General features: G+C 40.6%; 2 protein-coding genes, 1 non-coding gene and 1 pseudogene across 5 annotated transcripts; 2 read left to right on the top strand and 2 right to left on the bottom strand.

The window, feature by feature from the left end:
* Positions 1-61376: 61376 nt before the first annotated feature.
* On the top strand, positions 61377-65847 carry Sertad4 (SERTA domain containing 4). Its single transcript, XM_076832360.1, has 3 exons — positions 61377-61551; positions 62704-62819; positions 65095-65847. Exons 1-3 carry the CDS (start codon positions 61377-61379, stop codon positions 65845-65847), a joined length of 1044 nt encoding a protein of 347 aa, XP_076688475.1.
* An 11222-nt stretch (positions 65848-77069) lies between these two features.
* On the bottom strand, positions 77070-78145 carry LOC143412093 (glyceraldehyde-3-phosphate dehydrogenase pseudogene; annotated as a pseudogene).
* Positions 78146-160499: 82354 nt separating this feature from the next.
* Hhat (hedgehog acyltransferase) lies at positions 160500-456592 on the top strand. Of its 3 annotated transcripts, XM_076831924.1 has the most exons (11): positions 160500-160590; positions 175877-175944; positions 195678-195791; positions 209231-209425; positions 213858-214073; positions 222257-222428; positions 270392-270542; positions 314511-314546; positions 382610-382811; positions 416496-416640; positions 456383-456592. In XM_076831924.1, the coding sequence occupies exons 1-11, from the start codon at positions 160500-160502 to the stop codon at positions 456472-456474; spliced, it is 1482 nt and encodes a 493-aa protein (XP_076688039.1). In that variant the 3' UTR covers positions 456475-456592. The 3 variants fall into 3 exon arrangements, with proteins under 3 accessions (XP_076688039.1, XP_076688040.1, XP_076688041.1); XM_076831925.1 differs by lacking the exon at positions 209231-209425; XM_076831926.1 differs by lacking the exons at positions 209231-209425; positions 213858-214073.
* LOC143379751 (U5 spliceosomal RNA) lies at positions 184517-184632 on the bottom strand. The gene has a single exon (XR_013088530.1). It is a non-coding gene; the product is annotated as a U5 spliceosomal RNA (small nuclear RNA).
* Positions 456593-459915: the final 3323 nt, after the last annotated feature.

Raw genomic sequence — 459915 nt, 5'->3', positions numbered from 1 at the left:
TCAAGTGAATTAAAATATAGGTAGGCTATTTAAAGTTTGAATCTTAGATGACATAAAAACAGTAGTTGTGAGCACATTTTTTTTCCATTTCATTATTCGGATATGAATAGAAATGATACAAATTTGTTTGCATGAAATTACCATTTACTTATATAGATGAGATAACTCAGAGAAATTTACATTGATATTTATAATTCACAAGTTTTCTTATTTTTTTTCCATTCACTGCCCCCAGTTCATCTATGACTTACATTGGAAGTTGCCATCAATATCAATATCCCTATCACCAACCACACTTAATATTGAGCACAAGGTTAAGCATGCTGTAAAGCATTTTCTTTTTTTCCCCACATTTTTATTGGTGCATTATAGTTGGTACATACTGATGGTATTTGTGGTTACATATTTGTATGTGTATATAATACACAATATAAACATAATTTAGCCAGTATCACTCCCCAAGACTTCACCCCTCCCTCCATGCCTTCCATCCCTTGGTCCCTTTCCTCCACTGATCTTCCTTTGATTTCCATGAGATCCACCCCCACCTTTCTTTTCCTTCGTCCTCTAATTTCCACATATGAGAGAAAACATAAGACCCTTGACCTACTGAATTTGACTTACTTCAATTAGCATAATGGTCTCTAGTTCCATTTTCCTGCAGTTCCATAATTTCATTTTTCTTTATGACTGAATAAAACTCCATTTGTATATATACCACATTTTCTTTATCCATTCATACATTGATAGATACCTATGCTGGTTCCATAGTTTGGCTATTGTGAATTGTGCTGCTATAAACATGGGTAATCTAAAGTTAATTTTAAAACATCAATCTGTACCCTCCAAAAAGTGTAATAATGATGATAATAACAGCTATAATCTACCAAAGCTCTAGAACAATAATTTACTATTTTGTTTGATTCTTTCAACAATACTATGAGGAAGGTATATTATTCATATTTTAATCAGTGAAGAAATTGCAGCATAGAAAGGTTAAGCAGACTTTCCTAAGGTCATCCAGTAAGTAAGCAGCAGAACTAGGATTAGAACCAGATGTACATTACTGTAAACACCATGCTGTGCATATTGCAGTTGCATCCCTCTTTTCAGTTGCATACAAAAAGTTAGAACAACATTAGATTTATCAATAATTGTACCCACTTTAACTGAAGGCAGAACTAGTTGGTGGAAACAGCTCAGGAAAAAGAATAGACAAGACTAGAAGTTTACTTTTTCTCAGAACACAATGGGGAATTTTGTGTCATGTTTTGTAGATGATTTTTATTTTTAAAGAATTGTTATTAGATTCTAAAAATATATTCGTTTGTTCTGCTTTTTGGCCACACTTGGGAACCCAAGATATTTAAATTGCATCTGACCGTCTTTCTTAACCTGTGAATGAGTAGCTGTGTCTGATAGCCCACATCTTACTCATCAGTGTTAAGGAGAAAGCTCATTGCAGTTTGTGTTTCTTGTATTGTTTTATTAAGGTTTGATAAGAATTGTAGTTAGTTTTATTCCATGTCTCTCTTTCCCCTAAGTGGTAGTAAATGCATTGTCTTATTATCTTTATATGTGCCTTTGCTCATAGTAGATACACAGTAAATACTGAATTGAACTAAGTTCTCTATGGAAGAAATCAATAATACTAATATGTAAGTCTCATTTTGCACAAATCTTGTGTTATGCATGGATTTATTTTTCCTTCATTTAATATATATTTATAAGAATACCGATTATGTGCATGAGTTGTTCTAAGAACTACAGATACAGAGGTAGTAAATTGGATAGACAAAGTGATTGCTTCAGGGGGCTTAAATTCTAAGGTAGGAATATGAGCACAGAATAGTGTAATTTCACTCTAATCTGATGAGATGTCAAGATAGGGATGCAAAGAGCATTGTGGTATTTGGTAGAGGAATATAATGCGGAATTCAAAAAAATCTTCCTGGAGAAGATAAATACCTAAGTTGGGACTTAATGAATATGGGTTAGATTCCCATCAAACTCTAAGGCAAATTACAAAATGATGGTTTCCAAGATGTAGTGTGTTTAAGAATTATCTCTAGAGCTTAACTTGTATTCCCAAACTCCACCTCTAGAGATTCTGTTTCACTTGGTCTAGAGGGAAGCCTAAGAATCTAGATGTTATTATGTTCCCCAAGAAATCTTGTCAAATATATTGGTATAGAATACTGAACTTATTACATAGAATTATTGATAGTAACGTTTCAGTGCCTGTAGACTAAATCTTTGTGTGTAATAGTGATAAATAAGAGTGATTAAGACTAAGGTTAATGTTACTGATTAAGACTTAAGATTAGGAATGGGCTTGTAGCTTATTGGTAGAGGGCTTGCCTAGCATGTGTGAGGCACTGGGTTCAATTCTCAGCACCACATAAAAATATACAAATAAAATAAAGATACTGTGTCTATCTACAACTAAAAATATATATATTTTAAAAGACTAAGGTTAATGTTACTTGTACATCCTTAAAAAGAAATATTTAAGGAAGAAAATGAAAAGTAATAATTATGATGTGTAGTCCATTCACATTCAACATGACTTTTTCAAAGTCTTCCTTGCTATAATTCATAAATTCTATGATGTTTGTTTTGTGATTCCTAGAAATTTATTTATTGTTAAAATATTTACCCCTAAACTGTCTTTGCAATAATTAGATATAAGGCAAAGAATCTTAGGAGGTTTTTATCTAGTATTCATTCTCTGTCAGTATTCTGAACAAGGTTGACCTGTAAGAAATCATTTAGAAACAGTGGTAGATAGTGGCAATTTTGTGTACTTGTTATAGTAAGCCTTCTACTTTCTCTTTAATGGCTTCATTGTCACCACACCTTCAGATGAACCTCAGTCCTGGATTCTTCACTAGGAACAGCAGTGTTTCTACTACTTGTGATCTGATCTTTATTTCCTTGATTGCTTTGTTCTTCCTTAGGGTCCTTGATTTCAAATAGCAAGTTAACACAGCAAACCTTAGGACTTCTGCTTCCCCTAAAAGTAAATGCTATGGATAAGGTACATCTGAGTTTCTGTTTTCCCTCATTTCAAAGGTAACCACACTGCCTTCTCTTGTAATATTTTACATGAATATATTTTACATTTTGAAAGTTTTCTTTCCTCCCACAAAGGTCTGTGATAAGCCCACCAAAAAATGGAGTTACTTGAATATTTGAAATAATATTGTTATAGAATTGGACTGCTTTGTGACTGCTGACATATCACTGTGTTGAATCTGGTCATAGTTCAAGCTTAATATAATGTTAAGGTGGTAAAGTTTGATATACTGGAATTATTAGTTAATTATCAAAACTGGATTTAAAATCTAATTTTTTTCTCCTCCCTCTTTATACTAGTATGCAGTTTCCTTAAATGTTTCCTCTTTCTCCCTCCCTGCCTTCCCTGCCACACACCTCTCATTTCTATACATTCGCACTAAGTACCAAAGTTAGTCAAAGCTGAATAGTACCTGTTGAAAAGGGATGCCTTGACTTTTTTCATTTGACCTCATAGACTAGACAGTAGAGAGTACCAGACAGGCTTTCTCAAAGACTGTGGGAAGAACAAAGCATAATACCCTCCATTATAACAGGCTGGCTGCTGCTACTGTGATAGTTGTTGTCATCCTCATACACTTACCTTGAATAGTATGATATACCCTGAAACCGTGGTATAGGAGCTGGGAGCAGAGAAGGAAACTATTAATCTAGCAAAATTTTGGCATAATTTTATTACAGAATCTCAGCCTCTCATTACATAAAATTTTGTAATTATGAGAAGAAAGTCGCTGCTGTGCAATAATTGTGCAAGTTGTTCGACATTAATTCATTGTCAGCTTGATAGTCTCTATCTTAAATTATCTTACTATTTTAGGGTCCTTCTCATGCTCTTCCTTATTATTCTGGTTATTAGTAAACCTAATTTGTACTATCTGGTTTTTTAGTTTGTCCTTTAAATATTCAAGACTACTTGAAAAGAAAAACCATAACAGCTTTCTGTTTATTCCTTTAGCATGTGATCTTTCACCTGCCAATGTGTTTTAAAATGAATATGCACTAGATGACATATAACAGCCCATTATACACTGAAAAAATATTTCAAAATTATAATTTATAAATTGGAAATTTTGTGTATTTGTGCATTTAGATATTGCCAATGTGCTTATTTTCATAAGTCTAAGCAATTAATATTAAATACATCTATTTTATTCATTGAGAAAATATAAATTTTCTCATACCTCTAAGATTTATTGTTTCTCTTTGCTGTTCACATCTAGTTGAACTGTGAACCTCATAAGAAGTCTTTGTCAGTTTCCAAACATGCTCTCCTCTTCCAGCTGATGTAGCTTTTAATGATGACCAAACCATTCATACTCTTAGGAGTAGGTCTTCGCAGTCACTCCTGTTCAGAACCCCCATTAATGTTGCTGACAGTGATACATAAACACCGTGGGAGAAAAGAACCCTGAGATATAAAGCATTGGTATCTCACAACCCTAGCAGGATGACACTCTCAATACCTAAATATAATTTCAGTGAGAATGGAATAGAAGCCAACTTTTTGGATTTGGGAAATTTTAGGTCCTTATGTCATATTCTCCCCTTTTTGATCTTCTCCCTGCCCTGTCTAGCTTGCACGTTGTCTTTAAGTTTTGTCAGACAACTTTTAAAAAGTGTTTTTTTTTTTAATTTCACATGTTGCTTTAACCAGGAAATTTCAAAAAATTGAAAACTGAAGTAAGTACTTAAAATTATAGAAAAAATTGGGGGGGGGGAGTTGCTTGTTTTTGTTTTGAGTTGTCTTTTTGAATAAATATTGGGAATATTTACAGTATTCTGTAATTACATCACATGTGTTGTATGAGGGGACACCAGGATAACTTTGGTACATAAGTTGACTCTCATCTAAGTATGTTAGTATATTTGAACAATTATTTGAAGCACACCTAGAAATTAGTGGTGGTACTTCCAAAAGCTTTTTGATATTATAAGTGTTACTTTAAGTTTACCAACAGAAAAGTTCAGTAGTATCTTGCATTATAAAAGTAATTTATCATGATTCTGCATAATTGTATTAACATGTGCTTTGTTTTGTGGTGAAAATAATATTGTGGCAACAATTTTGAGGAATCTTTTAAGCTGATATAGAAGAGATAGCCAAACTTTGGCTAGACTTTTCCTAGAATTTTGAAATAAGAAAGAAAATAAATATTACTTTTCAGTTACTTTAGTCTTGAGGAAGAATAGTTATATGAATTTTAAGAGTCTTAATAAATGTTGGGATCTATTCTTTTTCTAAAACTCTTGGGTTTTAGAACTCAATACTCTTGCATTGTGCTTTATTTCTCAAAATAAGTAATTTTTATGGAAAAACTCAATTAATGGAATCTTTTATTTGATATTCCTTAACCAGCCTACCAACCTTCCTTCCTTCCTATTTCTTCTTTTTTTCTTTAGAGGCGAGAAGTTTCCTTAATAGTATAGTTTCTACAGAGCTTTCTTACTTATTTTTCTAATAATGGATATTACAGTGAAATGAAGTTTAAATGCTCTATGAGCAAAATTCTGTTAAACAACCTGAAGAAATACACTGCTGATTAACATTTCCTTTGGTCTTAAACTGTCTCTAATACATTTGTGAGTAACGCTAACCCATTGATGGACCTTACCAACAAGGGTCTGTATGGTTATCAACAGTGTTGTATTATTGTCACATTAATTTGCATTTTTGTCAAAACTATAAATGGATAAGTTGTGAAGCAATCTGTTTTCTAGAATGGGCTTATATATCTACTCATTTTCACATAATTGAAAATGTACTACATGTTGCATTGTATTCTCACATCTACTTTTCTACTGTATACACCGATTGTCTCGGTGCCTTTGTCCTTTTGTATAATTGTATTACATAAAGAAATCACTGACCTCTGCATAAACAATGTAAAAAAATGTTGAAATTACTATTCCAAGGAGATTTTAATGGCAGTTTAATTTTCCAGAGAATAAATTTTTTGTGTGGGTTAAAAGTTATTTTTCTTCACTTTTATGTAAAAAAGTTGTTCAGTACTCACATCTAAAGGGCCAACGTCTGATTTCTCTGATGGTTATAGATCAGAATCATCCCTCTTTCATCACTGGCAAGTAAGTGTTAATATGACTATTACACAAGATAAAAGAATGTCAATTACATCTGCAAATTTCACATGGACATATATAAATGTTATTATGATCTTAGGTTTGAAAAAGAATCTCATTTAAATATTCTATAAAATGTTCCTATCAGAATGTTTGGGACATTTAATTGTAAGTCAGATCTGGCCTTCAAAGAAAATAGACTCCAGCCAGGCACAGTGGTACATTCCTGTAATCTCATTCCCTCCAGAGACTGAGGCAGGAGGATCACTGGTTCAAAGCCAGCCTCAACAATTTAGTAAGGACCTAAACAACTTTGAGACTCTGTCTCAAAATTTTAAAAAAGAAAAAAGGGCTGGGGATGTGGCTCAGTGGTTAAGTGCCCCTGGGTTCAATCCCTTGTACCCATCCCCACTCCCAAAAAATGAAAATAGATTCCAGACATAAACATTTTAAAATAATTCCTTTAAAGCTCATACAAATGAAGAATAAAACCAAGTAGCTTTACAATGGCCTCAATGTTCCTAGCTAGAATATACACATGGGTCCAGCTTTCCCAAGCCTTACACTTCCATTTAATGTGACTTTCTCATGATTCATGGTGATATTGTCCTTCCATTTAACAATATCTTTTTCTGCTTGGCAGCAGTAGTGTGTTGATTTTTTTTTAATTCTTTCTTATTAAGTAGTTGTATTATTTCCCAAAGACCTTGAAGTGAGGTACTTTTCATCTTTCATTACCTTGTCCATTTTATTTCCAGAAACAAAGATTTTAACAACACATTTAACAAGTACTATTTTAAAAAGAATTTAAACATTTGGTGCTCTAAAATTGCCAGAAATTAAAGTTGCTGAATCATCTAATCTTTGATTGTCTTTGAATCCTTAGTTTCCTAAATCTAGTATTTGTCTTTGAATCCTTGGTTCCATAAATCACCTAAGCTTTTCAAAAGTAGAACACCAGGGACCAGTTGGTCTGTTGTACCTTTTTCCTTTTTGTAGAGTTGTCTCTATTAAAACAGTGAAAATATGAAACACTTCTGCTCAAAATAAATGGTTTCATAATGTAATTTCAATCTAAAGTTTAAGTAATTTTTATATCTTCCTAGTACTTTGCTAATTCTTCCCCTTTCTCAAACATTTTGGGCTTCCATTGTTAAGACATTTTAAGTTTCAAGAAGCAAAAACAACAGACTTCTTGAGTGTTCATAAGAAAAAATGTTTTCTGAATTGTAAACAACTTCTCAACTGGGCATGATTTATTAGTTATTTAGCACTTTAAAAAGGAGTAATTTGCATCTGGGTCATGGTTTATTGTCTTTCAGAAAATTATAATTTATATAAAGTGAAATTCCAGCAGAAAATTGTCACAAAAGTTGGTATTTTCTGTTGTCACAGAGGATTTTGGGTGGTTAATCTTAATAACATGTTATTATACTTAAGATTATGTTCTAATTGCAAATTGCTTGTCTTTTTGACCTCCCGTATGCAAAATAACATTTAAGTCAACTTTTTCTTTCCATAGATTATCAAAATATTCCATAATGTTTCCCATTTGAAAATAAAGTCATTCCCAATTTAAAAACAAAAGGTCTCAGTAAAATATGTGGGATATTTTGTTTGGTTAGTACTTTATAATGAATTATAAAAGTATAATATACTAAATGCTTCTAAGTAATTAAATGCCAAATAGGGACAAATTACAGCCATGCATTGCTTAATGAAGGGGATATGTCTGAGAAACATTTAACTTGGTCTTATCATGTGTGAAAAAACTGCCAGATTTCCAAAGTGTCTGTATGTAGCATTTGCAGTACCACCAGCAATAAATAGAAGCTTTTGGTTGCGCCCATCACTGCCAGCAATTGGACTTGTCAATTTTTTAGATTTTAGCATTCTAGTAGATTTATAGTAGTATCTCATTGTTTTAAGATCAGATAAGATAGTTTCTAGGTCTGTACACTTTTGTTGGTGAGGTGTCTGTTCAGTTCTTTTCCCATTTTTTAAAACTGATTTATTTCCCTAACCTTGAGTTTTAAGAGTTCTTTGTATGTTGTATCTGTATCAAATGCAATGCTTCACAAATATTTTCTTCTAGCCAGTGTAATGTCTTTGCATTCCCTTAACAATATCTTTCACAAAGCAGAAGTGTTCATCATAATGAAGTTCAACTTATCAATTTTTTTCTTTCATGGGTTGTACTTTTGATGTTTATATAAAAACTCATAATCAAACCCATAGTTGCCTAGATTTTCTCCTGCTTTTTTCCCTAAACTTTCTGGTTTTGCTTTCATTTATGTCTATCAACTATTTTGAGTAAAAACTTTTAAAAGGTAAAATGTCTGTATCTGTATTTGCTTACTTTTCATGGATGGAGATATAATTGTTTCAGCACTATTTTTTGAAGTGCCCTCTGCTCCTTTGTCAAGATGAGTTGCTATATTTGTATGGGTCTGGTTTTTTTTTTTTCTTTTTTAAAATTTGTTTGTTTTAGTTATACATTACAGTAGAATCCATTTTGATATAATTATATAAGCATGGAATATATCTTATTCTAACTTCTGAATGAGAATAACTTCTTATTTTAATTCTCTTTATTTTTCAGTGATCTGTGTACCTATTCTTTCACCAATAAGGATGTGGTCTTTACTACCATAGTCTCACAGTTAAGTCTTAATATTAGGTACTGTGAGAACTCTTTTCTTCAGTATTGTCTTAAATTTTCTAGGCATTTTATCTTTTCTGCATAAACTTTAGAACCAATTTGTTGGTATCTACAAAACATCTTCTTGCATTATTTTATTGGAATTGTATTGAACTTAAAGATCTATGTGAGAATTGACATTTTAATATTGAGTTTTGTACTCCAAGAGCACAAAATATCTTTTCATTTATTTAAATAATTACATGATTTCTTTCATTATTACTTTTAGTCTTCCATATATAGATTTTCTGAGAGCTTTCATAATGGATGGCTTTTGAATCTTGTCAAATGCCTTTCTGCATCAGTGGATAATGATCATGTGGGGGTTTTCTCCTCACTCCCTTTTTCTCCTATTAAAGTGGTGATCTACACTGATAGGTTTCCTAACATTGATCTAACCCTGCATACCTGGAATAAGTCTCATGTGGGGATGGTAAACAGTGACAATTCTTGTTACATACATTGTCAGATTCCATTTGCTCATATTTTGTTGAAGATGATATCAAGTCTATAGTTCCTCCTTTGTCTTCACATTTTAGTATTGGGCCTCCTAGAACAAATTCTAGATGTCCCTCAATAGATGAATGGATAAAGAAAATGTGGTATATATATTTAAGGGAATATTACTCAGCTTTAAAGAAGAGTGAAATTATGGCATTTGCCAGTAAATGGTTGGAGTTGGAGAATACCATGCTAAGTGAAATAAGTCAATCCCACAAAACCAAAGGCCAAATGTTTTCTCTAATCTGCAGATGCTAATTCACAATAAGGTAGGGGGCACTAGGGAAGAATAGCCTTACCTTAGATTAGGTAGAGGGAAGTGATGGGAGGGGAGGGGAGGGGATGTGGCGATAGGAAAGATAGTAGAATGAAACAGACATTATTACTGTATGTATATATGTGACTGCATGACCAATGTGATTCTACAACATGTACACTCAGAAAAATAAGAAATTATATCCCATCTATGTATGATATACCAAAGTGCATAAATGCATTGTACTGTCATGAATAACTAATTAAAACAAATTTTAAAAAATTTAAATCCCCCCGAAAAAAAGAGTGTCCCATCAACTTCTATTTTTCCTGGAAGAATTTGTAGAGAATTGGCATCATTAAAAAAAAAAAAAAAAAAAAAAAAGTTTGATAAAATTCATTTGTGAAACTATCTGGGCATGGTGCTTTCTTTTCTTTTTTCAAAGTTATTAATTATTCAGTTTTTAATAACTACCAGCCTGTTTGTATTATTCACTTATTTTGTGTCACTTTTGTGCCAGTTTCTGTAAAGGAATTGATTTGTTTCATTGAAGGTATCAAACTTGTGGATAAGGCGCTGCTAATACTATTCCATTGTCAATTCTTTTAATGTTTATTGCATCATAGTGATGGCCTTCTTTCATTTCTGATGTTGTTAATTTGTATCTTTTCCTCAGCCTAGCTAAGAGTTTGTCAATTTTATTGATATTTTCAGAGAACAATGTTTGGTTTTGTTGATTTTATCTAGCAATTTCTTGTTTCTAGTTTTATTGATTTCAGCTTTAATTATTTAATTTCTTTGACTTGCTTTTCTTTTTTATTTTATTTATTTATTTATTTATTTATTTATGGGATGCAAGTGATAATATCCAAACTCTTAACATGTTGAAGCTAAAGCCAGAAGTTTTTGGGAAGGTTTTAACTGTCTGAGCCTAAGCCTATTTTCTGACCTGGAAATACAATTGACTTAGTACAGAATTATGACTTATAAAGTGGGTTGACTGGGGCGAGGGCAAATTATCTCACACTTACTTAATAAAAGTTAATATAGTTTTATTCCCATTTTTTCATTTTTAATGAAAGGATTATGTTTTAGCACAGTCACTTCATATACTTAAGGGACATTATTAAATTAGCCATCATTACTCTATATAATACTATTACCTTGGATAAATCCTATTTTCCCAGTTTTCCATCCTCGAGAGCCTTTTGAACTACCTTAACATCTTTAATCTTGAAATTATAACCTTTATCCTCTATGTTTTTAAATCACAAAATAACCATGAGGACTCAGTTTTAATTTTAAGCAAACTCTCAAACATAACTTTTATTTGCCCTGTAATTAATTTTAACCAGTGGGCAGTATTTTGACATAGTCGGTGGTGTGGGGGGGGTGGGTTTGTTTTTTTGGTTTTTTGTTTTTGTCCCCCCACACCCCACTAGGGCTAGGGATCAAACCCAGGGCCTTGAGCAAGCTAGGCAAGCTCTCTATCACTGAGCTACATCCCCAACCCCAATATAGCTGCTCTTAAGCTGTACAATATAGATGGTCTCATTTGCTCAGAATAGTTACACATTCTGTTAACTGAAAGTTGTCGTATGTTGTAGACCATATAGACATCCAGAGACTTTGAAGGCCACAAAAAAAAAAAAAAAAAAAAAAAAAAATATATATATATATATATATATATATATATATATATATATATTTTTTTTAAATCTCAATGGATACCTTGTTGAAAAATAAATTTTAAAAAGTATCCTAGACTCTTATGAATACTCATTTTTTAGACCATGTATGTGTGCACGTGTTCATGTATGAAATATTTGTGGAAACTTTGACTTTTCGAGGACTGTAATCATAATCTGCCTCTATGCTCTCAATTTTATTTTTTTTCTTATTTGTCTCTTAGAAAATAGAATATTAAAACCACTTTTGCTTAGGCTTCAATTCATTTAACAAATAATCATTAAATACCTATTCTGTGTTAGGAAATGTATTTGGCTCAGAGACATAAATACAAATAAGATTCAGTTCTTTCCCCAATGAAGCATGTTGTCTGGTAGAGAGAGACAGGCCTGAAAACAAAATAAGGCCAAACATTGCTAAAAATCTCAGTGATAGAATATCATAAATGGTCCCAAGACTCCTAAATGCTAATGGGGTTGAGTCTTTGCAATATAAAAGTTTCTGTGCCATCTAAAAAGAGGAGTACATACTTTGTAGGAAATTTTGATGAAAGAGGTAGTATTTGAATACAGGCATGAAGATATAAGGCTAACAGCATCTTTATGAGTACTGCAAGCCATTGGTTATAGCTGAGGACAGTAGGATGAAAGATAGCACTGTAGAGATAGACAAAAACAGTATAAAGGGCTTTGTTTGCCTTGCTAACATTATCAGGAGACAATGGAAAATTCCTCCAGACTTTTAAACTGGACAGTAACATGAGATTTTCATTTTATTAAGATTTTCATTCTGGCAGCAATTTGGAGGATGAGTTGGAACAAAAGGAAACACTGGAAGTAGGACCTCCATAAATAAGTTGTCACAATACTCCTCACAATGTGAGGAGTATTGAGGATTGGAACTAAGGCAGTTGCAGAGAGAATGTGGAAAAAGAGAAAGAAGAAATGCAGAGATGGAATAGGGCTTGGTGACTGGCTAAGATAGGAAGGGTTAGGTAGAGGAAGAAGCCTGGGAAAATACTCAGTTACCAGCGTAGGCAATTGGATATAGGAAGGATGCTAGTGTCTAAGAGACAGTGAGCCTCTCTCAAGGAAAAGGTCCTGCATCAGCCACCTTTTGGGATACCTGTGGGTATCCCAAAGAAGGTTTCCAATAGGTTATTGCATATTCAGACCCAGAGCTCAGAAGAAAATTCGAAACCAATGATATAAATCTGTCTCATCAAATTTAAAATTAATTGAAGTGTGAATAAACAGAATTTGTTATTTTCCCACAATATATAGTTCAACCAGCATAAATTATTGGTGAACATTTTGAAAACATTTTGGGGGCTGGGGTTGTGGCTCAGTGGTAAAGTGCTTACCTAGCACGTGTGAGGCACTGGGTTTGATCCTTAGCACCACATAAAAATAAATAAAATAAAGGGTTCATGTCCAGCTACAACTAAAAACTATTTAAAAAATAAAAAATAAAAATAACAAGGCCCTGGGTTCGATCCCCAGCACCTAAATAAATAAATAAAAATAAAAATCATTTGGGGAATACTGAACTCAATAGAAAGATGGCATTGTGGATAGTCAACACTTCTGCCACTTATTAAATATAAAATAATTAGGGGTTGGAGGTCTAGCTTCCTGGCAGAACACTTGCCTAACATGTGTGAAGCCGTGGGCTGGATCCCCATAACCCAAATAAAAATAACAATGAGAAAATTTCAGATAAATTGGCATCTAAAACTGTCTCTCTAGAATGTAAAGTGCCACCATTATTGCTACACTTAAGTTGGCATTTATCCCTCTGTATATTAGATCATCGTTAAGAATTAGTTTAGGGAGCTAAAGATGTAGCTCAATGGTAAAGCACTTGCCTAGCATGCTCAAGGTCCCGAGTTTAGTCCTCAGCACTGCAAAAAATAATAAGAACAGTTTTTGGTCTTCATTTGTTCGATTTTGTGTTTTTATTTTTGGAACTGGTTTATACTATTTAATGTTCCACAAATGTTGGATGGATGGACAATAACTGCTAGACAAATAATGAAAAATTAATGAGCTGTTTCAAGTAAAAGGTTGAAACACATAAAATAATAAAAATTATTTTAAAACATTTTCATATTGCAATGAGCATTATACTTTGGTAGTCCTGTCACATAGTATGCTATTTATCTATTTAAATAATTCTGCCTTATTCGAACATTCTGGAAACATACCATTTTGATATTATTTTCAGAAGCTGCCTAGCAGCCATATAAGAAAAATATCTCCTTGTTTTATAGTCAACTCAGTTATGACAAAAATCAGCTTTTTTTTCTTTTTTAAAATGTTTTTTTAAATTGAAAACACCGATAAATAGGTTCAAATAAAAATGTTCATGTACTAATCACACAACTTTAGTAGTTAACCAACAGTCTTAATCTTTATTATTTTTAAGTTTGCATGTTTATCTGAATATACCTTGCACATACTAGGTAATTTCTCTACCACTGAACTGCATCCCCCACCCTATTTTTAAACTTTTGAAGTAAAATGTACCTACATTCAAATGCATAAATATTACTGAAATGAATGATGTTAGCAAACAGATGTGCCTTTGTTGCATACACTATCATGACAGGCCATCTTCATCTACCAAGATGTGTGTTTATGACCTTTCTTAGTAGGCTGTACCCAAAGGCAACCACTATTCAATGTATTCATCTTAAATTAATTTTGTTTGTTCAGAACTTGGAATAAGTGGAAACGTACAGAATGTATTCTGTTTCCATCTTCTTTGACTAAGCATAAGATCTTTGAGATTTATCTCATTTGTCGCATTTATCGGTTCATTCCCTTTGATGGCTGAATAATATTCCATTGCAGATATTATACCACAATTTGCTTTCCATTCTCTTTTTCTAATCTATTATTGTATAACAAACCACCCCAAACTAAGTGGTTTTAGAAAACATACAACTTTATTTCTCTCATCTGTATTTTGTGAAGTGGCAGGGATAGCTTCTCTCTCTTCTGGCCAGAGACTAGAATCAAGTCGCATATCTGTGGTTGATACTGGCTATCAGCTGGCACTTTATCTGGAGCCTCTACACATGCTGCTTACCTTCCTCGCAGTCTGTGGGAACTGAGGTCCAAGAATAAGCATCCCAAGAGAACAAGGTAGGGTATGCTATTTTTATGAGCTGTCTTCTGACATCACAAAGGAGCACTTTCTTTGAACCCCATTGGCCAATAGAGAGACAAAGTTCTATCCAGTCTCAGAGGAGAAGAGCAGAGACTCAACAACTCAATGAGAGGAGTGTCAGTGTTACACTGTAAGAACATGAGGGATAGAATATGTTACTGTGGCCATCTTTGTGGCTATCTGCCACTTGCTCCCTTCTGACTACTAGAGTTTATATTTCTCCACAAACAAAATACATCCAAATCCCTCCTCCAAGAGCCCTACATCTTTGGCCATTATAATAATAACATAAAGTCGGAGAGTTCATCATGGGCCAGGCATGGTGGTGCACACCTGAAATCCCAGTGGCTCAGGAGGCTGAGACTGGAGGATTGCAATTCACAGCCAGCCTTAGCAAAAGTGAGGCACTAAGCAACTCAGTGAGACCCTGTCTCTAAATAAAATACAAAATAGGGCTGGGATGTGGCACAGTGGTTGAGCGCTCCTGAGTTCAATCCCCGGTATCTGTCCCACCCCCCCAAAATTAAAGATTTCATCCCTAAACTGGGAATGTAGCCCGGTGGTAGCACATTCACCTAGCATGCATGAGACTCTGGGCTTGATTGCCAGCACTGTTAAAAAAAAAAAAAAAAAAAAAAAAGTCATCAGATCAGTTAGATATAAATGTGGATTTGTCTAATTGAGTAGCATTGTGAAGAACTGTGATCTAGAGAAACACATTACATATTGTTGACCTACGTAGAGCATACAGCACACAGCACACAGCACGCAGCAATGGAACAGGCAGAGGATAACCACTGACCTTACTGTTCAAGAAAGACTTCTGCCTCTGAGATTCCTTCCTTCCAGTAAAATGCAGTCCATCTTTGCAACTGAACAGATTACTTTCTGCTTTAGAAATTTGGGGATCCCGTGGTCTCTTTTCATATTGTATTTTCTTAGTTCCTTTCAGTCCAACCAATATAATTTTTACAAATCTGATGGAATTTTTGTGTATTGATTTCCAATCCAGTATATTAAACAAAAACCGCATTCACAAATCAGTCCAAGATAAGCCTTCTTTTCCTGGGAATCTGGGGCTCAGATGTTAGATGGCCTATTGTTTAACAGGGAGAGTTTCCTTCAGATTGTTAGAAGGAGCTATGTTTATTTGAAAAAGTATCCAAAACACTGCCTTAAGAGTTTCTGAGTTCTTAAGGAAATTTCCAGCCTTCTGGCTTCATATGTAGATCACATTTTTCTGCAACATCATTGATTTACCTAGAAACTATTTCTTAATTCAAATATTATTTATCATTTGGAAAGGCTGAGAATGAGAAAAAGTTTAATTTTTGTACCCATTAAGTCCTAGCTCCTTATATATTGTTCTTTCTCTTATCTCTCTTCTAATGCATAGCCTGTCAGGAGTCAGGTGGAATTTTCAATGCAGTGTCTGTAAATCTCCTTAACTAGATTATTGATTGAATTGGGTGCATTTCCTATTTTCAGTAGTATTGCATATGACTTAGGGACAACTCTTTACCACTATAAAGCAAAGCTCTTTTCCCTCTGTTTTTAATAACATTTTCCTCGATTTCTTTTCAGCCCTTGCTGACAGCCACCAAAAGGTCCTTTAGACCCCCGATAATACAGCGTCTCCTGAAGGCCCTTCCAGCTCCTCCCATACCTAGTCCTAAAGCCAGTGCCACATGTTTTAGGTTTTTGGTGAGCAGTACAGTACTGTTCTAGTTCTGTATTGCTGAGTAACAAATCACCCCACAGGTGATGGCTTAAAAGACTGACATCATTTGTTTTACTCAAGAATCTGTCATTGGGCCAAACTTGGTAGAGACACCTCATCTCTGGTCCTTGCAGCATTACCTGGAATAACTTACCGGCTGGGAGTGACTCCATTAGTTGAAATTGAAATCACTGGAAGGCTCAGTCACCTGACTGGTGGGTCAACAGGACATCTCTGCATGACCTCTCCTGGTTAGTGTTCTTTCAGCATAGTGCCTGGTTCCAAAAGCAAGTGTCCTAGGAAAACAAAGCAGAAGCATGTGGTATTTGTACAAAGGAGGCTTGTATGTCACAAAGTGTCACTACTCCCACTATTTGTTGACAGAGTCACCAAGGTTTGCCCAGGCACAAGTAGAGGGAAAGTAGGAGATGTGATAAAAGGAGGTTGACTTCCTCTGGGAAGTGTTATCTGTCACATTCCTATTGAGGAATACTACTCAGTTTAACCTATAGTTTTAGTGTGTATGTTATTTACAAGTCTAGATTCTGATTGATAGTTTTGTATTGCTCATGATTAAACCCATCCTGGAGGAGCTGTGTCTAAGGTCTTAAGAAGAATAAAGTGGAGACTTTCAAATTCCTAAAGAATTGTTAACAATATTTTCGAACAAAGCCATAATCTTTTAAAATAGTGTTTGAACTTACATATAATTCTAATTACCATCCCTTTAAATAGATTATTTATATGTTTAATTGAATGCATTGTCTACTTTGACTATTAATTGCAATGCTTAGATTATCACTATCAGAGAGAGAATTAAATTTTGCTGGCAAGGGATAGACTAATTTCTCCAGCTCTCCAACACCTGCCAACAATTTCATGAAAATATTTTGAGACCTTGGTATTGTTAATTATTAGCATGCTTGATTGTTCTCTCCCACTAGCACATTCCTATGAGGAAAATCAACTCCAATATACTTTTCATGAATTAACCAGAATATGTAATAATCTAATTGTATGCATAATTCCACTAAGAACTAGGCTATTAAAAATTGGTCCTAAGGATCTCTTTTGCTAAACTCTCTTCAAAGCATAAAGACTTTTAAGAAAACTTCTGGGAAGTAGTTAATATATAATTCTTTCTTCTATATTTGAGATGCCCAACTGAATTGAGAATGTTCTACAGGCATAGAGACAAGGCTGCTTTTCTTGAAACCTTCTAACTGTAAAGAAACCATTAATTGCATATATTCTTGTCACTTTCCTATGTCCCCTTACAGGAGGAAAGACAAGAAAAAGAGGATATATGAAAATGTCAATCAGAATCACTTAATCTTGTTGGCTGGTTGAGTCAGAAAAGAATAATCTTACTTGCTAAAAGATAGTGAAAGCCACAAGAGCACAGGGAAGTATTTGGGTGCACAATTCTGGAGCTTTGTATTCACCCTGAATAGGGCGTTTACCTTCAAAGATATGTGGAATAGTTACCAAAAAGCTGCTTAAATTTGATTTAAATTTGTTCTTTGTTAAAGAAAGAACAGGCTTTACTAGCATGTTTTACATACTATATATGTATAATCTTTAAAGTCATAACAGTAACAATTACTGTTTAACTTTTAAAACCGATATTAAAAGAAAAATGTGCATAATTACATGACAAATAAGAGTATAAGAATGATAGCTATTTTGGTCATCTTTACATCACTGTGACAAAAAGACCTAACAAGAATAAGTTAATAGGGCTGGGGATATAGCTCAGTTGGTAGAGTGCTTGCCTTGCATGCACAAAGCCCTGGGTTCAATCCCCAGCACCAAAAAGGGAAAAAAAACAAATTTAGAGGAGGAAAAGTTTGTTTTGTTTCAGAGGTGGTGTCCGTGGTCAGTGGACTCCATAGCCCTGGGCCCAAGGTGTGGCAGAGCATCATGGAAGAAGGGCATGGCGGAGGAAAACATCTCAGGACATGGCAACCAAAAAGAAAAAGAGCTCCACTCAGCTCCACTCACCAAGGACAAAATATAAACCCCCAAGGCACATCCTTAGTAACCTACTTCCTCTAGGCACACCCTACCTGCCTATAGTTACCATCCAGTTAATCCATATCAATGGATTAATCCATGATTAGTTTACATCCCTCATATTCTAATCATTCATTTCACCTCTGAAAATTCTTGTATTGTCTCACACATGAGTTTTCCAGGGACACCTCAGATCTAAACCATAGAAACAGTCATCAGTTGGGACCATGTGGCCATTACCAAGGGCTCATTACCATTTAGTGCAGCTCTATCCTAAGTGCAGAAGGAGGGAAGCAAAACCTTTTGAGTATCAGATTTGCAGATATATTTATAGGAAGGTTCATGGATAATATTTTTTGAAAAACAGTGTTAAGTATGATTTTGGAGAAGAATGAACAGATGTTCTTCCCATTTCCACTGTGTGAGTTGCCCTAGGAAGGCAGTTATAGCAGCTACCCAGCCTTCTCTCCTAGCTTCAAGCATTAGCTTGTTTTTCAAAGTTATATGATCTCCTTTGGTTGATCTTTGGTTGGCTCTATTTTGTTATTAAGAACATTTAGATAAGAATGTTATCTACATAACATTCCTAGATAAGAATCATTCTTTATGAATATATAGATCACCAGGGTACAGGAAATCATAAATGGTAAAGACTGGATTTGGTTGTTTATATTATTCAAGGTGTTTTACTTTTTATTTCTTGAATCCATGAGTGGATGGTGGTCAATGTCTTCTCATTCTCACTACAAACACAATCACTTTTTTCCCAATAAAGTTAGTTCTGATTCTCTCTTGATTTTGACTTTGTTCTAAATGGATCTCTGACAGCAACAGGGTGAAATGTCTTGAAGGGGAAATTGCTTCATATGATAGTTTTGAAATAAAATGCCTGCCAGATGGGGTTGATTGGTGCTCTGAATGCAGCAGTATTAACATTAAGTGAAGGGTATGTATTCCACAAAAACCTTTGGGTAAAATAATCTATTCCGCACAGGCTATATTTCAAGATGTTAAAGGGGTTCATGAAAATAAAACACTAACTTTAAAAATGCCAAGTACTCGGAACTATAGAGATGTGCCTAGATCTGGAGGCATAAAAAAGAAAGAAATTTTACTTGGATGATCCAGTGGTTTTTAGTCTTTATTTCTCAAAACCCACTAGTGGATAGTTGCATTGCCTTCTCATTCACTTTATACACACACACTTTGTTCCCAATAAGGTATTTCTGATTTTCTTTTTGATTTTGATTTTGTTATTGGCAGAAACAGAGTGAAATGCTTTGAAGAGCATTTGGGACATTAGGTATAGAGGAGGTAGGGAGAACACTCAGTTTCTTAGTTCTCCTGTCAGTGATTCTCAAACTTGCATGTGCTTACAAACCACCTGAGGAGGTAGACATATTAAAAACACGTATTTTTCTGCACACAGAGCAGCTGGAATGTATAGTGGGGGAAAGGAATAGGTCCCATTCCAAGCTGAGTATGAATGTATGGGCCATGTACAATTTGCATATGAGGATGTCTTAAAAGGTTTTCTCTCAAAATAAAAGTCACTTCAAAAATAATAATTTTTTTAAAAGAACAGATTGTTCAGGCCTCAGCCTCGCAGATACTTCCCAAGATATTCCAAAGATTAAATTCCATTTACCTCTATGACCAACAGAGAGTATCTCTTTACTGGATCAGTTCTTCTCAACTTTGAAGAATTTCCTTGTTAGGATTTGGATCCTAAATGTCTCCCAAAGGTCCATAAGCTGAAGGCTTAGTTCCCACCTGTGGTGCTGTTGGGAGGTGATGGAACCTTTAGAAGTTGGAGCCTAGCGGAAGAAAGTTAGGTCTTGAAGGGGATGTTGGGACTCCCAGCCTCTTCCCCTCTCTTCCCAGCTGACATTAGGTGAGCAGCTTTGCTCCACCACATGCTCCCACCAGGATATTCTGCCTCACCACAAGCCCAAAGCTGACCAGGCACTGAAACCATCAGCCAAAATAAATCCTTACTCCTTATAATTGATTCTCTCAGTTATTTTGTCACAGTAATGAAAATATGACTAATGCACCCCCTTCCTGGTCCCTTTTTTTTTCTAAAGTAGCCCAAACCTAGGACTGAATACTGATGTTGCCTAGAAACTTACAGTACACAATTTACTCTCAAGCATCTTCAGGCTTTGAATGTATGATCTCTAGAGGTCTAAAAACTATTTCCTGACTTTAATGGTTATTGCAGATTTTAAATATATTTATTGTACATCGAATATTATTTGAAAATTATGTAAGCAATTTATATGTTCACTGAGCATATTTATTTATTGCAGGACATTTTATTTGGCAGGAAGTTCTCTTTATTCTGTCACTGCTAAAATCTTCTTTGAGTTGAATCGAAGTTCAGAGGTCCAAATTATGAACTCAGACAGAGCGATGTCCATTGTATTGCTTTGCAGATGCAGAGTTATAAAGGAAATGAGGAGGCCTCCTTAATGGGGAAAGGAGTAAGGCTATAACTCTACCATCCAGTGAGGTTTAAGAATGAAATATCATTTCTGATGAACTGGGATAAAACCAAACCAAATCTTGATCCCAGAAAATGGTAATGGGACCTCTAAGAAGAAAGAGGGATATTGTAATTATCTTTTGATAAATAATGTCATGGTTTGGATGTGAGTTGTCACCCAAAAGCTCACATGTGAGACAATGCAAGAAGGTTCATAAGAGAAATGATTGGGTTTTAAGAGTCTTAACCCAATCCGTGATTTAATCCCCTGAAAGGAATTAACTGAGTGGTAACTGAAGTGCTAGGGTATGGCTGGAGGAGGTAGGTACTGGAACGTGGCTTTGGTGTACATATTTGTATCTGGAAAGTGGAGTTTTTTTCTCTGCCTCCTGGTCACCATGATGTGAGCTGCTTCCCTCTGCCTCCCTTTCCCGGCCGTGATGTTCAGTCTCACCTTGAGCCCAGAGGAATGAAGCCAGCCTTCTATGAACTTTGAGACCGTGAGCCCTCAGATAAACTTTTCTTCCTCTACAGTTGTACTGGTCAGATCAGCAAAAAAGCTGACTAAAACAAATAGTAACCCCCAAACTTAGTGACCTTAAAAAAAACGTATTTATTTTGCTCGTGAGTCTACGAGTCAGGAATTGGGACTGGATGAAAAAGGAATGGCTCATCTATCCTCGGTGATGCCTGGGTCTCAGGATGATCCCAAAGCTCTGAGGTTATAACTCCCTGAGGCTTTTTAGTTACCCTATCCCTGTCTTAGCATACAGCCTGTCTTCACGGGTAGCTTAGCATCCTCTGGGATAAGACTCACCATTGTCTAACATCTTACGTAGCAGATAGGGCTTCAAGAGGAAGTCTCTTATAAGATCTGAGCAGAAGGTAACAATCTTTTTATGACCTAGCCTCAGATGTCCCGGAACATCACTTCTGCCACATTCAACTAGTCAAGTAAGTTAGATCCTCTCAGATTCAAGAAGGGAATCAGATTCCACCTATCAATGGGAAAATAGCAAAGAATTTGCGGTCATCTTCCAGTTTTTTTTTTTTTTTGCCTACAAATCATCTACATTTCCCCCACTTGCAAAATACATTTAACTGCTCCCAAGTCTTCCAAAACTCTCAGCCCATTTCAGCACTAGCCTGAAGTCTAGGTTTTCATCATGTAGATAAGTCCCTTTGATGCAGTTTCTTGAGGACAGTCTCTCTTGATCTGAAGATTGTGGAATGAAGATGCACGTTATCTGTCTCCCCCACATCCCCATATCCAACGGTGACACAGGGATGGGGACTGCAGTCACACTACCATTCCAAAAAGGGGAGGGGAGAACCAAAGGCTCAGTATAGCCATGGGTCCACAATCCTTACAAAACCCGTCAGACCTCTATCAGCAGTGCCTTGGCTCTGAAACCATTTCTTACTTTGAGGTTCTTGTTGAAAGAGACTAGGTATGAGAAACAGTTTTATTTTTAACCAAACATGCTTTAGCTCCTTAATATGTCCTCTAAGTTTTCAAAAGTTGAACAGTTCCATGTTCATTTTTTGTCTTCGCTTCTCATACTTCTATAAATTTTTAAATTCTGTTTAGATATACATGACAGTAGAGTGTACTTTGACATATTATACATACATGAAGTATAACTTCCCGTTCCTGTGGTGATACATGATGCGGAGCTACACTGGTTGTGTATTCATGTATGAATATAAGAAAGTAACATCCGTTTCATTCTATTGTCTCTCCTGTTCGCATCTCCCCTTCCTTCCCCTCCTTCCTCTTTGTCTAATTCAATGAACTTCTATTCCTCCTCCCACCTCTTATTGTGTGTTAGCATCCACATATCAGAACATTCAGCCTCACTTCTCATATTTTAATGTAGGTAAATAGAAAAGGCCAAGTAGTATTTTCTGCATTCTGCCTGGAAATCTATTTAACCACAGCCTCAAAATCTTTCTTTTTTACATAACCCCAGGTAACAGTTTGCCTAGTTACTCTGTGAGGACATATATTTATAACACATTCAATCCTCCAGCATCTCATGACATTTTCCTCACCATCCACCAAGGCCTTACTAATGGCTTCCTTAGGCCTGAATAGGTTTCATAAATAGTCTCCTCAAGGCCCTTCCAGCTTCTACCTGCCACCCAGTCCCAATCCAATGTCATATGTCTTAGAGTTTTTTAAGCCAGCACCCCACTCCTGGCACCAAATTCTCTTCCAGTTATCTATGTTGTGTAACTACTCCAAACAGCAATCTTTCCATTTTCCTCATGTATCTGTGAGTCTGAAATTCAAACATTGCATAGTGGGGATAGCTCATCTCTACTGTACCACATCTGGGTACAGCTCTTGCTATTCTTTCGTGCTAGAACAATGTAGGGGCTTTCTTAGGTGTTCTTGTAGCATAATGATATCAAGGAAGTGAGACCTTTTAAATTGGTACCTCAAGACTCCAAGAATAAGTATAGTCAGAGCTGCCTTCTTGTGACCTAACTTCCAAATTCCTAAACTGTCATTTCTGGTGCATTCTGTTTATCAAGAAAGTCATTATAGTCATCCCAGATTCAAGGAGAGTGAAATTATATCCCATCTCTTAATAGGAGAAATAGCAAAGAATTTTCAGCCATCTTTCATCTATCACGAGAGATATTTTAGATATCAAGAACTGATTTTTCTTCACATCCAATTCAACAGAATTCTAAGAGGATTCCTATAGTTCTGTTCCACTAATGCCTACACCTTTCCCTAGTTACTCAATAAGACACTAATCCAGGTGCTGCTTGTGAAGGGTTTTGCAGATATAATTGAAATCATTTGATTTTAAGTGATGGATGTTTTCCTGGGTAGGCCTGACCTAATAATCAGATGAGTATTTAAAAGAAGTCAGGAGACACCTTCCTGATGGCCTAGAAGAAAACAAACTGCCACGTTGTGGTAAGGAACAACAGGTAGCTTCTACAGCTGAGAACTTCCCAGACTGGGGGCTGGCAAGAGAGTGGTCTTACAACCCAAGGAGCTGAATTCTGCCAATAACAGTGAACTTAGAAGTAGACTCTAAGCCTCAGGTGAGATCATTACCCCAGCTGATACCTTGATTTCGGCTTGGTGAGATCCTAAGCAGAGAGCCCAGTTGAGCTCTGCCCTGACTTCTGATTCACAGAACTGTAGAAAAAAAAAAAAAAGTGGATATTGTTTTAAGCCACTAAGATTGTAGCACTTGGTTACATAATGTCATAGTCTGTTAGGACTGCTGTAACAAAATGCTTTATACCAGGTAACTTACAAACAACAGAAATTATTTTTTTCACAGTTCTGAAGACTGAAAAGTTTAAGGTGAAGGCACCAGAGTTGTCTGATGAAAGCCAACTTCCTCAAAAGGTGGCACTCTTATGGTTGCGGTGTTCAGTCAAAGTTCAGGTCCTTGGTGTCACGAACAAAGAATTGAGGGAGACACACAAAAGTAACAGGGTCCATATTTATTGAAGGTGAAGATAGCACTCGATATTAGGTAGAACATTTTACCTAATGGAGAGAGAGAGGCTTAAGGCCCCAGTGTCTGGAAATTAGGGTCTTATATCCTGAACTGTGGGACATGTTCTTCCCTATATGGACCTCATTGAAGACTTTACCCCATTTTCTCCATTGGTTACCTTATACTACCTGATTAGACTGTTTTCCAGTTTTCTCCCCCATTGGTTACTTTAGAAAACCTAATTAGAATACTGCCCACTTTACTTCCACTGGTCATTTTAAATTTGAACTTGTGGCAGGAGTTGTCATGGTGATAAGTGGTGGGAGTTGTCATGGCAATGGGATTTATTGTAAACAGGGACAGGACTTGCCTCCTTGTCTTGTCATCCAGTGGCTCCTTTTTGGTACCCTTCTCTGCCATCTTGGTGTCCCTGAACTCCTAACAGTACCTTCCCCCTGCATGTTCACCTGGGAGAAAGGGCCAGTTAGCTCCCTGGCTCTAATCCCCTTCATGAGTGCTCTTTCTAATCACCTTCCAAATTCCTTCTTACACTATTACATTGAGGATTAGATTTAAATGTATAAATGGGGGGCGGTATTCAGATCATAAAATATAGCAATGGGAAACTAACACAAGCAACATTATGATTTGGCAGGTATCTTCTAAATTGTCACGAGGCAGAGTGATTCTAGACCTAAAAGATGTAGCACAGAAGACTCCTGGTCCTACAACTTCTTGATCATGGCACAGTCTGGTGGTCTCCAGCAGCCAGCTTTGTGGTGGGTTTGAGAGTCATTTCTGAAGTTCTGCAAAGAGTTTCTTTCTTCAGTTCTTTCAAGTGTTCTATAAGCAAGAGTGGGTTCTAGGACTGGGATTGTGGCTCAGTGGTAGAGCGCTCGCCTCGCACGTGCAAGACCCTGGGTTTGATCCTCAGCACCACATTAAAAAAATAAATAAACAAGTGAAATAAAGGTATTGTGTCCAACAACAACTAAAAAAAAAAAGAGTGTGTGTTCTGTCCTCCTTCTTAACTAATGCCCTTTGAACCTACAAGCCATGCTCTGTGCTGAGAGCTAAATGGGAGAGCTGTTGATTCCTACAGCTAATAAAGAGTTTATCCCAATTCAGTAATTCTAGGAACTTGACCCCATCTTGGGGAAATTGGGGAAAATGTGTCTGTGCATGTAAGAATAGCAAGAGCTGTGCCATTAAAGACATATCCTTCAGGGTACAAGCTACTTTGTTATAGAAAGCTGGGTTAGTATAACAAAGCAGAGCATTTATTGTTCGTCTCATGGTTGTTGATGCCCAACCTACTTGGAGCCAACCTATAATGACACCAATGGATTCAGTGATACAAAACACTGACAGGGCTCTTTGAATTTTGCCAACAGCAAAACATCTTTTTCATCTATGATACACTCAAGTTTTACATATGACGCACTCAAGTCAAGACCCAAAAAATTCCACCAGATAACTTCTAGAACTAGTAAATGAATTCAGCAAAGTAGTAGGTTATAAAATCAACACTCATAAATCAAAGGCATTTCTGTATATCAGTGACAAATCCTCTGAAAGGGATATGAGGAAAACTACCCCATTTACAATAGCCTGAAAAAAATAAAATACTTGGGAATCGACCTAACAAAAGAAGTGAAAGATCTCTATAACAAAAACTACAGGGCACTAAAGAGAGAATTAAAGAAGAATTTAGAAAATGGAAAGATCTACCTTGTTCTTAGGCAGAATTAGTATTGTCAAAACGACCATACTACCAAAAGCACTATACAGATTTAATACAATTCCAATCAAAGTCCCAATGACATTTCTCGTAAAAATAGAAAAAGCAGTCATGAAATTCATCTGGAAAAATAAGAGACCCAGAATACCTAAAGCAATCCTTAGCAAGAAGAGTGAAACAGGAGGTATCACTATACCAGACCTTAAACTATACTACAGAGCAACAGTTAAAAAAAAAAAAAAAAAAGCCAGCATGGTATTGTCACCAAAATAGACTTTAGACCAATAGTACAGAATAGAGGACACAGAGACTAATCTACATAATTACAGTTATCTTATATTGGACAAAAGTGCCAAAAATGTACATTGGAGAAAAGATAGCCTCTTCAACAAATGGTACTGGGAAAACTGGAAATCCATATGCAACAAATTGAAATTAAACCTTTATCTTTCAAAACATGCACAAAACTCAACTCAAAGTGAATCAAGGACCTAGGAATTAAACCAGAGACACTGCTTCTATTAGACGATAAAGTAGGCCCAAATCTCCATCATGTCGGACTAGACCCCAACTTCCTTAATAAGACTCCTATAGTGCAAGAATTAATATCAAGAATCAAGGGCTTGGGTTGTAGCTTAGTGGTAGAATGCCTGCCTCACACACATGAGGCACTGGGTTCGATCCTCAGCACCACATAAAAATAAATAAATAAAGATTGTATCCATCTACAATTTAAAAATTTTTTAAAAAGAATTAATAAATGGGATGGACTCAAACTAAAAAGATTCTTCTCAGCAAAAGAAACAATCAGTGAGATGAACAGAGAGCCTACAAATTGGGAATAAATTTTTACCACATACACATCAGATAGAGCACTAATCTCTAGGATATATAAAGAACTCAAAAATCTTAACACCAAAAAAACAAATAACCCAATCAATAAATGGGCCAAGGAGCTGAACAACACTTCTCAGAAGAAGATGTATAATCAATCAACAAATATATGAAAAAATGTTCAATAACTCTAGCAACTGGAGAAATGCAAATCAAAGCTACTCTAAGATCTCATCTGGGCTAGGGATGTGGCTCAAGCAGTAGCGTGCTCGTCTGGCATGCGTGCAGCCCGGGTTCGATCCTCAGCACCACATACAAAGACGTAGTGTCCGCCGAAAACTAAAATATAAATATTAAAATTCCCTCTCTCTCTCTCTCTCTCTCTCTCTCTCTCTCTCTCTCTCTCTCTTTAAAAAAAAATAAGATCTCATCTCACTCCAATCAGAATGGCATCTATTATGAATACAAACAACAATAAGTGTTGCTGAGGATGTGCGGAAAAAGGCACACTCATACATTGCTGGCAAATTGGTGCAGCCAATATGGAAAAGAGTATGGAGATTCATTGGAAAACTGGGAATAGAACCACCATTTGACCCAGTTATCCCACTCCTTGGTCTATACCCAAAGGACTTAAAAACAGCATACCACAGGGACACAGCCACATCAATGTTTATAGCAGCACAATTCCCAATAGCTCAACTGTGGAGCCAACCTAGATCCCTTTCAGTAGATGAATGGATAAAGAAAATGTGGTGTATATACACAATGGAATATCATTCAGTATTAAAAGAGAATAAAAATCATGGCATTTTTGGGGTTGGGATTGTGGCTCAGCGGTAGAGCGCTCAACTAGCACGGGTGGGACCCGGGTTCGATTCTCAGCACCACATAAAAAAAATAAAGGCATTGTGTTGTGTCCATCTGTTCATCTACAAAAAAGATTCTCTCTCTCTCTCTCTCTCTCTCTCTCTCTCTCTCTATATATATATATATATATATATATATATATATATATATATAAAAAATAGTCATGGCATTTGCAGGTAAATGAATGGAGTTGGAGACTATAATGCTAAGTGAAGTTAGCCAATCCCAAAAAACCAAATGCCGAATGTTTTCTCTAATTTAAGGCTGCTGATTCATAATATGGTGGAGAAGGGGCATGAGAGGATTAGATGAACTCTAGATAGGGGAGAGGGGGAAAGGGGAAGGAGGAGAAGAGAGGGGGCATGGGGGTAGGGAAGATGGAGGAATGAGATGGACATTGTTATCCTAAGTACATGTATGAAGACACAAATGATGTGACTCTACTTTATGTACAACCAGAGATATAAAAATTGTGCTCTATATGTGTAATATGAATTGTCATGCATTCTGCTGTCATATACAACAAATTAAAATTTTTAAAAGAAAAATTAATTAAAGATATTATATCCATATATAACTAAAAAAAATTTTAAGAGAGAGAGAGAGAGAATTTTCTAATATTTATTTTTCAGTTTTCGGTGGACACAACATCTTTATTTTATTTTTATGTGGTGCTGAGGATCGAACCCAGCGCCCCATGCATGCCAGGCGAGTGTGTTACTGCTTGAGCCACATCCCCAGCCCCCAACAACTAAAAATTTTTTTAAAAAGAAATAGATTAACATAGAAAGACTCATCAAAGATGTAGTAGTGTCAAGGAATTCAGAGATTGGTCAAGACTATTTGTTGTTTCCAGCTCAAAAACACAGGTTCTGGTCCAGTGGAAGATTGATGGATGGGACCTACAAATCATGATTCTATATGTTATGAATCTTATTTATTAAATGATAAAGTTTATAACATACATTGAACAGGGCCTGGCATATGGTAAGTGTTGTGTAAATGTAGTTCTCTAAATCCTTTTATTTTTTAAAATACTTATTTTTTAGTTATAGTTGGACACAAACCCCAGCCTCTCTGAATCCTTTTTTTTTTTTTTGAAGGTAACTATATATATATGAAACTTTGCTAAATTTTGTACAGAATTATAGTAAAAGGTGTGGTTCCTATTCTTAGCTTCTAACCTGCAGAGAAACAATTTAAAATGGTTATTTCCTAAATAATGAATTAAAGAGAGACAGGAAAAAGTGAAGAGTATGTGTAACACCTTCTGTTTTAAAGAGCTCTACACTGTAACATAACCACATTACTTAGACATGAGCATTTTTCCAAATGGCAGCAACCAAACAATAGCACGTAGTGTGGGAGCCAATGAACAGTGAAAGGGGAAAATCAAGTATAATCCAGAAAAATATTCAAACCAGAGGAGTGGTGCAATAGACACCACTCCTATACATTAGGGTTCCTATTTTAATTTTTCAGCTTCGTAAAATTTCTCACAAGTACATTTAGACACAAGGTGTCAGCACAACCTTGAGCTCACTTAACTCTCAGCCCACTATCCAGATAATTGAGTGAGGAAGACTTGGTCTAAAGACAGCAATGTAGCTTTGTTCTCTATTTTGTGTGAGTCAGTCTACCTACTTATAAAATACTGATGGCTTTTAAATGCTGTAATATAAACTCAAAGGGGTGCTCAAAATAATATTAAGACAAAGCACAAAACCATAGGAAAGCTATAAAATTTATCCAATGGGATCATATAACAAATCATATGGATTTTACAGAAACAATTTATCTGGCAGTAAACCCTGGTACGATCATGAATAATGCGTAAGGTTTACTGTTATTTGTTTCAGGCCTAATTAGAAGTCATGCATCTCAGACTATTAATAATAGAAAGCTATTTCTACAAATGCATGTTATCACTAACATGTACCTGCTCAGCCTCGAGCAGAATCTAAGCAACTGTTTTTAATTGTGAGTGAAATACTCAATTTTTTCAGATTGCCACTGCTTATAAAAGATGTTGCATATATTTGTATCCCTACATTAACTAACTGACAAAATGTTACTCCACTTTTGGGGCTTGGGAATAAAGCAGGACATTACATAATGATACAAAGGTATATTCACCAAAAAGATATGGCAATCCTAAATGTGTGTATGCTAATAGCTGAATCTTTGCTTTCATTCTCAGTTACTTTCTTAAGATTAGTTTGTTGCATCCAAGTACATACATTTGTAAACCTTCTGGCAAATCCTGCCATATTTCCCTCCAGAAAGGTCATACTATTATTCATATTCAGAATGTATCAAAAGTGCCTTCTTTCTTCATTTTCATTAAAGCTAGATAACCATTCCATCTAAAACGATTTTTTAAACTGCTTTTTTAAAGTTACTTTTAATTTCTCTACTTATGGCAACTACAAAATTATAGGAATTTTTCTAAACATAAGTTCTCGCATCTGCTTTCAAAAATGAATGAAAAATACGTTAGTGATGTACAAATGAGTGCTTCAAAAAACTTAAGAATGAGTCAAAGTTTTTCTTTGAAATTTGATATGGAGTGGTCATTTCAAGCAAAATTGTGTATGTATGAGAGAGACATAGATGGATTCAGAGACAGAAAGCTTCAATTTTAGTAAATTCTCCCCTTTTAGCCTTCATATATCTCTATCAATAAATTGTCTCATCATTATAATGATCAAATCATGTTTTGCCTGATAGATTGTGACCCTTGGGGATTTTTGTTTGATATATATTTTTAAAATTTTTTTTAGTTGTTGATAGACCTTTATTTATTTATATGTGGTGCTGAGAATTGAACCCAGTGCCTCACCCTGCCAGGCAAGTTCGCAACTGCTGAGCCCCAGCCCCAGCCCTGATCGATGTTTTTATATCTGGCAATTACAGAGTCTGGTATAGTAACCATGCAATAAATGCTGGGTGAAGAAAAGATGGAATGAAGGAAGGAAATTCGCATTTCATATCCAAATATCACAAATGTCAATTAGCCTTAACCCATCAGTGGAGGCTAACTGTAATTATAATTGGTTATTAATTTGTTAGTTTCTAAGTTCATTGTCTATATTAAAAATACAGAGGAAATTGCATTGCAGAGCCTACCTAGGGCCCATCAGAATAGTCTTGCTTGTCCAAATATTTTCATAAATTTCATCTGATAATCTGTATTTCCCATTAATGAAGGAATAAGAATTGATTGACAACTATCCAAATGTTATATATGAACGAATCAGCCCTGAACAAGAGAGTTACATCTCTTTCTTTTCCTGGTTAATTAAAGAATTAGGGTTTGTTTTATTAAAATGAGGCTAAATTTTTCATTGCCATTAGAATTTTATATTTGTGTAAAACACTTGTAAAAGCTAATCTAATGAGGATTCCATTAGTCTGAAACTTCTCTTTAACCAGAACTTTGCTAGGCTGTTCATAGTAATGCCTCTAAGCAGTATTTTGAAATGCATTCTGAATTATCAAGAATTTAATTATATTTAATATAAGTTTATACATTGTATTCAAATAATTTGCAAAGTGGTGTTGCATGCAGAATCAGAAGTGAGTTTTAGAGTTGTAGTTGATTTTAGGGATTATCAGATTGAACCCTATCTTTGTACATATAAGAAAACTAAGGCCCCCCAATATGACTTGCCCAGAATCAACAACTAAAGTCACAGTGGAACTGGAGCCAAGTCTACTGAAGCCCAGCCAGTTACTATAAAAATTGATTGTCGAGATTGACTAACTGAGCACTTCTTTCTTCAATTGACCTTAATTCCTCACTCAGGAAATAGGGAATTTTTTTCCTGTATTTATATGTAGTAAAACAACAATAGGTCACATGGCCAATCCCATTAAGATCAATCTCTCTGATGAAAAAGCAAATAAGTTAATTTCCTAAGTCTGAATATTTTGAAGTCAAATCTCTCTCTCAGAAAACAAAACAAAACAAAACAAAAAAACTCTCTAGGATCTGCTTCTCCTTTTATAGCTCTAGTTTTTGCACAATGCTAAGCATCTGGTACTTACTTGTTAGTTCACAATGAAGAATGATAAGAATTAACAAGAAGTAGCTCAATCCTCTTTCTTCCCACCCTTAATGATCAGGTTGAGCATCTTTATCTCATTAATATCTGACTATGAAAATCCCTTGACACCAGAAAAGACTAGCAATTTATTTGTAAGGATATGATACCTGATTGTGAAGCTTTCTGCCAGCAGAGATTTTTCAAAGATTTATCTTTCTCCTGGAGTAAATATCATATTTTTTAATTATTCATAATGTTTCTTCTGTTTTACCAGAAGCTTCCTCAGAGGACATTAAGGCTCTTCTGTTACTATAAGAGTAAAAAGAAGTGTGAATAGAATATATATATTTTTAGCATTTCATTGTTATTCTGGGCAAACAAAATTAAACATGATTGGCAATCGCTGCTGTCAGAGGCAACAGAAGATGTAAAGTGAGGCAGCAGAGTCTGCGTGCACACCAGAAAACTTAAATGAGAAGTGCTCATAGATGAAGTAGAAAGATTTCATAGGCTTAATAGCTATATTAGAGAGGAAAACACGTGAGCATGCCTAGACAGATGACCAGAAAAGCTTTATTTAGATTTGTGCTGGAAGACTCCACCATTGTGTCTTCTATACAAGCTAAATTTGGAAAGCTGACTTTTCTCATATTGAAGTCTTAATAATTAGTCAAAGAGAGATACCTTCTCCATATTTCAAAGTTACTTGGAACATTAGGTTACTATCTTGTAAATGAAAAATAGCACTATAAAGCAGCCTTATATTACCTACAGTAGAATTCTTCATTTTTAGTGCAGACTGTACAGTCCTATGTGTTTGGACAAACCCCAGTTACAACCACCCCTGCAATCAAATGTACGATAGCTGCCTTTCTTCCCTAGTCTCTTTTGCTTCTTTGTTTACAATCTTTTCCCCACTTTTAAACTCCAGTAACCACCCATCTTTTTTTTTTTTTTTCTTCTGCTTTACCTTTTTAAGAACATTGTATACATAGAATCAAACAACATAAGACTTCTTGGGGGGCTGGGGATGTGGCTCAAGCGGTGGCGTGCTCGCCTGGCATGCATGCGGCCTGGGTTAGATCCTCAGCACCACATACAGTCAAAGATGTTGTGTCTGCCGAAAATTAAAGGATAGATATTGAAGGGTTCTCTCTCTCTCTCTCTCTCTCTCTCTCTCTCTCTCTCTCTCTCTCTCTCTTTAAAAAAAAAAAAAAAAAAAAAAAAAAAAAAAAAAAACCTCTTGGGTCTGACTTTGTTTTCTTAGCAGAGTGCATCTGAGGTTCATCCACATTTTGTATCAGCCCTCTGTTCCTTTTTATTGCTGAGTGGTATTCCCTGTTATGGACATACCAGTATGTATAACTACTCACCAGGTGAAGCACATTTGTTTTGTTTCCAGTTTGGGGTGATTACAAATAAAATAGCTATAACATTCACGTATAATTTTTTGTGAATGTAAGTTTTCATTTCTCCTAGATAAATGCTAGGAGTGGGATTTCTGGATGATGTGGTAAGTGTATGTTTAACTTTATTTAAAAAATGCCAAACTGTTTTCCAAAGGAGCTGTAACATTTTGCATTGTCACAAACTGTATGAATGCTTTGCATCCTTGCCAGAATTGAGTATTGAAAGTCATTTTTGCTTTACTTTTTAAAGGTTAGCCATTCTAATAGATGTATCAGTAACATATTATGATTTTAATTTACTTTTCTCTAATGACTAAAAATGTTGAGTATCTTTTAATGTGCCTGATTTGCCATCTGTATGTTTGGTATAGTGTATGTTCAAATCTCTTGCCCATTTTCTTATTGGTTTACTTGTTTCTTTATTATGAAGCTATTTTAAAAGGGTTCTTTATATATAAACTGTGGTTCCCAGTCCTATGGGAGATAATGTGGTTTGCAAATATTTTCTTCCAGTCTGTGGCTTTCTTTTTATTTTTTCAGCGCTATTTTTGAAGATCAGTGGTTTTTTAGCTTGCGTTTTGTTTTTGTGAGGATTTTATATACAAGTGTCCAATAGTTCTAGCACCATTTCTTGAAAAGATTATCTTTTCCATTAAATCAACTTTGCACCTTTATTAAAAAAAAAAAAAATCAAAGGACCACATCAGAGTGGGTTGATTCCTGTGTTCTATTTTTCTGCATTGATCTCCAAGTCCACCAAACACCACAATGTTTTGATTACTGTAACTTGATAGTGAGCCTGGAGATCAGATAATGTGAGTTCTCTAACTTTGTTCTTATGTTGGTCAGTCGGGAGTAGTGGGAAATGTGGGGAAAATGGAGAATGCATGACCAACTTATAAACAATCAAATCTAATCTTTTTAAAATACAAACTTTGTTGTGTAGGCCAACAATACATAACTGCAGGCTGAATTCATTTAGTAGATGGCCAGTTTGTTTAGAGGGAGATTTCTTGAAAGACCTCACAACACTAGCTTTGCAGAAAAGTGTTCTTCAACCCTACAAACTGGGATTGATCTCAGCAGTATTTTGCCAATTTTCCCAAAACAAAAACCTACCCTCATCTAGAGAGTACATAGTCTAATCTTCTGTGAGGACCAGAAGCACTCTACAAGTCACTCTTAAAGAATAAAACTAGATTTCCTTTCAGTGAGAGCCTGCTGTCCCTCCAGCTTTATAATTCTCTCCATTGCTTATTAATGGTTGAAATTCCTTTAGTTAAGGGAAAATCTTTGAATTCGTATTCAGAGATGACTGATCATATGATCCAGCAATTTCACTCCTGGATATCTGTTCAAGAAAAATGAAGATATGAGTCCACCCAAAGACAAGTACGTAAATGTTCATAGCAGCTTTGTTTACAACAGCCAAAAAATGGGAACAATCCAAATGTCAATCTACCACTGAATGGATAAACAAAATAAGGCATATCAACCCGAAGGAATAGTATTCAGCAATTTAAAAGAGGAACTAAAACACACTTCAAAGTCTCATAAAGATTATACTAAGGAAAAGAAATCAAACACAAAATACCCTGTACTGTCCAATTTCTTTTTTCTCCAGGATCTTTAAAAAGGCAAATCTATAGAGACAGAAAGGAAAGTGGTATCCGTGCCTGAGGGTGGAAATATGAATGTACTGTAACTGAGCATGAAGGAATTTGTTTGGATGATAAAAATATCCTAAAAATGAATTCTTAAGGGCAGGTTGCATAGCTCAGTGAACCTAATAAAAGTCATTGCATTGTACACTTAGGGTGGGTGAATTTTATGTAAATTTATACCTCAATAAAGTTTTTTAAATGCGGGTGGCTGGCTGAGGTAACAGTTTAGTGTAAATCAGTTTCAAGTACACTGCAAATCTTGTCTCTGAACTAGGTGTAAATAGTTGCAAACTTATCTCTTGCTTGGGGCGAAGATAAGCATAGCATTAAGGATTAGAGTTCAGAAAAGAAACAGAAGTTCAGGGGAGAAAGCTTTGCAGAGGCATTAGGAACTTAGCCAGAGCTTGGCTTCTCACACTTACGAGCAGGACATCATGAACAAGATATTTCTCTTCCTTTAATCTTCATTACCCTTCTTGAAAGAGTGTCTCTCTTGGGGACTGGGGTTGTGGCTCAGTGGTAGAGCGCTTGCCTAGCATGTGTGAGGCACGGGGTTCGATTCTCGGCACCACATACAAATAAATAAAATAAAGGTTCATCAACAACTAAAAAATATTTTAAAAAGGAAGAATGTCTCTATAACACTATTGTAAAACACACACACACACACACACACACACACACACACACACACGATAATCCATGTAAAATACTTAGCATAGAGCCAGAACCATGAAAAGAGTTTTTAAATAACCTATTGTTATTTAAAATAGCAGTTTTTGAATAGAAGACAAAATTCTAAGGTGCCACTAATTTGCAGGTGGCATTCCTTATTTACTCTCAACTGGGAAGATTAGGTAGATTTTTATCCTTTATAACCCAAAGTGCAGGCCTGGATGTCAACAGAATCTCCTTGAACCCATCTGGAGTTTCTCTGGGATGCCCTGTGGCATCCCAGAGGTAAGTGTCACTTACCTTCGGTCAGTCAGGGAAGAGATTGCTGGTACCCTTCTTGAGGGATCCTAGAGTCTTCTTCACCCTCATCCTGTGCCTCCTGAATCTTCCCCCTTCCTTCACTCTCGGGCTGGAAGCATCGCCCACTTATCCTCTCTGGGCTAGGGGCCATTGCTCTATCTCATATTCTAAGGTCTTCTGAGTGGAAGTTTTATGTGCAGGTCACTAAACTTCGGTTTTGGTAAGTGAAGTCTGACATTTTTTTTTTCCTCCCAACAAAACCTGACTTTCAAGACTATTATCAAAGATGGAAAAATGAAAGAAAGTTGGACCAAAATGAGCAGTAAATTTGTTGTTCCAGCAGACGCCTGCCGTTTCTCTGAGAGTGAAATATTAATTCAGTGAGGAGAAAAATCAGGGCATCGCACTTTAAGAGAAATTTTAAACTACATTGGTTTACAATTTTCAAAATTATTATATCTGTTATAAATGTATGATAAAAAGGTCATTTTAAGTAAAAACAATATCAAGGAATTTAAAACTATTTTTTGACTATTGGTGAGAGTGAGAAGCTCATTCATTACAGGTGGCTACCTAGACTTACTGAACGAGCCCGCATAAGGTCCAAGCAGATTTCTGTTTCAGCTTGTACCTCTGTTCAGTCTACCTAACCCCTTTCTTACCTTCCCCCCAAATTAACAGAAATGTCCATAGATAGGAACTCTCCAAGCCTGGAAAGAAGTTATTTTCTCTTCTATAAATAATTTACCTAATAACTAATTTAAATACTTCAACTATTATCTTTTTCAAACTATTATCTTTCGAGATGTGGGGATAGTTTATTCCATCCATATCAATCAACATGTTATTATGAAATGCACAGGTTCCTTTTAATGTTGGCAGTCTTTATTGTATCTTTTTACCTGTCAATTCAGTGGATTTCTAACTTACTGAAGTGTTGATGCTTAGGGTCTTAAAGGTTTATGTTCATAGAGGATATCTTAATTCAAATTTTGTATTTTCCCAAGAGTAAGCTTTGCATATAGAAAAAGTAGCATTTCTGGGCCTGGGGTTGTGGCTTAGTGGTGTAGCATGTGTGAGGCACTGGGTTTGATTCTCAGCACACCACAAAACAATAAACAAATAAATAAAATAAAGGTATTATGTTCATTTACAGCTAATTTTTTTTAAAGTAGCATTTCTATCTAGATTTACCCCACAGGCCTAGTGGGAGAAATTTTATTTTTTCTTATCTCATGCTTCATAGAACGAAACTTTAAGAAGCAAAAGAGATTTTTGTTCAAATACACCAGATTAAATACATGAGTTTGCCTCCACTTCCTTCCCAAACCTTACTACCACAAAAGAGATTGCCTAAAAGACATACACCTTTAAGAGTGATGCAAAAGAAAGAGGAGATAACAGTATAACATATCAGAGAGAGGAAGGCAGATACATGAGTGGTATGTTATTCACTAAATAAAAGAAAGGTGAAGCAAACCAGAGGTGAGGAAACGGGGGGGGGGGGGGGACAGCCCAGAAGCAAGATAATTAGCTCCACAGAACCCCAGAAAAACTCAGAAATTACAGGTGCTAAAAATGGAAGGGTGGGCAAGTCTGTATAGGATATAGTTAGAACCCCTCAGAGCTCCTCTGTGCCCCAAATAACAACAACCCAAACCCCAATAGAAAACTGATTTTCTCTCTGAAGAGGCTGCACTGTAGTAGCTTGGGTCATAGGAGATCAGGAAGCCAGAAACAGCAACACCATAGTGAAAATGAAAGTCTATGTAAGAAAGGTAAGAATCTCATCACCCTTCTTTCATTTAGCTCCCCAAACCAATGGCATCCAGACTGACACCCCCAAGAAGACTGGAATATTCCTCTCTGGGGAAATAGACCCACTCAGGAGGAAAGACTCACAGATATTATGGAGGGCACTCTGACTGTCCAGTCCAGCCACCCTGGGATGAAGACCACCACTCATACAAAAGCTCCATCCAGCTTCCTGATGCCTCGCTCTTCAATGAACTACACAGTAGAGAGAAAGATTGTGCAAAGAGTTAAGTTAATCTGCTAAGAGAAAAACAAAAGACAGAGGTGGGAATGGGAAAGAAAATTTAGAAATTTAGAGGACCTGTGTGCACAGTACAATATCCATATAACAGAAATTCCAGAAAGAATGAGTAGAGAAAACGAAGCGGAGCATGTTATTAAAGAAATAATTGAAGACAATATCTCACACTCAGTGGCATCAGTTTCCAGATTATGTCCAACGCAATACCAAGACACCTATGAAAGTCATACCAAGACTCATCATGAAATTCCAGGACTCTATAATAAAGAGGAGACCCTAAAAGCTTCCAGAGACTTTTTTAAAAAAAATATTGTTCAGTGAATCAGAAATCAAACTGGCATCAAATTTCTTAGCAATGACAATGGAAACTAGAAAAAGATGTAAGGGGATTCAAAATTCTGAAGGAAATATTCTCAACCCAGAATTGTCTACTAGCCAAGTATTCAATCAAATGAAATGATAGAATAAAGGCTTTTTCAGATGTGCAAATTATCAGACAAAATTAAGTTAGAATTCTGACTGATGCAGGGACAATTGAATACGAAGAATTCATAATTAGTAAAAGATGATCAACCACTAAGAGGGGGGTAAAAGAAGATCCTAAAGAATATGAGAATACTAAGTGTAGGGAGCCTCTGCTTCCTCTAGGGCTGAGATAAAATATCCATAACCGAGGAAGGAATCAACTGGAAAGGTTTCCTCCTTGAAAGGATGAAATTCAGATCTCATCATAGAGGGTGTGGTTGAAGCCTGTGGATTGGCAGAGAAGTTCCTTAGGGATATCAGAAGCCAAAACAGATCCACAAGAAGCCGGCCCCGGAGTGTGATGAGCTGAAGTCAGTAGGCAGGAGGTCACCCACTGGAGAGAGCTGGAGCTGACTGCTGGAGAACTGAAGGAGCTTACTGGAGACAGAGTAGAGAAGCTTGCTGGAGGGTAAGTGCCACCGAGTCCCCTGTCCACCTGTTGGCAGCTGTGTGAGGAAATCAAGAAGACTTTTTCTCTGCAGTGACTTACAGAATCTTTCCAGAGCCTGCAACTGACAAAGCCTAGCATCATTCCAACTGGCAAAAGAAATGTTGACAGGGTCCAGCTCCAGTATCAGAAAGAAAAATAACAGAGTTAAGAGGTAACAAATTGATAACAGGCACACGAAGCCTCAGAAAATACACTTCCTACGTACCTTTTCTTAGGAAAGCGGCTGAAACTTGTGGTCCATCAAAAGGAAGTAAATTAAGAAAAGAAAAACGTTTGAGATCCAAGAAACAAGAGATAGGAGACAGAGTATAGGAATGAGATGAAGTGAATCCCAGAATGATGACAGAGGAAGTTCCTGGATGACAGCTGGATGCAGCAGGACTGGGGAGCAACCAGCATCTTTGATTAGAACAGAGAGATGAAGGACTCCAGAAGGGATGCCTCAAAAGAGAAAGTGTGCGTGTGCATGTGTGTGTGTGCACAAGTGAGGAAGAGGAAGACGGAGAAAGAGGAAAAGGGAAGGAAATATGCCGCAGTCCGGCTGCAGCAAAATAGCCGGGGGGTGACGAATGACTTGTGTACGTTGATGCAGCAGGAATGGAAGCCGTTTATTGTAGGATCTGAGCGATATTTATACATTTTACACAGCTTATCTAATTAGCATAAAATAGATACAGCAGTCAACCAATAAGGAATCTCCACACTTAATGGCTCGCTTTTGTTACTTTACAAACCACTCCCTCTGGCATTTGGCCAGGCGCCATCCAGACTTGTTTACAGACTCTAACATTTCTCTGGCAAAATAACAGGTGCCAATCTGACTTGTTTACAGACCTTAACAGAAATAGAATATTATATAAGTTTGGATCTTAAATGTCCCCCCAAAGCCCATGTGTTAGAAATCTCGGTCTGAGGGAGGTACGATTAGGAGCGATAGTGCCTTAGTTCTTTAGGAGTGTGCTCTTGAAGTGGATTGTGGTATCCTGACCCCATGCTCACTCTCTTTTGCTTCTTGGCATAAGGTGAGAGGGTTTGCTCCGCCATGCATTGCCACCATGAAGTGCTGCCTCACCACATAGGTCTATCTAATCCTCTACCAGAATCTTTAAAACTGGGAGTCCAAAATAAACCTTTTATCATTATAATTTAATTATCTCAGGTATTTTCTTATAATGACAGAAATGATGAGCACAAAGTATGTTAAGAAGATGGGGTGAGAATTGGAAGAAAATGGGGGGCGTGTAAGAGAATATCATCTTACATAGTGGGAAGTCAATGATAGATGATAACCAAAATTAAAAAATAGAAGGTGGCAGCCTTCTAGAAATGTCATTTAGAAATATCAAGGTAAATACCACAAGAAAGACCTGAATGTATGTAAGTGGTTGTTTCTGGGTAGCATTAATTGTGGATGAGGAAAGTAAGATGGAAATTGTTGGTTTTAGTTATAAAATTTATAGAACTTTAACATTTTAAATTATGCATATGGATATCTTAAATTAAAATTGGGGAAAATATGTAATAAAGGGCAAGTTCTTTCTTAATTTTGAATTGGAACTTAGGCCTAAGTTAAACCATATCATTGCCGTGACCTTTTTATCTCTCTTGGCTGTGGCCATTAATTAATGAGATACCTGATGTGTAGGGGCAATGAGGGATAAAGAAAAGACAAACAGACACACATAGGAAAAAAAGCTGAGGCCAGGTGGGTAGCCAAGCCCTGGTGAAGCTTGACCTACTCAGAGTGAGCTCAGCAAGTTTATTATATAGCTTTTATCATCAAAAGGTTAATTGTAGGAACGTTTCAGCAAAGCAAGCAATCTGAAAGATGCAGCAGGACTGTTGAGACATTAGGGTTATTTTGTTTTGCTCAGAATTTACTATCCATGGGAGAAGGTGCTGAACTCAAGGCCTCAACTGATAACAGCTCCGCACTTTGGCATGGAGCCTTCTCAGGCCAGTGTCACCATAGCAACTGGAGAATCTGGGCCTGAACCTTTGTACAGGCAGTTCCCAGTGCCAATGTGCCCACAAGAGTCAGACACCAGGATTTAGATCGTTTCTCTCCACATCTCTTCACTTTCTTTCAATGAAAGATTGATCCTATGGAATATCTCCCTTCTTTGGGTGTATTCTCAGAGATACAAATTCTTGGGCAGTAAAGACACCCTACTCAAATTGCGTGATTAAGCAGACCTACAGTATTCTGGAAGGAATGAGGAGCTATAGTGTAAGCTTGATCCATCTTTAGATTAGGGACTCAACTTTACCCAAGGGTTACTAGCATAAGGATCCTTTCTGTGTTAGAAAACATGCCCATGTTATAGGGAACAGTTTTAGCTGAAGCCTCAATATACATGCTCATTCTTCTCACTATTAAGAACTGCTGCTAGTAATTACCTTAAAGATAGAGAGAAATTGGAATTAATTTCACTACTAAGTTGATGGTTACACTGACATCAGAGCTTTCTGAGTACTGTCATTTCCTCTCAAGAAGTTCAAGGCCCTCTAGCTTTTCATAGGCATATTACCTTTCAATTCAATATTTCAAGTATATATTGAGGGCTGTGGCTCAAGCGGAATGTGGCTCAAGCGGTAGCGCGCTTGCCTGGCATGTGTGCGGCCCGGGTTCGATCCTCAGCATCACATACAAACAAAGATGTTGTATCTGCCGAAAACTAAAAAATAAATATTAAAAAAAAGTATATATTGAAAACTTAATGTGTATGATATGGCTTAAATTGTTACACCCCCCACCCCATTCATATGCTGAAGTCCAAACCTTCATCACTCAGAATGTGACTTTTTTTAGAAGTATGGCCATGGCTGATATGATTATTAAGATGAGGTCATTAAGGGCAGATCCTACTACAATAAGATTGGTGTCCCTATAGAAAGGAGGAAATGTGAACACAGAGATACACCCACAGAAAAATCACCATGAGAAAATGAAGGCAGAGATTGGGGTGATGCTTCTATAAGACCAGGAATACCAAAGATTGCCAACAAACCACCAGAAAACTAATACCATGTGTAATATGTGTTTGAAGTAATGGTCTACTGGCCAGATAACTTTCTTTTTGTTGCAAAAACTACCTAGAGTCAATATGACTATAGTTTTATCTTCTCAACATAATTATGTCGACTGAATTAAATTCTTCTTTAGGGCTTCAGGTGTAGAGTTATGAGAGGGGATAGCTGAGAGAAAAAAATATAATACATTCTTTAGACTGAATAAATTCTATCATGGGATGGAAAAGATCAGATTCACAAAGACTTTTCAGTTCTTTATTTGATTTTCTAACTAATTCAAGTCTTTTCTGTGTACATTTGGTTTATGTCTTAGTCCATGTTCTGTTGCCATAACAAAATAACTAAGACTGAGCAACTGGGTTTTTTGTTTGTTTGTTTTGTCAGTACCAGGGATTGCATCCAGGGGGTATTTAACCACTGAGCTGTATCCCTAGCCCTTTTGTATGTTTTATTTAGAGACAGGGTCTCACTGAATTGCTTAGGGTTTTGCTGAATTGCTGAGCCTGGCTTTGAATTCACAATCCTTCTATCTCAGCCTCCCAAAATGCTGAGATTACAGATGTGCATGCACCACCACAGCCAGCCTGGGTAACTTATAAAGAAAAGTGATCTCGCAGTTCTGGGGATCTGAGAGTAAGACACCTGCATCTTCTTAGACTGTGGTGAGGGCCTTCTGGCTACATCACAGCATGGTGAATGGGATATTAGGAGGAGCAAATGCCTATGAAGAGAGAGTATATGGTGAGACAAGACATCAAACATTTAAGGAGTCAATAGACTTTTTGTTGTTGTTGTTACCTAGGATCGAACCCAGGGATGCTTAACCCTGGGTCACATTCCCAGCCCTTTGTTATATTTGACTTAGAGATAAGGTCTTGCCGAGCTGCTTAGAGCCTAACTCAGTTGCTGAGGCTGGCTTTGAACTCATGATCCTCCTGCCTCAGTCTCCCAAGCTGCTAGGGTTACAGGCATGCACGCCCCACCCTCCCCAGGCAACAGATCTTTTTATCAATCCCTTCTAAGGGTAATGCTCATAGCCTAAGTTGTTTCCACTAGGCTCCAGCTAGGTTCTACCACCTCTTCATAGCACCACCCTAGGGTCCAAGCCTCCAGCACATGAACCTTGAGAGACAAACTATATCCAAATCACAGAAATTTTTAAGCTTTCTTAAAAGATCACTGAACGGGGCTGGGGCTGTAGCTCAGTGGTAAAGCCCTTGCCTTGCACATGTGAGGCACTGGCTTCAATCCTCAGCACCACATTAAAATAAATAAAGATATGTGTCCATCTACAACTAAAAATATATTTTTTAAAAAAGATCATTGAATGTACACTATTGTGCATAGATTTCTTAGGATCTATACACTTCAAGTCAAGAGTAAGCCTATGTTTCCATTTAAAACATTTACTACATTCATACAAATGACCGGAGAGTCTGAACTAGACAGTACTGTCCTAAGACTGAAGTATTACACAGAAGTCCAGTTGGTTTGGAGATCTGTGGATCCAGATGGAATGAAAAAGGTTTATCTAACACAGAACTCATTTCTAATCAATCGTGAGTATGTATCTTGATGCACAGTCAACCACAAACATCTCTGGAATATATGAGTTATCTCAGTGTGTGTATTTGGAGTATCTCCAGAAAGAGTCACATTCCTCTTCATATTCTTAAGAACTTCAATTCTGGCACTTGAATCTACGTATTCGAAGTGCAGTTGAGAATTGTGATATTGCTATGCTGATAATTCAAGTTAAAAACACTTTTTCTTTGATTATCTGGATGTTGCAGGCAAATGTAGAAACCTATTAGGGTGAATTATTATCTAGAGAATTGACTCAATTTTCCATTTCATTTTGCTCATGTAAGCATGGTCTAAATCATTGGGTGAAAAATATTCCTTGCAATGAACTGCATTTAAAACCTTGGTAAAAAGTCATTTTTATCTAATGGCCAAGGATAACAAATAATAATAGTGATTCCTTATAGAGTTGGTACTGCTGAGAAAAATGAGTATCCTAGGGGTGAATTTGATGGAGAGTACACAATTTATGACTCAATTCAAGTTTCTTCCACTACTTCAGAGGTTCTTAAACTTTTTTGTTCTGTGAGCTTTCTTAACAATCTAGAGAAGCCTTTGAACTCCTTCTCAGAAAAATGTTTACAAATATATTTTTTTAGGGGGCTGGGATATAGCTCATTTGGTAGAGTGCTTGCCTTGCATGCACAAGGCCCTGGGTTCAATCCCCAGTGCCAAAAAAATCAAGACAAAACACACACACAAAAAAAATTAAAAATAATAATTTAATTAATTAATTAAAAAATATATATATATTTTAAAATACCATAGAATCACAAAAGAAACCAATTATATTAAAATACAATTATCAAAATACTTTAAAATTTGTAATACAGTAATCCACGTGCAAAATTAATATATTAAATATCAAGATACAGTAACAAATCTAATAACTAGCAAATACTAATAACTATAATTACAAAGCAGTGATAGTTTAAACAATATTTCAAGATATCTATAATAACTGTAATGTGCTAGGTGCACATCTATGATTTCTTTTCTTTTTTTATTGTAATTGGGCATAATATCTTTATTTTATTTATTTTTATGTGGCACTGAGAATCGAACCCAAGGCCTCACACGTGCTAGGCAAGCGCTCTACTGCTGGGCCACAACCCCAGCCCCCAACACATCTAAGATTTCTATTGATGACAAAGTTGCTGATATTGCTGCATGTAAGACTTTAGGAGTTACCAATTAGTATAAACAGGATGTGGCATTTGTGTTTTGAATTGAGATAATTATTTGATTAGTTTCTGGATTGATTCAGGAACCCTTGTTAATTTCTAAATAGAGAGAAACTAACACCTTGGAGTAGCTTGACATTGGACTGTGGGTAGTGGGTGGAAGGTCTGCAGTGCCAGCCAGGGAAGCTCTGCAAGCATATGTTGCAATGGAATTCAGTTATTCCAGAAGAATATCTACTGGGAACACAGGAATAGACTGAATCATTCCTTTGCAACTTGGCCCTATCTTTAAATATTCAAAAGCCAGTCATAAAACTCCAAAAATCAACAGGAAACTAAATTGCACTAATTTAAGAAAAAGCTATTCATCTTGATTGGATTGGCTTTCAAGATAGGGGCAAATATTCTCCATCTAGTCATGTTACAGGTTCTGTCGGTATTCTTGGATTATTCACTGTGTGTGTGTGTGTGTGTGTGTGTGTGTGTATGTGTGTGTGTAAACATATTTTCATAGGCTTAATTGTGTACAAAGGTTTTAGATTTACAGAAAACAACAAAATTCCATATGCCCAGTACAACTATTTTTGCTCTTATTAACAATTTATGGTATGGGTGTTTTTTTTTTAAATTAATGAATAATGATATTATAATTAAAATCCATACTTCCTCAGATTTCCTTAGTTTTTACAGAATGTCCTTTTTCTGTTCTATGGATACCATATTATATGTAGTCATCCTGTCTTGGTGGACTCCTCTTGACTGCAACAGTTTCTAAGTCTTTCTTTGTTTTTGATGATCTTGACAGTTTTGAGGAGTACCAGTCAAGTATTTTGTACAATGCCTCTCAGTTGGGATTGGCCTGGTGTTTTTCATGGTTAGGTTGAAGTAATGGGATTTGAGGAGGAAGACCACAGAGGTAAAATGCCACTTCAATACATCACACCAAGCATACATACTATCAACTTGAGTTAGCATTTGTTAACATTGACCTTGATCACCTGGTTGAGGTAGTGTTTGTTGGGTTATGGTAAAGTTATTCTTTTTTTTCCTCCTGACAATTTACTTCTTACCCTTCTGTAATTAATGATGAAAGAGAAAATAATTTTCATTCCACATGATAAACTAGTCCTGTATAGAAGCCTAGGTCTGTAAGAGATTTGGGGAAATGGATTTATCCAGTCTCTTGTCTCCATATCCAAACCACAGATGAGTTTCTGGATTTAAAAAAAAAAAAAAAAAGCAAAGGTGAAAGAATCCTGAACTTTTAACAAATCAAGGTTCTACCACTCTGTTGATCAACAAATACTTGGAGTGTACTGTGTGCTAGCTGTTTAGATATGTATAACTCCAAGTCATTTCCACTATCTTAAATCACTTCTGGAACAAGGTGGTATATAGTGAACAAATGCATGAGTGGAGAGACAAACGACTGATTAAAATACAAGGCCATGTATCACTGTGGGGGTCAATATGAAAAAGTTGTAATGGTTATGGACACATTTTTTTGGATTCATAAAATCTAAGCTTACATTCCGGTTCCTCTAAGTTAAGAAATACAACTTTAGATAAGCCACTCAGGCTTTCTCAACCTTAGTCTTCATGAATGTGAAAGGAGGAAAAAAAATGATACCCACTATTAAAAGATGTGCAAATCATATAACATATAGAAAGCACATAGCAGGTCCTCAGTACATTGTAGCTATCTTTAGAAGGCAGGGAATAACCCCAGGATTCCACTTAAGGTTCACTGTAAATTAAATGGGGTCTGCTTTAGAAGGGTCTTCCTCCGCAGACTCTAAGCTTATAGAATACACACTGCTATTCTTTTCAGTTTTCTTGACACTTCCCACCTTCCTCCTCTTCCTTCTTCCCCCCTTGTTTTTTTCCTTAGATTTTGTTACCTCCCTCCTGTTTTCCTAGACTGCTGGTGCCTTCACACCTTTTCTGGTGCCAAGTCCTTTTGTTACTCTGGCATTTCTGAAGCAGCCAAGCTGCTTAGCGACTGATAAAATCAACTTCTTCCCTAGGTAGTCAGGGAGAGGCAGGGAGCAGGCACAGTGGAGAAAACAGGACCACTAAAGGACTTGGATTCCTGCGTCTGTTTGTTTTGTTTTAAGTGGTTGCTTTGCTGATCCTATTATGGTAAAGGGTAATGATATTTGGGAATAAAAGTCTATGAATAAGTAATGATAATAGAAGTAGGAACCAGAGCTGTGGGATAGAAAGCTCGTGTTAAAAATAGTCTGTCATTTCCAACTCTGCCTACTAAGCCTTTTCCTTGACTGAGAGACACAGTGCTTCAGTGAGAGGAGCCGGCACAGCATGCTGGTCGTTCACAACCACAGGGAAACTGTGCTGCAGAGCAAAGCAACTTCTCCATGGTGTTCAGACCACCTCCACTGAGTTCCTCTGATGCAGGCAATGAAACTTTGTTTTCCATCCAAAGCCAAGTCACTCCGAGCAAAAGAACGTAAAATGTATTAAGAATGGAAACTACCAAATGAGAACATGTCAGGGTCTGCTTTGAAAACTTCCTGCTTCTCGAGATGGTCCTTCTTCCAAGGAGGGTTCATGGTTATGTACACTGCTGTAACAGGCAGGCCGTCCAGGGATCAAATGAAAGCCTAGGAGCAAGGTTGAAACCTAAGGAAACATGAGAAGAGTCTGTGACTCAGGATGAGAATTCAAACCAGAGCAGCTGAGGCATCACGCATGTCATTATCTAGAAGACTGGTCACACTGAAGTCCTGCAACCTCAGCAGAAACGGCTGCCAAACCCTGGTTCTAGTGAACTGAGCAAAAACAGACAACTCTGCAAGCAGGACTTTGTGCCTGAAACACCCAGCCTGTGGGCCACGAAGACCAGATCTTTAGGACTGCAAGCCAAGACAGTACAACCCACGTAAGCAGTTGTTCTGGTGCCAGTCATGGCCTTGGATTTATTGTTTTAATGGCTAAGGTCACAGGCTAAGGCATTCTCCAGATCCTGCTATTGAATACAGACCCATCACCCCTCCTGCTTCCCCCCGCCCCACCATCAAACACCAGGAGTCTGTTAGGGCAGAACTGCACAAATGGGAAACACCCATCAAATGCAGCAGGAATATTAACTTCACTAGGAAGCCTTTATATGCCATTACTTTAGAAAGGATTCCTTGTTAGTCCTACCATTAAACAATTAAATTGTCAGAGATGAATTCTGTGCATGTGTGTGCAGAGCCTGCCTGTGTGTGCAGGATGTGTAATTTCCTGCTCAGGTGATGTCTGCTGCAGGTTGTTTCTTTTCTTTCTTTTTCTCGCCCTCTCTCTCCCCCACCGCCTCCTTCTGCCTCTCTCTCCATTTTTTTTTCCGCACCAATTGTATGGCTTTCCCTTTAGATTGTGGAAAATAAATATACCTTTCCGATGGCATAAGCAGGTTTTGTTGTGAAATTTGATAGGCCTGCATGCTTTTTACTACTCATAAAGTAGGAATACAAAGAAATGCTTAAAGATGAATTTTTCTCCTGGTATTCCCCCCCCCCAGTTCCCCTTTCCTGCACCAGTTATTGACATAGTTCACTCTCTCTGTGTTGTATACGTGGTCATTCAATCAAGAGCTTTAAGCCAAGGCCATTACCTACAGGGGAGAAAAGTGATTAGCAAATGCTATGTCTCCCTTATATTTTTATCAGAAATAGGGCTTTATGCCTTTATAGCTATCCTAGATCTCTACTGGAACATATTTGATCTATGAAAAACATGCTTGTGAAAGTAGACACATTTCACTTAAACTTCGTATTAATCATTTTAGTAGTGAAAGAGCATACTACTTAAATTTAATAAGTAGAATTATGATGGCACTTAAAATCTCTATCCTTTTTTAAAAACAGAATGAAGATGCACTTTCTTTGTTTTTGTTTTTATTTTTATTTTTTGGTGGGGGGGCGGTACTAGGGAATGAACTCAGGGGCACTCTACCACTGAACTCAGGGGCACTCTACCACTGAGCCACATTCCCCACCCCTATTTTTTGTATTTTATTTAGAGACAGGGTCTCACTGAATTGCTTAGTGCCTTGCTTTGTGCTGAGGCTGGCTTTGAACTCATGATCCTCCTGTCTCAGCCTCCTGAGCTGCTGGATTGATTACAGGAGTGCACCACCGCGCCCAGCTCTATACTTTTTAAAAATAGCTCAAATTATTACTTAATTGGAGTGTATTCTTGTCAGTTACCAAAACTTTTCTTTAAGGCTTGAATCTTATATAAAAAGCAGAAATAGACTAGGTGTACATTAATGTGTAAAGACTTGTAGGTGAAATTTGAGCTAAAAAAAAAAAAAAAAAAATACTGCCAATGGCTACAGATACCACAGCTCCTGAAAGAACTATGTTGGGCTAATTCTCTATGTGCCAATGCAGCTTGATTGTGATGACACAGTATCACTGACTATGCTAATCTGTGCATAAAAATGTTTAGCCTGCCTGTTTTATAACAATGTACAGATGAGGCATGTAAGAGAAGGAAAGGGAGTTTGAATCAAATTATGAGTGGCTGTAGTTTCTCCATATACTGCCCCTTTTTTGGATCTTATGTCCCTTGGCTTATATCTTCTTTCTATTGGGATGATAAAACGAGGGTTTCAGGAGGCTTCTGTTGTTGTACAATGAGAATAATATTTAGGCTTAAACAGCCTTGTGTGTCGCTGTCCAGCTCTGGACATCCCACACCACCACCACCACCCTGCACAGCTTCTCCCCGGCCTCCCCAAAATCTGCATTCAGGTTTCAGATGAAACATGGCACCTCTGTATTCAGTAATTCAGATTTCAAAATTAGTGTTCTAGAAAGTGTCGATCTTGTGTGTTGGGTTTTTGGTGAAGAAAAAAAAACTACATATGCTCTTTAAAAAAAAAAAAAAAAGGAAAGGGATACAGGGAAGAAAATCTCTGGAAGAGGAAAAGAGAAATAACAACAACCAAAAAAAAAAAAAAAAGGTGATATTTCTGGCAAATATTCATGTCACCATTTTCTCATTAACTTATTATCCAAGTTTATTACGTAAAAAGTTTAAACCCAGTCCACTTCCAAAGCACGCATGCGTGCACACACTCTTTCACTACCTTTTGCTCAAACAACTCTTCCCTCCTCCCTCTGTGCTCCTGACAACAGCACAGCCATATTCCCAAACAGGAAGATTTTTTTTAAAAGCTCCGAGTTGGCTTTGATTCACCCAGTGCCCTCATTTCTGGAGTACTCAGTGTTCATGGTCACACGTGGGTCACACAGAGGGTCTTCCTCCTCTCTGGTTATCCAGGTCCAACCCAAATGTCATACATGACTCAGGACCCATTTTCTCCTTGAAGTCTTGAGATGAATGTTGGTGTCACTGGACACTAGTTACCATGCTTTTTTAGATAATATAGTATTGATAGTATTAAGGGAATTTCAATGGAAATTTTTTAATTAAAAAATTACCAAGAATGTTAGAAGAACATCTGTCTACACATAATTGGTAAACTCACTGTAAATCATTCCTAGCTATTCACCAATGTAGGTCCCCCCAAATAGTACCCTGAGCAAGGACGATATATGTTATGGAATTTCCATTAAGAAATAATACTTACTGACTTGTATTACATCTGAAATCATGTCATTAATTATTAATTGCTTTGATTAAAGTCATGATACTCCTATTAAAATGCAAATATCCCTGAGAGAGATAACACTCCGAGCTCATGATCAATAATGAACATCTTTTCAGGGATTATTTCAGGATTATCTGATGAAACAAACAAATCACTTTCCACCTGTGATGGCACATAAGTAAATTTAGCCACATGCAGAAACATGTCATAAAATTACCTCTGTGTTATGCTTCCATGGCAGTTTGGAGAGACTCCTGCTACTAAAACTCTACCACCCCATCCCTAATTTCTTCTTTTAAATTTAAGCCAAAGGATGTACACTATTAACTACAGATAATGCTGAAATAACTCATATATCTAGCCCACAAATGTTGTTTTCACCTCTAAATAAATGCATTTAATAGATTGTTTAAGGTACTGATGTAACTCTTTCACTCTTGGGGTCTTGACAATATCTTCAACCATTGCACCAAGTTCTAAGGCTTCAGCTTCAATATATATTAAAATAATGATACAGTTCTATAATTTGCTTTCATATTCTGCCTCAGCTAGACCAGGACATTCAGATGTCTACTGGATACTCCATCTGTCTGTTCCATAAACACCTCACATTCAACATACCCAGAGCTAGTACATCCTATTCCCTTCAAACCTGTTTCTTGACCACACAGTAACTCAACCAGCAACCTCAGCGTCACTTTCCACTCCTCTTTCCCACAGTTAAGTATAGCCCAAACATGCCATCTCACACCTGTCCAAGAGTCTCACACCTGTGGCATCTCACCTGTCTTCTTCTCACTTAGAGACCTGCACTCTAATGCAGAACCACATTTTTCCTCTCTTGGCGGCCAAAAGAGCTTTCTGATTGTTATTCCCATACCATTTTCCATTGAACCTCACTCATCCTTAAACTTGGCTTTGACTATGTCATCCCCCAGTTCAAGCATCTTTAATGAACTCATTGCTTATTGAATGAAAATCAAGCTCATCTTGTTTTTCAGTGTCTATTATGATACAGCTTCATCTACCTTCTACTTTCCCAGGCCCTCTAGTAAAACCGGATCACTCACTCTTCTCTAAAAGTACCTTTTGCTTTCCAATTTACATGCCTTTCCTCCAGTTGTTTCTTTGGCTTGGAATACTTTTCACTCATTGCCCATTTCTACGTATTGAGAGTTATCTTCAATGTCAACTTCTTAGATTTTACTTTCTTAAATAAGTCTTTCTGGATCATCCCACTGAGAATGTGATTGTCCATCACTGGTATACCATGGTTCCTACTATGCCCTGAGTTACTAAATAGTACCACTAATTCTGTGCTTGTCTTTGCAACTCACCATATGGACAACCCCATAAGTCTAGGAACAGTGCCTTACTCATTTCTACTTTACCCGTCTTGCCTAGCTCAATTCTTGCATATATGAGGCATGTAATTATTGAAGCATTTCTGAGTGAGTTTTGAAGGAAGGTGAGAAAGTGGAGGAGTTCTGGGCTTCTGCAAAGGTGGCTTTGCCAAGAAGTAACACTATAGGGTCCTGGAGAGCAACTTCACATACTTTGTAATTTTGTCTAAGATTGTAGCTTAGGAGAAGCATCTGGGTGATGATGGAAATCTGGGTTGGGAGAAAGGAGGGCTGGTCCAGAGCACCAGCACCCACTTGATGACATTGTATTGGAGACTCTCCGGCAGGCAGGGCAGCATGAGACCATTGGGTGCTAAGGACGTTGGTAGTATCCTCAGGTCTTGAAATGCTGCAGATGGATAAGAACACAGAGGCAAAAAATTCTACAAGAGGCAAATGAGTTGGTAACAAAATAAACTGTCTGCTTCACCATTCTACATGCACTAGAATAGCTCTGTTTTAGCCTTGTTGGGTTTCTGTACATATGTGAAACAACCTTCGATCAAATCCTCAATCAATCAACACACGTATTTATTGTCTTTGGTGTACTAGGCACTGAAGATTTAGACAGGGGTAAATTAAAAAAAAAAAAACAACATTAAAATATCTGCCATATGGATCTCACTTCCTAGCGGAAAGAGAGAAGTGGTAAATAGAATATATACATAAAACACAGAGCTTATTAATCAATCTTCTGGATAAAAATAAAGCAGGATATAGAGTTGAATTGTTCACATTTTAAGCAGTGTGGTCAGGACTTGTTAAGAAAGTGATATTTGAGCAGGATGTGGAAGAGGTGAGCATGGACTACACAGTTATCTGGGAAAGTGCATTCCACACGGGGAAACTGCCTGTGCAAACATCCTGAGGCTAGCAAGACCTGGCATGTTGGAGGAACAGAAAGAAGGCCAGAATGACTGGAATGATTGCAGGCAGAGTGAGGTCAAGGAAATTCAGGGAAGTGTCAGCCTCTGCATCCCATTGCAAAGTTCTGGCTTTTGAGTAAAATAGGGAAACTTAGGAAGAGTCTTAGCAAAAACTAATATCAGTGACATCAATTTTGAGCCAAGACTAAACTGTAGAGAGGGTCAAAGATTGAAGCAGGAAGACCAGTTAGGAGGCTATTGCAATATCCCAAGCATGAGGTAGTGCTGATGGCTTAGACAGGTGATGGTAGTAGCAATACTGAGAAATGATCAGTGTCTAGAAAACTTTAAAAGAAATTCCTTGAGGAATTTCTGATGTGTCAGATGTAGGGTGTGAGGGAGAAAAGAGTCAAGGATGGGTTTAAACTTTTTGCCTGACCAGCTGGAAAAACAATGACAATATGGTTAATGAATAGAGAATGTCAATGATAGCACAAGTTGTGGGGGGGGGGCAGAGACAATCGGGGATTGAGTTTTAGATCTGCAAAGCTTGTGATACCTACTAGACATCTAAACGGAGTTTGGAGGTCAGGAGAGAATCTGGGCTGGAGATATAAATTTAGGAGTCATCAGATTTGGACAATATTTGAAGCCAAGAGACAGGATCAGATTGACAAGGGAGGAGCTATAGAGCAGAGATGAAGTTCAAGGGCTGGCTGAGCTTGAGGGAGACTGACATTGTGAGATCCCAGGAGGAATCATCAAAGGAGCCTTGGAAGGGATCACCCAGTAAAGCAGGAGTCAAGTCAGGAAAAGTGTGTTGTCCTGAAAGCCATTATAAAAGGTATTTGAAGGAGGAAGAATTGAACAACTGATTCAAACACTAAAAACAGGTCAAGAAAGAGCAGAAACAAGTAAAGACCTTTGGATTTAGCAACATGGAAGTGATAGGTGACAATGACAAGAATAGTTTCAATGAAATGATTGGATAAGAAAGTCTAATTAGAGAAAGTCCGAAGAAGGGAGAAGAGGAATTTGATTGAGTGCTTCTTTTTGCTCTAAAAGGAGTTGCATTTTTTTTAAAGCCAGTAATTCAGACTTTATTAATCCAAACAGGGTTTGTGTCCACAGAAATCTGAATAAGTCAGATTTTACTTGCAAAAATCTCCCTTTCAAATGAGTAAAAGATTTTGTGAAATGGGTTTCAGCAGTTTTAAGTCTGGCACTCTGTTTGTTAACTGTAGAAAAACAATCACTGCCTTCAGTGAATTTGCAGCTCCAAGTATTTTAATTTTTATAATCAACCATCTATCTTGGAAACTCACACACATATCCACATATAGCCCAAAATGATGATGTCATAGTTCTCAGTCGAATAGTGTCCCTCATAAATAGCATTCACTCATTCCAAATATTTCGTTGTTGAATTGCAGTTAGTTCTTTACTCAAGCCATAGCTGCCACTTACCTTAAATTTTTAAATGATGTTTCTCATTCCATAGACATACGGCTGCCTTTTCTACTTGTAGACACAGGTTCACATTGTCAACAGTTGGGCACTGAATCTCAGAAAACAGTAAACTTGGGATTAAAAGTAGGCAGGGAAAGCCGGCTGGCAGTAGGACATGCTGGCCTGACATATCTGAAGGAAACAGGGTCAGGTTCACACTCAGAGCCGCAAAGGTACTGGGAAGCATAATGATTTGATTCTTGTGTTGTGATGTCATTTTGTTATACCATTAAAAGCCAAGAGTCCTCTTCACCCAAGGGTGATGCCAATTTCCCAGAAGGCTCATTTCTCAGAGACAAAGCAAAGCTCCAAAGATGCCAATGCAACCCATGCTGATTCTTAGTCTCATGTTATTTCTCAATTTTATGCTTAATTTGCTCCTTTTGGTTTTATGTATTTTGACACAGCCAAGTGTGTGTGTGGATTTCCCCATAGTCCTTTAAATGCTATAAAACTTTAATACAGAGAGATAAAAACAATAATAAGCCATGCCTCCAAGCCCTCACATTTAGTACATTGGAGTTAGACAATAACAATAACCAGTTTTACATTCAGATTTAGAATTCTCAAGTACTTACACTGCTTTGAATGCCCTTGTGCCTTTCCTTGCCCTCCTCCCTGACCCAAATGGAAATTATATTCTACCTTTAACCTGGACTACAACTCTCATTGATTGCAAATAAACAAATAAATAAATGGCATCTTTACAATTCTTAAATCATCATTGTAATGACCTGCATCATGCATCAGTCAATGCAATTTGATATAGTTTCAAATAAAGCCAGGACGGGTGGCGGTTCCCAATTCTAGGCATCCAACCCTGGAATGTCTTGTGGAAAAAATGAAATAATGCTCCTGATAGTCTGTTGGGTTAGTCTGTTTTCAGCATAATTGCCTCCTCCAGGCTTCCTAATACCCCTGAAACCTCTGAGTGTCTTTAATGTACAAAGTTCAACAAAAACACCTTCAAAATAGATTAGTTCTAATTATGCTTAATATTTGTTTGCTGCTTTATTGAATAAACCACATTTTCTTTAAAAAGGAAAAAGGAAATTCACTTAACTGCATGTCAGTCACCCAAATTTTAAGTATACAAATGAAATGGAAAACATTTATTACACAAATTTAATTACAATTCTAAGAAATAAACATGCAAATTAGATAGAGTTCAATTTGCAGATGCTAATCCTCATCCTTGATCTTGTTCCTTTCCTCCCCGATTTTCAGTCTGTGCATCTCCCTGATTCCTAGGGAGTCAGGCAGCCAGAGGTCTGGCTTTTCACAGTTGGAGGATCACTGTTTTAAAGAAGTGTTATATTTAGCACATCTGGCATGGTAGCAGTAAACAAACACGATAGTCCTTGTAACACTTTTGTGCAGGTGTCTCCTCCACCCCCGATTTTATTAGGTGTATGCATTCCAAGCCCCTGCGTTCATTACACCTGAAATGACCCATCTCAACTATGGAGGGGTCCCTAGACACAAGTTATGAATTAATGTTTCAAAAATACAAACTCCAATTGAGTCCAATATAGAGGAAAACGACTATTTGCAAAATAGTGAGATTCTGGAGCTTAAATTACATTCTTTTGACCAAGGATAGCTTCCTTTATTACTTTTTTTTCCCCTGGAGGTTTTCACCAGAGAATCCCCACCCAGAAAGAGTTGCCAATTCAAGTTGCAGCAGGACCTAGGTTGCTTTTTTATACATATGCAGCTCAGGAGGGGAACTGGCGGGGGCGGGCGGCGAGAGGAGAATAACTGCTTGGTCCTGCACAGACATCTGTTTCTCATCTCCGTTTGCTGTGGCAAAGGAGAAGAAAGTCTTTTGCAAAGGGTGGGAAAGGCACAGTTTTTTTTTTTTTTTTTTTTTTAAATCACACGCACACACAACAAAACTAAACCAAATAAAAAAAGACAAGACATCTCAGAAGGTTGCAGAGTGAATACATTATTCGGTTGGAGCCGAGCCCCCAGGGTTAGGGCGGGAGCCGAGTGCGCGTGGGGTCTGGGTTGCGGGCTGGAGCTGGGCCCGCGTGTCCCCGGGCACCGGGAGGGGAGGGGAGGAGAGGGAGGAGGGAGGGCGGGAAGGAGGGAAGGAGGCAGGGGGCGGGCTGGGGTGGGGGTGAGGGGAAGGCGCCCCGTGTGCTGCCTGAGGAGCGGTGGCGGCGGCGGCGGGAGCAGAGAGAGGGAGGGAGAGCGGGCGCGCTTGTCATGTTCCCTCTCTCACCCTGGGGGCATCCTGCAGAACCTCTCCTCGGAAATCCACGGGGAAATGGCAAACAGGATTGACGGGTTTCACACGCTCCTCGCTAGACAGAGCCGCTCATTACCATAACCGTCTGCAGCGACGGCGGCGCAGCACCCCAGTCGCGGCGGCGGGACCTGCCGGGACCCTCGCCTGCCGCGCACCAGCGGCCACCGCGGACCGGGCCGCTCGGCCGGGACCGGCGCGAGTGTGCACCGGTGGTCCGGCTGGCGCCGAACCTAGAGCGGACCAGCGGCAGCCCAAGCGCTGCGGCCGCCGCCGCCTCCCCGCTGACCCCGCGGTAAGACTCGGCTGGGCGCGGGTGGCGGGGGTGGAGGCCGGGGCGGGCGGAGGGCGAGGGCCAGGTTCCGGGCTCCTGCCGGCGCAAACCCGCATCCACGCGGCCTCCGGCGCCCCCCCCCCCGCCCCCGGCTCCAGGGCAGAGCCCGGGTCACCTAGTGGACTCGCGGCGGCTGCTGCGGGGTCAGAGCGGCGAGGCGGCCAGAGCTGCGAGGTGGCCGGGGCATAGCTGGGCGCGGAGGCGGCGCGGGCTTTTTCCGGGGCTAGCATGCGCCGCGGGGCCCTTTACCAGGGCGGGAACCGCCGCCTCCACTAGGGCTGCTCCGACTGTCGCCCGTGCGCAGGAGCTGACTCCAGAGGCTGGTGGGGACAGCAGCTCTGGGTGAGACCTCAGGGTCCTAGGTGGCCGCTTAGCCCCTCATTCTAGGGTCAGCAGGAAGGATGTTCCCAGAGCTGGACGCCGCGGTGCTTGGCAGGTGGGGAGGGAGGGGTTATGGATGTCAGGAGCGCGCGTTTTGCAAGAAAAAGGAATAGCTGCAGGAGCTGACACCTTCTGTCCCCCGCCACCTCCGCCCCCGCACCCTCCTCCCCAGCAGCCGAGCCGCGCTGCGGGCGGCGGCGGCTCCTCTGTCCTCAGCTCACCTCCCCAGCGGGCTGAGGCTGCTGCCCGCCGGGTCCACGCCTCCGCCTCTCTCCTCGCTTTCTCTCCTCCCGCCTCCTCGGCCTTAGCAACTTTCCCAAGTGCCTGGCTGCGGCCGCAGATGTTGGGGGGAGAGGCGGACCCCAGGTCCAAGGAGGCGCGGGCCCGGTGCTTGCCGGCGGGTCCCACCAGCGCGCCGGGCGCTCCCGCAGTCGCCTGCTCTGAGCGGGCTTGGGCCGTGAGGGCGTGAGGGCCCCGCAGGCATCTGCTGCGGGCAGGAGCGCGGGGCCAGCCTAGCCAGAGCCCTGCCAGCCGCCGTGAGTCATTTCCTTGGAATCCTACCTTCGGTGTTTATTTCCCTTAGAAGGAAACTTGGTTTTAAAAGAAAGAATGAATAATAATAGCTCTTATTCTTCAGAAGAGGTACTGGGCTCCTGCACCGTGGAAAGACAACTTGCCTTTGTTCCCAGACACTTGGGGTGTTTACTTTCTCCTGCGGTCAACAACTGGCCGGGCTCTGACCGCTACCCAGGAGAGAGATTTAGGGGCCTGGGCGCCAATCCCCAGGGGGTGTGGTTGTGCGGAAACCAGGAGTGGTGGCTGCCACCCGCCAAGCCCTAGACCCCCCTCTTTGGGCTCTCACCCAGGGAACCCCTCAACCTCCTTAGGAGCAGCCCCCGCATTCCCAGCCCCAAGACACAATTTAAGCTGTTGGTTTCGCGGGATTACCGCTGAGAAATGGACTTCCCAAGGAAGACAGGTGTACTGCAGGGACCAGCAGAAAAGAGACAGCTGTCTGTTTAGAAAGGTTGGAAGATTTTGTTTTGCCTATCCAGCCTCTTTTACAACCACCACCATGAGCCAGCCAAGGTGTTGAGAGCTTATTAGGGACAATGTCCAGGTCAGGAGCTTGATTCCACCTGGACAGAATATTTAAGACTAGCAGTATCAAGGGTGAGTTGGAAATACCTGCCCTTTACCTCCTGGCTTCCAGCATTGGAATCAGTCCTCTAACTGCTACAATGCTCTCAATAAAATGTTTTCTGATTTCTAATGACAGATGGCAGGAGGGATGGGCAAAACATGACCAGGAGCCCTCTGTTAGATTCAAGGTGCCACTGAATCATAGCTACCCTCCTGTTCTGTGTGCCAGCCACTCCTATTAGCATTATAATGAAGGAAGGAGCAAGCACAGCTCATCTGGAAAAGCCAAATTGTATTGAAATGCCTGGTAACTTTACTATGAACATTTGCTAGGACCGCTTGACATTTTAACCCTCAGCCTTCTGAGTATGCTTGAGGGGGTCATTCCACTCCATCCTCTTGGGTAACAAAACAGACACACAGTAGCCTGAGGATAAAGGGTTAGGGCTTTTTTATTTTTTAAATGCACACACAGACAAAACACACTTTAACACCCTCCTTTTGAATCTGTTCACTTTTGATGTTAAAAAAATTTGCCATAGTGTACATCTTTGTGGCTATATTTAATATTAACAGCACATGAATTTGTGGACTTGAACTTCTGAATTCTGTAGCAGAATTGTAATGTAAATCTCATCATTCTGAGAATAATGAGCTTGGCTGTCTACACATACTACAAATAAAGATGCATGTTAAACATTGGTGTTGATGCTATACAGTCCAGTGTTTCATGAACATTAAACTTTCCTTCTTAATTTGTTAATATCCCAGTGTAAGTTCTAAGTAGGCTGGGAAGATGCAATTGCAAAATCTCCTCCCTGCTCCCAAATAATCCCAACTCATTCATGTTTTATTCAGATTTATATAAATCACTTGCAGAACCCAGCCTCTTTCATTTAGAATTTTGAGTGCAACAGTTTCCAATTCAAAAAGGAAAAACTTAACTGAAATTAGATGTTGTAAACAAAAGAAACAACCAAAATAAAAACTATTATGCCACATTTCAAGTTCAAATGCAAAATGATGAAATTTCATATGCTGGAAACAATACTAACAAATAGAAACACTGAAATTCTTAACAACCAAAAAAGCTACTCACCATTATAATACAAACAAACTCTGACTAACATAAAACAGCACAGGGCCCAGGAACATCCTATTAAACAAAGGTAATTGCTACTGGGGGCCTGCAAATGCTTTTCTTTCTTAAGCGGGTTGGGTTTGTCAACCTGCTTTTGTTTATTTGTAATAAAAGTTCTGCCAGGCAAAAGGCTTGGATGTTTTCCCAAGAATCCAGCACAAAAGTGAGGGTAAAATTCAAGCTGGAAAATAACATTGTTGTCAATAAAGAGAAGGCTGCTGATTCTGATAAAAAGCTATGATTTGTGTGCTTCTAGCAATAGCATTTCCTGATATGATCGTCTCTTAGAATAGTTTAAGAAATTGGATCATTTCATGAGAGTTTTCCAGGGAATAAAGTATCCTGAGGTTTGATACCTTGCCTGCTTGTGGAGTTTGAGAAGTGATGGACAGAATGCCTTAGTTTGTTAAATCAACAGAGGCTAAATTTCTTGGTTGATGATTCAAACAGAAAAAATAAATGGCATGTCCATTATTTCTTCATAATTGTTCAAACCTCTTTTCTCTCCCTCTCTTGTAACAAGGTTCTCTTATAAGTCCTTGTGGATGTCTCTCTGGAGGGCATCTTGAAAGAAAGGGGAGGTCAGGTTTAGCAGCCTAAATCAGCTGAGTACTAATTCCACCCAATGACCTGGACACCTTCTCTGTCTTCAGTGGGTTTGGGACTGACTGAGAACTGAGAGAGAAGCCTGATGAAAGACAGGCACTGCTGCCAAGAGTTGCTCTGTTAGCCAGAGGACTTTGTCACTTTAATGAAGCTATTTCCCCTTACCCTGAAGCTTTTCATTCTTTTACCTGGAAGTGGACCTTCGTTATAGCATGAGGGAGTAATGGTCTCCCTCGAGACAATGACAGATTCACACCCGCCTCCAAACATTACAAGCTGTATAATTTGGAAAAGAAAGAAAGAACGAGACCCTTAGTGTATATTTGAAAGACAATCAATCTTCAGAAAGCAAGCCTGACATCACTTTTGTGACAGTTCTTTAAACCGCAGAATGAGAGAGTGGAGGTTTGGGTCTCCTAAAGGAATTGGCAGTTAACAAGGCATTGAGGCTGCCGGGCTGTCACCACCGGACCCAAGATCTTTTTGTTTTAATATCAGTCTCTCTTCTCATTCTCGTTTCAACTTATCCTTGACCCCACCTTGAACCCTGCATTGGACTAAGTGAAAACATGGAGTCCCCATGGAAGTGGCCCCATGCATGAGTTAGGGAGGAGGGGGCATCACCATCAAAGATATGCCCATCTTCCTGCAGTCTCAAGGGAAGGGCGTGACCTGGAGAGGAGGGCAGTGATGTGTTGCCTCTTGGAAAGTTCCTGCCTTGTGTCTGGGCTTTGCTGTGTAAGGAGTTGCTGGCTGCCTCTGGCCCCTGAGCCCTGGCTGCTGTTTAATATTCTGCCTGCTCCGTTGATGTTGTGCTTGGCTCCTGTGGGACTGCAACTCACGGCTGGAAACTGGAGCCAATTTTCTGTCTTCATCTCACAGTGTTTTGACTGGAGGCAGATCCAGTTCAGGCGGATCAGGGCTGGTGGAAACAACTACCAAGTGTCTCTCTGTCTGCTTCGCTTTGGAAGGAGAAAGTGGAGGGAGCCCCCAGAATGTTGTAGAGGAACTGTCCTGTGGAAGCGAGAGGAGGAGGGGACGGGGGCAGCGGAACAGACTGAACCTGAGAGCATCAGTTGGGATTACGGTGGAGATTTCTGCCTCCCCCTCCCTTTCCTTTTGATTGATTAGCGGATTTCATCAAAGGAGACTCCCAGGGGATTGACTAGAAAATTGATTTTGCCTTATTAATAGAAAGGAAGCGCAAGGGTTTTGGCCCTGCCTCTTAGTGGAACATTTTCTGAGGGAAGGTCAGGAGGAAAATGTGTTTAGGAGGCAAAGCAGCTGTCTGGAAGAGGGCTGAAGGGAATCTGAGAACAATAAGAAATGGGCTTTTAAAGATCCGCCCCTGAGATGCAGATTGCTGAACACAGAGGCTGAGCTAATAGCAGGAGTTTGCTGAGGTTTTCTTGGGAAAATAATCAAATGGTTCAGGGTGAAGGGGAGGACTGGGAAGTAAAAGTTTCCCAAAGCAAAGGCATGAAGATGCCAAGGCTGTCCCTTAGCTTGGTCTTGATTAGGGCTGTTTTCTCTTTTTCTTTTTCCAGATCTGAGGCTGTCAGAGATGACTCTGGTTCTGTCCATGAATAGATTCTGCGAGCCCATTGTCTCGGAAGGAGCTGCTGAAATTGCTGGGTACCAAACACTATGGGAGGCTGACAGCTACAGAGGCCCGAGCCCCCCGGGGCCAGCACAGGCTCCTTTGCAGGGAGACCGGGGAGCCGGTCCCCCACTGGCAGGTACTGCCCTTGACCTTCCCCTTCTGCCCTCCACAGCCAGACTGTCCTTCTGAGCTGAGAGCTGAGAGCTGATGCTCCAGGGCTGCCAGTGTGCCTTTCCTAAGCAAACCCAGGGCTCCTGGAGAGGACAGTGGTGGTATTTAAATTGCATTCAAATGTGCCTGTACCTCTGCTGCTCCTTGAATACAAGTCATGGACCTGTATTTTTAGGAGAACCAAACCAAATTTTTGAATCTCTGAATTTATTTTCCAATCTCGTACAACTGTATAGTTCTCTCAGAGTGGCACAAACTCTGGTGGGCTTGACAGTGAAATCTTTACCCCTTGAGACATAAAAGAATCTGCACTTTGGATGAGCAGCTGTGTACCTTTTCTCTTTATGGAACATGTGACCGGCTTTGGTATTAGAGGAAAACTATTATAAGCCAACAAAACAGAAGTCTATTCTTCCGGATTCTTTATCCTTGAGGTTTAAGTTCCTTTGGGGATTTTTTGGTAGCACTGGCTATTTAAAGAAAAAAAAAAAACCTAAAATATAAAATAAAACTTGAAGGAAGTCTGTTTATTAATAATAAAGCCTACTTTATTATGAATGATGTGCTACATTTTTAAGAGTGAAAATGATTTTAATTACCCAAAATCTGAATTTTAATATCTAAGTTTTGCATTTTAAAAGAACTGTTATAACACCAGTGTGCCCCCATTTGTTTACCACCTAGAACCAAAAATATTTAAAAGAAGTCTGGTTATCAGTGGTTCCCATTAAAGATGTATACATCTGAATAGTGATGTTATGTTGTCTGGATTTAATGAAACAGTTTGAATAAATATCAATATTATTTCGGAGTTGCTGTACTCCTCCCCTTTACAAATTTCACTGTTTGTCTATGCATTGAGTTAAGAATGTGAGTGTTTAGTAGGTGCTGAAAGTTATCATTTTCCTCTAAAATTGCCTGGAAGCCCTCGCCCAGCTTGGGTCACAGGATTCTGTGTGATAGCAACTATTAAGACAAATGTTTATTTTTAATCACCACATGTACAGACAAAGATGTAGCCAAGCTATCCTCTGGAAGAAAAGGAAATGAAAGTATTTTGTTTGGAGAACCTCTGGCAAACCGCATGTCATTTGTCATATCTGATTTATTACCACAGGATCACATTACAGGGGAATTTCAAATCCTATAACAACATCCAAGATCACATACTTTAAGAGGAAGTATGTGGAAGAAGAGGATTTTCACCCACCACTCAGCAGCTGTAGCCATAAAGTATGTTTTTTTTAATAGTCATTATTTTTATTAAGAGTTTAAGATACTTAGTTGCTTGATCCATTTCCAGAAATTAAAATGAGCCACTTCTTTGGAGGGCCACATTAAGTGTTGTCACTTTTTTGGGTCCTGTGTTATTTTTCACAAGTACTTGAAGAGAGAGCCAGAAAGAGATCTTCTATGCAGAAATAACAAATCATACAATGCAACAAACATCTTTTTTACTTAAGATTTAATATTTCTCAAGTTGCCTGAAGGGTTATGGTTGTTCTACACTTTCATGTGCCAGGAAATGCACTTGTTCTGTCCTGACATGCTCTCCCCAGCCTGAGCTCTGCCTCTGGTGGCCCATGTGCTTCCTCTTACATTCATTCATGGCTGAGGGAGGTCACATTCATTCATGTTAAGTTTGTTGAAATATAGAATCCATTCCTAAGAGAAGAACAAACCTTACTTTCTTGCACATATTCTAAGAGATTATCAAGATGGGGAAAGAGCATGGGATTATGGAACCTTTGAAATATCAGTTCTTTTTTCCTTATAATAATCTTCCTTCAAAAATGATCTGGTGATTTAATGAAAGAGGGAAAGAGGATATAGCCCCAGACCATTGTTATCTGAAATGCAGAGGGGTTTTGAGTTCAGCTTCCCTTCTGTCTCCTCTTGCACCCGTACCACAGGCTTTAGATGTTGCTTTTGCCTTGCCCATAGAAAGACACCAGCATGTGTTGGCAGGTGTTCCTTTCCCTGTGTGTGTTGTCCATGTCTCGGCCTCTGGTCAGTCTTCCCTGATTTAATTCACAGCTCTTTGGGTCATGCTACCAGTTTGCCTTTTTTTTTTTTTAATGATCTGGGAGAGCTGGCCCCCAGGACACTGGCAGTTTATTTCCTTTTCAATTTTGAAGTTGTGGTTGTAGCAGTTTTTCAGTTCCTACTGGATTTGCACCAGCCATCACACAGGGATGGTATCTCACAGCTCAAGAGTGAGTCTCCTCATTTTCTCTCTGCAGTTGCCTTCTCCTGCCAGACCCTAAAAGAAAGCTTACTTTGGTCCTTCAACTGACAGATACTGTCCATGTCTGAGCCCCATTAATTATTGTCATTCTCTTATCAAGCAAGGGTCATTACAGATATGACACCCAGAGGATTAAAAGAAGGACAGCACCAAAAGCCAAATCTCGTGCTCCCTGACGGCTAGATCAGACTCTGGGTGTACTTCAAAGCATACCCAATATGATCTGTGCCTTGGCATCTTTTTTAAATCATTTATTGATGTGCAGTACATGTGTGTGCCTATGTGTGCATATGTATTTGTATATACACACATAAAAAAAGTGCAAGTGAAGTACAGCTTGATGATTTTCACCCATGAACATACCCACATCACTAATATCCAGGTCAAGAACCAAAATGTAACCAGCTATCAGAATGTTTCATTGAACCCACTTCTAGTCACTACCCCTTTGCTCCACCCAAGGTAACTGCTCTTCTAACTTCTAATAGCTTAGATTAGTTGTGTGTTTCATCATCTTCCTCACTGAGCCATAAAAGATTGAACAACCAGGCTGCCCCTGCTGAGATCTGCACTGGGCTGGATTCTCTGGTGTGTCCATACCAGTGGGTGGGAGGACAATAGAATGAATCAGACATCACTTTCCTGTGTTCATATATGAATACGTGAACAGTGTAACTCCACATCATGTACAACCACAAGAATGGGAAGTTATACTCCATGTATTACAATATGTCAAAATATACTCTACTGTCCTGTATAACTAAAAAGAACAACAAAAAAAAAGTGTCAAACCAAAATACTCATAAGAGTATCAATGTTGGTTTGGGGATATTGTGGAAAACTTGCGAATTTTCCAAAGTGTTAACCAAATTGTTACATATATAGGCAGTTAGAAGTGTAATTCCAAAGGGGTCTTAAAAAACTTTGAAAACTTTATAAATGGTTTTCATGCCCCAGGAAAATAACCTTCAAAAATAAAAAAGTATAGATTTAGTTGGTTATTTTACATCCTAGTTTGTTGCCCCTGTAATAAGATTGTGATTGGTTTCTGAAAATAAAAGAAAAAAGAAGTGGGTGGGAGCTTTGCGGGTGAGGATGGAGGGCATCTGTAGCATTGGGGTCAGCCTTTCTAAGTGGACCCAGGGGAAGCAAGAACCCAACATTGCCAGACCAGATCCTGCCAAGAAAGAAATATGCAGGTGTGATATTTTTGTACAGTCCATTTTCTAAGCTTTCTCTCTCTTTTTAAAAATTTTTTAGACCATCTCAATTTTTGAGGAACGAGCCCACATCCTTTACATGTCCTTAGAAAAGCTGAAGTTTATCGATGATCCTGAAGTGTACCTCCGAAGATCTGTCCTTATAAACAACTTGATGAAAAGGATTCATGGAGAAATCATCATGCAGAATAACTGGTGCTTTCCCGCCTGCTCCTTCAGTGGCGCCTCTGCCCAGGAGTGGTTTATGGCTCAAGACTGTCCTTACCGAAAACGACCACGGATGGCCAAAGAGGAGTGTGAAAAGTTTCATGCCTGCTGCTTTTACCAAGAGTGCGGTGGTCACTACCTGAATTTACCCCTTTCTGTCAATGCAAATGTGGGAAGTGCCTCCTCCTCCTCCTCCTCCTCTTCTTCCTCTTCCTCTCCCCCTCTGCCTTTGCCGAGTTGTTCCCATCAGGTGGATTTTGATGTAGGCGGGGCAGCCATTTACAAGAGTGATGGCCAGATACCTGCCAATGAAATCTTTGTCACTAATGTCAGGTCACTTGGCGTTCAGGAAAAGGCCAGGTTAAGTGAGGAGAAAGCGAACAACACCAACAGAGAAGGTGACCCCCTCAGCCATGAACCTGTGGAAAATGACCTCGATCTTGAGTGCAAAGGCCAATTTTATGATTATTTCGAGACTGGATATAATGAAAAAAACAATGTAAGCGAGTCCTGGAAAAAGTCTTTAAGGAAAAAGGAGCCTTCACCAAGCAACAAACTGTGCTGCAGCAAAGGAAGTAAAATATAAACCATCTTTTCACCGAAACTTGGAAGCATGCGCAGCATGATCAGTTAGCTCTCATAAATTTTATTTTGAATGGATTTTATAGTTTTGTACAACTGATAAAATTATGCCATGAACATACCGTGTCGTTTTAATGCCTGGAGAGCAGATTGCATAAAACATCTGTATAGTAGGCATCAGCAAGCTACTTATAAATGCGGTGATTCAACCAAGGAAACAGTTGACTTAACGCTTAAAAGTTTATCTTAGTTTTCTTACAGAAAAAGACCAGTAGGTTAGATTGGGGGACAACCTGCCCTTGTGATAGTTCCATGGCCCCCCAAGAAGCCTGTCACTACTAGCTAAGAGAGTTCAACTTGTTTGCCAATTCATTAGGTAGCTATTTGGTAAGCAAATCAATATAACCAGCAAAAGATGTCTGCTTCTTCCACATGATACAGTATTTTTTTTTTTCTGAATAAAAGACTGAAGACAGGGAGCTAGATAAATGGCTTCATAGTGCTGTTAAGTATTTGCATTTAACAGTCTGTGTGTGACAGATAAAAATAGGATGGAACCGAATGAAACACCTGACTAGGGGCAGCAATTGACACTCTTCGGAGAGGGTATTCCCTGCAAGTTGCCTGTGATGGGGGATGAGGCTTTTAGGGAGGTGGTATACAGGGCGATTTTTGGTGCCTTACTTTATCTTAATTTTTGCCAATGTGAAAATTAAGGATAAATCAGAGTTACAGCAGGGATTTGACAAACAGGAATAAAAAAAAACACAGGGTGGATACATATGGTTTGGAAACTGTTAACTTTGAACTATTGCGTTCAGCTTTTGATCCGACACCTCTATTCTTCCTTTATTTTTGATGCCCAGTTGCTTTGGGTTTGGCATTTTTGGATAGGGATGGAGGACACAATAGAGAGAGCTGTTAGCAACCAGCACTAGCTGCTTGAGCTTTTCTATGGCAACAATGTGTTGCTGGGGTCTGGGTTTTCTGGGTTTTGGGTTGTTTTGTTTTGTTTTGTTTTCTTGTCCAATGAAGTTCATGAGCCCGTGGCATGCATTATACTTTAATCTGTTTTGCATCATTTCACTCGTTTAGATTATAAAAGCATGTGGTTTTTTATATATGACTTTTGCTGTTGATTAAGAAGCACAATGTTAATAAATGATGTGGTGATCAATAAGATTTATCTTAAAGAATGTAAAGATTTTAGTTTTTGGAAAGTTATTTTGGAGAAATGGGACTTGGTCTGTAATCATTACTGTGTATTTGGCCAACATTCTTCTCAGTAATGTCTTGAATTTGGATATTTGCAAGAGTGTTCAGGTGACCCTCTGACCATCTTTCCTTCCACTCCAGCCAACTCCTTCTTCGAAATGGTATTCCTATTGCCAGGGTTACCAAGTGACTTGGGCCTCTTTAAATATTACTTTACAGGAACCAAATGCCAAACAGAGGAAACAAGTAAGTCCTCCCAGTTTCTCCAAGATATAGCTTTTTTTTAATTATTATTATTGCTATTAATATTAAATATAGGTCTCATTCATACAGTGTATGAGTAGGATCATTTGGACAATTGTCCACAAGGACCAATTTTTAAAACAAATGTTCTTGTGTTATAGCTAAATAGTCTAGCAATGTTTTGTCCTTTATTTTCAATATTTGATAAACATTTGATGTTGAAAATTTAGATGATAGATGCTTGTATATGAATGTGTTGTAATAAAGTGAGGTTTTCTTGATATATATTTATTAAAATGATCAAAATTCATTAAGCTTTTTTATTTTATCTTAATGACTATTGGCTATGGTTCTCTTTGCCATTATTCTCTCTCTATGAAAAAAACTCAAAACACTTAGAAACTGTAGTGGACAGTGACCATACAGGAATTTCCAAATTGAAAGAGTACTTTAAAAGGCCAATATTTTAGACTGGTCGTAGTTTGTAGGTGTAGATTGCTGTTGATTAAGAAGCACAGTGTTGATAAATGATGTGATTGATTAAAGTTATATCTTAAAGAATGTAAAAAGTTTGGGGAAAATTTCTGAAAAAACTTGTGTAACACAAATCCATTAAATACTGAACCCTGGGTGATTTCTTTATGAAATGTCAAATTATTAAGATGACCCACATATAAATGGTTTTAACAGCTACAGATTATTGCAAGTAGTATTCCATTCAATTCTGTATTAATGTTATTCTTAAAAGCCAATATTTTATTTGATAAAGGGGAAAGCTAGTTGAAAGCTAATTAATTTGTCAAAAGTAGCATTCTTATTATAATACCATGGAGATTTAAATATGAAAGAAAGGGCTTATCTTTTTTGCTGTTTTAAAAGCCCCCAACATTGCCACATAATGTGTTCTTGGTGGCCCAAACTATCAAATGAGGGAGTTAGTGATTTTTCCATTTGCTCAGTAGAATCAACTGAATTACTTCTTTGCAGGGTGGGTGGTACCTTTGAATCCAGCAGGTTTTTTTGATCCTAGGACATTTCCAGAATATGTAAAGAAATTCTTTTTATTCACCAAATATAATCCCTAAACACCCATCCAAATTACAAAAATTTTCCATGTCATTAGCATGAGAGCCTGAGGGCCTCCTGTGTGGGCCCTTCATGCCCAACATTGTCACTTCTGTTTACAAGACAACTAAGATTTTTCCCAAAGTGGCCAAGGCACTCCTTCATGGTAAGTTAAATCCATTATGGGAGAATTGGAAAAGTTGACACTTTCCACCCAATCTGCCATCTGCCTGCTTGGAAGTAGCACCTTCTTTCATTGTTGTGCTTTACCTCAAGTGTAACCCAATAGAGCTGAATCCAGACTTTTGAAAGACAAGGGAATTCTTTAAAAAGTGGCCCTGCTTCTCAAGAGTGCCTTCTATTGCTACTCCCTGGCATCTCAGTACATGTCTTGAGCCAATCATTAGCCTTTATCACTGGACCTTCCTTTCCAAAGTGGGTCATTGTAGAAAGTGGCTCAGCAAAGGCAATTTAAAAGGGTAAAGATTTTATACACTTCCATTCTTAAAATCCTATTCTTGAAAATTCGAGTTTTAAGGCTAGGACAAGATGGGTTGTGGGAGGAAAATAGAAAAACTCAGTCAAGAGAAGTCACACTTTGACAATTAATCAATAATTAGAGAAAAGCATCTTTAGCGTGATCTTTTAAGGTAACAGAAATTTAGAAAATTTTATATGCTGAAGCAAGTGAATGAAAGTATTTTTATTTTTAGAACTCATCCTTAAATCCACCAAAGCATGACTACCACCCTTCCAATCATGAACTTTTTATTAGAGTTCCCCTTTATTACCTCCTTTCTGTGTATCAGAAGGGCAATAGAAAACTTACAGAAGCATGGGCATTACACTGGGACTCCAACTTCCCAGGAAATATCAGCTAATAACATAAGACTGGATGCAGCCAGTCTTCTATCCTTCAAACAAATTGAGAACAGGAGATGTTTTTAGACATTATTAGTCATTCAAAACCATGCTTATGACAGCCCCTTAAGTTTGAAGTCATTTCATTTGTAGTTAAGGTTATCACATCCCTGCCAATTTTATTAGGCCTTTTCAAAGACAAGGATTCAGCCTTAACAATGATGGCTGAAACTAGCTGCACAACTATCCTATGAAGAGAAGCATGAAATCAGCATTTAAGTAAAAAAGAAGAAACAATGTATGGTTTCTGGTTACTCATTTTAAGATTGCTGTGTTTTGATTCTTCAGTTTAAAATGAAGGCAGTAAGGTCCTAAGTTACTACAAGATGCCTCTGTTGCTTTCCTAGGGTTATGGTATATCCACAAGGTATATTCTCACATGGCTAAAACTTCTCCATTTTATGTGATATAGCTGCATGACCCAGGGTGAAACAGTTGCTAGTTAAGAGATGTTTCCAGTCCTGGGTACATGCTATATTTTAGCTGGAAGAACTCACTTAGAAAAAGCACTTGCAAAGATGTAAGTTATGAACACTTGAATCTCGCATCCTGCCATAAAGTGCATCAGCAAGTGAATTTAATAAAACATGCTGTTTAAAATAGTCTGTAATTTCCTGTTTCTGCCTTTCCCTTCACTATCTGTGACAGGCTGAAGAACGATGACTAAACGAATGGAATTTATACAAGTTAGTCTGGTGGTGTTTGCAAACCATTGCCATGAGCTGCTTCTTTGGTAAACAGTTCTCTGGTGGGCTGTCTATGATTGTTTTCTTTTCCCCTTGGTGTTGATCCAGTTAACTTTGAAAATGCAAACTACTTATTCATAGCCTGAAAACACCTGCTTTTGACCACAGTGAAGCTAATAGAAAGTATAGTCATGTATTAATAATTTCTCATAAAATTTCCCATATTTCTAAATCCCATTTTATAAGTATTTCTTTGATTTAAAGTGATAAAGTTAGCACAGTAACTTTATCACTTCTAAGCTCATGCTTCTAATCCTAGCAACTCAGAAGGCTGAGGCTGGAGGTTCAAGGCTAGCCTAGAACCTAGCAAGACCCAGTCTCCAAATAAAAAAAAGAAATAAATTAAAAGGTCTGAGGATGGGGGTTGGTGGTAGAGCACCACTGGTTCAACCCTCAACACTGCAAAAAAAAAAAAAAAAAAACTAATAAAAATAAAGTGATCCCATCTTATAAAATGCCTTATCTTGGGGACAGAACCCACATAGAAAAGAATTTACAGAGATATAAGTTGTGATATTCCCACAGAGATTCTCAAGACAATGAACAAATATCAGAACTTTGTGGGGAAGGGATCCAATCTATACTTTGGCTTGTGCTGCCCAAACTAGCTGGGTGTTTAGTAGACACTGTTTCCATCCAGTTCATTCCATGAGAGCCACTGAGTCCTGGCATGTGATGTGAACTGTCAGCTCTCACACAAACCAGCTCTGAGTCTTCTGACATGTCTGCAGCTGCCTCTTGAGGTTGCTGCAATGAACTAAGCTCAGATATGGCATGACCCTTGCATTCTTGCAATTGAGAGGTGAATGTGTCCCTCTGAAGTCAGCCTGGCACAGCAGTCAGACAGCTACACCATCTTCAAAACTCACAACACCCCCCTGCTGATAAGGAAAAGACAGGCTATGCAAGGGATTTTGACAGAAAGTTAGGGAGTTGATCTCTGATCCAGTAGAGTGGAGGAAGTCTGGTGCTCCACATGCATTGCAGAATGATCAATTTAAAGGAAAAGTCTAAAGACTAAATAGGAAGGAAGACAAATTTTCCCCCTCTGTCAAAGCTCTTTATGAAGACAAGAAAAAACATCTCAGGGATGAAAGAATTTCCTTTATGTTTTTGCAGGAAGAGGGAAATGACTTATCTGCCCTTTCAGGAGCCAGAGGAGTTTCTTCTTGTTCTCCAGGTCTATAGATGCCGCCCAACTGTCTTTGTGAGTAGGTATAGGCATTAGCACCTGTCTCCTGTTCAGTTCAGGCATAGAGGTTGTGGGGTCTAATGAGATTGGGACGGAGCAGAGGGTTAGGAGGGTGGGGTTTGGAGTGGGATTGTCTGGATGTAAATCCCAGCTCCGCCATTGTAGCTGTGCAGTCCTGGCCAACGAGCCACATACCTCCTAGTGCCTTTGTTCTCTTGACTGTAAAATGGGGTGGCACGTGGTATCCACATCATAAGGTTGTCAGGATTAAAGTCTTCAATATTGAGGAAGTGACTGAACCTGGGGCAGGTATGCATTATGGGTATACAATAACAGCAAGCCTCTGTGACTTTTCCACTACTGTCCCTGGATGCGCTGTGAGAGGGTCCTGACAATACTAGATTCTCTTTTTGATGGAGAATGTTCAGCCTCTGCAGTTTTGTACAGTGAGCTTGAAATTGAACAGGGGCATGTTGTCAAACTTGGGGTTCCAGGGCTTTTAGACAATTATAAAAGTAGTCTCAGGACATTGGGGTCCCTGAGATTACATTCAGTGCTTCCAAAAGCATATTGAAACTCACAAAATTTCCAGAAAGCAGTTGCATTGGCAAACCCATGTCAGATTTCTTTTTACCTTTGTTGGAATTAAATCAGCTCTAGGTTGACCCATTTATCACAGACTGAGAAGAAACTGAGGAAATCAAGGCATGATTCTTAATAAGTGCAATTTGTTTTGAAGATAGTGTATTTTAAAACATTGTCTGTGTTGAGGGACTAAGAGGTGTCTCTTACAAGGGAAAAGATTAAAAACCACTAACCTCTGACTCACCCCCAGAATTTGCCCAAGTTCAAGTTGATTCTATTACCATATTAAATGGGTCTCTGAGAAAAAAAAAATGGTGTTAAGTTTAAATATTTTATTATTATTATTATTTAAACTCAATACTATTCCCTGGCAACAGAAGCCAAAGCAGAATTTTCTAGATAATCATAATTGAGGACTTGGCCTATCATAAAATAACTACAACAGAGAGCTGGAAGTGTGGGTCAGTGGTAGAACACTTGTCTAGCATGCATTAGGCCCTGAGTTCAATCCCCAGCACCACAAAAAACAAACAAAACTAAGATACAGTGTCCACTTATAAAATCTAAATTTAAAAAGCAGAACTACCAGAGTTGTAGTTAAGGGTTAACCACAACTCTTAACTATGGGGTGATTATCCCTACTTCAAACTATCATCCCTTTTTAATGCTACCTCTCAATGCAGCCCAACTGATGATTTCAAAAAAGATTTCCATTTACAAAGTTGCATTTCCCTCTCTGACCACTTTTCAAGAATATATATTTTTCCACAAGATGAGATGCACCTGTAGTGATACTTGCTGATTGATAGGACCTGAAATGAGTTTCTGAACCATGTGATTTGAGAATGAGAAATGGGCACCAGAGTGTAATGAAATCAATGTAGTTTGGGTCATGATGGCTGCAGGACTTCTCAGCAACAGGGTCTCCTCCTACACCCCCAGGATCTAGAATGGCATGATTGGTATCCATAGTTGCCATCTGTGTTGATTGACAAAGGGGACTGAAAGGCCAGGACACCTGAACATGCTCAGGGAAAATCAAGCTGTACATCTCCAAACCCCTGTCTTCTCTGGAAATCCAGGAGATGATTCCAACCTGTAAGGATGATCAATTCGATTTTTCAACCAGTCCAGCCTTAATCTAGCTGGTTTTAGCCAACATGACAATGCACCCTGGGAAATATTGTTGGTACCCAAACAGAAAGAACCTTAAATAAACCTTAGGATCATCTGTCCATCTGGGTGTTTTAATGGGTGAATAAATAGATATATATGTACTCCTAGAATCTTGGGATGGAATTTGTAAGAATTAATTTCCAACTCTAATTATAGCTCAGATAAGATTTAACTTAATCATTCATTGTTAAAATTTTCTCATTTTTAGCTATTTTCTTAGGGTCTACTACTCATTTCTGGTCAAATAACTGCTGTTTCTTAATCACAAAATTATAGCTAAAGCAGTGATAAGGGCATTAGATTAGGAGTTAGAAGACAGATTCTTGTCCATCTTTGGCACCCCGCTAGCTGTCCTACCATGAACAGTGTCTGGGTGTCAAGTGAAGAGGCTGGACTTAAAGGGACTCTAAGATTGTTCTCTCCTGAGTCTAACATCTGTGACTCCAACAACCTAGGATCTTTCTGAAGATTTGCATTTGAATTTTCTACAACATTTTTCTTTCCTTTGATTCTCCAGGTTCTACCCCCTTGGTGAAACTGCTTCTGGGTGTTTTAAAATTTTATTTTATTTTATTATGGTGCTGGGCATTGAACCCAGGGCCCTGGGGCATGCTAGGTAAGCCTCTACCACCGAGCCACATCCCAGCCCTCTGAATGATCTTTAGAGACTAAATATGAGATTTTTCTGTTCAGAATCATTGCTTTCTGCATTTGGCTGCTAACCTATTGTCTGCATTACATTCCTCCAGATAGTCCACGCTCCCCATCCTCAATACAGCCATTCTACCCCTCCCCCTGGAGTGCTCCCCCCCTTCCCCGCCCCCAGCCCATTAGCGGCACACACCCGGAGCCAGCCAGGCACAACGCTGCTCCTCTTGGCATACGATTGTCCTCGCCTTCAAGCTAGTGTGGTGCCGGCAGGGGATCCGTGAACCCTCTTCTCTCTCATGTTTATGCGTAATAAAATAGCCGACTTTCCTCGGTTTTATGAAGACAGTCCTTGCAGCTGTGACTATAACTGTTTTTTTTTTTTTTTTCCATACCAGCCAAGATTATGGTCCCATAACCCAATTAGTGTCATTTGGTGGTGGTCCAAGTGCTTCCCCTGCACGAGTTTTAATTTGGGGATCCCCGGAGGCTGCACTCCACATCTGTAGCCGGCCTGTTCTTCCTCTTCCCTTATTTGCTCGAGGTTTATGGGGAGGATTAGCTGTGTGGTCTGGAAGGCGGCTGCTTCTCTTTCATCCACAGGGCTCTCGAGCCGCCAAGGAGCCTTTTACTTTTCATCAAGCCCTGGCACCTGGAGGGCGGGCAGCCCAGGCGACTGGAATGAATCAGTGGATGCCCTGAAGGCCCCAAGGGGCGCGGCCTTGCAAGCATGGGGGAGGGAAGGATGTGGGAAGGCTGCTTATTGGGCAGCTCACCTCTGCGCCACACAGGGCCAGGCTGAAATCGCGGGCGCAGGGCGTAGTGTCCTCCCCCCACCCCACCCCCGCGCCCCCCACCCCACCCCCGCGTCCCTCTCCACCCCCGCTCTCTGGCTGGCGAAGGCTGGCGAGGGCTCCGGGCGCTCATTGTGCAGGCAGCTGGCACCAGCTGGGAAGGGGAATTAGCATAACAAAGAGCCGAAGAGAGCACGGCGCGGCCCTGCGGGGGCTCTGCGGAGCGCCCCGGGCTCCGAGGAGCCGCGCTGTCACCAGCAGCAGTGCGTCCCCGGCCGTGGGGCAGGAGACCTTCTTTGCCCACCGCTGGCGCACACTGCCTGGGTCTGGGCGGCTGGACACGCCAGGAGAAGACAGTGCGTGTGGGTGTGAGCGTCCGTGACAGCGCCAAAGTGTGTATGTGTGTGTGTGGATGTGGATGAGTGTCAATCCCTATCAATATGCGCCTGAGCGCGCGTGTGACCGTGTTCCTACGTGTGAGTGCAGGTGGGAAAGGCTCACCTGCAGACGGCAAGGGACCCAGCCACTCCCTTCCCTCCCGCCCTGGAAGGCCTCTTTGTTTATTCCTTTCGGAAAGAGCGCTCGTTTTACTTACCTCGCCAGTTCTTAATCCTGGTTGTACCTCGGAAACCCCCGGGGAGCTTTTACAAAACCCCTAGGCCCAGGCTTTGCCCTGGAGAATCAGGACTAATTAGCCTCCACTGAGACCCCCCAACGTGGGCGGTGATTCCGAGCCACTGCTGGGCTGGGAACCTCGGAGCCAGGCGCTGACCTTGGCCTAGAGAGAGTGCGGAGCAGCGAAGGGCCAGCTGAGCCTTGGATGTAGGGCCTTGAAGTTTGTCCTTTGCCCTCACTGGCCGAGGTCAAGTGCACCTTCTTTGGCTGCGCAATTTCATTACTACACGTAAACCTTCCAGCAGTACCGTGGGAAGAAAGCTGGCTCAGGAAACGAAGGCTCAGTTGTGTTACAAAAGGTCACAAAGCTGGTATTTCGCCCCACAAAACTGGAACTCCAGAGGCCACCTTCTTCTCATTGTAATATTTTAAAATAGAAAATAAAATAAGATTAAAAAGAACCCCCAAACACAGCTTTTAGATTGATGCCAGATTTTGAGTTGGCCAAGTCCCCAAAAGGACCCTGGGATGCCTGCGGGGAAGTGAGGGTCAGGCCGCCCCAGACACCACGACCCGAGAAAGCGGACATGACCCAGACAACCTCCCTAGAAGAAGCCCTGGACATCTCCAGCCACCTTCGACCTGGGTCACCCCCTCCCCGCCCGGCCACAGATGTCACACAAAGGTTCCCACCCAGCCTCTGCAGACTCCAGCTCCCAGCCCACTCTGAACGCAAAGAAAAGATGACAGCACCAGGGATTCGGGGTCCTCAGGGAACTGTCTGCAGCTACGCTGCCCTGGGCGGAATAAGGAGGAGGTGGGAGGAGCGCCCCAGCAGGGGATCCAGTACCTGGGGAACCGGGCACCGCCCCTCCGCGACTCGGGCCTGGCTTCTGGGCCTGCCTCATTGCCAAGCTTACGCTGAACCGTGCATCTCAGAGCCTCTGACCCCCTTCGCGACGTGTGTCAGTTCCTTAGGCTCAGTTCCTCAGCCCTGCGGAGAGGGAGGAGAGAAGTAGATGAGCTGCCCGGCTCTGCCAGCCCCAAGCTGCCCCATTACTCAGAGAACTGTTTTCTAGTGTAAGCGCTATGGGGAGCCTCAGCATGACCAAGTTCCAGAGAGACTGGGCTTCTAAGGCCACCCAGGCTCATCACCCATTTTTTACAGACCTGGAAATACAGGCCCACGGTGGTGAAGTGACTTTGGAGGTTTAAAAGCCTTCTGACTGCCTTGCCCCAGCCTTGCTCCCGAGCACCAGATGCTTACTTCACAGTTGAACCCAAGGGCTGGGGAAAGTAGCAGCCTTAGGAACCTGGGCAGCATCTGGCCCCTGAGATGCCCAGGAAAGAGAGGGAGGGTTGGGACCCTTGATCCCCAGCCTCAACATCACCCATGGGAGTTAAGGAGACCAGCAGGTGAATGGGTGGCCTGATAGGGCTGCTGGTGGCTGCTTTTGTTATTAAGAGTTCAGAATTCTCCCAGGTTCTAACAACTGTGTTCACTCTCAATAAATGGTTTCTTAATAATCGTTTTAATTAGCAAAAAGGCTGTCTTATTAAAGCTAATTAAAGGCAATTTGGGAACCTTATTTTCATACAATCATAAAATTAGAGAAACAAGAGGCTGGAGAAATGGGGGATGTCTTGGTTTTAATGCAGAGGGGGCAGGGAGGAGCTGGGAAGAGACCCTAATTTCAAATCTGGCCTGTGGGGTAGGAGTGTTCAGTGGGTAGGCTGGAGACCCCTGACTTGGATGTAGCTTCAGACTGTGCTGGGGACCAGGTGCAAGGAGGAATCTCTGTGCACATCCTCCAACTGGAGCCTCAGAGTCACCTGGACTATTTCTCCTTTTCCTCCCTCTGCTCCTGGTTTGTCAGTTCTTGCCCTCTAATTTTTACATAGTAAATAAAAGAAGGCACTACTGTTGTTCTGCTACCATTGCACCTGGCACCTTTTTTCAGGGTGGTGCAGTGGACTTTTTATTAAGGGTATATGACAGTAGGGCTCTCTAAGCCTCTCCCCTTCTTCAGGGGGTCCCATATGGGAACTGGGAGGAGGGAGATTCTCTGTGTGTAGTCCTTGGGGCAATGCCAGCCCCAGCATCAAAGGTGGAATTGTGCATGTTGCTGTTAAAGTCACAGGAGACAACCTAATCCTCACTGTAGCCCTTAATGTCCTTCAGGGTGTCGTTCGATGCCTGCTTACCACCTTCTTAATGTCATCATACTTGGTGGATTTCTCCAGGTGGCAGATCAGATCCATGACTGACACATTGGGGGTAAGCACACAAAAGGCCATGCTAGTAATCTTCCCGTTCAGTTCAGGGATGCTCTCGCCTGCTGACTTTGCAGTGCCTGTGGACACAGGAATGATGCTCTGGGTAGACCCATGACATCATGCCAAAGTTTTTCAGAGGGGACAGCAAAGAATTCTGGGTCCTGAGTCCCATCACTATGCCAAACTTGTCATGGATGATCTTGGCCAGTGGTGCTAAGCAATTGGTGGTACAGTAGGAATTTCTGGTGACACTAAAGGAGTTGTTATGTTTGGTGCCTGTTACAAACATGGGGGTATCAGAGGAAGCCTCATAGATGATGACCCTTTTGGCTTCATCCTTCAAATGAGCTCAGGCCTTCTCCATGATAGTGAAGACACCAGTGGATTTCACAACATACTCAGTACCAGCAACACCCAATTTGACGTAGGCAAGATCTCACTGCTGGAAGATGGAAACGGGCTTTCCATTGATGACAAGCTTCCCATTCTTAACTTTGTGCCATTGAACTTGCCATGAGTGGAATCAAACTAGAACATGGGAACCATGTAGTTGAGGTCACTGAAGGCATCACTGCCGGTGACAATATTTCCAGTTGCTGGCAACAGCTCTGCTGGCCTATGTATGTGCTCAACCAAAGTGTAATGTCCTGGCTAGGGTGTCTTAGCACATAAAAACAAGCACACAGACAATTGGTCTTCAATTCAAAGGAAACACAAATGGTCCCTTTGTTCACAGTTCATAGCACAGGCTTGGAGATAGACAGTAAGAATCAAGTCGTGGCCCTTAATTTTGCCAGAGTTGAGAGAAGTCCTGGTGACCAGGTGCCCAATATGAGGCAAATTTGGTAACTCTGACTTTAACTATCCTGCCTCAGGGACATGACTGGTACTCCCTGAAATGCAGAGAGCCACACCTGGCAGCTTTAACCTGCCAAGCTTCACTCCTGCCCAGAAGCATAGCTTCTATGCTTCCCCGGGGCATTCCCTCTCCAGCTATTATGTGACTGATTGTCCTAAATCACCAGGCTCAAGTGTGCATTTAATCTCCTGGCACTTTCACTGCCCTCCAGACTTCAGCCCAGGCCACATGTCAAACCCTACCTTCTGCTGTCTGGGGAGGAACCTTCTGCTTCATCTTGTCTGTCCTCTTCATGTCCTCTCCTGCTGGCCTACACACACCCCACCATCACACCACCAGCATTCAACCTTGCACTTAACCTAGGATAAGCTCTTCCTGCCCCCACATCTGCAGTCACTTCCTCTCAAGGCCCATTCAAGGTTCATGCTCCATTGGAGCTGTCATAGGGCCTGTTGCATGATATAATATGAGAATCATAGTTTTTTGATGGGGGTTAAGGGAATGTCTCTTAAGAAAGACATTGTAAAGTAGAAATTCAGTTAGTTTTGGAATCTCAGACCTTTGTTACAATCCTGGCTTCACATAACTTTGTGACGTCAAGCAAATCCCTTGATTTCTCTAAGCTCTGATTTTCTCACCAGTAAAACGAGGCTAAAAATGTTACCTACATAACTAATTGTGGATAAATAATGCACACAAATCACTCATAAGTCACCTTATGCAATGCCAGGCACATAATACTAATAGCTCTGTGATCATTGTCCTAGAGAGTCCCCCACTTAGAGGGATTCCCTGGTTATCTGAACTCCTGCCCCGCCTCATTCCTAGAGGTGCTAATGTCTCAGGGCCTGCTTGCTATCCCTTCTCACCAGGGTCCTTTGCAAATCCCTAGGGTGGGCTTCTTCTCTGGAGTTCACAAGCTAGTAGTATGTAAGCACATACTATAATCAGAACTCCACACAAGGAAGACACGGAACAGGGGTCAGTTCCTTGTCTTCGTTCTCCAACCTCCATCGCCGGCTCTACCACTCTTCTCCTTTGATGTAATGCCTTGATGCCATCCATGCAAGCCAGGTCAGGCCTGGGATAGACATAGCACTTCCCAGGTGGTAGACCTCCTTCCTATGGCAGAATTCCACAATTTAATAGAGTTCTCCAGCAAATCCTGCCAAAATCCAAGAATCCGTGCCTGTCCTTGAAGATGAAAGTTGATGCATACTTACATCGATTTTGCAAGGCAGGTCTTGTGCCCCTCTTTATAAATTGCTTAGGCCACAGGACAATGAGTGGCTATGAGTCAGCAGGGGCTCCTGTCCTGCCCCCGCCCCCGAACTAGCATGCTTTGGATGAAATCTTAACCATGGCAAAAGTGACAACGGAGGAGGGACAATGAGCAGTTCCACAATACATGTACTAGTGTTTAGCTGCCTATTCTCAAAGTAATTGTTTAAGTAGAGGTCTCTACCTTGATAATAGCTATTATCACCAGACCTTATGCTTAGGAGGATCTCCTCATCAGAAGGAAATGCAAACCTATGACATTTGGATTCTAATAAGCAGCATGCTTTCACCTACCAGGGCTGTAATGGAAGCAGTTGCATTGTACAAATTAACCAGCAGTGTCCCACATACCAAGCACAGTGGTTATTTTCTCCATTGCAGCCAAGAAAGGGACTTGTTTCCCAACCCTGAGCATCCTCAGCTATGTCAGCCTCACCACAGCTTCCGCTGGGGCTGGAGCTACTCTGACATGTATGATTAAAGCCCCACGTTATATGGCAGTGGCTGCATTTTCAAGGAGACGAAGAAACCGCACAGGACCCCTGGGGCAGGACACAGCGCTGCTCCTCAGAACATTTCTTTTAAAAAAGTTGTCATGAAATCCAATTAACCAGCTGGAAGGCCAGAGTGGGCAGGCCTCCTCGGGGTTAATAAATAATAGAACATGCCCTGCATTGGAAAGGGTATCTCTCTTCTCTAAGCTTGCAGGCTGTGACAAGCCCTCCTGGCAGGAGGAAACTCGCACCACCACCACCCCTGGTCCCTGGAACTTCCGTGGGTCCTGCAGTAGGTAGGACCGTTAGGTAGGTGGCCTAGAGTCCTGGGGGCACCTCTCCCATCCATCCATCATGAGTCACCAGTTTATCAACCCATCCTGGGGAGGGGAAGGGCTTGTGTCCTAAGGGAACGGACTCTGGTTCTAGCTCCAGGTCTGTCTCATTCCCAGGTAAACTATTCAGAGGCTTCTGTTTCCAGCCACATTCTGTGAGGTGGGCATAGCAGGCCTTCCTCACTCCAGAGTTGATCCCCTGGGTGGGCCCTCTGCTTTGGCTAGGCCAGCACTGTTTCACAGAAATAAAATTTGAACCATGGATATGATTTTAAAATTTCCAGTAACCTCATTAAAAAAAAAAAAGAAGTTCAAAAAAGAAGGTGACATTAATTTTAATAATGTATTTTATTTAATCTAATATATGCAAAATATTGTCACTGTAACATGGAATCATATAAAATTCTGAACAAGATATTTTATATTCTTTTCTGTGTTGCAATGTCTGAAATCTGGTGTGTGTTTTATATTTACAACACATATCAGTTGGGATGAGACACATTTCAAGTGCTCAGGAGCCACATGTGGCTAGTGGCTACCATTTTGGATAAAGTCAGTCTATTTCCCCATAGTCCCTTGTACAGGGATTCATGCAACTCCTGTCTTGATCATAATCACTTTCTCTGCTCTCCCTGTCCTCTGGGTACCATATTCTTATTTCTTAGGAGCTCCTCAGCCCAGTCCTCTAGTTCAAAGCAGGGAGAACACTGAATGACATTAGAATCTGCTATCACTCACAGCAACTGCCCAGTGGAACCTCCCAGGGACCAGAGGGTCAACATCTGAGGTGGGCATGCTGTGGCCCATGTTCTCCTGCCTCATCCACCCTGGCCTGAGCTGAAGGTTGTGTGGGGCCATCCTAGAGTGAGTAGAGCCAGGAAAGGCAGACAGGGGTGGAGTACTGCATAACAGCACTGTTCCCAGGGTGGTGAGGGCTTTTGTTAGGAGGAGAGCCAGGATCCTTTAATCCTCTGTTACCAATGTGGATGGCAAGTAAAGTCTTGTCAGGGAGAATACTGGCAGGAAGGTGAGCCACATGCCTGAATAATCGCCGGCTCTACCACTCTTCTCCTTTGATGTAGTGCCCTGATGCCATCCATGCAGGCCAGGCCAGGCCTGGGACAGACACAGCACTTCCCAGGTGGTTGTGACTGGATGTGGATGTCTGTGGCCTCTAATCAGGTTGCAGATGGTTCTTTCTACATGCTTCACAGCTGAGAGCATCCCAGGGAGGATACTAATCCTGGGTTCATATATTCTGAACCCCAAATTTAGATATATGGTTTGAGAAATAGGACTGTCCTAGGGATGTCACTGTCTCACTATGCCTGTCCTTCCCTGACTGCTTTCGGGAATAGCAGTGGATGAATGAGCATAGGACTGTCACAGGCAGGGAGCAGGGTCTGACTTAATCCAGCAGCCATGGTCAGTGGGTTAAATAGAGGGTGCTGCAGGAAGCAGAGAGCTCTGGAGGAAGTGATGTTCATGGGTCTGAAATTCAGAACATGAAGCAGCTTCAAAGAGGCCCCCGAGTGGGGAAAGCCATTCATTTCTAAGGCGTGACATCACTGGGTTCTAGTTCTCAGGCCCTAGAGTGGTACCAGGAATTCTGACAACTCTGGCCTGATGTCACCACCATCCCCTAGGCTTTATAAAAGGCAATTGCCTAAGTTATTCCTTACATTTACAAAAAAAAAAAAAAAAAAGTTCACCTCTACTATGGCATAATTCTAACAGTGCTATAGGATTGGCAGGGTGGCTTTTTAATTATTAGCCTTTTAATACAAGTGAGAAAACAGGCTCAAGAAAGAAATAGAATCTTTTTAGAAATAGAACCAAATTGAGCTGGCAGATTTTTACAGCAGAGTTTTCCAGAATCATTGTCCCCAGGTGACTTTAAAGTCACCTGGGGACAATGATTTGGAGATGGTTAGATCCCTTTGGGACTCTGCTGGTAAAACAACTTTGAATCTTCTGGATGAGTAAGTGAACTTGAAACCAGACACTATGGCATATAACTATAATCCTAGCTACTTGGAAGGCTGAAGTAGGAGGATCACAAGTTTGAGATCAGCCTGGGTAACTTAGGGAGGATGGCAAGTTCCAGATCAGCTGGTTTCAAAATCAAAAACCAAAAGGGCTGGAGATGTACTCAGTGTCATAGTGTTGTCTAGCACACATGAGGCCCTGGGTTCAATCCCCAGAATCAAAGAAAAGGAAGGAAGGAAAGGAGAGAGGGAGGGAGGGAGGGAGGGGATGAGACTTAACAAAGTACTTCTTGAAATCTTACAGAAAATATCATGTATTACCACTACCACCACCACTCCTCCCTCTCCCCCCACCTTTTTTTTTTTTTCAGGAGTGGGGGTTGTGTGAGAGTTGGAGACAGGAGGAAAGAGGATCATATTTTTAATGGCCAAGAATTAGTGATCCTGTCTCCCTCCTTCCTTTGGCAGATGAGGAAACCGAAGTCTGCACAATCAGTGATTTGCTCAGGATTACATTAGCCTCAGAGCAGAGATGGGGACTGGAAATCTAAATTGGTCTGCCCTTTTCACTAGACACCAATATAATGAGGTCTACAGATGTCTGAGCTACTCATGGCTTCAGGGAGCCCTGGCTTGGGAAGCAGCAAGCCCCTGAACAGAGAGAAGAGACAGACTGATATGTCTGTCACTGCCTCTCCACCCGTAGCTGCTCAGTCAAGATGCTGCCTTCACTGGACGTCATTGTACCTTCCTGAAAGGCAGAGACAACTATCTTCTCCTGAGCTCCCCACTTCTGAGGAACAGTGTGAAGATGCAGGGAGAGGAAATGTGAAGAGCTGGGGCAGGAGAGGACAGGAGGAGGGAGGTACAGGTGGGAGCCAATAAGTAGAATCAGGTAGACAGAGGCTGGGGCTGGACACTGGGGGAAATAGAATGGCTTTATTTTATGCTCTCATTTCATTCTCTGGGGCCGAATTTCCCCCATCCTTCATACTATATGCATGTGACAAAAGTCTCCTGAAAATTTGCCCCTGAAGCATAAGAATTCACAGGGCCCTTCTTTGAAAACAATGCAAACATAAAGAGCTGGAATCCTGCTCCCTGGTTTAAGCATGATGGGATTTAGTAAGGGTATTGGGAGAACTGAAGAAATGACTTCAGGTAGAGCTTCTAGGATGACTCCCAGAACCACAGCACAGGTGTGGCTGCCAGCAGAGCTCTTGCCCTGGTCAGGAACAGAAAAGCTGCCAGTCCCTACCCACACTATGCCTACTGTGACCTGTGCCAGCAAAAAGGGATGACCCAGTCCTGCCATGTCCCTATCCCCAGATAACTCTTTTCTGAGTCAAAGATTGAGTTGGATTGGTGGGGCTGGAATCACTTACCTGTCCCAGCAGCAACAGAAAATGGAAGATGGACGCAGTTTGTTTTGCTTTTCATTAGGAAGGTGGGATGTGTATTCTCAGGAACTATCAAAATACCAAGAGGGTGTTGCAAATATGTGGGCAACCACAAATGACATCTATTTGTGACATTTGCTCCTTGGGATGCTGAGGATATAGTCCTAAGAGGCTTCCTGGTTTTTCTTTTTGTTTTGTTTTTTTTTTTTTTTTTGACGCATCTCGTTTTCATTTGAATAATCTAAAAAAAAAAAAAATACATGTAACCTCTGTATTTTGTTGGTATTTATCCCTACCTATCTAGACACAACTATGTATTTCTATATGTACAAACATATATACTTCTTACAAGTACACATATACAACATATACACATACATCTTATTTAACATAATAAAGTCTTCCTTATGTTGGATCCACAGACCTAAACCAGACCTGTTCCAGATAAATTGAAAATATGAAAGTCTTCATGTAGTATTGAGGCATTGAGGACATTTGAAGCTAATCCTTTGGCTTCTTGCAACCTCCAGCTGCACACACACACAGGCCTTCAAGAGCTCAGGAAGGGAGGGGTGCTAAATGTCCTGGTTTACTGAAGCGTATGTCTGTGGCCGAGCAGAATGATTAATAAGACCTCTTTCCTTCTCCAAAGTGTCCCAGTTCAGATGATAAATCATGTGGTCATCTTATTCTTGGGGGACACCTGACAGTCCCTAGCCTGTAGGACGGGCTGACAAAGATGTCATTACAGCCTGACCCAGCAATCCCAGCGGCTGGGCAAGAACCTTCAGAGAAAACTAGGCAGTCAGATGATTTGTCTTTGTTCTCTACTGTGGAAGATCTGGCGCTCAGACCCTGCCTCACCACTCCCAACCAGTGGAACTGAGAGCTCTGGGAAGGTGGGTGCCTAAATTCTGCCTGCTAACAACTAAGAATGTGCAAGGTACGCATGTAGGCTGTTGTCCTAACCAAGCCATGGCCATCCTGCTGCTCTTGGGAACCAGCCCTAACTCCAATGCACTGTGCATGTAAATCCTTCATTGTGTGACGTCCTTAAAAGGTTCTGGCCTGAAATCCAATGGAGCCTGTTTTCATGCCAGTTTTAGATGAGTTTGATGACTGTTTGGTTTACTACAGTCCTGCTCTCCCAACACACTAGGGATCCCAGGGTCAGGAGGAATCTCTAAAAACAGGATTGTCCCTGAGGGCAAAAGACTGCTTTCCCTATTCAATGAGGCTCCCCAGGACAGGAATCCTGTCATCTGCCAGACAAAGATTCCATCTGTCAATTGCTCCAGCCTTTTCCCTCAGTGCCCAACATCCGTTCTCAAGGTCAAGGGAAAGTATAGGTATGAGGCTTGTTCTCCTAATTAGCCCCCAGTCGAGCTGGGTGGATGGGTGAGATTTGTCCCTGCTACTTCCCCTGGAAGCAGTTCTGATTTTTCCAGGCTGCCTGGGCCTCCAGGCTGCAGAGCGGACTTGTGCTTAACGAAGCGCATTCTCCATCTGTGGTCTGGCCCTCCTGGCAGCTCCAGCTGCCTGGGGCCTGGCTGTGGGGAGAGCAGTAAAGAAGTTCCCTCGTCCCAGACCCCCACCCCCTGCATACTCACCAGGGGATGGCAGCCCCCACGGCCAGCCTCACCCCACCCATGTTAGTCTAATGAGTTCCAGACCCCACACCAGAACCGCCCTGATGGGGTTGACCTATTTAATTAAAACAGCAGCTTCCAAAAATGGAGGTTCTGCTCCAAGGCCCTGGCCCTGGCCACAAAGACAGACTCTGGCTGTCTCTGGCCAGCTTGGACTTTGGCATTCCTTCTCTGTCTTTTGACTTTCTTCTCTCCCTCCCTCCTTCCCTCTCCTCCTTTTTTCCAACATCTGTGTCCAGAAAGGAAGAAAAACCCTATTTGGACTGGCCTCCTTCCACCCGTCATTTTTTTTTTTTTTCTGCTTTCAAACGTCTTGTCTAAAGCAGAGTCAGTTACATAAACATTCCACCTCTTTCCATAAATTGGCCGCAGTTTCTGAACAATGGAGTTACTGTGTAAGGGAAGAGGGAGCCCAAGGCCACACCCCACAAGTGCTGGTCCCTCAGCCAAATAGAACCAGAGACTCATTCTTTGAAAGAACTAAAGAGGAAATCCAGAATCTTCAGGCGAGACCTTTGCTGTTGTGCTTGGAGCAGTTTCTTCACCAAAACCCCTCCTACCCTGCCCTGGCCCCCGCTGCTGCCCTTCCATCTCCATATCGTCAGGCTGTTTGAAAGGATGCCCATTTTGTGTGTGTGTGTGTGTTTTTTTTTTCCTGAACTGCCGGACACTGTATGTCACTGTGTGTCTGAATTTCAAGGGCAGAGTGTGGATGATGGAGGTGGTGGTGGGGTGGTGTTGGTATTGGTGGTGGTGGGGTGTGTGTGTGTGTGTGTGTGTGGGGGTGTGTGAGTGTGTGCCTGTGTGTGTGTGTGTCTTTTGGCAAGATATTCAGAGGCACACCCACAAGATTTTGTTGCCTTTTTCTTTAAATAGAAACAGACCTCACTAATTCAGAACAGTTGAAGAAAAGTCCAGAGGGGAAGAAGAGTCTGACTTAACACGGTTAAACTTAGGCTTTCTTATTTCTCCCAAGTGTATTCAGTTACTGGAAAGGGACGTGATCCCATAGGCAATACTGTCCTGCCAGACCTGCTGCTTGTATATAGATGAAGATCAGTTATTGCCACCATCTTGAAGACCTAATGAATGGGAGGGTTATGCAGGGTGTGGAAATGCTTTTTTAAAAGGATTTCTTCAACACTTGTAGTAGTTCTCACTGGCTTGCAAACTGTCTTCCTGGCCAGATTGTACACTCTTTAGGGACCCTTGTTTTCCAATGCCTATTATAGCTTCTAGTGCAGAGTAAGTGTGCAAAATATGTGTTGAACAGGAGATGAATGGATGGATGAAGGGAGGAAGGAATGGATGGATGGAGAAATGGAGGGATGGATGGAGGGATGGAGGGATGGATAGATGGATAGATGAAACTAGTGAGGCAGGAGTACAGGAATGGGCAAAGAACTGTGGTAAGGGAATTTTGAAGGAAACTTTCTATCCTGATGAGTGGAGAGAACAAAGAACTGTGTCAGTACTATTGTTTGGAATTTTCCCTAAGGCCCATGTGGCTTTTTAAGACTTGGTACTTAGATTGGCACTGTTGGGCAGTGGTGGAAATCGAAAGAGGTGGTAGGAGGTCCTCTAGACAGTGGAGGGCATGCTCTCAAAGTGGATATTGGGATCCTCACCCTGTCCTCTTTCTTTCTTTTAGTTCTGGTCAGGCTAGCAGGTATATGGCTCTGTTCCATCATGTACTTCCTGTTTTGATAGGCTGCCTTGCTACAGATGCAAAAGCAAGGGGGCTAACTTACCACAACCCCCCTGGATAACTGCAAGTTAAAATAAATATTTCTTCTTTATAAGTTGATTATCTCAGGTATATTGTTATAGGAACAGAAAACTGACTAACAAAGCAGAAGTAACCAGCCCCTTGTCACCAGCTTCCACAGCAAGCGGCAGGAGATGCTGAAGGCAGAGATGATATGAGACCATATAAAGCAGAAATAGGAAGACTGGTATTGAATGGAGCTGGTAGGCAAGTATTTTTGTGTGAGTCTCTGTGAGCAGGTCTGGAGCTGGAGGCAGGTGTGGTATACATAGGTAAAAAAAAGATTAGTCTGCTATGGGTAAATCAGCAGGAGGGTGTTGTATCAATTAAGATGATTTTGGCTATAACCAATAGAAAATCTAGATCAATTGGCTACACCAGTGGTTCTCAATGGGAGGCCATTTTGTCAGGGGACATCTGATAGGGTATGGAGACAACTTTGGTTATTATAACTTGATGAGGGATATTATTGGTACATTGCTCAATGTCCTATGTGGCCCCAAATGGCAGCAATGTTGAGAAGCCCTGGTTTAAATCAATAAGGAACAATTTATTGTCTCATATAACAAGCAGTTTCAGGCCCACAGGTTATTTTATTTCCTTAATGAGGAACTGAGTTCCCTGCATCAGTAGGCTTTGCCTCTGCCATTTATGGGACATTTATTTCTTCTGAGCCACAAGACACTCCAAGTATCACATTTGCACACAAAATCATCCCTATTTAGCCTTGTGTCCCATGTCTATTCCTTGATCTATCCCAGAAAAATTTAATCCAGATCCTTCACCACACATCCCCACCTCAATGCTGGGGTAGGAAACCTGAACCCTGTTAGAAAAAAAAAATGTGCCTTCTGGAGTGGGAAAGGATGCTGTATAGTTTCCAACAGAATCTAACCTGGACACTGTGCTTATGAAACTGAGAAATGTATTTCTGGCCCCCAAGGTTAGAGCTTGCTTCTTGGGTATGCACTTTGGATCTACTCCCTCAGTAAACAATAGGTATTTGCAGGAGCCTTTTCTTGATGCTAGGGGCATAATAGACTTGGATCCTACCAACCTGGACCTTTCAGTCTTATAAAGGAGACATAAAATTATCCCACAGATCATGTGCAATTAGGCAGATATTTTATGAATAAAAGGCCTATGGAGTTATGAGAGCATCTAACAGGAGCCCCTACATAGGGGTGGGACAAAGTCAAGAGATAATTCTTTGGTTGAGCTAAGAACAGGAGAATGAGTAAAAAATAGGCAAAAGACTAGGGACAAAGACATTTCCCTGGAAAGTGACAGCATGTGTGCATCCTCTGTTGAAATGTCCCAGAATTGGCACAGGGCAGTGTAGTGCATAGCAGAGATCCGGGGAAGAAGGGTTAGGATTTGGGGGGTTTAGGCAAGAGCTAAATCTCATAGGGCCTTGTAGTGTTAGTCTTGGCCTTAAAAGCAAGGGAAAGCCATTTAAGTGACCTAATGAAGGATCACTTTGGATGCAGTGTAAAGACCAAATCAGAAAGGATCAAGTTACACTTAGGGAGACAGGAAACTACTATAGGCAAAGACATTGGTGAGTGATGATGGCAGGTTGGACCAAGATGATGGTAAGAATCATGAGAGGTGGTGAGATTTGAGGGACAGTTAGGGATAAATTGACCTGATTTGTAGAAGGGTTTATTGTGGATTGAGGAGGAACAGGAAGGATTAAGGGATGATTGCTAAATTTCTAGACTGAGAACATGGTTGGAAAGTGGAAGCATTTACCAAGAAATAACACACTGGGAAAAGATCCTACCTGTGAAAAGAGTTTTGGATGTGCTGAGATGACAGTTTGTTTGAGCTATCCAAGTGCAAATGATGAATACACAATTCAATGTATGGATTTAGAGACCAAATGAGAAGCCTTGGTTGGAAAGATGAATTTAGGAGATATCAGCATACAGTGGTTATCTATTGCTGAGTAACAAAGGACCTCAATGTTTAGTGGCTTTCAACAACATGTATTATCTCTTGTGGTTTGGGTGTGTTGGGACTTTGGACAGGGTACAGAGGGGATGGCTTAACTCTGGTCTATAATGTTGGAGGTCTCAGCTGGGAGCCTCAGTAGCTGAGAGCTGGGTCTATCTGATGTTGATGTTGGCTGTTGACTAAGACCATAACTGGAGTTGCTGGCTACAACACCCACTTGTGGCTTCTCCATGTGGCCTGGGTTTCCTCACCAGACGACAGCTTGGTTCTGAGGGAGAATCCCAAGAGAGAGAGCCAAGTGGAAACTATCCTTTATACGACCTAACCTTTGAAGTCATAGAGTATGTTTTCTACCATACTTCTTTGACTCAGGAACTCATAATCTGAAACCCATATGCAAGAGGAGGGGACTTAGACTGCACTTCTTAGTGGAAAAGTATCAGTTGTATTGTAAGAAGAGTATGTGAAATGGGATAAACAGATAGTTGTGGCCATCCTCAGACAATACAAACTGCCACAGATGCTAATTAAAGGTAATGAGTGAAATCTCCAAGGGAAAGAGAATGCAGACTTAACAACAATTCAACTTTTTGACTTTATAGTGGTGCTAAAAGCACACCCAAACTGCTGTTCTCTTTTTCACCTACAGTACCTTCAAAAATTACATGAGTCAACACTTGACTATAAAATAGGCTTTTTTTTTTAAAAAAAATAGGCTTTGTGTTAGATGATTTTTGCCCAGCTATAGGCTAATATAAATGTTCTGAGCACTTTTAGGCTAGGCTAAGATCTGATGTTCCATAGGTTAGATACATTAAACACACTTTTGACTTGGGATATATATTTCAAATATATATATATAAAATATTTATTTTTTAGTTGTAGTTGGGCACAATACCATTATTTTATTCATATATTTTATGTGGTGCTGAGGATCGAACCCAGGGTCTTGCATGTGCAAGACGAGTGCTCTACGGCTGAGCCACAACCCCAGCTCCGACTTAGGATATTTTAAAATTTTTTTTTAGTTGTAGATGGTCACAATGTCTTTATTTTATTTATCTATTTTTATGTGGTGCTGAGGATTGAACCCAGTTCCTCACATATGCTAGGCAAGTGCTCTACCACTGAGCCCCAACCTCAGCCCCGACTTAGGGTATTTTTGGCTGATGATGGAATTATCAGGATGTAACCCCATCATAAGTAGGGGAACATCCAAATAGATGAGAAAATTGCCCAGGATGGAGGCTTCGAGTATCCTACATGACAGGATGAAGAAGAAGAATCTGCAGAGGGGACAAGAAAGGAGAACACAAGGAATAGGAGAAAACTGGAGACGACCATGTCACAGAAATCAATGGAAGAAAGTTCTTTTTCCCTGCCCCTTTCCTTCCTTCCTTCCTTTATACTGGGTATTGAACCCAGGGTTGCTTTATTACTGAGCTACATCCAACCTTTAATTTTTTTTTTTAATTTGGAGAGGGTCTTGCTAAGTTGCTGAGGTTAGCCTCCAACTTGCAATCCTCCTGCCTCAGTCTCCTGAGTCATTGGGATTATAGGCATGCCTCACTGTACCTGGCTCATTCTTTGTTTACTAAGTACCTATTATCCCAGTCTGTTCTAGATTCTGGGAAAGTAGTAGTGAATGAAAGATTTTCTGACCTCAAGATAATTTTTTTCTATTCTAAGTACCCAGTTAGTTGAGGACTGAAAGAATGTGCTTCGGATGTAGTGACAAGAAAGTCACTAGTGACCCTCATGAAAAAGCCTTTACTTTGTTTAGAAATAGGGTGAAATCCAGACTGGGCTGGGTTGAGGAATGAATTGGAGATGGATTGGGAAGGTGAAGGCAGCTCTGATTATGAGGATAAAGAGAGAACCCCTGGCAGGACATTTTATCTTCTCTATAACCTACCCCGTTATCAGCTGGCTGTCTGCAGGGGCTCCTCATGCCCGGGGACTTGTAAGTTGGCACCGGCTGAAGACGCAACGTAACTGCCAAGGAACCTGGGTGGATTTATCCTGGGCTCCCCTCTGTTCTTTGGGAGGGAACTGAGAACATGCGGCCTTGTGCCTCTCCACCTCCACAACTTGGCAACAACTCTCTTGTCTCCTTGACCCTCACAGATTCTTCCGTGGGTGGATTTTTGGTTCCTGCCTGATCCTACCCTGAGCATGCAGCACAGCTTCTGCCACATGGGTCTCCTCATGGGCTATGCCTATTCCTACCTTCTTTTATATTCCATTCATTTTTTATTTGTTCTTTTTAGATATCCATGACAGTAGAGTGTATTTTGACATACATACGTGGAGGTAACTTATTCTAATTAGGATCTCATTCTTATGGTTGTACTTGATGTGGAAATTCATTATGATTTATTCATATATGAACATAGGAAAATTATGTTCAATTCATTCCACTATTTTTCCTACTCCCATTTCCCCTCCCTTCCCTTCATTCCCCTTTGTCTAATGAATTGAATTTCTATTCTCCACCCCTACAACCTCTTGTGTGTTAGCATCCACAGGTCAGAGAGAACATTCGACCTTTGGTTTTTTGAGATTGGCTTATTTCACTTAACATCCATCTCTAGATCCGTTCATTTACCACCAAAAGTCATGTTTTATGGCTGAGTAATATTCTATTATGTGTATGTACCACATTTTCTTTATCCATTCATCTATTGAAGGGCACCTTGGTTGGTTCCATAGCTTAACTATTGTGAGTTGACCTTCTATAAACATTGATGTGGCTGTGTCACTGTAGTCTGTTTCAACCTTCTTGATGCCTGGATTCCAATCTTTCTTTCCAACTATTCCCACTGGAGATTTCCTCCATGAGGAAGTACCCACTCAAGCCCTCACAGATCCCCTGACCCAATAAAGGCTACCCCAAACTTGGCTGTGCACCATGTGCTTTTCTGAATGGCCTAAGATCTTTGTGTCTAACAGTCTCCCCATAGCACAGGTCACTTCCTTGAAAGAGGACCAGGGTTCACATGTTTTCTATGTCCATAATGACCGTGACCTGAGCTCAACATTGAACTAAGTAAACAGCAGGGACCTCCCAATATTCGTTGCATCTAGTGGATAAATAAATGCAAAGCCTCCCTGTGGCTTCCCACAGTTGTCCTAGACTACACGTCATGTGAGCTGCTAGCAGTAGACAAAGATGGGGTTGTGGGCTGATTTTTCAAGAATCGCTTGCAGAGCTTCTGGAGAATAAATGGCAAAAGAGGCCCTCTCTGTACACAATAAATTTAGGGTTCATTATGGGAACCCCCTGTCCCCAGAAGCATATCCAAATAAGTTAGGCAGAACACACCAACCCATGACTGAACAAGCTCATTTAAATATGTGTATTGAAACCAAGCGAAAAAAGACCAAAGCAGGATGGTCCTTGCTGGTAGTGTTTCTTCCAAGTGAAATGTCTTTAAATGGATAGAGGAGAAATACCAAGCATCATTTGTGGCTTGTGCATATCATATAACCAATTGGGCCCAAGTTTTCTAGTCTTTAAAATGGGAATTATATTAATACCTACCACATGGAATTGTTACGAGAAGTAAATGGAATAATATACAGTCAAACCTTAGTATTGGTGAATTCTGTATTTGTGAATTTGCTTACTCACTAAAATTTATTGGTAACCCCCAAGTCATTATTTGCCATGCTTTTGGAGTCATTTGTGGACATGTACAGAGGAGTAAAAATGGGACTCACCCAACACACGTACTCCCAGCTGAGGTCAAACAGGCGCTCTCTGGCTTCTTACCTCAGTTCTTGTGAATAAGTATCCTTCTCACAGCACCTTGTTTGGGGACACTTTTGTGCTTTTGGTTGGTGATTTCACTGTTTAAAATGGTCCCCAAGCATAATGTGGAAGTCTGCATCTTCCTCGGCACAGGAAAACTACGGTGAGCTTTTCAGAGGAATTGAGCACGCGGGATAAGCTTTGTTCAGGTGCGAGTTATCTGATGGCTGGGAGTTCAATGTTAATGAATATGTATTACTCATTATTTACATTTATATTATTAATAGTGAGTGAACCAGAAGAACACATCCAAGAAAGTTATATATTGTTCAGCTGAAAAAAATGTTGGGACCTGAGGCTCACAGTGACCTAACCCTATATTTCTGCAAAGAGCCAAGTCTCAGTGTTCGCTAATTCAGGGTTTGCGATGACAGAGTGTAACTACCATAAACAGAAGCTCCTATGCAGGGTACGTGTCAGGGTGAAGGATTCTGGAAATGCTGACTTCTAATCTCAGTAAGAAGGCTGGAAGCCCTCATCTCCTCCATTGCCACAGTTACTCGTGCTGTGCCAGGAATCTGGGTCCTCAAAGACTCAAAAGGCTACTTTCATACATCCTCCCTCACTTCTTCTCCTATCAGAGATAGCAGTAAGACAATGGTTTATAACTACCCCTTGGATCTCTCTGTCTACTACTATTTGTGTTCTTGTTGATAAGTTTCTGTCTTATTCCTCTTGTTTCCTATGATGTTTCTGCCCTGAGACAGGGAGCTCTAGACAGGGGCTGCATCTTCCCACAGCCTAGGGGTGCAAAGTGGGGGCATGTCTTGCTGTCTCAGTATGTTTCCTCCTGCATTCCTCCCTGTCCTAACTATCTTGTATTTCAGGGGTTGCCTCCACTTTGATCCTGGGGAAAGAAAAAAGCAACATGAAACCTTGTCTAGATACAGATTTCCCCACAGGGTGAGAGAGAGGAGGTCTCTAAGCATGAGCCCTGGGGGAGACCCTGCTCACCAGGTCCCCAACCCCATAGGAAAGGTCCTCTCCCTTTGGGGCAACTCCTGTATCCTCTGGCTAGGGACAGAGGCAGCAAGAACATAAGGCAAGGACAGTGGTTTTCTCTACACATGGGTCTGATTAGACTCCATTCCTGAGTCTCCCTGGACATGAACAATCTCTCCCCAGGAAGCCAGACAGCCAACTGGAGGAAATCTACAAATGCTGTTCTGAGGCCAGGTTTAAGGAGGCCTCTGGGGTGAGATGGGAGGGCTGTGGGCACTTGATCTTTATCAGAGCCTTCTCCACCTCCGGCCTCCTGCCAGCTCCTGGTAGCCCCTGGCCAGGATCCTCCAGAATTCAGAGCTTCAGGATTATGTTACCTTCTGAATTCTATTAGCACTGACTGTTTGGGGGTAGGGACAGGGGGTGGCAGGGCTCACAGGGCGCCTTTGGTTGCCTGTTTTTAACTTTTTAGCTCCAACTCCCTCATCTCTCATGTTCTCTGCAGAGAAGGGTGTGGATTATTTATATATATAAATGAAAAGTTATAAGTTTTTCAGATGTTCTTAGGGAACAGAAGTTAACAATAATAGCTGAATGATATCCAGGTTGAGTATCTCTTATCCAAAAAATACTAGGATTTCAGAATATTTTAGATTGGGGATTACTTTCCCATACATAATGAGATATCTTGGGGATGGGACCTAAGTGGAGAACGAAATTCATTTATGTTTCATGTATACCTTCCGCATGGAGCCTGCAGGTAACTTGATACAGTATTTTTTGCGCCTATGTTTTGACTGCAACTAGTTATATGAAGTCAGGTGTGGAATTTTTCACTTGTGGTATCAGAAAGTTTCAGGTTTGGGTGCATTTTGGATTTTTCAGATTAGGAATATTCAACTTGTGCTAGCAAAAGAGTGTGCCAGGTACTGTTCTAATTATTGAACATGTATCAGCACATTCACCCTCCAAATACCTGTTTTATAGATGAGGACATTGACACTTCCTATTTTGGAGTATAGTTTCCTCATAACTGTAAAATGTACCTACAGTACCTTTTGGTCTTTTTATTGGTCTCTTATAACAAGAAGGAGGAAAAAAGGAGAAAAGAGATTTTATGAATCCTGACTACATTGACCTTATAACAGGGTCTGCAAACTTTTTTTTAAAGAGCTAGTAAATATTTTAGGCGTTTTGATTTGTACAATGTCAATCACAACTACTCAGCCCACCTTTGTAGCATGAAAGCTGCCAGAGATAATCTGTGAGCTAAGTCTAGCATGACTGAACTTCAGTGAAACTTCATTAACCAAATAGATTGATTTGCTTTATAGATATTTGATTACCTAGGCCAGAGTCCTGCCTCAGAAAGCTGAGGTGTGTGGATGTGACTGCACAATCATTTAACATAAAAAACACATATATGCATGGAAACTACACACACACACACACACACACACACACACACACACAGCTTCCCAGGCTTATGTCTATTTGTAAACTAAAGGTTTCTTTTACACATTGATGAGACTTCACATCTCCAGGGGGATTTGCTTCAAACTGTCATTTATTTTTTATTTTTATTTTTGGGTACCAGGAATTGAACACAGGGGCACTCAACTACTGAGCCACATCTCCAGCCCCTTTTTTATTTTATTAGAGACAGGGTCTCACTGAGCTGCTTAGGGCTTCACTAAGTTGCTGAGGCTGGCTTTGAACTCACAATCCTCCTGCCTCAGCCTCCCAAGCCTCTGGGATACAGATGTGCACCACTGTGCCCAGCATCATACTGCAATTTATTAGATATTCACTATTTCCAGGCACTGTGGTTGGTGACCTCATTTTGACTTCATTACCTCTTTGAAGATCCTGTCTCCAAATAGATATTCTGAGATATTGGGGATCAGGGCTCTAACACATGAATTTCTGGAAGCTTATAAGTCAACCCACAATAGTCCCATTTATAGGAAAGATAACAGAGACTCTGAGAGGCCAAGTAATCTACCCAAAGTCATACAGTAATTTAATGCCTTATTCCAAAGCTCATGATGCTGTGCAAGTAGCTCATTACTCTTTATTGTGGTATAATCAATATCTCACTATTTTCTTACACATTTTTTTTTAATATTTATTTTTTAGTTTTCGGCGGACACACATCTTTGTTTGTATATAGTGCTGAGGTTCGAACCCGGGCCACACACATGCCAGGCGAGCGCGCTACCGCTTGAGCCACATCCCCAGTCCCTTACACATTTTTTTTCATCGACAGACATTTGTGTTGTTTTCAGACTATTAAGAATAAAGCCACTGTAAGTATTCTTATGAGTTTTTGTGGACATAAACTTTAATTTCTCCTGGCTAAATACATATGAGAGTGTATGTATTGGGTAATAGGGAAATTGGAACTTTTAGTTTTATGAAACTACCAAACTGTTCCAGAGTGTTTCTCTAACAGTACAGTTCCATCAGTAAATCAAGAATGAGAGGTGTGATTGTTCCATATCCTCATCAACGTTGGGTTGTTTGCCTCTTTGATAGTGAGTTATAGGAGTTTTTCATGCAGTCCTTCATTGAGGAGATACACTTCCAGTATGACACAGTCAGGAGCCCCCCAAAGGACTATTTCTCAGTGAAACTGATGAAAATCATTTTTTAGAAACCCTAAGCATTTAAAGACTCAGGAAATGGGTCTAAGGGAAAGCAGTAAATGAATTTATATCTAGTGAAGAAATCTATAAACACCTGGTAAGAAAAATTATAATCTGCCATATTTGAGCTACTGCTCCTTTGTGGAAATTGACAAGCTAATTCTAAAATTCATATGGATTTGCAAAGGACCCAGAATAGTGACAATCTTGCAAAAGAAAAACAATGTATGTCTCACACTTCCCAACTGAAAAACTTACTACAAAGCAACAAAAAACAAACATTGTGATACTGGTCCAGGATAGACGTATAGACATATAGTCAATGGAATATAATTGAGAATCCAGAAGTAAAACCATCTGTCCTATGATCAACTGAAATTTTTACAAGGGTGTCATTTGTAAAATAGGAAAGGAGTTGTCTTTTCAGTGAGTGGTTCTGGGATAACTCAATGGCCATATGCAAAAACTGAGGGACCTTACCTCACAATATATATAAAAACACAAAATGAATAAAAACCTATACATAAGGGCTGGAGTTGTGGCTCAGTGGTAAAGTGCTTGCCTTCCATGCATGGGACACTGGGTTTGATCCTCAGCACCACATAAATAAATAAAATAAAGGTATTGTGTCCATCTAAAAATTTTTTTTAAATATTAAAAAAAAGAAAAATGCAGGGGCTGGGGTTGTAGCTCAGTGGCAGTGTGCTGGCCTCCTACGTGGTGATCTTCAGCACCACATTAAAAAATAAAATAAAATAAAATAAAAGTATTGTGTCTAGAACTAATTTTTTTTTTTTTAACCTACACATAAGACCTCAAACTCTAAAAATCTTTGAAAAAAAAAAACAAAAACATTAGGGATAAATCTTTGTGACCTAGGATTTTGGCAAAATAGATTGGATTCTAAAAATTCCAGCAAAAAAAGAAAAGAAAAAAGAAAAAGATAATCTTAACTACATCAGAATTAAAAACTTATTATCTTTAAATGACACTACAGATAAATAGAAAAGACTCTCCAAAGAGTGAGAGAAAATATTTGCAAATAATATTCTAAAATGACGCCTGTATCTAAAATATATAACAAACTAATTCAATAACACAACAACTCTATTCAAAAAAAGCAAAGGGCCTGAATAGATACTTCTCTAAGGAAGATAAACCAATGACCTACAAACACATGGAAAGTTTCTCAACATCTTAGTCATCAGTTAAATACAATCCCATCACAATGAGTTAGTGCTTCACACCTGGTAGGGTGGCAAGATCAAAAAATTAGATAACAACAGTATTGGTAAAGATGTGGAAATATTGGGTCTCTCATATACTGCAGAAAGGAATACAAATGAGGCAACATTTAAAGGAATGAAATACCACAGCATGAAAGGGACTAAATGAAAGAATCCTGGCACTGAAAAAATCATGTGCTGTTTAATTTCATCCATAGAAAGTATCCAGACTAGGGAAATCTAAAATAGAATAGTTATTGCTTAGGACTGGAAGTTTTGGTGGATAGGAGGCAATATCTGAAGAGTTTGGATGTCTTTTGGAGGCAATGAAATGTTTCAAAAACTGACTGTGGTAAAGATTACACGTATCAATGAATATACAAATGACCATTGAACATATTTTGATTAATTGTAAGTGAAGTATATTTGAATAAAACTATTATATAAAACTGTTTAATAAAATAGTTAAAATTGTAATTCTTTGTTGAATCAGGAATATTGGTCTACTTGTGCATGTCTGTATTAGTTCCCTATTGCTGCTGTGACAAATTACCATAAACCTAAGAGCTTACAACAACACTTATTGTACTGAAAGTCAAAAATAGAAAATGGGTTTCACTGTGTATTGTATTGTCAGGGCCATCCTCCCTCTAGAGGATCTGGGGAGATTCCCTTGTCTTTTCTATCTTCTCAAGGTCACTTGCACGGATAGCTCCTCTGTGTTCAAAACTCATCCCTCCATCCTTTTTCATCTCCTCTTTCTGACTTTGACTTCCTAATAAGGACTGATACGGTTACATTGAGCCCAGCTGAACTATCCAAGATCATCTCCCCATCTCGAGATCCTTAATTTAATCCTACACTTTCAAATTCCCCTTTTCCATGTAAAATCACGAGTGTTCAAAAGATTAAGTCATGAACATCTTTGGGCAAACCATTATTCAGTTTACCACGCCTCAGATGCATGCAGGTGCATGTATGTGTGTTTATATCAAATCTCTCTCCCAACCCATATCTTGCCTATTCATTTTCTTAACATCCTTTTTTAAAAATATATTTTTAGATGTTGATGGATCTTTATTTCATTTATTTATTTATATATGGTGCTGAGAATTGAACCCAGTGCCTCACATGTGCTAGGCAAGTACTCTACCACTGAGCCACAACCCCCACCCCTTCTTTTTTTTTTTAATTTTTTTATTCTAATTTGTTATATATGACAGCAGGATGCATTACAATTCATATTATACATATATAGAAAAATTTTTCATATCTTGGTTGTATACAAAGTATATTCATACCATTTGTGTCTTCATACATGTATTTAGGGTAATGATATCCATCTCATTCCACCATCTTTTTACCCTCTTGCCCCTTCCCTTCCTCTCCCTCCCCTTTGCCCTATCTAGAGTTCATGGAATCCTCCCACTATGAATCGGCCTCCTTGTATCAGAGAAAACATTCAGCTTTTGTATTTTGGGGGATTGGTTCACTTCACTTATCATTATATTCTCCAACTCCATCCATTTACCTGCAAATGCCATGATTTTATTCTCTTTTATTGCTGAGTAATAGTCCATTGTGTATATATACCACATTTTCTTTATCCATTCATCTACTGAAGGGCATCTAGGTTGGTTCCACAGTTTAGCTATTGGGAATTGTGCTGCTATAAACATTGATGTGGCTGTGTCCCTGAGGTATGCTGTTTTTAAGTCCTTTGGTTATAGACCAAGGAGTGGGATAGCTGGGTCAAAAGGTGGTTCCATTCCCAAGGAATTTCCATACTGCTTTTCATATTGGCTGCACCATTTTACAGTTCCACCAGCAATGTATGAGTGTGCCTTTTTCCCCACATCCTCACCAATACTTATTGTTGTTTGTATTCTTAATAGCTACCATTTTGACTGGAGTGAGATGAAATCTTAGAGTAGTTTTGATTTGCATTTCTCTAATTGCTAGAGATGTTGAACATTTTTTTCATATATTTGTTGATCGATTGTATATCACCTTCTGAGAAGTGTCTGTTCAGTTCCTTGGTCCATTTATTGATTGGGTTATTTGTTTATTTGGTGTTTAGCTTTTTGAGTTCTTTATATACTCTAGAGATTAATGCTCTATCTAATGTGCAAGTGGTAAAAATTTGTTCCCAAGCTGTAGGCTCTCTATTCACTCTCTATTCTTTTGCTGAGAAGCTTTTTAGTTTGAATCCACCCCATTTATTAATTCTTGATTTTAATTTTTGCCCCAGTCTCTTCCTAACATCTTTGACTAACAAGTTTCTTTTGGTAGAACCAAATACATTGATTCTAAAATTTATATGAAAATTCCAAGGACCATAGTAATTAAAATAATCTTGAAAAGAAAAGCACTTTTTTTTTAATGCATTGCTGAATTCTACTTGCTAATACAGTATTGTATTAAGTACTTTCACATCAATATTTATGAAGGCTATTAGTATATAGTTTTCTTTCCCTGTAATTACCCATCTTTGTTCAATTTTGGCATTAGGTTTATAGGGGCCTTATAATATGAGTTGGAAAATATTTTCTTCTATTTTTTGAAAGTGTTTTTGTAAGACTAACATTATTTCTCTCTTAAGGGTTTTATACTATTTACTAAGGAAGCTATCTGGGCCTGAAGTTTTCATTTTTGGAAGGTTTTAAATCATAAATTTGAATTCTTCAATAGATTACAGTATTGAGATTTCTCTATTCCCTCTTATATGTATGTAAGTACATAAGCATGTATGTATTGTATTGGGGACAAAAACCCAGGGCCTTATACTGACTTAGCACATGCTGTACTGTATGTGATACCCCCAGCCCCATTTTTATAATTTGTGTTTTTCAAGGAATTTTGTCCATTTCACCTAAATTATTGAAGTCCCCTTATTTGACAAACACAAACTTCTTTCCTTCTTCTTGTCATTGAATTGGACAAGATTTACTAATTGCCCCTGGTTTCAGTGCAGAGTAATTGCTTATCAGATATGTTTTCTCTGCCCGCCCCCCTCTTTGGTACCAGGGATTGAACCCAAGGATACTTAACCACTGAGCCACATCCCCAGCCCTTTTTATTTTTTGAGACAGGGTCTTGCTAAGTTGCTTAGGGCCTCTCAAGTTGCTGAGGCTGGTTTTTAATTTATAATCCTTCTGCTTCAGCCTCCTGAGATTACAGGCATGGGCCACTATGCCCAGCTTCTTTCTCATTCTCTTTCTTTTTTCTAATTGTAAAAGCAATGCTAGTTTATTATTCATGTTTGAAAACATTCATAACCCTAAAGAAAATACTAAAGGTCACCATTGTTCATACTACTCAGGAACAAATCACTATTAACACTTTGCTCTAATTTTGTTTTATAATAATTTATATATATATATATATATATATATAAATGGATATGTATCCATATAAATATATATACATATATATGTGTGTGTATATATATATATATATATATATATATATATATATTCCTGTGGATATATATATATATATACATATAAAGTTCCATCAACAACTATATATATGTGTATATATATATATATATAAACCTCTCTCTCTCTATATATATATATATATACACACACACACACACACATATGGTTGCCAATGGACCTTTATTTAATTTATTTATATGTGGTGCTGAGAATTGAACCCAGTGCCTCACACATGCCAGGCAAGCACTCCACCACTTAACTACAACCCCAGCCCTGTAATAATTTCTAATGACAAAAAACAATATTATTAAAGGTACACAGAATAAAATTGAATTTTTAGGGTATAGCCCTCTAAGTGTATGGGAATCATAATGAGGGAAATTCAGAAAGCACTGCATTGCTGGAAGGAGCACTCTTGACTCTCTTTGCAGGCTGGGTTGTTCTTAGAGAGGTAGGGAGCTAACAGCATCTTCCTAAGGGAGGGGTCCCCGCACTTTGGAGGTAGTGACCAAACAGGCTAAGTGCAGTCCAGGGTTGGAGCCTGACACGGGATTTAAATAAATGAATTATTTTGGCTCCAGCTACAATGGAAGTAGCTCCATTGTGACTGGAGTTCAGAAGGGGTGGTGGGTGTCTCATTGGAATTTCTAGGTGACTCTTTCTTCATCAGAGTCTATCATGATGGGTAGGGAAGGGCCTGGATTCTTAGGACTTTGATTAACCCTATTTAAATTTTTTTTATTTTTTTTTTGTAGTTGTAGATGGACAGAATGTCTTTATTTGTTCATTCCTACATGATGCTGAGGATAGAACCCAGTGCCTCCCACATAAAGGCAAATGCTCTGCCACTGAGCTACAGCCCCAGCCCCTGAGCCTATTTTTGAACTAGCAAAATGGCTCCCCTCAGATATGGGGTCTCAGTGAAGGCAACCTGCATGTTATGAAGCTTAAATGTCCTACAGAGGTTTGTGTGTTGAAGACTAGGTCCCCAGCTGATGATGCTATTGGGAAGTGGTAGAATCTTTAAGAGATAGGGGTTAGCAGAAAGATGTGAGGTAATTGGGGGCATGCCCTTGAAGGAGACATTGCAACCCAGGTTCTTTCCTGTCTTTGCTTTTTGGCTGCCATGAGGTGGGTAGACTTCTTTGCCATGTTTTTCTGCCATCATGAGGTACTGTTTCACCACAGACCCCAAAGTGACTAGGCCATCCACGGACTGAAACCTCTGAGACCTTGAGCTTAAATAAACTTTTGCCCTTTTAAGTTGATTTTCTCAAGCATCTTGTCATAGTATCAGAAAACTGACTTATTGGAGAAGGGTCATTATCTGCCTGGGGATTCCTGAAGATTCATAGTGTTGGGTCCCTGCCTGATATCATTGTTCTTGTTCCAAACTTGTCTATTTGGAGAAATGCCTAAGAACTAAAGCTGAGATGGTATTTGGCTTTGTATCTCCCTCAGTCCAGATTCACTGATGAGGCAAAACTAAGGCATAGATGGTGATTCCCTCTCCCTCTTTCCCCTTCAATCTGCCTCTCCTTTGTCCCTACTTTTTTTTTTTTTTTTTAAAGATTTTTTATGGGCTGAGGCTGTAGCTCAGTGGTAAAGTGCTTGCCTTGCATGTATGAGGCCCTAGGTTCAATCCTCAGCACCACATAAAAAACAAATAAAAACAAATACTGTATGTTCATCTAAAACCAAATAAATATTTTTTAAAAGATTTTTTTAATTTGTTTTAATTAGTTACACATGACAGTACAATGATCTTGATCCTTTGTCCCTCTTTCTCGAAGACCTCTTGCAAAGAACAGGAGCTTCTCCTACTATAAAAGTACTCTCCTCTTACAGGTTTTTGTTAAGAGAGGAACTCATAGACTTATATGAGGTTATTACCTTGGGAGATGGATCAATCCCAGTATCTCTGGGCAGGGCTGAAGGAAAGCAAGTGGCATCTAGGCAGAGCCCATATAGATCTATCCCTGTGGTGCTGGCTTGAGATGGAGTAAGGAGGCCTGTGCACTTGACCTTTATAGCAATAGCCCTCAGAGGCTGGGACTATGTCTTAGAAAGAAAGAGTATGCATCACAGCAGTTTCATGTAAGGGACCACATTTGTCAGCCGAGGTGGCCTGAGCATCTGGGAGTTAGGCTTGATTTTTTTTTTTTAATTTTATTTATTTATTCATTTTAGTTATTGATGGGCCTTGATTTTTTTTATTTATATATGGTGCTGAGAATCGAACCCAGTGCCTCACACATCCGAGGCAAGCGCTTTACCACTGAGCCACAACCCCAGCCCCTTAGGCTTGATTTTAAGGAAGTTGATAATCTATGCAAGGGAGGCAAGAAAGTGTTTTTCTTCTTGGGCCCATCAACATTAAGGAATCGATCAGTAGAGCTCTACCTCAGTGTAATTGTTTTCCTAAGCAATCCTATTTATTTTATGTATTTTAAAACACTATTCAGAGAAGGGGCCATAGTTTTCATTAGGCTGTCAAAGGGGCCTCTGACACCAAAAAAAAGAAGGTCAAAAGGATAAGAGCACAGTCTCCCTCCTCACCCTGTTTCTCCTTACTTTCCTCTTTTCTGTCTCCTTTTTCAGTTTTCATAGCATAATTTTCACATTTGTTAAAAAAAAAAAAAAATATATATATATATATATATATATATATACACACACACACACACACACACACACACACACACACACACATACACACACACACCCTTAACAAGAGAGGACATGGACAAAAGAGACACTTCACTCCACTTTCCAGTGAGGAATCCACCCTGCAGTATATGTGTTGCTTAGTTCCTTCCAGAAAGAGGTTGGGGCAAACAGGAACATTTCAACACATGCCAACCTAGGGGTTACGGGTTAAACAGCGTGACTGGGAGCGTGACTGGGAGTAGGGCGTGATTCTGGAGTGCTTGCTTAGATCTTGCTTAGCTGTTGAAATCAGCATTAGCATTTGGCTCTAGTCCCAAAACTTCCTTCATCACCTTCAAAACATATCTCAGAATCTAATAATAATTTTAGTGAGTATTTTTGTCAAACTTAAAAAGCCTGATGTATTCTGCCTTTAATAATCCCTTCTCAGAAAAGGTAATCTACTTAATAAATCTCATTAGTAATGGATGGAATCAGTCCAGAGGAAGAAAGTTTTTTCAGTAGTTCTTTGACTTAATTAACCTTCAAAATATTTTCCTGGAGAGAACTTGGACAATTGAAGGCATGCTCCCATCAACATTGATAAGGCTTTGGTACTTAGGTAGCAGTGGGGTCATTGTAGGAAGCTTGCAAATTCCAACTCTTTCTACGGTTTGGCCTTTTGAATGATGGTCACAAATGATATGGCATTGCCATGTGTTTCGAAAATCATTGAAATAAAAATTCCCATTAGGATCCCAATGTCCATTAGTTCTAGAGCAGACACAATGTCCATTTCTCCTTTTTTTTCACCATGATTTAGCTAAGTGACTACTCAGCTAGACTATATTCCCAGCCTCCTTTGCAGCTCTTTGATCATGTGACTAAGTCTTGGCCAATGAGATATAAGCAGAAGCTGATTACGTCTTCTAGGTTATTCCTTTGGGAAAAGGATACAATCACTATCACTTTTCTTTTTTCCCCACTGGCTAGAGGCCAGATGTTATGGCAGGAGCTGCAGCAGTCATCTCAGACTAAGAGATGGAGCCACATGTTGAGAATGGCAGACCCACAAGGCAGAAGGAACCTGGCGGTCCTACAATGTATAAGAAACCCGGATCTCCAATACTGTGGAATCACCATACCAACCCTGACCCACCTACCCCGATTTTTATGTAAGAGAAATATTCTTTATTAAACATACCATTATTCTAAGTTTTAGTAGAGTAGCTAAATTGGTATTCTAACCCATGTTTGCTCACAGTCACATTTCTTCCTGCTCCTCATTACTCATACCCTCTTTGAGGATCCATTTTATCTGGCTGGTCAACCTCTGACACTCACTGTTATAATCCATTGCCAAAGCTACTCAGTCACTCACTTTCACTGCAGTTGGTCATTTCTTCACCAGTTTCCCCTCCCCCTCTGAATTTCAGTTCTCCACCATGGCCTGAATCTCCACAATCTGTGATCTCCAACATGGGGAGAGAATCCATCGAAATAAAACAAAAAGAAGTTGACAATGTTTATTGAGCACATATCATTTCCAGTTTCTGTTCTAATTTCATATTAATGACGTGTCTAAACTAATTACATCTCACTTGAACCCTTCAATAACCCTTTGAAATAAGGAGCTGTATTTCCTCCCTGTTGGAGATGAGGAATCCGAGGCACAGACAGACCAGGGGATGCTCTGCCCCCTCGATCTGACATAGATCCTGACATAAAAATCTCCAAGAGACAGAGAAATCATTGAGGACACGGAAGAGTATGATGGCTTGGTTATCTATGACCAGGGGCAGTTGCTGGCTCTTCCTTGGAGGCCCCAGAAACCCACCCAAAGATGGCAGCCTCATCTTGCCCAAGTCACTCCAGGAAAGCGGCAGATGGTGAGGGAGCAGAGCCCCGTGGGAGTGGCGCTTCTTGTTGTTCCAGGCTGTTGAGCTTTATAGGACAAGCTGAAGGGATTCCCCAGACAGACTTTCCTGATGGTGTAATTCCATTTAGTACCCCCATCTCTCCTATCCTCATCTCTGCAGCTTCTTCTGGCGAGATCTCATTTGGTCACTAACCAAACCACAGTCTATTCTCCAGGCACCCTTCAGTCTTTGGCCGGTATCCTTGACTGTGTCCTGCGTCAGCAAGGCAACCCGCTTATTGATCCCCCTAACCCAGGATGGTCAATCTAAGCCCATTGTGTTCTGCTGCCAGACATAGCTCTGGGTGGGACCCTAACTGAGAGGTGGAGACAAGACCAGTGGCTTTGAGGGTCCCCTCCCATGTATCTGTCTCTCAAGAAGCTGTCTCACTGCCATGCACTTCTTTTGTCACTAATGCCCTTTCCCTGTGCACCCCTCTCCCTTTCGCTCCCCAAACACATGCAATTCCATGGTTGTTTAAATGGTGTCCTCCCTAGAGGCCCCTTTGGAATCTTTCAATTCCTACCCTCAGGCCCTTTTCATTTTTATCTAATTTTTTTCTTTGTCAAGCTTTGTGTTTAATTAGAACCACATTACAGTGGAGAGCAGCTCGCCAAGTCAGACCCCCAGAGAGGCCTGGGAGGAGGAATTGGGTCTCTCCTCTCAGCCTGGGGACAGCTGTGTCGCTCTTCTCCCACGCCGCACACTGACCCGCTGAAGGACATTCAGTCAGACCACAAAAGAAGTCAGATGGAAGGAAAAGATGCCTATCTAAAATGGGAAACATACCTTTTTTCATTCTTCCGTTTTCCACCTAAAATGGCTCTGTTTCCTCCTTCCTTCCCCCAGCTTCAGCAAGGGTGGTGTGTGATCATGTTAATGGAGGTGTAAGTCCTCCTCCGGTTCAAGTGGGTGGTTATTTGTTCATGGGGGCGTGTGCTAGGGATGCAGGGGTAGTTCTTCCTTTTAAAGGATCTTACCAGCATCTGGCCAGGGCTCTGTGTTCGCTGTATCGATGCTATTTTTGCCAAATAGGGTCACAGTAATTATGGCCAGTGGGCACTCAGCATCTCTTCTACCTTCCCAGGTATGATTTCCTGTATGATTTACCCTGAATCTGTAAAGTAAATTCTGTTTTTCAGACTTCCTTGTAGCTAGAATTCTCGATGAGAATGTACGTTCTGCCTGTTCAGTGCACTGGCACAAGCGAGACAAAGGTCCTCTGCCTGCAGCTTTGGCCCTTGAGTGTCCGCAGGAGAATTGAGCAGCCCGGCTTGTCTTTCCTCAGTCTCGTCCAGAGTCATCCTGGTTCCTGTAGCAGGTGTGTCTGGGCAGACATGGTATTCTCTATAGAGGCCTTCCTTGCCCTGTCACAGCCTTAAAGGTAACAAAAGGTTGTGGGTCTGATGATGGTGGTGACAGATTCTTGATCCCTGAAGTGAGTAGTGACCCTGGCCATGTGGATGCTTTAATTCGTCATCTTCAGACTCACCGTCATGGGCAGCAGTACCCCTATCCAGCCAGCTCTGGGCTGTTGTTTTGGGAGTCATTCCAGTATGCCTGGGCTAGATCTGCTGCTTTAGACCTGCCAACAATTTTGCAGGCACCTAATTCCTGATATTAAATAATTTTTCTGTTTAAAATGAGTATAATGGTTTCTGTATCCTGAAACCAAACTCTTCAGAATCAGGGGCCTTTGGAAGAAAAAAAAAAAATTGCTGAGAGCCATGGAGAAAATTCTAGAATTTGACTGTGGAAAGAGACAGTCCTAATACTGTTCTTGCTGAAATGCCCCTGAAAAGATAGGAAGATACTTCTATGCCAACGTTTGTTTCAGTTAGTCACAAGACTTAGAATTAAGGCTTGCCCTAAAAATGTCATTCATTTATTCAACAAACCTGTATTTTGTGTCAGTGACTGTATACCAGGACTGGGGTCAAATGGAGAATAAACTGTAATTCTTGCTCTCCAGGTGCTGGGGCAAACAGCCAAAGTAAAATTAAAGGTAGCTTGGAAGAAGCATTTTAATCAAAGTTTGGGAATAGGACCAACTTAAGATTAAATTGTGATTGATGACAGTCAAAATTACCCATTTCTCTACAGTTTTTCCCCCTCAAAGCCTTTTTGGAACTGATGGGAGTCAGTAGATAGAGATCCTTGCCTGTATATGTCTTATTGAAAGCTTGCTTCAGGAACATCTTATCTGAATGGATTGTTTGTATTCATATGTTAGGAAATAATCATATTTTTTTTATTTCTAAAATGTCTGGAAATGTTATTCCCAACTAGACCTTAGGTACAACACACATACTGTAGTCTGTGATGTGATATCAAGGCATCTACCACCAGCAAGACACAGAACATTTCAATTGAGGGGGGAAAATAGAGCATCCTGAGTACTGAATTTGTAAATTTAAACCATTAAAGAAATAACAATAAAGTGCCAGTGGCTATGGCTGTATATACATACAAACATGTTTTATAATATTGACCAATGAAATCAACTGCTTATTTCAACATGCACAAAGCAGAACTTGTCTTCAATTTCTTCTCCAAACTTTTGTTTCCCTCAGGACTGGCACCTTCTGTATTTTGTTCACTGATGAACCTCCAGCAATGATATGAGGCCCTCACATAGCTGGGCTCAATAGGTATATTTTGAATGTGGAATACATTTTTGAAAAGGATCTTTCTGGCTACTAAGTGAAGGATAGGTAATAGGTGCAGGATGTCAAGCAAGGTTGGTGTAGTCGTCCGACAGATATGGCAGTGGCTTGGATTAGGATTATGTGTACTAGTAGAAGAAGTGTTCTGACTTGGATTCCCTTGAAGTGGACACCTGTCAGGACTTGCCAATGGATTGGCTGTGGTGTGAAAGAAAAAGAGTCAAGAGCCACTCCTAAAATCTATGGCCAGACCAATTGGGTGAATCACGGTCCACTTATGGGAGCTACAGGTCTAGGGACCGCCCAGAGAGCAGCCCAGGCAGGTGTGTGCTTGGCCTGTTCCAGGAAGAGCCAGGGGGGGCAGCTGGTGAGAAAGCAAAGGCGGGACTGAGGTCAGAGAGGTGGCTGGCAGAGGCCTGTGGGCTTTGGCCAGGCAAGGGAAAGACCTTGGATGTTGTTGTGAGTGATGGCAAGTTCCTGGAGGCTTTTGTAGTGTTCTAACATGATCTCATTTACATTTGAAAAGGATCACTAAGGCTGCCTGTATGGAAAATCGGCCATAGAAAGCAAGAAACAGAAACCGGGAGACAGGCCGGAGCTATAGGGGCTGGTAAGAAACGAGGTGAAAGGCCAAGGAAGACAGATCAGATCTTGTCTCCCGCTCAGATATGATGCCCGTTACTCTGTCTCACTCCATGCAGGTCTCAGCCTGAATGTCATTGCAAAGGTCTTCCTTGAACACTCTTTTTAGTGTGGTTCCTGGTACCCCCTCTCTCCCATTTCCTCCTCCTTACTTTATCATAATATTATATTTATGTATGTGTATTGTGCATGCTAGAAAAGGGCTTTATCACAAAGCTACTTCTCCCCTATTGCTTTATTTTTATTCACAGCCGGTATGGCTTACTGTTCTTATGTTTTATTTACTATTTTTTGTTTTGTTTTGTGAGCTATGTTGCCCAGGCTGGCCTCAGCCAGCCTCCTGAGTGGCTGAGACCACAGGCCTACTCCTCAGATAACCTGGCTTCTGATCTTTGTCATCTCTCTCCCCCACTAGAGGGTAATCTTCATCAGGGTGGGGGCTTTGTTCTGCTCACTCTTACTTCTAGACCAGCACCTACAAACAGAACCTCAAGACGTACTTGTTGAATATAAATGAAGTGCTTGGGTAGGTGCTGGAAAAGTTTTCTTTATATGAGAAAAATGTTGCATATGCAAATATATAGCATAAACATGATTAAAAAACAGGGGTAGTAATCCAACTGCGTTAGGGAACTTTCTACCTTGGGGAACTTTCCATTGACATCTAGTCATCTTGTGATGAGAGTACCAATAGATGTATACCGATGTGTGCAAAGAATCTCTAAATAAAAAATGCTATTTATTGTAAATAACTTATGAATGAGTCATATTTTTAAATAGCTACACATGACAATCTTTTCCCAATTGCATGTGTTGAGCAAATACATGCCTTTTATTATTTTCAAGCGTGGTCTTCCCCCTGCCCTACTTCGGTTGTATGATTAGCCCTGGCTCCATTTTCTACCCACCTTAATACCATTAATGTAGAGTATATTCTCCATAATTTTCTTTTTGCTCCTATAATTCTGTATAGAATATATACTTATGCACATTCTGGGATGGGGAAGTGCTGCTCATTTTTTTACAGTGGTGGGAACATTTATACACCTTTTCTCACATCTTACTTTTCTTGCTTAGCACCTCGTGGAAATTCCACCAAGCTATCTGGTGTAGCTCTGATTTTTCATGTTCATTAGTGTGTGCTATTCCATTGTGTGGGTGTGTAGCAACAGATCCAGTTATTTCCTCTTAGAAGGCATTCTCTGCTTCCTGGCTTTTGCTCCTTTGAACCATACCATAACAACCATCCTTGAAATGTACCACTTCAGAGCAGGAGGTGGAGCAGAATGTTCTTTAACTCAATCTCATAGGTTTTTTTTTTTGGTGTGGGGGGGGTTGATATTCTTTTTTTCCCCACATTTTTTTATTGGTGCACTATAGTTGTACATACTGACAGGATTTGTTGTTACATATTCATACATGCACATAATATGACAATATAATTTGGCCAATATCATTCCTCAGCATACTCCTCTCCCTCCTCACTCCCATCCTTTGGTCCCATTCCCTCCTGATCTCCCTTTGATTTTTAAGAAATCCACACTCACCTTTCTTTTTCTTTTTACTCTCTATTCCACATATAACAGGAAACATATGACCCTTGACCTTCTGAATTTGACTTATTTTGCTTAACATAATGGTCTCTAGTTCCACCCATTTTCCTGCAAATACCATAATTTCATTTTTCTTTATGACTGAATAAAATTCCATTGTGTTTAAGAACCACATTTTTTATACACTCATCCATGGATGGACACCTATGCTTGCTCTAGAGTTTGGCTGTTGTGAATTGTGCTGCTATAAACATGGGTGTGCATGTGTCACTGCAGTAAGATGATTTTACTTCTTCAGGATAAATACTGAGGAGTGGTATAGCTGGGTCATACAGTGGTTCCATGTCTAGTCTTTTGAGGAACCTACATACTGTCAATCTCAGTTTTATAGTTAGGATAAATAAAGATCAGAAGGTAATGTACACAATTATTTTCCTAGTGCTTTATAAAAATGTGAATAGCCATTATTCAAATGATATTCATTAGTGGGGCAATAATCATCAAGTCAACCTTTAAGGTGGAGAAACTGAAGCTACAAAGACTAATTTCCTGATTTCATGGGTAAGGAAGGCTAAAGCTAGAGCTGAAAGCCGGGGCTGTTTGCAGTACTGGGAATTGAACCCAGGACTTTTAGCAATCTAGGCAAGCACTCTACTACTGAACTATATTCCCAGCCCAGAAAGACTAAAATTTTTGATTCTTAATCCCCAGAACTTTCTTCTACTCCTAGGTTAATCACTATCATTAACAAAAATGTCTACAAGGGAAAGTTTTGTTAATATATTATAGACATTAACTATACAATCTGCTTTAAAAAAAAATGTTTTGGTATAAGAACGACACAATTTGGACTTGCCCAAAATTCAGACAGACTTAATTTTGAGTGTTGGCTCTGCCACTGACTGTGACCATCAGCAGATTACTCAGCATCTTTAAAACCCAGCTCCATTTACAAACTAGGGATACAGTTTTATTGTACCTACCTTATCAGGCATTGTTAGGATTATATAACATATGCATAAGAGCAAATAGGAGTGTACCTGGAAAGGAGTGAACTCACAATAAATGTCAGATATTATTATTATTATAACTTGGTTCTGGAGATTAAACTCAGGGGTACTTGATCACTGAGCCACATCCCAGCCCTAGTTTGTACTTTATTTTGAGACAGAGTCTCACTGAGTAGCTTAGTGCCTCGCCATTGCTGAGCTGGCTTTGAACTCACAATCTACCTCCCTCAACCTCCCAAGCCTTTGGGATTACAGGAGTGTGCCACTGTGCCTGGCAATAAACATCAGGTATTGTTTTAATGGCTGTGATTCTTTGGTCCAACTCAACTAATCTGATACATATATCTCTCCTTCCTCATTGTTCTTTGGAAAGCCTTTCTCATCTGTTAGATGACCTTGCTGGCTACCCACTTGTTTCTTCATAGATGTAGAGTAAGAGTGGGGAACACCTTGAAAGAGTTTTGTCTTTTTGTATTGGATATTGGCATAAAGTGGAGAGGAATCTGTCCCTAAAAAGAGCAGAGTAGGAACTGAGTGTGCTTGCCTGTGTGAGACAGGGAGAGTGCAGACGTTTTTTTCAGCAGCAGAGCATAACTGTCAATGGATGTGTTACAGCTATTTTAGTGCCTTCTCCCCTCCTGGAAAAAAGCCATATTCAAGCCAGTTGCTTGCAATGCATCAAGTGATGAAATACAGATAACAAATTGTGCATTTGTTTGGCTTCATGCTTATTACACCCCCAGTTCTGGAAAGCATTGCACTTAGCCCCTTAATAATCCCTCTCCCGAGATCAATTACCAGGATTTATCTGGTTCCTGGAGCATAAAAGTGTTTTATTGTTTTTACTTTTGCTCCAAGTGAAGTGTGAGGGGGTAGGCCAGGTTTAAAGGGACTGTCTGTCCCAGGCAAGAGTGCAAAACGAGGATCCTCAGTTGGGTTTTACTGTCTACCATGAACAGGAAAGGAGAGAACATTTGGAGCATCTTCCCCTGAGGAATGACCTGGTCCAGATGTTCTCATCTCTGGTTATTTGCACAGAGAATGTGGGTCTGCAGGTGCCTGGGAAGGTGGGTGCTTCTCCAGGGGAGAGGCTGGAAGCAGAGCTAAGTTACCATTGCAGACCAAATCGTTTTTCCTCTAGAGTTTCACTGTAATCCAAACCAGTTGAGCATTTGAGAAGTAGGTACCATGAAAAGGGGTAATGGAATTAGCTTTCATGTTTTTCCAGGACTCTAAACCATATTTCCTGTCACAACTGTACATTATTAATACAAGGCATCTGTTAGCACAGAACTGCCTGAAAATGTGCACCCCAAACCTTACATCTGGTTTCGATAATTTATTTCTGACATTTGTAGAGTGTGTGTGTGTGTGTGTGTGTGTGTGTGTGTTGGGGCGGGTACGACCGGGGAAAAAAGAAGGAATTAAACCAAGATGTTGCCTTTAACTCATCAGAAGCTCCTAGTTGGAATAGAGAGCCCCGGAGTTCTTAACGTGGTTTCTGTATTAGGTAATATAATTATATTAATTTAGCAGCAAATAGCATGACTCTAGGCCTAGTGGGTGTGGGTCCCCCGCTCGCTTTTATCCTGCCTTCTCTGGCTGCAGTAATTAGCTTCCTCTCGCGAAGGGATTAGCAGGACCACCCCCCAGCGGTGGCGGGTGGGGGGCTCTCTGGGAGCTGTCAGGTGTCATTCGGCTTACCCGGCCCCCTCCTCCTCCCCGCCCCTGCAATTAATTCCTTCTCCTTTTCCAGCCCCTCACCCTCATAGACAAAGAGCCCTGTTCCCGAGGTGTCCGACCTCCCGCCCCCTCCGAGGGCCCAGCAGGGTTCCTCCGGCAGGAATCGCCCCAGGCATGGGGAGCCAGAGCCGCGCGGGTCTGAGACCCGCCCCAGACTTTCCACGATCAGATTTCAGCTCCACTAAGCACAGGAAAAGAAAGAAAGAACACGCGACTTCCGCGGCTGGGGGAACCGCCAGCCTGGCCTGGGCAGGAGGGGACGCCCAGAGGCACTGGCGTCGGCCTGTGTCTGCCCCGGGGTTGGCCCCAGGACTGGGTCAGGCTTAGGTGTCCGAAGACGGGGCGCCCTGATCCTGGCGCCAAGGCAGCCTGCACCTTCACTACGACTCCCAGAAGTGGCCCTGCCTCTGCTCAGATGTCATTGCCTTGGTCGGAGATGTTCTATGTGGATGGACTGTCCACTAAAGTGGGCGGTCCTCAGTGATCTGGCCTGCAGGGGGTTAGGGCCCAGAGTGCCTTCAGTTAGAACACTTGCCAAAAGGGGCCTTAGTGGTCTTTGGGATTTGGAGACTCCCTTTTCAATCAATAGCCCTATCTTGGTAGAAATATAGGCTTTCTGTTTATTTCATTATTGGACCCTGAAAGACCATCACCTCCAACAGCCTCCTTTTCCAGATGAGGGAATTGAAAAGCAGAAAGGTTTTGCTTTTTGATCAAGGTCACTGGGCTCAAGTTCAACTGTGCAGCTGAAACTAGAAGGGCTATGTCTATTGAGCCTCAGCTCAGTGCTTTTGGGGCTATAATATGAAAACAATAAGCTTGGCTGGGGTGGGGGTATCCAGGTCTGGCCTGGACAGCCGCAGGGAGGCTCAGCTGGGGTTCAGATTTTCCTGGAGCTGGTCCACCAGCGGTCAGGCCACATGTGAGTAATAAAGGATTGAGTGTTGTGTACTTTAGGTTGGCCTCCTTCCCCAGCCTTAACTTCCTTTTGGAGTCCCTACTGACTTCTGGGTGTCCACAATGGGCCTTGTTGGAAAAATTTCAGCTCCATCTCAGAATAAAAGGAATGAAAACTTGGGGAAAGGAGCCAAGGAGGGAAGCCACAAATATGCATCTGGCCCAAGCAGACGGAGCAGCTCCAAGAATCTGCAGAGATGCACCCTCACGGCTGTTTGCAGATGTTGAACTTACAGGGGCTCTGGTGCCCTCCCTGGGCCTGCTTTGGAGAGATGAGAGCAGCCAAGAGAGAAGACACATTCCCCCATGGAAATTTCCTCCCTGCCACTCACTCCCAGTCCTTCACTTTTCTGCAGATGATGGGGAAAAGGAAGAGCTGGGGAGTCAGACAGAAAAAGCAGGGATGCTAGCTCTCCAGCTTATGAGCCGGGGTCTTGAGCAAGTGATTTAACCTCTTTGAGTCTCAGTTTCTTTACCTGTTACATGGGGATAACAAAAGGACTATTATGAAGACTCCTACATATAAGGTTCTTAGCACAGTTCTCATACCCAGGGTCTCATTGTGACTTTTGTAGGTCCTAGGCACTTTGGCCTTTGTGGTTGTGGGTATCTTCATTGAAAACCAGCAAAATATATTTTATGACTATTGGTATAAAAATAGATGTACTAATTTATGTATTAAAATGTTTTTTATTTAAAATTTCATTTTTCTTCTGTTTCTAAAAAAAAAAAAATTAAAGCATTTTCATGGGCCCCCAAAAGTGTTGTGGGTAAGTTACCCCTACTTGTATCCTAGCTCAGGGTCTGTTTTCAGGATGTTCCAAAACAAGACATAGGTTGCATTAGGAACCCCAGCAAGAGGCTATTGGGAGTATAAATGAGTGAGGGTGTGGGAAGCAGGAGACTAATAGCTTTCACAAACCCAGTCTTACACCTTATCCCCTGTACCCGGCCCCCACCATCTTTTCTCCACTCCACGGGACTGCGGTTCTAGCTGTCTCTGTCAGAGCCTGGTAGGGCCATGCTTCCTCTACATCAGTATGCTCTCTGCACCTCTGTCCTTCATCTTCCCTTCCTCTGCTCCTGACCAGGCAAGTAGAGTGAGGCCCACCTTTCCTTATAGATCTCTCTCCTCAGTCCCTCTTCACAGGCAGACATCTATCCTGCCTGTATTTTGTTAGCTCCTTGCAGGAGAGACTCAGGCCCTGGCACTCCTCATCTAGTCCCTCTCACTCTCCCAGTCTCCAGAGGCCCACATCTGGAATATCTGGCCAGGCCTTCCTGCTCACTTCCCTTCTCAGAGCAAGTGTCCCTCAGGTACCCTTTGGCTTCAGAGAGCCTCAGGAACCAAGTGGACACAAGAGAAAAAAGTTGTCCTCTGGCATGATATTAGCTTTCTTGCCTTCTGAAGTCACAAGGCTGGATCCCGTAGTCCCTGGGGGCTCCTAGCTCTTAGGATTCTCTCCAAGCTACCAGGCAACAGGCAGGGACTAAAGCGCTTATGTTTCTGAAGTGGGAGTGGCTGGTGTTTATCAAAGACTGATGTGTGGGCTCCAGAGGCCTCTCCAGACAGTGGCTGAGGCCTGTCCCGAGCTCTGGGGAAGCAGGAAGTCCCCGGCTGGGCTGGGGCTTGCAGGCTTTGCCAGAGCACTGGCAGGATCTGAGGAAAGCATTCCTCACAAATGTCTCCTTCAGAGGCTGCCAGATTCTTTAAGAGCTAATTAGTGAGAAGCCGCTACTGTGGTGGGGGCTGACCTAGACCTTCCTCTACCTCCTCCTGGGGTCCAGGCCCCTGGGGAGGCCCGCAAGGCTTTACCATAGCCCTGCTTTCTCACTTGGCTCTTTCTTCAGGAATCCTCTCTCCTGCCTAAGCTTTTTCTCAGAAACCAGCTTTTCCCTGACAAGTTTGCAGCTCAAAAGGAACCAGCTCCTCTTACTGTTGAAACCAGACGCATCTGGAAGCAGTAAACTTTTCAACAGGCTGGGGGGGGGGGGGGGAAGACACATTGTAGGGGATAGATTCACCTCTGGGATTAATTATTCTTTATATTTCACCCGTCACATTTACCATTTTCGTCAGAGCAAAGAGACAATAAATGATCTCATTAAAACCCAGGAAGATGTTCTCCCTTCAAGAAGAACTTCCTTTAAATATCCTGTTCTCTGATGAGGGTGATGCCAGGGAGATGGGCATCAGGGCCCTGGGAACCAGGGATGCATGGGGCAGAGGCTTGCCAGCTGTTTTACCATGTTCGAATACCGTATCTATGTTTTCTGCTTCTGGGAATACCTCCTGTGTCTGAAACCAAAGTCCTTTCTGGCCACATTTTCCCAAGAGGCAGGTTCCCTGGGGAAAGAAGGTAAATGAGAAGGAATGCTAAATGGTGGGGTTAAAAACAAAAGATCGTGGAGGAATTCTGGACCAGCTACTCTCTTTTTTGCACCTTACCAAAAACTTATTCTGTTAAAAGATTCCAGAGAAGACACAGGGTCAGTTTCTGACAGGACTCAGGTGATACCCACAAAGCCATCTCTGGGATAAGAGGGTATGGGTAGGGTTCAAGAGCTGTCATTGCTTCTTTTCAAACACATAAAGGGGTAGTCCAGACTCGGCCACAGTACCCCCATGGTTCTCTCAATCCATACCTCCTTACTTTCTACCTAGCACAGTGGCTTTGGGGCAACTTAGATGGAACATCTTCTCCCCACCCCCTACCGCATACATTCCCACACTACTCCTTTAAGGGAACGTGCATAGAAGCCATATTGGGTGCTGGCCTGAGGTTGTCCTGAAGAATCAGAACCCTTTTTGCTGAAGGATGCTGGCAGTCTTCCAGGTCTTTGCTATTTAAAATGTGGTTGCCAACTTTAACATTGTATGGGAGTTCCTTAAAAACTACAGAATCTCCTGATTCTTCCCTACCAGACATCCTAAGCATTTTAACAAGACTTTCAGATGACTTGTATGAATGCTACAGAATGAGAAGTCATGTCCCAGACCAGTTCTCAATCTTTTGCTTGGCTTAGAGTTAGCTGCAGCTCCTGTTAAAACTCTGGGTGCAGGACCTTGCCCCAGAATTTCTAACTCAGGAATCTGAGAATTTGCATTTCCAATAAGTTCCCAGGTGGTTCAGGTGTTCCAGGTCCAGGGACCACACAGAGGTGGTTCTCTAGCCTAATGACATAGCACTTGAAAAATCCTGCTTACAAATTCAGATTCCTGGGTTCTATTTGAGGACATTTACATTCAAGTTTCGTGTAATCTAATAACAGAGTTAGACAAAAGTGCATTTGTATAATACTTCACAGTTTGCCAAATACTTTGAAAAATCATATTCGATTTATTCTTTGGATTGAGGAAACTTAGAATGAGGAATCTCAGACTCTGACAGGTAAATCTATTTATCTAATTCTTTTTAGTGAATAAGCAAGTCAAAATTTGAACCCAGGATGCTATGGTTCTTGTAAGTGCCCCACCCTCCCAAGGTCATATGTCAAAGGCTTGGTTGCCAGCCAACAGAAGCAGAGTTGCTGCTACCCCATTGTGGAGGTGGTCGTACCTTTAGGAGGTGGAGCCTAGTGGAAGGAAGTTAGGTCATTGGGGGCATGTCCTTGAAAGGGATATTGGGACCCTCTCTCACTGTTTGCTTTCCAGCTATCAAGACATGAGTAACCTTGTCCCCCATGTGCTACAGCCATGATGTACTGTGTTGCCACAGGTCTGAAGCAACAGGGCTAATTAACCATGGGTTAAAATCTCTGAAACCATGAGGCACACTAAACCTTTCCTCCTTTTGAATTTATTACTTCGGACATCTTGTCACATATTAGCACAAAAGAATCCTAAAGTCACAACCTCAACTTTCCCATCTCATTGCAACTTCTATTACAAGATCATTTTAAAGAACGTTGATTTCATTTTGAGTATTTTTAGTTTTATGATCACATTTTCTCACGTGAGTCTGTGGTGCTGGGGATTGAACCCAGGTCCTTACACATGCTAGGCCAGCACTCGCTATTGCTGAGCTACATCCCCAGTTCTCCTGACCACATCTGAATTAACTGTTCATAGGGGTTCTCAGAGTCGGTTTTATGGTTCTGTGAAGGCTTGTTAATGAACAGATAAGACTGTTTTATACTGAGCACTGAGGGGCATCCATTTTCATTTTAGCAATATCCTACTGAATTTAGAAGCATGGTAAGTGATTGAAGGTGCCTTCTCAGTTCTTGCCTATCTTTTCAATTCACCTTTAAAAAAAAAAAAAAAACTTGACCCTTTCTTCTAAGGTTAACAAGATCAAATTTTGATTTGGCTGAGCTTGAATCACTGAGTTTTCTGTTATGTACAGAATCCCAGTCCCGCTTATTGCCCAGTTAATCTTTTCTAGTCAAAGAAAATGCATCTGCCTGTATTGTAAGTTCTAGTGGTTGATGACAAAAAAAAAAAAAAAAAAAAAAAAAAAAAAGCCCACACATTGTATGCCTTAGGCTATATTTATGAAAAAAAATCTTCTCAAAGCCCGTCTTCAGATCCTTTTTAAATGCAAGTTGAGACTAGAGGTTTTCAAGCCCGCTGGAACCAAGAACAATGCCCCATGGCTGAGGGTGTGGGAGTGGGTGCGGCTTGTCATCCCGCAGCTTTTGAACAGGTGTCAAAAAAAAAGGCCATTTTGAAATAAATGCTCCTATTGCCTAAAAGAGAGCAGTGAGTAGGTCAGAAATGTCCAGAGGTCGGTCCCTTTGAAAAGACAAAAAAGGCGAGAAAACCCACTTTCCTGCTCTGAGCAGGGTCTGGGAAGCAGAGCTGCTGCTCTCCCATTGACAGAGTGCTCTCTCCCAGAGGTGTTTCTGGAAGCACGGAGATCAAATTACTAAGCCATTTTCTGCCTCACAATTACTTAGTTGGGTTTTTAACTTGTAGAACTTGCTTCTTTCAAAGTCTAGTGCTCATTTACTTTTCCTCTCTCCACTCTCTGACAGGGGTGGGGGTGGGGGATTGAGGTGCCAAGGAAGAGTGAGGCAGGGGTGTCTGTGCATTAGATCACATGTCAGAACCAGGAAGTATTTTTAGAAATGAAAAAAAAAAAAAAAATCTCCTGGGTGAATGGTGTCGATCTTGCGCTGTTTGGGGAAAGTGGCTCATCAGAGTAAATGCCTTTTTTCTCTGATGCCTTAAGTATCCTCCCAGCCTCCGATGAGCAGGTTATTAAGGTAATGTTACCCTTTATTGCTGAAAAGCAGTGTAAATAGACACCCAGACTACAGAGATTACCTGCTTTCAAACTGCAGAAATGAGACACTTTCTCTTTACAATTTCCCTTTCCACCAAATAGCATACCCTATTTACTTGAGGGGAATAGTCGCCTTATAATGACCACACCCATTCGCTCAGATGGAAAAAAACTGGCAAAGTTAAGTGCAGCTATTATGTGGGCAGATCTTTGAGAATTTTCTTCCATCTCCTGTGTTGCTCCGTGTACCTTAGTACCCTCTTATGGTTCTATTAGCTGGAAAAGTTACTGCCCCCCCCTTGACACCTCTCCCACAGGGGTCAGGGGAGCTCCCAGTCCTAGGAGAGCGGGTGTCTTTTCACTGATACGGGAGGCAGAGAATCATCCCAGGAACCTCTGAGACTGAGGGAGGAGACCCAGACAGCTGTTCTAGAGTGTTCCCAGGGGATGGAGAAGGCACAACCCTGAGGTGACGAAAACGTATACATACACACGTACGTTCATATACGCACATATTTATAGGAATATACGTATTTTTACCACATATTATATTTTACAATGTATACATGTATTTCACATACAACATATGGGAAAATGGTTTTTGATAAATAACACTGAGATAGGACACAAGGACATAGTTACTATTAGTTGAGTCCAACTGAAACTGAGTTTTGAGATGAGACTGGATTCCCTGCCCTGCCAATTTCCTTCTGCATTCTTGTCTTACCAAATATAAAGAATACAATCCTTGGGCAACAATGGAGGAGAATAGTAACAGAGCAGGATTTATTTAAGCGAGAAGAGAGGACTCCTTCCATGCAGGAGGGGGCCTGATAGCAGAAATTTCCCTTTTGGTGTGCTAGTTTAGGAGGATAGAGCATGACTGGATAGGGCATGCAGAAAAATCTACGTTAAACAGGCATTGGAAACAGCACCAAGGCTTTAATCCTTCTTGCCCCTGGGACAAAGGAGTCGTTCCACAGGTGAGCCTCACGGCCTTTTACATTTGAAATAGGCCTTGCTGGTTAGATCCAAAGGTTAGCTTCCTGGTGTGGGCTTTGCATTTGAACAAGACCTCAGTTGGGGTCCATCACTTCTGATTGCTAACCACTGACTATTTTTATTCAAAACTTTATGGAGTTAGTGTTAGGAAAAGAGGTTTAGAGAGAAGCGTTGTCCAGCTCCAAGTAAACTGAGGCAGTGCAGCTTGGGTATATAGGGCGAGCTTCCTAGTAGGCCAGAAAGGATGGCAGAAAGTCTTCCTTCCCAATAGGGATTCCTCCATAACCAAAGCACAATAGCTTTACCAGCCCACTGTAACAGGATAAACACTTTTGATGTAACTTCCAAATCTATTTTCTATTGTAAGTTCCGTTTATTGAATAAAATAGCAATTCAACATGTTTGCAAATCATGGTGCTGCTAGATGCCAGCGCTGGCAGAGATTCATGTGTTTACTGTACAGCTCGCCCAGTTCGGCTCTGCTACTCAGCAGAGCAGCAATGTGGAATTCCAAACAGCTGCAAGTAGTAAGTTGAAAGCAATTTTTGCTAATCTTCCAGGGGGTTATGTGGCGTTGCTGGAAACTGGTTCCAGACAGCAAAAGGTACTTGCTTTGAGCGTCAGAGCTTGAAGCAACTTCTGGTTACTTGCCGTTTGCACTGACAGAAATGGAGAGCAAGATAGTGTAGTGAGTTTGCGCATTTACATGTAGCATTGTCTGAATGTGAACCTGAATTTGTTTCCTATTAAAAAACCAAAGAACATTTAAAAAAAAACAAAACAACAACTTCTTTTTTTCAACATTTGTTGGGCCTGTTTCCCAGTCTCTGTGGAAAATGTACAAAAGCAAAGATGTGGTCCACTGGTGGAGGAATATGGGAAGATGGGAAGCTAACAATACCTCCTCAAGCTTTTCCAAAGGATTCAGACATTCTTTGGGGGATTAGTTGTTTAGCTTTGCCAAATACAGAGTTAACTTGCATCCATTCAACCAGAGTCAATCTTGGTTTCTCAGTGAAAGCACATTTTCAAGATACACATGTGGAATGGGGGACTTTGGTAGGGGTCTTCCAAGAAGTACGCCTATCGGTGAATTGCCCTGCCTCAGGTGGCCATGCTAAAAATCAGGATTTTCTAGGCCGATCATCACCTATTGCCATTTAATCATCCCTGGTCCTGTTCTATTTTGCCCTTCTGCTGCAGCCCAGAATGGGCCATGGAAGCCTGGCCTGAAGGCTGCATCTCTCTCTCATCAAGACCAGCCTGTGAAGACCTTTGCTGTTGCCTCTTGCCTGTGGCTAGAGCATGGTGAACACAACCTTGAATCTGACTGCCAGGCACATGAGTGGCCAGGTTGTCTGCTTGGTCCCTTCTGTCCTCATCCTTGGCATGGAGTAGGCCTCGCCTGTGTTCCAGCCGCCTAGAGGGTTGCTGCCAGTTCAGTTTCCCAGGACTTGGGCCCAGTCCCAGTCTCACGCCTCACAAGGAGCTGGCTGGTTCCTGTTAGCATTTCAGTCTACCCCTAACAGCGAGCGCTGCTGCTGCCAAGAACTCATGAAACTGGATTCCCATTTGGCCTCTTCTGATCAGACCCTCCTGGATCACTTTGCCTGCTTGGAAACAGACGGCGGTTGTGCCACGTCCCTTGGTCTTGACTGTGGCTGCACAGGGAAGGGCTGCATCTGGTCCATATGCTCTGATTCATGATATCTCCTTTCTCTGGGTTGCTAGTGCAATTGGCTGTAATCTGGAATTTTGGGTAATGCTAACCCCCTTTTGGAGTAGTTCCTTATGGCTATGACCTGTGCTAAACAAAATAAAGAAAGCTTATCAAGTGGGAAGGCTTTCAGAGTATTTTATCTAACTTTCAAAGTCTTCAAAGAAAAGTTCCCAAGAACATTCTAGAATTTTTTTTTTTTTTTTTTTTTTTTTTTGCTTAATAGCCTAGCTCAAGTCAAGGGAGATTTGGTAGATTTATCACAAGGCCTTTTTCAAAAATGTTGGTTTGGCTAGCTTTGACTGGCCCTCAAAAGAATGCTCTGCCCTGGAGCAAGCCCATCTGGTCAGACATAGTTACACAAATGGATAGGTTTTTGCAAATGGTCCATCAACTTACCATAGAGAAAAACAATTAGCCAAGTCTTTAGTTATGCCTGGGGGTGTACTTCTACTTTCAAAGCTATTTTCATTGAGACCTTTTGCCTGGAGGAAAATACTTGTTGATAGGTGTATAATGAAGTGTTAGGCTAGGACATTCAAAACTGTTAACATTCACATAGTTTTTATTTACTATTAAACTTTAATCTTTTCAAATCCTTTTTGAAAGCAACAATAATCTTCTAATCAAAATTCATACAGAAACACAATTTATGAATTGGCCATTATTTTTTCTTGCTATGGAAAATTAGTCAACAACTGTTAAACAGACCCACACAACCAGCAATAACTTTGAAATATAGATAATAACAAACGTATTCACGATCTTTCACTATTTTGCTTGTTTCCAATAGATAGAATCAATATAAATGTCCCACATTAAGATTTGTGTTTGTTCATTTCTGGTGTTTGCAAAAGAAATAAAACAGCATTCTCAACACTTTACTATTTTAATTGCTTTGTTGTTTTCAACCAATTTTAGAAATAAATCACTTTCTCTGGTTTCATCCATTAATAAAAAGTTATCATAGCTTCAAATCCTCTTTTGCCTTGATTGTGTATACAAATACATATGTAATTCATTGCAAATCTATATATGAGTCTCTGGGCTTAGTCAAGGGAGCTTTAAAACAGGGGTGTTTGAGAGCTTTTTATGAAACTATGAAGGTCTTTTTGTTCATTGTGAAACCTCTCTTACCAAAAGAAAAATAGATGAAATAATGATTGTGGTGGTTGAGTTGGTGGTGAAAGGCCCAGAACCTGCTATCAGATACTCCACCAGTCTCACTGTATTCCTGGGGTCTCCTCAGAACACTTAGACTATTATGGAGCACGTTTGGAAAACCACAGCCTGACAGATGAGGTACAATTTCAATCTTACTGTTTCTTAGGTATGGCGGTGGCAGGAAGGGGATCACCTTAGTCTTAGTAATACAAGTTTTGACTCTTCTTGCCACATGTTCAAATAGGGTTTTCTACTTATTTCAACAGTGTCCCATTCAAACAGGATACGGTGGCACATGCCTGTAATCCCAGCCGTTTGAGAGGCTGAGACAGGAGGATGGTGCGTTCAAAGCCAGCCTCAACAACAGTGAGGCGCTAAGCAACTCAGTGAGGCCCTGTCTCTAAATCAAACACAAAATGGGGCTGGGGATGTGGCTCAGTAGCCGAGTGATCCTTAGTTCATTCCCTGGTACCTCCCTCCTCCCAAAAAAACCCAATGTCCCACCCAGAGTATGTCTCACTTGCCCTTATGAATGGTGACCACGTTATTACAGTCAATATTCAGATTCCCCTAGGCTCATTCCTCCTTTTTCTTGGCCTGATTTCTATTCCAATGTCTTCTGTCAACAAAGACTCTGGAGGGTGACTCCATTGTCCCTCTTTCTAGCTGCTGTGATCAGAATTCCAATATCCAAGGCAACTAAATCTAAAGGCCAAATCCTCCAATCCATCATGGCCAGAGCAGTGCTATGTTTTGGCCCATCTATCCAGCAATCTGCATCATATTAATCTCTCATGGACATAAGAATGACATTTTTTTTTTTTTTTTTTTGCCTTGGGCCTTACAGAGTCCTTCATAGAGACCAATCCTATAGTTTTTACTCACTGCCCCTTTTCTAAAGGACTCAAGACACTAAGCCATGGTATCAGGTATGGAACAAACCCCATGCTGGCCTCCCATTTTTACCTTCTACAAAACGGCCGCCAAACCTCCTCTCTTCTACTTTAGCCCATTCAATAAATCTGAAAATTGCCTCTTCTTGTCCACCTGGCACTTTAGGATTGTTATCTGACTTGTTTAAGTCTCAGTTGGAATTTAAATTGGAATTTACCAGATGACATTATTCTAACCACATTTGCTATCAGCTGTTTTGCTTTTCCTCCGAACAACATCATCAACTTCTTTAAGTAAGGGCTGGGTTTGGAGCCCAGCCGTTAGGGTGCTATGAGCTTAGACAGTGAGATGTACTCAGGACATGAGACAGTTTTAGTAAATGTATCAATTTCTTTGGTCCTTGAGATGAATGTTTTACCCAAAAGGCAGCTACTGTCTCCACTAGATTTCTTGGAAAACTGCGAAAAACAACAAACACACAAACAAACCAACCAAAAAACTCTTTCCTGGATCTTCCAGCAAGTCTAACTAGTCTTGAGTGGGGTTTCTTTATTCCTTCCTTTGGGGGAACAAATTAAAGTTGTGTGTTTATTTCTTTGGTATTGAGAAACACAAAGAGAAAGCCTCCCAAAAGGATGGTGCTGTTTCCCATTCCAGATATTTGCCAACAACCTTGTAAAAAGGAAAAATATTCTTAGAGTCATCACATTATGCAATAGACTTTCCTTATAATATTACTTAAAATTCCATTTTTATTTTAAATTCACTTGAGGTATGACTTACAACCCCTGCACCATTCAAAGTCATTGAAAGACCTTGTTGATACAGCAATGATCACACTGATACAGCATCTCTTATTACCAGAGAAAACACAATTCTGATAAAAGCCAGTTGTGACCATACTCTGGTGTGGGGCGGAAACCTGTTGTTTTCTTTTCCCATTGATTCTTCTTTGAGGTCATACTGAAGATAGATTTAGGGCATCTAAAAGCCCTTTCCAGAGGACTTCTTGAGACTGGTTCCAGTTAGTGGCTGAGTCCAACATTTTCAATTTTTCAACAGGACCATCTGTGAGCAAACTTTCTCCTTCCAATAGTGATGCCCTCATATAACTGTGATGTGTTTTTGTGATAAAAGAATGTATTTATGGGATGGAATGAAGACAGTGAAAGGGGCTGAGAAATACACATGTATGAGTTTCTTATAGCTGCTATAATAAAATATCACTAATTTCATGGTTTAAAACAACAGAAATCCCTTTAGTTCTGGAGACTAGAAGTCCAAAGTCAAGGTACTGTTAGGGTTAGTTCCTTCTGGAGACACTGAGGAGGGATTCATTTCATGCCTGTCTCCTATATTCTGGTAGCTGCTGGCAATCCTTTGTGTTCCCTGGCCAATTCATGCAACATCCCGGTTTTTGTCTCCACATTGCCTTCTCCATTTCCCTTCTCTACATTGAACTTGGGGTCTACCTTAACCAAGGATAATCTAAAGACCCTTAACTTAAGTACACCTGAAAAGACCAGGTGTACTCCCCCCCCCCCCGGGGGAGGGATCACTTAGTATCATGCAACCACCATAACATATAAGGGAAAATCTAGTAAATCCAAATAAGAAAGGCAGTGACTTTCTCGATAACTCTTTAAAAGCAGGTAAAATAGACTGGAGTTGTGAACTGAGAGTTAAAATATTGGGTGCTAGTCTTAGTTTTATCTGCAGTGACTCTAGAATCTCAAGGAAGAAGAGACTTTTCTTTGTAAGCCTGATTTCTGCAGCTGTCAATTGGGAAGAGGATTAAATTTCTGCAGAGGTAATTCCAGAATTCCATTTCTGGTGTTCTTTGATTCCACATGAACAGCCTTTTCCTAGTTCTCACATTCGCTCATGGGCCTGCACACAGGTACAATGTTCCCCATACTCCTGCCCTTCAAGTCAGACATCTCCCAGTTCCAACTGTGATTTCCACACTAAATCTGGAGTATAGACTTCCTCCCGTGGGACTTTTGGAAACCATTGTGTCATGTTTGACTTGGCTAGAGAAATAGAGTTGGCAGTGCTGAGAAATGCCACACCTTTATATTCTGAGCTTTTCCCCCCTACAATCTTCTTGGAATCCTGAATTTTGGAACTTTTCTTTCTTATTTTCCAATTACGTACTTTAGTCTCTGGTCCTCAGTGTGTTCACAGAGATTTCTGCCCCAGGAGAAGCCCCAATTGTGGTATATGTCCTGTTCTTTTGATGACCAAAGAAGAATGAGATGGAGAAGGTTGGAAATCTAATGGCATTATTTCTTCATGGAACTCCTGATGGTAAATGGTCATGTACTAGAAATTATTCTGCAACCCTCCTCCAGGAAATCTTTGGGACATCTAATTTTGGTGGATTAGTTGAATCTTGTTATCCCATACATCTATATGTGAGAGCTGGACAAAGGAAGAGTATCATCATGGAAATACAGAATTGTACATAATGGAGAAATTGTATGCACTTTTCTATGTCTATGCATTTTTCTCAAGTGTTAGTTCTGTGAGAGTACAGGGGCCATGTCAGTGTTGTTCACAGTTGTCTTTCTAGCACCTCGCCTAGGGTGTGGCACCTGGTAGGGCGCTCATTAAATTCTGATTATGAATGAAAATGAGAATGAATCAGCTTCTTAGAGGAGTTCAAATCTCTTGACACATCCTGATTTCTAATTCATTCTTTGTAGCTAGAAACGTTAGCAAGCGGACACTTCAGTTTCTTTGCCAAATAACTAACTGATGAGCTAAAAATAACTAAAGGAATTAAGGGAATTCTGCTCCTTATTAGCTTTGTGCTTCTTCCATTTTAGCATCAAGAAAAAGAATCACCTTTAACGGAACAGTTTTTGTAAACTTAGGTTATTTAGCATTGTTTTTTCTTAAACTTCTGCCTTTGCCTCCCTAGGAATCCCCCCCCCTCTCACACACACACACACACACACACACACACACACCCTTAGAGGGTCTGGTCTTTGCCATCAGTTTAGCACCTACAGAAACAAACGAGGTCTCAGGCACCACCTAGTGGTGACACTTTATCCCTGCAACGTCTGGTAGTTTCTAAAGGAGCTCTGAGGGACCTGCAGGCACAGAGACACCCTTGAGATGGCCCACTTCCTGGAGGCCTCTGACAGCCGCCTTGGAAGATGGGCCAGTTGGGAAAGGCGGGTGAGCTCAGGGTGTGTCCAGCTCTGGCCGCTGCCCACTTCCTCCTGGGTCCGCGGCCCAAGGCCTCTGGGTGTGAGACTGGCTGACCCAGAACCACCCACCCCGAAGGATGTGATGTCATGGCTCCTTCTTAGAGATGCCTTTGACACAGCGGGAGGGAGTGGGAGAGCAGGAATGAGTAGTGCCAGGATAAGACAGACAGCCCTTGTTTCCTGAGGAAAGTTAGGTTTTGAGAGACTCATTTAGCAAAGTTCCTTTGCCTCAAATTTGAGCTCTCCATTTGAGTTCTTGTGTAGAACTGCTCCCTGGGACCAAGAAATGATTGTGGAGAACACACACACACAAATATGTCAGCAAAGAGAAGAGTGATCAGAACACAGGGGCCCAGGGAAAAGTCAGCACCACTGGTTCAAATGAAGAGGAATTTGAGCCATAACACTGAACGAGGCTCCTAGGAGGGGGGATTCTGAAACCCTTCCACTGGGTCCCCATCCTTCCCAGGTACTCAGGTGTTGGTCTCAAAGACGGAGTAGTGCTGGGGGTCAGAAGTCAAGGAGAAACACTGCTCAGACTCACACCTTTAGAAATACCTTCCTTCCCATTCCATATTCCTTTCTGCAGGCGTCCCAGTACCAATGTGTGACACCACCCTCCCTTTGCTAATGTTACCGCTGTTTACCTGTGACGAGTCCTTGCTTCCCCGAATGTCGGAAGAATAACACCAGAGAAGCACGCCGAGGCAAGTTTAGAGTGGAAAGTAGAAGCTTTATTAAAGGACAGCAGAAAAGACTTCTCCCGAGGAAGAAGGGGACCCAAAGGGTGGAAGAGGGAGGTCTTCCCATTTTTATAGCTAAGGTCTTCTTTCAGCTTTCCCACACTCTGGTCCTTTGTTTCCTGTTATCTTGCAGTGAGAGAATGCTGGTGGGAAGTTCCAAAAGGTGGAGGACAGGAGTAATCTGGGCAGGAAGGGCCTGGGGCAGCTTTGATCAGCCTTTCCCTGTTTGCTGGGAGCTACTTCACCAACATTTCCTTAGGAGGCCTTGGGAACATTAACATTTCAATTTCCCCAAGTGCTGCTCTGTTTTCCAGGACTCCATTCTCAATGATGGTCTCCATTTTATTCATCTTACTGGATATTAGACCTGATTTACCTAACCGCACTAACTACCTATCTTTAAATCTGGCTTCACTAAATCTATCAGTTTTCACTTTAAAAACATATCTGATGTACACTGGCTCCTGCTTTTACCCAAGGATAGCTCTGTGTAAGTCCTCTTCATCTGCCTACAATTTTTTTTTCCCTATAAATTCTTGTGTTTTTCCATTTAAAATAAACAGAACTTTCCCTCAAGGCTGCTGTCCATATTCTTCCATTCCCACTCTCCTTGCCAGTGTCTCCAGTGAACAGTTTATTCTGACCACTCTGTCCTGACCCCATTCCCATCTGGCTTGTGTACTAACCCTTCTTCGGAAACTACCCTTTTGGAGAGTGCTCAAGACGTTTAAAGCACCAAATTCAAAGGCCTCATTAATAATATGTCAAGGTTGATATTTTATACAGACCCAGCCCTGAAGTTCAAGGATGTCACTTTACTTTTTTAGACCTGACCTCAGATCATTAACACAATTTCCAACGTCTGCATGGCTGCAGAAATTGTGGTCTTCCTAGTTTAAGATACATTCTGCCAACTCTGCTTTAAAACATGCTCTTTTTCATGGGCAGCTAATTGAGAGTTCCTTTCTTCTTCTTCCCTGTAGTCTCTGGGTCTCTGTAGCTTCCAGGAACAGGCGTTGTGGTGCAGAACTTGTATACCAGGCTGACTGGGGAGGAAAGCAGTGGCCAACCCATCATGGCATTCTCTCCACACCAGCTTCCACAATGGGTGGGTCTTCTCACTTGGTCAATTGCCATCTTCTGTTCTTGATGTCCAAGTTCCCACCATTATCTTCTCTTCACACATTCTTATTATCCAGACTCCAACTCCTTTAGGTCTTTTGGCTTGTTTGGGACCTCTTCTGTATTCTTTCTGCTAGCCACAGAAACTTTTCAGATCTTTCTTTGACCTCACGAAGGCTCTTGGAGCTGGGTATGGCCAACTTACAGGCCTTGGCTGCTCTGTTCTTTTATTACCTTTGATACAAAGTTCCCTCAGGAACTTTGGTTCTTCCTGGTACATTCTGAGAGGACAAACATGTGTGTCCTCTGCTATAGAGTCCCTGGTGACGTACAAACCTGTGACTATGATAGAAAACACATTTTTTTGCAAGGGTGGGGGGTGTATCAAGGACTGAACTCAAGGGTACTCGACCACTGACCACATTCCCAACCCTATTTTTTTTTTTTATTTTTTAGATAGGGTCTCACTGAATTGTTCAGTGCTTCATTGGATTTGAACTTGCAATCCTCCTGTCTCAGCCTCCCCAGGCACTGGGATTATAGGCCTGCGCCACTGTGCCTGGCTAGAAAACACATTTTAAGTCATGGCTGAGTGTGTGCATGTAGCACAAATAAAACAACAGCTTTATGAAACAGTATTTACCAATACCTTGTAATATACTCGGATATGTTTTAAATTTTTCTTTTTTAAGGCAGGGTCTTGCTATGTTGCCCAGGCTGGACTTGAACTTCTGGACTCAGGTGATCCTCCTAACTCAGCTTCCCAAGTAGCTAAGACTACAGGCTCATGCCACTGTATTAGGATATTTTCTGTTCTGTTATGTCTTGTTTCTTTTAATGTGGTTTTATCCCAACAAATCAATTTTATGATCCAAGAGTAGCTCTCAGCCCACGGTTTGAAAAACATTGCCTTAATAGTGGGTGTACTTGGTTCAGGATGGGGGTGCTGGGCTCCATACCAAAAAATGAGGAAACCACTACACACTTGTTTTGATCTTTTTCAAAACGCACAGCTTTGTGAATAAAAGAAAGTCTTGCCTTTCAAGCTGTTGTCTCTACTATGGGTTTAAAATAAATCCATTCAGACATTCAACAGATTTTTTTTTATCGTCAGCCTTATCTACTCTGTCTGAGAACAATGTGTATGGAATAAGATAGAATGATAAAGAGTAATGGGTTTAAAGACACACAAAGAAATAAATCTTCAGTTAATGTTTCCTAACGTTACACATTCTGCTGGTAATAGTAACAACACTTAGTTATGAGTGAGTGCATATTATGGGCCAGGCACGTTTCGCATTTATTATTTCAGTCAATCTTTATAACATCCCTATGATGTTATGAATACTATCCAAATTTGATAAAGAAGAAACTGGGGTTGACCTCACTTTGCTCCCTCCTGGAAACCATTTCTCATGTCTGTTCCTTCCTTTGATCTTATCTGACCTTCCTAAAATGAGGGATGGGGACCAGGCTCTCTCTCTGACAGCACGGAAAGAACCGAGCAAGCTTTCAAGGGCACAACTGAACTCTACTAAGTGTGAAAAGTGACGGTTTCATTGAACACTCTTGCAGTTGGTCCTGCTTACATTCCTCCGGTTGCCCTCCGTCACTCCCAACCAGGGCTGCATTGACCTAGAACTCAAGGTCATACACAGGCCACTCCCAACCAGATGGGGAGTCTTTCCAAGTTCTTAGCAACTCACAGGCCCTTATGGAAAATGACCTTGGCAATGGCCCCAAAGGGGAGAAAGATGCCTTGATAACGTGGACAAGAGGTAATTACGTACCATTGAATTTTCCCTTTCAGTTTGGTTAGTTCCTTCATTTATTCGTCAAATATCTATTTGCTGAAAAAATAGTTATATTTATTTGGCACTTTTTTTGGGTGCTACTAGAGATTTGGTGATGAATAAGACAGATCAAATCCTTGCCCATCTGGAGTTGCTTTTTATAGGGGCTGATGTGGGAGGAGGGAAGGCACTAAATGATACTTTTGAACTTATTAAAAAAAATCAGACCTCCTAATAAAAAAGTACCTTTTACATAGAAATATATTATATTCCTCCTCCCACTACACAACAGAATAAAAAGTTTTGTAGGACAAAATTTGCTCTTATTACATATAAAGAACTAAAAACAAAAGGCTAATATTACTTTACTAAGACTTCAATGCAGCCTAGAAGAAAGTTCTCCAAATGAGCAATACCAAAAAAAAAAAAAAAAAAAAAAAAGGAATCAGGTAAGATTTTACTGGATGCATAGGGATGCTTCTCTGCTTTTAAGTTTATTGCAGTCCAGAAAAACATATGAGGACAATATACATGTGCATGCATTCATGAGCCTGCCTCCTTCTTTCCTTTGCTTTATTCAGTTTTAATGGTTGAAAAATGCTTACCAACACAAATAGGTAATTGTGAACAGTAATAGTATGTATCATGGTTTGGACCTTAAATGTCTGCCAAAGGCTGTGTGTTAAAGGCTTGACTGGCAGCTGGTGACACTAGTGGAAGATGGTGGAACTTTTAGGAGGTGGGGCCTCTTGAAAGAAGAATGTTATTGTGGACATTACTCTTGAAGGAGGTATTGGGACCCTTGCCACTTTCTCTCTCTCTCTCTCTCTCTCTCTCTCTCTCTCTCTCTCTCTCTTTTTGCTTCCCAGCTTTCATGAGATGAGCAGTTTTGCTCTATAATATGCTCCTGGTCACGATGTTCTGTCTTGTCATGGGCTCAAAGAAACAGGGACTAAAATTTCTAAATCTATGAACCAAAATTAACCTTTTCTCCTTCCAAGATTAACCTTTCCTCTTTTAAAGTATTTATTACAGGTATTTTGCCACAGTAACAGAAAGCTGACTAATAATAATAATGCATTCTTTTTGTGAAACAATGGAAAATTTTTCTTAATCTTACTCTAAAATGATAAAATTTATTTTCTTGTGATCATTCACTAGTATGAATTAAGGACTAAGCTGTAATAATTTATTCACCTCTTTTGAGCATGAAATTGAGGTCAGTTATTGAGTCAGGTTTCAAAAAGAACACCATTATTTGATTTTTAAAAATGTCTCTGATATTTATCATTTCTCTTCTGGAAAATAATGTAACAATATCCCTAATTTTATTTCAGTCACACTGAAGGAGACTAATAAAGGAGACCAATAATATCTCCTTCAATATGTTGAAACAATGCCATGAACAAACAGGTGAGCTTGGTGACTGCTTTTCGGTCTCACTTTCTATAACAAAAAGTCTTGAAGTCCTGGATATGTTTGGCTTACTGAATTATATTGTGTCTTTATTTTCCCTGAGGAAAAAAATGTACATTTAAGTTCAATAAAAATATCAATAACCTCCATTAAGTATACTAACTTTAAATCCCAAATATCATATTTGAAAATGAGATTGCATGCTAGATGAGATTGCTTTTCAATGAGAAAAATGTGGCTGTCATTTCTGAGTTTATTTACTCTGCTCAATACTTTTCATTATGTTCCCTCAGTACAAACAATGAATATTAGTATGTTTCAACATGAGGGTATGGTTAACTCTGACTTGAACAAAACATGTCCAGATTTTCAGTATTTATTTATTGTGGTGCTGGGAATTGAACCCCAACTAGGCAAGCATTCCTCTTCAGTCCTTGTGTGTGTGTGTGTGTGTGTGTGTGTGTGTGTGTTAGGGTTTTTAAAAATAGTTTCATTCAAAAAATAATTCCTCTCTTTTCTTTCCCTTTTTTTGCAGTGCTGGGGATAGAACCCAGGGCCACTCTGTCGCTGAGCTGCATATCCAGTTCTGTTTCATGTTTTCTTTAAATAGCAAGCTCATTATTTCATACCTAAATATCCTGAGTTTGTATGACTCAAGGAACACATTTGTCACAAGAACAAGGTTCACTCTGCTCTTAAAGTCACAAAACGAAAACAACAATTCAGCTTGCTTGCTGGATCTTTGAGGGCAGGAGAGTCTCTTTGGATACAGCATGTGACTCTATCTCTTCCAAGTAAACTTTCACGATAAAGATGCCCAATGTGTGAAATAAGAGCTCATGGCTATTTCCTCAATCATACCATAGCTTTTACCTACTGAATCTAAAGAGGTTTATTTTGGCTGTACTTTCATTTTATGATAAAGACTGAGCACCTTGACGGAGTTCTATTGTTCTGCGTGACATTTTTGTTGTGTCGCTGCGTGTGTACTGAGGCTAACCTTGGTTTTGCTCAGCTCCTGTTTTGGGTATTTAATGTGTTCTCTTTAATAAATTTAACAACCTTCCCCATAAACACTTCCATGAAATATAGTGGAGTTATTTATAGAGGTGGCACACAGAATTAACACTGGGTTAGTGACCCTTAATGATATTTTAATAGTTTTGTTATGTTTTTCTTTATATCTGCTGGCCCTATCATTCATAATTCCACTATTATTTTTACATTTTATTACATATTGACCAATAAAACTCTTTCCAGTTTAATAACTAGATTGAATCCACTGCACATCAGGTTAAATTTTAGCACCACCGTACACATACATATACATCTTGCCATTTTGCATACAGTAGAGGAGATGAACAATTGCAATATCTATGCTGTTTGGGGGATAGTCTTAAGCTCTATATTGGATTTCAATCACATGAAAAGCATGACTCTAGAAGGCTCTGTATTAGTGCAGAATAAGAATAGCATTATCATGAAGAATTATACATTTTAACTTATCAGTTGAGTCAGCATTAAAAATTACACATGTTGGGGCTGGGAATGTGGCTCAAGTGGTAGCGCTCTCGCCTGGCATGCGGGGGCGCTGGGTTCGATCCTCAACACCACATAAAAATAAAATAAAGATGTTGTGTCCACCTAAAACTAAAAAGATAAATATAAAAAAAAATTACACATGCCTTTTTTTTCCAGTATTGGGGATTGAACCCAGTGGCACTTTGCCACTGAGCTACATCACCAGCCCTTTTTAAAAATTATTTTTTATTTTGAGACAAGTGCTCCTTAAGTTACCCAGACTGGCCTTGAACTTGTGATCGTCCTGTCTCCACCTCCCAAGCAGCTGAGATTTCAGGCATGTGCTCCTGCACCCAGCCACATGTACCATTTCTATTCATGTTAAAAGAGTTCATTTTTCAATAACTGTGCAAGCCATCTCTTCTTTTGCAGAACCATATGCAAATAAAACTCTTTAATACTCTGTGGAACAATGAAGGAATTGTGCCAACTATTTTTGAAAATATTTGAAGGGCCAGGCACAGTGGCACATGCCTAATCTCAGCTACTCAGGAGGCGGAGGCAGGATTGTGAATTCTAGACCAGTCTTAGCAATTTAGCACTGGGGATTTAGCTTAGTGGTAGAGCACTCTTGGGTTCAATCACCAGTGCCAAAAAAATAAGTTTATCATGCTGTCTTTCCAAGTGTTCTGCTCATTTTGAAGATATCATCACAAATACTATATTGGGGTTTGTCACTTTGTTTGATTTTACGCACTGAGAAAAATATTTTTAAAATCTGCCTTAAAAAGTCTTGCATTTTCTTTTAATTTTAAAAATCCTCCTTAAATGAAGTTGAAGCTTACTAATTAGAATCAAGGATTGTCTCAACTTTGTCACTATTTACAGTTCTAGATATTCGGTGGTTGAACTTGGCTGTTGTTTTAATTCTCATTTCATCATTATTTTTTTTTTTGTCAAATAATAATGAGAAATCCTGTTAAAGGGAAATTTATGCTAACTTAATAAAACGTGCATTTGATGCAAACTTGAAATATTTCATTTGATAATGTCCTTTCATAAAAAATGCTTTACTGGGCTGGGGATGTGGCTCAAGCGGTAGCATGCTCGCCTGGCATGCATGATGCCGGAGTTCGATCCTTAGCACCACATACAAATAAAGATGTTGTGTCCGCCAAAAACTAAAAAATAAATATTAAAAAAATTCTCTCTCTCTCTCTCTCTCTCTCTTAAAAAAAAATAAGGTGCAGTTAAGGGCTGGGGATGTGGCTTAAGCGGTAACGTGCTCGCCTTGCATCCCTAGAGCGCTGGATTCAATCTTCAGCACCACATAAAAATAAAATAAAGATGTTTTGTCCACCGAAAAACTAAGACATAAATATTAAAAAAAAAATCTCTCTCTCTTTAAAAAAAAAGAAAAGAAAAAATTCTTTCTATGAACTCTGAATAATTTTAATAAAAACATAGACTGTTAATGGTCTTATAATGGTGATGGCCATGTTTGCATCATATACTAGAAAATCAAATGAGCTTTTTGCTTTTAAAAGATAGAGTGACTTGTACTACCCAACTGATACTCATTTTTCCTTCATTATCCCTTTTAATCCTGCTCATTGCAACTGAATGCAACATTTCCAACAATGTTCATAATCCTTAAGTCCAGTGATATGTTCTCTTCCATTTTGTTATAAAATTTAGTTGTGACCAATTAGCATTATTTTATAATCTACTTATGTGTCATCTTGAAAGTAGTTTGAATAATGCTGACATTCATAATGCATATATAAACAGACAAGAGAAGTCCAGATGGTGGTGCTATAGAAGTACATAGGAAAATAACAGAGGATGTATCAATGGTAGAGTAGAGAGTGCTTGGGCAAGGGTTAATTTTGCCAGGGTGGTCAGGGACTGTTTCATGGAGGAGGTGACATTGAATTGTGCTCTGCATGGTTTAGGCTACAGATGTGAGTCCTTTCTTCAGGACTTATGGGCAATTTGAAGTATATTAATGCAATTTTACATATGTTTGCTGGTTGTTTAGTTATATTTGGTGAATCTGCAGGTAGACCGGGCAAATCTTCTTTCATTAAAAAAAAAAGCAAAACAAACAAACAACAACAACAAAATAACTCCTTCAGCATGCAGTTTTGTGCTATATGTAAAGCAGCTGCTGGACAAGTCCTGGTTAAACATTGGCCATTGAAAGTCCTCACGATACGAGGCCAACATCCTGATAGGTAGAGCAGAGCCTGTGGCAGGTGGTGGGAGGATCTTTGCATCCTTCAGAATATTTCTGGGTGTGAAATTTCATAATTAGATATTTACTCCTTTGTTTTAATGGCTTTCTGTCTCATCAATCATTGTGTCTCTGTTGAATGAAGATAATTTCTATGACTAAGTCCTGGTTGAGTTTAAAAGAGTTGGCTTGGATAATCCCTCCTAAGCTCCAGTTCTACTGTGTGGAGCGTTGTTACCAGGTGCTCAGGTCTGCCTGTCTGATGGGGTGGCCCCACTAGGAGGCTCAGACCCCATAACTGAGAGGGACAGGGAGAAAACACACTCACAACAGGCACTTGATGAATGCCTTAGAATTAAAATAATGGCACACAAATCAGTGGCCATTAATTGCTCACATTTACATGCTCATTTTGATATTTTTGCTTTTAAACAAGCACATACCAAGGTAAAATTTGATTTTCTCTTTTAAACCTCACTTATGGGTTTTGCTTATTATTCTATTCCTGGTTTGCTTCTCACCGCTGGTTTTGCGTATATGGTCAGGACAGTAGTCTTTCAAGCCAAGGCAGCTCTGTTCATGTCTGGCCCCAAGTTGGCTGCTGAGGTTTCAAGTCAGGGAGCCCCAGTGCCTGACTGCTCCAACACTGGTTTCTGCCTGTGTGTGAAGCAATAAAGATATGGAGGAAAATCTTCTCTTCTTTTTCCTCCCTTCCACTTACCCTTCCCAATCAAAACCCAACTATTCTAGGTGTTTATACTTTGAAATTGGTTTATTCCTTTTCTTTTTTCTCTCACTCCAAGAAGAATTTAGTTTCTGACCATCCATTCCTTCAACTCCAAATCCAGACACTTAAAATATGTCTATGCTTTTTAACAAATGGTACTGGGAAAACTGGATATCCACAGGCAAAGAGTGAAGTTGGACCCTTACCTTATACCATGTAAGAAAAGTAACTTGACATGGATAAGACACCTAAGAACTAAATCTGCAAAGCTTTTAAAAGAAAAATGGTGTAGTGGAGAAATTTTACAACATTAGGTTTGGGATTTGGCAATGATTTCTTAGATATGACATCAAAAGCACCAGCCACAAAAGAAAAAAATAGATAAGTTGGACTTCATCAAAATTAAAATTTCTGTTCACCAAATAGCACAATTAACACAGTGGTCATGGAAAGTGAGAAAACATTTGCAAATCCTATGTCTAATAAAGGCATAATATTCAGAATATATAAAGAACTCCAACAACAAAACACCACCACAATTTAAAAATGGACAAAGGATTTGATAAGACATTTCTTCGAAGAAGATAGGTAAATGATCAATAAGCACATGAAAAGATGGTAAACATCACTAATCATTTAGGAAATACAAATCAAAACCACAATGAGTACCACGTCACACCCACCTAGGATGACTATAATAAAAATCAATGAACCAATCAGTGTTGTTGAATACATGGAGGAGTTAGAATCTTCTTGCCCTGGGCTGGGGATGTGACTCAAGCGGCAGTGCACTCACCTGGCGTGTGCGGGGCACTGGGTTCGATCCTCAACACCACATAAAACTAAAATACAGATATTGTGTCCACCTAAAACTAACTAACTAACTAACTAAATAAATAAATATATGAAAAAAAGAATCTTCTTGCCCTACTGATGGGAGGTGAAATGGTAAAAACTCTCTATAAAAATAGAGCAATTCCTCAAAAAATTAACAATAGAATTACTATCTGATCCAGCAATCACACTGGTATATACCCCAAAGAATTGAAAGCAGGGTCTCAAAGACATATTTTTTATATCCATGCTCACATAGCATCAGTATTCACCAGAGTCAGAAGGTGGAAGAAACCCAGTGTTCATCAATGGATTAATGGATAAAAATGTAATATGTACATACAATGGAATATTATCTGCGTTTAAAAGGAAAAAAGCTCTGACACATGTTACAAAATGGATAAATCATTTTGGTAAGTAAAACAAGCCTGTCACCAAAGTATAGATGCTGTAGAATGGCTCCCCTCTACCTGTGGGACTCAGGGTAGTCTAAAAGTCTCAGAGACAGAAAGTAGAATAAAAGGAGGGAGGAGGGGAATGAGGAGTTGTCTACTGGGTCTAGGGTTTTATATTTGCAAGACAAGAAGCCTGGAGGTGCACAACTATCTGAATGTACTTAACACCTGGAACTGTTCAATTAAAAATGGTTAAGATGGCAAACTTTATGCTATGTATATTTTACTACAAATGACAAAAAAATGCTGTCTCAGCTTGTGCATTTTAGAGTTTAATCCAAAGGAAGGATTAAACTTAAACACTTAAGGCACTTTTATTAGCATGTAGTTACATGAATGACTAACTTGATAAATTCAGTGTAGAACTAAGAATTTGCTAAGGATAGTGTCTAAGTTAACAGATAACATGTGGAGTTTGGAACAGTGTTTATATTTAGGGGAAGTGTTTTAAGGAGTTTTAATATTTAGATAGGCTTAGCATTTAATAAAGACCATGTAAGCTGAGATCTACAGTTCATAAAAACACCTTCATAGGGCTGGGGTTGTGGCTCGGCAGTGGAGCGCTTGCCTAGCCTGTGTGAGGCACTGGGTTCAATTCTCAGCACTGCATATAAATAAATGAATAAAATAAAGGTCCATCAACATCTAAAGAAATAGTAAAAAACAAACAAACAAACAAACAAAAACCCCTCACCTTTATGGCTGTTATAGTTTGGCTCTTGAACATTCCTCAAAGGCCCATGTATTGAAGGCTTGGTTTCCAGGCCATGGAGCTATTGTGAGGTGGTGGGACATTTAGGAAAGGGGACCTAGTGGAGGGAATGAGGCCACTGAGGGCATGTCCTTGAAGGGGATATTGGGGCCTGGCCATTTCCTGTTTCTGTTTCCTGGTAATCACGAGATGAACCGCTTTGCTCCTCCAGGTGCTCTCCACCATCATGTGCCGTCTTACTAAAGACCCAAAAGCAACAGGGCCAACCATCCTCCATAGACTGAAACCTCTAAAGTCATGAGCCAAAGAAAACTTTCTTCTTTGTAAGTTGATCATCTCAGGTATTGTTTCAATCATCATTTTTTTTTTTTTTTTTTTACTGCTGTGACTAAAAGACCTGACCAGAACAATTGTAGAGGTGGAGAAGTTTACTTGGGGGCTCACAATTTCAGAGGTCTCAGTCCATAGCCAGCTCCATTCCTCGGGGCTCCAGGTGAGGCAGAACATCATGGTGGACGTGGGTGGCAGAGGGAAGAGGTTCACATTATGAGCAGGAAGCAGAGAGAGACTCCACTCAGTAGATGCAAAAAAATATATACCTCAAAGCCACACCTCCTCCAGCCATGCCCTATCTGCTTTCAGTTACCACTCAGTTAATCCCACCAAGGGATTAATTCACTGATTGGATTAAGGCTCTCATAACTCAGTCATTTCTTCTCTACCTTTTTACATTGTCTTATACATGAGCTTTTGGGGGACACCTCACATCTGAAATATAACAGGTATTTTGTCACAGTCCTAGAAAGCTAACACAATGATCATAAAATTATTTTGTTTGGTTTTAAATTTGTTCCATTATAAACTAACTTATCTCAATGAAAATTTTCAAAAACTAAGAATAAAGCAAGAACACTTATCTAAACAACTTTATTTCCTCTCTAGTCATATTCAGTCACTTTTCCATGCACAGGTTTAAAACATACATAGTTATAATCATATTACATATGAATAGTAACCATTATTTCAAAGGTTGCATATATAATACATCACAGAGAAGAGTATATAATTTTGATTGAATTTCTACTTCTCTATTTTTAGAATATTATGGAGTTTCCAAAATGCCCCCCCCTGCCCCCATGGTGAATTTCGGCATATACGGTGCATTTTCCCTACTATGGTATAAATTAAAATGAAATGAATTAAGAGTAAATTTTTTTTTCTTAGCCAGGTGTGATAAGACATGTCTGTTATCCCAGTGATTCAGGAGTCTGAGGTAGGAGGACTGCAAGTACAAAGCCATTCTCAGCACCTTGGTGAGGTCCTGTCCCCAAATAAAAATGGGCTGAGGGTGTAGCTCAGGGGTAAAGTGCCCTGGGTTCAATTCCCAGTACCATAATTATATAATTTTGTAATTGTTCTTTTGATTGACAAGTCATAGTTGTATATGTTCATGAAAATTAGAATACTTGCTGATAAAGATAATTTTCTAGCTTTATTCACAATAGTCTTCATAGGGAAGCAATGAAGTATCTAACAACAGATAAGTGGATAAAGAAACTGTGGTATATAAATACAATGGAATATTACTCAGCCTTAAAAAAGAATATCCTACCATTTTGTGACAACATGGACAAACCCGGAGGACATTATGCTAAGTGAAATAAGTCAAACACAGACAAATACTGCATGATCTCATTTAAATGTGTAATCTGATAAAGTTGTGGTAAAAGAGAAATAAAACAGTGGTTACCACAATGAGGGGATAAGGGAAATGGGAACATATTGGCCAAAAGGTACAAACTTGTATTTATAAGATAAATAAGTTCTGCATATCATGGTGATTATAGATGATAATATATGGTAGACTTGAAATTTATTGAGAACAGGTCTTAAGTATTCTACACACACACACACACACACACACACACATGCATGCACATACAGAGTTAATTAAACAAGGTGATGGAGGCTAATTAGCTTGATTATTTTCATCATTTAACAATGTATGCATATACCAAAATATTCAGTTGTATACCTTGAATATATACACTTGTCAACTAGATTTCAATTAAATTGAAAAAAGTATTTTCTACATTATGGATTATTTCTTTTGGATTAATTTTTATAAATAAAATTAATAGTTGAAAAGGTTTGAATGTTTTTGAGGATTTTGATATATTTTTAGTGTTTTTTTTTTTAAGAGAGAGTGAGAGGGGGGGGAGAGAGAGAGAGAGAGAGAGAGAGAGAGAGAGAGAATTTTTAATATTTATTTATTTTTTTAGTTCTCGGTGGACACAACATCTTTGTTTGTATGTGGTGCTGAGGATCGAACCCAGGCCGCATGCACACCAGGCGAGCGCGCTACCGCTTGAGCCACATCCCCAGCCCCCATTTTTAGTGTTTTGATAGTGTCAAATTGCTTGTGTACCTAAGAGTTGTGTGGTGACTGCTACCATAAACTTTAATGTCATTTTAAAAATATTATTTTAGTTATAGGTGGACACAATATCTTTATTTTACTTTCACATGGTGCTCAGAACCCAACCCAGTGCCTCATGCATGCCAGGAGAGCGCTCTACCTTTGAACCACAACCTCAGCCTTCATTTATTTATTACTTTTAATTTTTTTTTTAGTTGTTGATGGGCCTTTATTTAATTTATTTGTATGTGGTGCTGAGAATCGAACTCAGTGCCTCACATATGCTAGGCAAGCACACTACCACTGAGCTTCAACCCAGTCCCCTCATTTTTTTTTTTTTTTGGTCAACTTTATATGTGAAAAACAGTGTTCCTATTTTACTATGCATTTCTTTAAGTGTTTGCGAAATATTTGTTTCCTAATTTTCCTTCCCTCTTTTTTAGTGCAAATGCTTTCCCCACTCTGTCATTAGAAGTAAATGACAACGGAACTTCAGATAGGGCCAAGGGGAGGGAGGGGAAGGGAGGGGGCAAGCGGGTAGGAATGACGGTGGAATGAATGGAGGGAATATGTTACCCTAAGTATATGTATGAAGACACGAATGGTGTGAAAATACTTTATGTACAATCAGTAACTTGAAAAACTGTGCTCTACATGAGCAATATGAAGTGAATTGCATTCGCCCATCGTGTATAACAAATTAGAATAAATAAATAATAACAATAAAAAAGAAATAAATGAAAAGAAACCAACATTAATATCCAATAGCATCACTTAGAAATAACAGGAACTGTTATCTCTCTCCCTGAGTTGGCCACGCCCTGAGCTCGTACCTTGCCACGCCCCTGCTAAATCCTCGGATCTAGAGTTGACAGATAAGAACTCAGTGAACTATGTACATATATAATTACTCGACCAGTGTGATTCTACATCATGTACAACCAGAAGAATGAGAAGTTATATTCCATTTATGGATGATTGTGTCAAAAATGCGTTCTGTCATGTATAACTAATTAGAACAAAAAATGTAAATATAGTAAAAAAAAAAAAAACAAAAAACCAAAAAACAAAACAAAACAAAACAAAAAAAAAACAAAAACAGTTGAATTTGATTTCCAGATAGCAGGATGCCCAGTTACATTTTAACTTAAGATAAAAGACAGGAGATTTCCTTTTTTAGCACAAGTATATGTCACAAATATTGCATGGTCCATACTGATACTAAAATTTATTCGTTGTATATCTGAAATTCAGTTTCAGCTGGGGAGCCTGTCTCTTTATTGGCTACACCTGTCTCTCACTGGGGCTCGTTTACTAGCACCTGTTAGATGAACATTGTCCTTTGAACTGGGCGTTGGGGACCCAGGAGGGTGACATACAAGATAGTTCCAATTCTGACTTCAAATTCTGGATTTCAGGAGAATTCTGCAATCAGAAAAACAATTCCTGGACCTTCATAATGACTGGTAGTTTAAGCTTCTTACAACACAACCTTTGTTTTCCTGTTGCCCCAGGCAGAGTTATCCATTCCTACCTCACCATAGAAAAACACCTGATTCCTTATTGGGAGAATCCAGAAACAGGTCTTAATGAGAGCCCAGGTGATTCTGCTCCTATAAACCTGCAGAAGTCAGGCAGTTTTGTTCCTCAGATCTGCACTGGAGGCCTCTGAGCATCAACGCTCAACGTAAAGTCACCGTCCTAATTACATCCTTTGAACCATCTTCAGATCGTCCACTCTTTCCAGTTCATTCAAAATCTGTTTGCAGTAGTGCTCTCTGCAAGTTGTTTACAATTCATAAAGTTGTTCCCGTTTGATCTTCACTCTTAATTTTCGAGGAGAAGCGGGGAAGCTTATTTCTGTTTTACAGAGGACCCAGAGGCTCGCAGGGGCTAAGTTCACAGGGTAAAGCTTGTGAAGCTGCCAGGGCTGCAGAGCCCGCCCTCTTTCCACCACCCCACCAAGCTACCTCCTTTCGCCTACAAAACGTACGTAGGGACCACTGGTGTTGGATTCACTGTCCACTTCGGGTTTCAGGTGACTTCCGCCCTGCAATTGACCCGAAGCTAGCCCCAGACCTGCAAAGAACACGCGTGGGGGGCAGAGATCTGGGTGCTCTGCTCAGCGCAGGAACTCGGGCCTTGGCAAGACAGAGCTGGCCCGACCTGCTACCGAGAGGCAGGCCGCCCTCTTGCGGGTCTCCTTCCAGCGGCGCGGCCTCCTAGCCATCGCCCCTGGAGCGCCCGGATTCCCGAGCGCCGCCGCTTGGAGCCGAGGGCGCGCGGGCACCGCGGCGGGGGCGTGCTCCGAGGACGCGCGCGGGCTGCTCCTCCAGAGGGCCGCTCCCTGGGAAAGAGGGCGGTGTTCGGGGAAGCTGGCTGGTGCTGGCACTCGGAAGTGCCGAGAGAGGGGTGTTGGGAACTCGTGGCGCGCGTGAACATCGCGGTCGCCGCCGCCCGGGACAGCCCCGGAGGTTGGTAGCTGGTGACCGCAGGGAGTCCTGGGGAGGTTAGGGTGCTGACTTTTTTTGCTTTGGTTTGCTCGGTTGAAAAAACGAAACGAACAAGACGCTTATCTTATCCTAACCCGGTTCCCGTGTGCGCGCCGGAGGGCGGGACAGAGGAAGTTCCCGGTCCCGCGGAGGAGACAAAGGCGGCGGGGACTGCGCGCCTGGCAAAGGCGGGATCTGGGAGCCTGGAACCGGGCTTGCGTACCAAGTCCGTGCACACCCCATGCCCGCGTCCTCTCTCTGCGATTTCAGGCACTGCTGCGTGAAATTGCAGAACCCTGGTTCTCTTGGCAGTATTAGGGGTGCGCCTTCCTGCCTGCTGCAATCTAGGAACCCCAACGTTAGGAATGTCTTTTGCTTTCTGATCTTTGGACTCAGTTTCTCTCTTCTGTTCTGAGTCTAGCATTCAGGTGGCACCAGTCTTTATAAGAAAGTTCCCCACGTGCTCTTGGTTACCCAAGGTACTAGGTAGGAGTGGCATTGGTGTTAAGAACAATTGATGCTTTCCGTGTTCCTTGCACTTGGATCAGTGCTGCCTGGCTGGGGATTGGCATGTTCAGTGGTTTGCCTTATGTGAGGGAACAGTCATTGTTTCTGCACCTTTCTGTTTTGTATTTCTTATCCTTCCTTTCTTGTAGCTAAGCACTCACCAGAGTGTGATTAAATGTCATAGGAACACCCAACAGGAGAAGGAGGGCTTCAGTGAGGTGGTGATTTTTATACTGGATTTTAAAGAATGACCCCCACATTCTCTATGTCCCATCTTCCCCGTGATTTTTCTTCCTTCTTTCTCACTGGCAGTACCTAATGTGATTAAGTGTTGCATAAGGACAGTTCCGCCCTGAGAGATGCAATTAATGTCAAATTAAGGGGGATGGTGCTTGGCATGTGCTTTAGATACATTATGTCTAAATCTTATGGTCACTGGGAAAGATGGGTAGCTTATCCTTTTCACAGGGCTTGGAGGGAATGTGAACACCACAGAGTAGTATGTTTTAGACTGGGTTTGGGGCTCCTCCATTGGATCAAAACCTGTGCTTTATCTACTATTTGCTCCCTTCTTGAGAAGTTTGGATAGGTGACAGCCAAGGACCTGAATGAAGCAGTCATTTTTGTGGGTGTCCAGATGTTGGTGGGGAACTCTGTAGGTAACATAAGGAACTGGTTAGTCTGGGCTTGGCCCAAGGGGAAGGACTCCTTAAATGTTGCTTTGAACTTCCTGGGTTCCTTGTAGGTGGTTCTTAAATTTCTTTCTTTCTTTCTTTTTTCCTTTTGACCATGGACTTCTTTGGAGTCTGGGAAGTCAGTGTTTTAAAAGGCATGAAAAAAAAAATACATACGGTAGCTGGGCATGGTAGTGCATATCTGGAGGCTGAGGTAGGAGGATTGCAAGTTCAAGGCCAGCCTGAGTAACTTGGGGAGACTCTGTCTCAAAATAAAAAGTTCTGGAAATGTAGTTCAGAGTGTGAAGCCCTAGGTTCAATTTCTGCTACTGCAAAAAACTTATAGAAAAGTCATAGGATTATAAATGGTACTCAAACAAAATTATCAAAATAGTATTAAACCTCATCAAATTTATGTGCATCTTCATTAATGCATTATGTAACAAAATTCAGTGCTGAAGCAATGGCGTCTCATACTTTCAAATTGGTGATGTTCATGTCAATGATATTTTGCAGTGTTTGCAACAGTTGGACTGTAGTATGAACATATCTATGATTTTTTATTGATGACTCAATCACTAGAACTTCTCTTATTGTGATTTGTTGTCCACACTTATAATCCAATGAAATAGTGATTTTAAATTAGAGATTTATGAAAATAAAGATGTGTGAGAAAAAAAGTATGAGCTCATGGCTTCTTGGGTAATATACCCGAGAATAGTAGATATGCGACATGTACCAGCCCCCTCCTCTTTTGTGTGTGTAAATGATCTTTAGTGGTATATGGTATTACTAGTGTCATGAAAGAAGGAATTAATCATTATGTATTCCACACATAAAAAGATCTGAAGATGTTACTATGAACATTTTATGGTAATACATTTTAACATTCAGATGAAATGGACAAGTTTTTCAAATAAAAAGACATGAGAACTAGAAAATTTGAATAGGCCTATATCTATTAAAGAAATTTGATTGTAGATAAAAACCTTCCATAGCAAAATTTCCAAATCCAGATGGCTTCACTCATGAAATTCTCCAAACATTTAAAATAATAAGAGAGGAACCGCTCCCTGGTTGCTTTTATGAGGCCAGCATAAGCTTGTGACTAAGGCTTGATAAGGAAGTTACAAGAAAATTATAGGCCAAACGCTCATAAAAAGAATGCAGAAGCCTTAAAACAATGTATTGGTAAATCAAATCTAGCAACCTATAAAAAGAACAATAAATCATGAACAACTTGGATTTATTCCAGAAATGTAGACTGTCTAACATTTGAAAACCAATAAATGTGATTAGCTCCATACACAGAATAAAGGAGAAAAAAGTTTGATAAAAAGCAACACCCATTCATGATAAAAAAAAAAAAATTCTTTGCGAGCTAAAACATTGAGGAAAATTAAAGAAGACTGAAAATAATGGAGAGTGTGTCATCACTCAGTAAACAAATCTAGAGATTCTGTGCAATGCCAATCAGAATCCCAAGAGATTAATATTTTCAAAAAGTTGATAAACTGATTCTCAAATTTATTTGGAAATTGTAGACAATCTAAGAAGAGCAAAATTGGAGAACTTAAGCTGCAAGATCAATATGTAGTTATTTCAATGTGTGTTGGTACAAGTCCAAACAGGCCATAGGGACTGAATAGAGAATCCACAAATAGGTTTACACATATGTGATCTTTTGATTCATGACAGAGATGACCCTGTAGTGGAGAGAAAATGGCCTTTTCAGTAAATGATGCTGAGTCAAGTGGAAATTCATATGGATAATATTAATCTTGATCATCTTCCTCATCTCATATACAAAAATCAATCAAGAGCCATCATGCACTGAAATTGATAAGCTAAAACAATAGGTTTCTGGAAGAAAGCTAATTAAAATAGCCTTATGACCTAGGACACACAAAATAGTTAAAGAAAAATATTAGTTAGAACTTCCATTCATCTAACGACTCCATAAAGAGAAGACAAGCTACAGAATGGGTAAAGGTATTTGTAATACATATTTCAAAATCAAGAACTCATAGCTAGATTGTTGAAAGATTTATAAATAAAGGAGAAAAAAATGGATAGTTCTGTAGAAAAATGGGCAAATGTCACCTCATAAAAGAGGATCTCCAAATTTCTAATAAACATGAAAAGATGAACAAGTTTCACTAGGAATTAGGGAAATGCAAATTAAAACTACAGTGGGATCCCATTATATGTTCACCAGAATGGCTAAAATTAAAGACTGTCAATGCTAAGCACTGATTAGAATGTGGATAAACTGGAATTCTAATTCATGGGTATGAAAGGTAGCATAAGGGCTTGGAAATTTGTTTCGAAGTATCACTTACTGAAGTGGGGTATGTACATCCCCTATGATCCAGCTGTTCCATTATTAGACACTCAAAAATAAGGTATACATATGTAAACCAAAAGACAGGTGAAAGAATAACTTGAGCAATATTATCACAGTAGGCCCCAACTGGAAAAAACTCACATGTTCTTCAATAGTAGGATGGATAAATGCATAAAAAGATATTGTTTATACAATGGAATACTCTACAGTAATGAGGGTAGACAAATTATTGCCTCATATAACAATGTGGAAGAGTCTCAGAACAGAAGGTGGGCAGAAAGAATATATACCAGGATAAGTGCTATGTGATTTCATTCATAGGAAGTTCAAAAGCAAGCAAAACAAACTATGGTGGCTGAACTCAGGCTAGTGGTCCTTCCTTCTTCTTCTTTTTTTTTTTTTCCCCTGAACTAGGGATTGAAATCAGGGGCACTTTACCACTGAGCTCCATCCACCTCCAGTCCTTTTTTATTTTGAGACAGGGTCTCCCAAAGTTGTGGGGGTTCGCCTTGAACTTGCTATCCTGCCTCTTGTGGTCCCTTTTGATGGAGTTGGTGAGTGGGAAAGCACAGAAGGGGCTTCTAAGGCATACAGGTTTTCATCTCAATGGTAATAACTAGGGTGAGTCTACTGCTTAAAAGCCTTCCCCCCCATATATTTTAACAAAAAATTTACTTAAAATATTGTATTGTGAAAAAAAGCTTTTATTCATTCAGATGCCCCTAATCTGGAGTTTATAAACTGTGGTGGGCATGATTCTTAGTGATTTAAAAAGTTTAAAATAGGTTGAGAATTTTCAAAGGGAAAATACCATATCTGATCAGTAGTTTTGTTGAATAAAGGACTTATCAAATTAACTCCTTTTTGCTGGTCTTTAACAGTTCATATAAAAAGACTTAGAGTTATGTTTGATTATAAGATTGATATGGAGTATTATGGAAGCCAAGAATTGCTAAGGGGAGGACTGAAGACAAACTTTTATTTTCAGATTTCATTTTCTTCAATTTAATTTTTTAAAGTTTATAACCGTTGGATTTAAAAACCCATCTGTTTTAAACAAAACCTTTGGATAGATACTCTTTTCCCATGAGACCATGAACTAACTGAATGCAGGGATGACATATTAGTTTCCTGTTGCCTCTGTAACAAATTGCTACATAAGTTAGCAGCTTAAAATGATACTCAGTTGACCCTCCATGTCTTTGGGTTCCATAGCCCTGCATTCAACCAACTGTGTATTGCAAATATTTGAAAAAAATTAGCATATTCATAGGCTTTCTTGTTATTTTCGAACAGTACAGTATAACAATTATTTACATAGCATTAACATTGTATTAGATATTATAAGTAATCTAGAGATGGTTTAGAGTATGCAGGAGGATGTGTGTGGATTATAGGTAAGTACTATACCATGGTGTATAAAGCACGGGAGAGTTTGCAGATTTTGGTGTTCTCAGGAGTCCTGGAACTAATCCCGTATGGATTCTGAGGAACCACTGCATTTATTATCTTGTGATTCTAAAGGTCAGAAGTCCACCTTCTGGAGGAGTTAGGGCAGAATCTTTTAAAATGTTTTTATTAGTGCATTGGTTCATTTGGACATAAACGTATATGTATGGACGATAATTTGTCCCGTTTCAGTCCCCATAGCAAGAATATTTTAGTCGTTGTCTCTTCCAAATTCTAGATGCATCTTATATTCCTTGTGATTCCTTCCTCCATCTTCAAAGTGCATCTCTTGTCTCCTCTGAGAGCCCCCTCCCTGTTTCTTTCTTGTAAGGGTCCTAGTGATTACATTGGACCCACCTGGGTAATCCAGGATAATTTCCCCATGGAAAGATCCTTAAGCACATCTGCAAAGTTCCTTTTGCAATATAAGGTGACAAAGTGGCAGGTTTCAGGGATTAGAAATCTAGGGGAGTCCTGTGTGTGGAATCCCACGAGGGGATCTTTATATTTTGTCTCCAATAATGGCACAGTTTCTGGTTCTCATCTGGAGTTTTGGGTTCAGTTCTAGGTTCCTACGATGTAAAGAGACAACAAACACATAGTACCTATATTGTAAAGAAACAACTGAGACAGACGGTAAAAGATCCAGAAACCAAGCCACCCAGGAAATGGTTAGAAGGAGGCATGGATGTTGGTTCTGGAAGAGGATGGCATCCACTATCTTTAAACATTTGAGGGATTATTGGAAGAATAATAAAGCCTTATTCGTATACTTAATAACAAAAATAATGTTAAAAACAAAAACAAAAAATAAACATTTCAGAGTCTATTATGCCCAAGGCACTGTTCTTTCACTTTTAAAATTAATTCCCACAGAAACTGTCTGCAGGTTGCTCTTATCCCTACTTTGCAGATAAAGAAGTTGAGGCATGGAAAAGTTACGCAATCTGTCCTAGGCCCACAAAGTAGAAAGTGGCAAAATCGAGACGCAAACTTTGGCATTCTGTCTTAAGTGACTTTGTACCTTTTCACTTTGGAATCCTGCCGCCCCTGTGCTGTGAAAAAGCTCAGGTTGTCCTGCTGGAGGGTGAGCGCCCACATGGTGGGGGGATCGAGGCACTTGGCATCTACTTGCCCCAAATATCAGACAGGCACATGAGCCATTGGCTGCTGTTGAGCTGTGTGGGTCTGTAGTCACATGAATGACCCCAGGAGTGACATCAGCATAAGAACCACCCAGATTGTGTTCACACAGAATCCTGAGAAAGAATAAGTTTTTGTTGTTTGAAGGCACTACATGTCAGAACAGTTTGTTAAGCAGGGCTACATAAGAGATATATGGTATTTTTTAGTCGGATGCGGTGGTGCATACCTGGAATCCCAGTGGTTCAGGAGGAGACTGAGGCAGGAGGATTATGAGTTCAAAGCCTCAGCAACAGTGAGGTGCTAAGCAACTCAGTGAGACCCTGTCTCTAAATAAAATACAAAATAGGGCTGGGGTGTGGCTTGGTGGTTGAGTGCCCCTGAGTTAATTCCCCGGTAAACCCTCCCACCCCCCACCCCCCCCGCAAAAAAAAAAGAGAGAGGATATGGTATTTTTGTGCATAATTGGAAGTAGTGAGCATATATTTTAAAATATTCTGTGACTGGACTTTTTGCCCAGTCTGTGGACCTCCTCTGGCCAGTCGCATCATTCTGTGGTGAAGCTACTGTGGGTTTGGAGAAGTGTTTCCCCTTTGAATGCTGTGGGTGAATCAGACTCTGAAGTGAGGTTTGGAGAGAACGGTGATATCTGAGGACACCATGAGTCTGGACTTGGTTTTCCTGGGAAAATCACATAATTTATATTCTGCAAAATAGGCTTCTTTCCCATCAAATTGAACCCTGGAAAAAAGCAGAAGTCCCATACCACTTTTTTTTTTTTTTCCTGAATATGCTAGACTCTTGCTCCACTGTTCCATCTTTTTAAAAGCTGTTGTCATTTCGGTGGGCATATGCTCCTTTCGTTTTTACTACTTTGTGGTTTCCATAGTGCTCATTTGCTCCTAAATTTAGAGCTATTTCTGTTTCACTCAGCCCTTGTCTCTATATAACTGCCAACTTCCCCTTTGCTATACAAGGTAAGTTGGTTTGGTTTGCCCTCTTCATTAAATCTTTTGAGGAATATACATAAGTTAGATGTTTTGTGTGCATTCTGATTACATTGGCTTTTCAAATTTTCTTCAGGAGCATCTGAAAGTATACATAACTTTGAATTCTTTTAGATAACTTATATGATCGTGTTACATTCTGATAGATTGGTTTCATTACAGATTTTGAAAAAAAAAATCCAATGTACTTTTAAGAATAGTAAGGTGATAGAGGAAAGAATTTGGAGTTAGACCTGGTAGGGGAAAGTCTGACCTCTGCAGCTTGTCAGTTGGGTGACTTTGGGCAGGTGTCTTAACCTTTCTGGACCTTGATTTTCTCTTGTGGTAAATGAGGATACCCTCAAAAGAATATGATGATTAAAAAGATCATACTCATAAGGTACTTTTTTCAACTCAGGTAGTAGGTACTTAATTATGGTGTAGCTATTGCTAAAGTGTAAGAAAACTTTGTGAAGGAAAATCTTAGTTTAAGACCTCAAGCATTTGGTGGAAGTGCTCTTGGGGATGCTATGCTGATGATTGCTAGCTTAAAGCTGAGAATCTGATTTTTAAAAAAGTCCTCTGAGTATTTGGTTATAGCCCATTTAGTACTTGTGTCAAGATTTAGGAGCAGAAACACTTTAAAGTGCAAGTGTTAGAACCCATTTGTTGTCTGCATCAAAAACAAAGTACTTTTGAAATGGTATTGGAAATTGCTGGGGAAAAAGCACTTCTGGCAGTTACAGCGATGCACATTTCAGGCTTCGGCACAGTGATCTGTATACTCTTCCCCTCAAAGTAAGAAACAGAATTTCTGCCTGAGAGAGAGTGGAAGCTGGGAACTTTGGTTCTAATTTTTGGTCCAGTGCAGGCTTTTCTATATCCTTGGGTAGATCCCTCCTCCTTCCTCAGCAGGTTCTGAGAGATGGCATCTTTGAAAGCAGGTAGAGTGTTCAATTACAAAGCAAATGCGATTAGAAGTCACTGTACAAAAAAAGCTGTCAGCTGAGTTCTTGCCTTTTTGTGGCTCTGACTTCATTCTGTGAGCCTCTTGATTTTTATGATTCCCAGATAAATACTTTTTTTTTTTTTTTTTTTAATGTACAACCTCTGGGCTCTTACACACAACCTGGTTGAGAAAGTTTCTTAGAATGGCCGTCTGACTTCCCTCCCTCTGGTTCCAGGGAAACCACTGCAATGATTTTCTTCCAACACTACTATTAAATGTATTTCCTATCCCTTTGTCTTGAATTTCTCCTTCTCATCAATAACATTTAGCTTTAAGATCCTGTAGTCTTAACAGCTTTGGAGCTGCAGTTTTGTGTTCTTTATTTTCCTCTTTCTTTCTCCCCTACTGATTCCTGGACTAGTTTGATGCCAGGTACAATTTAATTTTCTCTCAGCTGTGTGGCTTGATTCTAGCACTTTCTCTCCACTTCCTACTGAAGGCCCAAGTGGCCGATCTCCTTGCTTGTAGACTCTACCACACAGAGTCAAGGGGCTTCGAATTTCTGAAGCTTCCTTCAAATAATTAAATGTTGAGCATTTCCCCCTTATCTGAGGTTTTCTTTTCCATGATTTGATTCACCTGTGCTCTGAAATGGTGATCTGAAACTATTAAGTGGAGAATTCTAGGAATAAACAATTCATATGTTTAAAACAGGCCCCATTTCATTAGCATGAAGAAAGCTCTGTTTTGCCTGGGACATGAATCAATCCTTTGTCCAGTGTATCCTCATTTTATGCACTACCTGCCAGTTAGTCATTTAGCATCTATCTCAGTCATTAGATTGACCGACACAGTATCACAGCTTATGTTAGATGACCCTTATTTTACTTAATAATGGTGCCAAAGTGCCAGAATAGTGATGTTAGCAATTCAGATATGCCCATAGGAAACCACAAAATGCTTCCTTTAAATGAAGAAGTGAAAGTTCTTGACTTAATAAGACAATGAATCATGCTGAGGTTGCTAAGATCTTGGGTAAGAACAAATCTTCTATTCATGAAATTGTGGAGAAGGAAAAAGAAATTCATGCCACTTTTACTATATCTCAAACTGCAAAAGTCATAGCCATGGTGCATGGTAAGTGCTTAATTAAGATAGAAAGGCATTAATTTTGTTTGTGTGGAGAAAACAGCAGTGCAGATGGTCCCCAACTTAAAATAATTTTGACTTAGGATTTTTTATTTTATTTTTTTACTTTGCAGAGGGCTTACAGGGGATTTAGGTGCATTTTAACTTATACTTTTCCATATTTGTATTGGTACATTACAATTATACATGATGATGGAATTTATTATTACATATTCATATATGCACCCCATACAATAATATAATTTGGCCAATATTATCCCCCATTATTTAACTTATATTTTCAACTTTCAATGGGCTTATCAGGATATAAGGCCACTGTAGATCAAGCAGTATCTGTATGTAAAAGAGTTGGTGCTAAGTTTCAAGACATTCACTGGGGTCTGGGAACACATCCCCCTAGAATAGGAGGGGACTACTTTCCTGGCTCACCAGCCTGAGGTTTTTTCAGGAAATCCAACCCAAACCTGAAATCTCATGTTCAAGACCATCTGCTACTTGGCTCCTAGTCCTCTTTCACCTCACCATCTACATTTTCCCTTCTCTCCAGTTCTGACCAGCACTCCTGCCCTGGTGGAAGTGCTCTCAGGCACATCTCTTCACATCAGACATCCACAGCCCTTCTTAGTGCTCACGTATCCATGGTATAACCTAATTCCTCTAGATTGATCAGATAGATGGCCTGTATCCTTGGAAATGGTGTTATGGATGGCAATTAGTTTCTAGGCTGTCTCACAGCTACCCACTTACATGTTGCTGCAAGACTGCATCCGTACATGAAAACAAGAAGCATCCCATATATATTGGAGTAAGAGCCTCTCTGACTTCATCATGATAGTGTCTTCTTAAAGAAGAGCATGCTCGATTAGAGCACTGAGAAATAGAAACATGGGGGACTTTTTTGAGAAAGTATTTGGAAACATTTAAAGTCTTGGACATTAAAAAAAAAGGTTTTGGTTATGTTCATATCTACTCTGATTTGCTTTCTGAGTGTACAGATAAAATGAATAGAGAAAAAAACCAGAATGGCAGGGGGAATGATTTTTCCCGAGGTAAGTGGGCAAGAGTTGGAAAGTGAGGTGTGAGGAGGGACGATCTATTCAGTGTTGATGTCACTGTTGTTTTGAGTTGACATTAATCCACGTGTGTGAGAACACTATGTATAATTCCTTTAGGGATAAGAGAAGAGGGGGTGAGGAAGAGTTACTGGGCACAGAGCTCCCAGCTGGCCCCAAGGACAGTTTGTGTGATATCCAGGGTGGCCTTGGGCTGAGTGGGTGAAGAAGAAGAGTGAGGTGTTAAAGTGAAGTCCGGAGCTGCCAATCTGTTGACAGAGGTACACAGGCTGTCGGGATGGCCATGCCCCATGTAAGGTCAGTTAGATTTCTTCCATTCAGGAAGTAAACCAGGACCATGGCAAGGGAGGAAACTGGTGTATCGAATTCATGTTTATTGAGTGCATATGTAGTGCCAGGCCCTGGGCCAAGCAATTATATTTCATCAACTCCACAACGCCAAGAGAAACCATATCTGGGAGCTGTGGCCTACCCAGGTTTCTCAACCAGCACATGGCAAAGCTTGGATGATTTGCCTAAGCTGAGTTTGGTGCCAGAATTTACTACCATGTTGTTAGGTGGAAACTGGTTCAATCCTCAAATTTTTGAAGTGAGGGAGGAGATAATCCTGCTGTTTTGCAGCTAACTGCTATGTATATTTGTGTATATCCCCCCAAACCATATACAATATAGCTCAGAGCATCCCAAAAGGGGGAAATGTTATAAAAGTGAATTTTGTGCTCTTTCTTAATACATCATTCCATATATAAGGCATCATTCCATATATAATGTCTCCAAAAAGCCTCTAAACAGTAGGGCTTCTAGAACTTTAATCTGGAAGATTATTTATATTCAAATTTTAGTAGATTTTTGAGGAATCCCATTCTTTACTCTTCAGACTCTTAACTGAGTTGAGGAGGTCATCTAAAGCCATCCCAGCATCCTTTGACCCAAGAGGCACTCTGAAACCAAGCTAAGGGGATGGCTGTGCTAGTCCTACAAAGTTCTGGAAAGGAATAAAGTGAGTGTAGGAGATGCCAGGTATTTAAAAATAAAGTATGAATGGAAATGTGTGAAGTAGAGTAAGAAACCCAAGAAAGCATTATTGAAGTAGTAGGATTTTGAGAGACACGTGCTCAAATCATGACTGTCTGATTGTAGGAGCAGCCAGACCAAACTTCCTGGGCAGTTTTTTAGGTCATGACCATGGGGTGCTTTGGGTTCTGAAGGACCATTGATTTCTGACTTTATAGTTTATGAAGGCTGAAATTTCTTTCCCTTCCTGCATGTCTTCTGGAAGCCTGAAGAAAAGATTCTGTGGCAGATTCTAAGCCTGGCTTTGAGGGGAGAGGCAGAGCCTGGAAGCTCTGGATTTGAGCCCAGGCACAGTTATTTATTTATTCATTGTTTTTAGTCAGCTTTTTCATCACTGTGAGCAAAAGACTTGATAAGAACGACTTGGAGGGGGGAATTTTATTTTGGCTCACAGCTTCAGGGCTTCAGTACATGGTCAGTCAATTCCAAGGGTTCAAGGGGAGACAGAACATCATGGTGAAAAACATGACAGAGAAAGCAGCTCAGCACATGGCCAGTAGGAGGCAAAGAGAGTTCTGTTCACCAGGAACCAAAATATATGCCCCCAAAGTATATCACCAGTGACCTACTTCTTCCAGCCACACCTTTCCTGTCTACAGGTAATCCATAACAAGGAATTGATCCACAGAGCTGGTTAGACTTTCTTATAATCTAATCATTTCACCTTGAAAATTCCTGCATTGTCTCACACGTGCACTTTTGGGGGATACTACGTACTTAAACCATAACATTCTGCCGTTGGACCACCCCAAAGCTCCTACGCATCTCGCAATGCAAAATACATTTAGTCCATTTCAAAGATTTCCCATGGTCTTAACAGTTCTAGCATTGCCCACAAGGTCAAATCCAAAGTCTCCTCTGACTCAAGGGAAAGATCAAAAACAAATTACACATATCCAATATACAATGGCACAGAGTAAACATTTCCATTCCAAAAGGGAGAAATAAGAGGCATTGAAAGAAGGGATAGAACCAAAGCAAGACCAAAATCTAAGCTGAGCAAACAAATTCTGTGGATGCACATCCAGCATCTGGGGCACATGGCATCAAGATGTTCTCTCAAAAGGTCTGCTCCTATAACCTTGCTGTCCACATGCCTCTCTCTTGCCTTGTACCTGCTCCATTCTCACAGCTGTTCTTGGCAGACATTTCCCAATACTGGCATCTCTTAATCTCGGGGGTCTCCACTGCAGCTGCAGCTTCCTTCTTGAATCATCATGCACCACCCTCTCAGAGGCAGCCCTTAGGGACTCTGACTCTGCCACACTTGGCCAGCCTCCCAGGCCGTCCTTTGAAATCTTGGTGGGAGCTTCTATGATCTCCTAACTCCAGCATCCTGCTGTCCTGCAGAACCAGCACCTCATGGTGGATAGTGCATCTTGGGCAGTAGCCAAGCCTCCTGGAACCAAGCTGCAGAAGCCTCTGAGTACCTGGGTAACTGAGCACATGTTAGGCCCCCTGTGCAACCAGGGTGCCCCGTGGTCTCTTCTCAAAGGAATTTTTACTTTTATACCTTTGAGCCTGAGATGGTGTAGTCTTGCCAATGCCTGAGATGCCCTTAAGCCATCTTTCCTATTGTTTCTTTAGTGACTGTAATCTCTTTGACAGCCACACTTTCCTTAGTCCCAGTTTTACTTAACACTTTCGCCGCAGTCCGGCTGCAGCAAAATAGCCGGGGGCGTGACGAACAACTTGTGTAGATTGATACAACAGGAGTGGAAGCCATTTATTGTAAGACAACAGAGGTATTTATACATTCCACACAGCTTATCTTAATTAGCATAAAATAGATACAGCAGTCAACCAATAAGGAATCTCCACACTTAATGGCTCGCTGGCGTTACTTCACAAACCATTCCCTCTGGCATTTTGCCAGGCGCCATCCAGACTTGTTTACAGACTCTAACATTTCTCTGGCAAAACACCAGGTGCCATCCTGACTTGTTTACAGACTCTAACACACTTTTCTGGCCAAACTGCAACTTTTTCAAATCTTTATGCTCTGCTTTCTGCTCCTGATAATCACTGTAAGTTTGGCTAAAAATTGCCAGGAGTATCCATGTCACTGTCTGAATGCTATGCTGCCTTGAAATTTCCTCTGCCTGATTAATTAGTCTACCCCCTTTGAATTCAGCCTCACAGAAAGTCTCAGGATATGAGCACAATATAAACAATTTCTTTGTCAGAATACAACATGAATGGCCTCTCCTCCAATATTCAACAGAATCCTCCTTCTACTCTGAAATCTCATGAGACCAGCCTTTTCTGTCCACAGTCCTGTTGACATTGTAGTCTCTGAACTCCCATCAGAATTGCTCATTAAGTTCTGCTTACAACATTCTGAAACTTTTCCAGCCTGTATCGCCAGATTTTTCAGAATTCCTCTTGCCAATTCCAATTCCCAATGCTGAACAGCATAGTGAGGTTAGTCACAGCAATGACCATATCTGGGTACCAGTTTGTTTCTGTCAGCTTTTTCCTCACTGACCAAAGACCTGACAAGATGATTTAGAGGAGGAGAAGTTTATTGTGGCTCACAGTTTCAGAGGTTCAGACCATGGTTGGCTGACTCCATAACTTTGGACCTGAGGTCAGGCAGGCAGAACATTATGGAAGAAGGGCATGGTGGAGGCAAGCTGCTCAGAACATGATCACCAGGGAGCAGTGAGAGATGAGAGAGAGAGAGAGAGAGAGAGAGAGAGAGAGAGAGAGAGAATGAGAGAATGAGGTGCCCACTAGCTGTGTTCACCAGGGACAAAAATATATACCTCAAAGGTACACCCCAGTGACATACTTCCTCCAATCACACCCTACCTGCCTATAGTTATTGCCCAGTTAATCTATATCAGTGGATTAGTCTATTGATTAGGTTACACATCTAATAATCATATCACCTCTGAAAATTCTTGCATTATCATAAGTGAACTTTGGGGGGATATCTCATATCTAAACCATAACATTAATTTAGACAAAAATTGTACATGTTCCTAGTGTATGATGTGGTGTTTTGATAAAAGTGTGCATTGTGAAATGATTGAATCAAGGCAATTCACATGTCCCTCACCTTAACATATTTATTTTTATTTATTTTGTACTTGGGATTGAACCCAGGGGTGCCTAACCACTGAGCCACATCTCCAGTCCTTTTAATTTTTTATTTTGAGACAGGTTCTCACTAAGTTCTGAGGCTGCTTTGATCTCTCAATCCTCCTGTCTCAGCTTCCCAAATGGTGAGAACGCTTATGATCTACTCTCGGCAATTTTCAAGTACATGTGTTGTTATTAACTATGGTCACCATGCTGGAAAAGAGATTTCCACAACTTATTTGTTGTGTTTTACTGAAACTTTGTACCTTTTAACTTCCCTCACCCCTGCTTCCTGGCAGCTATTGTTCTATTCTTTGCTTCTGTGAGTATGACCTTTTTAGATTCTACGTGTAAATGAGATGGTGGAGTATTTGTCTTTCTGTCCTGGGTCAGTTATTTCTGGATGTGTGACCTCATTGCATTCGTCATCTGTAAAATGCCTACCTCCTTTCTCTAGCTGCTCTACAGCTATTGTGAAACACAGTGAAATCTTAGTCTTAAGTTCTAGCATTGTGAGAATTCTGAGTCTTAACATTACCATCACATATTAAGAACTGCTTGCTTGGGGCTCAAAAATTTGCTCTTATTTAAATCTGGCATCCATAATGACATGTATTTCGTGTTGAGTAAAGCAATGAGATTTATAAAAGGACTTAAATTTAGTTAATTCTTTGATACTTGGGAATATTTTGGATCATTGAATTTGCAGAATTTTTAGACCTAACTTTCCTTTATCTCTTTCATCACTTAGAAAATAGATGTGTCTGCCATCTATTTGGACTAGTAGAGGCTTAAACAACCTACAAGTACATTTCTCTTTCATGTAATAGTCCAGGTAGAAATGGTCCAGGACAGTTTTAGGGGTAGGGTGGTACATGGAGCCAGGGTCAGAGGTGTCTCTTTCTTTTTTAAAAAATTTTTTAGTTATAGTTAGACACAACTTTATTTTATTTATTTATTGTTTTATGTGGTGCTAGGATCCAACCCAGGGCCTCAAATGTGCTAGGCGAATGTTCTACCACTGAGCCACTACCCCAGCCCCCCGAGGTGTGCCTATCTTATTTGTCATGTGGCTTTTATCTCTTGGCCCAAAGTGGCTGTCCCAACTCTGATCATTAGGAAAGGGATGAAAAGAAGACAATGACTGCAGCCTCACATCTCTGCATGCATATTCCTGTGGGCAGAACTATTCAGGTGTCCACTCGGCTAGGGAGTAGTTTTGAGCTCAGTTCCATGTGTCCAGATAGAAATTCAATTACTAAAGCAGGGAGACTGAGTATCATTGGGGATGGGCAGGCAGTGTCTGCCACAGGTGTCCAGGGTCATGTCAGTAATCTCCATTTAAGGAGTTCACAGATATGTGGAAGGCAGTTTTTATTAGACCATCCCCACCCACTACTATGGGATGACATTTAAAGAGAAGAATGGGGAGTTTGAGGCTGTTGGCTTAGAAGAGGCTTGGAGATTTTATTTGTGCTGTTCTTTTATGCAATCTTTTGAAGCCATTTATTATTCATGGAGTTCCTGGTTATTTCTTCTTGCCACATTCCAGGCACATTTGTAGGTGCTGGAGAGTCAGAAATCATGATTCCCGCTCTCCAAAGGTCTACTTTACAGGGGAGATGGATATCACACAAAAGGAGAGAACTCTCTGATACATACTGTGATAGAAGGCCCTGGGCAGTGCTGGGGGAAGACCTAACCACCTTTAGCAGGAGTGAGTATTTGTGTGTGTGTTGGATGCAGGATGGGGTGAGGTCTTCGGAAGGAGGAGGTTTGATCCGGGTCGTGTTCGCTCACCTTGAATAGTGAAGGGTCCCTGGGAGTGTGAACAAAGTGCAGTGATGTTAAGAGGGTATTATCTGGGCTGGGGTTGCGTTTCAGTGGTAGAGTGCTTGCCTAGCACATGGGAGGCACTGGGTTTGATCCTCAGCAGCACATAAAAATAAATAAATTAAAGGTTTTGTGTCCATCTACAACTAATATATATATATATATGGCTATTATCTAGGGTCAAGTCCATGGTCTCATGTTTTATCATTTTCTCTTCCTAGAACCTCTCACTGTGGACACTGAGAACCATCCTGAGAAGGAACAATGCTGTCCCGATGGGAACTCTCTCTTTACCTGCTGACTTCACTAGGCTTCCACTTCTATTCTTTCTATGAAGTTTACAAAGTCTCCAGAGGTAAGGCTCCATGCTTTTCTGATCTCCTATCACACACACACACACACAAAAAAAAAAAAAGAAGTGAGGAGGGAATGTCTACAGGTATAAGATTCGGGAAGATGGTTCCATAGGATCAGGATGACTTGGATCCTGCTTTTCTTTTGCTCATAGTTTGAATTAATGACCTGAGTTCATGACATGCTTTATCTCAATGCTGTGGTCTTTTAGGTGATTTTGTGACTCCTCTCCTGTAATAGCTGCTGCTGTGTGTGTGTGTGTGTGTGTGTGTGTGTGTATGTGTGCGGTGTTGGGGGCAGAACCCAGAGCCTGGTGCATGCTGATCATATGCTCTTCCCTGAGCTACACCCTTAGCCTCTCCTATAATCGGAGGATTTGACTCAACAGCTGTTGAAGGCCCTGGAGGGAACTTGCCTCAGGAATTTGAAGTATACTTTTAAATTTCTCTTTCACCAACATTCTTTTCAGGCATATCTCAGACATATGGAGACAGTTTGAAGGTGTTAGTGATTCAGAGTCTTTTTATCTTCTTTATTTTTTCATTAGTTAGAGACTTGCTGTTTTCCCCAGACTGGCCTCGAGCCTCTGGACTCAGTCCTCCATCTCAGCCTCCCAAGTGGCTGGGACTGTAAGAACCTACCACCACACCCTGCTTCCTTTTATCTTCTCGTTCTGTGATATTTAATGTGTTGTTGTTGTCTGTGTGTTGGAGGTGAATTATCCCAAATCATATTCTAGCCCATAGTAAGGGGAAGGGGCCCTCTTTTCTTTTGACAGCAGATTGGCAAGAGTACCTGTCACTCCTGCTCACACCCAGTTGGTCAGCATTGAGCCACATGGCCACAGCTGGGAGACTGGGAAGGTATAGTCTTAGCTTAGTGGCCATGTGCTACCTAAAATCTTAAAGAATTTTGGAGGGACCAGGGGTAGTCTCTGCCATAGTTAGGGACAATTTCTTAGATATAATGGAGATTGCGAAGATTGTCCTAAAGAAGGGCAGGAGCTAGTCAAGTAGAGAGGGGAGTTGAGGAGCTGTGGCTAGAGATGGCTTTGCTGGCGAGTGGACAAGCTAGTGTAATACCATTGGGACATGAGAAAGTGTAATATGATCTAGGAACTGCAAACCACTCATGGGATATAGTGTATGTCTGGAATGTGGGATATGATGAGGGGATGGAAAGAGTTGAACTCAGATCAAAAAGCTATGGATTGTGAAAGACATTGTATATTCCACTGAGGGATTTGGATTTCATTTTAAAGGCGGGAGAATGTGTTGAAAGTAGGTGAGGTCACTTCAAATGGAAAAGGTAGAAGCCAGGGGTATAGCTCCAAGTAGAGTACATGCTCAGTATGTGCAAGGCCCTGGGTTTGATCCCCAGAACCACAATAAAATGAAGTGTCAATGTCAGGTTTGGGGAAGCACCCCAGAGTGTCTCTTGCCTGATGTGTGCAGACCACCCTGTGGATCACCAGGATTGGTTTGGATACAGATTACAGTATTGACTTTTCTATCCATTTTACTCATGTCCCACTTAAAGCCATGGGCTTGATGGCAGGGAGTGACTAAAGTAGAGGGGAACTGGTTTTGATCAGGGCTGGCCACACAGTTGTGTTTCCTGCTGAAGCCTCTGGTCTCTCAGCCCTTGTAGAGGAAACGAACCTGCTGTGTCACACACCATGTTGGCTACTTTGTGTTTCTCATCTCATTGAATCTTTGGCACAGCCAAAGATGAGATGGTACATTACTTAGAAGACAGGTTTGGCAACAGGAATGGCATCCCAGATAACTGTGGTCCACGGTGGCTATGGCGTCTAGGTGGCATTAGATACCCTGGTTCCATCTCCCGTGTTCCTCTGAGGTCCTTAGCACAAAGCTCCATCTCATGCACCAGGGCTGCTCCAGCAGGAAGGATGGAAGGGGAGGAGAGTCATCTCCTTTTAAGAAAGTGACCTGAAAGTTGCTTATGTCATATATATTCAGTTGTATCCCATTTACTGGAACCTAGTCCTGTGGCCACATTAGTTCAGAGAGAAGCTAGGAAGCATAATCTTCCATTGGGAGGTCATTTTTCCAGTGTAAACTCAATGGTTTTATGATAGAGGGAGAAAGCAAGAATGGATATTAGCAATTAATCAGTCTCCTCCATAGATGGGTGTCTTAGTTATCGATTGCTGCACAATGAATTATCCTAAAATCTTGTGATTTAAAATAATACTTGCCATCTATTATTTCTCACTGTTCTGGAAGAATTTTCCCCTTCTGAATAGGCTTTACATATATGCATCCATATACATATCAGGGATTGAACCCAGGGGCATATAACCACGGAGCCACATCCCCAACTCTTTTTATTTTTTATTTTGAGACAGGGGCTTACTAAGTAGCTGATGGTCTTGCTGAGTTGCTGAAGCTAACCTTGAACTTGTGATCTGCCTGCCTCAGCCTCAGGAGTTGCTGGGATTAGAGGCGTGTGCCCCTGTGCCCTGCAAAGTTTTACTTCTTGAAGCAGTTTTGGATTCACAGAAACCTTGGGTACAGAGTTCCCATTTTCCCCATGCTCTGAGACATGTACAGCTCTCCTACCATCTTCCATCACAACTGATGAACCTACATCCACCCATCACAATCACTCAAAGACCATAGCTTACAAAAGGGTCCATTCTTGATGATGAACATTCTGTGGGTTTTGAGAAATGCATGATGACAAGTATCCACCTTATAATATCATACAGAGTAGTTTCATTCCCCTAAAATTCCTCTGTGTTCTGCTCATTCCTCCCTCTTCCCAACCCCTGGCAACCCCTGATCATTTTACTGACTCCATAGTTTGCCTATTCTAGAATGTCATATAGTCGGGCCTCTTTAGTATGGCTTCTTTCACTTAGTAAGAAGCATTTAGAAGGACATCCCAGTTTTGCTTCCAAGTTTTGGCAATTACAAATAAACCTATAAACACCTTTGTGTGTTGTTTTTTTGAGAGAGAGAGAGAGAGAGAATTTTTTAAATATTTATTATTTTTTAGTTTTCGGCGGACACAACATCTTTGTTTATATGTGGTGCTGAGGATCGAACCCGGGCCGCACGCATGCCAGGCGAGCACACTACTGCTTGAGCCATATCCCCAGCCCTTTGTGTGGGTTTTTGTGTGGACAAAGTTTCTGACTCATATGGGTAAATGACAAGAAATACAATTACTGGATCATACGATCAAGAGTATGTTTATTTTTGTAAGAAACTGCCAAACTGTCAAATAAGGTGGCTGTACCATTTTGTGTGCCCACCAGCAATGAGTAGCAATCCTTGTTACTCCGCGTCCTTGTCAGCAATTGCTATTGTCAGAGCTGTCGTTCTTGGCTGTTCTCATAGGTGTGTAGTGGTGTCCTGTTATTACATTTGATGACATAGGACATGGAACATCTTTTCATATGCTTATTTGTATAACTTCTTTGACTAGAAGTTTGGGTCTTTGGCCCATTTTTAAATTGGATGGTTCATTTTGATAATGTTGAGCTTAAAGATTTATAAAAAAAAGTTGAGTATATAAAATCTTTGTGTATTTTGGGTAATACTTCCAAAATGTATCAGATACACCTTTTGCGAATATTTTTTTTTTCTTATTCCGTGGCTTGTCTTTTCATTTTCCTGACAGTATTCTTTTCAAGCACTTTTTAATTTAAATGAAGTCTGGCTTATCAATTCTTTCTTTCATAGATCATGCCAAAAAAGTCATTACCACACCTAATATTATCTAGGTTCTCTCCTATATTATCTTCCGGAAGTTTTACATTTTACTTTTAGATTTATATTCCATTTTGATTAATTTTTGTGAAAGATTTTTTTTTTTTTTCGCACATGGATGTCTAGTTGTTCCAGCACCGTTTGTCGAAAAGACTGTCTTTATTCTATTGTATTGCCTTTGTTCTTTCTCTGAATCTGTTGATTATATTTATGTGGGTCTATTTCTGGGCTCTCTATTCTGCTCCAGTGACTTATTTGTTCTTTGACCAATACCACATGTCTTTATCACTATACCTTTATAATTAAAATCTTGAAGGCGGGCAGTGACGGTTTTCTGACTTTCTTCAATATCATGTTGGCTATTCAGGAATCTTTGTCTCTCTCTAAAAACTTGACAATCACTTTGTTAATATCCACGAAATAATGCAATGGGATTTTGATTTGGATTGCATTGGATCTGTAGATTAAAATTGTAGAACTTCTTCAATATTGAGTGTTTAGTGGAAGCACGGACTGTCTCTCCATTTGTTTAGTTCTTTGATTTTTTTTTTTTATAAGAGTTCTGTAATTTTCATCATGTAGACTGTGTACATATTTGGTGAGATGTATACCTACATATTTTAGTTTTTGGAGAGATAATGTAAATGGTACTGTTTTAATTTCAAGTTCCATTTATTTATTGCTAGCATATAGGAAAGCAGTTGACTTTTGCACATTAACCTTATATTCTGCAACCTTGCTATACCTATACCTTAATGGACCGGAGGTGGAAACCCAGGTTTTTTCATCTAGACTTAATCCTTTTTCTATTCTGTCCACTCATCTTAATTGATGTTTCCTAAGTCAGCTTGTTTTAAAGGGGAGATTCTTTTTGTCTGTTCTACTATTAAACTTTAAGCTGAAAATTTTTATTTCAGTGGAGCAAATTATTTTATTCCTTCTTACACAAGTGGTAGCTTCCAGGTTGGGGGTGGGGCTTCCTCTGTTTTGGGATATAAAACCTTCTGTGCCTCAGATGGCTCAGAAGCTGAATGCTCCTTGGCCTATTACTGAACACTTTGCAGCCCAAAGCTGCTTTTTATCCCTCTGATTGTCGGTGCCAAAATGTTTCTCAGAACATTGTCAGAAACTATCTTCCTCTAATCCTTTGGCCAGTTCAGTTCACGGAAGCTGGATCTCCCTGCCTTGATGAAGTGTGCTTTATTGGTGTGATGCCAAGCCTTCTTGATTCCTCATTTCACTTACTAGCCCAAGAAAAAGTGCCACTAACCTACATTTCAGAGGTAGGACACTGGGAGAATTTTCTCCTTGGTGAACTTTTCTGGAGTCCTTCTATCTGGTGCAAACACAGTGTCTAGAATAAACTAGAGGCTCCTAATGTACTTGTGAAGTGAAACACCTGTGGCGGACATCTGCAGGGCTGCTCTTTTTTCTGGGCTTGGGGCAGGTATCTTGTCCACGGAGGCCTCAATAGTTGCAGAATTGGCAGGCCATGAGGGACAGCAGACTGATTTTAACAGTCTCAGTCAAATGGAATCTCTTGACAAATTTATAGCAGGGGTTGAACAGAATCCCCCTATTCTCCCTAATTCTACCAAATATAGAATCTCTCTAAGTCATAAAGAACTTCTTGGGGAAGGTGACGGTGATCTGCTGTGCCGGGGGCTTGCCCCTGGTGCTCTGTAGTATTCTCTAATCAATAGCTACTGGATTAAGTGTGTGCCTTATGTTTTAGAAGAGGTGGAAACACTTGTCTCTCTGCTTACCTTGAACGTGGGGAAAGCTGCAATGTACCACGCAACTTACAATGGATCCTGGCCTTAAGGCTTGCATAGTAAGCCTTGAAAGGATGAATGCCTGTGCCTAAAAGAGGACCATCTATTTTTGTGACCCTGTCAGCTTAATGCAAAACTGGAAGTGCAACTAATGGAATTCCTACCAGTGAAAACAATGGATGAGAGGAGGTCACCTGTTAAAACTTGTGAGAGGGAATCCTTTAATGACCCGTTCAATTTACTACCTGTTGGTTCCTACTTAAATATTTTATTTCTTCTTGTTCCCACGTTGACAGTTTGTAGCTTTCTAGGAGTCTGTTTTATGCAGCTTTTAAATTCGATTAGTATGTAGTTCATAATATTAAAAGCTTTTTTTTGATGGTTTCTTTAATTGTCCTTTCTTCTTTATGGTGTGTGTGTGTGTTTCATTTTACTTTCATTTACTCTGTTCACCCTGGAGCTGGGCTCCCCACTCCCCATCCCCTGCCATATTGTATGTATATATATTTTTTCTTTCTCCCTTACTCCCTCTTTTGTTCTTTCTCCTTCTTCCCTTATATATTTTTTCTTTCTTTGATCCACTGTGCCAGAAATTGCATTCATCTTTTCAGCTTTTGACGGTTAGATTTCACCGTTGTTTCTTTTTTTCCAATTGATTGATTTCTGCCCTTATTATTTCCTCCCTTATTATTTCTCTGGGTTCGCTCTCCTCCTTTTTATTCCAACTTCACGAGTTGGATGCTTAGCTCCTTTAGTTTGTAAGGAAGGGATTTGTATTTCTGTTGTCTCTGATTGCTGTTCTCAGAGGTTTTTCAGGTTGTATGGAGTGAAACTGCACAAACACCTTCCAGGTTCTTCCTAGACTCTGCCTACTCTCAGGTGATGGCTGAATACTGGAGCCTTTATGCTTTAATCCATCGCAAATGCACTTGGCATGTAATGTGAGATGAAGAGTCAGATTAGTCAAATAGTTAACTACACATTATTTATGAAGTCCCTTTCTCCATTGGCTTATGGTACAATCTTGATCATGTCTTAAATTTTTAAATCCCAGATTGTTTGGGGCCTGTCTCTTCAGTTTCATTGATTGAGAAATCAGTTCATATATTAAGACTGTGCTATTTTAATATTTTTGCTTTGTCAAATATTTAAATGTTTCTTAGCTGTTCTTACTGGTTTATTTTTCCTAGACATAACTCTGAAATTGCCAAGTTCCAAAAAAAAAATCTCAGTAGGGTTTTCATAGGAATCATAATAAACTAGAAAGTAATTTGTAAATTGTTTAAATTTTTACAACACTGTGTCTTTCCCTCCAGGAATACAATATTTTATCCCCTTTCTTTTCTTTAAAATCTTGTTATTTCCCTTAATGAAGGTTCATAGTCTTCTTCATAATAGATTCTGCTAAAATTTTTAAGATTATTTATGAGTCTGTTTTCTCCTGTTAGGATTGGGATATTTTCCATCTGATTATTTCTGGTCTGTGGTAAAGGTATTTATGTAATTTCTTTTATATTTCCATTACTTATCACTTGTTTTTGTGTTTTTTCTGTTTAGATAGCATTCTAAGATATTGACTTTGCTTCATCTGTTTTTACTTTGCTAGGCCTTCTAGGACCATATAATAGTTGGTGGTTTTTCTGCTGTAATTCCGACCAAAATGGAAATCCTCATATTGCTTTCACTATTAGTGACAGATTGTGCAAGTTTTACTTATTTATCTTTAAAGAACCATGTTAAGGATTCCTTCTAGCTTCCTTTTAAAATTGGTAATTAATTTTTCTCAATCTTGGAAGCCCCCATTCAGAAGAGTCCCTGGTTTCCCTCCTTTGTTCCATTAGTATGACATTTAAGAGTGATCAGCTCTTCAGTCGCAAACTCCAGAGACTCCTACAACAAACTGGCCACGACCATGGGATTTTAAAATTCACTGCTTTCCCCGAGGTTTTTTTTTCTTAATACTAATTTCTAAGTGAGATTGATTGGTCTGTCATTTTATCCTCAGATTTCAGTCTTGGCACTCTGCTAGCTTTATAAAACACATGGGGAAGATTACTTTTTAAAGTTTAAAAAATAATACTGTGAAGCTAATGTATGATATGTCTGTGTCCTCAAAGCTTCGGATCATTCACTTGTAAGTTTGTCAAGGCATGAAGTCTGTTTGGCAGTCGAGCCATTGAAAACTTTCCCATATCCTTCAGGGTTATTGGTATATTTAGATTCTCTTCTCCTTAAGTCAGTTGGAGCAGTTTGTATTTTTCCATATCACAGAGATTTTCAAATGTACTGACACACAGTCGGTATCATGTTCTCATGATGTTTTTTTTAAAATTTAATTTTAATCAATTTATTTAATTCTTACACACATGGAGCACAACTTTTAGTTTCTCTGGTTGTACACAATGCAGAGTCACATCATTCATGCAATCACACACTCACATAGGGTAAAATGGCTGTTTCATCTTTCCAAACCCACAGCCCCTCCTCTCCTCTTGCTGTCCTCTGCCCAATCCAAAGTTCTTGCATTCTTCCCTTGCCTCTCCTACACACATTATGGATCATCATCCACTTATCATAGAAAACATTCAGCCTTTGCTTTTTTTTGGGAGTGGCTTACTTTGATTAGCATGATATTTTCCAACTCCCTCCATTTACCTGCAAATGCTATAATTTCCTTCTTCTTTAAGGCTGAGTAATATTCCATTGTGTATATATACCCCAGTTTCTTTATCCATTCATCTATTGAAGGGCATCTAGGTTGGTCCTGCAGTTTAGCTATTTTGAATTGAGCTGCTATAAACCTTGATATGGCTCCATCACTGTCGTATCCTGATTTTAAATCCTTTGGATATAGACCGAGAAGTGAGATAGCTTGGATCAGATGGTGGTTCTCAAATGTTTTGGATAATGCATGAGTCTCATTTCACCTGTTTTAAGATTTATCTAGTAGGTTTATTTTCTTTCTCAAAGAACAAGTTCTTGGATTTATATGTAAATTCTACCGTTTTTTCTGTGTTCTGTTTCTGAAGATTATTTTTGAATGAATAACAGCCACCCTAGGTCCTTCTGACTTCACGGAGCCCAAGCACACCTTCTTCTCGGCAGTCACTACCTTCCTGGAAAGTTAGACTAACCATATTTTTATAAATGGAACTGTGCTTTCCATCGATTTGTGTTCTCACTTCATAGGAGCTTTATTATCATTTCTTTAATCTTCAGTGATATGAAGTTAATGTTTCTTTAAATAAACTCTCAAATGCAGGGAGCCCTGCTGGTTAAAGAGGCTGATTTTTTATGGTGTAAAGTATTTATTTGACTTGCAACCCCCAGTTTCTTTGTTTTCATGTAGCAGGCATCTCCAAGTGGGATGTAACGATAATTGAGCACTTTTACTTTCTGCCTTTTCTTTTTTCCTGTACCCACTGGTGGGCTTCACCACTCCTCATCTCAGTTTATGAGACAAGGGCAGAGCAGCTCATTTATGGATTAGTTCTTTCTTTCACACAGTTTGCTCGATACGAACCTCTTGGAGGGTGTGGGCTTTGTTAGGAGAAAAAATTTCCCACTTCCTCTTGTGAGTAGTGAAGTTTGGTTGCAAGATGTTTGGTAATTCTGGAAACCTGAGAACAGGGTGGGGAAACCAAGGCAATAGGTCCTGTCCTTCAACAGGTGGCCTTGCCTTGGGAACCAGGGGAGCTGGCTCACCAAGGGTGGGACAACCAGGGACCCCTCAGTTACAAGGCTCTGTGGAAGTCCACGGTCCCACAGGAGCCAAGGACTGGACAGCCTGTTGCAGTGTGATAGGTGGAGTGACGCCGCAGCCAAGGTTCCAAGCATCCTGTTTGGTGACACTTCACTTTGTACCTGACCATTGTCTCCCCTGTTACCTGTGGCCAGGGCCTTGGGAAACTTGTGAGTTACTGTCTTCCTTTTCTGGTGTTTTCCTTCTTGTTGAAACTGGTCCTTAAAGTGGGTGATGGGGTTCAGGAACAATACCCCAAGTCTGGCACCCTGGCATTTGAGAAATGCCAAGTAGCAGGAGGTCAGTCTCACCTGCTGTCTGCCCTTCTTCCTTGAGACATGTCATAAAACCTAGGAAGGATTTTCTGACCTTCCCCTGAGATTGGTAATAAGACCCCTAAGAGGGAGTTGCCCTTTATCTACCTGGAGGAAAGAAAGATCCTGTTCTCTGAAGATGCAGGGATACAGGAGAACCTAAAAAAGATCAGGCCTGGCTAAGTTTCTGTCTTTCTTTCTTCTTCTTCTTTTTTTTTTTTAATTGTAGTTGGACATAATACCTTTATTTTATTTTACTTATTTTTATGTAGTGCTGAAGATCAAACCCAGCCACCTCCTACATGCTAGGCGAGTTTTCTACTGCTGAGCCCCAGCCCCTCCCCCAGTTTCTTATCACAAGATCATGCTGGTTGCCCGGTTATATTTCCCCACAATCACCCGCTTTTCCTGAAACCTGGAATCACAACAAGCAAGCATATAACCATTGCTTTGAGTTTTCATTTCCTTATGAAAAGCTCCTGTGTCGTGTGTTAAACCAAAACTTTGAGGGACTCTCTGAAACACAAGGGTTTATTGAGCTGTTTCAGACACTCATCAGGAAAGAGACCAGATCCTGGGACAAGTTCCTGTAATTTCTGGTAGCAGAACAGGGAAGGGTTTGGAAAAATGTCTGCAGGACCTAGAACTAAGAGAATTTTTATTCCTTTGGAGAAGGAAAGCACAGATGTTTACATGGAACTCATGGTGGTCATGGGCGACAAGGGTGGGATTATGCAAAGCAGAGTGAGAGGTCAGAAGGGTGACTTGCTTCTGCATTTGTCCAGTTAACAATGGGGAACGTTTCTAGGTAAACAGCCCTGATGATCCTCTGTGATGGGATTTAAGATTCCAGCACTCATTGAAGAGTAGCTTTCATTATTTTTGGACTGTAGGTTGTTATGGATTAACCTCTTCCCTTTCTTCTTCTCAGTCTCCTTAGATCAAGGACATCTCAGAAATTCTTTTATCACATGTAAAAACTTACATGAAATAAATTCATATGCTTTTATTATAGGGGCTTTAGCCACAAGTCTAAGAAAAGGTAAAGACGACATGTTTGTCCTCCCCTATGTTATGTAGGGGTGTGTGGGGTTCTGGAGAGGCTACTTCCTGATGTTATTGGGGCTAGGGCCTTCTGTGAAACTGAGGCAGTACAAAGTCCCCTCCAAGTCCCAATTCATGGGACCAGGCCAGAAAGGCTTCAGATGTGTTGCTCAGAGTTATAGGAACGAGTTCATTACAAGGGATAGTAAAGGGGACAGGGGACCCTCTCAAAGGAGACAGTGGGTCCTCTCAGAGAGAAGAGGGATGGCATGTACCTCCTGTCCTCCGGTTTTATAGGAGGTCCCAGGGAAGTTTCCAGAGAGTCTCCACCAGGCCCACCTCTGGGTTTTTGATTGATAGCAGCATGACATCAGACTTTCAAGTCCCCACTGCCATGACAACTCTAGGTCACTTTGGCCCATGCTGACCTAGTCTTACAGCTGTTATGGTTAGGGGGAATTATCCTTATCTCCCCAGGTTCTGGGATCTGATCTGTGTAAGGGTCACAAAAGTACCCGGCTTCAGGGTCACTGTGTTCTTCTTATCAGCATTTCAGGCCTACGTTTCTCCTGCAGATAACAGGTAGTTTCTGGAGGAATGTAGCATATCCTGTGGACTTAAGTCAGGCAGGGCTGCAGGTAAATTGCTTTTTAAAAGAGAAAGCCTGTGGGAGTCAGCACATGGACCCATTTACAGAATTATTCCCTTAAGCTCATGTTCCTACCACTCAATGTCTGTCTGTCCCTGATCACTGATACTTTTTTTTTTTTTTTTTGGTACCAGGGATTGAACTCAGGGGCACTCAACCACTGAGCCACATCCCCATCCCTATTTTTTATTTGATTTAGAGACAGGGTCTCATTGAGTTGCTTTAGTGCCTCTCTTGCTGAGGCTGGCTTTGAACTCATGATCCTCCTGCCTCAGCCTCCCAAGCTGCTGGGATTACAGGCTTGTGCCACTGTGCCCCCAGGCCTCACTGATACTTTAAATAAATTCTTTAGTAAGTACCTTGGAACATGGCCTAGGTCTGAGGGCCCTTAAAGGCAACCGGTAGTGTTGGATCTCCCCACTCCTCCTCTGCTTTCTCCCCTTGCTGCCCACCAGTGATCCAGGTTGTACCCGACACATGCAACAGCAGACCTCATAGTTCTCTCTTAGCTTGAGGGTTTCCATTTTCATTTGGAATGTCATCTATCAGGAATGGTAAGGATTCCCATAGAAATTGCATTCTTGGTGGTCAGCCCTAAGGGATCTCAGAATTTCTTATGTGAGCAGCTCTTTTTGGGGAGGTTTGCAAGCCATTTATGAAGTGTATGGGTTCGCATCCTATTTACATATCTGATTTGCTTTTGCTTAGGCTATTTCTAAATAACATTTTCATTCCTTAAGTGAGGATTGGGCTAGAGGAAAGGGAAACCCAAGCTTCAAATGGTGTGGAAAAACCAGCCAGCCCTTTATCACCACTCTTCTATATGATAATTTACCTATGAATATTTGAAAGTTGTTTCCCATTACATTTTCTTATCATTAGGGGCCCATCTTTTCTGCTCCCCTTCCCCTTTTTCATTTATTGCCCTAGTTGGCTGTATCCACTGGCTTCCTAGGGAAATAAAGAATCAGCAGAAGGCTGGGGTTGTGGCTCAGTGGCAGAGCGCTTGCCTCGCACATGTGAGGCACTGGGTTCGATCCTCAGTACCACATAAAAATGAATAAACAAAATAAAGATTAAAAAAAAAAAGAATCAGCAGAAGCTGATTGGAAATTTTCAAACACATAGAAACAGCAGGACACAAACACTATGAGTGGGTGTGCCCCTCTATGACAGTGCAGTGGCTTGTATCAGATGAGAGAGAGAGAGAGAGAGAGAGAGAGAGAGAGAGAGAAAATATGAATTATTCCTTCTCCCTGATTATTGCCCACTAATTACCCCCTCCCCAGAACTAATTTCCCATCAAAATCTTGAGGGTGAAAGTGGTAGGTTGGTTAGAGGTTTTAAGTAAGTAGTTTACTGCCACCGCTCATAGGTAGAGATTAAAATGCAAATCCTCTGGCCCAGTAGGTAGGATGGGGATATGATGTATTCTTTTGTTGGGGGCAGGGATGGAATCCACAACAGACACCGTAATCAAGGCTCATCAGTGGGAATTGCTGCATTTCTAGGCTCTTGGACAGCTTTGTGGAGTGCTGAATTTTGGGAAATGGTACCAGGACACTAAAGGAAAGGACTGGCTCTGCTGCCAGTCTGTCCTGTGTGGTATGGAGAGCATTCCCAGGGATAGAAGGCTTCCACCCATTTGCAGCAGCCTCCTGCTTGACTGCATTTGAGTGAGGAGGAAAACTCTAGTCCTGCCCATGGGAGTGAGGGCGTGGGCCCCCAACCTGGGAAGGGATCATCCCTGAGGGTCTGAGGGGCTGTCATTCTTCCAAGAAAGATTAGTCGCTGCAGATTCTCAGCTTCTGCTCACGTGTATCAATCAAATGCATTCTGCAGCTGTGAATTTTCAGACAGTCTAAAGATAATGATTTCTAAAGGGGTCATGGATAGATTTGAGTTGGAATTTAACATCAATATCATATATACAGCATTTGTTTGCATCAAGAAATCAGACAAGGGTGATTTGTAGAAATTCTCCAAAACTGGGGGAGAATTTTTGGTCTGGAATTATGTTGTCCAATATTGTTGTCCCTAGCCACCTAGGTGTAGTAAGCACTTAACATGTGGCTCTTCTGAATTAAATGTGCTATAAGGACAGTGTGTACTTCAGATTACAAAAGGAATGTAAAATAACGTATTAATAATTGTTTAATAGTGATTGTATATTGAAATAATGTTTTGGTTATTTTGTTTAAAAAGAATATAATAAAATTAATTTCACCTTTTTTTTTTTCTTTTTTGTTGCTATAAGTAACTTTATAAATGTGGCTCCTATTGAATTTCTGCTGGACCCTGCTGAGCAGGGTTTTATCCTGATTTTCCTATTTACATAGGAGACTTTTTCCCACTAGATGAAGGAAAGGAATACTGTGTTCTTAAATTCTGAATTCTTCTGGCTGGATATTTCCTTTCTTGGAGCCTGTAGGAGGTGGCAAGCAAATTTTTCCCACTAGAGGGAGATATATTACAATTTCAGGAAGTCTGGGATTAGCATGTCAACTGCTATTTATGAATGTATTCCTTTTTAAAAGAAGAGACTAGCTCAAGTTTTTGCCTTGTTTCACGTGTGCGTAATTTCAACGTTTCTGGAGTTTGCATTTTCTGTAAGCGTGAGGCTGAAACAAAAGAGGGAATAGGCAGAGAGGTTTCCCACTCTCTCCAGAATGAATTCTGAGCTTTCTGTTACTTCTTTGTGGGATTGCAGCCACTTGACTTTTGCCCATGGACTGTTTCCTTGGACTGCAGCCCAGGCACAATGCAAAACACACAACGTGGCCTTGTGTGCAGCTGTAACAGAAAAGACCAGTGCCCCTCTACAATTGCACGCCTGCTGTCATCACGCCCCTCTGTGACACCCCATGCATGCATGGGTTCCTGGAGCTGTCCTGTGGTTCCCTGGGCCAGTGTGCCACACCCTGCCCTTTCCTCTTGTTCTTTGGAGCAGTGTTGCCTGGGGTGTGGGCCTGGGGCTATTGCATCCATCTAGTGCCTGTGAGTCTGCCCCTCCATCCTACTCTGAAAAAGCAGCAGCATTTCATGATCAGGCTTAGTGACCCTTCCCTCTTTTGGTTTTTGCTTCTGGGTAGTTCCTTCTCAGGTTTTGGAGTTTTATTATGATGATGATGATGATGATGATGATGATGATGATGTTTAATTCTGATAGGCATAGAGTTTTCTTCCTTTCCTTGTCTATATATTCTTTGTCCCTCTTTAATGAATCACAGCCATTCTGATGGCTTTGTCACTACCCTAGTACTGAGGACCCCTATGCCTTTATCTCTCCCTTAGGACATCTTTTGAGCTCCACCCCCACCCACTTCTCTGTCTCCTGGACATCACACAGGCCTCAAGGTTAGCCCTCATGTCCACTATCAAGGCACTAGTCAGCACAAGGCAGTTTCATATTTTCTGTTTGTGTCTCATCTCTAGTGGACAGGACGCCCCCAGAGGCCTAGAGCTTTACCCGTCAGATTCTTTTTCATTCCTAGTATCTCACATGAGCTCTGGTTATTGCACACCCTCAAGACATATTTGAAGATTTTGTTGTTTAAAAAAACAGACAAGTCGTCATGTCATTGACTTAGGAACGCATTTTGACCCTGATTTGATTCCATTTTATTCTCTCTTGTGAGCATTTTGTCCTAGAATCGTCATGATCACTATCATTTGGTGGCACAGTCCGTATAACAAATTTAACCACCTGTCCAAGTGGGGAATTCACACCAGCCTCCCCCAGTTTCCCTGTGATGGTCACTTTTCTCCTCTGATCCCCTCTCCTTCTGTGACCCTTATTACAAGTTGAAAGGGCTGTTTCCACCAGCCCCACCCTGTATTTCCAAGAACTTAGGTCCCAGAAAACCAGAAAGGAGGTCAAGGAGTGTAATGTGCTTCTGGCTCCCCGCCCCCCCAACCCCAGCTGCTTTTGCAGGACATTCTCCAATTTCTTTTAGTGCCTTTGCTCTGTAGCCAACCCGTTTGTTTAGACTTGTGACTAATGGAGACTGCTTTTCTTGTCAGAGCATGAAGAGGAACTGGACCAGGAATTTGAGTTGGAGGCTGACGCTTTCTTTGGAGGACTAAAGAAGGTACAAAGTGGACCAATGGTGAATTTTCTCAACTTTCAAATCTAGTGTTTTGTATCACTTATATATTTGGAGTTTGCCAGGTACAGTATGGTCTTCAGCAATATTCGGGAATAAAGTGCCTTCCTAGAGTAGAAATACGAGAGTGCAGGGCTGGATAAGGCATTCTCTGTGGTTATTTTCTTGTTCTCAGCCTCTTCTTAAGATACCAGAAATCTGGTTATGTAACCTTATTGGTTAGTAAAGTTTTCACGTGGGTCAAGCTCAGGAAGTCCCGTCTTGATCTAGCTGTATCTGTTAGAATCAACCATGGCCCTGGGCACTCCCTCTGCCTGCCCTTGGCAACTGTGAGAATGTCCTCCTTTCGCCTCTGGGTGGCCCTGCTGTGCCCGCTATTGTGGAGCATGCTGGGAATCCCCACCCTTTTCTTCCTCCCCTGCCCTGGTGGAGGAATGGCTCATTTGTCTTTTGCTGCAGTTTATTTTGTAGCAGGCAGGATGGCCACTGTTCCGTCAAACCTTGACAGGCAGCACTTCAGTGCTAGAGAATTTCATAGGTGGGCACCAGAACCTCCCCTAAGTAGACCCCTCCGTCTTCCCATCAGCACCTTTTTCCCTGAAATTCTTCGCATTCTTCCCTTGTAAGTTTCCCAGACCCCGTTTTAATACTGACTTGGATATCAAGAGGTCCACAGCTCAGCTCTTGGTTTGAGGTTCAGGTCAAAGGTCAAAGCCAGTTATGAGCTGGGTAGTTGTTTTCTGTTTCAATGTTCTTGTTTTTTTGTGTTTGGTTTTTTTTTTTTGGTACTGGGGATTAAACCCAGGTGCACTTAGCCACTGAGCCACATCCCCAGACCTTTTTGTGTGTGTGTTTTATTTAGAGAGAGAGTCTCCGTGAATTTCTTAGGGCCTTGCTAAGTTACTGAGGCTAGCTTTGAACTCGTGATCCTCCTGTCTCAGCTTCCTGAGCTGCTAGGGTTCCAGGTGTGTGCCACTATACCCAGCTTCAATATGTTTTAAAAAATGACATCAAAGCACTGCTTTTTACCACTTCTACTCTAAGTATATGGTATAACGGGGTGGCCTGCAACCCCACAGAGTAGGTTCCTGCTCAGGAGGTGTGAGCTGCCTGGGAAAATAAAAAGTCTGAAATAATCAGTAAGAAAGAAAGACCAAGCCAGAAATTAGATATAAAAAGAGGAGCAGCTGATGGGTCTTCCAGTCCAGATAGGAGCTGGAACTGAACAACTAAAAAAAAGGCTCCTATTCTGCATTTAAGGGGGAGTCCATCAAAGGCAGGGACAAGGTTTCAGCAGGAGGAGTCTTGGTTTGGTGCTTGCTTTGCAGTGTGGCGGGGGTCTTGCCGTAAACAGCCTGATGGGCAAGCCGCATCCATCTCTGGGAAGCTGTGTGGCTCCATCCGGTCACTCCCACCTCTGTAGCTGTGCTAGAACGTGAGCGGTGAGCTAGGTAGGATGCCCCGTGAACCAGGCATTCTCAAACCAGTGGATTCCTACAGGGAGTTCCTGATACCAGGCTTTCCTGCCTAATTGGCTCCAACATCGTTTTAGTTCACGGATGGCTCCCGGCAGGCATACCAGATATTGTTTCCAATCATCTTTTGTGGGCTGGCTTGAGACATAAAATAATGTGTACAGTTCTGAGCATCCTACTTACCAATGAACTTTTGGAGGACAATTCATCTCAGAGTTGGGCACTGCCTGTACTGCTGTTTTCCTCCCTTGGCAGTTGCCAATCTTGCTGAGTTGTTACAAGTTTACTTCAGTTTCCATTTTGGTTTGCTGGGGTGGTCTGTCCCTCTTTCCAGCTCTGGCTCTATACAGAGGCAGTATGTTTGACGTGAGGCCCATGTTTATCTGGTACTAGGAGGAGAGTCCTGTATTGCATGGGGTGCTCTTCCTGGCTCTTATTGCTCGATCCCGGGACTATTCCATGAAAAATTGGATGTGAATTGAATTTGCAATCATGGCATCCTTTTCTAGATGTTTCTTGTTCACATAGCCCTCTCATAGTGAGAAGGGGAGGTTGGTAGGTTTGGGCCCATTTCAGAGATGAGGAAACTTGGGAAGTTTCTGTCAGGGTGGAATTTGGGATTTAACAGGAAATGACCCTAATGAATCTCTTTAGAGATAAAACGCTATTGAATCTCTGATGATAACAACAACAAAAAACAGTGATTTTTTTTTTCCTGTATAGTCACAATTCTGGCATTTCAGATAATACTGAATAACATAGATTCTTTTTTTTTTTTTTTTTTTGCCAGGGGCCAAAATAAGCAAACTGATTTTAGAACAAGAAACTTTTAGCTGAAGAGATGCTATTGTGAGGTAGTATGAGAACGTGAACACAGGGTCAGGCTCTGACAAGTTTTTGAGCTGTGGCCGGATTTCATTGTCAAGGGCAGGCTCAGCCCAGGGTGTGCTGCTATTTCTAGACAAAGGGGCTTTGTGTTCACTGACTTCCTGCCTCCCACCAAATTCCACTAGTCCAGCTGCTTGACTCTCGCTAAGGCTCTAGAGTTCTGGGGAGTTGATCTCTCCTCAGCCATTCTCTTTGGTGGCCCTCATAAGAGGCCAGGGGTGTTGACAGTCAGACCCACCCTGCCTTCGTGAAAACAAAAACACACAAGGCACAGATACATGTGCGTGGGAGCCCTAAGGACTACGTCCTTTGCCATCCCGGCACATCTTTCTCTTTCCCTCCATCCATGAGACAATTTATCCGTCTGCCCGCGGCTACTGAGTACCTGTTTTCTCACCTGTTTACATTTCATTACCTTGCATGTGGGTGGGTAGTTTGGAGTCCTAGAGTTTAGAGAGAAAATGACGGGTCCTGGTGGATACCCAACAAATGAAGGAAATCGATACCACGCCCTGAGGTTCTAGACGCTCCTCACTGAATATTTCCCTTTTTGGAGGCTTTAACAGGTGGCAAGCAAATGCTCCTTTGGTCTGAATTCTGATCAAAGGAAAATGTCAAGTGGGGACAGAAGAGGAATCGTGACCTTAATAAGAAAGCTCGTGTTCTCCAGCCGGCCCGTTCCTTGCCCATGAGTCTGTGGCTGGTGGCTGAACCTCGGCGCCACGGACATTTGGGACCAGAAGATTCTTCCTTTGGGGAGTTGCTCTGTACCTTGTAGGATGCATGACATCCCTGGACTCTCCTAGTAAATGCCAGCCACATTGTATTTCCCATGTCTTGACCGTTAAGAATGTCACCAGGCACTGCCAAAGCCCCCCAGGGGGCGGGATCACCCACTTCCGAGAACAGCTGTTCTACCCAGTAGTGAAGGGCTTTGCCCCGGTCCCGTGGTCATGTTGACTTGACATTCTCACCTCTGCCCATCTGTTTCCTCCTCTGGACGTGCCTCCCCTCTTCCCTTTCTGGTCCTTACACTTCAGATCTCACCTGGGTTTGCCCGTCATGGATGTGTTGCCTGAACCTCAAAGGTGGGCTTAGCCCCCAACCCTCCCCTACCTCTCTCTATACTTCCTTCCACAACTACAACTTTTATTTTTTATTTGTTTACTGTTTTTAACATTGATTTTTTTAGTTGTAGTCGGACACAATACCTTTATTTATTTTATTTTTATGTGGTGCTGAGGATCGAACCCGGGGCCTCGCACAAACTAGGTGAGTGCTCGACCGCTGAGCCACAACCCCAGCTCCCACAACTACAGCTTTAATGAAGGTGTTTCTGTGTCTAAGTTCATGTTGGGAACAGCAGTGAATCAGAGAGACAAGGTTCCATACTAGTGTCTCCTAGTGGGGACAGACCAAAAATAGATAAATGGACAAATGTAGGCTGGGCAAGGTGGTGCTTCCCTGTAATCCCAGCAACTCAGGAGACTGAGGCAGGAGGATCTCAAATTTGAGGTCAGTGTAAGCAATATAGTAAGACCCTGTCTCAAAACAAAAACTAAGAACCAAAAACAAACAAACAAACAAACAAACAACAAAAAAAAAACACAACCAGGTATGGGAATGTAGCTCAATGGTAAAGTGCCCCTGGGTTCAATTTCTAGTACCATTTTTTTTTTTTAAATGAGCAAATGTAACAGCTACAGATTGAGCTAAATGGTACAAAGGTGTTCTAATCCATTTTCATTACCATAGCAAAATACCTGAGGTAGGCTATTTTTATAAAGAAAAGAGGCTTACTTTGGCTCACGGTTCTTTAGGTGCAAGGTTGAGAGGCCTGAACCTCAACACCTGGAACAACACCTTCTGGGTGCCCACTGGAGCAACCTTCTTGCTGTCAGAGTGAGTCCCAGGGTGGCACAGGGCATCACACAGCAAGGGACAGTGGGAGCTCATGTGTCTGTGTGGTTTCTCTTCTTGTAGAGCCACCTGAATGACCTTTTTCCTAAGGTCCCCTCTAAACACCAGAGTTGGATTAAGCTTCCACCCTCTTTATACCTCATGGTAGGAATTAAATTTCAACCCATGAAGCCTTGGGGGACATACTCAGCTATATCCGTACGGTAGCAGAAGGAAATAAACAGGCTGTTGTGATAATGATGCTTTGGATCGGGTCGCATGCCCTATTATTATAAGGTGGCTGGTAAAATGTCATTTTGTATTAGCCATTCCCACTAGACTGTCAGTCTCACAGTCAGGGCTGGGATTTAGTAATTTCTGTACCTTCTATGCCTCGGACAGAGTAGATGAGTATTTTAATGAAGTTATCTGCAGGAAAGAGTGGATGCTTTGAAGTGAAATGCATCTGTCCCAAATGTACAGGTCGTCAGTTCTTCGTTTCTTTCCTGAGAAGACGTTTTCCTGTGGCAGGTTGCTGAAATTGGGGTGTGCCTATGAATAAGACATTCTTTCAGAAGTAAAATCAGAGAGGATTTTACTTTGCAGAGTCTGTGTGAAGGACTGGGAAGTAACCATAAGGGCAGAAAGGGACCCTTGATGGGTTCTGTCTTGGAATATAGACAGAAAAGAGGTACTTTCCTAAGACACGGCTCTTAGCTACTCAGGATTTGGCCATAAAGATGGTAAGATGCAGCTTATTTATAAATGCCTCTTTATCTCAATGCTTTGAAAAATCAACATTGCTGTCTTGATTCCTTTGACAAAGACGCACTGGGCACCTACTCAGGAACAGGCTCCCAGGCCGTGTGCTGGGGATGCTGGGACGTTCCAGGCTCAGCCTCTGTCCTCTGGATATTGGGAGAGGGTGATAATGAGATGGTGAGGTATGCAACTCAACTGGCCACGGGGGCCTGTGGAACAGAGGAGGTTTGTACTTGGCTCACTAGGACAGAGGCTGAGGTGTGGGCTGGGGGCAGAGGAAGGTGGGTGATGAGAGCAGCATGCCTGGGGACCTTCTGGGGACCTGCCTGGGGACCCGTCTGGTGTGAGCCACAGCAATTCAGCTTGACTGGAGGGTTGCATGTGGGGAGGGGAGGGCCCAAGGTCATAAGGGCCATTGGGTGCCATAGGTGGAGTCTGGACTTTATCAAGGGGGCAATGAACAGTCATGGGAGGCTTTCAGGTGTCATTTCTTCTGTGGGCTCTTTGGGGAGCCCTCTGACTGTCTCCCCATCTCGCTGACCCTGTCACCTCCAACTCGATCTTTCGGTTTTGCAGAGCTGAACCCTGGGTTCTAACTTCATCTTGTTTTCTCCTTGCTTCTTCAAGGACCTTTTCAATGAAACAAATACTCTTTTACATGAAGTAGTAGATAGATCAGCAAGAGGAGACCAGAGCTGGGTACTTGGTGGCCAAGAGTTAATAAGCAAAGTTTAGCACTTGCACTGTATATTCTTTTTTTTTTTTTTTTTTACATAAGAATTACAATATACACTTCTGTATTACCAAGAAATCTCCACCATCCCCCCCTTTCTCCCCACATGCCTGAAAATCTTCCACATATCAGGATGGAAATCCAGCAGGGCTGAGTCTAGACGGGAGGCTGGGGACTGATGATACAGAGCAGGAATTTTCCCACATGTACCTGTGAGCCTTCCTTCCATCACTTACCCTTGGATTTTTTTGCCCCTACTGTTTAGAGACTCTTCTACCCACATTCTCTGTACCCACTAGGGATACAAGAATATGCCACTCTGCAAAGGGGCAAAGCTGTAAAAAATCCAGTTTTCTGCAAGGACAGGCTGAAACTCACACACAGCCAGTGTGCATATTAATCTGCTGTCCTCCCACGGAGGGCGGCAGAGGCATGAGAGAAACACTGGAATCATTTCTGAGAGCTTGCAGCTTCATGAAAATGAGCGAAGGCCTAACCCCTGTCAGCTCAGAGTTCAGACACTTGAAGCAAAGCAGACAGTGCCAGGAGAGCTATGTCCCCTCACAAGAAGCCCCCGGCCACACTCGCACGTCTGCCTCGACCCAGGAAACACCACCGAAGGCCTGCTGTGTGTCAGGGAGCTGGATGCAGAGATGAAAGACGATCTTCCCTCAGGAAGGGCGAGACATTTCTCAGCCACGCTCCAGTCAGTTCATGAGTAATTATGTGCGTTTTACCAGCTTTATGGTCCCCATGGTGACAAGTGCTGTGGGATGAGGGAAGTCAGAGGTGTGGTTTCTCTCCTCAAGAAGTTTAGATCTCCAGCGGGGGTTGTGGCTCAGTGGTAAAGCACTGGCCTATTGTGTGTGAGGCACTGAGTTCGATTCTCAGCACTGCATATAAAAAAAATAAAATAAAGCTCCATCAAAAACTAAAAAGTAAAAAGAGAAAGTTTAAACTCCCTTTGAGAATGACAGGTAGCATATAGCTCTTGCGAGGTGGAACATATAGCTCTTAACAGGAGCATAACTGGATCTGAATAGGTATGAGTGTTTGCAGCTAGGACAATGGGCCCTACCTGTGACTCTTGCCTGAAAACTGGCTTAGGCATGACATTTAGCAATGTTTCTGAATGTATGATTGTCCCTGGTCAGTATGGCTAGAAATTGCTAGCACCTTGGAATGGCCAGGGAAGGCTTCCTGCAAGAGGTGGATTTGGGCTGAGCCTTGAGCTTGTGTTTTGAACTGACCCAAGCCCATTTGATTGTTATTGAAAAATCAAATTTTTGGTTTTACTCTGGGCAACTTCTGGCAGTGGGAGGTGAATAGAAGTTACATGTGTTCTCTCCCACAACCTTGCTACCTAGTGGTGTGTTAGAGTCTGGATCTGAATCCTGCCACGTGTAAAAAACATTTATCAGTAGGAAGTTACTAAACCCATCCTCAAACCTGGGTCTGAAGCTTATGAGCCTCCCCGTTGTCTCTGGGTCATTCAACAAGCATTACAGAGATGCCATGCTGCCCTCTGAAGAAGCCACCCTTCTTCTTTTTTTTTTTTTTTTTTTGGTACCAGGAATTGAACCCAGGTGTACTTAACCACGGAGCCACATCCCCAGCTCTTTTTAAAAATTTTATTTAGAGACAGGGTCTCACTAAATTATTTTGGGGCTTTGTTATTGCTGAGGCTGGCTTTGAACTCATGATCCTCCTGCCTCAGCCTCCTGAGCCACTGGGGTTACAGGTGTGTGCCATGGCACCTGACTCTGAAGCAGCCACCCTTCTAGTCTAGACAGGGGATGGAGTCTTCCTAGGTGAAGCCTCAAAGACCAACAAGTGTGTCAGACCTAGGGCCAGTCTCCTTAAAGCTTAAGCACTGACTTGAAAGATTCCTACAGTTCATTCTTACAAGCATATTGGAGCCTGAGAAAACATTTTAACCCACCACATGCTGAATACCATTCTCTTCATTAGTAAAATGTGGATTTCTATTATTGGAATTATTTGAATAGCAGCCATGTCTGGGATGTGGATTTCTGATTGGGATCTTTCAACGACTAACTCATGCCTTTTGGAGTGTGGATCTCTCAGGTGGACAATTTCAGTGTTAAAAACTGTCTTTAGGAGGTGGATTAAAGTTAATTTACCCACATATGCTCTATAAGTACTCTAACAGGTAGGACTGAGGGGGACAGGAATCATTCATTCCAAACAGGCTGCATTTAGAGAGACAGAGCTGAAATTTGGGGGGTGGTATGGGAAAACAGGGAGGAGGGGAAACATTTTCTTTCTCAGTACTTTCCCTAAAAATGGTGCCTGTCAGCATTGTTAAAAAGGTTATTACCTCTTAAAATCATGACATGACAGTTGATAAGTCTCTGTTAAAAAGAAATTAGAAGCAGCAGCAAGGTAAGTGCAAGATCATGGGGCATGAGGGAGATGTGCTGGGTGTTGTCTGAGTGGAGAACTGACTGAAGCCACTTTCAGGGATGACAGTAGCTGCTGAAAAGTTTGAGGTGGATGAAGGTTTATTCCATTATAATTTTGCTACCAGGTTTTATGAAATCAAAATTCCAGATTGAATTTTATCATACCTGTAGATGTTAAATATTTATTAGGCAAGCTGTAGGAATCTATTATATTCTTTATGAAGGGTCCCTTCCACATACAAGTCCTGAAGCATCAGGAAAACAGATATGGCTATACTTGATACTTACATATAAACAAAACTAATAAAACCTATGGGTATTATTGTACATTTATAGCCTTAAGATTTATTGTCTTATTTTATAACAGCATTATTAGCCTTGCCTAAACAAGGCCTCAAAAAATTAGTTTAAAACTCAGAATTGTTCCTCACCACGGAAATCTTTAGTAAAAGGCGAAAGATTTATACGATCTGAAGAGAAACCAGAGTATGCTTCTGTTTTCGTTCCTGCTCTCTGCCAGTAACTACAAGTCCTAGTTCAATGATGGTGGCTGTAAGACCAACCCCCTCATGGCTATTTACTGCCTAAAGTTGTTTGTATAGGAATTCTGTAATTAAACTTTTCACAGTTAGAAATGTTGAGTTGAAAAAAATATGCATATGTATATTTTAAACTTGAAAGATTATGCAGGGTACTATGGGTATGCAAATGAGAAGGCTGAATCATCAACTTATACCTTAGTACTCACCAGTTTCCTGAACCACCATTAGGGGGCGAAGCAAAGGTTGAGTGGCTGGCTTCTAATCCTTATCTTGGTTCAACCAAAGAAACTCTGGTTTTGTTCCTTTTTTATATTGGGACTCTGAGTACATTTGTTTCTTTCATTTTCCATTTTCCTTTAAAGACTTTTATTTTTGAAACAATTGTGTGCTCACAGGAAGTGGAACAGTGGTACTGAGAAGTCCTGGGTATTTCTGCCTGGCTTCCCTGATGGAGAATCTAACTTCACTATAGTGAACTGTGAAGTCCAGGAAGTTGTCATTGGTATGACCCCCAGCCCTTTTTCGGATTTCACTGGTATCACAGGCCCTCATTTGTGAATGTGTGTAAAACTGCCTGCCATTTTGTTACATGTGTGGATTCATGTTACCACAACACAGCGAAGGTACAGAACCTCAACAAACTACAGTGCTGACTCTTTAGAGTCATACCTGCTCCGCCCTCCTCATCCCTAATCTCAAAGCCACAGTGACACAATGGAGCAGGCACATGATTCCGACAACACACAGCTTGAAGATTGTAAGACCCTCCTGAGAGGATTGGCCCTTTTCTCATTCCGTAGTGACTGTTTTTGACCTTGGTGATGCTCTTTCTCTGGTCTCCTATACCTGGTATTATTATGGCCACTCCCTTTTCTTTTGATTAATGTTGTATGGCATTATCCTTTTCATTTTCCATTCTTAATTTTCAGCTTACTCATATTGTTTTATTTGTTTTTCTCTCTTTGGCTTTCTTCTAGTTTGGTTTTCTTCTAGTTTTCCCCCCAGGGCCTTGCACATGCTAAACATGAGCTCTTCCATGGAGCTCCATCCTCATCCCCTGAAATGAATTTCTTATAGACAGCATAGAATTGGGTCATGTTTAAACTGTTCATTCTGCCAATGTCTATTTTTTAATTAGTGTATTTAATTTGGTTGGGGTTCATTCACCTTCTAGAATCTGTAGGTTTATGTCTTCTACCACATTTGGGATTTTCTTGGCCATTATTATTTTGAATATTTTTTCAGTATCATGTTTTTTTTCTCTTTTCCATCTGGAAAATTTAATAATACAAATGTTAAATCTTTGGCTATTATACCATGGTTCTCTGAAGCTTTGTTAAATTTTTGTCTATTTTCTCTTTATTATTTAGATTGCATAATTTCTACTGAACTGTCCTTAGGATCAATGATTCTTATATCTCTGCTTCTGCTAGTAAGTCCTTTCAGTGGTTAATTAACTTTATTTTGTTTGTTGTCATTCCTCAAGTCCTGATGTCCCTGGCTAAACTGCCCTCTTCTTCCCACCTTTCAGAGTCTTCTTATGATGATTTTATATATACTGTGTTGTTCTTAATGGGAGAGAGGAAAATGTAGCTAATGTATTTTGCCTGAAATTCAAAGTATGCATGCCAAAATGTTTAAAGTAGGTTTTAGTCATGATATCAAACATAAACCATTTTATTAGCACACAATAAGTTTCTGGAGAGAGATGATGAAGGCTGTGTGCCCTGACGATGTGATGAATCCTTGGTCTTATTTTTCTTTGTTCCCACTCTCTCAGAAAATGCATTAGTACACTTTTTGTTGCTATAGTAAAATACTTGAAGCTGAGTACTTAAAAAGAAAAGAGGTTTTTCTTTTCTTTTTCAGCTCACAGGTTTAGAGACTGAAAGTCCAAGGGCAGGTGGCTCCATCGGTTTGTTCTCTGGTGAGGGCCCACTTGGCTGGGTCACAATATGATGGAGATATAGAATGGAAACCAGATGGATATAGAAGCTAAACCACGGGGAAGCCTTATTTTATAACAGTCTGCTCTCTAGAGAACGAATCAGGGCCCTGTGAGAACTATACTAATGTCTTCAGAGGGTGATATACTGAGTGACCTAATTACCTTCCACTTGGCCTCATATTAAAGGTCCCACTATCTCTCAACAGTACTACACCAAAGACCAAGCTGTTGGCACATGAACCTTTGGGGGACACACTCAACCTCCATCTTAACCATAGCACTGACCCTGCTCAGAGATGCTCTTGGATAACTTGAGCAACTGAAGGGCAAAATGGGCAGATGAAGGTGTGTGGGAGAGTCTCTTCATCCAACCTCAGTTGCCTATATTTCTGGTCTTTTATACGTTGTATAAAATTCAAGGAGCAAGGTGGTGCTATGGTTTGGATGTGAAGTGTCCCTGAAAGCCTCATGTGTGAGACACTGCAAGAACATTCACAGGTGAAGTGATTGGGTTATGAGAGACTGAACCCAATCAGTGAATTCATCCCCTGATGGGAATTAATTGAGTTGTAACTGAAGGCCAGTATGGTGTGGCTGGAGGAGGTGGGTATTGGGGGCATGCCTGTGGGTGTATACTTTGCATCTGGCAAGTGGAGTCTCTCTCTCTCTCTTTCTCTCTCTCTCTCTTCTTTCTAATTATCATGTGAACCACTTCCCTCCACCGTACCCTTCTGCCGTGATGTTCTGCCTCACTTTGAGTCCTGAGGAATGAAGTAGGCTATTTAGGAACTGAGGCCTCTGGAACCATGAGCCCCACATCAGTTTTTCCTCCTAAAATTGTTCTAGTTAGGTCTTTTGGACACAGCAGTGAACAAAGCTGACTAAAACAGTGCGTATCTGGGATTATGAAGAATTCTCCTCTCTTCCCCCAGATGGATGGCCAAGAGGCAGAGTTTTCCTTCACTTCTGTTTGATCAGGCTGACTTCTTAACTGGCCTTCTGCACTGGCAACCTCCGAAATTTTAAGATTCCATCTGGAGCTCTAGTTGGCCAGTGTGTATCCACTCAGAGATTTCTTTTCTTTTTTTTTATTTGGTACTGAGAATTGAACTCGGGGGCACTGAGTTAACCACTGAACCACATCTTCAACCTTTTTAAAAATATTTTATTTAGAGACAGGGTCACATTCAATTGCTTAGTGTCTCACGAAGCTGCTGAGGCTGGCTTTGAACTCGTGATCCTCCTGCCTCAGCCTCCTGAGCTGCTGGGATTATAGGTGTGCACCACATCCGGCCACTTGGAGATCTTGTGTGCAAACCAGCTTGCTTGAATGGGCAATGATTTCCTGGGCAGAAACCATAGTCTCTGAGGGCATGTCGGAGGCTGTGGTCCCTCGGGGTTAGAGATCTTCATTTTCTTTATGTCACTGGGACACACCTTGGTTCTTTGGTGTTTTGGAGAAGTGACATGAATCGGGTGTATGATTTATTAGCAGAGTGTGTCCCTGGGGAGTCTTGTGAGTTTGTGTAGTTTGCTCTCTAGTCATTCCAAGCTCTTACATTTTTCATGATCCCTGTCTTATTTCTCAGACCTTCTCATTGTTTACAGTTCTTTCTTCCCCCATAGACCTTATAGAAAACATGGTTAGTGTTTCTCCAGTTTGGAAAAGTGTGGGGGAAATAATGTAGTTTTCATGCCTTTGACTTAATCTTGGAATTTAATTTTCTTTTCAAATCTTGTACTATAGTTTGGATATGGCTTGAGTATGTCCCCAGTGGTTGCTGTGTTGGAAGCCTAGTCTCCAGTATGGTGATGTTAAAAGGTGATGAGACCTTTAAGAAGAAGGGCCTAGTAGGAGGACATTTGGCCACCCAAGGCATGTCATAAGGAATTTACTTACTTCTCACAAAATACCAGCTTCTCTCCAGCTTTCTAAATTGCCATGTGATATCTTCTTCTCACATGCATTCCTGCCATGATGCCATCCACCATGAGGTCCTTCCAGGATCTGGTTCCAGGCCCTCAAACCTCCAAAACTGTTTGCTAATAAACATTTTTTTCTTTATAAAGCACCCAGCCTCAGCTATTTTTTGTAGTAACAGAAAATGGACTAATGTTGCTACATTGTGTTCATGTGCAAATATGTAACAACAAATAGAAAAGAAAATGGACCAATACAGATTTCTTCTTTGTTAACTTCAGGAAGAAAGGGAGAAACATAAAACAGATAAATCAGGGAAACAAATCTATCCATGTTAAATCAAGGATACGGATAGTCTTTCATAATCCAGGGTAACTTCTAAGAATTAGGTGAGTAAAGAGTTGTTGTGACCAGAAGCTGTTACGGAGTTCAGATTGGCAGTTGGGTTGAAAATATTCAAAGAATTTACCCACATTAATTAGGTCATCATGATTCAATCAAGTCCTCTTAAGAGGGCTTCTTTTTCCTTCTTTCATGAACCTCTTTTCCTTTGCCATCATACCCTGGATCAATTTACCTGTCTTAGGTGGTGAGGGCATTGAAGAAATTGGGCATGGCACACAGATTGGTGCTGTTTGTACCTCTCTTCTTGGTACCATTTCCACCCTTGTAAATATCTTCATTTGCACAGGATGGAAAAGATGTTTCAGCACAGACTCTGCTCTTTGCAGGGAAAAAAGTTTTATTAGTGAAAGCATTTTACCTTTAAGGAGTTTTAGTTGGGAGAGGGTATTGTCTCTGGAAATGGTGAGCAGTAAAATGATTTAGTTCAAATGATTTTAGAAATAGCAAAGCAGCTGTTGAAAGAAAAAGAAAACTCTTCCAATAATTGCTCGGTGAATCATTAGCCCGAGTTCATCCAGAGAGCAGTGCTTCTTCTTTGTAGAATTTCTACAAAATTAGTCTCCTTTTGTGTTTCTCGTCTGGAGATTTATAGACCATTAAGGTGGGTTTGCAGCCTTTGAACGTGCAGGGAAACATTTGTGATTTTGAGGACCTTTTAAAGGTTTTCTCTGATCACAGGGAAAGTTTTACTCAGTGTAATTAGGAATCAGGCATAGTCTCAAAGCAAGTAATAAGCAAATAATGTTGTTTGGACTTAGATACACAGAAATGCCTAGTGTTTCTCTTGTGTTTTGTTTTTGCAACATGTTGGATCTGAGGGTAAGGAAAGAAGTAATTATATTTATGTTTAGCTCTCTACCATTTTCACTGTGTGAGGGGAAAAGAGATACCATTTTCACTGTGTGAGGGGAAAAAATACAAATTGGTGAGGAAGACAGGTTGTTTTTTGGTTTGTTTTGGAATACATAAAGAGGTGCATTGGTGAATCTGCTGTGACAAGCGTTTACTGCCTTTATATCTGTTTTTTTTTTTTTTCCCGGAGGGCAGTACTGCAGATTGAATCTGGGGGTCCTCTATCACTGAACTACACACCTTCCCTTCACCATTAGTGTCTTGCTAAGTTGCTCAAGCTGGAAAATGTGGATTTCTCCTGCTGCCTGAGTAGCTGTGATTACAGGTGTGCACCATTGCACCCAGCTCAGTTCTTGAACACTTAATGGATTGACCTAACTGGTATTTTCTCCCATTGAATAGATTTATTTAAGAATAATGTTCTTTAAAGGACATTATGTTCATAATGCTCATTTTATAAATCTAGAGCTGGATACCAATCAGAAGAAGCATTTATTCTTTCATAGTATGTTAATTGAGGTTTTATTGCAGACAACAGAATCCAATCCAGACATTTGAAAAAAAAAAACACAATTATTGCAAGGATTTGAGGGTATTTCACAATAATTGAAAGGGCTGCAGGAGCAACCATAAGTGAGTTTCCAGAGCCACTCTACAAAACTGCTGCTGCTATACAACTGCTGGCTTGAGAACCTGTGCAGTAGGTGCACTAGCAAAAGCTGCTACACCAGGAAGCCCAGAACCCCTGGATTGATCAGACCCTGGTGTCTCTAGCATGGCTGCTGAAGAACAATCAAAGGGTCTCTGCCGCCATTCTTCCAGTTGTATCTCACAGCCTATATGTTATGTTATATTCTTTTTACCTTCAAAGTCACAGTGAATTGTTTCCCCTGAAGCTAGGCCATTTGCAGACATTCCAGCCACAAGGAATTCTGGGATATGTAGTTCTGAACCTCACCTCTATTGTGTAGGAAGTCATGCTAGAGGGGACTGGAGCTATGATGATTGAGTCCATCAGCAGCATCTACCATACAGAACAGGAATCTTCTTTTGAGGAAAAGATTAACATGGTTGATTTCCCAAGGCATTTTGGAAGTCACAGCTTCTCTGAATATGGATGCTGCCCTTTCTTTTGGTTGGAGTTGGAAGCTGGAACAGCTCTACTCTCTTATATTTCACCCATAGGTGTCTCCATGGGTTTGAGTATGTGCGGCTTGGAAACTGTTGGATTTATTGTTTCTGGGGCTATCAAAGTAAAATAGAGTTTCTTTGTTTACGTATTTACTTAATGAACATGTCTATAGTATTTAATAAATGCCAGACATTATTCCAAATGTTTTCCATACTTAATTTATTTAATTCTTATAATTGAACCATGATGGATCATCTGTTGTAATAGTACTTTTTTTTTCCTTGTTTCTAAAATGAGTGAGTGATGTATTAGAAAGTAGGCCTTGATTCGTGCAGGTAATAGGCAGAACAGATCATCTACCACAAATATTCTGTGAGTTTATTATGTTTGCTGCCTGTGTTTATAATGGCATCCAAGGGCAGGTACCAGATTCTCTACCTTTTGTATCTCTTCTTCCCCTTTCTCAATAGTCAGTGCTTATGCCAGGTTCTTAACAGTGATCTGAACCATGTATAATAGTGTGTAGTCAGTTAATCTTTTCAACACACTTTCCTCAAGTGTCTAGTTTGTTTATTTACTGGGGGAGACAATGCTAAGTGTCAAAAGAGAAGCTTTTCGTCTAGTGGCCTGCAACCACAGTGCAATGTGGGAGACTGTCTGGATGAAGGTCCTGGTGAGGGACACTGAATCCAGAGTGGGAACAGGTGGCTTAGGAGAAGGCTTCTGCCTAAGCTAAGACCTGTATGGTAGGCTGTCATTAATAAGATGTTTGAGTGATAAGTTTCCCCAAACAGAGGGAGAAGGCCCAACCATGTGGACATGACACTTTTGGGTAATGGTTAGTATGGTTGTAATGTGGGATGAGGGGGACAGGGCAGGTAGGATGGTAGTGGGGTAGATGGTCTAGGTTACGAAGAACTGCCAGGAGTCTCATTGAAAAGGCTTCTCTGGAATGCTTAGGAGAAGCGTGAAGAATATCTAGTGGTAGGAGTGACAAGATGAGGTAGGGTCTTCAACTTATTATTGTGGTGTTATGCAGAGGGGACAGAATGCACAGAGTAAACCTCAACAGGTAGAGAATAGATCCCAGGACTACAGTAGGTCCTACACAGAGCAAAGGCAGGAATGAGACTCACAGTGACTCCCAGTTTTTCCCGGATAACAATGACTAATTGATGTGCTGTTGCTGAGACTCTTCCATAGCTTCTCTAGAAGCTGCTTCCTTTGTAGCTGTGGACTTCTGGGCCAACGGGAAGTTGTGCCATCCATACGTGTAATAAAGGAACGCTCCTGACCATAATCACTGCAGATGGGAAATGATTCATGGACGGAGTGACAATTTGGTGTGAATGATATGGCTGAGGGCGAATTTCTCTTCTTTTTTTGGGTGACATCTTGCTCAGTGCTTTGAGATTATGCTTGGCGCTTGGCAATTAACAATATTTTAGTCTATTGATCTGGACTTTTTAGCCACATTTGTCATCTGCAGCTAGAAGCTAGGCTTCGGGCCTGTGGCTTGCTTCAGGATTGTATGGGGGAATGCAAGACAAAGCACAGAAATCAGGTCCCAGCTTTCCCCCTGTGATGACAGTGCATACCCCACCAAGAGACCAGGATGCTGGCGTTAGGATCTGGCCAGGCTTAAGGGTAATGAAAATTCATGCAGGAAAGAGGAAGGATTTTTATCAGCAGTGAGTTGATAGTCTAAGTCCTCATTTGACAGGAAGGTTTTCTTTTAACCTTTTTCCCTGGTCATGTGGGACGGAAGATGGGAGATCATCCCTTCTCAGCCAGGACTCAGCCCATGGGAGGGTGGGTGACCAGTGCTCTCCAGGGCTTTTGTCCTAGAAAGTAACTGTTTCTTCCACCCTCTGAGAGGAATCTTAGACACTGTGTTAGTTCAGCTCTTCATGGTACCAACAAGGAGACTCAGGCCACATAGTAGGTGGCTTGTTCGTGTTCAAACAAGGGCAGAAATACGAGGAGGTCTTGGGCTGCCTGACCTCTCTGCTCCTTCCCCACCCCCGACCACTTTAAAGGCCTGCAGAATGTCGGGCATCTGTGATGTAGATTTAAGTATTGAATTGTACTGTTTATTGAGTACTTTTTTGTATAGGTTGCTGGGCTGGCTTTGTGTTTTTTGGGGGTGTTAATGAGGCACCCTCTGGGTGGTAGATCTTTGGTCATACCAATATATATATATAAATACATATATATGTTTTTCTCTTTTGGGGGGTTCTCAAAAATATTTATTGGGGATGCCAGGAAAGTCATTTTTCTTTTAAATGAATATTTTCTGAAAGAAGTAGGGAAAAACTATATAATTTTTGTTGATGGGATTTTATCAGCACAGAATTTTTAGTAGTCCTGGCTTTCTAATGGAATGAAGTTTTTTTTTTTTGGTTGTTGTTGCTTATATCATTTCACCCCCTAAAATCTTAAACTTGGAAAAGTTTTGAAGTATAGTTAAGACTGGAATGAATACTAAATGAAATTTCTTAGTGTTCAAAAACATTATATGTGTGTGTGTATGTATATATATGTATGTATCTATATATATACATACATACATACATACACATACATACATATAAAGTTATTTCTATTTTTTGGTATTGGGGATTGAACTGAGGGGCACAGTTAACCACTGAGCCACATCCCCAGTCTTATTTTGTATTTTATTTAGAGACAGGGTCTTACTGAGTTATTTAGTGTCTCACCATTGTTGAGGCTGGTTTTGAACTTGCAATCCTCCTGCCTCATTCTCCCAAGCAGCTGGGATTACAGACGTGTGCCACTTATAAAGCTAAAATGTCAGAGTCTTTTTTGAATGGTATAATAAAAACACTCAATTTTGGTTTTTGGTGTCTTTTGGCCTTTATCCCTGTTACGAGAGTGGTATTTACCAGCCTGGCCTTATCACATAAACTTTAAATTTGCTTACCTTTAACTAATTTGGAAATTTAGAGATGGGGCAGTAGTTCTGGATCAGGAATGGAGAGCCAGGTTGAGTTTTCTGCTCTGCTGCCTGGCTATGTGGTGCTGTCTCTAAATAGAAGGAATTATACCAGCTCCATGATTTTCAGCAGGGGACAAGGATTCTCGAGCAGGTTGTGTGTGTATTAGCACCTTGGGGGTGTGGGGAGCATGCATTATTAAAGAATACACAGAATCATATTTCTTTTTTTGGAAAAATAGGAAAAACTATTTTTTTAAACAAGAGGCAAAAAGTAAATATGGTATAGTCTTGGCTGGTGGTTAAAATGGATGGGGCGGGGGCTGGGGCTGTGGCTCAGTGGTAGTGCACTTACCTGGCATGTGTGAGGCACTGGGTTCGATCCTCAGCACTACATATAAACAAATAAATAAAGAAATCTATCAACACCTCAGCACAATGTATAAACAAATAAATAAAGAAATCTATCAACAATGAAAAAAATTAAAAAAAATGGATGGGGCACTCATGGGACTAGAAGGGAATAGCAGGTAACATTTCTTTTTGAATATGTTCTTATTTAAATCTCATAAATACCAATAAATGCTATTGTCATGTGAAGAAACAGAACAGAAAGGTTATGTCTCAAGGTCATCAGAACAAATGTGAGGGTAGATTTGGGGTCCTAGGCTAAGTCTTTGAGGTTTGTTCCCTTAGCATTCATATTCTGATATGAATCAAGATAGGTTTTTCTAGAAAATAGAACTTTTATAACATATATAACTGGTATACAATTACTTCTTTATTTTCAGGTGCAAAAACAGTTTTCACTGCTAAATCCAATTAAGTGGGGCTCCAAGATCCTTTTACAGAGATCCATAAAAAAAGCATTTAATATCAGTAGTCATTGGAACATTACTTCCCCACCCACACAATTTGGCTAGAAGATTCTGACTCCATCATGATGGTGCTGCTCAATGGCCAAGCCTGCTCTGCCCTTAGAGGGTGGCCGATAGCTGTGTTTGTTTTCTCCATGCTCAACTTGGCCACCATGATTTCCCCTGGGGCTCCTGAGGCTATGGCTTTTAGATGCTGGCTCCCAGGTGTCCTCATGTCTGTTGCTGTCAGAGGTTTCCATCTGCCCCTGCCAGGGTGCATCATAGAGATATGGGACCTGGTACAGATTCAGACACAGAGCCCTCCATTGATGCAGAACTTCTCCAGGGGAAGGGAAGTGGATCTCTCTTTCTTTCTTTCAGTTTATATAAAATTGGCTAATTTCTCTATTCAGTTACCCTGCTGCCTGTAAATGACAGCAAGATTTAACATGACAGACCGTAAGTGATTTTCTTAGTGTCCAATTTACATTCTGTTGTTAAAGGAGGCGTCTTGGTGTCTAAACAGAGACAGCCTCAATTCATTACTTGTACTGTCTTTGTGACCTTCAGTAAATGAATTGATGTCCTTAAGCCTGTTTCATCTTTTACAAATTGGGGATAGTAATAGCTTCTATCCCATAGAGGGTCCCAAGGGGCCAACTTTAGCAAAAGATACTGAATTATAGAGAAAATGTGAGGTTTATGGAGATTGGCCCCAAGACCAGCCAGTCTGGAGGGAACGGTTTAGGATGGGTGGAGGGTCATGCGTGGGGAATGGTTAAAAGTAGATAAATGCTATTTTACAGATTTAGGCTCAAATTGATCTTCTTTGAAGTTGTGTTATTCACTGAAACTTACGTTCTGACTCAGACATGTGCAAAAATCTCTCTGATAGTATCAACTCCTCTTTCCACCTATTTAGGACCCAACCGACTTTGAGTGGAGCTTCTGGATGGAATGGGCGAAGCAGAGACTGGTGTGGCTCTTCCTTGGCCATATGGTAGTGTCTCAAATGGCCACACTGCTTGTAAGGAAGGTATGTGCATCATTTCCTTTTAAGCTTCTTACTGCTTAGCTTTTTGTGGAGTTCTGAGCTCAGAATCAAGAGACACAGGTATTGACCTTTAAGATAAAGGTGTCTTATGTTCTCATCCTGCATGTATTTCCTCCAAGTTATTTTTTTAAGGCATTGAACAAGAGGGTGAAACCAACTTCAGGTAGTGTTCTCTAAGATCATTGCTGATCAAATGATCTTATAAAGAGCCACCTGATGGGGAGAATCTACGTGGTTTCACTTACAAGTTTAAAAGCAAGTGAATGATTTGATTAAGATGTGAGCATGATTTTAGTGTCAAGTAAGGTGTGCTACTGTGGCTGTTTTAGATCAGAATTCCAGTAGTATTTTGTTCTTATCCTGGCCTGAATTACAGAATAAGGGATTCTTTAAAGTGGGTATTTGAGAAGTGATTACGTAAGCATAACAGGGACTATTAGAGAAGGGGAATAGGGCAGGGGGCAGTGATGGGAGGGCAAGAGAGGGTGGAGGGAAGGAGGATGGTCATGTTCAAGGCACCATATAGAAATGTCACAGTAAAGCCCATAAATGTGTACAAATAATATGTGTTAATAATAATGAAGTGCTTTCAAAGGAGGCAGAATTGTGACCCTCTTTTTAGGCCTGAGGTACCAGAGGATTGCTCTATCATACCAGGAGTCTGGCTTTTGCCCAGGATCCTCTGAGACTTGCTTCTTGCCTAATCTCAATTTTTAATGTGAAAAAAAAAAATGAGTCTGTGCTTCAAAATCTGTAAGGTGAAAACAAAACACAAGCAAACTGACTTAAAAATCAACTCAGGAAGCATGTTTGATTCTCAGAGGTTCATGAAGGTGATGAAACCGAGGATCAGAAACACTTCTGGGAGGAAGACCAGAAAGGGAGACCGAGGAACAGGTGCCATGTGATTACAGATGTGCCCTGGGCTTGGGACATTTTTCAGCTCTTTCTTGAAAATTGTTACTTTCTGGGCTGGCTTCTCATTCTGGAAAATCGGAAATCCCAACAGCATGTCAACTTTCTTAAAGTTAAATATAATATCAATGACATTTTTGTACTCAAATGTTTGTTTCCATCTTCTAAAGTGGCAAAAACTAAAATATAAAATGCTGTCAGATCTGAATATATTTAAATTTCATGCAACTTTCTGAGCAAGACTAATAATAAATAGTATATTTATTATTATATTTTTTCATATTTTTTCCCTTATAAACATATGTTTAGTTTCTTTTTTCCCCAGAACTTCAGAATTTCTAGAAATTTAAAGCTTTTATTTATAATACAGAGTTTCTCTGCTCATAGATACTATAGATGTCTCTAAGTCTTAGATTTCCCATGTGCAAATGAGTAGCTTAGCACTTGCCTTTCACCTTACTTTGAAGTACTTTGCAGACAGTCTGTAGTAAGATGTCAAATCTTTCTACTATAGCCCTGGTTAAGGACCAGTGAAGTAGTGGGAGAGTACCAGATGCTGTGTTACTCATGTTTGGCCCCTGGCTTTGTCATTAATCAGCTTTCTAACATTAGGAAAGTGTTTCCCGTTGAATCTTAATTTATCATTCTCTGCAAAATAGGGTTGGTAAGAAACTATAATTCCTTCCCTTCATTAAAATATGATGAGCTTCATTTGTTAGAAATTTCATCACTAAAAGTAAAGATAAAATGTGGAAAAAAATGAGATGAAAACACAAAAGAGAAGGAAGAAATAGATAAAAATATGTTAGTAATTGCCATCAGAATAAATGGATTCTTTAAAAAGATGAAGATTGTCAGACTGGATTGAAAAAAACACTCAGAAATAAAGGAAAGCAAAAAAACCAACAAAATCCAGAGATGTGCTTCTTAACTAGATATGTTTAAAACAGAAGGAAACAAAGTTTGAAAGTAAAACGTGGGAAAAGATATTCTAGGCAAATACAAACTCCTACATCCCCTAACAAAATACTGGTACAGTTTTCTTCGTAGCTGGCAAATGGCATTACTAGTGACAAAGAGGTTCATTGTTTAATAATAGAGAGTTTGGGAAGATATCACAAGTGTAAATTTGTTTACTTTAAAATATATAAAGAAAAAGCAGAACCATAATAAAAATAAGTAAGTCAATGGTTATAGGAAGAGGTTTTAATATAACTCCTTCAATAATCGATATTCTATGGAGGAAAAAAAAACCCACTGAAAAACAATACAACTAATAAGCTTCATATAAAGAAAAAAATACACATATAAATCAATATATGCACAAAATACATATATATATAAATGTATATATATATATGTGTGTGTTTATATATACATACACACATATATATGTGTGTGTGTATATATATACATATATATATATATAAAACAAAGAATCTATACATATATAAAAGTTTTTGCATTCAATACTGGAGAATCCACATTCTTTTTTTAAATATATATTTGTATATATGTATGTGTGTGTGTGTGTATATATATATATATATATATATATATATATATATATATATTAGTTTTAGGTAGATACAATATCTTTATTTTTATGTGGTGCTGAGGATCGAACCCAGTGCCTTGCATGTGCTAGGTGTGCACTCTACCATTTGAGCCACAACCCTAGCCCATAGAATTCACATTCTTTTAAAGAACACACAAAATGCTCAAAATGACTACATATTGGGCTAATACATTTCAAAGGATGTGTTTTATATAGATCATGTCGTCTAATTCTATTGCAATTAAGTTGGAAGGTAGTAACAAAATGGCCTAAAAACTCTTAGTTTATCTAGAAAGTTTAAAAGAAACATACTTTTAAATAATTTGTGTTTCGAAGAAGAAAACTTATTAGATATTAGATTTTTTGTAGATAAATAGAAAAAAATTTAGATATCAGCATATAAAATGCAGCGAGTGGTACTGAATTAAACATAATCCTACATATTCATATTAAAGTGGAAAGACTGAAATTAATGAGCTAAGTGTACAACATAAACTGAAAAAATTGAGCAGGAGTAGAAACAGCAAAGAAAGAAGGAAGGAAAACAAAAGAGCAGAAATGAATGAAATAATCAATGACAAGATTGATCAAGAAAAAAGAGACTGTACAAATAAACAATATTAGGAATGGAAAAGCATATTACCATAGATATTACAGAGATGAAAAACGTAGTAAGAGTATGTTTTACATAACTTTATGGTCATAATTTTGAAAATGTGGGCAAAGCCGACAAATTTCTAAATATATGACAAAATTGACTCATGAAGAAATAGAAAGGCTAATACCATTACAACCGTTAAAATAAATCAGTAGTGTTGCGCATGGTGGTGCATGCCTATAATCCCAGAGGCTCGGGAGGCTGAGGCAGGAGGATCACAAGTTCAAAGACAGCCTCAGCAAAAGCGAGGAGCTAAGCAACTCAGTGAAACCCTGTCTTTAAATAAAATATGAAATAGGGCTGGGGATGGGGCTCAGTGGTGGAGTGCCCCTGAGCTCAATCTCTGGAACCCTCCACCCTTGTGTATATATGTATGTGTGTGTGTGTGTGTGTGTGTGTGTGTGTATTAAAAAACAAACAAAAAACCCAAACCAATAGTCTAATGAAAGAATTCTGTCAAACATCAAAGGCACAAATAATTTCAATATTTCCCAGGATATTTTCTAATTCATACTTATGAAGCTAGCAAAAATTTGATAACCAAAATTGGAAGCTATGACCTACCAGATATATATTATAAAGACCTAAAAATTAAGACATGGTTATATTGGCACCAGGATAGACAAATAGATGAATAGATCAGAATAGAATCTAGAAAATAACTACATATATATGGAAATTTGATTTATAACAGAGCAAACATTTCAGATCTGGTGGAAAAGATTATTCATTCAAATACAATACAGGAAGTGAAAAGGCAAGTTAATTAATTGAGAAATTATTTGCAAACTGACAAATAATTAGTATATAGAACATATGAAGAGATTCCAGGGGCTGGGATGTAGCTCAGTGATAGAGTGCTTACCTTACGTGTGAAGAGCCCTGGGTTCCATTCCCAGTACTGCTAATAAATAATAATAATAATAACAAAAAATAAATCACTTAATAGAAAAATGACACAGTATATGAAAAGGAATTCATAGACGAGGAAACAGAAATAACCAATAAGCTTGATATTCAACTTCATAAATGATCAAGCAAATATGTCTTAAAACTACCATAAGATATCATTTCATATTGTCCAGTTTGGCAAAAACAAAATAAAAATCCCCTGAAGGTATCAGATATTGACCTCCTGAACTCATCCAGCGACAGTGGAAATATATCTTGGTGAAGCTCCTCTGGAATACATTACCTAGTAAAACCAAAGAGACAAGGTACCAGTGTAATCCTGACACACACCCTGGAGAACGTCCTCATCCTACCAGGGCCCATGAGCCCTGGTGTTCCTTGCTGTGGTGTTTGCAATAAAGAAGAACTGGAAGTAGTTGATCCAAATGTACATTTTGGGGAAATAGATGAATTGTAGTGAATTATTTCATGAAGTAGAATTAATTATAGTCATAATTTTGTCAATATGGATGAATTTCTGAACCATGACCTTGAGCTAATAAAACAAGTTGCAGAGAAATAAATTAGATATGATTCCTGTTTAGAAAGCTCAGAACTATGCAAACTAAATAGTACATTCATAAGTGCAAAACTACCACATAAAATTAGATACTTGTTATGGTTTGAATATGGCCTGAGTGTGTTGTCCCCAAAGGTTTCATGTGTTGGAAGCTTGCTACTGAGTGCAGCAATGTCTTTCCACTTAATTTACTTATAACTTTAAGTTCAGGCTCCTTTGTCTTAGGAGGCAGTCTCCTCAGTATGTATCGGTGTGTGGGGGGGATTTCTTCCAGAACCCCCTCTCCTCAAGATACCAATGTCCATAAATGCTTGAGTCTCTTATATAAAATTACACATATTTACATGTAATCTACACACATCCTCCTGTGCATTTTTAATCGTCTCTAGAATACTTATAATACCTAATACAATATAGAGGCTAAACAATATAATGCTATTATTCAGGAAATTAGGTATAAAATGCATGTGTTCCGTGTAGGTGCAATTTTTTTTTCCCTAAAGATTTTACATTTGAGATTGAATCCTCGGATGTGGAACCTTCAGACATGGAGGGTTGACTGTACTTGGAAGAGCACTTGGTAAATCATAGCTTTGCTACTCTCAAGGTCTGTCAACTCAAGCAAGTTGCTTAATGCCTTTGAGGGTGACTCCTCAGTTGTTCAGTAGAGGTGATGCTGCTGGCTTCTTGGTTGTGGAGAGAGGCTGATGAGCGATGCTTTTCAAGGTTATCCTTGCCAGTGATGAGAGCCAAGAGCCTGGTGGCTGTTGCTTTTCTCTGCTGGCACTCGCTCCTGGGAGCAGTTCCCTCTATGGTGTATAAGAAAGGAGGTGACTGTCTCGAGAGTCCAAAATCCTCAAGGGCAGCGGCTGTGTTTGCTCATCCACACCACTGGTCCTCCCATGAACAGTTTCTTCTGAACCTGTTTCAAGCTTGTCTTGGGGAAAGGATTGGGAGATACAGTCCCTTTCTTTGGGAGTCATGGTTGAGTGAGAAGTTAGTTAGAGAGGAAATCAAATACTGATCACTATGCTATACCTCATGTGGTCCTGGGCTGTGCCAGCTGCAGTGGGTGCCCGGTACCATGAGTGGGCCACTGAGGCCTTTCTGGTATCAGGGATGGACTCCGAGGAGGCAGCTTTGGAGATTTGACTTTGAAGCAAATGGGAGTTCACCTAGTTGGGCTTCTTGCGTCATTCTCAGGCATGGGTGGACAGGTAGACATCTTCTCTGCAGAGCTTGTGTGATCCAATGTCAGTAGGAGGTGTTCTTTGCATTTTTCTTGGAATGAAGCAGAGTGAGCACTGCGTCATCTCCCTGTGTGTGTCTCTCTCATCTCCTGTGTGACCACAGGTTTGATTTGTGAGACAGCTGGTGGGCAGGGATCTGCTTGTGGCTGGGGCACAGTGCTTGCTTTGTCTGAGTCTGCTTGGCCCTCGTATAAGTATGAACCACAACTTTGGCTTCATTAGCTCCAGGCTTTCACCACCTGGATTAAGTATTCCAGATGGCCTTAATTTGGGTAGTTGTTTTTGGTACTTATTCAGGGTGGAAGATTTGGGCTGTAGTTGGCTTTTATTTTCCCATCCTCTGAGGCATCATAAACCATGGCAATGCTGTGGAGGGTCAGGCGTTAGTGATTCTTGGTTAAAACCAGAAGCCCCAAAGGATGCTTCCCATCTCCATCTAAGATCTAACCTCAGCTCTTTCTTGCTTGCCCCACCTCCTTGCACTGAGAGGCAGGTTACTTTCAAAAGCATAGTATTATTTCTTTTCTTTTAAAAATTTTGGGTCATGATAAGTAGTAAAACTTTCCACTGAGCTCCTTGGCGGAGGTGAAATGCCTTTTCTCTGGGTAGGGCTTTCTCTTTGGGTTTTGGCGAGACTGTGTAAGGACCGGTGCCCTGGGAGCAGAGGCTGAGTAATGGCTCTGAGCTTTGGCTCTGGGTTTGTTATGGTTGGATTGCATGTTGGGCGGGTCAGACAGTGGCCTCCTTTCTAGAATACCACTGTGGCCTCACCATCAGCTGAGACACTGTGTTCTCTGCCCTCAAAACTAAAAATACCCCTGGGTGAACTTTTGAGAAGGCCAGCTTAGTGTGGGGGGCAGAGGTGTGTGGTGCTGCTGATTACCCAGCAGTTTCCACTGTACCCCCAACTGGGAGGACCTACATGATTAGCATTGCTCCTGATGGCTGAGCTCCTCACCAAGGATATGCAGAAGGTCAGTCTTGTGGCCTTGGCTCTGGGAGGCCAAGGTTTACAGGAGTTCCCTTCTAGAAGATTGTCAAATCTGTATACCTAATAGGCATCTCATGCACTAATGGTTTTCCTTGAATTCTTCTTCCTTCATTAGTACCATCTATGGAGGGGTGAAATTCCCTTAGTATGGGCCCCATGGACTTTGCTCCTGGGGAAACCTGGCCCAAAGGTAGTTGTTGGCACTTTGGGATGAGGTGTTTTTGTTTTTTTCCTGTTTTCTTGGGGAGATTTAATCTGTGTGTATATTTTTCTTTTATATAATATGTGCATTTCAGCAGCTGCTCATATTGATTATGTAGTATGTAATAAATTATGCCATGCATAAGAATATTGATTGACTCCTTTTCTATTTCTCAAATGATGTTTCCACTAAGTGGTTTCTTGGTAGATGTGCAAAAAGAATTAAGGTGCAGCAGTCTGATACTATTGACAATAGGAGTCCTGACCAAAGCTTTGCACTTCTGCCTCTCCCTGCAGAGGGAAGGTGAGGAGGGAAACCACTCAGGCACATTCTATTATCACTTGATGTCCAGAGCACAGAATGAGCTGAAATAGAGAGGGGGTGGGAAGGGGCACTGTCAGCTAGTTTTCCCTTTGGTTTGAAGAGTATAGTTTTCAGAGGAGAGGGGAAAAGTCCCAAGTCTTTTCTCAGGGCATTGAGCTAGCCTTAGAAATAGGCCAGCTCAACTAATTAGCATCCCAGGAGACAGCATGGGGTGAAGGACAGCAGGTGTGCACCTTCATGGGTTGGAGCCCTTGCCTCATCTGCTGTTAACAACACAAGTTGAATTGTAAGAGACCCCTGTGAGTGGAAAACAGTGTTGGATAGTAAGATGTGAAATGACACCTATCTATTTTATCTGTTTGGTTTATAAGGAAGAAGATGGAACAAGTAGAGATTTGGAATATTGTAGTTTTCACATTAGTGGGCTAAAAATATCTAAAAATTTGATACTAATTTTTTCATCTTAGTCATAACTACCAGGTTAAATCCCATGTCTTGAGAAGGTTGACCCATCTACCTACCCACCCTATGCATCCCGCTCCCTCCACCTACCCAACCACCCATCTACCCACCTCTACCCCCATCCATTTGTCTACCCACCCATCTCCCTTCACCTGCCTACCTCACCTCCATCTGTCCATCCATTCACACAACTTCATCTATTCTCCCTTCCCCATCCACTCACCCATCCATCTGCCCTTCACTCTCTTCCTCCTAACCATTCATTCATCCACTTTATGACATTGATATATGCTAGGTACCATGCTAGATTCTGGGCTTACATTATTGTGATATGAGTAAGAGAAGGTGTGCCTGCTAAGGGGGACTTGATAATCTAAAATAAAACACAGTGGGTGTTTTAGTCAGCTTTCTTGTTTCTGTGATTAAAGGACACAACCAGCACAATTACAGAGGAGGAAGAGTTTATTTGAGGGCTCATTGTTTCAAAGGTCTAAGTTCATAGAAGGCCAGCTTAATTTCTCGGGGCTGGAGGTGAGGCGGAACATGTAGAAAGAGTGTGGCAGAGGGAAGCAGCTTTTTTTTTTTTTTTTTCATCTTTTACTAGAAGCAGAAGAACCTGGGGAAAAGTCAAGTGGGGGTCATCCTGTGCTCCAATCAAGTCCTTTTAGGTCATCTTGATCTCAAGCTCCAGTTTGCTCACATTTTTATACCCATCACAAGAGCATCATAAATTCAGACTAGAGCCACAGTAGGATATCACTACACACCTACCAGATGGGCTCAGATTAAACGCAGTAACCCCACCGTAGGCTGCCAAGGATGCAGTATACTGGATCATTTGTACATTGCTGGTGGGATGAACAATGTCAAAGTCACACTGGAAAACTGCTCGTCTGTTCACTGCGGCACTAAACATGCAATTGCCATGCCACCCAGCAAGTGCTCTTTTGGGGAGAAATGAAAGCTTATTTGTACACAAAAACCTGTACACATATGTTTGTAACAGTTTATTTGTAATCTCCCCAAACTGGAAAGAGCCTAAATGTCCTTCAACTGGCACATGGTTAAATAAACAGTGGTCCATTCATACCATGGAAAACGCAGCAATAAAAAGACAAAACCCTCAGTGACCACAGCAACTTGGATGACTCTTCAGGGAATTATGCTGAGTGAAAAGAGCACATCCTACAGGTGACCTACTGTGTGAGTTTGAAGTGACAGAATTTCAGAAATGGAGATTAGTGATGGCCGAGGGTTATGGTGGGGAGGGGAGAGTGGATGAGAAGAAGATGCACGTGGTGTGAAAGGGCAGCATGGGGATCCTTGTGGGGAGATAATTGTTCTGTGTCTCTACTGTGGTAGAAACCAAACCAACACTCGAGATGAAATTGTACAGAACTCAACACACACACACACACACACACACACACACAAATGAGTAAAAGTAAACTGGGGAAATTTGAAAACGTATAGTCATGTTAATATTTTGATTGTGATATCATACTAGGGTTTTGCAAAATGTTACCACTGAGGAAAACTAGGTAAGGGATTTATCTGTATTATTTCCTACAGTTGCATGTAAATCTATAATCATCTCAATAAAAATATCAACTGGAAAAAGCCTTGTGTAAAAGTTGTACTTAATGAAAAGTGAAATTTTCTAAATGAGAGACATCATAGCCAAGCATTCAGTTAAGTTCATGTTTTCTTCATCTACTTGATCAATGTGATTCTCTGTGCTTTCTTTTCTAGTGATCAGCAGTTACCAATTCTAGTTATCTCTTGAACATAAAAATTTAAATGAGTTGGGCTGGTTTGATTTCTATGTGGGTTTTAAAGATCTGAACTTGACATAGAATATGTGTGTGATCCAGACCCTGTATATCTGCTAAAGCTTGGGAAAAAACTTAAGGTGCTTCTAGTGATGAGTCAGAAGTATTGTTTTGCAATGAAACATAACACATTTTATTTTTGAAAAGTTAAAAAAGTTCTGGCCTATTTTGTGTCAGAGGCTTAGCATTTTCACTTAACAGATAGGTAAGAGTTTGATAAACATGTAATACATTTGGAGTAGAGATATGTTAGAGTCTGTAAACAAGTCTGGATGGTGCCTGGCAAAATGCCAGAGGGAGTGGTTTGTGAGGTGGAGCCAGCAAGCCATTAAGTGTGGAGATTCCTTACTGGTTGACTGCTGTATCTATTTTATGCTAATTAAGATAAGCTGTGTGGAATGTATAAATATCGCTCAGGTCCTACAATAAACGGTTCCACTCCTGCTGTATCAATCTACACAAGTTGTTCGTCACCCACCCCCCCCCACGCCCCCCCCCCCCCGGTTATTTTGCTGCAGCTGGACTGCGGCAGAGATAGATGGGCAGGCCTGAATTTAGGCTTTTGTACATGATATTGATCTTTGAAATACTTGGAAAAATCTCCCTTGCCACCCAAAGAAGATGACCATCCATGATGACCTGGTGGCCATGAGCAGCAAAGGCAATGCCACTCTGCGGTTCCATGACCCCTCTGAGTACTGCTGCTTCTGGTTCTAGGCCTGCTGGTGGAGGGATAGTGGATGGGGTGGGTGGGTAGGAGCTGCGTCCACAGGGGGGACCGCCCTCTATGATGCAGTTGGAGAATGGGGTGGGACTGATCATGCAATATCAAAATTTTAATGGTATTTTGGGGATGGGATTTCAATAGTGTTTTTATAGATGAGATATGAAAATCAATATTTCTGTGGGGTTCTGATTCACACAGCTGTTTTGTATAGATGGTTCTCGTTGCATGATTCAAATCATTTCATTTCCTGTTCACCATGAACAAATTGTAGAGTCGCATGGACTAGGGGAGGTGGGGGTAAGCAAGGTTAGTTCAGAACATGAAGCCAACTCGAGAGCATCCCCTGGGTGTCTTAGGACTGTATCCAGGGTCATCCGTCTGTGCTCTTTGGCAGGAGGCAGACAGTGGGGCAATGAGGCAGAATATGGACACATTTGTCTGCCCCCAAGGTGGCTCTTGAGACCACTGTTAAATTCATCATAGGATCTCTCAAGTAGATGGGGTTTACACAGCACTACCAAGTATTTCCTGAAGGTTCCTTCAGCTTTTTCCAAGTTGAAGCAGCTTCAGTCTGCGGTAAGTTCCAGATGAATCCCAGCAAACAGGCTTTTTCCAAACGGATCAAGTAGCACTTAATAAAAGTGGAACTGTGTGTGCGTCTGTGGACGTAGCCACGCATGCATGGAGAAGAATCCTGCCAGTAACTGCTTTAGGTCAGGCTGAAAAGGAACTGTCTTTCTTTCATCTGTTAAAACTATGTCTTAAAATAGTCTTTGGCAACCTTGTTCCTTAAAATTGGACTGTGCCCAGAGGTGAGTGAGTGGGGAAAAGTCTGAAGCAAATTTATGAGCCTGTGTTCTGTGGGTAGTAGGATGGAAAAAAAAGTAAAATTGGGTTTCAGATTTCTCTGGTTTCCTTGGAACTTAAAAGTGCCTGACCTAGTCTCACATTTAAAATATTCTCCTAGACTGGAGTATAGGTTTGGGAAAGAATAGTAACTCAAGTGATATTCTGGAAGAATTAATATCTAAGCATGGAACTTACAATTTACATTTCACATCTGTCTTTCCCTGCAAAAAGTCTTTTTGTTTTCATGAGAAGATCTAAATTCAGTCAGTTGCTACTTTTTTTTTTTTTTTTTAAGCTCTCTGTGTTTATGGAAACCACATTTTAAAATGCCAGGCTGGGGGATGTAGCTTAATAGTAGAGTGCTTACCTAGGAAATGCAAGACCCTGGGTTCAGTTCCCAGCAAAACACACACACACACACACACACACACACACACACACAAAGGCACACCCATGAGACATCATATTTCCTAAGGAATAACAGCTAGTATTTGAGGATTTCTTACTGTGTGTTGATACTGTATTAAGTATTTTACAGGTTTAACTTATTTAATCTATGCAACAACCTCATGAAGTTGATATTGTCATTACTCCAATTTTATATATGAAGAAACAGAAGCACAGAGAGCTCAAGTAACTTGCCTAGAGTCACAACAGCTAGTTGATGGGAACACCAGCATTTGCATTTAGGCAAGTGGACTTCAAAGATTGAATCATTAAACCATAATGATATTACTTCTCAATGTTAAAGCATTATTATGGTTTTTAAACATGAATTTACCAACCACAGACTGCAAATTGGTACAACCACTCTGGAAAGCAGTAAAGTATGGAGGTTCCTCAAAAATCTTGGAATGAAACCACCGTTTGACCCAGTTATCTCACTCCTTGTTATATACCCAAGGGACTTAAAATCACCTACTATAGTAGCCACATTAAAGTTTATTACAGCTCAATTCAAAATAGCTAAACTATGGAACCAGCGTAGGTGCTCTTCAACAGATGAATGGATAAAGAAAATGTGGTATATATACATGATGGAATATTACTCAGCCTTAAAGAAAACTAAAATTATGGCATTTGCTGGTAAATGAATGGAATTGGAAACTGTCATGCTAAGTGAAATAAGCCAATCCCCCCCAACCAAATCCCCTCTCTGATTTGTGGATGCTAACACATAATAAGGGGGAGGGGGAGAGAGAAGAATAGAAGTTCACTGGATTAGACAAAGGGGAAAGAAGGGAAGGGAGGGGGGATGGGAATAGGAAAGACAGAAGAATGAATTGGACATAACTTTCCTGTTTCCATATATGAATACATGACCAGCGTAACCCCACATTTTGTACAATCACAGAATGGGGTTATACTTCATGTATGTATAATGTTAGAATACACTCTACTGTCATGTATATCTAAAAAGAACAAATGAAACATTTAAAAAATTTACCAGCCAGATATGACTAAGAGTATATGAGAATAGCAAGGACATGTTGATTTATCTGCTTAGTTATTCAATATAATAATCATAAATTATATGGTAATTAAATAGAAAAATATTCTGATTCTCTTAAAATGGGAATACGTGTTATCAGTTGGATGACTACATAAAGGTCTCACCATCATGGAAAGCTGGTAAGATATGATTTTATTTCCATGACATAAATTTGACTGTCAACAATATACTAAAAATGTGATTAGATATTTAACTCTCTGGCCTAGATGTCAGAAAGCCTTTTGTGGTGTGGACAGCACAGTTTTCTCATAAGACTCCCTAGGAATGCTCAGAGACTCCCTCTCCCCTTCACCTTGGAAGGGTGGTGCCTGCCGGGTGTGGCTTCTGGGGTGGCACGTTTTGCACCTGCCTTCTGTCTTCCTAGTGTCTGTTGAAAAGTCAGCTAGAGCAAGGTCTTATTGTGGTGGGATCTGGTAGTCTGGGATCCTAGCTGACGTCAGGGAGGTGGCTACCTGCTCTGGGGTGGATCTGATGGAATTCTGGAAATGTGGGAGTGAAGCTAGGTTCATCTGAACTTCAGGGCAGTGAGAAGAGAGGTCGGTTATGGGTCACTGGGTCGCTGAACATTGTCCTCTTAGGTGTAACAGCCCATGAATTCACCTCTTTTCTCTTTTCCTCCCTCTGCCCCCCTCCCCCTCTTCCTCTCCCTGGGACCCTCCCTGTCTGTAGCACAGACCCTGGATTCTCATGGTCTATGGGATGTGGGCCTGCTGGAGTGTGCTGGGGGTCCCTGGTGTGGCCATGGTGTTTCTGCACACCGTCATCGCCTTCTGTGTGGCCCAGTTCCGGTCGCTGCTCCTGTCATGGCTCTGTTCTCTCCTGCTGCTCTCCACGCTGAGGCTGCAAGGTGTAGAGGAAGCTAAGGTAAGTGTCTTCCTATTGTGTCTTTAGGAGGAGAAGGTGAAGTCCCCCTGGCCTTTTTTCCAAACACAAAAAGATTGTGGCGCCTCGTCGGAGCTCCCCCTTGTGGCCACACAGGGTTGCTACAGGTGAGCCTTACTCAAATTCTGCAATCTTAGTTTTTTGTTCTGTCTCTGCCCTGTGAAGTTGCCCAGGTCTAGCCCTGTACCTTTTCCCCCTATTTGGAAAGGCAGGGAGGGTGCCAGATGTCACAGGATCAGAGGTAAAATAAATGAAGAGTCCCCTAGGCATTTGATTAAAATGATCTGTTCAGTGGCCTACAATTTTTAGGGAATGTTCTTGCTCACAAGCCTTATCACTTCCAGTGTCCACCATGGCTCTGAGACCGGTAAGACAAGTGGTTTTCTTCTTAATTGATGAACATACCTATTGATTATCTCCTCATGTAGATAACGGAGGCTCTTTATGTTTAGAAAGTGAGAAAAATGTGTTTTGCTACAAAATGCACAGCCCAGGTCCAGGGGTTGGCCCTGGAGTGTGTAGCTGAGCTGATTGCACCCCTCTTCCTGTACTGTTTTCTGGTTCCTGTTGAACAGTCCCAGACCATGTCCTGGCAGGTGTGCAGCATCCTCTGGACAGCTCTCAGTGGTCTCTTCTGTCATTCATAACCTGAAAGACTTTCTACTTGTGCAAAATGGGGCCTGAACGGGACACCTTGGGCAGTTTGCATAGCTTCCCTATCTCATCCCCTTGTTGAATGTACCTTTTCCACTTTCATGTCAGAGAATCAGGCTTGTCATCTAAGACCACAGCCAGGGAGGCCACCAGGTGTGCAACTGGTATGGAGGCCTCAGCCAATCAGAAGTGGGAACTCTCCTTGGGGAAGAAATGCATGGCAAGAAGAAAAAATTCCAAACACCAGGTGCAGCATGTCTGGGGCTCTGGGCATTATAGCCCTTGAACTTCAGGCTCAGTCGACTTTGACACCAAACAGCTGGAGAAACTCCCAACACTGAAAAATCAGGGCCATGTGCCTGGGGCAGGAGCACCACCGTTGTCCATCTTCCCGTGTCAAAGCTGGGTTCCCAGACACTTCCTGCGTGGAGATGCAGGTGCTGATGGAGTCCAGTGACTCTGCTTCCCTTTCGCCTTTAGACATTTATGTCCTGTCTCTCAGAACTAGCCTCTTCCCTCATCCTTGTTCGTCTGATTCTGTTGTTTCCTCTGAAGCACAGCCCCTTGAGCTACTCCTGCCTCTACAGAAAGCCCTCTCCTGTCTGGTTGGTTTCTCGGATGAAATCTGTCAGTACTTGACTGCTTCTGAAAAACCAGCCTCTATCTCAGAGCAAAGCCTGTCCAAGGAAGGGACATGACCTTAGTCCTTGGAAAGACCTGCAGAGCACTCCTAAGCACATTCCCACCCTGCTGAGTTGTTTATCTACAAATAACAGGAGAGATCTGCTTCGCCAGGTGTCCCTGACTCAGTCAGGCTAGGTGGGGATCCATAGCAGCCCCCTAGCAGCCATCAATCAGCATGAGACAGGGAAATACCTGGGATGCCAGTGGTTTATGGTGGTTGATAACAAGTTGGGAAACCATGTAGTTCAGCACATACACCCCTCTTGGCTCAAACCAATCAGTTCAAACGAATACCCCTTTTGTACTGCCAATCACCCCTACCCAACTTGTTCCCGCCAATGAATGTGCTAATCATGTTTTAGAGTTGTTATTTGATTTTCCCGCGGTGTGTGATGATTTGCTATGATGTATGTGAAGTCCCTGCCCTCTCCAAAAAATGTATAAAACTGCTGCAAACCCTGGGCTCGGGGCCTCTCAGCGTCACCAGTTGCTGTGTGTGTGCGCGGAGGACCGAGCTAGCTCGCAATAAACACCTCTTTGCTGCTTACATCGATCTTGGGTCTCTGGTGGTCTTTGGGGGTCCCGAATTCGAGCATAACACTTCATTGGTGTTGGGCCTGCTGTTAGCTGAAGATTTTTCATGTTCACTTTAGAGGATGTGACAGTGACTATTCACTGCTTGGTATGATGAAGTAGTTCCTATACCTGGTCTTGCGGACTAGAATATGAACTCTTTGAGAGGAAGGGCCCTGTTCCCAGGCACCCAAGTACAGGGCTCCATCCAGGCTAGTTCTCTGCAGATGCCTGCTCACAAAGTGAATGAGTGTGTGGAGATGATATGGGGTTAGGGGAAGGGATAAGTGTGTTAAGCAAGATTTGTGAGAGGTCAGGGGTTCAGACTGGGCACCTGCACTGGGCCCAACAGGCCACACCAATGTAGAGTTGAATCATAGTAACTGAGCTTTGATTGATTGCAGAAGGCCCTGTAGCCAATTAACTAATTAAGCTGTAAATAATTAATTACTTAAGCTGTAACCAATTGATGGCTTGATTGACTAGGCTGTAGCTAATTAAGTTATTTTCTGTCTGATCACACTGTTGGCTGGAGTTCTCAGAACCTGGTCTGATCTGGAAGCTGCTGACTGGTGAATCGTGTTTTGATTTGTTTTATTCTTCTTTGCTCAAGTGAATGTTACTAAATTTAATTGGTCGAAGGATTTTCCTCTTAACAGGTGTGTGTGCAGTACCCCGCAAAGCTCCACGTGATGCCAGCAGCTCTAAATGGTTTATGATGTTTAGTGGATCTGTTTTCCTGTGGTCTTCTTATTTCTTGCCTTCACCCCGTTAACATTCCTTGCACAGAAAATCTTGGGAAGTTTTGAAATTCTTTGCTCCATCACTGTGGTCTTGGAACTTCTTATGATGTCTTTATTTTTGTTAAGTGGTTCATTCCAGGTGAATTTAGAATTGGTGTGTCTTGAATCAACATTGGTGGGAAAGATGAGAAGACAACCTGGTTTCCGGTCTGTTCTAGTCACTTTCTTTTCAGTTGGGGCAGTCCTTTCACTTCACCTCCCTCCTGAGATTGTTCCGAAGGTTGAACAAAATAATCTGCCTTAAGCAATGTTGTTAACACTTTTAGTATCTGGAAAGTTTAGGAAAATTTCGATGTTAGGAGATCTTAATTCTTCTGTCCTCTCACCAATGAACTGGGGCTGGTATATTAAACACATATATCAGAATTTAGACCTAAAGGAAATAAGGTGGCTGCTGAAGTCCTAGACATGGAGCAGAAAGTGTTTTGTGGCAAGTTTTTCTGGGTACAGCCTTAAAAGACCCTCATAGACCAAATTTACTACTCCTTCCAGGACTCTGTGTCAGAAAGTAAAAAGGGCTGGAATGAGGCTCGGTGGCAGAGCTCCCCTGGGTTAAATTTCCAATACCATATGGACAAAACAAAAACAAAAATAAATGTGTATGTTTATCATGGAAAATATAGATAATAAAAAATGATCAAATGCTCATGATTTTACTCTTGCCAATGTTGCTAAGCCTTCCCCACTTTTCCTTTTCTTGTTCCATGCACATTTTTATGCATGCATGTGACTTGTTTCATGCTGTATACTATATGGATGTCCTCTATCCCAGGCCTCTACCTTAGTAGCGTTCTCCTTCTCCATTTATCTCTGGGTTCAATGTAAATGATTTATTTTCTTCCACAAAATTTTCATTATAAAACATCCTAGTTCTCTGGGTCCCGTGGACATTTTCCCAACTGCTATCTGGCTGTGCTGCTAGTGGCTTAGGAAACCTGCCCCAGGACCATTCCTTTTATTTTTGTCTACTTAGTCTCTGTAATAACTCAGTAAATCCTTTGTTTTAGAGACCTCTTAGTCTGCGAAGTTTGATTTAACATAGTATTCAGCTAAAGTGGAGCCAAATTCATAATTGAAGAGGAAGGAAAAAAAGTGTTGAAGACAAAAACCCCAAATGACATTTACAAGCCCCTTTTTGTCATAAGAATTATGGAAGGAACTGTCAAAGTATCCGTTGAATGTAACTCACCTCCCTGTTATCCACTGGATGTTTCTCATGGTTGCATATCACAAAAACTTCATCATGTGCATCAACCCTCATGCTAATTTGATGGTGGATGTAAGAGACATTTCTTTGTTCATTTCCTGTTTATTGACAGCTTGGTTATATGTGTGTGTGTGTGTGTTTGTGCGCGCGCATGCTGGGCTCCTGCTCTACCATTTAACTACAACCCCACCCCACCCCCACCCCCAGCTCTAACTGCTTGCTTTGATTGCCAAGCCTGGCCTTAAACTTGTGATCCTCCTGTCTCAGCCTTTCAAGTAGCTGGGATTACAGGTCTGCGCACCACACCTGGCTCCAATGAGTTGATTGATCTTCTTTGGCTCTTGACTCCCTTTATAAGCAGCTGTCCTAGCCAAGGAAGCGGTCTCCTTTCGTGCTTCTCAGAAAGCGGTGATCCTGCTGGGCAGCTCCTGTATTGGACCCATGCTGCCTCTCCTTGCCAGTCAATGGTTGCTTTCTCCTTTTGGATTTGCAGAGAAGGTGGTACAAGACAGATAACGAGTACGACTTGCTGCACTTCACGCTGACGGTTCGCTGCCTGTGCTACACCAGCTTCAGCCTCGAGTTCTGCTGGCAGCAGCTGCCCGCAGCCCGGGCCTCCTACTCCTTCCCCTGGGTGCTGGCCTATGTCTTTTACTATCCGGTCTTCCACAACGGGCCCATCCTCACCTTCCCGGACTTCGTCAAACAGGTTAGAGCCCACTTTGGGGGTTGGATAGGATTCCACAGATTAAACCTTTGTCTGTGTTGCTGTGTCGTCTGTGTGACTGAGTCCTTCCACTCAGGTGCACCCTATTAGTTGTCTGGAGTTTTTGTAGGTAGGTGAAATGTATCGGGCAATAATAAGCCTTCACAATAAATGTTGACCCTTATGTTTTAGCTCAAGGGGCCCCACCTTTGGCCGCTAGGGTTCCAAACAATTCAGACAAGACTGGGAGTTGATATCCACTACAGCAAAGGTCCTGGGAAAGAATAAGTTTGATTATGATGCTATTCCTTGGAAGAGTAAGAAGAGAGAATGTCTATGCTGCTTGTTGTTGCTTGGCAAATAGAGTGGTGCCTTTCACATTCACCAACTGCTCATGAAATTGTTCCACTATAGCTTGGGAATGGTTCAGGCAACCTAGATGCAAAAGCAGGGTTGAACATTGGAAGGCAGTCGTGGATTCTGAGGTCCCAGAGCCTGCCTATGTTGGGTCCCCTGTCTACCTTCTCTGGAGGGCATCCTTATGTGAGATACTGTGCTAAGGTGCTGTGCCCTTATCCAGCACTTTCCCTCTACTCAACCTCCCTTTCTTCCTCAACCCACAGCTAGGTTCACGGGGCATGTTTAAGTTAATTATCTTCAAGTGTTAAGGAACAGTTCTCGATATTATTACTAAGGGGCACTTTTGCCCTCCACCACCAAAACAATTTTGGTGGGGGAGAGAATAACACGTGCAGATTTATACAACAAGTGCATACACCTGTACAATACACGCAGATGCATGTGCCTGGAAGCAAAATTCAAAGTACAGGGCCAGCAGCAGTGTTGTCCTTTACTGAGGGACGACATGAAAGGTGCCCCCCTACTCCCTCCCCCCCCCCCCCCCCCCGAGAAAGTGGGATTCTTAGTGGAATTAAGACAAAATTGGTGACTCTCAAGTTCTGCATTGCATTTAAGGGTACCTTTTTTTGCATTTTGATAACATCATGTTCTCCAATTGCCAGTGAGAGATGCAACTTCTTACTCTCCAGAATTCTTTGATGTGAAATTGATTTACTGGGCAAATGGAGGTTTAGTATAGGGTTTCTCATACTTCAGTTTGGGTGACGTGGGATTATTCTTTGACTGTGAGGTAATTTCATACCTGAAACTTACAGTTGGTAAAGGAGAGAGGTGGCTAATTGATGGCAGCTGATCTTCTAACTCAGCTGCTCTCAGTGAGGTCCCAGAGCCAGCAGGATCAGCACCTCCAGGGACTAGTTAAAATGCCAGTGCTTAGAACCTCTGGGGGGGGGGTCCTATCTGGATAGTTTAACAGGCCCCCAGGTGATTGTGATTCTCCTGTATCACTATTCCAAGTCCTCCCCCAAGAAGAGCAGGCACAGTATAAGGAAGGTTCAGATCCTCCACAATTTTGTCTTTTATATTTTGTCCCCTATAAAAAGGGACACTGTGGATTTTTATTTCTTCCCAATTTTCAAGTCAGTAACTTTTGGACTAAACATCTACCCATTTCCTCCCCCAAAGATGAATAGTAATTGTCTGAGAAACAGACTAAATCTATTAGGAGGAAACAAATTATTTTCCTGCCTCTTAACCATAAAGAGCTTTGCCGGGTGGCAAAATCTGTGCTTTTGTTATGAGGCAAAAAACATCATTATAAAAATTTCATGTCTCCTTTCAAAATTTGCCCTTAAGGGTCCAGCAGGAGTATTAGAGGCCTATCATAGCATCCTGTATCTGCTCCATAGAGGCCAGCTTTGAGATTATTGCTCCCCTAAACCTTAGCCAAGAACCCCATTCTTGTCCATCTTGGACTGGGAAAGAGAAGGGGGTGGCTTCTTATAGAGGGTCAGATTAGGGATTCTGAGTTCCATTTATATCTATTCCCTCCTCTTGTACCCTTTCCCAAATGGTAGCAATTGCTGAGAGCAGGGTATTTGGAAAGGCAAATTAAAACTTTTTACTGTGACCTGGGAATAGTCAACGCAAAGTCAGTCTAGAAAATGGAAAAATGTTCAGTAAGGTACAAGGCAAATTAAAAAATCCAGGGGGTTTCTATAGTTGGCTGAAGAAGCCTATGGGGTTGCTTACCTGTGAAGAGGGGAGGGTTGAATGAGAAGCAAATCTGGTGGTGAATGGGCTCCTTCAGGGAGGCCTCCAAGGAAAAGCCTGGGAAGGGGTGGAGAATGTTAGTTTGAAGAACTCTTAAGCAGAGTTTTCTCTGAATGAGTGCTTGAATAAATGAATGTATGAAACACTTTCAGACGTGAGGACTGGTAATAAGGAAATCAATGGTTATTTCTTAAATGGTCAGGTCAATTCTTAGACAAGGTCAGGTAGAAGAGTAAGGCTTCACCAGCAGGGGGCAGCAGAGTCCTACAGTGAAAACCAACACAGGCCAGAGAAGCAGTTTGGGACGCCACAAACTTAAAATGAGACAAAATGAGATGGGGCACCTTGGGTGCCTGTGTCACCCAAACTTTTAACATGTTGACATACACATGTTGAAGTATAGAAGAGGTGACATTTTTTAAGTCGAAGCATGTGAAGTTTGCACTTGGCAGGGATGAATAGCTAAACATTTTACCTGTTGCAGAGTCTCAGTGCTCAACCTGAAGTCCATTTCTGATGGCATTTAGGGTTTCAGGTACACAATCTTCAGCTATTTTTCTGTTATGCTGCTGTGGAACTCAAATACTGAGCAGGAGTAAAATTGGGGGATCCAGGAGGGTCTAGGGAAAAGTAGAGTAGTTTACTTAGCTGGGAGCCTGAGGCCCCCTGCATCTTAGAACAGGTGGACTGTGCTGGGTTGGGAAGAAGTTGGGCCAAGGGATCCTCCTTGTTGCGGGCCATGCTCCTGCCCTGGGCAGATAGCAGTGCCCAAATGGGGAACTTGCACCGAGGTTGAGAACAAAGGCTCTGCAGCCCAGCTCCTGGTCTCGGGTCCCTTTTCTGTTTTGGCTTGAGTGGGTTTTTCAAGTTACCTGATATGTGCCTCAGTTTCCTTTGAATGTGAGGACTAGTAGTACTTCCCTTACAGGATTGAGAGGATTAAATGGTTTTGTGTGAGTAACATAGCTTGACACAAATAGTATAAAGTGTGAACTACTATTACTGTTAAACAGAAGCATTTGGCAATTCCTGGGTAAGTTTAGGCCAGAACTGGGGCCCTGGGTGTCCAACCTAGTGGGCAGGCATGGCAATGGGGGATTCTGGGAGCAACCATCTTGACCTCCAAAGAGCCAGTCCATCTTTTTGTAGAGAGATGAGGGCAGCTGCTGCAGGTATGGGTTGGTTTCGGCCTGAGTGGCTATCAGGGGCTGGGCAGGCACCCAGTGTATAGGAGTCTGGAGAGTATCAGGAATAACATTATCTGTGATAATAGTGAGAACTTACTCTAAACTGGGCTTTCCATATTCTAGCTCCTTTAGTCCTCAGTCAACCCTATGAGGGTCTTCTGTTACCACTTTATAGATGAGCTAGAGGCAAAGGGAGGCTAATGGAATGTAGATTGAGTGGAAGAAATAGAAATGAGCCTTGTGCCTCTGACTTGCTGTGACAAGAGTTTGAGGGGGTTGGAGTGTGGTCTGGTGGACTTACCTGCAGGTCTGGAGGCTCCAGTTGGCCAGACCAGGACCACTCTGGAATAGCACCAGCTGCAGGCCCATGAGCAGTCTGGGGGAGACCAGTGTGCATCTCTGTCCTTGGCATGGGAGGCTGGGCTGGGGCCAGTGAGATTCTGATTAGGGAGTGATTTTAGTTTTTTGGTGTGGGAGTAGGGTTTGGTCTGTGACCACCAAATGCAAAACAGCTACCCACCCACCCTGAAGGAATAAGGCTTCTGCCAGCAGATCCCTAGATCCAAGCAGACAGAAGTTAGTGGTTGGTGGCAGGGTGGAATAATTGGCTCTGGGTAAGGCCTTTGTTTGCTGCCCTCAAACATACGTGTTACTAGTGTGTGAAGGAAAAGAACCTTTTCATCTTTGAGGACTGTCATCTTTAATCATCAGAATATCTTTGAAAGGAGAAAGGCTTCGATATTTCTTTTCATGCAATTTGCATGAAATGAGGTTTTAAAGTATAATGCGTTTTAAAATGCACTTTGCAGATGAGTTAATGTGTTTTTTCTTTTTTTTCCTTAAATGGAGCCTGAACTTAAAATTCTCTTGATGGCACTTTCCAATGGTCTGCAGGTTGACAATCCCCTAGGTTGGAAATCTCTCGAATGAAATGCTTTACATGCAGACGAGAGTGCAGCCCTGCTCATTAGCTGAGCTGTGTGTTGAGTGTCTGCTCTTCCCACTGCTTGGTGCTTTAAAGAAGAGTCCATTAGGCTCAAGGTACAAGTGGATTATAATAATGGCACAACCCTACAGACAGACAAAAATGACCTTCTTTTTAGGTAAAAGCAAATAGAATGAAAAAAATTGGGTTGTCCCCCTCTTCCTGTATGTATTTGTACAGTTAAGGAATGTTTCCTTTGCTTTGAATGAGGCCCTCATCTAAAAGGGAGCATTATAGAGAGAGGTCCAGTCTTTTTGGTCCTGTTGTGACACATAATTATGCTTTATCAAACCTGGTAGGGAAGTTTTGGCCTGAGGAAAGTAGGTAAGTCATTATTAGGAGGCAGTCAGCTATAAACGGTGCCTCATGGTTCTTGATAATTACAGATATTTGTCATTTTTAGGTTGCACATGGATTGGGTAGGGTAAGGAGGCCTTACCTTGAACTGACATTGAAGTGTGATTGCCTGGAGCCCAGAGGTGAACTGGGAAGGTGTGTTTTCTGGATAGCCTGGCAGAGCTGTCTTGGATGCCTGCATGGTCCCCTCCACTCCAGCTGCTGTCTCTAATCCCAGGGATGGGGCTACACATTGATGGTGCCCTGTGGCCTCAGGTGCAGGTCTCGTCTGCAGGGGACGGACTTGAGTTTAGGGTAGGCGTTTGCTCAGAGGCCTTCAGCCTGTGTGCAGAGCTGCTCATTTAGAAACCAGAAACATTCTGTTGTGTGAAGATTGTCTCTTGCCAACATTGCTTTTGGGGCCATTATCACATTCAGCCAGATGACTTGCTTTTGTCCAAGACCACAGGCACTGGGAAAGACGTGTCTGTGGCTCTAGAATTTTTTGGTGCCTCTCAATATCTTGTCCTTGTTAGTGGCCTTGGTGTGAACTCTCTCAGCCTCCACAGATGAATGGATTCCATGCATCTTAGCCATCCAAGCTGCTATAATGAAAGTCGACCCTCCCCACCCTCAAATCCTGGAGGCTAGGAAGTCTAGGATTGAGGCACCAGTCATCTTGGGGTCTGGTGAGCATCCACTTCCTGGTTTACAGAAGAGCCCCTTCTCATTGTGTCACCACATGGTGTAAGGGATAGATCTTTGGGGTCTGTTTTATAAGAATGCTAATCCCAGTTATGAGGGCTTTGTGCTGGTGACCTCATAACGTCAAAGGTCCCACTTCCTAATACCATGACTGAAGAGCTAGGGTTTCTACATAGGAACTTCAGAGGGACATTGAGACGACAGCACTGTTTGTGTATTGGGGTTTTCTGAGCTGCTGGTGGTCATTAAGTCAATGGATTTGCTTCAGTGAGTTGGGAAAATGTTAGAAAGTGAACAAAGAACTTGGTACATGGCTAAGAAGGTGGGAAGGTAAAGGGAGGTAAAGATGACTGTAGCATAAAAGAATACATGATCATAGAAGATGTTGGCCTTTCTGGGAGAGGCTTCCTGGAAAGTCCTGGCGCTAGGCATCTTTTTAGAAGCAGGGTGCAGAAACACAGGGACTTTGAGTGTTTTCCTCACCAGCAGAGGTTCAAAGTTTTTACAGTATTGTAAAGTTATAATACTTTCCCCAAATTACAGAATTGATTTTTAAAAAAAAAAAAAAAACAATAACTAAACTCTCACTAACCAAAGATTATCACTGTTGTGATTTGGGTATATATTTTATCAGCCTGTCATTTTGTACATTGAACAAAAATTATTTTCATGGCTCTATAATACCAAAGGGCACTTGTATTGGAGCAATCCTCTACTGTTGGATTTTTTTTTTTCTCAAATAGCAGGTATTAATGAGCTGGCAGATAGTTGTTACAGCATTGAGAATGTACTGATCAATTGTCTTATAGGTCTATTGCTGTAGACTTTGTGGGGCCTTTCAGAGCATGTGTGTTGGAGATGAATATTGAAGTGAAACTGTTCTTGGTTTACGCCCTAAAGGGGGTCTGTCCTGGGTCATTGTTGTACAGCTGTCATTGCTCTGACCACATAGCTCTGACCACTACAAGTACTGGGGTATGCTCAATCCTCCTCCTTGGAGACCCCTTCCCAAATAGTGCTGTTTCCATCAAAGCCTGCCAGGTGAATCCTTCAATAGCAGATGCCATTTGTTTCCCAATAATTCAGTCTGGTTTGACTGGACAGAATGTCTTCCTGAGGTGAACTGAGGGAAACAAAGAAATTCCTGTTTTGTGAGTTTACATGAACAAGATATAAACCAATGAACTCTCCAGGGTGTAGCCAAGCAGATGGCAAGTGGGAAAAAGTCCTTTCTGCTACTTACTGTAATGCTACTGAGCCAGCCAGAATTTCTTAGCGTGGTTTCTTGGTGTAGCACAGTTTGAGAAAGTGGTAGACTGTATGTTAATAAGTTTCCTGGCCTAGAGCTCTCCCTTTGCCAGCTGCTGCACGTTGGTGGTTAGAGGGGAGAGAGAAGCTGAGGTGGCATCTTGGGGTCGTCAGCTAGGTTGGCCTTTCTGGTTTACTTGGTGTCTTGAGCCCCACATGTCAGAAGTGAAGCCAAGTCTACTTCCTCTTTCAGCCTATTTGCAGGTTGGGCTTTTCGTTTAGCATGGCCTCACCTCTGAATCTCAAGGCAGCCTCCAGCCCAGTAGACCCAAGATCCCATAAGATCCAGAAAACTACTTAAACTGCTCTCTTGTTTATCTGTGTTTGTGTGTTTATATGGTGGTATAAGGATGACATTGAATTCACTTCAAATTGCATAGCAAGTTTATGAACTCTAGAATCGGTTTAGATTATTGTGTATTGCCTTTGCAATAGGTGAGACTTCACAACTAGGCTGCTTTGGTAGACTGTGATGCGGTGTTGTGGGTCCCCCCCCTCCCCCCACTGTATTGTCCTCATATGTTGAGGATAATCTCAGCACAGCCTGAGCATCTCAAATTTGAAATGCTTCAAAATCTGAAAGTTTTGGGGCAGATTTTCAGACTGGGCACTCAACCAGTAGAGTCTGTGTAAATAGTCTAAAATCTGAAAAATTGAAATACTCTTGGTCCCAAGCATTCCAGATAAGGGCTAGTGGGACTGTAATTCCTCTCTGAACAACATGAACGCCCCTCTCTCACCTCTGATGTTTGGCCATGAACTTTCTCTTCATGCTGCCCTGAAGCATGAAGCTGGTGTTCTAGGACTCCAGAGGGGAGAACGTGAAGAAGGTGCATGAAGGCTATCAGTCACCTGGTGCTTTCAATATGCTAAATGATGTACTTAGGTGCTTTTTCATGTTTAATCATGACAACTTTTTTCTGTGGGGAAACCAAGACTGGTTGCTCAGGATCACACAGTTCTATGGTTTGTGCTATAATTGGATCTTGACTTAGACTCTAAAGTCTTATGTTCTTAACTAATATATTGCTGCTGAGCAGGACACAGATCCCTGTTAAGTTGACTTTATTTCAAAAACAACTTTAGGTAAAATAACATACACTCTTAATATCTTTCTCTCTCTCTCAGGCTGGCTTCCACTCTTTTGTCAGCTGGTGCCTCTTCCTGACTTAGCCTGACTCTACAGACATGAGTGAAAGTAGGAAGAAGACAGATAGGTTGACCCTAGATTCCACAGATGCCAAGGTCCCTGGGGTGGGGTTTCAGGGGCAAAATACATTAAGCGCTGCCTCCCAGCCAGGTAGCTTGTTGGTTGGTCCCACCCTATTCCTTTTCTGGGACAGTCTTCCAGCTGAGATATGACGTTTTCACCCAAGAAAATGGTTTCCAAGGCAACCCAACCCAACCTTCTGTTAGCAGAAATGGCAATAATTTTTGAGCAGTTTATTAAAAACATCATAGAAGGGACTATCTGAAGGTTTTGGAAATCAAGGCACCATCTAATACAACCTTCTCCTTTGTTTCCATTTTAGATGCAGCAGCAAGAACTCCCCTCCCTGAGGGGCAGCCTCTCCGTCCTTGGCCGGGGCCTGGGCCGCCTTCTCTGCTGGTGGGGCCTGGCTGAGCTGATGGCTCGCCTCATGTACATGCATGCCATCTACAGCAGCATCCCCCTTCTGGAGACTGTCTCTTCTTGGACCTTAGGTAATTGTGAAAACCACTGTCGCTAAGGACAAGCACCAGTGGTTGGCCTCAGAATTAAGTAGGTTCAGGGTGGGAGAGGTTCAGGGTGCTGTGGCTTTGCACAAACCTTTTATTTTAAACCTTTCCCTCTTGTGGCTAAGATTATACATGTGAGAAGTTTGTGTCTGGAGGTGTGGCCTGGGAGTGAAGACTTATGTAGTGACCCCCTCCTTGTCGCAGAATCCTACCCAGCTTAGCAGGGTGTGCATCTTGATATATGGCTGCATTGCATTTGGCATTAGAGAGCAGGAGTTGCTGGGGGCAGCCTTGGCATCCATTCTAAGAGAAAGCACTCCAAGACTGAGTTATTCTACAGTCATTGTTTTTCTTTGTGTGTGAGAAACGAAGGAAGGAGTGTGAGTTTTAACATCAGACAGACATAGATTTGAACCCCAGTCCACCAGCCAATAATGGGCTTTGGTGTCTTATTGAGTGTTAGCATCCTCGTGTCTAAAGTGAGACTTGTCTTTGCAGAGTTTTGAGGATTACATAAAATAATGCGCTTTAAGGGTGTATTCATAGTGTCTGGTGCACAGGGTAAATGAGCGGTGTGTTTGTGCACTTGTGTGTGTTCCCTTGGCCTCTTTCTTCTCTACCCCTCTTCTCTCCATCTGCCTGCAAGGTGGAGCAAAAGCCTTATTTCCTCAGCAGGACATAGCCTCCAGTATAGAATTTGTGAAGAAACCTGTCCTTTATTCCTCTGGCCAAAACAACAGTGTTTTGCCCTGTTCAGAACTACCTCTCCTCCTTGCCTTGTTCTGTTCCTTTGGAGAACTTCAGCGGTGGTGGCCCAGTTCTGCCTGTGGTCTGACCTCTAGCTTTTAACGACAGCTGGGGGTGTGTGATCTTCTAGGCAGATTAAGCTGCTCCCTGCCAAGGGCAAGAGTAGAAGCCTGTTTTATCTGTTCGGTGACTTACAGATTTATAAATCTTGATTGTCCTTGGTTTCACACATGCTTAATCAGAATGTTTTAAGGAGAAAACCTTTTAGGATTGAAAAATGCCAAACAGTTTAAATGAGTCTCTCCTTTCCCAGTGGATTTTTTTTTTTTTTTTAAACTAGCTTTGTGCAGCTTCTTACAGCATTCTTTGACAGAAGGTTCTTTTAATTTTTTTTTAGTGTGTAATAACTACAGATTTATAGGACATGATGTGATGTCAGTACATATATTGAAGGCATACTGATCAAATTGGAGTGATTAGCATTTCTGTATCATTTCTTTGGAGCATTTGAGTTCCTTCTAGATCTTTTGTAGGTGGGGCTGATACTGTCAGGTTTTAATGATATGATGAGACAAATGGAATAGGGTTAAATAGCCTAGACTAAATCAGTTGTAGAGCATCCAAATTAAAGGAATTTCTGTTGGAGTCTTTTTTAAATTGAGTATAACTTGGGGCTTTAAATAGTAAAGTTGCTACATATAACAGTTACACCTAAGATCAGCACTAGGCATGGTAAATTTTGGTAGCGCAGATGCTACCAATGATTACTTTCTTACCATTCGATTTAACCAGAATCCTAGAGGCCCGTTGTATCACCCCATCCTGTCAATCTCCTGCTTCCACCTCTGGTTTTGTTTCATTCCCTTTACTTTCATTGTACTCTGACCACAGTCAAATCCCTAAAATTACATATCTTAAGACCTCTTCATATACATTAGATCCACTCTTTTTTTCTTTGCCATAGAGGGGATTGAACCCAGGATCTTGTGTGCAGGCTAAGCCAAGTGCTCTACAGTTGAGTAACATCTCCAGCCTTGTGTTCTTCTGTGACTTTAAAAAAAATTTTTTTAACCCCCACAATGGTTTCTGAGAAGTGCCCATATTGATACGTATAGCCACAGAATGTTCATTGCCACTGTTGTGGAGCACCCCTGTCATCTGTTCTGTGTGTTGGAAGACAGTTTGCTATTTCATGTTCTGTATTTCTGAGAGTTTCTTGGGGCTCACATGCAAGGATTCCCCCGTGTAGCAAACTCTTTGGTACACCACCAATAAATAGTAAGAAATGCACTTTGCGCGTGTGTGTGTGTGTGTAAACTATCACAAAGCAGTACTTTAATGCACCAGCAAAGTGCTGACTTACTAATTTATGAGAAAATGCTGCTTAGAAACTTCAACTGAGATGGATGTGGTGGCTCATACCTGTAACCCAGCTACTACTCAAGAGGATGAAGCAATAGGATCTTGGGTTCAAGGCCAGCCTCAGCAACATGGTGATATCCTGTCTCAAAAAAACAGAGCTGGGGATTTAGCTCAGTGGAAGAATTCACCTGGATTCAATCTCTAGTACCACAAAACTGAAAAATCCCCATTTGACTGGGCGAGTTGCTGTCAAGGGTTCGTGAAAGTGTAATAAATATACCTAAAAATGGAATTGGGTTGTATGCAGTATGCATGTTAAGATTTACAAGGTAATACCAAGTTACTTTTTAAGCTGGTTAAAAGAATTAATGCTCCTCTTGGCAGTGTCAGAGTTTCGCCCCTTGAAATTCTCCTTGACACTTGATATTGGCTTTTAATTGTAAAAAAATGTAGGTGTGAATCAGATCTCAGTTTTAATTTACATTTCCTTAATTACTAATGAGCATGTGCATCTTTTCATAGGTCTGTAGGACTCAGATTAATCATCTTTACTGGTATGACCATTAATAACTTTTGCTTATTTTTCTGAGATTTTTTTTTAATGGAGTCACAGGAGTTATTTATTCTATATTACCATCCTTTTAAAGTTTGTACAGCAAATATTAATATCCTTCTGGTTTGTGGTCTGACTTTTTTACTGTTGTCTTTTGATAAATAGTCCTTATTTTAATGCAATAGTATTGGTAAAATTTCCTCCATACTTCATGCCCTTTTTTGGCGGGGGAGGTGGGTCTTTTAAAATAAGTCTTTGGGACCTTGGTAGGAAAGACATTCACTTCTAAATCTTTTAAAAATAAAGCTTTTGTTATTATGTACATTTTCATTGTAGATAATAAAAAATATGGATCATCCATAATTTAAAAATGAAAGCATTGTATCTATCCAGAGAGCATTGTATCTAAGATCACATTTGATAAAATCTTATCCTTCATTTTTTAATACCTCATTACAGTGTTCCCAAATAAGCTTATGTTCTATGTATATATGTGTGTGGTATGTGTGTGTGTGTGTATATATATATATATATTTTTGTAACTTTAGATTTAAATGATCTCTACCTTTACACATGATTAAATTTTTAACTGATGTCCAGACAATCTAGATTTTTACCAGTTGACCCCAAACATCCTTCATACTCTATTTGGTAAGTAGTACCACCTGCTGTATCTACTTGTTCTGTCCTTAGACTGTCTTAATGTAGCACCATCCCTTTCTATGTCACCAACTTGGACCAGGCCATTTCTTTCAGGATGTTCTACCTTATGCCTCCTAATGAGGCCATTTAGCTTAGTCTCCCTTGACCTATATTTCTTTAAACTGAAAGTTACATCAAAATGCTTGATGGATTTTTAAGTTAATTATTTTTAGCTACCTCAGAGGTGATAGTGTATACTTGAGCTCTTCCCTAATTTTTATTAAAAGTTTTAACTAAACACTAGAAAGTTTTCAGGAACTAAATAATAAACATGATGTAACCATCAGATAGATGAACATTTTTCCTGTGTTCTTTCTAACCACAATTATGTTTCACATGTATCATAACTAGTATCTAGTCTCTTTATATCTATCTCCAAAATGTTTTTGGCTATTTTCTCAACCTAGACTGTATCCAAATGCATCATTTGATTTTTTTTTTTTTTTTTTTTTTGTTTACCTCAAGGTTAAATAGTTCAACCACTTTTTAAAATAATTCTTTTTGAAAAATCCATACCTGTGATCTTGCATAATATTCTATATTCAGCATATTTTTTGTTTCATTATTCTCAAATTTGTTTTTATATTATGTCTGTTTTCTGTAAACTGAAAGTTGGGTCTATATCCTTTAGAGATTTTCTGTATGAAAACTTAATTATTTTTTTGAAAAATCACTTCATGTGGGATGCTATATGCCTCATTTATTTTTGAGAAGCATACAATGTCAGGTTGTCTCTGCTGTTTGCATTGCTGAGCTACATCACCTGCATGTTAAGCTGCATCACCTGCAGGTCTCAACCTTGTAAAAATACATTTAATCCCCTTGCCATTGGCACTTATCACATGGTGTTAATTTAGTGCACCGTGATACCCAGTTCCTCAATAACCTAGAATAATGTCTTTGAATAGGTTTTGCATCCTTTAATGAACCATGTCTGCATCAGTTTTTTTTCCCCCACTGGAGTTGGAAATGCTGATCGTCTAAATCTATCATTACCGTTTTGGTGTTCTGTAAAGAACTTTCCCTCATAAATTGGATTTGAATAGTTTCTCATTAAGACTGGGCAAATGTGTGGTAATGTCAGTTTAAATATATATTTTTTAAAGTAAGAAGTTAGTGAAATGCTCCCATCCAGTGATAATTTTCAAATGATTCTGTTTTAAGCATCAAAAATCAAAATAACTGTTTAAAACAAAATCATTTTGATTTTTGATGCTTAAATGGTCCCAAAGGTGTTCAAGCTGGCATCTCTGTGTTCTCTTTGTACCTCTATTTGCTTCTGAACATTTTCTTACTTTCTGGAATGATAAATGTACCAGTGCTCACCTTGGATTTTCCTGGGTCCAGTATTGGAATCTGCCAGATCTCCAGAGAAACTTTGGTCCCTTTTGGTTGGCAGACTGTACTTAGGAGCTGAGAGCTGAGTTTTCATTGCTATAGGGGTGTGTTGCTTGGAGCCTTTTCAGTGCACAGACTTAGAAATATTTTCCATAAAATATACTCCCATGAATTTGTATTGATATTTTAAATTCAAGTTTACTTACTGTTTCTTAGCACCTTAGATTTTTGTTTGTGCCTTTTTACTTTAAATCGATGAGAATTTCTGTTCCTAATTACATAACCATTGACTTATTTGTTCTACTCATGCTATACATAAAATAGTCTCACAATTAAACTTAGCATTATGACTCAAAATATAACTACTGAGTAACATAAGAAATAATTTCAGTTCTTTTTGCTGTTATAATGTATACTAAGTGAGTATATACTGCATTCAAACTATTTGAAGTAGTGATCAAAATTTGTGATTACCACTTTGATATTTGAGATCAATTTTTGAATTTTGGATATATCTTTGTTTAATTATCAATTATTTGAATTTTCTTTGGTACCTTTGGTACTTCATATTTGCAAGGTCTTTTTCAGTTTCCTGTGTGTATACATACATATTGATATGTGCATGCATATCACATCCTTGGTATCCATGGGAGGGTTGGCTTCAGGACTCCCCCTTGAAGTTCAAAATCTGCAGAAACTTGGGTTCCTTCTATAAAATGGCACATAGCCAACACATGTCCTCATGTGTCCTTTAACTCGTGTCTAGATTACTTATAATTCCTAAGACTATATACATAGCATTTATATTGTATTATCTGTTATGTTATAGTCTGTTATAGTCTTATCTGTTATAATGACAAAAAATCTGTTCATGTTTAGTACAGAAAAATTTTTTTTGAATATTTGATTTATGGTTGATTGAAAACATGAATGTGAAACAGATAAGGCGAGCTGTGTTTTCAAACATGTTAAGCATTTTGTGTTCTAGAGCTATAGATGATTTAAAATATCTTAGTCTCACTCTCCATCTCACTATCACCCATGTTCTAGGGGTTCTGATTGTGAATTCATGTTCTTTGCCATTTTTGTCTTTGGAATTCTTTAGAATCTGGATTTGGAATATGTGCATTGAGAAGGTTTATTTCTGCCAGGTCCCTGGAGGTGTTAGCACCTTGGTGCTACTTTGAAGTTCTGGCTTGGGTTTTTGGGGCCATGCGGGTCATGGGAATTTTGGCCTTTGGAAACCTAGATTTTTGTGGAATCTCATCCTAAGCTCCTCTGTAATGTGGGCTCCAAGTGTTGCCACCAATCCTCACATGTGGCTGATGTAAAGTCAAGGGCCTCAGGGTCTGACAGATGCAACCATGGCTAAGACAAGCAGCTCTGCTCACCCATCTTTCTGCTTGGGTTGTTTTTATGTTTCTGCCCTCCAAGGACTTTATTCATTTTCCAAATAGCTGGTTATATATTTAAAAGTATGCTTTTAAATATTTTATCCAACATTTAAATGTTCTCAGGGATGATTATCTGGATGGGTAATCTGCTATTTGGCCACAAATGCAAGTCCCACTGTGCCTCTTTGTAAGAAGAAGGCAAATCTCCCAAGAAGTCCCCCAGCAGCCTTCTTGGTGGCTCATGGTGCAAACTGGGTCATACCCCCACCCATGTTGTAGTCGGGCTCCCACAAAGGGAACGGGTGCCTGTGATTAGCTGAGAACCAGGAGTTTCTTCGAGGTCACTGTGGGAAGAGGTCAGACACATGAACGAACTTGCACCCTCAAAGATGAGGACTGGAGAAGGGAGTTGTTTGGGCAACCGGTAATGTTCACCCATTTCTGAATGCAAAGTAGCAGTACGGTGTTTTGGAAATTTAAAAAATTGACATGAGGGGCACCCAGGAAAAACTTCTGTTTCATGTCATTCTTAAAACAATTTTGGGATCATAATTTGTAAGGTGACTACGTCCCATTTTAAAGATCTGTTTTAGATCTATCGACTTGGCATAATATATATTTGCTTTTTCCCCCAAAAGTGTCTTAATTTGAGTAAAACAGTCACCTTCTTAATAATTTTCTCTTTGCCAACCTGTACTCTATTCTTTTTTTAAATATTTTTAAAATTGTAGATGGACACAATGCCTTAATTTTTTTATTTTTATGTGGTGCCAGATTGAACCCAGAGCCTCACACAGGCTAGTCAAGTGCTCTACCACTGAGCCACAACCACAGCTGCCCAGTACTGCATTCTTAGTCAAATCCTGACTCCAGATAGTAAGCCTTTTGTATTAACCCTTTCCAAACTTGAAAACATTTTTACTCTGAATTCCCTTTGCACTTGAGTATTTAGCATATGAGCTGGGAGCTGTCATATTCATTTCTCTACTCAGAAAGCATTTATTGGTTGCCAGGTTTTGCACTTGGCCCTGGGGATATGAAGATGAATGGGATGTCGTCCTTGTTCTTATGACTCATTCTAGAGAAGTCATATGAAGAAAACACTTTCTTCATTTTATATAATAGTTTTATAGGACTGAGAGAGATGTCTGCAAAGACTCAGTGGTCAGAGGGCATACAAAGAAGAGGGGATTATCTGCCTCTTGACATGGGAAAGAACAGGTCATAAAATCATCATAGGGTAAACTGATGCATCTGTTGGTTCTAAGAAATCGGGTGGATGGGCCGATGAAGGTTGGGGCTGTGACATGAACAAAGGTCCTTGGTCAGGTGGGTTACTCTGAGGCATTCAGGAAGGATGAGTCCTAAGTTGAACTGGATGCAGAGTTGAGATAAAACGAGGCATGTTTCTGGGAAGGTAGAAAAGGGTTTTATTATGGAGAGTTTCTGGATCAAGCTAAAGAAGATTTGCATGGTAGTATTTAAATGGTGAGGAATAGGATTAAATCTGGGGTTTAGAAATGTCAATCTGATTGCAGTGAGGAAGATGAATCGGAGTGAGTCTGAAACTAGGTGATAGAGATGGACATTTGGGAGCCATTGCTTATATATGCTTATCACTGAGGCTATGGGAGTGAAGAATTTCCTAGAAAAATGTCAAAGGAGAAGGAAGGAGAGCCAAGTATGGAACCTTAAGGAATGCCAACATGTAAGAGGATGGTAGAAAGGGCTGGCTATGAATGAATGAAGGAGGAAGCAAACGGTTTCATGAGGAAAGAACTGACGAGAGGCTGAGCAGGAGAATGAAGTCTTTCACTGCAGCAAACGGGAAGTCATGGCTGACTTTGTTGTTCATTTTGGGGGTGAAAAATTTGGGATAAGTCAAAGATGAGAAAACAGAAGCAGCGGCTGATGCAGTGTCATTGACTGGTGTGTCCAGTGGGTCCTGATGGCTTCATTTATCCTTGTGGTGGACCTGCCATCTCTGCCACTCCCTGGGGCTTTCCTCTCCGGGCATGTGGCATTAGGGCACATTGTGACAAGAAACCCCTTTCTTTACTACTCATAGGCTTTTCCCCCTGCTTTAGGGTTTGGTGGCTGATCACTCTTGGGATGTTCAGAGAAGGCGAGAGAATAAAGCACCAGGAGGTTAGGAAGCTTGCAAAGGCCGTGCAGGTCCTGGACCCTGACTAGTGGGTGTTTTTTTTTTTTTTTTGTACAGAGGATTGAACTAAGGGGTGTTTCACCACTGAGCCAGATCACCAGTTCTCATTATTTTTTTTTTTTTTATTTTGAGACAGGGTCTTCATAAGTTGCTGAGGTTGGCTTTGAACTTGGAGTCCTTTTGCCTTGGCCTCCAGAGTTGCTGGGATTATAGGTGAGCCCCACCACACGGGCTCTAATTTCTTTTTTAAATTATGAAGATGTCATTTTATTTGATCCCTTTTACTCTCTTGATCACAGAAGATGCTCTCTTCTGTAATAGCCTTCCTCCCCATCCTAAATTTGCAATCAAATGTGAGACGGCACAGGCAGAATAAAGGATGTCTCTTGGGCAAGAAAATGTACAACTGGGTTTTCTCCAAGGATCTTGGAACTGAGTGATGTTTTACCCTGCCCAGAAATGACCCTTCTGACCACCCCCAAGCAGAGAACTGTTTTAGAGAAAACACTGCTTCAGCCTTTGGTGTCTGTCTCCCTCTGTGCTCACTGTGGAAGTGCTTAACGAACGCTCCTGTAGCTGCTTTAAGTAAAGAAAAATTCCATAAGAACAATGCCTTGTGGATGACATTAGATTGGTGTTCCCAGGAGTGGCCAGATATCCTAGTTAGTGATCCAAGATCTTGCCTAAGGCAGCGAAGAGAAGCTATGCATCTTTATGTTGTTCCAGAAAGCGATCCCTACAAAACAAACAGGAATAGCTGTGTTGGTCAAGGTTATGGTGGGATGCATTTGTGGTTAATCAAAGGAAGAGGACATCCATGAACTCTGTGGGAGGTGTTGAATCCTCTCCTGGCACGGAGGGAGGAGCAGTGTGGTTGGGTGTCTATCAGAGCTCAAGTGCTACTTACTGTAGTTGAGAGGATATTAGGAGCTCCATGGTAACCAGGGTCATTGTTTTTTTTTTTCCCCCTCTTTCATTCCCTCTAATATTCTCCTGGAGACATCAAAATAAAATTTTTCTCCCTGTGTATTTTTATTTTTAGGGTGATGTTATGACTTTTTTTTTTTGTTTGTTTTTAAACCTTCAATTTCCAGAAACGCTTAGAGTTGCTCTAAGCCTCGGTGGAGTCTGATCTGGGAAGATCTCCACAAGGGCAGCATGGACAGGGCACTGGGAGTCGTGGGTGTGCCCACATTGGGCTCTAGGCAGCTTACCTCGGACCCCTTTGGGACTATTTCAGTACTTGCATCAAACATATCTTCCCAAGGACCAGACCCAGGTGAATCTCATTTAAGAGGCAGACGGGAGAGGAGGAGCCCACACTGAGTGGGCAGGAATATTTGACACAGGAGGAAACGTGGTCTTGTGACCCTCTCAAGAAGGAACTGTTCTGTTAGAGGTTCAAGAGGCCAGAAGAGAAGGGACAGAGGAGAGTCTGTTTCATTTTGGCAAATGGGAAGTCCTGACTGACTTTGGTCATGGTTGGCAGTGTTCATTTTGGGGGAGTGTAAATCTTGGTCAAAGAATAATAATTGGAAGTGAGAGAATGAAGGTAGTTTAGAGGAAACTTAACATCTGCTTTCAGCTACTTAAAAGCAATCAGTGGGAAAAGTGGTAGTGATTGTAGCTTCCTGAAGGCCGACGGGAAGCTGAGTGCTGTTACTGTGCAGGGACGTTTGGGAAGAGAGGTATTGAGCAGCTCCTTCCAAGGTCTGCTGAGAAAGATTTAAGGAGGTCTTATTAGATATAGTTGCAGGGGGTGTGCTGCAGGCTGGACATCTTCAGAAAAATACACACCTACAGCTCATGTCACTGAAAATGTGCATGCCTCTTCCCCAACAAGAGACAATTCATGGGTTTGTAATTGTATACAGTTCTGGGGGTGTCCATGTCTTCTTGAGTTCTGCCATTATGTTAATTGGCTGTAGTTATGGGCTTGGTTGTAGAGGTGACCCCCACTAACATGTTTTAGATTAAAAGGGAAAGAATGGAAGTTAAAGATAAAATACATTACACAGAAAATAACTTGGAATGCATGCTTCAGAGCTAACGTCTGTTACTGATGGGATGGTCTGTGACTTTTCCCTTTCGTGTGTCGTCATTCTGTGTTTTCTTTGTGTCGGTACCTTTGCCATTGGGGTTCTTAATCCAGTGGTTAAATCCAAAACCTCCGTTCCTGTGAGGCTGGTCCAAAGCTTTGCTAGTCCCATGTGTGTTTGGTTGCTTTAGTGAGGTCCACAGTTAATGGAAGGCAGGAGCTCTCAGGTTCTCCTTCCTGCCTCCATTAAGTAGGAGTAACTGTTTGCTCTCATGGTAAAGACTAATCTTCCAAGCTCATACAAACCTCCTTTACTTGTTCACATAGCTCCCTGAGGAGCCCCAAGTGACTGGGTGATAAACCCTTGATTTGGTGGAATCATTGTTTCTTTCCTGGGTGGTGAGGCTTCTCAATGGCACATGAGAGTTGTAGAACAGAAGGTATTTTAGGAGTGGATTAAGAGGGTACTAATGAGAGATGCCACTTTAACATGTGGACACCTTACATATTTAAGCTGTGGATAAGGGCATAATATGTAGTCTGCTGGTTCAGAGCACATTTTATTTCCCATGGGACAGCATCCTAATGTGCTTCAACAGACTGTTCTCTAAGGCCAGCTACTTCTGGATGATTTGTAGGACCAGTGAACCCCATGAGCAGTACCCAGGTCTTACTGTTACCGAGTAAGGTCCCTAGAAGTGATGTTGTACTTGATAACAGGGCAGTTAGCCTGTGGATGGTGGCACTGATGCTAGAAGCAGCATGGTGGAGTTGGAAAGCCTATATGTTCACAATAAGGCCATCTCCCTGGCCTCTCAAAAATGGTCCAATGTAATGAATTTGGCATCTCAATGTGGGAGGTCAGAGACTGGAAAGTTAGACTCGCAACTTTTCTCGGAGCCAGGTCAGTTCTGTGAGGGTTAATCCACGTTTGTTGACCCACCCCAAAACCCTTGTTACTGCCATTATGGCCACTTTGGTGATGAACCCCTTGAAAAAACATTTGAATGACTGTGGGAAGAGGATGGCAGGTGGACACAGGACCTTGTTGAGATCAGCAGGTCCTTCTGTTATTTACATAAATAACTGATATTCTTGCTGGGCTCATTTTGAGGTGTTCATTTACAAACATCTCCCCCCCAACATCCCTATCAACATTCATCCAATTAATTTCTTTCTGCTCCTGACTATCCCGGGAACTACTGAATACTCTCATGAATCAGTTTTAAATACTTTTCTTCCAGAAAAATTGGTCTATGGAATATACCACTTAGTAGTCTACTCAATATGAGGTTTTTCTTTTTTTTTGTTGCTTCTCGGACCGCCTCATGTGTAAGGTTACAGCTGTCCATTTCTGGGAGATTCCAGGGTATCATGAGTGAACAGCTCATTTCTCCCCCGCCCCCACCAGCCACAATCCATGAAATCCTTTTGGGGCCTCAGGTGGGGCATAAGAGGAGGTTAGCAGTGTAGCAGGAGTTGGCAGCCTGGGAGGGCAAGTTCCCTTTTTCTTCAACTTATTTGTGAATTCAGGATCCTCTCAATGTATGAGTATTCTTTGATGGAGGGCTATGTGGCATACCTGACTTTGTGGATAGGTAGAACAGGTAACTCCCAATTGATCATGGATGACTCAGGTAGCATGGCCTCCTAGTGTTCTGTGGCAGGTAAAACTCACCTGGTAAATGAGCTTGAGACATGCCTCTGTGTGCATATACTACTGCCAAATTCCAAAGGCTACCAATAGTTGTGCTTCTGAGGAATGTGATACACGTTGACCAACTTGTCCTTTTCTTGGATCTTAAGCCCCTAGAAATTTCAGTGGTGATTAAACCTTTAAATATTAAAAAAAATTTTTCTTTGTATGTTAGTACCTTGTTAAGGTTACCTGGTGTGCTTCACGCTAGTAGATTTTTATTTTCTATCTCCATGGTGCTATTAATGATTTTGCTTATGGGTATTTGGCTTCCGGTTCCTTCAAGGGGGCATTAGATCTGTGAATTGACTCCGGTCTTGGAATTGGGTACAGAGTTGTAATAATCATGGTTGTGAGCAAAGCTTTGGCTGAGCTTTGTTCATCCAGACTAGCTGTTTTCTGATTGTACTTACAATGACAATCACAACATTTATAGTAATAGTAATTATATCTTACCTTTACTGAGTACTTTATCTGTGCCAAATGTGGCTTTAAGAACTGATAGCAATCATGAAATTCTCACAACCCTGTGAGTAGGTAATAGTCTTATCCTTATAAGACAAAATGGTATTTATAGGTATGGGGCAAGGCACTGGAGAGGTTCAGTAACTTTTCTAAGGTAAGTGACTTTGGCCCTCATCTATTCAAAGTCAAGGGGCCTTATGATAACGCGTCGCCAAAAATTCCCCATGGCTCACAGCATTCTGACCACCAGACTGGCTGTGTGGCGAAGAGTACTAGTCATGCCCACACTGCCTTGGGGTTAAGTGCCACTATGTGTTTTAATCACTTAAGCAGTCTGGTCTTCCTGTTGAAATGAAGACCCTCAATGTCCCACAGCAGCATCTCTAGCCTAGAGAATAGCCTTGTTGGCACATTTGAGATGCCTGGACTCCTTGCACTGAAATGTTTCTCAGTCTTGGTGAAGGGTGTGTATCTGGGCTCTCTTAGGGCATAGTTAGCAGGTCACAAGTGATAAATCCACTCTGACATTCTTATTGCCTGAAATCATTCTATTACTTCCTTGATGATTTCTCCACTTCTGACATCTCCACATAGAGGCAGCTGTGGAGTTTGGATTACCAAGTGTGCTCAGTTGGTACCACTTCTAGCTGCCATAAGCAATCTTGGATTTCTTATAAATGCGTCCATGTCAATAACTCCATCCAATCTAACATTTGTTATTTTGTCCAACTAGAATCCTCAGAATCCATTCCCATCCATATTTTTGTCCATGTACAGTAGCAAAAATATTACTGTGCTTTGGGAATGAAAGCCTTATAATAAGCCCCTTAGGGGATGCTGGGGTCCATTTCTAGACAGTGAGGAGTGCTGAGCAAGAGGGACAAGGGAAATATGCTTTTCTTGCACAGTGATTCCTCAAGTGATTTCATTAAGAAGTGTCCCCTGGCAAGGTCAGATAGGCCTTATTAGGGAAAGAGGGGTTGCTACTGCTGTCAAGGAATGCTGTTTAAGGATTAGGTAGGCAGGGTCTCAACTATCGCACATCCCTACTTCATTTTTTTTTAAGATTTCTAGATTGGGATCCTAATCTATGGATACCTTATAACGGTAGGAATTCAGCTGACATTGGAGCTTAATAAAGTAGTGATCAAACATTTTATTTTTGCTTTCTCAGTCCTATGACTATAAGATTGTTTATAGCAGAGTCATAGAAGGTTCTGGTGTCCAGGCCATGTCCTAAGCCATAAATTGAGGGATTATTATTTTTTTTGAAGGGGTACTGGGGATTGAATTTGGGGATACTTGATCACTGATCCACATCCTCAGTCCTATTTTGTATTTTATTTAGAGACAGGGTCTCACTGAGTTGCTTAGCACCTTGCTAAATTGCTGAGGCTGGCTTTGAATTCGCAACCCTTCCACTTCCGCCTCCTGAGCTGCTGGGATTACAGGCGTGTGTCACTACACCCAGCCCAAATTCAGGGATTTGATCCTATCATTCTCCTTATAATTTAAACATTTCATGGAAATTGAAAGCAACCAGCCTCTCCCATTCTTCTTAGAACTGAAGACACCGTGTCCTTAATGTTGTAACTTGGGTTCTCCAGGTAGACTAGCAAGCAGGTATGTGTTACGGAATTCTCTGGAGGTCGGCAGCAGTGGAAGGACAGGAAGCAGGATTGGGAAGAGGGAAAAGTGCATGTGGTGTAGTCTTGATGGAAGCTTCTTCCCTGGATCCTGTAGGGAGTTGAGTTGTCCCAGTTGGAGTGGGAGTGGGGAGGCCTCTATCCTTCCATGTCAATTGGTGATCGAGTGTGGGCTGCCCTAGAAAGATGTTGAGCTTGGGTGAGGCAGCTTTCTTGGAACAGAGGCAATCTCCAGTAAAGGTTAACTGTCTGGGTTTCTGCTGGTCATGCTCCCACCAGCTGGGGTGCCATGATGATGGGAGAACTGGGTAGTGTCAGTGATCACCACAGAAATGTTCTGTGGACTTGCTTACTTGGAGTCTTATTGAGGCTTATTTCTGGGTGATCAAACATCTTATGAATAGTTCGGCTGCATGCCACAACTTACAGAGTCTGTTTATTAGTATCTGGATTTTTCACTACCTTTAAGCTCCAAAGAATCCAGAGTGAACAAATGTAGATTCTCTAAATTTTTGTGACCATAATGCTGACAGCTATGCTGGTATCAGTTTCTGGACCAGCTTCCTCTTTGGAAGGAGCAGAAACCAACTGGATGATTTATGCAGAAAACCAGATGTTTCAAAAGGGAAAAAGCGTAGCTTAATACAATCACAGGGATCTGAACAAAGACAATGGGATTGGGGGCTATGTACCCAGGAATCAAACCCCTACTTGTGACAGCCTTCATTGTGTCAAGATGTTACTGACCCACCCAAGATAGTACTGGGCATTAGTCTGTCTTACACCATCAATACCACTAGCACTGGCTACTATGTACTGCCACCAGCGTGTCCCCAGCTAATTGGCAGAGCCTAGGTTAATTTTGAGAGCCTGGGTAAGCAAGAGCCTTTTTTTCCCCCCAATAGCAGGAGAGAGGCTATACTAACAAGACTCATAAGATGAGGAATTCCCAAAAAATGGGAGAATCAGTGCTGCGAATCAAAAAGCAATAACAAATGTTCACTATATTTTTTAAAAAAAAATCGATCACCCTTCACCCAGTCACCAGGCTGTCTCCTTTTCCTTTAACACAACAATTGCTCCTGCTTTCACTCTAAAATATTTCTTTTTTTCATGCTTTGTCTCGACTACACAGATCCGTGCTTCCTATACATCCACCTTTCTAATAGTTTTTTTCCCATTTTTGTTGATTAATATGTAATGCTTATAATAAGATGGTCTGCTTATGTATTTTTCATGATTTTCCTTTACTGCAGTGTTTTCGTTTCCTCAAAGTTAATAGTTTTTATCATTTTAGTTTTCTGTGTGTCCATTAATTTATCTCCACTTTTTCTCCCAGCTAAGCACATCTTCTTTGAATGTGTTCAGAGATTACTTAATCTATCAATCTTTTCTTCTAGTCTTTTCTGGAAACTTCTGTTATGTCTCCATCTAGATTATTGATTCCTAGGCCTGTTACTTACAGTTGTTCAGGGAAACTATTATCCTGGATATTCCTTTTGCCTCTTTCTTAGGTTGGAATTTTACTTATTGGAGTTGATGTATTTTTTAAAATTTGCTCTCCCATTTTGGCAAAGCTCCTCCTTCAGTTGCTTCTTGAGAAAGGATGGTTGGGAGGTGAAATTTTGTTACTGACGTTGCTTTTTACTCCCCCTTTCTGTTGCTCTACAGTGTGGCTAGGTGTAGAATTCTGAGTTGGAAATCATCTAGGATTTGAGTATGTTCTCTCTTCTAGCTTGGACTGTTGCAGTTGATTCTGAGGTCATTCCACTTCAATATGTGTGTATATACACACACATATACATATGTTTATACACACATATATATTTGTGTGAAACTTGACTTTTGATCCTCCTTTGAGAGCCTTTAAAGTCTTCTCTTTGGCTAGAATGTTTTAAAATTTCATAATGACGTATCCTGGAAAAGGTTTGGGACTACTTTCATCTATTTTACTAGATGCTCAGAGCTCGTTCCAAACAACTTTTTTTTTTTTTTAAAATTCTGGATGCTATTCTTGAATTACCTTGCCCATGATTTCTTCACCTTCATTTTTTTTTCTCCCTTTGAATTTTATTTCATTCTGATATCTTTCATTCAGTTTAGGAACTTCTTGATAAGTCCTCTAATTTTCTAAAATTTTTTCTTTCCTGTTTTCTAGGCTATTTTAAATTCTTTTAACCTATTTAAAAAAATATATATATATATATCATATGCTTTTTTGGTTTTAATTTTTAAGAATTCTCTAGTTCTTTGAATGTTAGTCTTTGATAACATCCTGTTGTCAGGGTCACAGTATCTTTCTGCTAATCATTTGACAGACTTCCTTCTCTTTGTGTAGCTCCCTTCTCCAGGCTCCTGTTTTCTCCTTTGTTTTCTTTTTTTCCCCTGTCTTTGAAGTTCATCTGTGACTGGGCTTTGGTCCTTAGTTTGTGAGAGTGAGGCTCTTAAAATTAGGAGCAGAGTTTCTTTTTGCTGTTTGTGGTATCCCCAGGCAGGCTACCTATTTCAGAAGGCTGACTACAGTAAGCACCACCACCCAAAAGTGTTGATTTTTCTTATAGAATGATGTGAGCAGGACAGTGTTCCTAGAGCAGCTGCTACCCGGGCTCCTTCCAGCTTTCTACTTCCACATTTGCAACCTGTGGTTCACCCTTGGGCATCATGATGTGTTCTAGGATGGGATAGTAGGATGACAAAAAATGAGGTTCAAATCTGTTTTCTTTTTTTGGAAAACAATTTCCCTGGCAGTCCTATGGAGATAATTATTGGTTCAATCTGGGTCATGGCCACTCCCAGGTGCAAAGCATCCTGGGAGGTATTTTTATGGAGGGTACACTGCTCCTTGACCAAAATCGGGATTCTGATAGAAAGGGCAAGTGGATATTGGATAGGCAAAAATGGAAGTGTTAGCTTCACCAAACTTAGCATTTGACACATAAATATCTGTTGAATGGATAAATGAAGAATGAGACAAATTTACAGAGCATGGATACCCATCTGTTAGCATGTCTATTTTCAAATGTCTTTTAACTGTGAGACACCACTGAGAAATCGAAATTTTTGTTTTTGCAACTATGAATATAAATTAGTTTCTTAGAAAATGCCATAGACGAAGAAAAATAAAAGACCAACTTTTCCTTTAGATCAGATGTAATTTACCCTTAGTCTAGTAATCTGGCATTGCTGACTAGATAGGCAGCTCTGTCCCAGAATTAGACTTTTTCTGAACTGGAAGTCTGGTTTATGTCCCCTTCTTGCTCTATTTTCCAAATCCTTATTCCCTGGTATGTTTCTCTACTGCAGACCTACCTAATCCATGTCCACTGCTTTCTTATAAGGTAAATTTGTGTATCCCTGTGCATGTTGTATTTGTGTATGTATATATTTGTGTTTATACACATACATGCATATATGATCTGTTTGAATATCTCATACCTGTGTACTCGTCCTAGGGTCTCCATTGTGAGCAGACCCATGAGGAACTGAAAACACCTTCTCTTAATTCCAGTTGTGGTGCTGTGGGATCTGGAAGCCAACTTGAGGCTCTCTGTCGGGGAATGAAGAGAGAGTGATAGTGAGGTTGCTAGTGTTAGGAAAAGTTCCCTAATTTTTGGAGACTATTTCTTTGTGGCGTCCCCTTTGCCCTGGGTTCCACCATCAGGTCTCAGACATTTGAAAAGGAAGTAAGTGCCTACTAAAAACTGGAGGCCAGGTGTTGATTGTCGAGTGATGGCTATGGGCCTTTTTCCTAGGGTAAGAACCCCCAGCAGCAAACATCCTGTGGCATATATTTGTCATATTTGGATGCCTCTAAAGCTAAAGACTGATGCTAATATTATAGTACCTTGTTCTTCAGAAAGTTATGCAGACTGGGGGACAAGTAGACAGACACCAATTCAACAGATCCCTACAATATTCATTTGAGGTAACTAGGATTTCTGTCCTTTACACTTACAATTGCGTTTCTTCAGTTAATGTCATTCTTCCATGAACTGTATGTGACCAAAGCTTAAACTTGGGCTAATATCAACAAAGGAAAAGTTATTACTTAAGGCATGTTGACATTTCTTACTAATATGACTATCCAAAAATAAGTCTCACATCATACAATTGAAGTTGATTATGTGAAAATGTATTAGGCCATCAGTATAAACTATTTCCTTTCAGTATTTTTTAATAGGATCTCAGGCTTACTTGGTGTCATAGCATAATAGGATCCTGTGTTGTCGTCTTTTTTTTTTTTTTTTTTTTATTTGCTAACAGGTCACTTTTCTTTTCTATTGAGCTATAAGCCTGACCATAAATGTCATGTGCTCTTGTGCTTATTGTCCCCAATTCTGTCTCCAGCCATGTTAGTGTCCTTTTCTGTTGTAAATATTTGGGCTATAAACTCTTAGGAATGGAAACTAGATATTTCTAGGGAATCTATTTTAGAGACTCTTTTCTAATACTGTTTGTGACTAAAGTGAAATACCCAGGGTTGTCTGCCATGATTGTGGTCTACAAAGATGGTCTAGGACTGATAAAGTCAGCATCCCAAATTGTCTTCCATGACAGGAAAATAAGGGTCAGAGCTAGAAAGTTTGTTAGCTTTCTATTGCTATAATAAAATGCCTGAGATGATAATAAAGAGAAAAGGTTTATTTTGGCATACCCATTCCTTTAGGCCTCTAAATCTGCCAAGTGGCAACAGTAGGGAGTACATTGTGGAGTACACTGATGACCATAACTAGAGGCTAGTGACAGAAGACAGACATGGCCAGGAAGTCAGAGGAGAACAAGGAAGAGATGAGGTTCCACAATCCCTTCAAGGACACACGCCCACTGACCTAAAGACCTTCCACCATCCCTCACCTCCTAGAGGTTCCACCACTTCCTGGTGGGGACCAAGCCTTTAACACATGGTCCTTTGGGGGAAACATTCAACATCTAAGATGTAGAGCCCAGTTAGATTTGAGATGGGATCATGAGAGCTAGAAGGCCATCCTGAATTGTTGGAGCAGAACTCTACAGGCAAAGATTGGGTTTTAAAAGTAATACTGATTAAACCCAATGATAATAAAGTTATTAAGCTAGGGGCACAAAACAGATAAAAAAAAATTACCTAGTGGCCAGATAAGGTGGTGCATGCCTGTAATCTCAGCAGTTTGGGAGGCTGAGGCAGGAGGATCTCGGTTCAAAGCCAGCCTCAGCAAAAGTGAGGTGCTATGCAACTTGGTGAGACCCTGAATTGACATAAAATACAAAATAGGGCTGGGGATGTGGCTCAGTGGTCAAGTGCCCCTGAGTTCAATTCCCAGTGTACACACACAAACACACACACAGATACACACACACACACACAAAAAAAAAAAAAAAACACAAAAACAACAACCCCTAAACAACTGGTACTACATAGATTATAAATTCCCAGGTTTCTGCCTCTGGATGGGGGGTGTTCAAGGAACTTAAGGGATAATCAAGAAGCAAAGACCCAGGCCCCAGATGGTGGCAGTACTCAAAGCTTTATTTGGGTTATGCTTTGATGGGGTGGCGTTTAGGGAAGTCCTATGAAACATGAGCCCCTCCAGATGTTATGGCATGGGGGCATCTCTCCATAGGAGAGGCAGGCAAGAAAACCCCTAAGGGAAATGATGTGGCTAAGTATTGTCACCAGCAAAGCAGGGAGTCTGGATCAGAGTTCAGAAGGGCAGCAGTACCTCGGCCTCTCTCTTAGGTTTCTCTTATTTATGGGTTATAGGTATAGGATATAGTTGCAAGGAGTACAAAGCAGGCAGGCTCTAAATGTCCCAAAACCCACTGATGTAGACTGTTATATATTTGAGTCTTGGTATACTTTGGAGAAATAAGGTAGAGGCCAATATAAATCGACAGTCTTTGGCTCATTTGTATCCTGCTTCCTCTGAGGGCCATACCTATTCGTGCATTGGTCTAGGTAAGTCTGGCCTAGGAGACGGATGGAAAGCAGGTGATGGTCTATCCTGGGTCAGAGTCTGCTCAGATTTGGAGCCCAGTGGCAAAATGAAGCACATGGACACAGTTAAAGAACTGGGCATTACCCATTCTAATGAACTGATTAGTTGGTGGTGCATGCCTGTAATCTCAGCAGTTTGGGAGGCTGAGGCAGGAGGATCACAGTTTCCTTTGGTTGAGGTGAGAAGGCAGTAAAGATGAAATCAATTGTGGCCTCTGAGCATGGTCTAAATTGTGGTTTAGACAGGCAGTTGTAATGTAGATCCCTTGGTGACAGGAGTCCAGGGTAGTGTAGAAATGCAGAGGAGAAGTACCCGAATCAGTCCAGGGGGATCTGAAAAGACATCTAGGAGGAATTGATGTCTAAAAGGTAATGAGAAATGGAATAAGTGATAGGGAGATGAGAGAGTGAAGACAGGGGGAGAGGTGCTATTGGAAAAGTGACCAGTATCGAAAAACCTAAAGATAAAACGAGGCATGTTTGAGGGAACTGAAAAGTTCAGCATGGTTAAAATTGTGTGTGTGTGTGTGTGTGTGTGTGTGTGCGCGCGTGCGCGTGCGCGTGCATGTGTGTTGTTACAAAGCAACATTGAAGCAAACGGGCAGATGAGTCATGGCCTGAACCAGGACAGCATATGCTAACAGACCCAGACCCATAGCTAAGGCATCCATGAAGTGGACTTGACTGGGCATTTCTAACTGGCTGACTGGGGAGGTTGGGGGAGCAGGTAGAGCTGGGGATGGTGGCTGGGCTTCTGCCTGAGGCAGCCAGTGGGTGAGATATCATCAACCTACTAAGCCACACCCTTTCTCTCTCTCCACGTTTGTACTAGGAGATATGTCTTTCCACCATTCCAGTGACCAGCTGTGACCGAAAGCAACCATCAGTGACTTCCTTTGTGTTGCCTGCATGAATGTATATGCTCATTTCTGATCATATAAGCCTGAAATGAGCTATTGTCTGTCTTCCCCCCTTTCTCTGAGTATGTGGAGAACTTCTGAAAATGTAGCACTCAGGTGTGTTCCCTGTTTAAGATTTTTCTTAGTGGAAAAGGCATGTGAGCTTTTAGCTACTCCAAGTGCTTCTGAATTCTGGCACCCTGATTTTGAAGAGTGTCTTGGTATGGCAGATGAACTAAAGCCACAGAACACCTGCTTCATTGTCTTCTTGCTTAGAACAATTTTCTTCTTGCTTTAGTCTATGACCATTTTTGATATTTTCAGGGCAATTTCACCAAAGGGGTGAGGTGCTCTGAAGGGTTAAAGAAAAGAATACTCATATTCTGTGGATATTCCTAGGTCTCTAGGATATTAAGGGTGAAATAATTAATGTTTTAACTTTGATTACATGTAATCAGACTGGAGCCAATTTGGGAAATGGATTTGTTAAATGCTTTGATTAATATCCAAACTTTGAGATTGTAATTTCCATGTCACAGTGTCTTTCTCTCATCATTGTTTTCTTGGCACAGAGGAAGAGCTCTGAGCATATTCGTGAGGAGAATCAACAAGTGACCACAATCTTTTATTCACTCTTCTGTTGTTGGTCATGGGTTTTGTTTTTTGGTCGCATCAAAATAACGTACAGTGATGATTCAATGCTAAAATAAGAGTTTTTTTTTTTCTGTTGAATACTCAAGAGAAATATAAAGGAATTTTTGAGTACAAAATCATGCCATTTTAAGAGCACTGTTTTAGTCAGATTTTTCACTGCTGTGACTAAAAGATCTGAGTAGAACAATTTTTTAAAAAAATTTTATTTATTCTAATTAGTTATATATGACAATAGAATGCAATTCAATTCCTATCATACAATAGAACAGTTTTTCATGTCTCTGGTTGAACACAAAGTAGAGTCACACCATTTGTGTTTTCATACCACCATCTTTCCTACTCCCATCCCTCTTCCCTTCCTCCCCTTTGCCCTGTCTAAATATTGTCTATTTCTCCCACGCTCCCCTCCATCCCCACAATGAATCAGCATCCTTATATGAGAGGTGTGGCATTTGTGTTTTTTGGGATTGGCTAACTTCACTTAGCATTATATTCTCCAACTCCATCCATTTCCCTGGAAATGCTACGATTTTATTCTTTTAATGCTGAATAATATTCCGTTATAAATATATCACACTTCCTTTGTCTATTCATCTAGACAAAGGAAGTGTGGTACCTAGGTTGGATTCACAGTTTAACTATTGTGAATTGTGCTGCAATAAACATTGATGTGGCTGTGTCCCTGTTATGTGCTGTCTTTAAAGTCCTTTGGGTACACACTGAGGAGTGGGATAGCTGGGTCAAATGGTGGTTCCATTCCTAGTTTTCCAAAGAATCTCCATACTGCTTTTCATATTGGCTGCACCATGTTGCAGTCCCACCAGCCATGTATGAGTGTGCCCTTTTCCCCACATCCTCGCCCACACTTATTATTTGTATTCTTAATAGATGCCATTCTGTCTGGAGTGAGATGAAATCTTAGTTTTGATTTGCATTTCTCTAATTGCTAGAGATGTTGAACATTTTTTTCATATATTTATTGATTGTATATCATCTTCTGAGAGTGTCTGTTCAGTTCTTTTGGCCAGAACAATTTTAGGGGAGGAAAAGTTTATTTGGGGGCTCATGGTTTCAGTGTTCTCCATCCACAGGCAGCAGGCTCCGAGTGTGGCAGCTCACATGATGATCAGGAACCAGAGAGATCTCCACTCTCCAGATGAAAAATATGTACCCCATAGCCATGCCCCCATTGAAGTACTTCCTCCTGCTACACCCTACCTGTCTTTAGTCACCACGCAGTTAATCCCATCAGGGATCAATTCACTGATTAGGTTAATGCTAAGCCCAATAAATTCTCCAAACCTTACATTGTCTCATACGTGAGCTTTTGGGGGATACCTCATATCCAAACCATAACAAGCACCCTCCTAATGGAAAGTGGTAAATGCAGATACTCTTACCTGAGGACAACCCAAGGAATTCATTGTGGATGATCTACAGCTGATATTGATTTGAGCAGCAGTAGGACTGTCCTGGATTTAGCACTGAAAACCTCATCCTGCTCAACTTCCCAGTCTTAGACAAACTGAGATGAATGGCCCTTTGAGAAGTCAGAATTGAGAACAGAGCTAATGTAAGCAGTACTTATGCATGATGAAAGAAATGTTTAGGATAGATGTTACCACAGGATGGCTTTTCCAGGAGGGGCATAACAGAGGCACCTCATTGTTTCTCAAAAGGTCCAGATTTGTACAGAAAGAGTTGCTATAAAGTAGAAGTAGTGTGAGATACTCTCCTGTGGATCTCTCATAGATGGGAATATTATCTCTCCAGGGCCAAATATTTCTTTAGTAGTGAGACATTTGGGAAATTTAAAAAACCATAATTTGAACATGAATTAATTATAGATTGTCTAATATCCTCATGTTACAGACTGGAAAACAGAGCCTCAGAGGGGCTTAGTGACCTTTCTAGGGTCATAGATGGTTTATGGTCAGGTCATTGAGAGCCAGGTGTGTTGGCTTCTAGGCCTTGTTCCTCTGCCTTGGCTTCCTTTTGTTTGGTACATCATCCAGGTATATGGTAGTATTATAGTGACTATTGCCAGTTGGAACCAACGTGGAGTTTGTAGGGAGAGAAAGTAATCTTTTCCATACCCATTGCTAGGATCATGGATGACACCCCTATAATGAAAGATAAACTAACAAGAGAAATGCATAACAAATTGATTTAACCAAAGTTTTAATGTGACACAGGAGTCTTCAGAAATGAAGACCCAAAGACACGGAACATTTTAATGCTAACATTTGAAGAATGGACAATCATTTAGAAAGATGGTTGGACCAGAAGACATGAGCTAATGGTAATAAGCTCAGGGACACTTGGTAAGGCCTGTTTGTTCAGATTATTTTCCATGTCTGTTTTTACTTTTCTGCAAGTATAAGGCAGGCCATTGGTCATATGAGGGTGTTCAGGGAAGAAGGGTTATTTTTATGACCTTGGGAGAAAGAAGAGAAGTTCAGAGAGAGTGATCTTGCTTCTGTAGTTTGTTCAACTTTCTTCATCTTAAATACTCAGTGTGCCAAGGTACCATGTTCTGGGAAATTGTATTCTGAACCTTGACAGCTGTTTGAAGGTTTCAAAATTGAAGATCATTGATATTTTGGCCCAAGACTTTGGTTGTCCCAAGACTCACCATTTCTGTCTATTCACGTTGTTCTTTTAAACAGTATACATTATAGTTAGGCATGGGTATGAAACTGTAAATGATCATTAACTAGAACAAAAGTATCTCTTCATTATGTATAACGTGTTCCCCAATTTGTAATTGAGAGCATAAAAATTCACTGAACATTCCAACATGGAATACAAATACAGTAAAAACATGTTTCTGCACATGCATCCGTTTATCTCATACAAATGTGTTTTTAACAGTGGTCATGCTCACACTAGTGAGCAAACTAACAGTGTAGAGAACGCAAAATATAATTGTGAAAGTTGCTTCCCCTATTCCCTTCTGCTGTACCCATTTGCTTTCTGCATTGGTGCAGATAGCTACAAAGATTTGGTTGTTGTCCTTCATTCCTTATAACCTACTTTTAAAAATATGATCTTTTCTTCATGTGATAAAATACTCTTAGATTCTGTTCTTTTAAAGTATGATTTTTAAAGGAGTTTTATGGTGATTTTTATGACTTTATTTGTAATTTAGTTAACCAATTCTGAGAATTTACATATTTACATAAGCCTTCTTGAACTCATCTGGGATGATTTCCTGGGTCAAAGGTTTTTGCTATTCACTGCCAAACTGGTCTTTAGAAAGACAGTGCTGTTTTTCTTTCCCAGGGTCAATGGTGGTTGAGCGGTTGTTGTGGACTGATTTTTTTTTTTTCCCTAAGACAAAATTGTACATCTTTATTGGGTACATTATGGTAATATGATATATACATACATCATAACATGTATATACAATGTATAATAAGGGTAATAAATATTTTCATCTCCTTAAACATGAATTATTTTTATATGTTGGAAATACTTGTACTTGCTTGGTCATTTTGAAATAGACCATAGTTTTTTTTGGGGGGGAGGGGGAGAGCAAACTGGGGTTTGAATCCAAGGCTTCCCACATGCTAGTCAAGTGCTCTGCCAACTGAGCTATCTACCAGCTGAACTATATCCCCAGCACAGATAGTTTTAACCAATAGTTCCTCTACTGTGCTATAGAAAAACTGGAACTAATTTCTCCCGTTTTGGTGCCCCTTGATTAACTTCTTTCCATCTCCCCTGTTGTCTGCCCTTCCCAGACTCTAGTGACCACTATTAAATTCCCTTCTATGACTGTTGAGTTCCCACAAATGAGTGAGAACATGTGGTATTTGTTTTTGTGTAGGCTTATTTTGATTAACATGATGACCTCCAGTTCTATCCATGTTGCTGCAAATGACAGGATTTCATCTTTTTAAATGACTTTATAATTTGTGTATATACCACATTTCTTTATTCATTATTCACTGACAGGCATCTATATAGATTCCATATTTTAGCTATTATGAATGGTACTGCAATAAACATGGGAGTATCATATCTTTTTGGTATAATGATTTTTTTCTTTTTTTGGCGATATATACATATATATTATATATAATGTATACATAAAAATATACATCATTGAAATGGCTTGAAATTATTAATTTTTTGAGGAATTTTCATACTAACTTTTTCCAGGGTGGGTGTTAAATGGATCTGAGCTATTACAATGAGCTGACAACAAACTATTAAAACTCGAATGAAATAGAACAACCACTCTTATACCCAATGAGGTTGCGGGATTATCTACAGGACTTGAAATCGTGTTTAAGGGCTATCACCATTCTCATGCTCATTATAACATTTTTTTCCATAATGACAAAACTAATTTACATTGCCAAAAGTGAATGGGTTCCCTTTTGAAACAAGAATGTTAAAAGGAGCCTACAGAATGGGAGAAAATCTTTACCACCTGAACTTTAGAACTTTAATCTCCAGGTTATATAAAGAACTCAAAAACCTTAAAACCAAAAGCAAATAACCCCATCAATAAGTAAAGGAATTGAACAGGCCCATCATAGAAGAAATACAAATGGTCAACAAATATGAAAAAAGTTCAAGATCTCTAGCAATTGGAATCTGTTTTAATTTGCATTTCTGTATATCATGCCAATCAAAATGGGCAATGGTATTCTAAACCTCAAGAATACAAGTAACAAATGATGTCTAGGATATAGGGGGAAAAGGTACACACATTGCTGGCGGGACTGTAAATCGGTGCAACCACTATGGAAAACGGTATGGAAAATTCCTCAAAAAACTAGGAATGGAAGCACCATGTGTATATATAAAAAGAACTAAAATTCCCTTTTCTCCACATCAGTATTTTTTTTGATGATAGCCATTCTAATTGGGTGAGGTTTCATTGATGTTGTGTTTTCATTTTCCCATTAGTAGTATTGAACGTGGTTTTCTACACCTGTTTGCTATTTATTTTTTTAAAAAACATTTTTCAGTCGTGGTTGGACACAAACCTTTATTTTGTTTATTTTTATGTGGTGCTGAGGATGGAATGCAGGGCCTCCCACGTGCTAGGCGAGTGCTCTACCATTGAGTCATAACCCCAGTTGCCTTGTGGGCTATTTGTATGTAATCATTTTGAAAGAATCCATTTAGATCTCTAGCCCATTATTAGTTGGATTATTTCTTTTCAGTGCTCAGCTTTTTTAGTTCTTTATATATGTTGGATATCAATACCTTGTCAGATGAATAGTTTGCAAATATTTTTTCCTCATTCTGGAGGTTGTCATCTGAATAATATAATATAGAGGTGTTGTATATGCCCGTTTTTTTTCTTTCATTTTTCTTTCCCCCTCCAAATTTTACTACTTTAACATCCTATATTTTTTCTAAATACGTGTTTTTTTATATATTCTACTGTCTTCCCATGTACTTGTCTACCCTAAATTACTTCCTGTCTATTGTCTTGCTATTAACCCTCTTCATTAGAATTCTTTCACACTTCCTAAGATATATTAACTGTATATTGTCACATCCTTCCTCCTCAGCATATCGTCCTATACCCCACCCCCATTCATTATCCACTGCCAGAAACTTTTACAAAACTACTGATTACATTTTAGATAATAATTGAACCCAACATTTCTGTACATTGAAACTAAACTATAAACGTCTTAATAACAAATTGTTCATAGGTGGTATATTGTTGATATTGGGATCTGTTAACATTGTCCTTCCCTAGAAAGGAGACAACTTGTTTTCTGAGAAGAAAGTCATTGGTTTTTGATGGGGACTCCATGGATCTTTAGATAGTATGGTCATTTTAATATTCTTTTGATTCATGAACATTGACTTCTCGCTCCATATTTTGGAGTGTCCCCTCTATAATTTATTTCATCAGTGTTTTATAATAATTTTCATTGTAGAGATCTTTCACTTCCTTGATTGATTTTTATTCCTAAACATTTTTTTATAGCTGTTATGGATGGGATTGCTTTAATTTCTTTCACTCAGTTCATTTTTGTCATTTAAAATGCTGCTTTTTGTATATTGACTTTTGTTCTGAAAATTTTACTGAGTTCATTTCAGTTCTGATAGCTTTTTGATGGAGTATTTGTTTTTTCTAGGAATAAAATCATGTCATCTGCAAACATGGGTAATTTAACTCTATTGTTTTGGATGCCCTTTCTTTTGCCTAATTGCTCTTGCTATGACTTTTGGTACTGTATTAAATAAGTGTTGAAACATCGTGATCTTACAGGAAATGCTTTCAGCTTTTCCCCATGTGATATGCTGTTGTCCTTTTTTTTTCATATATAGTCCTTAGTGTTTTGAGGTATGTTTTTTCATATTTAACTTTTAAAAAATATTTATTCTTTAGTTTTAGGTGGACACAATATCTTTATTTTACATTTATGTGGTGGGTGCTGAGGATCGAACCCAGTGCCTCATGCATGCTAGGCGAGCACTCTACCACTGAGCCACAACCCCAGCCCCCATATTGTTTTTTAAAAATATTTTTTGGTAGTTGTAAGTGGACACAATACCTTCATTTTATTTACTTATTTTTATGTGGTGCTGAGGATCGAACCTAGGGCCTCATGCATGCTAAGCAAGTTGCTCTACCACTGCACTATAACCCCAGCCCGCTATATCTGATTTTTTAGAGAATTTTAATCTTGAAGGCATGTTGAATATTACCAGATGCTCTTTCTGTATCTATTCAGATGATCATATAGCTTCTTTTAAATTGTTAACATGTTGTATCATGTTCACTGATTTATATATGTTGAATCATCCTTGCATCCCTGGGATTAGTCCCACTTGATCATGGTATATGATCTTTTTGATGTGCTATTGATATTACTTTGTTTTTATTTCTTATTCAGTTTGTATTTTATTGAGATTTTTGTATCTATGTTCATCAGGGATAAGGGTCTATTGTTTTTTGTTGTATCTTTGGTTTTGTGCTGGGGTTGTGCTGGTTTCATAAAGAGCTTGGAAGATGTTTTCATTTTTCTGGAAAAATTTAACAGAATTGGTATTAGTTCTTTAGACGTTTTGTAGAATTCAGCAGTGAAGATATCAGGTTCTATAACTTTTAATATGGAGAGACTTTACTCTTCAAACTCATTACTAATTGATCTGTTCAGATCTTCTACTTTTGATTCAATTAAGGTAGAATGTATGTATTCAGAAATTCTAGATTTTAGTGTTTAGTATGTAATTATTTATAATAGTTTCTTATTTCTATGGAATCAGTTGTAACTTTTTCATTTGATTTTTATTTCAGTCTTCTTGGTTAGTCTAGCTAAGTGTGTGTCAATTTTCTTTTAAAAAATCAACTGTCATTGACATTTTGTATTTTTAGTTTTGGTTTTATTTCTGCTCAGATTATTATTTCCGTGTACTAATTTTGGGTTACTTTGTTATTGGGTTTCTAAGTCCTTGACTTCAAAGGCATGATTTCAGTTTTTAAGAATTGATTTGAACTTGATTTATAACCTAGCATATGCTCCATCCTGGAGTTTTTCATGTGTTGATAAGAATGTGTGTTTTGTTGCTTTCTTCTTTTTAATATCTGAATCTGTTTTTTGAGGTAAATGGGGTGTTGAAGTCCCAGTTATTATTGTATCAGTCTGTTAGATGTAGCAATATTTACTTGATATATTGGGGTGATCCTGTTTTGGGGAATGTAGATTTAATTATTGTATCGTCTTGCTGAATTGATCCTTTAATCAATATATAATCACCTTCATTGTTTCACTTCACATTTTTTAAAAATTTAAGATTTTAAAATCTGATTTGATTACTACAGCTACTCCTGCTTGCTTTTGGTTCCCATTTGCATGATGCATCATTTTTCAATCCCTTACGTTCAGTCTGTCTTTATAGTTACCAGCAAAGTGAATTTCTTGTGGGCAGTGTATAGTTGGGTCCTGTTTTTTTTTAAATACATTCATCTAGGTAGGGGTGTGTGTGTGTGTGTGTGTGTGTGTGTGTCTGTCTGTCTGTAGTGGGGTTTGAATCTGAGCCACATCCCCAACCTTTCTTAAACATATTAAGACACATTGTTACCCAGTCTGCCTATGAATTTTCAATCCCCTTGCCTCAGCCTCCCAAATAGCTGGGATTACAGGCATGTGCATCACACCTGGCTCACTGTATATTTTAACTGGTGAACTTAACCCATTTTCATTCAAGGTTATTATTGATAGGTTATGAATTTTTTCTGCCCCTTCACTGCTCGTTTTTGCTGATTTTTTTTTAATTTTTATTTTTTAAATACTTTTTCCCCTTTTACCTATCCTTCTATTTTTATGATTTGGTAGTTTTATCATGCTAAGATTTGATTGCTTTCTTTCTTTTATGTATTTCTTCTAGTGAATTTTGTATATTCATGTTTTCCTGATGGTGGTTATTCTTTGTAGTATAGATGTTTCTTGAGTGTTCCCTTGGGGCTGGTCTGGTTGTGATGAATTCCCTCACTTTCTGCTTATCTGAAAAAGAATTTTTTTCACTGTTTTTTGAAAGAGCTTTTCTGAGTATAATCTTCGTTGGTACATTTTATTTATTTTTTTTTCAGGACTTTGAATCCCATTTTCCTCTGGTTTATAAATTTTCTGTTTAGAAATGTTAAATCTAAGGGACATTTCTTTATATTTAACTTGATGCTTTCCTCTTGCTGTTATTAGAATTCTTTCTTATACTCAAAATGATAAAAGTATATATTGATGAAAGTCTTTTTTTGATTGAATCTAATTGGGGGAATTTTCGCACTTTTTATATCTGGATGCTATACTACTTTGAAGATTTGGGAAGTTTTTGTCTATTCACAAAATGGGTATTTGGTGCTTTTGAATTCCTTGTATTTGTTTACTTAATGGTATCCTTTAGGTTGTTAAAAAAAAAAACCCATCATTTTAGCTCTAAGAATTCTAATTGGTTCTTTTTTAGGATTTTTATATTTGGCAAATTTCTTATTAATATCCTCAATTACTTTTCTAAGGTACTTCTTATTGTCGATTTGTATTCTTTTGTATCTGAGTTTTCTTAGTATTAGTCTGAATTATTTTTCAGGAAATTCATGTATTTTCCAAATTGGTATCTGTTTCTGGAGAATTGAAGGTGTCTTGTTTCCTTTTTTTGGTGATACTACATTCATATCTGCATATCTAGTGCAACAGCAGCCTTTTCCAATTTTATGGAGTAACCTTTATAGGACAGGTTTTCCACTTAGATATGATATAGAGCATCAGTTGGGTAGGTGCTTTGGTTTGGTTATAGGGGAGCTCAAACATGTAGTCTTTGCGTGATTTCCTCAGCTTTGATGTCAGTGAGGTCTGAGTGCCTCAATAGTCCAGACTGTAATGGTTCATGGAGTAAGTTGTAACACTTTGCAGAAGACAGATTTCCAAAGGTGTGTGTCCTCAGGTGCCACAGAGTCGAGCACTGACGGTGCTGGGGCTTGTGGAAATAGCTGTCATAATCTTGGTTGTACAGAATGTGAAAAGTACTATCACCAGATCTTTTGGGGCAAGCACAAGTATTATGGCAACAGCTGCCATAATTTCTGAGCCACAGAATGTGAAAGAAATCTTCCCCAAGTTCTGCAAGATGAATGCAGGGGATCCCTGGGCCTATGGTAATAGCACCCATAGTTCTGGAGCCACAAGATGGGAAGAAACTTTCCCAAGGTCCTACAGGATGAGCATAGATGATTCTTGGGTCTGTAGCACTGGTAACTACTAACTTCAGATCATGGATTGTGATGGGGCCCTTCCCTAGGTTCTATGGGGTTGAATGTGATTGGTACTGAGGCTGTAGGACCCAAGTGATATCTTTTCTATGTTCCAAGGGATAAAATCAAGTAATGCCATGGCTTTCAGCATCATCAGCTATAGAGGACACTCCTCTGGGTCCCTCAGTGTGCATATAACATTTGAGCTTGTGGCACTGGTATCCATGTTCCTGGAGAAGTAGGATGTGGAGAAAACCTTCCCTAGGACCTGCAAGTTGAGCATGGTGGCATTAGGGCCCATGACTTTGGTAACTGTGGTCAGAGAGCTGCAGGAAATGGGAGTAGCCCTAGGTCACAAAGGGAAAGAACTGGTGGGCCTGAGGCTTATGGCATTAGTAGCTATGGTCCTGGAGTTGTAGGACATAGGTGGAACCTTCCTCTGGTCCCAAGGGACAAGGTTGAGTGGTGCTGGACTTCTTGTACCAGCAGCTGTAGTTCAAAGGAGGCCATGACTGAGTAGAAATATTCTCCATTGGTTCTACAGGATGAGTACAGGTGGTGCCTGCCAGATTTGAGGCAGTGATAGCCAGTATTCTCCAAAAGCTATGGGATGGGGACAAGACCTTCCCTAATTGTCAAAGGGAAAGCCAAGAGGGGATTTGTTCATATGATTGTGAAAGCTGTTGGTTCTGAAGTGGCAGGATGCTGAGGGGGCTGTCTTCTGCCCTTCCAGGTGTGCATAGGTCCAACACTTCTTGTGGCCTCACATTGGATTCTGGTTTCTTAGGCCAGGTAGCCTCTAGTAGTGGCTGTTGTAGCAGTTTGGATTAAGGAATAGAGCAAACCTAATTTCCTTCTTTGGAGTAGAGCAGTCAGGCCAGCCAGCCAGCTCTTCTGATTGAATTTAAACCTCACAAGAACTTTAGAATTCATGCTTTTTTAGGACTATAGGTCTGCTTCTATGATGGAGGTTATTGGCACTTTCTTATTTACCTTTTCTCCTCAGTGTGAGATTGTCTCTTGTCCATGGAGCCTGGATTGAACTTGTACCTTATTTTTTTCTTTAGGTTTCATTTCTCTCTTTGTGCTATTTAGGGTTCCTTTCAGTTCCTTGCTTCATCCAGGTCCCGAACCTGTCGGACTGTGCTGCCCGCATTTAGAGTGGGTCTCCCCCTTAGTTTGCTGTCCCACATGCCAATTGTTCCTAGAAATTGCCCATACTGACATACCCAAAAGCCTCTTAATCTTGGGCATCTCTTAATCCAGTCAGGTTGACAATCACATTAACCACCACACCATCCCATATCACCCTTCTCTCTCTGATTCTTTTCCTGTTCCCACTCTCAGGGAGTTTTTGAACTTCCTTTTGTTGTAGATCAGTTATATATTGATCTGTGAGTCTGGAGAAAGCGGTAATAAGGCTTCTATCTAAGCCTCAGACTTTGAAAGGGCTTGATGGCCCATAGCCTCAGGGAGTTGCTCCTGATGAATGAGGCATGGAGCTCTGTCTCCCTAGCCTCACTAAACTGAGTCCTTCTAAAAGACAACTGGTGCCTCAGGGAGCCTTGCAGGGCTTCCTGGGACCCAATTTCCCTGAATGCAGAAGCTATGGACCTACCACTTATAAATATGGGTGTTTAGATGGAACAACCCCCTTTCCTTCTTGCAGGATAAATTGAAGTCTTTCAAATATTTACCATTTTATGGAACACTATATGAATAAAGACTTGAAATGTGTTCTATGAAGAGTAGGATGATTGGATGTTTGAATCCTGGAGTGCAAAACCTGTTCTAGAGTAGTGTGACCTCATTGAAGAGCAGCATACATCTGTACTGTTGGAATGGCTTTCCATTGTGTTTAGAATAAAGCCAGACTGCACCTCCTTAACAAAACACCATGTGGTTTGGCTCCTGCCCACCCTCTGCACACTCCTTTCCCTCTCTTCTAGCACACTGGGCTTCTTGCTCGTCTTCAGACATAGTGGGCATGACCCCACCCTACAGTGTTTTTACACTCTTTAGAATGCACTTTCCCTTCATCATTTACGCCCTCTTGTCATCTCCATCTCGGCTTAAATGTCACTTCCCAAGAGAAGCTTTCTCTGGTGATCCAAACAGAATAGCCAAGTAGTGTTTTGCTTTCCCCTGTTTTGGTCTCAACATAGGACTCATCACCATCTGAAATTGTCCTCTTTTCTCTGCCTTCCATTTTTTGAAAGTATGTTCATGGAAGTAGGGACCCTACTGAACTCTTTCATGGTGGCATCCCGAGTGCCTACAACAGTGATAGCTAGTAGTTGACACTCCATACATACCTGCTGAATATATGAATAGTGCAGTTGGTCAGGCAAAGCTCCTGTTTGCTGTTGTTTTCAACAGACTCATTTAAGATCTGAATATGTGAGTTTTAGTCTTAACTCTACATTTGCTAATTCTATGACCTTGGAAACATCATTTATCCTATCTGAATCTGTCTTATCTGTAAAATAGAAATGACAGTACTTATCCAAAGAACCCCATTCAGTGGTTGGGAGAAGTAGCTGTGATAATGGATGTGGAAACTCTGTAAATTTGTCATCATTCAACAAATGGAAATTGTCACTCCTAATAAATGAACGAGACATCTAAGCAGAGAATTGCTTAGATGTCTCGTTCATTTATTGGGAGTATATCAGATTATGATGAAGGTGCCTCCAAAGTATTTCCAAGGAAATACTGGAAATATAGCCCTTAGGAAGAGCAGGTTCTATGTCAATGCATAGTCCATGTTGGTCAGCACTTGACTGATTATAGCTTAATTTTGGGTCTTTATCATACCCATGGAAAGATTTTGCTAACCAGGAAGGGAGTTGGTTTGGTTGAAACTAGACAAGGAAATATCCCAAAGGCAAGTTCTGACAATGTCCACTCAAGATGGCTAGGGAAGGATATTCTCATCTAATAATTTACTTGTTATGTCCAGGGGGCTTGTCTTATCCCATGACCTATCATCCAGAGCTTGATGGCATTATAGATTCATGTTTTCTGGCCAGTGCTCTGGCATCCATTTCTTCACAAAGCAACTGAGTACATGATTTGATTTCCTATATGGCCCAATTAGAATATAGACTCTCATAGGAAGAGGGGAGGCCTGTTACCTTGGAGGTAATAATTCTCATCCTAAATTGGCAAACTGGCATTTCAGTATTCTAGATCTGTTTCCATGCATCTAGGCTAACATGCATCTGCCTTCAGGTTGCTGATGGATCCTGACCTGAAAAATTGGGGACCTAGCTGGGATGTCTTAAAGGGATATTTCTGGGTGGCAACTTGCCTTGATTGGGGTTTCCCACTCAAGTAGCTTAGCTTTTTATTTGTAAAGCATGGTTTGATGTTTTACTTGGTTGTATATTCCTAAATGCAATAATTTGAGTATGTTATCAGTATTAGTCCTTCGGGGTAGATATACTGCAAAGGGCCAGGAGGGGGCAGTAAAACCTAGCTAGTGATTTGAGTAATTTTAATCAGACAAAATTCCGTTAGTCTAATATTCAGCCTCTCCCGGACAATTGACAGGGTATTGACATGAAGAGCGGGTAGTGCCTCTTAAATACGAGAGAGGTGATCTACCAGAATAGCCATACTCATCCCAGCTTTCGTGATATCCTTGTTATCACTTTAAACTACTTATGGAATTTCTGTGAAATGTCAAATTTCCCCAATTTTCCTCTTACTTTTATATTCTATGAAGAACATATTTTTAGATATAGGCCATAGATGAGATTGTCATTGGGTATCAGTAGTGAGGGTCTCAGCCCCTTAATTTCTAGACCAGATGGGCTTGACTCTGTTCCTTGGCCTCAGAAGAGCCCAGTGCTGTGCTGAGATGTCTAGTTCGTAGTTGCATCTGTCCCTGGTCTTATGCCTTTGTGGAACTTTGCTTAGGGATCATCTTGCTAGCCTCAATGTACATCTCCCTGATTACCATGTACTGTTAGTCTATTTTTCTCAATTTGTACACACATGCCATGTATAATAACCATAGGCCCTAAACAAAAGTATGCTCAGATAAGGCATTTGTGCATATTAGAGGATTTTGATAAAGATTTGGCAGCAACTGCACAAATAGCTTAAAACTGGGGATTGGGTCTCACCTGTCCCTACTCCTGGACTTTGTCCACCTCCTACTTCTGCCCTTCTTAATAAAATCCACCCTCATTTTCTTACTGATATTTCTAAAACAACAAATATTATTTGCAAAATTTCAGTCTTTCACTAATATCTTACCACGACCAATCCACTTTGGCTGTTTGGGCTGCCTCATGTCTTCAGGCTTTGTACATGATTTTGCTTGAGGTTTCTTTTATGTAGCTAACTCATCCTTCACACAATACTTTTAGATTTAGCCTGGTGTGATGGTGTATGCCTGTAGTCCCGGTGGCTCAGGAGCCTGAGGCAGGAGGATCTCAAGTTCAAAACCAACCTCAGCAACTTGGAAAGGCTTTAAGGAACTTAGTGAGACCCTGACTCAAAATATTAAAAAGGGCTGGGGATGCAGGATATGGCTCAGTGGTTAAGCACCCTTGGGCTCAATCTCTGGTACTCACACCCACAAAAAAGAATAAAACCATATAGATTTAGAATTTACCTCCAAGTCTTCATCCGCTAGGTACATCAGTGACCAACTCTTGGCCAATTTTCTTTCATCTGTACTCTCATATTGTTTTGAAGAAAATCACATATATCTTATTATTCATAAATATTAGTATCTCTAAAAGATAAGAACTCCTACTTTTGAACTCCAGAATATTTTAAGAAGACCAAATATGGCACAGTGGAACCATACTCCAATTTGACAGAGCCTAGGGTTAAGTGGAACAAAGGAGGCTGTGGTTCTTCTTCAAAACCTCAGAAAGATCACCTTTCTTGAGTTCATCATTGAATGGTGTCTTTTCCATGGTAAACTCAGGTATATGAAATTATGGGGGTGGGGGGGGAGATTGTCAGGGAGGATCAGGGGGGTTGAGTGAGTGAGAAAAGATGAGTAAGTGAAAATGATGAAAACTTAGTTGTTCCAAGATTACAGAACATACTTGAGAGTCCATTATGGAAGTTTTAACTATGCATGGACTGAAGTTCAAAAAACCTATCTCCTAAGTGACAAGAGACAGAGGGGTTTTTAAGCTCAGTGCTTAAGCACCAGCTGGTGACTTGTTGAAATAATGGCTGTGTGCCTATCTAAATGGTAATGAAATGCTAACCAAGTCATTTATTTGCTTATTCTACAAAATCCCAAAAAGAAAAGGGGTAAGACATTTGGCACCTAATATTTGTTGTGAAAACTGGGGACATGAACATATGTCAGGTAGCATACAATTTTTTACTTTTTTCCACCCTTTTGAGACATTAGACATTCTAAGCCTTGTTAAGATACAGTGGAAAAAATTAAGTTTTATAAATTCTCGTCTTGGATTAGAATCCAGAGGTTATTTAAAATTAATGCAGTGTGAATCCAAAGCTACTCTGGGATTTACTACTGTGGAACTCGACTGTTCAATTACAGATGTTCCATGTGGTGTGAGGATAATTTCATGGTGCATGCTTGCAGAATGGAAGAGATGTCTGCTTGATGTGGCAGTCTAAAGGGTATCAGGTCTCAAGACAGTCCTTTAATAAAACTCCAACTATACCCTGATACCACTCCTCTTGCCCCAATAGCAAGAATACGGATCCTTACTGAGCTCTACTTAAACCATTATTGTGCCCGAGTAAGTTGGCATACAGATAACTTCTTAGATACATAAAGTATCTTTTTTGTTTAAGCCAAGATAACATATGGAAACCTAAATATGTTAGACACCTTAGGGAGGCAATTATTTGCTTCCTAAAGGGATTCTTTGCTTCCTTGAAGGGTTTCAAGTAGAATCCTTTAATTGGTAATTTCCAATTCTTTTTGCACAGGGTTTTTAGAGCATTTCTCTTCAGCAAAGTGAGAGTCCCTACTTGAAAATTTGCTTTTCAGAATTTTCAGACTACTTGGCCCTGTATGAATTCCCTCCTTTCCCCACATGGCTTGAGTCTTGCATAGCTGAGTGTGCATACTGTTACTTTGCTTCTGCTGGGTGAGGTCTTTTTCCCTGATGTTTCTTGGATCAAGTACAGACTGATGGCACTAGGCATGTCATGAAGAAGATGGGGAAGGGCCTATGTGGAGCTAAACTCTGTTCTGTTATACTACTATAGTTGGTGAAAAAAATTTTCATTTTATCATAGAAATACTTCTAGAACACATTGATTTAAGATACATTTTGTGAAGTATTCCATGTTTTTATTGGATAACTATAATTTTGTTGAGTGTGATATGACTTACAACCATTTTCTCTAAGACATTAATAGACAAAGAGGATGGGCAAATAGGATCTAACATTCTACCTTGGGGTTCTGGGGATGTGGCTCAGTGGTTGAAGGTGTGTCTGGCAAGCATGAGGCCCTGAGCTCCCAGCAACACAAAGCAACCCCCAGAACTTTACACCTAGGTAAAAATTTTCTCCCAGCAACACGTCTTTTCTGGGAGAGAGAAATTTTAGTGGTTTAACGACTATGAGAAGAAAACCCTTAAAACTGGATTTTCACATATCTAATATGTCCAAAGATTAAGTACCTTGAAAGACGAACTCCCCTTTGGGTTTCTGAGTTAACAACCCTCATTTCTTACACTGAATCGGTCTGAGGTTAGAGGTAATATGGAAAAAGAAGTAGTTTAGTTTGTGGTTATCTGGCAAAGAGTGCTTTCCACTGACCACTGGCTCAGGTCACTTGGGAACAAGGCAAGGGAGAATGATAGAGGCCAGACAGCAGGTCAGAGTTGAAGCCCCTTTCTGGGCTTCTTCAAGCCAAGACTTCTCTCTTGACTGTATCACCCTCTGGGGGTAACTGATAGCGTGTTGAAGACCAGCAAGATAGGAGCCTAAGTGCTTGCCTGCCTGTCCCCATCTTTCACATTGCCTGTCCTGTCTGGATGGTGGCCTCTCTTCTTGGGCCTCCACTTCTTGGACTTGGTATTAGCTTGAACCAACTCACAGCAAATTTGTTTGCCCAGAGTTGCTCACCCCGATTCTCTGCAGCCTCAGTTGTTTCTCAGATACCTTTGCAGGCAGTGTGCTCCTTGTGGCCTATTAGGTAATCTATCCCGAAGCATGTTCAACCTGCTGATTAGAATAAAGTATATTCTGCAGCCGTTGGATGGCATGTTCCATAGATGGTTGTTAAGTCCATTTGGTATAGGGTGCAATTTAATTTCAGTTTCTTTTTTTTTTTTTTCTGTCTGGATGTCCTACAGTAGGGAATCTTATAATACAAACTGTACAGGTAGATAAATTCCCGATTCTCACCTTAGAGAATCTTGCAGTGGATGAATGTGTACTCCTAGGTTCCAACCGGTATCCACTTGAAACAGGCCAGTTGTCCTGCTGAGCCCAGCAGGTAAGGACAGTAGCTTCTAGATGGATGGGTTTTGCTGTAGTCATTTGTAGGATTCAAAGACTAGAAATAACTGAATTCCTGTTCCCTCCTTGACTCGGGAGAGGCATGTCTCTTCAGCATGCTCCTCTTTTTGATTCTAGCACTTATGGAGTTCTTGGTGGCCCATTCCTCAGTGCTGCTTATCGCCTCACTCTTCCCCATCCATCACACTCAGTGACTCTTGTTTTTCATGGCACTGATCTTTTTTGACAAGAAACCTCATGTAACTACTGTAATGCAATAGCTATCTTTTGTTTAATGTTTTTACAGAAATTGGTAAATCACAGTGAATGGCCACTCACGTTGACTTTTGCTGGACATTACCTTTTCTTTATGCCCAAGCTGGAAGGGAAAATCTCTATCTTGGCACCTCTACCTCATCCTGTGGTTCCTGGTTCGAATTCTTCTTGGTTAATCTTTATATTTTTAATACTGATGTCAGATCTCATAGGTGAAGGGTTCTTACAGGAAACTTCATGTGAGAAGCAGCTTGTTTTTTTTTTTTTTTTAAAAATGTAAGCTGGGCTGGGGATGTGGCTCAAGCGGTAGCGCGCTCGTCTGGCATGCGTGCGGCCCGGGTTCGATCCTCAGCACCACAACCAACAAAGATGTTGTGTCCGCCGAGAACTAAAAAATAAATATTAAAATTCTCTATTAAAAAAAATGTAAGCTTTCTGAATATGAAAGGACTTAATCATAAAGTAGTTAAGCAAGGTTTTGAATAGATGTGAATGATGTGAAAGTGATTGGAATCATTTATTGTTGAGCAGAAAAGGTCCGGATTGGAGGTCAGGCTGTGAATTGAGGTAGAGCCCAGGACCGGCTGGAGATGAGAGAGTGTAGGGATGGGTCAGGGTGGCACAAGCTTCTAGAAGCAGAGACAACATGCTCCTTGACGCCAAGTGAAGCTGGAACCCATCTGTTTTGCTCACTGTGAGAATTGCAAAGGCAGGGCTCCAATGCAAAGATGGCTGCTCGGCAGCTGTCTGACAGAGCTGGAGGGCATCTATCTCCAATCTTGGACAAACCCTGACATAATGTGGTTTGTAAGGGGTTTTCGTGACGCAGTTACTGAACTGTTCCCCAACTCTTGGGGGAAAGCTAAGAATTCAAAAGGGTATTTAATACAACTCAGCCCTTGTGTTCACCCTGAAGAAAATCTTATCTTTGGCAACATTCACTGGACAAGCTACTCTCTAATGAGCACCTGCTACTTAGAGGCCTAATATTCAACCATCTGGGGATAGGTTTGGAGCATCCTATAATCTGGTAGACAATACAAGCAAGTACAAAAATAACTATGAGGTAATGTGTAATAGAGATGTTAATGTCACTTTATCGTGCATGATGTTTTGGTTGGCTTTCCTCATTGCTGTGACTAAAAGATCTGACAAGAATAATGGGAGGGAGGAAAATTAATTTTGGCTTATGGTATCAGAGGTCTCAGTCTGTAGATGCCGACTCCAAAGCTCTGGGCCTAAGGTGTGGCGAAACATCATGGTGGAAAAGTGTGGAGGAGGAAAGTGGGTCAGGGTATGGTATCAGGAAGCAGAGAACTATGCTTACGGGGCCAAAATATAACCCCCAAAGGTATATCCCCAGTGGCCTACTTCTTTTAGCCACACCCTACCTGCCTATAGTTACTGCCCAGTTAATCCCTATGAGTGGATTAATGTGTTGATTGGGTTATGATAGCCTTACCTAATCAATTCACCTCTGAACTTTCTTGTCTCATTGGCCTTTGGGGGACACCGCATGTCTAAACTGCAATAATATAGTTGACATTAGAATTTATAAAATATGAAAATATTAAATCTATATAACAATGTTTTTACATAAAGAAAAACCACATATTTCTAGATATGTGAATGTTATAGAATGTATACATTTTAGAAGCATCACATTTTGTGGGAAATAATCAACTGATTTTGGAGCCAAGAGAACTGGGTTCAAGTCCCACATGTTATTAACTCTGAGACTTTAAAAGGTCATTTAATTCTTATTAATCTTTCCTTCTTAATATGATATGTAGAACCAATAATAAATATGGCACAAGGTTGGGCAAAAATTAAGAGTGGGATATCGTGTGTGCAAATGCATTCATTCTCTCAGCTTATTCATTCATTGAGCAAATGTTGCTTATTGTCACTATGTGTCTGGCACCGCTTGGCACCCAGAAGGTTGAGAAGAAGCCAGCCATGGTCTCTGCCCCACAGAGCTAATAGATAACAGTATTTCACAGGAAGCTGTACCATGTTATGTTGTTGCAGGATAGCATGTGATTCTTGTGGCTGTGGCATTGAGAAAAAACTATGAAATAATGGTACTTAGGTGGCACCTTGAAGAAAGGTAGAATTTTGATAGGGGGAAAAAAGTGGAGGATATGGGATGTGTTGACAGAAGAATGAGTGTGAGCAAGAAGAAAGTGAAGGAGTAAGTGGGTAAAATGAGGGAAGTCCAGCAAGGGTGGGAAAGTCTGGGCAGGAAAATTGGGATGGGTCTTGCCTCCTCCTTCCTACTCCCTACTCCCCTCAGGGTGAGATCTTGAGCAGCTCATTTGAGAACTAGAGGTGAGAGGGTGGTAATAAGCCAGGTAGAAGCCAATTGCTGTCAGTTAAAATTGTGGTGGGGTAATAGGGGAGAGAGCTGAGTACGTGGGTACCTCAATCTGGGAAGGACGAGCTCCAGGAGTTGAGGTGGCTTTTGTTCCTTAATCCTCATCCTCCTGGGACTCTATAGCACTTGACATTCATCTTCTTGAAAATGTGCTCTGTTTCTAGTTTTGATGGAGAGAGCTAAATTGTTTTGGAGGAGGTACATTTGACACACTTGCAATTGGAGGTGGCCCGGCCCGCTGGTAGGCAGAACTCACCACTCCTCTAGTAACTTCCACACAGTAGCAAACAATGCTAGGACTTCCTGTCCTCTCTTGTGTTCTAGATACTGGGAGGCAAGGTCCCAAACCCACAGAAGACTCTTGTTTGGCAGGTCTGAGCCTCAGTAGCAACTCAACAATCCTCTAAGCTGATGATAGACCATCAGTACTGTTTCCAGAAAAGTCATGATGTGGGTAGTCTTCATGCTTTAAATGAGTCATTAAGTGCTTCATTGAGAAATAACTGAATTGTCAAACATCAACTATTTACCAGATATCAGGTGCTGGGAATACAAAAGGTGCAAGACGCCAGTTTTAATCTTTGAGCTTGTGAACAAGCAGGATAACTGCATGATCTGATGTGCCAATCGTATAAGTATGATGGTAGTCTAAGGTGGCTGCATAGCTGACCTCTCACCCCATTCAGACTTTTGCTGAAATATGCTCATTTCAATGAAGATCACCCTGAATTCCAACTTCAAAACAGCAGCATCTGCTGTCTCAGTATTTATGAGCTTCTTCAGTTTGGCTTTTTCCATTAAATTTCTTATCCTCTCAGTTGGCTGTTACTGAATAATCATCTGAAAATTTACTAGCTTACAATAATGGTTTCCTCTCTCACTGATCTGTTGGTTGACTGTTCTTGAATGGATATTTCTTGCCTGGGGTCTGTCCTAGGGTTCAGTCAGATATCAGCTGGTGCTTCAGCCTTCTGCAGGCTAGATTGGGCAAGATGGCTTTTCACTTGGTTGGCAGTTGAGGCTGGCCATCAGCTAGGAGCTCAGCTGATACTGTCCACCAGAACTTCTTCATGTGATCTATGGGGCATGTACTTCTAACAGTATAGCAATTGCATTACAAAAGGATGTATCTTAAGGGTAAGCATTCCAGCTGGGTGTACTCCTACAATCCTAGGGGCTCAGGAGGCTGAGGCAGGAGGATCATAGATTCAAAGTCAGCCTTAGCAACTTAATGAGGTCCTAAGCAACTTAGTGAGACCCTGTTTTAAAATAAAAAATAAAATGGGCTGGGGATGTGGCTCTGTGGTGAAGAATCTCTGGGTTCAATCCCTAGCGGGGGCAGGAAATGGAAGGTGCCAGGCCAATGTTAGGCTATACTTGAAATTGTGTTAGTCTTCTGTTATTGTAAAGAAACACCTGAGATAATAAACTTAAAAGAACGCTTTACTTTTGCTCCATTTTTGAGACTCAGTCCATGGTGGATGAGGCAGCACATCATAGTGGCTGGAGATGGAGGGAGAGAAAGTGGGGAGGGAAGAAAGGACCAGTGTCCCAATATCCCCTTCAAGGCCATGCCTCCTGTGATCTAACTTTCTCCCATCTCTTAAAGGTGTCACTATCTACAAATAGTGCTATAGACTGGTGACCAAGACTTTAACACATGAGTCTTTGTGGGACATTTATTCAAAATAACAAATAGCATTATTTCTTCTGTAGACACAGAAGAAATTCCAGTCTTACTTTGAATGGTGGGAGAGGGAAGGTCACGTTGCAGGAGAGCATGTGGGATGGAGGACATGGTTGTAGCCATTTCTGGGAATATGTTCTGCTATTCTTCCTAGCTTACTAATACAGAATTAAATTTTGTTTATTTTTTGGTTGATTATTGACAATGTCTTATGATGTATATTAAACACTTAGAATCATGCCTGGCATACAAACACATGAGTACTTATTAAATATTTAACAAATGGTGTCTGAGCCACTGTGTGCAGATTGTTTCCTGTCCCAGTGGTGTGAGTGTAATTGTACTCCTGATTTACAGTCTCCTCCTCCTTTTACAGACCCTAACGCTCCTTAAGGGCAGGTGTCTTGCCTCTTTATTCACTATTACATTGCTCAGTGCCTACCAAGCCCTCGGTGCTCAATGACAATATTAAGTGAGGGAGATAGAACTGTGTTTGAGCTGGGATCTCAATGATAAATAGGATTTTGCTGCAGAAGGGAGGTGGAGGGAATAAAGGCAGAAGAAAATAGCAAAAAGGGAAGAGTAAATATGAATAAAATGGACCATGAGCCCACAGAGGCTGACTCCTACCTTATTTGACCTCTAGTCGGTTTCTTGTAGTTCTCAATGGATTCCAGTGGTCATGTGATCAGTAAATGCTTCTTGAATGAATGTCAAGGGAGAATGTAACACATAAACTTATCCATGGATTTTTGGTGGGGTAAAGATAGATAAATTCAATTATAATTGAAGAGTTGAAAGAATATTTGAAATACCCAACAGTTTTTAGAAATTGAAATACAGTCACACTTTGTATCTTTGAACTTAACAAGGGTTACTCCATTTATATATGTCAAATAACTTTCAGTCAGGGTAGAGTAATTTATATTCTTATGTTGTTTTCTTGCCACTTATGTGCCTGAGAGAATGTAGCAAAATCCTTAGGGTCAATTCCAAAAACTTAAACTAAATCTTACAAGGGTAAGACTAATTTTTAGGTCAAGGGAAAAGAACAAGCCATGCATCTTCCATAGGGATAATGAAAATCAATAGCAAGACAGAGTAGTTAACCCCACAGGTGAAACACAATTTTTTAAAAAAATTAACAGCTATTGTACAATGATAATCTAGGAATATCATTATGCATCCTTTTCTTAAAATTTTGTTAACCATTTATTAAAAGTTCAAAAAAGCAGCATTTAAACATTTAGTGTCTTAATCCATAGAAATATTCAATAACAGAATATGGTATTTGTTGCATATTAATAAATGTGTGGCTTTTGTATTTTTTATCCATATTGGGATTAAAAAAAACCCCTCAGATTTAGCTGTAGAGTTACATTGAACACTTCTACAAAATCCTTTCTTTGGCCTCATTTTATATGAAGATACTAACAAATGGTAAGGGTTTTGTACAAATGGAAATTACACACACACACACACACACACACACACACACACACCCAGCTATTGGTTTAACATATATGCCCTATATATGACAGTTATACAAAAATCATGGCAGTTCTCATATTTGTGCTTTTTAAAATTTTAAAAAATATTTTGGTGATGCTGGGGATTGAACCCAGGACCGTGCAATGCTAGGCAAGCACTGTACCACTGAGCTGTACACCCAGCCCTAAGGGCAGTACTTGAGGCACAAAGCAACTTACTCTTCTGAGCTGATATCCTGTTAACAGGGCAAAGCTGTTAAGCACAGCTGCTCCTGTATGTAAGAGCTAGAGTCAGCCTTCACCAGCCTTCACTGGCAATCTCTGGCTTTGGAATGTTTCTGATCTCAGAGTGGCCATATGTCTCCCTGCACCCCGAGTGCTTTGAAGATGTATTGTTAGCACAGATATCTCTTCTTGATCAATGTGTATATACACGTTTTCACACACCGGTTAACTTTGTAGTTTTGTACTTCTATCACACAATGTTCAAGAATGAGAGTCTGTACCCAGGCTTTCCAGCATATTTCCAAACATCTAAAGAACCTGTTTGATCACTTCTGAAAGGGAACAAGACAGTGATTCCTGAGGCCTTCTAATTGTAGGTTTACCTCATTGTAGGATGTACAGTTTTCACATTTGAACCACCATTTGCCATCACCCCAATTATTTTGTTTCATTTGGCACAGAGCTACCATTTACAGCCACACACTCCACAGTAGGGAAATTCTCCAAAGATCCTCCTGTGGCATTAGGAAGGCCAGATGGTAATATCTTCTGTTGGCATCTCTTTGAGGCTTAGATATTTTCTTTAGAATGTTCCAGAAAATTACTTGGTCAGCTACACCTGCATGTCCTGCAGTATTTCCCTGCACACCGGGGAAGGTGGCCTTGAGGTGGCCTTGTGGCCCCTGGTCATCTTCTCTGCGGCTGCCTGCCATGCTTTGCCTGGGAATATGTTCTGTCATATCCTTGCCAGCACTGCTCTGGAGACCTGCCTCTGCCTCCACCACACTGCCAAGGCCAGCAGGAATGATATCCAGTCAGCATGGAGCCCAGGCCCTTTACCTACCTCCTGGGTGAAGAGGTTGAAGTGGTCATCCAGGACACCTGGGGAGGCTAGGAATCATAGAGCACCCCAAGTCCCAGCTGGTGCTGCAGGGTGTTCCCACTGAGGTACCAGAGCTGCCTCATCGGCTTCACATCATACCCAATGCCCACACCCTGCTGGCCGAGAGGCCAGCACAGGGCCTACTGTAGAGTTTTTTGTTCATTTTATTCCTAACAATTTTTACCGGGGTACAGTTTACATACTGTATAGTTCACCGACTTAAAGTGCACAGTTCAGTGATTTTTAGTGTAATTACAGATATATAACTAGCAAGCAATGATGGTTGTATATAATTTTTTCCACCTCAAAAACAAATTCTACCTTTAGCTACCCCCCTTCTTCTTGCCCCATATCCTCCTGCCTGTTCCTTCCCCAAGCATGCAAAAATCACTATCCTGCTTTCTCTAGGTTTTCCCGTTCTGGACTTTGAAATGAATGAATTGTGAAGTATGTGATCTTTTGTGATTGGCTTCTTTCCTTTGCATAATGCTTTCAAGGCTCATCCATGTTGTAGCATGTGTCAGTACTTAATTCCTTCTTGGGATGGAATAATATTCCTTGGTATGGGTATACCATGGTTAATTTATTTGTTCACTTAAGGAAATTTAGATTCTTTCCAACCTTTGGCTATTATGAATAATGTTGCTAAGGATATCTGGGTATACATTTTTTTAAAAAAATTTTATTTATATATGACAGAATGCATTACAATTCTTATTGAAATTATACATCTAGAGCCCAATTTTCACATCTCTGGTTATATACATAGTATATTCGCACCAATTCATATCTTCATACATGTACTTTGGGTAATAATGATCATCACATTCCACCATCATTAATAACCGCATGCCCCCTCCCTTCCCCTCCAACTCCTCTGCCCTATCTAGAGTTCATCTCTTCCTCCCTGCTCCCGCTCCCTGTCCCACTATGAATCAGCCTCCTCGTATCAAAGAAAACATTTGGCATTTGGTTTTTTGGGATTGGCTAACTTCACTTAGCATTATCTTCTGTAACTCCATCCATTTACCTGCAGATGCCATGATTTTGTTATCTTTTATTGCTGAGTAATATTCCATTGTGTGTATATGCCACATTTTTTTACCTATTCACCTATTGAAGGGCACGTAGGTTGGTTCCACAGTTTAACTATTGTGAATTTTGCTGCTATAAACATTGATGTGGCTGTGTCCCTGTTGTATGCTGTTTTTATGTCCTTTGGGTATAGACCAAGGAGAGGGATAGCTAGGTCAAATGGTGGTTCCATTCCCAATTTTCCAAGAAATCTCTATACTGCTTTCCATATCGGCTGCACCAATTTTCATTCCCACCAGCAGTGTATGAGTGTACCATTTCCCCCACATCCTCGCCAACACGTTGTTGTTTTTATAATAGCTGCCATTCTGACTGGAGATGAAATCTTGGAGTGGTTTTGATTTGCATTTCTATAATTGCTGGTGTTGAACATTTTTTCATGTATTTGTTGATTGATTTGTACATCATCTTCCACGAAATGTCTGTTCAGGTCCTTGGCCCATTTATTGATTGGGTTATTTGTGGTTTTGGTATTTAGCTTTCTGAGTTCTTTATATTGGGTATACATTTCTGTGTGGATCTGCTTGGATTTCTGTTGGGTTCACACCAACGGCTGGTTTCCTGGGTCAGATGGTAACTATGGCATTGATGGAGGAACCACTGGACTATCTTCCAAAGCAGCTATACTGTTTTACACATCTGTATGATGGTTCTGTTTTCCCACATCTTTACCAATACTTGTTGGTCTAACTTTTGACTCTAGCCATCCTAGTGGGTATGAACTGATAGATTTTTGAAAGGATTGGGAAGAGTTTTCCCTTTCTAATAGCTTTTAACTACAACATTTTTTAAATTTAATTTTATTTTTGGTACTCCCTTGCCTATCATGTGTTTGAAAGAAACAACAACAAAAGATTGCTATAAGGTCCTGTTGCCTGTCAGAATAAAAAAGGAGATGTCATTATTTGTTCAAGATTTTTATTGAATAAAACTCATAATGAGACACTTTTAAATGTGTGAGATGCGGGGGAGAAAGAGTTGGTGGAGAAGTGGGGCAGGTGATGTGCTCCTTGGGTGTCTGTCTTCATCTGTCCCAGGAGACTGCTTCCCTTCTTGCTGATGTGTCTAAAATGGGCCCTTTGCCTTTCAGGAGGACTGGCGTTGGCCCAAGTGCTCTTCTTCTACGTGAAGTACTTGGTACTCTTTGGTGTCCCAGCTCTGCTCATGCGCCTGGATGGACTCAACCCACCGCCCCTCCCCCGCTGTGTGAGCACCATGTTCAGCTTCACCGGGATGTGGAGGTCAGTCGCTTGGTTTCTAAAGTCCTTCACGGGGTGTCTGGTGGGAGGAACCACAGCTTATTTGGCTTCAAAGAGTTTGAATACTGTTTGCTCTTCCCATCACTCAAGCCCCATTTGGCACTTCGGTTTCTTTGTCCCACTACTAGAGCGATGACCCAGGCTTTCTGGGCCTCTCAAAATCAGCATTAAGCTAATGAAGACCAGTTTCTCACCAAGTCTGTCCGCCTGCACACAAAAGGTTATGTTTGAAGTGATTTCTTACTAGGGGTGGGCTACTATATATTATTTTGAAATAATATCTGTAGATGATTTAAAATACGGTGTCTCAAGATGATGGAATAGGCCACGGTGGCTATTTGCTAGATCTGGGTGACTTGAGTAAATCTTTGTTTTAGTTTCCTATCTCTTCAACAATAATGATAAAGATAACACCTACCCACGGAGTTGTTTTGAAGATTATATAAGCTGATGCATTTAGAACAGCTGGCCCATAGCAGATACTTACACATTAGCTTTTAGCTTTATACGTTTCCTATGCTCAGAGCAGATGGATAGAGAGGTGTTTTTTGAGTTCTTTTACTATTCTTGATTTTTATCCCATAAAGTAGGGTTGGCCTGGATGTTGTTGTTGTTTTTTTGTTCCAGAAGATCCCTCAGCCCCACACCCCCATTGTTTGATGGGTGTTTTACAGATGGACTTGCTTGTGGCTGTTTTCTCTTATCACTTTCAGTGTATAACAAGTGACAGGAAATGCTTTTGCAATTCCACACCTAGTGGATAAAGCTCGGGGTTGGCACTGGCTCAACCTTAGTCAGTGCCTCCTTAAAATTTGCCCTCTGAATACTTCATCGGATTCCTCTGGTCCTGGTCAGAATTTTTATTTTGCCTCATTCCTGTGACTTGTTCAAGTCTCGCATTTTCTATCAGGGAAGAACTCGGTGAACATTGTCCTACCTAATGATGCTCTTCAAAAGGAGGAGGGCCGCACTCTACATGCTGGTTTACCATAGTAACTTATTATAGATGCTGAAATTATCTAAGTCTCCTTCAGTGCAAAATCTAGTTTGATTTGGGGAGAGAGTTAGAAATTTCATACGGCGATTGTAGGGAATGTCAAGTAATTGCTTTGATTGGTCCTTAATTACTTCATTGAATACCAGGTCGCCCTGTTTTCATGGCAAGATTAGAGAAGTCTCTCCCTAACAAGAAGGCCAGGGAGTAGCTTTTTGTTTAAAAAGTGGACCTGATTGGAAGCTCCATTAACTTTCAACCTACCCATAAATGTAATTTCCTGAATCAATGGGTTGGGACCCAGCATGATTTGGGACATGACTTAAATGTTTGTGAGCCTAGCACAGCTTCTGTGCCTCTGCAGTGTGCATGCCTGTGTTAATGCATTCTTGGAAAGCACATTCTCCTTGGGGACTTTTCAGTGTCCACTCGTACCATAAAACCATGACTCTTGTAGCAGGCCTGCCTTTAGGTTCCTGATTCAGAAATACCAACCCATTGATTGTCACAGAGGCAGTTCAGACAGTTGACTACATTTTTACACTCGGGCTGCCTGTCTTGTCCTTTACTCATTCTCTCCGTTCAAGAAAGGCCCTCAGTTCCATATGAAGCATGGGGGAGGGGGTCATGTCTACCAAGAGTTTTTTTAATTGTCTTGATTAGAAAGGATTCAAATAGTTTAGACTCCAGGCTATTGAACCACTCTCTCTCCTTCATCCCAATTAAATTTTTAAGACAAAGATGGGGAAGAGAATAATAATGAAGTTACATCAGGGAGGAAGCTCTAAGTTGACCCCTTGGAGTGAACTTATTCTGAAAGATATTTACAAGGGCAGGTGATAAAATGACCAAAGGGTATTTCCTGGGAGCTACCTGGACTCCTGTCCTAGTTTCTTTATTCTACAAGGGTGTAGCTTTTCCCTGTGTGGTTTTAAGTTTCTTGAAGAATTTTTTAGTTTGCCAATTATACTTAAACACTTGGATTATTGTATACAACAACCATTTTATATTAAATGTTTGGATTTAGGAATGAAGGTTAACTGTCCTTGAGCAGTAGGGAATAATGGAAGGCTCCAAAGTAGCTGGATTAAAAAAATATTTAAGCTTATCTTTTGTGCTATTTGCAAATGTTCCTTCATCCTTAGGAAGATGTTTATCATGTTTCATGTTCGGTGTCTGCTAGCATAACTTTGACCCTGATCCCCATTTTTCAACTTTCTTGTTAGGAGTGCATATTTAGGGAAAACAAGTTTTGGATTTGTATGTCTATTAACAGCTAAATTCATGCTAATATTTCTTGACTATCTATTGAGGTGCTGCCGCATATAGGAAATGGCTCCCTCTTCCTGGATTTAGGTCCAGAAAGAATTTAATCATGAGCAGATGGGAAAGCTGGTGGTCCCGATTATTCCACTAGGCCATAGCAGTCTTTATACAGTAACACAAAGGACAGGGTGGGTGGGAAGTGGAAGGAAGAGATTTAAAACAGTCTCTGGAGATTACTTTATGATTATCTGAACTTGTAGGAAATCTATACTGAATGGGGTTTAGAACTTATGAGGAGAGATGAATTTTTAGCCCACCATGTCAGAGGCACCTTGTATGCCCCTGGACACAGTGCTGAGCGATTGTACCATCTTTCAGTCCACTTAGCATTGAGAGAAGACTTGAAGCTAGCAGTTTGCCCCTTTGATAGGAATCTGAGCTCTACATCATAGAACAGATGAAATTGGCCATCAGCAGAGAGATAATCTTCCCTGACACGATAGTTCAAATTGGCCATGAGAAATTGCCATTCACCCAGATGGCCAAACCTTAAAGTTAGGACCTGATGAATCTTTTTTTTTTTTTTTTTTTTTTTTTTTTTGCCCCACTCCTGGCTCTTTCATAGAATTACTGTTGAAATATTTGCAGGCACAGCAAAGCCCTCAAGAGTATGCGTATTCCCACTTGCTTTTTTTTTCTTTCTTTCTGTAGTCACACAGACCAGAGAAATTGAGAATTTTCTGCTTTAATTTTTAGGTTTCATGTTTTAATTTGGGTGGGTTGAGATCTATAATGAGTATCTTTTTCCCAGGGTCATTAAAGATGACATTGCATGTCTGAGGTTTCAAATTAGAAATCTGATCATGCCCCTCTGATTTGCTTTCTAGTTATGGAAGCAAAACTTGCAAAGTGATAAAATTTCCCATGGTGGCTGGTGAGTTATGGGTCAATTTCAATTTCTCAGGAATCTTGCACAGCTTGCCCTCTGCATTTTTTGACTTATGATGCTCTCAGGTCTTCACACGCAAACTCGTGCATCACTGCTTATCACAGAAGGATCTAGGTGCTGTTTGGTGGCTGCAAGACCTTATATATAGGGGATATCTTTAGCTTGGAAGGAGGAGGAGTCTGAACCCCATCTTCTGTTCAGGCTCCAATTGCATAGGCTGGTAGTTCAATAGAAGAATTTAGTTTCCTACATTGGTTCAGGCATGTGGTAGTTAATAAAAGCACTGTTAGATGCACAGCAGAGGCAGGATGAACCCAGAAAGGTGAAATGGGTGTTTTCTTTTTTTTTTTTTTTTTCGGTGAGACAATCTAGTGACTAAGAACTTGCTGCTAACTACTTGGGCAACTCGTTTAAGTTCTCTAGGCCAATCCTTCCATTTGTTATAAAAAAAAAAAAAGAGGATAATACTATTTGTCCCAGAGGTATGATAGGAGCATTAATTGAGCCTGACATGAAGTACATCCTCGGGTAGTGTCAGCTTCTCAATTTTTTTTTTTTTTGATGGGGGAGAGTTGAAAACCTAACAAAACCAGAGGTGACTGAGAGGCCAGTCTGCTGATGGGTCAGGTTGGAGAAGTGGTGAGTTAATGGGACGGGTGAGGGAAAGCTCCATCCAGCTTGGAGCTAGAGATGTGATGATTCATAGACTACGGTAATAAAGTCATGGGTTCTGCCCTCAAAAGAGGGCCCAGGGTCAAGTCATTTTTGTCTCATTTCCCTCATCTGTTGAATGAGACTATGAGCAAAATCCTAGCACTAGATGGTGCCTATGCTCCCGACCGTCTTGTTGTGGCGCCTGCCGAAGGCACAGGTGCCTCCACTCCCAGTACCCACATTGTGGGCAGGTTGTTAACCTCCTCATGCCTCACATAGTATTGCTTCCCTGGGTTGTAGTATTAAGAAAGATCATACACTAAAGTGCTGAATCCTGGGCAAGCATATCATCAAAGCCAAAATATTCACTAATAATTGTCATTACAGTTAAGAAAATTTTTCATAGTTTCTTTAATTTCTCAGAAAAGCCTGGTAGGGTGGTTGAAGCGGGGAGAAAAGGTGGTAGTGATGGGTGATAAGTGGTTATGTGAAAGATGTGGGTTTCAAAATGGAAGAATGGGGTTCCCAGTATCACCTCCCTTACCCTAAGCAGAACTCTTAAAAATGACTTTGCAAGTGGTTTCCAGCTACTGGCCTTTTATATGATCTCTTTTTACATCTTAATCAATGCTTTCTCATGATTCCATGTCAACAGACTCAGAAAACATTTTCCTCCTTCTAACACTTATGTTTTAACACCCCTTTCCTTTTTCTCCAAGCACAGACTTCATAGATCAAAGTAGGAAGGAAATACCAAGATGAGGCATATTTTATGAACCATGATTATGTTTTGCTTCCTGCAATTTATTTTTGCTTCAAAGATAGTCTGTCCTCTTCATTTTCTCTGGGAAGATTTTTTTATTATTTTTTTCTAGCTCCCTTTACTGCTGATAAGCGCTTAGACTGAAAGCTTCTAGAGGAAGAAGAGTCTGACATAAGGAACAGCAGGATACCTTCACTTAGAAGGTGTCAGTCACCAGAGCGTGGTGTTTGCATAGATGTGGAGTCAGATGACCTGGGCTTGGATCTTGCTTCCACTAACTTATTAGCTAGTATCTTCTCTCCATCCTTGGTTTCCTTCTCTTTTACGACAGGGATATTGTACTGCCTACCCCATAGAACCAACACATATGGTGCTCACACATTGCTCGACAGTGCAATAGTCACATTCCACTTACCCACATCCCACCAGATCATAAACTTTTGGAAGGCAGCCATCATGTCTCCCTCTGGATTAGCACTGTATTCTTCCTAATTACCTAGCATTTTGTGACACTCAAGAAATCTGTGCCGAATGGATGGATGGTCACTCCTCTGAAATTTGATCACTGGGTCTTAAGAGTAAACTTTTCAAATCTGATCTAGTAGCTGAGTGATTTCTCTCTGCAGCACGTGTTGACATAAGACTGTAGGTGTATCACTGGTGATACTTCATCTTTTAATTTTCTCATTAAATATTGGGACATGGTATGCCAAAATATTATGTCTACCTGCAATTTTCATGAATGAATTTTCCGTGTAAGGAATCTAGAGTGAGGAGTGTACACCTTTCCTACTTAATGACTGTCATTATTTGATCAGGCATTGTGCTCTGTCCTAGATATCAGATGAGCAAGGAGGTTGAACACTGGAAGAAAAGAAATTCAGTTCAGACTTGGATAGGAGAGAGGAGTCTAACAGCTGTTTGTCTTTGGGGATGGGATTTTTCTGAGGGAAGTACTGAAAGGAAATGCCTTATTTTAGATGAAGATGAGAAGGTTAAATAAGGGGCTGGGAGTGAAACACACTCTCAGAACAGCCCAAACTTTAATAATAATAAATAATAATGATAATAATTACAACAGCAGTAAACACCATGCAGATGTTCTGCAGGTCAATTCTAAGTTGTTTTTTTTTTTTTTTTTTTTTTTTTTTTTTTTGTATTCAAAGCATTTAATCCTCACAACACTCCTGTGAAGTAGGTGCTGTTATTGTTTCCACCTTACAAATGGTGAAACTGGGTCAGGGGGTATCCTTAAGTCACATAGCGAGTAAGTAGCAGATCTGGGCTTTGAATTCAAGAATGATTCCAGAGTCTAGGCTCTTAGTCGCTCCCTTTTAGTGTCTTTCTAGTGGACTGAAGCACAGTCGTCCCTGTCTGGAGTGTGAGGCTTGTATGATAGGATCTGGAACTCGGGGGACCTGGGAGTGATGTAGGCTTAGGTACTAATACCTAAAAATTATACATCAGAGTGATAGAAGAAGGATGTGGTGGGCAGTGAGTTGGTCTGTATTCACCAATGGACCTAGGAGAAAGGGAGTGTTCATTTTATTTCTATATTTTTAATTCTTTTTTAGATATATATGACAGTATATTTTGACATTATACATACATGGAATATCATTCTAATTAGGATCCCATTTTTGTGGTTATACATGATGTAGAGTACACTGGTCATGGATTCATATATGAATTTAGGAATGCTGTGTCCTGTTCTTTCTGTTGTCTTTCCTATTTCCATCCCCTTTCCCTTTATTCCCCTTTGTCTAATCCAATGAACTTCTATTCTCCCCCACCTCCCTTAGAGTGTGTTAGCTTCCACATATCAGAATACATTTGGCCTTAGGTTTTTTGGGATTGGCTTATTTCACTTAGTGTGCTGGTGTCCAGTTTCACTCATTTATTGGCAAATGTTCTTTATGGCTAATATTCCATTGTGTATATATGCCACATCTTCTTATCCATTCATCTGTTGAAAGGCACCTAGGTTGGTTCCATATATCAATTTAGAATTCAGGTGCTATAAACATTGATGTGGCCACCTCACTATAGTATGCTGATTTTTAAGTCCTTTGGGTATATACCAAGAGTGGGATGAAAACTGGGTCAAATGGTGTTTCCATTCCAATATTTATGAGGAATATTCCATTCAAATATTTGAGAATATTTCAGGTGGGTACACTAATTTGCAGTCCTACCAGCAATATATGAGTGTACCTTTCCCCTTACATCTTGCCAGTATTATTACTGTATTCTTGATAATTGCTATTCCGATTGGAGTGAGATAGAATCTCTGTAGTTGTAATTTGAATTTCTCTAATTGCTAGATATTTTGAATATTTTTTCATATGTGTTGACCATTGTATTTCTTCTGTGAAGTGCCTGTTCAGTTCCTTTGCTCATTTGCTGACTGGGTTATTTATTTTTTTGGTGTTACGGTCTTTGAGTTCTTTGTATGTCCTGGAGATTAATGCTCCACTGGGAGTATCCATTTTAACCTGAGACACTGGGTGAGTGGTGTGGGGTCAGCTGTGTCTTCTGCTCTTACATGACCCCCTTATATTACAAATGACAACCCAGTCAACCTGGTGGAGATGGGAGGAGGGGACTTTGACGTTTATTGGACTAGATGGCTCCTTTCTGCATCTCCTCTGGCGTCCCCTTACCCACTGCCACCCTGGGTGACTATCCTTGTGCTGCTCTGTTCCTTCATCTCACTTCAGGCTGGGTCAGGTCCTCTTTGCCAATGAGGGAGGAGAATTGCCCTGCATCTGCTAATCTTCAGGCTTCTCCCTGTCCTTCCCAACACTCCCACCCCAGCACCATCCTACTTTTAGTTCTGACCCTCCTTTGAGCAGTGTTGTTCTTTGCCTCACTTTAATTTCTGAGGCTTAAATTCAACGTGCGAGATGCTGTTTCTTTTCAGTTTTTACAGAATATTTTGATATACCAATCAAATGGACTACTTGGTTGCAGTCATGTCTTTTCCTGAATAGTTTCTTTGATAAGTTGAGAAAGTGCTTCTACATTCCATCTGAAGCATATTTTTGGGGTGTGTGTGTGTGTGTGTGTGTGTGTGTGTGTTTATGTGGCTATAATTCACAATTTGGGGATCCATAAGCTACTGAAAAAGTTTTTGTTGTGTTTTGTGTTTTAGATTCTTAGACTTCTCATCATAGGATCCCTACTACCTAGCATGGGGCCTGACACACAGTAGGCACTCAACAGATAGTTCCTAAATGAAGGAACAGATGATTCCCTACTATGCACAGTCTCTTGAAGAGATAAAAATCTGGTTTAGTTATGAAATATGGGTCTAATGAACTTATTTCCAGGGGTTACCCTGCCATCTTAACTGCATTTAGTATAAAATGCCATCTGTTGTCACATTATTTATTTCCAGTGTTGATTTAGGACTTCCTGGGTCCATCCTCTGAAAGAATATATTCTAGTTTTGTCCTTCAAAATGTGAATTGTTCCCTTTTTTATGCATTGAAAGACTCGGCATTAGAATCCAAGGAGGGTATTTTTTTGGTGGTTGTTTTTTTTCTTTTTTTGGCTATACTACCAGGAGCCAGGCTTTGAGGTGCTCAGACTGGGTGGAGGCCACTTAACCTGGGCCATCATGCATGTTAGGCAAGCACTCTACCACTGAGGTACATCTCCAGCCCGGGATTTGTGGTTTTTTAATTGAGTCTAGTGGAAGAAAGTGGGTCTGAGAGATAGTGGAGAATGTGGCTTGGTTTGGGCCCACACTTCCTCTCTACATTGGCCTCCCTCAAGTTATTACCCACTGTGCAGACCCTTTTGAATCTCAGCCAGGCCCTGGGTGACTATCCACGTGCTGCTCACCTTGCCACTTGTGTGTTCACCTTGCCATTTGTCATGGTGTCATGGTTTTCTGGGCCTCATCTCACTACCTTTCATGCAGGAAATCCTCAGGCTCTTTTTGGTCCCAGGATTGCTGAGGGAGACTCAGCAATGCCAGTGAGGCTTCATATTTTACTTTGGGTGATAGTTATTTATTATGATGTGGCAGTTTGTTTCCTGGTATTACAGTAAAAAATTGGTGTCTGGGTACTTTATAAAGAAAAAGGGTTTGTTTAGCTCATTTTTGGAGCCTGAAAGTTCAAGGTTGGACACCGCCATTGATTTTTGCCTCCGGTGAGGGCCATATGATACATGGCCATAATGATGATAGGAGATTCGTAGGCAAGATCATATGGCAAGACAGGAAGCCAAAGAACCCATTCATGCAGGAATTAACCAGGGTTCCGTCAGAATGACATCTTCCAAGGTCAGTACCACTAATAACCTAGCCACCTCCCACTGGGCCTCACCGTTAAAAGGTTCCACCACTTATCAGCATTACCAGGCTTTCAGCACATGAAACTTTGAGGGACACATTCAAGCCATAGCAGCAACTTGTGCTGTTGTAGAGTGTTCTACAAGGTGCTCCCCACTTGAGTTCTTACTTCCACTTATACAGTAGACTTCTCTTTTAGGATGTCATGGGTTTAGTTGAGGGGAGGGGAAGTTAGACTATGTGTCTCTTCCATCTCTTTCAGTATCTTCCCACTCTCCTCTATGTCACAGGGGCAGGTTTTCTTTTTCCTCTTCCTATATTCTCTTATGACATTCTTTCCTATGAGAAGAAGCCTTGTGGCCCAGCTTTCTTGGTTAGAATGGGACCTTCGTTTTGTAGTGTGGAGAAAATTACCTTGAGAGTTGACTGATTTGATTCTGGGTCTGGGAGCAACCAGACAACCACCAAGAACTAGGGATTGTTGAGAACAAAACATTGTCTTAATTTAAAATTCCCTGTTATTTATTCTTGTGTAATGGTATTAAGTGAAGATTTAGATGTCATTATTAATAGAAACCAGAGACACTAAGTAAGACATTCTAGGTCACATCACTAGTAACCGAGCTATACTTAAGTACTAGCTGCACTCAAGTACTAATCTTCTTAGAAAGGTTTTGACGCATAGATGCATTTGCTCATAAATAGTACATGAAACCTCAAATATTCAGTAGCACTGTGGGGGAGTAGTTCTCATCTTCCTATTATGCCAAGAAGAGAGGCACAAGTTTTTGGTGTCATCTCCTTTGTAAGTCCTGAGAATGTGGCCCATTTCGCTTCAGCCATGTTTGCTTTGTGTTGCTACTGCAGAGCGACCCGCCACTTAGGCAGGTAGATGGGAATAAAGAGGCTCTATGTGGCAATAGTATATATTTGTACAGTAGCAAAATTCTCTGATACTGCTTCTCTGCCCAACTGCTTCCTGATGAGCAAGATTAATACTTTGTCCTCTAAGAACTGTAAACTGTGGTTAACCTGCAGGGTGAAAGTTTAGAGTAATTTTCTGGTTGTCATGCTTGAAAATACCACTTTATTTATTTACTTATTTGACATTATACATAAACCTGGCTGTGATGGGCCATTCCAAGTTCTTCCCACTCACCTCACATTAGGGTGGTAGAGAACAAGTCTGCATTCCTCAGTTCTGCCCATGCAATTCTTTACGCATCTCCATGACTTTGCTGTAGGCCTTCTGGTTCTGTGAGGGGCTCTCTAGAACCTTCTATCAGGCAAAACATCTCTGAGCTTTTGGAGGCCAGGGATTGTATTTGGCATTTTGTGTTAACATAGTCATTGGGTGTGCATTAGCGAGTGCCTTACATTAGATCTTTGCAATTCCAAAAAACAGTCTGAGGAACAGTCTCTCCTGGGTGCTCCTTAGAAACCCAGGACTTTGGGCCCCACCCCAGATCTACTGAATCAGGTTTTTGACAAGATCACCTTAGAAAATTATGTTCCTATTAAAATATGAGAGGCACTGGGCTAGATGACTGCTTAGAGCCTCTCCTTGATCTGCCATAGCTCTGGATGGTGGCCTTAACCGGTACAAATACATATGAATATTCAACATCGTATGACACACAGGTGCCAGGGACTAGAGCCTGAATGAGGGCTTTGGCTGACTTTCCTAGGGTATAGGTCCATAATAGGACTGAAAAAGTGGGCTAGTTCCCAGGCGGGGATGGCACTGGAAGGCAGCTCTTTTGGAGAAGACAAGGAGTCAGGGGAGCCAGGCTTTGAGGTGTTCAGACTGGATGGAAACCACTGATCCACAACCACAAAACTGAGGAAAATTGAGTTGTCCATATGACGTGTTTGTCCTCCAACTTTTCCTACACGTGACTTCTCTGCCTTCTTTCCTCTGTTGTTCCCCTAGACTTGTTCCTCACGTGTAAGAAGCTGACAGGTGAGGGGCTCTGCCACGTAGGAAGGAATGCCTGAGCCGCTCCTGGTGGGTGGCAGAGTCCTGCAGACAACCCTCTATAGATTTAGGAGGGTTGCCTTCCTGCTCCCCACTACAGGGAGGGATATAGTTCCCTGTGAGACTATTCACATAGAAGAGCTGACCCACCACACGTCTGGAAACTAGCACTAGGGATGCTGCTTACTGTTAAATACAGCTGACAGGTCCACGTAGACGTTACCATTTCTACGTAATGTTGCTAGCTTTAGAGTGTAGAGGATTTTCTAAGAAGTTAATTAAAATATACATCATGAATATCCTATAGGTGCCCCCTGGGCTGTGATCAGTGAGAGACAGCGTTGGGTGAGGTTGCTTATTATAAGCTGAGGTTCTCCAGCTGGGGGCAGGCAGCAGGGTTGACATCAAGGGGACTTGGTGGGGGTAGGGGTGACATGCTGTCATAATGTAAACCTGTGGTATAGTATTGTCTAGTTGGCAACTGACTTAATTGGTGGCAGTTAATTACCCTAGAAATAATATTTTCCAGATCACTTAGGGTCTTATTGCAGTTCTTGTAATCTGTGGTTTTTCCTGTGACAGCTGAGCCTAAAATATTAGGTTCTCCAGGATTTCTCAACTTGAGTTTCTACAGCAGGATGAGATGTGGTACACGTGAGACTGACGGCATCTTTCCTTCGAGTAGTTGGGTGGTGACTCACTCCAATGAGATTAATTCTAGAGAAATCCAAGGGACCTGGTTTTATGTTCTGTTTCATTTCCTACACAATAGCAGACTTAATTTCTCCCAGATAACTAACAAAAACGACAAACAGTTTTTTGCCTTTGACTTGGTCTTCAGCAACAGAAATGCAGACTCTGTGCTTCTCTTCCTCAGGGTTGTAGGTCACAAAGTTTATCAGTAGAACCAAGAACTTGGCCCAGCACCTCTTGTAGGTTTAGGTGGAGACCTCAATTTGAGTTACCCTGTGGGGGTTTGGCTGAGATCTTTGGCTCTAATAATGGTAAAAGATGAAGGTTGGGGGCTGCCTTTCTGAATTGGGAAAAATCCTTCCTATGGTGATGGTTCTAGCATCCCAGCTGTGGGTCACAGGAGCGGGGAGGATGTGAGGTGGAGTGAGGTTCTCTCCTGCTCTGTAAAGGACTCAATAATGGAGCCTTGACCACAAGGCACTGTTTCAGCACAATGAAGGTAGGAAGGACTTTTTCTTCTGATGGGTAGGTATAGGACTTGTTCTCTCCCCTCCAAACAAACAAAAACAACAAAAATCCACGAGGTTGTTGTTGCATGAGTTCGTGGGTTCCATATATGAACCTCAAACATAGATGAAAATTTCATAATTGCTGGCAGCAGGGAACATGCCTTGGGATGTGTTCTTGGTACTGGGGATGGTTATTGGAGCCTTTTTTCCTCCACAATGAAAGAAGGTTATCGGCTAGGGGAACCCTCTTGCCAGGCCACCTGTTAAACTCATGCCCTGTCAGCTCTGTGCTCTGTAGAATTGTCCTACAGATGGGAAGCAAAACATTCAGCGTTTCCAAAGCAAGTTAGATCATCATCTCAAAAAGCAGAGTGACAGACTTTCCCAAACTATTCTGTGGTTTCATGTTTGATTCTCAAATGATTTAGATAATTTTCATTAGTGATTTCCTTAGACTGTTAAGACACATTGTAAACACTGTGTGGATTGCATCTAAAATCCTGATTCTTTGTTCAAGGAATATTTCTCTAACACCTATTATATTCCAACCACTGACCTATGGATGTAGAGCTGAACAGGGAAGTCTCTGCTCTCCAGAAACTAATACTAAGAAATAACAGGTCACAAAATGGGCATCACCACTACTGGGTCTGTATAGTGCTTGAGCAATTAAAAAAGAATATTCACTTTTGTGGTCTCATTTGTTGATTCTATGAAGCAGTCAAAGAAGTTCTCCTCATTTTATTGATGAGAAAAACCCAGAGAAATTACATGACTTTAACATTAAATGTGCCAAGGAAATGAGACACATGAGGTCAACACCATGTCATCTTTGAGTAACATGCCCTTATTTTAATATTAACTTCTTTAACATTTAATTTTAAACTGTCTTTATGCAAATGTTCTATCTACACTATTAGGTATAAACATAAAGCTCTAATTAAAAAAAACTAAATATACAAAGCAAATGCACAAATAAAAGCAAATGTTGTAGTCTGTGGACACCATGAAAAATATAGTAGTTCCTTAAAGATGTGTGAAATAAGTTGATTTGTTGTTGTAACGGTCTACCATTGCTGATGTAAAGTTGTTGGAAAGGCAGAGCAGTATTTTATATCAATTTACTAAGCATTTCAGGGAGTTGTTAGAATTTACAAGGTAGAGAAGAGTGTAAGCTTATACTCTCATGGGACTGGTGCCACATTCTCTCCTGACTAGTTGGTGACCTTGGTTATGTGCCCTAACTTCTCTAAACCTTAGTTTCTTTGCCTACTAATGGGCCAATGATGCCTACTTGCTTGGAAGGAGATGAGAATTTAATCATTTTGTATGCATGAAATAAGACTTGTTATTACTGAATCTTGTAATAGGTGGTGTGTGTGTGTGGGAATGAGTAGACTTAAACTTCTGATAGGCTCTAGTTGATATTTAGGACTCGGTGATGTATAGTAACTTTGTTGAGGGTACTGACATTAGGGCCCACAACACAGCTGAAGTGAATGCTGATTGGGAGAGACCTGGCCTGTGTATTATAGATTCTGGACAGAACACAAGCTGAGGAATCCGAGTCCCCATTCTGAAGTTTCCAGGGTAGACCCTGACCTGCAGTTACTGATTTGTGCTAAAGGTGCTACTTACGTGGCCCACTCTATAGAGCTTATTCCAAGGTGCATAGTATTAGAGATTGTGTTCATCAGGAAACATGATGGCTCTTGGTACCCCCACTTCTCTCTGGAGTCCATTGCATCCCATGTCCTGTGGTGGCCTGCACCCCAAGTGTATAGTCTGTCTCTAGAAACTTAGTGACTGTCTCCTGGGATCAGCTTCAGAGCCTCTAGGCAAATTCTTTGCTCTAACCAGATTCCATCTTTCTTTGGCCTCAGCTGGCTCTGACCTGCTTTCTCTGGCCTCTTTTTGATATGTATCTCCTCTCTAGGCTAGAATTCACTTAGTTTTTCTGGGTGCACCCATGGCTGACTTAACCTGTCCAAACTGCTGCTTCAGAAGCAGTTCTGGCTGTCAATCATCTGATCATTTATTAACTGAGCAAAATATTGGCTGACCACCTACTGTGTGCCAGCAACTGTTCTTGGTGCTTAGGATGTGGTATTGAGCAAAACAAGCAAGTGTGCTTGATCTCTGAATTTACTCTCAAGCTGGTGTAACAGATAATAACCAATAAACGTAATAAGTATGTGGTGTGCAAATAATGTTTTGGAAAAAAGTAGTTGAAGATTGGTAAGACACGTAGGAAGGAAGGTTGCCATATGCGATTGATAGTGTTTCTGTAAACACTGAGTTAATGGGTAATGAGCCTTGCTCCTATGGGAAATACTGGGTCAGATTCCTGCCGGCCTCTGGTCACAACCATTTACTCATTAATGCAGGTTGATTATCCCTTGTAAAAATGCTTTGGATTGTTTGCAAAGACATTACCAGTTGAGCAACTCTAATTGGAGAATGTGGAATCTGAAATGCTCCAAACAATGTTGGCCAAATGCTCAAAGTTTTGGATCTTGGAGTACTTCAGGTTTGGGATTTTCCAATTGGGGATGCTCGCCTGTGTGTAGCTTTGTTTTATGTTTCTGTTTAAAGACTCCTTATTTACATTGGTTCATTAACACTGAATACAGGGTCAACAGTGCTATAACTCATGCCTGAATGAAGCTCATCTAACACTTAGGCTTTCCCCACAAGGTACATCACAGCCTTCTTGCACTTAGAAGCACTACACAGCACATAGCACTCTGCTTGAAGAATCTTTTAAATTGTGAAACCGCCTACAACACAAAATGTGGCAAATGTGGTACTTCAGAGCTGGAAGAAGGGATACTGGTAGTAGGAGAGCTGAAGCCTGAAGTCAGAGTGTGTCCTGTTCAATTGAACATGAAAGTTAATTCAAATATTTGGCCACTGAGCTCTTTGAATGTCTGAAAAGGTGTTCCAAGTATTGAATGTGGGATCACAAATAGATTTTAGTGAGCAGATGAATTCACAAATGCTGGAACTGTGAATAACGAGGGTGGGCTGCCAGTGGGTGATCAGGTAGGCCTCCCTGAGAATGTGAGGCCGGATGAAGGCTGGGGAGAAGGCATGCGAATCATGTGGGTGTCTGCAAAGTTGGTGCCCGAAGAGGGTATAGTCGGTGCAAAGGCCCTGGGCTAGAAGCATACCTAAAATGCTGAAGGAACAGCTAGGAGCTCAGTGTGATTGTAATGAAGTGGGAAATGACCCATGAGAGATGGCATCCAGCATCTTTTTTTTTTTTTTTTTTTTTTTTTTTAAAGTATGAGGTAGTGGGAAGATGTAGAAGAGAGTTGAGCTGAGAAGCAACTCTGTACCATGTTCAGGCAGAAGCAGTAAACCAGTTGGAGGATGTTGCAGGTAACCCAGAGCCAGGCCCTAATGTGTTTATGAGCCCACTACTTCAAAGAACTTACCTGCACCTCCCTGTTCCTAAATTGCTCCCACACAATGGAACACAGCTTCTGGAACCTGGTGATCTTTTTGAAGGATTAGGAAGAGAACTGAACTCTCAAATTGCAGTAGCCCGTGCTGGTGGTGCCTATCTGAAGATACGCTTTAGCTTAAGTTGAACTAATGGAAGCATTAGTTTCCATAAAGCCATTTGGCATTTGCATTTGTAGTCTTGCACATTCAAATTATTTCAAATAAAGGGTGGCAGTAACTAGAATACTCCTTTGCTCTTCTGAATAGGAGATCCGTTTGATTCCTGGTTAAGTTTCAGCTTTCCTTTTTGCAACAATAAGCCCAGTCCTTGAGGACCACCTGTCCCTCACCTGGGCTGGGAAGGGGAATGTGGTGAAATGATCATCTGTGTGAAGATATCTGCATCTGAAGTAGAGTATAGAAATGATTCATGTCACGTTGCTGCACTGCTTTAATGAATACAGAAAATGCTTTAGGTATTGGATTATTAAAGGCACGCGTGGCAGGGCTTCTGTGTGCACAATTTGAAGCGTGAACTTATTAGCATTTCAGGTTGATACCTCTTTTAGATTTAATTAGATTTCAGGCTTCAATCGATTTATTAAATGAATTTCTCACTGCTTAAAAGGTGTAATATGTTCACGACAGTAGCTTTTCATCACTCTCTTCTCATTTCCTCATGCGCTCAAGCAGATCTCGGCTTCCGTCTTGAATTCAAAGCCAGAAGTTATTTTCTGAAGATACTGTGCTGTATCATCTTGGCCTCTTTTGTGCTTTGGGATGCTGGGGCCAGGAGAAGGGTTGTGTTCTCTGTTATCTGCCATGAATGCATCTCTAGTAGATTTAACATCAGAAAACATAGCAAATGCATAATAATAGTACTACCTTTTGTTCCAGTGGCCTGTTGTCACTATGAATCTTTTTGTCACTATGAATCTTTCCATAAACCTTTACTTTTGCCATGAGGAGGACTGGACTGGGGCTATTCAAATAATGGAAAATTAAATGTAATGAATCAAATCATATTAGCGGTTTGCAAGATGAGCTGCAGAGATAGACCTTACAATGCAGTAACTTAGTGATGTTTTGCATTTGTTTAGAAATGTGGAGGGAACACTTCTCTGTGCCACTGGAGCATCCTAACCCCATTTCTGTCATTGCCTGGGCCATGATTGCTTCATTTACAAAGTGGGGGCTCATTAAAGGCAGCAGGGAGGTCTACTCCATGTCCACAATTTCCTTCAAGCTTTTAGTGTGTGTGTGTGTATGCGTGCATGCGTGTGAGAGTGCACATGCACAGTGAAATATGCAAAATAGACTAAATTCCAGTTATGTTTAATAACTGATCTAGGTCAATAGTATGAAGTAGAAATCATCTGTAGTTTCAATATTTAAATGAACCAGGGCCTCAGGTTAAAGACGCTATTGGCAGCTTGATAAAGGAAATTATTTTTATTATATAATGGACATCTATTATTGTGTTGTTGTCGAAACTTCAGTTGGAAAGAGGATTAAAGTCCAGAAACTAAGTCAGAATAATGTAACCCTTTCTATAAGGATAAGTTCATTTTTGTCACAAAGCAAAAACTGTGTTCCGAATGCTGTGATTCAAGATTCAGAGGGGGGAAAATGCTTAAGAAGCAAAGCCCAGAGGCAAAGTGGGATTGTGGCTGATTGGCAGTCAGTCTCATCCTAGAGAAGAGGACTGGTTTTATTTATTTTTACAAGACTCAGTGTGCTAGGTTATGTAAGAGGTCTTTGAATTTTAAAGAACTTCTGATTTTTGTCTGTACGCTATTCACATAAGAGGGTTTACCACTCCTTAATAACCCCAGGCCTGATTTCTTCCAGACAGGTAAGTGGGAAAGTGCTAGACTAACACAGAATTGGAGTTCCAGGGTTTCCTTTAATCTGGAAAGTTCTCATGGCCTTTCTTTGTCTCTTATGACATGGAAGGGCATAGCTCTCCCTTACTTAATAGAACACTCGCCATTTTGATATAAGATTTAAATTATACATTCTGGGCAGGAATACTGAATAAGAAATGTTATATCCTCTTCTTAGCATCACACTGGAGGTACGCCAATTCTACTGTTCTCACTGGTGTTGATAATTTTTTTTCTTTCCTTTTTTTTTTTGTTCTTGGTGATAGTTTTCATCATCCTGGAAGGCTGTTGTCAGATTTACCCACTGTATAGCTGTTTTTCTTTTTTGTTTTACAGCTAATGAGCAATCTACAGGAGACACTTGCAGACCATGCAAGTATCCTAGTCTTTGCCCAAATTTTCCCTCCTACGTTTGTCATTGTGACCGATTGTCTAAGTCGGTCTTTATTCTGATGGTTGCAAAATGATTTTCCAACTTTGGTGTTTAGCATTTGGTGCTTGGCATTCTGTTATAAATGAGAGCTTCCCACTGCCCCACTTGTCATCTGTATGGATGCCTCAACTTTGTTTTTCATAGTTCATAATTCTTACTGTGCTCAACTTTGTGACACTCCGATTGTCCCCTCTTCACCAGGGTGCCCTATCAACCTGGCTTCTGTATCCTTAGACGTGTTCACCTGATGATGGAGGATGCCTCTCTAGTCCCTGAAGTATCTAAATAAATTCAGGGTCCTGGCTGGCTATACGCAGAGTACCAATAAAATGAGGTATGGGCTGGAAAGCTCATGGAGTCTATTTGCTCTTCATGGAGTCCAAACTTGAACCTTGGTATCCTAGCTCAGCTTGAGTGGTTACTGGAAGAACAAGAGCAAGAAGATTCCATAAGGATATGAATGAAAAAGGAGAAAGGATGAAGAGGCCAGACCTCATCCCATTCAGGAGTGGGCCCAAGGCCTAGCATGGAGTGAGAATACAACCAGGCCTATGTACCTGATTTTTTAACATGGGAACCCCTCCCTCTGGGATATGCAGTATGCAGTCCCCCAATCTGGCCACTTTGAAGTGAATCCTCTGAGGGCTTGGGATCGGGCTTCATGGACTTGCTCACCATCTTCCCCTGGTCAGAGCTGTGACCTAGTCCTTCACTGTTGCTTAGGAACAGAGCCCGTGTCTTAGCTGCTCTGGCACAGTTGACACATAGCCCTTTTCCGGCTCCAGGGCCACTTGGACCTTAGGGTCTCAGACTGCATGCTCTGTGTGGTCTTGTTTCCAGAGGGTCTGTGATAAGCTATTGTATTGAGCCTCAATTTCCTTTTATGCTAAAACACATTAAGGTATGAATTTTATGTGCTTGAACTGGTATCCCCATGGATTTGTCCATAGCCATCAATCCTAAATTTTCTGTCCTTGTATCAAGGAAAATAGGTTCTTTTCATGGGGTTTCTTCTTTACTAATTAACTCCCTTAAATTGTTCCTAATGATAGAAGTATAATCAGGATTTTAATTAATACATTTTCTGACTATATTGTAGTGACAAGAAGACAAACATTATTCTTACAGTAAGGGAAAGGAATTTCTGTAACAGGCTGTTAAATGGCATATTTTTGAATTCCTCCTAAGACTACATTAAGTTAATGCTCATCCATAATGAAGAACACTCTAATCAGCTTCTCATTTCTCCTTCACTCATTTAAAAGGATTGTACTGAAACTCCTGAAAGCGCTATTCACATTATTAATAATTAGAGCTATTATCAAGAGATGGGATGCTCTTCTCAAGTACTGTCTGCAGTTCTTTATCTTTATTTGCCAGACAGAGGCAGGACTGGCCAAGCTCTGTGTCCACTCAGATGGACTGACAGAGTCCACACACTGACCTTCAGTGTTTCCTGTGCATCAGGCCAACTTCTGAGCTGTATTTATTCCAGTATTTAAAATTTAATATTCCAGTATTTAAAATTTATGCCAAATAGTGCCTTTTCTGGAGTTCATACACTTGGGAAGTTGGGGACTTCTGAATACTCCAGAGTCAAAAACATTCATCCCAGGCATATCATATGTGATCAAGCCTCTTGATTGTCTTGTTGGTGTGGACAATAGGCAGGCAAGTGTCCCCTCCCCCATGTTTTTAAACACTACACAGGCTGGTAGCCTAAGGAGAGTTTGAATTGTTAATTCTGTGGTTTTGAAAGCTGTTTTTGCTTCCTTGAACAAGGAGGAAACAGTTTGCCTCTAAAGAATGAGGAGAAAAAAGGAGGGGATAGTGAAGTCCCCAGTCCCTCTCAACTTAGATCTATGTAATTATTTTGTTTTCACTGGCTACTCTTCACACCTGGGAAATGCTCCCCCCCCCCACCCCCTAGGTTTCACTCTCAAGAAGTCCAGTTTTTGGTGCAGAGGACAGGGGAAGGGAGACTGGGGGGAAAGCCATGCATGTGTGTGGCCGTGTACAGAGGCTGAGGATCAGTTCAGGTGGCAAAGCAGCCGGACCAGGATGGAGACCAACAGGCTTCCATAGTGAGGAGAGTGTGGCTTGGGAGGCCACACCCAGCATTCATGGACCTAGAAAAGCAACAAGAACCAAGAGGGCTTTCTTAACTCTGAGAGAGGGTTTAACATGGTCTCCCACTAAACCACAAAACACCCATTTGAGTTCCTTCCTGGATTTTGAGAATGTTCTTTAGGGATGTGCATTTAAGGACACAGGCTGAAAGTGTCCTGAAGGGAGATAGACAGTGGTGGCCAGGGTGCTGTCCTCGTCTGTTTTTATATCCAGGAAGCATGTGTTTGGAAAGTGACGTGGAGGTGCTGGGGAAGGGGTTCAGAACACGACACACCAAAATATGCTACTTTGGCAGATTGATTAGTTGGAACTAAAAAGAAATTGAGAACCAGCCAACACAGAAAAAGCTTTCTGTCTCCTCCTCAACTGCCTAAAATAAAATCCAAGTCTTCCCTCTTGTGAAGGCAATTTCCGTTAGTAAAGGCATCTGTACCAGGAAGAGAGTTGCTGGGACGCCACATACATCACCTGTGAGGGGCCATCTGCATATCGCGGCTCCTTTATTCACCATGCGTTCCCTTCTCTTCTTTTGCCTCCTCCACTCCCTGAAGCCTGGAAAACCTTAATTCCTTTCTTCAGCTCCAGATGATGTATAAGTCTTGGTCATCTGAGTGCCTCATTGAGTCTCAAATTTCATAAAATTCCTGGGCATATGTATATAATTAAAACTTTTTTTCTTCTGTTCATCTGTTTTATGCCAGTTTAATCTGTAGACCAACCAAGAACCAGAGAACTGGAGGGAAGCCATTTTTCCTTCTTTACAAACTGGAAGACTTGACAGATCAGCCCAGGGGTTCATGATGCAGAAGGGATACTTCTGTAGCTCCTGAAAGCACTATTCACATTATTAATAATTAGAGTCCCTCCTTTTGCCTGATGCCTCTTCCCTCTATGCATTTATATCACAGATTTGCTCATCTCCTTCAAGTCTTGATTCGGATGTCACTGTCAACATGAGGACCAGATGACCATCTGTCTAAAATTGCAACCCAGCCCTCTGTCTCCTCTTACGCTGCTTTTTCTTTTGACTATAGCACTTGCCACCCCAACATGACATGCTTTTTTCTTGTTATTTGTGCTTTTCAATGTCTGCCTCTTGTAGTTGAGACAGAAGCCCCAAGAGAGTGGGGGTGTTGGTCTGTTTTGACCACTGATAGATGCCAGGCCTGGTTTGGCCTCTGGGCATATAGGAGGTGTTTGATGGTTATTCATTAAAAGAATTAATGAATGAAATAAGAGGTAAACCATTCAGATGTAGCCAAGAAGACAAAATGGGAGCCAGAGCAATCTCATTCTTGAGTTTGGCTTAAGAGAAAAAGGGTATCTCCATAGCTACAACTGAAGCAAGGTTTTGCTGAATGGGTTTACAACAATTTCAGTTGACTGAAAAAGCCTAGGTAGCGGGTTTTACACCTGTGCTTGTTCATGGAAGATTCAGTCTTTTGGGTATCATTTTTGTTACTATTCACTTCTGGTGCCATTTCATTTAAAAGTAGAGTAAGTTATTTATGGGGTCGGGGGAAGACCACCAACGCAAACTTTTGTGAGACTCTGTTTTCTGCTGGCCCTGAAGGACTAAGCATGGGGGATGGTGGGGTTGAAGAGAAGTAGGTCACCCAGTGGTTGGTGGGGGGTGAGTGGATTGGGTTTCTTTAGGAGGAATGAGGGAAAAGTCATTCTGAGGTCCTGTCAGTTTAATGACATGATTACCCACATAATTAAATACATACACATTGAGTAAATACTGAAAGAGGCCCTCAGGAGAGAGAAGCTGATCTAATTTTAGGGTCTTGTTTTGTGCTCCTTGACCTGTGTTTATAGTTGTTCTCATGTTATTTTGTTTTTAGCCTCTCCAACTTGTTACCTTCCCTAGATCAGGACCTACTTTTATTTATTTCTATTTATTCTGTTCTGGGTCTCCAACCCAGGGACTTGCAGTTGTCCCACGACAGAGCTACACCCTTAGCCCCAGGGTTTTGTTTAATGTCCTTTTCCTACTTTGTAGCGACTGGTATTCAGCATTGTCCTGGTAACTGTCAACTCCTGCCTCTGCATCCCTTACTGTGAGCTGGTGGAGCTGAGGTGGTAGGTGAACGTCCTACACACTGATGTGTGAATCCAGGAAAACTGCCCAGGACCTTATTATCCAGAGCATACATCTCTGAATTGTTAAAGTGGGGAATGGGGAGAATCTGAACGCTCATCCCAGGTCCCCAGTGTGCTAGTGTATAGAGCCAGTCTTTTGTGAAAGCCCAATTAGGCCATTCCTGATCATTTCAAACTAGCTGAGTGAGTTTGCCTGTATGCATGGTCCTTACACATCCATCCACACCTTACTAACTGCTGAAATCCAGAAGGAAGCAAAGCTTATCAAGGGCTCATTTTAGTAAAAAATCGATCTAAAAAGTCTGAGTTATCTGAAACACACCATTGTGAGATCCAGTCACCAGTACTGTGGCCTCAGTGTCAGCCCATGTTTGGTATCTGAGCTTTGTTCTTGCTGGCTGACAGGGAGGTCTGAACTCCTGGCTTGGAGCTGTCGGCGCCTCCAAGTTACACTAAGCCTGAATGGAGTGGGGTCCCAGTAATGGTCTAGAAGAGGGAATGAAGGAGACTTGCCAAACCAGGGAAGAACTCTGGCCTTTAACACTTTATAAAGAAAAGGGATCTCTGAGCATCTCAGAAAATTTCAGCCACCAGCAAATCATCTACTAGAAATGAGTATAAATTTGAGTGGAAGTACATCTCTGCTAATTTCCTTGGACATCTCCATTTGGAGGTGAAATGCCCTTGCTTACACTTGGCTCCCAGGAAAACCCTCTAGAGAGAGCCCAGGCAGACAGAAAAGCTGAAGTTCAAAACCAAACCAAGGAATTTTCCAAGTTCGTCCAAGAAATGCCATTCTGTCTGAATCAAACTCCTTAGAATCCTTACGTGTCCTTAGGCGAAACCCCTTAATGAGACTATTAGTCAAAACTAATGTTCTCACAACAGGAATGAAATGGGAACTCACTGACCTGCTGATGGCATTGTACCAGAACTTTAAATTAAAGTTGGTGGCATTTAACCTTGGTGTCATGTCTTAATTTTTGTCAAGTGCAAATTTGATAATAGGAAAAGGTTGTGGAGATACTAAGAAAACATTCCAAGGTGGAGATTTCTTCTTTCAACTTTGAAAATGCTTAAAATAATGAAACTACAAAAATATTTCTTTCATACCAAAAGACTAAAAATAACATATGGTAAGGAGTATAGGAAAAAAGTTGCTTAGAGGAAAAAAAATTGAAGCAGCTAATATGTGTTTAAACATCTTCATTATGTAGCCATCTCATAACCTGCCAGAAAATTTTTTTGTATGGTTTTATATATATATATATATATACACATACGTGTGTATATATGTGTGTTTATCCGCCTGTATGACTTTCTATGCATGTATATATGTATTTTATATATTTATATTTCCCTTGATTGAATATTGGAAGAAGTGGGAAGGGGGGCATGATTTCTTTATGTGTCATAAGTCATGTGGGACCACAGTCTACCCACATGCATATCTAAATTCATTTTAAGGATTTGGCAAGCCTGAAATCTGCAGGACATGCCGGAGACCCAGGGAAGAGTTAATACTACAGTTTTGAGTCGGAATACAGTTTGTAGAAAGAAGTACTTCCTTTTTGGAGGTCCTCCAACTTTGTTTTTAGGGCCTTCAGCCAATTGGACAAGGCCCATGACATAATGGAGGGTAACCCAAAGTCTGAAGGGTTGATCACATTTTAAAAACACGTTCACAACATCTGGACGGGTGTTCAAACAAATAACTGGGACCATAGCATAGCCAAGTTAAGACAGAATTAATTATACCAGGTTTGGAACATGAGCAAGAGATCAAAGCTAGAAATAGAAATATGGGTGTCTTTAGCATCTAGAATGCATTTACAACCTTGAGACTTTGCTGAGCTTAACAAGGGAATTTGATCTAGTGTTAGGAATCTTCCTAAGGCAGTCCATTGGTTACAATTACATTAAAATCTACCTGAGGATGTTTTCTGATCTGTTACTTGTCCGTTTAAATTTGGTGATTCCTTGTGTTACACCTTCAGATGGCTTACTTTCAAATCCCTTCTTCATCCTGGCTGGTACTTGCTGAGTATGTTCCTCTTCGTTGATCTCTTTGAAGTACGTACTTGAAATTGACAGTGACTCTCCAGGTATGGTCTAGTGAGCACAGGTCATGCCCATTTCTTTTGTTCTTCTCTTAAAGTTAACCAATGTCAGAATTCTCTGGGAGGGAGGCACCTGTTAGTTCATGGCATGCAATCTTGGCTGAAGCCCTCAGATCTGAACCTGCTTCTGCTGCCCTGCCTTGCCCTGATCCTGCACATGCTGTGCTCTGCAGCCCATAGCAAAGACTCTGGCTGTTTCTCTGAGTGAAATGGGGAGCCATGGTAGGGTTTAATAAGGAATGATGGACCCTGGGATTTTAAAGGCTCCTCCTGAGGTTCCATCAAGAATGGCCTTTTGGAGAGCAAGAAGAACATTTGAAGTAGAAGTGGTGAGAAGTCATCAGATGGTGTACTTTTCAGTAGAGATAACAGGTTACATTGGATGTGGGGGTTAGAGAGTCAAGGATGATGATGGGGTTTTGGGTTCAAAGAGCTGGAAGAAAGTAGCTGCCATCAATGGAGATGGGGAAGGCCACCATAGAAGCAGATGCAAGGGAAAATTAGGAGTTTAGTTTTGGATGTGTTAAATGTAAAACTGCTTATAGATAATCCAGGTCCAGATGTGAAAATGGGTAGATACATGACTGGAGTATAAGAAAGAGGTCTGAATTGAAATCCAACATGGGAGCCTTTTTTATTCGGAGAGGTTTCGAGACCTGAGGCTGGATGGTGAGACTATCAAAGGCTGGAATATGTAGAGAAAAGAACCAAGGCGTGAAAAACTGGTTATAATCACATTAAAATCACATCTCCAGCCCCCAGAGATAGGAATTGGCAAAGATGCCAGGGGCACCTGCCAGAGAGTAGGAGGGAACCCAGAGAGTACTGAGTGTCTTTCCTGGGTGTTTGTGCAGGAAAGACTGACTTTACATCAATGTGTGATGTAGAATTTTTAAATAAATATATAGTATATTTTTATTTTAATTGTATATAACATTAGGATTCATTTGATGTAACTAAAGCATGGAATAATTTGCTCAAGTATTTCCCCTTTCCCTCCCTCGTCCTGTTCCCTTCCCTCTTCTCCTATTAATTTTTAGGTGAGGATTATTTTTTGTTAATGTTTTATGGATATACATGATGGTGAGATTCACTGGGGAATACTCATATATAAAGATTTATATTTATGTTACCTAATTTAGAGTAAAGGTAAGTAAAACTTATTGAAATTTTTTGTTGGGTATCTATATGAGCTATTTATTACTGTATAATAAAACACACATATACTGGGTTACAAGATTTCTGTGATGGATTACATCTGAGGAAATACAGCAAATGTGGCCTAGTGAAAAGGGCTTCAGGGATCAGAAGGCCCCAGTGATTGACCTCAGTTCTGCTGCTCTTTGTTCTTTGACTATAGGCACATTTTAATAGCTTTTTTCTAGCCTCATTTTAAACTTATCTGGAGTGTGGAGACTGTAATCCTTGCTTTACTCTGTTATTGTAAGAATCAATTGAAATAATAGCTCTGAATATGGCTTAACATGAGTGTCTCTTTCTCTCTGTATGCATGAATGTGATTCCAGATACTTGTTATATTATTAGTATCTAATAAGCTACTCAGATTATCATCTATTGTAGGCCATAATAATTTTAGTCGTTTTTACATAGCCATTTGACAATTGGGGTAGAATAGAAAGTACCAGTAATACTGCTCAGAGTAAAGATAAGGTTCTTAATTTTTTCCTTTTAGTTGAATACTTATATTAGTTAATGGATATACATGTATACGTGTATAAATGTATTAACTAGTCTGAAAGAATTACTCTCAAATTTAGAAGTTTGAAACAGAAGTTTGAGGGGGTGAGCAGTGGTGGTAAAGGATCTGTGAGCTGCTTAGCTGGTTTGACTTGGGTTGAAAGCAATCCATCAGGCAGGGATGGAAGGCATCTAAAGTTCTGAGTGAGTTAGAGGACCCATTTCTTTCTTTCTATTCTTTTTCTTTTAAAAAAAATACATGACAACAGTGGAATTCATTACAATCCTTATTACACATAGAGCACAATTTTTCGTACCTCTGTATATGAAGTATTTTCATGCCAACTTATGCCATTATATATGTACTTTTTGGTATTATAATCCTTAATACACATATATCACAATTTCTCATATCTGTATATAAGGTATGTTGGCAGCTCACCCTTCACCTCCAAGCTTAGTCTTTTGGGTGTTGCCAGGGGGCCTTGTTTGGCCTCTCACCATCTGAACCTTTCCTTAGCACTATTTATCTTACCATCACTGCTTCCATCAGACACATGATCCAAGAAAGAAGAAGAAAGTGACTTGAGTCACAGTATCTTTTATAACCTAATCTCAAAAGTGAAATGTGATGCCTTTTGCTGTGATTCTCATTGGTCACACAGCTCCTGGTACAATGTGAGAGGGGACTCTATAAGGGTGTAAACTCTAGGAGTGTGGGAATCATTGAGTGTTGTTTTGGAGACTGACTACCACAACTTCTATATATTTGTGAATACTGGGTTAAGATAGAAAATAGATTTTGAAAATATGAGGCATGTGAATGTATTAATGAAACACCCCTCTACAATGTCTTACCATTAGAGGTGCATTTTAGATGTACATTTAAGCTCAATGCTTGATGTTCTCTATACCCTTGGTGAATTACCAGTGACTCTAAGATCATGCACATGAACTCTAGTGATTTTTACAATATGATATGATTGAAGTTTTATAGACCATGTGGGACTGTTTGTCTTTAAATAAATCCAGCATGTTCTAGCATCTTTTCATAATCCTCCTGTCTGATTTCTGTAGTTCTGCATCTTTTTGTATGATCTGCAAAGTACAGCTACCATTGATGGGTTCTCTCTCCAGGTGTGTGGCTTGATTCAAGTGTGTTGGAGAATTCAATACATAGGCTGGTGGTAGCAGTTATACTTTTTCCCTTTTTCTGCCTGATACTGGCTTGTGAGTGTGGTCTGGGTAATGAGCTTGTGGGAAATTCTACCTGCAGATAAATGGGGTATAATTAAATTCTTCTATTTTGTGAATAGGCTATTATATCTATAAAGGTGTGCTCTACTTTAAGATATCTTGTAGAATAATTACAGACATGATTTTCAGTATAATTTGATATACCCTGCTGTGAAAAAACAAATGTCTTAGTTCTCCTAGCTGCTAATTTTGTTTTTCCTAGTATAAGTGACTGAGAAAGGAACCAGATTATCTTTGAAGTGCTAATAGAGCCTAAGCAGACTAAAAGTCTCAGGTTATACTGTTAAAAGAGCAATAGAAAGCACAACACAGGAAAGACATATGGCCACTGGTTTTTAACTTAAAAACTGTGGGAGTTTCAAAACTTGTCATCAAGCAAGTGCTACAAATTAGTTGGAAAGGAACTGTTTTACAAGAATGCCTCCTGTTTGGCACTTGCTGTTCATACTGCAAGTCAGCCCTGCAGCCACAGGTCTTTTCTAGCTTATTAAGGTCTTGGAAGGAAGCCAGTGTTTCTCCATCTTCCAGGCTCAGTGAAGAAATGAGGGACCTGTTACTCTCAGCAGGCTCCTAGGACCATGCATAGTCACTTTTCTTCTTAAAGATGTTTTCCCAGAAGGCTGGGCTTGCTGAAATTTCTTTTTAATTTATGCATCAGTTGCCTCCTTAAGCTGCCAACTCCTGTGAGCAGGGACTATTTGTTCCAGCACCTGGCATCTACTGGAGGCTCAATATTTTTTGAAGAGAAAAAGAAGAATTCTTTATTCTCTGGAATGAATTTATGTCCAGAAGAGTAGGGTTTGTGTGTTATAATGTATATGTTGTTTTCTCAGTGTTTCAACTAAATGTACTAAAACTTAATTGTCCTTGAAATGTGTGAAATTGAAAAATTTGGAGGCTATTTACAATATATAAGATGAATGTCTTCAACTGGAATATTTGGGAATAGAAGAGTTTCAGATTTTGGATTTCTAGATGAGGGATACTAAAACCTATAATTACTATTTCTTGAAGTAAGATCTCCCCTTCCCCCCTCCTTTTGAATCCTATAATTATTTCTGGTAAAATTCAATGTAAGGGAGATTTAATTTTTATAACTCAGATGTGGACCACTGACAAGTTGAGCAAGTTGATCTACTGGATTGGAGAACTTTGAGGGTTCCTTTATGTCTAAAGCTGTGCACATTCCTGAAGGCCAAGCAGCATTATCAGTCAGCTGTCTAAAGGGGCTTCCTTTTTGTCTAGAGGCTGCTGAGCATCAGGCTGGCTGCTAATGCAGTTGCTATAGACCTGGCTCCCTGACTTTGGCTCTGGTACTGTGATTATGAAAAACAAAAGCAGTGTTGGCATGATGATTTATGAAAGGCCAGGAACTCTTGTTTTTAGCTGTCTGCCTTGGTAGCCTCCTGTGATTTTCTTAACTTTTTTCCCCCTTGCTGCCTCTATTGCACTGATCAGTCTTCTGTGCATGCCCTGTCTAGTCCTGGTGAGAGCATCTGTGTCATAGCCACAAGCCTTGCACCATAACCCAGCCTGGAGACCTCCAGTCTATCCATGTCCCACTCATCTCTGCTCCCCATCTCATCTCACCTCTGCATGTGCTGGATTGTCATGTGGGTTAATATTCCACTGATAAATGGTTACTTTTATTTTCTTCTGGATTTAAAAAAATTTTTATAGAATGCTATAGATGGGAAAAGTCATATTAGATTGACTCGGCCATCAGAGTGAAGGAGATACAAGGAAATTTTGCTAGTAATTAGCATAAGAGATGCTGCAAAGACCTGGTGACCTTGTTTTAAAACCCTTGTTTTATTCTCTGGAATGGATTTATGGAATCTTGGGCATTGAAGTAGGGAATAACTATCAAATGGGCATTCTTTTTAAGGTGCCTATATTTAATTAGTATGAAAATAAAACTGAGATGGGAGAGGCTATAAATTAGTGAGCATGACACATTGAGCTTATTTAAAAATCTATTATGCATCATTGTTAGACACAGTGGCATTTAAAAAATAATTTTGGTTATAAGAACCTTTTTTCATTATAAAAAGGAGAGAAAAACCTGTGTACTTACCCCAGTTAAATACTTTTCAGACCTGTTGGCCTTGGGTTTCTAACAGTGGCAGAGCTAAATGTTCACCTGTTCTGACAGATGAAACCAGATTGCTGAGGTGATCATACAATGACAAGTTTTCAAATCATACTGAAGGGATTCATCAAATACCTATTGCAGATAATCATGCATTGTAATGTTGTATTCACAGTGAAATGCCATGGGGTAGAATGGATTTTTAATAAGATAACTGATTGTAAATATGTTTGTGCTGAGAAGATGTTCAACTTTTAGGATTGTGTACTTTTTTTTTTTTTTTTTTTTTTGTTACTGGGAATTGAACTAGGGCACTTGACCATTGAGCCACATCACCATCTCACTGAATTGCTTAGTACCTCACTTTTGCTGAGGCTGCTTTGAATTCGTGATCCTCCTGCCTCAGCCTCTTGAGCTGCTGGGATTACAGGCATGTGCCACAGCATCCAGTGTGTTAATAGTTTTAACATTTGCTTTGTGTTAATTTTTTGTGACCTGGTGACATTTTTAACAATATTATCTAATTGCCCAGCTTTTAGAACCCAATCATCTTAAGGCCTGGCCTGTTTTTTTTTTTTTTTTTTTTTTTTTTTTAAGGTCCTGAATCGTGGAGTATTTGGAGCTCGGTTTATTTTACAGATTTAAGGTTCCATATCTCCATTCAATTTTTTCCTGAGCGAGGGAAATGCAAAAGTCATATATCCTTGTTCTTTCTTTGGAAATGCTCAATATTCTGTTGTTAAAGACAGTGCCCTGCTGATCTTTTGGCTCAGGCTGTCTATAGTTGCATTGGGGATATGGATTTCTCTCCCCTTTATCTTGCTGCTTCTGGTCCTGTGGACTTCATTGCTGCAGGGGTTGCTTGGGAGAAAGATGAGAGCATCTATTGCCATCTCCTCTGACCTAGGAGCCAGCTCCCCTTCATATCAGTAACATTAGGTGCTCTGTGGGGGACATTGACAGTTGGCTTTCAGTTTCAGGAATCTAAGTACTTGGACTGGACATGTTGCCTGGGAAATACCTCCCACTAGGCTATCTAATTGCTATGCATCCTTCAAAACCCAGTGAAAGTGTCACCTCCTCTGGGAAGTCCTTCCTGCATCCTTCCTCTGCCCTACCTTCATGTTGGTGTAATAGGAATACCCTTGCATGAGCTCCACAGCATCCTATGCTCGACTCCTCTTTTTTATTTTCTACCTTGATTGGTATTCCTTACATTTCCTCCACTAGACTGGATCCTTGGGGGGACACTGTGCTCTGATATTCAATTTTATTTCCCCAGCATCTAGTATTTTTGGTTTATAGTAGGCCACCTTATATATTAAATAAATGAATTTCTCCTCTCTTCTGACTGTGGCCCATAGACTTATTCTCCCTAGCTTCTGCCCTTTTCAGGTGCTTCAAATTGCCAGGTACACATGTCTCTATTCTTGTCACCTCCCCTCTCCCTTTTGCTCCAGCACCTTTGCCATCTTTTATCTATTGCTTTGGCGTTGGGCCAGGAAGAAAAAACCACTCTAGGTATTTTGAGTGGTGAGGATTCAGTATAGGGAAGCAGAAGTGCGTGCTCATCATCTTTGGGGATGTGTGGGTGGGTGAAGGCTGGGAATGCTGTGGGAAGTTGCTGCAACTTGAGCTCAGCTGCCTGTAGTGCCCAAGTAGGGTCTCAGGAGGCCTCCATTATAGAAGTGGCTAGAAAAAATCTGTGTCTGCCATCTCTGAATATTCCCAACTCTGGCAAAACTTAATAAAAAATGAGCTGAAGGAGAATCTGGGAAGTGTAATTTCATAGACTTTCACCCTTGAGTTACAGGCTAGTTAGTTCTTAGAAGAATAGAATAGTTAAAAAAAAAAAAATGGCATATCCCCCAGTGTTCTGTCTTGCTGGATCCTGGTTCTGAGACCTTCTCCCCAAGCTGCTGGATACCACATATTTTTAAAGTGCAAGATTCTTCCCACCCCAATAATAGGTGCTTTAATTTCATCAATATAAAGGAATCCTTATCCATAGCCCTAAGCCAACAATTAAGATTCTCTTTATAGCTGCATTTTATGTTCCCATGAGATCTCCTTTGGAATAAAAAGAAATCTGTTTTAGTCAGAAATTATAGACATAAATGAGGAATGCGTTCAAAAATTAAGTTAACATGTAAGTCATTTTATTTGTGGTACTGTGTACCCAGTGCCTCACACATGCTAGGCAAGTGCTCTACTGCCACAGTCTGGCTGGGCACAAACCACGAGCCACTGAAGCAGGAACGAACTTTATTTCTGAACTCCACCAGCACACTCCACACACGCTCTCGGAAACTCCCCCAGACACCATGCGTCTCCTCCAGGAACCAGCAACCAGAAATATTTCTCCTCTGGCACTTCCCCAACCAATGGGAACTCTCCAGGAATCCCCGCGAGAGCTCATGCGGAACTCAAGGGGAACTCTGCCAGAACTCAAAAGTCATCATCTTAATGGCTTGCTAACGTCACCTCTCAACCATTACTTCTGGCAAAAATGCCATGCGTCATCCCGACTCTGCTGTGGCCCTCAACACTCTACCACTGAGCCATAGCCCCAGTCCCTATTTTTTTTTTTTTTTAGCAGTGTATCATGGTCATGCCAAGTTGTAATTCCTGAGGTAGATCAACCTCAGTGATTGGCTTAGCCTGCATGCCTTGCTCATGTTCTTACTGAAGGTAGGGATGAGAATTGATTGTTTTACTAGAACTGGACACAGTGGGTGAGATCTGAGTTCCAAAGCAAGTCAGTTCTCTTCTCAAACTGAAAAACAAATGTCTACCAGGTAACTTAACCCCCCCCCCCCCCACAAACAAAAAAACACAAGCATTTGCAGGTTGAACTGGACATGGTTGATGATGCCAGTTAGCATAGGATATCGTGGGGAAGCTTGTCCCAATCACTGCCTCAGCCATTCTTAGGAAATAGATATTGATTGAGGCCAAGACAGGGTAGCATTGTGGCACCTCGAACAAACAACTGAAGTGTAACGGACTAGCTCGGCTCTGCCATTAGACCCTGAGTACACAGTACCACTAGATGGGTTTCAAATGCTTTCATCTTCCTCCTCCTCCTACTTTTTCGTCAATCAAGGGAAGGGTTAGATTAGCTCAGCTGTAAGGCCTTTTCTGCTTTCTGAAATTAGTGCTGGACTATCTGGCTTAATCAGGGCCTCTTGAGTCTAGGGGTAAACTTTCTTAGTGATTTGGTTTAGTTTTTACCCCTCATTCTCTAAGTCGGTTTCCAGGCAGAAATGTGAAAGCCAAACTCCGGCAGCCTACCAATGGGATAAATGACTGTGCAGCTGAAAGACTATGATGATTGTAAATCGAAGAGACAAAGGCAAGGATTATGATCTGAATGTGGTACTTTGTATAAATATCACCCTTCATGTGTCATGCTAAGTGGCCATAACAAGGACTTCCAAAACTGTCCTCACTAGCTGTTTGGCATTTGCAGCTTTTGGCCACAATTCATTGCCGTTTTTAATGTCTAGCTCTCAAACAGCCAAACTCGACCTGGGAGGAAGGACTAGGTCTTGGTGGGCCGGCAGCATGGTAGTCCAGAACAAGTCCTGGAACCAACCACGGGTTCTGGCCCATGTTCTGTCATGGACATGCACTGTGAAGTGTGAAGGTTCCTTTGTCACAGTTGCCTCTAAATGGAATGGCACATAAATCCACATGCTCTGAGAGTGTGGGCAGCACCACAAGGCTCCACAAACCTCATTATTGTGCACTGTGAGGCTCTAATGAGTATGGCAGTCATAATTGTTATAAATAAACCATCAGGGGCACAGCAGGTGCGTGAGCCCAGGCACACTCTACTAATCCACTGATATAGTCATCAGATGAGAGCCGAGGCTCTGGGAGTGAGCATTGGTACTTGGAGATGTTTTTTTCAATGTCCCTGGAACTTGATCTCAGAAGCCTGAGGCTAGAAGCAATCTTAAAAGTGACCCCTTTCAGTTTTCCAAGTTTCCTCTCAACACCCTGTGCTACCTGAGCTCATACTCATCTAGTAACAGGAAGTTTACAGTCTCCTGTGGATACTGCAGCTTATATTAAACTGAAATCTACCTTCCCATTGCTGCTGTCGGTTGATGTTCAGGCAACAGAATCTTGAATATCTCACAGATATGCACACAGGATTTCCAACTTTTATTTCTGGGAGGAACCAAGAAGAATTTGCATAGGATTGATGTTTCTTATATCTCCCCATAAGGAAATCCTGGCTTTCTGTGTGTTAGTGGCCATGAAAGATGATTTTCTTACTAGATGACAAGAAAAATTGTGCTTGAGTTTAGTAACTTTCTTACTGCAGAGGAATAAACACATTCTTGTTTATTTTATGCTCTTATATATAATAATTGATGTATTAAATAACCACTTTTGAGCATCTTCCATCTGCAGGGTACCGTTCTAATTGCCAGAGCATTCAGAGGCATTGGGGTCTTATTACAGTGTATCGTTCACCCATTAAATTGGCCCAGTATTTGGCTTATGCAATAGATACTTATTGAGGATCTGGTGTAGGTTCTAGGCTTTGGTTCTTGCTCTCTTGGAATTTATAGTCCATCAAGGGAAAGAATATTATACCATATTGAAATTCTTGTTGATTTTTGCCATCTCTTTACTGGACTCTCTACTCCTTAGAGCAGAGGTTGTATGCTATGCGGTTCTGAATCCCCAGAATTTGGCATATATTAAGCTTGTGGTAAATAATGAGTGACTGAATACAGGAAGGGAAGAGTACCAACATTGGCATTTGATATGCCTTACTAGATCCTGAACCAGCAGTTTATTGGTTAGGTGACTAGGAATAAGGACATGAGGCTTCTTAAAATAGGAACCTATTTTTCAGGGCTCTTATGAGAATTAAGAGATAATATAGAGGGCCTAACACAGTGCTTGGCATAGAGTGCTAAAAAGAAAATTGCTCATTTTCTTCCAATTTTAGTTCCTGAGGGACCTTTTGCATGTATATAAGAAAATTAAATCAGAAGATATTTCTGGAGTTCACTGGTTTGCTTGTGTTCTGAAATCACAGCCCCACTTCTGAGTTCTTTAGAAGGAACCCAAGTCAGTTCCAGAGATCTGTTCTTGTACATTTGCTGTCCAACACTGGAATCTTCCATTTCTGGAAGGAGTTTGTTGGGTGGGTTTTAGAAACCATAATCCAAGATTAAGGAGACTCGTTACTACTAGGTTGGTTATTTCCCCTCTATACATTTTCAGTGGACACAGTGGGGAGGGCAGTTGTTTTAAGAAAAACAATTCTGAATTTATTCTTACTTTCAACCCAAATATAGGATTAATAAGTTTTTTCTTACCTGCTTTGACTTTATATTTAAATACATATATTTTTACCATGCTAAAAAGCTGGATGTCTAATGATATCGACTCAAATGCTTATTTGTTTATCATACAAGATGCATGGTTTTGGAGGTTTCAGTTCATGATGGTTTTCAGACCTGTTGCAAGACAGCACATCACAGCAGGGCAGTATGCTCATCTCCTAGCTATAAAGTAAAAAAAAGGCCAGAGGAAAAAGGGTCCTACAATCCTTCCAATGTCTACCTCCTCCCCCCAATGACTGGAAGACTTGCCACTAGGCTCCCCTCTTCAAGTTTCCACCACCTTCCAAAAGTACCATGCAGGAGACAAACATTTTATGCATGAACCCCTGGGGGAACATTCCAGATTCAAGTTATAGTTTCCAGTCCTTTACTGTTGCCAAAAAAAAAAACAAAAAACAAACAAAAACTGCCGTCAAGTCTAGTCTTTACCCCCAGTCTTTCTCCTAAGTGCTGGATGAAGGCCCAAGGAGAAAAGTGTGTGAACAGATATGAGCACTCCTCTGTCTGGGGCTTTAGACTTTCATGCTAGAACACATTTGGGTTTTAACCATTTGTTGAATGTTTTGCTGAATTCTTACTTGCCTATGTGGTACCTGGTATCACTTTCATGCCCTGCCACAGGATTCCCTGTCTCCTGGGAAGAGCCTGCTTTCCTCGCCCATAGGCTGCTTGATCACCATGCAACCTCATCTCTCTAATGATTGTATTTTTTTTTTTTTTTTTTTACATTAAGATGACAGAGCCAATGTTCCCAACTTTCTATATCATGAGTGATAGTGTTTCTTTGGTATAGTTTCCTACAAAGGAGATTGCATCATTGCAGGGTGAATGTATATGTAATTGGCTTATTGCCAACTTTTCTGTCCTAGCGATGACACCATTTGGCGTTTCCTCAGAGATGACACTATTCTACATTTCTTCCAGAAAAGTAAGACTACCTATTTTCCCACAGCCTCTCTAACACAGGATGTTGCCAAATTTAGAATGTTGACAGTTGAGGTGAGAAATACAGTTGAGTTAATCAGCTTTTCATCCCCATAACTTTCCAAATACCTGAGATGATCAACTTAAAAAGAGAGAAGATTTATTTTGGTTCATGGTATCATAGGTTTCACTCTGTGGTTGCATGACCCCGTTGCTTTGGGCCTGTGGTGGTATAGTGTATCATGGCTGGAGTGTGTGGTAGAAGAGGTCTGTTCCCTTCATGGCATACAGGAAGCAAAGAGAAGAAGGGGCCTAGGTTCGACAATCCCCTTCAAAGATATATTTTCAGTGACCCAAGGTTCCTTCTACTAGGACTAGCGTCCTAAAGTGTCACCACCTCCCAATGGCACTAAGAGCTAGGATACCATGCCTTCATTACATAGGCCTTTAGGAGATGGGCAAGATCCAAAGGATAGCTGGGTGTGGTGGCACATACCCGTAGTCACAGCTATTTCGGAGGCCAGATAACTTGAGCTGAGGAATTTGAGGCCAGGCTGGGCAACATAGTGATACTCTGTCATCTCAGAAAACAAAATACGATAAAATCAGTATTGTTTTAATTTGCACATTTCTTAGTATGAACAAGATTATTTTTTCATGTGTTAAAGGGCCATTTGCATGTCTTTCTGTCTCATTTTGAAGGTTTTTTTTTTTCTTAGCCTGTTCTTTAGTTTTAGAAGTCCTAACTAGTATTCTCTAAGTTTATCTTTTTATTGATGATTTTTGGTCACATAGGAGATAGGTTATCTTTTTAAAATGTTAATATTGAAAATTTTGCTACTTCTTTCTGATGACCGAGTTTTGAGTGAATTTTATCTACTCCCAGGTGGTGAACTTCACCTCCCCTTCAAAAAATGTTTCCAGTACTTGAATGAATTCATATTTTATCTTTAAATGTCTGATCCACTTAAATTTTCCCACTATGGGGTATGAGAATTGGATCCAGTGTGACATTTGCATGTGTGGCTGGCCAGACCCGCTGATTTGAGATGCTGCCTTAATACTAAAATTTTTGGCTATCATTGGGTCTATTAGTGGATTATCCCATTCTGTTTCACTGTTCTGCCTGCTCATGTACCAGCATGGCACTGCTTTAATGAGAAATCCTCAGTACTATGTTCCAATGATGAATGGGCTTAATTTTCCTTTTTTGCTGTTTCTAGAGTTTCCCTGACTTTTTCTTATTTATTCTGCCAATTGAATGTTATAATAAATTTGCAGAGGTGTCCACTTAGATCCTGATGGTATTTTTATTGGGATCAAATTTATAAATTAATTTGAGGAAAATGACATTTTTATGCCTATCCAAAAAATATTTTATGCCTTTTCATTAGTTTGAGTCTAGTTTTGTGTCTTTTTGGTGGATTTTTATAACTTTATCATAGGTATGGATACCTTTCAGGCTTGTATCTAAGTATTTCAGTAATTTTCTATCTTAATAGTGTTTTCTCTTCCTACTAGTTTAAAGTTGAATATCAATGCTATTTGCATGTTGATATTTAACCTATTAAAATTTCTTTGTTTTCTGTAATTCCTTTGTGTTTTCATGTGCATGGTCATATCATATGCAAATAGGGGAATTGTGCTTTTTCCTCTTTCATTCCTTTGCCTCTTCTGACTTGAGGCTTTTTTAGCTGCATTGGCCAGCACCTCTAACAGAGAATTCGGTATGATGGATACAGAGGGCCTCTTTGTCTTACTCCTGACATTGGTAGAAAAGTCGCTAATATTGTCCCTTGATGTAATATGCTATTTTGGGGTCTGAAGTACATACATATATTTTTATGCCAACAACTAAAATTTTGAATGCCATTTTAACATGAATGGATTTTGGGTCTCATCAAATGCCTTTTCTGAATTACTGATAAGTTATCATAAAACTATTGAGAGAAATAATTTTATCAGATTTTCTAATATCAAACCACTCTTGCACTCCTGGGAATACCTTATTAAATTTTTCTCCCGATATATTTAGAAAAGGCTAGTGAGCAGCCTAATCTCTGAATACTTGATCACTCTCAATTACGCTGGGGATTGAACCCAGGGCCTCACATATGCTAGGCACCTGGTCTATATTGCTGTTGCATCTGCCTGGATTGCCACAGAAAGTAAAGGGGACCCTCTTTCCTTGGGGAACTCTGACTGATGGAGTGTGCTTGAGTTCAGATGCTGGCTTTACCTCTAACTGTGACCATTGGACAGTCACTTATCTATGCCTATTTATTCCTCTGAAAATTGGGGATAATAATAGCACTCACATTGTAGCATTGTTGCAAAGACTTGCTGTGTATATGTGTATAGCTCAAGAGTGGCTGGCACGTATTGAGAACTGCATGTGTGTGGACCAAGATTGCCAACATTCGCCCCTCCACTGTATGCTGTGCCCTGCCCTCACAGTGAGAAACTCTAACCCTTTACTCTTAGAAAGCGTTGCCTTTCTTTTTCACATGATCCAAAGAAGATGGGAGGCAGCATTAAATTAAAACTTTCTTGAATTCTACCATATTACGTAGTCTCCATGAGGGCTCTTACATTTAGAGATGGTTATGAGAAGTCTATTCTTTGACCTGTGTCTGGAGTTAGAATATTAGTTCTTAGTGAGACTGACACTTTGGGTTGAAACCTTCATGCATCAGTTGGTTATAAAACAATTATCACTGAGATGTAGCTCAAAGTCTAAAATGTGCTTTCCAGTGGAAATCTCTCATGTGTATTATAAGAATGGATAATTTCCTGGCCATTAGTCACATAAGGAAGAAAAATTTTGCTTTTCAGAGATTGTTAGTTTCTACCACGTGAATGCAATTTTGAATGTTTAGTTTTTAAATACTGGATGGATGGGGTGATAAAGCTTAGTATCCAGTAGCCAGACTACATATTATAGGTAGAGAAGGAGGAAGACTCTTGTTGGTTAGCTACTCCCTTCATGCTACAGGGCAACAGGAAATGGAAGAAGACAAAGTTCTGACCACATCATTCTGGAGGCTTTGGATCTTAAGAGAATGATGATGTTGGTATGAGTTAGGTGAAACCTGTTTTTAAAAACCTGTGTCCATCCAGATACAAAAGGGAAAACATCATATGATCCCACTTAGGTGAGGTACACACAATTGTCAAACTTATAGAAACAAAGAATGGTGGTTGCTACGGCCTGAGGCGGCAGCAAAGATGACTTATTTAATGGGCATAGTTTCAGTTTGGGAAGATGGAAAAGTTCTGAAGATGAAGGACAGTGATGGTAGCACAGTAATGTGAATATGCTTTCCCCCACTTCTTTTTTTGGTGCCGAGGATTGAACACATGGTCTTGTGCATGCTAAGTATGCACTGTACCACTAAGGTATGTCTCTAACACAATACGAATGTACTCAATGCCATTGACATGTACTCTTACAAATGCTTAAAATTTTATTTTGTGTAAATTTTATTTTGTGTGTATTACCACTGGAAGTGAATTATAAAAACAAAAAATGTAGCTGTGATTTATAGCCCTCCCAGCAGGCAAACCATTTCCAAATTAAGCTAGTCCGAGGACCATTTCATTCCCTTGGCCTGAGCGTGGGTCCTTGGGTATTACTCTGGAGGTTCCGTAGGAAGTCAAAGATCTGGTTAAGTTCTCATTTAGGTTTCCTGATTTGAAATTGAGCAATATGAGGCACTTACAGCTGTTTTGAAGGTCATTCTCTTTCCCTTATTTTCCCAGCTCTCTCCATAACCAGCCCTCTAAGCCAGAGGTCCTGCTGGGGTTCTGAGAGATGATTTGGTTGCACCTCTGTCCAACATCAGAAACAAGAGAAAAATTATAAAAAGGAAAAGGGAACTCAATCTGTCTCCCTCAAATTGGGAAGGTAGCTAATCTACCTCATTCCACCCTACAGAAGTGGTTAAAATATATAGGTGGGGGGAAAGAAATGTAGTTGTTTAGACTTAATCGGGCTGTGCTAGCCAGATATTTTTCATAATTCCAGTTCCATTGATGCCCACCAATGGGCCAAAGGGACATCTTTTCAGTTCCATCCTCAGTATGAGGAAGCTGGGATGGAGGACTACTGGTTATCTGGAAATTGGGAAGATAGGGACTTTTAATTTTAGAGGTGCTCTATTACACCCGCACACACCTGTGTGGGTTTATTAATAAATCTTTTTGATTGTACCACAGAGTCATATCTGGATCCACCCCTGCCACGCTCGGTTATTTCTCAATGTACTGCAGTGATCTTCTATCGTCTCCCTGCCCCAGTTCCTCTCTTACCATTCATTGTCTGTGAGATACCCAATGTGACATTCTAGAACCATCAATCAAACAATCCTCATTAAGCTTCTCCAGAGATCCTCACTATAATTGTTCTTTTCAACAGAATATCAGCAAAGATTTCTGAAAAAGAGCTTAAATGTGGTTAGACTTCCTATTTTCTGTTGCTCTGTCTTGCAAAAGCTGTTTGTCCCTGGATTTCATGTTACTTCTGTTTTTGTGGAAAAATGTGTAAATCCTCTGACTAATCCTAAAAAACGAGACAAAAAGTACTCTGTGAACTCAAAGAAAAGAAATGCTTTTATGTAGACTAAATAATTTTATGTAAAATGTAAACCTCCAAGCCCCTCTTCCCACTAGGTATAAAGTTCAAAGAATTTCTACACTCATTGTTCAGAAGAAAAAATTTTCAGGCACAAGCCATACTCTGAACCGGCTGCAGCCAATAAACCTGCTTCCTACTAAGTCCTCGGGTGTCCAGGCTCCTCTGTCCTACATCAAAATGGGAGTTCATATCCCACTTGAATCAAAGTGTGAAATATGATATATCAAGAACTATGTAATGTTTTGAACAACCTACAATAAAAATTAATTAAAAAAAAAAAAAAAAAAGTATGCTACGCCCCACCCCCCACCTCCATCTCTCCAAAGAATGAAGTTAAAACAAATTTAAGAACTCGCTCTGCTGTTATGTTACCCTATCAATGTTCAGGTAAAACTAAAACTAAAACTTCTTATGCACAAGGCTGTAAGATCAGGTGCCTGCTCAGTTCTCCAAACCCAGCCTGTCCCCATTCTCTCGTCCACCGTGCTCTGGTTATGTTGTCCTGTTTTTGGCAACTCCAGCCTGCTTCATTCCTTCTCAGTTTGGGCCCCACTTGGTTCCATACCCTAGATGTCTTTCTTTCTAGAATATTCTTCCTCTGGTTTCTGTGCAGCTGTCCTTGAACTGTACAGAAAAAAATATACTCCCCTCAAGGAGGTCTTCCCAAGCCTCTGTGGGGGCTGGTCACGCTATCCTTTTGCCTCACTGGCATTTGTTGCTATCAGATATAATTTATTTACACACTGCTTTGTTTACCTCTTCCAACCAGAATGTGAGCCCCATGAGAGCTGGGGGCCTTGTTACAATGCTCACCTCTGTACCCATCTGACGTAGAAGACACAAAGTATTTATTGAATGAGAGAATGAGTGTCAACATAGATGCAGTAAAGATGTAAGACTAGCATATGCCATTGAGCAAGCCTTGATTTCCTCCTCTTAATGTTCTTCTGACGCATTTTCTGATGTTAATTCTACCCTTGATCTTCTCCATTTCACTTCAGTTTCAAGGGATTGTTGACTCTTGATTCTTTTTATGCTTTCCTATCATAATCACTCATCCCTCTTCTTGCTCCAGTCTCTAGTTCCCTCTGTAATCAATCACACATGCATGAGAGCGAGTCTGAGGCAGCCTGAGTCACAGTCCCTCACTTCTGTGCAGGTAGGCCCTAAGCATACAGTGGTGTGGCACTGGCATGTGTCTGGGGCAGACAGGATGAGGTCATCCCTCTGATCTCAGCCCACTCTCATGCTTGCTTCCAAGATCTGCCTGAACCTACTGTTCTGCTGTTTCCTGAACTCTGTGCTGGTCACTTGGAGGCCCTGCTCCTCCCAAGCCTTCAGCTTTCTATCTGCCCTGGGTGGGCCCTGGAAGAGTATTTTCTATTTCTGGGCCACAATGTAAGTCATCTTATGTCCCTTTTGTTAGTTTCTCTCACTGAGTTATTGGGAGCTCCATTAAAAATAAGGAAGAAGATGAACATTTATTGAGTACTTCCTGTGCACCAAGTACTCTGCTAATCCATGTTTACATATATCACTTATTTCTCATAAGTTGCCTGTGAATAAGTTCTCTCCATTTCCCCAATGAGGAAGATGAAGCCTAGAAAAGTGAAAAAAATTTCCAGATCCTGGATGATACCAAGATCCTGCAGAGCACATGAGCATAAGGGAGCCGAAGACGGTGGGATTACCTGGAGCAGGGTAGCCATGTAGGGAGAAGCAGAATCATGTAGGTGAGAAGGGATCTGTGTATAAAATGACTACTATTTTCATCTAGCAATACTGAGAAGTAGTGAGAGCCTGTGCTTTTAGAAGGGTACTTGGGAAGAATAAATAACTCCTGTCTTTTAGAACTTAATTTAACTCCTACCTTTGTCTTCTACTGACTATGCGCTCTACAAGTTACTTAGCCTCTCTGAACCTTAGTTCCTGCACCAGTGAATTGGGTACCACTACCTGTTGCAGCAGTAATTATATGCATATGGAGTACTGAACATAGCTTGCCACATTCCAAACAATAAGTAGTAACTTGTAATGGTTTTTCATTATTATTCTTTTGGTTTTTCATTATTCTCCCTCCTACCCCAATATTATACTGAGGATGTAGTGATTCCTTCCATGTCTATTTTGTCCTGTGGTCCTGAAATAAGTCTGTTGCTTCTGTAACTGATGTAATTGAAAGAGCTGAATAAACTTTGGATGAGCGAAGGAAGCGGAAATCTTTGTCTTAAGCTGCACATGTTTCTACCTTCCATATTGCAGATCTGGCAAAGTTACTCTTGCTACCTGAAGTGCAGATATTTACTTTTGTGGCTATGCTAAGTACCCTTGGTTTTTAAGAGGAGGGATCATTTTTTTTTATTAAGAAAATTTTATTAAATATTATTGCGCAAGAACTTGGTGTCTCATTCAGGCAAATGTAAAACCTAATGTAACAAGTCAGCCACTCCTAGTATAGGTATATCTCCCTTTTGAGAATGGTTTGGGCAGAAGACTTAGAACCAGTGGAATCTGTGTATCTTAAATCCCATTTCTCCCGAATTTTTAAATTTTTTTCAGGTAAGGTATATAGTGAATGATGTATCTTATAATTTGGCTTTGAGGTTATCCATATGCATAAAAGAACCTTGTCATTTAAAGGTATCCCTCAAGAAATCCTACTGTATTGTGCGTAATCACTGGGTGTTTGTCAAGTGGGTGAAGTGCCAAACCTGCTGGGTTGCTCCAGGGATAGAGCCAAAGGCCAGGGACAGGAAGGGCCTGGAAAGTCGAACCCCACCCTGAGTGAATTCCTGTGTCCATTGCCCAAAGGGACAGAATTAATTCAGTCTTCCTCAGGCCGATTGCCAGCCTAGAAAGTGAGTCTGTGGATGGGACATGACAACCATCCTCTAGGGATTATGAGCATGAACTGTGCCTTATGGACAGGAACATCATAATTCACTCAACGTCGCACACAAAGGGAGAGAAGGCAATTGGTTCAGGAGGAGCAAGCTAATTGAACAAACCAGGGCAGTACCATTTGTGTGCACTAAGTCAGTTGGGTGAAGTAGGAGGGTTGTGATGTGAATGGTCCACCATTGCGCAGGTCTTACTAAAGGCTCCGGTGGGTGGAGCTGCTCTTTCAACTCCCTGCTCAACACAGACCCAACTATGAAACTGGGGTCTTTCCAGGTGGAAAGCTGCAGGGACTTCACCTGGGGGAAGCTCTGAAGACCAGGGCGAAACCTCACAAGGGTCACTTTGCTGTTGGCTAGTATTATGTGCTTTCTAAACATGTCTCATTTATTTTTGAGGAAATGAGTATCTGAGGAAATTGTCATTATAACAGGTCTCCTCTATTGGAAAAGAGTGGAAGGTACCTGGAAATCCACCTGCATGACCTTGATTTTTAGAGAGCTTAGACTTGCTGAGATACCTTGCTCTCAGAGAGCCATGGCTTGACATTAGAATCACGAGGAGGGACTGATAGATTTCTGGGCCCCATCCCTAGAAATTTTGAATCATTATATCTGGACATTTGCCTTTCCAACAACAATGCTACACACTTTGAGAATCACTGCCATGGAGTAATTCATTTCTTCATCATGGTTTGAATGTGTGCATATATATATTTGTGTGTGTGTGTGTATATATATACATGTATACATACATACATACATATGTATTTTTTGTCAAGTTTACTATTCTGTAAACCTGTTTTGTTGATATGCTTGTCTTTTTCCTTCTCTGAACAGGCATTTTGATGTTGGACTACATAATTTCTTAATCAGGTAAGTCAGTATTTTTTATTTTTAATACCATTGAATAGCATTTCTATTATGGAAAATTGTAATAGAAAATAAATCCTCATTAAATATCTTGATAAAATAATGGTAATCATACACTTGCAAGAAAAATAAAAACTGCTAAAACTATTTTTTTTTTGTTTACCAGAATCACACATGATTAAGTAATCAAGGAAATCTATGTTTAAAGAGATTCGTATCTGAACTAATAGTTAACCAAGATCTTAATTCTAACTACTAGGCTTTTGGAAAGACAAATAGAAAAGGAAGCAGTGTCAGCTTATTCAGACATTAAACAGACCATTTAATGTTTCTCCATTGAATTTAATCTTTTTAAGCTGAATTTAATGCTTAGTATATTCAAAACTGTTAAATATCTTGTTCATAACTGAAAGATTACAGATGGCCATTTATATCCTAGCGTATTGGTGATTTTTACCAGAGTTGGCTTATGGGCATATTCATTTCAAGTAGCTATTAGAAAGATTAAATGGTAATGTACCAAATTGTAACAGTACTTGTAAGAATTTTTGTGATTTTTAAAAAAACATCAACTTGGGCTGGGGATGTAGCTCAGTTGGTAGAGTGCTTGCCTCACATGCACAAGGCCCTGGGTTCAATCTCCAGTACCGCATGCGCGCGCACACACACACAGACACACACACACACACACTAAAACAAACCAAAAAAAAAAAAAACCCATCAACTTGCCGAATTTCCTAAATTTTTCATGTTGTGCATGTAATTACTCTAAAAATAGTAAAAAATGGTTAAAATGCTTATTAAAAAAATAAAGGAAGCAATAATGGTTGTTGAAGTGAACCACTGTAAATCATGTACAGTTTCCCTATAATCTTATGTTTAGTGATCTGCAAATGTGATTTTTTAAATGCTATTTCATTCAGATAGCCTGCTAAGATCTATAGGTCAGTTGCAATTTTTGTATAGTTGTTATGGTGGTTCATTTTCCCATAATGCATGACCATCTATTAACAAGATGTTCTCTGAGGGGAAATGTCCAGAATTTATATCACCTTTATTTACCCTCTCTGCTGGATTGCATATGGCAGTGTCCAAGAGAGGTCACGGGCACCTTGTCTTCTTTTTCAAGCCTCACTCCAAGGATGCACATTTTGAAAGTCTCCTTTGCTTACCCCAGACTGTGGGAATATGAATTGTGCTGTTTTCTTCCAGGAGTTCAATCACAAAAAAGAATCTTTTCTTGATACACCAAGGGTGAATTAATTTTAGTAGCAGAGATAGTTTCCAGCAGTCATGGAAAAGGTAGGCAGGAGAAATCTTTTCTCAAATGACCAAAAAGTGTCTGTATATATATTTCATGGACTGGTTAGGATTTTTGACTTGGTGGCTTTGATGCTTTGGAAAACTCTGATGAAACTGCTCACCGAATGCCTTTTGATGAGTGCAAATTTGTACTTAATTTCTCTAACTTTGAGGGCAGAGGGTCATGCTTAAGCACTTATTAATGGTTAAATTCAGAGTCTTGTATAGAATTAACCTTCAACATTTGTGGTAGGAGTGAATGAAATGAGACAGAGGGCAAGTTGAATTGAAGTTGTCCCATGACTTATTCAGCACATAGTTCACAATTCTAGCATGCACCACTTACTTGGATATGTCTGGGATACTGTCATTTGCAAAAATAGATGTCTGATTAAAAGGCTTTCCTGAGTTTATTGTTTGCTAAGCTTGTGGTCTGAGCAAGAGGTGGTCTGCCTCTGTGGTCCTGTTTCCCTTTCCTCGTCTGGATTCCCATCATTTCTCCTATGTTGGATCTGTGAAAAGGGAAGAGTAGTCAAGTGCCTGTAATGTAGCTGGTGCTGGGGTCACCATGTCCTGGCCTTGTGGGGGCAGATACTGGAAGATGCTCTAGTTAGTCACTTTCTTCAGTGTTCTGTGAAGCAAGGAGAACTGGGGAGTCGGGTTTGTCTCTGCCCAGCCATCTTCCTAGAGTTTTTCTTGCCCTTACTCTGGGAGGGGCAGAGCAAATCAACACATGCATTACTTTTCTAATTGGGGAATGAAAGATCAGTTTCCCCTTTTTGCAGGCACCCCCAGTCTCTATGAGCATCACACTATAGCATCCCCACGTCCCCAGGCTAACAACGTAGACTTTTTCTTTCCTCCTCCCACCTTGGGAGCAGCAGGAGGGAGTGAAGAGATGGGTAGATAGAGGTGGTTTCTGGGAACAGAGTCAGTTCTCTGGATAGCTGGCTTTATTTGCACCTTGCTGGGTATGGTGGTGCATGCCTGCAATCCGAGCAATTCACAAGGTTGAGGGGGGAGGATCACAAATTGGAGATCAACCCTGGATATGTCTGAGATAACTGTCATTTGCAAAAATAGATGTCTGATTAAAAGACTTTCCTGAGTTTATTGCTTGCTAAGCTTGTGGTCTGAGTAAAAGATGGTCTGTCTCTGGGGTCTTGCTTCCCTTTTACTTCAGGATGCTATGAGAGGACCTGGAGCAACCTTTCTCCTGTTTTCTCGAAAACATTCAATTTTTCAAGTTCCCCTTTTCTAATTTTTCATTGATTTTATGTTTAAAGATTTAAAAATCAGAAAAGTATTCATATATATTGTTTTCTATATTGTTTATATTTAAATCTCATTTCATATATATAATTTCAAATAAATATATATTTCAAATATACATAATTTTAAATTAGACCCTGTCTTAAAATGTAAAAAGAACTGGGGATGTACCTCAGTGGTTAAGCAGCCCCGGGTTCAATACCTGGTTACCTCACAACCCCCCAAAAAGAAAAAGAAAATGAGCTCTTTGTTCTTCAGAATTTGAAGGTAAAGTCTGGGCACTGAACACAATTTAGGACTGAATCCATTACTGAGAACTGTTTCACTGGAATTATGACCCTGGAGTAATTTGAAGAGGGTGAGGTCCAGTCGAGTGGGAGATAAGGGAAAGGAAATGACTATTCTTAAAGAGTTGAACTATGAGGTGGAGAAAGGAAAATGAGGACAGCTGGTGGAGAAGGTGGTTGAATGGACTTTTTTTTTTTTTTTTAAATGGGAGAAACTCCTATGTTTAGCTACCAGAACTACTTCAGTGCTCTTTAGGTGCAGAGAAAGCGGTTTCAGTTGGGTAGAAAGGCACAGAGTCTGATTGCTAGGGGGCAGTCCGTGGTCCCATGGTTATTCTGGAGAGCAATGACATTTTTCTGCAAAGCTACTCCTAGAGGAAACCTTAGGGGTTGTAAGAGTCAAGGGGATGGCACCTGATAAATCTGAGGAAAACATATTTCCCTTTGCACAAGAAATGTGGGAAGAATTGGCATCATTTTTTTGCTTTTGTTTCTAGATTAAGTACATATATTGGCTCCAGCGAGCTCTTAAAGCATTCCCCGATTTGACAGACTATATTGAATGCCTAGTGTTTGCATAAAAGAAACTGGAACATGCCTAAAATTAATCAGTTGCATCTTTTACGTTGATGGAAGTCATATTGGCTTCTCTGGAGTGATGTAAATTTCCCCAGAGCCCTATCTGTGATCTCGGCCTGGGCAACTGCACAAAGCAACAGGCTTCCTTGTGAGTTGTTGGAGTGCTGCTCTGAGCTCTGGGGCAGGAAGGAGCTGTCACCTTGAATGAAATGTGAGCGTTTTGGGTATAGGTGCTTTATGGTGACTGTGGGAAAACTCAGCTCAAGCCTTCCACATCTTATGGCAATCAAAGGAAAGACTTTGAGAAAGCAGGGATCATAAGTCACCTGAGAATAACCTGAGAAGACTGTCGGCTGGAATTTTTCATATGTCACTACAAAAGAGAGAAAGGAAATGACCAACTTGGAAAGAGATTCTAGAATAAAACGGCTGTTTCATTATAGATAATACAGCAGATTGTTTAAATCTATCTTAGCTTGGGCAAAGAATTAAAAAGGATTCGTGGGGTTTTTTGATTCTTACATTGTACCCTGGACTTACCACCACTCCTTCCCTTTAAGAAATGGGATCTTGCTATGTCACCTAGGCTGGCCTTGAACTCCTGAGCTCAAAACAGTCCTCCTGCCTAAGATGAGAGAATGAGTTTAAGGGATACAGGTTGCTATGAGAGGACCTAGAGCAACCTTTCTCCTGGTTTCTCTAAAATATTCAATTTTTCAAGTTTCCTTTTTCTAATTTTTCATTGCTTTTACGTATACAGATTTGAAAATAAGAAAAGTATCCATATATATATTGTTTGTATTTAAATCTCATTTCTATATATAATTTCAAATAAGGATCAAGCTTTTTTCCCCCCCTAACAAAATTTTCTTTATTATTATTTCTGTATTTATTCCAAAGAGGTGTCTGTCCATGAGAGCCGCTCCTTCTGTAGTCGGGAGGATGTCTTTATCCTGTTAGCAGAAATGCAGAGTGTGAGAATCCTTCCTTTGATACTTTTTAAGCAAATAGAAAAAGGCCATGGGTCTCTTGCATGGTCCTGAAGTTATTTAAGAAGATTTCTGGAGTTAATATGGTTCTTGGAAGATAATTTTCATTTCATAAGTAAACAGATTCTACATATGGAGTGGCATTCAGTATAGTGCAGATTGAATCCTATACAAGTGCTAGCATTTATGTGAAACAGCACATGCCCTTCTGAAGCATGATTGATTCTGAAGAAGAGAGAAGGTAGCCAGGTTGGGAGGGTGGCTGTTCACTTCCTGTGCTGTCCTTTCTTCCTCTTCTGGAGTTTGGTCCAGGCTGGCCTTTCACCAGGCTCTGGAGTATCAAAGATAGGGAAGAAGGGAAGGAAATGTCATTAAAGTGTGAATGGATGGTTCACTGAGTGTTGAAATGAGCAAAACTGACATTGTTGCCTTTGGCTTTTCCTTGTTGACACCCTATGCCTGACCTATTAATAAATCTAGTTCTACAGAAGAATTGAAGAGTCGTTTGGGGGTAAAAATTAATCAGGGTTCTGAGCTTTATGAATCACAGTGTAGTTTCTCATTTTATCCTGTACTACCAAACTGACTGCTGTAAACAATTGTTGTAGTTAATTGTAATATTCAATGTTGGTGGAGATATCTGTTCACCATCACTGGAAGAATATCTTAGGTTGTGTGATGTCTGAGATATCCAAAAGAGTTTTCCTGATGTCTTTAATAAGCCAAGCAGTCAAATGAAAGATTCATTCAGACTAAAGGATTTTTGAGAGGAAAAGAGGCAGTGTTTTAGCTTTTTTTTTTTTTCCTGCTGTGACCCAAAGACCTAATAAGAACCATTTTAGAGGAGGAAAAGTTTATTTGGCACCCAGAGTTTCAGAAGTCTAGGTCCTGAGATGATTGACTCCATTGTTCTAGACCTAAGATGAGGCAGAAAATCATGAACATCATGGTGAAGGAGTATGGAGGAGGAAAGCATTTCAGGACAGGGCAGTGAAGAGGCAGAGAACTGTTCACCAAGGCCAAAATATAACCCCCCAAGGCATATATATCCCCAGTGACCTACTTCTTTCAGCTACATGCTACCTGTCAAGAATTAACTGGGAAGTTAACTCTAATCAGTGGAATCACAGAATAGGTTAAGGCTCTTACAACCCAGACATTTCACCTCTAAATTTTCTTATATTTTACACATTATCTTTTGGGGGACACCTCAGATCCAAACCATAACAGGTATAATGAACAGTTATCTTCCTTTTGTTCTCTTAGGATCATTGAGACCTGTTAGTGCTCTGAGCTGTTCTGGAAACAGAAATTAAGGCATTTGTCCTGCAGTATGATCCGGATGGAAATGGGCAGATTGTTAGGGTTGGTATTCAGTCTAGCAGCCTAAGAATAGCTAAAACACACATGTCTTCTGGATCCACCAAGAGAGAAAGGCAATGTGTACATATTTAACTCAGAGGTGATAACTCAAAGGCTTTGATACAAAGGATTTTGATTTGTTAGTTTTGCAAAAAGAATACAGAAGCCCACTTCTGTTTGAGTAAATAATTTTCAATAGAGGTGTATAAAGTTGAAAGAGATTACAAAGTCCTGCTCCAACCTAAGCTCAGCCTAGGGTCTGGGTTTTTACAGTCCTGATTAGGCACTACTGATCATCTCTTAGTGGCAACCAGAGGGGAAAAGTGGTACCTGAAGGAGCCCTAGGTCTCTTTTGTTCCTCCCTCCTGCAAACTCATATTCCTTGAAGTGGCTGTGGTATCAGTTTTCTCCCTTCAACACCACCCAAGGCCTGTGAAAACCAGAATCTAGTGAGCTGTGTGGTGCTCTTATAAGAGGGTGCTTTAAATAAAAAGTGGAGAACTTGAGAGTGAAGAAAGCCAGATCCCAGACCAGGATCCAACCGAGGCAGATAGTAGAAACGAGGGCAGGTGTTGAAGACAAGCTAATGCTTCCCTGTGGCTGGGTCCCTGCTCTGTCTTTCCCTGTGCCTAGTTTCCAAATCCTGTAGGCTCCTTGACTTTAACATCTTGTATTTACCCCTTCCTTTCTCTTTCTGGTGGAAAAAATACCCACCTTTGTCTTTTTTTTTTTTTTTTTAAAACCTCACCCAGTCCTAGTTGAGGTTTAATATATATATTTGGTCTTCTGTATCTGCAGGTTCTTCATCCAAGGATTAAAACAACTGCAGATTAAAAACATTCAAAAAAATTAAATCTGTACTGGTCATGTCCAGACTCCCCCCTTATTATTCCCTAAGCAACACAGTACACCAATTCTTGACATAACATTGACATTATATTAGAGACTACACAGAGATTAGAGATAACTTAAAGTGTATGGAAGGATGTGTGTAGGTTATATGTGAATACTATGCCCTTCTATATAAGGGACTTGAGCATCTGCAGATCTTGGTATTTTGAAAGTGGGCTATGGGGGGAGGGTCTCCTGGAACCAGTGCTCTGAGGATACAAAGGGATGGCTGTGTACACTCACTCAGATCTCTGCCTGGGAACAGTGGCGACTTGATGAAGGCTAGTTATCACTAGCCATTTTTAACAGGAGAGAAAGAAGTACTGTAATTCCTGTGATGTTATGGAGGGCACAGGTGCAGGTGCTACCTTTGATAAAATGGGTAGGAAGAATCTCTAAGAGTAGGTAATTTGGGCTGAGAGATGAGTGAAGAGAATATGGCAGCCAGGGGATGATCTGGGCTAAACTATTCTAGGAAGAGGGAAGGGCAAGCCTCAGATCCCCAAATAGAGAAGAGTATGTCTGGGGAAGAGAAGGGATTCCAGGACGGGAGGGTAGAAGAGCCAGGAGTCCCAAGGTGAGGCTGGAGGAAGAGGGAAGGGTCAGATTGATGAGAACTGGGTACCATTTTAAATGCAAGAGGAGCCAAAGGTTTTAAGGAGGTGGGGAAGATGTGATCTAGTTGAAAGTCAGTTTGACTAATTTCACTAGCAGTTAGTGAAGTTGGGATTTTTGAACTTTGGCCATTACCATGTTCTTCCATTTTTAAGCTGGAGATCTGTGGCCCAGGCCTGTGTTTGCTCCCCAGGAAAATTCCTCTGACAACCAACACAATAGCCCTGAACTATCCTTTAATTTCTTCTTGGTGTATAAAAGATGTAATTATGTGTCAACACCAACTTGGAGGCAGCTACCTGATGGTGCATTATGGCAGTTGGCACTCTGAGGAGTGTGGTCAGCTTGGGGAGAGTCTGTTACAGCTGGGAAAAGCCACTTCCTCCGATCACAATGTATGCTTGGAAGGGCCCCCACTTAGGATGGAAGTTTCCAGCTTTCATGGGGTGAGGAATAATTACCTTGTCTTCAGACCTGTTGGCAAGACTGGGCTTCCAATCCTCCCCGTGTTCTTTACTCTCTCTGTTAGGGGGCTCTCGAGGGTCCAGTTCTTAGGCTTTAGCACTCCTGTCTTGGTGTCCTTCCCTTTGTGCATCAGCTACTCTAGGGCTAAGAAGCTTCCACAATCCACAGCCCAGAACAGAGTTCCATCTGGAAGTCTTCGATATTAAATGTGGTGCAGAAACAGAACACCTTTCCTAGCTTCCCATAGATCACTACCAATGCTCGTGACAGCATTCTTTGTCCCTCAGACCTCAACAACTTTCACCAATTTTCAGTTATTTGATTTTTTTTCTGATTCCTCCCTCCAATTCTACTGCTGCCATTTTTGAGGTAAAGCTTGTTAGAATTATTCTTTGTAGCTGAGCTATATTTGGGTTTGTTAATTAGAAAATCCAGATTTAAAAAAAAAAAAACCAACAAAAGAAATCCTCCATAGTCAGAGTTGAAATGCATAATTCATTTTCTGCCATACATAGCTTTTATCCATACAGATGTTCCTGTGAATAAATGTATCTTTTAATAAAATTAAAAAGAGCCCCTGGTGACTTGATTGAGACATTTGCAATGTAGAGATAGTTTCCAGTGTAAAAAGGTCTGAGTCAGGGATGCTCCTAAGCAAGCTGGGCTTTAGGATCCATGGCCCCTAACCAGTGCCAGTGGGTTATTTAATAGGTCATTTGGTAAATGTTATCCTTGCCACCTTCTGAATTTCATTTCTAATGCTTGGGCTTTTTATGTTTATGGGACATAGCACAGGGTAGAAGCCAGAAATACCTTTTTTTGTGTGTGGCAAGGATCTTGGATCCCCAGTGTCTGAAATTTAGATTCTGAAAAGAATGATGTGTGGTTAGAGGTGAGACCTGGGATGCATTCTGGTGAGTGTGGCAGCAGTGATGCCCAGCTTTGAGAGGTAGTGATCCTAGAGTGGAGCCCTGTGCCCAACACTGAGAGCCCCTTCATCCGATCACAGTGTAGGCATGGAAGGGCCCCCACTGGAGCAGTTAGTGGTATAATTTCTTGATAGTTTCTGATTGCTTCACCTCCAAGCCTTGAAAGTCAGTTTGACTAATTTTACTAGCAGTTAGTGAAGTTGGGATTTTTGAACTTTGGCCATTTGGGGTGCTCCTGGAGGTCATGCATGGTGCCAGAACTTCCTTAGTTTAACCTCAAGAGGAATTTACTAACTAAAGTGCATTCTTATCTGCAACTAGAAAAATCTAATGCGTTTATTTATTCAATGAACACTAGAGATGCCTAGTTCAGCAGGGGGAGTGCGTGATCTTTAGTTGGCTTTGCCGGTGAGCTGCATTGATTCCACACCCCAGAATTAGACAAAATAGCAGCTATTTTTATATCGTTACTAGAAGCATCCCATGAAATGGAAAGGGCATTGGATCAGATGCAGAAGACCAGGGCTTTAGTCTGTTTTACTTCTTTCTTTGCTTCAGTGATTTCATATGTCACTTGTCCTGCTTGGACCTTAGTTTTTTTGTTTTTGAAATGAGAGAATTATACCAGATAAACTCTACAATTCTTTCCAGTCCCAGCAGCCTTGGTGTATCTAATATTAGATAGCAGCTTCTGTTGTCTAGATCTGTGCTAGCCAATACACTGGTTATTAACAGCGCGTGGCTGTTTAAATTTAGGTTAATTAAAATTCAGTAAAATTACCATGATATTGTGATAGAATATGAAATAGATATTAGGTTTCTGCCCCCTGCCATGGTTTCCAGCACAAAGCTTCTAAAAACCATGTATTTAGGGACACTGGGAGAATCTTCTGATATTTGGTCTTTGATCCCCCAGTTCCTCACACACAGCCCCTCAGACCTTTGTAATTTTCTGAATGATAGGAGCATCTGACACAGCTCCAAATTCCTTTGGGATTTCTTGGATGATACGCACATCTTTTCTTCTAATGAGGCAACTCTTGGTGAACTCCTGGGCAGCCTTAGGATGGGGAATGGTTGCCAGGGGAACCAACCATGTGATTAGAGAGTTAGAACTTTCAGTGGTACTGTACCTGTCACCCCCACCTCTGGGCGGAGGAGCAGGGATAAAGGTTTTCTTAATTGCCAATGAGTTAATTATTCATGGTTATGTAGTGAAGCCTCTAAGAAGACCCCCCAAAACAAAGATCGAGGAATTTCCAGGTTGAAGAATACATGAAGATACCTGGAGGGTGGAGAACCCAGAGGAGGCATGGAAGTGCTATGTTCCCTCTCCTATAACTTGCCCTATGTGTCCCTTCTATCTAGCTGTACATCTGCATTAAAAAAAATTCTTTATAATAAACAAGTCAATGTGTTTCCCTGAGTTCTGGGAACCATCTCAGCAAATTAAGCCTGAGAAAAGGGGGTCCCTGGAACCCCAATTTATAGGCAGCTAGTCAAAAGCATAAATAAAACAACCTGGGACTTTCCACTGATGTCTGAAGTGGGTGCTGGTCTCCTGGGATTGAGCCCTTAGCCTGTAGGACCTTTCCCTAGGTAGACGGTGTCAGAATCGAACAGCATTGGCAGAACTAGTGTCTGCTGGAGGATTGACTGCTGAGTGTGTGGGCAGGAACCCCCACACATCTGGTCACAAAAGTGTTCTGTGTTGAATGTAAAAGAAGGAAAAACACCTTGTTTTTTTTCCTAACTTGGTAATTACAAAATCAATTCCCCTGTTGCAGTAGCCACCTTTTAAATGCTCAGTGGTCAAGTGTAACAGCTGGCTAATCTATTGGACAGCACAGATAGGAAAATTTTCAATCAGTGCAGAGAATCCCCTGGGATAATGTGGGATTGGGTCTGATAGTGTCATCTTGTACATCCTCTGAGGGAGATACTGGGGTTCTGTTCTATGTCAAGCTGACTTTTTAAATCATCATCATGCCCCACATATAATTCGCCACCTCTCCTGTTTTCCCTCATGCCTTAACCTTACTTCTCCCAGGGACTGGTACCCCACACACTCCCACCAAGGCAGAAACTTTGGTATTCTAGAAATTTCCTTCTTCAACCTCTATACCTATTTGTCTCTAATTCTGTCAGTTCCCCCAATTAAATATTGATTGAACAGGCTCCGTTTTCCTCATTCCTATTATATTCACAACTACCGAGGCTCCTTTCATCTTTCATTTGGCTTCTGTAAATCTACGTGGAGTTTTTTGTTTTTTTTTTTCATTCCAGTGTGTCCCTTCACTCTGTGTGTAAGAGTACTAAGCAAAATGCAGTTTAAAAGCAAACAAAATGCAGTTTTAATTGGTGAGTCTCCTGCCTTCGCCGTCATATACTCAGCTTGTGGATGTAACTCACAGCTCTTCCCCCGTCTTGTCATATTTTTTTCTGTTCACTGAGTCAGTCACGCTCATCTGTCCTTCTTGCATTTTTTGCATGCTTCAGTCTGTCTTCCCGCACAGGCTCCTCAGCACCCAGGTGGGGGGTCACCTCTGCTGTGTAGCCTCTGCCACCTCCCCTCGAGGAGTCGGTGCTTCCAAGGTGCTGTGCTGCCTCTTCCAAAGCATGGCCCATGTTTGCAGCTCAGGCTCTGGTGTCAGGTTGTCTGGGTGTGTGTGCTGGTCCCATTGCTCTCCACTAACCTGCCCAGCAGTTCTGGGCTTCACTTTCCTCGCCTGAAAAGTTGGCACTAACAGTACCTACTCCACTTTTTTCTTTCCTTCATAAAGATTTGATTTTTCACGGAGTAGAAGGGACTGTGTCCTCCTTGGGAACTGCTTTCCTCAGGGCAGCCAGGATAACGTTCAGCCCCTCTCACTTCCTCTTGGTCGGAATACATGTCCTCCCTGCACCACACCTACACATCATGGACTTGACACTCATTTGTCCTTGGAGAGCTCCAGCAGCTCCTTACTGAGCCTATTGTGCTCACACACTTCTCAAATTCCTTGGTAAGCTTGGTGAGGCATGTGTGAGGGCAGCTGGACCTCAGCTTGCTCATTCTTTTTTAAATTTTTTATTCTTATTATACATGACAGCAGAATGTATTACAGTTCATATTACACATATAGAGCACAATTTTTTATATCTGGTTGTATACAAAGTATATTCACACCATTTGTGTCTTCATACATGTACTTAGTGGAATGAGATGGACATCATTAGGCTGTCTTTCCTATCCCCATGTTCCCTCCCTTCCTCTTCTACCCCTTTACCCTATCTAGAATTCATCTAATCCTCCCTTGCTCCCCCTCCCAACCTCACTATGAATCATCCTTCTTAAATTAGAGAAAACATTCAGCATTTGGTTTTTTTAGATTGGCAACTTCACTGAATGTTATGTTCTCCAACTCCATTTACCTGCAAATGCATGATTTTATTCTCTTTTAATGCTGAGTAATATTTTAATGCTGTGTGTGTGTGTATATATATATATATACACACACACACATACCAAAGTTTCTTTATCCATTCATCTACAGAAGGGTATCTAGTTTGGATCCACAGTTTAGCTATTGTGAATTGTGCTGCAATAAACATTGATGTGGCTGTGTCCCTGTAATGTTATGTTTTTAAGTCCTTTGGGTATATACCAAGGAGTGGGATAGCTGGGTTAACCAGTGGGATAACTGGTTCCATTCCCAGTTTTCCAAGGAATCTACATACTGCTTTCCATACTGGCTGCACCAAGTTGCAGTCCCACCAGCAATGTAAGAGTGTGCCTTTTTCCCCACATCCTCGTCAACATTTATTGTTGTTTGTCTTCATAATAGCTGCCATTCTGACTGGAGTGAAATGAAATCTTAGTTTTAATTTGAATTTCTCTAATTACTAGAGATGTTGAACATTTTTTTCACATATTTGTTAATTGATTGTATATCACCTTCTGAGAAGTGTCTGTTCAGTTCCTTGAACCATTTATTGACGGGTTTTTTTTCTGTGTGTGTGTGTGTGTAGCCTTTTGAGTTCTTTTAGTGCTCTGATGTGCAAGTGATAAAAATTTGCTCCCAAGCTATAGGCTCTCTCTTTACCTCACTGATTATTTCTTTTGCTAAGAAGCTTTTTAGTTTGAATCCATCCATTTATTCTTGATTTTTAACACTTGCACTATAGTAGTCTTGTTAAGGAAGTAGGGGCCTAATCTGATATGATGGAGATTAGCGCCTGCTTTTTCTTCTATTAGAGGCAGAGTCTCTGGTTTAATTCCCAAGTCCTTGATCCACTTTGAGTTGAGTTTTGCGCATGGTGAGAGATAGGGGTTTAATTTCATTTTGTTGCAGATGGATTTCCAGTTTTCCCAGCACCATTTGTTGAAGAGGCTATCTTTTCTCCAGTGCATGTTTTTGGCACCTTTGTCTAATATAATCACCTTGTGGCCCTTGCTAAGACCTATGACCTTGGGGTAATTCCAAACCATGACTGCTGCTCTTCAGTGGTTTCAATGGTGGAAAAAAAAATTATATATACATATATATACGTGTATGTGTATATATACGTGTATGTGTATATATGTGCATGTGTATATATACGTGCATGTGTATATATACGTGCATGTGTATATATACGTGCATGTGTATATATACGTGCATGTGTATATATACGTGCATGTGTATATATACGTGCATGTGTATATATACGTGCATGTGTATATATACGTGCATGTGTATATATACGTGCATGTGTATATATACGTGCATGTGTATATATACGTGCATGTGTATATATACGTGCATGTGTATATATACGTGCATGTACACGTATATATAAAATAATAAATAAATTTGTAAATAACATAATAAGCTAACAAAGTGTTTTAAATAGTGTTCATAAACACTAACAATATTTTGTGATTGTCATTATTGTCATTGTCATCCTTATACTTTCCCTTGCTATCTAGCTGTTCTCTGGGATGTTGGCAGACACATGAAATGCAGGATTCTTTGCATCAAGGTTTGGCGATTCATATGTAAGTTTCTGCCAAGGGCTAGAACCATGACTGACTGGCTTCTGCATTTACTTTGAGCATCGGGCAGAGATTGGTGTGCCCACAGGATGGCACAGTGGATGGAATTGGCTCTAGCTCAAACCCAACTCTGACCCTTACTAGACATGTGACTTTACTACCAAGTTATGTAATAAACTGCTTCAGTTTCTCTGTCTGCAAAACAGGGAACATTGTCACCTTCAGGAAAAAATTCAGATGCTTTGTAACTGAGTTAATCAAAGAATTATGAAATGGGTTCAGGAGTGAGACAGGAACTAGCTATAGGGAAGGTTCCATTAGGATGTTATGATTGGGATGAAAGGTGGAGGGTAAATCATACTGAAAGCCCCATGGAGGGAGGAACAGGGTGCATATTGGAGGAAGAAGAGAAAACCAGTCTTTCTAGTTGAAGCACCAAGAGTAAGGGGCACAGTAAGGCTGGGGTTGTCCTGGAATGCCATTTCAAAGATTGGAGTCAGGCTTACATTCTAAGCATTCACTTGGATATTGGTGATTAAGGGGTTTCCAGGGCAAGTGTGCAACTGCAGTTAAAATTTATGTACACATGTTTGCTGGTGGGACTGCAAACTGGTGCAGCCATTATGGAAAGCAGTATGGCGATTCCTCAGAAAACTTGGAATGGAACCACCATTTGACCCAGCTATCCTACTCCCCAATTTATACCCAAAGGACTTAAAATCAACATACTACAGTGATGCAGCCACGTCAATGTTTATAGCAGCTCAACTCACAATTGCTAAACTATGGGACCAACCTAGATGCCCTTCAACTAATAAATGGAAAAAGAAATTGTGATATATATACACAATAGAATATTACTCAGCCTTAAGAACAAAATTATGGCATTTCCTGGTAAATGGATGTAACTAGAGACTATCATAAGTGAAATAAACTGATCCCAAAGAACCAAAGGCTGAATGTTTTCTCTGATATGTAGACGCTAATTTACAACAGGGGGTGGGGTTAGGGAAGAACAGAGGTACTTTGTGCTAGACAAAGGGTAGTGAGGGGAGGGGAGGGAGTAGGAATGATAGGGTAATAATGTTTGATTCATTCTACATGCTTATATGATTACATTACTGGTATAACTCTGCATGAGGTACAACCAGAAAAATGAGAAGTTATACTCCATTTATGTATGATGTGTCAATATGTATTCTACTGTCATGTATAACTAACTAGAATAAATAAAAGAAGTATCAACTTATTGTTTGTTTTCTTATGAATTAGAAGTATCCTTGTGAGTTTAGAGACATTCCTTAAAAGCAAATTATTTAATTTTAACTTGGTATAATTGCTCAAATATATTTGCTTGACTCAGTTACTGTGAATTTCTCTTACCCTTATTTACCCTATTTTCATATGTACTACTATTTACCAAAGAAAATACTTTGAAAATGCTAAATAAGAAAATTAGATATGCATCTGTATCCTAGGATGTCTAGAGTTCTCTCTTAGATGATGGAATTAACATTGAAATGAAGGAACTTTCAACAGGAAATGTATAGGCTATTAACATGCTAGAGAGGAAGGATCTGTTGTAAGGAATATTATCACTGCTCTGTTAACATTAATAACACCAATGTTTGCCATCATGTACATTTTTGTATTAATTAAAGCAGATTCATTTGAATTCAGATGACCTTTCCTGAATGAGAAAAAATGTATGACAGAATGATCAGTGAGCTAGAAATTGAGCCTACAGTCTGAAGGATTAAGAAGTTGCTGATATACCTGCTAATAGGTGAGATGCTCTAAGTCTGTTTTGGAGGGCTGTCCAACTACCCATGTGCTCATGGGAATGTTATTTCTGGAGCATCACTCGTTGATAAGGGCAACATGTGAGGATTGTGCCACACGTTGCCAACATATAAGATCAAATTTATTTGCAGTGAAGATACATATTGTTAAGCTGATGTACAGCAGACAAAACATTGAATTAAGCAGATTGAGGAATGAGCTCCACTCTCTGGAGGAGACACTCGATAAGCTAGTGACCAAGAGTCCATCTTATGTAAAATTTGCTTCCTTAGTGTAGTGGATATTTGCCGAATACTCTGGTTATTCAGTAGCTTTTGAACACTCTGGGTCTCTCTTGAAGCTGGTACTAGAATGTATCCCAAGTCCCTACACTCAGGTGTATCAAAGGGTGACTTTGATTCAGAAAAGCATCATGAGAACAAAGAGGGTGTCCAACGTAAGTGTTTGTCAAAAAGGTGATGGAGAGATGTATTATTTTTGATACAGCAAGGGCAGTGGCTTTGCGATTCAAGTCTAAGTCCTCTGAAAAGTGACATCCAGAGCAGTCTGCTAGAACCATCTGGCAGAATAATTATCTCCCAGCCTGACTTGTTGGCTTATGCAGAGATTCTATGAGCTAATGTCCTTTCATAAATTCTTTATTTGCTTAAATTCTGATTCTGTTGTTTACAACTAAAAACTACTAATTGTATATTGGATTATGTATTTAGCATAGACGAGGCAGTAATTTGCTTTTTTTTTTTTTTTATCAATTTGATGTTGAAGGACCTTGTGAATCTTGAGGTAGTTAGAGAAAGTTTAATCCTTTTGTGTTTTGCAGTTAACTTGGGTGTTTCTGCTATACTGCAGGATATACAGACTCTGTAAACCTATGTAAAATTGTGCACAAAGAATAACAGGACTTTTGGAGAGAATAGAGGTGGGGAGATCACTGAAAACCTATGCAACTTTGTTCAGAGCACCAAGAAAAACAATACCAATCCTAGTAAGAATATTAGCAAAATTGAAAAGCTATGTGGAACGCCTAGTAAATATTTCACTAAGTGCCAGGTTACTTGACGAAAGGGAGCTCTCTGGTGGGAGATGAGGGCAAACTTCTGAGTTCCAGAGGCAAGGGCAGGGGAGAAACAGTGAAGCACTTACAGACATTGCCTGAGTTTGAGCGATGATTTACAGGGAATGGCTCTGGATCCTGACTTTGTATTGTCCCTTTACACAGGGGTCTGGGAGAGCTGTGCTCTTCATGCCTAAACTAAGCCCAGGGGTAAACTGGCCCTATGCATGGACTGTCAGTCATCTAGCTGGCTCTGCTAGTGAAATCTGGTTTCAGATTCATATACCTGGAGCAGAGCATTAATATGCTAGGGGAAAAAAGTATATAAACTGACAACTTGTGTTCTCCTGTTTACTAATTCCACACCATCTGTGATAACTGAAGAGGGAGTGTTACAGTGCAGCAGTCTACTGGGAAGACTGGTGAACCGAAAAGGTGGAGGATTACTGGCATGGAAATAGAGACACCACTAGATTGGGATGGTCCTCAGTGTTGGTTAAGAGGTGTAGATGCTCCCCCCACCCCATATGGGCCACAGAGTGAAATAGCTTAGTGGCAGAAGTATAGGCTGTGAAGTCGGGCTCCTGAGTTTGAATCTTTTTGTCACACATTACTTGGTTTTATAATTTTTAAAATGGAAATGATGATTTTATTTGGGTGATTCACGTAAAATACTTGGACAGTTCCCCCAAGAGATGGTTTCATTCTCACTTAGGATGAGGAGAGAATTACCACATGCAAGTGGCTTTCACAGGGTCTGACAATTGATAGCACACGGTCCACATTTGTTCAATTTGAATCTAATGAGAAATGTCGGCATGGGCTGCAATCCTCAGTAAGTCAGTGTGGAAACTGATTAGTGGCAAGGGTGGCAGGATCCCGAATGAGAGGACAGAACTAGCAGCACATTCTGTACATCAGGCGGTGATTCTGGTGTCCTCGGGAGCAACATGGGATCCCAAGGAAGGTCAGACCTTCAAAAGCATCCAGGATAGAAAGAAAGAGCAATTAGCACCTAGGCTGTTTTCAGTTGTGAGCAGGCCATTTAAAATAAAAACACTTTAGAATCTGAAAGCCCACAATGTCTATTTCTAATTGAAAGGTTACTTGCAGACAAGGTTTCTCATAGCTACATTTATGTGTTTATTAATATACTGAATCTATTGCAGAGAAATCTACTTTAGAAATTAAAATAGATAATTATTTCTGAACCTTTTAATCATTTTTTAAGCAAAATAATGAGCTGGAAAGCATTTAGCTGAGGAAATGCATCTGATTACACAGGCAAATGATTGAGTTGGAACAAGCAGCAAATACATAGTCTCCCTCTGCTCTACAGGGGGTCGTTCGCGTCTAGGGTCTCAGACATTTTTCACTTTCATCTAATGCTTCAGAGGCCCAAGATTCCGGTCCTGGCTTTTCCATTTGTTTCTTGATCTTGGGCAAATCACCTCTTGTTTCTAGGCAACACTCATATGTAAAAAGTTTTATGATTTAAAAGGTCTCTTCTAGCACTGAAATTACATAACCATAGGGTTCTGTGGCTAAAGTGGACAAAATTGTGCTAGGACTTGAGCAATTCAAGAACCATGGTCTTCTCCAAGCCCCAAACCAGAGTTTCCCTGAGCACCATGTCCAGAGCTCCAGCTATGTATAGAATATTATCAATGTTGTTATGGGACAGGACAGTAAGCAACTGCCTGAATTTTTTTTTTTTTTTTGTGGTAAGGACAGGGAAGGCAAATATTTATGACATAAGCAGAAAGATCAAGCCAGTTAGAAATACTGCAGCATAAGGCTCAATGGTAGAACACTTGCCCAGCATGCATGAGCTAAGCCAAATGTGGACTATTCATTTTCTTTAAGTGATTGGTACAGTCATTGTCCCTTCCTAGGTTTTGGGAGCACCTTGAAGGTCTCTTCTTTGTGTTAAAAAACCCCATGATATCTAGGATAGCAGTTTGTTCACTATAAATGTCTTGAATGATGGAATACCCTGATCCTCACCCTTTTGACCCTACCATTGCTCACTGGCACATGAATTTAAGCATGACTAGGAGCAGGGGTTGGATGAAATGGAGATGAGTAATACAGAGAACCCTGGCTTTTGTTCATAGCTTTGCTTTTGGAGCAATGCAGATGTTGCCAGCTGCTTCAGAAGGTATTATCTTTGGGGATTGTTAACTCCAAAGGAGCTGGATATACCTGGAAAGATGGCATCCCCAGCAGTTGTTATTTGGCTCATGTCTAGAGCTAGTCTTTCCATGGTTTAAATAAATTTATAACTGACATATGGCCTACATCTTTCTACATGTAAGAGCCTCTTTATCCTATTCTGGGTATGATCTCATGGGGCAGGTAGTTGAGGGCACCTTTCTCATCATTTGTGAATGGTTTACTCATGGTATATTTTTCAAGGGTGAAAACAAAAATAAATCCAGCTTGTCATCACTACTTAAATTGGCAATCATTAAAAGGGTTCTGTGGTTTTATCAGTGAAATGACTAGGAATTTTCTATGATTTTAATACCTCTGGCTTTCTCTAGTAAGGAAACCAAGAATTTGGCAATTTGGTTTCATGAAACCTGGTTAAATTGCTGAGAAATCACTCTTGACTCCAAGAGCAAAGAAGATCTAGTTTAAGTGTGTTGGCATGTGGCAGATTGGCATGGTGTCTCCATGCAGAATATTCTATTGGTCCCAGTGTTACTGTGGGAGATGGGATTGGGGAAGAGGCAGGAGATGAAGAGGATGGGAAGCCAGTGGGAGAATTGGGAGTGGTGGCTGCCATATGAAGAGGAAGAACATCTTCACCTGCTGGCTGCCCAGCATTGGACTAGTTATATTTTTTATTTGCTAAATGCTCTTCTGGGCGTTTCTGCTAATAGCTGCTAGGCAGGCACCTGTGGGCTTTGAGTATCATCCTACTCCTTCCTGATTCAGATGGCTCATGTGGAGCCCAATGATCTTTCCTTCCAGATTTCCCACTGTGTCCCATCTCTGGTGCTCTGGTAGTTTCCTACATTCCTGTTAGATTTAACTGTGGCTACCAGAGGACCTGGAGGAGATGATCTTGGCTTCAGGAGGGCATAGGGAGATGATTGTGGCTACCAGAGGACATGGGGGCGATGGTCACATCACATGGAGCAGAAGATTATGCATTTTTTCCATAGAATTTTGTTTTAATTTAACTCCTACTCTGTATGTTCCCTGTATATATAAGCAGTAATGAACTGCCTAGAGAAAACCTAGATATGTGGAGTCTTGCCTATTGCATCAGTGCCAAGGAAGCAACAGAATTGACTCCTGTAATTTTTTGGTCATCCACAAGGACTCTCTGCATTAGTTTAATTTTAATTTTTTTTTTTTTTTGCATTCCATGCATGTACTATTAGTACGATGTGCTGCTGGAAGTGACTGGTAGAGTGTTGGCCTAGCATCCACATTTCTTAGTCTTCCTGACAAATCTCATAGTTTAAAAACAATTTTTTTAAAGAACTGCTCAGCTGTTTTGGGGTAGCAGGGAGGAGCACAGAGACTTCTTTGGGGGACAGCCCTGGAGGAGAGCTGTAGCTGTTCATGGAGCTCTGGGTTGTAGGGCATGGCCTCAGGTGCTAGCACCTTGTCTGTGAAGCTGCTGTGCTGATACTGTGTGGGGCAGGGCAGTAAAACCCTCCTTGATGTTTTCTAAAGTAGGAAAAGAAACTTTCCCTGTTTTTAAGGATGTAAGAGAACCATAAGGATATATAAAACATCTGTCTTGTGTAGTTGATGGTTCTCAGGATATTAGTTGGAATCTCTGTGGCTGAGGGAGGAGAAAGAACAGTGGGAGAGGAAAGGCCAGTCATCTCTGTCCACACAGCAAATATGGGCTGGCCCACAATTAAAACTGTTGTGAAGGACATTCTTTCTGGTGTGTGTGTGTGTGTGTGTCTGTCTTGCTCCTCTCCCTCCCTCTTTATTTTGTACCTATATGGGAAATATAGGAAAGGTTTAAGTTGAAAATTTGGGGAAGCAAGAGATTCCTTGTGAGTAGATAGCACCGAACACACTAACAACATGCCAAATGACAACAGAAACCATTCAAATATGCCAAATGAGTGATAACTAACAGCCAAAACCCTGGGCTCTAAATTAGAGACCAAAGAGTATCTTGGGGGTGCATGAAAGTAATTCCAGCAATTACTCAGTTGGCTTCCAGCTTCCCAACTCTCAGAACTACTTCAAGGGGGACAGGGGCATGTGGTTGTCCCTTCTGGTCACTAGCTGCTGTTGGACACCAGAGTGCTATCTTTTTTTTTTTTTAAAGAGAGAGTGAGAGAGGAGAGACACAGAGAGAGAGAATTTTTTGATATTTATTTTTTAGTTATCGGCGGACACAACATCTTTGTTTGCACGTAGTGCTGAGAATCGAACCCGGGCTGCACTCATGCCAGGCGAGCGCGCTACCACTTGAGCCACATCCCCAGCCCCAGAGTGCTATCTTAAATTGACAAAATTACTTCAGCTCAGCTGTCTTAAATTGAAAAAAATTACTTTAAAAAATGTTTGATTTTTGGTAAAAATACTTTGAGATGTATACCTTATCACTGAAGCCATAACTATAAAATTTAATATAAACAATCTAAGAATTTTCTGGGATGTTTGTATGCATCTAGCATGCATCCTCACCATCCCCCACCCAACCCAGACTGATGCTGTTGTTTTCTGGTGGTTCATAGTTAGTGTGGATATTTAGATTAGAGTTTTTTTTAAATTTTTTTTATTTTTTCAGTATTCTTTCAACACCATTCATTTGATCAGATAGAACATGGCCAATTCTCTCCAGTATCTCACTGGAGAACTCGGCCACTTGCTGTTGTCATACGTAGGCAACCCAGGCATGCTGAGTTCAGCATTACATGACTGTGGGCAGATGGGCTGGGGGCTTTTCAGCATCTCGTTGTTAATGATTATATCTTTCCTTTACTATGTCATCGAAGACCAAGAGGGGAAACACTGCCTTTCTATACTCACTGGAGTTGGAGAAGGATTTATGTATCTTAACAAGTTAATGTAACTGTGCATTCAGATAAAGCATGTGGTGCTAATATAGGTGATCAGGAGAATAGTGGAGATGCCTGTCAAATTATTCCCCCAGGGGTTCTGTTTCACACCTTCGCCATAAAGCAAAATATATAAACTTTGCCACTGTTGGCATTTTAGATGGGGTAATTATTTGGTGTGGGAACCCCTCCTGTGTACCTATGATGTTCAGTGGCCTCTCTGGGCTACAACTGCTAAATGCCAGCTGCACCTCTATTTTTGACAACCAGACATGTCTCTAGAGAGTGCCAATTGCTCCTGGAAGGTGAGGGGTGGGGATAATTGCGCTTGGTTGAGAACCACTGCTATAAAACAAATACTTGGTCAGGTTTTGAACTGTATATAAAAGGAAGATGTGAAAAAGGTGACTCAGGGCTTCAGGTTTAAAATGATATCTGTCTATGGCTTCTGATATGGCCTCACCCAACTGCCCATTGTGTCTAGAGAACACTGAAAAAGATGAACAAAACAAATGGAAAACTAGGTCTGCAATTTATCCTATTTTGTCAGAATTGATGGGAATAGAATGAGAAATTTCCCTTAATATGGCACCTAGGGCTAACAACTCTAAAAATTGCAGTTGGTAGCTGGTGCATGTTGTACTATGAGGCCCATTCACCCTGTCTTGTTGTCTGCCTGTTTCACTAGTTCAGAAATTGTCTGTTCCAACCAGAAAAGTGAGCTGCCCTTTACTTTTATATAGTTATTGTATTGGTTGTAATTTGTCTCAATGCAATTGTGTCCTTCCTCACTTCATAGGCACCCCTCTTTCTGTACCAGTGTGGATACTCCAGTAATAACAAAAGTAGAAAGGAAATGGAGACCATGGGATTGGACTAACAGAGGTGCATTTCTGTGATCTATTTTCCACAGTCAGCTGCTGTAGGAGAAGACTGGAGTCAGGAAGGGCCCTGCCACCCTACTGCAAATTGGCATTTTAATATATCATGTTGGATAATGGTTCAGGCAAGCAAGGAATGGGGGTGGAAGATGTCCCTTGAAGGAATAAGAACCCATGTCAGAGAATACCTGTTGGAAACTTGAAATTGGACTTGCCTCTGGCTTATGGTTTTGTTTTTGTAGTGTTGCCTAAGAGATTTGATTATTGCTTAAGACAAAGAACAAAGTTATAGGCAATAAACTATTCCCTTCACATTTTTCAATTGCAAGAACAATTTTGAGAAAATATAGTCATTTGAAGCCTCTCTTCATTAACAATAGGAGTTGTGTTATAGAGACTTGTTCTATGATTCTGGGTTTTGTTTTGTTTTTTGGTAATTGAATGGAAAACTTTTTTGGTGATTTCTCTTTAAAATTAGAAATTCTTAGAGTATCTTTGTATTACATAGCATTTTCCTTTGAACAATTGTATGCATTTTGTATTTTAATGCTTTTCTCTATATAGATTTATAAGAATGGATTCACTGTGTACTCTAACTTGCTACTACAGCATATCTTGAAAATAGGGTCTGAGAGAGCCGTGAATGGACACAGAGTAGCTGTCTCAGTTCTTGTTTCCACAAAGACCTTTTTGCCTTAGAATTTTGTCCTGTGTCCTTACAGTAAATCCTCGTGGACATGAGGATGTATCTGTTTCTTCTAGTCAAGGAAGGTTTTCTTTGTGCAAAGACTTCTCAGATTATCAAGGGCTTATGAAGTAGGCCACTGTGACCTTTAAATGAAAAAGTTGCTTGAAGTAAAAGAATTATAAACCAAATGATGAAATATGAAAGCATTGGATTGTCCTGTAGGATTCTCATCACATTTAATACCTCATTTATCACTAAAGACTTGAGAAGACGGGTCACCTAGGAATCACTCTGATGACTTTGGCATCCTGATGGCATAGAAGATGGCAGAGGACTTGGTTTTTACCCCTCCCACCCCCACAGTGGCATCTAGAGACAGTTTAAAAGTAAAGAACATTGTTAGGGGCCATTATTCCTAATTTAGGCAATAATCCTGTAATCATAAAAGATGTTCCGGAACAACCTTTCTCCTAGGTAGCATTTATCATCAGAATTACAATTACAATTTAGTGTAACCACAATAATGTAGCAAACTGTGAGCCTTCATACAATGCAGCCAAAGGAGAGAAATGAGGGAGGGAAAAATAGTAACATGGTTTCCTTTGTTAGTAGCAGGAACAGGTGATTTTTTTTTGTTTACACACATTCACATACTGGTACACAGAATGTATACTGTGTATATATTCTCTGTGTATGTTTGCATCAATGAGCATTGCACTTCAAATGAGATTTTTTTACATTAAAAAAATGAGTGACACTGAGCAACATTTTTTCCCACTTTTTTGATTGGTGCATCCTAATTATAGATAATAGATTCATTATGCCATATTCATACATATACATCATATAATTTGGTCAATCTTATTTCTTGGTGCCTTCCATTTCCCTCCCCCACCTCTTTCCCCAGGTCCATTCAACTCTTCTCAACTGATCTTCCTTCTGTTATTGTGTTAATTAGTGCTTGAACAACATTTTAAAACTAATGCCATAGTCATGACTTGCTAAGATCCTACCAAAGGGTACTGGGTAATATGCTTAGGCTTTTTATAGGAGTCATCTCCTCCAATGCTTCCTATGAATCCAATAAGGTGAGCATGAATTTTTTCCCCATTTTTCTAAATGAGGGAACACATGCTCTTTGAGTTTCAAGACTTGACAAGGCCTCACAGGCAGTAAGTGGCATGTCTGGAAATTTAAATTCAGGTTCAATTCACTCTAAAGAGTTCTTTCTCTGCCCCACTTCACTGCCTCTTCTGAATAAGCCAGGGATTGAGATAGGATCTGGCAAGATTGTGTCACAGCACTGAAATTAATCTCCACAAAGATGAGTAGATGTTTGGGAGAATTCAGCAAGTTCCTTTATCTACTTGAAGATTTTTTTTTTCTTTTTAGAGAAAGCACCATCATATGATTTGGAGCCAGTCACTGCCCTGCTGTCCACCCCCCAGCCTAAAGCTTTAGTTTCTTTGAGGATCTAGGGGCTTGGGCCACTCTTGGGTTCATTTAAGTAAGCAAGGCAAGGGAAAATGGGTTGTTTCTTTGTTGTTGTTTTTTTTAGCAGCAATTTAAGATAGGAATGCAAAACCAGTGGGCAAAGTCATGAGGAAGAGTCGAACCAAATCATAAAGCATGTGGCTCAAGTACAGAAAAAGTAATGATTATACGCATTATACACATCCAACATGGATTGGACAGTGAATTGAAAATACACATTTGGAAACATTTTCATTTGGATTTTGCATGTTCATGAAAATTTTGTTTTTTACTAATCTATAGCTATAATATAGATTCTCGGTCTGCTGGATGCACCTGGCCAGGCATGCAGATGTGGCCCTCCCTTGGAGAATGTCCTCTGGCTGGCCAGAGGAGTCCTTAGCAGTACATTCCAATGGAGGAAACTAGTGCAAGTGTCTGAACAGGGGACACTGATCAGTTGAGTTTCTCTTTCCTCTTTTGTTCCTACTGCCAAAAAATTTGTCATTTTTCTCTGCTTCCAGTGTTGTTGTTTTTTTTTTTTCCTTCTTTTTTCATGACAAAGGAAGTTGAAATTCAGCTTCTCAAGATGGGAAAGAGAGGAAGTTGTCACTGTAGACAGAAATGATGCTTATGAGTCCCTATAATCTTGATTATTTTTTTCACCTGCCTGCCGCTCCTACCTCTGGACAGAGAATAAGCAAATAAAATGTGAGTTGGCTGCTAATTGCCCAGACTTCTTACTGTCACTTAAACCATCATCGCTGGCTTACTAGGGCTCTGATATCAGTGTGTTTGAAAACATGTGGCAAATGCATTAGTGCCTTTTTCTGTTTCTGCCATTTCAATATTAGGAAGTTTTTTTTATTAGGAAATAACATTTTGAAAGTTATTTTCTGCTTCAATGTTTCATTTTTAAAAGCCCAAGTTGTCCTAAATACTAAATATGTTGTAATCTTTTGTACATGTGTACATATTTATGTATCTCTCTGTGTGTGTATCTATCTCTTCTGGTTGCTTATTTTGTTTTTCATTTGCAAAAATGTGTGAGGGTTATTCTCAGGGCTGGTTGCCAGCAGAGGTGGGGTGAAACGGTTCTGTCACTCATAAGCAAGCATCATGGGGAAAATTGTGCTTACTTCATTGTAATGACCAGACTTAACCAAAGGTTTTGGCTTTCTTGCTCTAAAGTCTCTATGGAACCTCAGTTCTTATGAGAAAAGGAAAGCACATTTAGGGAACCTATGATCAGGAGCTGACAGTGTAGGTTTTAAAAAAGGAAAAAAAAAAAAAACCTGAAGAAAAAAATGGCACATTTCATGAATGTAAGTAATGGGGGATAGGACTTGATAATACAAATGAAGTGATTCTGTGCTTTATCTAAATATTAAAGATTGCTCAAGTAATCTTTTTAAAAATTCACACTTTATGTGAATTTTATGATACTACTTTTCTTTGAATTCATTGCAAGACTCTCATGTTTTTGTAGGACACTTCTGCAACCCTCCCACTGTTTTCTGTTATTGCCTGTGTCCTTTTGCCCTTTCAGTTCTTTCTTTCCAGTCTCATTTCCTTCTTGAAACGTTGAAACGTTGACTGAGTCTACTGTCCTCCTCAGAAACCTTGATCCTTCCTCTCTGCCCACAGGGTGAGGTTTGAAGACATTCCAGTGTCTGCTCTGCTCCCCTCCCAGTCCTATCTTTCTACACTTGGCTTCTCTGGCCTTCTACTTCACCTAGGCCACTGAAATAGTTATTAGTCCCAAATTACATCACTGACTTTTCTCCCTTCTGTGCCTTGGGGTTGCAGGTGGCTCACAAACCACAGTATCTAATATTTTCTCTGTGGTCCTTGGCCCTCTCAAACAGCAGACCCTGAGAAAAAGCCTCTCTTCCTTCCATGGCCAGTAGGATGTGGTCTACACTGCCCAGGCCCTCTGTTCTCCCACCACTGGGTGTGGGGCAGGGTCCTCTGAAGCTCTAGGCATCTCCACTGGGATGGATGCACTATTGATGCATACAGTTTTAGTGACTCATGACTGTGTGGATTCCTGTCAAGTGATCATGTTAGATATCCTTATCTGAAATAAAGGGTCTAGGAGGGTTCTAGGGTATTTCTCAAAGACTATTCCTAATATAGCTCTTACCTGGAATTTATTCTCACATAGGAATGTCCCCTCCCTAGTTAATTCAAAACATGTGTAAGCTACAATTGTTCTTTTCCCAATTTTTGATCTCTTCCAAAGTTATCTCAGTAAGTGGTACCATTATCTTTTGAGTTACATGGACCAGATTCTAGAAGTCATCTCTGTTATTGCCTGCATCCTCACCTCTGAATTACTAAATCTGCTGGTGCTATACACCTAACATTTCACCAAATTTTCTATTGTTTCTACATATCCATTGCTGCTCTCATCTCTTGTCTGGACAATTGAAATAGTTTTCCGCCAGGTCAATCCTTATTGTCCCCACCCTACCCTCATTCCATTTTCCGTATTGCAGGGAGAATAGTTTTAAAACTAACTCTAACTCTCTCTCTCTCTCTCTCTCTCTCTCTCACACACACACACTCTCTCTCTCTCTCTCTCTCTCTCTCTCTCTCTCTCTCCTGAACATAGCACCCTTTGCTTAAAACACTCCAATGGTTTCAATTTCTTCGAGGATGAAGGCAAAATTCTTGAACTGATCTACAAGATCTATAAGATTCTCTGCTTTTGTCTCAGCTATTTTCTCTCTCCTATCTTATCATACACTATGTATTCCCTCTACAGTGCAGCCTTAGGAGTTTTCTTTTAATTTCTTGAATGCACCTTGTCTCTTCCTGACACAGGGAATTCACACATGCTGTTCCATCTGCTTCAAATACTCTCCTTCCCCCTACTCACTTAATAGACTTTCCCTCAGAATTCTGCAGAGTAATTGCTTCTTCCGGAGAGCCTCTTCTCATCTCTAAGTCAAATTCTCTGGTTATTAATTTCCAAACAATATATTCCACCGGTTTGGGGCCTCATTATAGCTTTGCATTCATTTGTGGTATGATTCCTTATTGGATTGTAAGCACCATTAAGAAATGGACTAGGCTTACTTTTGCTCAGTACTGTGTCACCAACACTTAGCGTAATACTTAACATTAATAGGTTTCCTTAAATGCTGGTTGAAGGGTATGAAGAAGGGTATTTTGCCACACGTTTAGTTCATGCTGTTGTCTGACAAAAGCTCTTTTCCTCCTCCTCAAGCATCAGTCTTAGATACATTTTCTTAAGTTGTATTATCCTCATTCTCACCAGCCTAAATAAGTCTAATTCAGCCAATCTAGCTGACATTCTCTGCTCTGTAGCAGGCAGCTCACCAGGCCTCGAAGACATAAGAATAGATAACCTCTGGGCCACTCTGTCAGGGATCACAGCTTATCAGGATGTGATATGGTCAAGTGCTTTCCTGGGACATGAAAATAGTGACAGAAAATACAGAAGGAGCCTCAACTTGCCCTCTGAAGCCTTCAGGGAATGTGACACGGGGCTGGACTTGAGCACTTGCCTGAGATGCTGCCAGGCCTGGCAGATGGGGAAAAGCGCATTATGGGTGAGGAAGCAGTGGGGCTTAGAGGTGGGGAGGGGGGTGTGTGTTCGGAAAGAATGAGGCCCAGTGTGGCCGGGCAGAGGTGTAACCCATGTGAACAGAGGGGAGGCCAGGTTGTGGAAAGCCCTGAGAGACTGACCAGGGAGCTGGGGTTTAATCCCACTGAGGCAGCGAGGAGCCTCTGCATGGCTTTAAGCACAGGCTTAACAGGATCGCCTTTGTCACTACAATGATAATCCAGTATTGGTGTGGCAGCTGCTGGGTGGTGAGGCAGAGAGGCATAAGGTGGTGGTGTGTGGTACACCTGTTAGGTCATGAACCAGAAGGGCCTAGATCTTCCCATGGAAGGGAGGATGGAATGATTTGAGAGACGACATGAAAGTTGAGGTGACTGAACTTGACAGTGAATCCCTGGTGAGTAAAAATGAAGGGAGAGTGGGCCTGATGGCTGGGCTTTTTAGGTGGCTTTGTGAAGTGACAGAAAGTGCTGCTTTGAACTGAGGCAGCACAAAGACTTCTCTGGACCTTTTTACATCGTCTCGGGTGGCTTCAGTGGTCAGGAGTCAGCAGTGTGGGTTGAACTATAACTGAGGATGAAATTTTGTGGATTATAAAAATCTTCTGATGCATAACTTGAATACGGTCTGAACAGAAATTTGAATTGGTTCTGTATGAAAAAGGAAATTACCAGACTTTTTAATAGTGTTACCAGAGAATTGCAGGGGCATGTGTGATCCCATTAAGAGATGGGTCTCTGGCCCCTAAACAGCATTCATACTAGTAATGAGGGCACATTGCACTTATCTGTTTATTGAGGAAGGTCACAGAGGGCCTCTGGCAATACTACAAAAATTGTTACTATTTTTTATTCCTTAAAACTTACTGGCACCCATTGTGTATATAATGTGGAGCTAGGAACTGGGAGGAATCAGATTAAATGAGAAAGCTCCTAAGAACACCCAAGAAAGGGGTCAGGCCTAGTTGCCAAAAGACCAAGCAGCTGTAAATGCCAGTCTGATGTTGCCTGTGTTGGTACAGAGGCAGGAGGAGACACAGTGCTTCCAGGGAGGTTGGTGGAGGTGATATAAAGGTTAACAAAATGGCAGCCTTCTTTAAAGGTTATGCACCCAGAGCCTAGAACAGGGCCTTGAAAATAGGAGGTGTTTGATAATAAACGGGAAGTTTTCTGAATGGATTAATGAAGAATAATCATTAATCACGGTTGAACCGTGAATCAGAATCTAGAGGATCCAAGGAACTTGGTAGAACTATTGAGGCAGGTAAATACAGAAGATGGGGGACAGGTATCCAGCTATAGCTTGATGCTCATCCATATCCAGGGCTCTGATTCTCCTTGGTGCACTGGGGATCAGGCAACAGGCCAGGTGCAGACTAGCGGGAAGGTATTCTGAACTTACTGCCAGGCTGTCTTTGGTTCAGTGCTTAGATGGCAGTGTGGCATAGTGGTCAAGAACCTGGTCTCTGGAGTCTCTCAGGTTTCAGTCTTGGCTCTGTCATTTACTACTGCCTTGACCAAGTCACCGATGCCTTTATGCCTCCTTGCATCTCTGTAAATTAGGGATTAAAATAGTACCTATTCATAGGACTGTGAGGAGCAATGATAGAACACATGTAAAGCACTAAGGTAGGTACTGTCATTTTGGTTATTTTTGGTCATTGTTACACTATTGGAAGTAGGAAGGAAGAATGATCAGACCTTGTCCCTTTCTGTTTTCAACAGTCTTAGTGTGTTAGCTTTGGGTCATTGTGACCAAAATATTTGACAAGAACAAGTTGGGGAAGCGAAAGTTTATTGGAACTCATGGTTTCAGAGGTCTTAGTCCATAGATGGCTGAGTCCGTGGCTCTTGGGCCCAAGGTGAGCCAAATCATAGCTAAAGAATATAGAGGAGGAAGGCAATTCATTCTGTGGGGCTTAGGAAGCAGAGAGTGAGGGGGTCAGGGGCCACACTGACCTACTCTGACTCTGCACTCTTCTAGGGCATCTTGGACTCCCAGTGACCCACCTCCTCCAGCCATGCTCCACCTTCTATAGTTGCCACCATCCTACAATCAAATTAGGATGGACTGACGAGATTACAGCTCTTAAAATCCAATCATTTCACCTCTGAATATTCCTGCAGAAACAGGAGCTTTGAGGGACACCTCATATCCAAACCATAACACTTAAGTTCCTAGAACGAAGGGCCTATATTGAATAATTTCCTGAAAGGGAATATGCACTGTCAATTACATATGAAACATACTCTGGCTGAGCATGAACTTGCATGGGGCATTCAAAATGTGTACGTTCTGAGTGCACAGTCTTCTAGGCAGTCCAAGCTAAACTGGCAGGATTCCCTGAACCCCTGAAGAAGTGTGCGTGGAGAGGTGAGCATATGAGGAGCTATCCATCACCCTAAAGGTTTGACAGAACCCATGAGTTTGAGGCTCACTACTTAAGAGTGTTATGGGCAAGTTAGGCCTCATTTCTCCTGTCTGAAAGTGAGCAGAACAATATATACCCTGTTTACCCCCTAGCATTATTATAGGATAAAAGTAAGAAGGAAATAGTTTGTAAAGATTAAAAAATCCTTAAGTATAAATTGTTCCTGTTGAATCAGATCACATGACTCTCATTGTCCTTGAAAAAACTGAGTTGTCACTTACACTATGAATCGCATAACAAAGACTCATTAGACCAGAGATAAAGATGTTGCTTGTCTGCCCCTGGCCCTACCTTTCCCTGTACCATGCTGATTCCAAACTGCATGTCTTCAGTTGGCTTGGGTTTCTAACTACATTGTAAACAACTTGAGTATAAGAAGTATAGTTGGTTAATATTACAGTTTGGATCTGGAATGCCCGCCCCCCCATTGGAACTCATGGTTTCAGAGGTCTTAGTCCATAGATGGAATTCCCCCTCCCCCACCGTGAAAGTTCATGTCTTGAAAGCATAGTCCCCAATGCAATGAGTTTCAGAGGTATGGCTTTTAGACAATGACTGGATCATAGGGCTATAACTTTATCAGTGGATATATATTTTGATTGGACTACTGGGTGGTAACTGTAGGCAGTTGGGTATGGTTAGAGAAAGTAGGTAACTGGGGGCATGCCCTTAGGAACTAACTCTCTCTCTCTCTCTCTCTCTCTCTCTCTCTCTCTCTCTCTCATATATATATATAATTTTAATTTTTATTGTTGGTTGTTCAAAACATTACATAGTTCTTGACATATCATATTTCACACTTTGATTCAAGTGGGTTATGAACTCCCATTTTTACCCTGTGTACAGATTGCAGAATCACATCGGTTACACATCCACTGTTTTACATATTGCCATACTAGTGTCTGTGTTCTGCTGCCTTTCCTATCCTCTACTATCCCCCTCCCTTCCCCTCCCCTCCCATCTTCTCTCTCTACCCCATCTACTGTAATTCATTTCTCCCCCTTGTTTTTTTATTATTTTTTCCCTTTCCCCTCACTTCCTGTTGTATGTAGTTTTGTATAACCATGAGGGTCTCCTTCCATTTCCATGCAATTTCCCTTCTCTCTCCCTTTCCCTCCCACCTCTCATCCCTGTTTAATGTTAATCTTCTTCTCATGCTCTTCCTCCCTACTCTGTTCTTAGTTGCTCTCCTTATATCAAAGAAGACAATTGGCATTTGTTTTTTAGGAATTGGCTAGCTTCACTTAGCATAATCTGCTCTAATGTCATCCATTTCCCTGCAAATCCCATGATTTTGTCATTTTTTTAATGCAGAGTAATACTCCATTGTGTATAAATGCCACATTTTTTTATCCATTCATCTATTGAAGGGCATCTAGGTTGGCAAGAAATAATTAAAATCAGAGCTGAAATCAATGAAATTGAAACAAAAGAAACAATTGAAAAAATCGACAAAACTAAAAGTTGGTTCTTTGAAAAAATAAATAAGATCGACAGACCCTTAGCCATGCTAACGAAGAGAAGAAGAGAGAACTCAAATTATTAGCATATGGGATGAAAAAGGCAATATCACAACAGACACTTCAGAAATTCAGAAGATAATTAGAAATTATTTTGAATCCTTATACTCCAATAAAATAGAAGATAGTGAAGGCATCGATAAATTTCTTAAGTCATATGATCTACCCAGATTGAGTCAGGAGGATATAGACAACCTAAACAGACCAATATCAATTGAGGAAATAGAAGAAGCCATCAAAAGACTACCAACTAAGAAAAGCTCAGGACCGGATGGGTATACAGCAGAGTTTTACAAAACCTTTAAAGAAGAACTAATACCAATACTTTTCAAGCTATTTCAGGAACTATATCTTGTCTCTGGCTTTCTTCCCCTTTCACCCCCCTTCCATTTCTCTGCCTTTCCTGTCTGCAATGAACTGAAAAGCTTTTCTCTATCACATACTTCCACCATGATGTTTTTGCCTTGAAGCCAACCAATGATAGATGGAACCTCTGAAATTGTAAGCCAAAATAAATATTTTCTCCTCCAAGTTGTTTTTGTCAGGTATTTGGTCATAGCAATGAAAAGCTAACAGCTAATATAGGTATATTCAAAAGTGCAGGGGAGAAAAGAACTCTGTCTATACAGCAGAAAAAGCATTTTGGAGCTTGAGACTGGAATCTGATCTCTGCCTTTTACTCTGAGTAGATTAGCTGAACTTCCTTTGTTGTAAAATGGTGACATTAAAACCTATTTCAGGATTATGCAGTTTAAATGATAAAAAGCTATGAACATTTAGTAAACATTCAATAAATATTGTTTATTTCTCCCTTCTGCAGCAGTAAGACTTGGAATAGGGGAGGGCTGGGAAAGATACCTTTAACACCACCAAAACCCAACATTTTGAATTATCACGGGTATGTCTAATCGTCAGAAGTGACTGTTTCTCAAGCTGGGATGAGAATTTTTAAAGACAGACGCAGAGCTGATGGGCATGGGTTCTGAAAGAATCCTGATGTGAGCTGGAGTTTGAATTTCACTAATAATGACTTGGCTCCTCTCAGAGTCCTAGGTCCCTTGGAGGAGGAGCTGTGTATTTCATCAGCAAATTTCAGTGCCTGTAGACTTTCTCAGTGCTATCCTGCAATAAAACCCAGGGGAAGTACCCGCATTAGTCAAAGAGCCAGATTCCTTCATGTTCTGCTGCAACCCATTTTCTGCTGGGAGATGGGAACTCATGTCTAAAGGGGTTCAGAACCACGAGAATCATCTGTACCACAGGCCATCTGTACCTGTTTCGACATGGCTCACGTTGAATAATATTTCGAAACTCTTAACTCCGTTATAAGATTGGTGAGGTTTTTGTTGTCGTTTTTGTTTTTGAAACCGTCTAAGTAATCCCCTAGGAGAGGCAGCTGGGCTGCTGGCTCCAGAGACCAGCCAATGGTGACTTTAAAGTGATTAATGCTTCCCCCCTTCATTATTCAAGATAAAAACTTTATCATCACAAGGAACTACTTAATCAAAATGCCAGGAATCCTCTCGGTTATAAGAAATTTATTGGAATGATTCTTTTTTAATCTCAAGTCATAAAACCATTTTAAACTTTAAATGTCATAGCAACATTAATGAACGATTTATTGAGGGGAAAACAAATTGGTTTACAGGCTCCGGGCCTGCTTCAGCAACCAAGGTACTTTGGAGAAGCCTTTTTGCCTTTGTTAACAGACACAAAGCCTCCAAGAAAGGAGAAGCTCATGAAAACTTTAGCAACGGGAAAGTTTGGGAAGAATAACCTTGTACTTTTCTTCACCCTCAAGGCCATCTCGGCGGTATCTCACCATGATTTTCCACAAAGTGGCTAAAATAGGATCTGATAGAAAATGAGCTGTATGTGCTGTCAACTACAATGCTAAGTCGAGTTTCCATTCTTTCTGTTTCATTATTCACAACTAACAGTTTTAAAAAACTCTAACCATGCTGTTCCCTCAGCATTATTGATTGTCCTGAGGGTGGCTTTCCTCCTCATTCGTATTCCTGATCACAGCTCTAACGTTTTGTTTCTATGGATAAACAGACTTATAAAGAACGAAGATGATGCTGGGGAAGCAGGTGGCAGGCTTAAAGTTTTAAGTAAGCTCCTCTGAGCATTGGAATGTTCCATGGATTCCTCAGAACTTTTGCATCTTTGACAGATGATCCAGTGCTTTGCTTGCTTAAAATATAAGTAACTTTTGTATCTTATTTGTCCCCTTCTGAGATGCTGCCCGAATGCTGTGCCTGGCTAAGATAGTGGCTTATCTGGGAAATGGATTCTGAGATAGAGATTTGTGTACAGCTGGTTTACTGCTCATGGGATATCTTTTGAGGGAGAGAGGAAAGCAGGATTAAACAAAGGGGAACTTGAACTGCTGTTCAGTTGCAGCAAAAGCTTTACTTAGTTGGCTCCATTGTGCTCTGGAGTTGGAATACCCTTTGTAGTTGTCCTGCCTTGGGACAAGGGAGATTCACATTCTTAACCTACTCCTTCTGGACCAGTGTCTGATGTGGGCTGCCTCAGGGAGGGACTGTGCCCTTGGATGAGGCAGTTCTGTAGGACTGAAGGAAATTCTTGGAGAGGACCTCAGCTACCAGCTATCGACCAAGAAAGCAGATGGAAGCACATTGTATTTGCCTGCTGATCATACACTGGTGGACCTGTTCATTTCCTTCTGGAAGTTTTTCTTGGCTTTATACCCTCACTGGATGATTCTTGCCCTCCTTGGTATCAGACCTTTGTTAACCTGGTTCTCATTCTGTTTGCTGCTGAACGGTCACAGCAGGAAGCTGGACTCCTTCATCTCCCATTGCCAGCCTTTAGTGTAGTACCTATTCCCAACGTGGGCTGCATGAAGGGTTCAATGTAGTTCTTCCCTTATTTGAATGGTTCATCACCATCTTTCCTTGTCTCACTGCATCCCTCTGCTCAGACCCAGGGATTGGGAAGAGGAGAGGAAAATGACAGGTGGAAGATATGGATACTTTTTGTCTCCAGGGGCTCCTATTTCATCCCAGAAAGAGGAGGCTGAACCTAGTTTATTGGTCCCACAGCAAAAAAAGTCAAGTTCTGTGATTTTTCAAGACCCAGGATGAATTTTCAGAGTATGACAGTCTGTCACTTGCTCTTCTTGAGCTGTCAGCTTGGTCTCCCTCTTCAAACTCTGCCATTAGAGATTCTGAAAGGTTTGGAACAAGAGAGGTTACTCAGCTTCCTTAACTTCAAGAACCTTCCACATGGAAAAGAGGACATTATTTCTTGTGTGGAGGTGTTTCTAGGGAGACATGAAGGCAGAAGAGAGAGACTTCAGAAGCATGAGTTTAGTGCAGGCAGTAACACCCCAACCTGCTCCTTTGTGTGTGGGAGTCCTGGTCCACTCAGCTGTGGGGCTTCTAGAATCTTTCAGATACCACCCTTATTCTGCTGTGTGCTCAGAGCATGCTATAGCACTCCTCCCTGAGGCTGGTACAGAACATCTGGGTGTTCAGGTCTGGCTTCATCCTCTGCACTGTGAACTTCTCAGATCACTTCCCTGTGGACTTTGGCTTCATCCCCTAATATTAGGAATGCACTTAGATTCCTGGCTTTATTACCCTCACAGGATGACTCAGTTCAGACCAGGCTGGCTCCTACTCCTGTCTCCCCCACCCCTATTTGGCTGAACCCTGGCCTGGCTCTTCACCAGGCTATTCACCTCATTAGGTTCAAGCTCCCTCTTATTCCCATCTGGGACTGACATGTTATTAAAAATGGCCCTGAGATTGTTCTATTCTCTGGATAAAATATGCATCACTTAGATCTCTATTTTTATTGAAAATTTCAAGTGGAGTAGGCTCTGTTTATGTTGTCATGTATCGTAGAAATGAAACGCTTGGAGTAAATGGGTGAAACCGAGGGCCAACGGGTTCATAAACACTGACTTTCTGCAGGGCCAGGGAGGAGGCCAGTGGGTGCCACTGACCTTTCCAACAGGCATTTTCAGAAAGAGGTGATAATAATACTAATGACGATAAACCAGACAGGTTGATAGCTTTTAGGATGAGGGTATTCATCTTATATAATTAGAACTTTATTCTCTGTATCTGTAGTGCCCTCTGTAGTGTCATATGTAGGAGTTCAAAATTATTCATTGAATTGTTTTCAGGAAAACATTCTCTTCTAATCTAGTCTCACAGCCTCAGTTTGCTGTTTTGCCTTTACTTTTGAGGATGAACTTTGGTATTGAACTTTGAAATTATAACTCTGAAGACTGAGTTTTACTGTCTCCTGAAGCACTAGTCAGAGTTCAGTGTAGGCTTAGTGCCTTGGGGGTTGAGACCAGTCTACTCTCCCTGCGTGTGAGTCATGGATGTGTGTCTGAGGCTGTGGGTGACAGAGAGTCTGTGGAGTGCTGTGGGAATGTGTGTGATAGTCCATGGGTGTGTATGTGTGTGGGCAGCAGAAGCAGGGAGGTTTCAATGTAAGACCATGGAAATGCTAAGGAATAAGGAGATGTCATCTCTAACCCATGAGAATGAGTTTTCCTTAACTTACCCTCTTTAGGGATGAATTTGTGTGGAACTATCCATCTTCCTTAAGTGACCCCATGTGAACTTTGGAGATATGACCTAAGGGTGAAGATTAAACCATTAGGTCAGGAGAGATTTTTCTTTTTATTCTGGAAAGACGATGAAGACCCAAAGCCAAGACTGCAGCAATTGGTGTCCTACATTGTAGGTGTGTCCTGGATCAGAATCAGCCTCAACCCGCTACCTGTCAATATTGAGACTATAGAAAGGAAGAGTTTAGAGAAATAGAAGTGATTCATTTCCTCTATTCTGTACCCCCTGGGGAAGGGGAATGAGCACCTTCCTCTCTGGAGCTGAGATAGGGATACCTGATATTAACTCATAGTTTAGGCGGTGCCTAAACTCTTCCCCTTCAATCAAATCAAGAGTCATGATTTTTTTTTTCTCTCTTGAAAAGCTTTGGAACTACAAGGTTTACAAAATATCTGACGCTGCTGTGGTTGGGAGACAAGGTTGGGGAGAGAGGAGGGTTTGACTGAGGGGTGTTATCGAGCAGTCTGTTCCCAGGCCATTAGGCAGCATTGCTAGAATACACCAGGTGTGTGTCTGTTGAGTGGGGCCCATGGAGGGTGGCTGGGCTTGAGCTGTCTCATTGGTGTCTTCTCTTTGGCTCATCTCTCCTACCTGCCAAGAAGGGTGCCCACCAGATAAGGGTGTCCCAGGGCAAGAGACTGTGTCTTCTTCCCTCTCTAATAACAGATGCCAGAGGAGAGGAGGAATATGGTGAACTTGAAGTGGCTATCTCCTACCCAAGGTGGGAGAGCATCCCTCCAAGGAAACAATAAAAGCTTCCCACAAAACACTTGCATTTGGAAACATTTATCCCAATCCACAGAACGCTAGCTCCTTGCCATAAGCACTTGAGAACCCCATCGCTGGCTTAATTTCTCCTCTCCTTGACCCCAGAATGAACCCCAGATCAGCAGAAAGAGGAAACATGCCTAGAGGATTTGTACCCCATCCTCCCCAAGAGTCTAGAACATAACAGCAGATTCCACCAGTGCTGGGGAAAGGAAGGAAGGAAAGAGTTCGAATTTGGGAACAAATGAGACTGGAGTTATGAGAAGTCTGGGTGCTGGGCCCTGATCCTGTGAAGGGAGTCCTGCCCCTCCATGGGAGTCCCTGGGAAAAGGAGATAACACTAGAATAGCCAGGGCAGTTAGGGAACTGTGAGGAGAGGTTATCATAGTCATTGTGGGAAGCAGGGATTCTCAGTGGGGAGTCTGTGGTGTTTCAAACCAGCTGGTTTATCCCGTGTTGTCCCTGGTAATGTCAGATGGGGATTTAGCCATGGGTGGCTATCACATGTGGGTTTCAACCTTTAGGGAATAACCAGCAGAGCAGTTGAACTCATGGCTGAAGCCTCATGTGTTGGTTGACAGGTACTTGGGGACAGAGCTTGTGCCCATTAGGCCCTCTGGGAAGCCTGGAGGTAGATTCTGTGCCCGCAGCCTCATTAGTATGCGTGTGCGTGGACTCCTGTCAAACAGGGCTGGGAAGTGTTATTAAACCCTGCCAGGGAAAGCGGCCTGCAGAGTCTGATTAGTATTGATTAGAATTTCTTCCTACCAATAAATTTGCTCATTAATGTCAGTGTTTGAAGTCCTTGTTTTCCTAACAGCAGACATCCTTGTTCTTTCAACTTCTCCTTCACCTTGATTTTTTTTTCCTTTTTACTTTTTTTTTAAACATTTAATTTTTAGGTATAAGTGGACACAATACTTTTATGTTTATGTGGTGCTGAGGCTGAACCCAGTGCCTCATGCATGCTAGGCAAGCACTTTTTCTCTGAGCCACAACCCCAGCCCTTCTTTTTACTTTTGAAATGACAATTTACATTTGAAAATGTGTTTTATGAAGGAGTGGAGCTGAGGTCTGCAGAGGGTTTGGTCTTCCCTCTTCCCCTCCTTCTGCCCCGACACCCCCTCCGCCCTCTTCTCATCTAGTGCCCAGCACTGGGGTGGGGCAGGGGGCAGGAAGAGGCATTCAAGTCGCCATCCCACTAGCCACTGCCAGTGTTGTCTCATGTTGCCTGACCTTGGGGGAGAACTTCCTCTTCACTGATCTTTTACCTGGTTTTCACAAAAGAGAGAAGTAAAAAATCTTTAAAAATCTAGATCCATTCTTTTGAAAATGTCAGTTCTTTTGGAGCAATGGCTTGGTCTCTTGTGTTTGTCTGGCTCTGGTCAGCCCCAGATGTGTGTCAGGTGGGTGACACGTACATGCACTCATGTCTACAGTGCTTCCCACTGCACCCTGTGTCCTGCCCACACGCAGTGCTGCTTTGCCTCTCTGCACCTTCCATCCTGAACATGCTTTCCTTCCAGTGATGCCATCAGACCCACAGCATCCCAAGCCTTCCAGGAGGAAGGCCTGACCACACAGCTCCGCTCTCTTGCCTGGTTGATTGCAGTTCGGCAGATGTTGTTGATGAGCTCCTGGAGTTGGAGATTGGTACTGATCGTGGGATCTCACTTCCTGTAATTTGTCCAAGAATAACAATTCATGGATCCCAGATTTTACCTCTAGCCTTGCCAGCCGATCACAAATAGGTGTGATTTGTTCTGGGAAACAAAAGATAACATTCAGCATAATTCAACACCACTGGCAAAGAGCTTTAAGACAGTAGCTTCCTAAAGGCCAGGGAGGTGCTTCATCTTTTTATATGAAGCAAACTGTAGCATCCTGGCTGCAGAAGTGGGGACGGGGACCCAGGTGCATACAGATAAAGCTTTCTACAAGCTGTGTGGATTGTGGGGCTCTAGCTTAGTCCTAACCCTCAAAAGATCAGAGGGAGCATGGAGATGGTATAGGAGTGACCTCAGAAGGGAGGCTGAATGTTACTGGGACCAGCTTCAATAATAGTCTAAGGATTGAAATGCATTGTATTAACTGATACTGGATAAACTGTTGAATCAGTGATTCAGAAAGATGTTATGATTCAAGGACTGGTTCATTATAATAAACACCTCCACAATATCAGTTTCCTTGGGTGACAGATGAATCCAAGATAAGCCAGACATTCCTCCTTCCCCTCTTCAACTCCAAAAACCCCCTAGACCAACGAGTTAAAAGGTTGGAATCTTCCATGGCCTGGAGATCATAACCCAAGCCATATTTTTGCTTGAATTTCTCCTTCTGGGTAAGGTTTGGGGCTGGTTGTTGTTTGGCTACTCTGTGGGGAAGAAGTGGACAAGCCACCAGGCTGATTTTCTGAAGTCAGTACATGTGACTGGGGCAGGCCAGGTGACATTGTTCACGTGGGTACTTAGACACTTTTGCTAGAGGCTTGGAAGAGTAGCTTTCCTGCTGGATCTTTGTGTCCTAGGAAAGTGGCTGAATTTTACACTTGGATCCCTAGGGATCTTTTCTTCAGCTTTAGTGGTGAGGAGAGTTGATTTCACCTTATTTTGAGGGTAATCTATTGTGAGTCACTTAGAGAGAGATTTTTCTTCTCACCTAGGTTTGAATTTTCCAGAGCATCTAGCACAGAGCCTTCTGCTTGAAGGTATCCAGCAAAATTTGGATGGAAGAAACTGAAATGAATATAAAATTTGCTTCACAAAGCAGGGTGCTTTCAGTGTCCCCCAATAGTTGCAGAAGGAATCAGGTTATGGGAGCTTTACCCCAAAGGCTGGTGGCTTTGTTTTACAAAGGATTTTGGCACAGAACTCTCCCACCTGCCTGACTCCTACCTGTGCTGCTTTTTCTCTTTACTTTATTTGGAAACAAAGGATGCAGAGGTCCCAAAGATCAGAAGCTGGCCATCTGCCAGGACTTGCCTTTGGGTCTTATCTGTTTTTGTTGGCTTGATTTTGTAGCCTCAGTGATTCTGGTGGGAACCCTAGGAGGAGGGTAAAGAGAAGGAAAAAGTATGTTTTCCAGTGTAAGGAAATGGATTTGGTGACTTTTTTTCTTGCTGCATTCTGGTAAGTTTTGGGGGGCTCCTGGTCGAAAGGGCTTACAGGTTTTGGCAAAATGAAAAAAAAATTAATTTCTAAATGGGTTAAACAATCTGTCCTTTTCTTCATACCTGAAAAACAATAGGTATGGGAAAGGTGCTCAGAGAAGTTGAAATAGAAGGGGCAGTGCTACACTGAGGTCAACCTATGTTCCAATGACAAGGATCCAGTCTGGAAATAGGAGACTGTGCTTCTAAAATTGCTATGTATTTTATAAAGATGTCAACTAGCACCTGAAGGGGTTAGATAGTGTCTAAAGTGGGGGAATCCTCTGTAATTAATAATACTGTTAATTGACAGGAGTCTGTAGAATGTTTTCATGTGCTTGGCACTCTAACAGATTTCATAGGAAATAGATTCATAAAGCATGATCTCTTTGCCCAAGAAGTTCTCAGTCTGGTTCAGGACGTAGGTGAGCATGCAGAAGAAAGTACCACATAGCAGTGTCATTCATGGTGAGACCCAGAAATATGTGCTCAGGATTTAACTGCTTGTATTGATTTTATTTTTATACTATAAATAATTATATTGACTTATTTTTATATAGACTAAAAGCACATCATCTATTTTTTTTTTAAACTTAAATCTCTCCCACTAGAATACTTGATGAGAACAGGGACCTTGTCTGTTCACAATTGAAAAATAAACAATTTGATCTTCCTCTGCTTGGTTCTCAGTAAATATCTGCTGAATAAATGGAGTGGATTATTTGTGCTCGAGAAGAGGTTTGTCAGGAAAGGTTGCTATGAATCAGGATTTAATAATAGGTCTAGTTTTTAGTTCCATGCATTATATATTATTTGTTAGCCATTATATTATAGATCTAGTTCTCTATGCAGAGTCACACTGCTGATTTCAGTGGTGGGGCTAGGATTTGGACCTGGGCCTGTTTGGCTCCTAACCCTACCTCTTTCTATTGCACAATGCTGCCATCTGTAAAACTGGGCAGGTCTTCCCACCACATGGGCTGGGGACCACCAATCAGGGAGAGAGAATCAAATCTGGTCTGTGTATGGTTGGCCTGTGGTTTAATTTGGTTGTGAATCTGTGCTTGCAAGGTGACTTCTGTAGATGTGATTCCTTTTTTTTTTTTTTTCCTCAGCCATAGTTATTGATGCCACCCAGGAAAGTAGAGGTATTTTTTTTATGACATTTAGTGAAAAAATGAAAGCATTATCAGAGCCCATACTTGTTATCTGAGAAATTATGACACTTCCTTCCCAGAAACATTTCTAATGAGGCAAAGTGCCTGATTAATCTGAGATCGTTTCAAAGTGACCCTTTCTGGTGTTGCATAGGTGAGTGGAGCCTTCGGTCCACTCTGAGCTTAGGCCTTTTTATACCTAGAATCCTGTGTTCATTTCTATTGGATTGGGTACCTCGTAACTCTGCCACTCTGCCCATCTTTCCTGTGCTTTTCTTTCCTGCAAGCTCTTAGAATCATCTGAAAACCCTTGGTGCTGGGTGCTCAGTCTTCTCATTTCTCTTTTGCATCACTCTAGGAACTAATCCTCCCTTCTCAAATGGTATTAAGATGGTTCTGTATTTCTTTGCTTGTTATTCCCCATTAGAACTGTGAAAAAGAAAGAAAAGGAACAGGGTGAGGGTATATCTGACTTTCTTAGAGTCAAAAAATTTCTGCTAACTTAGGCGATATATGTACATACCTGTTTTTTTGCCTTATCTCATGCTTTGTTGGTTTTCCCCAAATCCAATTGTTCTTAGGCATGTTTGTGGTGGGAAGTTATTCTCTGGAGGATACCTCTGGTTTCTTTGAAGGTAGCTCTGTAAAGAGCATGTAGCTACAGGTTAGAAAGAACCAATGGAAAGAGGATAAAAGTAACATTCTTATTTAAGATGAGCAGAGGTGTGAAGGATCCAGATTTTCCCCTTTCTGACTTCAAAGGTCTTTCAGATGAAGAAAAACTTGACTCTTGGGCTGTACTGATGATCATAGATATAGAAGAAAGCTCATGATTACTGAGGGCAGGAAGAACCACCAAGTTCTTTCATATACCTTTTCTCAAAGAGTGAAGGGAAAGATGTAATAATTGCCACTTTTCCTGGGTTAGGAATGATTCACTGCTGTGTTCCAGTCTTGGGCTGAGATTTAGGGTAAGCTTCAGGGGACTACTCAGTTTTCTCCCTGGCCTGTTGTGCCCTTGATCTTGGCATGTCCTTCAGATGATGCTGGGCTGATAAAAGACCCTTTAGTTTCCTCATGAATAGTTGATAAGACTAAGAACTCTCAAATAGGGCTGGGGATGTGGCTCAAGAAGTAGTGTGCTCGCCTGGCATGTGTAGGGTACTGGGTCGATCCTCAGCATCACATAAAAAATAAAGATGTTGTGTCCACTGAAAACTAAAAAATCAAATATTAAAAAAATTCTCATTCTCTCTTAGGAAAAAAAAACAACTCTCAAATAAACCCATCCACGTTTTAAAGATGTAGACAAGGTATTTAACCATTCTGTGCCTTGTTATACATAAACTTTGCATAAATAAGTCTAAATGTTTAAATAAATCTAAATGTATAAATATGTCCAAAGGGGTCAAACTAATATTTAGCATGGTGTGGTGACAGGATGTCAGTTTTTAAAACTTGTTCTATCTTTGAGACAGATCTGAGTCTAAGCCTGTTTCTTCATCTGGGCAATGACAGTTTTGTAACTTTTGGCAGAGGTTGAAATGTAGTGAGTGCCCAGCCAACTGCTTGGTGCCTAGAAGGTACTTGGGTACTTGGTAAATGTTTTTGTTTTCCTGCTGCTCGTGTTGCTTAATCTGATGTCAATTTCATTCTCTTTTTTTTTTTTTGCATTTTATTTTTAATTGACAATGTGTGCATATATTTATGGGGTACCAGGCAGTATTTTGAGATGTGTATTCATGGTAGAATGATTAATCAAACTAATGACCATAACTTCACATATTTCTCACTTTCTTGTGAGAATATTTAAAACCTACTTTTTGCTGTTATTTTCAAGGTTTGTCAACCAGATGATAGATTCCCTGAAGGAGCATCTTTCTATTCCTCATTCTTCCTGGCACTCTGCCTGACACCTAAGAGCTACTTAATGAGTCCTTAATGAAGGTGCATCGTGGGTGCTCACAGTAGATGTTGAATTAATTAATGAATGAATACGACAAACTCACAACATAATGTAAACTTCGATTATGTTATATCAACTGCTGCAGAGCACTGGTGGTGTAGGCACTGGTAAAGCCTTAATTACAGGATTATAACTCAAAAATTTCATTCAATAAGCCAGCTCACTTTTAGGGAGCTGTAGAGCTCTCGGGAGATGGAGAGTTTACTGCTGTTTCTAGAGCACCCTTTGGAAAATATATCATGAGTACAAATCATACAAACACTAATGAGGGAAGGTACTTGGGAATAATGTGTTTTTTTTTTTCTAATCTGAATTGTTGACATTGGGTGTTCCCACTTACACAATTTATTAAGGAAAGTGAGGGCCATGAAGAATATATTTAGCAAATCTTTCTAACCCATTATTAGGAGTCAGGAGAATCTGTGCCCTCACCATTATACATTTTTTTCTAATATTTTATTTTAGTTGTAGTTGGACACAACTCCAGCCCCACCATTACACTTTGAGGTTGCTCCTTATTTTGATGCTTCTGGTGGAGCAACCATGCCTGTGGCAAGTACCCAGAGGGTAATGCAGCAGGGCGCTGGGATTGGGGCTATGGATTATGTAGCTGACAAAGTCTCAGCCCTCTGGGGTTCCAGTATAGCCAAGACAATGAAGCAACTGAGCAAGTCTTAAGTATAGAAACTGTAAAAAGAAACTTGGGCACAGTAGAAGAGTTTGTTAGAGGGCAGGGATGATGGTTAGGGTTGGGTGGAATGGTGGTAATCTGGGAAGGTTTTCAGAAGGAGCTCAAAGGTGAAGTGGGGGAAGCAGGGTGGAAGGCAGTTTATGGATAGTGAGTGGGAAGCATGGTAGGTGTATTCTTCAACAATGAAGTCCCGTTCAGTGTCCCCTCACAAGGACATTCTTACAATGATGAGTCTGATTTTCAGGAGCCACCGGAAGTGACTTCTTGCTCATTCAGTGGTGTTTTCAGTAACTGCATGGCAGATCCAACCCTCAGCAAAGGTATGAAGGAGAGAGTTTGGTTTTAAGCTTTCTTAGATATTTTTTCCTCAGCTCTTCTTTCTTCTTTGCTGTGATCCCATGTGGATCTTTGCCTGATCTGAGTCCTTTGGGGTGGCCTGTCCAGTAGTACCTCTCCCTCCCTCTAGCTCCTGTTCTCTGGCCTCCTTGAATTTGGCAACCATTTCTTGAACATCTCCTGAATACTGGCACTGATGTTTACCTGCTGTACATGTGGTGCAACACCCTGGCTAATATAATGAGTGTGTCTGTGCTATAGTGTTAGTGTTAATGTGCTGATGTAGTCTCCCAGTGTGGGAACCTGGGAGTCAAGGAGCAGAGCCCTAGGTGGTTGCTGACATTTTTAGAGTTGAGAGAGAATGAGAAGACTGTAGTTGAGAACGAGAGCAATGGCTTAAAAGTAAAAGGAAACCAGAGTGAATCCCCAGGGGCCAAGGAAGACTAGAACATGAATAAGGAAGGTGGAGATGTGGCAGTATGCTCAAGATGAATGAGGGGAACAGGAAAATTCCTAAAATGGTACGATGTGATACTGTTCTTATAAGAAGTGACCATGAATTTATGGAGCAATGTTAGGGCATATATAATCAGGTAACGATTTCTGTAAGTTTTAAAAATAATTTACTTTAAAAAATAGTTATACATGACAATGGAAGGCATTTTTTGACATGCCATACATAAATGGAGTATAACCTCTCATTCTTCCGAGTAACAAATAGTACTGTAGTGGTAGGGCATAAAGCAGTAATTATCAGAAGAAGAAAATGCAAGGCACAGTCCACGCAAAGGGTAATGGATAACAAAAGGACACAGAAGTACCCATCAGCTCTGGCAATAGGGTGCTCATGGATAACATTGGTGAAATTGTTAGAATGGTGAGGAGCAGAAGTCAGGTTGACACAGGTTAAAGAGTGAATCGGAGGGGAAGAACCAAGGGTCTTCTGTCAAGACTCTTGAAATACTTATCTATGGAGAAAGGACTGAAGCTAGAGACAGATAAACGAAAGGCTTTTATGAAATGGGAGAAGCTAGAAGATGTTCTTATGCTAAAAAGAGTATGAGTCAGAAGAGGTGGAGTGGTTAAGGATATGGAGGAGTGGGGAAGGTGAACATATTTGATAAACATGGTCCCTCGGAGGAAGAAGGGATAGGACTAAAGAGAAGAATCAAGCTTAGTCATAGAAAGGACATATCTTTTGTGGAAGAAGGCATGAATGGGTGGATAGGTATGAATGAAGATAAGGATGTACATGATTAGGGAAAAAGAAGAGACCACTCTTAGGTGATGGTTCAACTTTCTCAGAAAAATAGTAGGTGCAAGCTTTGGAATAAGTCAGCCAGAACCAAATGTCACCAGAGGCTTCATCAATATTAAGTGTGTAAGCTCTGATAACAACCTTATCTAGTATATTCACATTTGTCCCCAGTGCTTATCATAGGACCTGGTACAAAGTAGATGTTTATGTGGTGAAAGTTGCTTCTTTGGTACAAAGCAGATGCTTAGAAAATATTCGATAAGAATATGATTGGAAAAAGAATGTGGCGCTCCTAGTCTGTTCTTCATTATTCATGTTCCAGAAATGTTCAGTTGACATTGGGAACTATAATCAGATGACCTAGGAAATATCTAGAGAAAAGCTATGATAGTGAAGGGATTTAGCATTATGCATAAAATAATGAACAAAGAAATTGAAGATATATACCATGCCTTGCTCCAAAGTGGGTCTTGAGAGATAAGAACCTTCATCAGATACTTGACAGGCTGTCAGCTGGTGACCTGAAAATTGCTTCATATTGCTATGAAGAGGAGTATCAGCTTTTTGCAAGTTGTCTAAAAGTAGAAAACAGACTTTCAGAAGATGAGATTTCTCATTCATCAAGTGTCTTGAGGGCAGAGATTGGATAACTCCCAGTGTGGATATAGTACAGGGGTCTGTATTTAATGGGCTTATGGATCCATTTTTGATATTTTCTGTGCCCACAGTGGGGGATCATTCTTGGCTTCTCAACTTTGTGGTGTTAAGTGTCTACTAGTTTCATTTGAGTAGAAATGCATTGCATTTTTTGTCATCTTATGAATTTGCAATTTTATTATCTAGAAGTTTCATGCTTTGCTGCCACAATAACATAGGTTCCCAAACATGACTCGGAGGTACCAAGAGTTGCTAAAGAACCATCTAAATCAAATGAAAAACCATACAAATCCACAAACATGGTGATTATCATTGACCAACAGCTTAATAAATCTTTAAAAAACTAACAGATTAAATATTAGCTGACATTTTAGTGTTAGGTGTATAGGTATTTCTGTAGCTGTTATTCATAGTTATCATAGAAAAAGATGAGAAAAGCTTTTGTTTTGAAACCAACAAACCTGCATCTGTTTTCTCTCCATTAGTCCTGTAGGCTTTTCTCTTGTGAGACATTTGAAATTGAAGAGAACATACTTCACTCATTTTTACCCATTGATCCAAGTTCTGCTGTCTGATGGAACATGGAACAAGTCTGCCAGCTCTTCAATTAGGGAAAGAAATAACTTGTCTGAGCCTTATTTTCCTTATCTGCAAACTGGGGGAAAATTCCCAGAGTAGTTTTGCAAATTTGATAACACCAGTAAAATGTTTAGCACAGTGCCTGGCTCACAGTAAGCAGTTGATATTTTCTCTTCTTTAGTAAGCAAATATTTAATGGAGTTTCCTTTCCTAGTTACTAATATACTATGATACAAATATTGTTAGCATAATAATCACTTGTTTTGCATTGTTTCAGTTCCTTTCCATAACTTTGACCCTCTTTGATCATCACATGCAATCCGATGAGATTGTATAAGGTAAGCCAGACACAGATGATAAACACTTGAAAGAGACACAGCCATCCAGGGTTGTGTAGGTGGAGACAGCCTGGCTTGTGCCAGGGACTTGCCTGCCAAAGCCAAGCTCATTCCTGGGGCAGCTATAATATCCAGATGTCATATCCCTTAGTTCTTAGATAACTCATTAGAAAAGCTTCCTTTCATTTTAGTATCATGTGCTCAATTATCTCTTGGTAAACCACTACTTAGATTTTTCCAAAATGAAATGTCCAATTGCATTTTAAAAATATTTGTCTACTTTTTTCCTTGAAAGACTGAGGTGGGGTGATGGTAATCTTTTTTTTCTCTGCCGTTGGCTTTGTAAGAGTTTGTTACTAGATTTGCATTAGGATTTGATATCAAGTAGTCAATGAGGCTAGAACAAGACCCTTCTCTCTGCATGTTCTTCTGTTTCAGTTGTAGTCTTTTCTATGACTCCCACCTCATCAGAATCAACCCCTTCATCCTCTGCATACCCCTGCATGTACACATGGTCTATTTTTCCTAGCTGCATTTGTTTCATTCTGCTTTGATTCCTTTTTAAAATGGTATCTTTAGATGTTTAACTTATCATGAGACTGTCTGCTGTAGGCAAGCGCAGGATGTTTCTATTCATCTTATTATTCTTGTGTCAATCACAGTAGCTAGCCAAGCTGGTACTCAGCATATTTTTTTTTTCAAAGCACATTCTTTTTACAAACACAAATGCACATATGATTTGGGAGCAGGGCGTCACTTGACCTGATTCTGGTGGCAAGTCGCTGTACAATTGATGTTTTATAGGTTATACAGGTAAAATTCAGAGCCACCATTTGAGTTTTACACATTTTGTTCCTAGGAACATGTGCACTGAAGGGAGACATTTTACTTTGAGTATTGTCAAAAGGGAGAATTACCCCTAGCCTGCATTCATTCCCCTCTGGGAGTCCATCTGCAGGAGTATCTGAACTCATCCAGAGCCATGGAGAGGCCTGGTCTTTTGCCAAGCCCTGCCCTGCTCAGACTGGTCTGGTGAGGTCTCTCTTCCATGATTTTAGACTAGGGTCCTCCCAGGAACTGTGCAGCCCTGTTGGGCTCCATAGAGACTTGATGTGAGTCTCCTTCAAGGGTGGTGACGGATGTGGCAGTGTGCTGGAGAGAGAAGGACACGCTGGAGAGAACACTGAGCTCTCTAAAATTGTGCCAGAGGCAGCCACAGCCCAGGGGTGGTCACACCGAGGGAGAAGACAAGCCACAGAGCCACCACCTGGTGGTGTATAGCAGGAGCAGCAGAAAGGGCATCAGCTAAGCAGACCTGCTCGCCTGTGTAAGTTGGGAGTCACCCTTGACATTCAGTATAGGGTAGAGATTTCCATTCTCAGCAGATTCCTTGCTGAGGAGGTAGGAAGCAGTGGACTGGAGTCACCAGCATGTAGGAGAGGCTCCCTGAGCTGTGCTCTCAAGCCCAGACCTAGGCTTGGGGTCTTGGTGTGATCGTGATGCAGCAGGAAATAGTTGCCAACATCATGCTGATCACATGTGCTGGGAATGTTGGTCTCACAGCTGAACTCTTCAGAGCAGGTGGCTTGCTTCCCTCAGTCTGGTCCCTTCTAGCATCCCTGTGCATGGTTCTCTCACTGCTGTAGGATGAATAGATGTTTAAAGCACCTGTCTACATCTCTGCACCCCCACTCTTTGCTGGGAAGCCACCCTTCTCTCATAGGCCTCTCATTTTAGGTGAGCTCTTGAAGGAGGCTACCCATCTTCTAGCCTTGGCCACGAAATCAAAAATTCTGCTTGTTGAGCTCTCAAAATAAGCCACCTAAGGCAAAGGGTGAACTCTTTTAGCTACTTACTGTCCTCCCACCTTGCCTTTGGATGTAAACCAGGTACATTGGCCTTTCTTCTCAGGAAAGCAGTGGTGTTGGAGGGCCAGCCTGCTCAGTTGGTTACTGGCTCCTATGTCCACGTTGGTGGATGTACTCTGGGTAAACGACTCCATAGGCGTGCTGGAGCTTGGAGGGAATATATTAGCTTTTTGACCTCCAAGAAATGGCTTTACTTTTGAGAGGTGCAGCTTCACCCACCATAGTTTTAGAAGGCAGGACCATAATGTGGGAGGGAAGAACTGGGAACAGCACTTCTCTCATGGGGACCCTGTTGCTTCTGCAAACTCAAGACCTGGCTTCTTCTCTGTAGCCACATGAGCCACTGAAGCTGGGGAGAGTGACAGATTACCTCTCAATTCCTCTGCCTGCCTTTTTAGGGACAAGGTAAAAGTCAAGCTTAGTACTTTGTACCCATAAAACTTTTCTCCTCTTGACCCATCTTGAGAGGGATCCTTGAGAGTGAAATGCCAATAGTGTGGTCACTTCTTTCCCCAGCCCTTGGGTGGTGGCTGTTTCCCAGAAGGAATTACCATGTTAATATCGAGTTCTATCACTGATGATTTTACTGCATGAATGGTGGCATTTTAATCTATAGAAAACTCTGCCTTGTGTGACACAAATAATGTCATCCTTAGATCGTCTGTCTAAAATGCCAGCTCTTAAAATATTAATCTCTAATGTGCACTCAAGAGTTTATTTAATTACCATGGGATTTTTTTTTTTTTTTTAATAAGCAGCATCATCCGGGCAGCACTCACTGCATTCAGGGAAAAATGCTTACCGGGCCATTGTTTCCCCGAGTGTGGGAAGATATTCTTGCTTTGTTTCCGTAAATGTTGCACTGACACGTGTGTCGTACTACTGCAGATTTATTGTCACTCATGCCTAACCTCAAGCATTATCAGTTTTCTCTTCCACTGCCCAGCTGTTTTTAAAAAGGCATTGTTCCTGATAGGGAGTATGAATCATAATCATGATAAATGAGAGGGAGTTGAAACAGATCTGTCAAAGCTGATTCATCAGAGTGCTGATTTCAATCCAGGAAGGGAATGGCCTCATTATTACCACCAGCAGCCATTTCACTTGTATTATTATTTTATTTTTTGAAAATAGCCTCAACTCCTGAGATCTTTCCTTACTTTTCTCCTGAAAACATTCATGATCGGCAGTGTTTTCAGATTGGTGCCCGTATGACATCTGCTGGCATATTCTCTGACTTTCCTCCCTTTCTGGGCATTGAACCTCATCTGTGGCCACCACAGAGGAGCATTTTCATTATCAGTGTGCCCTTTAACAAAGTCCAGAATACAAATGTCTGGACTGACGAAGCACATTATTCCAGAATGGATGTTTGCTAGTAGAGGATTTGTCACCTTGAGTCATGAGTCACTGGGGGTTTCCTTCAAATCCCCCCTTCCCCATGATTTCACACTTCTCTGAGCATTTTTAGTATGTTTAAAAAGACCAGAGTTAACTTTTGCCCAGCTGATGGGTGGGGAAAATGGGGAACCCTGGAGCAAAAGTTAATGTTTCAGGAGCTCTGTGTCCTCAAAACCAATTAGGGAAGACAGATCCTCTCTAATAAAGAAATAGCAAAACAGCACACCTATTTGGTCCTTCAAGAGCACCTATGCTAAAGTCACAAATATTCCAAGACCCTTTAAAACCTTTATAGAGACCTCGTTTCTCAGTTCTCTCCCAGCCTTTGATGGTTTCCAGTTGTAAATTGAAGCTCAGCAAGTGAGTGTCTCTGAAATCTGTGACCCTAACTTTGGCATCCTCACTTTCATCATTACTCCATGTTGTCTCTGTTCATTTCCAGCGATGATCTGACCCTGCACTACTCTCGTGACCAAGGAATACACTGGGGTTGGGTGTGATGTGCATGGCAAAAGCTGTCTGCCAGGAAAGTTAACCCAAGTGATTCAGCAATGGGTCAAACCATACCCTTGGCCTCGTGAGCAATCTGCCTCACATATCTAATGCTGATGGTTTAATTGGGCGCTTTTAAAGTCCAGTTCATAAAACTTAAGTATCCTCACTTGAATACTTTCATTTAAAAAAAATACTTAACCTTACAAAAGAAAACATCTTTTCTTTTGGGAATTCTGGTGGCTTCCATGGGGGCGTAGGCGTTGGTAGGCATCCCACCTGTCAGTCTCTGCCAGCTGTCCCCTTTGCTCAGGGCACCTCCTGTTGGTGTCTGAGATTTAGTTCTGATTTTCTAAATATTACCTCCAAACTCCACTGCACTTTCAAGGAGAACTTGGCAGCAGTAGACATGAACAACAATATTTACTTACAAGGTCACAGTTTGTAGTTGGAGAGTCATCTTTACTTTGCAGAGAGTGGTAGTCAAAAGAAGAAAAAAGGAAAATGAATTGGGGGAATGACGAAGAAAAATAGGAGGAGGACAAAGGTGGTCAGGATTTACTGAGCACCCCTGGAGTCAGAGTGTAACTTAGACTCTGAGGGAAATGCAAAGAGAAAGTTTTCTGTTCTGTATTTTGATGTAATATGAGGACTACTTCTCGTTCTGAGACCTGATGTGGCACCTTAGAAGCACTAAAAGCATGGCACATAAAGTCCAAAGAAATAATTTAGGCTGAAATACACAAATCCTAAAGAGATGGAGAACCAAAGGGCAACATTGGCTGGTGAAATTTTCTTGAAGTGAATCTTGAACTTCTTTAGAAAGATGAAATAGTGAAAAAGATGGCAGGGGCCTTCTGTGGTTGAAGGCGGATAAGTGGCCTGGTCACAAGGCCCAGATTTGTACAGCAGTAAAACTATTTAACTGGATTTGAGAATATAAAATGGAGTTGGTGGTATAGGGGGAGTCGGTTGGATAATGACTTTTGAGAAAGCCATGTAGATGGGTTTTATGTTATGGTTTGCACATGAGGCATCTCCCCAAAAGCTCCTGTATTAATGCAAAAAGTAAAATGAATAGATTGAGACTTGTAACCTAATCAGTGGTTTAATCCATTTGATGGATTAATCATTTGAATGGACTGAGTGATAACTATAGCAGGTGGGGTATGGCTACAGGAAGTAGCTCACCAGGGGTGTGTCCCGGGGGCCTCATGCACTCTCTTTGCTTCCCTTCCACCATGCCTTACCTCAGACTCAGAGCAATGGAGCTGGCTAACCATGGATTGGACCTCTGAAACCTTCAGCCCATCAGGTATTTTGATCACAATGACGAAAAGCTGACTAACACAATTAGGGCATATGCAGTAGGAAGCCCCATTGTAAGTAAGACATCTTTGCAGGTAAAGACTAGGCTACCATTATCAGAGTAGATCCTTCCTGAGGATAAAGAACTTTTTTTTTTTTTTTAAATGTATTTGCCTCTTTTCCTCCCAGTGGTGCACCTCAGCTGTTAATTGTTACTTTTTCATGATGGACTGCCTGAACTTTGTATGTGTGTTGCCATGGGAACATAGTCTACACTTACCAAGGCTGTGGGTCCTGCCTCTGTGAGACCCCAATCCTGCATGGCTGTGAGTCATTATACCATACACCCAGATGGAGAAACAAATGCTTCAGGAGTCGGTCATTTCTTTATCACTTGTCTTCAGAACACTTTCTCCTGGAGACCCCAAGGCATTGTACCAGCAAAGCAACCTCCAAGTTGTATGAGTTCCTTTTATAGTGAATATTTTCCTAACAGCTATGATGGATGAGTTTGAAGATTAGGACCAGCAGGGTTGGCACCAGGTAGGATGGGGTGACAGGCAGAGATAGAAGGGGAACATCTGGGAGAAACAAAAAGTACAGTTGCTCACGGGGAGCTATGTGCCCAATGGTTGTAATGTTAATCCCCCAACCTTGGGATCTGCTGATGGAGCCAAGGTTGGGGAATGTATGAAGGGTGGGAAGGATGGGGTCTTTCCCTCCACCTTCCTGCTTTTCACTGCAGGGGAAGTCGCTCAGCCCTTTATCATATACACATCCGGATTTGCCCCTCTGCCTTTCCATACACTGCCCCCTTTCATCTGGCCTAGGGAAGCTTAGAAGTGCTTTTAGCATCCTCTTGGGAGGAAGGTGGGAAGACAGGCAGGCAGCCAGGAAATCTTGGTGGTTATTAAACTGGGTCTTCAAGGACCTTTTTATTAGTGATTAGACCCAGCTCCACAACACTAAAGAGTATAAACTCCCTCTCTGTCTCCTTTGCTCAAGCCTCCAAAGGATTTGTTTTATATGGTGTTTATTTATAGCCCCAAATAGATGTGGGCCTGGGAGCCCTGGGGGTGGCTGAAGCTTCAGTGTGCTCTCAAGCAGAAGGAGAGGGTTAAAAACCCCCGTGGAGGGAAATAGCGTGGCTGCCTTTTTGGTGTTCATCCTTCCTAGGGCCTTCCCGTGCCCCTATTTGTGACTGGGAGCTAGTTTTGAAGATAACATCTTTAGAGTGTTGTGTGTTGTGTTGTGTTCTGGAGTCTGAATGTGTGAAGATTATAATAACATAAAGAATTATGTATCACCAAATCGGTGACTTTCCAGAGCATGATTAGGTGGCTGCAGAATGAGGAAATCTGTATAAAAACATGCTTTAAACCCTGCTCACACAGCAGTCAGGTGCTGTTTTACTTGGTAGGTAAGGGGAACCTAGTTGGAAGGATGGCAGTGATTGGATGTCAGTGTTGCAGGTGGACCAGGGTGTGTGGTAGAGGCTGCCTTTTCCCTGATCCATATATCCTGAATTCCAGATGTATGCTTAATTCTAGATGTTTTCTGTCATCTGTGTCCAAATCATTAACAGGTCTATGTGGATGTTGAATCCATAGCTTTGACCACGTAACACCAGTGACCTGGATTTTTCTTAATGGTGTTCAGAAAAAAGCAACTGCCAAGCAGGCCAGAATTCTTGGTGTCTTCAAAGGCTTGTGAAAGATAGAAGGATGCGAATCATTATAATGGCATTAAAGCACCCTTATGAGGTGTATTTGATATTTTAAAACTGCACGTATTGTGACTAAGTTGACTTCTGATGTATTTACACTCATGAAACTATCACCAAAGTAATAAGCATATCTGTCACTTCCAAAAGTTTCCTTATATTCCTTTTGTTTTTTGTGATAAGAACTTTTTTTAAAAAATTATGTTAATTAGGTATATATGACTGCAGAATGCATTTTGATTCATGGTACACAGTTGCAGCACAATTCCATTTCATTTCTCTGGTTGTACACGATGTAGCATCACACCACATGTACAGTCATACATGTACCTAGGATAATGGTGTCCATCTCATTCCACATCTTTCCTGCCCCCATGTACCCTCCCCACCCCTCCCTCTCTTTCACACAAAGTTCTTCCATTTTTCCATTCTTGCCCCCTCCTGCCTCGTTATGAATCGGCATCCACTTATCAAAGAGAACATTCAGCCTGTTGTGGGGCAGGTCACTCAGAAAATACACCAAGTCCCAGTTTTGTCCAAATTGAAGTCTTTATTTAGCCAGCCAGCCGGCGACTGCTCCCCACAGGACCCATAACTGTCTCTGCAAGGAACAGCCCCAAGCCTGAGCATTTTAGGATATTTAAAGGCAAAAACTACATCTGGGTTGACGTAGCTGTAAGCAAACAGGTACAGAAGCTGGATTGGGAAGTTAGCGAGGCAATGCAATGGGTATTTCCCACAGGAATTTCCAGGTTGCATAGTAGCAAGTATGCAGAAGGAAAGTGGGTCAAAATGACCCTAGTTGAGGACAAGTTAGAGAATGGTTACTAAGTCTAGACAATCAATTTCTGACAAGGTACATTGCCCAAGAAAAATGGAAAGCAAAGAGAACAATATTACATTGTATAAGAATTGCTATTTTGTGATGCCAAGTATGTTATGCTAGGTAACTATTAATGGGTACAAATATGTGGGTTTCCCATGGGAAAAGCATTTCTTACAGGATATGGAGTCTATTTGGTCATTGCCCATATAGCCTGGCCCATAACAGGCCTTTGGTTTTTTTGGGATTGGCTTACTTTGCTTATTATGATATTCTTCAACTCCATACATTTACCTGCAAATGCCATAATTTTATTCTCTTTTAACGCTGAGTAATATTGAATTGTGTATATATACACCACAGTTTCCTTATCCATTCATCTATTGAAGGGCATCTAGGTTGGTTCCACAGTTTAGCAATTGTGAATTGAGCTACTATGAACATTGATGTGACTGCATTATTAAAGTATGCTGATTTTAAGTCCTTTGGTTATAGACTGAAGAGTGGGATAGCTGGGTCAAATGGTGGTTCCATTCCAAGTTTTCTAAGGAATCTCCATATTGCTTTCCAGATTGGTTGCACCAGTTTGCAGTCCCACCAGCAATATGAGTTCCTTTCTCCCGACATCCTCACCAACACTTGTCATTTTGTATTCTTGATAACTGCCGTTCTGACCAATGTGAGATGGAATCTTAGTTTTGATTTGCATTTCTCTAATTGCTAGAGATGTTGAACATTTTTTCATATATTTCTTGATCGAATGTATATCTTGTGAGAAGTGTCTGTTCAGCTCCTTAGCCCATTTATTGATTGGGTTGTTTGTTTTTTGGTGTTTAGTTTTTTGAGTTCTTATATATTCTAGGGATTAGCGCTCTATCTGTGCTTGTGGCAAAAAATTTGCTCCCAAGCTGTAGGCTCTCTCTTCACCTCACTGACTGTTTCTTTTGCTGAGAAGCTTTTTAGTTTGAGTCTCTCCCATTTATTAATTCTTGATTTTATTTCTTGCACTTTAGGAGTCTTGTTAAGGAAGTCGGGGCCTAATCTGACATGAGATTTTGGCCTACTTTTTCCTCTATTAAGTGCATGGTCTTTGAAATAATTCCTAGATCCTTGATCTACTCTGAGTTTTTTGCATGGTAAGAGGGGTTTAATTTCATTTTTCTGTGTATGGATTTCCAATTTTCCCAGCACCATTTGTTGAAAAGGCTATCTTTTCTCCTCTGTATGTTTTTGACGCCTTTGTGTAGTATGAGATAACTGTATTTATGTGGGTTTGTCTCTGTGCCTTTTATTCTGTTCCATTGGTCTACAAGGCTATTTTTGTGCCAATATCATGCAGTTTTTGTTACTATGGCTTTATAGTATAGTTTAAGATCTGGTATTGTTATGCCTCCTTCTTCACCCTTCTTGCTAAGGATTGCTTTGGCTATTCTGGGTCTCTTATTTTTCCAAATGAATTTCATGATTGTTTTTTCTATTTCTATAAGGAATTACCATGGGATTTTAATTGGAATCACCTTGAATCGGTATATCGCTTTGGGTAGTATGGCTATTTTGACAATATTAATTTTGCCTATGCAAGAGCATGGGAGATCTTTCCATATTCTAAGGTATTCTTCAATTTCTTTAGTGTTCTATAGTTTTCACTTTAGAGGTCTTTCATCTCTTTGTTAATTCCCAAGTTTGTTTCTTTGTGTGTGTGTGTGTGGTTTTTTTTTTTTTTTTTTTGAGGCTGTTTTTAATGGGGTAGTTTTCCTAATTTCTCTTTCAGAGGATTCATCACTAGAAATGTATTTGATTTATGGGTATTTATTTTATATCCTATTTTACTAAATTCATTAATTCTAGAAGTTTTCTGGTGGAGTTTTTGGATTCTCATGTCATCAGCAAATAATAATTTGAGTTCTTCTTTTCCTATTTGTATCCCTTTAATTTCTTTATCTAATTTCTGTATCTAGAGTTTCAAGGACTATGTTGAATAGAAGAGGTGAAAGAGGGTATCCCTATGTTCTAATTTTTAGAGAGTACTTCCAATTTTTCCCCATTTAGAATTTTGGCCTTGGGTTTAGCATAGATAGCTTTAACAATGTTGATGTTTCTACTATTCCTAGTTTTTCTAGGGTTTTGAACTTGAAAGCATTCTGAATTTTGTCAAATGCTTTCTCTGCATCAATTGATATAATTATGTCATTCTGATCTTTAAGTCTATTGGTGTGATGAATTATATTTATTGAACCAAACTTGCATCCCTGGAATGAACCCCACTTGATCATGGTGTACTATTTTTAAAAAAATGTTTTTGAATGTGATTTGCCAGAATTTTATTGAGATTTTTTACATCTATATTCATCAGGGATATTGTTCTGAAATTTTCTTTACTTGAATGTGTCTCTGCCTGGTTTTGGAATCAGGATAATACTAGCTTCATAGAATGAGTTTGGAAGGGTTCCTTCTTTTTCTATTTCATGGAATATTTTGAGGAGTATTGGTATTAGTTCTTCTTTGCAGTTGTTGTAGGACTCAGCTATGAATCTGTGTGGTCCCAGCTTTTTCTTGGTTGGTAGGCGTTTGATGGTGTCTTCAATTTCCTTGCTTAAAATTGATGTGTTTACATTGTGTATGTCCCCTTGACTCAGATTGGTTTGATCATATGCCTCTAGAAATTTGTCGGTGTCTTTGTGGTTTTCTATTTTACTGGAGTATGTTTTCAAAATAGTTTCTAATTATCTTCTGTATTTAAATAGTCTGTCGTGATTTCCTTTTTTCATCACAAATTTTAGTAATTTGAGTTTACTCTCTCCTTTAGGGTGGCTAAGGGTCTGTCAATTTCATTTATTTTTTTCAAAGAACCAGCTTTTTATTTTTTTTGAATTTCTTTAGTTTTAATTTCATTGATTTCCACCCTGATTTTAATTATTTCCTGTTTTTTAATTATTTCCTGTGTTTTGGTGTTGGTTTGTTCTTTTTCTAGGGCTTTGAGATGCAATTTCAGGTTGTTCACTTGTTGACTTTTTCTTTTTAATGAATGAACTCCATGCAATGAACTTTCCTCCTAGCACTGCCTTCATAGTGTCCCAGAGATTTTGATAAGTTGTATCAGAGTTCTCATGTACCTCTAAGAATTTTTTTTAATCTCCTCCCTTATGTCTTCTGTTGTCTATGTGTCATTCAGTAGCATATTGTTTAGTCTCCAGGTGTGGGAGTAGCTCCTCTTTTTAATTTTATCATTGGTTTTTAATTCCATTACATTATGGTCAGATCGAATGCAGGGTAGTATCTCTACTGTTTTGTATTTGCTAAGACTTGCTTTGTGACATGTAGTCTGTTTTGGAGAAGGATGCATGTGCTGCTGAGGAAAAAAGTGTATTCTCTTATTGATGGATTGAATATATATGACTGTTAAATCCAAATTATTGATTGTATTATTGAGTTCTGTAGTTTCATTGTTTAGTTTTTGTTTGGAAGATCCATTCAGTGATGAGAAAGGTGTGTTAAAGTTACCCAGCATAATTGTGTTGTGGTCTGTTTGGTTCTTGTACTTGAGAAGGGTTTGCTTGACATACCTAGATACCCCATTGTTTGGGGCATAGATATCTATGATATGTCTTGTTGAGGTATGAATCCCTTAAGCAGTATAAAATGTCCTTCTTTATCCCTTTTCACTAGCTTTGGTCCACTTTACCTGATATGAGGATGGAAACCCCTGCTTGTTTATGTGGTCCATGTGAATGGTACATTTTTTTCCCATCCTTTCACCTTCAGTCTGTGGATGTCTTCTCCTGTGAGATGAGTCTCCTGAAGGCAACTATTGTTGGGTCTTTTTTTTTTTTTTTTAAAAATCCAGTCTGTCCATATGTCTTTCAATTGAGTTTAGGTCATTCACTTTCAGGGTTATTATTGAAATACGTTTTATATTCCCAGACATTTGGTTTTTTGATTTTTAGCTTGACTTGGTTTCTCCTTTGATTGGCTCTTCTTTTAGTGTAGTTCCTCCCTTTGCTGGTTTTCATTTCCATTTCCTCCTCCTGGAATATTTTGCTGAGGATGCTATGTTATGTGGGCTCGCTCATTGTAAATTCTTTTAACTTTTGTGTATCACAAAAGGTTTTTATTTTGTCATTAAATCTAAAGATTAGTTTTGCTGGATATGAGATTCTTGGTTGGCATCCGTTTTCTTTCAGAGCTTGGTATATGTTGTTCCAGGATCTCCTGGATTGGAGTGTCTGGGTTGAAAAATATACTGAGATACGAATTGGTCTCCCCCTATATTGTGATTCGATCCCTTTCTCTTGCAGCCTTTAAGATTCCATCCTTATTCTGTATATTAGGCATGCTCATTATAATGTGCCTTGGTGTAGATCTGTTGGAATTTTGTAAATTTGGTGTTCTGTAAGCCTCTTTGTATTTGATTTTTCCAATTCATTCTTTGGGAAATTTTCTGATATTCTCATTGAAGAGATTGTGCATTCCGTCGGTTTGAAATGGAATGTGTCTTCCCCTAATAACTCTGAGATTTGGTCTTTTGATACTGTTCCGTAATTCTTGGATGTTCATGTTTCTTACCATCTTCACTGTATAGCTAACTTTATTTTCCAGATTGTATACTTGGTTTTCATTATCTGACATTCTGTCTTCCAAGTAATCTAGTCTGTTCGTGTTGGCCAGTGCTTGAGCTCTAGTCTGTTGGTGACCTAGTCTGTTCTCTATTGAGTTTTTTTATTTGGTTTATTGTTTCCTTTATGTCAAGGATTTCTGATTGTTTTTGTTTTTTAGAATCTCTTTATTGAAGTAATCTTTTGCTACCTGTATTTGCTCCCTTATCTTTTTGTTGGTGTGATCAATGGTTGCCTGTATTTGCGCTCTTGTCTCTTTGTTAGAGTAATCAATTTTTGTCTGTATTTGCTCATTTAAGTCATTCTTTGACTCACAGATCATTGTAATTATGCATATTCTGAACTCCTTCTGACATTTCATCAACTGCACTGTCCATGGGTTCTGTTATTGTAGTATCCTGGTTTGTTTAGGGAACGTTCTGCCCTTGTTTTTTCATGTTGGTATGTGTCTTCCTTTCTTGCAGTGTGGATCTGAGGTATTACAGTTTCTACCCTATAATCTTGTAGTAACCGTGCAGATTGTCTGTACCTCATTTTAGCTTTGGACCCTGCCTATGTCCCACAATGGATGAGACTGCAACTAAAGAGATGGCGGCAAGAGATAACTTGCAGTGGGGATGTCCCAAGACGGATTCTTTCACAGATAGGCTTGAAAGGGTGGGCCTTACACTGGCTTTGGGATGCTGTTCGGAGATGTAGCTGCTTTTAGGCCCTGTCCATTGCCGCAAGGTGGAGGCTACTGTGTGGGCAAGGCTATGGTGATGGCTGCAGTATCTCAAGATGAAGGTTGATTAGGCCTGGGCTCCCAAGTGGGTAGGAAAGGGGGGTGGACCTTGGGCCGACCTTGGGCCTACCCTGGCCCTACCCTGGGCCTGGGCTCCAGCATGGGTCTGCCGGTCAGTGGGGTAGACCTAACCTGGATCTGGGTTCCCACACAGGTCAGTGTAGGCAGTTCTAGGCCTAGGCCTGGATCTGGTGTAGGTTGGCAGGTCAGCGAGGGTGGTCCTGGGCCAGTGCCTGAGCTCTAGTGTGGGTCTGCTGATAGGTGGGGCAGACCTGGGCCTATCCTGGGCCTGAGTTCCTGCATTGGTGGCAGGGGCAGATCTGTGCCGGGCCCTGGGCTCCAGAGTGGGTTTGCTGGTTGTTGGGGAGGATCTGAGCCTAACCTCTTGATAAGAACTTTCAATGAGATTTTTCTTGAGTGCATGTATGTTGCTGCTAGTCCCTGATTAGTAAGTGTGTAGGCTTTCATTGGTATGCAGGGAATCCTGCCATTGCAACAACATGGAGAACATTATGCTAAGTGAAATAAGCCAGCCACAGAGGGACAAATACTGCATGATTCCATTTATACGAGCAATCGAAAGTAGTCTAATTCATAGAAGGAAAGAAGAGAATGGTCGTTGTCGGGGGGGGGGGAGGTTGTGGGGTGAGGGAAGGGGAGTGTTTCTAATCAACAGGTACAAAATTTCATTTATGCAAGATGAAGAAATTCTAGAGATCTTCTCTATATCATTGTGACTGTTGTTAATACTACTTTGTGCACTTTAAAGTTTGTTTAGTGGTTGGATCTCATGCTAAGTATTCTTGCCTCAATTAAAAAAGAAAACAAAGTCAGAGTCCTCATACATAACACTGTCTTGTCTGGTCTTCCCAGCAATTCATACTTGGAGAAGGTGTGAGTACTCCCAGTTCATACTCAGTGTGTGCCTTGAAGCAGAGCAGGCTCAATTGACACGCTCAGCGTAACAGAAATTGGTAATTGGCAGAGCAGGACCAAGACTGCATCCTCTACCATCGAAGCATCACCCTCCTTGGCCTGTGCTTTGCAGCTGGTGGGTAGACCTGGGCCTAACCTGAGCCTAACATGGGCCTGGGTTCTGGAGGCGAGCATGACTGGGCAGAGCCCTTCATATTCTTTCAGCCTCCTGCAGTGAGAAAGAGCTTTGGGGAGCTAGGCTTTGGACTATGAAAGTGGGGTTGAGTCTTTCTCTAGAATATATGCTGCAGACCTGGGCTCATTAGTATAGTACTTCAACCCTCTGAGCTGTGGGGAGTGAGGAGGATTACTTTTTAAAGATAAATATTCAAATTTTTAAATGCACATTAAATGTAGATGTTTAAGTGTAGACTAAATATAGCTGGAGTTTAACATAAATTACATAAATTCCCCAATGTTCTGTCGCCAAATAGGACATAGAATTCTTAATAGTTAACTTTTTAGACTTAAGTATGAAACTTACACCCAACATCTCTCAGTAAATGAATTGAGAATTAGCCCAGCTCAAAATATTCCCTCTGCCTTGAAAGTAGATCCGATCCCTTGTAGCCTTCTGGAGAGAATAGTCTATGGTTACCCATTAACCAACTGCTGCTTTTTTACTTATTAAAATCCCATTATGATCTGTACCGGACAGAAAGATATTAAAAGTAAATTATATTTTCTGAGTGCATCTTCTTAGAAAACTTCTTACAAGTAGATCTTTAGTTTCTTTGATGTGAGGAATAAACCAACACTTTATCCAGTACCTGTAGGATGGAGAAGTGACTGGGCCATCATTGGCTAAAGAACACTAAAATTGGGGCTGAGGTCAAAATCCAGAGCCAGTATTGGGTCAAGGAACCACTACCTATGAGAACTGGGTTTAGGAGAACACAGCCAACTCTTAAGGGATCTAAACAGGAGCTCCTTTCAGTGCACGGGTGGCCACAGCCAGGTCACCTTGCCACCAGTGTAACACAGCCACTAGTCTTGTCCTTCCTGGCTACCAAAGACTCTTATTATGAAAGAGTTAGTACTTTCATTCTTAATAATATATTTCCTGGGGTTGGATTAGTTCTGGAGGTTTGGAAATACATGCTCTTGACTTCAGTAGCAGAAGTACGATTTCAGGGTATGGAAAGACCTCAGGGTACTTCAAATGTCTGTACTCTGTGGAGATAGGTGTCTTCCAGAGTCTCTTCCAGAGATGTCTTTTGGTGAACAATAAGTTGGAAAATTCAAAACATGCTTCCTGGAGAAGGTGGACAATGGACTGGAGTTTATAGACTAAGTACAAGTGAGAAATTGGGGCAGAGGAATGAATTCTAAATGTAAAAATGGAATGACCAAAAGCATGGGAATGAGAAAGTTCCTTCTGTTTAGGATTTAGGATTTGCTGAGAGAGCTAAATTGAGAATAAAGGAAATACGGATGGAAAGATAAGGTAGAGCTTGAGTAGGATGGCAGCAGCTGCCTGCCCAACTTGGCCAAGCAGTAAGTCTTTGGAGATGGGACACTGGAGACCTGCAAGCTCACCTGGGCTCAGTCCATGGGACAGTGAAAGCCAAGTCCATGAGTATCTTGGGTGCTTCATCTTCTTACCTTGATGGAGCCTTGGGGTTAGTATGGAGAAATAGGTTCAGAGATAACATGGAAAGACATGGAACTATTCTGTAGGCCTTGGTAAAGGATTATTTTACCATGTGGACTCCCACTGCCCATCTCCCATGCTCAGGGCATGTTCTTGAGTTGTTTTTCATTGTGGATGTGAGCGAGGTGGAGATTGTCTTCATGTATATTCACTCAGCAGCTCCCCCCAACCAACTTCTTATGTCCCACTTCTGACACAGATGTTTGCAAGATGCCATGATAGCAGATGTCATCTCTGTGGGATCAAGACAACTATTTAGTCGGTTCAGCAATGGAAGTTTTACTTTGACCTTTTGGCACTGAATAGTAGCTAACAGGTCACTGGTCCAATTCCTTTAATAAAAAATAACAAGCTTTATTTTTCTGAGCAAGACTTCTTCCCTAGAAAGGACATTTTTTTTCAGGCAAGACTAGTAAATATTTCTGTGAAAACTGATTTGAAGATAGGGATAAATGTTCCTTTTATTTTATCCAAAGAAATGCTTCCTTTGTGATAAATAGTGCAGTAGAACATTCTAGGTTCAGATTCTATATCTCCTGTGTGTTTTTAAAAAAAAAAGTCATTATTTCCTTACAGGTTGTATTAATGATTTGAAACAGTATATATAAAGAACCCAGATCATGGGCACTCAGTGAAAGGTGGGTATTATCCGTACCATTCATATTTTATATCAATTCAGTCTCCTCGGTTGGGGGTTTGCTATGTAGCATTGATTTCATGAGATGGTTTTTGATTAAGGTGGCTGTAGATGGATGCTCACCTCCTCAAGCGACATTCTCTGCATTAGTGACCATATGAAATTGGCCAGGCAGGGAGAGGCCTTGGGCAGACTCAGACTCGCATAATCCCTAGCAAGAAAAAAATCTTTTATTTTCGCTTTTGCTGAGAGGGTGGTTCTGATTGCCTTCTTCCAGTGGGAAATCAATTTCACCGTGCAGCACATCTCAGTAAGTGGGGTCTCATGATTGCTTTTGAAAAACAGAGACATGTTTCTGATTTTATTAATCACAGAACAGACACAAGAGCGATAGAATTTGTAAAACTCACCTGTTCACTCCCCCCTTACCACACTGGTGCACTGCCCTCTAGAAAATAAGAGGGAAGAGGAGATTTTATCTTCCAGTCTGGAAAGGATACCCTCTTACGATTTGGAACAAGCAGGCTCATGTCCTTGGAGATCTGCCATGTATGAATTTCTGGAATAAAGCATTCTCAGAGATTTTTGTCAGCTGTCATTTTGAAGGCAGAGTAACAGAGCTATGGTTCCAGGAGATGCCTAAAATAGTTGTACATGTGATCATGGGGTTAGGTGCGTCCTCATCAGAAGCTGGAAAAACATGTCCCTTTTGGAGTTGAATCGGCTGTTGAGTGCTATCCGTATGGAGCAAAAGAGGGTTTGATTCTATCCAGGGGTTTTGGACATACACAGTACAGCTCACTTTTACACACTATAAAAATCTCTGTGAAAACAGGTGTTGGGGGAGGGGAGTATTAGATAACTTGTTTTGTAAAACAGTATTTGTGAAATTTCCTTAACTACAGTCATTCCTCATACTTTTGAAGGTGGTCACTTAGTCATAATTACTATCTGTGTACCGGCTGTTATGAAAACTATGGGAAGTGAAAGGCAGCACTTACCTTTGTGCAGGTAGGAGGCAGCCTGGGATTTGTAGCCCATGTTTTGCCATTGCTGAGTGTTCTACACCAATAACCACACAGCCTCTAGGGGGCAGCAGAACACCAACTAAGACCTGTGCCCCCAGCTTTCCTGGGCTTTTTGAGCAAATGCCCCCCACGACTCTTGTGTGTCCTTGGTACAACAACCCCCTTTCCCCTTTGCCTAGAGAAAGAATCTCATCCTCTAAGCCTGAGTTAAGTGATGACTTGGCCATTCTGCTTCATCTGTCCCCTTCTCTTCCATAGTCTTAAACCATAGTCAGGTGTACCTGTCTTCATGGCAGGAACAACATCTTTTGTCTCTGTATTTCTCCTAAAGCCAAAAATGTCCAGAAGGCCTAAATAACTACAGTACTGCAGAAGTATGATCCCTTAATGTAAGGAGTCCTGGGTGTGTGTTTGCTGAGTTGGTTGTGAAGATGGTCTTGGTTTTGTATGAGAGGAAGTATTTTCTCTGCTTATTTTAGAAATGACTACTTTCTCCTTTGGGGTTAATCATTTCCAACTAGTATGAAAGAGGGCTTTAAGAGTTAACCTTTAAGTATGACAGAAAGCATTAACTTTGGTGCCATAGATGCAGATTTATATTTTGGTTCTTCCCCTTCCCAGCTGTGTATCATGGACAAATTAACTCACAACCTCAGTTTTCTTATTTATAAAATGGGATTTTCTAAGGTTAGTATATGATTATTCTCTAAATCAGAGTATGTTTGAGAGTAAAGGGCATTTAAGGGAAAACCAGACCTAGATGGTGCTTTAAAGTGGTAAAAAACAAAAATTTTGGGGGTAGGATTACTGAAGAGTGAGTCCAGGGGTGCTCTACCACTGAGCTGTATCTTTTATCCCTTTCAATTTTTTAACTTTGAAACAGGATCTCCCAAGCTTGCTAAGGCTGAGTTTGAACTTGGGGATCCTCCTACTTCAGCCTCTCAAGTGGCTGGGACTTACAGGTGTGTACCACCATACCTATCCATAATGACTGTTTCCTTCAACGCACTTTCCCTTTCTCTCCTCCTGTCCCCCATACAAGGAATTCAACCCAGGGGGTGCTTTACTACTCAGCCACATGGAATTGGTCAGTGTGGCCTCAGACTTGTGATCATCCTCGGCATCCTGACTCACTGGGATTATAGGCATGTGTCATTATGCTTGGCTTCTATAAAAACAAATTTTATGAAGAACTATTAAATCAGGGCAAAAAGAGACTTCAGTGTTATATTCAATTCTGAATATAACTTGGACAAATGAGATATAGCCAACAAGCAGAGCGGGGGTCTTCGGATGAAAGAATACTAAGAGGAGATGTTGGATTAGAGGGGGATTCTGGTTAAACAGACGTAACAAGATTCTTGCTGAGCCGGACACAGTGGCACACACCTCTAATCCCAGTGACTCAAAGCTGAAGCCGTAGGATTGTGATGTTCAAAGCTAGCCTCAGCAACTTATCAAGACCCTATCTCTAAATAAAATATAAAAAATGGCTAAGGATGTGGCTTGGTGACTAAGCATCCTGGGTTAAAAAAAAAAAATCTTGCTGAAACCAGGTGAGGGTGATCAGATATCATTAAAGGTCAGGGGTCTTCTCTAGACTGAGCAGGATTCTTGCTGCAACTGGATGATGCCCAAAAAATATGACACCAGGTCTGGAGGGTTTATCGGAGCTTCACTGAAGTTTAGCCAAGGAGATAGTCTTTGTGAAGGAGGGCATTTATGAATAATTATAATCACAGATAGGAGCAAGACATTCTGGTGCTATTGTATAGTAGGCAGCAATAGTTAGTAATGTGCATGCATTTTTTTTAAAAAAAGTTAGTATGAGTTTGAAAGTTTTCATCATAAATAAATGACAAAAGTTTGAATAGCTAGTATAACATTTTAAACACACAGTACCCTATTAATATGTACATTTTTTGTCTTCATGCACCAGTTAAAATTTGTAAATAAATATGTAAAAAACTATAATCATGTAATTTTTGGCATATTTATTTATGAGCTAATTTGTTTTCATTTATTTTTTGACTTGTCTGTCTGTAAATGATTCTATTAAAAATGATTTTCAAACTAAGGTTTTGTTCCAAAAAATACAGTAGCACATAAACAGGACAAATGCTGACCTTTCGAGATGCTAGGACAGTAGTGTAAACCATGTGGTGCTTTGAAGAATCAAAAAGTGTACATGAAGTGTACACTTTTGGAATACACTGTGTAGAATGAGAATGGTGCTTCTTTTTCCTTCCTGGAGGAAGGTGGGACAAAGAAGCACTAACCAGAAATCAATAAAGGCCTATGGGTTCTTTAAAAGGCTGCTGCGTGCTAGGGCATGCTCCTCGGTCCCCTTGGTTCTAAAACCCAAGGTGTGAGCTTTGTCCCTCCCAAGCAGCAAGGTCCTGATGAAAGAATGTAGTTCTGCCCCTCTCCCTGCAGCTCTTTTAGCAGTGGAGACCATAACTGGAGGATGGTTCTGTGTTTGGGTGGTGATTTGGCTGCCCTGTAAGCACAGAGCTTTTCTTTCTATTTGCAAATTCACTATGGCTTCTGGGCAGCTTTCCTGGAAAACTAAGGAAACCAGCCTTTGCACCCCTCTTCCGCACTCAGGTCCTATCATTTAGGGGCCTGGTTTTAGCAATTGAACTTAAATAGTTTGGGCTGCAGAGTACTTTCCTGCTTTGAAGGTTGGTGCCCCCATGTAGCCAGCAGCTTGATTGCCATTCTGAGTTTGGGTTTCCAGGGTTGGGTGCATCCCTTTCAGAAGGGAACTCATTACTTCTCTCCCTGCCTCTTGTAAGTGCTACATTGCTCTGGTAATGAGAGCTCTTGAGCCTCTGTGTTAGTTTAACCTAAAGCCCTACAGTGTGGAGGTTTGGGTTTTTGGCCAATTCCTTGTGTGACAGAGAATCTGAAGTGGTCTGTGGCCTTTGGGAAGTAGCAAAGGGTCTGGGTACAGTGAGTGGCCAGGGAGAGGTAAGCCCAGGAACAGGAAATGTTGCAGGTATGTCCCCCGTCATGGCTTCTCACTGCATTTTCCTTCTCTAGGTACGTGTACATTCCACTGGGAGGGTCCCAGCATGGCCTGTTGTGGATGCTCTTTTCCACTGCCGTGACGTTTGCCTTTGTGAGCTTCTGGCATGGTGGTTATGACTACCTCTGGTGCTGGGCAGCACTCAACTGGCTGGGAATCACCGTGGAGAATGGAGTCCGGAGGCTGGTGGAGAAGCCCTGCATCCGGGACAGTTTGGTGAGCAGGGTCCTTGTTTGTTGGGGACAGCTGAGTTAGAAGAAGAGGTTTAGGAGGGACAGTGGTCATCAGGTTTGCCCCAGCATGTGCTGAACCTACGAGATTGGTTCAAAGACCATGTGTCTAGAAGCACCACAACTAGAGGAGAAGCTTCTGTAGCCATTATTTAAGTGAACAAATGAATACAGTGGATGGCTATTGTAACTATTAAAGCCATACAGGATTATTTTTAAATTGTTGTTTTAATTAGTTATGACAGTAGAATGCACTTTGATACATTATATATAATGGAGTATGATTTCTCATTTTTCTGGTTGTACATGATGTAGAATCACACAGGTCGTGTAGTCATATGTGTACATAGGATAATAATGTCTGATTCATTCTACTATTCTTCTACCCCCATATCCCCTTCCCCTCCATTCACTCCCCTCTACCTAATCTGAAGTAACTCTATTATTCCCTACCCCCACCCCATTGTGAATTAGCTTCTACATATCAGAGAAAACATTCGGCTGTTGTTTTTTTGGATAGGCTTATTTCATTTAGCATAATATTCCCCAGCTAGATCTGTTTACTGGCAAATTTCATTCCTCTTTAAGGTAGAGTAATACTCTATTGTGTGTATTTACCACATTTTTAAAATTCATTTATCTGTTGAAGGACACTTAGTTTGGTTCCATAGTCTAGCTATTGTGAATTGAGCTACTATAAACATTGATGTGGCTGTATCACTGTAATATGCTGATTTTAGCCATATGTGTTTTGTTATATAAAAATTATAAAATTCAGACAAGAAAAGAGAAAAATATCTCTTGAACAATCATTATGTTAACACTCACTTTTTTTTGTATGCACAGGTAACATTTAAAGAAAATAATCCAGAGAGATTGTTGTATTGGGACCACTTTTCCAAATTGCTGAATGTATTTCTAACAATCCCTTTTAATGGCTACAAGAGTTCTAATATGGATATGCCATAATTTACTTTATTTTTCTCTTATTACTCATATAATTACATTTTTTTCAACTGTCAATTTAATTGATGTGAATATCATAACCAAGGTAAATTCTCATAGGTAAAATTGCCTGGGTAAAGTCTTCTCCATCTTTTAGGTTTTGCATCATGCATATCAACTAGTATCCACCCTATAGACAAAATATACCAATTTAATATCCTCCAAACACTATGTGGGAAACCCTTGCCAATACTAAGTGGTATGATTATTTTTAAACTGATAGGTACTGTAGATAGAAGTGCCACCCTCCACCTCTTTTAAAAAAATAAAAAAGAAAGCTAAAGTTTTAATATACACTCCAATTCTGTGGGAAAGTTATTGGGAAAATTAAGAACTTCACACACACATTTTAAGTGATTTTTTTTTTTTAAATGAGCACACACTTTATTTTGTAAGTGTGGTACAGGATGTATTAGAATCTTATAGGAAATCACTCCTTCTAAATATGCAGCAATATTCTACTAGCCATGAAAAAAAGTAGCTAAAAAGAAATAAGCTAGTATCAATCTTTATGACAGATTATAAAACAGAAGACATTTATGGGAAAAAAATGATTCTCATGGATAAATTCCCCCCAGTACATATAACTAAAGCAGTAGATTAAACACACACACACACACACACACACACACACACACACACACACACACCAAAACAGAGTACGCTTGAGTATGTATCTATATAGAGTACAAATGGACAGTTATTTCAATGAAGACTGATCCAAAGTACCTACTGAAAACACATTTGAAGGAATTTAAATATGCATGAGCGTATTTAAATCTTTTCAGTCCTGTCTAAAGCTGTGTTTCTGTGTCTCATGAAGGGTCTTTCACCTTGAATGTAATGTTAAACGGGGTTCTGTGGCCTTTGAGTCATAGTTTATGCTATTACTGCATTTTTTAAAAACCTAAAATATTGAAGGAATAACCTAACTGTAGTATGTAACCTATGGCTGTTTAATTTTGATTAAAACTAAGTCAAGACAACAAATACACTTGTTCACTGGATGAAGCATTGAGAGTATACCCCAGGACACTCATGTATATTCCTTATTTAAACTTCTGTCCATGGTTCAGGTGTTGAGGAGGTACAGAGAAATTTTTATATGCATGTTTAGTGAGATATTTGCTTACATGCTGCAAATGTGGTGTTCAGTTTACAAATTTATTTAGAACCTATTTTATAGAAATTTTATTACCTATCTTTTCTCTTAGGAGTCTGGTGGGAATTGATAGTTTTTAGATGGTGTCCTCCTTGAGTTACAGGATCAGGATCCTGTTTTTTATGCACATTGTTTATCTGAGTTATTCTCAATATATCACTGTACAATTAATTGCTCCCAATTTGGAGGTTTTTTTTTGTTATTTTTTCAGGTCTTCTTTCACTGTTCAGAATCTTCCTCTACTACCCTCCTCCTTGAATAGTTCAGGAGAAAATCTGTTTTCCTTTGCCAAAAAACAAACTGGCCTTCTAAACGCACACAACTTCTTGATTTTTTTTTTTTAAAGCTTCTGTTTCCCTTACTTTTGCCAAAATCCAAATAAAGATTTAATGCCCTCTTGTTACCTAATTAGATCTGACTTGAGTCTCCCCATCTCATTTGATAGTGTAATCACATTGTGAATTCACTGATAACTGAATGAAGAAGATGAGTAAAAGTTTCGCAAGCAAGGATGTGTCCCCCACATCCTCAGAATTATTCGGGGTTCTCCAAAGACACAGAACCAATAAGGAGTGTGTGCACATATGTGCAAGACAAAGTTTAGTATACAGAATTAATTCATGATTATGGAAGCTGAGACTCAGGAGAGCTGATATGGTATAAGTTTCAGTCTGTCTGAAGATTGTCTTCTAGAGAAGGTCTGTGTCCCAGCCAGGCAGAGGAAAGAATATTTTCTCGGGCTAGGGATGTGGCTCACATGGTAGCGCACTTGCCTGGCATGCGTGCAGCCCAGGTTCGATCCTCAGCACCACATACAAAGATGTTGTGTCCGCCTAAAAACTAAAAAATAAATATTAAAAAATTCTCTCTCTAAAAAAAAAAAAATTCTTGACCTTTTATTCTATTTGGGCTTTGAAAGGATTAGGTGAGGCCCACCGATATTGGAGAGAGAAATCTGCTTTATTCTATCTTATGATTCAAATGTTACTACCATCCAGAAATACCTTTGTAGCACACCCCTTAAATAATGTTTAACCAAGTAAGTGGGCACCTTGTGGCTTAATCAAGTGACAAATAAAATAAACCATTGTACTCTTTCTCCATGGCATGTATTCTTCATCTGTTTCATTTAGATTGATGGATATCTGAACAACAAAGATTATTATTCCTTCTTTTCATATCATCTTCAACCTCAACTTTGAGGCCTTATCGGGGCTCAGAATATAGAAATTCTTGGTGTTGGTTGATTGGACCAAAAGCCTAGGTGGAGTGAAACATTGTGAGCTGGAAGCATTCTGAGCTTCTGTAGGAAGGCTATCTGATAGAACTTCTGCACTACAGGATTAACTAAAGGGGCAAATGGACACAGGGAGGCTAATTAGAAGCTATTTGGTAGATCAAGGAAGAAACGAGAGCAGCTTGGATTAGGATGATTTTAGTGGTAATGCAAACAACTGAAAGTCAAGATCTACTTAGGAAACAGAATGTACAATATGTACAGGTGAGACCAAGGTGGGGAGGGGTACAGGGTTACTTGATGACTTGTGCCTTGAGGAACTAGATTTTCCCTTAGTGCTGAGTGAAGTTTCTCAAATAACAACAACGAAACCCTGAATATATTGCGCTTCAGAATCACATTTACTGGCTTCCTGTTGTCTTAGAACTAAGTCCTCAGTGTTGAAGATGATGTCATATTTAAGATGAAGCCCTGCCTCATTGTCATCTTGAGACCTCCCACTGCCCCTATCCCCTGATTCTCTGTTCTTCCTTCTATTGGTTTAGGAACCTGGGCCCCTCCTGCTTTCAGCATTCCCACATAGGCTCTTCCACCTCCTTGGGTGCTCTCTCCCCTTCGCCTCCTCTGCTGCTCATCCTTCGGATTTCAGCTTGAATAGTGCCTTGCTTGTGAAAGTTTTTTTTTTGTTTGTTTGTTTTTTTAAGAGAGAATTTTTAAATATTTTTTGTTTTCGGCAGACACAACATATTTGTATGTGGTGCTGAGGATCGAACCCGGGCCGCACGCATGCCAGGCGAGCGCGCTACCACTTAAGCCACATCCCCAGCCCCTTGTGAAAGTTTTGCTCACCCTCACTCAGTCAGGTCCCATTGGGCAGTTTCTTTTGGACATCTCATCTGTCATACTTATCATATTAAATATTTCATTACAATGGGGATAACTTGTTTAATCCCTATCTTCCTCACTGAGCTGTACTCTCATAAGGTCAAATATACCATATCCTCGATGCTTTCCACAATACCTGGGACAATGAAAGAATGAATGCTGTTTTCTGACTTCACTAAGGGGGCGTAGAAGAGAGAACCGGCTTAGGCAGGCAGCAAGGCAGTACAGGTTGAATCCTGGAAGAACTTACTAAGACCTATGCTGGAACACTATTTGATAGCTATGTAGATACTAATAGGTCTAGTGATGGCAAAATGGTAGTTTACTGATCAGTGCACAAAAATATATATAGGAAAAAAAAGGAGTGGGGAAGAATTAGCCTTCTTGGTACCCTGCTGCTTTATTGGGGGAGGGCATTATTGGTTGTGACTCACTGAGGCACAGAGCTGTGGGAAGCTTACAAAAGGCGCTTTCTCAAAGCACCCCATCTGGGTGGCTGTAGAGGAGTTACTCCTGCAGTGACATGATTTTTTTTCTCCACACAAGTACTCTCCAGGGAGCTGGAATTTGTGTTCTGCATTGAAATCTTTAGTAAGTGGAAACAATTTGAAGCATCAGTAGAGTAGCACTGCTTCTTGCCAATTGCTGATTTGATCTCTCCCTTGGAAGAAGTCACCTTCAGGCTGATTGGAGGTTATTCCTGCAAAAAGGAGGATCCATATGTCAAACGGTTTATCCACCCCGCCCCTGGTTCCATTTCATTGGATAATTTAAATATAACCTCCTCCCCCAGTCCTTATCCCTCTTTTTCTCCCTGGGAATGTCCCACTGAGCTGACAGAGCCGTTCTGAAGAAGTTTCTATTTATACTTACTTTAGGAAACACACCTCCAGTGGATACCCACAAGGGTCAGCATGGTGGTCCTAGAAAGGATTTGATATTCTAATTGTCAGGAAGAACCCAAAGAACAGGTTCTTTATATTTATTCAGTTTATTGGCTCTACTAATTTGTTTTATTTTGAAGATACAGGTAGAGAAATCCAATGAGTTTGAGAGAGAGTTGACTATAAAATAATCAACATGATCCAAATTATGGTACATTAGCTCTCTGGAATACTAAACAATTGGCAAGGAGTATGTGTCTTTTGGCCTGATTAGAAAACCGTTTCATTGGGGGTCAGAGGTCGTGGCCCCAACTCACTCACTGAGGAAACAGCACACTTCTCAGAGTTGTGCTGCTTGACATGTGGCCATCTTCCATATATTTGACATTTCTCCACTGCTTGGATTCATTTCAGCAAATAGAGATGATATGCTTATTGGACATAAGCCACTCCAGAGCAGAAACTGTCCTAGACCGAGCCCACTTAAGCTTAGTCAGCCTGGTCCTTCATGTAATTTGTTCATTGTGTGTGTGTGTGGGGGGGGACCATGTGCTATATGGGAGAAAGTTCATTGAGCACTGGAGGACTCTAAACCAAATGTACCATCATGCCTACCTCCTAATGCCCCACCCCCCTTTTTGCACCCTCCTTCGCTACTTAGATGCAGATATGTATTAGTTTATCATTGTGCAACTATAGAGCCTATATTAATTTGGACCATGAAGATGATCATTTTTGTGGTAGATGCTTTGGGTTAAAGAGACAATATTACCATAGAATGAGAGCTTCTCTCTATGGAGAACTAACTGATCTCTGTGGAAAATGGAGTTATTTTTCTGTGTGGAAAATGGAGTTATTTTCATAAAAAACTGATTGACTTGCCTTCCCAGCCATAGCTCAGAAGAAAAGTTCAGGCTAAAAATAGAAATTCAGGAGCATTGGATGTTATATTGGAGCCATCGTAATATTTGAGAAATTTGAGAGAAACAGACCCTGCCAGAGCTGAATCTGGATGGAGGAGGAGGAACAAAGAAGTAGAGGTGATCTCCCTGGACCCAAGAAAAAATTTCGTGGAGGGGGAAAAGTCAATGGTGGTGATCCTATTCAGAGGTCAAGTAAGTGAGGCTAAAGAATAGTTATGTCTCCTTGTGAGAGGACTCGCAATGAGAGAACAGTGAGTCATCATCTCTCTTCTCCAGGAGTTAATGGTGTAACTGGGGGGAAGGGGGAGCAAGATGTGTGAAAACTAGTTGAGGACCAATGGAAGGTGTTACATGCAGAGTAACCAGAATGAGACGTGGAGGCAGCTCACGTGTGTGAGAGTGGTGGTGAGTGTGAACTTGGCTTTTGGTAATGGTTTATTAAAGAGCTGGGATATGAGTAAGACCCTGACACATTTTGAAGAGGATTTGGCTATGTGGGTAGGGAGGAGGCAGAAGACTAACATTCCGGGCCAAGGAAATGGCACACACAGCCCAAAGTTGGGAATGAGCCTGCTGTGTTCGGGGCTGGAGGCTAACAGGACAAGTGGGAGAAAGGGAATTAGGCCGAATGGTCCCCCATATAAAAGGACTTTGAATGATATGCTTAGAAATTGAGAAATGCAAATGACTTAACCAAACAGAAGAGCATTAAATTAACATATTAATCCCACACATCAAATTAGCCTGTTGTACCAGCTTGTTAGCGCTCACCCGAACCTCCAACCTGTGGGTCTGGAGAAAGCAATGCACATGGTTGTGAACAGTGTGTTCCTTGATGGATTATGACTAGTTGGCACCCCCCACTTTATTGTCTCCCACTCCCAAGGATCATTAATGATGCTGGAAACACACTGTGCAATTCACTGGGTATATATTTTCTTCACTGTGGGAATCTGAAGTTCAAGTCTTAACCTCTCTGGTCTAAGAGGTAGAATTCTGGAAATAATTGCACCTTTCAGTTCAAATAGGTGAAGCATTTCAGAGGTTCTTTTTAACTTTGCATTACTGAGTCTGCTATCTGACAGAAGCTTTTGGAATAGAGTTCATTTTCACTTATTCCCAGACTGGTGTGCCCCAGCTCTTGGGCCTCTGCTGCCTTTCCCACCCTGCTGAATTCAGGCTCCAGTAGGGCACCCTGCTCTGGTAATTTGACACTCTGATGGCACTGTTGACCCTTCCCCCCTGCTAAAGGCATAGCACATACACTCACCTTGGAAATTGTAATCTCAGAAAAGATTATCCAGCCAAAGGTGAGATATATGGCTTGAATGATAAAGGTTGAAAATGGCTTTTTAGGTGGCTTCTGGAATTAGATTCTTGATCTAAGAATCCCTGGTTTCTTCTATAGCAGATGAATGATGGTTACTCTAGCCAGTTGGTACAGCTTTCCACAAATGAACTTAAGAAGAAATTATTTTAGTCTACATGTTGAAGGGTTGGATGTATGTTTCCAAATATGGTCTTTTTCTTCCCAGGAAAATCCAAATTACCCTCTAGATGTTACTGAGCTTGAGTTACCAGTGTTCTTGTTGTTGAGAGGTGGTGGAAAACAGCCCCTTTGCTGCTTCCCAAAATAATATGCACATACTTGGTGTAATATATTTTTACAACATGTATTTATATATGTGCATATATATATGCTGAGAGTATATGTGTATACAGCATGTATGTGTGTGTTAGTTTTTTAAAGCTCTAAAAAGGCAGAGATGTGCAGGACTCCTAAAATAATTCTTTCAAAGTGTCTCACGTTCCTCCAAGACCTAGAAATAAACTGCTTAAAAAAGCATATCCAGCAGCTGCTGGTCTTGTTGGAGATCAGCTGGTTGGTATCAATGTGCTTGTGACTATAACATGTATTGAAAAGCAATTTAAGTTGGAGCTCACTCTTTCTCTGGTGTTGACCCTGTAGTTCACCCAGCAGGTTGGCGTAAAAGTTGGAATAACCACTGATTGTCCCCTGAGGGTGATAGGAAAGAATACAGAATAAAAAGTGCAGGTCCTTTATCAAGCTGGCTATGCAATTATTGAAAGTGATGCTGTCCTCTCTTGTCTGTAGTGCAATCAAGGTTTTAAGTGCAAGAGTTACTACTCACTATTAATCCTTCTAATTCTTTTTATAGTTTTGATTAGAATATTGGATAATAAAGTCTTGAACAGATTAAAAAAAGAGTGCTGGGGAAATGTTATTGTGAAGACACATGTTCTTGACATATTAAGTGAAAATGAAGTATAAAGCCCAGTAAAAACTTATTTAAAAACACAAATGCGACAAGTACATGAAAGTTAGGCACTGAAAGTTTAATGGTGCTTAACTCTTACTGGTGGGACTATTTACAGTGTGTGTGTGTGTGTGTGTGTGAGAGTGAGTTTATATTTTTCACCATATTGTGTCTAATCAAAGGTTACTGAGAGAGAGCCAAGCCAGGTGGACTCATCTTTGAAGGATTTGCCCGATTAACCCTTAAATCTTGATTTATATTAGAAGTTGAAGGGTAGAGCTGTCATTCTCAGGAGCAAGCTAACATAGGGCTGTTGTAGTTGCTATCATTGGCCAGAGACTAGACCAGATACTGTCAGAAAGACAGATCTTTCACATTATTTTAGTCAAACATTCCAGTGACCCTTCAGGGTAGGTGTGACTATTCCCAATTTTACAGATAAGGAAGCTGGAGACTGGGGAGGTAAGTAATTTCTGAGCTTCCTGGAGTTCAAAGAGCTGGAGCCTCCCTTGATAAACCCTCCCACTTAGAGCACCTGCTTGTTTTGCAAGTCTTGGTTGCTTAGGCATCTTAGGACTAACTGCATTCCTGCTTTTCAATTTCAGATAATATGGGATTTAATTGTGGTTCCACGCAACCTGCTTGTGGAATGACCAATTTGAGAAATTGGCCCAAGTATGTGGGGTCATTCACAAAGACAATTTGGTCATGTTATTTCATGTGACTTTTTGATGAAAGTCCTCTAGGTAAAACAGTGTTACCATTATTCCTACTTTACCATATGAACTGAAACTCAGAAGGTTTAAGTGTTACAAAAATAGAGTCATGATACAGTCAGAGGAATTCATCAGGTGATTCTGTAGTTGTTGGAACTTCATACATGTGCTCGCACAAACTAAGGCGGCCACAATGGCACTGCGTGATAGAATCTTACAAGGCCACCGTTGTATACTTGGTTTACCCTTGAGCAAGATGTGATGCCCAAATTATCACAAGCCTTTATTGTGTTCCTAGCATTCCTGTGTCCTTTTCCCAGCAATGGAAATGTTTAATTCTTGGTTGTTTCTGGTATTGACTTCTATCTTTTGAAAGTCTACACTTCTCCCATTATCTCCTCATTTATGATTTACAAATACAAAGCCTTCTACACAAGCCTTTAGCATCTTATCTCCCTATTTCTTCTACTATAACTCATTTTGGTTAATTCAGCTCTAAGTGTTTACGTCATTGCCATAATAAGTGTGGTTCAGGGCCAAACCATTTAATACAGGTATTTGCCTTTCTTGTACAATCCTTTCTCCCACTTAAGAATGCTTTGCATTTTTTGTTAGACTTGTTGACTGTTCCCACTTCTTTACAGACTGATAGAATCAAAAAATCCCTCACATAATAATTTCTACCTGGTCAGATGTATTTGGCAATCTTCGTTTCCTAGAAAAATCTCTCATGAAACTCTCCCCTCCTTCTTTGCCACCTGGATCATTTCACTTTAGACTTGCTATTCTGATATTTTCCTGAATTTCCCTTCTTTCTCCTATATTAAACCCATTTGTGTCCTGTGTCATCTTGACTCCCTAATCCTTGATTTGATGGAGCACATCCTTTTGTAGTTTTCTTAGAAAAGGATCTTTAGGAGATAAATGTTTTGAGAACTTTCATTTCCAAGTTTGTCTTATTTTGCCCTCACACTTAATTGATTGGGCATTGGATTTCTGATTGAAGAGCTATTTATCTTGAAAACTGTGAAGATACTGTTGTCAGCTTTGGACTTGACTCTTAAAAATGCCATTTTGTTTCTTGTTTCTTTGTGTGCAATTTCTTTTTCATACTAGAAGCTTAAATGCAAATATCTGTGGCATTCTGAAATTACACTGTGCCTGTTGTTCTTCGAGTCCTTCTGATGCAATTTATCCAGGGAAAATACTTGTCACAATGGTTGTGTAGGAGGAGGAGGGAAACCTGGAGGTCTACGTGCTCATGACTTAAGCTTTTACCTATTTTCTTGCAGGGATTACTCTTGCCTTCTGTGGCACATCCTGCCTTTTTGTTTGGGTTTTATGGTATTCTGGTGTGTGAATGTCTTGTCTTTGGCATCTAGGGTTCAGTTATGTCAGATCTGCTAATTCCTCCATCTTCTCTAGCTTATAAAAATAGGTTGACTTGGCTCACCTGCTTTTTTCTCCCCTTTCTTATTTGGGGTTATATACCTTTTTCAAGTGTTTACTCTGATTTTAGTAGGGTTTGTGAAAGGAACAAGATGCTGAATCTTCTGTGTTTAACTAGATATCCCCAGAATTCTGTTATGACTTGGTGACTTACCTGTTTTTCAGTCTAAAAGTGTTAAATATCCAGGTTGCTTAAAAGGCAGGCCTTCTCTTAAGCTGTTTTTTTGTTGTTGTGTTGTGTTTTGTTTTGTTTTTGGTTGAACAGGATATCGCTGAGGCCATTATTGCCATAGCCTTGGCTTGTATAGTAATCCCAAGTGACCTCAATGTTGCCTGAAGAGGAAGGCCCTCAGGGCCATGAGCAGCCATGACTTGGGTGAGATTGGTCATCAGGCTTCCAGTTTCCCACCCACATGCCTGGACTATGCTCAGGGGAGGTGGCCAGGGTCTAAGGTCATTTAGTGGAAAGATTTCTAGATTTATTTTATTTCCTTTTTCTCCTTTTTAGCTTTTGAAGTTATTCATAACCGAGCTCTTTAAAAATGTAAAGAAAAACCTTCGATCCTCTTAAATATTCATCTCCCAATAAACATACCCCACTCACTTTCCTCCCCCTACAAATAACCATGGTTATGAGTTGTTACAGCCTTCCACACCTTTGCTGATGTGCATGCATGCTATATGTGGTTTGAGAAATAAATATTCTAAAACTTATTTTCATCATCAATGATCAAATTATGAAGAAAGTTCTGTAAATGTGTACATATGCATAATCAGGTCTGGTTGGGATATATCACAATTTAGCCATTCTTGTATTGAAAATTTAGGTTGCTTCTAATTTTGTCCTTTTGCAAATGCAGCCTTGAAGTTTCTAATTCAAGCTTCCTTGTACATATGTGCAAGTATTTCTTTAGGGCAGATACCAAGAATGGAATAGGGTGAGAATTGGCAAACTATGTCTCATGGCCAAATCTGGCCCACTGTCTATTTTTATATAGCCTGCAACTAAGAATGATTTTTACATTTAAAAATTGTTTTTAGCAAAAGCCTCATCCTTTCTCCACTGATTTGAAAGACCACCTATAATAGAAACATCCAAATATAAGTGGATTCATTTCTGGTATCTCTATTCTGTTCCATCAATATATTATTTGTGTTATCCCTATTTTAAAGACTGGCGTTTTATAATATATCTTGATTCCTGGTAGGAGCTCTGGTCCCTCTTGGTTCCTTTTCAGAATTACATTGCCTATTTTTGCATGCTGACTTTTTCATATAAATCTTAGAATAGGTGAAGTTCTCCAAAACCCCCTTTGCATTTTTTTGGCACTTATTAGATCTGCATTGAATCATAACTTAATTTTGGTATTTAATATTACTTTAGTTTGTGCTTTTGTAACAAAATACTTGAGATTAAGAAATTTGTAAAGAACAGAAATTGATTTCTCACAGTCCTGGAGTCTGGAAGCCCAATATCAAGAACTCTGGGGTTCATTGTCTAGTGAGGGTCTGTTCTTCGCTTTCAAGATGGTGCCTTGTTGGGGCTGGGATTGTGGCTCAGTGGTAGAGCTATTGCCTAGCATGCATGAGGTACTGGGTTCGATCCTCAGCATCACGATAAATATTCATTTATCTAAAACTAAAAAAAATATTTTTTAAAAAATGGTGGCTTGTTACATCTTTCATGGGGCACGAACACTATGTCCTTTTGTGCAGAAGGGAGAAGAGCGAGAGACACACCCACTCCTTTTATAAAGCCCTAATCCATTTGAGGGTAGAACCCTTATGACTTAATCACTTCTCAAAAGACCTTACTTCCTGATACCTCCACAATGGGAATGAAGTTTGAATTTTGGAGGGAACACTATCATTCAAACCATAGCAAATATTTTTATTCAAGTCTTTATGTTAAGTAAGGTTTTATCATTTCTTCTTGGTAGTCTTGCATACTTTGCAGATTATTGCATCATTGTAAAGCGTGTGGGTGGAAAGCATGTGTCTAGAAAAGGTACTGATTTTTGTTTTGAGTTAATTGTTTTGCCTCTTTTTTCTATTTCCAATTTTTATTGCTGCATTATACTTGTACATAATGATAGCATTTCTTGTTACATATGTGTACATGCCCACAGTAGACCAATATAATTTGTCAAATATCATTCCCCAACACTTCCTGACTCCTGCCCCTTGGTACCTTTCCTCTATGGATATCCTCTGATTTTTGAGATGCCCACCCCACCCAACCTTACTTTTCCTTTTTATCTTCTGCATATGAGAGAAAACATATGACCCCTGCCCTTCTGAGTTTGGCTCATTTTGCTTAATATAATGGTAGGAAGTTCTCCCATTTTCCTGCAAATGACATAATTTCACTTATTTTTATGGTTGAATGGAACTCCATTGTGTATATATACATTTTCTTTACCTTTTCACCTAGGAAATGATTCCACCTAGGAAATGATGGACACCTAGGCTGGTTCCACAGTTTGGCAATTGTGAATCGTGCTGCTATACACATGAGTATGCATGTAAAATTGTAATAAGATGACTTTTAATTATTTAGAATAAATACTGAGGAATGGTAGAACTGGGTAATATGGTGGTTCCATGCCTAGTCTTTTGAGGACCCTCCATGCTGATTTCCATAGTGATTATGCTAATTTACAGTCCCACCAACAGTGTACACGTGTTCCTTTTTCTCCACATCCTTTCTAGCATTTATTATTATTTGAATTATTTTTATTTATTTATTTATTTATTTATTTATTTATTTTATTGGTTGTTCAAAACATTACAAAGCTCTTGACATATCATATTTCATACATTAGATTTAAGTGGGTTATGAACTCCCATTTTTACCCCGTATACAGATTGCAGAATCACATCGGTTACACATCCACATTTTTACATAATGCCATATTAGTAACTGTTGTATTCTGCTACCTTTCCTATCCTCTACTATCCCCCCTCCCCTCCCCTCCCATCTTCTCTCTCTACCCCATCTACTGTAATTCATTTCTCTCCTTGTTTTTTTCCCCACATTATTTGAATTCTTGATGACTGCCATTCTGATTGGTGTGAGATGAAATCTCAGTGTAGACTTTTTCCAGATTATATTCATTTAATCCGTTAACCACAAATATTTTGAAGATAGATTGCAGCTTAGTTCAGATACGTGTGACAATAGAATATATTTTGAAATCTTTATACAAGCATGGAATATATCTTCTAATTAGGATCCCAGTCTCATGGATGTGCATGATGGTAAGAGTCACTGGTATATTCATATATGTACACAGGAAAGTTATGTCAGGTCAATTCCATTGTCTTTCATATTCCTGTCCTTCTTCCCTTCCATTCATTTCCCTTTGTATTATCCACTGAACTTCTGTTCTTGTCCCCCTGCCCGTTGAGGGTTATCATGCACATTCAAAGAAAACATTTGATATTTGTTTTTTTGAGGTTATTGGCTAATTTGACTTAGCATGATAGCCTCCAGATCCATCCATCCATTTACCAGTGAATGTCAGTCATTTTTCTTTATAGCTGAGTGATGCTCCATTGTGTTATATATACACCACAATTTCTTTATCCATTCATCTGTTGAAGCGCACCTCTGCTGGTTCCATAGCTTACTATTGTGAATTGTGCTGATACAAACATTGATGTGGCTGCATCATTTTAGTATGCTGAATTTTTTAATTCTTTTGCATATATACTGGGTCAAATGGTTCCATTCCTAGTTTTTTGGGGACTTTCCATACTGCTTTTCAGAGTGGTTGCACTAATTTGCAGTCCCACCTACAATGTTTAAGTGTACTCTTCCCTCAAGTCCTTGCTAACATTTATTGTTACTTGTGTTCTTGATGATTGCCATTTTGGTTGGAGTAAGGTGAAATCTCCTTGTTTTTTTTGATTTGCATTTCCTAATTGCTAATGGTGATGAATTTTTTTCATATATTTGTTGACCTTTTGTATCTTCTCTTTATAGAAGTGTCTAATTTGTTTGCATATTTATTCATTGGGTTATTTGATGTTTTTGGTGTAAAATTTTTTTTGAATTACATATTCCAGATATTAATCCTTTGTCAGAAGAGTAGCTCGCAAAGATTATCTCCCACTTTGTAGGCTCTCTTCACATTTCAAATTGTCTCCTATTTAGTGCAGAACTTTTTCATTGTGATGCCATCCCGTTTATTAACTCTTGGCATTATTTCCTGAGCTTCTGAGGTCCAATTGACAAAGTCATTGCTTGTACCTGTATACTGCAATGTTGACCTTATGTTTCCCTGTAAGAGTTCGATAGTTTCTGGTCTTATTCCTAGACCTTTGCTCCATTTTGAGTTGGTTTTTGTTCAGGGTGAGAGAGAAAGGATCTAGTTTCACTTTTTTTTCACATAAATAACCATTTTCCCAGCACCACTTGCTTTAAAAAGGTTGTCTTTTCCCCAACATATGTATTTGGCCCCTTTTTCAAGGATCATATAGATGTGTGGATTTGCCTCTGTGCTTTTATTCTGTAGCATTAGTCTGTTTTTATGCCAGTACCATGCAGTTTTTGTTACTATAGCTCTGTAGTATAATTTGAACTCGGGTATTGTGATGTCATTGCTTTTTTGTTTGCCTCTATCTTGTATAAATCTTTTTTTAGCTATTGTCAGTTTCTTTCAAATTTTCTAGTCACATCACTCACAAAGCCACAGTTTTGTTCTTACCAATGGTTATAACCTACTACATTTAATTGTCTTACTATAATAACTAGGTCTTTAATTGGTTTTGGATAACAAAGGAGAAAATGTGTCCATTAAAATCATCTAGGTAAATTTTTTTGGAGTATGGAGCTTTTACCACTGTTTCAATTCTTCTATAGTTACGCCTTTTAAGGTGTCTCTATTTTTTTTTAATTTGAAATTTAAGTCTTATATTTTCAAGATAATTTATCTTTTTCTGCTATATTTCCAAACATCCCGCAATATTATCTCAGAATTTAAAAATTTATATATTGATTTTTTTATGTTTTTTTTCTTAAGTTTACCTATTTCATAAAAACTTTTGCCTTGAATCGGAATAAATTTTAGAAAGTTAATGGTATGTTCATTTTAGGTAATTTTCACTTATTTCTTGTTGGATTAAACTGTTGTCAGTGATCATAGCCTTCCTAACATTTCAGAATGCAATGAATCTTTCCTGGCGTAGTACATACTCAGTTTGATTATGGTCCAGATGTGTTCGAAGATTGCATGCATTCATTTCTGTATATATATTAGACAAGGCCTATTAATTTTTTCATTGTGATAAAACATGCAATTTACTATTTAAATCACCGCTAGGTGTAAAATTCAATAACATTAGGTATATTCACATTGTGGTACATCTATTATGTCAATCTCCAGAACTATTTCATTTGAAACTGATTTTTTTTTTAAATTAGAGCATTAGTTTATGCATAGTATTTGGGTTCCTCCTAACAAGGTCTGCATGCATGGAATTCAGTTTCACAACCCCCTCCTTTTCCCTCCCATCCTCCTTTATCCCCCATTCTCCTTCCTCAATTCGACTAGACCTGTTTTTGCTCATCTATTTTTGATTGGTTCTTTTTACATATAAAGGTGAAATTTCCTGTGGTATATTTATATATGCACATAACATGATGAATTCATTCTACGTTGTTTTTCTAATCCCTCCACTCTGCCTCTTGATCTCCTCCTTCTACGTTACTGACCTTCCCTTTTTATCTTTCCCTCCTTTCCTTTATTTTATATGAAATTTCACATAACAGAAAACATTTGACCTTTCAGTTTTTGAGTCTGGCTTATTTCACTTATGATGTCCTCCATTCTCATCCATTTGCCAGAAAATGCCATAACTTCATTCTTACTATGACTGAGTAAAACTCCACTGGGTTTTATGAACCACAGTTACTTAATCTATTCATCTACTGATTGGCATCTGGGTTGATTCTATCACTGAGCTATAGTAAATTGTGCTTCTATAAATATTGAGGTGGCTATATCACTGTAGTAGGTTGATTTTTAGTTCTTTTTTTTTTTTTTTTGAAAGTACCAAGGAGTAGAATAGGTAGTCATATTATGGTTCCATTACTAGATTTTTGAGGAATCTCCATATTGCTTTCCAGAGTGGTTAGTCTGTAATCCCACCAACAATGCACAAGTGTACCTTTTTCCCCCCAACATCCTTGCTAGCATTTATTATTGTTTGTACCTTTTTTGTTTATTTTAGTAATGGGAATTGAACCCAGTGGTTCTTGACCACTGAGTCACATTTTCAGCCTCTTTTAGACATAGGGTCTCTCAGAGTTGTTCAGGGCTTTGCTAAGTTGCTGAGGCTGGATCTGAACCGATCTTCCTGCCTCAGCCTCCCAAGCCTTGGAATTAAAGGCATACACCACCACACCTGGCTATTGTTAATATTCTTGATAATTGCCATTCTAATTGGAGTTGAACAAAATCTTAGTTTGGTTTGCATTTCCCTGATTGCTAGAGATGTTGAACATTTTTTCATATATTTGTTGGCCATTAGTATTTCTTCTTTTGAGAAGTCAGTTCTCTCATTCATTTATTGATGGGTTATTTGTTTCTTCAGTGTTAAGTTTTTTGAATTCTTTTTATATTCTGTATTTTAATCCCTTGTCAAAAGAGCAGCTGGCAAAGATTTTCTCCTATTCTGTAGGCGCGCTTCATATTCTTAATCATTTGCTGCACAGAAGTTTTTTAACTTGATGGTATCCCATTTACTTAGTCTTGATTTTATTTCTTGCACTTTCAGAGTCTTGTTAATAAGTTAGTGTCAGTACCAGGATAATGGAGTATTGACCCCGTGTTTTCTTCTACCAGTTGTAATGTTCCTGATCTAATTACTTGTTGATCTACTTAGATTTGACTTTTGTGTATGGTGAAAGATGGATCTAATTTTACTTTTTTACATATGACTATCCAGCTTTCCCAGCACTAGTAAAGAGGCTGTCTTTTCCTCAAAAATGTTTTTAGCAACTTTGTCAAATATCAGGTAACTGTAAGTATGTAGGTTTGTCTCTGTCTTTTATTCTGTTCTGTTGGTGGTCTTGTCTATGTTTTGTTTTGTTTTTTTTAAATTTAATTAGCTATACATGACAGTAGAATGCATTTTGACACATTGTACACAAATGGAGCACAACTTCTCCTTCCTCTGACAGATCAGTGTGTAGAGTCACACTAGTAGTGTAATCATACATGTATATAAGGTAATAATGTCTAATTCCACCGTACCATCCCCTGTGCACAATCCCCCTCTCCTCCCCTCTGCACAATCCAAGTTTCCTTCATTTTCCCCTACCCACCAACCCTTCATTATGAATTTGCATTTGCTTATCAGAAAAAAAAACCTCAGCCTTTGGTTTGGGGGGACTGACTTATTTTGCTTAGCATGATGTTCTCCAGTTCCATTCATTTACCTGCAAATGCCATAATTTCATGACATTTGCAGGTCTTGTCTATTTTGATGCCAATACCATGCTGTCTTTGTTACTATAGTTCTGTGGTATAATTTCAGATCCAATATTGTGATGCTTTCTGCATTGCTTTTCTTGGTCAGTACTTTGGCTATTCTTATTCTTCCAAATGAATGTAAGGATTTTTTAAATTTTGTGAAGAATGTCATTGGTGTTTTCTTAGGAATTGCATTAAATATGTATATTGCTTTATATTGTATTATATGTGTATATTAAATCTGTAATTTTTTTAAAGTACCAAGGAGTGGAATAGGTAGTCACATTAAGGCCATTTTGACAATATTAATTCTGCCTATCCAAGAATATGGGAGATCTTTGCATCTTCTAAAGTCTTTTTCAATGTTCTCTTTTACCTGCTTGGTTATTAATTCCCAGGTTTTTTTTAAAATCAGGTTATCATGAATGGGATGGTTTTCTTGATTTCTTCTTTAGCTGAATTACTGTTGGAGAATAGGAAAGCTACTGATTTATGGATGCTAATCTTGTATCCTACTACTTGGCTGAACTCATTTACAAGCTTTAGAAGTCTTCTGATAGAGATTTTTTTTTTGGTCTTCTAGATATAAGATCCTGTCATCCATGAATAGATTGTTTCACTTCTTTTTCTATTTATATCTCTTTAACTTTTCTTGCCTGATTGCTCCGGCAGGTATTTAGAGAACCATATTGAAAAGGATGAAGAGAATGGACAGACTTTTTTCTGATTGTAGAAAAAAATATTTTAATTTTTCTTTACTCAATATGATGCAGGCTTTGGATTTGTCATAAATAGCTTTTATGTTGTTGAGGTCTGTTCCTTTGATCCCTGGCTTATCCCAGCATCAAACTAAAATTCTATACCTTTGAAATAACTCCCTATCCCTCCTCCCAGTTCCTGAAACCACTATCCTATTTTGTCTTATAAATACACTTATAAGTGTCTTATTTATACACTTATAAATAAAGTGTATCTTTTATTTTCTGGCTTATTTCACTTAGCATAATGTCTTTAAATTTCATCCACATTGTAGTAGGTGTCAGAATTTCCTTCCTTTTTAAGGCTGAGTAATAATCCTTTATATGCCATATTTTCTTCCTGTATTAATTCACTGATATATACTTGGATTGCTTCTATCTTTTGCTTACTGTGAATAATTTTGCTGAGAACATGGTAGTATACATGCTATCATTTCTTTAGGTTATATATGTAGAAGTGGACTTTCTTGCTAATATAGAATTTTATTTTATTTTGAAATGGAGATACTTTTTCCATAAAATGTGAGGACTCCCTTGTGTCCTTGGTATCCTCACTTGTTATTTCCAGGATTTTTGTTGTTGTTGAACCTTTTGGGATTATATACATAGACAATCATCTCAACTGGAAGCTAACATAGCTTTATTTTTTCCTTACCCATATGTGTGGCTTTTATTTCCCTTTCTTGTCTTATTACAATGGCTTGAACTTCCACTATGATGGAAGTTCAAGGAAAACTAAGAAGGAACATTCTTGCCTTGTTCTTAATTTTAGATATAGGAATTTTTTAGTAGATCAAGTTGAGGAAGTTTTTTATCTATGTTCATAAAAAAGCATGGTCTTCAATTTTCCGCCCTGATTTTTTCTTTATATGACATTGATGTTAAGGTAGTGGTGACAACATAGAATGAGTTAGGAAGTGTTTCCTCTTCTACTGATTACAGTGAATTGGTATAATTTCTTCCTTACATGTTTGGTAGGCTTTACCAAGGAAAATATGTATATGATGCTTCATTTTTTTTGGAGGTCAGCAATTATCAATTCAAATTCTTTAATAAATATTTACAAATCCAAGAAAATTGTAAGGATTCTAATTTCTCCACATCCTTACCCCCACTTAATATATTTTTGTTTAAATTATAGCCATCTTCAAAGATATGGATAATATCTTCTGTTTTAATTTGAATTTCCTTTATTATTACTGATGTTGAATGTCTTTCTGTGCTCATTGGGCATTTGTATAACTTCTTTAGACAAAAATCTATTCAAGTTCTTTGCCCATTTTTCAAGTACATATTTTGTATACTTGAAAATATACAAAATATGTACTTGTTGAATTGCATGGGTTCTTTGTATATTCTTGATCTTACTTACTCCCTTAGTGATATGTGATTGCAAATATTTTATGCTACTCCTGGGTTGCCTTTTCATTCTGTTGACAGTGTACTGTGATGTACAAAGGTTGTGCATTTTGATAAATTGGATTTTATCTATTTTTAACGATCTTTTCAGAGTCATATCCAAGAAATCATTTTAAAATTCAATTCAATGAAGATTTTACTATATATTTTACTTTAAGAGTTGTATAATTTTCTTATGTTTATATCTTTGATCCATTTTGAGTTAAGTATATATATGTGCACATACATATATAGTATAATACAGTGTCAAACTTCATTCATATGAATATCCACTTTTCCCAGAAACATAGTTGGAAAAAAATGTCCTTTTTTTTTATTAAGCATTCTTAGTGCTCTTGTTGAAAATCATTCAGCTTTGTTGAACATTATTAAGCCATGTTTGAAGGTTTATTTCTGGGTTTTATATTCAAGTTTTTTATATGCCTGGCTTTTGCCAGTATTGTTTTGATTATTGTAGCTTTGTAGCAAGTTATGAAATCAGAAAATTAGAGTTCCTTCAACATTGTTCATTTTCAAGATCATTTTGGCCATTCAGGTCCCCTGAGATTCCATATCAATTACAGGATGAGTTTTCCTATTTTTGCAAGAAAAAAAATAATTGGCATTTTGGTAGTGATTGCATTGAATCTGTAGATAAGTTTTCATAGCATTGAATATTCCAATTCATGAATATGGGATGTTTTTCTGTTTTATAGTTCTAGTATACAAATATTTTGCCTCCTTATTTTACATCTAAATATTTACTTAATACTACTATAAGTAGAATTTTTCTTTCTTAGAATGTCAACTGTATATATAACACAACTGATTGTTGCATATTGATTTTTTTAAATATTGCTACAAATCTTTAATTCTGCATCCTCAGTATTTTTACAGACATACCAATCAGAAATAAACTTTAGCATATTTTATAAAAATTTCTATTGGTGACTATAATACATTCAATCCAAATAATGAATGTAACTTACAATTAGCATGAAAGTTGAATTTGTTATGTAGCCCTTATTCTAGTATGTGTTCTGTAGAAAAATTTCAATCTTACATAAATAGAAGTAGTTATATGGATGGTATTTACAAGGAAAGATCCTTTTTAAGGCCGATGAATAAAGCAATGATTCAATCTACATACATGTGATTGAACATTATTTAATTTTCTCTTGCATTGGACCATGGAGAATCTTCTTTATGTTAAAAACAGGGGAAGTCTACAAGTGTATGTTGGTGCCAATTCTGTGCTGTTTTTGGTACTGTTGCTCTGTAGTATAGTTTAAGGTCTGATATAGTGTGCCACCTGTTTCACTCTTCCTGCTAAGGATTGCTTTAACTATTCTGTGTCTCTTATTTTTCCAGATGAATTTCATGACTGCCTTTTCTATTTCTATGAGGAACGTTATTGGGATTTTGATTGGAATTGCATTAAATCTGTATAGTGCTTTTGGTAGCATGGTCATTTTGACAATATTAATTCTATCTATCCAAGAACAGGAGAGATCTTTCCATCTTTTAAGGTCTTCTTTTATTTTCTTCTTTAGCATTCTGTTGTTTTCGTTGTAGAGGTCTTTCACCTCTTCTGTTAGGTTAATTGCCAAGTATTTACTTTTTTGTTTTTGAGGCTAATGAGGTAATTTTTCTTGTTTCCCTTTCAGAGGATTTGTCACTGATGTACAGAAATGCCTTTGATTTGTGTGTGCTGATTTTGTTTTTTTTTTTAATTTTTATTGTTGGTTGTTCATAACATTACATAGTTCTTGATATATCATATTTCACACTTTGATTCAAGTGGGTTATGAACTCCCATTTTTACCCCATATACAGATTGCAGAATCACATCGGTTACACATCCACTGATTTACATATTGCCATACTAGTGTCTGTTTTGTTCAGAATGATGTTAGCCTGAGGTTTAGCATAGATAGCTTTTACAATATTGAGGTATGATCCTGTTATCCCTAGTTTTTCTAGAGTTTTGAACATAAAGGGATGTTGTAATTTGTTGAATGCTTTTTCTGCATCTATTGAGATGATCATATGGTTCTTATTTTTAAGCCTATTGATGTGGTGAATAACATTTATTGATTTCCGTATATTGAACTAGCCTTGCATCCCAGGGATGAATCCTACTTGATCGTGGTGCACAATTTTTTTGATATGTTTTGGTATCCGGTTTGCCACAATTTTATTGAGGATTTTTGCATCTAGGTTCATTAGAGATATCGGTCTGTAGTTTTCTTTCTTTGAAGTGTCTTTGTCTGGTTTAGGAATCAGGGTGATGTTGCCCTCGTAGAATGAATTTGGAAGTTCTCCCTCTTTTTCTATTTCCTGAAATAGCTTGAAAAGTATTGGTATTAGTTCCTCTTTAAAGGTTTTGTAAAACTCTGTTGTATACCCATCCGGTCCTGGGCTTTTCTTAGTTGGTAGTCTTTTGATGGTTTCTTCTATTTCCTCAATTGATATTGGTCTGTTTAGGTTGTCTATATCCTCCTGACTCAATCTGGGCAGATCATATGACTTAAGAAATTTATCGATGCCTTCACTATCTTCTATTTTATTGGAGTATAAGGATTCAAAATAATTTCTGATTATCTTCTGTATTTCTGAAGTGTCTGTTGTGATATTGCCTTTTTCATCCCGTATGCTAGTAATTTGAGTTCTTTCTCTTCTTCTCTTCATTAGCATGGCTAAGGGTCTGTCGATTTTATTTATTTTTTCAAAGAACCAACTTTTAGTTTTGTCAATTTTTTCAATTGTTTCTTTTGTTTCGATTTCATTAATTTCAGCTCTAATTTTTATTATTTCTTGCCTTCTACTTCTTTTTCTGTTGTTTTGCTCTTCTTTTTTAGGATTTTGAGATGAAGTATTAGATAATTTATTTGTTGGTTTTTTTTCTTTTTTTGAAGGAATGAACTCCAAGCAATGAATTTTCCTCTTAGAACTGCTTTCAATGTGTCCCATAGATTCCGATATGTTGTGTCTGTGTTTTCATTTATCTCTAAGAATTTTTTAATTTCCTCCTTGATGTCTTCTATAACCCATTGATCATTCAGTAACCTATTGTTCATTCTCCAAGTGATGCATGATTTTCCCTTCTTTTATCGTTGATTTTCAGTTTCATTCCATTATGATCAGATAAGATGCATGGTATTATCTCTACTCCTTTATATTGTCTAAGAGTTGCCCTGTGACATAATATATGATCTATTTTTGAGAAGGATCCATGTGCTGCTGAGAAAAAAGCGTAACTGCTTGATGTTGGGTGGTATATTCTATATATGTCAATTAAGTCTAGCTTATTAATTGTGTTATTGAGTTCTGTAGTTTCCTTATTCAACTTTTGTTTGGAAGATCTGTCCAGTGGTGAGAGAGGTGTGTTGAAGTCCCCCATGATTATTGTATGGTGGTCTATTAGACTCTTGAACTTGAGAAGAGTTTGTTTGATGAACATAGCTGCACCATTGTTTGGGGCATATATATTTATGATTGTTATGTCTTGTTGGTGAATGGTTCCCTTGAGCAGTATGTAGTGTCCCTCTTTATCCCTTTTGATTAACTTTGGCTTGAAATCTATTTTATTTGATATGAATATGGACACTCCTGCTTGTTTCCGAAGTCCATATGAGTGATATGATTTTCCCAACCTTTCATCTTCAGTCTATGTATGTCTTTTCCTATCAAATGTGTCTCCTGAAGGCAGCATATTGTTGGGTCTTGTTTTGTGATCCATTCTACTAGCCTGTGTCTCTTAATTGGTGAGTTTAAGCCATTAACATTTAGGGTTATTATTGAGATTGTTCTTCCAGCCATATTTGTTTATTTATGTTACTTAACATGGTTTGTTTTTCCTCTTTGATTATTTTTTCCCTTTACTGTACTACCTCCCACTGTTGGTTTTCATTGTTATTTTCCATTTCCTCTTCCTGTAGTATTTTGCCGAGGATGTTTTGAAGAGATGGTTTTCTAGCTGCAAATTCTTTTAACTTTTGTTTATCGTGGAAGGTTTTAATTTCATCTTCCATACTAAAGCTTAATTTCACTGGATACACAATTCTTGGTTGGAACCCATTTTCTTTCAGCATTTGAAATATGTTGTTCCAGGATCTTCTAGCTTTCAGAGTCTGTGTTGAAAGATCAGCTGTTATCCTGATTGGTTTACCCCTAAATGTAATCTGCTTCCTTTCTCTTGAAGCTTTTAAAATTCTCCCCTTATTCTGTATGTTGGGCATCTTCATTATAATGTGTCTAGGTGTGGATCTCTTATGATTTTGTACATTTGGCGTCCTGTAGGCTTCTAGGATTTGGGATTCTGTCTCATTCTTCAAGTCTGGGAAGTTTTCTCATATTATTTCGTTGAATAGATTGCTCATTCCTTTGTTTTGGACCTCTATACCTTCCTGTATCCCAATGACTCTTAAGTTTGGTCTCTTTATGTTATCCCATATTTGTTGGATGGTCTGCTCATGGTTTCTTAAGAGTCTCGCTGAGCTGTCTATGTTCTTTTCAAGTTGAAATACTTTGTCTTCATTGTCTGATGTTCTATCTTCTAAGTGTTCTACTCTGCTGGTAGTATTCTCATTTGAGTTAAGTTGGTTTATTGCTTCCTGCATTTCTAGGATTTCTGTTTGTTTTTTATAACCTCTATCTCCCTGTATAGTTGATCTTTTGCTTCTTGGATTTGTTTATGTAATTCATTATCGAAGTGATGTTTCATTGTCTGATTTTCTGTCTAATATCTTCCTTGAGACTCCAGATCATCTGAAGCATGTAAATCCTGAATTCTTTATCTGACATTCCATCTGCTGCAGCTATTACCTCTTCTAAAGTTGAGTTGACTTGCATTGCTTGTGGTCCTTTCTTTCCTTTTCTTTTCGTACTGCTCACGTTTCTTTCTGCTTGGTGAAACTGTTGTGTTATTGAATTTTCCACATATATTTATATTGCTCTTGTATAGTTGCAAAGTCTCCCTTGCATGCGCGGGCGGCGACTGTGCTCCTCCTCCAATTGGGGTGACCTGTCTATCACGGCGGTGGACCGCTGGGCCCCTTCTCCAGGTCGTGTGGTCTGCCTACCTTGCGTGCAACAGCTGGGCCCCTCCTACAATAGGGGTGATCTGTCTACCACGCTGGTGGGCCGCTGGGTCTGTTCTCCAGGTTGCAGGTCTGCCTACCTTGCAAGCGCAGGTGGCGCCTGTGCCCCTCTTCCAATTGGGGTGATCTTTCAACTAGGCCGGCTGGCCGCTGGGCCACTTCTCCGGGACGCGCAGTATGCCTACCTTGCGGGCCGCAGCTGGGCCCTTCCTCCAATTGGGGTGATGTGTCTACCACGCTGGCAGGCCGCTGGGCCTGTTCTGCCGGTTGGTCACGGGTCTCGAATATTGATTTTTGTATCCTGAAATTTTGCTGAGTTCTTTCATTAGCTTTAATGCATTTTTTTTTTTTGCTCATTTTTGTAGAATATTTAGGCTTTTTACAAAGCTATTTTCATGTAATCTGAATAAATAAATTTACTACTTTCTTTACTGTTTAGGCACTAAACATTTTTAAGAAATTTAAATTGCACAGATGAAAATTATTTATATATTCATCATGTAAAAATGTTATATGAAAATATGTATATATTGTTAAATGGTTAAATTGAGCTAATTAATGCAAGCCTTGCCTCTCATTTATTTATTTATTTTTTGTAGTGAGAACACTTGAAAATTGCTTTAAAAACTAGATTTACAAATAAAATATATTGTTATTTACCATACACCATATTGTTCAATAGTTGTTTTTTTTTTTTTTTTTTTTTTTAATTTAACTGAAATTTTGTATCCTTTGGCCAACATGACCCCAAGCCACTAGGGTCTATTAACTTTTACTATTTTTTAAGATATTATGTTTTCTTTTGGTCTGTCACTTTCTGGAGAATATACTAAACCTTACTGTAACTGTGAATTCCAGTTACAGTGACACTGTAAACCATATGTTCTTCTGAAATCGACACTTGGTATCTACTCAACTCTTGCTAGAAAAATGCATGCATGATGTATTTTTTGAACAAACATTAACATTTCCTGCAAAACTTTGTAGCTGGCATGGAAGAATCAAAGATCATGATGGTTCTAGGTTAGAAGTGAGAGTGCATCCTGTTACACAGATGTGAGTTAGTGAAATGTGGGCAAATCCCTTAACTGTACTTGTCAATATGTAGCTGAGGGTCAGGACTGAATCTCTCCATTTTTCTTATTCTTCACTGGTAAAGTATGAATGGTTTTAAACTACTCAAAATATAGGTAAAGCTCCTCAGAACAGTGAACTTTTTGTACTACAAACTGAAGTTATCTAAAACATACAGGTTGATGTCATCTGTCCCATGGTTTATACCAGCACATGCAAATGGATGATTGACTCTACCAAGATTAGGACAACTTATGTTTATCTATTTCCAATTGAGAACTGAGTAGAAGAAGAGCCTGAGCATGTTCTGGGCAGTGGAATTATATGTTCCAAGTTACCTGTGCAGGTTAAGCAAGACTGCTTTTGACTTCATCACTGCAGATATTGAATTCTCTCCTATGGCCATGCATTATTTAGAGCTCAGTACCACACTGATGGAAAAATGTAACTTCAGTGACCCTATTTTTTTCAACTTTTGTACACTTAAAAGGAGCAAATATTACTTTCTTGATATCTTCATGTATTCATTTAACTTAGACTTGGGATGGGAGAGACGCTAAGGGCTCAGGAGATTCTGTGACTTATGTACAGCATAGAGGGATGGGTGTGAGATAATTATTGGCTACCTGCAGAGTATGCATGAGTTTGGGGGACAAATAATGAAGATTTGGCCTTGTACCATTCTTCAGGAACTTGTTAGTAGGAACATGAGGGGGAGGGGAGATGAGTAGAACACAGATTTCTAACTGAAAGTAATGGAAATGTTTTGAGGAAAGGAGCAAGTGTAGTATCCTTCAGATTGATACACAGATGGAACAGGAGGCCCTGAAATTCTTTGTAACCTGAGTCCTCCTGACTTTGAATGTTTCACTCTGGCCATTCTTCTCGGGTCTCATCTTAACTCATAGGTGTCCACGCCTCATTTTACTCTCCTTGGTCTCTAACAGTCTTCTCCCTTGCCATTGTCTTATTCATCTCTCCTACTCTCTGGTTAGGATTTCATTAGAAAATGAAGAACGTCAGTGATTATATGGAAGAACTGTGTCCAGCTGCTCAAACCCACCCAGTTTCTTTTTTTAGCTTCCCCCCCCACTGAAAAATAAACAGCATCAGGTCCCTCATGCCAAGCCTTTGTCACAGTCTCCAGCAGCCATGCCTCCAGCCATCTGCTTCCCCAGATGCTTGGCCTGTCCCCTCCTCCCAGCTTGGTCCCACAAGCAGCCCCTCTGTGGATAAGTGAGGGACCTACCAGGCTTGGCAGCCTCTAGCACCAAAGCGATATCTGCCTCTCACACCTCGTACGTCCTTGGATTTCAAAGCCTCTACTCCCAGGTGGGGGCTTGTTGACCCCAGACAATCCTGTGATTTCCAAGGACAGGATGTTGACTGCAAAAAGATGGAGGAGCTGCCATGGAGAGGTGAATAAACAAATGGAAAATGGACACGTCACAGGAGGAAATACAAACTAGTTTGACAAAGTTCAGTTCAGCCCTAAGGTTTAGTGGGTTTGGGTCACAGTCCTCTCCTTTGGAAGTCAGTGCATTAGTAAAGACACTGCTAAGCTGTTGTTACATTTCTGCATCCCATCTGTTCCTGTGGTCAGACAGAGACGGTGCACTTGGGCAGAGGAATTGAAAGTCTATCCCAGACCTGGGTTTCCTGGTGTTCTGAGAGGCGCTCTCTAGCTAGTTACCTGTACTTGAACCTGAAGAATGGACTATATTGACATTCACAGGGGAAAAACTGCCCCACTCCACCTCTCTGCCATAAGTTAGAGACTCTAGTGAGAACTGATCACACAGGCATGGGGCAATGATTCTTTCGAACTCGCCCCACCTCCCATTCTTCCCCCATCTTCTGAGTTTGAGGGGTGTTGGGATGAGGGCACTTGGATCTGGTGGCAGCTCCTTGTCTGTCAGTAGCTAGAGGCACAGGAAGTACCTCCAGTTGATGCTCTTGTGGTGTGGGTGGGAGGGTCCTAGCACTGGGTGCCAGAACACTTCCTTGCCCCAGGTTGCATTTCTATGGGTCCCAGGGGAAATACAACCCGGGGACATATTTTGGGAATTGCTCTTAATGCCCCCATAGGCTGAGCAGGAACTCTGTTCTGTGAGGAATATGGAAGAAAAGAATTCATCTATAAATATTTTGGGCAGGACTTGGTGAAGGGAAAGCAAGGAACAAGAGATGGGTAAGCAGGTAATTGAGAAAAGAAAGATGGAGACCAGGCAGAGATACACACGAGCGTTTGTCAGAGCTCTATGGAGTGGAGAGAGGCCCCAAGATGTTTGGGTGTCCAGCTTTTGTGGGGTGAGGGTTTGAAGTTGTAGCTGTGGTGCTGTGGGATAGGCTGGGGGTGCTACATCAGAGCTAGGATGGTGGGGGATAGCATGGGATTGGCTTAGATCTATGTCATTGTGGGGCTTTCCAGAGCAAAAGGGTCATGGTCCTTCTGGGATTGGCTTAGGGTTCTGGTGCCATGGGGTAGGTCACTGATGGGGCTGGGAGGAGTTCAGGTAAAAGGAAGTACAGGAAAGCAAAACTTATAAGATGATGGTTAACATTTAAGATGGCTGCTCAAATGTTAAATCGAGACACTCTACTTAGTATTCTTCTTGTTGCACTATGTTTCTTGTTCCAGGTCACTACCCACCAAAATCCACAATTGCCTCTCATTCATTGAGACAAATGAAAAGTGCCCAGCAACTTTACAAACATTCCCCATGGGAGAATGCCACTTCTAGGTTTTTTTTTTTTTTTTTCTTTCCTGCTTCTAAAATATTGGATTGCCACAGACTCAAGTATTCTCAGGGGAAAGATCATGACCAGACCAGAGCTCTCTTTTTTTTTAATCCTGATAAATTCATTAATAAGATTCAAGTTCTGTTTGTCAGACATGGCTTTATCTGATCATGTTGGCAATTCTCATTTTCATACCTCACGGCCCTTCATTGTACTGTGATATTTCCTATTTACTTTACATTTCCTCCACACGAATTCTCTTCTCAAGGGCATTTTCAAGCATCTGAGCCAGGAAAATGGATGGCTGACCTATGAGGCATGACTCCCACTCATAGCAGCTTGCATCCTAGATGTGAAGGGACACGGGAATAATTGCTATAGGACTTCAGAGGAGCAAAAGAAACAAACTGTTTCAAGTGGGGAATTTAGAAAGTCATATTTATTGATGGAGTTGGCTGGTTCAGGGGAGTATACCGTCTGGCCTTGCTCATATGGCATTTTTCTTCTGGGAACACCTCAGTATGATACTTCCCCCAGAGTTCCTGTAGTCAATGGCTAAGACCTTGGCTCCAAAGTAGAAAGATCCCTGTCACTTTCCATAGTGTGTTTGGGGAATCCAAAGAGGAGAGACATTGGCAGCTGAGACTTATATCCCTTTACTGTTGTTATGATAGTTTCCTCTTATCTACAATTCACCTTTCCAGTTTGTTACCTGTAGCCAACTACAATCTGAAAATTCCAGAAATGAACAATTCAAAATTGCAGATTTCTCACAGTGCTGAGTGGTTTGATAAACTCTCCCACCTGGAACATGAATCATCCCTTTGTCATGCATGTAGCTACCCACCAGGTGGTCACTTGGTAGCACTCTAGGTACCAGACTGCTGGTGTTTGTGTTCAAGTAACCCTTTTGTGGTAAGCTAATGCTAGGTCATGGTGCCAGTGTCCTTCACCTCACTTCCTCTCCTCAGAAATATGAGGATATCACCTCATCATCAAGAGAGTGAATATAGTACATTAAGGTATTTTGATGACAGACCACATTCACATGACTTTCATTACAGTGTATTAATTACTCTATTGTCATTAATCTCTAACTGTGCCTGCTTTATAAGTTAAACTCTCATAGGACATAGGCACAGAAAGAAAAAAAAAACTAGTATATATGGGGTTTGGTACTATTTACAGTTGCAGGTTTTCATAGTACATCTCGGAACACACATCCCTGTGGAGAGGGGACACTGCTGTATTACTCTTCTGTGGATTTCCAGATAAAGCCTCTTTTTCCTTCGTAGCCTGTCATGACTTTCTTCCACTGACTCACAATGAGAAGAGACAATGCTCTTTGGATTCTGCTGATTGGCAAAACTAGTTTTCTCAGCGTTGCTGCTATTAGTTAAAATTAGGTTTGGGGATTTTTCTTGATCGTCTGTTTTGTCTCCCACCCACTCTCCCTGGGGGATAATCAGGAATTGCCTATGAGCATTGTACCTTCTCTTTTGAATACTTGAAGTTTACTGATTCTAACAGCCCCATTCCTTTAATAATGCTGCTCACTGAAACAACAAAAAGAAAAAGACAGGTCTAAAAATTGAATTGTTGTTAGTCATTTCAGAGTTTAGAGCCACCCCACCTTGTTACTGAGATCAGAGAGGCTCCTTCACAGTTGCTATTATTTTGACTTTTTGTTTCCTAAGCAAAACCAGAAATGCATTGAATCATGTAGGTGAGAGACTAGGGTAATCACAGAATCCAGGGAAGATCTGTAAAACCATGGGCTTCAGGTGAGCCCGCTCATTCTCCCTTGCCCCACCCCTCAGCCCAGCTCCCTGCTACAGCGTGGGCTCTCTCCCTGTACCAGGTAACAACACCACAATTGTTACAGAGCCTAACCTTGGACCCTCATGGAGGAATGCTTATCTTGCTCATTGTGCATCAGGGAAGTCCTTACATAGAACACTATGTTTTGGTGACAGAGTGCTGTCATAACGCTGGCAAGCGCAATTTCTTTGCTCCTTTGACAAGAAGTTATTCCTCTGTTGGTGCAAGGTCAGCTAGTGGCAGTTTCTGAACTCTTGATCTGTGGACTTCGGTAGGATAATATGTTGTATATCACCTCTGGCCTATCATGATTGTTAAGTGTAAATTGGCACATGCCAATGGAAGGGCAGGACCCTCAGCACATAGTCTTGCTTAGCAACCCCATGGAAGAGAGTCCCCCTCTCTCAGTACCTGTTGATTTTTTTTCAACTATTATCCTTCTGTATAAAAGGAGAACCACTTTGAGATTAACCACACTATGACCACTCTCTGAAGTTGACATTAATAAAAGAAAGATAATGCAGGGCCTTTGAATTCTCCTTCAAGGGCATCAGGCTTAGAGGAGACTTCCTGGATTAAAACAGAGGGTCACTTTTGATTCACTAGGTCCTTGAGAAATAAAATATGTTATCTTTGGCCCTGGTCCCTGGAGGGAATTAATTGGATATACTATGCCAATTAAGATAGTCATGCTTTCTTGATTTATTATTTTGGATTCTTTTTTCCCTGACTACTTCTCAACTTCCCGTTACTGCTAATTGATTCAGTAATCCTCAAAATATTTTCCTGTTTTAAAATGCACAAACTGGTAGATTAATATCTCCTTATTCTGAGAGGTGAAGATTGCTGATAGTAAGCTGGTAACTTTCCCCTTCACTACTTTCAAATTTGTACATCATGTACTTATCTCTTGTCTAACCTCTGGTCAACATTCATGGCCTCTTAGAGTAAGTAGGGGTCGGCTGGTCTGGAGTCTCCAAGCAAGACATGGCCACTGCACCGGAGAGCTTTGTACGTCATGTCCAGGCAGACAGCTCAGTTTGCTACACATTTTTTTTTCATGAAAAGAAAACACATGCTGTGCCCATAAGTGTGCTCTAAAGTGATGTTGGAAGAGACAACCCTGAGGGGACATACATGTGATAGCTAGATCTGAGCATACATAGTCAACGCTGGGGTTCACAGGAGAGAAAAAGGAAGAGGGTCAGGAATTTGTTTGTCTAGATTGAGAGGACTCTGAAACGGGTGACCTGTGGTGGTGTTGCCTGAGATACGTGAACTTCCTGCTGGAGACTCACCTTCTAGGGGAGTCCTTTTTACTGTCATATATTGCATACACTGCTGCCATTGTGATGGCCAGAATTCTGTTTGTAATTGTAGCATAGTTGAGGTTAAGATGCATGTAGAGGTTTCTGGAGGATATTCAGAAAATACCTTGTGACATTTGGTTCTCTTTTCTGTGTTGTGTTAAGCTAAGGTATTTGTTAGAAACTCTGGGGCCCTGTGTACATGGCTGTGGTGCTATATCTGATTTTCATTCTGAATATACAGATGCACAGTTGTGCTGATGGGACTCACGTGCTCCACACAGCACAGTGACCTCACTCTGGAGAGGCCACCAGAATAGTCAGTGATAAGGAATAAAGTCTTTGTTTGCTTTGTGAAATCTCTGAGGAAAGATGAATAGCAGAGGGAGTACAATGAAGAGCTAGGAAGGATGAGGGGAATTCTTTATCATGATTGCTGGAAAGCATTCCTCCAGCCTTGAATACTTCAGGCACTGTGATTGGCCACCATGTCAGATGGTGTTGTGTGCTCTCAGTGGAATGTCCTGTGCTTGATTCCAGCAGGGGAGTTGTCTCATATCAATTCGCTTGCACCTTTGTCTTGGGATTCCTCCTAATAATATATCAGGTTTACAGGGTGGTTGGCTGACTTCCCAGAGTCAAGCTAACTGGCCCAGAAGATCACTCTGACCTTGAATTCTGATCACACTGATCTTGACATGAACCTATTTATACTGTTTTTTATGGAGAGCACCTACAGGTTTATATGCAGAAGACATGAATATGTTTCAATGACAGGAAGAGGTGCTACTGAGTCTTAACTAGAGTTATGTTTGAATTTGGAATGCCTCCCCACAGTCATGTATAAGCAATACAGTAACATCCAGAGGTACAGTGATTGGATTTTGAGGATTTGACCTCATCAGTGGATTAATCCATTTGATGATGAAGCAATATGAATGAACTAAGAAGTGGTAAAAACTAGGCAGGTAGAACATGACTGGAGCAAGTCAGTCACTGGGGTCATGACCCTGGGAACTGTATCTGTCCCTGAACCCCCCACCCCCTCCATTTCACATATGCCTTGAGCTGAGCAGCTTTCCTCCATCATGATATTTATGCCTTGGATCCAGCCAACAATAGCGTGAATCCTCTGAAACCATGAGCTAAAATAAATATTTGTTCCTCTAAATTGTTTTTGTCATGTATTTGATCACAGTGATGAAAACTAACACAACTAGATTCTACACATGTATTATATGGGTCAGAAGAAATCCATTGTGGGAGGACGAAGGAACATTAATGATACATCACCTTCTTTCCTAAGATCAGAATATTGCAAGGATAGAAGTTTTGATATCTGTTTCAATAACCACCTGGCATCCTGGGATGGTGTTAAGAGGGTGGTGTCTTAGTCATATTTGTTGCACCCTTATGATGAGGTGCCTTCTTGCCATTGTCCTTGTAGGCTCGACACCTCTCCCCACAAGCTCGCCGACGACTGCATGCTGCCCTTGCGTCTTGTGCCACCTCAATGCTGATCCTGTTCAACCTGGTGTTTCTTGGGGGCAATCAAGTTGGGAAAACCTACTGGGATAGGATCTTCATACAAGGTAAGTTGCCAGAGAGTGAGTGCTGTGTTCCGCCAATTTCTTGTTTTCTGTGTATGCAGTTGATAGCATGAATGGATTTGAGAGTTACTTTTCACATACCATGAATGTAATGACAAATATCAGGAATAATTTCCCATGTTTAGATATGACTGTTTTCTATTTTTTTTATATACTTCATATCTACCACACGTGATACTTGACATCAAACTTTACTGCCCCAACTTTTTCAATTAATTTTTTTTCTTTCCTACTAAATCTGTCTCGGTGTACAGTAAAATCTAACCTTGTTCCACTTGTTCCATTCACTTGCACTGAATGTCCTAGAGAAACATGTCCTAGAAGTCCCACTGTGTTCTCCTGTAGCTGTATGATCCTTGTGTTTGTATATCTCTAACTTGTAGACACTTTTGTCTGAACACTAGTGGCCAAGCTTACGTTTCATGTGCATTCTGTGGATTGTCTCACTATCCATAGCAAAGCCACACCTCCAATAGGTCAATTGCTAGTATGTGGGGATTGTCAAAAGACTACAGCCATAACTTACCATTATTTATTTCTGGTCACCATTTCCTTTGGACTGGAACTAAGAGATACACAATGTCCTTAAGAGAATTGAAGTCTTCTCAGTAAACTTTACTATATCCAATACATGATGGTTTAAAAGAAAAGATTCCCTGTTCTTTTTCTCTGACCAGTAGCATGATGTTGTGTTGGGAGGTTTGGGGAAGCTTTGACAAATGCTGGTGATGTGATTTTACAGGATGGCCTGTCATCTCTACATCTGGGTTCTTGAGGAGTCAGTGATGCTTTAGATGTAACTCTTTTTTTTTTTTTTTGAATTTTTTAATAGTTTTTAGTTTTCCGTGGACTCTTGCACATCAAAAATAGCCCATACACAGCTGCATGATTCCAGGATGCCAGGTCATGAATCGTAACTGGGGCCAGGAAAGAGCGCTGCTATAATCTCATCACGAAAAAAATCTCCTCTTTGGTCTTTCTGAGAGGTGTTGTAGCTGATAGTTCCTGAAAAGACCATGTGCTTTTTGACTAGAAGCTGTCCTTTCATAAGGATGGGAGATAATAAGGTGCAGAGGATCTAAAGATAAAAGCAATAAAGGAGAGGGAGAGTATCTTTTACTTTTCTTGCCACCCCCTACCTGCAGAACCTTGCACAATACTGAGAACACTGTGGTGCAGAGGGAAACCCTGACTTGGAGTTTACTTGTCACCTAGTGAAAAGGCTCTGATTTTTCCTTCAGTGCATCAGACATACTAGGTGTTGGTTATTTGCAAAACACTGAGAATAGAGGGAGACAAAAAGAGGTGCATACATGTTGGGCCACACATGCAAATCAAAATGTGATAGTTGATTCTGGGTTTTGTTGTGACAAATGTATGAAGGGAAGTAATGGGAGGGGAGGAGATGTGGGAATAGAAAAGATAGATAAATAATGTCTGTTTCTTTCTACTATGTGACTGCATGACCAATATGATTCTGAGTATGCAACATGTACACTCTGAAAATGAGTAATTTTATCCCATATGTGTATGATATATCAGAGCACATAAATGCATTCTACTGTCAACTATAACTAAAATAAATTTTAAAAATTAAGGAAAAAAAAGATCCTTCTCAAATCTAAATTTTTTTTAAAAAGGGACTGGAGATGTAGCTTAGTGGTAGAGCACCACTGGGTTTGATCCCTAGTACCTTAAAAAAAAAAGTTGGTGATGGGGAACAGAGAAAACTAATGATTGAGATATGAGCATCAAGGGCATAGAGCTTATAGGTTCAGTGATCCAGGGAACATCGTAGAGTGAGAAGACAACAGGGTAGGAGGCAAAGCTTCAGGCATGTTGGTGTTTAAGTAGACAGAGAGATGTGATAGCTAGGAGGTGTTCTTTCTGCTTTTCAATGGTGGAAAGATCACAGCACGATTTGCTTGGCACCCTGTAGAGTTATGAGTCACAGGTTATCAAGGCTCTGAAATATAGGGTCTGCTACTGTGGGGTGGTCCCTCTATGGTCTGATAGGATATACTCTTTGCCTCCTCCTGGAAGAAGTCTTGGGGTCTTGGAAACTCTGATTCTCCCATTATGGAGAATGTTGTGAAATCATTTTCTTTCCAGGTTCTGTGGCTAGGGAAGCTCAGCTTAGAAGCATTTACTGTGTCAGGAATTCTCTAAATGAACCTGTTTGGATCTCAGCTGGTCTGTCCCATGGGCCCCCTGAGTCAGGGAATGTCGGCTGGGGTTTTGGCAGTTGCATTGTTTATTTCCTGCTGAGGTTCTTGCCTCTGAATGGCTGGGTTTAGATGTCTTTTGGAAGAAAGTGAAACAGATGGTGCCAAATTTCCCATCCTTGAAAACTTCAGATTTTATCTTATATCTAATTTGATTGACCCAATTGAAGATTGGTACAAAAAAAATGAGTCTATAGAATGCTTCCACAGGCCCTGCTGGGATTGTTACTATATTGGCTTTCTAAAAATTAAAAACAAAATCTGAATTCTGACATTCTTCTGACCATAAAGTTTCATATGAGGGATTGTTTACCTATACAGGTAGCCTCTAATGAACGAGCTAGGACTTTGATAGCCTGGTAGCCTCTGGCCTCTCCCTTTGGGTACATGATCAGTTCCCATTGCTCCAAGACCCATCTCTCTACACACAGAGTGAGTGAGTAAACTGGTCTGTAGTGAAGGGAGAGCATTTAAGCTCAGTATCTAAATTTCAAGGTTTAATAAAAGCAGGCCCTTCTCTCTGTGCCTTCGGGTCTGGAACCTGCTACAGTGACGAGGAGCTATTAGTGCTGCACCCCTTTTATAGATCTCACCTATGGAGCCTGGGTAGAGCCAGGAAGTGGCAGGCTGGTGTCTGGGCAATGGGGATTATTGAGGAGATTGGCAAATGTCTCCTAGTTGATGGCACAGGGCTCCACATAGAGATGCTCACTAATTCTCAGGAAGTCATCTCCCAGCTTTATGGATGTTCCTAGAAGATATATCATGGTTTGCTGAAGGAGTTGTCTTGGTCTCCAGTTCACTAAATTTGGCCATAGATTTACTTGCTCTAGGCTTCAAAGTTTATAATATGTATTATATACTATATTATATATTATTATAATATACAAAGTTTACTAGAGTGCCTTCATAAAAATCTTTATCTCTGTGGGTGACATGGAGGGTGGATAGAAGACTTCTAAATCAGACCCTTCCCTTTCTACTGTGTTACCTGTACTGCTCTCCCCAAGAGTAGAAGGCAGCAATTCTGAGCTATAAATCTTGGATTCTAGTATGTGTTATTCATATAGTATTTTTAAAAATTTAATTTATATATGATAGCAGAATGAATTATAATTCTTATTTCATATATAGAGCACAATTTTTCATATCTCTGGTTGTATACATAGTATATTCACATCAATTCGTGTCTTCATATATGTACTTTGGGTAACAATGATCATCACATTCCACCATCATTAATAACCCCATGACCCCTCCCTTCCCCTCCAACCCTTCTGCTCTATATAGAGTTCGTCTGGTCCTGCCATGCTCCCTCTCCCTAACCCACTATGAATCAGCCTCCTATGTCAGAGAAAATATTTGGCATTTGGTTATTTGGGATTGGCTAACTTCACTTAGCATTATCTTCTCTAACTCCATCCACTTACCTGCAAATGCCATGATTTTATTCTCTCTATTGCTGAGAAATATTCCATTGTGTATATACGCCCCATTTTTTTTTATCCATTCATCTATTGAAGGGCATCTAGGTTGGTTCAACAGTTTAGCAATTGTGAATTGTGCTGCTATAAACACTGATGTGGCTGTGTTCCTGTAGTAACATACATAGCACTTTATCAATAAGCATGCCTTCTGAAGTTGGAGAAGGGATGTTCAGTTAATTCAGCAGAATATAAGGAGTCAGTATTTTTGCTTTGGAAAAATTTCCAATTTTCTACTGTTGAAATTTGCTTCTAGCTGCTTGAGAAATTTTCATGGATCTGAGAAGGATGTAGCTGGGGATTGGGTCACCTGCTCACTCTAGGAAGACTGTGCTGTCATGCTTTGCAGATGAGTGCAAGGTGCTACTTACATAATGCTTTGTTTTTAAAAAGATGGGAAAAGCTTTCTTCTGTCTACCTTACACCTTGACAATGAAGTCTAAGTTAATTTTTTCAACAAGCAGTTGAATACAGCTCTGTAATTCAAAGGGAACCATAAGTTGTAACCCCTGGGGATTGACAAGGGCTAGTCCCTACAATCCACCTGTGGCCCCAGATATCCTTACGGTGCTCTCTAGAGACCTAGGGATGTGGGGAGGAAAGATATTCAAGGGGGATTGTTATATTATTGGAACTGTATCTGGCTTTGAGAGGGCTAAGGACTCTGTGTTTGGGTGCAGGATGGTGTTCCTTCTGAAAACTCTGTCTGCTTTGGTCCAGGCAAGGCATTGACTTTGTAGCAAAGGACCTAAAATGTCTCATAAGAGTTGGGGCCTCAGCTCCTGCATCTAAGATTTTGCATTGATAGGAATGTGGTAGAGACACAGTATCCACCAAACATTCTGATCAACTCCTCATTGTGCACGCATGTACACCTGCACGTGTTCACACACGTGCTGGTTTTCTCTCCTCATTACCTGTTCTAGTTTGGCAAACCCATCTCCACACTTATCTCCCACAGTGGCCCCTTGCCAAGACAAGGAGTATTTGGTTTTTTCCTCCAGATTGCAATGAGAGAGAAGCTAGTCATTTTTTATGCAGGTCAGAACCTTAACCCTGCTCATATTTGCTTCTATTTCTAGCTGAGTGAGAAGAAAATATCTTTTCTCCCTGATTACCAGCTTGTCCAGACAGTTTATTTGTCTCTTGACTCAAATGGTTGTGGACAGGCTTTTTATTTAAAGCTGAGCTGGAATATTGCACTGGAAATTCTAGATGGTTGTAGTTAAGTAGAAACTCATTCCCTTCACATTTTCTTGGGAGTAAAATATCATTGCTGATGAGAGAAGACAGAGGGCAGATGTCAATGTCTCAGAGGCCTTCCTCTGTGATTACTTCATTTTGCCATCTGAACAAGTCCTTACTATGGAGAGCACACTGCAAGCATGCTTGGGCCACAGGTGGTTTGTGGGGACTGGCCTTGCCAACCTAGAGCTGAAGCTTATTGCTATCTTTGAATTACAGAGCTATATTCAAGTGTTTACTGAAGAAATTCACTTATGCTTTAATATCAATGTCCTTCACTTTGTCATCTGTATGAGCCCTTAATAAAACTCCTTTCAATGGAGTTTCCATGGCTTTCATGGATTCTACTTCTACCTCATTGGGTCCTCTGAAAGTTGTAGAATTTGAGGAGCTGGGTGCAGTGGTGCATGCCTGTAATCCCAGAAGCTCTGGAGCCTGAGACAGGAGAATTGTAATGTCAAAGCCAGCCTCAGCAACTTGGTGAGGCCCTGTCTCTAAATGAGATACAAAAAAGGGCTAGGAATGTGACTCCGTGAGTAAGCACAACTGGGTTCAATCCTGGTACCGATTTAAAAAAAAAAGTTTGAGGAGCAGGAGGGTTTGTCCGTAGTACTAATGGTAAAACTGATATGTAGAAGTCAGTTAAGCAGTTCATTTATTTATCTATGGTCATACACTGCTCCTTTTGTGGCCATACTTGGAATCTGAATTTAAGACTCTCAGAAGCCTTGGCATTTTTATTCTGTGCCATGTTGCCACCCAGATGTCTTGGGCATCAGTTGTTCTAGAAGGATTTCAGGCCAAGTCACCAGGCACAGGAGTCCTTGGGTGGGTGTTAAAGCTGAAAGGATATCTAAAATATTAGAAATTCCTGACTTTCAACCAGAAAATAACCAAATGTTATTTTCTGTGAATTTTTTCCTGCTAGTTAGGGGTTTCCCTGAATTCATTTTGAAGAGTTTCATAGAAGATGGGGTGGTTTTAAAATATCTTGATATCTAGGAAAGCTGATACAGTTTAGACCACAACCAAATGCAAATGAAGTAATTTTATATCTTTACTGATAAATGAGCATATAATATTTGGAATTATTTGATTTCTCTTACCACTGACCTCTCTTTGGCCCTCTAGTCTTCCTGCCCCCAATCATATACATGCAAAATGATTCTATTTTTCAAGAAGTAGTACCAATTCCATTGAGGGTTTTATGTCCTGGACTAATATCCTGGAATAGGATAAGGATGGGTGAGAGGCTTGCTTTTCCTTTGTAATATGGAATACAAGCTGTTTTTAAAAAGAAGGGGAAAGGAGAATCTTAGTAGCAGACAGATTAATTTTTAGGGAAGAGTAAATACATATAGAAGTTGAGAATCTTGAAATCAGTTATTCTAGAGTTAAACATATGGTTTACACTCTGGGACGTCCTGTTTGTCTCCTGTGGTATGCATGACAGTTTGAAGACTACTGCTCTGTAAGGGGGAAAAGGCCACATTGCTCATTGGGTCCCATTTTCTTATCTTTACCATAGCCCAAAGGAAAAGAATTATTGGTCTAGACTCGGATAGCTGTTGAGGTTAGCATTTATTAGTTAGCTACTGCTGTATAACAAACCACCCTAAGACTTAATGGCTGAATACAAGAATTTATTTAGTCCAATACTCTCTGTACCAACTGAAGGCTAGCTTATCTGGGACAGCCTCATCTATAGGTTAGCCATGGGTTGGATTTATTGATCTTAGCTAGGTGCTTGTGAGGGCCTTAGCTGGGATGAATTGGCTGACTCCTTTCTGCTTCTGATAAGAGATTAGGTTTATTTCTTATCCTTCAATTGACTTGCCCAAGCTGGTTCACATGACAGTCACTGGCTCAATAAAAAATATATAGAAGTTAAAAAAAATTTTAAAAGCAGAAAGTACATAAGGCCCTCTCTGGTTTACATGATCATTTCTGCATTCTTTTGGCCCAAGCATGTCATAAACTTTTAAACAAACCTGAATTCAAGGAGAAGGAAAATAGCCTCCATCCCCAGAAGAGAGGAGCTGGCACAGGAAGTGTGGCCCTGGGTAGATGATCCTATAAGGCTGTAGAAGTAGTAAATCTCACTGATCCCATTCTGCCACCTCTCTGAATCCTTTTCTTGTGGCCATCTCTCCTCCTCCTCCCTAAAGAGGCTTTCTTTGCCTCCCATGTGATGGAGGGGACCCTTGTGTTGTTTTGGCTGATGAAGGCCAGGAGATGGTTAGGGGCCAAGTCCTGCACCAGTTCTGCATGTAGCAATGAAATAATCACAAATGCACTTGGCAGGGAGCCGGGGGGGGGGGGAGAAAGAGTTGTTCATACTGTTAAGATCTAGGGCATTTAGGCTGGCCTAGCTCTAAGGAGTTTTCCCATGGTACAGGTAAAATTGTGTGCATCGAGTGGGGCTACAGACCCAGGTAGTAATCAAGTATTCCTTTACTTTGTATAAATGTCTTGGATACCCGATGTTTAAATTTTCGTGAGTCTTCCAACTAAATAGAATATTTAATTGTTCTAAGTAGCATCGACTCCCAGTGTTTGAACTCTTTGTTGTTTTTGAAGTCATTTCCCTTTTACAATTGAGTTGATCTTCTCAACAGGCCCGTGAGATAGTTCAGGCAGACAACTTTGTGGCATTACTAATACCCCTGTGACTCAGGGGTTGGAAAACTTGCTCAGAATTGTATAGCTCATAAGCAGCGAACCAGATAGTATTGCAAGCCCTTTGACTCCAAAATCCCATGTTCTTTGCATCTTACCCCTTCTCCCTCTTTGCGTTAGGAAACTTAAATCATTACTGGCAAACAATGATCCATTGCAGATTATTCCTGGATGCTACCGTCAGAAGCAGTCTAGGTTTTGCTGTTCTGATGCTTAGTACTTGTCATTTGGAGTGTTGGGAGGAAGATGAGCCTCAGAACTTCCAGTTTTCTGTGGCCAATGGGCCTCAGCCTGCTAGGTGCATTAGCCACTTACAGGTCTGCGTAACTACAACTATTTTTATGTAAGCCTGCTAGTTGGTGAAGGACTCTTGGTCACAGGATAGTCAGCATTCAGGGTGTTGCTGAATGCTTCTTGCAGTCTTTCTCAGACATTGCTAGGTTGCTCATAAGTTCTGTTTCTAATATAATCTCCCTTGTCTAGGACACAAAGCAATGCAAGGAGACAGTCATTTTGTCTTGGCATGCTACCCAAATGACCAGAGAAACAATGATCTCAGGGTGGCTGTCACTAGAGCTGAAGGCCTGTGATTATGATGTATTATGAGCAGCATTGTGGGCTGGCTGTGGTTTGGCTTTTGTTGTTGTTTTTGTTGTAAAGATCAAAGAGTGGAATTCAGGGAACATTTTCTTTGCCTTAAGAATTCTGCCTGGCACCGTGATCACATTTCTTGAGTGTCATTAAGGCACTCGGGTATTTCGGCAAATATTCTGTCAGAGTGAAACCCTTACCAAAAGCTTTTCATTGTCTTGAAATAAAGATGGAGTGGGGGGGGGGGAGTCCTGTGTTGTCAGCACCTGTTTATTGCCAGTTCAAGGCATCAGAGCTCTTTTTCCCAAGTGTTGGAGCCTCATCTGGATCATTGTTTCCTTCACTGACTTCAGCTTCCTGCAACCTCTCAGTTGCTGCCCTGCTCCCATCACTTGTTACTGCAGAGGATTCTTTGCAAAGGGACCTACCAAGAGGGTAAAGGTTAGCAAGGAAGCTGTTCTGGGTTGAATTATGTCCCCCAAACAGGTATGTTGAAGTCCTTATCTCCAGAACCTCTAAACATAACCTCATCTGCAAATAGGGACTTTACAGAGGTGTCAAATTACAAGGAGGTCATTAGGGTGGGCCCTAATCCAGTATGACAGGTGTCCTAATAACAAAGGGAGAATTGGGTGCAGAAATTTCAGAGATGCTCTGAAAGAGAAGATGATAGGAAACCACAGGGAGAAAGTGACCAAGTGAGGGTGAAGGCAGATCAGATCGATACTGCCATAGTTCAGGAATGCCCAGGACTACCAGAAGCTAGAAGAAGTAAAGAAGGAGCCTCGTGTAGAAGTTTGAGGGAACGTGGCCCTGCCAATACCGGGTTGCACACTTCTAGACTCAGAACTATGAGATGATGCGTTTCTATTGATGTGAGCCATTCGGTTTGAGGTACTTGGTTCTAGCAGCCCTAGGGGTGGCTCCATTGTGTGTGGTATGGGAAGTGGGGAGAGGTGGGACAAGGCACTGGGATGGGCTGGCAGTGACTCCTTGCCTACTCTAGAAACAGTTTGGGGCATGAGTCCAGGACTGGCCGTTCATATGCACCCACTTCAGGTATTTCAGTTCCCACTGTAGGTAGGGTGGACAGGGGCTTCTGGACAGATGTTCCAACAGAGTGACAATAGATGTATGCCCAGTCACAACAATGTCATATGGCAATCCAAAGCAAGACCTCCTGGGCTAAAAGCACAGTAGTGAGGGCCCTGGGAAAATGAGGAGCAAGGAAAGTTGGCTTAGTTTCTGGGGAGCCTCTTGTCTGTCATGGATGATCCGAGTCAGTTTGAAGAGAATTGATGTGATAGGGGAAGGTGAGCCTGCAGAAACCCAAACTCGCAGTGACTGTCCACATGAGCACCTGCAAGCTGGGAGTGTTGCTCAAGGATAAGGTGCATTGTTAGCAAAAGCAAGGTCCTGGCTTCAAACCCTAGCACACATGTGCGCACACACACAAGAAAAAGCTAAACTTCCACCCCGACATGCCCTCATGTCTGTTACCGTCCTGTGCATTATTCTCTATCCCAAGACATCAATTACACAGGAAGCAGCAGAAAGAAAGCACTGGCCTGGAAGCGTGTGTGCACTGTCGGGCTGTCAGGTCGAGACTTTCTGGGAAGACATGTGGAGCTGCTGCTCCACTGGGGAGCTGCCCGGCTTCCGGCTATCCCGAGGCCCAAAGCCTTTGCTCCCTGGGTGCCAGCCTGAACAGTGACCTGCAACGCCTTTCTGCTCCTGTCTGTCCTCCTCTGGCCACTGTAATGCTCCAGTTGCTGCCCACATGGCCCAGAGATGGAGGCAGCTGCTAATTTTAGCCTTATTTAGGTCTCCAGGCAGCATGACTCAGGGCTTTTTTTTTTCTTTTTTTTTCTAGTTGTATTCTCTTGTGACCTTGCGGGTGTGTGTGTGTGTGTGTGTGTGTGTATGGCGGAGCAAAGTAGAAAGGTCACCTGCTATCAGTAAAATAAAATGGGAAATGTAATACTGTGTTTTACAAAGTAATTGTGTTTCTTAGCTGTGAGAAATCTCCCAGGGACCAGAGGCACCTAAGAGAATTACCTCTAACCTGTGGCTTTTCGGGACAGAAGGAAGCAGACAATTGAGGGCTAAGCCAGTGAACAGAACATTCTACCCAGAAAGCATTAGGAAGATGTCTCTGGCCTGCTTGGGGGAGGCTGCACCATTCAGTTTCAGGAATGTGGATTTTTCCTTGATAAACCTGATTTCTCTTGTCCCCATTGTTTATTTATGTGTTGGGTGTATGGCACCCTCCTGTTTGTCTTGATTTTGAGTTGATACTCCTGGGTCCTCTAAACACATTTGTGAGTCACATATAGGAAGCAACCATTTGCTTTCTGAGTATTGTCAATCACAGAAAATCCAAAAGATGTCAGGCAACATTAATGGGCATTATAGCCAAACCATACCAGAACATCTTGTTACCCAAACCCGTTTAGAGATGAGCTTTTTTTCCCTCAAAAAGCCCCCCCCCACCACTAAGCTCAAAGAAACCAGATAACTTTTAACTTAACAAAATTGTTCCTGTCTTAAAATTCCATTTGTGTCCACAGTTACCTATAACTTTGTTTTCTCATATTTGAAGCTAGTGTCTTGATTACTTTTCTCATCTCCTGGCTGCTCCAATAAGATTGCTGGAGGGTCGGGTCATACATTTTACATTGCTGTACAAAATTGCTATCATCAATGAGGGTTTTACTAAAAGAAACAAAATCACACAGCAAGGAAATAAGCTGAGATGCTTCCCACATTTCTTATCAGAGCCAGGAAGGAGAGGGAGTGGTCAAATGAGTCTAAGTATAAGGCTAAGATCTTTTTATGGAGAAAAATTGCTAGAAGAGCCTACCTGAACTCCTGCTGGTCCCTGCCCTATGTGTAGGATACATGATAATGAGATGTAGTATTCATACCAGGCAAAATACTCTGCAGGTCTCTGGGGCATAGGACTTTGATAAGTGTGGTAGGGACACAAAAGTGAATGGTTCAGAGAGACACCTACAAGCCAAACTTCCAGCCAAAACTTTCCTTAATATTTGTCTTCTCCTTAATTTTATCATCTGCATGAGAAAGTCATCATAGAGTAGATGACATCAGATATGGGATTGAAGGATGAGTAAGGACCAGACTTGGAGGATGGGCACAGCAGGCCACATGTCATAGAGGCATAACAGCACATTCAAGAAATTCAAGTTTCTTAGGATCTTAGCAGGTGAGGATGCAAGGTGTGATATTGGGGAATAAGCTGGATGAACCAAAAGACTCTAAAAAGCTAACTTAAAGACCAGATTATGAAGGTCATACATGCCATGCCAAGGGCTGTGGACTTCATCCTTAGTACATGGGAGGAGGGCATGGGTCACAAGGCATTTTGCAGAGTGACAGGATTCTCAGTTTTGAACAATCATCTCTGTGAAAGAAACATGGAGGCCTATTTGGAGGAGAGTGGTACTAGCAGACAGTTTGGAGGCTGTGTGAGGAAGGATAAGAGCCTAGGTTAAGGGTGCCAGGAGGCAAAGGAGAGGGAACAGAAGAAATCTTCAGAATTCTCCCAGGGAGGATTTTTAGGGAATCAGCTATGTCTTCATTATTTGTGCAATGTAATGCTTTTAGTTCCTGAAAGTGGAAAAGTTCTTCAGTTTTGTTTGCTTGCTTGCTCTTTGATTTCCCCAGGTTGTCATAGATTAATTTCTGAATTTTGGAAAAAGAAGGCCACTATGGATTTGTTTGTTCTTTGCCCAGGAATTTGAGGGGTTGTCCAAGTGCCAAGGAAAATGCCAAAGCAAAGAGATAGTAAAGATAGTAGAGATAATAAACTGAGAGGTTAGGAGTATTTAACGTAGCCCCAAATTGCTGACAACTGTGTGGCATTGACAGTGTAGGAAGAAGGTGGTAAGGGGCTCTCGAGTCACGCAGTTGAGTCATTTCTAGCATGGGACCTTTGGGCAAGATATCCAACTCTAATGCTCACATTATCACCTGTAACTTGAGAAACATACCTACCCGCTGTGGTTGTGGAGATTAATGTAATGAATATAATCTTGAACACTCCCTGGTATGTGCTATGCCCTTACTAATTATATAGTTGGTTATATTAACATTATTCTTCCACAAGGCTCTTTTTTCTTCTATTAAAAATAACTTGGGTGGGACTCTACATGCAAAGGAATGAAATTGGACCCTGTTATGGTTTGGCTGTGAGGTGTCCCCCCAAAGCTCCTGTGTCAATGCGGAAAGTTCAGCGGTGAAATGATTAAATTCTGAGAGCTGTAATCTAGTCAGTGGATTGGTCCATTTGATGGATTAATAATTTGAGTGGATTGTTATGGATTAATAATTTAGGTGGTAACTGTGGGTAGGTGGAGCGTGGCTGAAGGAGATGGGTCCGTGGATGCCATTAGGGATTATACCTTGCCCCAGGTGCCTCTTTCTCTCTCCCTGTTTCCCAGCTGCCACATGATCACCTGGTGAGAGCTGAGCAACTTTCCTCCATCACACCCCTTTGGTTAGGATGTTCTGCCTCACCTCAGGCCCAGAGCAATGGAGCTGGCTGACATAGATTGAGCCTCTGAAACCATGAGTCAAAATAACATTTTCCTCCATTAAGTTGTTCTTGTTGGGTATTTTGGTTACTGCAACACAAAGCTGACTAACAGACTCCTATCTCATACCATATACAAAAGGTTAAAGTATGTTGAAAAACCATAAGAGCTAAAGCTATACAAAACTCTTAGAAAACATGAACATAGATTATCCTGACCTTGAATCAATGGTTAAATCTGAAGACAATTTTTAGTATGACATGAAAGAGAGAAGTAACAAATGAAAAGGCAAATCAATTAGATATCACCAAAAATTAGAACTTTTGTACCTTAAAAGACAAAGATTTTGAAAATACAACCAGACTGTGAGAAAGGTTTTGCAAATCATATAACTGATAAGGAACTTGTATCTAGAATATGTAACTCCATAATAAAAACAGACAAATAGGGCTGGGATTGTGGCTCAGCATTAGAACACTCCCTAGCACCTTCGAGGCCCTGGGTTGGATCCTCAGCACCACATAACAATAAATAAATGGTAAAAAGATATCATGTCCAACTACAACTAAAAACATATTTTTTTAAAAAAATGAATAACACGATTAAAAATGGCTAAAGACTCTGAATACACACTACTTCAAAGAAGATGTACAAATGACCAATAAGCACATGAAGAGATTTCCCATATCTTTAGCTACTGGGAAAATGCAAATCAAAACCTCAGTGAGATGCCGTTTCACAACCACTAGGATGGCTATAGTAGAAAAAAACAAAACTAGAAAATAAGTTTTAGTGAGCATATAGGGAAATTGAAAACATTATATACTGCTGATGGGGATGTGAAATGGGAAAAGATACTTTGGAATATAATCTGGCATGTCCTTAAAAAATTAAGCACATGACCTAGCAGTTCCACTCTTAGTTATATACTGAGACAAATGAAGACATAAGTTCACACAAAAAATTGTACCTGGATGCTCATAGTAATGTAAGGCATAATAGTCAAAATGCAGAAGCAAACCAGTTAGTTGTCCATGGATTGAATAAAGGGCATATGAAATATCCTTGCAATGAAATATTATTTTAAAAATGAATCATGATACATGTTACAACATGGATGAACCTTGAAAACATGCTAAGTGAAAGAAACCAGTCAAAAATAACCATGTATTGAGTGATTCTATTTATATAAATGTCCAGAATAGAGAAATCTATGAACACAGTAGAATAGTAGTTGCCTAGAACTTAGAGGGATATGGGTTTGTAGGGTGATGGCTAATGGGCATGAGTTTCTTTTTTGAGGATAATAAAACATTCTAAAATTGATTGTGGTGATGATTGTACAACTCTGCAAATATACTAAAAGCCATTAAGTTGCATATTTTAGATAGATGAATTGTGTGGCATGTGAATTATATCTCAGTAAGCTGTTAAATAGTTTAGGGCCATATAATAATTGGTCTGAACTGATGTCTCTGTTCTTCCATCATCCATCTTTCCACCTGTCCATCAGTTTTCCATAAATCAATTCATTTATCCATATACCTTTTCCTCTACCTTCCTATCAGATGCCATCCTATTTTCTCCTCCCTTTCTCACTGTCCACTCCCCACCCCACTCCCCCCCAAAACCATTCAGTACTCGTCTAATAAAGACTGGAAGTCATGCTACTCTTGCTTTTTATCATTCTAGTTTGGTATTTTTGGTCATCGTATGCTTTGTGACTTATCATAGGGTGGCTTTTCCAGGCTCTGCAGAGGAAAGACATTTTTTTTAAAATCCATCCATCCAGAAACACATGGATGCTTAGAAGTGGGGGCTGTTTGGAGTTTGATCCATAGCCAGGGGCTTGCTGAAATGGTAAGAACACCTGGGTCACATCTTACCTCTGAGTGCTCAGAATGATGTGTAGGAAATTTTCTGGTTTTGTTTATTGACTGTGACAGCTCAATGTTAAATATGTATGACACTTGCTCCTGCCTTCTGTCTGTGGCTCAGGGCAGGTTTGATGCCTGGTAGCTGCGCTCCTCATTATTTACACAGTGTTGAGTGATTTCAAGGTTGACCTGGTCTATAACAGCTTCTTTAATGAGATTGCTCCCCTTTCTGCCATTCATTAATCAGTATGATGTCAGCTGTTTTCTTGCCCAGTCTCCAGTACAGTTGTTTCCTAACTTTGTAATCCATCAGAATCACCTGGAAACCTTATTTTTAAAATGCAGACTCTTGAGCCCATACACTGAGTTTGATTCAGTGGGTCTAGGCGAGCACCCCAAAATCTGTATTTTAAAGAGTTACCTCTAGTGACTGATTACAATGCTCCTTGTATCACCCTGAGATACTCTACCATAATTGATCTGCTAATGTCAGCATTCGTTGGCAATATGGGAAACTACAATTTACCTATCAGTGACCATTTCTTTGAGCCTGGGAAGGATGATCTGTGGCTAAGAAGGACGAGCATCATTCTGTGGGAACCTCCTCTCACCCCTGGAGTTTAATGAGTATGAGCTACAATGTGCTTAAAGATTCTTGGAGGAGACAAGAACCCATCTGAGAAACTTTTGTATATCCAATGGTGTAGATAATCCTAATTTATCCAAACAACTGGTCTCTGGGTTTACAAACGTATGATAAATATCAGATTTTTGCTCCTTCTAATTGGCTCAACTTGCTAGAAAACTTCTGGAGACGATAGGAAGGGGTCTCAGGGAGAGAATTGCCCAGGTGGGTTGGGGAGGCTGATAGCTGCAATGGAAACTGTCCTTGCAAGTAGATAACCAAATTCTTGCTCTAATAAGGTCACCAGATCATTTTAAAATGCCCCTGGGAAAAATAAATAAATGCCTCTGGATCTGCATAGACCTCAAGATGCTGTATGTAGATTCTTCTTTTCCTGATGAAGATGTGAATATCAGGGCACCAATTCCTCACCATCAAAAAGACCTTGCAGAAGCCCCAATTACACAAGGGATTATATTTTTAAAACTTAAACACACTTATTATTCTCTTCTAGTTATTTTGAAATATACAATAAGTTACTGTTACCTACTGTGGTATAAAACACTGAAACTGATTTCTCCTATCAGTACCTGTTGACCAAACTCTTCCCTCCCCTATGCTTCCCAGCCTCTTGATTTTTCAAGGTGATATACTAATTACCCCGATGTGATCACTGCATCTCATATACATTTATCAAAATATCACACTATAACATCAATGTTCCAGTTTTAAAAAAGAAAAGCCTTGGCTAATGCCAGCCATCCTTGTTATTTAGGATCTTGATGTCCAAAACATCCTGAATATGCTCACCCAGGGAAATAGGAGGCTTAAACTAAGTTTTAGTTGAACATGAGTAAATACTGCAGTAGCATCTTACAAATGTACATCTCTTTTTACAATTTATAAAGTAGTTGCATTTGCATTATGGCCCTGTGTTGTAGATTGACCTAGAATTCAATGACCTGCCAACTCTATGTAGTAAGTGGCAGAGCTGAAATTGGAACCTGTCATCTAGTTTCTTCAGTGTCATTCTCACCACATCCACACTGCTGAGAAAATGCTGGGGTTTGATAATGTATAGAGTTCCACTTTTCTATTCTTCAAATGATCTACTAAGCACTGATTTTAAAAAGCTGTATTGTTTGTGACATGAGCATCAGTCATGAGTGTATGAGGGGTTCTGGGAAGGAGCTGGAGAGTTCTTTTAAGGGGGTAGAGAAATCTCATCACTTGACTGAAAAAAACCCAGTCAGCTTTGTGAAAAGGCATTATTTTTCCATTGTTCCTCTTAATTTTAACTGTTCTTGTATATGTGTGTGGCATCTCAAAGTAAGTTTAATTTTCCTTTCAGAATCTTTCCATGTGCTTATTGGACATGGGCACACTCTCTTTTGTAAGATTTCTGTAAAAGTTTCTTTAGCCATTTAAAGAAGTTGAGTCACTGCCTTTTTCTTCTTGATGTATAGGCATTCTTTATTTACTATAAGGCTCTTATACAGAATATGTACATTCTCCTACTCTGTGGCTTACATTTTTTTTTTTACTCTTTTAATGATGTTTACTGATGAATAAGAGTCTGTCAAATTGTTTATCCATTATTTCCTTCATCATTAGTACTTTCTCTGCCCCAGTTAAGAAATTTTTACCTGAGTTCATGAAGATCTCATATTTTCTTCTGGAAGCTTTTCTTTTTTTTCCTATTTAGATCTTGGAATTAATTTTGTGTATGAGATGAAATAGGGATCAAGATTTTGGAGGGTCTATTTGGATATCAAGTTGATCCAGCAACATCCATGGAAAAGATTATCATTTTTGCACAGTTGCACTGTTCAGTTTTTATCATAAATCAAATATTCATGACCTATTTGTCTTTTAGCATTAATACTAAGTAAAATTTTAATTCTTGTTACCTGCTAATGTAACCACCTTCATTCTTCAAGATTGTCTTGGTTACTCATAGACCTTTGACTTTGGAAACATCTTGTAAATTTCTATCAAAAAAATCATAACTTGGTTGTCTTTAGATTGAAATCACATAAAATATGTATACAAATGTGAGAATTGACAACTCTACAATATAAGTATATCCCTTGACTTATTTAGAAAACAAAGAAATATAAAACTCATAGTTCTTAGATCAATTATAAATGAAATCATATTTATACAAATGGTGAAACAGACAATATATTCCAAGATGTTCTGGAATGTACCACTCAGATGCAGGATGAGTCACTCCATCATTTATAAGGCAACATTATAACAATGCCAGTTAAAGTTGGAGATGCAGAAGTCGAGGGGGAATACAACTTACTACTGGAAAATGAATCCCTTGTGGGGTTTATGTCAACCACCTGCCTGCAAAGAGTGGCTTTCATGTTGTCCCTTATTAGCTCCATTATTTTTTTCCATCAGATAGCTTTGTTGGAAGAGGGAACATCTTATTCAATTTAATGGACAGAATTTAGATACAACAGAGCTAATTGTAGAAGCATCTGGAAAAATTACATAAATGAGCCAGTGGTGCTCAGAACTTGTGGAAAATGATGTATTATTATGGTAAGAATTGAGATGTGATGCTTCTGGAAATGCCAGACAGAATTTATTTTCTTGAGATGAAGAGCCAGAAGTTGACATCTTTGCAGAATTCCTTGAACATTTTTAGTCTTCTGGTCCATCTGACTCCCAATGCAGGACAGGTTTCAGGTGTACTTTGCAGAAAGAAGCTGTAGAATTATGGACCATTAATTTCAAAAAGATCTTGGAAGAGAGATTCTGACCTCACCCTCTAGTTTTGTAGAATGGAACACTAAGACTCAGAGAGGTAAAGTTATTAATACCTAACCAGTACTAGAGGCCAGGTCTCCTGACTCTCACTTCAGTGCTCATTTTAAGACATCAGCACTTCCCAAAGTAGTCTCAAGGTATAATCCATGAAATACTAGTATCGGGGGAATGAAATACTCCATTTAAAAAGGAATCTTTGGCAAAGTTTAGGAACTTGTGCATAGCATGTCCTCTTTTGGAAATGTATGATATACATTAGCATTTTTGCTGTATCACAAAATGCCTGTTTAACTTTAATCCAGTGTGGCTTAAACACTTAACCATGGAACAGTTTTTGCTTAAAATGACAGTTTAAGGCATGGGGCTCTCTTAAAGAAACCTGAGGTAGGTTATGTGGATCTGCCTAACAGACTTTGCCTGTGATAAAGGCTCTCTTTATAACTGTCACTTGTAACCCATAGGCCACATCCTCAAGTGGTCATTTGGATGCAAAAATCCTCTAACATTTATTAATTGCACTTGCCTGAGCTTTTGCTTATATTAGTCCATTTAGTCCTCAAAAACTTCTTTAGAAGAGTAGTTATTATAATTTCTATTTAATAGATGAAAGTAAAAAAATTTCCAAGAGTTTCAAGAATTTGTTCAAAGCCATTCAACTTAGCAGAGAGGATATGATTTCATCATACCTGGCTGTCTTTCCCAGATTTACCTTTACTATTGTGGAGATGCTACCATGTGTCACTATTCTTTTATAAATCAACTTTATTTAGGTAGAATTTGCATACAATAAAATGTCATTAAGTACTGTATACTACGTGATGAATTTGGTCAAGTGTACGAGTTGTGTAGTTACTGCCGCCATCAGTAGATTGAGCCTAAACCAGATGAAATGCTCTAACTGCAAGTTCTGTGCATTTATTCTCAGTTCAGTCTTGCTATGGTGTAGTGGGTCTGCTTTGTACAAATAAGGGTTTAGTCAGGGACTTGGCCATGACTGAAAGGTTGATCAGCTGCGCCCCCGCTTCCTAATGATGGTTTGTGTCCCTCCTGTGCAGGTCACACATGAGCCTTAAACTTGTGGGGCTCATACATCAAGAATTCCTTTGCCAACTCACTCCCCTCTGGGGTTCCCCTGGTTCTCTCCAGTTCATAGGTACCTCTTTTTACAGATTTCTCTGGCCAGAAAGACAAGATTTCTGTTTGAGTTTTAGTCCCTGTCTTGTTGCTCCACCCTGCTTTTCCACAATTGCTGTCTGATGTTTGGATATTGCCTGGAGAAAAAAGAGAAGAGATGGTGGGAAAATCACTAGGCTTCTCCAACTTTTGATTGTTCCAAAATATCCTAGTTTTGTTTGCTTTTTTTTGAGAGCTCAGTAATTGATATGTATTTTTTTTGTCTGGTTGTAAGTAGCATTAGATGGGGGTTGTGTTGGGTATGTGCCTCCATAGAGGGACCAGAACACTCCATTTACTTTTAAATGTACTTAATTTTTATGATAAGAGAATTAATAGATGAAACAACTAGCTGGACTTTAAGGCCTGTTTGTCTCCTGAAAATAAGAACTTACTATATTAGTCAACTAAATCAGGGAAAAAATTATTTACAAGCTCCTTGGCTTGAGCCTCTTGAACTGGCAGGGTAAGTTCACTTTTTCCCAGTCTCTGAAGGATCAAATACATGTTCTTGCCACTATATGTTCTATCCTAATCATTTTAGGCCTGATCACAAGTCTATGAATATATCCTTGAGACCCAGGATGAAAAGTTAAAACACAAACTCCTACACTAGAAAGCATTAAATCCTCTTCATTGCTTTTATGAAAATAATATCTCTTGGAAAGTAAAAATGTGTTCCTCTTGAAAATATTTCTTATAATGTGGAGGATTTGAAAGTAACAAAACGACAATGAAAATGAACTATAATCTCATAATCCAGAGATGATCGTTTGACATTTTCTCTTTGTTTGCACAGCTTGGAGAAATGCATCTTTAGCTTTTGTTGGCAAATTTGCCATAAGATTAGCCCTGGAATATAAAAAGAATTGAGCACCAACTCCAGATACTTTATACATATAAAACACACACCTTTAAAATAATTTTGAAGAATTTAGTAACAGATTTAATTCAATATATACAGATGTGCAATTCATTATTCTAAAACAAAACACTGTAACATCTCACTTATTCCAATTTTGAGTAAAATTGCACCCACAATCTTTCCCCAAAAGAAAAAGAAAGGAAAATAATGGATGATTTCTTCCCTACTATGTTAGCTTCCTAGAGCTGCCATAACAAAGAACCACCCACAGGTGGCTTAGATGGTTCCGGAGGCTGAAAGTTGAATAGGCAAAGCACCCGTCAGCAGGGCTCGCTGTCTTTGAGACTCTGGGTGGAATCCTTTTTCTCTCTTCCTGCCATGTTGCCAGCTGTCAGTCCTTTCTATTCCTTGACTTGATGTTGGGTCGCTCCAGTCTGCCCCGCCACACAGCCTTCTCCCTGTCTGTTTTCCCTCCTTTCAAAGGACACAGGATTTGGGGCCTATCCTAATTGAGCATGACCCCCATCTTAACTTGATTATCTCTATTTATAGAGATCCTGTTTCCAAATAAGGTTTACATCCTGAAGTACTAAGGCTTATGACTTCATCTTTTACATGTGGGAGACAATTAAACCCACAATACCTGCCATTTCCTGTCCTTTACCCCATTCCACTGGGGCCATTTTCCTCTAACCAGGACACCTACCTAATCACTATGACGAGCAGAGAGGACTCGAACTGAAATGTGTGGCACATCCTGGGGGTGTACAATGCCCTGGTCACCACCTTCCCTGATTCGCACCTCTACCAGCCTTATAACCCCTTCCACTCTCCTTTCTTCCCCACTCCCTGTCCCTGAATCTCTGGTAAATTAGAGTTAGAAGCTTACTAGAATTGAGGAGATCTCTGGTGTTCACAAGAACGAAAATCTGAGGGTAAATGGGGAACTTTGGAGAAGAAATATTTTTCTTCTTAAATTTCCAGATTTTGATTCAGAAGCAGTCATTGAACATCTGTTATGTACAGGCATTAAGCCAGTTTCCTCTAAATATAACATCATTTATTTAAAGCATTATATAGCTTTTCCTGATGAGGATTCCTTTTGAGGTAGGTTGAGTCACACAGTAGGTAAATCTCAGACTAGGCTTTAAATCCCCAATGGCAATTGAAAGTATAGAAATTGAAATAATGAGTCTGTTTTTGACCTTTGACAGCTGACAGGCTTTTAAGCCTCACCCCCTCTTCCTCTTGGGTCCTACCTCAGGCAAGTCAATAAGAAAATGGACTTGCTCCTTCCCTGGTGTAAGCAGAAGTTCAAACCATGCACACCCAGCTGTTGCTCACTCTGGCCTTGTCCCAACTACAGTATAAACCAAAGCTACCTCCCTACTCCCTTTGCTTAAACTGTTTTGAATGGCTTGCTCTCTCCAGAAAGCCTCATTAGGTGAGGGAGTAACTTTTTCAGCCCTTTGGCGAATATGTGACATCATCTCTCTCCACATCTGTACCACTATTGCAACCACAGATAAAAACATTCAAGTCAATTGAGTGCTGCTTTGTTGATCTTCAGAGGCCTAGTATGAGCATGTAGTCACCATATATTTGGCTGGAGGAAACTTGAAGCCATGCATTTAGTATTCAGGCCCTTCCTCCCCAGCAGTGTACTTGGTGGAGCTGATGGTGGGGAGAAGGTTCTGCTATTGCCCTGCTCTGGGCTCATCACTCATTGGCAAAGATCTTAAATCTTGCCCTTGAAATCCAGTCTGCTTGCTCAGTGCTATTTGGGTGTTATCCCAAGACCCTATATCCATATACACTTAATGGGAAAGCTGATTGATTATGTTGGGCACCAAATGCATTCTCTGGCACTTATTTTTTTTCCCTTCTAGGTAAGTATTTATTTGTTCTATAGAGAAATTAGTGGCTGTGTGTATTGTGCGTGTGTTAATGTATAATGCAGGATTAATTTGAAAAGTACATGGAGGTCTGAGTGTGCATTATGCAAAAATAGCTTGTATTATGAACGTTTGAGTTAACATGCCAGCATGCAGAAATGTTCAGGGAATTTGTGGTTCAGTTCAAGTGACACCAGGATTGAGCCTTTTAAAAACAGACCATTCTCGGCATAATGATTCTATAATTTATTCAGCCTCAGACATCCAGCACTGTTGAATTCTGTGTTAAATAACCCAATTGGTGTATATGAAAACAGCTTCCTATAATTTAAACCCTTGGAATCAGCCCAACTGTATAATCTTGCCTCAGCAAATACTTGAGGATGGTAGAAGGGTAATATAGCATACCTCTAGGTATATATCCATACATGGGGCTTATCCTCAGATGAGCATGGCTGTCTTCAGATAGTGTTTGGAATCACATTCTAGCTCCCTAATAAAGACCCCTTTCCTCCCCATGTCTAAGAATTTTGACTCAGGAATATAGACTGATTTTTCAGGAGTCTAAGCATATAACATCATTGCAAAGGGAATCACAAAATAAGCCATGGTTGCATGTCAGATTCTAAAGAGGTAAGCTCTATAGGCCTGTGTGGGTTAGACCAAGGTAGTCCTAGCACAGTGCTGTTAGTCACTCTGAATACAGCAATGATTAATCATGCCAATGGTTGAGGTAGAACTTTGTGCACAAATAGGACCTTGAGATAGTGGATGTAGTCATGCAGGATTTTTTTCACTTGTGAAGATGGGCTGCTTAGAGCCATCATCACATGGTTCAGGCTGTGTATGAGAGATGTCTGCCTGCAACATGTCATCCCTGCAGGAGCTATCTGGGGATCAGAGATAAGAATGACCTTGGCCTGTATTATGTGGTACAATCAGCTTGAAGTTAGTTTGGGGGTTAGAGAAAACAAAATTGCAAGATGTTCATGCAGGAAGAGTATATTCAGGGCTTATTTCTCCATAACTGTGTAAGCCACTCATATCATTGGGTTTAAAAGATGGGCTTGTTCAGTGGCAAGAATTAGGCTTTAAGAAAAGCTTTTTAGACTTACAGTTGTGAAATGTTAAATGACATTCTTGCTAGAGTTTTTCCCCTACCTCCCTAGTAGAAAGGGGAATGAACTTGTTTTTACTGTGTATGATGTTGAGGACTAGAATATTAAATTCTGGAACTTTCTGATGCAGCTCAAATTTGTCACTTGGGATTTAGGCTCCTTACTCGTTTTCACTTGGGCACCCTGTTAAGATAATAGAAAATCAAATGGCTCTAATTTTCATGGTTTTATGGTTAGGAATTAATAATTCTCATTTAAAGTCAAGACTCAGAAGTTGGTGTGTAGAGCTAACAAGTAGTGGAGCTTGGCATTATTTTTGTTGTGTGGGGCTGTAAGTTCTGTGATCTGAAACTGGCCCCATGTATGGAAATATGGAATATTATTCTTCTTTGTGGTTCATCATCATAGGTACTATGCTGAAATAGAAAGAATTTTCAAAAATTTATTTTAAAGGTTCTATCAGCTTGAGCTATTAGAACATTCTTTGGGTCTAACAGAAGGGAAAATAGTCTGATTATTTTTTCTTTTCATTTATAAGGGCAAGTATAATACACGGTCCTTTAATTGGTAGCTTTGGAATTTAGACACCTAATTTAAACACATTTAAGAGGATTCAGATACAACTCAGAGCTGCTCTGGAGGACAGATACTTTCCTCTGTAAATGGCAAGTATTCATCTCTCCAGATTCAGCATAATTGCTGCTGCTACTTCCCTGGGTCCTCCTGTTATCACAAGAATACTGAGCTTCCTCCGGTCTATAATAGGAAGTTAAGACAATGTATCTGTTGAAGTTTTGCTTGGAAAACAAAGATTATGCTAGCTATTTCAAACAAAAGGCATCTAATTCAGGGGAAATAGGAGTATTAGGAAGGAGCAAAAAGTCACATTGATACAATCCAGGTATTAATAATAGTAGAAAATAGTGACATTCCCTAAGATTTGGGGGGAGACAGAGATGTGATTCCTAGAATCTAGAAGTTTGGAGAAGAGGACCCTAGGCAGTGGCACTCAGATTTCTAAGGGGGTGCTTTGTCTTGTGCTGGAACCTTGGACCAAGGAGTGCTGTATGGCTGGTTCTCAGACCCCAAGGGGGTGACTTCTGCTAAGGTTGAGAGTGTCAGTGGAAGCTGGAACCTGGGGGTACTGCTGGCTCCAGGACTGGAGGAATACTGATAAGACCTGGCAGCAGGGAGTCCACTCTTCCCACCTCCTTTATTCCAGCAGAAATTGTTCAGAATCGAAGACCTAAACATCTTAGTGGTAGGTCCAAGACCATCTACAGAGGAGCATGGGAAACCTGGGCCTTAAAGTAAATAAAATAGGCACCTGGACTTGCCCCTGGAGGCCTCAAGGACTTGGTTGGGGAAAAAAAAAGGGAAACCCAGAAAAGGGGCTCATGGATGTGAGTCCCAGAGCAGCATTGAATCTGAGGCCCCTAGATGGGGCGACTGAGGCTAATTAGTATAATCCCTGTTGGGATCTGTCATTATTTGCTTTAAATTTAAAGGAAGACCTAACTGTGAAGAGCTAGGGGAAATAATTGGAAGACATGCTGGGTTTACCTCACTGGCTGAATCATGGGACTTGCATAAAAGAAGGCTTAGGGAGAAGGGCCTTGCCTGCCCTACCAGTCCGTATTAAATTGGTGGGTTGATGGGATGGATAGATAGGAGAAGGAAAGGAAGGTGGTTAAAGACATTTGTCCCTGGCTCTCCAGCTGAAGGGTCCTATAGAGTAAAAGCAGAGGAAGTCCTGCCTGGCTCACTGTGAACCCGTTATAGAGATCGTGATGCCATAAATTCATTTTTACTTCCTTAGTTAATGAGGTTTCAGAAACGGTGAAAAACAGAGCTAGCTGCTCTAGAGGACAGAAGCAGGTGACTGCCATTTTGCTTTGTGCCTGGCCATTGCAGCCAGCTCCTAGCTAAGCAGACTGTGCTGGGCCTGTCCCTTCTGTGTCAACTCCCCTCTGAGTTAGTGCCCTTTTCCTCACTCTCCTGTAGACTATTGCAAAACATCCTCCATGCTAAATACCATAATAATGGCCTCCCTCCTATCAAACTGTAAGAAAACAGCACCAAACTGGTAGAAAAAAATGGGGAAAAGATGTAAACAAATAGTTCCTGGGAAAAAGAAATACTGAAACAACTGGAAAGATGTTCAACTGTTTTCTTTTTCTCCCCCTTGGTGCTGGAAATAGAACCCAGGCTTCACACATGTTAAGCACATGATCTACCACTGAACTGCGACCAGCACCTCAGCCTCCCTCTACATGAGAAAAATGCAAATTCAGAGTGTGACAATGTGCTGCCTCAGGTTGGCATAGATCCAACAGTTTCCCTTCCTACAATCTGGCAGAAATACAAAGTGGCGACTCTTCTAGAGAATGGCTTGCAATACCTATGAAAAGTGACCTGGCAATTTCACTTCTAGGGTTTTTCCATTCACATATAATTTCACATGTATGAAATGAGATATGTACAAGAGTATTCAATGCTGCATTACTCAAAAGAGCAAGAGATTGGAATAGACACAGGTGTATCAGGCCACCAAGTAAATGTATGATGGCACATTCAGCAGAATTTTTCACAGCCAATAGTATCTGTGGCATTTGCATTCAAGTACAAGTACAATATGTATTTAAGAATGAAAGGTTATATTTTAGTTTTGTGTATGGAACCTCTAGGAGGACAAATGAGGAGCTGGAAAGGAACCTCTAAGGAGAGAGAGGAATTGAGGGCTTGGATGTGTCGGGGTGGGAGGGCATTACTTTCCCCTAACTTTTGAAATTTATGTTATGCCTTACCTGTCCACACCACTCACCTCCCCCCTCACACACACACACACAAAAAGTAGATGAAATGGAGGTGGGAGTTGTCGGTCCTTTCTAAGTCTTGCTGGAGGACACCTGAAGAGGACAGGAGCTTTGAAGGCAGGCTGTCTCCTGTGGAGGGAAGGGTAGATGAAACTACTAGAAAGTGGAATCTCCCCGCTCTAGCATCACAGCGGTCGTCTCCATGTTTCCTTAGCACTGTTCTCCCACCAGCCAGGCTCTCAGTTCTCTGGACCTGCACCACAAATGGCTTAGCCCTGGTGCTTGCAGCCCACCTCCTCTCAGAAGCCAGCTCTTCTCTTTCCAGACCCCCAACCCTTGGCATAGCACTCAGCACATGGGGAAAGCTAAGAAATGTTACAGCAACTTTTCATTCTTTCACCTTGGGAACACCCTGGGGTCATGATTTGTCTTTTCATATCTAATTCTTGTCTCGTGTAAGTCGACCTTTTACTCTCTCTGGTATCCCCTGAATGTAACCTAGTGCCCCGAATATAGTCAGAGCTCAGTAAATGTTCAATGATAAGAATCACAACAATGATTAATCTCAGATCCTTCCCAGCCAAATGGCAAGAACAGAGCCACATTTTCCCTGTGAATATCAGGCAGCCTCTAGGAAGGGGCGGTGGCAGGCTCTGAATGCAAAGCTTCTCCAAGCCTAAATTAGCATTTGACCTATGGGTATTGTCAGAAATGGACTAGGAACATGCAGAGGGGGACTATCACAGGTTCTTCTGGAGCCATGACCTCAAGCTCCAGGTGCTGAGACATCATTAGGAAAAACTGGATAGATCCAGGCCACATAGCTGACCCTTGCAGACATTGCCTGTCACTTGAGCACAATCAGAGAGCAGATGGAAGGCTGGTTCCACGCCCTGAAGTGACCCACAACTGAGGGAGTATCTGGAAACCCTACAAGGAGTCCATCATATAAATATTGTGCTCTGAGGTCACAAATATCCACCAGATGCTGCTGCAGCAGCTGAGACCCCTTCCCTGGAGGCCAATAATTAACCCCATGTAGATGCTACCAGAAGAGAATAAACAACTGGGAAAAAAAATTCTGAAGAATTTCAGCCTTCCTGTCCCTCTGCTCTCTGAACAGGCAGTACAAGGAGGCAAATGGTGCCAACATACCCCAGGAACATAAAAGAGCTCTGCCCAGATGCTTGGGATTCACTTTTCCTCCACCCTCTGTACTGTCTTGTCTGTCCCTGTGATCAACTGGCTCCAGGTGTTGGATTCCAAGCAGAGTCGCAGGTGAAAAAAAAAAAAAATTCCCTGTGAGCATGTCTCAGATTGTCCAGTATTTGCTCCTGCCAGGTCTCCTAGAGGATTAGGAAATCCAGGCTGCCCAAGGAGGTAAGGGGGCCTCAAAGGAATGAGGGGGCACCACCCCCAGCTGGTGTGGTGTATCTGGCAATACTTGCCTGCTGTCCCCAGCAGACCCACCCTTGGGGCCATCATCCAGAACAGAGAGCCAAAGGGGAACACAGTGTTCCTTCAGAGTGAGGTCTTTTAGGCACAAAAAATGTCTTTGTCACCCTAGTTGAAAAAAGTATGTGAGTCATTGTATACGTCAGGTAGATAGCCTCATAAGCACGTCACTAAAACTGTGCCGTGTTCTTCTGACGTTGCTGCAGTGTGCTGGAACACTGCCTTCTGTTCCAGGATGGGACGCCCCCACCCCCTCCTGACCAAGTGGTCCCTCAGGATGTGTGCTTGTCTTATCATGCACTTCCCCGGGGAAGGAAAGATGACTAGGGGAGGTGAATATTTTAGGACAATAATCTCTTAGAATCAGAAGGGCCTAAGGAGGAGCCTCCCATCAGAGGCAGACATTTTTCAGGAAGTTCTTCCTAATGAAGACTTGCTCAGAGTTCCTCAAAGCTGAGTGCTGGGAACTCAGGTGCCCACTCATCTGTAGGCTCTAACCACTATAGATTGTCTTTTGTAGTAACCTCTTGAAAATCTGCCTCTCAAAACTCTTACCTGCCGGTCTCATTTTGTCATCTGGAGTGATGTGGCATAAGTGTAATTCCCTCTCTATGTGACTTTGTGGCCTTCTTCCAGGCTGAATGCTGGTTTATCTGTATGCCCAAATAGTGGACCCTTTCTAGACCTCCTGGAAGTGGCTTGTGTGTATGAGAGCTGCTGGTTAGGCGTGGCACTTGGAATTGGTCAGCCTTGTTTGAGTCTACAGTCATGTGCGTGAGCTTTTACTTACTCTCAGGCTGAGCTAAGCAATGTTCCCCCACTAGACTCTGATTCCCATGTGGCCTGAGATGACAACAGCAGTGACCGTGGCTACTGTCCAGGGCCAGGCAGCCATGCTCCCCCATGGCTCCATAACCTATGCTCCTGCTGTGGGTTATCTGGGGAAGAGCAGCTAGGGTGTCAGCAACTCTGACTCTAAGCAAAGCCCTTGGTCTCTGGAGTGGGTGACTTTGATGGAGGGCCCTATGGGGTCATTTCCCTCCCCTGAACAATGACATAAGAGCCCATATTTCATCCCTGGGCAATTCTGATGCCTCTTTAGCAGAGATATCTTGACATTCATTTGACCTGTCCCTGTGCTGCCACCTCCTGATGCCCAGGACTGCCTGAGTGCTCTTCGCTCCTCAGGGATAAGCACCCTGCTGCCTGTGAGCTGGAGGCTGGAGGGGCATTTGTGGACAGTGCCACCATCACAGCATCCCCTGAGCTAGGACACTCTTCTCATCCATCTCCCACACCCTTTCTTATTCCAGGACCTAGGAGATGAGCTGCCTTTTCCAAATAGCATTTGTAAAATTCAAACTACATTTTTCTGAACTCATCTCAAAACTGTTCTGTGCTTCTGTCAAGTTCCTTTGGAGGAAGGCAAGGGGAGGCTCACGTAGTTAATCAACACCAAAGAGACAATGGACTTGGTATTCTCCAAAGAAACCCTGGCCACCAGCTGAATCCCAGACACAGCCAGCCTGCCTGTGACTAGCCCGTAGGAGCTGGGGGAGCCTGGAGTGGGCCTGACTACCTGGCAGCAAGCACTGGAAGATAGTTACAGATTTCAGTCTTATTCCCTGATACCTCCAGCTTTCAAACCGATCATGCTTCTCAGCATGTTGATGAGCAAACGAGATTTTTGCAGACACAGCTAGTGGGTGCAGCAAGGTAAGAACAAAGCCATCTTTGACAGCAGGCAGGAACATTCCCTTCCTCGTCCCAGTGGTGTCTGGCATTCATAACCCACAGTGGCTTCTGAGAGCTCTGGGAGCATCCAGCTGCTGCTGCTGCTGGGAGTTTGGTCTTAGTGTTCTGTTCTTTGCTTCAAAATTCAAGTCTAGTAATTTGGAATTCTTTCACAACAGCTTTAGAAGAGGGACATGTCAGATGCACTTGCTGATGTTGTCTTTTCAGATATACACAAAGTTCAGACATTATTCTTTCTCTTTGCTCCCTCACCCCTTTTCCACTCCTGGCAGATTGGTTTGGGGGTGGTAGGAATTGGGGTGAGTGGATATGTCTCTGCACTGCTGTCTCTTGGTAAGTCCAGGTGATCATGGTCAGTAAATGCCCGATGCCTCTTCCTCCAAGACACATCCACAGGAGTTGATGATGCCTAGACTGAGGGTGCTTCTGCCAGTTGACCGAGTGTCCTGCAGACTGGGAAAATGGAGGCCAAATGGACATATGGGGTATGGTTTCTCGTACATGGTCTTTGCCACAATCATGATTTTTCAGTTATCTGAAGTAAGCCTTGGCAGTCTTCTAAATGAGTACTCTGAATTAACAATGCATATGTTTCTTCATTGACCAATTTACCATGCATGCCCTGGACCCAGTCACCTGGGAAGAAGGCAGCAGATTCTTAGGCACTTAGATCCGGTTCTACTTCTGGTTCAAAGGAAGAATCTCGGTCATTGTGTTCTGACTCACTGGCCATCCTGTCCCTGTCCATATTCCCCCAGGAACAGGAAACACACTCTTTTGGGTTGGCTTCAGTGCCAGAGTGCTTCAGCTGGCAAAGTGTCCCTTTGCCCCCATTCCTTCCTCCTAGCCCTGTCCTCTACGTGCTCAGGTGTCTTCTCGGCTCTTCCAGGGGTAGATGTTTATGTTTGGGGGTCAGCCATTTTCTCTTCTCCTTAGATCTAGTGACATTTGCCTGGAAACACAAAGACTATCAGCCACTCTTCCTGTAACAGGGTTCCCAGACCTTTCCCAATTCCACCTTTGTACGGTGGATTTGGAAACAAAAAGTGCTAATAAGTTCAACTGGTTTTTTATCTTGTTCAATTTTATCTTAAATATTAGTTTCAGCCTATCATCCCAGCCTACTCAGACTTTGAGAATCCTGTCTCCATCCTGTTTTCTCCATGCCTTTTGTCATCTCCATGTCTGGATCACAGAGCAGTAGTGGAAGTGAACTTATGCTATGGGTGAAATGCTTGGTGTTCCTGGTCTGCCCTCGGGCTTCAGTGGCGTTCTGATAAGGCCTCAAATGAAGGTGCAGACTGTGCCTGTGACAAGAATCGAGGCTGCCTGTCCAAATGCTAAGTTCACAGTAGGTGCTTCATAAATACAATAGACCCATCTTGGATGTATTTTATTTTTCTGAGATTGTAGTAAGTTGTGGTCAATTTCAGCCCAAACATCTTAATGGAAAATTATAGAAATAAACAATTCACTAGTTTTAAATTGTGTGCTCTTCTGAGTATCATGATACTCAGAAGTATCATGTCAAAAGACCTATAGTATCCCAACACCATGTCACAATATCTGTGTCATTTATCTCACTTCATCTTGTCAGGTAGGCATTGTATCATCTCATGTCGCAAGAAGCAGGAATACAGGACAATAAAGTATGAACAGAGAGAGATGCCACATTCACATAACTCTTATTACAGTACATTTATAATTGCCTTTATTGTTAATCTCTTATGGCACCTAATTTTTAAATATTGTATTATGTATAAGAAATAGCATATGTAGGATTGAGTATTATCCACAGTTTTAGGCATCCCTTGTGGGTCTTAGAATGTACTCCCTGCAGATAAGGGAGGACCGCTATACAGGTGTGGGTGAGTGGTTGTCAGGGTAAGGAGCCTGACTCACAGTGCACTGCCCCTTTGTTTGAGGAAAGTGGCTTTCTTAGCTCTTTTGCTATGTAGCATCTGCTGTGTTATATGGCATGTCATGAATTACCAATGAACAATAGTCCTAATTAGGCTGTATCAGAAACCCAAGTTAGAGAAGAGAAACATCTGTGGAAAAAAATGTTCCTACTGTGCAGCCTCTGGCCCCAGTGGCTGAAGTTGGGCTGTGGCATCAACTGCAGAGGACAATTTTGTGGGAAATAGGACCCCATTGGTCCTAGAGAGAGGAAAAAATGTGCGCTTTCCAGCACCACCTTCTGCTTGAGCTGTCAGAATAAGAAAAGTGGCTCTGGCTTATTCTTACCGCTTCCTCAATTTCATGTGAAATGATTTTACTTGATGGCAGTGAGTGCTTCGCTAAGTGTCTGCCTGAAGGGCTTGTAGGGGGAGCTGGGGAAGGATGAAAAATGTGGTGGAGGTTGGCTTCATCAGGATGTGAAATTGACTGTGAACAATGTGATTTATTAAAGACCACTGTTGGTGCTGGTTACAATGTGCACAAGGCACTTAGCAAGGGACTTTTGTGCAGAATGGAGCAATCTCCCTGAGGGTGACCCCAGCTACCTGCTTCCTTCATCTCCCTGCTGAATCCCCTATGGAGTATCAGCCAATATCAGGGCGCAAATAATTGTGCTTTGGCAGTTTTATTAAAGGGTCATTCAGGTACTAGGAACATGCTCTGCAATGCCCCTGGTCTAAATTAAGCAGTAACCAAGACAAAGAATGTAAGCATGCCCACCCATGCTTCTTCTGTCCCCTTACGTAGAGAAATAGAGGCCCCAGGAGGTAGCCTGACCCAAGTGAATTGGTGATGGCTGAGGTCTGAGAAAACAAACATTTTGCTTCTGCCTATTATGAGATGATCACCAGGAGTAGGGGAATGGCAGGAGATTTACAGGCTGAGGATTTAAAGGAAGAGAGACCTGTTAGAAGGCAGAGGAACCTGGTTTGAGTCTTTCCATCAGGTGACCCAAAGCAACTATTTCCTGAGCTTTAGTGGCCAAAGGAGTTACACAGCCTCAAGCTCAAGTGTAGCTTGATGACAATTAGCTGTTAGACCCTGGAAAAGTGACTTCACTCCTTTGAGCCTTAATTTCCATATCTGTGAGAACTGAGAAATGGAGCTAACAATACTTGCCTGAGAAGGAGGTTGTAGGACTGAAATGAGCCAAGCAGAGTACTTGGCAACATATAATGCTCAGTAATCTCCTCTGGTCATGAGAGTGCAATCTGTTAACAAGCTCTGTCATTAGAAAGCCCTTCCCTTGGCTTTCTTCAGGTTCCCCTAGAATAGTGGTTTCCAAAGTGTGACCCCTGGATTATCAACTTTCACATCACCAGGGAACTTGTTAGAAATGCACATTCTCAGGACTGCCCAGACCTGCTGCATCAGAAACTCTGGGGTAGGGCCCTGTAATCCGGGTTTAGCATGCCTTCCCAGTGATGCAGGTGCAGACTATTTTAGGGTTCTCTGCTTCAGTTCTAAACACACAAGAACCATCTAGTTCTCCTCTCTCAGGATATAGAAGCCTGGGTTTGAGTCCCAGGTTTATAACTTACATAAAGGTCAGAAACTTTCAGTAGAATACTAAAGTATCAAGAGCCCATTCCTCAATATCTGTCCATATCCCCATCTGTTTAGAAATAGGCCTACCAATTTATAGGCTTAGAAATCTGGGCAGCTGTATCCTCCCCGTGTCCATCCTTCAATAAGGGAGCCAGCCCTCTGACGGGAAAAGGTTCCTGCCCTATTGCTTTATTAAAATTAAAGCTCTCAATTAGCCCTGGTAGAAGGACTTTAGGCTTAGGACTATTTGATGCATGGCTCCAGAATATCTCCTGGCTACAGCTACTGGAGTAAATATGATTTAAATAAAGCACCTTATCAATTCCCCTCACCATATCTGAACATTGTTAAACGTAAAATGCTATCAGGAGCCAGCGATTTTAATAAAGGCAGTGTGCCTAAAGTTATCTGAATAATTAATGGATGATGGTAGTGAACTTGGCGGGATGGTGCAGAATGTCAGGGCAACAGTGGGGATGTCTTCAAGACCTGAGCCAGCATGCCAGGAGCTGGGGTCTGATGCAGGTGCAGGTACATGAGACCTCAGACATCATCCCTTTTCTCACATCAAGAGCAATCATAAGGGAGAGGCTTGGACTGAGGCTTTCATTAGTCTTTAGGCAGCATGGCAGGATAGTCAACCATGAGGGTACCAATCATCCGAGGCTGTGCTCAAGGTCAGTTAGAGGGAGTCTATTCTTTGGCTTCCAAATCTGTCAGTCACCACGTTCCATGATTCCCTCTTCTGCAGCATCTCCATTCTATTTCCCTACAAGACAGATGTTGCTGAGACAGTCTATTCACAAAGGCTCTCTGGAGGTCACAATTCATCAGCCTCACTTTGATCTTAACAGAACGGAAATGTGGACTTTGTAACATATGCCCACGCATTCCCAAGGACATGAATGGATAGGTTGGTGGCATTTCGTAATCGTAGTGTATGTCCTTCACATTTGCAAACTTACTCTTCAACCAAGGAGAGTTTGAGCCTTGTTTCCTTTGCATCCTGATGGCTGCATCAGTTAGCTGGTAGACCTGTGTCTCATCCTGTGTGTTGCGAGTCATGAGAAGCTCCTCTTTTCCTTCCTTAGAATGGGTGATGTTATTCCATGGGACCAGAAACTGGTCTATCAGTCCAGCTGTGGATACCCAAGAGCCAAGATGCGGGAGGGGCATTACCTTTTTCTTCAGTCCTCAAGGAGAGCTATAAACCATCTGGTGATGACTGAGCAGTTAATGAGCTAGAGGTACAGTGGGCAGCAGGGCATTGGAGCCTCTGGCTGGAAAACGTGCTTGGAGGATGGAAGATGAAGCTAAGGCAGAGTTGATGGTAGATTTTTTTTTTTTAAAAAAATAGTGACATTCTTTAGAATATTCTCCAAATAGGATTAAAACCTGATGCCTTAGACTTGGGATATGCACTCTGAGTCCTTTTCAGGCAGTGTGACTGTGAGCAAGCATGTCAGCATTGGGTTTAAACCAGTTGTGGAATCTGCTAGCTGTGTGGTCCGTGATAAGTTATTTACATTCATGAGCGTCTACTTTTCCCTCTTGAAATGAGAACAGTAATTTCTACCTCAGAGGGTTGTGAAAAGTAACCAAGATTGCATAACCCTTGTAAACTCTGCAGTACATTGCTTAGTCTTTGTAAATTCTTCTCATGTGGAGAGACTCTGGTGCTAGATGGCTGAGAGGCTAGGCAGGAAGCAGGCGTCCCTGCAAAGCCTGTTCATAAGCTGATTATAAGCCATTTTCTTGTAGAAATGGTTAACAGTAGAATATGGCCTTTGAAAAAGCCCTGCGAGGGCCAAGGTGGCAGTCAGGCCTCAGGAGTGTTGCCCAACCTGACAGCTGAGTGAACCTTTGATGGGGTAATTGATGGCTCCTGCACAATTCAGCAACTCTGTTAATTCCTCTCCCATTAGGAGGGATTGATTTCTTCACGGGATGGGAGTTTTGCTGATTCAGCAGTCACAGCTTTCCTCCTGCTGAACTGATTTGCATAGTGAAGAAAGAGTCCTCAGGGCTGGGCTGTGGCTAAGTGAGCGCTCTACCACTTAACATGTGCAAGGCCCTGGATTCAATCCTAAGCACTATATAAAAATGAATAAATAAAACAAAGGTATTGTGTCCAATTATAACTCTCTCCTCTTTCTCTCTCTCTCTCTCTCTCTCTCTCTCTCTATATATATATATATATATATATATATATATATATATATATATATATATATATATATATAACCAAAAAGTCCTCTGGTTCTCCTCCTCCTCCTCCTCCAAGGCCCCAGTGGAAGAAGGCATAATTAGAGGAGCCCAATATTTGGTCCTATGACTCAGTTCCCCTCCCTGGAGGGAGTTGGACTGAAGACACATCATTGCTTAAAAAATTGTGTTCTCTTATAACTTCTGTTTGAATGTTTTGGGGACATACACAGCCCAGGACATTGTAGCCCAATGCTGCAAGTTTGTGATTCGCTAACGTTCCATTTATGGTTTGGATCTCGAATATCATTCAAAGGCTCATATGTTGAAGGCTTGGTCCCCAGTGCATCCGTGTTCAGAGGAGGGACTTTGGGGAAATGGTTGGATCGTGAGGGTTCTGATCTCATTAGTGGATTAATCCATTGATAGGTGAATAGGCTATGGGGGAGATGGAACCTAGTTGGAGGAAGTAGGTCATTGGGGGCATGCCCTGAAAGGATATTTCTTGCCCCTGGTGCGTCTCTCTGCCTCCTGGCTGCCATGAGGTGAACAGCTTTTCTCTGCTATGCCCTTTGCCATGTTTCTGCCTCAGTGCATAGAAGCCTAAAATCAATGAAGTCAGCTGACATTGAACTGAAACCTTTGAAAATGGGAGCCAAGATAAAATCTTTACTCCTGTAAGTTTTTCTCAGGTATTTGTTGCAATGGCACAAGCTAACATGGTCCCAGTGCCACCTTTTTTTTAATGTCAGCTTTATGAAAAATTAAATAATGGACAGTTAGAGGCATCCATTTGAGGCATGCAACAGAATGAATTTGCCACTTGTAAATACCATTCCTGCAATCAGAATACAAAATATTTCTCTTCACAGAAGGTTCCTAGTGTCCCTTTGCAGTCCCTCTCCCTCTGACCCAGCTCTGCGTAACCGTTGATATTTTTCTGCGGTTATAAATGAGTTTGCATTTTATGTAAATGGATTATTTTGTTAAGGACTTCTTTTAGCATAATTTTTGTTGTGTATTGTACATAACATAAAAAATAGGATTTTAACCAATTTTAGGTATCGTTCAGGGGGTTGAAGTACATTCTCACTGTTTTTCAGCCATCACCACCTACCATACCTGGAACTTTTCTCACTTTCCAAAACTAAACCTTTGTAACCTTTAAACACTGGCTTCCCATTCCTCTCTACCTTCTAGATTGTGGCTGGAAATTCCTTGTGAATTTGACTACTCTAGGAAGGTCACGCAAGTGGAATTATGGATTTCTTTCTTTTAGGTCTGACTTACTGTGATATCTTCAAGGTTTGCTCATGTTGTAACCTGGGTCAGCACTTACTTCCTTTTTTAAAGGCTGAAAATATCTCATTGTACATATATACCACAATCTGTGTATCCTCTCATCTATTGATAGACACTTAGGTTGCTTCTACCTTTTGGAAATTGTGAATAATTGTGCTGTGAGCATTGGTGTACGACTGTCTCTCCCAGTTCCTCTGCCAATGCTTTGGGGTGTGTGTTTCGTAATTCTATGTTGAATTTTTTTAAGGAATATCCATAATGTGGCTGCACCATCTTACAACATTGCCTTTGGTGTGTTTTGTTTTTCTAAGTTTTTCATAATATTTTATTGGTCCATAATAATCATACATAATGGTGGGTTTCATTGACAACATTGTGTTTTAAACAAAGTTTTTCATCAGATTTCTTTTCTTTTTTTTTTTTTTTTGTCGGGGAGGATACTGGGAATTGAACTCAGGGGCATGCAGCCACTGAGCCACATCTCTAGCCCCATTTTACATTTTATTTAGAGACAGGGTTTCACTGAGCTGCTTAGCACCTTGCCATTGCTGAGGCTGGTTTTGATCTTTCGATCCTCCCGTCTTAGCCTCTGGGATTACAGGCATTCACCACTGTGCCTGGCTCATCAGACTTCTTGTTCTGAGTATTTCCTCACTTTACAGAAGACACACGCCTTGGACTTTTTGTACTCCTGTGTGATGATGATCTTTTTCTTCAGTATCTTGAGTTTCTGCCTTTCCAGGTCTTTCAGACAGATTTAATTGCTCAGAAAATTGCTCAGTCATGATAACTTTAAGTAAAATCTTACTGCTTAATTTCTCTTAGCTCTAGTTATTTCCCTCTGTGTCCTACCTGGTGCTCATTAGCTGTAGTTATTGGAAAAATTCCTTGTTATCCTATTACCTGTATCATTATACAACTATCTACATCCTATTAACTCTCTGCATCTACATTAGACTTTTTGAGAGAGACTATTGTGCCATACATCATACTTATATGTGTTTAGCTATGTTTGTTAAGTAATCCATTTTAACTATGTTACCCAATCTTGTTGCAACTGTGGTCTGATTTGCTAGTGACCTGTTCATAATACCTTCAATGCTGCCTAGGTATGATCTGTTAAAACTCATCACTCACTTAGATCTTGTTTTGTCCAGGTATCAAAAACCTAGTAGGAAGTTAAATGTATCATTGATTCTAGGAACTCAACCTTGAATGTGCAGAGAATGTAGAGGGTCTCGGTTCTAAAGCACCCTTTGAAAAAGGCTCTTTTCCTTTGACCAGTGCTGTACTGTTCATCAGGCTGCGTGAGTCATCTTTGTGGTGGTGGGGGGAGATCATGCACATGTGTGTGGGGTGTGTTGAGGGGCTGCTCAGTGGGGGGAATGAGGGTTGGAAAGTGGGAAGCTGGGTGAGGAGCAAGATCATGGAAGTCTGAGCAAGGAAGGCCAGGGAGAGGTCAGTGTTCCTTTGTCACAACAGAAGAACCCTTTTTGACACCACCATTTTGTGATGACTGACAAGGCTATGTGACTGCTCATCACAGAGGCTCTGGGAAAGTTGCCAGAACAATGGCCCATCCCATTTGCTGTTCAGTTTTGGTATTCTGTCCTCATCTGAGCCCTGAGGGAGGAGGCTCTGCCCAAAGGCCACTTCCACCTGCCTGGGTCACATTAGTACTTGGGTAGCAGCTACTCAGTCAAACCTTGTGCCTATAGGCAACCAAAAAGAGGGTGATGTTAGGGTCTAGGACAGGGCCAGACATGAAGTGTTGGTTGGTTGGTATGGAAAGGTGACTAGAGAACTTTCTTTTTCATCAATTTTCTTATTCCTGGTAAAACTGGTATCAACGGGGGTTGCATAGTATAGTAGGGTTTTGAGTCTTTTACTGTGTATGCCATCCAGTTAAGAGTAGGGAGATCTTTCAGGGCCTACATAGGGCACACACTAAATGTGATTGCACCTCACCTCTGGTTGGATTGGGGCCGTTCCTTCTCCGAGTCCTACGTGTAGGCTCATCTCCTGATAAGCATGGTAGTCAAGCACAGCTGGGCAATGCCCTAGTCCCAGCTTTGTGCAGAAGAAACACCTCTATTTGACCACCTCGGAGCTGGCCTCTGGGCTCTCTGTTGACCAAATACCCATTGATGTCTCACCCCAAACACGCTGAAGTCCAGGAGTGCTTCCTGTGTCCAAAGCCCTCTCCCCTCACCCAGCACCTTGAGCCCACTGAGGAGCTTGTGCTGACAAGTCCCCTGATTTCTCTGAGCCACGGAGACATCTAAGGACCCCCAGGCAGAATGGGTCCCTCTTTTTAAAAAAAATTTTATATGTTCCTTCTAGTTTTACATGACAGTAGAATATATTGTGACATATTATACATACATGGAGTATAACTTCCCATTCTTGTGGTTGTACATGCTGTGGAGTTACACTGCTCATGGATTCATACATAAACATAGGAAATGTATATCCGGTTCATTCTTTCTATTCCCATCCCTTCATTTCCTTCACTCCCCTTTGTCTAATTCAGTGAACTTCTAGTGTTGCCTCCCCACTCTCCATATTGCATGTTAGCATCTACATATCGGAGAACACGCAGCCTTTGGTTCTTTAGGATTGACTTATTTCACTTAGGATAATAGTCTCCAGTTCCATCTATTTCCTAGCAAATACTATAATTTCATTCTTCTTTAAGGCTGAGTAATATTCCATTATGTATATGTACTACATTTTCTCTCATATTTCTATCTCTGCCTGTCTACCTGCCCTTTCCTAGGATGGCCTGAGGGTCACATTTTGGGTGGTTTCTTTGGTAGTTTGTCCTTGTCCCTTTCCACCCCAGAAAACTATTGTTCATCCCAACTGACTCAGTTTAAATGTGCTCTGGAAACTGAATCATAAATCCTACTGTGTGTGTTTGTCTTTCCCATGATGGAATGAGAGTGCCTTTAACACAATACAGAGTCTTCTGATTTTGGTCCCTCATGTTCTCCAAAATCCCCAACCAAACTTTGAACAAGTGAAACATGTAGAAGACATGAAGATCATTAAAAACAAATGCTCAGCAGAAACATCAATTTAAAAAGATGAAGAAAAGATATTCTAAGACAAATATTTGTAGAAGGAATCACTAAAAGCTTTGAGTCTTGAAATCAAATGTTAAATCTGGAGTTTTGATTTCTGTGTACATACAAATGTCACTCAATTCAATATAATGGCCAATCTATATTTTGAGATTTACTGTGGGCCTCAGGAACATTTTTTGGGGGGTTGATTATCTAAAGCTTTAGTCTTCTAAGTATATATTCTTTAAAAGCCTGCCCTATTCTAAGTGTTTGCATTTGTCACAGGACAACCATCTTTTTATACTGAGCCCGTTGGACTGTGGGACTCTGCTTACTGGGGTTCCAACAAGAGCACTTTCAGGAGCTAAAGAGCTGGTGTAAAACGATGCCTGTGCTGTTTCTCATGTTGCCTTCTCCCCAGGGGACAGTTTGCCCATGTGGGAAAGTTTGCCCCCAAACTTCTGACCATTCTTCCATCTCTGTTCTCCCCCTACAGGCTGGCCGTGGGTGACCCTCTCTGTCCTGGGATTCCTGTATTGCTATTCCCATGTGGGCATTGCCTGGGAACAGACATATACCATGGACTAGTGCCACCAGGCCCAGGCCAACATCCAAAGCAAATGGTACTTCACCATGACCTCCTACTCCAAGATAATCTCCAAGGGATTATCTCCTGCTCATCTTCTGTTGAAGATACCTCACTTCAAGACTGGCAGCTTAAGCTCTCATAGAAATTTTACAACCAGACTATCTTCTGACTTCTGGGTCTTAAGAGATTTTCTACCCAAATACTGTCGTTTCCTGTTGGGTAAGCTGAAGTGCAGGGCAGCAGATCGTCTTGCCTAGCTATACAGGGCAACAATTTGGTCTAGAACCCAGCCCCATGGACCCTTTGAGTTCTTTCTCCAAGAATTACCTGGAATGGATATTTCTTGATGCAGCACAGAAATCCTGATTAGTGATAGGCCTGCCCTCCACGCATAGTATTTCTGAAACTTTTTACCGCCATTTTGTGACTTCTTTCCCATGATCTACACTGTGGGCTCTAGAACCAGAAGTAGAGTTGGACTTCCACACATCAGCTCCTCAGCAAGGAGGTGACAAAGACACAGCTGGTTCTGATGACCTAGGCAAAGATGAAGGCAATCCTGTTGCATTCTAGGGAGTCTATACCCAAGGAGCCCCATGACTTGAATTTCATTAGGGTAATCTACCTTTGCCTATTCATTCCTGAGGTTTGCAGGGTATATAAACATGGTAATTCCTCTGACGTTTTCCAATAAAGAAGCAGAAATATGAAAACCAGGGAATTGGTGTGTCCGCAGCCGGGTGACACTGGGCAAGTCACAAAAGTTGAGGATGGCGTCCCATGGTCTCCATCTCCACCCAGGTCCCCAGTCATCATCCTACTCAGTAGTTCATGTTCACTGGTGTATGTTGCCCCATTTTGATTCAAATAAAATGGAGTCTTTGTGTTACAGAGAAAATTCAGATTTTTCTAGAATTAGAGTATTTTTAAGGAAAATGTTTAAAATCTTAGCAGTTACATAACTCCAGAAAAAATGCTGAACAGGCTACCAATATCCAAGTGGTAGATAGCTTAGAAAATTTGTTTGATTTTTGGATTTATTTGTGAACAGACATTGAAGGTTTTTCAATTTGAATCCATAGTGTATCTAATTTTGGGAGAATTAGTAACATCCCAAGTACACGAATTGTCGTTGAGTGACAGGTGAAGGTTCACTTGAACCTAGCTACTGTCTCTTATTTGTTGTATGGTATTGCCTTGAGTCTTGGCTGTGGTTATCAGCTTGATGAGACTTAAACTCCTAGGTGCAGGACCAGTCACCTTGTTGACTCCCTTTCTTCCTAGCTGCTCTGATTGGAAGAGAGATGGGAGGGAACCAGACATTGATGAGCTGGCATGGGCACAATGTATTACTTGAAACAGGACAGAACAGAGCAGCTGGCAGACCTGGCAGCAGTAGACTCCACAGCTGGCTGGGTAAAGGAGAAGACACATGGCAGGAGATTCCAGGGTGCTGAGAAGTTTTAATTGAGGGAATGAGCCTGAGGGAATGCAGTAGAACGTGGAGGAACACTGAGTCAGGATTTGTGGTTCACCTGGAAGGAGTGTAGCTGAAGTTTACTTGGAAGGAAAGGGCTTGCTAAGAAAAAGTACAAAAATGATTGTTGGGAAGTGTCTAATATACGTAGGTATGTAAAACAAAAGATTTGAGGTCTTCCAAAAAAGATCATTTATATAAAAACACATTTAGTCAATCACTAAACTGTCCTGGACAGGGCAGTAGATGTGTATGAAAGTAATAATCCTGAATTACTTTTATGCTGTGATTCAGAATGGTTCTTGGTAATTAGTAAGCTTATTGTGTTTAACTCTATTTGAAGCCTGGTTAACCAGTGTATGTGTTATGTAGTACTACTGTTTTCTTTAACCTTTTCCTCATCCCCAACTGTAATGCAAAAATGATAATACTTCTTTTTTTTTATGGATATGAATTAAAATCCTGGAGTTGCTTTAAACAAAAGACCCTTGAGGTGGTTGGGCATGTAGAGCTGTTCAGCTGAGGAGCATCAGATGTGTCACTATCCCTGGGCAACTTCAGACAGGGTGTGGGGAAGAGAATGGACAAGGTCCCAGGGTCACTTCCAGCCCCAGGATCTTCTGACCTCAACCTGGCTCTGTGGGCAAGACCTGGCTCTGCACTTTACTGCCAAGATGACACCCAAGGAGAGAAGTAAGACACCTGAAGGTCAGTGAAACGTCTATGACTCTGATTAATTCTTGGAACCACAAAAGAGAAAAGTATTTATGCTGTGATTCAGAATGGTTCTTGGTAATTAGTAAGATTACTGTGTTTAACTATATTTGAAGCCTGGTTAAACAGGGTATGTGTTATGTAGTGCTACTGTTTTCTTTAACCTTTTCCTGATCCCCAACTGTAATGCGGAAATGACAATACTTATTTTTTCATGGATTAATTTGTTGTTTTCAGATTAATTTGTTGGAAGTGACAGCACAAAATGTTTTGTTCTGTTAAAGACCCACAGGCCTAGAGAGAAAAATGTATCAGACCTATGATGGTCTATGTCCTAGGAGAATAGCAATTTAGTGAGTGTGGAGAGGGGAGATCCTCTTAGAGAATTTGAGACTGCTTACTTTACTTGACTCAATATCAGAAGTGAACTGTAATATAATGCTTTTGCATTTAGCTGACTCTTATGGTTTAGATATTAGGTGTCCCCCAAAAGCTCATGTGTGAGACAATGTAAGAAGGGTTAGAGGTGAAATGATTGGGTTTTGAGAGTATTAACCCAATCAGTGTATTAATCTCCTCATAAGGATTAACTGGGTGGTAATTGGAAGCAGGTAGGGTGTGGCTGGAGGAAGTGGGTCCCTGGGGGTTTGCCTTTGGAGTTTGTATTTTGTGAGCTGAGTTTAGCTGCTTTCTTCTGCCACACTCTTCTGCCATGATGTTCTGTCTCGCCTTGAGCCCCAAGTAATGGAGCCAGTTGTAGACTGGGACCTCTGAAACTATGAGCCCCAGATCAACTTTTCCTTCTCTAATTGTTTTTGTCAGGTTCTTTAGTCACAGCAGTGAAAAAGCTGACTAAAACAGATACACCAGTACAGATCCATACTGTAGGGTTTGCTTCAGTGTGGTCAACTTGAGAAGCAGATTATCAACAGTGCCAGGCTTCACCATGTAGTACTCTCAGTACAGGCCTCTCTGAGGCCTTTCTTCAGAGAAATGTTTTATTTGGAAACAAAAAAGTCTTCATTTAAAAATAGTTCAATCCCATTTGGCACCCAGAATGTAATATCTGTGTTCTACATTACTAGTCCTTTTTGACTAATTACAAAAGTCATTCACAAAGATAGTATTTTGTCACCATTAAGGACAACTAAAAAATTGTGATGTTCAGTGCATCTATTAGGTGACATTTTTGAGATTAATGTCAATCATTTGCAATTTTAATATCACCCTTGAATTATTTTCATTATGA

This window comes from Callospermophilus lateralis, chromosome 13 (assembly GCF_048772815.1).
Source record: "Callospermophilus lateralis isolate mCalLat2 chromosome 13, mCalLat2.hap1, whole genome shotgun sequence".
Classification (NCBI taxonomy): Eukaryota; Metazoa; Chordata; class Mammalia; order Rodentia; family Sciuridae; genus Callospermophilus; species Callospermophilus lateralis.
The sequence above is the reverse complement of the archived record's forward strand: the minus strand, read 5'-3'. Positions and strand labels throughout refer to the sequence as shown.

Bases quoted from the DNA above. Each gene is read 5' to 3' on its own strand.
- Sertad4 (XM_076832360.1), top strand. From the start codon at position 61,377: ATGACTCTGGTTCTGTCCATGAATAGATTCTGCGAGCCCATTGTCTCG. The intron at 61,552-62,703 runs GTACTGCCCTTG...TTATTACCACAG, and splicing joins AGCCGGTCCCCCACTGGCAG to GATCACATTACAGGGGAATT. The intron at 62,820-65,094 runs GTATGTTTTTTT...AAAATTTTTTAG, and splicing joins TCAGCAGCTGTAGCCATAAA to ACCATCTCAATTTTTGAGGA.
- Hhat (XM_076831924.1), top strand. From the start codon at position 160,500: ATGCTGTCCCGATGGGAACTCTCTCTTTACCTGCTGACTTCACTAGGC. The intron at 222,429-270,391 runs GTAATTGTGAAA...TTTGCCTTTCAG, and splicing joins TGTCTCTTCTTGGACCTTAG to GAGGACTGGCGTTGGCCCAA. The intron at 270,543-314,510 runs GTCAGTCGCTTG...TTCTCTGAACAG, and splicing joins AGCTTCACCGGGATGTGGAG to GCATTTTGATGTTGGACTAC.